Source organism: Elephas maximus, chromosome 11, assembly GCF_024166365.1.
Source record: "Elephas maximus indicus isolate mEleMax1 chromosome 11, mEleMax1 primary haplotype, whole genome shotgun sequence".
NCBI classification, from domain to species: domain Eukaryota; kingdom Metazoa; phylum Chordata; class Mammalia; order Proboscidea; family Elephantidae; genus Elephas; species Elephas maximus.
The window spans coordinates 99,701,006-100,167,408 of NC_064829.1; the positions used below are offsets into that span (position 1 = coordinate 99,701,006).

The 466,403-nt window shown below is 49.0% G+C and overlaps 26 protein-coding genes and 5 non-coding genes across 77 annotated transcripts; 21 read left to right on the top strand and 10 right to left on the bottom strand.

The window, feature by feature from the left end:
- Window positions 1–3,606: 3,606 nt before the first annotated feature.
- On the bottom strand, window positions 3,607–34,463 carry LOC126086239 (orphan sodium- and chloride-dependent neurotransmitter transporter NTT5-like). Its single transcript, XM_049902403.1, has 10 exons — window positions 34,108–34,463; window positions 33,526–33,683; window positions 33,213–33,339; window positions 32,820–32,995; window positions 32,468–32,581; window positions 32,048–32,289; window positions 7,016–7,202; window positions 6,508–6,709; window positions 6,228–6,387; window positions 3,607–4,213 (listed from the first exon to the last, which is right to left on the bottom strand). Exons 1-10 carry the CDS (start codon window positions 34,394–34,396, stop codon window positions 3,664–3,666), a joined length of 2,205 nt encoding a protein of 734 aa, XP_049758360.1. The 5' UTR covers window positions 34,397–34,463; the 3' UTR covers window positions 3,607–3,663.
- Window positions 34,464–56,763: 22,300 nt separating this feature from the next.
- On the bottom strand, window positions 56,764–76,737 carry LOC126085930 (orphan sodium- and chloride-dependent neurotransmitter transporter NTT5-like). The gene is made up of 5 exons (XM_049901800.1): window positions 76,635–76,737; window positions 62,798–62,984; window positions 62,291–62,492; window positions 61,990–62,149; window positions 56,764–59,627 (listed from the first exon to the last, which is right to left on the bottom strand). The coding sequence occupies exons 2-5, from the start codon at window positions 62,846–62,848 to the stop codon at window positions 59,507–59,509; spliced, it is 534 nt and encodes a 177-aa protein (XP_049757757.1). The 5' UTR covers window positions 62,849–62,984; window positions 76,635–76,737; the 3' UTR covers window positions 56,764–59,506.
- A 154-nt stretch (window positions 76,738–76,891) lies between these two features.
- LOC126085920 (orphan sodium- and chloride-dependent neurotransmitter transporter NTT5-like) lies at window positions 76,892–110,379 on the bottom strand. Its single transcript, XM_049901762.1, has 6 exons — window positions 110,291–110,379; window positions 79,934–80,034; window positions 78,805–79,309; window positions 78,223–78,380; window positions 77,910–78,036; window positions 76,892–77,692 (listed from the first exon to the last, which is right to left on the bottom strand). Exons 3-6 carry the CDS (start codon window positions 79,301–79,303, stop codon window positions 77,490–77,492), a joined length of 987 nt encoding a protein of 328 aa, XP_049757719.1. The 5' UTR covers window positions 79,304–79,309; window positions 79,934–80,034; window positions 110,291–110,379; the 3' UTR covers window positions 76,892–77,489.
- Window positions 107,536–114,447, top strand: CD37 (CD37 molecule). The gene is made up of 8 exons (XM_049901792.1): window positions 107,536–107,739; window positions 107,847–107,919; window positions 109,181–109,305; window positions 109,442–109,516; window positions 110,304–110,408; window positions 111,316–111,552; window positions 112,563–112,646; window positions 114,062–114,447. The coding sequence occupies exons 1-8, from the start codon at window positions 107,671–107,673 to the stop codon at window positions 114,137–114,139; spliced, it is 846 nt and encodes a 281-aa protein (XP_049757749.1). The 5' UTR covers window positions 107,536–107,670; the 3' UTR covers window positions 114,140–114,447.
- Window positions 114,448–114,466: 19 nt separating this feature from the next.
- Window positions 114,467–134,603, bottom strand: TEAD2 (TEA domain transcription factor 2). Of its 4 annotated transcripts, none has more exons than XM_049901754.1 (13): window positions 134,549–134,603; window positions 132,331–132,568; window positions 131,099–131,163; window positions 129,826–129,888; window positions 128,352–128,363; window positions 128,007–128,114; window positions 127,848–127,906; window positions 126,607–126,671; window positions 125,217–125,365; window positions 121,007–121,180; window positions 117,266–117,427; window positions 116,218–116,370; window positions 114,467–115,323 (listed from the first exon to the last, which is right to left on the bottom strand). In XM_049901754.1, the coding sequence occupies exons 2-13, from the start codon at window positions 132,560–132,562 to the stop codon at window positions 115,210–115,212; spliced, it is 1,356 nt and encodes a 451-aa protein (XP_049757711.1). In that variant the 5' UTR covers window positions 132,563–132,568; window positions 134,549–134,603; the 3' UTR covers window positions 114,467–115,209. The 4 variants fall into 4 exon arrangements, with proteins under 4 accessions (XP_049757711.1, XP_049757712.1, XP_049757713.1 ...); XM_049901755.1 differs by having other exon boundaries at window positions 132,331–132,654; window positions 134,549–134,566; XM_049901756.1 differs by lacking the exon at window positions 134,549–134,603 and adding an exon at window positions 134,509–134,530.
- A 77-nt stretch (window positions 134,604–134,680) lies between these two features.
- Window positions 134,681–144,428, top strand: DKKL1 (dickkopf like acrosomal protein 1). 10 transcript variants are annotated; one of them, XM_049901786.1, is made up of 6 exons: window positions 134,681–134,745; window positions 136,677–136,851; window positions 137,601–137,741; window positions 137,874–137,966; window positions 138,191–138,286; window positions 144,041–144,428. In XM_049901786.1, exons 2-6 carry the CDS (start codon window positions 136,696–136,698, stop codon window positions 144,350–144,352), a joined length of 798 nt encoding a protein of 265 aa, XP_049757743.1. In that variant the 5' UTR covers window positions 134,681–134,745; window positions 136,677–136,695; the 3' UTR covers window positions 144,353–144,428. The 10 variants fall into 10 exon arrangements, with proteins under 10 accessions (XP_049757743.1, XP_049757734.1, XP_049757741.1 ...); XM_049901777.1 differs by lacking the exon at window positions 134,681–134,745 and adding an exon at window positions 134,908–134,974; XM_049901784.1 differs by lacking the exon at window positions 134,681–134,745 and adding an exon at window positions 135,587–135,682.
- Window positions 144,429–152,659: 8,231 nt separating this feature from the next.
- On the top strand, window positions 152,660–177,153 carry KASH5 (KASH domain containing 5). The gene is made up of 20 exons (XM_049901802.1): window positions 152,660–152,702; window positions 156,443–156,547; window positions 156,983–157,169; window positions 157,672–157,736; window positions 158,973–159,042; window positions 159,273–159,434; window positions 160,015–160,132; window positions 160,453–160,503; window positions 168,063–168,140; window positions 168,385–168,441; window positions 168,753–168,812; window positions 170,900–170,964; window positions 171,162–171,249; window positions 171,634–171,756; window positions 171,837–171,932; window positions 173,365–173,402; window positions 175,237–175,282; window positions 176,395–176,459; window positions 176,549–176,677; window positions 176,780–177,153. The coding sequence occupies exons 1-20, from the start codon at window positions 152,660–152,662 to the stop codon at window positions 176,922–176,924; spliced, it is 1,791 nt and encodes a 596-aa protein (XP_049757759.1). The 3' UTR covers window positions 176,925–177,153.
- A 5,476-nt stretch (window positions 177,154–182,629) lies between these two features.
- Window positions 182,630–183,445, bottom strand: PTH2 (parathyroid hormone 2). Its single transcript, XM_049902404.1, has 2 exons — window positions 183,324–183,445; window positions 182,630–182,804 (listed from the first exon to the last, which is right to left on the bottom strand). Exons 1-2 carry the CDS (start codon window positions 183,443–183,445, stop codon window positions 182,630–182,632), a joined length of 297 nt encoding a protein of 98 aa, XP_049758361.1.
- Window positions 183,446–186,149: 2,704 nt separating this feature from the next.
- Window positions 186,150–188,243, top strand: GFY (golgi associated olfactory signaling regulator). Its single transcript, XM_049901753.1, has 3 exons — window positions 186,150–187,290; window positions 187,404–187,574; window positions 188,044–188,243. Exons 1-3 carry the CDS (start codon window positions 186,150–186,152, stop codon window positions 188,241–188,243), a joined length of 1,512 nt encoding a protein of 503 aa, XP_049757710.1.
- A 470-nt stretch (window positions 188,244–188,713) lies between these two features.
- On the bottom strand, window positions 188,714–200,297 carry SLC17A7 (solute carrier family 17 member 7). Of its 2 annotated transcripts, none has more exons than XM_049901752.1 (12): window positions 200,106–200,297; window positions 195,386–195,638; window positions 194,312–194,430; window positions 193,909–194,023; window positions 193,743–193,830; window positions 193,323–193,409; window positions 193,089–193,225; window positions 192,279–192,428; window positions 191,999–192,131; window positions 191,275–191,385; window positions 190,963–191,090; window positions 188,714–190,133 (listed from the first exon to the last, which is right to left on the bottom strand). In XM_049901752.1, exons 1-12 carry the CDS (start codon window positions 200,165–200,167, stop codon window positions 189,840–189,842), a joined length of 1,677 nt encoding a protein of 558 aa, XP_049757709.1. In that variant the 5' UTR covers window positions 200,168–200,297; the 3' UTR covers window positions 188,714–189,839. The 2 variants fall into 2 exon arrangements, with proteins under 2 accessions (XP_049757709.1, XP_049757707.1); XM_049901750.1 differs by having other exon boundaries at window positions 193,083–193,225.
- Window positions 200,298–203,693: 3,396 nt separating this feature from the next.
- On the bottom strand, window positions 203,694–211,146 carry PIH1D1 (PIH1 domain containing 1). 5 transcript variants are annotated; one of them, XM_049901771.1, is made up of 10 exons: window positions 211,029–211,146; window positions 209,699–209,805; window positions 209,115–209,181; window positions 208,623–208,802; window positions 207,214–207,275; window positions 207,046–207,127; window positions 206,598–206,742; window positions 206,317–206,392; window positions 204,827–204,970; window positions 203,694–204,093 (listed from the first exon to the last, which is right to left on the bottom strand). In XM_049901771.1, exons 2-10 carry the CDS (start codon window positions 209,786–209,788, stop codon window positions 204,025–204,027), a joined length of 915 nt encoding a protein of 304 aa, XP_049757728.1. In that variant the 5' UTR covers window positions 209,789–209,805; window positions 211,029–211,146; the 3' UTR covers window positions 203,694–204,024. The 5 variants fall into 5 exon arrangements, with proteins under 5 accessions (XP_049757728.1, XP_049757726.1, XP_049757730.1 ...); XM_049901769.1 differs by having other exon boundaries at window positions 209,699–209,792; window positions 211,029–211,145; XM_049901773.1 differs by lacking the exon at window positions 211,029–211,146 and adding an exon at window positions 210,655–210,739 and having other exon boundaries at window positions 209,699–209,792.
- ALDH16A1 (aldehyde dehydrogenase 16 family member A1) lies at window positions 210,724–242,591 on the top strand. Of its 2 annotated transcripts, XM_049901748.1 has the most exons (17): window positions 210,724–210,813; window positions 222,874–222,976; window positions 223,401–223,527; window positions 226,390–226,568; window positions 226,654–226,731; window positions 227,240–227,421; window positions 227,502–227,654; window positions 228,804–228,989; window positions 229,216–229,311; window positions 229,456–229,592; window positions 230,069–230,174; window positions 230,247–230,377; window positions 230,869–231,036; window positions 231,343–231,541; window positions 241,010–241,195; window positions 241,420–241,542; window positions 242,096–242,589. In XM_049901748.1, the coding sequence occupies exons 1-17, from the start codon at window positions 210,724–210,726 to the stop codon at window positions 242,255–242,257; spliced, it is 2,406 nt and encodes an 801-aa protein (XP_049757705.1). In that variant the 3' UTR covers window positions 242,258–242,589. The 2 variants fall into 2 exon arrangements, with proteins under 2 accessions (XP_049757705.1, XP_049757706.1); XM_049901749.1 differs by lacking the exon at window positions 229,216–229,311 and having other exon boundaries at window positions 242,096–242,591.
- A 130-nt stretch (window positions 242,592–242,721) lies between these two features.
- Window positions 242,722–251,005, top strand: FLT3LG (fms related receptor tyrosine kinase 3 ligand). 4 transcript variants are annotated; one of them, XM_049901787.1, is made up of 8 exons: window positions 242,722–242,804; window positions 243,128–243,194; window positions 243,856–243,966; window positions 244,597–244,650; window positions 245,200–245,343; window positions 246,090–246,228; window positions 248,474–248,673; window positions 250,756–251,005. In XM_049901787.1, exons 2-8 carry the CDS (start codon window positions 243,162–243,164, stop codon window positions 250,954–250,956), a joined length of 882 nt encoding a protein of 293 aa, XP_049757744.1. In that variant the 5' UTR covers window positions 242,722–242,804; window positions 243,128–243,161; the 3' UTR covers window positions 250,957–251,005. The 4 variants fall into 4 exon arrangements, with proteins under 4 accessions (XP_049757744.1, XP_049757746.1, XP_049757747.1 ...); XM_049901789.1 differs by having other exon boundaries at window positions 246,144–246,228; XM_049901788.1 differs by having other exon boundaries at window positions 242,796–242,875.
- A 1,305-nt stretch (window positions 251,006–252,310) lies between these two features.
- On the top strand, window positions 252,311–256,646 carry RPL13A (ribosomal protein L13a). Its single transcript, XM_049901793.1, has 8 exons — window positions 252,311–252,340; window positions 254,178–254,250; window positions 254,665–254,730; window positions 254,892–254,993; window positions 255,195–255,280; window positions 255,456–255,515; window positions 255,840–255,962; window positions 256,188–256,646. Exons 1-8 carry the CDS (start codon window positions 252,326–252,328, stop codon window positions 256,272–256,274), a joined length of 612 nt encoding a protein of 203 aa, XP_049757750.1. The 5' UTR covers window positions 252,311–252,325; the 3' UTR covers window positions 256,275–256,646.
- On the top strand, window positions 254,295–254,378 carry LOC126086410 (small nucleolar RNA Z195/SNORD33/SNORD32 family). The gene has a single exon (XR_007519497.1). It is a non-coding gene; the product is annotated as a small nucleolar RNA Z195/SNORD33/SNORD32 family (small nucleolar RNA).
- On the top strand, window positions 255,040–255,124 carry LOC126086409 (small nucleolar RNA Z195/SNORD33/SNORD32 family). Its single transcript, XR_007519496.1, has one exon. It is a non-coding gene; the product is annotated as a small nucleolar RNA Z195/SNORD33/SNORD32 family (small nucleolar RNA).
- On the top strand, window positions 255,318–255,388 carry LOC126086411 (small nucleolar RNA SNORD34). Its single transcript, XR_007519498.1, has one exon. It is a non-coding gene; the product is annotated as a small nucleolar RNA SNORD34 (small nucleolar RNA).
- On the top strand, window positions 255,587–255,672 carry LOC126086417 (small nucleolar RNA SNORD35). The gene has a single exon (XR_007519503.1). It is a non-coding gene; the product is annotated as a small nucleolar RNA SNORD35 (small nucleolar RNA).
- On the top strand, window positions 256,013–256,097 carry LOC126086418 (small nucleolar RNA SNORD35). The gene has a single exon (XR_007519504.1). It is a non-coding gene; the product is annotated as a small nucleolar RNA SNORD35 (small nucleolar RNA).
- Window positions 256,647–260,945: 4,299 nt separating the features above from the next.
- Window positions 260,946–263,762, top strand: RPS11 (ribosomal protein S11). The gene is made up of 5 exons (XM_049901801.1): window positions 260,946–261,054; window positions 261,827–261,958; window positions 262,153–262,228; window positions 262,534–262,663; window positions 263,573–263,762. The coding sequence occupies exons 1-5, from the start codon at window positions 261,040–261,042 to the stop codon at window positions 263,694–263,696; spliced, it is 477 nt and encodes a 158-aa protein (XP_049757758.1). The 5' UTR covers window positions 260,946–261,039; the 3' UTR covers window positions 263,697–263,762.
- A 17,104-nt stretch (window positions 263,763–280,866) lies between these two features.
- Window positions 280,867–298,092, top strand: FCGRT (Fc gamma receptor and transporter). Of its 3 annotated transcripts, XM_049901760.1 has the most exons (8): window positions 280,867–280,948; window positions 281,091–281,162; window positions 285,619–285,705; window positions 286,860–287,111; window positions 287,310–287,585; window positions 296,117–296,386; window positions 297,251–297,367; window positions 297,768–298,092. In XM_049901760.1, exons 3-8 carry the CDS (start codon window positions 285,633–285,635, stop codon window positions 297,875–297,877), a joined length of 1,098 nt encoding a protein of 365 aa, XP_049757717.1. In that variant the 5' UTR covers window positions 280,867–280,948; window positions 281,091–281,162; window positions 285,619–285,632; the 3' UTR covers window positions 297,878–298,092. The 3 variants fall into 3 exon arrangements, with proteins under 3 accessions (XP_049757717.1, XP_049757715.1, XP_049757716.1); XM_049901758.1 differs by lacking the exons at window positions 280,867–280,948; window positions 281,091–281,162 and adding an exon at window positions 284,561–284,660; XM_049901759.1 differs by lacking the exons at window positions 280,867–280,948; window positions 281,091–281,162 and adding an exon at window positions 284,883–284,989.
- Window positions 298,093–298,878: 786 nt separating this feature from the next.
- Window positions 298,879–308,318, top strand: RCN3 (reticulocalbin 3). 3 transcript variants are annotated; one of them, XM_049901763.1, is made up of 7 exons: window positions 298,879–298,969; window positions 299,378–299,625; window positions 302,025–302,227; window positions 304,074–304,246; window positions 304,869–304,929; window positions 307,230–307,429; window positions 307,772–308,318. In XM_049901763.1, exons 2-7 carry the CDS (start codon window positions 299,387–299,389, stop codon window positions 307,877–307,879), a joined length of 984 nt encoding a protein of 327 aa, XP_049757720.1. In that variant the 5' UTR covers window positions 298,879–298,969; window positions 299,378–299,386; the 3' UTR covers window positions 307,880–308,318. The 3 variants fall into 3 exon arrangements, with proteins under 3 accessions (XP_049757720.1, XP_049757721.1, XP_049757722.1); XM_049901764.1 differs by having other exon boundaries at window positions 298,956–299,003; XM_049901765.1 differs by lacking the exons at window positions 298,879–298,969; window positions 299,378–299,625 and adding an exon at window positions 301,634–301,926.
- A 13,735-nt stretch (window positions 308,319–322,053) lies between these two features.
- Window positions 322,054–335,993, bottom strand: NOSIP (nitric oxide synthase interacting protein). 3 transcript variants are annotated; one of them, XM_049901768.1, is made up of 10 exons: window positions 335,904–335,993; window positions 331,000–331,150; window positions 330,262–330,340; window positions 329,596–329,701; window positions 328,010–328,091; window positions 323,981–324,140; window positions 323,765–323,889; window positions 323,428–323,615; window positions 323,220–323,328; window positions 322,054–322,833 (listed from the first exon to the last, which is right to left on the bottom strand). In XM_049901768.1, the coding sequence occupies exons 3-10, from the start codon at window positions 330,329–330,331 to the stop codon at window positions 322,762–322,764; spliced, it is 912 nt and encodes a 303-aa protein (XP_049757725.1). In that variant the 5' UTR covers window positions 330,332–330,340; window positions 331,000–331,150; window positions 335,904–335,993; the 3' UTR covers window positions 322,054–322,761. The 3 variants fall into 3 exon arrangements, with proteins under 3 accessions (XP_049757725.1, XP_049757723.1, XP_049757724.1); XM_049901766.1 differs by having other exon boundaries at window positions 323,765–323,892; XM_049901767.1 differs by lacking the exon at window positions 331,000–331,150 and having other exon boundaries at window positions 323,765–323,892; window positions 335,904–335,972.
- Window positions 335,994–336,696: 703 nt separating this feature from the next.
- On the top strand, window positions 336,697–343,623 carry PRRG2 (proline rich and Gla domain 2). 7 transcript variants are annotated; one of them, XM_049901795.1, is made up of 8 exons: window positions 336,697–336,849; window positions 337,021–337,122; window positions 337,627–337,772; window positions 338,076–338,251; window positions 338,424–338,463; window positions 340,775–340,910; window positions 342,556–342,696; window positions 342,993–343,622. In XM_049901795.1, the coding sequence occupies exons 3-8, from the start codon at window positions 337,688–337,690 to the stop codon at window positions 343,012–343,014; spliced, it is 600 nt and encodes a 199-aa protein (XP_049757752.1). In that variant the 5' UTR covers window positions 336,697–336,849; window positions 337,021–337,122; window positions 337,627–337,687; the 3' UTR covers window positions 343,015–343,622. The 7 variants fall into 7 exon arrangements, 6 of the variants coding, with proteins under 6 accessions (XP_049757752.1, XP_049757754.1, XP_049757755.1 ...); XM_049901797.1 differs by having other exon boundaries at window positions 337,675–337,772; XR_007519367.1 differs by lacking the exons at window positions 337,021–337,122; window positions 342,993–343,622 and adding an exon at window positions 341,287–341,472 and having other exon boundaries at window positions 342,556–342,644.
- A 632-nt stretch (window positions 343,624–344,255) lies between these two features.
- Window positions 344,256–379,884, top strand: PRR12 (proline rich 12). The gene is made up of 14 exons (XM_049901745.1): window positions 344,256–344,367; window positions 345,892–346,004; window positions 346,967–347,128; window positions 347,206–350,495; window positions 350,621–351,290; window positions 352,361–352,779; window positions 365,031–365,147; window positions 365,378–365,511; window positions 365,839–366,305; window positions 373,119–373,244; window positions 373,497–373,594; window positions 375,304–375,450; window positions 375,556–375,651; window positions 375,857–379,884. The coding sequence occupies exons 1-14, from the start codon at window positions 344,282–344,284 to the stop codon at window positions 376,001–376,003; spliced, it is 6,072 nt and encodes a 2,023-aa protein (XP_049757702.1). The 5' UTR covers window positions 344,256–344,281; the 3' UTR covers window positions 376,004–379,884.
- Window positions 379,885–382,710: 2,826 nt separating this feature from the next.
- Window positions 382,711–389,208, bottom strand: RRAS (RAS related). Of its 2 annotated transcripts, XM_049900990.1 has the most exons (6): window positions 389,021–389,208; window positions 386,673–386,760; window positions 386,431–386,533; window positions 385,843–385,951; window positions 383,674–383,792; window positions 382,879–383,064 (listed from the first exon to the last, which is right to left on the bottom strand). In XM_049900990.1, exons 1-6 carry the CDS (start codon window positions 389,171–389,173, stop codon window positions 382,980–382,982), a joined length of 657 nt encoding a protein of 218 aa, XP_049756947.1. In that variant the 5' UTR covers window positions 389,174–389,208; the 3' UTR covers window positions 382,879–382,979. The 2 variants fall into 2 exon arrangements, with proteins under 2 accessions (XP_049756946.1, XP_049756947.1); XM_049900989.1 differs by lacking the exon at window positions 385,843–385,951 and having other exon boundaries at window positions 382,711–383,064.
- Window positions 389,209–389,682: 474 nt separating this feature from the next.
- SCAF1 (SR-related CTD associated factor 1) lies at window positions 389,683–408,096 on the top strand. Of its 3 annotated transcripts, none has more exons than XM_049900987.1 (11): window positions 389,683–391,201; window positions 393,944–394,057; window positions 394,291–394,348; window positions 395,049–395,143; window positions 395,649–395,749; window positions 395,837–395,952; window positions 399,721–402,519; window positions 403,082–403,164; window positions 403,380–403,598; window positions 407,265–407,393; window positions 407,681–408,096. In XM_049900987.1, the coding sequence occupies exons 2-11, from the start codon at window positions 393,950–393,952 to the stop codon at window positions 407,870–407,872; spliced, it is 3,900 nt and encodes a 1,299-aa protein (XP_049756944.1). In that variant the 5' UTR covers window positions 389,683–391,201; window positions 393,944–393,949; the 3' UTR covers window positions 407,873–408,096. The 3 variants fall into 3 exon arrangements, with proteins under 3 accessions (XP_049756944.1, XP_049756945.1, XP_049756943.1); XM_049900988.1 differs by lacking the exon at window positions 389,683–391,201 and adding an exon at window positions 391,235–391,400; XM_049900986.1 differs by lacking the exon at window positions 389,683–391,201 and having other exon boundaries at window positions 391,235–394,057.
- Window positions 408,097–409,105: 1,009 nt separating this feature from the next.
- On the bottom strand, window positions 409,106–414,864 carry IRF3 (interferon regulatory factor 3). 2 transcript variants are annotated; one of them, XM_049901519.1, is made up of 8 exons: window positions 414,613–414,864; window positions 413,697–413,869; window positions 412,724–412,895; window positions 412,569–412,639; window positions 411,572–411,764; window positions 411,082–411,462; window positions 409,829–409,944; window positions 409,106–409,358 (listed from the first exon to the last, which is right to left on the bottom strand). In XM_049901519.1, exons 2-8 carry the CDS (start codon window positions 413,859–413,861, stop codon window positions 409,191–409,193), a joined length of 1,266 nt encoding a protein of 421 aa, XP_049757476.1. In that variant the 5' UTR covers window positions 413,862–413,869; window positions 414,613–414,864; the 3' UTR covers window positions 409,106–409,190. The 2 variants fall into 2 exon arrangements, with proteins under 2 accessions (XP_049757476.1, XP_049757477.1); XM_049901520.1 differs by lacking the exon at window positions 409,829–409,944.
- A 74-nt stretch (window positions 414,865–414,938) lies between these two features.
- BCL2L12 (BCL2 like 12) lies at window positions 414,939–422,792 on the top strand. Of its 5 annotated transcripts, none has more exons than XM_049901643.1 (8): window positions 414,939–415,035; window positions 415,608–415,749; window positions 415,959–416,101; window positions 416,957–417,043; window positions 417,425–417,516; window positions 418,246–418,533; window positions 419,561–419,593; window positions 422,623–422,792. In XM_049901643.1, exons 2-8 carry the CDS (start codon window positions 415,643–415,645, stop codon window positions 422,671–422,673), a joined length of 801 nt encoding a protein of 266 aa, XP_049757600.1. In that variant the 5' UTR covers window positions 414,939–415,035; window positions 415,608–415,642; the 3' UTR covers window positions 422,674–422,792. The 5 variants fall into 5 exon arrangements, with proteins under 5 accessions (XP_049757600.1, XP_049757598.1, XP_049757596.1 ...); XM_049901641.1 differs by having other exon boundaries at window positions 415,635–415,749; XM_049901639.1 differs by lacking the exon at window positions 414,939–415,035 and adding an exon at window positions 415,042–415,250 and having other exon boundaries at window positions 415,635–415,749.
- A 7,414-nt stretch (window positions 422,793–430,206) lies between these two features.
- Window positions 430,207–441,360, top strand: PRMT1 (protein arginine methyltransferase 1). 4 transcript variants are annotated; one of them, XM_049901347.1, is made up of 11 exons: window positions 430,209–430,314; window positions 432,520–432,573; window positions 433,151–433,252; window positions 433,897–434,052; window positions 434,188–434,251; window positions 436,412–436,554; window positions 437,608–437,695; window positions 437,777–437,892; window positions 438,723–438,873; window positions 439,529–439,650; window positions 441,151–441,360. In XM_049901347.1, exons 1-11 carry the CDS (start codon window positions 430,279–430,281, stop codon window positions 441,232–441,234), a joined length of 1,116 nt encoding a protein of 371 aa, XP_049757304.1. In that variant the 5' UTR covers window positions 430,209–430,278; the 3' UTR covers window positions 441,235–441,360. The 4 variants fall into 4 exon arrangements, with proteins under 4 accessions (XP_049757305.1, XP_049757304.1, XP_049757307.1 ...); XM_049901348.1 differs by lacking the exon at window positions 432,520–432,573 and having other exon boundaries at window positions 430,207–430,314; window positions 441,151–441,359; XM_049901350.1 differs by lacking the exons at window positions 430,209–430,314; window positions 432,520–432,573 and adding an exon at window positions 432,818–432,914 and having other exon boundaries at window positions 441,151–441,359.
- Window positions 441,361–443,803: 2,443 nt separating this feature from the next.
- CPT1C (carnitine palmitoyltransferase 1C) lies at window positions 443,804–460,727 on the top strand. Of its 3 annotated transcripts, none has more exons than XM_049901627.1 (20): window positions 443,804–444,039; window positions 444,758–444,849; window positions 445,200–445,346; window positions 446,216–446,355; window positions 447,663–447,834; window positions 448,318–448,419; window positions 448,504–448,641; window positions 451,715–451,792; window positions 452,000–452,107; window positions 452,184–452,268; window positions 453,242–453,437; window positions 453,557–453,739; window positions 454,793–454,898; window positions 456,935–457,051; window positions 457,780–457,944; window positions 458,195–458,329; window positions 459,371–459,523; window positions 459,839–459,952; window positions 460,193–460,285; window positions 460,422–460,727. In XM_049901627.1, the coding sequence occupies exons 3-20, from the start codon at window positions 445,206–445,208 to the stop codon at window positions 460,605–460,607; spliced, it is 2,412 nt and encodes an 803-aa protein (XP_049757584.1). In that variant the 5' UTR covers window positions 443,804–444,039; window positions 444,758–444,849; window positions 445,200–445,205; the 3' UTR covers window positions 460,608–460,727. The 3 variants fall into 3 exon arrangements, with proteins under 3 accessions (XP_049757584.1, XP_049757585.1, XP_049757586.1); XM_049901628.1 differs by having other exon boundaries at window positions 452,033–452,107; XM_049901629.1 differs by lacking the exon at window positions 457,780–457,944.
- Window positions 460,728–466,403: the final 5,676 nt, after the last annotated feature.

Here is a 466,403-nt window from a genome sequence, read left to right on the forward strand (position 1 = left end):
TTCTTTTTAAGAACCTCTTTCTTTCTTCATGTATGATGTCCTTGGTGTCATTGCACAACTTGTCTGGTCTTCAGTCATTAGTGTTCAACATTGTCTCTAAATTCAGGTAGGATATACTCAAGGTTGTATTTGGGCTCTCGTAGACTTGTTCTAGTTTTCTTCAGTTTCAACAAACTGACAGTCTGATGAACTCATCTTCTGGCACTATAGGAGACAGTGTTCTGCTATTATTCATGAAGTTTTCACTGGCCAGTTTTTCAGTTTGTCATGCTGTGGGAGCTTGTGTGTTGCTGTGATGCTGGAAGCTATGCCACCAGTGTTCAGAAACCAGCAGGGTCACCCATAGTGGACAGGTTTCAGCTGAGCTTTCAGACTAAGACAGACTAGGAAGGACCTGTATTATGAGGTGGCCTGCACTAAATCAAGTTGAAGTACCAGACCTCCCTTGGTATACTGTAGAAGAAGTTATCCAAAGGCTTAGGGAAATTGGCATGCTAGACTGTGTTAGACCCACAGACCCACACATGGAGTGCCCAGAGGACACACCTTTTACCACAACTGTGAAGAACACATTTGTGAAGGGAGCCCCAGCATCCTTGAAGACTGCTGTGATTGCTATTTTATGTAAATCAGATTTGACAGTGAGAACTGCCCTGAGTTAAGACACCTAACTACAATGAGGCTGATTGGAACCTGTGGTAGTAGGGGCCAAGTGGCTGCACTCAGTTGACAAAGACAAGGTGGGCATGGTTACAGTAATGGACAGCACAGTCAAAGCAATAATCAGAATAGTCTGACTCATATGGACTTTGGCATAGTGAAGATATTTGTGTCTCATGTGAATGCTCACCAAAGGGTGACCTCAGCAGAGGATAATTTTAACAATCAAGGGGTTAGGATGATGCATTCTGTGGAAACCAGTTATCCTCTTTCCCTAGCTGCTCCTGTCATTGCTCAATGGGATCATGAACAAAGTGGCTGTCTTAGTCATCTAGTGCTGCCATAACAGAAATACCACAGGTGGATGGCTTTAACAAAGAGAAATTTATTTCCTCGTGGTAAAGTAGGCTAAACATCCAAATTCAAGGCGTCAGCTCCAGGGGAAGGCTTTCTGTCTCTGACGGCTCTGGAAGAAGGTCCTTGTCCTCAATCTTCCCATGGTCAAGGAGCTTCTCCGGCACAGGGACCCTGGGTCCCAAGGACATGCTCTGCTCCTGGTGCTGCTTTCTTGGTGTATGAGGTCCCCCACTCTCTGCTTGCTTCCATTTCCTTTTATCTCTTCAGAGATAAAAGGTGGCACAGCCCACACCCCAGGGAAATTCCCTTTACATTGGATCAGGGAGGTGACCTGAGAAAGGGTGGTATTACAATCCTACCCTAATCCTCTTAACATAAAATTACAGTCACAAAATGGAGGACAACCACACATGGCCTAACCAAGTTGATACACAGATTTTTGGGGGGACAAAATTCAATCCATGACGGTGGCCATGGTGGCAGTGATGGAGGTTATGTATGGGTCCAGCAACATGGACTTCCACTCACCAAAGCTGACTTGGCTACAGCCGCTGCTGAGTGCCCAATCTGCCAACAGCAGAGACCAACACTGAGTCCCTGATATGGCACCATCCCTCAAGGTGATCAGCCAGCAACCTGGTGGCAAGTTGATTACATTGGACCACTTCCATCACGGAAAGGGCAGCATTTTGTCCTTGTTGGAATAGACAGTCTGAATTTGGATTTGCCTTCCCTGCACGCAATGTTTCTGCCAAAACTAAAATCCATGGACTTACAGAATGCCTTATTCACCATCATGGTATCCCACACAGCATTGCCTCAGATCAAGGGACTCACTTCATAGCAAATGAAGTGTGGCAGTGAGCCCATCCTCATGGAATTCACTGGTCTTACCATGTTCCCCATCATCCTGAAGCAGCTGGCTTGGTAGGTCAAGGGAATGGCCTTCTAAAGACACAATTATGGTTCCAGCTAGGTAGCAATGCCTTGCAGGTTTGGGGTACTGTTCTCCAGAAAGCTGTATATGCTGTAAACCAGCGTCCAATATATGGTGCTGTTTCTCCCATAGCCAGGATTCAGAGGTCCAGGAATCAAAGGGTGGAAATGGGAGTCGCACCACTCACTATTACCCGTAGTGACCCACTCACAAGATTTTTGCTTCTCCCCATGATCTTATGCTCTGCAGGTCTAGAGGTCTTAGTTCCAAAGGGAGGAGTGCTCCCACCTGGAGACACATCACTGATTCCATTGAACTGGAAGCTAAGAATGCCACCTGGCCACTTTGGGCTCCTTATACCTCTGGATCAACAGGCAAAGAAGGGAGTTACCATACTGGGTGGTGTGACTGATCCCGATTACCAAGAGGAAATCAGATTGATACTATATAATAGAGGTAAAGAAAAGTATGTCTTTAATGCAGGAGATCCCTTAGGGCATCTCTTAGTGCTACCATGCCCTGTGATTAAAGTCAATGGAAAATGACAGCAACTCAATTCTGACATGACTGTTAATGACCCAGACCCTTCAGGAATAAAGGTTTCGGTCACCCCATCAAGCAAAGAACCACAACTAGCTGAGGTGCTTGCTGAGGGCAAAGGGAACACAGAATGGGTGATGGAAGAAGGCAGTTCTAAATACCAGTTAAGGCCATGTGACCAGTTGCAGAAACGAGGACTGCAATTGTTATGAGTATTTCTGCTTTGCATGTGTGCATCAAATATTTTTGTTCTCTTCACTTATAAAATATAAGACATAAATGGGGCTAGTGCGTTTTGGGTTATAGGCATGTTAGTTGTATCATGTTAGGTGCAAGTATGACTTCATAATTGTCTTTATTCAGAGATTGTGTATGGTTTAAGGAGATGTATACATGTGACAAGCTGAGAGGGTGTGGTCCAAAGCAAGAGATAGGTAGGAAATCAGGATTGGACATTTGGCTCTTGAAAGAATAGATGCCTAGTGAGAAAAAGACTGAACGCCTCAGAAACTTATTTAAAAAAAAAAAGGTCTGCACACACTCAGAGCTCTAGGTCCCAGTGGACTGATTTATTTACCAACAGTGTGACTCCTCCAGTCCCATTCTAGGACGTGGACGGATCAGAAGAAGCCAGGTGTTATAGTCATCACCAATAGTGTATATATAGAGAGTTCTGCATGTGAATATACTGACAAGGGAAATGGGGAAAACACAATCACAGTGGTAACCAGGGAGGATGGGGCTGCAGAGCCAGGCTCCATGAAGCCCCCACCCTCCAAAAAAATGCCCCTACCCCTGGTAATAAAATGGATTCTAGGTACAGGGATATCAACAGTTGGAAGTTGATGTAAAGAATTGCCTGTTAGGAGTGGAGGGAGAGAGCAGGCTGTCTCATTAGGGGGAGAGTAATTGGGAGTGTGTAGCAAGGTGTATATGGGTTTTTGTGTGAGAGACTGACTTGATTTGTAAACTTTCACTTAAAGCACAATAAAAATTATTAAAAAAAAGAAAAAGAATTGCCTGTTAGATAAGCTTTGAACTCTGTGACGTCAAGTCAAATGAATGCAGTCACTGCCACTTTTTAGGAAATCACACAACAAGTCAATCAGCAATTTCTTTTATTATTCTTGCAGGGTTTCCTGCTTATGAACATCTTTACTGGGCCTCAGCTAGTGCTTTAGGTTTTGGGATTTGGAGACTATAACAGACCCAACCCAGTTCATGGAGCTGAAGAGGATCCTATGGATGAGGCAGTAGACAAAGCATATAAGGATGGGTAGGAAGACAACGACACCTAAGATGATTATCAAGTTGAGTGCCCACGATGGGAATTCTCGAGACACTTCTTTTGACTGTGGAGAGATAAGAAAGGGGTTCAGAACATGGAAGTTCCCAGAAGAAGAAGGACTGTGGAAGAGCAGGGGAACCAGGACAGAAAACTGATGAGCCTTCAGGGAGTCAGAGAATGAGATACCTAGGTCCTTAGGCCAAGAGTGGATTGAAAGGGCAAGTCCCTGCTCCCTAGGGGGTTCTGGGACCTGGGGAAGGAGGCTCACAGTGCTTGAGTCCCAGGCCAGGTAGATGAAGTCCTGCACATATACGTAAATCGGGGTGATCACAGACAGGGCTAGCAGCACAAATGGACACAGACAGCACAACAGGAAACGATAGATGCGAGAGATGGGGCGGCCCATCAGGATCATCACCTCTGCAAGGAACCTGGGAGGAAGAGCCACGAGACTGTGTGAGGCCAGTCAGGCCTTACGTAGCTTTCAGGTAAGGGCCAGTTTGGCCTTAATATCTCTCAAACATTCTATCTTACATCCAAACCCCTGCCCCACCTCAAGCCTTAATTTATCTCATCTTCTCCGTAGTCCTACATCCAACCGAAGAAGGTTTTTTCAAACATTCCCTTACTGTTCAGTAATAGTCCTTGGTTACCCAATGCCCTCAGGTTACAGCCCAAGTTCATATCAGGGACTCTTCTGGGGGCTAAGTATTCAACACTGAGCAACAGTGACAAAAACAAATGGCACTCTGCCTTCAGAGAGCTTATCTTAGTTTTTTCAAGCTGAGATATGCAGCCTTTTAAGTACACTTTCTCAAGCTCAGTAAATATATAAGTACAGTTCTTTGGCTGAGAATGTCCTCCTTCCCCCTTTCTCTCTCTTTCTCTGCCTGAGTATGTTCTAGCATGCCTCCTCTAAGATGCCTTCCCTGACTCTCCATTCTTCCTTAGATAAGCATCTGTACCCCCACACTGCCCCCAGATACCTCTATTATATACTGACCACTCTGCACTGGAACTTTCTGCTTACGCAGGTCTTCCTCTTTGGACTCTGCTCTTGGAGAAGAAGAACTAAATCTAATCCAGTCCTATCCCAGTACCGCAAAGTTTTCCTGACACAGAAAAAGTCTCAAGAAATGTTTGTTGAGTAACTGAAATGAATGAACTGACTCCAAGAACCACTATCACCTGAAAATGCTGCCCCCTGAGCCTTCCCCCCTTGAATTATACCACTTGGATGTTCACATACCAGCCTGCTAAAAAACCAGGCCAGGGAGTCCCTTGTGTTTGATTTGGATTCTCCCATCATTCCATTTCTGTTATCTTCTCTATTCCCCAGTCCCTGATTATCTTGTTCCCTCTTCCCTGTTAGCTCTGCCTTCATAATATATACAGAATTGGAACACTTCTCTCTACCTTGTTAGCTTTCACTTGGAATATTACAATATTCCCAACTATTTCCCCTGCTTCACTCTTGATGCCTTATAGTCTATTCTCCATACAGAAGACATAGGAATCTTTTTTAAAAAATACATCTAATATCTCACCCCTATTCAAAACCCTCCAGTGCTTCTATCTCATTCTGCATAAAAAGCTTACAAAGACCTACATGATCTGACCCCATTATCTCTCTGGCCTCATCTCCTAACATTCTTCTCCCCACTCACTCTATTTCAGCCTCTCTGACTTCCTTGTTCCTCAAAAGCTCCAAGCATGATGCATGGGCTTTAATATTTGTTGCCTCCTCTTCTTGGAGCCCCGTTTCTCAAAAATCTTCTCATGGCTCCCTCCCTCATTTCATTCAAGAGTCCCCTCGGCAGCTCCTGTCTGGAGGCGAGACGAGAAGGCAGAGGAGGACAGGAGCTGGTTGATGGACACAAGAAATGTAGGGTGGAGGGGAGGAGTGTGCTGTCACGTATTAGGGAGACTAACTAGGGTCACATAACAATGTGTATATAAGCTTTTGTATGAGAAACTGACTTGAATTGTATCTTTTACTTAAAGCACAATAAAAAAGAGTCCCCTCAAATGTTAACTTATCAGAGATTTTCCCTATAATCCTATCTAAATTAGCACCCACACATACTCCCACTCTTGATCATCTTACCTTATCCTTCTATTTCCTTCTGTCACCTATGACTGCCAGGCACTGTTTTTATTTTTTTCTTTTGGTTATTGTCTATCTCCACCACTAGAATGTAAGCCCCTGAGAGCACAGATGCTTGTTTTATTTAATGTTGCATCCTCAGTGACTAAAACAGTGCTTGGCATATATTAAGCACTCAACGAATATGTTAAATAAATGAATATACACAAAGGTTTCCCAGAAGACCCTGAAGTCAAGGGTCTATGTCACTCTACTTGTGTTAGAATAGAGACAACGAGAAAGGAGTCAACCTTCCCTGTAGACCCAAGCTGTGTTAAAACCTAGACCCAGGACATCACCTCTTGGCCCCATAGACCCAGGCTATAGTCACATTTTCCAAAGTGATGAGGAGGAGGAGCAGAAAGTTTATCCAATAGTCATTCAGCAGTCTGAAGAAGTAGAAGCCTGAAGGTCGAGCGAAGAAGAGGCTGCACAGGAACATGAGCACAGAGACACTCACTGGAGAAAACATTGGTTTTGGATAAAGGTCAGAGGTCTGCATGGTCACAGGGCTAAGCAGAAGTCATAGAATCTTGGTGGAATCAGGGCTGTTGGGAGCAGGATGATAGGTCAGAATACCTATGAGCAGCTTTGGATGCTTCCTGAAGAAAGAGCAGGTGTCCTGAAGTGGGGTAATGATACCCTGCATGATCCCTACCATGGTGGTTAGCCCCAAGGACAGGAACATCAGGAAGAAGAGGATGGACCAGTAGGCAGACCCAGGAATGAATGACATTGCTTCAGTGAAGGGCAGGAATACAAAGCTTGGGCCCCCCTTAACCTGTAAAGGGAGAAAGTGCAAAAGAATACAGAAAAAGATATATTCTATCTTTCTTGGAAAACTCCCTGAAAGCCCCAAGTCACTGAGAAAATCAGTTCTCCAAGCTGACCCCCTGCCATGGAAAACTCATATATGTAGCATTATCCATGAAAGGGCATTCTGCAAATTGTACCTATTTGCACTACCAGGACTGCAGATTACTGTGGTGCTTCTGGGATGTCTTCTGGTGGTAATAAAAACTGAAGTTTCTGTGTATAGAAAACTCTGAGGAACTCTAGCCCCACCCCCCTGGCTACTGTTACTGACCTTCAAAATCTGATCCTGTATTTTGCATTCAGACACCTTATTGAGGACCATCTTCTTGATAGGATGGGGAAGGTTGTCGAGCCAACTGGTGAACATGGAGGCTGCATTGGCAAGCATGTTTTCAGGGGGCTGGGCCTCAGGAGGCAGTTCCCCCAAGGATACCAGATTCGTAAGTATTTCGAAATTCCTGGGGATAAGAGGTTGAATCACATCAAACCATGTGACCCCTTAAGAGACTGGCACTTTTTCCCTTATCTTCCGGATAAAAAAGGATATCACTTGCCTAGCATTACTGATCTGGGTAAGACAGAATCTGAAATGAAACCTGGAAGGGCCATGAACTTGTTCATGTAAGTCTGAAGCATTTGTGACTATGGAGGACCTCAACAGAATTCTTCTCTAGAGTCTTCCTGGGGACTCTGGGATCCCTGCTCTAGTAATGGGGTCTTTTATTCACCATCAACCTTCTCCTTCCCTCCCTTCTTAGACCAGTGGATAAAAGTCAACCTTCTAAGCTTCACCTTGTAGAACACCAAGGAGCATTATTAAGTTAGACTACAATGCGCATAGTGCTCCCATTGACTTGTGCTATGCGAGAGAAACTGTTTCTTGGACTTTTGATCTGAGCCCTGCTGACCTCTAGAGCCTCATCTTCCCCCATGATCTCTTTGGTTTCCATACTCTGGCCAGGCTTAGTTTCAGGGCCTGTCATACTCTCTTATGCTCAATACGTACTCCACTCCACCACCATTCTTCGCTTGACTAACTAGTACAAATCTTAAAAAATTCAGCGCATTGTGCTATAATAACTACAATGGAAAACTTGCCAAGATTTACTGATAAGATCAAAATTCCAGCTGCAGAAAAATAAGTAGAATTTGATCACATTTTAGTATATAAGATATTATATGCTCAACTGGCAATAGGCAAGTTAGATATCTGCACCAACCTTCTCACTGGAAATATTTAAAAGTCTGGAAAATATTTGTAATATTCTTAAAAGAATAAAACTGCTGACAAGATAATAAAGAATTATCAGAGAAAAATTGAAGTACAGACAACATAGTGGCAAAAGGGAACTTCCAAAGCCACTTTGCCCAAAAGGTGCATGCCGAATACAGCAAACTGTACCTGCAGTTTCCAATTTCATGACTAGATATAAAACACCAGAACCTGACCAAAGTAAGGATCTGAATATAAGGCCTGCCCCTTTACCTCTGACACTTCAAAAAGCTACAACTTCAGTATAAAAATGAACCAGAGACTTGTACCCAATCCAACTGAAAGGAAAAAGACAAATCAACACTTACCAGGTAGAGACTTTAACATTCTTTTCAGTAATTGATAGAAAAAGTAGACAGGAAACAAGTGTGTAGATCTGAACAACAATATCAACCAACTTGACCTAATTGACATTTATAGGACACTCCATCCAACAATAGCAGAAGACACTATTTTAAAGCACACATGGAATATTCTCCAAGACTGATCATATGGTGAGCCATAAGAGAAGTCTTAATAAAATAAAAGGATTGCAATTGTACAAAGTATGTTCTCTGACCACAATGGAATTGAATTTTAAATCATTAGCAATAACAATAAAAAGGCTAGTGAAAACCAAAATACTAGGAAATATAAAAATATCTAAAAACCTAGAGGCCAAAAAAGAAACCACAGGAAAATTATGTATTATTTTGAATTGAAATAAAATGAGATACTATATATGGTGCTGGAAAAACTGATATCCACTTGCAAAAGGATGAATTAGATCTTTACCTTACACCATACACAAAAACTAGCTCAAAATGGATCAAAGACCTAAATTCATAAAACTCTTAGAAGAAAGCTTAGGGAATAATCTTCATGATTTGGATTTGGCAATGGTTTCTTAAATACAACACCAAAGCACAGGTAACAAGAGAAAAAATTGAAAATGTTAAAATTAAAAACTTTTGCACATCAAAGGACATTATCAAGAGAGTTAAGGGAGTATATGGCAAGATGTGTATAAGTTTTTGTATGAAAGACTGACTTGGTTTGTAAACTTTCACTTAAAGCACAATAAAAAAAAATTTTAACCCTTAAAAAAAAAAAGTTAAAAGACAACCCCAAAAATGGGAGAAAACATTTGCAATGAATATGCCTGGGAAGTGTTTAATATCCAGATTAAGTATTGCTACAATTCTACAACAAAAAGACAAACAACTAATAAAAAAAAAGGGGGGAGGCAGAGAACTTGGACATTTCCCCATAGAAGATATACATGGGGCCAACAAACACATGAAAAGATACTCAACATCATTAGTCATTAGGGAAATATAAATCAATAGCACAAAGAGACACCATTTCACATCTACTGCAATGACTATAATAAAAAAAAATTTTTTTAACAGAAAATAAAATGTTGAAGACATAGAGAAATTGAAACCTTTGTACAGTGCTGATGGGAATGTGAAATGGTGCAGCCACCATGGAAAACACTTTGGCTGTTCCTCAAAAAGTTAAGCATAGAATTACCAAGAGACCCAGCAATTTCACGTCTAGGTAACTATCCAAAAGACTTGAAGCAGGGACTCAAACAGATACTTGTACAAGAACATTCATAGCAACATTATTCACAATAGCCAAAAGGTAGAACAACCTAAGTATTCATCAATAGATGAATGGATAAACAAAATGTAGTATATACATGTAATGAAATATTATTCAGCCATAAAAAGGAATGACGTTCTGATGCAAGATATAACATGAATGAACCTAGAAAACATTACGCTAAGTGAAATAAGCTACGTACACAAAGACAAATATTGCATGAGTCCACTTATGTGAAATGTCTAGAACAGGCAAATTCACAAACATAGAAAGGAGATTAGAGGTTGCCAGTGCTGGAGGGAGGGAGAAGGGGGAGTTATTGCTTAATGAGGATGAAACGTCTGCTTGGGGTGATGAAAGCTTTTGGAAATAGTGATGACAATTAGACAACACTGTGAATATAATTCATGCCACTGACTTGTACATTTACAAATGGTTAAAATGGCAAACTCTATGTTAAATATATTTTCCTACGAAAAGAAACTTTACATATGTGAAAAGATTTATAGTAATATACTGTTACTCATTTATCAAAAGAAAAAAACAGAAAATTTTGACACCCCATTTTACTGGCTGGGCTATGAGGGAACAGGCACTCTCAAACATTTCCGGTGGGAATGCAACCTGATACAACTTTATGGAGGGGAACTTGGATAGAGCTAACAAAACTACTTATGCATATGCACTCATCTTTTTCACCCAGCAATTCTGGAATTTTTTCCTGAAAATATACCTCCAACATTACAAAAATACATAAGTGCAAGATTATTCAATGCAACATTGTTGGTAACTGTAAGATATTGGAAACACCCTCATTCCTATACATATGAGACTGGTTGAATAAACTATGGTATTAGTACCATATACACTCCACATAATGAAATAGTATGCAGCTATAAAAGATGAGGAAGTCTCCATAAATTGATAGTGAGTGATATCCATGATATTTTGTTAATGAAAAAAAGTAAAAAACCCAAAAGAGTACATACAGTTTGCTGTCTTATGTGTAAGAAAGAAGGGTAAATAAGAAAAAAAAAATACATCTTTCTGCTTATTTTTCCTAACAGAGGAAGGGTAATCCAAAAAATGATGATTTATTACTTATAGGGAGTGGGTGGGAATTGGGCTGAAGTAATGGTAAAGACCCCCACGTATCTGTCAGTTTGTCACACTGTGCACCTTCCTTGACCCTCTCAAAGCCAAGGAACCAAAGGACTCACAGGGACCACATAATGGTGTGCTGTACGTCATAATACCCCCACGTGTCTGTCAATTTATTGTACTTTGGGGGCTTGCGTGTTGCTGTGATGCTGGAAGCTATGCCAGCGGTATTCAGATACCAGCAGGGTCACCCACGGAGGACAGGTTGCAGCTGAGCTTCTAGACTAAGACTAAGAAGAAGTACCCGGCAGTCTACTTCTGAAAAGCATTAGCCAGTTTATGAATAGCAGCGGAACATTGCCTGATATAGTGCTGGAAAATGAGCCCCGCAGGTTGGAAGGCACTCAGAAGACTGGGGAAGAGCTGCCTCCTCAAAGTAGAGTCGACCTTAATGACGTGGATGGAGTAAAGCTTTCGAGACCTTCATCTGCTGATGTGGCACGATTCAAAATGAGAATAAACAGCTGCAAACATCCATTAATAATCACAAACTGGGATGTATCAAGTATGAGTCTAGGAAAGTTGGAAATCATCAAAAATGAAATGGAACGCACAAACATTGATATCCTAGGCATTAGTGAGCTGAAATGAACTGGTATTGGCCATTTTGAATTAGACCATCATGTAGTCTACTATGCTGGGAATGACAGCTTGAAGAGGAATGGTGTTGCACTCATTGTCAAAAAGAACATTTCAAGATCTATCCTAAAGTACAACACTGTCAGTGATAGGATAATATCCATACGCCTACAAGAAAGACCAGTTAATAAAAGTATTATTCAAATTTATGCACCAACCACTAAGGTCAAAGATGAAGAAATAGAAGATTTTTATCAGCTGCTACAGTCTGAATTGATCGAACATGCAATCAGAACGCATTGATAAATACTGGTGATTGGAATGCGAAAGTTGGAAACAAAGAAGAAGGATCGGTTGTTGGAGAATATGGCCTTGGTCATAAAAACAATACCAGAGATCAAATGACAGAATTTTGCAAGACCATGACTTCTTCATTGCAAATACCTTTTTCAACCACATAAACGGCGACTGTACACATGGACCTCACCAGATGGAATACACAGGAATCAAATCAACTGTATCTTTGGAAAGAGATGATGGAAAAGCTCAATATCATCAGTCAGAACAAGGCCAGGGGCCGACTCTGGAACAGACCATCAATTGCTCATATGCAAGTTCAAGCTGAAACTGAAGAAAATCAGAGCAAGTCCACGAGAGCCAAAATACGACCTTGAGTATATCCCACCTGAATTTAGAGACCATCTCAAGAATGGATTTGACAGGTTGAACACTAATGACCGAAGACCAGATGAGCTGTGGAATGGCATTAAGGACCTCATACATGAAAAAAACAAGAGGTCACTGAAAAGACAGGAAAGAAAGAAAAGAACAAGATGGATGGCAGAAGAGACTCTGAAACTTGCTCTTGAACGTCGAGGAACTAAAGCAAAAGGAAGAAATGATGAAGTAAAAGAACTGAACAGAAGATTTCAAAGGGCTGCTGGAGAAGACATAGTATTATTATCACATATGCAAAGAGCTAGAGATGGAAAACCAAAAGGGAAGAACACGCTTGGCGTTTCTCAAGCTGAAAGAACTGAAGAAAAAATTCAAGCCTCGAGTTGAAGGATTCTATGAGGAAAATATTAAACGACTCAGGAAGCATCAAAAGAAGATGGAAGGAATACACAGAGTCATTATACCAAAAAGAATTAGTCGATGTTCAACCATTTCCAGAGGTAGCATATAATCGGGAACCGATGGTACTGAAGGAAGAAGTCCAAACTGCACTGAGGCACTGGTGAAAAACCAGGCTGTAGGAATTGGTGGAATATCAACTGAGATGTTTCAATAAACGGATGCAGCACTGGAAGTGCTCACTTGTCTATGCCAAGAAATATGGAAGACAGCTTCCTGGCTGACTGACTGGAAGAGATCCATATTTATGCCTATTCTCAAGAAAGGTGATCCAACGGAATGTGGAAATTATCAAACAATATCATTAATATCACACGCAAGCAAAATTCTGCTGAAGATCATTGAAAAGCTCCTGAGCAGTATACTGACAGGGAACTGGCAGAAATTCAGGCCAGATTCAGAAGAGGACATGGAACCAGGGATATCATTGCTGATGTCAGATGGATCCTGGCTGAAAGCAGAGAATACCGGAAGGATGTTTAAAAAAAAAAAAATGTTTACCTGTGTTTTATTGACTATGCAGAGGCATTCGACTGTGTGGATCATAACAAATTATGGATAACATCGTGAAGAATGGGAATTCCAGAACACTTAATTGTGCTCATGAGGAACCTGTACATAGGTCAAGAGTCAGTTGTTCGGACAGAACAAGGGGACACTGAGTGGTTTGAAGTCAGGAAAGGTGTGCATCAGGGTTGTATCATTTCACCATACTTATTCAATCTGTATGCTTAGCAAATAATCTGAGAAGCTGGACTATATGAAGAACGGGGCATCAGGATTGGAGGAGGACTCATTAACAACCTGCATTCTGCAGATGACATACCTTGCTTGCTGAAAGTGAAGAGGACTTACTAATGAAGGACTTACTAATGAAGATCAAAGACCACAGCCTTCAGTCTGGGTTATACCTCAACATAAAGAAAACAAAAATTCTCACAACTGGACCAATAAGCAACATCATGATAAATGGAGAAAAGATTGAAGTTGTCAAGGATTTCATTTTACTTGGATCCACAATCAACAGCCACGGAAACAGCAGTCAAGAAATCAAAAGACGCATTGCATGGGGCAAATCGGCTGCAAAGGACCTCTTTAAAGTGTTGAAAAGCAAAGACGTCACCTTGAAGACTAAGGTGTGCCTGACCCAAGCCATGGTATTTTCAATTGCATCATATGCATGTGAAAGCTGGACAATGAATAAGGAAGACCAAAGAAGAACTGGTGCCTTTGAATTGTGGTGTTGGTGAAGAATATTAAATATACCATGGACTGCCAAAAGAACAAACAAATCTGTCTTGGAAGAACTACAACCAGACTGCTCCTTAGAAGCAAGGATGACAAGACTGCATCTTACATACTTTGGACATGTTGTCAGGAGGGATCAGTCTCTGGAGAAGACATCATGCTTGGAAAAGTACAGGGTCAGCGGAAAAGAGGAAGACCCTCAACAAGATGGCTTGACACGGTGGCTGCAACGATGGGCTCAACCATAACTTCCACTGTAAGGATGGCACAGGACCGGGCAGTGCTTTGTTCTGTTGTGCATAGGGTCACTATGAGTCGGAACAGACTGGACAGCACCTTACAACAACAACAACAACAATGCTAAGGAAAGTGGTATTTCTCTGAGTATCTTTTTGTATAGTTTGTGTTTTCAAACTATGTGCATGTTTTACAAACTCAAAAAAAAATCAAATCATGCTGGGAGAGGACCCTAAAATGTCATACAAACAGAAACAAACTTGATTCTAATTCAAGTGAAAAATATAACCACAGTGAATGAGGAAAGAAGAACTAACCCAAGTCATTTTTTAACTGAGCGTTTTGACTGCAAAACTCAGGATGAGAACGAAAAAAATTGGCAAGAAATATTAGACAGGCCCATAAAACAAAATGAGATTAAACGGGCACACCAGCCCAGGGGTAAGGACTAGAAGCAGGAGGGGACAGGAAATCTAGTAATAGGAAACCCAAGGTTGAGGAGGGGAGAGTGTTGACATGTCGTGGGGTTGGTAACCAATGTCACAAAACAATATGTGTACTAATTGTTTGATGAGAAGCTAGTTTATTCTGTAAATCTTCATCTAAAGTACAATAAAATAAATTATATATATATATTTATACACACATATATATAAAAGAAATATTGAGCCCTGGTTACTAGGTTTCTTTTTGCAGTGGAATATTCTGAAAGCATTTTCACAAAATTTGCATATAGTCTGTGGATTAGATATTAATCAACATTAAATTTCCTGTTTTTGATAATCATGCTGTGGTTATATAGGAGAATGTCCTTTTCCTTAGGAAATGCAAACTGGAGCATTTACAGGCAAAGCGGCAAGATATCTCATATGGCTCTTAAAAAATGTTGGATACATGTAAACACATGACAAATGGGACAATATGTAAACAATTCATAAATCTGTGGAATGATTATACAGAATTCCCTGATAAAATTATTCCAACTTTTCCATGCATTTGAAATTATATCAACATAAAAAGTTGCCCAAAAGAAGACAGCTTTAAGAGATTGAAAAGGCAATCCACAAAGTGAGAGAAAAATTCCAACATTTTAACAAAGGACTAGTATCCAAAACATATAAACAACTCCAAAGAAAAAGAAAGTCCAATAGAAAAAAGGGCAAAAGACTTGACCATGCAATTCACTAAAGAGGAAAGTCAATGACCAATAAGTATATAAAAGCATACTTATTAAAAACCAGAGACATGCCAATTAAAACCATAATGAGATACTATTACACTTCCACCAAATTGGTAAAAATCTGAAAATCCAAGAGTTTGCAAGAAGTGTTAGGTGCCCTGGAATTGGTTCCAACTCACAGCGACCCCACATATAACAGAACAAAATACTGCCCAGTCCTACACCATCTTTACAATCTTTGCGATGCTTGAGCCCATCGTTGCAGGGACTAGTCCCTCCTAATAACATGTCCAAAGCATGTGAGATGAAGTCTTGCCATTCTTGCTTCTAAGGAGCATTTTGGCCAGACAGGTTGTTTCATTCTTCTGGCAGTCCATATTCAGTATTCTTCCTAAACACCATAATTCAAAGGCATTAATTCTTTGGTCTTCCTTATTCATTGTCCAGCTTTCGCATGCATACGAGGTGATTGAAAATACAATGGCTTGGGTCAGGCGCACCTTAGTCCTTGTTATGGATTGAACTGTGTCCCCCCAAAAATGTGTGTCAACTTGGCTAGGCCATGATTCCCAGTATTGTGTGGTTGTCCCCTATTTTGTGATCTGAGGTAATTATCCTATGTGTGATAAATCCTAACTTATGATGTTAATGTCACCTTGAGGACTAAAACCGAAGAAGAAGGACACCACGTTTGAATTGTGATGTTGGCAAAGAACAGTGAATATACTATGGGCTGCCAAGAGAACAAACAAATCTGTCTTGGAAGAAGTACAACCAGAATGCTCCTTGGAAGCAAGGATAGCGAAACTGCATCTCACATACTTTGGACATGTCAGCAGGGATCAGTCCCTGGAGAAGGACATCATGCCGGTAAAAGGGTCAGTGAAAAAGAGGAAGACCCTATAAAAAATGGATTGACTCAATGGGCTTCAGCATAGCAACAATTGTGAGGATGGCGCAGGGCTGGGCAGTGTTTCATTCTGTTGTACATAGGGTAGCTACGATCAGAGGCATGACACAATATACAGGATTAGGTTGTATCTTGAGTCAATCTCTTTTGAGATACGAAAGAGAGAAGCGAGCAGAGAGAAAGGGACCTCATTACTACCAAGCAAAAAGAGCCAGGAGTGGTGCGTGCCCTCTGGATCTGGGGTCCTTGTACTAAGAAGTTCCTAGACCAGGGGAAGACTGCTGACGAGGACCTTCCCCCAGAGCTGAGAGAGAGGGAAAGCCTTCCCCTGGAGCTGGCGCTCTGAATTAGGATTTCTGGCCTCCTAAACTGTGAGAGAATAAATTTGGTTGTTAGGGCCACCCACTTGTGGTATTTATGTTACAGCAGCATTAGATAACTAAGACAGTCCTCAAAGTGACATCTTTGCCTTTTAACACTTTAAAGAGGTCTTTTGCAGTAGATGTGCCCAATGCGCTATGTTGTTTGATTTCTTGACTGCTGCTTCCATGGGCGTTGATTGTGGACACAAGTAAAATGAAATTTTTGACCATTTCAATATTTTCTCCATTTATCATGATGTTGCTTATTGGTACAGTTGTGAAGATTTTTGTATTCTTTATGTTGAGGTATAATCCATACCGAAAGCTATAGTCTTTCAACTTTTCAGTTAAGTGCTTCAAGTCTTCTTCACTCTCAGCAAGGAAGGTTGTGTCATCTGCATATTGTATAGGTTGCTAATGGGTCCTCCTCCAATCCTGATGCCAACTTCTTCATATAGTCCAGCTTCTCAGATTACTTGCTTAGCATACATGATTATTAATTGATGTTTGCGGCTGTTTCTTCTCATTTTGAGTCATGCCACATCAGCAAATGAAGGTCTCAAAAGCTTTACTCCATCCACATTATTAAGGTCCACTTTTTTTTTTTACTCTACTTTGAAGAGGCAGCTCATAGGTATATACCCTAGAAAAATGTGTTCATATATTGGGAGCGACAGATTGGAAAAGTGCCAGTGGTTGACTGTCCTCACAAAGCAGCCAGAATGTACTGAACCTTGTTGGACCAGAGTAGATGGCTAAGAAGGTCCTCATCAGGGACACTTACAAAAATGTTTAGAGCAGCATTGCTTACAAAAGCCAAAAACTGGAAAGAACCCAAATATCCATCAATAACTAATGGATAAATCCACTGTGATGTATTCATATACTGAAACATTAAACAGCATGAAAAAAATCACAAACTAAAGCTCACGCATCTTACAAATATATGTTGAATGAAAGAAGTAAAAGAAAAGAATACAAAGAGAATTTATATATAAATGACCAAACTATAAAAAAGGACATACTAAACTATAAAACCAAAACTAGTTGCCATCAAGCTGATTCCAACTCATGGTTATCATGTGTGTCAGAGGAGAACTGTGCTCCATAGAGTTTGCAATGGCTGATTTTTCAAAAAGTAGATCATTAGGCTTTTCTTCCTACTAAACTATATTGCTTCATATGAATGGACAAACTAAAATATATTGCTTAGATATGCATACACTGATGATAAAAATATTAAGAAAAACAAATAATTATCATAAAAGTCAGGCGGGAGAAAAGAAGTTATGATTAGAAAGGGATACATGGAGACCTTCTACGGTACATTCTAGTTCTTAACCTGAGTGGTATTTATAGTATTTTACACTTATGAGGTGTGGAACCTCTTTGCAGAAAACAGCTTGGCCTTTTGGTCCTGGTTCCTGAGAGCAGGACAACCCCTGAGGCCAGTGAATGGGGTCCAACTCAACAAAGAGGGATAAGCAGGGAGCCCAATGCTACTAAGCCTCATGAGGCCAAGTGGTGAGGACAATAAAAGCCTTGGAAGACAGAGGTTCACTGGAGCTTCCAAGTTGGAGAGAGTGTGAAAGTTCTACTCTTGAGAGAGTACGCACATCCCCTGGGGACATGGAAGCTCTGTAATGAAGATACCTCCCAGATGCCATACTTCCTGTTTGCATCCTTTTTCCTCTCCCCTCCTCCTGTCCAAAACCAAAAATTCAGTGAAGGCAAGGGCTGTGGTCTGATTCATCTGTCTAAGTCTCCATGATACATAGAGAATATTTGCTAAATGTGTGATAAATGCTTTTAAAATTAATGCCTAAATAATACAAATTAGAGATAAGCATATGATAAAAGCTCTAGTACTGAAGGTCCTTTTGGGGTTTAAATATGCTTGACTGATAGGAACATCAAAATTTAGGAGTTGACAGTGGAACGGAATTGAGAATCCAGACATAAATCCATCCACATATGAGCAGCTGATATTTGACAAAGGCCCAAAGTCAGCTAAATAGGGAAAAGACAGTCTCTTTAACAAATGGTGCTGGCATACCTGGATATCCATCTGCAAAAAAATGAAACAAGATCCATACCTCACACCATGCACAAAAACCAACTCAAAATGGATCAAAGACCTAAATATAAAATCCAAAACGATAAAGATCATAGGAGAAAAAATAGGGACAATGGTAGGAGCCCTAATACATGCCATAAACGCTATACGAAACATTACTAGAACTGTACAAACTACAGAAGAGAAATTAGATAACTAGGAGCTCCTAGAAGTCAAACACCTATGCTCATCCGAAGACTTCACCAAAAAAGATTACCTAGATATTGGGAAAAAGTTTTTAGCTATGACATTTCTGATCGGTGGCTGATCTCTAAAATCTACATACTATTGCAAAAACTCAACAACAAAAAGATACAAATAACCCAATTAAAAAATGAGCAAAGGATATGAACAGGCACTTCACTAAAGAAGACATTCAGGTAGCTAACAGATACATGAGGAAATGCTCACGATCATTAGCCATTAGAGAAATGCAAGTCAAAACTACAATGAGGTAGGGCCAAGATGGCAGAACAGACAGACACTTCTGGTGAGCCCTCTTACAACACAGACCCAAAAAAACAAGTGAAACGAGTATATTTTTTTTTAGGAGCCCTGAATTTCAAAGGCAAAGTTAGAAAATGAACTGAGCGGCATGGGGAGGAAGAGATGGTTCAGAAGAGGAGAGGAGTTCCTGGACCTGACTCGCCAGGAGCCCTCAGGCACCATTCCCAGGAGCAGCTGCAGTGGGCTGATGCTAGCGTTCAGCTGCAGTTTCCTCAGGGAGAAGCAGTGAGCCACACAGCCTACTCAAGCCTCTGGAACCAGAGAAGAACAGCGCCCTCGGCAAAAGCTAAGGACTTGCGTATATTTTAAAGTGCCTCCAACCCCCAGGCTGGCTTCAGCAGCTGTTGATTTCCCTGGGCCTGACATAGGCCCTGTTGAGCACCTAGAGCCATCCTCCCGGCTCTGGAGAAGGAATAAATTCGCAACTGGGGGAAAAGATAATTTTCCAGCACCACTAACTGGGAAAGCTCAGGACAGAAGTGGCTCCTGTCCAGGCATAAATGATCCATGGACTTTGAGTACATTTCCCCCCTGCATGGACCTGTTTGGGCCTATTTCAGGAGAACAGGCTCTCGTTGGCAGACAACTGTTTCAGCTGTGCGGTAGAGAGGTGGGTGTTTGATGTTTGACACCACTTTGCCTATTAAACAGGGTCCACACCTACCCACATCAGGGGCCTAAGGACTGGTGGCTCCACTCAGGTCACCCAGCCACCTGAGACTGGGGTCCAAGGGTAACTGGTACCTCCTAGTCCTTACAACCAAAAACATTGGGTGCCCATGGTCCATCTGCAGAACCCACCCACCTGTATGCTCTAGAGAAGAGGAACACGCTTTCCTCAGAGACACTTGGGGGACAAATCTCAGCCTCCTGCCTTGTTCAGAGCATGACCCCCTGCTGCAACCAGATACTGGTACCTACAGCAATCACCCATGCCTCTCTAAGACTGTAGGACAGAGCCTGTACCACACATTGGATGATCAGCTACCTGGACACCTGAGCTGAATTCATACAAGAAAAGTGAATGGACTCCTAGACTGATATACCTGGTAGTAGTTCTAGCCATCTGGGGACAGGTCGTCAGAGCTCCAAAGGTGAAAATAATCAAGCTAGCTCACTCAAGCAACCCATTTGGGCATATCAAAACAAAACAAAGCAAGAAGCTACGATACAGTAAGCAAACAAAATAAACTAATACAATAACTTATAGATGGCTGAGAGACAACAGTCAATATCAAGTCACATAAAGAAACACACCATAATCACCTCAACAAGCTCTCAAAACAGAGAATCAAGGGATCTTCCAGATGAAAGTCCCTTCCTGGAATTACCAGATGCAGAAAACAAAAGATTAATATACAGAGCCCTTCAAGACATCAGGAAGGAAATCAGGCAATATGCAGAACAAGCCAAGGAACATACAGATAAAGCAATTGAAGAAATTAAAAAGGTTATCCAGGAACATAATGAAAAATTTAATAAGCTGGAAAAATCCACAGACAGCAATCAAATTCAGAAGATTAACAATAAAATTACAAAATTAGACAACTCAGTAGAAACTCAGAGGAGCAGAACTGAGCAAGTGGAAGGCATAATTTGTGAACTTGAAGACAAAGCACTTGGCACCAATATATTTGAAGAAAAATCAGATAAAAGAATTTTAAAAAATGAAGAAATCTTAAGAATCATGTGGGACTCTATCAAAACAAATAAACTACGAGTGATTGGACTACCAGAACAGGGAGGGATAACAGAAAATACAGGCAGAATTGTTGAAGGTTTGTTGGCAGAAAACTTCCTTGATATCATGAAAGATGAGACGATACCTATCCAAGATGCTCATTGAACTCCACATAAGGTAGATGTTAAAAGAAAGTCATCAAGACATATTATAATCAAACTTGCCAAAACCAAAGATAAAGAGAGAATTTTAAGAGCAGCTAGGGATAAACAAAAAGTCACCTACAAAGGAGAGTCAATAAGAATAAGCTCGGACTACTCGGCAGAAGCCATGCAGGCAAGAAGGCAATGGGATGACTTATATAAAGCATTGATGGAAAAAAACTGCCAGCCAAGAATCATATATCCAGGAAAACTGCCTCTCAAACATGAAGGTGAAATTAGGACTTTTTCATATAAACAGAAGTTTAGGGTATTTGTAAAAACCAAACCAAAACTACAAGAAAAACTAAAGGGAGTTCTTTGGTTAGAAAACCAATAATATCAGGTACTAACCCAAGACTAGAACACCAGACAGAACAATCAGGTGTCAACCCAGACAGGAAAATCACAAAAATAAATCAAGATAAACTGCTCAAAACAGGGAAACAGCCATGTTATCATGTAAAAGAAGACAACATTAAAACAATAAAGTTGTTGTCGTCAGGTGCTGTTGAGTCGGTTCCGACTCATAGCGACCCTATGCACAACAGAATGAAACACTGCCCGGTCCTGAGCCATCCTTACAATTGTTGTTATGCTTGAGCTCACTGTTGCAGCCGCTGTGTCTTCCTCTTTTCCGCTGACCCTGTACTCTGCCAAGCATGATGTCCTTCTCCAGGGACTGATCCCTCCTGACAACGTGTCCAAAGTATGTAAGACGCAGTCTCGCCATCCTTGCTTCTAAGGAGCATTCTAGTTGAACTTCTTCTAAGACAGATTTGTTCTTTTCGCAGTCCACGGTACATTCAATATTCTTCACCAACACAATTCAAAGGCGTCAATTCTTCTTCAGTCTTCCTTATTCATTGTCCAGCTTTCACATGCATATGATGCAATTGAAAATATCATGGCTTGGGTCAGGCACACCTTAGTCTTCAAGGTGACATCTTTCTTCTTCAACACTTTAAAGAGGTCCTTTGCAGCAGATTTACCCAATGCAATGGGTCTTTTGATTTCTTGACTGCTGCTTCCATGGCTGTTGATTGTGGGTCCAAGTAAAATGAAATCCTTGACAACTTCAGTCTTTTCTCCATTTATCATGATGTTGCTCATTCGTCCAGCTGTGAGGATTTTTGTTTTCTTTATGCTGAGATGCAATCCATACTGAAGGCTGTGGTCTTTGATCTTCATTAGAAGTGCTTCAAGTCCTTTTCATTTTCAGCAAGCAAGGTTGTGTCACCTGCATAACGCAGGTTGTTAATGAGTCTTCCACCAATCCTGATGCCCCATTCTTCTTCATATAGTCCAGCTTCTTGGATTATTTGCTCAGCATACAGATTGAATAGGTATGGTGAAAGAATACAACCCTGACACACATCTTTCCTGATTTTAAACCAATCAGCATCCCCTTGTTCTGTCCGAACAACTGCCTGTTGGTCTATGTAAAGGTTCCTCATGAGCACAATTAAGTGTTCTGGAATTCCCATTCTTCACAATGTTATCCATAATTTTTTATGATTCACACAGTCGAATATCTTTGCATAGTCAATAAAACACAGGTATACATCCTTCTGGTATTCTCTGCTTTCAGCCAGGATCCATCTGACGTCAGCAATGGTATCCCTGGTTCCACGTCCTCTTCTGAAACCGGCCTGAATTTCTGGCAGTTCCGTGTCGATATACTGCTGCAGCCATTTTTGAATGATCTTCAGCAAAATTTTACTTGCTTGTGATATTAATGATATTGTTCTATAATTTTCACATTTGGTTGGATCACCTTTCTTGGGAATAGGCATAAATATGGATCTCTTCCAGTCAGTTGGCCAGGAAGCTCTCTTCCATATTTCTTGGCATAGACGAGTGAGCACCTCTAGTGCTGCATCTGTTTGTTGAAACAACTGATATTCCATCAATTCCTGGAGCCTTGTTTTTCACCGATGCCTTCAGAGCAGCTTGGACTTCTTCCTTCAGTACCATCGGTTCCTGATCATATGCTACCTCTTAAAATGGTTGAGCACTGACTAATTCTTTTTGGTATAATGACTGTGTGTATTCCTTCCGTCTTCTTTTGATGCTTCCTGTGTCATTTAATATTTTCCCCACAGAATCCTTCACTATTGTAACTTGTGTCTTGAATTTTTTCTTCAGTTCTTTCAGCTTGAGAAAAGCTGAGCATGTTCTTCCCTTTTTGTTTTCCATCTCCAGCTCTTTGCACATGTCATTATAATACTTTACTTTCTCTTCTCAAGCAGCCCTTTGAAATCTTCAGTTCTTTTACTTCATCAGTTCTTCCTTTTGCTTTCTTTAGCTGCTCAGCATTCGAAACCAAGTTTCAGAGTCTCCTCTGACATCCATCTTGGTCTTTTCTTTCTTTCCTGTCTTTTCAATGACTTCTTGCTTTCTTCATGTTTGGTGTCCTTGATGTCATTCCACAACTCGTCTGGTCTTGGGTCACCAGCACTTAATGTATCAAATCTATTCTTCAGATGGTCTCTAAATTCGGGTGGAATATATTCAAGGTCATATTTCGGCTCTCGTGGACTTGCTCTGATTTTCTTCAGTTTCAGCTTGAACTTGCATATGAGCAATGGATAGTCTCTTCCACAGTCAGCCCCTGACCTTGTTCTGACTGATGATATTGAGCTTTTCCATCGTCTCTTTCAACAGATGTAGTCAATTTAATTTCTGTGTGTTCCATCTGGCGAGGTCCATGTGTATAGTCGCCATTTATGTTGGTGAAAGAAGGTATTTGCAATGCAGTCACTGGTATTGCAAAATTCTATCGTTCGATCTCTGGCATTGTTTCTATCACCAAGGCCGTATTTTCCAACTACTGACCCTTCTTCTCTGTTTCCAACTTTTACATTCCAATCACCAGTATTATCAATGCATCTTGATTGCATGTTCGATCAATTTCAGACTGCAGCAAAACCCAAAAAAATCAAACCTGTTACCGTTGATTTGATTCCAACTCATAGCGACCCTATAGGACAGAGTAGAACTATCCCATAGAGTTTCCAAGGAGCACCTGGTGGATTCAAACTGCCGACCTTTTGGATAGCAGCCATAGCTCTTAACCATTACACCACCAGGATTTCCCAGACTGCAGCAGCTGGTAAAAATCTTCTATTTCTTCATCTTTAACCCTAGCAGTTGGTACGTAAATTTGAATAATAGTTGTATTAACTCGTCTTCCTTGTAGGCGTATGGATATTATCCTATCACTGACAGTGTTGTACTTCAGGATAGATCTTGAAATGTTCTTTTTGACGATGAATGCAACACCATTCCTCTTCAAGTTGTCATTCCCAGCACAGTAGACTATATGATTGTCCAATTACCCACGTGTCTGTCAGTTTGTCGTACTGTGGAGGCTTGTGTGTTGCTGTGATGCTGGAAGCTTTGCCACTGGTATTCAGATGCCAGCACAGTCACCCATGGAGGATTGGTTTCAGCTGAGCTTCCAGGCTAAGACAGACTAAGAAGGACCCAGCAGTCTACTTTTGAAAAGCATTAGCCAGTGAAAACCTTATGAATAGCAGTGGAACATTGTCTGATATAGTGCTGCAAAATGAGCCCCCCAGGTTGGAAAGCACTAAAAAGATGACTGGGGAAGAGCTGCCTCCTCAAGGTAGCGTTGACCTTAATGACGTGGATGAAGTAAAGCTTTCGAGACCTTCATCTGCTGAAGTGGATGACTCAAAATGAGGAGGAACAGCTGCAAACATCCATTAATAATCAGAACCTGGAATGTACGAAGTATGAACCTAGGAAAATTGGAAATAGTCAAAAATGAAATGGAGCCCATAAACATCAATAACCTAGGCATTAGTGAGCTGAAATGGACTGGTATTGACCATTTTGAATCAGACAATCATATAGTCTACTAAAATAGTAAAGAGAGACTAAGAAATGTAGTCATAGATCTTTCATATGGAGAGGAAGACAAGGTGATATAAAGAAATTATGTTTAAATTTAGAATAGGAGTAAATATTAAGGTAACCACAAAGGAGACAAGCTATCCTACACATCAAAATAAAATAAAAGAAACAAAATAGAGACTCAGCAGAAACAAAATCAACAACAATGAATATGAGGAAAAGACAATATATATAGACAAACTACTCAGCACAAAAAATTAGTGGGAAAAAAAACTATCAACAACACACAAAAAGAGACATGAAAATGATAGCACTAAATTCATACCTATCCATAATTACATTGAATGTAAATGGACTATGCACCAATAAAGAGACAGAGTGTGGCAGAATGGATTAAAAAACGTGATCTGTCTATATGCTGCCTACAAGAGACACACCTTAGACCTAGAGACACAAACAAACTAAAACTCAAAGGATGGAAAAAATATATCACGCAAACAATCAAAAAAGAGCAGGAGTGGCAATATTAGTTTCTGACAAAATAGACTTTAAAGTTAAGTCTGTCATAAAGGATAAAGAAGGACATTATATAATGATAAAAGGGACAATACACCAAGAAGATATAACCGTATTAAATATTTATGCACCCAATGACAGGGCTATATCCCTCATAAAACAAACCTTATCAGCACTGAAAAGTGAGATAGACAGCTCCACAATAATAGTAGGAGACTTCAACACACCACTTTCGGTGAAGGACAGGACATCCAGAAAGAAGCTCAATAAAGACACGGAAGATCTAAATGCCACAATCAACCAACTTGACCTTGTAGACATATACAGAACACTCCACCCAACAGCAGTCAAGTATATTTTCTTTTCTAGTGCACATGGAGCATTCTCTAGAATAGGCCAAATATTAGGTCATAAAGCAAGCCTTAGCAGAATCCAAAACATGGAAATATTACAAAGCATCTTCTCTGACCGTAAGGCCATAAAAGTAGAAATCAATAACGGAAAAGGCAGGGAAAAGAAATCAAACACCTGGAAACTGAACAATACCCTGCTCAAAAAAGACTGGATTAGAGAAGACATTAAGGATGAAATAAAGAAATTAATAGAATCCAATGAGAATGAAAACACTTCCCAGCAGAACCTTTGGGACACAGCAAAAACAGTGCTCAGAGGTCAATTTATATCAATAAATGCACACATACAAAAAGAAGAAAGGGCCAAAATCAAAGAATTATCCCTACAACTTGAACAAATAGAAAGAGAGCAAAAAAAAAAAAAAAAAAAGGGAAACCCTCAGTCACCAGAAGAAAGCAAATAATAAAAATTAGAGCAGAATTAAATGAAATAGAAAACAGAAAAACAATTGAAAGAATTAACAAGACCAAAAGCTGGTTCTTTGAAAAAAATGAACAAAATTGATAAACCATTGGCCAAACTGACAAAAGAAAAACAGGAGAGGAACCAAATAACCTGAATAAGATATGAGATGGGCGATATAACAGCAGACCCAATTGAAATTAAAAGAATCATATCAGATTACTATAAAAAATTATACTCTAACAAATGTGAAAACCTAGAAGAAATGGATGAATTCCTAGAAACATACTACCTACCTAAACTAACACAAACAGAGGTAGAACAATAGATCCATAACAAAACAAGAGATTGAAAAGGTAATTAAAAAAAACTCTCAACAAAAAAAAAAAGCCCTGGCTCTGACGGCTTCACTGCAGAGTTCTACCAAACTTTCAGAGAAGAGTTAACACCACTACTACTAAAGGTATTTCAAGCATAGAAAAGGATGGAATACTCCCAAACTCATTCTATGAAGCCAGCACATCCCTGATACCAAAACCAAGTAAAGATACCACAAAAAAAGAAAATTACAGACCTATATCCCTCATGAACTTAGATGCAAAAATCCTCAACAAAATTCTAGCCAATAGAATTCAACAACATATCAAAAAAATAATTCACCATGACCAAGTGGGATTTATACCAGGTATGCAGGGATGGTTCAACATTAGAAAAATGATTAATGTAATCCATCATATAAATAAAACAAAAGACAAGAACCACATGATTTCATCAATTGATGCAGAAAAGGCATTTGACAATGTTCAACACCCATCCATGATAAAAACTCTCAGCAAAATAGGAATAGAAGGAAATTCCTCAACATAATAAAGGGCATTTATACAAAGCCAACAGCCAACATCACCCTAAATGGAGAGAGCCTGAAAACATTCCCTTTGAGATGGGGAACCAGACAAGGATGCCCTTTATCACCACTCTTATTCAACATTGTGCTGGAGGTCCTAGCCAGAACAATTAGGCTAGATAGAGAAATAAAGTGCACCCAGGTTGGCAAGGAAGAAGTAGAAGTATCTCTATTTGCAGATGACCTGATTTTATACACAGAAAACCCTAAGGAATCCTCAAGAAAACCACTGAAACTAGTAGAAGAGTTCAGCAGAGTATCAGGATACAAGATAAACATATAAAAATCAGTTGGATTCCTCTATACCAATAAAAAGAACATGGAAGAGGAAATCACCAAAGCAATAACATTTACAGTAGCCCCCAGGAAGATAAAATACTTAGGATTAAATCTTACCAGAGATGTAAAAGACTTATACAAAGAAAACTACAAAACACTTCTGCAAGAAACCAAAAGAGACCTACATAAGTGGAAAAACGTATCTTGCTCATGGATAGGAAGACTTAACATTGTAAAAATGTCTATTCTACCAAAAACAATCTATAGATTTAATGCCATTCCAATCCAAATTCCAATGACATTCTTTAATGAGATGGAGAAACAAATCACCAACTTCATATGGAAGGGAAAGAGGCCTCGGGTAAGTAAAGCATTACTGAAAAAGATGAACAAAGTGGGAGGCCTCACACTACCTGAGTTTAGAACCTACTATACTGCCACAGTAGTCAAAACAGCCTGGTACTGGTACAACAACAGATACATAGACCAATGGAATAGAATTGAGAATCCAGAAATAAATCCATCCACATATGAGCAGCTGGTATTTGACAAAGGCCCAAAGTCAGTTAAATGGGGAAAAGACAGTCTCTTTAACAAATGCTGCTGGCATAACTGGATATAAAAAAAATCTGCAAAAAAATGAAACAAGACACATACCTCACACCACACACAAAAGCTAACTCAAAATGGATCAAAGACCTAAATATAAAATCTAAAACAACAAAGATCATGGAAGAAAAAATAGGGACAATGCTAGGAGCCCTAATACATGGCATAAACAGTATACAAAACATTACTAACAATGCAGAAGAAAAACTAGGTAACTGGGAGCTCCTAAAATTCAAACACCTATGCTCATCCAAAGACTTCACCAAAAGAGTAAAAAGATTACATATAGACTGGGAAAAGGTTTTTAGCTATGACATTTCCGATCAGTGTCTAATCTCTAAAATCTACATGATACTGCAAAACCTCAACTCAAAAATGGGCAAAAGGCATGAACAGACACTTCACTGAAGAAGACATTCAGGTAGCTAACAGATACATGAGGAAATGCTCACGATCATTAGCCATTAGAGAAATGCAAATCAAAACTAAAATGAGATTTCATCTCACTCCAACAAGGCTGGCAGTAATCCCCAAAACACAAAATAATAAATTTGGAGAGGCTGTAGAGAGATTGGAACACCTAAACACTGCTGGCAGGAATGTAAAATGGTACAACCACTTTGGAAATCGATTTGGCGCTTCCTTGAAAAGCTAGAAATAGAACTACCACACAATCCAGCAATCCCATTCCTTAGAATATATCCTAGAGAAGTAAGAGCTGTCACACGAACAGATATATGTACACCCATGTTCACTGAAGCACTGTTTACAATAGCAAAAAGTTGGGAGAAACCAAGGTGCCCATCAACAGAGGAATGGATAAATAAATTATGGCATATTCACATAATGGAATACTATGCATCGATAAAGAACAGCGATGAATCTGTGAAACATTTCATAACATGGAGGAATCTGGAAGGCATTATGCTGAGTGAAATTAGTCAGCTGCAAAAGGACAAATATTGTATAAGGCCACTATTATAAGAACTCAAGAAATAGTTTAAACAGAAAAGAAAATATTCTTTGATGGCTGTGAGAAGGGGGAGGGAGGCAGGGAGGGAGGGGGGATTCACTAATTAGATAGTAGACAAGAACTAATTAAGGTGAAGGGAGGGACAACACACAATGCAGGAGAGGTCAGCACAGCTGGACTAAACCAAAAGCAAAAAAGTTTGCTGAATAAACCGAATGCTTCAAAGGCTAACGTAGCAGGGGCAGGTGTCTGGGGACCATGGTTTCAGGGGACATCTAGGTCAACTGGCATAATAAAATCTATTAAGAAAATATTCTGCATCCCACTTTGGAGAGCGGCGTCTGGGGTCTTTAACACTAGCAAGTGGCCATATAAGATGTATCAATTGGTCTAAACCTACTGGGAGCAAAGGAGAATGAAGAACACCAAAGACACAAGGTAAGTATGAGCCCAAGAGTCAGAATGGGCCACATAAATCAGAGACTACATCAGCCTGAGACCAGAAGAACTAGATGATGCCCAGCAACAGGCAATGACTGCCATGATAGGGAACACAACAGAGAACCCCTGACAGAGCAGGAGAGCACTGGGATAAAAAAAATTTTTTTTATCCCAGTGCTCTCCTGCTCTGTCAGGGGTTCTCTGTTGTGTTCCCTATCACGGACCCCAAATTCTCGTAAAAAGACCAGACATAACGGTCTGACTAAGACTAGAAGGACCCGAGAGGTCATGGTCCCCAGACCTTCTGTTAGCCCAAGACAGGAACCATTCCCAAAGCCAACTCTTCAGACAGGGATTGGACTGGACTATAAGACAGAAAATGATACTGGTGAGGAGTGCGCTTCTTGGATCAAGTAGACATATCAGACTGTGTGCAGCTGGTGTCCGGAAGGGAGATGTGAAGGCCAAGGGGGATAGAAGCTGGCTGAATGGACACGGAAATACAGGGTGGAGAGAAGGAGTGTGATGTCTCATTAGGGGGAAAGCTACTAGGAATATATTTAAAAAAAAAAAAACCTGTGCCGTCAAGTCGATTTCGACTCATAGCAACCCTATAGGACAGAGTAGAACTGCCCCACAGAGTTTCCAAAGAGCACCTGGTGGATTCGAACTGCCGACCCTTTGGTTAGTAGCCATAGCACTTAACCACTACACCACCCAGGAATATATGGCAAGGTGTATATAAGGTTTTTTATGAGGGACTGACCTAATTTGTAAACTTTTACTTAAAGCACAATAAAAATTAAAAAACAAAAATTTAGGAGTCGATAGTTAAGAATGGGGTGTTTAGGGAGTGACAGGCCCTGAAAGGTTCTCCATAGGGACAGGGTTTTAGATCCTAATTTTCTGTCCATCTAGGACTAGAGTAACCTTGAATATTTTCTACCTTTGGCACATCTCTGGTGAGTTTGTGAGGTGGATACTCAGAAATTTCAGAGTTTGCAGATTTCCAGGGCTAGGAAAGGGCTCTGAAAAGATATATATGACAGAGGATTCTATTGTTCCAGATTTTGGCTAAGGGAGGAGGAGTAGTGGCTTGCAAATGCACCTGAAGTTGAGATGTGTGAATGTGGCTCCTTCCAGCACCTTTATGACTACGGTTTCTGGATCTGATTGTTGCCTGAAGCAGCGATCCTCAATGAAAGGACTAGCCTTACTTCTCACTGCAGCCCAATGCTACTAAGGCTCAGGAAGCCAAGTGGTGAGGACAATAAAGGCCGTAGAAGACAGATGTACTCTGGAGCTTCTGGTTTGAGGATAGGCATGTGCCCTGAGGAAATGGAAGCTCTGTACTGAAGACCCCTCGAAGACGTCATCCTTCCTGTTTGCATCCTTTTTCTGTGTATATCCCTCTCCGTCTAAAGTTGTTATTACAGGTATGGTGTTTCTGTGAGTTCTGTGTGACTACTGCAATGAGTTAAACCTAGTAGAGAAAGAGTGCCTGGGGTGCGGGGTGGCTCATGACAGAAATAATGGATAAGTTGGGAAGTTAGGATATATTTGACTTCCACCTCATATGAATCAGCTGATTCTTATACTCAGTTATTGATTCAACACTGCACATTCTATTTAATGCATTTTTCTGTATATATGTAATGTTAAAAAAAATACCATTACACAACCACTAGAATGACAAACCATACCAACTGTTATACAGAAAGTGGAACAAATACAATTCTCACTCATTATTGGCAAATTAGAAAGGTAACTGACTGAATCACCTTGAAAATTAAATGGCAAAACTGAAGATTACAGGGTAGATACTCTATCCAGCAATTCCATTCCTGAGTATACACCCTAGATATCTATAGCACATATGCACCAGAAGACATATATATGTCCAGGCTGCATCTGGAAAAAACTGGTGGTTATTGTGGTGATATCAATTCTGGGAACAAATTCAGCTTAGGTTTGCCTTCTCTAGGAAGTCTTCAATGACTAGCCCAGGCAGAATTAATCAGTCTGTCCTCTGTCCTACCCCTTCATTCCTGCTACAGTTATCACAAACTTATGACTGTCTGATACCATGTCTAATTCCTTTCTCCTCCTCCTTTCCTAAGCTGAAAATTCAGTGAAGGCAAGAACGGTGGTCTGTTTCATCTGTCCAAGTCTCTATGGTACATAAACAGTATTTTCTAAATGTGTGATGAATGCTTTTGAAATTAATGCCTGAAGAATACAAATTAGGAATGGACACATGATAAAGGCCCTAGTAATGAAGGTCTTATTGGGGTACAAGTATGCTAGATTGACAGAAACATTGCAATTTAGGAGTCAACAGTTAAGAATGGGGCATTCAGGTAGTCGAGGGCCTTAGAAGGTTCTCTATACTGTCTATGTAGAACTAGGATAACCTTGAACATTTTTTACCTTTTCCACATCTCTATGGGGATTCTCTGAAGTGAATACATAGTAATATATGAATCTCAAGATTTCTAGGGTTAAAAACGGGCTCTGAGAAGGATAATATATAACAGGGGATTCTACTTGCCCGATTTTAGCTATATGGGGGAATACAGGCTTGCAAGTGCACCTGAAGTTCAGATGTATGAGTGTGGGTCTTTCCAGCACCTTTATGGCTAGGGTTTCTGGGTCTTATAGCTGCCTGAAGCTGGAATCCTCAGCGAAGGGGCTGGCCTTACTTCTCACTGCAGCGATGTGAGACAACTGTGGCCCAGAAGCCCATGACAGCGAAGATGACCAGTGTGGCAAGCAGCAAGGTGCCCAGGTTGACCAGAGCCACGACAAAGGCATCGATGAGACAATTGTTGGACGGGGGCATGTATGTCGCGAAGGAGGCAACGATGCCAAGGCCTAGGCCCAGGGAAAACAAAAGGTGTGTCCCTACTTGGAACAAAATACTTATGGAGTTCTCAATCGATACCTAAAATGGAGAAGACAAATATAAGGGAATATATAAATGAAGAAGGAGAATAAACTAGGACAGAATGTACAAGGCAGGGGGACACAGAGGGAGATAATGGATAATGGGAAAAGGAAGCCCTAAGATTAGGCAGCTATGGTGTCTTCCAAGGGCTGATGGAGGAGTGGGAAAGGTATACCTTCTTGAAAACCAACATATAGTGAAGGCCAAATGATGCACCTTCCAGCAGTGGACTCCAAATCAGGAAACACAAGAGGATGAGATAGGGAAGCAGCACCAAGACATATAACGCCTAAATTGAGAGTGGGACATATTAGCAACCTTATATTAGTAGGCATCAACTGTCAGCAAGAATCGGAAGCTCTGAGTCAGAAATTGGCAGAAGTTGGAAGACAGCTTTCAGCAGGGGTTAGGGGCTAGTGGGAGTAAAAGGCTAGAGGTAGTGAGAAATTAGGAGATCAATGACTAACAGAGTCAGGTGAGGGCCAGAGCATCTGAGAATGTCAAGGAAAACAAAAGTAGAGGCTCACCTTCCCAGTGGACTTGAGCCCATTGATCATGATAAGACCAGTAAGAAACCAGATCAGTAAGAGGGACAGGGTCACACTGGGGATTAATACCCCACCATCCTCGATTGTGTCTGAGGCCTTCAAGGTCTTCCGGTACCAGAAGTACATGGAGGGTGTCGTCCGGGCACACTCAGGATCTAGAGATACCTGGCTTTGAACACGTCTGCTAAACAGGGTTACCCCTCCCCTCTTCTTTATTCCCTTCACTACCTCTTCTCTCTTCTTTCCACCTCCCATTTCTTCTTCCTTCTACTACCCTCCTCTTCCTTATCCCTTCACACCCCCTCCTCCTCCTCCTAATTCCCTTCCACCTTTCAGTTTTCCCCTTCTCCTCCTCTTTCTCTTCCATCTCACCAAATTCACTGGAGTTCTTCACTAAGGGACATGTCTCCCATGGAACAGGAAACTGGAAGGACTGGCTCAAATAGAGGAGGCTCCAGCAATTGACCAAATTGAAGACTAAGCCCTCGATGAAGCACACCTGGGGGCCAAGGAGGAGGCAGCTGGGGAGGAATAAAGTGGGCAGGAAAAAGGAAGGTATTTGACAGAGGATGGGGAACTGAAGGGACTTGACCCATGGAAGAAAAGTTATAGGACCCTTTCCAGGAAAAGGGTTGGGATGGGGTTAGGTGTAAAGGGTAGGGCTGGGCAGCTCAGAGCTCCTTACCAAGAAGGTGGTATAACCCAAACCAGTCATCCAGGGGCTGGTGAGCTTCCATACACCAAAGCTACCCTGACGCAGCCTCTGACCAGATGCCATCTCCATGAAGAGGAGAGGAATTCCAATCAGGAACAGCATGAAGATGTAGAAGACGAGAAAAACGCCTGTGCAGGGGATTCGGGGAGGGGTTCTGAGAACCATCTTGCCTTTCAGAGTCTGGACTTCTCAGGGGTCCAGGAAAACATGTTTCCCACCAGTTACCTCCCTCAGGGCCACAGACATCAGAGTTCAACTGCTTCCTCATCCCTCACAGTCCTAGGTGTCCAGTCCCCTGGCCCCCAATTCCTAGAAGACACATATTCCTACTTTCCACCCCTGCCCCTGACTTAGGCCTCCAGCCCCACCACCTCATAAATATAAGTGTTCGGATACCCTGTTCCTAAGTGTTCAAGCACCTGGCTCCTTTCCTGCTCCAAGTACCAAGTCCAGCCTTGACATTTCTCAGAGGTCTTAGAGTTTGAACATGGACACGCTTCTAGCCTGCTATCTCCTTGCGGACCCATGAGTACTGGCCCCCAGCATTAATACCTCCATTTTGAAGCCACAGGTTGGGAAAGCTCCAGAGGTTGATCGACCCCACAGAATAGCCCACCTGGGCCAGGATGTACTCAACCTTGCTGGACCAGAGTGGACGTGTACTGTCTTCATTCTCTTTCTTCTTTGTCACCTGCACGTTCAGAGCTGAGGTACTGTGTTTCGGGATTGAGACAGCCTCAATCTCTGACAGAGTAGCTTTCTTGTGTTGTCCATCCCTGGACTGAACTTCCCAAGCCGGGGTCTCCCAGGCCTGAGTCTTTACATTCTGGTCCAAAGACATTGCAGACCAGCTCTGTCTTGGACTTTTCAATCCTCAAGTCTGAATTTCTGAGACACTCTTAGAAGGTTTTGTCTCAATAAATGAGGTTTTTTCCAGCGAGGATTTCAAAGCCTGAGCCTCTGTATTTTTCCCAGGCCAACTCTTTCAAGTAGCTCCAGTTTTTTCAAGGGAGAGGTCATCTTTCTGGATAGACCTTAAAGACATTAAAAAAAAAAAAAAAAACTATAGATTTTAGTGGTTAGAGCCAATGAATGACTGAGTTCCAGAACAATCCCCAGCACCTCCTTAAAGCAAACCTTCTGTCCCTACCACCACTGAAATTCAAACACAGAAAAATCTCTTACTTCTTAAAAATGCTTTGATACAAGGGATGGGGTAAAGGTAGACAAAGCCTGTTAACATGTCAGGAATCCCACTTGCTGAGAGCGTTGAGGTATACTCCCTAGGGAGAGAGGTACCATTAATAGTGGGCTTTTGAATCAAAGGAACTCCTTTAATCCTGAATCTGCCTTGTAACCTTGGGGAAGGTGTTTTACCTCTCTGAGCTTCAGTTTCTCTTCTATAAAACATTCAGCTCTCTACTCAAGTACTGTCTCATCAGAAATGCCTTCCTTCCCACTTATTCAACATAGCAGCTACCAACCAACCACTCTTTCCATCCTACCCACATTTTTCTTCATAGAAATTTCTCACTATTATTTCTCACCATTTGACATTATTATCTATTGTGTTTTCATTTATTCATTGCCTCTCTCCCCCCACTGCTCTATCCCCAGCAGGAGGACAGTACTCTACCTCATATCTGGGCCGCTGTTTACTCTCTGTGTGCCCAACACTCCAATCTTTTGTTGGATCCTCAAATGCTCTACAAAAAAAGTGCAAGGAGTGTGCTCAAAAAGAAGAGAGGAGAAGAAATATCTGAGTGTGGAAGACAGGAAGAGACAGAGAACTGGAGTTTTCTTTCAGAGGGGGGCAGGCTATTTAAAAGTAACAGCAGCAGGTTGGCCTCAATGCAGCATTGCCACACCTGGGTCACATGTGGCCACACAGTGTGAAACACACTGTTTCCAAAGAGTTCTTAAAGCTCAGGAAAATGATCATAATTCAATGATACGTTCAAAAAAAACTAAGATGAAACACGCTATCTATAGTTCTATCCCCACTACATTTAAAAATGTAATGAAAGAAAAGGCTGAAAGGGAATAAATCAATCTACAGAAAATAATATGATTATATGTATTTTTATATCCTCTCTGCTTTTTAAATTAGTTTTGAAAATTGTCTACAAAAATAAATGTATTACGTTAATAAAAAAAGTATAAGAAAAAAATAATAAAAATAAAAGGATGATACTGGACACAGAGTCAGATTTAAAGGATCCCATTAGCCAAATATGGGATAATTAGAGCATCAAAATAAATAATAATAGTAACATATGAGAACACATAGAATAAAATAAGAATCCATGAATTCATGCTGATATAAATAAGAAGGAAAAGATCTTCTCTATAAAAAAAAAAAAAGTTTTAGAATGCAAACTAGTAAATGTACAAAGATTGACAGAAACAGAAAATCATCATTTAGAAACCATCGGTAATAACTGATTCAGGCAAAAATCATCAATGGTTGCTAACATAGTATTAATGTGTCTCCCCACTAGACACTTACTAATCACAAATGGAAAAATAGTATCTTTATCATATTAGACACTATATTACCCAAATAATACAAGTCAATCCGTATCAAGTGCTTCCGGATATGAACAGAGAAGAACATAACATCACTCTGTGGTCCTCCTGCCATAAATGTATAACCAGAATCTAATTATGAGGAAATATCAAACAAAAATTGAGGAACATTCTATAAAATAACTGGCCTCCACTCATTAAAAATGACATAGTCATGAACATAAAGATGGAAAAATTGTGAGTCTGAAACAATAATCGTAATTCTGAATCATACAAAAATAAACAGTTAAAAAATATTGGAACACTTCCTGGCACGCCTACCATTCACCATCAAAACATCAAAAAAGTGTCAACTAGGAAACATGGCCACATGAAAATTGATGTCCAAACTTACCGACAATTTCCCTTCCCCCACAAAGAAAAAAATGATTTTAAAATATTAAAAAGATGAAATGTATGTTTTTGTAAATGTCCACTAAGCTCCATGTTAGGTTCAAAACTGGGTGACATGGGCTTACATTTATAGAAATGTAAAACTTAATCTCAAAAATATAATGAAAATGTTCAGAAAAAAAAAAGATGAAGATATTGGCATGATTTCTGAAAAATAGGTTTCATTCTCAGGTCAAAACCAGAAAATTCTACTACATACACAGTAATGCCCCCACACATCTGTCAGTTGTTCATACTGTGGGGGCTTGCGTGTTGCTGTGATGCTGGAAGCTATGCCACCAGTACTCAACTGCCAGAAGGGTCACCCATGGCGGACAGTTTTCAGCTGAGCTTCCAGACTAAGACAGACTAGGAAAAAGGACCTGGCAGTGTACTCTGAAAAGCATTAGCCAGTGAAAACCTTATGAAAAGCAGCAGAACATCGTTTGATATAGTGCCAGAAGATGAGTCCATCAGGTTGAAAGAAGAGCTGCCTCCGCAAAGTAAAGTCAACCTTAATGACGTAGATGAAGTCAAGCTTTTGGGACCTTCATTTGCTGATATGCCTTGACTCAAAACGAGAAGAAACAGCTGCAAACATCCATTAATAATCAAAAGGTGGAATCTATGAAGCATGAATCTGGGAAAATTGGAAATCATTAAAATGAAATGGAACTCATTAACATCAGTATCCTAGTCATCAGCGAGCTGAAATGGATTGGTATTGGCCATTATGAATAGGACAATAATATGGTCTACTATGCCAGGAATGACAACTTGAGGAGGAATGGTGTTACATCATCGTCAAAAAGAACATTTCAAGATCTATCCTGAATTACAACACTCTCAGTAATAGGATCCATATGTCTACAAGGAAGACCAGTTAATACAACTATTATTCAAATTTATGCACCAAACATTAAGGCCAAAGGTGAAGAAACTAAAGATTTTTTTAATCAAATTCTGAGTCTGAAATTGATCAAACACGCAATCAGGATGCACTGAAAATTACTGGTGATTGGAATATGGAAACCCTGATAGTGTAGTGGTTAAGAGCAATAGCTGCTAACCAAAAAGTCGGTGGTTCAAATCCACCAGGTGCTCCTTGGAAACTCTATGGGGCAGTTCTACTCTGTCCTATAGGGTCACTATGAGTCAGAATCAACTTGACAGCAATGGCTTTTTTGGGGGGGTGATTGGAATGCAAAAGTTGGAAACAAAGAAGAAAGATCTATAGTTGGAAAATATGGCCTTGGTGATAGAAAAGATGCCGGAGATAGCACAATAGAATTTTGCAAGACCAACAACTTCTTCATTGCAAATACCTTTTTTCAACAATATAAATGGCAACATGGACCCCCCCCCCCATTGGATGGAATGCGCAGGAATCAAATCAACTTCATCTGTGGAAGGAGACAATGGAAAAGCTCAATATCATCAGTCAGAACAAGGGCAGGGGCCAACTGTGGAACAGAATATCAACTACTCCTATGCAAGTTCAAGTGGAATTATACAATTCTGTATACTAAGGTCCCATTATCATGTCAAAAATCAAGGAAGTTCTGATAGAACCAAACTGAAGTCTTAACTCAAGTCACTGAGGGAACAATTCACAATTCCCATTGCTGATAGTATAGTTCGGTGTTTCAAAAAATAAATTTTAAAATTTTAGGCAGAACTGTATTAAAATTCGCTGGATAGTCTTAATGGCATAATGGAGATGACAGAGCAAAGAGGTAGTGAACTTGAAGATGGATGGATAAATATTATGCAGTTTCTGAAAGAAAAAAAGATGAGAAAAGTGAACAGAGACTTAAGGACCTGGGAAACAATAGGTTTAACAATGGAATAACTGGAATATCAGAAGGAAAGGAAAGAAAATAAGGCAGAAAAATATATTTGAAGAAACAATGACGGAAACCCTCCAAATTTGGTGAAAGGCATAGATTTACAAGTTAAAGACACTCAGAGAATACCAAACAGGTTAAATACAAACAGAAATATGTCTACACATAGTACAGTCAATCTGCGAAAAATCAAAGAGGAAAATCTTGAAAGCAGAGCAATAAAAACAATATATACAGAAGGGAATAAGGAATAATACCACATATTGCATACTTCTCATCAGAAACTATGGAGGCTAGAAGACAGTGGTACAACATAGTTAAAGTGCTGAAAAAAAATTTTTCATCAAAAATTCTATAATTGATAATATCTTTCAATAAAGATGGTGAAATAAAGACATTTTCATAAAAGATAAACTAAGAAAATTTATCAACAGCAGACTCACACTACAAGAAATTATGAAGGAAGTTCTTGATACTGAAGAGTAATAACATTAGAAGGAAATTGAGATTTTCAGAAAAAAATGAGGAGTATCAGAAATAGTAAACATGTAGGTAGATGTAAAAAACTATATCTTCCTTTTAATTTCTTCAAAATACATATGAATGTTTAAAGCAAAAGTTGTAATATTTAATTGCAGATTTTATAATGTATTTAGATGTAATACATAAGAAATGTATATTATAAAGGACAGTGGGAGGGCACAAACATTGGAACCATAAGGTTGCAAAATTTCTAAATTTTATATGAAATAATAATGATCCCTCGTGATTCAACGATTAAGTGCTTAGCTGCTAGCCAAAAGGTTGGTGGTCTGATCCCATCCAGAGGCTTCACAGGAAAAAGATCTGGTGAGCTGTATCCATAAAGATTATAACCAAGAAAACCCTATGGAACAGTTCTACACTGTCACATGGGTTGCTATGAGTTGAAAATTATCAGTGACACCTAACAAGAACAACAGCAATGACATCTGAAAGGATAAAATATTAACTGTAAGCAGACTGTAAAAAGTAAAAAAAAAAAAAAACCACAACAAGAAACCACTTCACCCCCACTAGGATGTCTTAGTTTTGTTTTTTTAATGGAAATAACAGATGTTGGCAAGAATATGGGGAAACTGGAACCCTTATCCATTGTGAAAAACAGTTTGGTGACTCCTCAAAAAAATTAAACACAGAACTACCATATGACCCAGCAATCCCACTCCTAGGTATACACCCAAGGGATCTGAAAGCAGTAATACAAACAGACACATGTACACCAATATTCATTGCAGGACTATTCACAATAGTGGAAACAAACCAAATGCCTGTTAAGGATTAAACTGTGTCCCCCCAAAATGTGTGTCAACTTGGTTAGGCCATGACTTCCAGCATTATGTGATTGTCTACCATTTTGTCATCTGATGTGATTTTCCTATATGCTGTTAAGTCTTACCTCTATAATGTTAATGAGGCAGGATTAGAGCACCTATGTTAATGAGGCAGGGCTCAAATTTATAAGATTACGTTTTGTCTTAAGTCAATTTCTTTTTTTTTTGTTTTAACTTTTATTAAGCTTCAAGTGAACGTTTACAAATCCAATCAGTCTGTCACATATAAGTTTACATACATCTTAATCCGTACTCCCACTTGCTCTCCCCCTAATGAGTCAGCCCTTTCAGTCTCTCCTTTCGTGAGAATTTTGCCGGCTTCCCTCTCTCTCTATCCTCCCATCCCCTCTCCAGACAAGAGTTGCCAACACAATCTCAAGTGTCCACCTGATATAATTAGCTCACTCTTCATCAGCATCTCTCTCCCACCCGCTGACCAGTCCCTTTCATGTCTGATGAGTTGTCTTCGGGGATGGTTCCTGTCCTGTGCCAACAGAAGGTCTGGGGACCATGGCCGCCGGGATTCCTCTAGTCTCAGTCAGACCATTAAGTTTGGTCTTTTTATGAGAATTTGGGGTCTGCATCCCACTGATCTCCTGTTCCCTCAGGGGTCCTCTGCTGTGCTCCCTGTCAGGGCAGTCATCGATTGTGGCCAGGCACCAACTAGTTCTTCTGCTCTCAGGGTGATGTAGGTCTCTGGTTCATGTGGCCCTTTCTGTCTCATGGGCTCTTAGTTGTCGTGTGGCCTTGGTGTTCTTCATTTTCCTTTGCTCCACGTGGGTTGAGACCAATTGATGCATCTTAGATGGCCGCTTGTTAGCATTTAAGACCCCAGACGCCACATTTCAAAGTGAGATGCAGAATGATTTCATAATAGAATTATTTTGCCAATTGACTTAGAAGTCCCCTCAAACCATGTTGCCCAGACCCCCGCCCCTGCTCCGCTGACCTTTGCAGCATTCATTTCATCCCGGAAACTTCTTTGTTTTTGGTCCAGTCCAATTGAGCTGACCTTCCATGTATTGAGTGTTGTCTTTCCCTTCACCTAAAGCAGTTCTTATCTACTGATTAATCAATAAAAAACCCTCTCCCACCCTCCCTCCCTCCCCCCCTCATAACCACAAAAGTATGTGTTCTTCTCAGGTTTACTATTTCTCAAGATCTTATAATAGTGGTCTTATACAATATTTGTCCTTTTGCCTCTGACTAATTTCGCTCAGCATAGTGCCTTCCAGGTTCCTCCATGTTATGAAATGTTTCACAGATTTGTCACTGTTCTTTATCGATGCATAGTATTCCATTGTGTGAGTATACCACAATTTATTTACCCATTCATCCGTTGACGGACACCTTGGTTGCTTCCAGCTTTTTGCTATTGTAAACAGAGCTGCAATAAACATGGGTGTGCATATATCTGTTTGTGTGAAGGCTCTTGTATCTCTAGGGTATATTCCGAGGAGTGGGATTTCTGGGTTGTATGGTAGTTCTATTTCTAACTGTTTAAGATAACGCCAGATAGATTTCCAAAGTGGTTGTACCAAGTCAATTTCTTTTAAGATATAAAATAGAGAAGCAAGCAGAGAGACATGGGGACCTCATACCACCAAGAAAGCAGCACCCAGAGCAGAGCGCATCCTTTGGACCCATGATCCCTGCACTTGAGAAGCTTCTAGATCAGGGGAAGATTGATGATAAGGACTATCCCCCAGAGCCAACAGACAGAGAAAACCTTCCCCTGGTGCTGGTGCCCTGAATCTGGACTTCTAGCCTACTACACTGTGAGAGAATACATTTCTCTTTGTTAAAGCCATTCACTTGTGGTATTTCTGTTATAGCAGTACCAGATAACTAAGATAATGCCCATCAATGGATGAATGGATACACAAAATACAGCAATACATACAGTCAGATACTACTCAGCCATAAAGATAAATGAAATCTTGATACTTGATACAACATAGATCAACCTTGAAAACACTGTGCTGAGTAAATAAATCAATCCCGAAAGGATAAATATTGTATGATCTCACTTATATGAAATTATAAGAATAAACAAGTGTTTAGAGACCAAAGTATATTCTTGGTTACCAGGGACTGGAGGGAAGGGGAGAGGAGGAACCATTGCTGGGAAGCACTGAGTTTCTGTTCGTGGTGACAGAAAATCTGGCGTTGATAAAGGGTAGCTGTTGCACAACATGATTAATGTAACTGACATCATTAACTTGTACATCTAAAAACGTTGAACTGGCAAATGTTGTGTTATTAATATATTTACAACAATTTTAAAAAACTTTTAAAAAGGTTGAGGAAATGAATTGTAATCCCTAGAAAAACTGCTAAATAAATGATTCAAGGAATTATAGTGACAAAGGCAATAGATAAATCAAAATGTAATATTAAACTTATTCAAGCAATCCAAAAGAGGGCAGGGGTAGAGAAATAAAAGAAGAAGAAGAAAAAAAAAGCCAAATGGACAAACAGAAAACAAACAATAAAATAGGGCACCAAAACCCAACCATATCAACCATTACATTAAATGTTATTGGATTAGTCATTTCAGTTAAAAGGCAAATACTGCCAAAGTAAGTAATAAAGCAAGATCCAAGCACACGCTTTTCTAAGAGACACACTTTAAATTCAAAGACACAGGTAGATGAGAGTAAATTAATGGAAAAAGATATACCATGCAAACACTAAGCATAAGAAAGTTGGAGTGGCTATATCAATAGCACATACAATAAACACCCCTCTCTCAGTAACTGATTAAAAAAAAAGACCAAAAAGCAATAAAGATATAGAAGATGCAAAGAACAGTATCAGATACTTTGACCTAACCAATATTTATAGAATGAAAATCTCCAGAAAACACATTCTTTACAAATGTCATGTGCTAGGCCATCAAACAAGTCTCAATAAATCTACAAGGATTTAAATCATACAGTATCTTCTCTGACTACAATCAATTAAATTTAATATCAATAATAGCATATTTAAGGGAAACTCAGATATTTGGGAATTATACTACTAAATCCATAGGTCAAAGTGAAAGGAAGGTATTATAAATATATTAAACTTAAGGATAATGAAACTACGATACATCACAATTTGTAGAATAAAGCTAAAGTAATGTTTACAGAAAATGCTGTGGCTTTACATGCTTATATTGGGGCGGGGGGAAGAAAGGTTTAAAATCAATGACCTTTAAGAAGCCAGAAAAAGAAGAGCAAAGCAAATCCAAAGTAAAAGGAAGGAAATAATAAATATCAAACCAGAAGTTAATGAAATGGAAAACAGACAGACAATAGAGAAAACTAACGAAACCAAAGCCAGTTCTTTGAAATGATCAACAAAACTGGTAAACCTCTAAAAAGATTGATCAAGACAAACATAAAGATAGACAAGTCATCAATATCAAGAATGCCAAACACAACTATAAATGCAGGAACAGCAGAAGACAAATTAGGTAACTGGGAACTCATAAAAATTAAATACCTGTGCTCATCAAAAGACTAAAAAGTAAAATACAACCTCCAACTGGGAAAAAATATTTGGGAACAACATATACAATAAGGGCCTGATCTCTAAAATATACAGTAAATTTCAACAACTCAACAACAAAAAGAAAAACAATCCAATTAAAAAATGGAGAAACAACATGAACAAACACTTCACCAGAGAGGACATCTGAGTGGCCAACAAACACATGAAAAGAATCTCGTGATCATTAGCGAGTGGTTAAAGAAAAACCAAACCTGTTGCTGTCCATTCTGACTCATAGTGACCCTACAGGACAGAGTAGAACCACCCCAAAGGGTTTCCAAGCCTGTAATCTTTATGGAAGCAGACAGCCACATCTTTCTCCCATGGAGCAGCAGGTGGGTTCAAACCGCCAAATATTCTGTTACCACCCTAGTGCTTAACCACTGCTCCACCAGGGCTCCTTTTAAATAACAGACTGGCTCATAAAGTAAAAAATATCACCTGTGAATATGGTGCTCCTTTAAAAAATCATCTTTATGAAACCAAATGGTCAACATTTATTCCAAAGGAAAGATGAGAAGGCAATGAGGCAGGGAAACTACATTACTGAAAACAGAACCACCGGAATGAAAATAATGAGAATGTTGACACACTGTGAAAAATGTAACCAATGTCACAGAAAAATCTGTGTAGGAAATTTTTAATGGGAACCTAATTTGCTGTGTAAACTTCACCGAAACACAATAAAATATTACATTAAAAAAATCAGGGACGAAAGAGGAATTATACATACAGACCTTTTAAAAAGTCAAAAAGAAATTGCTCATACTTTGGACATGTTATCAGTAGGGACCAGTTCCTGGAAGACATCACGCTTGGCAGAGGGTCAGTAAGAAAGAGGAAGAGCCTCAGTGAGATGGATTGACACGTTGGCTTCAACAATGTGCTCAGACATAGCAATGATTGTGAGGATGGTGCAGGACTGGCCAATGTTTAGGTCTTTTGTGCACAGCGTCGCTATAATTCGGAACCAACTGGCCAGCATCTAAAAACAGCAGCATCAGTGAAGATTTGTGCTTCTTACGTAGGCTGACAACTATTAGATACATGCCTCCACCTTCCTCAATATGGTTAACTCTCGAACGAATTGAACTAAGATTCCTGCTCATGATACCTTCCCCCTCTCCCACCAAAAAAAGGAAATCAAATCTCAAAGTTACTACGGAGACTTTGCAGAGTTTATCTAATTGATTTTGTATTGATAAACTGAGGCTCTTGATTACAGTTTCTATCTTTAACTTTTGTGATACTATTTTCTTCCTGCTTTTCTCTAATTCCCTGGCCATTTCTTACATCTGTCTGTCTGTGGTCGATTCCAACTCATAATGACCCTATGGGACAGAGTAGAATTGCTCCATAGGGTTTTTTAGGCTATAATCTTTACAAAGTCTCACATCCTCCCTTCTAAGGAGCATTCTGGCTGTACTTCTTCCAAAACAGATTTGTTCCTTCTTCTGGCAGTCCCTAGTATATTAAATATTCTTTGCCAACACCATAATTTAAAGGCATCAATTCTTCTTTGGTCTTCCTTATTCACTGTCCAGCTTTCACATACATATCAGGTAATTGAAAATACCATAGTTGGGGTCAGGCGCACCTTAGTCCTCAAAGTGGACTTTGCATTTTAACACTTTAAAGGTGTCTTTTGCAGATTTGCCCAACAGACATTAGTTGTGAATCCAAGTAAAATGAAATCCTTGACAACCTCAATATTTTCTCCATTTATCATAATGTTGCTTATTGGTCCAGTTCTGAGGATTTTTGTTTTCTTTATGTTGAGGTGCAATCCCTACTGATGGCTGAAGTCTTTGACCTTCACAGAAGAGCTTTCAGTGCTCTTCACTTTCAGCAAGCAAGGCTGTGTCACCTGCATATTGAAAGTTGTTAATGAGTCTTCCTCCAATCCTGATGCCACATTCTTCTTTCATATAGTCCAGCTTCTTAGATTATTTGTTCAGTACACAGATTGAATAAGTGAGGTGAAAGGATACAACACTGATGCGCACCTTTCCTGATTTCAACCCACGCAGTATCTCCTCAATCTGTTTGAACAAACGCTTCTTGGTCTATGTGCAAATCTCAAAACAGCACAATTAAGTGTTCTAAAATTCTCATTCTGCACAAAATTATCCATAATTTGTTATGATCCACACATTCGAATGCCTTTGCATAGTCAATAAAACACAGGTAAACATCTTTCTGATATTCCCTTCTTTCAGCTAGGATCCACCTGACGTCAATGATGTCCCTTGTTCCACGTCCTCTCCTGAAACCAGCTTGGCTTTCTGGCAGTTCCCTGTTGATGTACTGGGGCAAACATTTTTTAATTATTTTCAGCAAAATTTTACTTTCCTGTGATATTAATGATATTGTTCAATAATTTCTGCATTCAGTTGGATCACCTTTCTCTACAATGGCACAAATGTGGATCTCTTCCAGCCAGTTGGCCAGGAAGCTGTCTTCCAAATTTTTTGGCACAGACGAGTGAGCGTCTCCAGCATTGCATCCGTTTCTTGAAACATCTCAACTGGTATTCTGACAATTCCTGAAGCTTTGTTCTTCATCAATGCCTTCAGTCAAGCTTGGACTTCTTCTTTCGGTACTATTGGTTCTTGATCATATGCTACCTCCTGAAATGGTTAAACATCAACCAATTCTTTTTGGCACAGTGACTCTGTTTATCCCCTCCATCTCCTTTTGATGCTTCCTGTGTTGCTCAATGTTTTGCCCATAGAATCCTTCAATATCGCAATTTGAAGCTTGATTTTTTTCTTCAGTTGTTTCAGCTTGAGAAATGCTGAGAGTATTCTTCCGTTTTGGTTTTCTAACTCTAGGTCTTTGCATATTTCATTATAATATTTTATTTTGTCTTCTCGAGCCACCCTTTGAAATCTGTTCACCACTTTGACTTCATCATTTCTTGCTTTTGCTTTAGCTACCTGATGTTCAAAAGCAAGTTTCAGAGTCTCTTCTGACATCCATTTTGGTCTTTTCTTTCTTTCCTGTCTTTTTAATGACATCTTGCTTTCTTCATGTATGATGTCCTTGATGTCATCCCACAACTTGTCTGGTCTTTGGTCATTAATATTCAATGAGTCACATTTGTTCTTGAGATTGTCTCCAAATTCAGGTGCGATATACTCAAGGTCGTACTTTGGCTTTCATGGATTTGCTTCAGTTCTCTTCAGCTTCAACGTGAACGTGCACATGAGCACTTGATGGTCTGTTCCACCGTTGGACCCTGGCCCTGTTCCAACTGATGATATTGAGCTTCTCCATCATCTCTTTCCACAGATATAGTCGCTTTGATTCCTAAGTGTTCCAACCAGTGAGGTCCACAGGTATAGTTACCGTTTATATTGCTGAAAAAGGTATTTACAATGAAAAAGTCATTGGTCTTGCAAACTTCGACCATGCGGCCTCTGGCATTGTTTCTATCACCAAGGCTATATTCTCCAAATACTGATCCTTCTTTGTTCCCAACTTTCCTGTTCCAATCACCAGTAATTATCAAAGCATTTTGATTGTATATTTGAGCAAGTTCGGGCTGCAGAAGTTAAAAAGGCAAAAATCTTCAGTTTCTTCATCTTTGGCATTAGTGGTTGGTGCATAAATTTGAATAACAGTCATACTAACTAGTCTTCCTTTTAAGCATATGGGTATCATCCTATAACTGACAGTGTTGTACTTCAGGATAGATCTTGAAATGTTCTTTTTGACGACGCATGCGATGCCATTCCTCTTCAATTTGTTATTCCTGGCATAGTAGACCTTATGATTGTCTGATTCAAATTGGCCCAGTACCAGTCCACTTCAGCTCACTAATGCCTACAATGTCGATCTTTATGCATTCCAATTATTTTTGACGACTTCCAATTTTCCTAGATTCATACTTCGTACATTGCATGTTCTGATTATTAATGGATGTCTGCAGATGTTTCTTCTCATTTTGAGTCATGCCACATCAGCACATGAAGGTTCTGAAAGCTTTACTGTACCCACGTCATTAAGATTGGCTATTTTGAGTATTTTGATTGCCTTCCAACCTGAGGGGTTCATCTTCTAGCACTATATCAGGCACTGTTCCACAGCTATTGATAAGGTTTTCACTGGCCATTTTTTTTTAGAAGTAGATCGCCAGGTCCTTCTTCCTAGTCTGTCTTAGTCTGGAAGCTCTGCCCAAACCTGTCCACCATGAGTGACACTGCTGGTATTTGAAATACAGGTGACATAGCATCCAGCATCACAGCAACATGCAAGCTACGACAGTACAACAAACGGACAGACAAGTGTTGCATTAACCACATTGAGGAAGCTGGAGATATATATCTCATAACTATGAGCTTACCTAAGAAGCAAACATCTTCACTACTAGTGGATATCTTGTCAGCAACTGAAATGTAACACACTTCAAAATAAAAAGTAATACTTCTGATTCTTATGTTCCCCATACTAAGCATTAACCTTAACTCTGTGTTTCACTAAAAAAAGAACGGTATTCACAACGAAAGTAGTTGCCTTTCATGAACACAGTCAGGAATACTTCTTAACACATGCTTTCCGGTAAAAAGATAAACCTGATCTTTTGTTAGATCCCAGTTTTGGCAAGGAGATTCTGCGAAGTGGCCACCTCTGACTCCTACAAAGGCCCTTGGACGCCTCAGTGCCTTCGTCCCAGGCCAGGAGTGCTGGTGGGGGCCCACCTTGGGAACCCAACACCTTCCTTCCCCAGCAACACCTCTCCTGGGCTCACACCTCCTGGGGCTCCCAGAAAGGTCCGTTCTTCTCTGTTTACCTTCTCCCCTGGAACTGGGGTCCAGATCCCCCAGGACCGGGCACAGCTGTTCCTAAAAGGCTGGAGAGGAGTCCCCACCGTCAGGGAGCTAACGCCTGCTTTCCCCAACGGCAGGGGCTGAAGGCTGGGTCCCTGTGAAAGCCAGGCTGACTCAAACTCAGATTCGGTGGATGAAGGGACTGGATGGAGCGAGTTTCCAGGGTCCTAAAGCAAAAAAACGGAGGGACCCCGAAGGCCTATTTGATCCCTCAGCTCCACGGCGCTGGCGGCCTGAAGCCCCAGACCTCCCGGAATGGCGCCCAGCCTCATACACCCCAGATCTGTTAACACTGTGGGCTCCTCAGAGTCACCAGAACCCTGGACTCGAGGCCCTTACAGGGCTCTTCAGTTTGGTCAGTCAGGCGAAACGGAGGGTGAAGAAGCCTCAGGTGCGAAGCCTATGAACCTCCTCGGGCCGCTTTGGGCCTCGTGGGGCACCAGAGACGCTCCTCACCCTGCCTCGCGCTCCACCTTTCTCCGCGCATGCACCGCTGCTCCCGCACCGCTGCTCCCCCACCCCCACCCCGGGCGTCCTCTAGCGACCAAGCAGGCGGTTTGCCCACGCCGCCCTCCCCGCCCTCTTCACTCTCCCGCACAAACACACACACGTGCTCCAACAAATCCTGCTGCGTGTGTGCCATTGCATCCTTCTGTATCCTTTTGACCATGTCCATTACAGAAAATATAATCAATGTGACAGTCATTGTGGTGACCAAGTTGAGAAGAGTCACAGTACAGGCATCACTAACACAGCTGCTGGGTGGATGGATGTATGAGCTGCTTGAGGTGAAGCTGCCAAAGCCTAGGCCCAAGGTATAAAAGAGCTGGTTCCCTACCTCTCACCATGCTTCCACAGAGAACGAAGATGGCATCTGAGGGGGAGAAGTACCGTACAAATGGGAGACGAGGTAAACTATGACAAAGATGGAAGAAGAGAAGAGGGGAAGGAAACAGGGAGAGATGGGGGCTTCTATCAGACTGACAACGGTACTATCCCTAACACCCCCATTTGGATTTGAGGATTAAAGGAAGGAAAGACCCCACCTTGGTATCCTACAGATGCTCCAGATGAAAACAGGTATGTTCCAGAAGGAGACTCTGGGTAAGGAGCTATACAAGGATGAAGCAGGTAAGAGTTCTGAGACATACACCATCTGAGTAGGAAGTATGATTTAGAAGTAGAGTTCAGCAAAAACAGAGGTGCAGGGTAATATATCAAAAGCTGTTCGGAATGAGAGGTCATATTAGAAGGAGTGAGAAGTTGGAGACCAATAAGCATTAGAGTTAGGAGAATATTATAGGGTCTTGGATAGAAGGGATTCCATGATATTTGTAAATTAAAAGTGACTCACCTTTGCAGTGAATTTGAGCCCTTGGATCATGGAGATGCATATAATTAACCAGGTCACAAAGAGAGACATACTGAGATGCAAGACTGGTAGTCCACCTTTCGTGTATTGAATTGTGTCCCCCCAAAATATCTGTCAACTTGGCTAGGTCATGATTCCCAGTATTGTATGATTGTCTACATTTTGTCATCTGATGTGATTTCCTTATGTGTTGTAAATCCTATCGCTATGATGTAATGAGATGGATTAGCAGCAGTTATATCAATGAGATCTACAAGATCAGATGCAAGGATGATGAGACTACGTCTCACATACTTTGGACATGTTATTAGGAGGGATCAGTCCCTGGAGAGGGACATCATGCTTGGTAAAGTAGAGAGAAGGTCAGTGAAAAAGAGGAAAACCCTCAGTAAGATGGATTGACACGGTGACTGCAATAATGGGCTCATGCATAGCAACAATTGTGAGGATGGCGCAAGACCAGGCAGTGTTTTGTTCTGTTGTGCATAGGGTCACTATCAGTTGGAATCAACTTGATGGCACCTAACAACTATAACAAGATTAGATAGTATCTTAAGCCAATCTCTTTTGAGATATAAAAGAGAGAAGCGAGCAGAGACGGGGGACCTCATAGCACCAAGAAAGCAGCACCGGGAGCAAAATACATGCTTTGGACCTGGGGTCCCTGCACCTAAGGAGCTCCTTGACCAGGGGAAGATTGATGACAAGGACCTTCCTCCAGAGGTGACAAAGAAAGCCTTCCTCTGGAGCTGAAATCCTGAATTTGGACTTGTAGCCTACTAGACTGTGAAATAATAAATTTCTCTCTCTTGAAGCCATCCAATTGTGTTATTTCTGTTAGAGCAGTACTAGATAACTAAGATGCCACCCTTCTTGATTTCTTCTGTGGTCTTCAATATTTTACAGTACCAACAGTATGTGGTGGAGATTGTCCATTTACATTCAGGATCTGGGGTGAACTGGCCATGGAGGAAACTGCAAGACCAGATGCCTTCCCCTTCTTCACATCCATCCCATCCTTCCAATCTCATTTCATTATCTTCCTCCTCATCCCTCTCTCTCAATAATCCTTCTTCCTTTCACTCTCCTGTACTTTTTCCAGCCCTCCCACTTGCCCTTTTCTTCCTTCCTTCTCACTTGAAGCATTGGAGTTCTTCAGTGAGGGCCACACTGTCCAAGCCAGTGGGGACTGGAGAGACTGAACAAAATAGAAGAAACTCCAGGACATTATCACACCTGTAGTACCAGCACACCATGAAAGGAGGCAGAAGAAAGGTGAGCCAGCAGAAGGGAGAGAATTCGACTTGAGTATTGGGGAACTGAAGGGACCTAACTCATGGAAGTGAAGTCATAGGACCCATTCCAGGAGAAGGGTTGGATGTAAAGTATAAACTGGAGCAGTCCAGGACTCCTTCCATTGGCAAGGGTATGAAAAAACTGGATTCCTTGTCCATTCCTGGTGGGAATGCAAGATAGTACAGCTGCTGTGAAAAAGTTTGGTAGTTCCTCAAAAAGTTAAACAAAGAATTACCATATGACCTAGCAATTCTACTCCTAGGTATATACCCAAGATAATTGAAAGCAGCGACGCAGACACAGGTATGTACCCCAGTGTTCACTGCAGCACTCTTCACGATAGGCAAACGGTGGAAACAAACTGAATGTCCAGCAACAGAAGAATGGATAAAAAAATATATATATATATGGTATATACATGCAATGGACTATCACTCAGCTATAAAGACAAATGAAGTGCTGATACATGCGACAGCATGGATCAACAACGAAAACATGCTGAGTGAAATAAGTTAATCACAAAAGGATACGTGTTGTATGATGTCACTTATGTGAAATATCTAGAATAGGCAAAAGTACGGAGACCAAAGTTTAGTAGTAGTTACCAAGTGGAGGAGGGAGGGGGAAAGAGGGAAGCATTGTTTAGGAAGCATTGAGTTTCTGTTTACGGTGATGGAAAATTTCCCAGTGGATATTGTTGATGATTGCACAACATGATGAATGTAATTAGTGTCATTAAATTGTTCGTGTGAAAAACGTTGAATTGGAAAATGTTGTGTTATATATATCTTTACGATAATAAAAAAGGAACCAGTAGAAGCAAATATTGAAATGGCAGATCTAAACCCAACCATATCAATAATTATATTAAATGTAAATTATCTAAATATATCAATTAAAAATCAGTGGTTGTCATATTTGGGATGGGGAGATCCAACTATATGCTGTCTACAAAGACCCACTTTAAATATAATGCTATATAAAAGTAAAATGATAGGTTTCTTTTTGAGGTGATGACATCACTCAAATTATTTTCTGGTGATGAATGGAGAACTCTGAAAATACTAATAATCACTGAACTATACAGTTCAAAGGGAGAATCTTATGGCATATGAATTGTATCTTAATAAAACAGTTTTTAAAAGTAAAGGATGAAAAAAGAGATATCACACAAAATTCAAAAGAAAGTTGGACAGGCTATGTTAATTATCATACAAAGCAGATTTCAGGATAAGAAAAGTTCTCAGACATAAAGAAGGACACTACATAATGTTAAAATGTCAATTCACCAAGAAGACATAACAATTCTAAATGTACATGGACCTAACAACAGAGATCCAAATACATGCAGCAAAAACTGATATACTTTGAAACTTCCACACTCCACTCTGAGTAACTGGTAGAACAAGTAGATAGAAAATCAGCAATAACACAGAAGACCTGAATAATACTATGAACAAAACTAATATAATCTCCATCTATAGAACACTCAACCCAACAACAGCAGAATGCATATTTTTCTGAAGTACACATATAACATACACCAAGGGAGACCATATCCTGGCCCACAGAACAAACTATAGCAATTTTAAAAAGAATGGAAATCATATAAAGTATGTTCTCTGACCATAAATGAATTAAGTGAGAAATCAAAAACAGACAGATACTGGAAAAATCCTCAAATATTTGGAAACTAAACAACACACCTCTAAATGACCCATAGGTCAAAGAGGAATTATCAAGGGAAATTAGAAAATATTTGCACTAACAAAAATGAAAATACAACATATCAAAATTTGTGTGATCCAACTAAAAAGCAGCTTTAAATGGAAATTTATAGCACTACATGCTTATATTAGAAATGAAGAAATGTCTCAAACCAAAAATCTAAGCTGCTACCATAAAAACAAGAAAAAAAAGTAGAGCAAATTAAGCTCTGAATAAATAGAGGCAACACAGTAATAGAGAACTGAAATCAATGAATTGAAAACGGGAAAACCAATAAAACCAAAAGCTGGTTCTTTGAAAAGATCAATAAAATTGATAAATCTATATTCAGACTAATGGCAGGGGGCAGGGAGGGAGAGGCAAAGAAAGAAAGAAAACACAAATTCATTAGGGAAATGCAAATTAAAACCACTACATGCCTATTAGAATGGCTAAAATTAACAATATATATATACAAATAATATCAAGTATTGACAAAGATGCACAACAACCGTAACTCTTTTTACATTACCAAATGGAATGTAAAATGGCACAACCATTTTGGAAGAGTCTCATAATTTCTTAAAAAGTTAAAACATACACTTTCTACCTGTATGTGTACATTTACACCAACTTTATTCATAACTGCCCAAACTTGAAAAATCCAAACGTCCTTCAAATGGTGAATAGATAAACTGTGGTACACCTATGGAAGCCAATACTGTTCAGCAATAAAAAAGAACAAATGATTGATACATTCCACATCATCTATAAATCTTAAATGTATTATGCAAAGTGAAAGAAGGCAGACTCAAAAGGCTACATACTGTACAATTCCCTGTACATGATATTCTGGAAAAGGCAGAACTATAGTAATGGAGAACAGATCAGCGGTTGCCAGAGGTTAAGAGTGGAGGGAGGGAATGACTACAAAAGGGCAACACAAGGGAGATTTTAGGGTGCTGGGACTGTTCTGTATCTTGTTTGTGGTGGTAGTTGTATGATGTTATGTATATGTATGTGTCAAAACGCATACAGCTTTATATCAAAAGAGGGAATTTTATCGTAAGTAAATTTCTTCCTATTCCATCTGCATACGTTTTATGTCCTTTTCTTACTGTTTTGTATGCATATTAAAAATATAAAAAAGAATACTGAAAATACTTTTGAAGAAGAATAAGATTTCATGACTTACTATAAAGCTATAGTAACTAAGACAGTGAAGGATGACAAAATGACCAGTGAAGCAGAATAAAGAGCCCAGAAACAGACCCAGATATATATGAAATTTTAATAAATGACAGAGTTGGCACAGTAGATGAGTCAGAAAATTTAATTTAACAAACAGTTCTGGTGCGATTGGATATCCATATTTTTAAAAATAAACTCGGATTCATACCCACACCTTATTAAAAAAATTAGCATAAGATGGATTAAGGGCTTCAGTGTTAAAAAGTAAAAATTAAAAACCTTCAGACAAATATACAGTATATTTTGAGAAAACATGTAGTGTGTGTGTCTGCGCGCCTGTGTATGTGAGGGAATGTAGGGAGATCTCAAAACAAGTAAAGGTAAACCATATAGGGATACATATATAAATTGTAAAACTGTAACGATACAAGGAAGTGATTACCTTAAAAATCAGGACAGTGACTACTTCTAGAGGGGAGGGAAGTAGTAGTGAGGGACAGTGACCACATGGGACCTTGTGGGATGCTGATGATGTTCTATTTCTTTACCAGGGCGCTTGTGACAAGAATGCCTGAATTTCCTGTGGGTCATTAGGCACCATGAAAAGTAGCGTGGCTTACATCCCTTAGTAGGTACATTACCTAAGAAGGCTGGCTGCTGGACCTGGGAACCTGGCAGGAAAAGGTTGTCAGATATATCACCATGAGTAAAATAGGAGGGGGCTCAGAAGAGATTAAGTTGGAGTCAAGTCTCCCATATCGGGGAACTCTGCTCTCAGGAGAACTTGCACAAAAGCCTCCGCAAGAAAACCACCATTCAGACACTGCCTACACATTGGGGCATACAAGGCCAGTCTGCGTTAGCCAGAGAAGCAGCAACCACCCATGGAGAGATAGTTGCTGCCATGTTCCCAGAAAAGTTGGAGAAGATTGTCCCCTATTCCCTTATTCCCCTGCATGGAGCCTTAGGCTTGAAAAAAGGAAGGAGATTTTAAGCTTGAAAAGGGTAGAAGACTTGGGGTTGGAACCATGGGCTGGAAAAGGGGAGGGGATGAGTCAAAGGCGAAGAAAGAATAAAAGCACAGGCCACCCCTGCTCCACTCCAGGTCCCTTGAGCCACAAGCTTATCCAGAAATAGGAATGGGGAAACTTTGAATCAGATTAGAGCTTTAAAATGGATGTTAGATGGATTTTTTTAATGAATGACAATGACCATGAAAATGACCAGAAGTTAAGGGATCTGGAATCCAGGACAAAAAAGAGAGTCAACACTACATAGATGGGCATAGTGCTTGGGTAAATCAAAACCTTTTTTGTATTTGTAACTTATCACTTCAGATTATTAGTAGTGGTTTTTTTGTTTTGTTTTAATCAAGGAGAGAAATAATATGTGAAGTGGAAAAGTCTCACATGTAGACTGAAAACTATTTAAAATATCAACTTCCGAGTCTTATCTAAAGGTGCCTTGTACACGAATTGTTTTGCTTTCGATTACTAACCTGAAAAATTGGCAGCTCAAACCCACCCAGCAGCACAGCAAATGAAAGACCTAGCAAACTGCTTCCATAAAAATCACAGCCAAAAGAAACTAAAAGGGACCTACATAAGTGGAAAAACATACCTTGCTCACGGATAGGAAGACGTAACATTGTAAAAATGTCTATTCTACCAAAAGCCATCTAAATATACAATGCACTTCCAATCCAAATTCCAACGACATTTTTTAATGTGATGGAGAAACAAATCACCAACTTCATATGGAAGGGAAAGAAGCCCCAGAGAAGTAAAGCATTACCAAAAAAGAAGAAAAAAGTGGGAGGCCTCACTCTACCTGACTTTAGAACGTATTATACAGCCACAGTAATCAAAACAGCCTGGTACTGGTACGACAACAGGCACATAGACCAATGGAACAGAATTGAGAACCCAGATATAAATCCATCCACATATGAGTAGCTGATATTTGACAAAGGCCCAGTGTCGGTTAATTGGGGAAAAGATAGTCTTTTTAACAAATGGTACTGGCATAACTGGATATCCATCTGCAAAAAAGTGAAACAGGACCCATACCCCAGACCATGCACAAAAACTAACTCCAAATGGATCAAACACCTAAACATAAAGACTAAAACGATAAAGATCATGGAAGAAAAAATAGGGACAATGTTAGGAGTCCTAGCACAAGGCATAAACAATACAAAACATTATTAAAAATGACAAAGAGAAACCAGATAACCGGGAGCTCCTAAAAATCAAACACCTATGCTCATCTAAAGACTTCACCAAAAGAGTAAAAAGACCACCTACAGATTGGGAAAAAACTTTCAGCTATGACATCTCCAACCAGCCCCTGATCTCTAAAATCTATATGATTCTGTTAAAACTCAACCACAAAAAGACAAACAACCCAATTAAAAATTGGGCAAAGGATATGAACACACATTTCACTAAAGAAGATATTCGGGCAGCTAACAGATACATGAGAAAATGCTCTCGATCGTTAGCCATTAGAGAAATGCAAATTAAAACTACGATGAGATACCATCTCACTCCAACAAGGCTGGCATTAATCCAAAAAACACAAAATAATAAATGTTGGAGAGGCTGCGGAGAGATTGGAACTCTTATACACTGCTGGTGGGAATGTAAAATGGTACAACCACTTTGGAAATCTATCTGGCATTTTCTTAAAAAGTTAGAAATAGAACTACCATACAACCCAGAAATCCCACTCCCCAGAATATACCCTAGAGAAATAAGAGCCTTTACACGAACAGATATATGCACACCCATGTTTATTGCAGCACTGTTTACAGTAGCAAAAGATGGAAGCAACCAAGGTGTCCATCAATGGATGAATGGTTAAATAAATTATGGTATATTCACCCAATGGAATACTACGCATCGATAAAGAACAGTGACAAATCTGTGAAACATTTCATAACATGGAGGAACCTGGAATGCATTATGCTGAGTGAAATTAGTCAGAGGCAAAAGGACAAATATTGTATAAGACCACTATTATAAGATCTTGAGAAAAAGTATAAACTGAGAAGAACACATACTTTTGTGGTTACAAGGCAGGGAGGGAGGGAGAGTGGGAGAGGGTTATTTACTGATTAGTTAGTAGATAAGAACTACTTTAGGTGAAGGGAAGGACAACACTCAATACAGGGAAGGTCAGCTCAACTGGACTGGACCAAAAGCAAAGAAGTTTCCTGAATAAACTGAATGCTTCGAAGGTCAGCGGAGCAAGGGTGGGAGTTTGGGGACTATGGCTTCAGGGGACATCTAAGTCAACTGGGAAAATAAATTCTATTAAGAAAACATTCTGCATTCCACTTTGAAGTGTGCGTCTGGGGTCTTAAGTGCTCAAAAGTGGCCATCTAAGATGTATCAATTGGTCTCAACCCACCTGGATCAAAGGAGAATGAAGAACACCAAGGTCACAAGGTAATTATGAGCCCAAGAGACAGAAAGGGCCACATGAACTAGAGACTTACATCATCCTGAGACCAGAAGAACTAGATGGTGCCCAGCCACAGCCAATGACTGCCCTGACAGGGAGCACAACAGAGAACCCCTGAGGGAGCAGGAGAACAGTGGAATGCAGACCCCAAATTCTCATAAAAAGACCAGACTTAATGGTCTGACTGAGACTAGAAGAATCCCGGCGGTCATGGTCCCCAGACCTTCTGTTGGGCCAGGACAGGAACCATTCCCGAAGACAACTCATCAGACATGGATTGGACTGGACAGTGGGTTGGAGAGAGATGCTGATGAGGAGTGAGCTACTTGTATCAGGTGGACACTTGAGACTATGTTGGCATCTCCTGTCTAGAGGGGAGATGGGAGGGTAGAGGGGGTTAGAAACTGGCAAAAGGGTCACCAAAGGAAAGACTGGAAGGAGGGAGCGGTCTGACTTATTAGTGGGAGAGTGAGTGGGAGTATGCAGTAAGGTGTATATAAGTTTATATGTGAGAGACTGACTTGATTTGTAAACTTTCACTTAAAGCACAATAAAAATTATTCAAAAAAAAATTACAGCCAGGAAAACCCTATGGAGCAGTTCTACTCTGTAACGTATGGGGCTGCCTTTAATTGGAATCAACTCAATGGCAACAGGTTTTGCTTTGGAGCTAATCTGTTCATTTAACAAACATTTTATTACCTACTTGGGCTTGCAAACACAAGTATGAGACACTGTCTAGGCGTTTTGGATATAGCAGTGAACCATCAAAATTCCTGCTTAAATGCTAGTAAAGCTTATATTCTAGTACCTAAAATACATCGTGGGTAAAAGGCGGCCACCTCCTCGCTCCAGTCCCCAACTCACCCGACTCAATAACACAAGTTTTCAAGCAGACAGATCATTGATTTAGGTGTTGTTGTCATTCGGTGCTCCAACTCATAGTGACGCTACACAAACCTGAACTAATGTTGCCCTATCCTGCCCAGTTCTCATAGTAGTATGTTTGAGCCCCTTGTTGCAAGCACTGTGTTAATCCATCTCATTGAGGGTCTTCTTTTTTGCTTACCCTCTACTTTACCAAGCACAATGTCCTTCTGCAGGGATTGGACCCTCCTGATAACATGTCCAAAGTCAGCCACAGGGTACAAGACCCAATGAACATGGAGGTTCACACCCATTCCAGTCTCCCCTGTTTTTGAGCTTGAGGAGCTTGAGACTTCAGAGGTGTGAAGGCTTTAGGACCTACCCTCTTTCCATTTTCTAGACCCACCTCTCATGTCCCACACACAGATGGTTGGGTGTCCTCTTTTCCTTCTTTTGTCACAGAAACTTACCCAGGGGCAGCCTCCCGGTGTGCCCCAAGCTATCCAAAATCCTGGCATCTCTGAGCATTAAATGAAAACCCAACCCCTGGATCTTCAGGAATCCCAACAACCTCAGTACCAGTGGATAACTGGCTGGCCTCATCCCCTGTTGGGCTTCAGCTCCATTATGGAGCCATCCAGCACACGAGTTCCAAGAGACCCATTCAGTTACCACCTATGAGGCAAATTCATTTGATTTAGCACTGTGGTAAAAGTTAGAGATGGCTCTTACCAAGCAGATATAGACCTTTGATCAGCTCAGCAATATAACTTGATAGTTCCCCAAACTAGTTAGTCCACAAACCAGTCTTGGAACCGCTGATGCAGCCTCTTTATAAAATCATGTTTAGACTTAATGACAGGATTGCCATAGCCCAATAGCAAGCACATTTATATTCTTTCCATCTTTCATGAAGCTACCATTTCCTTGGCAAGTCTTCTCCAACCTGGCTAAAGGCCAGGCCCTGGAAAAGGCAAATCTCGTCAACTAGCATGGAAATTTGCCAGAGAAAAGAATAGGTAGGAAATCAGGACTAGACATTTGGCTCCTCTATTCTTGAATAATAGAGGCCTCATGAAAGAAACACTGAACACCTAAGACACGTACTAAAAAAAAAAAGGTATGCACACACTCTGAGCTTGGAGTTCCAGTAGACTGATTTATCAACCAACAGTGTGGCTCCTCTAGTCCCGTTCCAGGAAATGGACAGACTAGGAGAAGCAGATTTGGTAGTCATCACCAACAGTTTTGCAAGGTGGATGAGCAAAACACAATCACAATGATAAGCAGGGAGGATGGAGTCTAGGAGGGGGCTGCAGAGCCAGGCTCCAAGAACCCCCCCTAAAATAATGCTCCTAGCCCTGGGAATAAAATGGATTCTGGGTGTAGGGACATCAACAGTTGCAAGCTAATGTAAAGAACTGCCTGTTAGATAAGCTTTGAACAATGTGTGTCATCAAGTGAAATGAATGAAGTCATTGCCATCACACAAGTAGATCAGAGATTTCTTTTATTACCTTGCAGGATTTCCTGATTACGGGCATCTTTACCGGACCTTAGGATTAGGGATTTGGAGACCATACCAGATCCAAACCAGTTGACGGAGTTGAAGGGGATCCTATGGATGAGGCAGTATACAAAGTATATAAGGATGGGTAGGAAGACAATGACAGTGAAAATGATTAACGAGTTGAACGCCCATGATGGGAATTCTCGAGGCACTTCTTCTGACTGTGGAGAGATAAGAAAGAGGTTCAGAACATCGAAGTTCCCGAGAGGAGAGGAAGGAGAAGGGTAGGGGAATCAGGGCTGAGGATTAATGAGCCTTCAGGGAGTCAGAGAATGAGATGACCTGGTCATTAGGCCAAGAGTGATTGAAATATCTGGTCCCCACTCTCTAGGGGTTTTGGGGCCTGGGAAGGGAGGCTCACAGTGCTTGAGTCCCAGGCCAGGTAGATGAAGTCCTGCACGTATACGTAAATCGGAGTAACCGCAGACAAGACTAGCAGCACAAATGGACACAGACAGCACAACAGGAAACGATAGATGGGAGAGATGGGGTGGCCCATCAGGATCATCATCTCTGCAAGGAACCTGGGAGGAAGAGTCACAAGACTGTGGGAGGCCAGTCGGACCTTACCCAGCCTTCAGGAAATGGGCGGTCTGGCCTTAGAATTTTCAAACATTCTATTTCACATCCAAACCCCTGTCGCACCTCAAGCTTCATTTTCTCTCATCTTCTCTCTAGTCAGTCTGTCCTCCAACCCAACCCAAGAAGATTTTTTAAACATCCTTCTACTGCTCAGGAATAGTTCTTGTATACCCAGCACCCTCAGCATGAAGACCAAGTTCATTTTACTCATTCCATGAATGTGAGAATGTCTATGATGTGTCAGGGACTCTTCTGGGTGCTGGGTATATAACAGTGACAAAAACAAATGACATTCTGCCTTCAGAGAGCTCATCTCAGTTTTTTCAAGCCAAGGTATCCAGCCTCCTCCTTTAAGTACACTTTCTCAACCTCAATAAATATACAAGTACGATCCTTTGGCTGAGAATGCCCTCCTCCCATTCTCTCTCTTTTCTTGAATCTACTCGAGCATCCTCTCCTCTAAGATGCCTTCCCTGACGCTCCATTCTTCCTTATATATGCATCTGTGCCCTACACTGCCCCAGATACCTCTATTGATAGACTTACCACTCTGCACTGGAATTTTCTGCTTACATAGGTCTTCCTCTTTGGACTTTGTGCTCTTGGAGAGGAAGAACTAAATCTAATTCAGTCCTATCCCAGTACTGCAAGGTTTTCCTGACACAGAAAAAGTCTCACGAAATGTCTGTTTGAGTGAGTTAATAAATGAGTGAGTTGACTCCAAGAACCACTATCACCTGAAAATGCTGCCCCCTGAACCTTCCCCCCTTGATTATATCACTTGGATGTCTACACACCAGCCTGTTAAAAGACTGGGCCAGGGAGTTCCTTGTGTTTGATTTGGATTCTCCTATTCTTCCATTGTACAGTTTTCTCCTCTTAGCCCCAGTCTGTGATTATCCTGTTCCCTCTTCCCTGTCAGCTTTGCCTTCAAAATATATACAGAATCGTACCGCGTCCCTCTACCTACACCTCGGTCCCCCAAACCCAAGCCATGGTTTCCTCTCACTTGGAATATTACGATAGCTCTCAACTGTTCTCCCTGCATCACTCTAGATGCCTTGTAGTCTATTCTCCACATGGTAAACATAGGAGTCTTTTTTAAAAAAATAAATCTGGTAATCTCTCATCCCTACTCAAAACCCTCCAGTGCTTCCATTCTCATTCTGCATAAAAAGCTTACAAAGACCTACATGATCTGACCCCATTACCTCTCTGGCCTCATCTCCTAACATTCTTCTCCTCACTCACTCTATTTCAGCCTCTCTGACTTCCTTGTTCCTCAAAAACTCTAAGCATGATGCATGGGCCTTAATTTTTGTTGTCTGTGCTTGGAGCACTGTTTCTCAAAATCTTCTTATGGCTTCCTCCCTCATTTCATTCAAGAGTCCCCTCAAATGTCACCTTATCAGAGAGGTTTTCCCTACAATCCTATCTAAATTAGTACCTATACCTACTCCCACTCTTGATCATCTTACCTTACCCTTTGATTTCCTCCTGTTGCTTACGACCAACTGGCATTGTTTTTTTTTTTTTTTTTTCATTTAGCTATTGTCTTTCTCTACCACTAGAATGATAGCTCCATGAGGACAAGGATGCCTGTTTTATTTAATGTTGCAACCGCAGTAACTAAAACAGTCCCTGGCACATATTACACACTCAATGAATATGTTAAATGGATGAATGAACACAAAGGTTTCCCAAAAGACCCTGAAGTCAAGGGTCTATGACTATGTCACTCTAGTTGTATGAGAGTATAAACAACAAGAAAGGAGTCAACCTTCCCAGTAGATCCAAGCTTTGTTAAAACCTAGACCCAGGACATTACCTCTTGGCCCCATAGGACCAGGCTATAGCCACATTTTCCAAAGTGATGAGGAAGAGGATAGGAAAGTTTATCCAGTAGTCATTCAGCAGTCTGAAGAAGTAGAAGCCTGAAGGCTGAGCGAAGAAGAGGCTGCACAGGAACATGAGCACAGAGACATTCACTGGAGAAAACATTGGTTTTGCATCAAGGTCAGAGATCTGGCTGGGTCACAAGTACAAAGCAGAAATCAAGGACAAGGGCTGGGTAAGAATCTTATTGGAATCAGGGCTTTTGGGGAGAGTAGGATAAAAGGTCAAAATACCTATAAGCAATTTTGGATGTTTCCTGGAGAAAGAGAAGGTGTCCTGAAGTGGGGTAATGATACCCTGCATGATCCCTACCATGGCGGTCAGCCCCATGGACAGGTACATCAGCAAGAAGAGGATGGACCAGTAGGCAGACCCAGGAATGAATGACATGGCTTCAATGAAGGCCAGGTATGCAAAGCTTGTACCCTTCTTAACCTGCAAAGGGAGAAAGTGCAGAAGAATACAGAAAAAGATACATTCTATCTTTCCTAGAAAACTCCCTGAAATCCCCAGGTCACTGAGTAAATCAGAACTCCAAGAAACCCACTGACACCGACAACCATTATACCTAAGCATTATCCATGAAAGGGCATTCTGTAAACTATAGTTCTTTGCACTGCCAAGACTGCAGGTTACTGTGGCGCTTCTAGAATGTTTCCTGGTGCTAAGAAAAGCTGAAATTTCTGTGTGTAGAACACTCCAAGAAACTCTAGCCCCACCCCTCAACTACCATTACTGACCTTCGAAATCTGATCCTGTATTTTGCATTCAGACACTTTGCTGAGGACCATCTTCTTAATAGAATGAGGAAGGTTTTCAAGCCAAGTAGTGAACACGGAGGCTGGGTTATCAGAAATATTTGCAGGAGGCTGAGCCTCAGGAGGCAGTTCCCCCAAGGATATCAGGTTCCTGAGTATTTCAACATTCCTGGGGATAAGAGGTTGAATCACATCAAATCATTTGGCCCCTTAAGAGACTGACTCCTTTTCCCTTGGGTTTCCAGTCGAGAAAGGATATCACTAGCCTAGCGTTACTGATCTGGGTAAGATAGAAGCTGCAATGAAACCTAGAAGGTACCCACCTTCAGGGCCATGAATTTGTTTGTGTGAATCTGAAGCATTTATGACCATGGAGGACCTCCAGAGAAGTATTTTCTATAGTCTTCTTGGGGACTCTGGGATCCCTGCTTTAGTAATGTGGTCTTTTATTCACCATCTACCTTCTCCCTCCCTCCCTTCTTAGACTAGTGGATAAAGGTCAGCCTTGTAAGCTTCACATTATAGTGCACCAGGTAACATCATATACTTTGACTACAATGCACTTAGTGCTCCCATGGAGTTGCGCTATGCTACAGAAACTGCTTCCTGTACTTTTTTATCTGAGGCCTGCTGACCTCTCCAGCCTCATCTCCCCATGATCTCTTCACATTCCATGCTCTGGTCAGACTTAACTGCTTATAGTTTCAGGGCCTGCCATATTCTCTCACCACCACCCCCACCACCATTCTTCACCTGGCTACAAATACACATTCTTAAAAATTCAGAACATCGTGCTATAATAATTGCAATAGGAAGCTTGCCAAGATTTATGGATGAGAACAAAATGCAAATTCCAGAAAAATAAGAAGAATCTGATCACATCTTAGAATGTAAGATATTATATCCTCATTTGGCAATAGACAAGTTAAATATTTTGAACAAGCTTCACACTGGAAATAATTAAAAGTCTGGAAAATATATTTTAGTCTTCCCAAAGGAATAAAACTGCTGACAAGATAATAACAAACTATCAGGAAAAAATCAAAGTACACCCAAGAAAGTGGGTAAAGGAAACTTTCGAAGCCATTTTGCCTGAAAGATACATGGTTGAATACAGCAAACTGTACCTGCAGTTTCCAATTTCATAACCTTTCAGATGTAAAAGGAGAGCATGGGGACCAGATATAAAACACCAGAGCCTGGCCGATGTAAGGATCCAAATAGAAGGCCCCTAACCCTTTAACTCTAGAACGTTAAAGGACTAAACCTTCAGTATAAAAATAAACCAGAAATTTGCACACAATCCATTTACGTAGAATTGAAAGGAAAAAGAGATACAACGACACTTATAGTTGGAGACTTCAACACTCTTTTCTGTAATGGATAGGAAAAGTAGATAGGAAACAACTAAGTATATAGGCTTGAACAACCAAATCTAACTGACATTTATAGGACGCTGCATCCAACAATAGCAGAAGACATGTTATTTTAAAGTGCACAAGAAATATTCTCCAAGATAAACCATAGTGCACCATAAAAACAAGTGTCAAGAAAGTAAATGGATTGCAATCATACAGAGTATGTACTATGACCACAATAGAATTGAATTTTAAATCATTAACAATAACAATACAAAAAGGATGGCAGAAACCAAAAAAATTGAAAATACGAAAACATCTTTAAAAACCAAGGATCAAAGAAGAAATCACAAGGTGTATGTGGGTTTTTGTGTGAGAGACTGACTTGATTTGTAAACTTTCACTTAAAGCACAATAAAAATTATAAAAAAAATAAAAAGAAGAAATCACAAGGAAAATTACATATTATTTTGAATTGAAAGAAAACGAAATACTATATATAGTGCTGAGAAAATTGATATCCACATGCAAAAGGATGAGTTGGATTCTTGTCTTACACCATTTACATAAGTTAACTCAAAATGGATCAAAGACTTACATTTATAAAACTCTTAGAAGAAAGCTTAGTGAAAAATCTTCATGGCTTTGAATTTGACAATGGTTTCTTAAATATGACACAAAAGCACAGGCAACAAAAGAAAAAAAACAGATAAATTGGACTTCATTAAAATTAAAAACTTTTGTGCATCAAAGGACATTTGTCAAGAAAGTGAAAAGATAAACCACAGCATGGAAAAAATATTTGCAAATCATATATCTGATAAGGGTTTAATGTCTAGAATATATAAAGTACTCCAACAACTCAATGACAAAAAGATAAACAACTAATTTAAAAATGGGCAAAAGACAAGCTACCAACTAGAAGAATATCTTGGAAAACCATATATCTGCCAAGAATCTAATAACAAAAATATATAAAGAACTTTGACAACTAACAACAAAAAGACACATAACCCAATCATAAAATAGTCAAAGGACTTGAATAGACCTTTCACCAAAGAGGACATTAAAATGGATACCAAACACATGAAAATACGTGCAACATCATTAGCCATCAGAGATGCAAATCAAAACCACAATGAGATACCATTTCACTTCCACTAAAATGTCTAAGTGGGGGGAAAAAAAAAAAACCTAGAAAATAACAAATATTGGTGAGGAAATAGAGAGATTAGAACCCTTTATCCATTGCTTGTGCAGATGCAAAATGGTATAGCTGTTGTGGAAAACAATGTGGCAGTTTCTCAAAAAATTAAAAATAGAACTACCACATGACCCAGCAACTCCACTCCTAGGTATATACCCAAAAGACTTGAAAGTGGAGTTTCAAAAAGAGATGTGTACACCAACATTCACTGAAGCACTATTCACAACAGCCAAAAAGTGGAGACAATCTAAATGCCCATCAACAGATTGTTGGATGGATGGATGTGCATACATACAATGGAATAGTACTTAGCCAGTAAGAAAAATGAAGTCTTGATACATGCTACAGTATGGATGGACCTTGAAAACATTATGCCAAGCAAAATAAGCCAATCACAAAAGGACAAATATTATATGACATCGCTTACTTAAAAAGGTAAGAAAAGGCAAACATACAGACCAAAGTTTATTAGCAGTTACCAGGGGCAGGCCCATTGCCCACTGCTGTTGAGTCAATTCTGACTCATAGCAACCCTATAGGACAGAGCAGAACCGCCCCATAGGGTTTCCAAGGAGCAGCTGGTGGATTCGAGCTGCCAACATTTCAGTTAGCAGTGAACGTTTAATCACTGTACCGGCAGGGGTGGGAGAGAGGGGAAAATGGGGGTTAACAGTGATGGAAAAATTGAATTAAAGGTAGGGCTGCCAGCCGATTATTGTAACTGCTATAAATAGGTTGTACACCTGTAAAAAGATAAACTGGCAAAAAATGACCAAAAAAAAAGAGTATCTGCTGAGACTGCTTATGTACAACCAAAAACCTCACGGGATTTGTTTTCTTGGTTTGGAGGTTTAGGGTCATGGTTACATGGGACATCCCAGTTAACTGGACCAATTACATGTTTAGTGTTTCTGTTCTACATCCCATTTCTTTGCGTAGTGCCTGGGGTCTTAAAAGCTTGCAAGTGGCCATCCAAGTCACAACAATTGGTCTCTATTCGCCTGGAGCAACAGAGTAAGAAGCAGCATCGGGAACAGAACAAGAATATTGGATGTGTGGCTAATTGCCTCCATGAACAACTGCCACCAATGCCATGAGACTAGAACTCGATGGTGCCCAGTTACCCTTCCTGAACATTTTGATCAGAGATGCCACAGAAGAGTCCTGATCCAAAGGGGGGAAATGAAGAATAGAATTTCAAATTCTCATGGACTCCAGACTTCCTAGGGCCATAAAGTTTGGATGAACCCCTGAAACTGCTGCCCTGAGATAATCTTGAAATCTTAAACCAAAATACCCACTGAAGTCTTCTTAAAACCAAACAATAGTTTAGCTAAGCTAGTAAAAAAGTCTGCTTTGAGCATTAAGCTTTTTAAGAACTATTTATATGGGATCAAATTGACAATAGCAACTCTAAAGATTAGATAGAAAACTTAGGGGGCAATGAGTTTATGTTAATGGGGGAGGAACAACTCAGAAATGGAGGGTGAGAATGGCTGCACAACTTGAAGAATGTAATCAATGTCACTAAATGGTACATGTAGAAACTGTTCAATTGGTGTATGTCTTGCTGTGGATAGTCTCAACAACAACAACAACAAAATAAATAAAATTTAAAAAGAAAAAAATGGGCAAAGAACTCGGATAGGTATTTTTCCAGAGAAGATACACAAGTGGCCAACAAATACATGGGAAGATACTCAACATCATTATTCATTAGGAAAATATAAATCAATATCACAATGAGACACCATTTCACATCTACTAGAATGGCAATAATAACAGAAAATAACAAGTGTTGGTCAAGATGTAAAGATATTGCAACCCTTAAAAAAGATACCCTTATGTACCGTTAATCAGAGTGTAAAATGGTGCAGCCACTATGGAAGACAGTTTGGCATTTCCCAAAAAATTAAGTATATACTGTGCTCACCTATACGAGATCAAATGGTCAACAACTTCTTTAAAACAAAATGAGACTTTAGGGGGGCAGGGAAACTAGACTGATGGAAATGGAACAACCAGAACGAAAGTAATGAGAATGTTCACACATTGTGAAGAATGTAACCAATGTCAATGAGCAACTTGTGTAGAACTGGAATGTAAACTGCTGTGTAAACCTTCACCCAAAACACAATAAAATGTTATTTAAAAAGAGTTAAGCACAGAATCACCAAATGACCCAGGAATTCCACTCATAAGTGCATACTCAAAAGACTTGAAAGCGGAGAATCAGATACTTGTACAGGAATGTTCATACATCAGCCAAAAGGTGATAACAAACTAAGTGTCCATCAAGAGATGAATGGATAAACCAAATGTAGTGTGTGTGTGTATATATATCATGGAATATTATTCAGCCATAAAAGGAATGAAGTTCTGATACATACTACAATATGGATGAACCTAGAAAACATTATGCTAAGTGAAATAAGCCAGGCACAAAAGGAGAAATATCATATGATTCCACTTACGTGAAATGTCTAGAACAGGCAAATTCACAAACACAGAAAGAAGATTAGGGGTCGCAAGTGGTGGAAGGAGGCGGGGAGGAGGAGTCACTGCTTAATAGGGACAAAATTTGCTTGGGGTGATGAAACATTTTGAATAGAGCGATGATGATTACACAACAATGCGAATAAAATTAATGTCCCTGAATTGTACACTTGTTGTTGCTGTTGTTAGGTGCCATCAAGTCGGTTCAGGCTCGTAGCAACCCTATGTACAACAGAACAAACACTGCCTGGTCTTATGCCATCCCCATAATCGTTGTTATGCTTGAGGCCATTGTTGCAGCCACTGTGTCAATCCATCTCGTTGAGGATCTTCCTCTTTTTACTAAGCATGATGTCCTTCTCCAGGAACTGATCCCTTCTGATAACATGTCCAAAGTATGTGAGACGTAGTCTCACTATTTTTGCTTCTAAGGAGCATTCTGCTTGTACTTCTTCCAAGACAGATCTGTTCATTCTTTTGGCAGTTCATGGTATATTCAATATTCTGTGCCAGCACAATTCAAAGGCATCAATTCTTCTTGGGTCTTTCTTATTCGTTGTCCAGCTTTCACGTGCATATGAGGCGACTGAAAACACCATGGTTTGGGTCAGGCACACATTAAGTCTTCAAGGTGACTTCAAGGAAGGTCTTTGCTTTTCAACACTTTAAAGAGGTCTTTTGCAGCAGATTTGCCCAATACAATACGTTGTTTGATTTCTTGACTGCTGCTTCCATGGCAGTCATTGTGAATCCAAGTAAAATGAAATCCCTGACAACTTCAATCTTTTGTCTATTTATCATGATGTTGCTTACTGTACACTTAAAATGGTTAAAATAGCAAATTCTATGTTATACATATTTTACTACAATAAAAAAGGCCTTACACATATGAAAAGATTTTCAACTTCACTCATAAGAAGAGAAATAAAAATTAGAACTACATTAAGATACTCTGACCCATTTACCAAAAGACAAAAATTGAAAAGCTTGACAGTCCATTTGCTGGCCAGCCTATGAAGCAGCAGGCACTCTAGGACATTTCTCGTGGGAATGCAACTTGATACAACCTTACGGAGGGGCTTGGATAGAGCTAACAAAACTACTTATGCATACGCACTTATCTTCTAACCCAGCAATCCTGGGTGCAGTACAGCGGGCTTCTCTTTATATATGGCCTTTCTGAACTTGGTCTTGCTAGCCCATGAGCCAGAGAAAGCTGACCTCCTTCAGGCAGGTGGCTTGCTGGTGGAGTGGGGTGCCTCCACCACTTGTCAGCATTGCTAAAGAGCTGTAACCCTTTCCCAGATAGGTCAGAGGCCCAGAGAAAAGCCTGTCAGCTGGCACGACCAAGAGAGGGGCCACCTGCCTGTGGGCATGGCTGAGAAGCTGAAAGATGTCTTGGTTGGAAGCTGTCCTGATTGACAAATTGTATTCTGTCTCTTGAGCTGTATACTGTTAATTCCAAGTTGATCCTGATCCCAAGTTGTAGCTTGTTACTTCCCTAATAAACCACATGTGAGTTCTATGTGGTGATTACAATGAATTATCGAACCCATCAGACACGTAGAGAGTGCCATTGGAAGGATGGCTAGTATCTTAGGCTGAGCTGGATTCTCTAGTGGAGCAAAACCAGTGAAGCATATATATACAAATATATAGAGACTTATCTAAAGGAAATGGCTCACACAGTTTTGGAGGCTGGCACGTCCCAAACCCATGGATCAGGCGTCAGGCTGGAGGCTTCTCTAACTCATGTGGTTGCACGGGCTGATGAACCCAAAATCAGGAGGTCAGGCAGCAGACTGCTGGCTCACATTCCAAGAACTGGAGGTCAGAGGATGATGAGTTAAATGCAGAATCCAGAGAGAGCTTTGCCAGAACATTCATATATTTTGGATGCAGGCCATATTCCCAAGAAAACTGACTGGATTCCAACTGACTGGCCTTTCAGCTGATTGGCTGCTCACATCAGATCACAAAATGGAAGAGGACTACATAGTATCCGCCAAAACGCTGAGTTTCATGGCCAAGCCAAATTGACACATAACCTTAACCATCACAACTGGTCTCAGAAATGGTGAAAAGGTTGAAGAGTGGAGGTGCGTCTGACCTCCATTTCGTCAGAATCTGTTTTGTGCTGATCTTGACTCTCATCCCTTCTTGTGGACTTAGGTGACTTCTGATGCTAGATCATGCTGGGTTTTTATCCTAAAAATACACCTCCAACAATACAAAAAATACATAACTGCAAGATTATTCAATGTAATATTGTTTATAATTGTAAGATGCTAGAAATACCCTAATTTCTATACATATGAGACTGGTTAAATAAACTAATGTATTAGTACCATATATACTCCACATAGTGGAATATTATACAGCTATAAAAATGTAGAAATCTCTAAGAACTAATAGTTATTGACTTCCAGGGTATCTTGTAAATTAAAAAAAGTTAAAAACCCCAAAGAGTATACATATATGTACTGGGCTACCTTATGTGTGAGAAAGAAGGGTAAATGAGAAAATATACATTGTTCTGCTTATTTCTGCAAACACAGGGAGGATAAATCAAAAAACAATGAGATTTGTTACAGGGAATGGGTGGGAATTGGGTTGAAGTGATGGTACAAGAAGTGACTTTTCTCTGAGTTTCCTTTTATAAAGTTTGTGTTTTGAAACCATCTGAATGTTTTACAAACTCAAAATAGAATAATATAACGTCAGGAGAGGAACTTAAAATGTCATACAAGAAAAACATACCTTGCTCATGGATAGGAAGACTTAACATTGTAAAAATGTCTATTCTACCAAAAGTCATCTATAGATACAATGGAATTCCAATCCAAATTCCAATGAAATTTTTTAATGAGATGGAGAAACAAATCACCAAATTCATATGGAAGGGAAAGAGGGTCCGGATAAGTGAAGCATTACTGAAAAAGAAGAACAAAGTGGGAAGCCTCAATCTACCTGTTTTAGAACCTATTATTAACACCACAGTAGTCAAAACAGTTTGACACTGGTACAACAACAGACACATAGACCAATGGAACAGAATTGAGAATCCAGACATAAATCTATCCACATATGAGCAGCTGATATTTGACAAAGGCCCAAAGTCAGTTAAATGGGGAAAAGACAGTCTCTTTAACAAATGGTGCTGGCATAACTGGATATCCATCTGCAAAAAAATGAAACAAAACCCATACCTTACACCATGCACAAAAACTAACTCAAAATGGATCAAAGACCTAAATATAAAATCTAAAACAATAAAGATTATGGAAGAAAAAATAGGGACAACGCTACTGTTTATGCCCTAATACATGGCATAAACAGTATATGAAACATTACTAACAATGCAGAAGAAAAACTAGATAACTGGGAAACCCAAAAAACTGGGAGCTCCTAAAATTCAAACACCTATGCTCATCCAAAGACTTCACCAAAAGAGTAGAAAGATTACATATAGACTGGGAAAAGCTTTTTAGCTATGACATTGCCGATCAGCGTCTGATCTCTAAAATCTACATGCACTGCAAAACCTCAACTCAAAAATGGGCAAAAGGCATGAACAGACACTTCACTGAAGAAGACATTCAGGTAGCTAACAGATACATGAGGAAATGCTCACAATCATTAGCCATTAGAGAAATGCAAATCAAAACTACAATGAGATTCCATCTCACTCCAACAAGGCTGGCATTAATCCAAAAAACACAAAATAATAAATGTTGGAGAGGTTGTGGAGAGACTGGAACACTTAAACACTGCTGGTGGGAATATAAAATGGTACAACCACTTTGGAAATCAATTTGGCCCTTCCTTGAAAAGCTAGAAATAGAACTACCACACAATCCAGCAATCCCACTCCTTAGAATATATCCTAGAGAAATTAGGAGCCTTTATACGAACAGATACATGCACACCCATGTTCATTGCAGCACTGTTTACAATAGCAAAAAGATGGAAGCAACCAAGGTGCCCATCAAAAGATGAATGGATAAATTATGGTATATTCACATAATGGAATACTGCACATCGATACAGAACAATGATGAATCCGTGAAACATTTCATAACATGGAGGAATCTGGAGGGCATTATGCTGAGCGCAATTAGTCAGTTGCAAAAGGTCAAATATTATATAAGACCACTATTATAAGAACTCAAGAAATAGTTTAAACAGAGAAGAAAATATTCTTTGATGGTTATGAGAGCGGGGAGGGAGGGAGGGAAAGAGGGAGAGGGGTTTTCACTAATTAGATAATAGACAAGAACTATTTTAGGTGAAGGGCAAGACAACACACGATACAGGAGAGGTCAGCACAACTGGACGAAACCAAAAGCAAAGAGGTTACCTGAATAAACTGAATGCTTCGAAGGCCAGCGTAGGAGGGGCGGGGGTGTGGGGATCATGGTTTCAGGGAACATCCAAGTCAATTGGCATAATAAAATCTATTAAGAAAACATTCTGCATCCCACTTTGGAGAGTGGTGTCTGGGGTCTTAAAGCAAGCGGCCATCTAAGATGCATCAATTGGTCTCAATCCACTGGGAGCAAAGGCGAATGAAGAACACCAAAGACACAAGGTAAGTATGAGCCTAAGAGATAGAAAGGACAACATAAACCAGAGATTACATTAGCCCGAGACCAGAAGAACTAGATGGTGCCTGGGTACAACCAATGACTAACCTGACAGGGAACACAACAGAGAGCCCCTGAGGGAGCAGGAGAGCACTGGGATGCAGACCCCAAATTCTCATAAAAAGACCAGACTTAATGGTCTGACTGAGACTAGAAGGACCCCAAAGGTCATGGTCCTCAGACCTTCTGTTAGCCCAAGACAGGAGCCATTCCCAAAGACAACTCTTCAAACAGGGATTGGACTGGACTATGGGATAGAAAATGATACTGGTGAAGAGTGAGCTTCTTGGATCAAGTAGACACTTGAGACTATGTAGGCATCTCCTATCTGGAGGGGAGATGAGAGGGCAGAGGGGGTCAGAAGCTGGCCAAATGGACACAAAAAGAGAGAGTGAGGGGAAGGAGCGTGCTGTCTCATTAGGGGGAGAGCAATTAGGAGTATACAGCAAGGTGTAGATAAATTTTTATATGAGAGGCTGACTTGATTTGTAAACTTTCACTTAAAGCACAATAAAAATTTTAAAAAGTAAATAAATAAAATATCAAACATCTTAGAAGAATTAAAAAAAAGAAATCAAATGACATATTGCATTGGGCAAACCTGCTACAAAAGACCTCTTTAAAGTGTTAAAAAGCAAAAATGCCACTTTGAGGACTAAAGTATGCCTGAGCCAAGCCATGGTATTTTCAACTGCCTCAGATGCATGTGAAAGCTGGACAACGAATAAGAAAGACAGAAGACGAATTAATGCCTTTGAATTGCGGTGTTGGTGAAGAATACTGAACGTACCATGGACTGCCAGAAGAAGGAACAGTCTGTCTTGGAAGAAGTATAGCCAGAGCACTCCTTGGAAGCGAGGATGATGAGACTTCATCTCACATACTTCAGACATGTTATCGGGAGGGATCAGTCCCTGGAGAAGGACATCATGCCTGTTAAAATAGAGGGTCAGCAAAAAAGAGGAAGACCCTCAACAAGACGGACTGACAAGGCGGCTACAACAATGGGTTCAAGCCTAACAACAATTGCAGATGGCGCAGGACTGGGCAGTTTTTCATTCCATTGTACATAGGGCTGCTATGAGTTGGAACTGATTCGATGGCACCTAACAACAACTGGCAAATGACTCATATCCAGAACATGTAAAGAACTCTAGGGAAAAAGAAAGTCCAGTAGAACAATGGGCAAAAACTTGACCACACAATTCACTAAAGAAGAAACCAAACTGCCAATAAATATATAAAAACATATGTAATCTTATTGAAACTTATTAAAAAACCAGAGACATGCAGATTAAAACCATAATGAGATATTGCTATATTCCCACCAAACTGGTAAAACTAAAAATCTGACAATCCAAGCGTTTGCAAGAAGTAGGGCAACGGAAACTTTCACACATACATTTCATGCATACATACATTACAAATACTGTGGAAAGAAATTGGGCATTATCTAGGGAAGGTGAAGATATGTGTGATAGATTTAAAAACATGGCCACAATATTTTGCAGTTTTTCCTACCAAAAGGCAAAGTCTATTTTCTCACCCCTTGAATCTGGGGACTTTCCTGGTGGCACAGTTTGTACTCATTTATTAACCTAAATGTTGGTGATTTGAACCCACCTGCCGCTCCATGGAAGAAAGGCCTGGTGATCTGTTTTGTGAAGATTACAGCCAAAAAACCCTATGGAGCAGTTCTACTCTATAACACACTGGGTCACCATGAGTCAGAATTGACTCGAGAGCAACAACTTTGGTTTGATTTCGGTTTTAATCTAGGGTGGCTTTCTGACTTCCTTGGACCAAAGAAATGGATCAACAGTGACAATTGGCACAACAGCCCTAATCTAGGTATGTACCCTAGAAAAGTGTGCATATATGTTGTGAGCGACAGACCGGGAAAGCACCAGCAGTTTACTGGCCTCACAGAGTAGTCCACCTCGGCTAGGATGTACTCAACCTTCTTGGACAAGAGGGGACGGGTGAGAAGGTCCTCATCAGGAACATGTATAAAAATTTTTAGAGCGGCATTGCTTACACTAACCAAAAACTGGAAAGGCTCTTAATGTCCATCAGTAGTGAATGGATAAATCTGTTGTGGCTAATTCATATACTGGAACATAAACAGCACTAAAAAAGCACAAACTAAAGGGACACAATAATGTGGATGAATCTTACAAACATATGTTGAATGAAAGAAGTAAAACACAAAAGGATACAAAGAAAATTTACATAAATAACCAAATTAAGTTATATAAATGCCATACTAAACTATAAAACCAAAACTAGTTGCTATCAAGTTGACTCCAACTCATAGAAAGCACATGTGTATCAGAGTAGAACTGTGCACCACAGAGTTTTCAAAGGTTCATTTTTCAAAATTAGATCACCAGGCCTTTCTTCCTTCTAAACTATATTGCTTCATATGAATGGACAAATTATATTGCTTAGACATGCATACACAGATGATGAACATATAAAGAAAAATAAAAGTCAGGGTAGTGTTTCCGTCGAGGAGAGAGAGAAAAAGTCATGATTAGAAAGGGATACATGGAACCTCCTAGGGTATATTCTAGTTCTTAACCTAAGTGTGTTTATTTTATAGTACTTTACACTTGTGAGGTGTGGAACCTCTTTGCAGTAAACAATTTGGCCTGTGAGTCCTGGTTCCTGAGAGCAGAACAACACATGAGGCCAATGTGTACGGTCGACCCCACTAAGAGGAATAAATAATCAGTGGGCCCAACACTACTGAGCCTCAGGAAGCCACATGGCGAGGACAGTAAAGGCCTTGGAAGACAGAGGTACACTGGAGCTTCCGGTTTGAGGGTAAGCATGTACCCTGACGACATGGAACCTCTGTACTGAAGACCCCTTGCAGATGTCGTCCTTCCTGTTTGCATTCTTTTCCTGTTTATATGAAAGCTGTTACTACAGGTGGGTCTTTCTGTGAGTTCTCTGTGACTGTTGCAATGAATTAAACCCAGTAGAGAAAGTACCTGTGGTGGGGGGTGACCGGTGTCAGAAATAATGGAGAAGTTGGGAAGTTGGGATATATTTGATCTCCACCTCATATGAATCAGATGATTCTTATATTCAGTTATTTATTCAACACTGCACATTCTGTTCAGTGCATTTCTCCATATATATATAATGCTAGGAAAATACCATTACACACATGACAAACGTTTTAAAATTTTATCATATCAAATATTGTACAGAAAGTGGAAAAAAACGCAATTCTCACTCATTATTGGCAAATTAGAAAGGTAATGGACTAAAACCACTTTGAAGATCAAACATTAAAGGGTAAAACTGAAGATTAAATTAAAGGGTAGATACTCTATCCAGCAATTCCATTCCTGAGTATACACCCTAGATATCTATAGCACATATATATCAGAAGACATGTATATGTCCAGGCTGCATCTGGAAAAAACTGGTGGTTATTGTGGTGATATCAATTCTGGGAACAAATTCAGCTTAGGTTTGCCTTCTCTAGGAAGTCTTCAATGACTAGCCCAGGCAGAATTAATCACTCTGTCCTCTGTCCTACCCCTTCATTCCTGCTACAGTTATCAAAAACTTATGACTGTCTGATATCGTGTCTAATTCCTTTCTCCTCCTCCTTTCCTAAGCTGAAAATTCAGTGAAGGCAAGAACTGTGGTCTGTTTCATCTGTCCAAGTCTCTGTGGTACATAGACGGTATTTTTTAAATGTGTGATGAATGCTTTTGAAATTAATGCCTGAAGAATACAAATTAGGAATGGACACATGATAAATGCCCTAGTAATGAAGGTCTTATTGGGGTACAAGTATGCTAGATTGACAGAAGCATTGAAATTTAGGGGTCAACATTTAAGAATGGGGCATTCAGGTAGTCAAGGGCCTCGGAAGGTTCTCTATACTATCTATCTAGAACTAGGATAACCTTGAATATTGTCTACCTTTTCCACATCTCTGTGGTGATTCTCTGAAGTGGATACATAGTAATATATGAATTTCAAGATTACTATGGTTAAAAAAAGGGCCCTGAGAAGGATAAAACATAACAGGGGATTCTACTTGCCCAATTTTAGCTACATGGGGGAATACAGGCTTGCAAGTGCACCTGAAGTTCAGATGTGTGAATGTGGGTCTTTCCAGCACCCTTATGGCTAGGGTTTCTGGGTCTTATAGTTGCCTGAAGCTGGGATCCTCAACGAAGGGGCTGGCCTTACTTCTCGCTGCAGCGATGTGCGATGACGGTGGCCCAGAAGCCCATGACAGCGAAGATGACTGGTGTAGCAATCAGCGAGGTACCCAGGTTGACAAGAGCCATGAGAAAGGCATCAGTGAGACAATTGTTGGACGGGGGCATGTATGTTGCGAAGGAGGCAATGATGCCAAGGCCTAAGCCCAGGGAAAGCAAAACGTACATCCCTACTTGGAAAAAAATACTTATGGAATCCTCAATCGATACCTAAAACAGAGAAGACAAGTATAAGGGAATATATAAATGAAGAAGGAGAAGAAAATTAGAACAGAAATGTACAGGACAGGGGACACAGAGGGAGATAATGGATAATGAGGAAAGGAGGCCCTAAGAATAGGCTGCTATGGTGTCTCCTAAAGGTTGATGGAGGAATGGGCAAGGTATACCTTCTTGAAAACCAACATATGCTGAAGGCCAAATGATGCACCTTCCAGCAGTGGACTCCGAATCAGGAAACACAAGAGGATGAGATAGGGAAGCAGCACCAAGACATATAATGCCTAAATTGAGAGTGGGACATATTAGCAACCTTATATTAGTAGGCATCAACTGTCAGCAAGAATCGGAAGCTCTGAGTCAGAAATTGGCAGAAGTTGGAAGACAGCTTTCAGCAGGGGTTAGGGGCTAGTGGGAGTAAAAGGCTAGAGGTAGTGAGAAATTAGGAGATCAATGACTAACAGAGTCAGGTGAGGGCCAGAGCATCTGAGAATGTCAAGGAAAACAAAAGTAGAGGCTCACCTTCCCAGTGGACTTGAGCCCATTGATCATGATAAGACCAGTAAGAAACCAGATCAGTAAGAGGGACAGGGTCACACTGGGGATTAATACCCCACCATCCTCGATTGTGTCTGAGGCCTTCAAGGTCTTCCGGTACCAGAAGTACATGGAGGGTGTCGTCCGGGCACACTCAGGATCTAGAGATACCTGGCTTTGAACACGTCTGCTAAACAGGGCTACCCCTCCCCTCTTCTTTATTCCCTTCACTACCTCTTCTCTCTTCTTTCCACCTCCCATTTCTTCTTCCTTCTACTACCCTCCTCTTCCTTATCCCTTCACACCCCCTCCTCCTCCTCCTAATTCCCTTCCACCTTTCAGTTTTCCCCTTCTCCTCCTCTTTCTCTTCCATCTCACCAAATTCACTGGAGTTCTTCACTAAGGGACATGTCTCCCATGGAACAGGAAACTGGAAGGACTGGCTCAAATAGAGGAGGCTCCAGCAATTGACCAAATTGAAGACTAAGCCCTCGATGAAGCACACCTGGGGGCCAAGGAGGAGGCAGCTGGGGAGGAATAAAGTGGGCAGGAAAAAGGAAGGTATTTGACAGAGGATGGGGAACTGAAGGGACTTGACCCATGGAAGAAAAGTTATAGGACCCATTCCAGGAAAAGGGTTGGGATGGGGTTAGGTGTAAAGGGTAGGGCTGGGCAGCTCAGAGCTCCTTACCAAGAAGGTGGTATAACCCAAACCAGTCATCCAGGGGCTGGTGAGCTTCCATACACCAAGGCTACCCTGACGCAGCCTCTGACCAGATGCCATCTCCATGAAGAGGAGAGGAACTCCAATCAGGAACAGCATGAGGATATAGAAGACGAGAAAAACGCCTGTGCAGGGGATTCGGGGAGGGGTTCTGAGAACCATCTTGCCTTTCAGAGTCTGGACTTCTCAGGGGTCCAGGAAAACATGTTTCCCACCAGTTACCTCCCTCAGGGCCACAGACATCAGAGTTCACCTGCTTCCTCATCCCTCACAGTCCTAGGTGTCCAGTCCCCTGGCCCCCAATTCCTAGAAGACACATATTCCTACTTTCCACCCCTGCCCCTGACTTAGGCCTCCAGCCCCACCACCTCATAAATATAAGTGTTCGGATACCCTGTTCCTAAGTGTTCAAGCACCTGGCTCCTTTCCTGCTCCGAGTACCAAGTCCAGCCTTGACATTTCTCAGAGGTCTTAGAGTTTGAACATGGACAGGCCACTATCCTGCCATCTCCTGGTGGACCCATGAGTACTGGCCCCCAGCATTAATACCTCCGTTTTGAATCCACAGGTTGGGAAAACTCCAGATGTTCATCGACCCCACAGAGTAGCCCACCTGGGCCAGGATGTACTCAACCTTGTTGGACCAGAGTGGACGTGTACTGTCTTCATTCTTTTTCTTCTTTGTCACCTGCACCTTCAGAGATGAAGCTCTGTGTCTCCGGGCTGAGACAGACTCCATCTTGGACAGAAAGTCTTGCTTAAGTTGGCTGCTCCTGGACTGAGCCTCCCAAGCCTGGGTCTCCCAGGCCCGGACCTTTGCAACCTGGGTCTCCGAAACGAAGGTCACTGTAGACCAGGTCTCTGGACAACTCAATTCACAAGTTTGGATTTCTGAGATACACTGAGAAGGATTTGTCTCTGTAAATGAAGATTTTGCCAGTGAGGTTTCTGAAGCCTTGGCCTCTGTACTCATTCCAGGGAGATTGTCTTGAGAAGCTCCAGTTTCTTCAAGTGAAAGGTCAGACTTCTGAATAGACCTTAAGGACATCAAAAACTGTAGATTTTAGATGTTAGAGCCAAGTAATGACTGAGTTCCAAAGCAATCCCCAACACCTTCTTAAAGAAAACCTTTCATTTCTGTCCCTACCACTGAAATTCAAACACAGAAAAATCTCTTGCAAAGATTTATTTCTTAGAAATGCTTTGACACAGGGAATAGAGGTAGAGATAGACAATGCCTGTTTAACATTCAGGAAGCCCACTTGCTGAGAGTATTGACCTGTACTCGCCAGAGGGAAAAAAAAAAAAATTTTTTTTTTTTTTTTTTTGAGAGGGAGGTACAATTTACAGTGGGCTTTTTTTTTTTTTTGAGTCAAAGGAACTAACTTAATCCTGAATCTGCGTTATAACCATAAGGAACCTGTTGTACCTCTCTGTACTTCAGTTTCTCATCTTCAAAACATTCAGGTCTCTGCTCAAGTATTATCTCATCAGAAATGCCTTCCTTGCTCATTTATCTAACATAGCAGCTATCTACCCGCCACTCTTTCCATCCTACCCACTTTTCTTTTTCTTCATAGCATTTCTCACCAACTGACATTACTATGTATTAGTTTTTCATGTATCATTGTCTATCTACCCCCACTGCTCTATTCAAAGCAAGAGGACAGTGCTCTACCTCATATCTGGGTCACTTTTTTCTCTGCTGTCTGTGCTTCCAGCAAACCAATCCTTTGTTGGATCCTCAAAAACTGTACAAGCGAATGGGCAAGGAGTGTGCTGAAAACAAAAGAGAAAAAAAATCTGGTTGTAGAAGATGGGGAAGATAGAGAAATGAAGTTTTCTTTCAGAGGGGGTGGGGCTATGCTATCCAAAAGCAGAGGCAGCAGGTGGGCCTCAAGGCAGCAGGTGGGCCTCAAGGCAGCATGGTCACATCTAGGTCACATGTGGCCACACACAGTGTGAAACACACTGTTTCCAAAGAGTTCTTAATAGTGCAGAAAAATGCTTGTAATTCAATGATAGGTGCAAAAAAAAAAAACTAAGATGAAATGCTCTCCTACAGTTCTATCTCTACTACATTTAAAAATGTAATGAAAGGAAAGGCTGAAAGGGAATACATCAATATACAGAAGATAATATGATTACATGATTTTTATATCCTCTCTGCTTTTTGGAAACCCTGGTGGTGTAGTGGTTGCGATCTATGGCTGGTAAACAAAAGGGTGGCAGTTCAAATCCACCAGATGCTCCTTGGAAACCCTATGGGGCAGTTCTAGTCTGTCCTATGAGGTAGCTATGAGTCAGAATCAACTCAACGGCAATAGGCTTGGGTTTTTTTTTGTTTGTTTGTTTTCTCTGCTTTTTGAAAATTTCTATAAAAATAAATGTATTACATTAATAAGAAAAATATGTATAAGTAAAAATAAAAAATAAAAGGACGATACTGAACACGGTCAGATTTAGGGGATCCCATCAGCCAAATATGGGATAATCAGAGCATCAAAATACATAATAGTAGTAACAGATGGGAATACATAGAATAAAATAAGAACTCATTAATTCATACTGACATAAATATGAAGAAAAAGATCTTCATTACAGTAGCATGCAAACTGGTAAATGCACAGAGTGGTGAAAAAACCACTCTGTGGAAACAGAAAATCATCATTTAGAAACTATCAGTAATAACTGATTCAGGCAAAAATCATCAATGGTTGCTAACAGGAGAAGGTGGAAGTTTGATGGGGAATATATGTAATTACACAGTATTAATGTAGCTCCCCACTACTTTATTAATCACAAATGGAAAAGCAGTATCTTTACAGCATTAGATACTATCTTAACTAAATCATAAAAGTGAGGTGATAGCATGTGCCTCCTGATATGATGAACAGAGAAGAACGTAACATCACCCTGTGGGCCTCCTGCCATAAATGTATAATCAGAATCTAATCATGAAGAAACATCAGACAAACCCAAACTGAGGAACATTCTATAAAATCACTGGCCTGTACTCGTTAAAAATGTCATAGTCATGAACATAAAAAAGATGGGAGAATTGTAAGTCTGAAATGACAACTGTAATTCTGAAGTTATATACACAGTTTAAAAATATTAGAACATTCCCTGCCACTTCTACTATTCACCGTCAAAACAAAGGAAGCATCTTCTAGTAAACATGGCCATGTGAACATCGACTTCCAAACTGACCCATAATCTCCCTCCCCCCACCAAGAAAAAAACAATTAAATGAATTTAAAATATTAAAAATATGGGGATTTCAGCATGATTTCTGAAAAAAAGGCTTCATCCTCAGATCAAAACAGAAAATTCGGCTACATACAACAAAAACAAAAACACCAAACCTGTTGCTGTCAAGTTGATTTCAACTCATAGTGGCCCCATAGAACAGAGTAGAACTGTCCCGTAGGGTTCCCAAGGACCTGCTGGTGGATTCAAGCTGCTGGCCTTTTGGTTAACAGTTGAGCTCTTGACCACTGTGCCGCCAGGGCTCCAGCTACATACACAGTAACCAGAAAACCAAACCAGCTGCCACTGTGCCAATTCCAGGTTATGGCAGCCCCACGTGTGTCAGAGGAGAACTGCACTCCACAGAGTTTGTAACGGCTATGACCTTTTGTCAGTAGATCACCAGGCCTTTCTTCTGAAGTGCCTCTGGGTAGATTTGAACCACCAACCTTTTAGTTAATAGCTGAGCACATAACTGTTTGCACCACCCATGGATTCCACATACACGGTAGACAGAAAAAGCTGTATTTACTGAGGGGTCAATTCACATCGCTACTCCTAATAAAGCTGTTCAATGTTTCAGGAAGTAAGTTAAAATTTTCCAGGCAGCTGGTGGGAGAGACAGAAACAACGCTGCCAAAGCCCTTCTCCTCCAGTGAACCAACAGCATCCAGAAACTGTGCCAGAGGGTTCAGAGACATGTGGGCTACTCTAAAGAGAAAATCAGCAGGTGGACGGATCTGTCCCTGAGACAAACTGTGCCACTACAGCATTAAGAGGAAGGTATTCAAACCACAAATGTGCAGGAGAAACAAGGCTGAAAAAAAATTAAGCACAGAAATACAGCTTTGGCACAGTCTCTTTAGTTAAAAAGAAAAAAAGGGAGAACTCTACAGAGATAATGAGTTAAGTCTACTCATGGAACCAGCTCCTTCTCCTCTCCATCATGGAGTCTAAATCACTGAACAGGTCATATAAACCTAGTTACTGAGCCTTCAAGCTTAAGATACGTAAAGCGCATTCTACGCCAATAATCAGAGACCTATAAGGTACAAAAGGGAATTTAATGCCAAACAATTTTGGGAAAGTAGCAAGCTAGGACTAATCTTTCCTTATTCAAGGATAAATAAAAAGAGAAACAAAATAATAATAATAATCTGTATCCTAGTACATATGTACTCTCCTCTGGAAAAAAAAAGTCAAGGTCAACTAACACAGAAAACAAAGTAATAATTGGAATATAAATGGCCTGGTAATAAGCATAGGGGAATAATAGCAATCATTTATGAAGTGTCTACTATGCTTTCAACAATAAATAGAACATTTTTAAAAAACCTGTTCAAAGTAGTTACAAAAAAATTTATGTAATTAACTTTCTAAAAATATACAAGGCTCATATTAAAAAATACAAAAATGTATGGGGGAAACAAAATAAAACTTGAATAAATAAGGAGATACACAATATTCCTAACTTCGCCTCCAGTCTTCACTTCTCCCAGCTACTGGGTGGTAAAAAGTGTCCATCCAGTATTAGCCACCATCTCCCCAACCCCAAACAAATTAAATAATTTAGAAAATAAAAATATGCAGAAAATCTGCATCTTTTCTGTATACTAAGGTCCTACCATCACGTCAAAAACCAAATACGTTCTGATAGAACCAAACTGAACTCACTGAGGAACAATTCACAACTCACATTCCTAATAAAGTGGCTCAGTGTTTCAGAAAATAAATTTTCAAGCAGAACTGTATTAAAATTCTCTGGATGGTCTTAACAGCGTATTGGAGATGACAGAGCTAAGAGTTAGTAAACTTGAAGATGGACTGATAAATATCATCCAGTTTCTGAAGGGAAAAAACATGAGAAAAATGAACAGAGCCTTAGGGACCTGGGAAACAAAAGGTCTAACAATGCATAACTGGAGTATCAGAAGGAGAGGAAAGAAAATAGGGCTGAAAATATTTGAAGAAATAATGACAGAAACCCTCCAAAATTTGGTGAAAGGCATAGGCTTACAAGTTAAAGACATTCAGAGAATACCAAGTTGTAGCCTGTTACTTCCCTCAGTTAAATACGAACAGAAACATGTCTACACGTAGCAGTCAATCTGATAAAAAAACAAAAAGAAAGAGAAAATCTTGAAAGCAGAGAGAGAAAACCAGCATATATAAAAAAAAAAAAAAAAAAAACTGATAAAAAACAAAAAGAAAGAGAAAATCTTGAAAGCAGAGAGAGAAAACCAGCATATATAGAGGGGAACAATACCATATATTGCATACTACTCATCAGAAACTATAAAGGCCAGAAGACAGTGGAGCAACATATTTAAAGTGCTGAAAGAAAAAATCGAAAACAAAAAACTGTTAACCAGAATTCTATAATGAAAAAAAAAATCTTTCAATAAACACAGTGAAATAAAGACATTTTCATATAAAAAAACAACAAAGAAAACTATCACCAGCAGACCCACACTACAAAAAATGATAAAGGAAGTTCTTGAGTCTGAAGGGTAATAGTATCAGAAGGAAACTGAGACCTTCAGAAACAAATAAGGAGTATTAGAAATACCAAACATGTAGATAAATATAAAAAACTATATTTTTGCAGTGCAATGGATTTCTCTTTATATGTGGCTTTCTGGCCCTGGGTTTGTAGCTCTGCCAAGATGATTTACTAGGCCACAATCTTGCATGGGTTGGACAGTTCGCTATGCAAATAAGGTGTGTAAAACCCCTGATGGCAGAAAATGTCAGTTATTACACATAGAACCACTTGCAGTCCAGTGAACTGATTGGTCATTTTAGTCCAGTGAGAGGATTGGTCAGTTATTATGCAAATCACTATTTGTGGCTTGAAAATCCACTCAACAGAATTGAGCCACTTGCTTATCTAAGGAGCCAACACCACAGAGATGGTCAGAGGCAAGAAAAAGAGGCAAGGACAGAGGAGAAGAGAGAAGAAACAAAGAGTAAAAGAAAGCTGAGCGCCTTTGGGCAGAAGGCTTGCCAGTGGAGCTAAAAGTGCTACAAAACGACTCAAGCGTTGTAACACTGAAGATACCTATAAGGCCAAGAGAGAGAGTCCAGGGCTTGCACGTCGAGAGGGCATGCACTGCCAAGAGGAGGCCTGCACAGCAGAGAAGGGGGTGTGCATAGACAAGAGGAGATATGCAGGCCAAGGGGAGGACTGCTCTGAGGAGGCCGAAAAGAGGCCTGTCCCGAGGCGGTGTGCATGGCTAAGAGCAGGTACGCATGGCTAAGAGAGAACTGAGAAAGCTGTCCTTTACTGAAGGGAAGGATGTACTCTTCACTTTGGGGGAGCCTTCCAGACCTTGCCTGTGTACTTCCTAATGCAGATCCTGAGTTGTAGCCAGTTACTTCCAAGTTGATCCTGATCCTAATTTGTAGCCTGTTACTTCCCTAATAAACCATATAACTGGGAGTATGGTTTCTGAGTTCTGTGTGACTATTGCAACTAATTATCAAACCCAGCAGAGAAGTAGAAAGTGCCATGGGAGATGAGCAGTGTCAGAAATGCTGAAAAAGTTGGAGATTGGGGGTATGTCTGACCTCTACCTGACAGGAATCAGCTTTGTGATGGCTGATTCTCTCTCTTCTCTCTGAAGTTAGTTTACGATTTTCCTCTTTCTTTAAAATGCGCATGAAAGTTTAAAGCAAAAATTGTAACGTTAAATCAAAGATTTTATAATGCATGTAGATGTAACATAAAAAATGTATAGTATAAAGGAGAGTGAGAGGGCACAAATATTGGACCTATGAAGTTGCAAAATTTCTACATTTTACATGAAATGATAAGGATCCCTAGTGATGTAATGCTTAAGTGTTTGGCTGCTAACGAAAAGACTGGCAGTTCTAACCCATCCAATGGCTCCATGGGAGAAAGACCTGGTGATCTGCTTCCATAAGGAGTATAATCAAGAAAACCCTATGGAGTAGTTCTACTCTGTCACATGGGGTTGCTATGAGGTGAAAATGAACTGGTGGCCCCTAACAACAATAACATATGAAATGTTAAAATTTTAACTCTAAACAGATTATAAAAAGTTAAGGAACCACAGTGAGATACCACTTCACTCCCACTAGGATGGCTAAGTTTAAAAAAATGGAAAATAAAAAAATGTTGGCAAGGATGTGGGAAAACTGCAACCCCTATCCATTGTTGGTGAGAATGTAAAATGGTACAGCCATTATAGAAAACAGTGCGGTGGTTCCTCAAAAAATTACACATAGAACTACCACATGACCCAGTAACTCCACTCCTAGATATATGCCCAAGGGACTTGAAAGCCGTGACAAACAGACACATGTACACCCATGTTCGTTACAGCACTATTCACAATAGCCAATGGATAGAAACAATCTAAATGTCCATCAGTGGATGAATGGATAAACAAAATGCTGTACATACACACAATGGAATACTATTCATCCATAAAGAGAAATGAAATTCTGATACTGGTAATCCTGACTTACTAAAGTATTCAAGTGACCAAGAACCACACTTACAACCGTCCATTTTTTTTTTCTTTTGTACATCTTATGTTAGTGATATGTTGCAGTGCATAATCTGTATATCTGTAAGTTTACATAAAATGTTTCCAACCCCAAAAAACAAATAAAGATCAGGTTTATACAGACGTTAATAATAAAAGACAACAATAATGAATTTTTTTTTTTAATTAGATATTCAATTTACATCAGGACCAACTCAAGATGGAGTCGTTGGAATGGAACCACAACATAAGCTGGGTACTACCTGTACTTGCTACAACACAGACCAACCTTGAAAACATTATGCTGAGTGACATAAATCAATCACAAAGGGACAAATGTTGTATGATCTCACTAATATGAAAGGATAAGAATAGACAAATGTATAGAGACTGAAGTTTATTAGTGACTATCAGGGGTGGAAGGGAGGAGGAAAGAGGGAGCCATTGTTGGGAAGCACCGAGCGTCTGTTTATCGCGATGGGAAACCTGGCATTGATTAAGGGTAATGGTTGCACAACATGATTAATGTAACTGATATCACTAGATACGGTAACATCTAACACATGTTGAATTGGCAACTGTTGTATTATATATATTTTTACAATTAAGAGAAACTAAAAAAAGGAAATGAATTGTAATCCCTAGAAAAACTGCTAATTTAATGTTGCAAGGAGCTATAGCCACAAAGACAATAGATAAATCAAAATGTAATACTAAAACTTATTCAAGCAATCAAAAGAAGACAGGAACAGAGAAATAAAGGAAGGGGGGGAAGAAAGCAAAATCGACAAACAGATAATAAAGTGGGGCACCAAAATCCAACCATATCAATCATTATATTACATGTTATTGCATTAGTCCTTCCAGATAAAAGGCAAACATTGTCAAAACAAGTAAAAAAAAAAAAAAGAAAAGCAAGGTCCCACCACATGTTTCTCTAAGAGATACACTTTAAGTTCAAAGACACAGATAGATGAAAGTAAATTAATAGAAAAAGATGCACCATGCAAACAGTAAGCATAAGAAGGTTGGAGTGGCTGTATCAGTATCACATAAAATAAACACACCTCTCTCAGTAACTGATTACAAAAAAAAATGAAAAGACCAAAAAGCAGTAAAGATATAGAGGATCTGAAAAACACTATCAGCCACTTTGACCTACTTGATATCTACAGAACCAAAACCTACAGAAGACACATTCCTTACAAATGCCATACGCTAAGCCATTAAACAAGTCTCAATAAATCCACAAGGGCTCAAATCACACAGTGTCTTCTCTGACTACCATTAATTAAATTGAATATCAGTAACAGGATATTTAATGGAAATTCAGATATTTGGAAATTAAAGAGTATACTACTAAATAATCCAAAGATCAAAGTGGAACAAAGGTATTATAAAATATATTAAACTGAAGGATAATGAAGCTATAATATATCACAATTTGTGGAATGAAACTAAAGCAATGTTTACCAAAAAATGTATGGCTTTATATGCTTATATTTAAAAAAAAAAAAAAAGAAGGTTTAAAACCAATGACCTGTAAGAAGCTAGAAAAAGAGGAGCAAATTAAATCCAAAGCAAAATAAAGGAAAGAATAAGTGTAGAACAAAAATTAATAGACTGGAAAACAGACAATAGAGAAAACTAACAAAATCAAAGCTGGTTCTTTGAAATATCAACAAAAGTGGTAAACCTCTAGATAGACTGATCAAGAGAGAAAAGATAGACAAATCACCAATAACAGGAATGAAAGAAGGGTCATGACTACATATCATACAGGCATTTTAACAAATCAAAACAAAAAGAAATTACATGGCTTTCCTAAGATTATGCTGCTAATGAGTGATAGAGTTAGAATTTAACTAAGCTGAGTTTCAGAAACAAAGCACTTACCAACTACATAATTCTGCCTATCACAGAATGTTCTCAGCAGCACTATTCATAATTGCCAAAATGGAGAAAAAACACAAATATCCATCAACAGTGATATTAATAAATTGTACAATAATCAAAGAAAGGAATGCTATAAAGATGTGAAGAAAATAAAGGAACTACAGCTACACTCAACAATATAAATTCACAGGAAACAACAAATGTTGGTGAGGTTGTGGGGAGACTGGAACTCTCATACACTACTTGTGGGAACGTAAAATGGTACAACCACTATGGAAAACAGTATGACACTTCCTCAAAAAGCTAGAAATAGAAATATCTTGTGATTCAACAATCCCACTCCTAAGTATATACCCGTCTTAGGCTGGGTTCTCTAGAGAAGCAAAACCAGTAAAGAGTACAGATATATAGAGAGAGCTTTATAACAAGGAAATGGCTCACGCGGTTGTAGTAGCTTCAAAGTCCCAAGTCCATGGGTCAGACAGGAGGCTTCTCCTGGCTCACAGGCTTTGAAGACTGACAAATTCTAAGACTGGCAGACAAGATGACGGGTAAGTTGCTAGCTCGAGTCCCAAGAACCGAGGTCAGTCAAACAGGAGCCAGCTACAGGATCCAGAGTGAGCAAAAGTCCACAAGACTTGCCAGAAAGTTCACCTATATTGGACGCAAGCCACACCTCCCAAGGAAACTCCCTTTCAACTGACTGGCTACTCACAGCAGATCCCATCATGAAGGTGATCATATATCAAATCTCATCATAGAGGTGATCACATCATTATGTAACTGCCAAACTAGATCATAACTGCCAAACCACTTAGAATTATGGCCCAGCCAAGTTGACGCACAATCTTAACGATCACAATACCCTAAAGAACAGAAAGCCATGACACAGATAGACATATGCACACCCATGTTCACTGCAGCATTATTTACAACAGCGAAAAGGTGAAAGCAACCTAAATGCCTGTCATGGATTGAACTGTGTCTCCCAAAAATATGTCAACTTGGCTAGGCCATGATTTCCAGTATTGTGTGGCTGTCCACTATTTCGTCATCTGATGTGATTTTCCCATATGCTGTAAATCCTATCTCTATGATGTTAATGAGGTTGGAGCAGAACGCATCCTTTGGACTTGACGTTCCTATGCAAGGAAGCTCCGAGACCAGGAGAAGAATGATGACAAGGACCTTCCTACAGAGCTGACACAGAAAGCCTTCCCCTGGAGCTGACACCCTGAATTCAGACTTCTAGCCTATTAGACTGTGAGAGAATGAACTTCTGTTTGTTGAAGCCATCCACTTGTGGTATTTTTGTTATAACAGCTCTAGATGACTAGGACAATGACATCAACAGATGAATGGATTAACAAACTGTGGTATGTACACACAGTGGAATACTATGCAATGATAAAGAATAATGACAAATCTGCAAAACATCTCACAGCATGGGTGAATCTAGAGGGCACTATGCTGAGTGAAAAAAGTCAAGAGTAAAAGCACAAATATTGTATGAGACCAGTATCATAAAGTAACGACAAACGGAGGGAAGGAAAATTACCAAAGAGATAGTAGACAAGTGTTAACGTTGGTAAAGGGAACAGCAATACATAGTATGAGAGAAGTAAACACAACATGACCAAGGCAAGAGAAGACACTGAGAAGAACACAGGAATAAAGGTCAACTTTGTAACTACTTTTTTTTTTTTTTATGGTAACTACTTTAGCGTCAACAATCCTGCAACAATAGTATTAACAAACAATAATCCACAAATGGATACACAGATATGCCAAGGGGCGGGTGGGTGAGGGAGCACACCCACCAGCAGATACAGGTTTGGTGGTGAAAATTTCTAATACATGACTGTAGGTGCTCCTCAAATATTAATACAGATAATACAGCACAAAAGTAGCAAAAGCAGGGAAGCCTCTTAGAGATAACTAAACACCTCACAGGATGAAGTTCCCAGGCTTGAAGGCAAAGGATCATAGGCTCTGGGAACATCTACGTCAATTGGCACAACATAGTTCCACTTCGGTGAATAGCATCTGGGGTCTTAAAAGCTTGCTAGGGGCCATCTAGGATACAGCTATTGATCTCTTTTAGTCTGGAGCAAAGGAGAGTGAAAAAATTAAAGACTCAAGGGAGCAATTAATCCAGAAGACTAATGGACTACATGAACCATAGCCTACACAACCCTGAGACCAGAAGAACTAGATGGTGCCCGGATACCACTACCGACTACTCTGACTGGGATTACAACAGAGGATCCCGGACAGAGCAGGAGAAAAACATAGAACAAAAGATCAAATTCACAAAAAAGACCAGACTTACTGGTCTGACAGAGACTGGAGGAAACCCTGAGATTATGGCCCCAGGACATCCTTCTAACTCAGAATTGAAGTCACTCCCAAAGTTCACCTTTCAGCCAAAGATTAGGCCTCCCTATAAAACAAACAATAACACACGTGAGGAATGTGCTTTTCTTAGATCAATCAAGTATACGAGACCAAACGGGCAACGCTTGCCCAAAAACAAAGACAAGAAGATGAGAAGGGACAGGAAAACTGGACAAACAGAACCAGAGAAACCGGGGTGGAAAGTGAAAGGGGGAGAGTGCTGTCACAATGCAGGGATTGCAACCAATGTCACAAACAATTTGTGTATAAATTTTTGAATGAGAAACTAATTTGCTCTATAAACTTTCACCTAAAGCACAATAAAAAAAGGAAAAAAACCAATATAAATTAATCTTACAAGCAATGTTGAACAAATGAATCATAACAAAATATCCCATACAGAATAAGCCCATATATCAAAGTTCAAAAAGAAGTAAAACTTATTCGCATAGTTTAGGGATGCGTAAATACTTGGTAAAACTCTAAAGAAAAGCAAGGAAATTATTATTGCACAAGTTAGAATATAGGTTATTTCTAGAAGAGTGAAGGGGGTACTGAAGTGGTAAGAGAAAGTCTTCTAGTGATGGCAACGTTCTATTTCTTGATCTGGGTGGCAGCTACACAGATACAAGCATTATAATTATTTGTTAAACACTCTATATGTTTTATTCACTTTTTTGGATGCACATTATATTTCACACTTTAATCTGTTGAAAATAAAATACAAATGCTGAGCAAAAGAAGCTGGACACACATACACAAACTTGATATATAAATAACCCTATGAATAGCAGCAGTCCATGTGTATGTATATATACACACATACACACACACACATATACAACCTCCATGTATGTCTGTCACTTTGTTGTACTGTGGTGGCTTGCATGTTGCTGGGATGTTGGAAGCTATGCCATGGGTATTTCAAATACCAGCAGGATCACCCATAGTGGACAAGTTTCAACGAAGCTTCCAGACAAAGAAAGACTAGGAAGAAGAACTTGGCAGTCTACTTTAGAAAAAATTGGCCAGTGAAAGCCTTACAAATAGCAGCGCAACATTATCTGATATAGTGCCGGAAGATGAGCCCCTCAGGTTGGAAGGCACTTAAAATACCATTGAGTAAGAACTGCCTTCTCGAAGTAGAGTCAACCTTAATGACATAGATGAAGTAAAGCTTCCAAGACCTTCATTTGCTGACACGGCACGACTCAAAATGAGAAGAAACAGCTCCAAACATCCATTAATAACAGCAACATGGAATGTACGAAGTATGAATCTAGGAAAATTAGAAGTCATCAAAAATGAAATGGAATACATAAAGATTGATATCCTAGGCATTAGTGAGCTGAACGACATGTGCAAAGACCAGGAGTTACACAACCAAAAGGAAAGAACATGCTTGGCATTTCTCAAACTGAAAGAACTGAAGAGAAAATTCAAGCTACGAGTCACAATATTGAAAGGTCGCTATGAGTCGGAACCGACTCAATGGCAATGGGTTTGGTTTTGTTTTAGTATTTATGGACAAAATACTGAACAGCACAGGAAGCATCAAAAGAAGATGGAAGGAATATACAGAGTCACTGTTCCAAAAAGGATTGGTCGATGTTCTACCATTTCAGGAGGTAGCATATGATCAAGAACCAGTGGTACTTAAGGAAGAAGTCTAAGCTGCACTGAAGGTATTGGCAAAAAACAAGGCTTCAGGAATTGACGGAATACCAACTGAGATGTTTCAACAAACAGATGCAGCGCTGGAAGAGCTCACTTTGTGTATGCCAAGAAATTTGGAAGACAGCTACCAGGCCAACTGATTGGAAGAGATCCATATTTATGCCTATTCCAAAGAAAGATGATCCAGCCGAGTGCAGAAATTATTGAACAATATCATTAATATCAAATGCGAGTAAAATTTTGCTGAAGATCATTCCAAAGAGGCTGCAGCAGTACACTGACAGGAAACTGCCAGAAATTCAAGCCGGATTCAGAAGAGGGTGTGGCACCAGGGATATCATTGCTGATGTCAGATGGATCCTGGCTGAAAGAATACCAGAAGGATGTTTACCTGTGTTTCATTGATTATGCAAAGGCATTTGACTGTGTGGATCATAACAAATTATAGATAACATTGTGAAGAATGGGAATTCCAGAACACTTAATTGTGCTCGTGAGGAACCTGTACATACGCAATGAAGAGGCAGTCATTCGAACAGAACAGGGGGATACTGCATGATTTAGTCAGGAAAGGTGTAGGTCAGGGCTGTATCTTTTAACCATACTTATTCAATCTGTATGCTGAGCAAATAATCTGAGAAGCTGGACTACATGAAGAAGAACGCGGCATCAAGACTGGAGAAAGACTCATTAACCATCTTTGTTATGTAGATGACACAACTTTGCTTTCTGAAAGTGAAGAGGACTTGAAGCACTTACTGATGAAGATCAAAGACTACAGCCTTCAGTATAGATTACACCTCAACATAAAAAAAAAAAAAATCCTCACAGCTGGACTAATAAGCAACATCATGATTATCGGAGAAAAGATTGACGTTGTCAAGGATTTCATTTTACTTGGATTCACAATCAAAACTCATGGAAGCAGTAGTCAAGAAATCAAATGATGCATTGCATTGGGCAAATCTGCTACAAAAGACCTCTTTAAAGTATTAAAAAGCAAAGATGTCACTTTAAGGACTAGGTGTGTCTGATCCAAGCCACAGTGTTTTCAATCACTTCACATGCATGCAAAAGCTGGACAATGAATAAGTAAGACAGAAGAAAAGCTGACACCTTTGAGTTGTGGTGTTGGTGAAGAATACGGAATATACCATGGACTGCCAAAAGAACAAACAAATCTGCCTTGGAAAAAGTACAGCCAAAATGCTCCTCAGAAGTGAGGATGACGAGACTTCTTCTCACACACTTTGGGCATGTTATCAGGATGGACCAGTCCCTGGAGAAGAACATCTTGCTTGGTAAAGTAGAAGGTCAGCAAAAAAAACAAAGACCCTCAATGAGACAAACTGACACGGTGGATGTAACAATGGGCTCAAGGGTAACAATGATCACGAGGATGGAACAGGATTGGGCAGCGTTTCGTTCTGTTGTACACAGGGTCACTATGAGTCGGAACCAACTCAACGGTACCTAGCAACATTAGCAACAGTGAGCTGAAATGGACTAGTATTAGGCATTTTAAATCAGACAATCATATGGTCAGCTATGCCAGGAATAACAAATTGAAGAGGAATGGCATCTCATTCATAGTCAAAAATATTTCAAGATTTATCCTGAAGTACAACGATGTCAGTGATAGGATAATATCCTTACACCTACAAGAAAAACCAATTAATGCAACTACTATTTAAATTTACAAAACAACCACTAAAGCCAAAGATAAGGAAATTGACTATTTTTGCCAACTTCTGCAGTCTGAAATTGATCAAACATGCAATCAAGATGCATTGAAAAATACTAGTGATAGGAATGCAAAAGCTGGAAACAAAGAAGGCTCTGTACTTGGAAAATATGGCCTCGGTAATAGAAATGACGCAGGAGATCACATAACAGAATTCTTCAAGACCAACGACTTATTCATTGCAAATACCTTTTTGCAACAACATAAACAGCAACTATACACGTGGACCTCACAAGATGAAAAACACAGGAATCAAATCTGTGAAGGAAAAGCTCAATATCATCAGTCAGAGTAAGGCCAGGGGCCAACTGTGAAACACCATCAGTTGTTCATATGAAAGTTCAAGCTAAAGCTGAAGAAAATTAAAGCAAATCTTAAAGAACCAAAATATGACTTTGAGGATATCCCACCTGAATATGGAGACCATCTCAAGACTAGATTTGATGCACTGAACACTAATGACTTAAGACCAGACAAGTTGTGCAAGGACATCATACATGAAGAAAGCAAAAGGTCATTAAAAAGACAGGAAAGAAAGACCAAAATGGATGTCAGAAGAGACTCTGAAAGTTGCTTTGGAACACAGAGTAGGTAAAGCAAATGGAAGAATAATGAAGTAAAAGAGCAGAACAGAAGATTTCAAAGGGCGGCTTGAGAAGACAAAGTAAAGTATTATAATGAAATGTGCAAAGATCTAGAGTTAGAAAACCAAAAGGGAAGAACACACTTGACATTTCTCAAGCTGAAAGAACTGAAAAAAAATTCAAGCCTCGAGTTGCAATTCTGAAGGATTCTATGGGCAAAATATTGAATGGTGCACAAAGCATCAAAAGAAAATGGAAGGAATATACAAAGTCGCTGTACCCAAAAGAATTGGTTGACATCCAACCATTTCAGGAGATAACATATGATCAAGAACCGATAGTACTTAAGGAAGAAGTCCAAGCTGCACTGAAGGCATTAGAGAAAAACACGACTCCAGGAATTGATGGAATACTGATTGAGATGTTTCAACAAACAGATACTGAGCTGGAGGTGCTCACTCGTCAATGCCAAGAAATCTGGAAGACAGCTACCTGGCCAACCAACTGGAAGAGATCCATATTTGTGCCCATTCCAAAGAAAAGTGATCCAACAGAATATGGAAATAATCAAACAACATCATTAATATCACGCTTAAGTAAAATTTTGCTGAAGATCATTCAAAAACAATTGCAGCAGTACATCTACAGAGAACTGTCAGAGGTTTAGGCCAGATTCAGAAGAGGATGTGGAACTAGGGACATCATTGCAGATATAGGATGGATCCTGGCTGAAAGGAGAGAATACCAGAAAGATGCTGTCTTAGTCATATAGTGCTGCTATAACAGAAATACCAAAAGTAAATGGCTTTGACAAAGAGAAGTTTATTCTCTTACAGTCCAGTAGGCTAGAAGTCTGAATTCAGGGTGCTGGGTCCAGGGGAAGGCTTTCTCTCTCCGTTGGCTCTGAAGGAAAGTCCTTGTCATCAATCTTGACTTGGTCTGGAAGCATCTCAGCGCAGGAACCTCAGGTCCAAAAAATGCGCTGTGCTCCCAGCACTGCTTTCTTGGTGGTATGAGGTCCCCTGTCCCTCTGTTTGCTTCTCTCTTTTATATCTCAAAAGATATTGGCTTAAGACACTACCAAATCTTGTAGACTTCATCGATATAACTGTCACTAATCCATCTTACTACATCATAGTGATAGGACTTACAACATATAGGAAAAGTACATTAAATGGTGGACAATCACATAACATGGTGGACAATCACGCAATACTGAGAATCATGGCCCAGCTAAATAGACAGATATTTTGGGAGGACACAATTCAATCCATGACAGATGTTTACCTGTGTTTTATTGATTATGCAAAGGCACTCAACTGGGTGGATCATGCACTCATGCAGAACTTATACACAGACCAAAAGGCTGTCGTTCGAACAGAACAAGGGGACACTGCGTGGTTTAAAATCAGAAAAGAGGTGTGTCAGTGTTGTATCCTTTCACCATACTTTTCAATCTGTATGCTAAGCAAGTAATCCGAGAAGCTATACTATATGAAGAAGAATATAGCATCAGGATGGGTGGATATGCAGATGACTCAACCTTGCTTGCTGAAAGTGAAGAGGATTTCAAACACTTACTGATAAAGATAAAAGACCACAGCCTTCAGTATGGATTACATCTCAATGCAAAAACACAAATCCTCACAGCTGGACAAATAGGCAACATCCTGAATGGAGAAAATATTGAAGTTGTAAAGGATTTCATTTTACTTGGATCCACAATCAATGCCCATGGAAGCAGCAGTCAAGAAATCAAACAACCTATTGCACTGGGCAAATCTGCTGCAAAACGCCTATTTTAAAGTGTTGAAAAGCAAAGATGTCACTTTGAGGACTAAGATGCACCTGACCCAAGCCATTGTGTTTTCAATCACCTCACATGCATGTGAAAGCTGGACAACGAATAAGGAAAATCAAAGAAGAATGATGTTGGCAAAGAATACTGAATATACTATGGACTGCCAAAGGAACGAACAAATCTGTCTTGGTAGAAGTACAGCCAGAATGCTCCTTAGACGGGAGCACGGTGAGACTTCATCTCACGTGCTCTGGACATGTTATCAGGAGGGACCAGTCTCTGGAGAAGGACATCATGCTTGGTAAAGTAGAGGATCAATCAAAAAGAGGACCCTTAAAGAGATACATTGACACAGTGGCTGCAACACTGGGCTCAAACATGGCAACGTTTGTGAGAATGGCACAAGACGGGGCAGGGTTTCGTTCTGTTGTACATAGATTCACTGTGAGTTGGAACCGACTCAACAGCACCTAACAACAACATACCTATACACGTATATATAGGAGCCCTGGTGGCACAATCGTCTGCTAATCGAAATGTCTGAATTTACCAGGTACTCCACAGAAGAAAAGACCTGGCCATCTGCTCTCATAAAGGCTACAGCCTGGGAAGCCAAATGAGTAGCTCTACTCTGTTACATAAGGTCACTGTGAGTACAAATCAAATAGACTGCAGATGATAGATAAAAAAAACCCAAAACCAAACTCATAGTGACCCTATAGGACAGAGTAGAACTGCCCCGTAGAGTTTCCAAGGAGCGCCTGGTGGATTTGAACTGCTGACCTTTTGGTCACAGCCATAGGACTTAACCACAACGCCTCTAGGGTTTCTATATTCAATTTGTTCAAGAGTTAACCACATTGAGGAAGCTGAGACATATGTCTAATAGTTGTCACCTTATGTAAGAAGCACAAATCTTCATTACTACTGGATATCTTGTCAGCCACTGAGCAGTAGCATACCTCAAAATAAAAAAGAATACTTCGCTGATTCTCATACTGAACACTGACCCTGACTCTGTTCCACTAAAAAAACGGAAATTGTATTCATGAAAAATATAGTCACCTTTCATGAGCACATTCAGGAATACTCCTTCAAACAACTTTTCCGGTGAAGTGATAAATCTGATCCTTTGTTGTTAGATCTGAGTTTTGGCAAATAGATTCTGCAAAGTGGCCACCTCTGATTCCTACAAAGGCCCTGGAAGCCCTTAGAGCCTTCCTCCCAGGCTAGGAGTGCTGGTGGGGCCCACCCTGAGAACCCCACAACCTCACATTACCTGGGGCACGTCTCTATTTACCTCCTTCCCTGGAACTGGGGTCCAGATCCTCCAGGACCGGGCACAGCCGTCCCTAAAAGGCTGGAGAGGAGTCCCCGCCGACAGGGAGCTAACGCCTGCTTTCCCCAACGGCAGGGGCTGAAGGCTGGGTCCCTGTGAGAGCCGGGCTGACAGACTTGTTCAAAGTCAGATTCGGTGGATGAAGGGACTGGAGCCAGTTTCCAGGATCCTAAAGCAAAAAACCGGAAGGACCCCGAAGACCTATTTGATCCCTCAGCTCCACGGCACTGGCGGCCTGAAGCCTCGGGCTTCCCGGTATGCCGCCCAGCCTCACATACCCCAGATTTATTAACACTCTGGGCTCCTCAGAGTCACAGCTACCCTGGACTCGAGGCCCTTACAGGGCTCTTCAATCAGGTCAGTCGAGCGAAAAGGTCGGTGAAGAAGCCTCAGCCGCGAAGCCTACCAACCTTCTCGGGCCCCTTCAGGCCTCGCGGGACGCCAGCGGCGCTCCTCGCCCTGCCCCGCCTCGCGCTCCTCCTTTCCCGCCATTTCTTCGCGCATGCGCTGCTGCTTCTCTCGCGCGCGCTCTACTGACCAGCGAGCGATTCCCCCTCCTGACCCTCCCCCGCAAGAAGCCCTGGTGGTGTAGTAGTAAAGAGTCTGGCTGGAACCCAAAAGGTCAGCAGTTGGACTACACCAGAAGCTCATTGCAAACCCTATGGGGCAGTTCTGCTGTCCTATAGGGTCGCTGAGTCGAAATGGACTGACAACAACGGGTTTGGTTTGGGTTTTTTTGTTTTTGCCCTCCCCCACGTAGACATAGACTGGCTCCACTATACCCTGCTGTGCATGCGCCATTGCTCCCCTCTGCCCCTTTCTGACCATTTTAATGCTCCACTTTCTCCTCAGCCCTCTCTCACTTCGTACAAGTTCTAAGCAAAGGCGATGGTCAGGCGCCTGGGCTTTGCTTGCGCTCTCCCTAGCGAGATGAGGGTGGGGAAGGAGAGGTATAGCCAGGGTAAGGAGCGCCCAGGCGCAGTCTCTAAATTGCGCCCACCCCCTCCAATTTCAAGAAGAATACCCATTGAAAGCGGGGATGCATCAGCAGAAACGCCTTCTCCCCTCTTGTCAGGCTGCCTTAGTCAGGTGTCTTTCGTATTTGTGGCGCCTCAGAATGTCATTCATTCTGCATCTCTCTGGCACCCCCTTGGACTTGAGGGGGAAGGGGGTACCCCTTATTGCCCCCTTCACCACCCCCATCGCTAACCCTCTGTGGGAAAGAGGTGGAAGGCTTGATCTTCTGACACATTCTTTCTTGCCTTCAAACCTTTGACACTTACATGAGGATCCCTTAAACCCGTTGCCGTCCAAGCGATTCTGACACGTAGCGACCCTATACGACAGAGGAAAACTGCCCCATAGGGTTTCCAAGGAGCAGCTGGTGGATTTGAACTGCCCACCTTTTGGTTAGCAGCTGAGCTCTTAACCACTGCACCACCAGGGCCAGTACTAGACCACACAAATATGCATCCAACAAGGTAGACAGGCACCTTGCCTTCACAGAGGTCTCAGAAATCTACTGTAGTTGCAGATAGATAGACAGGTAGATGATTCATAGATAGATAGATAGATATAAAGTTTGTATATCTATAAGATGCATTGATAATCACTGGTGATTAGAATGCAAAAGTTGGAAACAAAGAAGAAGGATCGGTAGTTGGAAAATATGGCCTTGGCCTTGGTGATACAAATGAAGCCAGAGATCGCATGATTGAATTTTGCAAGACCAACGACTTCTTCATTGCAAATACCTTTTTCCACCAACATAAACAGCAACTATACACATGGACCTTGACAAGCAGAATACACAGGAATCAAATCGACTACATCTGTGGAAGAAGATGGAAAAACTCAATATTATCAGTCAGAACAATGCCAAAGGCTGACTTCGAACCAGACCATCAATTGCTCATCTGCAAGTTCAAGTGGAAGCTGAAGAAAATTAGAATAAGTCCACAAGAGCCAAAGTATGACCTTGATTATATCCCACCTGAATTTAGAGACCATCTAAAGAATAGATTTGATGTGTTGAACACTAATGACCTAAGACCAGATGAGTAGCTGGACAATGGATAAGAAAAGACTGAAGAAGAACTGATGCCTTTGAATTATGGTGTTGGTGAAAAATATTGAATATACCATGGACTATAAAAGAACAAACAAATCTGTCTTGGGAAAAATACAACCAAAATGTTCCTTAGAAGCAAGGATGGCGAGACTATGCCTCACATACTTTCGACATGTTATCAGGAGGGACCAGGCCCTGGAGAAGGCCGTCATGCTTGGTAGAGGGTCAGCAAAAAAAGCAGAAGACCTTCAATGAGGTGGGTTGACACAGTGGCTGCAACAGTGGGCTCAACTATAACAATGATTGTGAGGATGGCACAGGACCGGGCAGTATTTCATTCTGTTGTACATAGGATAGCTACGATCAGAACCAACTCGACGGCACCTAACAACAATAACAGTGAGAATGTAAACTGATATAGCCACTTCAAAAAACTGCTGGCTGCATCCACTGACGGTGAACAAATGCCTATCCTGTGTGTGAACCAAATATTCTGCTCCTGGACATAGCCCCCAAAGAAACAAGTGCTTACGTTCAACAAAAGATACATAGGAGAGCATTTGTAGTCATGTTACATGTAATAGCCAAAAACTGGAAACAATCCAATTGTCCATCAACAGTTAAATGGATAAATTGTGGTATATTCAGACAATAGAATACTATACAGTGGTGAGATACAAAAGCTATTGTTATTCTATTGATGAATCTCACAAACACAATGCTGAACAAGAAAATACATACTGAATGATTCCATTTAAATAAAGTTAAAAAAAAATAGGTCATGCCAAACTATAGTGCTGTAAGTCAGGATAGTGGTTACCTTCTAGAGGACGAAAGGGCTAGCGATTTGGGAGGAGGTAAAAGGTAGGTTTCTGGACTAATGGTAAGGTTGATCTTGGTGGTAACTACATGGGTATTTGTCTTCTGATATTCGTTAAACTGTACATTTTTGTTTCATTAACATTACTGTATTCAACAAATACAGTATTCAACAAATCATGGAGAAACCACATGGGTTAGGAGATATGCTTAGTGCTGGAGGAAAGAAAAAAATGATTAATAAGACATGATCTCTGTCTTCAAGGAGTTCACAGGCTAGTGCGGCACATAAACAGATCATTCTAAGTTACATTTCCCGGGTTTCCCTGCAGTGAGGTTGGGGCCTGTGACTGGTCTTGGACCAATGGGGTGCATGCAGAAATTATGTCACTTCCAAATAAAATGTATAAGCCTCACCCTTTCTCTATGAAATGTGAAAAGACACAACAGAGCGCCATGAGAGGAAATAGTAAGTCCTGAGAAGAAGGCGAGGGGCAGAGGGTGGAGAGACCTCAAGAGGTCTTGAGACCGAGAGGGTGCTTGAGCTGAATCTTAGAGATAAGTAGGATGTAGCCCCACAGTGAAGAGAGGATGTCCCTGGTAAAGATAATAGCATGACTAAAGAGTGGGGGAAGGAGCTTAAAAAGTTAAAAATAATAATAATTTTACACATTCAAAACTACTAAAGGAAAATTAAAAAGCACTGATCTGAATTTTGGTGCTGGCTTCTGAAAAATCATCCAAAAGGCAGTCACAAGTATTCTACCTGTAGTAGTCAGGATTAGTAAAGCTACCTGCTGTAACGACCCTAAAATCTCTGCAGCTTAATGGAATAGGTGTTACTTACATAAAGTCTGAAAGGCTCTCCTCTAAGAAGAGATGGGGGACAAAGCCAATAAGGGAAGGGCAAGAGAAAGGGTGAGGCTTACATCATTTCTGCAGTCACTCCATTGGTCCAAGACCAGTCATGTGGCCCCAACTTCAATGAAAGGAAGCCTGGTGTCTTATTTATTTGGTACTGCTATAATAGAAATAACACAAGTCGGTGGCTTTAACAAACAGACATTTATTTTCCCACAGTTTAGAAGGTTACAAGTCCAAATTCAGGGTGCTGGCTCTAGGGGAAGGCTCTCTTTCTCTGTTGGCGCTTGAGGAAAGGCCCTGTCTCTTCAGTTTCTGCTTCCTGGTTCCTTGGAGATCTCCATGTATCTTGACATCTATTTTACCCCATCTCTCTCATTAATCCTGCCTCATTAACATAAAAAAGACAAGCCATTCCCAAATGGGATTAAAACCACTGGCAGAGGTTAGGATTTACAGCACATATTTGGGGGGGATATAATTCAATTCATAACACCTGGGACGTGTAGTCTTGCTGTGTGTCTGGGAAAGAGGAAACCAGATTGATGAGCATCTAACAAATCTTTGCCACCTACTCTTGGACATCCAGTTACTTGCGTACACATCTCTGAGGAAGGGATCAGAGGGTAGAAAAAGAGAGATCAGCCAGGAGGCAGCTGTAATTACTTTTATGGAAAATAATGGCAGCTTGGATTATGATGGAAGCTTTAGAGTTGGAGAAAAGTGGATGGATTTGAAATGTATTTTAGTGGTAGAACATAGAGGAGTTTGTGATGGTTTAGAAGTGGAAGCTGAGCCATTATTCACAATGAGTATGGAAACAACCTAAATGCCCATCAATGGATGAATGGGTAGACAAAACGTGGTATATACATACAATGGAATATTACTCAGCCATAAACAGAAATGAAGTCCTGATACATGCTACAACATGGAAAAACCTTGATAACAGTATGCTGAGTGAAACAAGTCAACCACAAAAGAATAAATATTGTATGATCTCACTTATATGAAATAACAAGAATAGGCCAATGTTTAGGGACCAAAGTTTATTAGTGGTTACCACGGGCAGGAGTAAGAAGGAAGGGAGTGGTCATTGTTTAGGAAACAATGAGTTTCTGTTGATGGTGATGGGAAATATAGCAACAATTATGAAAATGGTTGCACAACATGATTCATGTAATTGATGTCACTAAATTGTACACCTGAAAAATGCTGACCTGGCAAATGTTATTATATATCTTTTTACAACAATTTTTAAACAAAAGTGGAAGCTAAGGAAGTAGGACGGGGCTGGGTGGTGTTAAGAATTTAGTTGTCTATTTCCTTTTCTAAGGTCAAAGACTGGAGTCAGTATCTGTCTTAGTTATCTAGTGCTGCTATAACAGAAATTAACAAAGGGAACTTTATTGCCTCACAGTTTAGGAGGCTTAAAGTCCAAATACAGGGCACCAGCTCCAGGTGAAGTCTCTCTTTTTCTGTTGGTTCTGGGGGAAAGTCCTTGTTATCAGTCTTCCCCTGGTCTAGGAGCATCTCAGCGCAGGGACTCTGGGTCCCAGAGGAAGTGCTCTACTCCAGGCTCTGCTTTATCCATGGTAGGAGGTCCCTTCTCTTTTCTGCTGCATTCTCTCTTTTATATCTCAAAAGAGATTAACTCAAGATACAACTTAATCCTGTAGATTGAGTCCTGCCTCATTAACATCACGGAGGTAGGATTTACAACAAATAGGAAAATCACATCAGATCACAAAATGGTGGACGACAACACAATACTGGGAACCATGGCCTAGCCAAGTTAACATACATTTTGGGGGGGCACGATTCAATCCCTAACAGTATCCAAACTGGGCTTTGGACCTAGGACTATATGACCCAGGTCAGGATTTCAAAAAGATCCTTCTGGGACATGTTAGGGATGGGCTGCAGGGAGAGACTAGAGGGCAGGAGGCTGTGGTGAGGGTTGAGGTATAAGAGGATGAGTCCTGAGCCATGAAGGACAGAGAGGAGGGGACCAAGTAGAGAATCAGGGCACAGGAAAGACAGGGCTTGAGCACTGACGAAAGCAGCCCCGGTGGTGCAATGGTTAAAGTACTCAATTCCAAAGGTCAGCGGTTCAAACACACCAGCAGCTCCGTGGGAGAAAAGACCAGGCAATCTGCTCCCATAAAGATTACAGCCTTGGAAACATTATGGGGCAATTCTACTTTGTCCTATAGGGTTGCCGGAGTAGGAATCAATCCCGCAGTGTGATGGTTGAGGTTGTGTGTCATCTTGGCTGGGTGATAATTCTCAGTGGTTTGGCAGTTACGATGTAGTTTGGCAGTTGTATAATGATGTAATCACCTCCATGATGAGATTTGATATGTGATCACCTCCATGATGGGAACTCCCATGAGTAGCCAATCAGTTGAAAGGGAGTTTTCTTGGGGTTGTGGTCTGCATCCAATATAGGTGGATGCCATGGATTGTATTGTGTCCTGAAAAAATATGTGTCAATTTGGTTAGGCCATGATTCCCAGTATTGTCCTCCATTTTGTGATTTTCCTATGTGTTATAAATCATAATCTCTGCCTGTGGTTAAAGAGGATGAGGGTGGGATGTAACATCCTTGCTCAGGTCACATCCCTGGTCCAATATAAAGGGAGTTTCCCTGGGGTGTGGCCTGCACCACCTTTTATTTTACAAGTCAAAAATAAATTAATTTCTCTTTGTTAAAGCCATCCTCTTGTGGTATTTCTGTTACAGCAGCACTAGATAACCAAGACAGAATTTGGTACTGAGAGAGTGGGATGCTGCTCTAACAGATACCTAAAATATGGAAGCAGCTTTGAAACTGTGAATGGACAGAAGACTCAGAAGGAAGTGAGGAGAGCTGTTAACATCGGAGAAGGGGCAGATGGTGAGAAATAGCATCAGAGGACTGGCAGCAGCAGCAAACTGGTAGCAACAGAACCAGGAGACCAGCGCCAGACACTGCTAGAGCCAACCCACAGAGCTAGAGAGCTGAGTGCCTGTGTGCAAAAAGCTTCCTGGCGGAGTGGGGTGCCTCCGGGCACTTAACGGTGGAGCTAAGCTTGCCAACCCATGGAGCAAGAGAGCTGAGTGCCTCCCAGCCGAAGTTATTGGTGGAGCTACATAGCTTTGGAACACTCGCCCCAGCAAGGCAGATGTAGGTATGAGGCCCGGGGGCCAAGAGGCCAAGGAAACAGGAAGCAGAAGCTGAAGAGACAAGGAACACAGGAAGCCAAGCTGCCTCAGTCTGAAAAGATATGGCTACAACCTCTGGGGTTTCAAAGGGTAGAGTCATGGCCTCTGGTGTTTCTAAGGGTGGAGTCACCACTCAGATGGACTAGCAGAATGATGCGCCTAAAGCTGAGGGAGCAGAGTTACCATCCCAGTGGGACTGGAATGTGGAGCTGAAGCCCAGTGCTGAGGGGCCTCCATTCAGAACCCAGAGAGTGTGGCCAATACGTACCGTCTGGAGGGCAGGGCCATTGTGTAAGCAGTCTCAGAGAAGAAAGGATTATTATCAGAGCCTTGAAGGCTAATGTAATGTGTTCTGCTAACTTGCTTGGTGCCTGTTATGCCTTTTTTCCCTTCAATTTCTCCCATTTGTAATGGAAATGTGCCGGTTTTGCTATTGTACTTTGGAAGCAGATAACTTGTATTCTAGATTTCACAGATGAAGAGAAATTTTTGGATTTTGGACTTGGAGTTGATTTAAGACTTTTGCTGGGGTGAATATGTTTTATGTGGCAAGGACATGAATTTTGGGGGGCCAAAGGGTGGAATGTCATGGATTGAATCGTGTTCCCCCCAAAATACGTGTCAGCTTGGTTAGGCCATGATTCTCAGTACTGTGTGCTTGTCTCCATTTTGTGATTTTCATGTGTTATAAATCATAATCGCAGTCCATGGTTAAAGAGGATTAGGGTGGGATGTAACACCCTTGCTCAGGTCACATCCCTGATCCAATGCAAAGAAAGTTTCCCTGGGGTGTGGCCTGCACCACCTTTTATCTTACAAGAGATAAAAGGGAAGCTATCAGAGAGTTGGGGGGACCTCACACCACCAAGAAAGCAGTGCCAGGAGCACAGTGCATCCTTTGGACCCAGGGTTCCTGCCCAGAGAAGCTCCTAGTCCAGGGAAAGATTGATGACAAGGACCTTCCTCCATGGAGACCTGGCAGGAGCTGCCTCCTGTGTCTTTGCTGCCCACCAATGCCAAGAGACAGAAAACCTTCCCCTGGAGCTGATGCCCTGAATTTGGACTACTAGACTGTGAGAAAATTAATTTCTCTTTGTTAAAGCCATCTACTTGTGGTATTTCTGTTACAGCATTACTAAATAACTAAGACAGTGGACTTTCTAGCAAGGCTTGTAGGCTTTTGCTCGCTCTGGATCCTGCAGCCAGCTCCTGTTCCTCTGACCTCCAGTTCTTGGGACTTGAGCTAGCTGCTTACCTGCTGTCTGGCCTGACAATCTTGGGATTCATCTGTCTCTGCAGCCTGTGAGCCAGAGCCCTGCTGTCCAACCTGCTGATCTTAGGTTCACCTGCCCCTGCAGCTACATGAGTCAGGAGAAGCCTCCAGTCTGACCCATGGACCTGGGGCTTTCCAGCCTCTACAACACGATGAGCCATTTCCTTGATATAAATCTCTCTCTAGTATATACGGCTTTATTGGTTTTGCTTCTCTAGAGAACTCAGCCCAAGACAGACAGCAATGGGGGCTCAGATAGGTGGTGGGGAAAGGGGAGGAGAAAGGGAACCAAGACATCATCTGGGTATCTGGCCCAGTGACTGGTTAGACCGTGGGGCTGCCCCACATGAAAAAAACCAGAAGAGGGAGTGAGTTTGGGGGTCCCAGTGGGGGGTGGGGGGAGCATCCAGGGGACAATTGACTGCACAAGACTAGAGCTCAGAAGACAGATTTAGATAGTGGATGAGATTTCCCAGAAGAGGGTGGGGCGCTGGGTCTCTGAGAGAGGCCAGTTTCCTAGGATTTCCCAAGGTCTGGGCAGACGACTAGATAGTGGGAACGTCCCTGAAGTTGGGAATCTGTGAGGAATTTGAGATTTGGCAAGAATGGTGTACCTGTAGTGGACATCAGGAGAGACTTTAGAAGCTGCTGGGTACACAGGTCTGGCCTAAAAAGAATCAGGTACTGAAGACCCAGATCTAACTGCCAAGGTCTCAGGCTCAATCCTGGCACCTTATAGCCCGAGGCAGAGGGTGGAGAGACCTTCCCGGAGTAGAGGGTACTTGAGCTGAATCTTATAGATAAGTAGGATGTAGCCCCACAGGGCAGAGACAGGAAGTGCTGCTGGGGGCTCAGCTTCCGCTGGGTGTGCAGTTACTGCCCAGATACCCTCCACCCCCAGGGACCTTCCCACTTCCCACCTACAGCACTTTCACTTCCCCAAGATGTCCACCTCAGCCCCAGCACGTGGGAACACCTTGATACAGCACTGAGACTCAGAAAGAGGGGCAAAAATGGGGGAGGGGGAGACAGAGCCCCAGAGAGAGGGAGACAGATTCAGAGGGTCAGAGTCCCAGAAAGAGGGGGACAGAGACACAGAGGGAAAGACATACAGAGAGAGGGGACAGAGACTCAGAGAAAGGGGGACAGAGACACAGAGGGAGAAACATAGAGACCTGGGGGGTCAGGGGCCCAGAGACCCAGAAAGAGGGGGAAAGAGACAGAGATAAAGGGGAACAAAGACTTGGGGGGGACAGAGATCAGAAAAGGGGGGACAGAGACCCAGAGAGAGAAGGGGACACAGACCCGGGAGGGGACAGAGACCCAGAAAGAGAGGGGGACAGATCAGAAAAAGGGGGACAAAGACCCAGAGGGAGAGAGGGACAGAGACCCAGGAGGGTGGGGGATGGAGACCCAGAGAAAGAGGTGGACAGAGATGCAGAGAGAGGGGACAGAGACACAGAGGTGGGGGACAGGGACCCGGGGCCAGGCCAGGTAGGGGAACAGAGCTGGAAGCAGAAATGGCAGAGCTTAGCAGGCCATGAGGTCAGAGTGTCTGTGAGGTCGACTGCTGTCCAGGGCCAGCCCTGGGGTCCCAGTGACCAGAGTAGGCAAGTGCAGGTAGACCTGGAATGCCCCAGGCTGAGCCATGGAGACCTGGCAGGAGCTGCCTCCTGGGTCCTTGCTGCCCACCAATGCCAAGGCCCCGCAGGTACTGGCGTGTGTGTTGCAGTGGCCTAGGTGAGGGGCCAGGGACAAAGATACAGACAGGGAGAGAGAGTCACTGCTTGTGAGGAAGGAGGGGGTGGGGCCCAACCCTGGAACTTCCTCTTTCTTGGTGTTCTTCCTTTCTCTCGCTCCCTCTCAGCCTCCCCTGTCTCTTTTTCAGACTCGGCCTCTGTCTTTCACCCTGTCTGCCCCCCACAGCCAACACCTTTCTGTCGTGTCCCTTGTGTTGGTCTCTCCCTCCTCTAGGAGAAGATGTCGGCTCAGAACAGCTGCCTCAGCCTCGTCAAGTACTTCCTCTTCGTTTTCAACCTCTTCTTCTTTGTGAGTTCCCTCATGGCTACCCAGCCTGGGCCCCAGCCCCTGCTACAGCACCCCTGTACCTCACCTCCACCCTGCCCACCCACCATCTTCTCATCTCCTCTCCCCAGGTCCTAGGCAGCCTTATCTTCTGCTTCGGCATCTGGATTCTCATCGACAAGACCAGCTTTGTGTCCTTTGTGGGTGAGGGGGGCCGGGGCAGTCTGGGAGGGCCTTTCTGGAACAGCCATGGACCTGTCTTCCCCCCCGCCAAGTGACCTCCTGAGGGTCACCCCAGGAAGGGTCCCACGTTGCCTAACTCTCTAGGCAGGCCCCAGGCTGCACTCCTCTGCCCACCACTGCCGCCGCTCTCTGAACCTCAGTGTCTTCCTCTGGCAAATGGGGTTGTGCATATGGATCATAACAACTATAGCAGTAATAACAGCAGTCATTTCTCCAGCACTTCCTATGTGTCTGTTCTGGTGCCGGAACCCATCAGATCCTCCCACAATCCTTCCCCTCTCCTGAGGTTCTCAGAAGGAAAGTCACTTGCCAGTTGTCACAAAGCCAAAGAAGTAGAAGTGCAGAAATAATACTAATTGTAGGAAAATCATAATGCGGTAATAATGAAAATCATAATAGCTCATACTTAATAAGCATTTACCCTGTGTTAAGGAGCCCTGGTGGCACAGTGGTTAAGTACTAGCTGCTAAATGAAAGGTCAGTGGTTTGAACCCACCAGCTACTATGCAGGAGAAAGATGTGGCAGTCTGCTTCTGTGAAGATTACAGCCTTGGAAACCCTATGGGGCAGTTCTAATCTATCCTATACAGTTGTTATGAGTTGGAATCAACTTGACGGCAGTGTTTTTTTGTTTGTTTGTTTTTTACCGTGTGTTGAGGACTGGATTGAACACATTTGTCCCTCAAAACAACCCTAGGAAACAGGTATTATTCCCTAGGCCTCAGAGAGGTTAAGTGACGAATTGAATGCCACAGAAAAAGTGATGGAGCTGGAACTATTAGGGGTGAGGAGGAGCAGAAGGAGGAAAGAAGGACTGACAGCCAGAGAGATGGACAGAAACTCAGGGGAAAAGAAGGACAGAGACCCAGAGACAGGGGGACAGAAACTCAGGGGGAAAGAGGGACAGAGATCCAGAGAGGGGGCAGAGACCTAGAAAGAGGGGAACAGAGACCCAGGGAAGGGGGATAGTGATCCAGAGGAAGGGGGAAAGAGACCCAAGGACAGGGGGACAGAGGCCCAAAGAGAGGAGAAGAGAGATCCAGAGAGGGAAGGATAGAGATCCGGAGAGAGGGGGTACAGAGACCCAGAGACAGGGGGACCAGGAGCCCAGAAAGAAGACCCAGGATGCTGCTCCCTACTTAGGTGGCTGTGTGAGTGGGGGCATGGGCATCTGGGAGTCATGTACCCCTGGACTCACCATCACTGCCCCTCGCCTCCCCAGGTTTGTCCTTCATATCCCTGCAGATCTGGTCCAAGGCCCTGGCCGTCTCAGGAATCCTCACTATGGGCCTCGCCCTCTTAGGCTGTGTAGGCGCCCTCAAGGAGCTCCGCTGTCTCCTGGGTTTGGTGAGTGGCCCACCCCTTGGCCTCCCTGGAACCTCATTCCCATAGGTCTCTCCATTCCCAGGACCATGCCCCTAAGTGGCCCCAAATAGGGACACCAGCAGTCCCCGCAGCCTGACCTCTCCACTCTGCCCGCCAGTATTTTGGGATGTTGCTGCTCCTGTTTGCCACGCAGATCACCCTGGGAATCCTTATCTCCACACAAAGGACCCTGGTAAGTGGGACTGGACAGCTGGTGGTGGTGCAGAAGGAGGTGGAGAGAGACGGAGACAAAAACAGGAGCTGACAGGGACAAAGAAAAATAACAGAGACAGGAAGGCAGAGAGGAACAGAGAGACAAAAAGTGGTACATAGACAGATAAAAAGACTGACAGAGAGAGACAGAGGCAGAAACAGACACAGAGAATCAAAGAAAGACAAACCAACAGGAACACAGCGGGAGAGAGACATAGGAAGAGAGAAGATACTGGAATTCAAAGGGAAGTAAACAGAAAAATGAGAGAAAAACATCTGGAGAAACAGAAAGTCCTCAGGAAGTTAGAGACCTAATAATATGACCCCTAGAGATAATGAAAAAAAAACTAGAAAAGAGATAATGAAAGGAGCCTGGGTGGGGTAAGCAGTTTGTGACAGGCTGCTAACCCAAAAGCTGGTGGTTCCAACCCGTCCAGTGGTTCCACGGAAGAAAAGACCTGGCCACGTGTTCCCAAAACGTCACAGCCTTTGAAACCCTATAGAGCAGTTCTACTCTGCACACATGCAGTCGCCATGAGTCAGAATCCACTGGAAGGCAACTAACAACAACAGAGATAGTGACAGAATCAGAGAGAAACCGGCAGAAAGATTTTTAGGAGCAGTGAGACATTCAGAGGGGAACCGAGGCAGACGCCAAGATGCACGGGGGCTGAGAAGGCCGGGAAGGGCTTGAGCGGGCGGGGCAGGTGTGAACGGAGAGGCGGGGGTGGGGTGGGATAAGGTCGGGCCTCACCCCTGCCTCTCAGCTGGAGCGGAAGGTGCAGGAAATGGTGCTGAAGACGATCCAAAACTACCGCGCCGACCCGGAGGAGATGGCGGCCGAGGAGAGCTGGGATTACGTGCAGTTCCAGGTGCATGAGCCCCAGCACACCCTCGAGGTGGACCACTCCAGTAGCTCCACGCCCTGACCGGCCCCGCCCCCGCCTCCACCAGACTCGGCTCCCTACACCGAGGAGACTCCGCCTCGCTTCCGCCCTCCCCCGGCCTCAGGACTCTAACGTAACCCCCCCCCATCCCTGTATCACCCCACATGGCCTCAAGCCTAGATAACAACCTCGCCCTGATGTGGCCCCCTCCCTCAGGCTCCCATACCAGGACTGGCCCCTTCTCTGCCTCGATCAGGCTCCGTCCCCTACACCGAGGAAACTCCGCCTCGCTTCCACCCCCAGCCCCAGCCCCAGGATCCTAACGTGACTTCCCCACCCCCAGGACCCTAACGTGACCTCCTGAACCCCGCCTCACTCGATGCCGCCCCAATCCTGCGTAAATAACCTGCCGTAGCCCCAATGCGGCCCGGCCCCTTACTCAATCAGACTCCACACCCGCCCCACGTGGGCCCATCCCCCAACTCCAGGACCCAAACGTGATCCCACCCCTAATTCCCAAACCCCGGCAAGGCCCTATCCCCTACCCTGAAGAAGCCTGCAAGAAGCCGCCCTCGACGAGACTCTCCTCAAGTGGCCCTGCCCTACCATCCACCTGTCCCCTACCTGAGGCTAGACTGCATCACCCATTCGACTTCCCGTCCACAGCGTGATTCTGCGGCTCCTCTCCCAGCCCCAGGTCCCCATGTGACTTGTGTCTCTCTCAACCCCAAGTTCGCTTAATGTCCCCTGCACCCATGGTGTCCCCGCCCCAGCTCACCGCTCCCCGCGTAACCCCGCACCCACCACTTACACCGATAAGATCTTACACCCATCGCCCCGTCCCCTTGCATCCCACCAGACCCAGCCCCTCTGACTCGCGTCTCTTTCCCAGCTGCGCTGCTGCGGCTGGAACTCTCCGCAGGATTGGCTCCAGGTCCTCAGCCTGAAAGGCAACGATTCGGAGGAATCCCGCGTCCCCTGCTCCTGCTACAACTCGTCGTCGACCAACGACTCCGCCATCTTCGATAAGGTCTTCTCTCCCCAGCTCAGCCGGCTGGGGCCGCTGGCGCGACCCAGACACAATACCGACATATGCGTGGTACCTGCGAACAGCCACATCTACGGAGAGGTGGGGAGGGGTGTGGAGCGGCTCCGTTGAGGCGGGGTCTGCGGGAGGGACTCTGCTGCCGGAGAGGGGCGGAGTCTCCAGAAGGCGGGGCCATTTGGGAGGTGGGCGTGGTATAAAAGAGGGGTGGGGCTGCATGAGAGGGAGGGGCAGGGTCTGCCTGCTAAAGAAATGACAAGGGCTGAAAGGGCAGGACCTGCATAAGCCAAACCAAACCCACTGCCTTTGAGTTAATTCCAACTCACAGCAACCCTATAGGACTGAGTGGAACTGCCCTATATGATTTCCAAGAAGGAGCTGGTGGATTCAAGCTGCCGACTTTTTGGTTAGCAGCCATAGCTCTTAACCACCATACCAGCAGAGTTTCCAGGACCTGGATGATGACATCTAAAACCCTTTGCAGTCCAGTTGATTCCAGGTCATAGCGACCCTATAGGACACAGTAGAACTGCCCCATGTGGCTTCCAAGAAGCAGCTGGTGGATTTGAAATGCTGACCTTTTGGTTAGCAACCAAGCTCTTAACCACTGTGCCACCAGGGCTCCAAAGGCTGGGGTGGGGAAACATCCTTCTCCCATGGAGCACCTGGAGGGTTTGAACCACTGACCTTTCAGTTAGCAGCCAAGCGCTTAATCACTGCACAAACAGGGCTGACATCTAGGGAGATGCAAAACTTGGGAGAGGTGAGTCCGAGGCACAGAACCAAAGAAACTAGAGCCAGTTGCCCCGGAGTGTGTGGCCAGAGTAGAACTGTGCTCCACAGGGTTTTCAATGGCTGGTTTTTCAGAAGTAGGTTGCCAGGCCTTTCTTCCAAGGTGCCTCTGGGTGGACTTGAATCTTCAACCTTTCAGTTAGCACCCCACCGACTGCACCACCCGGAAACTCAGATTAGGAAGATCTGGTAATTAGGGACGCAGCACGGCAAGGTCCAGGCCTGAAATAAAGGAGTGAGGACTAGACTAGATGGCGAGTCCTATAACGAGCCCTATCTTTAACCGTTCTCTACACCCACAGGGCTGTAAGCGGAGCCTCCAGAACTGGCTGCACAACAACCTCATCTCTATAGTGGGCATTTGTCTGGGCGTCGGCCTGCTAGAGGTAATGCTGCTCCTTCCCCATTTGCTCTTGGCCCCATAATCCCTAGATGGCCCTGCCCCAATTGTGCGTGTTTTCCCACTGACGGGGAACGGCACATGCATAAAGGGAATTTCAGTGTATCCTACCGCCTCCGCCGATCTACCTGGGTTAGGAACCAAACCAAACCAAAAACCTGTTGCTGTCCAGCCAATTCCGATTCATAGCGACCCCATACGACAGAGTAGAGCTGCTCCATAGAGTTTCCAAGGAGCGCCTGGTGGATTTGAACTGCTAACCTTTTGGTGAACAGCCATAACTCTTAACCACTGTGCCCCTAGTGTTTCCGGGATGGGAGGGAAAAATCTAGCCTCTGTGAACTCTTATTGGCCCAAAGCAGAAAGCAGGCGTTCCCGCCCTTTGACGCGTATCCCATTGGCCCCACTCGGTGTACCAGGGTCCTGCTATTGGCCGCTATGTCCCCCACCCTGTTTCGCCGCAGGTTAGTGTGGTGGGGCTAAGCCTGCTGCTACCACGCAGCGCGCTCCATCGGGAACCTCAGGCTCAGGTGCCTGGTACCGACGGTTCGAGCCCCGGGCCCGGCCTGAGCGCTGACGGCGGCGGCGGGCGCAGTGGCATGCTAAGCAGCAGCGGACGCAGCAGCAGTCTGTGGGGTGGCTGGGGCATGGCGGGTGCCTGTCCCAACTGGGGAGACAAAGCCCCGCAGGGCAAGCTACCTATGGCCCTGGGCCCCTGGCCGCTGTGGGACCAAGACGAGGAGCAGCGCGAGACGGGGAGCGTAGGCGCAGAGGGGGAGGCCGAGGGGGAGGCAGACGAGCATCTGGAATAAAGGAGGGCGCTTTGCACAACTGTGGCTCCACACTTGCTCCACCTCACTCCCCAGGCTATATACCGCAGTCCCTCCGCTCCCAGATTACCTCACCCCACCTGTTCCACCTCCAGCTCCCACCCTTTCCAGGCCCGCCCCATGCCTTTGGTACTCTTAACCGCACCACATTCTCTTTGGGCTTAATTTCCCCAAAAGCTGTCCCTTTCAGGCTCCTCTGGGAGGCACAAACGGTTCAGCGCTCAACCACTAACCAAAAGGTTGACAGTTTGAACCCACTCAGAGGCACCTCAGAAGACAGGTCCACAGCCTTGAAAACCCTATGGAGCAGTTCTGCTCTGCACACGTGGAGTCAGAATTGACTAAACAACTGCCCTTTCTGATACCTCCCTCTCCCTTTCACAATTTAGCCCGGTTCTAATCTCCCCCCGCCCCGCCCCCCTCCCCTCTCCCTAATTTCCTGCAAGTTTCGCCCCGCCCAATTCGCCCAGTGCCTTCTTTTCTAACCCTGCCTCTTCCCCAGGCTTCAGCCCCCTGACTAGTCTCCCTGGCGCCCGCTCGAGTTCTCTGACCGCATCTCCTTTCTCTGTAGCTCGCCTTCATGACGCTCTCGATATTCCTGTGCAGGAACTTGGACCACGTCTACGACCGGATCAATCAATACCGCTAGGCCCAGCCCCGTCTCAAAGCCCCGCCCCACCCGCTGACCCTTTCAGGTGTCCTGGGCACTCCCCTGAGAGCTGTAAATACTTGTTTATTCCCAATATACAAGCACTGAGTCCTCCGTCTCCTCATTCCCCTGGGGACCCAGGTGTCTGCCTGCCCTAGGCTGTGGCCTCTCTCACGGGGCTTCTGACCACCAGCTTTCTGTCCCCAAAGATAATCTTCGTTCCTTGCCACATCTGGTGGCCTACCACCTCCCCGCAAGATTATTTTCCGCCCAAACCCCAAATAAATTCCCTGCGTTTTGGTAAAATAGCTTTATATTCTATCAAAACACAACCAACATACTTTTTGGGGGGAGGGAGCAGGCAATACAGCCTAGCCCGCGGCTCACTTATAAGAAGGGGGGATGAGATTAGAAAGCCTAACCCAACCCCTTGCCCAGCTGAGATAAAGTCAAGACCCTAACACCCATTTATAAATATCTCTTGTTATATTAAAAAAAAAAAAAAAAAAACTATTTTCAGGGCCCACCTGGCTGTGCACCTGCACAGAAAGGGTTAACCTTCGATTTGGCCTATCACACATCATGGAGTGGAGGGGAGATGATGGGGGAGGTAGACGATGGTTGGGGGCTAGAAAATGGGCACGGTGTGACAAGCCAATGTGTAACTGTTGTTGTTGTTAGGTACCGTTGAGTCAATTTCGACTCATAGCAACTTCAAAACAGATTGGGGGTCCCTGTCAAGAGGCTGGGTGTTGTCTCACTCCTGTGCCCAATTCCTGATGCTCTGGAGTGATCTGTCCTTTCAGATGCTCCTAGTGAGATAGATCCCAATACTGGAGGCCTATCCATTCCTCCCAATCCCAGCCTATTCCATCAAGACAATGGAGCATAAATTAAGCTCCCAGGTTTTGGGGTCCCCTTTAACTTCAAGTTCAGCCCCAGTCACTTAGGCCTCTGAGGCCAACCCCCTTTCATCACAGCCCCCTCCCCAAATAAGGAGCCTGGGAGAGCTGAAGGGTCCTTCCTGGGAGGGGGATGCTTTGGGGGTGAGCCAGTTTTGGGGTCCCCCTTCATTCCCTGACCAGGCGGTAAATGTGGTGCTGGGCCCCACGCTCACTCGTAGAGACCTCGAAAACGTAGGCAGTGCACAGCAGCAGCTCCTGGGTGTCCCTGTTTGTCACCACCTGCCAGGGAGACCAGAAGAACAGGCTTATGCTTGGAAGGGAGGGCAGGGAGGGGCTGCTGTGCCCTCCCAGTATATCTTAGGAGATCTAGGCGGCCTCTTTAGAACCTGCTAGGAAAGGAGTTGGTCCCCACCATGTCATGGTCCCCACGTAAAGGGGATGCCCACCATTTCACATTCCCTGGGCAATGGGGTTTAGAGTCTGCCATAGGGGACTCAGAGCAGACAGTGGTCCCAACTGTATCATGTTTCAGGGTCCAGGGAGTCCAGAGTCCCCACCACATCCCATTCCCCAGATAAATGGGGTCCCCACCATGTCCCAGGTAAAAGGAGTACTCATCACCTCAGGTTCCCCAGTAAAGTGATCCCCATCTCAGTACATTCTCCAAAGTTCAAGGGGCTCCTACTATGTCATGTTCCCTGGACCAAGGGGATACCCATCAGGTAGGTTCCCTGAAGGGAGTCCCCTGAGGATCTGCTGTAGAGTGTCCAGAAGGGGTCCCCAAGGCTAAGGGTCCACTCTGGGGTCCCCACTCAGTCAATTCCCTGGGTAAAGGATCCCCTAGCCTGAGGATCCACCCTGGGGTCTTCATCCTGTCAGTTCCCCAGGTGAAGAGGTCCCTTAAGCTGAGGTCCACTGTGGGGCCTTCATCATGTTAGTTTTTGGATGAAGGGGTCCCTGAGGCCGAGGGTCTTCAGTGGAGTCCTCATCATTTCAGTTTCTGGGTGAAAGGGTCCCCGAGGCTGAGGGTCTGCTATGGGGTCTCCATCATGTCAGTTCCAGAAAAAGGGGTCCCCAAGGCTAAGAGTCCACTCTGCAGTCCCCACACACCAGTTTCCACATGAAGGGGCCCCTGAGATTGACGTCTGCTCTGGGCACTGCCCAGCCCCTTACCTGGAGGATGGTGAAGTTCTCCAGGACGCTGTTCATCATGTACCGCTCGGGCAGCTGCCGCAGCTTGTGCAAGAAATTCACCAGGTACTCGCACATGGGCGAGCGCAGCAGGCGGTACACGAACCGCCCATCCTCCAGCTGTGCACGCTCCGTCTACACCGGCGGGGGGTTGGGGGGGAAGGACGGTGGCTGAGACACAGGGTCACCCAGGGAACCAACCCTCACTCCATGCCTCTCAGATGCCACACCCATACCCACTGCCATCTCCCTTCCATCACCCCACCCACAGCAACCAGAGATGTGACCCTGTTTCGCTGGGGTATCCAGCTCATGATCACCAAACCTATAAACCTGGAACCCCTCCAGCCCTCAAAGCCGTGCTCAGAACCCTTAATAACCTCTTCATCTGATCTCTGACTTCCAGAGCAATGACCTTCAAGTCCTCAGATATTCTCCAAGCCCTCCAGAGCCCCTATGAACCTCAAAGACCCCTCTGTGACATCTCCAAACTTTATATGGCCTCTGAACTCAAGAACCCCCAAGTCCTCAGCAACCCCCAAGTGTGACCTCTGAACCTCCGTGCCTACGAATTGGTTCATATCCATTTTGAATCTTGTCAGTCACCATCATGTCAACTCGACTCAGGGCGATCTTACATATAACCCAATGATTTGTTGCCCAGTCCTGCACCATCTTCACAATCACTGGTATATTTGAGTCCATCGTTATGGCCATTGTGTTAATCCATCTCACTGAGGTCTTCTCTCGTTTTTGCTGACCCTCTTAGTGACCCTAAATCTCTGTACCTAAATCAATGTCCACGTTACCTTTGAAGACTCAAAATGACCCCTGCATGTGACTCTTGAACCATGTGTTAGTTTCAAACCCATGCACTAAACCCTTAAAGAGGCTAGGACCCCTCCTACCATGCAGATGCCCCAAACTCCAGACCCACCATGGCCCCCGGCCCATATAGTCAACACCCCTCAAAGTGGCAGGTGGCTGGGTACTCACCTACCCAGCAACTTCTCCCTGCCCCCAGCCTCACCTCTACCTTCTCCACCACTTGCTTGCCAAAGGAGCAGACCTTGGAGGAACAAGTGAGGGTCATGTGCTCTAGGCTCTCGTATTGGCTGCTCACTCCATAGAAGCCACCACTGCTGCCGCCGGCCCCTGCCTCCTCACCACTCGGGCCCCAGTTCAGGTCCGCCTGGGGGATGGGAAGACATGGATGAGTCAGAGGAGACATACTTTATAAACAGCTGTGACTCTTCTTAGGTGAGAACTCTGCCCAGGCCTGGTTCCTCCCACTGGCCCTGCAGTCACCCACCTCTCTTCCTGTGTCCAAACTTCCCCCCTCTCTGTGACCTGGTTGCTCGAGAAAAACCCACCCTTGCATCAGTGTTGGATAAGTTGGGGTCTCCAAAATAGTTCCAACCTTCTCCCAGTAACTCCCCATACCCAGTGAGCTCTGGAATTCAACTTCTCTCTCCTGAAGCCCCCAACTCAAGAACCCAGCCCCTTCTAAGGGTCTGGTTACTAAGGAGGCAGTTACTCCCTGGCAACCAGTTGAAGCCAGAGACTCTGTCAGAGCCCGGGCCACAGACCCCTTCACAATGCTAGTTGCTAAGGCAGGTGGCTACTCCCTAGCAACGGGGCCTGGTGTGGCCTGAGGAAGCCTGACTCCCCTCTAGAACACTCCTCAGGACCTTTCAATCAATTCTCAGAGGGTAGACCCCTCCATGAAGTCTTGGAAGTCTAGAGAGGATTACTTGCTCACTCACGTAAGACAAAAAAAAAACAGTTGCCATCAAGTTGATTCTAACTCATGGCGACCCCATGTGTGCAGTGTAGAACTGCTCCATGGGGTTTTCAAGGCTGTGACCTTTCGGAAGTAGATCACCAGGCCTATCTTCTGAGCTGCCTCTAGGTAGGTTCAAACTATCAACCTTTCAGTTAGTAGTCAAGTGGTTAACCATTTGTGCCACCTAGGACTCCACACCAGGCCAGGTGGTACCTAAGGAAGCCGCTTGGTCTCAGTGGTCACCTCCTTGGGAGCACACCTCTTCCTCTTCCTACGTTGTGTTGTTGACACTTTCTCAGGCTGCTCCTCTGGGTGATGTAGGCCTCTCCTCAGAGGCCTGACTCCATCTATCACCCTGGCAATAGGGCCTTGTGAAGCCAGGCAAAACCAAAGACCTTACCAGCCACATCCCTGAACCCCTTCAGATGGTGTTCTCCTAAGGGGGCTAACTCTCCAGACCTGAGACCTGGGGAGGCCTCTCGTGAACCGTAACAAAGCCTAAGACCTCAGAGAGCATACTCTTTGAGCTGCCTTGGCTTCTTCACATGTCAGAGCCCTTATAACTGTGGTAGCTAAGGGCCCAGTAAGGCTGTAAAGTTCAAGCCCTCACCAGGCTCCTTTTTCAGATTCTAGATCCTTCCATGGCCTGGGTTACCACAAGAATTAACACCCCTCTGTTACTCAGCCATAAAGAGAAATGAAGTCCTAATACATGCTACAACATGAATGAACCTTGAAAACATGCTGAGTAAAATAAGTCAGGTACAAAAGGACAATATGATACCACTTATATGAAATATCTAGAATAGACAAGTGTATAAAGACCAAAGTTTATTAGTAGTTATCAGGAACAAGAGGGAGGGAGGGGGAAAAAGGGACTCATTGCTTAGGGAACACTGAGATTCTGTTAAGGGTGATGGAAAAGTTTGGAAATGGATAATGGTGATGGTAGAACAACATGATAAATGTAATTAATGTCACTGAATTGTACGTGTGAAGAATGTTGAAATGACAAATGTTTTGTTACATATATATTTACCACAATTTTTTAAAAAAGAGTTAACATCCCCTAAACATTCACTCAACATTTATTGAGGCCCTATTAGCATCAGTCATTGTACTAGGCACCAAACAAAAGAGGCCTAAGAAAGGCCCAAGAGGGTCCTTTTAGTCACCATTATACACAGCACCTGGCATAACAAAAAATAAGAAGACGGAGACCCATTGTCATCCAGTTGATTCTGACTCATGGCAACCCCATGTGTTACGGAGTATAGCTATGCTCCATAGCCTTTTCTTGGCTGTAATCTTAACAGAAGCAGATCACCAGGTTAGTAGTCAAACGCAAATCATTTGTGGCACCTAATTTTTTTTTTAAGAACCTAGTATAGGGCTTATATATAGTAGGTGCTCTATATAAACCTGTTGCCATCCAGTCAATTCTGACTCACAGCAATCCCATGTGACAGAGCAAAACTGCCCCATAGGGTTTCCAAAGTTGTAATCTTTATGGAAGCAGAACACCAGGTCTTTCTCCCATGGAGCCACTGGTGGATTTGAATCACCAACCTTCCAGTTAGCAGCTGAGCGCTTTACCACTGCACCACCAGGGCTTCCTGGTGCTTTATATAGCGATTGTTAAATAAACACTTGACTTCACAAAGCCACCCTCCAGTTCCTTCCATCTTTCCTCAAGGCCAGATGTTCCCTAGCAATAGGGTTTATGGGCACTTGCAAAGCCTCAGTCTCCTCTTTAGAGACCAGAACTCTCTGTGATTCCATTTGCTAAGAGGAGGGGGCCATTTGTTATGGATTGAATTGTGTCCCCAAAAAGTTATGTTGAAGTCCTAAACCCTGGTACCTCTGACCGTGACCTTGTTTGGAAACAGGGTCTTTTACGATGTTATCAGTTAACATGAGGTCATACTAGAGTAGGGTCAGCCCTTATCACATAGTGGAATATGACCGATGCCCTTATAAAGAGTGAAGAGACACAGATACACAGGGAAGACTCCACATGAAGATGGATACAGAGATTGGAGTGATGCATCTATGAGCCAAGGAAATCAGGATCACCAGGAACCACCAAAAGCTGGAAGACAGCTTCCCCTAGAGCTGTCAGAGAGAGCATGGCCCTGCCAATACCTTGATTTCAGATTCCTCGGCCTCCAGAACTATGGGACAACAGCTTCGTATTGTATTAAGCCACCCAACTTTGTGGTACTTTCTTATGACAGCCAGAGGAAACTAATACGCCATTCCTTAGCAGCAAGGCTTAATGTGCTCAGGTTTTCAAATCTAAAACATCACAAGTCAATCCCCAGAGTTATATCAGTCCCCAGCGACTGGTTTGTCAAGGTCTAGTAGGATCTGATGGAGTCCCCTGGTGACCCAAATGGTTCAGAGCTTGGCTACTAACCAAAATGTTGGCAGTTTAAATCCACCCAGAGGTGCCTTAGAAGAAAGACCTGGCAATTTACTTCCAAAAGATCACAAACGGTGAAAACCCTGTGGAGTTCAGTTTTACTCTGACACACATGGGGCCGCCACGAGTTGGAATCAACTCAACAGCGACTTTTTTTTTTTGATTAGTGGGATCTGGTCCCTGGGTGGTGCGAATGGTTTACACTAGACTACTAACTTAAAGGTTGTCAGTTCGAACCCACCCAGCAGCGCTGCAGAAGAAAGCCATGTTGATAGCCAAGAACACCCTGTGGGACAATTCTACCCTGTAACACATGGGGTCACCATGAGTGGGAATCAACTCGACATCAATGGATTTGATACGTTTTGCTTTGGGGATCTGGGGAGGCCCCAGTCCTATCCCTATGCCTTGCTGGTCCCTTCCACCCCTCCTTGGGTGCAAGACTTGTCAGTGTTCCATAAGTCTGACCTGGTGGGTACTGAGACCGTACCCTTCAAGCCAGAGGCCTCAGCCTGGGATGCCACATGTTTTACAAGCACTTTTACTTTGGTGGAACTTACCCAGAACTTGACCAGGAAAAAGGCATGGGGGGGGCCACGATCATACAGCTCCCGCAGACCGCCTTTTTTCTCGGGGAATTTGTCGTAGATCTGTCGGACGTCCACGCTTTCGAGTGGGGGAGCTCCAGGGCTGGGACAGCGCTGGCTGATGTGTACGAATAGATGCCTCTGGTACTGAGAAGGAGCAGCTTTGAGTGAAGAGTGGAAGGTGGACTGGGCCCCTCCCGTGTCCATCTCCACAGCTCCTCACTAGCCATGCCACACTGTCCACCCAGTCATGTATCCTAGACACTGTTCTCGCTCCCTTCAACCCATTCACCCCCACAGTCCTTCCTGCCCAGCTCTTGTTCTGGCCCCTCTTCCTGTCCCACACCCCCAGACCCAGCTCAGGTCTCATCCTATCACACCTAGACCCTTGACTCAGCCTCCTCCCTGCTCCCCAGCTTCCAATCTCTCCTCTCCAGTTCATCACACACGTAGCTCCAGAGCTGACCCTGGTCCTCCCCTACTCACAGCCCTTTCATGGCTCCCCAGTAGACCCAGAGCAAGGCCCACACTCCTCAGCGTGGCCCAGTATAGAATAGGTGCTCATGAATGTTCATTGTATGGATAATGGATGGATAGATAGATGGATGAATGCTGATGGATGGACTGATGATAGATAAATGGATGGATGGTCCATGCTGGTAGATGGATGGATGATGGATGGATGATGAATGGATAGGCAGAAGGGCAAATGGATGGATGGATGGAAATCCACACAGCCCACATCTAAAGACTCTCCTTCTGTCCCAATCCATATCACTTCTTGTCTGTATCATTGAAACTCTCCCTATCTCCTCTAATGTAAATCCTCCCTCCATCTTTCTAGGCTCACATCCATCCAAATCTGCTTCTTCCTGAAAGCCTACCTTGATCACAGTCAGATACAATCTCTCTACCCCACCCTTTTGATGGATCCCCATGACCCTTAGGAGAAAGAAAGTCTGTGTCTCTCGGCTTGGCATGCCAACTCCTCCAGAACCAGCATCTGCCCACCTCTCTCCAGGCTCACCAACTCCCACCATATCTAATTATTTGCTTCCCTAAAAACTCCATGCTATCTCCACCTCTATACATGGAACATCCAGTCTGTACACAGCAAACTGCTATATAAATCTCATAGCCCAACTCAAATATTTTCATCTCAGGGAAGCCCTCACTGACTCCCCAAGTAGAATTATTACTCTGTGCAACCACAAAAACTTAAGCTTTCCCTATCCCAGCACATATTCATTATTCAACAGCCATCTATCGAAAGACCTACTGTGTGCAGGCACTTTTCTGGGTCCCAGGGCTATAAGACAAAGTCCCTGACCTCCTGGATCTCACAGTTTACTGGCAAAGACAGAAAACAAACAGATCAGTCTATGGCTAATATAAATGTCAGCAATGATATGTGCTATGGAAATAATAACAAAGCATAGCAAAGGGGTCAAGAATGATGGTAACTGGTGCTTTCCATGAGGTGATCTGGCAAACCATATCTGAAAAGATAACATTTGAGCAAAGACTTGAATGAATACAGGAAGTGCAACATTGGGATGTCTGGGGAAAATGCATTCTAGGCAGTAAGATCAGCAGGTGCAAAGGCTCTGAGGCAGGAGCGGGCCTGGTGTGTTTGAGAAACAGTGAGGAGGCCAGTGTGGCTGGAGCAGAGTAAGCGATGAGGAGAGAGGCAGGAGATGTAGTCAGAGTGAGAACAGGGGCCAGATCATTCAGGGCCTTGAATGGGCAACTGAAAAGACTTTAACTTTTACTCCAAGTGAGATAGGAAGGTTTTGACCTGGTCTAAGTTTTCCCAGGATCACCACATACAGCAATTGGTGTTTATGTGGCTGTGGCAGAGATTGGTCTGTGTTCACAAGCCCTGTTTCCTTTTCACACAGATAAACTACATTTCCCAGGCTCCTTCGCAGTTAGGTGAGACCACATGGCTAAGTTCTGGCCAATGGGATGAGAGCAGATTTGAGCATTGACACTTCCAAGCCAGACTCATAAAACCTCTGGTGTAATTCTTGACTCTTTCTTTTCCTCCATCTATTGGCCCAAGGCAGAGAATCCAGCAGCAGATTCTGGGAACTAAGTGGTGCAATGGTTAAGCACTCAGCTGCTAACTGGAAGGTTAGCTGTTCAAATCCACCCAGCAGCACTGCAGGAGAAAGATCAGATGATCTCCTTCCATAAAGATTACAGCCTAGAAGATCCAATGGGGCAGTTCTACTCTGTCACCTGGGATTGCTATGAGTCGAAAATCAACTCTACAGCACCTAACAACAGCAACAGGTGGCACAAACGGTTAAGCACATGACTACTAACCAAAAAGTTGGCAGTTCAAACCCACTCAGAGGCACCTTGGAAAAAAGGCCTGGTGATCTGATTCCAAAAGGTTACAGCCTTAAAAACCCTGTGGAGCGCAGTTCCACTCCATACATGTGGGGTGGCCATAAGTCAGAACTGACACAACAGCAACTGGTTTGAGAAAGACAGAGCCATAAAATGGAAGAGGTCTGGTTCCCTGAATCACTGTGTGAAAGGTTCCTGCTGAACATCCACACTGAAATGTTACGTAAGAAACAAACTTCTATGGTGTTCAGCCATTGAGAGTTGGAGATTGTTTTTCTAACACTCAAGCAACCCAACTAACATAGCATCTGTTTCCACCCTACCCCAGGAGAAGCCCAAACCCAGAAACAAAATCTGCTTTTCCAGGTTCCCAGTATCCGCTACAGCCTGGCACAGAGTAACGCGTTGCCATCGTGTCAATTCTGACTCATAGCGACCCTACAGGACAGAGTTGAACTGCCCCATAGGGTTTCCAAGGCTGTAATGTTTATGGATTATGCTGAGCAAACAATCCAAGAAGCTGGACCATATGAAGAAGAACGTGGCATCAAGACTGGAGAAAGATTGATTAATATACCACGATATGCAAATGACACAACCTTACTTGCTGAAAGTAAACAGGACTTGAAGCACTTACTGACAAAGGTCAAAAGCTGCAGCCTTCAGTATGGGTTACACCTTAACATAAAGAAAACAAAAATCCTTACAACTGGACCAATAAGCAACATCATGAAAAACAGGAAAAAGACTGAAGTTGTCAAGGATTTCATTTTACTAGGATCCACAATCAGTGGCCATGGAAGCAGCAGTCAAGAAATCAAACAACGCATTGCACTGGGCAAATCTGCTGCAAGAGACTGCTTCAGAGTTTTAAAAAGCAAAGATGTCACTTTAAGGACTAAGGTGCACCTGACCCAAGCCATGGTGTTTTTCAATCACCTCTTATGCATGCAAAAGCTGGACAATGAATAAGAAAGACTGAAGAATGGATGCATTTGAGTTGTGGCGCTGGCAAAGAATATTGAATATACCATGGACTTCCAGAAGAATGAACAAATCTGTCTTGGATGATGTACAGCCAGACTGCTCCTTAGAAGCAAGGATGGTAAGACTTCGTCTCACATACTTTGGACACATTATCAGGAGGGATCGGTTCCCGGAGAAGGACATCATGCTTGGTAAAGTGGAGGATCAGCAAAAAAGAGGAAGACCCTCAGTGAGATAGATTGACACAGTGGCTGCAACAATGGGCTCAAGCATAACAATGATTATGAGGATGGCGCAGGACCGGGCAGTGTTTCGTTCTGTTGTACACAGGGTCGCTATGAGTTGGAACTGACTCGAAGGCACCTAACAACAACAATCTTTATGGAAGCAGACTACCACATCTTTCTCCTTCAGCGCGGCTGGTGGGTTTGAAAAGCTGACCTTTCAGTTAGCAGCAGAGCACTTAACCACTGCACCACCAGGGCTCCTTGGCACACAGTAGGCACTCAAAAATGTTTGATGAAAGAATAAACGATGTCCTGGGGAGTTTCTCTGACCTTCCAAATCTGTGACCCCATTACCTTCCAGCTGCTTTATGCCAGTAGTTCTCAAAGTATGACCAGCAACATCAGCATCATCTCAAAGCTTATTAGAAATGCAAATTCTCAGCCCCACACCAGACCTACTGAATCAGAAACTCTTGCAGTAGAGCCCAGCCACCTGTTTTAAAAGCTCTCCACATTATTCTGATACACACTAAAGTTTGCTTTATGCCCTCCCTCTCTACTACCCTCTTACATTCCAAACCCCCCAGTGACCATCACAAGGTTTGACTCACAGAATCAACAGCATCTGGTGGTTCTACAAAGGCTGAGAACTCCACCAGCTGCAACCGGGCAGTGCCCAGGGCTCGAGTCTGCCAAGCTGGGGGTGACGGGGCAGGTGGGGGCAGGGCCGGGGGTGACAGGGCTTGTGGGGGCTCGTACCCTAGAGAGAGAGAAGAAAGAATAATCAAATAACTAATATTTATGGAATATATAACACACTGTTCTCTCTTGCCTACCTCCACTTAGAGGCTGAAAAAGCTAAATACTCACTTTCCCAGCCTCCCTTGCAGCTAGAGGTGGCCATGTGACACAGTTCTGAACAATGAGACGTTAGGGGGAATCTGCTGGGGGGCTTCTGGGAAGGAGTTTCTTCCTGAATAAAAAAGACAGAACTTTGGAAGGAGAAAGATTTTGGCCCTGGCCAAGTCCTACTTGGGATGTAATGCCTGGAGTCACAATAGCCATCTTGTGACAATGAGACAGAGGCCAAGAGAATAACAGAGATGCAAGTTCTAATATCGCTGAGCTGCTGAACCAGCACAGGAGCAGGCCACCTCCAGACTTCTTGTTATGTGGGATAATTAAAGCCTTTACTATTTAACCCATTGCCATCAAATTCTTTCTGACTCTGAGCCCTGATGGCACAGTAGTTAAGAGGTCAGCTGTTAACCAAAGAGTCAGCAGTTCGAATCCACCAGTCACTCCTTGGAAACCCTATTGGGCAGTTCCACTCTGTCCTGTGGGGTCACAGTGAGTCAGAACTGACTCGGAGGTAATGGTTTGGTTTTTTTGGTTTTACTATTTAACGCAGTCTTAATTTGGGAGTTCTGTTACTTGCAGCCAAAAGCATTCTTAATTGATGAATCTGTGGACCCTGAGGGAGAAAGGGAATCCCTCTTTCACTGAAGGAGTGATTGTGAGTTCTCAGGGTCACATAGGCATGGATTGCTGGGAGCCATCTTTGCTGCCAGTTGGGCAGAGCCACCAAAGAAGAAAGAGGGACAAGCAAATCCTGATGCTATGATTTGAGCCCCTGGATCTAGCCATGCCTGAAGCTATCACCCCGGAATATCAGTTACCTATGCCAATAAGTTCTTTTTTTTCCTTTTTAAACTAGCTTGATTTGCATTTGTATCACTTGCAACTGAACAAATTCTGATTAATACACTTGCCCAAGGTCTCATAAGCTGGTGAGGCACAACGTAAACCCACCATGTCTAACTACAGAGGCTACAGTCTTAACCATCAAAACTTCTGCCGTTCAACTTTCCATCCTCCCTCCCAGAGCTGGATCTCAGACTGCGAAGACTGTGTCCCCTGATTAAAGGAAGGTTGAAAAAAAGGCAAGTGGGGTTGAGGAGAGAGAGGAGCAACAAGGGAGGAAGGAAAACAGGCTCTTACCTGGGAGGTCAGTGGATGGAGGAGTCAGAGACAAGGAGAACGACGTCTGCGAGAATGGCTTCACACTGAGGAAGGAAGGGAGTCGGGGGGATCGGTATGGTGGAAACGTGCTGTTTGTGCCAGCTAATGTTTACTGAAAGGAACCCTCGTGGTGCAATGGTTAAGCACTCTGCTGCTAACCAAAATGTTGGCAGTTCGAACCCACCCAGCAGCTCCACAGGAGAAAGACCTGACAATCTGCTCCCATAAAGATTACAGCCTAGAAAACCCTATGAGGCAGTTCTACTGCGTCACGTGGGGTCGCTAAGAGTCAAAACTCAACTCAATGGTATCTAACAACAACGTTTACCGACGGACCACAGCAAACTAGACACTGTGCAAAAATACATTACATGCAAGACCTTATCAAATCCTCATAGCCTATAAGGTGGGAGCAACTACTCTTCTTCTCGTTTTGTAGGTGAGAAAACTAAGGCACATGGAGGTCAAGTGATTGACCCAAAGTCACACAGTTGGGGTGTGGTGGAGCCTCAATTCAAAATCTAGGTCAGTCCCAACCACAAAGTATTGTGCTCTTGACTATGACATTTTGGTAGTTCTCAAAAAATGGCAGAGAGATACAACAATTGGTCTCTATTTGCCTGGAGAAAGAGTCAGGAATAGGAGGAGGATATGGAATGTGTGGCTAATTGCCTCCATGAACAACTATGGCATGAGACCAGAACTGGATGGTGCCCGGCTATCATTACTGAACATTTTGATCAAAGATTCTATGGAAGGATCCTGATCAAAAGGGGGAAAATGTAGAACAGAATTTAATATTCTCATAGACTGTAGACTTTCTGGAGCCATGGAGGTGGGATGAACCCCCCAAAACTAATGCCCTGAGATAATCTTTAAATCTTAAACCAAAACAATCCACTGAAATCTTCTTAAAACCAAACAATAGTTTAGCTTAACTAGTAAAAAATGGCTGCCTTAAGCATTATGTTCTTTTAAGAACTATCTATATGGGATCAAATTGACAACAGCAACTCAAAAGATAAGATAGGATCCTTAAGGGCAGTGAGTTTATGTTTATGGGGGAGGACCAGCTCAGAAAAGGAGGGTGAGAATGTCTGCACAACTCAAAGAATATAATCAATGTCACTGAATTGTACGTGTAGAAACTGTTGAATTGGTGTATGTTTTGCTATGTATATTCACAACAACAACAAAATAAAAAAAAAAAAAGTACTCACTCTGGAACATTCCAGGGAGTCCCAGAGCCCCCTGACCAAAACTGGAAAATCTCAGCAGCCTGGAGAAGAAACAGAGAAGGGGCTGAGTCAGTTTCCCTGTTGGCAACAAGTGCCCCACCCTTCCATCCCCAAGCCCCACGAGCCCCAGTCCAGGGCCACCTGAGGACCAGCGGGACCCAGTTTGGCCTGCAGGGAAGGTGCTGAGATGAGCTGGGCTGAGGACATGGTGGCCATCGTCTGGAAAGCCTTGTCCTTGGAAACCTGGTCCTGTAGGAAAAGTTGGAGGCCCATGCGTAGAAAGAGCAAGGGTGGAACAATGGCAGGGCAAGGCAAGCACAGGAAGATGCAGGGTCAGGGGATCAAGGCAAAGGGTTGGGGGTGAGTCTGAATCCCTCTCACAACAGCCCCCTGCCCCTCCTTGCGTCCTCAGGGAAGGGGCGGTTGTCCTAGGGTAAAGGAGTAACAACAACCAGAGTATGTGGGAGGATGGGCAGGGGGACTTACCACATTTAGGGCCTGCCCGATTGGGCGGGGGAGGGTGCCAAAGGAGGAAAGAAAACATGACTTAGGAAGTGACCCCTGGCCTCCCCCACCTCCCTGCCCTACCAGGTCCACAGCCTCCCACACTGACCTAAGGAATGAGGGCAAGATGGTAGAGGGAGAGGGATGGCTACAGAATAGGAAGTAGAGGAATCCAGGTCAGGAGAAAAAAGGGTTTCTAGGTCCCCTCCAAAAAGAAGACAGGAAGGAGGGTTTCTAGGTCAAGAAAGGACAGGAAGTGAAGTTTTCCAGATGCCCAGGCAACAGGAAATGAGAGTTTCAGACCCAGAGGGAATAAGCAGAAACATTTCCTAGTACAGACAGGACAGAGGGGGAACACTGGAGGTTCAGGGAAGACCGGAAGTGAAGGTTTTAGATACAGAGAAAGGGAGGGAAGGCTCCCAGGTACAAAAAAGTCCAGGAAATGGTTGTCCCCAAGCCCAAAGGAAGAGGCAGAAGAGACTTCGCACCCAGAGGGGGAGAAAATGAGGGTCCCAGGATAAGTCGTAAGTTGATTCCAACTCATAGTGACCTTATAAGACAGAGTAGAACTGCCCCATTGGGTTTCCTAGGCTGTAATCTTTACTGGAGCAGATTGCCAGGTATTTCTCCCATGGAGCCACTATGTGAATTTGAACCACTAACCTTTCGGTTAGCAGCCAAGCGCTTAACCATTGTGTCACCAGGACTCCTTCTCAGGACAAGAGGTAACAGGATATCCAGAGGATCCAGAAGAAAGGGAAAGGAGGCAGAAATCTTGGACAGGAAATGAGGGCTTCTGGGTGCAAAAAGGGCATGGAGGCCACATGGGGACACAAAAAAGGAAAGGTGAGCCAGGGGAAGGCCAACAGGGGAAGCTCAGAGCATGAGAAGAAAAAGAAATGAAGAGTCTGGAAGGGCAAAAGGAAGGAGGGGAGGAAGAGGACAGCAGCCTGCGTAGAGACCTGACACCCCATCCTACTTACCTGTCCTAAGCATACCCAGAATAGGGTCTCTGATGCCTCTTTCTCTGGGCTTCTGCCCCCTCCCCCAAAAGTATCCCTTTCTCCCTGGGCCTCTGTCCCCTCTTTTGGTCTCTGTCCTTTTCTCTCTCTAGGTCTCGGTGTTCCTCTCTCTCGGCCTTTGTCCCCCTCTATCTGGGTCTCTGTCCCCCTCTCTCTGGGACTCTGTAGCCCTCTCCCTCTGGGTCTCTGTGTCCCTGTCTCTGAGTCTGTCCCCCTTTCTCTCTGGGTCTCTGTCCCCCTTTCTCTCGGGGTGTCTCTCCCCCTCTATCTGGGTCTCTGTCCTCTCTCTCTCTGGGTGTCTGTCCCCTACTCTCTGGGTCTCTGTCGCCCTCTCTGTGGGCATCTTTCCCCTCTGGGCCTCTGCCCCCTCTTTCTGGGTCTGCCCACCCCCTAGGTCTGTCCTTCTCTCTCAGGGCCTCAGCCTTGGTCTCTACCTTAAGCTTGGACTGGATTTCCCTCGATTTTCTTCGGGCCAAAACCTGGATGTGACTAGAGACCTGGAGGGGGCGAGGGAGAAATGGATTCAGGCCACAGCCACTTGCCTTTAGGTCCCCACCCTTCCCTCCCTCTAGGAGCCTCACATAGAACACGCTAGCACTCTCAGGAGCATGCTACTGTCCATATTAGCTACTTTTTCCAGGATCTTGCTAACACTCCTGATCTTCCCCCAGCCTGGCAAACCCAGCTTTTCCCTTTTTCTCCTCCCGTTGTCTCGTTTGCTCTCTCTTGTTCTGACTCTCTCTATGGTTCTAACAAAAGTGCTAGACAAACTATATCTGCTATATAACTATGCCAGTACCAACACCAGTTGCTGCGAATCAATTCTAACTCATGGCAGACCTATGCGTGCAGAGTAGAATTGTGCTTCGTAGAGTTTTCAATGGCTGATTCTTTGGAAGTAGATGGCCAGGCCTTTCTTCCAAGGTGCCTCTGGGTGAGTACAAACCATCCACCAATCTTTCAGTTTGTAAGCATAGTCTTAACCATTTGCATCACCCAGGGACTCCTATATATACCTATCCTAAAACCCAAACCAAACACATTGCTGTCAAGTCAATCCTGATTCATAGCAACCCTATAGGACAAGGTAGAACTGCCCCCATAGGGTTCCCAAGGAACCAAGAGGTCAGCAGTTTGAATCCTCCAGGCGCTCCTTGGAAACTCTATGGAGCAGTTCTACTCTGTCCTATAGGGTCACTATGAGTCGGAACTGACTCGATGGCAGCAGGTTTGGTTTTTGTTTTTAATCTTTATGGAAGCAGACTGCCACATCTTTCTCCCTCGGAGTTGGTAGTGAGTTTGAACCACCATCCTTTTGGCTAGCAGTTGAGTGCTAAATCACTGTGCCACCAGGGTTCCTTATATCTATGCTAGATAAAGCATATTAATCGACATGCCAAAAAAGACAGGCAAAAGTGCATGAGCTCAGATCTTCCTCCAACTTGAACCTGTCCATACTATCACCAGTTGCCGACGAGTCAAATCCAACTAATGGGTTGTGTATCAGAATAGAACTGAGCTCCATGGGGCCTTCAATGGCTGATTTCTTCTGAAGAGGCTCTGAGTGAACTGGAACCTCCAGCCTTTCAGTTAGCAGCAAGGCGGGTTAGCCTTTTGTACCACCCAGGGACTCTCCTTGCCCATACTAGGATGCCACTAAGAAGATAAGCCCTTCCCAGACCGAAATTCACAAGTCAGTCCTGAAACCTGTTTGCGAGTTCGGGTCTTCCCCGTTCTCAGCTTGATATAGCGGGCAATCAGTTCATTCCGACCTGACAAGTAAAAGATGGAACAGAGTTAGACCTTCAGTAGAACTTCCCAATAGAGAGGACACTGGGGAAAAAGAGAGCAGCAAAAGTCCCAGAGGTCTGCAACAAGCTGGGCCACGGGGCTCCTCAGCTTTATGGGAGTGTAGTTAGGAGCACAGGATTTGGAGGCAGACCACCTGGGTTCAAATCCCAGTTCTACCACATACTAGCTCTGTGACGTTAGGCAAATCATTTAATCTTTGCATGCCTCAGTTTCCTTATCTGTGAAAACAGTGACGATAGTCCTATTTCAGAGTCACTGTGAGTATACAATATATTTTTACATGAACGGTGCTTAAAAAAAAGAAGTTGCCACCAAGTTGGCTCATGATGACTCCATGTGTGTCAAAGTAGACCGCTCCATAGGGTTTTATTGGCTGTAATCTGCACGGAAACAGTTAATCCACTGCTGTCGAGTCGATTCCAACTCATAGTGACCCCATAGGGCAGAGTAGAACTGCCCCATAGAGTTTCCAAGGAGCACCTGGTGGATTCGAACTGTCGACCTTTTGGTTAGCAGCCGTAGCTCTTAACCACTATGCTACCAGGGTTTCCAGTGAGCCAGAACTTTTCTTCTGTGGAGCTAGTGGGTGGGTTCAAACTTTTGCCAACGTTTAGGTTAGCAGCCAATCGCAAACCAGTTGCGCCACCCAGGCTCCTATGCCAAGTGCTTAGAGTTCCATTGTTGTTGGGTGCTGTCAAGTCGATTCCAACTCATAACGGCCCCATGGTGACAGGGTAGAATTGCCCTATAGGGTTTTCTCGGCTGCAATCTTTGTGGGAGCAGATCACCAGGTCTTCTCTCCTGTAGAGCTGCTGGTGAGTTTGAACCACCGACCTTTCAGGTAGCAGCTGAGAGCTAACTATTGAATCACCAGGGCTCCTATAAAACCAAGGCCACTGCCATCAAGTCTATTACAACTCATAGCGACCATATAGGACAGAGCAGGACTGCCCCAGAGAGTTTCCAAGGAGCACCTGGTGAATTTGAACTGCCGACCTTTTGGTTAGCAGCCGTAGCTCTTAACCACTACGCCACCAGGGTTTCCGGGCTCCTGTACAGTTCCGTAAGTGTTGGTTATTATTATTATTCATGGGTGGGAGCCAGAGCAGAAGATAGCATGGACTCACCATACATCTTGCCTTCATCGGACAGGATGATCTTCCGCCGGCCGCAGGGTGGGTAGATGGCCAGGGCCTCCTGGAAGCTCTGCTCGATATCTGGGCTCCAGACACCCTCCGCATCTGGGCCCCCATCTCCCCCAGCCCCCTCACTGCCACCAGTGCCCTCCTCACTGCCCTCCTCACTGCCCGTCCAGCCGCTGCCATCGTCCAGGGGGGCCCCAGCCCGGGGTTCTCCCATCTGGGCCTGAAGAAAACAGAGCTCACCATGGTTCCTCCTACCCACCCTGAGGGACCTCAGGGCTGTGAGGGCTGAGGGCTGTACTCTTAAGTCTGGGGAAGGAGGGGGCGAGAGGCCTGAACACCTGGGTCTGAGTGGGAGGCTGGGATCCAGATTCCTGGATCTGAGTTAGGAGGGGACTAGGGGCCCAGACTGGTGGGCTTAAGGGAGGAACGGGCCGGAAGGCCTGGAACACTGGATCCCTGAGAACGGTGTTGGATTTCTGGTGAAGTTGAAGGTGGGCATGTTCTCCTCTGAGTTTCCAGTGGAACCTGGATTGTGATGAAGTCTAGAGCACCCCAGGGTAATGCCTAGGACCCATGAGGGCTGAATTTTCGGGTATGAATTACTGGTTGTAAAGAACTCAGGATTCAGAGCCTAGTTGAGGGGGAGGGGAGGCATGGGCACGACCTTCCCAGTTCCACCCCAAGAACAGGTGCTAAGATTTGAGCAGCAGCTCCTAGAAATGGAGGAGGCAGGGCACAGGCTCTAGCAAGGCTGAGGGGGGACCCAAAGATAGAGGAACAGAGACTCAAAGTGAGAGGGAGAGAGACTCAGAGAGGGGACAGAGACCCAGAGAGAGAGGGGGGCAGAGACCCAGAGAGAGAGGGGGACAGAGACTCAGACAAAGAGAGGGACAGAGACCCAGAAAGAGGGGGACAGAAACTCAGAGAGAGGGGGACACAGACTCAGAGAGAGAGTGGAACAGAGACGCAGAAAGAGAGAGGAACAGAGACCCAGACAGAGAGGAGGATAGAGACCCATGGAGAGATGGACAGAGATCCAGAGAGAGAGGGAGACAGCCCCAGAGAGAAAGGGACAGAGATCCAGAAAGAAGGGGGACAGAGACTCAGGGCAGAAACTCAAGCCGAGGCCAGGGAAGACCCACGGAACCACAGGCTAGGGGGTAGAGGCGCCCTGCCATCAGGAGATATAGAACAAAGGGCCCAGGCGTCCCCTCCCCCAGCTTCCCACAACCCCCATCAGAGGAGGGGCTGGCGGGAAAGGGGCCTCCCCCTCTGGTCCCCTCCCCCTGCTCTGTGGGCTCTGCTCCAACTCGAGTTCCCAGTGATTTTCCGAAGGCCGGAGACAGGGAAAACTTTTTCCAATACAGTCAGATCCCGCCTTCTTATCGGCTCCTGGTCTTCCATGGCTTTCCCAGGACCCCAAAGTCCAGGCCCCAAGCCCCTCCTCCTTAAACCCCGGAGTCCGGACCCCCAGCCCCCTCCACCCTCGGATCCAAGAGCCTGGGCCCCAGCGCCATCCTCCCTCTGACCTAGGAGTCCGGGCCCCGCCCCCTCCTCCCTCAGACCCTAGAGTCAGTGCCCCCAGACTCCTCCTCCTCCCTCAGACCCTAGAGGCTGGGCCCAGGCAGACAAAGACCTCAGGCCAAACCTAGTGGCGCTGCAGGGCTCGGGACCCTCGTAGGCCAAAACCCCAGCCCAGCCCTCCCCCATGTGACCAGACAAAGAGATGGAGGCGCTGGGTGAGAAAGGTCCCCCTAATTTCCCGCCCCAGAGCTCAAACCTCCGAAGACACAGGCTTTATTTCCAGAATACATCACAGTCCCCTTGTGCCACCCCGGAACCCTTCCTTGCGCCCACAGATCACACACGCAAACCCATTCGGTCACAAATACACACGAGGTTCTTCTCACTCCCAACTGACGCAGCCCCAGACGCCCACACACTCCCACGCCCCCGCCAGCGTCCCCAGCCCTCCCCAACACACGGCGCCATCTCCCCAACTCAGACCCATCCACAGACACCCTAACTCCGGCCAAAGTTCAACTCCACACTTCCACGCGGGCCCGCATGCACAAAAGAGGGTGGCCAGCAAGGCAGAGTCCGTCCCACAAACACACACCACAATTCCGAATTCCTAACTTCCCACACCAACTCACACACCCCAAAGCAGGACTCCCGGCTCCCGCAGGCGCCTTCTTACCTCCCGGCCTAGGCTGGGGAGCCGCGGGCGGGGCGCTGCCGGGGAGAAAGTTGCCCGGAGCTTTGTTTGGGAAAAGGGGGAGGGACTGGAGGGGGGGCGGGCCCGGCGTCGGACAGCCGGGAAGGGGGTCCGGCCGTGACAGTTTGGGGCAGGATTTTTGCTTTGGGAGAGGAGAGATGAAGTCTAACTGGGGACTGGTAGGAACTGAAGATTCAGAAGCTTGGGCCCCTGGGAGAAGACCTGGCTGGGGGCCCGGTCTCCTGGGTCTGGGGGAGGAGAGGGCTGGGGGTCTGGACCCCTGAGTCTGAGGGAAGAGGGGGCTTGGGGTCCGGACTCTCGGTTCTGATGAAGGAGGGGACCCAGCCCCTGGACTCCCTTTAGTATGTGTCGCATTTGTGTCTTGGGGTGTGGAAGTGGTGCAAACTGGTAAGAATCGTTCCTGCTCACCTTCAAGTATATTTTTGAGGGTCGGGGTGTGCGAAGGGGCCTTGATCGATTTCTATACCTACAACCTCACCAGGGTCAACAGGCGTGGGCAAGGCGTTTGGGAATGTATTCGAGGTCCAATGAGGTGCAGACTCCTGAGTTCACCGGCACTAGCAGACTAGTGGTCGCCACTGTCCCGGGGCTGGGAAAGAGCCTCGGTGCTTGAGGCAAGAGGGACTAGGGCCCGGACACCTGGGTCCCTTAAAAGTGAGAGGCTGGAGCTTCAAGCTCCCAGGACTTGAGGGGGCCTGGGAGGGGAGAGAGCTCGAATTCCTGGGTTCCTTGGAATACGGAGCAGATCAAAAAAAAAAAAATCGTTGCTGTCAAGTCGATTACGATTCACAGCGACTGGAAAGCTGAGATTTAAGGTCCCAGAGAGCTCAGGTTCTGGAGAGGGCGGGGCTTTTTAGTGGACGTGAAGAGGGGCTCGCGGTTCAGCGTCCCTACACTGCCCTCTGTTGAGGGCATTGATTGTTTTAAATTCTGGAGAAGAAAAGGACAGGCAGAGGCGCTCAGAGACAGAAACAAAACTAAAGAGTGAGCGAACCAGAAATGTTTCTCGAACTCTAGCGTTTCCCCAGAAGAGGGTGCCTAGGAATGGAGCTGAGGACGCTGGGGGCCATACTTTGCAGCAGAGGCGAGGCCCAGGTGAGGGGCTGTGCCTGTAACTCAAGGGGCGGTCATCTGCGATTGGGGCGGGACTCCAGTTGAAGGGCTGGGACCAGAAAATAGAGGCAAGACTGAATCTCCAGGGCGAGGTCTGTCGATAGGGGCGTGGCATGCTGCAAGAGGCGTGGCCAGGGGAAAGAGCTGGGTATTGACTTAGGGGCGTGGTCAACGAAGGATGGGGACGTGGGTATGTTCAATCAGGGCGTCGCTCTGTCCTTATAGGCGTGGCCATCGAATAGAAGCCCCAGCTCCTGGGCGAGGTTAGCATACAGTGGTGTAGTCACCTGCGATCGGGGCAGAACTCCAGCTCGAGAGCTGGGATCGGAGACTGGGTCTCTGGGGCAAAGGTCTGTCAACAGGGCCGTGTTCTGCAGATAAAGGCGTGGTCGACCTATAGAGGCGTGGCCAGGGGAAAAGCGTGACGTTAACTTACCGGGCGTGGTTATTGAAGAATGGGGCTTGACTACGTCCTTGGGGCGTGAGGCCCCAGCTCAGGGGCGTGGTCAGATAATAGGGGCGTGGCCAGGGCTCGCGGAGCGTATCCAACGCCCCAGGTTTCCGGCCTGGGCTCGAGGCTAGAACTGTTTGGATTTAACAGTCCGTGGACGGCCGGAGGAGTCCGGGAGGCGGGCGACTTGACTGTGGGCTGGCATAAGGGCGAGGCCTAGAAGACGGGGTGGTGCGTGGGCGAAGGTCTTGGTAGGAGATCTGGGTAGGAGGCAGAGCCCAGAAGGAGGGGACGGAGCCTGGCAAAAGGGAGGTGGGATGGGAGTAGAAGAAACGAGGGTGAAGGGAGGAAATGGGCGTGGCGTGGGACGTGTGGGACGTTGCCGGGACAAGGGACTGTACCCCAACGAGAGGTGGGTCCCGGCATTAAAAGGAGGCCGAGTGAGGCGTCTAGATGGGGGCCTGGCCACCTCGGGGCAGGGCCTTGGTAAGAGGCGGGGCCTCTGACCCCTTACCCTTGCCGCAGCCTCCCCACCCACCCCGAAATGTGGCGCCCGCTGGTCCTACTGCTGCTGCTCCCCTCTGTTCTGGTGCCCCTCTCCACTGCCGCCCCAATCCGCGATGGTGACTCCCAGGAGAGCTCCTCGGGCTTCCTCGGCCTCCAGAGCCTACTCCAAGGCTTCAGCCGGCTTTTCCTGAAAGTGAGCGACGGCAAGGTTGAGGGAAGAAGAGATACAGAGAAGAGGGATGGGGGAATATGGGGATAAAGGGATAGAAGGGGTTCAGGGAGACAGACTGGGAGATGGGTCGGGGCCAGGCAGGGGGACAAACTGGAAGAGAGGGAGATGAACAGACAAAAAGGACAATGACAGGGACAAGAAAGACACAAGAGGTTGAGAGATGGAGAGAGTGGAACAGGGTCGGAGAGACATTAAGCAAATAACCCAAAAACCCATTGCCGTGGAGTCGGACTCATAGCGACCCTATAGGACAGAGTAGAACTGCCCCATACGGTTTCCAAGGCTGTCATCTTTATGAAAGAAGACTGCCACATCTTTCTCCCGAGGAGCAGCTGGTGAGCTCAAACGGCCAACCTTTCGGATAGCAGCCGAGCACTTAACCACTATACCACCAGTGCTCCTTATGATAGATATAAATATGGAGGGAGGGAGAGAGAAGAACGGGGGGACAGACTGCAGGACAAAAGATGAGACACAGGAATAGGAAGGTAATGAGACAGAGAATAGAGACAGGACAGAGGGACCCGGCTAGTCAGGAACCTGGAACACAGGCAGATAGGGGATGGGGGCAGGAGGTGGACTGGTTAGGCCCTAAGGGGCAGAGCACAGAGAGGGAAGGGGATGTGAGGGACATGGAGCAAGACCTGGAGGGCATCCTGGCAGGGATGCAGATGTACTGGGGAGTCATGAAGTCCCTTCTCCTGCCCCAGGATGACCTGCTTCGGGGCATGGACAGCTTCTTCTCTGCCCCTATGGATTTCCGGGGCCTCCCCAGGAACTACCACCAAGAGGAGAACCAGGAGCGCCGGCTGGGGAACAGCAGCCTCTCCAGCCACCACCAGATCGACAAGGTGCCTATTTTGTGAAGTGCCTCCCCGAGCCTCACCACCATCCCTCATGCTACAACATTCATCAGGAGGGGAGGAGGGCAGGGCAGAGGAGGAAATCGAGTTTGCTCTCACTCTCTCCTCCTGTCCTCACAGATGACCGACAACAATACAGGAGAGGTGCTGATCTCTGAGAAGGTGGTGGCATCGATTGGGCCAGCAGAAGGGAGCTTGGAGGGTGACTGGAAGGTTAGGACATGCTCCCCAAAGTGTCTGTTGTAGTTGTTAGGTGCCATCGAGTTGGTTCCAACTCATATTGACCCTATAGGACAGAGCAGAGCTGCCCCATAGGGTTTCCAAAGAGCGGCTGGTGGATTCAAACTGCTGACATTTTGGTTAGCAGGCAAGCTCTTAACCACTGTGCCACCAGCGCTCCCCAAAGTGTCTAGGCCCCAACATTTTCCTTAGTCTAGGAGGAGAGGGAGCTGACCCTTCCGTCCGCTATGTGTGGGATTTCTTCTGCGTCTCAGCTTTCTCATCTGTCAAGAGGAACAAAGCAGCTCTTAGAGGTGAGATTTCCAAACTCAGAATACATCCCAACTGTCTTATTGTTGTTGCGTGCCATCGAATAGATTCTGACTCATAGTGACCCTACAGGACAGAATAGAGCTGCCCCATAGGTTTTCCAAGGCTGTAATCTTTACAGGAGCAAACTGTCACATCTTCCTCTCATGAAATGTCTAGCGGGTTTGAACCGCCGACCTTCCTCTTAGCAACCTAGCTGCTTAACCATTGAACCACCAGGGTTCCTTCCAACTCTCTTAGTAAACCCGAAAAGGTTTTGTGAGCGCCCAAGTATTTTGTAAACCAAGAAGTGCTTTCAATTCAAAAGTGCTTGGTAAGCTTCACCCTTGTAAACCTCAGCGTGTGTTTTTATCTCAAAGTGCTGTGCAAACATCAAGAGTATTTTTTAATCTATCCCAGAGTGCTTGGTAAACGTCACCCTTGTAAACTTCAAACTGTGATTTTTCACCCCAAAGTCTTTGTGTAGCTCCCCTTCGTAAACTTCTAAAAGTCATTCGTCTGATTGTAAAGTGCTTTGCAAATGTCAGAAGTTTTTTTTGTTTTTGTTTTTTACAGTTAAATGGTTTATTAAGGAAGTGATAGGGTACAACTTGGGGTTAGGATCAACGGGCTACAACTCAGGATCAGGATCAGGAAGCATGTAGGCAAAGTCCCCCTTCTTCAGTGCAGAACAGCTCTCTCAGCTTCTCAGTTGTGCAGGCCTCCTCTCAGCCCTCTCAGGACAGGCTCCTCTTGGCCCTGCTGTCTCTCACTGCCAACTCTGCTGCAGGGTTCTTTCTGGGCCTCTCACTGCCTTCAGTATTATAGCCCTTGGCCCGTGTTACAGCTCTTCTAGGAGGTGCCTTGCCTCCTTTCTCTCTCTCTCTGTCTCTGTTTCTTCTCTCTTCCTTCTGCTTCTCTTCCTGTTTCTTTCTGTCTGGCACTGGTTGCATATATATACAGCTCCTTGTCAATTTCAAGGCATGGACCCTCCCAGCAGGGGCCACAAACTGACCAATCCCCTCTTGGTAGGCCACAGACACTTGTCAGAAGTTTTTTTAATCCTAAAAAGTTTAAGAATCCCAAAGTGTTCAGTAATGCCATGTGGTTTCTCTTCCACCCCCCAGGTTTTTATTTTGGAAAATTTCAAATGTACAAAAAATTGGGAGGAAAATAAGACAGTAGCTGTAGTCTCTTTCCCCTAGAGCAGCTTCTCAACCTTGGGACCATTGGTATTTGGGGCCAGATAATTCTTCCTGATGGCACAATGGCTAGACGCTGGGCTGCTAACTGAAAGGTTGGTGATTTGAATCTACCCAGTGGCTCCGTAGGAGAAAGACCTGGCAATCTGCTTCCGTAAAGATTAACCAGATCAAACCATACCCAATGCCATCAAGTCGATTTTGGCTCATAGTCAAAATTGTGACCCTTTTATAAGACAGTAAAACTGCACCATAGGGTTTCCAAGGCCGTAATCTTTACCGAAGCAGGCTGCCACATTTTTCTCCCATGGAGCAGCTGGCGGGTTCGAACTACTGACCTGTAGGTTAGCAGCCAAGTGCTTTAACCACTGCGCCAACAGGGCTCCTTCCATAAAGATTACAGCCTAGAAAACCCTATGGGGCAGTTCTACCCTGTCATGGGGTACTATGAGTCGGAATTGACTTGAGGGCACACAGCAACAGTTCTTCCTTTTTAGGGGATGGGGCTGTCCTGTGTGTTGTGGGATATTTGGCAGTATCCCTGGGCCTCTACCCAGTAGATGGAAGTAGCACCCCCTTCCTCAGTAGTGACGATCAAAAATGGCTCCAGACTCTGTTTAAGAACCATTGGCCTACTTCATTCCTGGAACTGAAACTAACCCCTGAGGTCACCTTGTAGCTGGCTAACAAATTGGTTCCCAAAATAATGAATATCACCCGTGAGTATTGTGCTTCTTTAAAAAAATCACCAAATGAGACCAACCAGTCAACAATTACTTTCAAACAAAGATGAGACTATAAGGGGGCAGGGAAACTAGATAAATAGAAATGGAACAACCAGAACAGGAAATAATGGGAACGTCCACGCATTGTGAAGAATGTAACCAATGTCACTGAACAACACGTGTAGAAATTGTTGGATGGGAGTCTACACTGCTGTGCAAACAAACCTTCACTGAAAACACAATAGAATATTATTTTTAAAAAATAAAGAACCATTGACCCAGATCCACCACTTGCTAACATTTGGCCACATTTCCTTCATCTGTTTTTACCTTTGTATTCCTGAACTATATGAAAGTAAGCTGCTCCCTCACTTCACCCTTAAATGATTCAGCAGGTATCACCTAAGAACAATCCATTCTCCCACATGATCACAGTAGTGTTTTTTAAATAGGGATTTTTTTGTGTGTGTGATAAAATGCATGTAATAGAACACTCGCCACTTTAACCATTTGTAAGTGTACAATTCATTGACATGAATTACGTTCACCACGTTGTGCAACCATCACCATTACCCATTTTCAAATGTGTTTCATCACCTCAAACAGAAACTCACTGCCCCTTAAGCAATAACCAACCCCAAACACAGTTACTCCATTTTTACACCCATGAAATTTAACATTGATGTCAAATTATTGGGGCCCCTGGTGGCGTAGTGGTTAAGTGCTGCGGCTGCTAACCAAAAGGTCAACAGTTCGAACCCACCAGGCACTCCTTGGAAACTAGGGGGCAGTTCTACTCTGTCCTTGCTATGAATCGGAGTCAACTCAACAGCAACGGGTTTGGTTTGGTTTTTGGTGGTGCAGTGGTTAAGCATTTGGCTTCTAACCAAAAGGTCGGTAGTTTGCACCCTCCAGCTGCTCCTTGGAAACCCTAGGGAGCAGTTCTACTCTGTCCTATAGGGTCGCTATGAGTCAAATAATCAGAAGTCACTGGGTGATACAAAGGGTTAAGTGCTCAGCTACTAACCAAAAGTTTGGAGATTGAGTCTACCCAGAGGTGCCTTGGAAGAAAGGCCTGGCAATCTTCTTCCGAAAAGTCCCATCCATTGAAAACCGTGTGGAGCATAGTTCTACTCTGACACACATGGGGTTGCCATGAGTCAGAATGACTCCATGGCAACTGGTTATCAAATTTGTGTCTCCCATAAGTCTTCTCAGACTTGTTAAAAAGTAGATTCTGATTCAGTAGGTCTGGCTGTAACTCTAAGGATCTTCCAAGGAGCCCTGGTGGCACAGTGGTTAAGCGCTTGGCTGCCAACCGAAAGGTCGGTGGGAGAAAGATGTGGCAGTCTGTTTCCATAAAAATTGACAGCCTTGGAAACCCTATGGGGCAGTGCTGCTTTGTCCTATAGGGTCACTATGAGTCAGAATCAACTAGATGGCAACTGGTTAAGAAGCTTCCTAAGTCCCTGTGTGGTACAAACAGTTAAGCACTCACTACTGAATGAAAGGTTGGTGATTTGAACCCACCCAGAGGCCCCTAGGAAGACAAGGCTACCAATCTGTTTCTGAAAGGTCACAGCCTTGAAAACCTTATGGAGCACCGTTCTACTCTGCACCCATGAGGGCATCATGAGTTGGAATCGACTCACTGGTAACTGACAAGAAGGAGCTTTCAGGTGATGATGCTGCCGCTGGCCCCCAAACCACACTTTAAGTAGCAAGGATGCAATACGCGTTCAGTCCACATTCAAATTTCCCCCTTGACCCCAAACTGTCCTTTAGAGCTGATTTTATTTTTGATCCAGGATTCTAATCAAGGATCACACATTGCATTTGCGGTCACAACCCTTCAGTAAACCCAAGAGCTCTTAATCCCAAAGTGCTTTGTACATTTTAAAATGCTTTCTAAACCTCAGAGTACAATTAATCCTAACGTGTTTGGTAATCCCAAGGGGCATTATAAACCCTAAACTGCTTTGTAGACTTCCCTTTTGAAGCTCCCAAAGCGTGTTTTCAATCCCAAAACATTCCATGAACCTCAGAGTATTTTTTTTAATACACAATTTTTTAGAACAGTTTTAAACCAAATGAAACCAAACTTGTTGCTGTGGAGTCGGTTCTGACTCATGGCGACCCCGTGTGTTACAGAGTAGAACTGCTCCGTAAGGTTTTCTTGGCTGTGATGTTTACAGAAGCAGATCGCCAGGCCTTTTTTCCACGGAACCACTTAGTGGGTTCAAACTGCCAACCTTTAGGTTAGTAGTCAAGCACAAACCGTTTGTGCCACCAGGGACCCTTAGGCTTAGAGAAACCTCAGAGTATTTTTCATCCCAATGGGCTTCTAAACCTCAAAGTGGGGCTTTTAACCCTTAAAGGACCCTGTCACTTACAAAGCAAGGACTGAGCACTGTAGGGTTGCCTTTTGCAGTATGACACAGTCTCCTTGTTCCTTGTCTTAGGTACCTGGTGCTATCCCTGGGTAGTGCAGGCAGTTAACACACTTGGCTGCTAACCAAAAGGTTCGCAGTTCGAGTCCACTTAGAGGCACCTCAGAAGAAAGGCTTGCAGTATGCTTCTGAAAAAAATACCCATCAAAAACCTTATGGAGCACAGTTCTACTCTGACACCCATTGTAACCCCATGGAATAACCATGGGTGTCGGAGTAGAATAGAATCAACTCAGCAGCAACTGGTTTTTTGGTTGTAACAGGAAAACACTACAAGTGGGTGGCTTTAAAGAACTAGGATTTATTTCCACAGCTTTGGAGGCTAAAACGGTGGCGGTCAGTAGAACTGCACTCCAAAGGATTTTCAAGGCTGTGACCTTTTGGAAGCAGATCCCCAGGCCTTTTTTCTGAAGCACCTCTGGATGCATTCAAACCACCAACCTTTTGTGCTTAACCAGTTGCACCGCCCAGGGACTCCTACCCATTGCCATCAAGTCAATTTTGACTCATAGCAACTGTACAGGACAGAGTAGAACTGCCCTATAGGCTTTCCAAGGCTGTAGCCTTTATGGAGGAGCCCTGGTGGTGCAGTGGTTAACCAAAAGGTGGGCAGTTTGAATACACCAGCGCTCCTTGGAAAGCTTTGGGACACTTCTACTCTGTCCGATAGGGTTGCTATGAGTCAGAATCGACTCGAGAGCATTAGGTTTGGTTTTGATAATCTTTATAGAAGCAGACTGCCACATTTTTCTCCCATGGAGCGGCTGGTGGGTTCGAACTGCTGACCTTCCGGTTAGCAGCCCAGTGTTTAATCACTGCACCACCAGGGCTTCTCTCAGGAACTCCCAGGAGTTCGAATTTAGGGCTTTGGGAGGACCGGGCTCTTTCTCTTAGTGGGCTCCAGGGGAAGAGCCTTTTCTCTTTCAGCTTCTGTAGCTCCAGGTGTTTCTTGGCACTCCTCAGCTGCTGGTAGGTGTATCTTCACGTGGCTTCTGTCTTCTGCCTGTGTATGTGACTCTCCCTGCCTGTTTCCCCTTTGTATAAGACACCACTCAGAAGGGCTTAGGTTTAGGACCCATGTGACTCCAAACCCGTTGCCATCGAGTCAATTCTGACTCATAATAGCAACCCTATATGACAGAGTAGAACTGCCCCATAGGGTTTCCAAGGAGCCCCTGATGGATTCAAACTGCTGAGCTTTTGGTTAGCAGCCATAGCTCTTAACCACTACACTGCCAGGTTTTCCCATCTGACTCCAGTGTGGCCTCAATAACATAACAAAAGAAAGGCTGTACTTCCCAAACAAGTCATATTCAGGGGTTAGGACTTCCACATATCTTTTGGGGGGACACAATTCAGTCTGTCACTTTCCTCCTCCCCAGGTGCCCAAGATGGAGGAGAAGGAGGCCCTGGTCCCGGTGCAGAAGGCTGTGGGTGACTTCCACATGGAGCCCCATCCCCGGGTGGCCTTCTGGATCATGAAACTGCCCCGGCGGAGGTCCCACCAGGATACGCAGGAGGGCGGCCACTGGCTCAGCGAGAAGCGGCACCGGCTACAGGCCATCCGGGACGGGCTGCTCGAGGGGACCCACGAAGATCTCCTTGATGAGGTCCCCCAGGGCTCCTTGCGCCCTAGGCTACCCGCCCGCAAGGCCCACTTCCTATACATCCTCAAGCCCTCCCAGCAGCTCTAGAATGGGGACTTGGAGCATGTATCCCCACAGACCCCACCCCCAGCACCATATAGAAATAAAGTTTTTCTTACATCCAGCAGCACTGTTTCTTTTCGAGATCGAGCCCCAAGCTTCTGCCAACCAGGCTATGGCAGGTCCCCCCAACCCTCGCCCTAAAGGTGATGCCTGACAGCACTAGTGTTTGCCAAGGTCTCCAGCCTCCTTTTCCTCATTCAGACACTCTCTGTCTTTTGACTGAGCAACTCTTTCACTTCCAGCCCCATCTGTCCACCCAGGCCCCTGACTCTGTCATCTTCAGCCCTGTCTGACCACTCAGTCCCTGACCCTGTCACCTCCGGCCCCATCTGTCCACCAAGTCCCCGACCCTGTCACCTCCAGCCCTGTCTGACCACCCAGTCCCCGACCCTATCACCTCCAGCCCTGTCTGGTCACTCAGTGCCTGACCCCGTCACCTTCAGCCCCATCTGTCCACCAAGTCCCGACCTGTCACCTCCAGCCCTATCTGCCCTCCCAACCCCTGTATTAGCTTCCTAGGGCTGCCATCACAAATTACCAAAAACTTGCTCAGACTGACTCGATGTATAAACATGACAAAACATATTGCCTGGTCCTGTGCCATTTCCATGACTTTTGGTATGTTTGAGCCCATTGTTGCAGCCATTGTGTCAATCCATCTCACTGAGGGTTTTCCTTACCTTCACTGGCCCTCCACGTTCCCAAACATGATGTCTTTCTCCAGCAATTGGTCCCTTCTAATGACGCATCCAAAGTAAGCAGATTGAAGTCTCTGACAATATTCTGTGACCCAAAAGTCAGACTAGAGCTATGTTTAGGGTAAATGAGTGAGTATCTGATTCTTTAGCAAAATGTTGCATTTCCACACTGTTCTGGCCCTTTTTCCATGGCAATGTATAATTACCAGCAATAAGATGGGATATAAGAATCTTTGGAATGGACCACAACTACCACAACCTCCACCAGACTGCGCCCAGAATAACTAGATGTGGGCAGGGATCACAATAGAGGGTCCCGGACAGAGTGAAAGGAAAGTGTACAACAAAATTCAAATTTGCAAAAAAAAAAAAGACCAGGCTTCCTGGTCCACAGAGACTGGAGAAACCCCAAGAGAACAGCCCCCGGATATCCTTTTAACTCAGTACTGAAGTCACTACTGAGGTTCACCCTTCAGCCAAAGATGGAGCTCTAGTGGCACAGTGATTAAGAGCTACGACCGCTAACCAAAAGGTCGGCAGTTCAAAACCACCAGTTGCTCCTTAGAAACCCTATGGGGCAGTTCTGCTCTGTCCTATAGGGTCACTGTGAGTCGGAATCAATTCAACAGCAACAGGTTGGTTGGTTTTACAGGGCCAACAATAACACACATGCTTATTACCCAAAAAAAAACATTGCCATCAAGTCAACCTTATAGGACAGAGTAGAACTGCCCCATGGAGTTTCCAAGGAGCGCCTAGTGGGTTTGAACTGCCAACCTAATCGTAGCACTTAACCACTACGCCATCAGGGTTTCCCAAGTACTTACTAGTCCAATCAGTTCACATGCTTATTAGAGGGATATGCTTTGTAGTTCAATCATGTATATGAGACTAAAAGGCACTCCAGCACAAAAGCAAAGATGAGAAGGCAGGAAAGGACAGGAAAACTGGACGAATGGAAACAGGGAAACCAGGTGGAGAAGGGAAAGTGTTGACACATCACAGGGCTGGCAACCAATGTTACAAAACAATTTGTGTATTAAGTGCTTAACAAGAAAATAATTTGCTCTGTAAATTTTCACTGAAATCACAATTTTTTTTTTTTTTAAAGAGTCTTTGGAAGTTCTTTCCTCTTTGGAACACTTTTGAGTTTCTTTGGCTAATTTTTGGAGGTAGATCACCAGGCCTTTCTTCCGAGGCTGTGTTAGTCTGGAAGCTCCACTGGAAACCTGTCCATCATGGGTGACTGTGCTGGTATTTGAAATTCCAGTGGCATAGCTTCCAGCATCATAAGCCACCACAGTCCCACAAATTGACAGGCCAGTGACAGTGTATCAACTTAGCTAAGCTGAAACTACATTTCCCGGGATTCCTTTCCCTGCGCGGTTCTGGTTTAGGGTTGGCTCCAAGAGAAATACGTGCTGGATTTTGGCAGGCAGAAGTGAAGCAGCAGTGCGCTCATGATTGGAAGTTTGGTCAGGTGCTGTCACAGCTCATACAAGTCATCATGGACCTGCTGGCTCATTTTATTGGCATGGACAGAGGCTGAGCCCACAGCTCCTCTAGCTCCCACCAGACCTCCGCTTTCAGTTTCTTAAAATTCTGAGTCCAATTAGTGTGTGTAGCTCCATGGCAAACTGTGCAGATCACTCACATGGTTGAAGTAGGAGGTTTATAGGCAGTGAGAGGCTGGTGCAGGTTACATCAAGCTTATCACTTATAAACTGTGGACTTTCTAAACAGACATCGTATTCCAGTGAAAATGTCTATAAAGGCAAAGATTAGCAAACAGCATTAAAAAAATTGTTATGGTTTGGATTGTTGTTGTTATTGAGTGCCAGTGAGTCAATTCCAACTCACAGTGACCCCATATGACAAAGCAGAACTGCCCCATAGAGTTTTCTAGACTGTAATCTTTAAAGAAGCAGATTGCCAGGTCTTTCTCCCATGAAGCCAAAGCCCCAATTTGGACTTTTGCCTCACTATGAGAAAATAAATTTCTGTTCTTTAAAGACACCTGCTTGTGGTACTTGTGTTACAGCAGCACTAGGAAGCCAAGACACCAACTATGTGTGTTACAAGAGACACACCTTATGTATATGGACCCAGAAAGATGGAAAGTTAAGGGATGAAAAAGATATGTGAACAACAACCAAAAGAAAGCTAGAAGAAAACAGGGATATTCACTTTGTAATGGTAAGAGAGTCAATTCACCAGAAAGATATAAAGTTCTAAAACTGTATATACCAAATAATATCGCTTCAAAATACATAAAGCAAAAACTCGCAGACATGAAAGGAAAAACAAAAAAATTCACAATCATAGCTTTTCAGTAACTGACAGAAAAAGCAATCAATCAGTAAAGATATTATGGATTTGAACAGTATGATCAACAAACTTAACTAATACACTCAACCTGCAAAAATACATTCTTTTCAAATATACATGAAGCAGTTATTAAAATGGATCAAATTCTGGACCATAAAGCAAATCTCAACAAATTCCAAAGAATTGAAATTGTATAGAGTACATTCTCTCACTGAAGTGAAACTAAGCTAGAAATCAACAGTAAAAAGATAACTAGAAAATCATGAAAGATTTGGAAATTAAGAAATACATCACTTAAATAATTCTCAAGTCAACTTAAAAATTAGAAAATACTGTGAGCTAAATATAATGTAAATGTGACATAACAAACGTGAGAGTTGCAGCTAAAGGAGTTCTCAGAAAGCAACTACAGCTTTAAGTGCAAATATTAGAAAAGAAGTTAAAAATCAAGGATCTAAAAATAATCAGTGATCTAAGCACTCACTTCAAAAAAGCTAGAAAAAGAACCTCTACTTTTCCAAGCATAATGTCCTTCTCCAGGGACTGATCCCTCCTGATAACATGTCCGAAGCATGTGAGACATAGCCTCACCATCCTAGCCTCTCAGGAGCATTCTGGTTGTACTTCGTCCAAGATAGATTCGTTCGTTCTTTTGGCAGTCCATACTATATTCAATATTCTGATTCCATATCTCATGCTTTTAACCACTTCACCATATCACCTGCCAAACAGGTTCCTTCCCAGGCTTTATAATAAGCCACTATCTAACAGCCAAAATAATAACTACCAATTAACAAAGATCTCCTATAAGCCTTGAATTATCGCCTTAAAACCTCAAGGTATCTAAGAGGTAATTATTATCTGCATTTCTGTGGTGAAACCAAGGCTCAGAGAGAAAGTCATTTTCCCAAGATCAGGACTAGGAAGGGATGGAGCCAGAATTCAAACCCAGAGATGTCTGAGGGCAGGACACAGCTTTAGTCATCTGTCCAGTAGTTAAACAGCATAGATTTAATCTAACCTTTTGCTCATCCTTTTTAATGGTAACATGTTCTGGGGCCTGAATGAACCACATTCCCACATTGTTAGAGTCTGGTGAATTTTCCAATTTTTCCTTTTAAAAGAGCTGCAGTTAAATAATTCTCCCCATATAGCTGTACTGGATTAGTGCTTTCATTTCACTCATTCATACACTCAATAAATTTTTTTCGAGTGCCCACATTGGGCCAGGCACATTCTTGTCCGAAAACAAAGTTCAGGTCTCCACAGAGCTCATATTTCAGTGGGGGTGACAGACAGAGGCACACAAATATAGAATATGTCACATGGTGAAACATGCCATGAAGATCACTGAAATATCAAATATGTATATATATATATATTTTTTTTTTATAGAGAGGCAGGGGTCTAGTGTAGGTAATGAGGAATGAAGTTTTTAATTCTTGTGGAATCCAGATTTCTGGGCTGATATTATGAAAGATTTTATGCTAATTATTTGAAATTTTAGATTAAATGGACAAATTCCTTGAAAACCACAGCTTGCCAAAAGTGAACTAGATCATCTGAATAGTTGTATTTTTTTAATATAAATATAGATATTTACATTATATTTATAGTATAAATCCAGATTTCTGGATTCCATCAAGGTTGAAGTGACCCACCCAAGCTATCACCCTAAGATGATCTTTGAGCCTTGAGCCTTGAGAAAACTGCCTTAAATCAAACAATACCCATTCCCATCAAGTAAATTCTGACTCGTTAGTAGTTCTTTTAAACGTATTAATAGTAAAGAACATTTTGCTTTGGGCATTGTGCTCTTTTAAGGAATTATCTATGTACAGTTTCAACAAAATAAACTCCAAAGGTCAAACTGGGGTTATGTCCACGAGTTATGTAAATGCTGTTTAGGCCCTATTTCCATGGCAACATATAATTACTAGTGACAAGATGTGGTATAAGAATCTTTGGACTCTTTTCTTCTTTGGAACATTTTTTACTTTCTAGTCAAAAATGTTGCCTCAATTTGTAAAACCTATGTTAAATACACTTCAATCGATTTCTATTAAAGGCTTAATATGATTTTTGTTTGCCTCTCTGAGTAAGTGACAGGTGAAATGACTGGTTGGATGAACAAGAGGTGGACAAGAGGATTCTTTTTCCGTGCCTTCTTGGGAGTCACATTTGGATGTAGTTCTCTTCCTCTCTCTAGCCAGAAAAGCTGAAAATAATTTTTCCCCCTCTCTCTTGGGAAAGACTCCTTCGGGGACCTATTAGGACAGCGTGACTGGTGCCAGGAAACGGTGCGGGAGCAGACGCAGGTTCAGGTGAGCCGGGGGGTGGAACATCATTGTGACGGTGATGGGGAGCCTGGTACGAAACAGAGGGCCGGCTGGGCACGGCTCGACAACTGATAAGAAGTGGCGGATGGCGGAGAGGCCCCTCAGTCCAATTCTCCCTTGCTCAGACCCATTTCACAGAAGTTTAAGGCACCGGAGAAGACCCCGGCGCCGCGTACCCTCCCCCCTCCCACCACCCACAAGCCACCCATCGTTCACCAGCTCGGTCAATGGGCACGCGCCCGCTCCAACCGGCTGGACGCGCGCCCCGGCAGCCCTACGCATGCGCGACCTCGCCATTACAGGTAACAGACGCGAAGCGCTCTCGCCTTTCCAGAGGAGTGCGCCTGAGCTGCGGGAGGAGGCGGGGGCGGCTGGGCGGGACTTAGACGCTGCGCGCGCGCGCTCGGCCCCGCCCCTCCCCGACCTCTTTGCTTTTTTTCTGGCGGGAAAAGCGCACGCGCACCCCTTCCTCTCCCTCCCTTCCCCTGGCGCGCAACCGCCTTTCGTCGTCAGTGGCCCTCGGCCGGTCCCGAGACGTGGCTTCAGGTGCACTCTGCGTGTGGCGAGGTTCCCCAGAATAGCCCCAGGGGAGAGCCCTTCCCGAAATCTTGGCAAAACCCCTCAAAGAGAGAGACTCTTCAATATGCCGGGGGAAAAAAAAAACCCGTTGCCGTTGACTCAATATCAGGGCCTTCCAAATCCTGTTAAGAGTCCTCTTGAACTCATGGCGGAATCCCCTCAGAAACCTTCGAAGAAACCCATCCAGAAATCTTATAGGTGGCCCCTGAAATCCTGTCAGAATCTTCTAGAAGTTCTGTCAGCCTCTCTCAAAGCCTGTCAGAGACTCCCTGAAATCCTGTTACACCCCTAATCCTAGCAGAGACCCCAAAATCCTGTCAGATCCCCAGAAAGCCTGTCGAACTCACCAAAAGTCCTGTCAGACTCCCAGAATCTAGTCGAAGACCCCCTCCAGAAATCCTGTCAAAGACTGCCCAAAATCCAGACACCTCTCCAGAAATCTTATCAAAGACTTCCCCAGAAATCCTATCAGAAACTTCCCAAAATCCAGAGATCACCCCAGAAATCTTGTCAGAGATTCCCCAAAGTCCTGTCAGAGAACCACAGAAATCCTGTCAGAGACTTCCCAAAATCCAGTCAGAGACCTCCCAGAATTCCTGCCGAGACCCCCTCCCACTGCAGCTTCCCATCGGAAGTCTTGTTGGACCCTTATCTGACCAGAGACCCCTCAAGACCTCTTCAGAAGTTAGTCCCCAAATTCTGTCATAGAGCTTCTGGCTCCTGTCAGTGCCACAACAGGGACCCTTCCTCACTCAAGCCCCACAACCATTGCCACCTTTTGCACCCTCAAGGGTTGTCCAAACCCTGGAAGGGTCTCTCTTCAAAGACCCTCTTTTCTAGGACCTTCTATAAGCCGCGGAGAAGCGTGCGACTTTCAGCTGTGGATCCCGATTGGCGCTGGGGAGAGCAGAGTGTTGGGAGTATTTGGTAAGGACAGAGGTCTGAGGAGGTGGGTTGAGGGGTTCCCCACTGCCCAGTGAGACAGAGAGCCCCCATATGGCCCTAGGGTCACAATCACATTGACCATTCACCCTGGCATGCTCAGTTCAGCCCAGTGGGCACCGTTTGGTATTGTGGAGGATCAGTCAAGTGGTAGACCTGGTTATAATGGAGGCAGCACAGGACATTGTCGGAGCACTGAGGAGTCCCAGGCTGCCCCAGGGACTCAGGGAACGTGTCCCAGGGGAACTGTGAGTGGGGCCGGGCTGGGGGTGGGAATGGCACCCAGAATATGGCCAAGGCCTGGAACGACTGGCCTCTAGCTGGGAATCCAGAAGAGGACCAGGACCAGGTATGGAGGGAAGATGCTGGACTTCCATTGCCATGATGAGGGTGAGGGACCCGGGAATGGGCTGTTGGAGAGAAAAATAGCAAAAAGAGAGAGGATGTTTCAGGGACTCCTGTGTGCAAGACCTTGAACAACAGCCCGAGGGGCTGGGATTCAGTCCTGGTGACACTAGGAAGCCATGAGAGGTTTGGGAGCAGGGATGGGGTCAAACTTGTGAGAAGCCAACAGTTCCAATACAGACTGATCTGGCAGTAAATAATGGCGGGAGCTCAGGGCAGTGTGGGGATCCAGAGACAGTGCCTGGTTCAGCCCAGGAGTGGAAATCAGAATTATCTTCCCAGAGTGGACATCCAGGCCAAAGCAGGAAGGGCTGACGAGTCAGTTCCTGTGATAGTGGCTTGGGGAAGGATGAACAGCATGCAGTTCTGAGTTGCTAGAGCATTAAGTGGGATTTGGGGTGGGGAGGTGGATGAGGCCAGGCCAGGCTCAGGAGCTGGGCTCTGTCCTGGGGGTGCTGGGGAGCCATGGGAGGGTATTGAACAAGGAAGGGCAGGTCAACTCTGGGGTCATGTGTAGAAGGGACTAGAGAGGAGAGACTGGAGGCTGGGAGACCAGAGAGGAGGCTAGGTGGAGGCTAGGTCCAGGGGGAGAGGACGAGGCCTGAGCCAGGGTTGTGGGGACAACTGGAGGCAAGGAGGCCACCCTGTTCTCCCTGACCAGGAGGCAGTGCCCCCTACTCACTAGCCCCCCGCTTTGATCTCTGCTGCCTGCGCCCCAGGCCCCCATTTTCCCAGCCCACACCTCCAGTCCATAAAACAGGTCAGAGCGGGCACTGCTTTGGTCCAGGCGGGGGTGGGCAAACAGGTTCTGAGACCCGAGAGCAGCCTGGGGCATAGGCAGGGTGGCACAGGCCCCCATCTGCGGGTGCCCAGTCGGAGGAAGCCATTCTCTGATTGTCCTTCCAGGAGCTCTCGAGGCAGCCAGTCCCCTCCCTGCCCCCCCTGTTGACGGAGGGAGGCTGTTAGCTTTGCCCGCAGCTTCAGAGCGGGCGGAGTGGCCCATGGACCTACCTGAGGGCTGGGCTGGTGGCCCTGCTGCAGCAAGTAAGTGGCTGGCTGGCGTGGGGGGTCAGTGCTGAGCAGCGAGCAGTGGGTTAACAGGGCGGGCCCCAGTGACGACTTGGGAAAGTTGGCTTGTGTGGCTGAATCTCCACCTTGGGGCAGGGGCGGGAGGGAAGGAGCAAGCAAACATTGATTAAGTACCTACTGTGTGCCCACCTAAGCAGCCCTGGTGGTGAAGTAATTCAGCACTTGACTACTACCCCAAAGCTCCGAGATTCAAACTCATCCAGCGGCTTCTTGGGAGAAAAGATGTGGCAGTCCGCTTCTGTAAAGATTACAGTCTAGAAAACCCTTTGGGGCAATTCTACTCTATCCAGCTGGTTTGGTTCACTTCGGTTCGGTGTGCCCACCCTTCTGTACACCTTGTCCTGTTTCTCTGGGGAGGCCAGACGGTGAGAGCAAAAGCCTTTGCACGCACTATTCCCCGGCCTGGAACTGCCTTCCCCAGTTACCTGCAGGTTCATCCCTCACATTATTCAGATCTCAAACCAAATGTTACCTTACTTCACAGAAGACAGCTGCCCTGTGACACTCTCTCCCTTTTTCTGCTTTGCTTTTCTTCACAGCACTGACATCTATTTGTCAGTTTAGTCTCAGTCTCCGCCACGGGAATGTGAGCAGCGCTTTGGTCTCTTTCATTCACTCTGCGATTCCCAGTCCCTAGAGCAGTGCCATCCAGTAGAAGCTAATATGCACCACATCTGTAATTTTCAATTTTTTAGTAGTCGCGTTTTTTAAAAAAGTAAAAAGGAACTGGCAAAATAAATGGCAATCATGCATTTTATTTAATCCACTATACCCAAAATAGTACCCTTTCAGCCTATAATCAGTACAGCAAATGAGATTATTTCACATTCTTTTATTCATACCAAGTCTTCAAGAGCTGGTGTGTATTTTACACTAACAGCATCTCAGTTTGCACTCTCCGCAGTGGCAAGTAGCTGCCGTATCGGGCAACATAGCTCTAGAACAATGGCTGGCACATAGTAGGAATGCAATAATTATTATTTGAATGACTGGGAGAATGCAGACCAAGTGGGTATAAAAGCTGCTTTGGGAGGAAGGCACTGGGTTACCCCTACTGAGACTCCTCAGGGGGTGTTGTGACGATGTGGTGCAGCCTTAAAGCTGGGACAGGGTGAGCGCTCCACAAATGGTAGTGATTTCAAAACCAAACTGCTCCTCAAAGCAAAACATTCCTGTTCTCGCTTTTCCCAAACGGGAAAATTGAGGCCTTGAAAGTCTTTGGCCAAAGGCCACACGCCTAGAAGTGGTAGAACCATCTAGACTGTGTTATAAGCACCCTCTGATGGCTCTCAATCTGATGTGAGGGCAGCTCTCCCACCCTTTGTTCAGTCTGAAAGGGGAGACAGGGCTCCCACCCTCTGGGAAAACCCAGTCTAAAGGGGGAGGGAGGTCCCCCACCTTTAGAAGAGCCCAGTCTAAAGAAGGAGGTAGGGCTCCCACCCTCTAGGAGAGCCCAGTCTGATGGGAGAGGCAGGGCTCCTACCATCTGGGAGAGCCCAGTCTAAAGGAGGAGGCAGGGCTCCCATCTTTGGGAGAGTCCAGTCTAATGGGGGAGGCAGGGTCCCTTTCTTAGAGGCTCCCAGCTGTCAGCAGCAGAGCCAGCTTCTTTTCCCAAGGCCCCACGCCCCAGGCCTGACTCTGGCCTCAGGAGGCTTTCCAGATAGGAATTCCAAGGCAGAGACCAGGCTGCGGAAACCAGAGGGCTGCCTGGCCAGGCTAAACTTCTCCTGCACCAGCAGAGGGCGTGCAGACACTGAGGAACCCGCAGGCAAGAACTGAAACAGCTTCAGGAGGCTCTGAGGAGAGAGAGGAACACACCCAAAGGGGGAGATGGAGACAGAGAAGGGCAGGAGGGGAAAAAGTCAGAGAGACGGCTGGAGGAAGGAAAGAGAAGGCTTGGGCAGAGGAGAGTCACTGAGAGATGGGAAGAGAAGAGAGAAGAAGGGGAGACAGGGAAGCAAATGAGGGCAAGAGACCTGGAGAGGCAAGACACAGGCGAGACAGACTGGGCGAATGAATGAGAGAAAGCCATCTAGAAGAGGCAGGGACAGAGACACAGAGAGAGACATCAAGGGAGGGTATAGATGAGTTCTGATCCTCAGAGCCCGTGGGATCGGGTACAGGGAGAAGATAAGACTTAAGGGAAAGCCCCTGGCACAGGCCCTGGCATCTCCCCTATCTGTGGGTTCCTGCCCCTCTTCTAGGCCAAACCTAGAAGCATGGGTTCAAGCCAGAGGGATGCCCAGTTTAGCTCACTGAAGAACCTCTGAAGAGTTAGAGGGATGAGAAAGAGGCTCATATGTTCAACAGGTGGCCTTGGGCAAGTCTGTAACTTCTCTGTGCCTCGGTGTCCTCATCTGTAAAGTAGGGCTAATAGTACTGACTACCCACATGGTGGGATGAGTTAATCCATGTGAAACGCCCAGAACAGGACTGACACCTGCTAAGTGCCGGCAGGAGCTTTCTGGATTTTACATCATTCCTTCCCTAGGAGGGAGGTAACACCATTCCCATTCTCCAGAGGAGGAAACGGGCTCAAGGAGGTCAAGTCCCTTGCCTCAGATGCCACCCCTTGTCTGAGGCAGAGCCCAGATGGCCCGGATGGGCCCAGCCCCACAGGTTTCTGAGGCCAGGACAGGCGTGCATCTATTGAGCACCTACTATCTGCAGGCACTGTGGATACAGCAGTGGCCAGAACAGACCCCATGACATAAGAGCTTCACATACACAGACCGAACCCATCTTACCTTCACCTTGTTGGCTGCCATTGAGTTGATTTTCAACTCACAGAGACTACATGTGACAGAGTAGGACTGCCCTCATAGGATTTCCAAAGCTGTAATCTTTATGGGAACAGATCACCAGGTCTTTTCTCCCACAGAGCTGCTGGTGGGTTCAAACCACCAGCCTTTCAGTTAGCAGCCCAGCGCTTAACTGTTGCTCCACCAGGGCACCAGGGCTCTTCACCCCCACTTTACCGGTGGGGAAACTGAGACTCTGAGAGGGGAAGTGGTTTATCCCAGCGGTGGAGCTGGGCTCCAAGCGCAAGTCGGTCTGACACCCCCCACCGCACACCCTGCCTGGATCACCCCATCCCCCTGCTACTAGGGCCCCTGGCCATGGGCCCCAATAATGCCAGCCTCTCCTTGGGTTTGCAGGGAAGAGCACGACCGGCCCCCCCACCCCACTTCGGGCTGGGAGACCGGAGATGCGCCCAGCTAGATCGATCTGAGCTGCCTGGCGTTATCGGATTGTTCCTGGCTGGGGATGGGGGAGGGCTTCACCCAGGGCTCCTCCCAGAATCCTCTCTTCTCCACCCTCCCCTGCCCCAGCCCCCTTGGAGCACTGCCTGGGAGGCTGGGAAGTCGAGGAGGAAAGCGTGATCTCAGAGCCTTAGCTGAGCTCCTTAGTGGTGGATTGGAGGGGTCACAAAGGATAGGGCTTAGATAGCCAGGAGTAAGGGGGAGGGGGTAGAGGGGCACTTACAGAACTGCAGGATGGGGCCCTTAGGTCGCTGCCCCCACCCCAAACTTCCTACTGTTCCCACCAACCCCAACTCCAGTGGCTCCAAATGAGTTCCCTCCCTGCTGCTGGGGGGCAGGGCGCCAAGAAGACCCAGGTCCGGGGCTCACTCCTCCCCTCTTCTCCCCTCTCCCTCTTCCTGACTGGTGGGTTGGGCCCTCTTGTCTCTTCAGTGTACCTCCAGGACCATCCCGAGGAGGGGAGCCTGGGGACGCCACTGAGCTTAGAGGAGCAAATACTCAACTCCACGTTTGAAGCTTGTGACCCCCAAAGGACAGGTGGGAGGGAAGGATACATGAAAGCTCTGGGGGTGGGACAGGGGAGCCACTGAGAGAGGCCTGGGGCTAGGGCCCCTTGAAGGGGATCCTGTTGGAACAAAATGCATGATTGTGGGGAGTTTCAGGAAGGAAGTGGATAAGGGGGTGGGTGCCTTTCAGGACACTGTGGGAAGGAATGAACTGGGGGACACAGATGGAAGAGGGGGGTCCAGGGGCCTAGAAGGGGGAAGGCGGGCAGCGAATATTTGAGGTGCCCAGTGGGGCAGGACAGGAGCCATTTCCAGATGACAAAGCTGACCAAGGGGCAGGGGAGGAACTCATCCAAGGTATCTCAGTCTGGCAGTCTGGCAGCGGGACAGGGGTGCCGCCTCCCAAGCCACCGCCTGTTCCTATTCTCAACTACCCCTGGTTCCCTCACATGTGCCCTGCCCATAGGCATTGTGGCTGTGACCCATGTGGTGGCCTACCTGGAGACTGTGACGGGACGGGGCCCCCGGGATGCGTGCCTCCAAACACTGGCCCGCAGCCTGGACCCCAGCGGGGAGGGCCCTCAGGCCACCGTGGACCTGGACACCTTCCTGGCTGTCATGCGAGACTGGATTGCCGCCTGTCAGCTGGATGGGTGGGTCCCCACACTGGTACCTTCCCCGCCCCCAAGTCCTTCATCAGATCTGACCTTTCACCTGCTCACTACAGCCAGCACACTATGGGCCCAGGGACCTACTGTGTTTGGAATGAGGCTGAGGAAGAAAGAAAAGTGAAGAGATGGGGTTGGGGGGAGGCCTGAGGAGGAAGTGCCTGGGAGGGGAGCTGAGGGGATCTGGAGCCAGGAATAAAAGGGCTAGGGCCCCTTGGAGGGGGTCCTGCTAGAACAAAGTGCAGGAAGAGGTGTGAGGTGGACAGATGCCACTTGCCCTCCCTCCTCCTCCACACCCAGTCCTTGCCCCTCCTGCTTTTCCATCTGGCTCCAGGCACTACCATCTGGTCTCACCTTCCTCCCCACGGTGCCTGCTGTACCTGACTTGGTCCCCTCCCCCACCACCTGCCATCCCCCTGCCATGGCTGCTTGGGACTGGGGGGGTAGTGGCTGTAGGGGGGCTCTAAGCCTCATCCCTTTGATACAGGGGATTAGAGCTGGAAGAGGAGACCGCCTTCGAAGGGGCCCTGACCCCCCAGCAACAGCCATCTGGTGAGATTGCTATATATAGAATGAAGCAGGCAGGCCCAGGGTCAGACAGTGGGCGGACTTCCCACCCTGGGCGGAGTAGAGGATAGGGTGGAACCCTGGAAGTGCACTAGCCTGAAGCTCTGAGTTTGGCTTTCTAGGGCCCTCTATGGCTGCCTTCCTCCTCCCTCTAGCCCTTTCCTAAATGTTTTGGGGTTTTCTCCTCAGAAGGTTGTTTCCAACTCCTCCTCCTCCACCAACCCTACTATCACAGCCCGTGTGGCCCAGCCACCCCTGACATCACCTCCAGCCGGCTCCCCCTTACTCTCAGGTCCCTTGGGCCTGGCTGCAGTTCCAGGGATATACCAGGCACCTTCCACCGCGTCCTCACCTTTCCATCTTCCTCATCCTTCACACCCTGGGCAAAGGGGTGACTCCTCAAGGAAGCCCTCTAGGACCCCTACTCCAAGGTTCATTCACAGATCTGTGTGCCTTTCCTGTAGATCCCGTGACCCCGGAAGTCTGAGTATCTGATTAGTTACTGCCCTGGGGTTTTGTTTGACTCTGCTCACCACGTACCTCCAGGACCTCAAACATAGGAGGCACTCAGTAAAACAGGGTTCATGTTGTATTTCTCCTGCATTACAAAATAGAAGGGGGAAAAAAAACAGCTTTTATGATATTCCTTTGAACCTGCTCCAGTCAACCTTGGCGAGGTGGGTGCTTTGAGGAGGGTGGGCAGGTCAGCTCTGGTGGGAGAGAGACCCCTCTGGGGCCTTATTGGGTGCAGACAAGGCTATAGGGTGAGACTGGAGGCAGGGACTCTGGGTAGGAGGACGGGGTGATGATCCAGGGGAGCCAGGGGCGACTGTAGGGACAGAGAGGAGGGGCGGGCAGATAGACTCAGGGGCAGGGGGACGGGTTGGGGGCTGCCTGGCTGAGGGGTGAGAACTGAAGGGTGAATGGTGGGGCCAAACCTAAGGGTGGAAGCTGGGAGGAGGGGTTGGTGAGACACCGCCCATTGTTGGGTATTGGACAAGATGAGTGTGGGGGACAGGGATTAGCCAAGAGATCCCACCTGGGCTCCATGTACAGACCAGTAAGAGGCCTTTATACTGGTGCAGCCAAGGAGCAGATCAGGTCACAGAAATGGAAATGCGAGTGGAAGCCAGAGGATGATGAACCCCAGAGCCTGGGCACCCCAACATGACATTTAAGGTCACAGGGAACCCAACGTTCCGTCTGTCTCCCTTTTTCCAGGATGCCCAGAAGCTGAAGAGTTGGCCAACCTGGAGAGCTTCGGAGGCGAAGAAGACCCCAGACCAGAGCTGTACCTATCCTCAGGGCCCCCTCTATCCCTCTCCCTCCCCACCATATCCTCAGCCTGCCAGCCTGTGAGGGCTTGGGGCCCTTGGGGAAAGTGGGTGCAGGACAGGGCTTTGCCCTAGCTTTCTCTTTCTCAACAAGAGAGATGTCCACACACACACACACACACACCTACCCAGCCTAGGATGGCAAGCAAGGCCTGCGGTAGTGACCCCAGCCCTTCTCTGTCCCCAGGCCAGCCACAGCTGACCTGCTAAGCAGCCTGGAGGACCTGGAGCTCAGCAACCGGCGGCTGGCAGGAGAGAATGCCAAGCTCCAGCGGAGCGTGGAGACGGCAGAAGAGGGCACTGCGCGCCTCAGCGAGGAGATCACGGCCCTGCGCAAGCAGCTTCGCAGGTGGGGGCCCCATCCACCCTCCCGGCCCTCATCCTCCTTCCAGCACCCGGAGGTGCTCTCTGCGCCTGCTTTGTCAGTGCCTTCTGCTCTGTGTCTTTGTCGCTGCGTGTTCCTTGCTTCACTTTTCTTTTTCTTTTGTGGCTCTTTGGTTCTTGTCTCCCAGCCTCTCTGTTTTAGTCTGTCTGCTCCTCCATCCCATTGGCCTAGTCCTTTCCCTGTGTCTGTCTTCATGTTGGCCATGGTATCTCTATTTTAATCTCTCTCTGGGTCTGACCCTCTCTTTACAGGTCTTTGTACCCAGCTCTCAGGTCTCTGTACCCCTCTCTCTGGGTCTCTTTCCTCCTGTCTCTCTGTGTCTCTGTCCCCCACTCTCTCTGGGTCTTTGTTCTCCCTCTCTATGGGTCTCTTTCCCGCTCTCTCCAGGTCTCTGTCCCCCTACCCAGGTTCCTATCCCCCCTCTCTCTGGGCCTCTGTCCCCTCCCCGGACTTCTCTGTTGCTTCTGTCTCTCTGTGTGCATCTTTCTCTCTGCATCTCTGCCTTCCTCTCTCTCATATGTCCCATCTGCCCCTGCCCTCTCAGTGCCCAGCAGGCTCTGCAGTTTGCCAAGGCTGTGGATGAGGAGCTGGAGGACCTGAAGACTCTGGCCAAGAGCCTGGAGGAGCAGAATCGCAGCCTTCTCGCCCAGGCCCGGCAGACGGTGGGTCTCGGACAAGGACAACACTGGTGCCCTCTTCACCCCTCTGTCCTGGGGTCTGAGCTGCAGAGCTGAACTCTGGCATGTGAGGGGCAGGAGCCACCCTGGCTTCCTCCCTGACCCCGGACCTCACTTGCCCCAGACTTTCCCAGGTCTACCTGCCACTCCTCTTGTGACAAAGGGGACAGCGGGAACCATCAGGGCTCCACCGACCCATCCCCACAGCCACAGCCCTGTTCCCCAACGTCCCAGGGGTGAGAGAAGGCCAACGGGGGCAAAGAGGCTGGAGACTAAGGTCCTGTCTTCTTTCTGGGGTCGGTCAGGAGAAGGAGCAGCAGCACCTGGTGGCCAAGATGGAGACTCTGCAGGAGGAGGTGAGCTGAGGCCCCGCCCCGCCCCTTCCCACACCCCTCAGAACTTCCCAGGGCCCACCCCTGCTGCCCCCAACAGCTCATAGCAGCCTGGGACCAAACAACCTTAGGCTGGTGGGGCAGACAGTGTGTGAGTGTCCCTGAAGGTCACATCACAGAACGTGAGAACCACCATGGCTGTTGAGAGTGGTGGGACGGGGAGGACTGCAGGGTTCACAGTGAGGCCACCTGTGCAAGCACAGGCCAGTCCCCCCTTTCTGTGCCTCAGTGTCCTCACCTACAAAAGTGGGCATAATGATAATCTCACTCATGGGGCTGCATGAAATTATACGCTTCTAGAGTCTTGGGCACAAGGCAGGACCCATAGGAAGCACCCACTAAAAGTTAGCTTTATTGTTGTTGGGTGCCATCAAGTCAATTCTGACTCATAGCGACCCCATGTGACAGAGTAGAACTGTCCCGTAGGGTTTTCTAGGCTGTAATCTTTATGGAAGTAGATCGCCAGGTCTTTCTCCCACAGAGTTGTTGGTATTGCTTTTATATGTACGTATAAATACGTATTACTCGGAATCGACTCAATAGCACTGAGTTTTTTTTATGTATTATTATTATTTTTTTTTTTTATGGTGAAAGAAACCGAGGCTTTGGCATCAGACAGCCCTGACTTCAGTTCCCACCTTTGCCATTTACCTGATGGGCAACCGTTAGGCAAGTGACTTCTCTCTCAGCCTTAGTTTTAATCTGGGGAGAATGTGCCTGTTCAGTGGGCTTGTCATGGGGATTAAACAAAAGCCCAGGGCCTCGCCTTTAACATGAACAGGCCCTGTTCAATCTCGTCTCTAATTCAAGCCCCTTTCCCATCCATTCCACCTGAGACACAAACATCACCTCGGTTCGTTCTGGGCCAATAGCTTCCTAGTTCAGGAGTAGGTGCTAGGCTAGAGTGGTAAAAGGCTAGTCTTTTGAGGTTGAAACTGAAACTCTTCAGTTGAAGATCCCCTCCCCCAACCCCCAAGGTGGCGTCTAAGGTGCAGGGGATCCACAGAGCACCCTAGTGCTCTAGGAGGCAGCCCATCATTGCTTGGTGTCTTCCTCTGTGCTGTTCACAGGATTAATGTTCCTCGTTCCATCTGTTTCTCGGCCTACATCACCACTCCAGGTTGGTGTCTGCTGAGAGCCTTGCATTGCCTTCTGATCTCTGGGCTTACAGGGCTCACGGCATCTGCAAATGGTGCCCCCTTGCCAGGACCTGGGACCCACAAGACCTGGTGCTCTCTCTCGGCCACTTCTACACCCTTCTTAGGGTGTGGGAGAGGTTTGGCTGCTTTCCTAGGACTCTTAAGGGACAGAGGGGCCTCACTGAGCCCCGTTGCCTCAGCCCCTCATACAGTCATCACTACTCTGTTATTCTCCTGCCTTGGCGAGACTGAGCTGGGAAGGGGACACAGCGCCTCTCAGAGTCCCAAACTTCTCAGGGGTTCTGCAGCTCCACTGCATCAAAGCTAAGCTGGCCAGGCTTGGGGATGGCTCTGGGACCATTTTCACACTCTTGCTCTCCTCTCTGACTCTCCTGCACCCCTCCCCAACTCCACAGAGTCAGGGCAGTGATACAGGTCTGCTGGATCATGTATTTCCCCCAAAATCTCTTTGTCCTACACTAGCACTATGGCTTTTAAATTTAAAACCCAAAAAATTTGCCACTTTTTCCCTGGTTTTTCTGTGAAAATTCTCCCCATGGAACAATGGGAATCTCCAAGCAGAACGGTGGTTGTGGTGGCAAGCATCACGCACATACAGGATGTGACTATTTTTTGTAGAACATCTCGTCATCATTGTTGTTAGTTGCCGTTCACTCATGGCAACCCTGTGAACAGTAGAACGAAATGTCGCCCAGTCCTGCGCCATTCCCGTGATCGGTTTCAGATCAGACCGTTGTGATCCATAGGGTTTTCACTGGCTGATTTTCAGAAGTAGATTGCCAGGCCTTTCTTCCTAGTCTGCCCTAGTCTGGAAGCTCCACTGAAACCTGTCCAGCATCATAGCAACATGCAAGCCTCCAGTGACAGATGGGTGGTAGCTATGCATGAAATACATTGGTGGGGAATTAGACACGGGTCTCCTGCATGGAAGGCAAGAGAGAATTCAACCACTGAACCATGACTGCCCCCACTAGACTGTCTCTTAAGAATGAGAAAAAACTTTGCCTCCAGTTTAGAGCTCATTGCCCAGAATGGCGTCAAATGATCACATCCAAACCAATCCCTGTCCAAGATAACATGGCCACGGATCAGTCGGGAATACTTTCAGCTCTGAGGAACAGAACACCGAGGAAATGGTGGCTTCAATCTTAAGGACACTTGTTTACTTAACAAGAGGCTTTGAAGGAGGTAGTCTCTGGGTTGCTTTGGCAACTCGTTGGCTTGTTGGTTGGCCTGTGGCCTCATGATCACAGATGGCTGCTACAGCTCCCAACTTCATGTTCTCTTTCAAACCAGGAAGACATGAGGAAGAGGGGACCCCAGAAAATACTCCCCATGCAGCTTCCCCTTTTTGCCAGAAGATAAGCCTTCCAGAAGCTTCCCCAGGAGACCCCCCTTACATCTCACTGGAACTGACACCTCAGCCTCAAAGGAGGCCAGGAGAGCTTCCTCCTCAGCCTCTTCAGTGGGAGGCGGATGAGTGAGGGGGAAGAAAGTGGCTGTTGGGTTGGCTAACCAGCTGAGTCTCCCATATCTGCCAAGATTTCGATCTCAATTCACCCCCAGAGCTGGGGCTGGGACTCACCAGCCCTAAGAGTTGGAGAGTGGACCCCAGACAATAGCAGGTTTCTCTTGGCAGAATAATAATTAAGCAGAGTGAATGACCCCTGCCTTGACACCGCTGCGCAGCAGCCCCCATGGGGAGTCAAGTGCCTTGAACAGCACCTGGGACATCCTAGGCGCTCTCAATAAACTGAAGCTATTCTTGGTTCCCTCCACTCCTCCTCTCCCCTCCCTGCAGCTGCCTGCAGAGCATCTATAGATTAAGTTCTCAAATAACAATAGAATATGCTGGAGTAACAAGACACTGGAGACATGGGGTTCAAGGCAACCTTCCAATGAAGAACCTACGGAGGAGCAGGTTCAGGTTACTGCAGAAGAAGGCAGGAGCAGCTGAGTAACCAGGCTCCCTGCCGAGTGGCCCCAAATCCCGGCTGCAAATCCCAACCAGGTGGGCAGATGTTGACACAGCATTCCTGGCCCGTCCTTCCTCCGCCCTTCCGCCCTTCACCTGGCAACCCAGCCCCGCTGAGACAGAGACAGAGAGAGAGTGGCTGATGGAAGACTTGGAGCAGAGCCCAGGCTGGTGGAAGGAAGGAGCTGGCTGTGGTGTCCCCTGGGGTACCAGGTAGAAGGAGGGGTATGGTGAAAAAGCATTCTCAGCCTGCCCCCATGCCCCCAAACACAGTCCCCTGATGACCTCCTCACAGTGCACATACTAGGCTTCTGATGCCCAGAAACTCCACTCTGGGATTTGAGCCATTTTGTTCTCAGGGCCCATGATCTCTCCCCGCCCTACTCCTTTGCCTGGATAACCCTCCTTCTTGAAGACTCAGCCCAGGTGCTGGTCCCTGAGCAGCCTTTTCTGATTGCCCTCCTCAATCCTGGGGGCCCAGGCCAGCCCCAGCAGAGCCTGCCTCTCGCGCTGTTGTAACCAGCTGCTCCAGGTCAGTCTCCATCAAAGAGTCTAGGAGCTACTTGGGGCGAGGGATGAAACCGGCTCTCTTTCCATCCCTGTTGCCACCCAGGGCTATGTCTGGTTCAGAAAGAGAATCTGGGGTTAGAAGTGCTAGATTTGGGATCAGATTTGGGTCTGAGTCCACTCACTCAACATGTGACCTTGACCTTGGCCAAATAGCTTCCTTGCTCCTCAATTTCCTCTGTAAAATTGAGCATCAGAATAAAAATGTGAGTCATTACGTTCTTCCTGAATGGCACAATATGGCATATGTAAGACCACCCATGAAGTCTTCTCGCCAAAAAATCAAGCAAGAGCCTGTTGAGGGCTCTAGAGCTACCCGCCAGTTTAACAAGGAGGATAGAGGGACAAATTGACTCCCCACAAATGCAAGCCGTCAAATCCCAATGTGGGCAGTTCCACAGGACTGATAACCTGGTGGCTTCGACAGATGAAGTGCACAGACAAGTGGTGGTAGTATTAGGAGCACTGCTTGGAAAAAAAAACAAAAAACAAGTAAAGAAACTTAAAAAAAATCAAAGGCTAAACTTTTAAAAAATCAGAGACATTCTGAGTGAAAGTAATGGTGGGCCTTTTTTGCATCCCAATTCAAACAAATTAAATGCAGACAGACCCTTTGTGAGACCAACAGAGAAAAATGAGCACAAACTGGGAATGGGGTCATATTAAGGCATTATTAGGGATTTTATTAATGGTGGTACTGATAATGTGGTCTGACTAAAAAAAGTCCTCAAGTAAGAAATGTGGAATCGTTATAGGTGAAATAATATGATGTCTAGGGTTTGCTTTGAAATAATCTAGTAAAACAAAACAACAAAAAACCTGAAGGATAGAGAGGTAAAGGGTAATGGGGGTACATTATACTGTTCTTTTTACTTTTGTGTATATTAAAAAATAGAGGCACCCTAGTGGCTCAGTGATTAAAGCACTCGGCTGTGAACTGAAAGATTGGAGGTTCAAACCCACCAGCCACTTCACAGGAGAAAGATGTGGCCATCTGCTTCTGTAAAGATTACAGCCTTGGAAGACCAGTGGGGCAGTTCTGCTCTGTCCTATAGGATTTCCATGAGTCAGAATCAATTCAACGGCAACAGTTTATATTAAAAAATATATAATAAGTTTTTTAAATATTTTAAAAGTATGTTATGTGTATGTTTTATATATATATACCCACTGCCATCAATGCTGACTCATAATGACCACATAGGACAGCGTATAATTTGCCCCATAGGGTTTCCAAGGCTGTAAGGCTTTATGGAAGCAGACCACCACATCTTTCTCCCACAGAGCTGCTGGTGGCTTCAAACCACCAGTCTTCTGGTTAGCAGCTGAGTGCTTTAACTACTGCACCACCAAGGCCCCTTTTATACATATACGTATATTAACAACAACAAGCAACATGCATATGCAGAAGAACAAACAACGTATATGTGTGTTGTTTGTTGTTATGTATGCTGTTTGTTGTTAGTTGCTGACCAGTCGATTCCAATTCATCGCAACCCCATGTGTTACCGTAGGTTTTTCTTGACTATGATCTTAAGGAACCTTGGTGGCACAATGGTTGAGAGCTTGGCTGCTAACTAAAAGGCCAGCAATTTAAACCCACCCAGCCACTCTGCAGGAGAAAAGACGTGGTAATCTGCTTCCATAAAGATTGCAGCCTGCAAAATCCTATGGAGCAGTTCTGCTCTGTCATATAGGGTTGCTGTGAGTTGAAATCAACTCAACAGCACACAACGACAATCATAACAGAGGCAGATGGCCAGACCTTTTTTCCGCGGTATGGCTAGGTGGGGTTCCAATTCCCAACCTTCAGGTTAACAGTGGATCACAAACATTTGCATAACCAAGGGACCTTGTTTTATGTATATATTCTAACATTTATCAAACACTCCATGTATCTCTAAGCCAGGCACTATTCTAAATGCTTTGTGCTCATTAGCATTAATCAATATACATTTGCGTATATTACCATCTGTGTGGCCTGGGGCAAGTTGCTCCACCTTTGCCAGGGTTTTCTTTATCTTTAAAATGGGAGAAGAAAAATGAATTACTGCATGCAAAGTGCTCACTAACTGCTAAACCGAAACCAAATCTATTGCCGTTGAGTGGATTCTGACTCATAGCAACCCTATCTATATACGACAGAATAGAATTGCCCCATAGGGTTTCCAAGGCTATGATCTTTACAGAAGCTTCTGTGCAGTGAATTAATATGGCCCTTCTAGCCATGTCTTTGTAACTCCTGCCAAATGCCTGGGTGTGACTATGCCAGTGAGGTACTGTGGCCCACCAAGGGGACTGGATAGCTTGCTAATAATGTAAATGAGGTGCATAGCACCTTTGTTGGGGTAGGACCATGCAAATAAGGTATATGGAACCCTAACGAGGGGATTGGTCAGTTTTGCTGTCCCAAACCAAAAAAAAACCCAAACCCAGTGTTTAATCAATTCCAACTCATAGCGGCCCTATAGTACAGAGTAGAACTGCCCCATAGAGTTTCCAAGGAGTGCCTGTCGGATTCAAACTGCCAACCCTTTGGTTAGCAGCCGTAGCACTTAACCACTACACCACCAAGGTTTCCTTTGCCGTCCCACTAGGCTTAAAATGAGCCATCTCAGAGGTGGGAAGGGGAGACCTTAGGCCACCAAGAAGGAGGAGCCAGGAGTGGAACGCATCCTTTGGCCCTGGTTACCTGTGCTAAGAACCACCTGGGTCTAGGAGACAGCTTAACACCAGAGACAGCAAGAAGCAGCAGCAGAGGAACAGCGTCAGCAGAACTAGGAGATGGTGCGGCGGACTTCCTGGTCCATGGAGGGAAAACGTTGAGCGCCTTCAGGCAGGAGGCTTGCTGGTGGAGTAGGGTGCTTCCAGACACTTGTCAGGGTTAGGCTTGCTGACATACGGAGCCAGAGAGCTGAGTGCCTTCAGGCAGGAGTCCTGCTGGCATAGTGGTGTGCCTCTGGGCACTTATCAGCAGAGCTAAAAGAGCTTTGTAAGACTTGCCTGAGCAGGGAAGAGGCCGAGGGGCCAGAGAGAGGCACACCTATGAGCACAGCTGAGAAGAGGCTGTCCTGATGGAAGAACTGTATCCTGAGTGTTCTTGAACCTGAATTGTAACCTATTACTTCCCTAATAAACCCCATAATCGTGAGTGTTGTCTGTGAGTTCTGTGTGGCCCTTGCAAGGAATTGTGGAACCCAGCAGAGAAGTAGAGAGTGCCATGGGAGGGGACGGCTGGTGTCAGAACTGGTAAAAATGTTGGAAGGAGGCGGCATGTCTGACCTCCACCTCATGGGAATCTGCCACACCCTTCTCCCTCGGAGTGACTGGTGGGTTTGAACTGCCAAACTTTCGGTTACACTGCACCACCAGGGCTCTTTCACTAAGTGTTAGCAGTTGTTTTTAGCTCATTTGAACCCCACAGCAGCTCCATGAGGCAGGTCTCATTATTATCTCCACCTGTACAGCTGAGGCACTGATGCACAGAGAGATGAAAGCCCAGGTCCCACTCAGAAGGCCGGGAGGATTGAATGAACTAAAGCATAGCAAATGCTTCTTCTTGTTGTTAGGTGCCCTTGAGTCATTTTCGACTCATAGCGACCCCGTGTGACAGAGTAGAACTGCTACATAAGATTTTCTAGGCTGTAATCTTTATGGAAGTTACCAGGTCTTTTCTCCCGTGGAGCCACTGGGTGGGTTAGAACTGTTAACCTTTTGATAGCAACCAAAGACTTAACAGTTGCACTACCAGGACTCTTTCAGCCTTGAATATTAGCATCATCATTTGTTGACCCAAACCTGACTGCCCTTCCTTCTTCCAGAATGGGAAGTTACTGGCTGAGCGTGATGGAATGAAGAGGCGGAGTGAGGAGCTGACCACAGAGAAGGAAGCTTTGAAGGTGCTGCCACCACCCATCCACCACCCCCCTATGCCCAGCCACTTCCCCCTCCCTGGGCCATTTTTACCACCTCCAGCTCTGCCACCTGGTGAGAGCAGTCTCCCAGAAAGCCACCCAGGCAGCTAAGCTGGACTCCCAGCTGTCCAGGGCCATGGCCGGAGGGGAGTGGGATGGCCCAGAAGGAGGGCAGGGCAGGCCCCGGAGCATCTGGGCTGGACGGATGGATGCACCCCTTCCTTGGCAGTGGCAGCTGTACGAGTGTGAGTGCCTCATCTGCCAGCGAGAAGCCATCCTCTCTGAGGTGAGGAGGTTGGAGAAGGAGACCAGCCTGCCTCCCAGTGCACCTGCCTGCCCCTGCACCAGCCTGCAAAGAGAAAGCCTGCCTGGACCCAGTCCCTGGAGATCAGTAACCTGGGAGGGTGGGGGCTGGGGATCTGCTAGGATCACCAGCATGACCCGGCTCAGGCTTGTCCCCAGGACCTAAAAGCCCTTGTGGCCAGTGCTCTCCCTCAAGCCTTTGCTCTTCCCCAAGCTCGCACCAGCATCCCACACTACCCTTCCCGGTGTCTCTGGGGGCCGGGCCCAGTCTCAGTCAGCTTTGGGCTTTCCCAGCGCACCCACCATGCAGAGAGCCTGGTCAAGACCCTGGAGGAGTACAAAGCGACCACCCAGGTAACAGCCACCTGTCCCCACCCACGGATGCTGCCCTCACTTGGCCTGGCCCTCCCACTACTCTTTTGCCACCTCTGAGGCTTGCTGCCTCTCCCTCCCTGTGCCTCTTTCTGTCTGCGTGGGTCATTTTTTTGAGTCTCCACATCTCGCTTCTTCCCTCTCTACTGTAGGACTGCGTCTCTCCCGCTCTCTGCCTCTCTCTCTGCCTTGCGTGGTTTCGCTGTTACTCTATCTATCTCTGTCACCCATTCAGTTTCCTCCTCTGTGAGTACCTTCTCCCTGCCTCTTACACAGGTCTGTGTCTGTCTGGCTCATTTTTTTCCCCACTTTTTTTATTGTGGTAAAATATACATGAAATTTACCATTTTACCATTTAAGTGTACAATTCATTGGCATTAAGTACATTCACAGTGTTGTGTAACTGTCACCACTATTTATTTCCAAAACATTTTCATCACCCCAAATGGAATCCCCATACCTGTTAAGCAGTAACTCCCCGTTTCCCCATCTCCTCAGCCCACTAATAAACTCTGGTCTCTGTAATTCTAGATATTTCATACTAGTGGGATCATACAATGCTTATCCTTTTGTGTCTGGCTTCTTTCACTCAGCATTATGTTTCCAAAGCTCATCCATGTCATAGCATGTAGCAGAACTTCATTCCTTTTTATGGCTGAGTGATATCTCATTGTAGGGATATACCACATTTTGTTTATCCATTCATCTGTTGATGCTCACTTGAATTGTTTCCACATTTTGGCTATTACGAATAGTTACGCTATGAATAGAGACCCTGGTGGCACAGCGGTTAAGAGCTACGGCTACTAACCAAAAAGTCAGCAGTTCAAATCCACCAGGTGCTCATTGGAAACCGTACGGGGCAGTTCTACTCTAGGTCACTATGTCTAGGTCACTGTGAGTCTAAATCAACTCAACAGCAATGGGGTTGGTTTGGCTTGGGTTTATGGTAGTTCCATGTTTAACTCTTTGAGAAACCACTGAGCTGTTTTCCACTGCAGCTGCCCCATTTTACAATTTGACCAGCAGTAGGTAAGGGTTCCGATTTCTTCACGTCCTTGCCAACACCCAATGGCATCACTAGAGTTAGTGTCACCCAGTATGGTAACGCATAGTATCGCTCCCCCCACATGCCAATTACCACAATATTGTACCTAAAGTACTGGAAAATTTGACAAAAGCAGCAACTACAAAAACACCAGCAGCAACGCAAACAGTACCTGCTTGTAGCGCCTGCAGATGAAACCATGTGATTTGAAGAGTCATTGTAATTGGGTAATACTGACAGCTCTGACTGGCGCGCGTTAGTAAATTAGCATAGATTTTTAGCCTTGTAGATATATTGATTGATACACGTGAGCTGGGCTTGAAACTGTTTTTTTGTTGTTGTTATAACTAACTACAGGGATATTTTTATAAAAATAATAAATTTCTGTGGAAACACTGCACAAAAATTTTATAGACAGTCATTTTGGTGTCACCCCCTCTGACAGTGTCACCCCCTCTGACAGTGTCACCCGTTGCAGTCCACACCCCCACACTTCCTACTGGCACTGCCAATGCCTGTTATTTTCCATTTTTTTTTATGTTTTTGTTTTTTATAATAGCCATCCTGGTGGAGGTGAAGTGGTATTTGTGGTTTTGATTTGCATTTCCTTAATGACTAATGATGTTGAGCATCTTTTCCTGCCTGGCTACCTCATTTTGATTCTTGTCTCTGCCCCTCTTTGGGAGACAGGCAGCTGTCTTCCTGGGTAGCTCTGTCTCTGGTTTGTCTTTGGTCTCTGAGTCTCTTACACACCCTATGTGTCTGTGTCTCTTGTTTTTCTGTGTGTGTTTATCTGTCTTTGTGCTCTAAATTTTCCTGGCTGTGGTTTATTGCCTGGGTTTCTGTTGCTCTCTGCCCCTCTTTAGCTTTCAAAGTTTCTGTCACTGCTTTCTTCCCCTTGTCCCTTGGCTGTATGAGTCTGGGGGAGCCCAAAGAAGTGGGGAAGTAGAGTGGACCTTGGGAGAGGAGACCAGCAGTGGGGGATGGGCAACAATGGAGAGCCAGGTGCCCCCCTTTGCAGGAGCTGAGGCTGGAGATATCACACCTGGAGGAGCAGCTGAGTCAGACCCACAAGGGGCCAGATGAGTGAGTGGAGGAGTGGAGCCCAGGGGGTAAAAGGAGCAGGAGGGGCTGAGAGCAGGGATACGTCCCCAAATTTCCACCCCCAACCACCCCTCTGCCTCCAGCCCCTCTGTGGGCAGGGCAGAGGCCCCAGAACAGGCTGATGGACAAGAGGTGACAGGCTCAGTGGCAGCCTTCCCTCCTCCTGACTGTGTGGCTAGGCTACCTGAAGGGGCCCAGGTGAGAAGAGTGGGCTGGACCAAGCTGCTGCCATCATCACTGGGCGTGGAGATTGAGGCCATTCAACAGGTGGGCCTGGTACCCTGGGAGCACCCTAGAGGCCACCAAGGCAGAAACTCCCAATGTCTCCTCACTCTGACCCTCACACCCGCCCATCGTTAACTCCCATTGCTGCCAAAGAGGCTCCCACCCTAATCTCAGGGCTTCTTGAATTCTCTCTCTACCTCAGATCCTGACCCAAACCCCATTGCCAAGCCCAAGCCCATGAGGTCCAGCTCTGACCCAGCCCCGATTTTAACCCCTTTCTGTTATCACCCCCAGAATGGTCTCTAATGCACCAAACCCTCCCCTGTTACTGTCTCCCCTAACTCCCCACCCATCCCCACCCCAGCCCTGTGCCACCTCGCATTCTATTCCTGTCTCTACACCTAAGCCCATCTCCTCCCCTCCCAGAAAGAAGACGTGGGCGCTGCGGCAGATCTCTCCAGCCCTCTTTGCGGAGTGTGGGAATGGGAGGAAGTTGATGAGACTGACGAAGAAGCCACCTTTCCAACTGAAGCCCCACCTGGGGGACAGGTGAGCATGAGGGAGGTGAGCACAGGAGTCTGGAGCGGTGAGGGGCCACACCTTTGCTCATTCCCCCATTCGCTGAGCAGATACCAACTGCGAGTCTGCTGTGTGCGGGATACAGAGCCACCAGCCAGCCAGGACGTCACCCCTGCCCTCCAGGAACTGACCAACTGGTCCCACAGGTGAAAGGGAACAAAGCAAATCCACAGATTGCTTTGTGCACTTTGGTTTTGGTTTTTAGAAAACACACTGTCAAGAATCACCTCATTTAAAATTGTGCTGCAGGAGGGAGATCATAAAGGAGCCCTGGTGGCACAACAGTTAAGTGCTTGGGAGAAAGGCCTGGTGATCTGCTCCTGTAAAGATTACAGCCTAGGAAACCCTATGGGGCCGTTCTACTCTGTCACATGGGGTTGCTATGATTCAGAATCAACTCGAGGGCATCCAACAATGACAACAACAGAAAGATCCTAAGTGAACAAGGGTTTGTGGTTTGAATACAAGGCACCTTTAAGAAAAGCCTAGCAAGTTCAAGCTCACTCTGCAATCTTGATGTCAACTGAGGCTATGTTAAGCTATTATTAATTTTCACAGCCATTGCTTTACGAGGATTCTCTGGGTGGTACAAATGGTTAAGCACTGGACCACTAGTGAAAGATTAGCAGTTCAAACCCACCCAGAGATTCCTCAGAAGACAGGCCTGGCAATCTGCTTCTGAAAGGTCATAGCCTTGAAAACCCTGTGGGGCAGTTCTACCCTGCACACATGGGGTCACCATCATTGGGAGCTGAATTGGCAACAAACACAACCATTGCTTTCTGACTTCCATCATTATCTGAACAATGGTTCAACGACATGTGAAACAGCTGAGACAAGTCACCTTCAGTGTCCATCAGGGAAAAGTGAGATTATAATCCATTAGCACCAAAAGAATTCTTTTTTTTTTTTAAGAAAATATTGTTAACAGCTCTGTAAACAATTTTATATTGTTTTGAATTTGCCTTGCACAGTGGTGAGTGAGGGACCTGAGGGCCGTCCAGGGGAGCCACTTGGAGGCAGTTGGGTGCACAAGGCTGAAGCTCAGGGAAATGTTTAGAGTTGTTGGTCGAGGACACAGGCAAGGATGAGAAGTCTCCCGGGGAGAAAATGGAGAGAGGCCTGGGCCTGGTGTCTGGCCCAGAGAAACCAGGCAGATGGTGGGGACTGCCCAAGATTGGGAATCCGGGAGAAGTGGGTTTGGAAGGGAAATGCTGAGCTCCTTTTGGGACAAGGTGAGTGTGACAGACTTGTGGGACATACCAGGGGACCTGGGGGACCAGGTCTCCTGAATACCTCAGGAGTCAAATCAAGAGCAACTGTCCATTTTCTGGCTTCTGCTCATGGGGGTACTGGAGCAATCCTCGGGTGGGTGCCTAAGAGGATGGCAGGTTCTAGAAGCTGATGGATTTGTGTGTGGCTGGAGCCCTGGAGACCACCGTGTATGGGGATCTGGGACTTGGGGGAGAAACATGGATATCAGTAGGGTGGGGGGTGTGGCTGAAGCCCCAGAGAGAGGATCTGAGTGAGAAGAGGCAGGGGAATCACCCAAATGTCCCTGCCCTTTTCTGTCCACAGAGAAACTTCCAGGAAGAATGGAGTGAGCACTCGATGTGGTAAGGAGTTCGTGGCCTCCGGGGACACCCCTCCACCCAGGCTGAGATGCCTAATGCACAGGCATCTAGTGGAGGGGACCTGATGAGGCCTGAGGGAGTCACCCAGTCACTCCATTCGTTCCCCAGGGCTGAGGACCAGGGGGTGGATCAGACCTGGCCCTGCCTTCAGGACCCAGACAGTTCTAGGAGGAGGAGTACCACACACCTGACCCTACCAGGGGGGTGCGGGGTGCTGGGGAGGCTTCCGGGGAGGTGACCCCAAAGTGGAGTCTTGCAGGAGCATGGGTGTACAGGAGACCTCTTGCCAGGCAGGTGGGCAGCTCCCGTGCACAGTTACCCTCTCACAGAACACACCTCTCCCGGGAGCCCTGGGATGCAGGCAACCCAGATGGGGCCTTTCGAGAGCTCCAGTCAGAGAATGGTGGAAGGCTCTGGAATCTGACTGCCTGGGTCCGAACCCCAGCTGTGTGACTTGGGCACTTGGTGTTGGGGCTGATGTCATCCTTCAGCTGCTGATGGGTAAATCCCACTCCTGTGCCTTCGACTGCCAGGAAGCTGTATCCAGGCCTCAGAGGACATAGAAAGCTCTAGATAGCTCTGCCCACCCTCCCCTGGGCCCTGGCCTCGGGGGGCCTCCGGTTTCCTGTGGTGCCTCCCTCTTCCTGCTCCCCCTTTGTGGGCTCCCGGCTGTAACAACTAATGAGGCTGCCTGCCTGGGCCTCTAATTGGACTTGTCTGGGCAGAGCGAGATTGGGCAGGCTGGGGGCTCAGATCTGTGACCTCCGCATGCGTCACCAGAGAATGGCCAGGAGAAGGGGCTGACAGCAGGTGGGCCCTGGTGCTAGGCTAGACTTAACGAATTTCCGGGAGGTGGGGGTGCAGTATGTCTCACAGGTTGAGAAGCTAGGAGGGGGGGGAGGTGGGGTTCCTAGGGCCCTGAAGGTATCTGGGCTGAAGACTTGGACCTTGAGGGGACAGGGGAGGGGGGCTAGATTCCTGGGTCCAGAGTAGAAGTTTCAGGGGATTAGACAGCGTGTCTCTGATTGGAGTGGAGGCCGGAGGACTACAGCCAGGACCCCTCATGGCGGGGGGCAGGTGTCAAGGAAATAGCTGTATCCCTGAGGGTGTTGGGTCTGAAGCTGGTGACTGAAGGGCTGGTCCCTGGTCCCCCAGGAAGGTAGTGGCAGGTGGTGTGGAAGTCCGGGTCTCCAAGGGGCAGCCGGGTCGGACACCTTGAGGCCTGAGTCACTGGAGAGGCACAGCGGGGGCTGTGACAGGGCAAAGGCTGGGGGCCTGCACACCTGAGATCAGTGATTGGGATGGGGATGGGAACTGAAGAGTTGGGATCTTGAGGGAGGAGGTCTGAGCTGGGGTCTAGTCCCCAAAGAAAACCCAGTAAAATGAGACTCATTGGAAATGGTACAAGCTTGCTAGACAAAAAGGGGGACCTGGAGCTTCTTTGCTGCCTTGGGGTCTCAGTGGGTCTGAGTCTCTGGTGTTTGGGGGAATGAGGGAGCTGGGAGCCTCAGTTCCCAGCTGGAGAGTCACCTGGGAAAATCGTAGCAAAGAAAGCAATTTGAGGTGAAGAGGCCCCTCTTACCCTTGGCTGGGTTGGGGGCAAGGGTAGTCACAGACTCTTTTGAGAATCTGGTGGAAAATTCACCTGAAAAAGACACATGCTAACCTGCACAGGAAATTCTGCTGCTTGGGCTGAAGGACACCCCGAGCCCATGCGTGGTCCCCAGGCCCTGCTCAGACGGCCCCCTCCCAGCCCGCAGAGGGCAGTAGGACCAACAGACATGGAGAGTGTTTGCACTGATTGTTGTCTCCTCAGGTTGCCCGTAAGAGAGGAAGAGGAGGAAGCAGAGGCTTCTATCCTGGTAGGCAGTCACTGGGACCCCTCCCTGCTCCCTTTAGCTGCCTCCCCCCCTAGAGGCTGACCAGCTGACGCAGCAGCCTCAGCCCTTCCCCAGCCCCCCCACTCCTCCGAGCAGAGAAAAATCATTTGGCCGAGAAATAACAAGGTGCTCGATGCAGCTAATGAGAACGGAGGGGGAGAAGGGGGGAGGCCTGGAGGCCAGTGGGCGGCCAGGATGTTCCCAGGGGACCCCCAGCTACCCACACACACACACACACACAGGGTAGCATCCGCAGCCCACACAGACACAGCCACACCCCCAGATTGCATCAGTGCACACACACCCACGCCCACGTGCCAGGGAAGGGGATGGCCCTCTGCTTCTACCTGGAACTCCTTCGGGGGCGTGGAGCCTGTCACAGCTTTGCTTCACACACACTGGCCCTTCACTCCTCCCAGCAGCAGTGTGGGTGAGATGGCAATCCCAGTTCTCGGGCCCTGCTTTGGGTGCTGGGACCCTCCAATGGTGTGTGAGCTTACTGGGGGGGGGGGGGTGGGGAATCACAGCAAAGTACCACAAACAGGGTGGCTTTGAACAGCAGGAATGTATTCTCTCACAGTTCTGGAGGCCAGAAGTCCGAAATTAGGGTTGGCTCTGGAGCTTTCTGGGTGCTCCGAGGGAGAAACCATCCCACACCTCTCTCCTGGCTTCCGGTGGCTGCTGGGGTTCCTTGGCTTGTAGACACATCACTCCGATCCCTGCCTGTCTTCCCTGTGACCCTCCCTGTCTGTTCTTTTCATTCTCATTGGATTTGAGGCCCCCACTAATCCAGTAGAGGTCCATAGGTGGTGCAGTTTGCAGTCGAGGGCTAACCTAAAGGTTGGCAGTTTGAACCCACCCTGCAGCACCACGGAAGAAAGGCCTGGTGATCTACTTCTGTAAAGATTGTTGTTGTTAGGTGCCATTGAGTTCATTCTCTGTAAATATTACAGGCAAGAAAATCCTATGGAGCAGTTGTACTCTGTAACACATGGGGTCGCTGTGAGTCAGAGTCGACTTGATGGCAACTGGTTTGGGCTGAACTGAAGGCCAATCCGGTACCCAGTGACTAACACTCGTCCTTTGTTCCCCAGGCGGATCTCCCCATCCCTCTGGGAGCCCCTCACCCTGGAGACATCCCAAAAAGCCCTCCTGAGAGGTAACAGGGCCTGCGGGGCCTGGGAGGGGACTTGGGAATAGGGGAAAAGCCTAGCAGCCATCTCCCCTTCCCTCCTTTCTCTCTAGCAGCCCTGCCGCACCCGAACCCAACCTCCAGCGAGCCCTGGTGCCGGTGCCAGCGACCAAAGAACTGGTCCAGGTCAGGAGGCGGCACCCGCACCAGCTCGGCCTGCCCTTCCTGCAGCCCCAACAGTTCAGGTGTGCCCCAAGGCGCCCGGGGGACGAGGGCAGATTCTGGGGGCGCGGCTGGAAGGCGTGGTCTCCCGGTCCTGCCCTCTGCACGCTTCCCTCCGCCCCCAGGGTCACGCGGCCCCCGCTGGTCCCCGCGCCATTCCTGGGCCTGGTGCTGCTGCTGCTGCTGCTTACCATCCTGCTGCTGGGCCGGTCCCCGCCCCCCACCTGGCCCCACCTCCAGCTCAGCTACCTCCAGGCCCCCCCAGTGTGAGCCTGCTCCCCGCTCCCCAGCAGGTCCGAGTTCAATAAACCCCCCCCGGGGGTTCATTCTCCTGTTACCCCCCGAGCCGTGGCTGTGGCACTTACTTGGGGTTACCCTAATATTAAGACCCGGCTTAGGTGAATTCTCCTTGTTTTTGATGTCTGCCACAGCATTTCTCAAGAACCAAGAAACACAACCAAAAATATAAGTGTTATTCTCCTCACAGAACGAGTCTGGGGTGGGCCATTGTGGGTCCACAGTCCCGGGTCTCCACAGCACCAGGTAAGGGTCTCTGTGACCCTCCTATCCTTACCCTCATGTTCAGGAGGTGCCATAGCTTCATACCTCAAATCTGCCGGAAGGAGGGAACAACAATACAACAAACAAACAATAAAACCTCCCGAAGGACACATCGCTCCTTAGTGTGCGTGTAGGTTCTTATGTTTATTCTTCCCCCCCCTCCCTTTTTTTAAAAATTTGATTTCATTTTTTGGTGAAAATAGACACCACAGGATACAGCATTTCAACAACTTCTACATGTACAATTCAATGACACTGGCCTTTTTATAAAGACAAGAAAACCCTTCCCAGGGCCGCCAGCAGACTTGTATCTCTCCTTGACTAGGAAGGAAACTTTTAGCCTGACCACCCACCCCCAGCTGCAAGGCAGACTGGCAGGGCGTCTCCCCTGGAGCTGGCACCCTACTGCCCAGCATCATCTGGCTTGTTAGCAAGGGTGCATTTTGGGTAGGCAGATAAAGTGTCTTGCCACAGCAACTAATTCAGATGAAAAACACTGCACAGACCAAACAAAACGCAGCTACAGACCACCTGTAGATCACCAGCTTTCCCCTTCTGATGCTCCTGCCTTAGCCTACATTGCCAGGCTATTTGGAAGGGGCTCCTGGATACCCCTTCTCCTCGATCACCCCTCCTTTCCTTGTCTACACCTCAACCCTATCCCATCCAGGTCCTGACTCCGTCTTGCCACTACCCTGTGGGTAGAAGCCTGGGTTGACCCAGTCCTAACTGAATCCTAGGTCAGGAATGGGGAACTTTCCAGCTTCCTCAAAACACACAAAACCAAAAAATCTCACTCTTGTTCACTTTGACCATCTTCACAGTTTTAACTGTGATACAGCATTATGGTAAAATCCGTTCCCCACCACGTGGGGGATGCATGGTCCAGAGGAAGTGGAAATGCTCTTCATAAAATAAGGAAAAGGGATGTAGGGCAGGCATAGAGCACTCATGTCCACTACCATGCAAATGGCAAATGGTGGCAGCAGAACCGGGAGACCGGTGCCAGATGGCATGGTGGGCTTCCTGGCTGAAGGAATGAGGTGGCTATGGTGGGCATGCCGACCCATGGAGCAAGAGAGCTGAGCACCTTGAGGCAGGAGGCTTCCGGGCACTTACTGGCAGGGCTAAAGAGCTTTGTAACACTTACCTGAGCAGGGCAGAGGCCAGGTGGAGGGCCAAGGGGCAGAGTGTCCAAAGGCCTGATTGAGTAGTTCTTGATCCCGAATTATAACATGTTACTTCCCTAATAAGCCCCATAATCATGAGTATTGTCTGTGAGTTCTGTGTGGCCATTACAACAAATTATTGATCCCAGCCAAGAAGTAGAGAGTGCCATGGGAGGGATGGTGGGTATCAGAATTGGTAAAAAGGCTGGAGGGTGGAGGTATGTTTGACCTTCACAAGACCCAGCCTTGGGCTGTTGCTGATGGTGGTTACCCTCCTCCTCCTTATGAAGTTAGATGAGGAAGTCTGACGCCCCATGCCCCACGCCATTTTTACAATGTGTGGCGATTCAGATAGCCGCAGGCTCTGTGGCAGCCCAGAAAGGGCACCTAACCTAGCCTGAGAGGTCAGAGAATTCATCTCATATAAATGACATTTGAGTTTAGTCTTGGATGATGGAGAAGGGTTGGTGACAATGAGGAGGGGTCAGGGAAGGGTGTCAAAGGCAGAGGAAAGAGCTTATGCAAACAGCAGGTGATGGGGAAGAGCCTGTGTGTGGAGAGCCTAGGCAATAAATACAGTGTTGTTTGAATTAAAAAAAAAAAAGATTTGGAGCCAGGGAAGAATTTGAGCTACAGAGTGGTGTTGTGGGAAATAGGTGAGCAAAGCCCATGAAGGGCTGTGAGCAGGGAAGGACAGAATCAACTTGGCCTGAAAAAGACCTTCTGGATGTTGGAGCTGTATAGGGGTAAATGGAGGAGGAGAGGAGACCAGAGGCCAGGAGGTGGAGGGGAGTTGGAAGGGAGGCTGAAGCAATGATACAGGTGGGAAGGTTCACGACCTGAGTGGACAGAGAGGAGAATGTGGTCAGAAAAAGGGCAAGAGGGGCAGGCTGAGGACTGACAGGCTGTGAAGGAGGATAAAGGGGAGGGAAGGGGCAAGGAGAGCACCTGGTCTCTGGCCGAGGACTAGTAGAAAGTGGGGCCATTTCTAAAGCGGGGACCCCATGAAAAGAAGTGGGTTTAGGGGACAACTCGGAGCTCATTGGGGATGTGGTTGAGTGAAAGGGGCCAGTGGAATTCCAAGAGGTGGTTAGAGACCTGAGCCCTAAGCTGAGCAGAAAAGGTGGAGCTGGAGATGGTGGTCTGGGTGTTAGCATGGCCTATTGTGTGGGTGTGGCTGCAATTTCCTGGAGAGAAGGAAGTAGAGTGGGAAGGGAAGAGGTTCCCAGCAGCACTTTATGGATCTAGGGAGAAAGTGGAGTCCCTGGATGGCACAGTTAAGTGCTTGGCTGGAGGTTGGAGGTTCAAATCCACCCAGAGGTGCCTGGGGAGAAAGGCCTGGCAATCTGCTTCCGAAATGTCACCATTGAAAACCTTGTGGAGCACAGCTCTACTCTTGACATGCACAGGGTTCTGTGAGTCTGAGTTAACTTGACAGCAACTGCTTTTTGTTTTGTTTTGTTTTTGTTCAGGGAAAAAGAATAAGGGAAGAGGCCAGGCCAGGACCCAACCAAGGGCCCTCCAGCAAATAGAGGACGCTCCTGATAGGCTTGTTGTGAGATTAAAAGAGTCAACACAAGTACAGCATTTTGAAGAGTGACTGGCAAATACATTTTAATCCCATTTCTCCATGAAAGTAGTGGAAATCCTAAAAAAAAAAAAAAAAAAAAAAAAAAAAACCAAACCCATTGCCATTGAGTCGATTCTGACTCATAGCGACCCTATAGGTCAGAGTAGAATGCCGCATAGAGTTTCCAAGGAGCACCTGGTAGATCTGAACTGCCGACCTTTTGGTTAGCAGCGGTAGCACTTAACCACTGCACCACCAGGGTTTCCTAGACCTTTGAAATTGCACAGATTTGGATTCCAATTATCCTTCTGTTCCTTGCTTTCGTTAGGTGTCATCGAGTTGCTTCCAACTCATGGCGAACCTATGTACAACAGAACAAAACACTGCCCAGTCCTGCACCAGCCTCACAATTGTTAAGTGTGAGCTCTTTGTTGCAGCCACTGTATTAATCCATCTTCTCAAGGATCTTCCTCTTTTTCACTGACCCTCTACTTTACCAAGCATGATGTTTTTCTCCGGTAACTGATCCCTCCTGATAACATGCCCAAAGTAGGTGGAACAAACTCTTGCCATGCTCCCTTCTCTGGAGCATTCTGGCTGTACTTCTTCCAAGACAGACTTGTTTGTCCTTCTGGCAGTCCATGGTATAGTCCATGTTCTTTGCCAACACCATAATTCAAAGGTATGAATTATTCTTTGGTCTTACTCATTTTCCAGCTTTCGCATGCATATGAGGTTATTGAACATACCATGGCATGGATCAGGTGCACCTTAGTCCTTAAAGTGACAGATTTGCTTTTTTAACACTTTAAAGAGGTCTTTTGCAGCAGATTTGGCCAATGCAATACATCAATACATCATTTGATTTCTTGACTGCTGCTTCCTTGGGTGTTGATTGTTGGTTCAAGTAAAAGGAGATCCTTGACAACTTCAATATTTTCCGTTTATCACGATGTTGCTTATTGGTCCAGTTGTAAGGATTTTTTTGTTATGTTGAGGTGTAATACATACTGAAGACTGTAGTCTTTGATCTTCATCAGTAAGTGCTTCAAGCCCTCTACACTTTTAGCAAGCAAGGTTGTGTCATCTGCATATGGCAGGTTGTTAATGAGTCTTCCTCCAGTCCTGATGCCCCATTCTTCTGACAGTCCAGCTTCTCGGATTCTGTTCCTTACTAGCTCTTAAACTTGGGGAAATTGCTCCTGACTTTCAGACTCTGTTTATTTATAAAATTTGGCCAACGTCGGGTTCTTTTGAGGAAGACTTTTTTTGTTATTCAATATTTCTAAAAAACGCAAGAAACAGTCCCGCCCCTACATCCTAAGGGCCAGTTAGGCCGCGGTCCGCTTCCCGGACATGGACATTCCGCGAGATCTCGCTTCCCCTCATCGGCACGCCCGGCTCCTCCCCCTTCTCCTCTAGGCCAATCAGAGCTCGGTCCGCAAGAGCGGGACCCAGGATCTTGCTTCAGCGCCTTCGGCAGCCATTGGCAGTGGGTTGCCATGGTCACCATTAAGAGGCGGGGCTGACAGGCTAGCCAGGCCTCCAGGGAGAAAGGTGGATTCTGATTGGCTGCTTCCGCGCTACACCTGCGGCCCAGGTGTCTCCCCCTCCCCGCCCCTTCCCTCGGGGAGACCAACACATGGCCCCCTCTCTCCCCTCCTCTCGCCCTAGCCTGGCGCCCCGAAAGTTTCCTGGGAAGGACACAGAAAACACTGAAGAAATTACTAGAGGCTGCTGCGAGGGAGGCGGAACCCTTTTATTAAGCAAAACCCTTTTATTAGGTATTTTGCTAGGTGCGCGGCGCTGTGTTGTCTTCCCAAGATACGTTGCATTTAATTCTCACGACAGATGAGGAAAATAAGGCTCAGAAGAAGCCCTTCCCAATATCGCACAGCTAGGTTTGGGGGCACCAGGGCTGGGGGTCAGGAGCCTTGGAGGCGCAGTGGTTAAGTGCTCTACTGCTAACTGAAAGGTCAGCGGTTCAAATATACCTGACCGTCTTTGAGAGAAAGATGTGGCAATCTGCTTCCAAAAGATTATAGCCTTGGAAACTCTATGGGGCAGTTCTATTCTGTCCTATAAGGTATCTATGAGTCAGAATCAACACCACGGCAACGGGTTTTGGGGGGATTGGTGCCAGGTAGTCTCAGTTCAGATCCCCCATCTTTCCATTGAACCTGGGAAGAAGTGGAGAAAGGACGAGATGGAGGAAACAGGGAAATCCAGAGGAAATGAGAGCTGGAGGAGTCAGGTTCAGATCGGATGGAGAGAAGGGGACTCAAAGGAAGACAGAAAGGGAAGACGTGAAGGAGTCAGGCAGAGAAAAAGTAAAGAGATAAGGGAGGGAGAAACAGTTTTAGAGCCAGAACGAAGAGACTGGAACGAGGAGGCAGAGATCCCCAGAGGGCAAGGAAGCGAGGGGGGTAGAAAAAGAAGAGAGATCCAAAGGGCACAGAGACCCAGAGAGAGGGCACAGAGCTTGGGAGGGGAGGCTGAAATCCAGAGGGAGGAAGGAAACCAGGTTAGGAGAGGCAGAGAGAAAGAGACGCCGTAGTGGCGGACGCAAGCCTCACCACCCCCACCCCCAGCCGGTACCGCCCTCCAGGGACGCGCAGGAAGGAGCCGCAGTCAGAGCGCACAGCGAGGTCTTTATTGAACCGGGAAGCAAGTGCTCAGGCCGCGTCCAGCACCAGCAGCTTGCGCATGTACGAGTTCAGCCAGTGGCGGCGCTCCAGGGCGGCCAGCAGCCGCGCGCGCTCCCGGAAGGCTGCGTCGTCCGCCAGCGCCAGGCTCCGCCGGGACTGGTGGGTGCCCGGCCCTACCCAGGCCCGGCCGGGGGTCCGGAGGCTGCGGGAAGACAGAGGAACGCGGTGACCAGCGAGTCCCAGCCCCGCCCGCCGCCGCCGGTCCTCTCTGCGGTCTAGCTCGCAGCCCTACTGCTGCACATTTGGTGGCGTGGCTGTCTGTCTCTGTCCCTCTCTATCTATCTGTGCGGGTCTGTGTGTCTTCTTTGAAGCCCCCTTAGTACGAGGACGAGTCTGATCACTTGTCCGCCCCCAGGGCCTCGGCGCAGGGCCTGGCACACACCGAAAACTCAATCAACGCTACTCAGCGAAGGAATCCGCTCCTGCTCCTATACCTTTCAAGTCTCCAAACGCCTTTCTTAGGGTCTCAGAATCTATCTTTTTATACCTCTCTTTTGCTGATTCTCTGTAGGTCCTCCTCCTCCCCCTGCCTCTGGGTCTCCATCCCCCTCTATCTCTGGATCTGTTCCCCCTCTCTGGGTCTCTGTCCCCCTCTCTCTCTGGGTCTCTTCCCACCTCTCCGAGTGCCCCTTCTCCCTGGGAGACCTAGCCTCACACATACCTGAGCACTGTTACGGGAGGCAGGGCAACTCCTGTAGCCCTGCGGACGCCCCAGGGCACTAGCAGCAGGAGCAGCAGCAGCAGCCGCACCCTTGGGCTCCTGGGCACCTGGCGAGTCTCCATCACCTGTGGAGAGAAAGGGAAACACTTAGTGAGACCTGCGCCCCCTCCCAGCCAACGGGACCGCACCCCCACCAGCACACCTGCGGGACCCCTACCGCGCAGTGGTTTCTGGCAGCGATGTGGCAGCCCCTTTATATTGCCTCCACAGCCCCCGCAGCTGGCAGTGACGCAGGCTAGGGGGCCGGGGGCATGGGGTCACCCCCCTCAGGCTCATTAGGAGCCGCCAGCGGTAATGAGGAGCTGGGGGTGGGGGCCCAGACACTGCCGCCTCTGCGGTCACCAACTAATTGGGACCGGGAGCTGGGACCTAAGGAGAAGAGGGAGGGGGAGAAATGGACAGACAGAGAGGTGGACACAGGGGGTGTGTCAGTGGGATAAAAATAGAGGCTGGCAGAGAGGCCATCAGAGCAGAAGACAGAGACACAGAGAGAGGAGAGAGACTCCAAGAGCAGCATCCAGGAAGGGCTGATGGGGAGACAGAGACACAAATGGGTGGCAGAGGGTGAACAAGGACAGACAGTAACTGAGGGCAGGAGAGAGAGTATGAAAGAGGAAGAAAGGCAATAACAAAGAGGGAGAAAGGAAGAGAGAAAAGAAAGACAGAGAACAAAGGAAGGACTCTCAGAAAGACAGAGATGGAAGAACAGACAAACGCTCAGAGACATAGATGCTCAGAGGTCAGTACAGGCAGGGGGAGAACCAGAAAGATGGAGTGATGATAGGGATAGGGGACAGGCAGGAGATGGCAAAGTGGGTGTGAGGTGGAGGTGTGAGGGGCGGTCTCCTGAGAGACAAATCAGAAAACACCTTACAGGGATGGTGGGGAAGAGGCAGATGAGGACCAGGCTATGCTGTGGAGTATCTAAGTCTTGCTCCACCCCCAGCATTTAGGGATCCTGAGGATTTAAGGCCCAGGCCACCCACCCTCCACTGGCACTGGGGCCCTCTGCAAGGTGGGGAAGTGGGCAAGTTTGGGAAATCAGAAACAGGCCTCAACTTGGGTCTCTAATTGGCAAGATGTGGGAACTTGGAGCCCTGGTTTCCCAGAGAGGAGGGGTCTGGGGGCTGGGCCACTGGGTCTGAGAATGGAGGAGACAGGGGCCTGGACTCCTGGGTTTTGGAGGAAGAGTAGGCTGGGGAGCCTGAATCCCTGGATCCTGGGGGAGGATGATAGGGTCGGGGGTCCTGGCCTCCTGGATCCTTGGGAGGAAGGAGCTGGGGTCATGGACCCCTGGATCTGAGTGAGGAGGGGGTTAGGGCTGGACTTCTGCATCTGAGGGAGGAGGGGGCCGGGGACTGGACTTCTGAGGGGGAGCTAGAGACCAGGACTCCTGAGTTTTGAGATAGGAGGGGGCCAGGGGCCCAGACTCTTGGGTTTGCGGGGAGGAGAGAGCTAGGGCTGGACTGCTGTGTCTGTGGGAAGTCAGTTTGTGGGGGCACTTCCTTCCACCAGATCATCCCATCCCTGACTCCCTTCCCCACCCTAGAGACAATGTCCTTTATCTTGGTTCCTTTAAGAGCCCAAGCCTGTCGCTAGGCTCCCAGAATCTCCGGGGAGGGAGGTCAGATGCGTCACCTGCACCCTTGGGACCCACCTCCCCCACACTGCCCAGCACCATTCTGCAGCATTCATCTGTCTCCACTCCCAGCTCTTCTCATCTGCTGTTGTCTTGGACCCCATTAAGCAGGTAAGAGACCCCAGGACCTGTTCCAGGACCCCGAGCAACTCTGTCCCAACCAGGTGGGTGCACCTCCACCTAACCAAAGACTTAGGCATCTCTCCCCACACCAGCTTCTGGGACCCTGGGATCCCAGCTCCACCTGAAATAAACAGAAGGACTGGGGCTGGACCCCACAGTCCTCTCCTGAGGAGTCCTCACCCCTAGACCTCTATCTCTCAAGGACCCAGGACTCAGAGCTCCCAATCCCTTTCTCCCTCAGAACCCAAGAGTTCAGACCCCCATCTCCTTTCTCCTCTTAATCCAGGCCCCCAAGCTTTGCTCCCCCCAAATTCTAGGCATCTGAACCTACAGGTCTCTCCTCTCTGAAGAACAAGGATTTTAGACCTCCAGCCCCTCCTCTCTCAGACTCAGGAGTCCAGGTACCCAGTCTCCTCCTCCCTCAGACCCAGGGGTCCAAAATCCAGGCCCTCTTCTCTCACATCCAGCAGGCCAGGCTCCCAGCCCCCTCCTTCTTCAGACCCAGCAGTCTGGATCTCTGGCCCCCTCCTCCCTCAGACCCAGGAGTTCAGCCTGGCCCCTAGCCGCTCCTTCTGAACTTCCTCTAGTATAAAAAACTGTTGACTCCAGTGTCTCAGGGGTCCTCGAGAGGAAGGCCATCCCGCGCCCCCTTGGCAGGGTTCTGACACCCTCCAAAGTCTAAGCTGAGGAGGAATGGGGGACTGGAGAGGTGTCATTCTTTTCCAGTTAACTCTGGGACCCCTGGGGGAACAGATAAGGCTAACTACGACTCCCAAAAAGCCCAGCGCTTCGGTCTCCCTTCGCTACAGCGGCTCCTGCCTCGCAGCCCTCGGGGAGTTGCAGTTAGGTTCTCCTCCTTTCCCTAGTGCCAAGCTTGGCCCTAGAAGTGAGACACCTGGGGACCAGTGGGCGGGGGCCTCCCGTAGCGGGCGGGGCTTCCGGCAGCTTCCGGACTTAACCCCTTCCTTCCCGCTCCCCTACACTTGCAGGAGTCTCCTAGAGCCATGAAACCATTCTGCCCGATCTTCTTCCTCTTCCTCCTCGCCTGGCTGGGCTCCAAGGCTGCCCCCTCAGCCTCACCGCCTGCGGGGATGAGTGGCCCCTCTGAGACCTCCCCTAGCGCTTCTGAAAATTCCACTCCCGACCAAGCTAACTCAGAGTCCCTTGAGACTTTTGATTCGGAGTCCTCCAAGACACCCCATACAGTTTCCCCTGAGACCTCCCCTGCTGACTTCACTGAGACCCCCAATCCTGCCCTCCTGGAAACCCCACACCCAGAGCCCCATGAAGCCCCCAGGCCTAGCACGTATAAAATCTCCATCTCAGAGTCCCCGGAGACCACAAAACCTAACCTTTCCAGAACAACACACCCAGAACTTTCTGAGACCCCCAAATCTTACCCCACTGAAACACCACATCTAGGATTCCTTGAGACCCCAAAACCTAATCCCTCCAAATCTTCACACCTAGAATTTCCTGAGGCCCCAAACTCTGACCCTGCTGAAACTCCACACCAAGAGCCCTCTGAGATCCCCAGACTGAACTCCACTGAAACCCTACACCCAGACCCTGACCCCACCAAGACCCTTGACTTCAAAACCCCAGAGACTCATGACCCTGCCACCACTCAGACCCCAAACTCTGAATTCCGCCAGACTACCCATCTTGACCCTACTGAAACGCCCCATCCAGAATCCCATGCAACCCACAACCTCAGCCCCACTGAAATTCCCAGAACCGAATTCTCTACAGCTCAATACCAAGATGCAAAAGAGGGCCCCATGACCTCCAACCCTGAACACTCCACTAATCTTCATGCGGACATGTTTGCACCCACCAAGGATAGAGCGATCGCCCTAAAAGAGGTGCTTCTGGATCCCACACCAGAAACCCTTTCAGCCACCCAGCCTGGCTCCCCTAAATTACCCGCCTTAGATTCTCCAGGGACCCTTGAACCGAAGGTTCCTCATAGGCCTGATCCTAAAGGGCCGGATGCCCCTCCTCCCTCAGCCCGGATTGCGGGACCCCCTGCTCCTCCAGGGCCCCCCAATGAGCCAATACCCGCCACTCCGCGGGCCCCCCAGCGGCGCAGCCGAGGGGAGAGAGTCAATACTATCATCGTGGTGGAACGAGTGAAGGAGACTGGTGAGAGGCGGGAGCTCAGACTCCTGGGTCCAAGGGAGGAGGGAGCTGGGACTCTTGGGTCGGCGGAGAGGAGGAGTTTAGATTCCTCGGTCCCCTGGGCATTTCCTCCTAAGGTGTGACTCTGGTGGGGCGCCCACGGGGCGTGGCGGGCGGGGCCCTGTGCCTGTTCCTCGCCGGGACCGGACTCCTGGTCGGCATCTTTCTGCTGCTGTGGTGTCTCTACCGCCGGGCTGCTCGGCACAGGACCTTCGCGCACCACCGCCTCCCGGACGACGACGAGCCCGGTAAGCCCCTTCACCCTTAGTCCCGGGAGCAGGCCCCCCCCCGCGCTCCCTGAACCCCGTCCCTCGAAGGCCCGCGCCTTTCCTACCCCAGGTTTCGCCAGGCACTTGATGGCGCCCGGCAGAAAAGCATAAGCCCCCCATCCAAGGTCAGTGAAAGCCATGACCGCTCCAGTGTCGGACCCTGCCCCTAATTTACTGAACTTCATACACACACTTCTGCGGCCGCCCCCAGGCCCAGCAGGGAATCGCATCAGGCGGGAGCCACAGGCCATAAAGCCCCGCGCCCTCCCAGGTAGTCCCCGCCCCTTCCACACCCTGTTGCACCGATGCCACGCCTCCTCACTTATCCCGGGGCGGGCCCCATTCAGACAATCGAATCCTCTCTCCCGCCGCCTCATTGGCCAGCGCACAACAGAGGGTATTGATTCCACTGTCAGCCCGGGATAACCCCTCCCCTTCGCTACCCTAGTTATGCACCTGGACGCCCCGAAGGACCCCTACGACCTCTACTTCTATGCGCCAGACGCCTGGGTCCCTTCGCACATCGCTACCAAGCAACCGCCGCCCACCCCTCCGCTGCCACCCAAGCTGCCCCCGCCGCCCCGCGGGGGGCCCCCCCAGCGCCTGGAAACCCTCTCCCCTGCCACGCTCCCTAACAACTTCGTGTGAACCCCGCCCGAGTCTGCCAGACCTGCCCATCCCCAGACGGAGAAATGGCCCAGGGTCCTGTCCTCCTGGCAGCTTTGCTACATAGAGGTCCTCTCGGATAGAGGGTCTGAACCGACAGAGGTGCTTTCGCTATGACCTGAGAACACGATCTGAAGTGGAATAAATCACGTGTTCCCATGGCTGATCACCTTTGGCCTGACTCCTGGGAGAGAATGCGACTTGGGTCCTAGGCTACTGGGTCTGAGACTTCTGGGTGAGGGAAGAGAGATTACGGACTGGACTCCTTGGTCTGAGGGAAGCGGGTCTGAAGGGCTATACTTTTGGGTCTGAGGGAGAAGGGGCTAGGGGCTGGACTCCTGGACCTAAGGGAGGAGGAGCTGGGAGGCTGAGCCCCTGGGTCTGAGGGAGAAGGGGCTCAGGGCCAGACTCCTGTGACTCCATGGCCAAGGATAACTTAATCTGTACACCAAAGCATTTTATTGGGAGTGGGGCAGAGCAGGTTTTACAGTCACAGAGACGGAGACACAAAGACACAACCCTGCCCCGGGGAAAACACCCCTCTCCTCCGTCCCCATTCCCTTTCCTGGGATTTTGTGACTTCTCCAACATATGTTCCCCAAATTCTAAACTGAAAGAGGGGTGTATTAGAGGGGAAGGATCCCAGATTTTTTAGTCATTTAGCCCCTGAGGGACACAACAAATGGCCACTGAGAAACTGAGGGTAGCTTGAAACCACCCAGGAGGATAAAGTGCAAGGAATTGGGAGGAAGGGGGAGGCCTTGAAACCACCATGGGGAAATTCAATGGTGGTGGCTTCTGACCATTGAGATGATGGACTTGAACAGCCACTATTTAGACCTGAAAATCATGTCCAAGAAAGTGCATTGCAGTGGGAAGAGGCATATTGTTAAAATCGCCATTTTGGTTGTTTCCCTAGACATTGTGCAAAGCTAGAGAGAAAGTCTTGGAGAATTTGGTGCATCAGCAAAAGAGAGACGAGAATCTGCTGGGGGTTGGGGGAAGGATGTGCAAAGGGGACTTGAAACCACCATTTTCCTTCAGAAAAGCTGGTGAGAATCAATCCCTGGAATGGTGGGGGTGAGTGATGTGTTAAACCAACCTGGAAAATACAGAATAGAATTGGGAGAGATTTGAAACTTCTAGAGGAAGGACCTTGAATTTTTCTTAAAGGAGACAGGGGCTGGGTAACCTCAGGGGGGGTAGCCTGACAGTACCTGGGGTTAAAAAAAACAAGTGCCTTAAAACCACGAGAGTAAGAGGTTTGACTGTCCATTCAAATGAAGCCCTGAAAGGAGAGTTCTGAAACCACTGAGGCAGACGAGTGGGGAAGCAGACCTGGAAACTTATCAGGAGGCCTTTAGGGAAATATGGGTATCCTCGAAACTGCTGGTCTGCAGCTCACTACCCCTGAGAGGTGTTTGGGAAGAGAAGAGGATTCAACAGCACTGGGAGAAAGGGAGAGTGCTTCTTAGGCCTGAGGCAGGACAGAGAGGACTGGGGTCCTTGACACTGTAGCTCAGGCCAGATGTGTGGAGTGGAGGTCCTGGAAACTGCCATTCAGTGGGAGGCACATGGTCAGTAGTCCCGGACAGGGGGCGGGGGCCTCGGGGGCTGAACTGTGCTGTGTGTGGCCCCGTAGGAAGGAGGTGGAGCAGGGGGCGCCCCTGGGGGTTCAGCCTCATCCTCCATTTCACTGTCATCGCTGCCAGCCAGCTGGTCGTGGCCAACGAAGCCACACTTCTCTTCACTCATCTCCTCAGGCTCTGCCCATGGCTGCTTCTCTCCAGAAGCAAAGACCCCGTAGAAGATGACACCTCCATAATGCACCAGGGAGGCGATTAGGAACACATACTGCCACTCCTCCCGAGTCTGTGGGGGACAACGGGAGCAGAGGTCATATTGTTGTTGTCAGGTGTGGTCAAGTCGATTTCAACTCATAGCGACCCCATGCGACAGACTAGAAGTTCCCCATAGACTTTTCTAGGCTGTGATCTTTACGGGAGCAGGTCGCCAAGTCTTTCTGCCAAGGAGCCACTGGGTGGATTCAAACCACCAACTTCCGGTTACCAGCTCAGTGCTTAACCATTGCCACCAGGGCTCACTGAGTGGTCAAATACGGGAACAAAAAACGACACATGAGGAGAGAAGGGGAGCGTGGAGAGGCTGAAAGAGATGGAGACACAGACCCGGAAAAGGCAGGACTTGGAGCCCTGGGGAGGATGAAGGACATGTTCAGGAAGGTTTAAAAAAAAAAAAAAAGTTGCTATTGAGTCTGAGTCATGACAACCCTCACGTGTTACAGAGTAGAACTGCTCCATATGGTTTTCTTGGCTGTAATCCTTACAGGGAGCCCTGGTGGTGCAGTGGTTACAGTATCAACTGCTAACTGGAAGGTTGACAGTTCAAAACCACCAGCTGCTCTGCACAGTCTGTTTCCATAGAGATTTACAGCCTTGGAAATACTATAGGGTCACTATGAGTCGGTATCAACTGGACAGGCAGTGGTTTTTTTTTGTTTTGTTTTGTTTTTTGGTAATCTTTATGAAAGCAGAACGCCAGGCCTTTCTTCCGCAGAGCCACTGGGTGGGTTTGAACCACCAACCTTTAGGTTAGTAGTCGAAGGCTTAACCGTTTGCACCACCAAGGGACTATGATGTGCAAATTTGGGGGACGAGTGGGTCAGGGTGGGCACACGGACCTTGTGCTTTGTCATGGCACCCACGATGATGGGGCACACCATGCCCGACAACGTGCCCACGCCGTTGGAGATGCCCATGAGGATGCTGGCGTAGCGTGGGGCGATGTCCAGGTGGTTCACATTGAACCCTGGAGAGGAGGCGAGCAAGAAGGCGTCACATCCATATCTCACTTGAGTGACTCCCACTCGGCCACCCCCTACCGCCAGCTCTTTCTAGTCCACCTTTTGCGAGCCAGGGAGGCCCCTCCTGAGTCAGGCAGTTTCCTACAGGGCTGACCACAAGCCTCCAAACTGCAGATGTGCGGTTCTCACCCGAGATGGCGAAGCCGCTGAAGCCCACAGCAAGGACCAGGAAGGAGATGGCCACGCCCTTGGAGTGTGAATAGCCGACCACCAGCAACAGCGTAGCTTCCATGCCGAAGCCTACGGAGGGCCGCCCATCTGAGAGCTGGCCAGGATGCAGGCCGCCCCACACCGCCTCTCCAGGCTTGTTGCCTGGCCCTGCCCCAATCCGGCTCGGATCAGCCCCACTCTCGCCACCTCCGAGCAGGGGCCAGGCCTCGTCCCCCATTCTGCTGACTTGAACCCACACTAATCAGGCCCCTATGTCTCCAAGACCCAGCTCCTAGCGATGCCACGACCCGAAAACGCAGAATTCAGGCCCTATCCATGCACCTCTCAGCCGCCCAGACCCTGTCTCTCCAGGTCCTTCACTATTAGCCCCTCTCCATCGCTTACGCCCTACTCCTCCCAGTCCCCTGCAGGCCCCGCCCAGCTTGGTCTGGCCGCTGCCCCACCTGAATATGTAGTTGCACCTGCCCTGCCCTCCCAAGGCGTTGGCTGTGGCCCCTGAACGTGCAGCGTGGGAATCTGCTCCTTCCAGACCCGCCTTCGCTCTGACTCTACTTGAGCACGCGCCTGGACTACTTCTTCCGACTCCCCCCCTACTTTCGGTGGTCCTGCCCCCTGGATCCGCCCCACTAAGGTCGGTCCCGCCTCTCCTAGGCCCTTCCCTTCCCAGGCCCCGCCTACTCACCCCCGCAGTTCATCAACTTGCGCACGTTGGTGGTGGACATGATCCGGCGGCTCCGCAGGAAGTCTGCGATCTGGCCGCCGATGGGCACGATGATGGTCATGACAAGGTGGGGCAGCGCAGACACCAGGCCCACCTGCGCAAGCGTGCGTATAGCGCGGGGCGCTCAGGAGCCGCAGGCCGGGTGTCTACTGCCTGTTCTTTGTTCTAAACCCTCGGGATCCGCAGTTCCCGTCCAGGCCCCACCCCGCCGCGCCCCTTGCCCGGCCTGCCTGGGCCCCACCTTGCTGATCTCGAAGCCGAACACCTCTTCGAAGTAAGCAGGCTGGGAAATTAGGAGCAGGTAGAATGTCCAACTACGGCAGAAATTGGCCACTATGATGGCGTAGACTGGCATGGACGTGAAAAAGCGCCGCCAGGGAGTGTTAAACTTCTGTAGGGGTGAAGGGAGGGGCCGCTAAGACGGAGACCAGCGCTGGGCGCTCCACCGTGTAACTTCAGGGGCCCCACTATAGTCCTACAGAGACCCGGGGATCCGACATCACTGTAAATCTAGGGACCTGGAGGTACAGGCCCCCTCATATCCCAGCGGGGGACCCAGGAGGAATTCCAGCATCATGGTGACACTTCAGGAACAGGGATTCTGGACCTACAGTTGCCTCCCAAATTCGCAGGTGTCCGAGCCCCACGATGACCTTCAGGGATCTATAAATGGGGCCTTGGAGTCTCCTTCCATTCAATAACCCCCTAAATCTAGTCTGACTCACCCCAGGGCCTAAACTAAACCCGGACACTCTAATCCCGTACCTATTGATTTTAACCACGCCCCATCAATGGTTCTAATCCCACCCACATCGCGACCTACCCAGCCTTCAGATTTAACACCACCCCCTAGTTCTAGCCCCGCCTTCTTTGCGGTCTAGCCCTATTTCTCTGAGAGTTTGCAGAAACCCACCACGATCTACACACGCCAAAACCTGGCGACGCGGGTTCACAGCCCGTTTTCTCCTGCCTCGGTGCCTCGATGTCCCTCCCCGCCCCACCGCGCCCCTACCCCACAGACAGCCCCCCGAGCTTGGGCCCGGACCGTAACGGGGTTCATGAGTTTGGCGCTCTCGCCGATGGCGTCCTCGATGTATTTGCGTTCCTCCTCCGAGATGCTGGGGTGCAGCGCCGGGGACTCGTAGGAGACCAGTAGCCAGAAAAGGTACCAGAAGATCCCGAAGCTGCCTGGGGGGAGGGGGGTCAGGAAGGGGATGGGAGAGGGATGACCACCGGCTCCGCCCCGCCCGTGCGCCGCCCGGACCCAGGCGTCCGGGCCCCTCACCGTAGACATAAAACACGGAACTCCATCCCGAGTACTGCACCAGGACACCGGCGAGGGGCATTGCGACCACCGCCCCAGCATATGAACCTAACGGAGAGAACACGGGGTGGAGAACAGGCCCTTCTTCCCTCAGAGCCAGGGGTTCAGGTCCCCACCTTTCTGGGACACAGAAGTATAAGCCACAGCCCCTCCTCTCTTAGATACATCTTACTGGATCCCCAGCCCCTCCTCCCCTGACCCGGGAGTCCAGGCCCCCAACCCATCCTCCCTCAGACCAAGAGTCTAGATCCCCAGCCCCCTCCTTCCTCAGACCCACGTGGCTGGGCCCCCAGCTCCTTCCTCCCCCAGACCCAAGAGTCCTGGCTCCAGGCCCTCCTCCCTTAGATCCCTGACCCTGGATCCCCAGTGCCAATCCCTCACCGCAGAAGGCCGTAGTGGCCAGGCGACTCCGCTCTAAGGGTGGGGCCCATTTGCTCCAGATTCCGTGGCAGGCCGGGTAGGTGACACCCTGGCGAGGAGAAAACGAGGGTCAATGAGAAGAGGCGGGATCAGAAAGGGGGCGGGGTTATAAAGGGCGGGGCTTTACCTCTACCAACCCCTGCAGGATCCTCACGAAGATGACGCAGCCGTAGTGGACGCGTGCAGCCGAGGGGATCAGCATGTTTAGAGTGGAAGTAGCCACGATAGCAAAGCCGAAAACCCTGATGGCAAGAGTCCGTGGTCCCCGAAAAGAGTCTAGCAATCCGCTATGCTTAGGATTCTACCCTTCCTGCCCACAGCAGGCCAGGCTCTGCCTTTACAGGAATCCGGGACCCCAAATTCTCTGCGAGCCCCGCCTTCCACAATCGCAAGCCCTTTCTTTAGGATCCCGCTCCAGGACCTAGGCTCCTCCCATTTCGCCAGATTCCGCCCTCAAATTCAAGGCCACACCCTCTAACTCCACCCACGTAACTATAGTTTCCGCCCACCATGAGATCCCACCCCTGTACCTGTTGGCTGCGAATTTTTGACAGATAAATCCTCCAGGAATCTGGGTGACAATGTAGCCCCAGAAAAAGGAGCCGTGTATGAGGCCGACAGTCTCTGGATCCCAGCTGAACTGGGCTTTCTGCGGACCAAAAAGACACATCAAACCAGCCGCCCTGGCCAGACAGGGCCCCTCTACCAGTCTGCGCCGCAGACTCAGCCTCGCAGCCAATCAGCAATCAATGATCTCGCCTATCCACCAAAACACCTGCCAATCAGAGCCCACTCCAGTACTCCCATCCCTCTGCTCCTCCACGTTGCTAGGTCCAGTGCTATCTTAGCAACGGAGCCTGTTACTGCCTAGACGACCTGGTTCCTGGTTTCTCCTGTTTCCCTGACTCAGTGCCCCTTCCCTGAATGTCTGAGCCCCATGAACGGTGATGGACAGTCTTTCTCCACTTCTACCCAACTTACTAATGTGTCCCATTGTGTGCGGTGTGACCTGGATGGGGTCTAGGCAGGACAAGAACTAGTCAAAGGGGCGGGCCTGATTGAAAGGGAGCAAGGGGCGGAGCTTCATGTAAGCCCCGCCCAAACCGGGAATGCGTCCTTGGTCTATAATGAAATAGAGGTGGAGCCTGCGATGGGGTGGAGCTTCACGAAAACGGCAGAGCAGATGGGGCGGGACATAGGCAGGGGGAGCTTCAGAAAAGCCAGGATCAAAACTCAAGGTGGGGCCTGAGATGGGGCTGAGATTAAGTAGATGGCACTGGGACATGCGTGGGACTCTGACGTGAGCGAAGTTGCTAGTAGGCTTACAGTGGAGGAGAAGCAATGCATAGGTGGGGCGGGGCCTCCATGAAAGCTGATACTGGGGCGGAGTCTACACTGCGGCAGGGATCTGAAATAGGGGCCGGGCTTCATTTAGATCTGGGCGGGGCTTAGGTAAAGAGCGATTTCTGAGTTGAGCTCAGAGCGGAGGGGGCGGCACATGATGGGCGGAGCGACTAAGGCTGTCTTTTGCAGAGGCGTGGCCTCGGTGGGAGGCCGCGAGGCAGCAGCTGGGCGTGGACAGGGCGGGCTCCGCCCAGAGCTACCTGCACCACCACGTGGCCCCGGTGGTGGGTCGTGCTGTTGTTGACCATGGAGACAATAGCCACGCCCAGGTTGCAGCGGATGCCAAAGCTGATGCAGAAGCCCAGCCCACTCATGATGGCGATGATGTAGCGGCGAGGGAGGCCGAAGCAGGTGCAGTCCAGGACTGGTGGGTCCCGAGTCTGTGTGGTCACCGGGCGCCCGTCAGCGCTCAGCTCCAGCGTCTCAGCACCTTCCTGCCGCTTCTCTAGAAGGCTGAGGGGCAGCAAGAGTCAAAGACTGGGAAGTCCAGACCCTCATTCCCCTCCTCTCACAGACCTAAGAGTCTGCACCCCAGAACCTTCTTCCCTCAGATCTAGGAGCTCGGGCCCCCAGCCCCTCCTTCCTCAGACCCAGAAATCCAGGCCCAAGCCCGCTCCTCCCTCAGACCCAGGAGTCAGGGCCCCCAGCTCTCTCCTCCCTCAGACCCAGGAGTCCCAAAACACAGCCTCTACTCCCTCAGATTCAGGAGTCTAGGCCTCCAGGCCCTTCTCACTCAGACCCAGAAGTCCAGGCCCAAGCCCTCTCCTCCCTCAAACCCAGGAATTTAGGCCCCCAAAGCCCTCCTCCCCAGCCCTGTCATCTCTCTGGACTCAGGAGTTAAGAACCCAGAGTACCCTTGGGATCCTGGGGCCTGTGCCCCCACCCCCACCCCACACCCGGAGACTCTCCCTAGACCCTCTGCCAGATAGGAGCCTATTTGAGGAAGCAAAAGGTGCTAAGGAGATGCTTCAGCAAAGGTGTCAAGAGAACAGATGCTTCGCAGCCACGTCTGCTATATATACCGACCCCTCCTCCACCGCGCCCCTTTCCGTGGCCTGCCCTTCTGCGCTTCCAGACCCAGCTGTGGGGCCGACATCCAGCTGACTCTTGTAGCCACTGGGAGCCCATTCGCAGGGATTGGGGAGAGATCGGACCCCAGAGTCCAGCAGCCCAGCCCCATTGTCCCTGGGGAACCTTGAGTTCAGGCCTTCAGCCTAGGGGTTAAGGAGGGAGAGTGTTGGGTGGTGTCCTGGCAGGGGACAGATGGCCCTGGTGGGGGATTGGCTCAGTCCCCAGAGTGGCTCTCGCCCCCGCCAGCTCTGGATCCAAGACTGAGTCTGTGATGACAGACAGGGTACTTGGAGGGCTGCCTCAAACCCAGAGAGAGGCTGCAGGGAGAGAGGCCCCCTGACACTCATGGGGAAAGACCTAAGATGAGAGTGACAGAGATCCAGGGAGACAGGGAACTAGAGAGAGGGGAACAGAGACCCAGAAAGAGGGGAGAGAGGCCCAGAGAGAGAACAGAGACCTAGAGAAAGAGGGACAGAGACCCAGAGAGAGGGGAATGGAGATCCAGAGAGAGAGGAACAGAGACCCAGAGAGAGAGGGGGACAGAGACCCAGAGGGAGAGAGGGGAACAGAAATCCAGACAGGGAAACAGACCTATACAGAGAGGGGGACAGAAACCCAAAGAAAGGGGGACAGAGATCCAGAGAGAGGTGGGGAGAAGAGACTCAAAAAAAGGTGGGGCAGAGACCAGAGAGAGGGAGACAGAGACCCCAGGGGTGGGATATAGATGTAGAGAGAGGGGACAGAGACTCAGCGTGTTGAGACAAAGACACTGAGAAAAGTGGAGAGAGATGAGGAGACTGTGAGGAGGAACAGGCTGGGGACGTGATTTGTGAGGGTTGGCCCCTCTCTGAGATGGGTAGGCAGCCAGGGGATCGGGCTGGATCCCAGGAAGGGGCTAGAACAGATGGAGGCGAGGGAGATTGGGACGGGGGAGGAGAGAACAGCCAGACGGTCTGGGGGGATGGGAGGTGGAAGAGAAGAGAGAACATAGCCGCCCTTCCCCATCCTTGAACTTAAGGAGGTGGGAGGGATGGTTAAGAATGGGGGAGGGGGTGAGACAGAAACCAGAGGGAGCTGGACAACACCCAGGAAGAAAGGAAGGATCGAACCCCCGGAATGAATAGTCCAGGACAGCAGGGGCTCGCCCCCTCCATCAGAAGAACATGTTGGCCAGGGAGGTGGTAGACTTTGACCCTGGTTCATGTCAGATGATATTTGACCCTGACACCCAGGATGTGATTACAGCCCCTGAAACTTGATATTCATGGTTCATATTAGGAGATGCCAGATCTCCGACCCAGGCTTTGAAAGCGGGGGTCTCAGTATCCCACACCCATAAAATGGGGGCAAGGGTAGAAATGTGAGACTATGAAGAGGGAATTTCAGGGTAAGAGGACTAGGAAAGCAGACAGGAAGGTGACCCTGAGGCTTTGCAGAGGACAAGAATTGAGAGGGGGGAGCCTGAATGGAGGTCCTCCTTCTCCTCCCTGGATGCCCTGGAACCCAGGCCTGATGGGTTGGGGATGAGGAAAGTGAGCACTTGAGAGGCAGTTAAAACCAAAAACCTCACTGCTGGATTCTGACTCATAGTGACCCTACAGGACAGAGCAGAAATGCCCCATAGGGTTTCCAAGTATATAAATCTTTATGGAAGCAGACTGCCACATCTTTCTCCAGAGGAGAAGCTGGCGGATTTCAAATACAGATCTTTCAGTTAGCAAACAAGCGTTGTAACCACTGCACCACCAGGGTTCCTGGGTGTCAGCCAAAATGAAGAAGGTGTCTCAACATTCCCCACTCTGTGAGTCTCTGTGTCTCTTTCTGGGTGTCTGTCCCCCTCTTTGGGTGTCTGTTCCTCCCTTTCTGGGTCTCTGTCTTCCTCTCCCTCTGGGTCTCTGTCTTCCTTTCTCTCTGGGTCTCTGTCTTCCTCTCTCTCTGGGTCTCTGTCTCCATTTCGGGTTTTCTGTCCCTTTTCTCCAGGTCTCCATTCCCTTAATTTTCTCTTTGGTTTTCTCCTGTCTTTCATCGTACAACTAAGGAAAGTGAGGCTTGGAAAGCAGAAGTAGCAAACCCAAGGTCACACACGAGAACGTTGATGGGCCTGATCCCTTCCTGGCCCCCAGCAGCATCCTGCCCCAGGCCTGGCTCTCAGAAGGCTCCTTGTCTCTCCTGCATTCCCCCCGCCCCCGCCTCCCCACCACACGCCCTGTCCTTGTCCCAAGCCAGTCTGGGTTCCCATCTGTTTCCTGGTCCAGGGGAGCTTTCCACCCACTCCAGTATCCCTCATCTCCAGGAAAGCCTCAGCCCCCAATCTAGCTCTAGGGTGAGGCTGACCAGGGTCTGCGTAATGGCCCTTGTCTTCATCAGCTTACTCCCCCCCACCCCGCCTTTGCCAAGTTGAGCCTCAGTTTCCCAAGCTTGGTCTAGGGGATTGAATAGGATCAGGGTGTTGTGTCTAATACAGTACAGCCCCCCTCTCTCTCCAGCAATTGAAAGTCAACCGCAGGATTTGGATGTAAATGCTCTCTGCTCAAAGTCCTTGGTGACTCTCCCAGGGGGAGCTCTGAGCTCAGGGGTCTCAGAGGACAGATGGACCAAAAGCAAACCAGACCCAGATGACAAGCTGGGAAGCAGAGACTGCAGGAGGGGGCCTGAGGCTGAATCCAGCCCTCCTGCTGCCCCTCTCCCACCCCCCCTCCGTCAGCACATCTCTCTCTCTACTGACTTCACACTGAAGTATTTTGAGAAACTCGTGAAAGGAGGCGAGAAAAAGGGTGGAGAGGGGCTGGAAAATTTGGAAAAGAAGGGGTGAGATTATCTTAGCTCCCCCCCTCACTGTGACATCCTTCTGTCTCCCTTCCTCCAGTCCCCCTCCCTCCTGTCTGTCTTGTTACTAGAGGGCGGGGGAGCTTGGGAGCTAGGAGGTGATCTGCAGCAAGCAGGACTAGAGTTAGACTTTAGGAAGGACTTGTATAGCTTAGTGAGATGGATGAGGGTCAACTAAACATGGGATCAGGGCTGTGGCCCCGGTACCAGGGTCGGAGGGGGTCCAGACAGGGCTGTGGTGCTGGGGAGGCTGTCTCCTCCCCTACTGAGGCCAGATTATTTTTAGGCTTTTCCGCAGCTGAGTAATTTCTCTGACTTGGAGCCAGGGCTGGGGTTGGGGGCGGGAGACTGGGGTGGGGGGAGGCATCCAGACTGCCCTGAGGGACACCCAAGTCACTGGGATCATCTCCTTGGCTGGGAGGATGTCCCTTGGGGTTATAGCCCCATACCCTCTGGGGAGTCTGACCCACCTCAGGAACCTGATTTTTTGGCCTGCATCTCTCTCCTCCCCCAGGGACCCAGGATACCTGGGTTATCTCCTCACAGCTTAACCCCCCTCAAGGACAAAAGCTGATGGGCTCCAATCCGCTTTAGCTTCAGATTAAACTCTCTGAGAAACACAGAGGGATGGAAAGAGATGTGGTTTGGGGAGGATAGAAACCCAGAGAGAAGGGGACAGAGACACAGAGAGAGAGAGAGAGGGGACAGAGACCCAGGAAGAGGACAGGGACCTAGAGAGAGTGGGGCAGGGACCCAAAGAGAGAGGGATATACAGTTCCAGATAGCCAGCCAGAGCCTGGCCTGGGGTAGGGTGCGGAAAAACCAACGGGGATGATGGATGAGAAAGGGTGAACCCGAGAGAGTGGCACCGTCGGAGACCGAGGGAGAAAACTAGCCAGATGGATTGAGGAATCCCCCATCCAGGGGTACCTCGTGTCCACCTGTCCATCTGCTCCTGGGGCGGACGAGCATCCTCTTCGGACCCCGCGTCCTTTCCCCGCCCAGGACCCCCGAGCCCCTCACCGGTGCAGCTTCCCGAGGGCGCGACCCGCCAGCTTCCGAAACTCCTCCTGGCGGAACTCCATGGTGGCGCCTCTGCAGCCGATCCCCCCGCCCGCGGGCCCGGGCGGCCGCGTCCGGGTTCCCGGGGTCCGCCCCGGCCCGGCCGGCCCCGCAGCTCCGCTCGGGGGGGAAAGAGGCTGCAAGTGCTGGCTGCCTGGGGGCTGTCACTGGAATCAGCGCCCTGGGCGGGCCATAGAGAGACCCCGCCCAGCCAGCCCCATACCACAACCCATGAGTTCTAGCCCCGCCCTTTTCAAGGCCCTCCCCTCCCGGTTCTGGCCCCGCCCAGTCCCTCCCAGGACCACGCCTCTGAGTTCAGAATTCGCGCCCCTGAGTGGCATCGTTCCCCAGTTATGTCCCTTGAGCTGTCCACCACTACCCCATCCTCCTAGATCCCTCTATCCCAGATTTTGTCTCGTCCCCTGAGTTCTCTTCCCAATCTGACGTTTGCTCCACCAATTTAATTCCCCCAAATTTCCACACCCCCACAGCTCCATCTTCCTCTGCGTTTCCGTCTTCTGCGTCCCATCCCATTCCTACCCCTCCTAAATTCTGGACCCGACAGTTCCACCTTCCCCCTGGAATGGCTCCCCCCTGAATTCCCTATCCACCCGTCATCCTCAGTTCCGATCTTCTGAGTTCGTTCCTCCCTGAATTCCAACACCTAGCTTGACCCACCCGTGATCCCTCCTTTGTTCCTTCCCCCGCCCAGTCTCTTCTCTCTGAGATTCATCCCTTTATGAGTTTCATCTTTCCCCTTTTTAATTCCACCCCGCTCCCAGTTCTAGTTCTCCTCTGGGCGCCAACGGAGGTCCCAGTTCCTTCTCTCCCTGAGTTTCGTCCCCCACCTCGGTTTCCCTCCTCCTCTGAGTTCCATTCCCTACAGCTATATCCCGTCCAGGTGCCAACCCCATAGTTTCCTGCTCTCTCTGGAATCTGTGCGGCATGCGCCCTAGAATCTGTTACACTCTCTGAATTCTGTCCCGCCCCTTGGGATCTGTCTCCGCCTCCTGAGAGCTGCCCCGCCCCCTAGGATTTATCCCCACCTAAAAAAATTTTTTTTTTTTTCTTTTTAAAAGCTGCCCCCTCCCCTTCGGATCTGTCCCCACCCTCTGAATTTAGCCCCGCCCCTGAGTTCTGTCCCGGCCCATTCGTTCTGTCCCACCCCTGACTCGCAGCCCCGCCCCTCTGGGGTTGATCTTGGACTCTCCCCTGGTCCTCTGCCCTGCAGACAGGTCCTACCCCGCCCCTTTTTCCAGACCAACACTTCCCCTGACGCTGACCCCCCCCCACACTCTAGAATCAGCCCAAGTCGGGCTGCAAGTGCATCTGGGATTAAATTTTCATGATGTGGCACAAGCCCGCGAAAGGGTGGGAGGAGCAGACAGCGCGGCTGGCGGGCGCCACAGACAGGGTGGCCGGGCAGCGACTGACTGCGGGGGACTCTTGGCTCCAGCCTGGTTTCCTCGGGTCTCAAAACTTGGTTGGAGAAAACCCCGGGATCCCAGGGAGGAGGCAGCTGCGGACCTGGATCCCCTAGGACTAAGGTTAGGAGGGGGCCGGGGACCCGGGCTCCTGGGTCCGAGGGAGGAAGGAGCTGGGGGTCCCGCTGCCTGCGTCTGAGGGAGGAGGGGGCCAAAGACCGGTACTCTTGGGTCTGAGAGAGGAGGAGGCTGCGGGCCTGGACTCCTGGATCTATGGAGAAGCCGCAGAGCCTTCCTCACGCGCCACCTTGTGGCGGCAGCGTCCCGGGCCTCGGTGCGGAGGCGGTGGCCGCGGCTCTGGGACAGGTGTGAGGGTGGAGCAGATGGTGAAGAGGAGGAAGTGGGGAGGGGACCCTGCTCCTGCCAAATCCTGGGCCTCCGCCGGAACCGTCACCATGGAGACAAGTGCGGCTGGAAGGTCCCAGCTCGGTACTTTTTTAAGCTCTGTTTCTTAGCCTCCCACGGAGGGTCCAAGCAAACTACAAGTCCCAGCGTCCGCTGGACCTCACCGCCTGCATCGGGTGGGCTGCCTACTCCGAGGGCCTCTGGGAGTTGTAGTTCACACTCTCTAGGACAACGTCCGGAGCCCACGTTCCGCCCTCTGGCGGCCACAGCCGCTTGCGAACCACAAGACCCTACCTTAAGTCACCGACCCCTTTTCGAATTCTTCCCCATCTACTCCTTCTCTCACTCTGTTCCAGCCACACTGGCCTCTTTGCCGTTCCTCCAAGTATGAGACGCCATTTACTTACCCTCCTAGGACTCATGGGGGTTGGGAATCATTCAGTGACTCAACAAATAACGGAGTCCCTGCGGGGATCAATGGGTTTAGGGCTAACTGAAAGATTGGGAGTTCGAACCCACCCAGAGACTGCTCGGCAGAAAGCCCGGGTAATCTGCTGCCAAAGGTGACAGTATGAAAATCCTATGGGTACAGTTCTACTCTGACGCACATGGGGTCACAATAGGTTGAAATTTGCTTCGCAGCAACTTTTTTTTTTTTTTTACTACAAGCCAGGCATTGTCACACCTTGGGAAATATAATGCGGGGTAATATTGGGCATTGGAGGACCCCCCAGAGGAGAATTCTAACCCAGCCAAGATCAGCAAAAGCTTAAAATTTGCAAAGCTGCCAAGGAAAAAGCTCAATAAAAAAGGGCGGGGAGGGGGGGAGGAGGGGCTTAATAGGTGAAAAGTGTTCCCAGCAGAGGAAACAGCAGGTGCAAAGGTCAAGACATGAGAAAAGCCTGGTGGCCTAAGGCCCTAGAAAGTTTGGTGTGATTGTGGTGTGGAGCAGGATTCCAGGAACAGGAATTTTGTCAGGGTGACAAGGAGGGGAGGCTAGAGATAATGGCCAGGTGACTTCCACACAAGAACTGAAAGCAATTAGAAATTTCCTGGGTGGATGTAATGGGGAAGAGGATACCTGGTTGTTGTTGGTTGCCATCTAGCGGCTCCAACTCTGACTCACCACAGCCCCATGTACAAAAGAACCATCTTCCCAATTGTTCTTTCTCACAATTGTTGGTGTGCTCAAGTCAATTTTTGCAGCCACTGTGCATTTTGAGTGCCTTCTAACCTGGGGGGCTCATCTTCCAGCACTGTATCAGATAATATTCCATTGTGATCTACAGGGTTTTCGTTGGTTAATTTTTGGAAGTAGACTGCCTGGCCTTTCTTCTTGGTCTGTCTATAGGCTCTGCTGAAACCTGTCCACCATGTGTGACCTAGCTGGTATTTGAAATACCAGTGGCATAACTTCCAGCATCATAGCAACATGTAAGCCACCACAGTATGATAAACTGACAGATGGGTGGTGTAGAGGTTTAAGAATGACATGGGGGCCCTGTCTGACCTCTTCTAACTTTGCAAGAGGGAAGGAGAATCAAGATCAACAGCCCAAGGCTGATTCTTATGAGGCCAAGGTCAGACATGCCTTCTCTCCACCATCTTTACCAATTCTGACACAGTCAGTCCTTCCCATAGCACTCTCTACTTCTCTACCGGGTTCAGTAGTTCATTGCAATGGCCACACAGAACTCACAGACAATACTCATGATTATGGGGTTTATTAGGGAAGTAAGAGTTACGACTCAGGTTCAGGAACACTCTGAATACAGTTCTTCCATCAGGACAGCCTCTTCCCAGCTGTGCTCACAAGAATGCCTTTCCCTGGCCCTGTCTCTGCCCAAAGGCACTCCGCTTTCTCTCTCTGTGGGCCAGGAAGCCCACCACGCTGTCTCCTGCTGCTGGGTCTCTGCTACCTTCAGCTTTTTTTTCTGTCTCCTGGTTCTAGGAGCTTCTCAGTGCAGGGATCCTGAGTCCAAAGGACACACTGGCCCTTCTTCCTTGGTGGTGGTGGGATCTTCTCTTTCCCACCTCCGGGGTGGCTCTCCTCAAGCCCAGTGGGATGGCAAAACTGACCAATCTCCTTGGTGGGCTAGAATCACTCTATTTGCACAGTCCTACAATTAAGTGGGAGTTACAAGACCATGGCAAGAATGGCCACACAAAAGTGATCCATCCCACCACAAGAGGACACTAAGAGGGAAAAACAAATAATGTGAAAAGGTACAGAAAAATGGGTGTAGCCAGGACATTCTCCAAAGTTCAGAATGAGGAGGAGAAAAATGAGGATGGAAGGGGCCAGACCCCAGGGCCTTCAGTGCCAGGCTGAGGAGCTTGGACCTTCTCCTGGGGGGCACTGGGGAGCCAAAGAAGGGCCGTGACCAGGAGAGGGGCAGGTTATGAGGGGGACTAACTGGAGGAGAGAGACTGGAGGCTGGGAGGCCAGGGAAGAGGCTAGTGTGAGGGTCTAGGCAGGAGAGGCCCAGTTCTAAGCTGGGACCAGGGACTCTGCAGCATTTTAGGGCCACAGCCCAACGTCCTTCTTGCCTGCCACCCTATTTATTTCTAGCCAGAGACAGAACAAAGGCAAATATCTTTTATTTCAATTTATTTTAAAGAAGCCATCAGCCTCTCCTCCTCCGCTCTTGCAAGCACAAGAAAACATCAAGATTAAGAAGGCACCAATAGGAGAGGCATCGCCACCATCAATTGCTGTAAAAAGAGAGGGCAGGGGTGAAGACTTGGGGCCTAGGAGTCTCAGCCCCCAGCCCCCCACTCCCTCAGACCCAGGAATCTGGGCCCCTGCCCTACCCAGTACCACCCCTCCCCTCCTTAGACCCCCCCAGGTACCTTTCTCTTCCTGTGGAAGGCAGCCTTGCTCTCATCAGCATTGATTCGCAGGGGGATGCAGGCATCCAGGTGGTATAGCTGCTGGGGGCCCTCCATCACCAGGCGGTTCTCCCCGAGCTCCAGAGACAGCCCCATGGCTCCATCCTGGGGATGTGGTGGGATCAGCCCCCTCCCAGCACCAGGACAACGATAACATGGACAGGCAGAGCAGCCTCCAGTATTGGAATACTATATTTCAAAAGGTCTAGTCTCGAAGGACCCCAGAGGTCATGGTCCCCAGACCTTCTGTTAGCCCAAGACAGGAACCATTCCCAAAGCCAACTCTTCAGACAGGGATTAGACTGGACTACAGGATAGAAAATGATACTGGTAAGAAGTGAGGTTCTTGGATCAAGTAGACACATGAGATTATGTGGGCAGCTCCTGTCTGGAGGTGAAATGAGAAGGCAGACGGCTGGACGGACAGGGGGAATACAGGGTGGAGAGAAGGAGTGTGCTGTCTCATTAGGGGGAGAATAACTAGGAGTATACAGCAAGGTGTATATAAATTGTTGTATGAGAAACTGACTTGATTTATAAACTTTCACTTAAAGCACAATAAAAATTTTATAGAAAAAGAAAAAAGTCTAGTCTCCCAGGAAGAAGGTGGGAGATGGTAATTATAGGTCTCCATCAGGGCTTCAGACTGGTTCAAACCAGTTCGATCATGACCGATGAAGCAAAACAGGTACAGACCCAAAATTTTACAATTTGGGAGATTTGGCAGGGCACCCAGAACAGGAAAAATTACAGGACAAAGCCCTGGAATGGAGACTCAGAAGAGGCGCAGTGAGCCTTTTCAGGAGCCTGAGGGGTGAGACTGGATTATTGGCAGGATTGTAAGAATCCACGTTCACCATAACTTTAAAAATTAAGATCTGTTCTGGCGATGCTTCCTCTGCTTCCTTGGCCATGACTGAATTGGGCAGTACCAGTCCCCAAGGCATCAAGGGGTGTGGTCAGCACTAAGAAGTGTGTCCTGTAGTCCCAGGTGCAGAGGAAGCAGGCTCACAGGGCTCACAGAGTATTATGCACTAAATTGCATCCTCCAAAAATATGTATTGCAAATCCTAACCCCTATACCTGTGGTTATAATCCCATGTGTGAATGGGTTTTCTTTGTTATGTTAATTAGTGTAGGATGTGTTTGAAGTCAATCTCTTTTGTGATCTAAAAGAGCAGACTGAGAACTAACCAAGCAAGCAAGCATAGACTGGGGAAGATAGATGCCAGGCCACAGGAAGATGGGCAAGAAAGCGAGGAGCAAAAGATGAAAAGACAAGGACCTTCCCACAGACTCCATGGCACCTAACAACACCACAACGGTTAACTAAGATAAGCCAGTGAGGAAGCTGCACAGCCCAGGTCCAGCGAAAGCCGCCCCCCTACTCCCCTTCAGAGACCCCCAACCCCCAGACCCCATGCTCCTGCACTTCTCATGCATGTACTCACCAGCTTGGGGAGGTCAATTTCAGCCAAGAGGAGGTCAGGTGCTTCCAGCCAGAGGTTTAGGCGAGGCTTCTCTGGGCTGGAGAGGAACAAGACTCAGAATTCAGGAGAGCCGCCAGATCTTTACCCGAGCTATCCCTCGAGCTAATCCCTCTGCCCCCTACGGTTCCCTGCCTTCCCCTGATGCCTCAGAAAGCCTCCCAGAGCCCCTGGCAGTTCCGAGGATGCAGTGTGGGAAGGGAGAATGCGAGAGGGATTCAGGAACACCTTGGGCAGAGACCCACCCATTGCCGGCCCACCCAGGCTCAGTAGCCCGGTATCCCGTCGTGGGCAGATTCCCCAGCTCCTGGATCCGAGGACGTTGCTGGGAGCGGATGTTCTGCTGGGAAATGGAGCCCAGGAAAGGCCGATTCTTCAATATGCGCCATTCTGGGGGAGTCAGGGTCAATGGTCGCCCTGTCAGGGTTCCATTTGCTCCCTCGGGGTCCTTTCCCTGGAGGCCAGAGGTCTGACCACACCCCGTAGCCCGCCCACCTTAGCCCCGCCTATAGAAGGGTTTTCCCCAATCAAATCCACTTCCTAGACCCCACCCATCCTAGGCCGCCCAGACCCCGCCCCTTTCTGACTTCCAAGCCTAACTCCGCCTCCCAGCACTCCTAGGGAAGCCCCGCCTCTCAAGGGTTGCCCCCACCTGCTCCTGGCTCCACCTACTCTCCCAGGCCCGCCCCTCACCGGGATTCAGCTGCAAGCTGTATTTGTCCTCAAGACCCTCCCTGGCAATGGTGACCACAAGCTCCCGCAAGAAGTCGCTGTTCTAGAAGAGAAAGGGAGAGGGGGCAGATTGGGGGGTGCTGGGTATTGGAAAGAAAGGTTCTGTCCCCCCACAGCCCCGCCCCTAACCTGCATCCTCCGGTAGAAGTCACTGTTCACGGCCACGTCGTAGGCAGTGCAGCCTTGGCCTTCTGCAGGGAGAAAAACGGGGTCAGACCCCCCTAGCCCTCCGCGGGAAGCCAGACACAGACAAAAAAAACATTCAGGGTCAGCAACCACAGGAACCACAGAGACGCAGCGCAGATAAGGAGGCGAGCTCTCAAGACAGGTCCTCCCTCTCCAGCCTGGACTCTCAGCCCAGTCTCCTTCCCGGCCCATCTCTCCCGCTCTGGTCTTTCCCCACTCACTATATGCCTGGAGCTGACCCCACCCCTGCCCTACTCACAGATCTCCCATGGCTCTCCAGTGCCCCCAGGTAAGGTCCAAGGCCCTCGGCCTGGCCCCTGCCACCCCTCGGTGAGAAGCCCATTTCTCCTTTGCCGACCCCGTCCCTTTAAATTTTTTCCAATCACTCTAATCACTGGCTGATCCAATCCAATCATTCTTTCTGGCCTCTGGGCCCCTCTGCTTGGAACCCTCTTCTGTCTCTGCTGGATTAACTCCTCCGTATCTTTCAAACCTTATATTCGGCACCTCCTCCTCCAGGAAGCTTCCCCTGCCCCCTTGGTGCAGGTGGACAGTCTCCTCTGGGCTGTACTGGGCACCCCTCCAGTGCAGCACATATCACACCGTATTGAAACTGTACCTGTCCCCTTTGTCCCCACCCAAGACCAGGAGTTTCTCAAGGGCAGGAGCTGGGTCTGATAAGTTTCTGCTCCTCAGGGTGCTGCACAAAGCTGGGTCCCCAGGAGGCTTCAGGCAACACGTGTGAATTGAAAAAAACAAAGAGAAATGCAAGAGGGGACAAAGGCAGGGCTGGAGGCTGAAGAGAACAGGCAGTGGAAAAAACAGAGATGAATGAGTGAGGCTGGGCCTGGACTAGAGCCAGGAGATCCACAGATGAGCACAGAGCCCCCTGCCAGCCCTCTCCACCATGGAGTGGGGCAGGGGCAGGGCCAGCCTGGCCGGGGCAGGGTGCCCAAGAAACTATGGAAATGCCACAGGGACAAAGAGCAGGGTAGGGGAGAGTCTCCTGGATCTGACAGAGTAGAGGGCTGGAGATCCGGATTTCTGGGTCTAAGGGTGCCATTGGCAGGGCCAGGACTACTGAGTTTAAGGGAAGAGGGGGCTGGGGCCCAGACTTCTGGGTCTGAGGGAGGAGGCGGATGGGGACCCTGGACCCCTGGGGAAGGAGGGGACAGGGGCCTGGACTCCTGGGTCTAAGAGAGGAGGATCTGTAGCCCTAGACCCCTGGGTCTAGGGAAGGCAACGGGGGCCTAAACTTCTGGATCCTGGGGAAGGAGGGAAGAGGGGCCTAGTCTCCTGGGGTCCTGGGAAAGGAGAGGGCCTGGACACCTGGGTCCCCTAAGCACACTGACTTGCATCCAGTTCGGCATGAGGCTCCCCCAGACTCATGGGAATGCGGAACCCAGCTTGGTCCTCCTCCAGCATTTGAAGCAGCTCATCCTCAGTCACGTCAGCCGGGGGCGGGATGGAGGGCGAGTGGCAGATATTGATGAAAACCTTCCCTTCTGATGAGCTGGTCTTTATGCAGAAACCTGGTGGGAGTAGCTTTCTCCTGCCCATCTGTCTCAGAACAGGTCTCATTCTCCTTTACAGTCTCAGTCCTTCTCCCTCTTTGGGTCTTTGTTTTCCCTCCTGCCGGGTGTTCCCCCACCCCCACCCAGATCTTTCTCCCCTTAATCTATCCCTTCCCTCCTCTCCTCAGATCTCTGGCCACTGTCACTTCCACCCGCACTTGGTGTGTCTCTTTCCTCCCTCCTCTTTTTGTGTTCCCTGTCCCTTCTGAGTCTCTGTCTTTCCCTCTCTGGGACTCTAGCCCGCTGTCTCTGGGTTTCCGTCTTTCTCACCAGGCTGAGGTTGGATCTGTGTAGATTCTGGTCTGGTTGTCTGGGCTTGCTGGAGCTCCTTGGAGGCCTGTGTGAAGGAAACAACCTCCAGGCTTGGAGTCTGTACCCTCAGAACCCTCATCTGCCCCTCAAATGTTTACTGAGCAACTGTTATGCACAAGAGCTGTGGATAACATGGAGAGTAAGACATACTAGGTGCCCCTCCTCCTTTGAGGACCCAGAAGAACACAAACATTAACCCCACTACCATTTCTGCCACAGCCTGGCAAACTTGGGCCCCCCCCCCCCAAAATCAAACCTGTTGCCATGGAGTCGATTCCAACTCAGAGCAAACCTATAGGACAGAGTAGAACTGCCCCATAGATTTTCAAAGAGCAGCTGGTGAACTCGATTTTGCTGACCTTTGGTTAGCAGCCAAGCTCTTAACCATTGAGCAAACAGGGCTCACCAAGACTTGGGGCCAGACAACTACAATTCCCGTAAGCGCTGTTGCCGCCTCAGTGCATTCTGGGAACTGTAGTGCTATCTCTGTGCACAAACAATTCCCGAACATCCAGGTACCGAGGAGTCTGGTCAGTCCGCACCTGCAGGAGCAGCTCCTCGAAGCGCGCCTCCTCAGGGCCCATCGTCTCTGTCTCGCTTAGCTCGGGCACTAGCAGCTTCGAGTCCGCCATGTTCCTGGGAAAGAGACCTAGGCGCCTGACGTGGAGGAAACTTCCCCGGGCCCCACTGCCAACTCCTTAACTGACTCCCGACAACTACAATTCTGGCCGAAAATCTAAGAATCTGGTCTGAGACTACAGTTTCATTCCAGACTAGCCATCGTCTTTAAATCAGTTAGGAACCAACATCTCTGGAAATACTCCTGGCCTTAAGTTCTAAATGTATAAGCAACGCCACACTTCCGGTTTCTGTGTGACCATGGTACTTGAGGGTGACACACTTCCGACTGCCCACACGCTCATTCTCAATCCAGCAAGAGCCGTCTATTACCGGCCAATCATGTTTAAAGACTGAAGCCACAGATGCCGCTTCGACCAATCAAAAACGAAACCTGAGCCCCGCCGGCCTCGTTTATAAATGATCATATAGGCAAATGCCACACTTCCTGTCTCTAAAGAAAGCCACACTTCCTGCTCTTCCCGGCAACCACTTCCGGCCAGGTTCTGTACAGTTAGGTTAGCTACGGTGAACTATTCTTCCCAGAGCTAGATTCAGTTCCCTACTAGATGTATTTCGGACTAAAAGTTGCACTTCCTGTCAACAATGTAAGCAGGGTGGCAAGAAGACACATAAATAGGACCACTCTTCTAAACCGGCAACCTTCATATTTGCAGGTGACCCACAATTCCGATCTCCTGCACCACCACCCCTTACCCCGTCTGGAGAAGTACGCATGCTCTAAGCTACAGTCCCAGCGAAGGCCAATAGGTGAGGCTCATAGATCCCAAGGCGGGGAAATGGGCGGGATCCACGTTATCAACCGTAGCTCCAACCCCTTCTTGGTCTAGACCCTTTGGGTGGAGAGGGCAGTGCTTACTTTTGGACCTCAGGTTTTCCCTGGGGAGAGTGCCCCGCAGTCCTTTGTGGAAAGCGGTCTGGGCGAGTGATGGCTGCGACGCGCGCGGGGCCCAAAACCCGAGAGATCTTTACCACGATGGAGTACGGACCGGTGCCTGAGAGCCATGCATGCGCACTGGTGAGGGACTGCCCGGGCCAGCGCTGCCCACCCCACTCCCCGACTTCCCCGGACTCGTTTTGCTCGCGGACTCCCCTGAGCCACTGCGGGAGATCAGCCCCTCTCGGCTCCCGTGATTCCCGCCACCCCTTAGACCAACCCCTGGAGGACCGTTCCCGTGATCCTTCGCGGCTGCTCGTTTTAGCCCGTTAGTCTATTCCCGGGAGCCTTAGTACCTTGCTGGCCACGATCCTAAGTGGGGCTGCCCAGGGGCCTCTGGACGCCCCTGTTCCTCAGGGCTTCCTCAGAACCTCCCGTGATCCCCGGAGACTCGGAATTTCTGTGGAGCTTCCGTTGTCCCCTCGGAACCCTCGTACTACCCATGATTCCTTAGGGTATAATTTCCGTGATCCCCCGTGGCACCTTAGAATTCCTGTGGCAGTGCTCACTGGAGACCCTCAAAATTTCCGTGGAGCTCCTGTGATCCCATAGGGCCCCCCGGTACTTGTGGGGCCCCTATAATTTCAGGGAACCCTCAGAGTCCTAGAATATATCAAAACTTTCTGAAATTACCTATGGCTCCCCCAGAATACATGGAACTCACACGATCCCTCAGGGCCACCTCAGAACTTCTCTTGATACTTCACTGCCCTATAAATTCTTCATGACTCTCCCGTGATCCCCCGGGGTTCCTCAGAACGTCCCTGGGACTCCTGTAATCTCCCAGGGTTCCCTCGAACCCATCGGGGTGTCTGTGAATAAGTAGGGTGTCTCGAATTCTCTGTAATTCCCAAAAGTCCCTCAGGATGGTTAGCAGCTGAGCATGTTAATGGTTTGTATCACCCAAGGACTCCTGATGTGATAATAGCCTATATTTATGGGTGCTTTCTATGAGTCGGAAAGCCTGGAGGTGTAGTCGTTAAGTGCTACGGCTGCTAACCAAAGAGCAGTTCGAATCCGCCCGGCGCTCCTTGGAAACTCTATGGGGCGGTTCTACTCTGTCCTATAGGATCGCTATGAGTCGGAATCGACTCGACGGCACTGGGTTTGTTTTTTTTTTTGGTTTTTCTATGAGTCAGGCTGTGTGTTCAAAGTTCCCCATTAAGCTTTGGTGATCCCTCAGAGACCCCCACCACCCACACGTGAGAAACTTGGGCATCTTTTGAGGGGGAGAGGAGCCAGGGGAAAGTTGTGAGCAGAAGAAGGATAGGGCCAGCTCTGGGTGTCGGAAAGAAGCTCCTGGGGCCACATAGGGAATAGACTGGAGAGGTAGAGGCAGGGGAGAGGGCTAGAGCAATGGTCCAAGTGGGAGAGGGAGGAATGGGAGCCTGGTCCCAGTTATGAACATGGAGAGGAGGAGGGGTAAGGCAGAGATACAGGAGACAGGATTTGGGAATTTGAAGGGAAAACGACCGTTCTTGAGGTCTGGCCCTGTGACTGAGTGACTGTTTCCCAGATGGTGAGTATAGGAGGAACAGGTTTGCAGGGAAAGATGCTGAGCTCAGTAGTGAAATGTTGAGAGTATGAGGGGCCTGGGCCTTGTGCAGGAGTCAAATGATAATGTGGGTCTGTGCCTCAGACCAGTGATTGGACTACGCACAGAGATCTGGGAGTCGCCAGTGTAAAAGGGTAATTGACCAGTGCGAGTGATAAGATTGCCTAGAAGTATAATGTAGACTCTGACAACAAGAGGGTCTGGGGACAGAGTACAAAGAATCTTCATACCTGGAGGTTGGTTGTTTTTGTTGTTACATGCCCTCGAGTCGGTTTCGACTCACAGTGACCATATGTACAGCAGAATGAAACACTGCCTGGTCCCGCGCCATCCTCACAATTGTTATGGTTGAGCCCATTGTTGGAGCCACTGTGTCGGTCCATCTCATAGAGGGTCTTCCTCTTTTTCACTGACCCTCTACTAAGCATGATGTCCTTCTCTAGGGACTGATCACTCCTGATAACATGTCCAAAGTACATGAGACAGAGTCTTGCCATCCTTGTTTCCAAGTAGCACCCTGCCTGTACTTCTTCCAAGACAGATTTGTTCGTTTTGCCAGTCCATGGTATATTCAATATTCTTTGCCAGCCATAGTTCAAAGGCATCGATTCTTCTTCAGGTCTTCCTTATCCGTTGTCCAGCTTTTATATTCGTATGAGACAGTTGAAAACACCATGGTTTGGGTCAGGCGCATCTTAGGCCTTAAAGTGTCATCTTTGCTTTATAATACCTTAAAGAGATCTTTTGCAGTGGATTTGCCCAGTGCAATGTGTTATTTGATTTCTTGACTGCTGCTTCCGTGGGCATTGATTGTGGATCCAAGTAAAATAAAATCCTTGACAACTTCCATCTTTTCTCTGCTTATCATGATGTTGTTTATTGGTCCAGTTGTGAGGATTTTTGTTTTCTTTATGTTGAAATGTAATCCATACTGAAGGCCGTGGTCTTTGATCTTCATCAGTAAGTGCTTCAAGTCCTCTTCACTTTCAGCAAGCAAGGTTGTGTCATCCGCATAATACAGGTTGTTAATGAGTCTTCATGCAATCCTGATGCCCCATTCATATTCATATAATCCGGCTTCTTGGATTATTTGCTCAGCACACAAGTTGGAAAGTATGGTGAAAGGATACAACCCTGATGCACACCTTTCTTGACCTTAAACCACACAGTATCCCCTTGTTCTGTTCGAATGACTGCCTCTTGGTCTAAGTATAGGTTCCTCATGAGCACAAGTAAGTGTTCTGGAATTCCCATTCTTCGCAATGTTATTCATAATTTGTTATGATCCACACAGTCGAATGCCTTTGCATGGTCGATAAATCACAGGCAAACATCATTCTGATATTCTCTTCTTTCGGCCAGGATCCACTTGACATCAGCAGTGATATGCCTTGTTCCACGTTCTCTTCTGAATCCAGCTTGAATATCTGGCAGCTCCCTGTCAATGTACTGCTCCATCGGCTTTGAATGATCTTCAGCAAAATGTTACCTGTGTGTGATACTAATAATATTGTTCAATAATTTCCACACTCTGTTGGATCACCTTTCTGTGGAACGGATATAAATAAGGATCTCTGTCTTCCAAATTTCTTGGCATAGACAAGTGAGCACTTCCAGCACTGCATCTGTTTGTTGAAACATCTCAGTTAGTATTCTGTCAATTCCTGGAGCCTTATTTTTTGCCAGTGCCTTCAGTGCAGCTTGGACTTCTTCCTTCAGTACCATCGGTTCCTGATCATATGCTACTTCCTGAAATGGTTGAACATCAACCAATTCTTTTTGGTCCAGTGACTCTGTATTCCTTCCATCTTCTTTTGATGCTTCCTGTGTCATTTAATATTTTTCCCCAGAATCCTTCAGTATTGCATCTCGGGGCTTGAATTTTTTCTTCAGTTCTTTCAACTTGAGAAATGCCAGGTGTACTCTTCCCTTTTGGTTTTCTATCTTCAGGTCTTTGCACTTTTCGTTATAATACTTTGTCTTTTCAAAGCACTCTTTGAAATCTCCTGTTCACCTCTTTTACGTCATAATTTCTTTCATTCGCTTTAGCTAGTCTACATTCAAGAGCAAGTTTCAGGGTCCCTTCTGACATCCATTTTGGTCTTTTCTTTCTTTCCTGTTTTTTTTTTAATGACCTTTTGCCTCCTCGTGTATGATGTCTTTGATGTCCTTCCGCAACTACTCTGGTCTTCAGTCGTTACTGTTCAATGCATCGGATCTATTCTTGAGATGGTCTCTAAATTCAAGTGGGAGGTTGGTTAGAAGTGGAATATCCTATAAGTAGGAACAATATGATTTAAAAAAAAAGTTGCCATCCAGTTGACCCTGACTCATGGCGACCCCATGTGTGTCAGAGTAGAACGGCACTCCGTAGTGTTTTCAGTGGCAGATCTTTCAGAAGTAGATTACCAGGCCTTTCTTTGGAGGTACCACTGGGTGGACTTGAGCTTCCAGACTTTTGGTTAGCAGCTGAGCATGTTTAAAAGCAGCGTGGAGGTAGTGTCTGACCTCTTATAACTTCATAACGGGGAAGGAGAATCAGGATCAACAGCCCAAGGCAGATTCCTATGAGGTGGAGGTCAGACATGCCTTCTCTCTCTGCCATCTTTACCAATTCTGACACCAACCATGCCTCCCACAGCACTCTCTTATTCTCTGCTGGGTTTGATAATCCATTGCAGTGGCCATACAGAACTCAGACAATACTCACGATTAGGGGGCTTATTAGGGAAGTAACCGTTACAATTTAGTCTCAGGAACACTCAGGATATAGTTCTTCCATCAGGACAGCCTCTTCCCAGCCATGCTCGCAGGCATGCTTCTCCCTGGCCCTAGGCCTCTTACCAAAGGCACTCAGCTTTCTCTTTCTGTGGGCTGGGAAGCCCAGCACACCATTTCCTACCACCGAGCCTCTGCTGCCTTCAGTGTTACAGCTCCCCTTCTCTCTCCATCTCCTGGTTCCAGGAGCTTCTCAGCACAGGGGTCCCGGATCCAAAGGACACGCTCTCTGCTCTTGGCTGTTCTTCCTTGGTGGTGGTGGGATCCTCTCTCCCCTGCCTCTGGGGTGGCTCACCTCCAGCCCAGTGGCATGGCGAAAACTGACCAATCCCTTTGGTAGGCCACAATTACCCTATCACACAGTCCCGCCCAATCATTTGGGTGGGAGTTACAAGACCATGGCAAGAAAGGCCACACCAAAGCAATCCATCGTACCACAGGCCACCCCCTGGCTTTTCTAGCCATGGTTCTTTTATTTTTGGAAGATAACTTTCCCCTCTCAATCATTTTACCGGTCCAAAATAATCGTTAACAATTTGTCCTTCAATAGGGCAAAGAGTCCTTGGGGTGAGGTTACTCAGGAACTGGCCATTCAGGTGTGCTGCAGGTTTCCATCGGATCTGGCCAGGTTCTCCAGTAGTTTGTCTCATCTTCACCCTTTCTGGTGTCTGATAAAATTCAGCTGAGAGAAGGTTATGCCCTTGCTCTGAGCTTCATGAGATATCAGCGTAGCAAAATCTTTAAGGGACTTTAGGTTCAGCCACTGTACTGAAGTCCCACAGCACGTTTCCCTTAGTCCACTCTTTCAATACTCACAGTCTCTACAATTACAGTTTTACAACCACAATTCACCCTGTTAACAATCATCACAACTGAATCATATAATCCTATCAACATTTTCCCCCACCCTGTCTTCCCCAGACCCATCAGAAAAAGAGAAATCTATTCAGTGGGCATCCTCACTTTCCCCCCTCATGTTGAGTGTGAGGCACACCCATGAAAGCATGTAAGCCAGCCACTTCACGCCTTTATCTCTCCCCGTTTTAGGTAGCCAATGTGTAAATTGCCCATCCTATCAAACCAGCACTCTGAGGAGACAAGCATGTTCCTTGGTCTTGAAGAATCTTCTGTTCCCTTTGGAACTTTGAACATCTGCATCCATAAGCAAAGTCCAGTCCAGGGCAAGCCATCAAATTGCAGCAATCTACACTAGCTCCCAGTGTCAAACATCTTTCTCTTCATTCGCTCGGGTTTTGGTCAGCTCATCCCTAGCCATCCAAGCTAGGTCACAATGGGTAGCAGCTTTATGGTCGAGAGTTCACTTACACCTTCACAGACAGCCCCTTCACACTCTCATCCCTAGCCCCCTTGAGCTAGGTCATTGGGTTCCACCCATAAACATAGGAGTCCACACAACTCCTTTTCCTTCTGACCATCCAGCCCTTCCTCTCTCTCATCCCTAGACTCCATGGGCTAGGTCAACGGGTGCCAGTGGAGCATGTCCAAACTCAGCCCGTCTCTTCGCTGCTGCATCTCCCCTACTTCCCCTCATGAGTAGACCTTCTTATGGGCACTGAATTTTCCTTCCTGGAGGCATCTAACAGCAAACCACTTGCTCGAAATTCAAAAAGCAAAAGGATCGCTCTTTTCTTTTGTAAGTCCTTCCTTCAAATGCATGTCTTCTGTTCTATCAACAGTTCTGGGTGGTTCTGCATGTCTTTTCAAATGCAGATACGGGTGGGGCTCAGGTTTTCAACCTAAGGTGTTTTCTTTGGGCAAATCCTAGTTCCCTTTCAGCATACCCAATCAAGTATTGGCTGAAGGCAGAGTTACACACACTGTAATCTCTAATATTCAATATTCATTTCTATCATACGTTTAGGTGTGCTTTACAGTACTAGGTAAGAGAAACATTCAATATCCGTAGTACATTCAGATAAACACAAAACCCTTTTTAAAACCTTCCAGTTACATCTTCTCCACACCTTAATGCTTCCCATTCGTGTGCATGTGGCCTTGGGCCTCTGGCTGAGTGGAACCAGTAGACCCTGGCCCTTTATCAATCATCCTGCTTACCTGGCCTGGCTTTGGCCCCAGGCTTTTCTCCCCTGGATGAGGCATAACCTTCCCTTCAGCCATTACAGACAACAACAACCAAAGCAACCATCCAAGTATCAAAAGTTTCACTGCCCAAGCCCCTTGTTCCCTCTCTTACAAAGTTCCACACTTCCATGAATCTGGAGCTATTGGGAAGAATCCTGTTCCTGACACCAGCAGTAAAAACAACGTGGAGGTGGTATCTAACTTCTTTTCACTTCACAAGGGGGAAGGAAAATCAAGATCAACAGCCCAAGGCTGGTTCTTACGAGGTGGAGGTCAGACATGCCTTCTCTCTCTGCCATCTTTACCAATTCTGACAGCAACCACAGTGGTCTCTACTTCTCTTCTGGGTTCAATAATTCATTGCAATGATTACACAGTACTCACAAACAATACTCATGATTATGGGGTTTATTAGGGAAGTAACAGTTACAATTCAGGCCCAGGAACATTGAGGATACAGTTCTTCGATCAGGACAGCCTCTTCCCAGCTGTGCTTACAGGCACGCCTCTCCTTGACCCTAGGCCTCTGTCCAAAGGCTCTCAGTTTTCTCTCCCTGTGAGCCAGGAAGCCCACCATGCCATCTGCTCTGGGTCTCTACTGCCTTCAGTGGTACAGCTCCCTCTCCTCTCCTGGTTCCAAGAGCTTCTCAGTGCAGGGATCCCGGGTCCAAGGGACACGCTGTCTGCTCTGGCTGTTCTTCCTTGGTGGTGGTGGCACCCTCTCTCTTCTGCCTCTGGGGTGGTGTCACGAGGAAGAGTCCTGTAGACTACTCCACATGATTTGTGTCTTTCCACAGTGTCTTTGTTAAAGGGTTTCGGGTCTTACATTAACTTTATTAATTTCTTAAGCACAGATACACATTAGCAGGTTCTTGGCTATCCTGGACGCCACAGATCTCAGATCACCAAAGCGGGGAGAAATGAAAGAGGCAGGTCAAGCTTACGGCAAGTGAGGACAGCAATTAGATGGTGCAGTTCGATGATTCCACTCAATGGTTGGCGATGATCTCCAGTCTCAATGGTTAGCGATGGTCTCTGAATCATGTGTAGCTTCCTGTGGGCTTGTGAGCTTGGTGTTAGGAGGGTCCACAAGTAAGCCTCTTGACTGCTCCATTCAAGGTCTCTTGAACTAGGAGTAAGCCCAGGCAAGCTGCCACAGCCCACTGCTCCCTAGTTCTCAACATATGACCAAGAGCCAGGTAGTAGGATGGTCTACAAGTAAGCCCAGGACTAGCTGCTGTAGCCCACTGCTTCCTGGTTCTCAGTGTATGACCGAGTGGCTCTGGGAAGGCTCTGAGCACTGTTGTCTCCTCCTGTTGCTTCTTTTATACATGTTGGAGCTCTTTGAGCTCATCTGGTTGATGTCGATAAAGTCCGGTGACGTTATGTGGGTTTCTTCTTCATGAAGTCTATCAGTCTCTCTGGTTGTCCTGATATGACTATTTCCTCAGTCAAGCCCACAATGTCTTTTTATCTCTTGGGCTTGCTTCCCTCATTATAGACTGAACTGAAAATGACAGGCACACTTGTCCAGACATGTCCCAACATATCTCTTAAGCCTGCTCTCCGCAGGTGGTTTACCTCAAGCCCAGCAGGATGGCAAAAACTGACCAGTCCCTTTGGTGGGCCACAATTACCCTATGTGCACAGTCTCGCCCAATCACCTGGTGAGAGTTACAAGACCATGGCTAGAAAGGCAACACAAAAGTGATCCATCGTGCCACAGCAGGTAAATGGCTCGTGTCACCCAGGGACTCCTAATGTGATAGTAGCTGTATATATGGGGTGCTCTCTGTGTGTCAGGCTGTGTTCTAAGTTGGTCTCATTTAACCTCCTGAACAACTGTGAGAAGTCCATACTATTATTGTCATTATTTTAGTGATAGTAGAGACTTGGAGTCCCTGGGGGGCACAAATGGTTAAGCACTAGACTACTAACTCAAAGATTGTTTAAACCTACCCAGAGGTGCCTCAGAAATAAGGCCAGGTGATCTGCTTCTGAAAGGTCACAGTCTTGAAAACCCTGTGGAGCCGTTCTACTCTGTGCACACAAGGGTTGCCATGAGTCCGAACTGATTCCACGGCAACTAACAGCAACAAACGGAGGCTTGGAGAGATGAAATCACTTTGCCCACAGTCAACCCAAAGATAAAGCTGAGGTTATAACCGGAGTCCTCAGGTTCTGGAGCCATTGAATTCCGGAGCCCTTGATCCCAGAACCCATGGCCCCCACCCACCCCCTAACTGAAGGCCCCAACCTTATTAGACTCAACCAACAAGCATGTTTTTCTTGGCCTGAACTTCATTTTTTAAGACATGATTTAGTGAACAACTAATTCCAAGTAAACATCCTAGATTCCAGCATCTCTTGAAAATAAAATCCCGAAATTTGGTAACCTTTGGCTCACATTCCATGACAAAAATCATCTGGATCCAATAGTGACTGTCTTTTTGAAGAAGTCCTAGCTCCCAGTGTCTACCGAGCTCACTCCTCAAACTTTAATGACCCGCGGGGACCCTGTGGACATTCTTTAGGGATTGTTTTTTTCTTTTATGGAAATTTCCAAACTTCCACAGAGTGCTTAATTTTATGAACTCCCATCTATCCATTACTCAGCATTAGTAGTAATCAACCCTTGATTCAATGTTATTTCCCTCTTGTTTTTCTTCTTTTTTTCTGGAGTATTTTAAACATCCCAGATGTCATGTTATTTTTCCTGTAAATACTTGAATCTTTTTTGCTAACGTGTAAGGACTTATTTTGTTACATAACAATGCCATCATCACCCTTAACAACATGCACAGCCATGCTTTAATATCACCACCTAATGCCCATTCCTGGGTGGTGCGAATGGTTAGCTCACTCAGCTGCTAACAGGAAGTTCGGAGGTTCACGTCCACCCAGAGGTGCCTTGGGAGAAAGGCCTGGTGATCTACTTCTGAAAAGTCAGCCATTGAAAAGCCTGTGTAGCACGGTTCTACTCTGATGTACACGGAGTTGACGTGAGTCAGAGTTGACTAAACGGCAACTGTTTTACTAGTTTTAATACCCAGTTCAAGTTCAGATATCCCCAGCTGCTTCAGAAATGTGTCTTTCTCTGTGGGCAGTTGAGTTCGAAACTTCTGGGTGACCTTTTTACTTTAAAGAAAAGTGAGAAGGACCAGTTAGCAGGGTAAGAGAAAAATTAGGGGGTGGCCATAGGCGTTAGGGATGCTAAGAGGAGAGGGAGTTTGTAGGAAGAGGAAGTGGGAAATGTGCCTTGGATTTTTCAACAGGGAAGAGAAAGGAACAAGGAGCAAACATGGAGAGTGAGAGGCAATAAAATTAATAGCAAATACTTCAGTAATACTTCAGTAATAGGGGGCAGGGTGGTTCCTAGTAGAAGTCTTGCCTTCCATGTGGGAGACCCTGGTTTGATTCCTGGCCAATATACCTCATGCAGAGTCATCACGTGTCTGTCAGTGGAGGCTTGCATGTTGCTATGATGCTGAATAGGTTTTAGCAGAGCTCTGAGACTAAGATAGACTAGGAAGAAAGGCCTGGTGATCTACTTCCGAAAATCAGCTGGTGAAAACCCTATGGATGACAATGGTCTGAGCCACAACCAGTCACGGGGATGTTAAACGTAGAATTACGCTGTTGTTGTTAGTTGCCATCAAGTCATTTCTGACTCGTGGTGGCCCCATGTGTTCAGAGTAGAACTGTGCTCCGTAGGCTTTTCAAGGCTGCAATCTTTAGGAAGATCACCAGGCCTGTCTTCAGAGGCCCTTTTGGGTAAGCCTGAACTATCAACCTTTCGGCTGGTAGTTGAGTGCTTAACCCATTTGAGCTACCCAGCAATTCCGCTCTGAGATAGGAACCCAAAAGGATTGGAGGCAGGACTCAAGCACATACTTACATGCAACTGTTTGTAACATTATTTATAGTATTGTTATTAAATATACCATTATTGTAAGGAGCCGTAGTGGCAAAAGCAGTTAAGCACTTGGCTGCTAACCGAAAGGTTGGTGGTTCAAACCCAGCCAGCGGCTCTGTGGTAGAAAAACCTGGAGATCTGTTCATGTAAAGATTCCAGCCTAGAAAACACTATGGGTCAGTTCTACCTTATCACATGGTGTTGCTTTGATTCGGAATGGACTCAGTGGCACCTAAGGACAACATAACATTGTAGCCAGAAGGTAGAAACAACCAAAAGTCCATCAATTGATACATGGAGTAACAAAGTGTATATGCATACAATGGAACATTATTCTGCTGTAAAAAGGAACGTTCTGATCCACGCGGCCAGTGGATAAGCCTTGACAATGTGCTGCGGAGTGAAAGGAGCCAGGCACGAAGGTCCACATACTGTATGATTCCACTTACGTGAAATGTCTCACCCAAACCTATTGCTGTTGAGTCTATTCCGACCCATGAAATGTCCAGAATAGGCAAATATGTAGAGACAAAGCATATCAGTGATTGCCAGGAGCTGAGGGAAGAGGGAATGGGGAGTGTCAGGGATTGAACTAAACCAAACCAAACCCATTGAGTTGATGGAGACTGATAGCAACCCCACAGGACAGAGTACAACTGCCCCATAGGGTTTCCAAGGGTGTAAATCTTGATGGAAGCAGACTGCCACATCTTTTTCCTGTAGAGGAGGCAGGTAAGTTCAAACTACCAATCTTTCTTTTAGCAGCTGAGCACTTCACCACTGTGCTACCAAGGCTCCTTACGGATTGAATTATGTCCCGGAGAAATAGGTGTTGTAAATCCTAATCTCTATGCCTGTGGTGGAAACCCTGGTGGTGCAGTGGTTAAGAGCTTCATCTGCTAACCAAAGGTTGGCAGTTTGAATCCACCAGGTGTTCCTTGGAAACCCTATGGGGCAGTTCTGCTCTGTTCTATAGGGTCGCTATGGGTCCAAATGGACACGAGGGCAACGGGTTTGTTTTGGTTTTATGTCTGTGGCTATAATCCCATTTGGGAATGGGTTATCTTTGCTATGTTGATGAGACAGGATTGGTGTAGGGTGTGTCTTGAGTCAGTCTCTTTTGAGATATAAAAAGAGATTAAACAAACAAGCAGAGAGAGAGAAATGTGGCAAGAGAGAAGCCAAGACACATGAAGTGGGAGCGGTAGCTCAGAAGAGACAAGGACCTTCCCTCCCGGAGCTGACAGACAGAGAAAGCCTTCCCCTGGAGCAAGCGCCCTGAATTTGGACTTCTAGCCTCCTAAACTGTGAGAAAATAAATTTCTGTTCGTCAAAGCTACCCTTTGTGGTTTTTCTGTTATAGTGCACTAGATAATAAGACAGGGAGTGACTGCTTACTGAGTACGCAGTCATTTGGGATAATGAAAGTGTACTGGAACTAGAGAGTGGTGAATGTTCTAGATACCACTGAATCGTACTCCTTACTGTGGTTAAAATGGTGAATTATACATCACCTGTATTTAACCACGGAGCCCTGGTGGCACAGTGGTTAAGGGTTTGGCTGCCTACAAAAGGTCGGCAGTTCAAATCCACCAGCCATTCCTCGGAAACTCTGGGGCAGTTCTGCTGTGTTCTTTAGGGTCTATGAGTCGGAATTGACTCAGTGGCAACTGGTTTGGTTTGGTTTTGGTGTTTAACCATACACATGCTGGGTACGGGTTCAGCCACTCCAGCTGCCTCCCAGAGTACAACCTGCTTGAACCTTTCCAAACTGTGCCCATCTCCCTAGGCCTGGCTAGACACCCAGGACCGGCACTTGGGTCACTACGTAAATGGGAAGTGGCTGAAACCAGAACACAGGAGTTCCGTGCCTTGGCAGGATCCTATCACAGGTAGGAAGGCCCTGCAGTCATTAGGGGAGGGGGAGGCGTGTACTCTTCAGCCGTACCCACCAATGACACCCTGTTCTCTTTGCTTGGGCCTCAGAGGGCAAGGAGTAGACAGTGGGTGGGAGGAGGCAGAGATTTTGGGTTCCTTCTGAACACAGTCTCCCTAATCATGGTCCCAAGTTCCTGTAGAGGCTTTTCAGAGTCACTACCTACTAAATCCTGGCCTTTCCTACAGGAGGCAGTCAGCAGTGACTAGTAATGATCATCCCATTTGTCAGACAATAAAACTGAGATCCAAAAGGGGCTGGGGACCAACTTCACTGCCTTGGGCCACTGTCAGGCTCAGGAAATCTCAGACCCCCACTCCAGCTGTGACCTGGGCTCCTCCCTCTCTCCTCCCATCTGGGTCCCCCACTTTTCTCCCTAGGAGAGAGCTTGGCCAGCTGCCTCCAGGCACAGGCTGAGGATGTGGAGGCAGCTGTAAAGGCAGCCAAGACCGCCTTCGAGAACTGGAGCAGCCTCCCGGGGGCCCTTCGGGCCCAGCACCTGACCAGGTGAGACAGTCCAGGTATGCCCCCCCGGAGGTGGGGAAAGAATTCACACCCCAGCATCCACTTGGAGCTGTGGAACAAAGACTCTACTTCCCGCTGAATTAATGGGCCGCCAGTGTGTGTGTCAGACTGTGGCAGCTTTCGTGTTGCTGTGATGCTGGAAGCTATGCCACCAACATTTCACATGCTAGCAGGGTCACCCATAGTGGACGGGTTTCAGTGGAGCTTCCTGTCTAAGACAGACTAGGAAGAAAGGCCTTGTTATCTACTTCTGAAAATTAGCCAGTGAAAACCTTATGGATCACAACAGAATACCGTCCAATGCAGTGCTGGAAGATGAGCCTTCTAGGTTGGAAGGCATTCATAACGTGCAGTGGGGCAACAATGGGTTCAAGCATACCAGCAGTGGTGTAGATGGCACAGGACCAGGCAGCATTTCTGTTGTACATGGGGTCGTCATGAGTCAGAGCTAATTTGGTGAATAACAACAAGGCTCATATTCCCAGCTTGCCTTTGGGACTTTAGCGGCCAAAAAACCATTTCCCACTTTCCACTGGCAAAGTTCTATTTCCCAGTGTGATGGTTAAGGTTGTGTGTCAACTTGCCTGGGCCATGATTCTCAGTGGTTTAGCAGTTATGTAATGATGTAGTTATTCTCCATTTTGTAACGTCATGTAATCACCTGCATGATGTAATCTGATGTGATCAGCCAATCAGTTGTAAGAGGAGTTTCCTTGGGGATGTGGCCTGCATCCAGTATATATGGACATTCTGGCAAAGCTCACTGGCTTTTGCTCATTGTGGATCCTGCATCTGGCTTGTCACCGTCTGACTTCTGGTTCTTGAAACTTGAGCCAGCGGGCTGCTATATTGCCTGTGGATCTTGGGATTCGTCGGCCTCTGCAGCCCATGAGCCAGCAGTCTGCTGTCTGACGTGCCAATCTTGATCGTCAGCCCCCGCAGCTATATGAATCAGGAGAAGCCTCCAGCATGACCCCTGACCCATGAACTTAGGACTTAACAGCCTCTACAACCGCATGAGCCATTTCCTTGATTTTTCCTCAAATAAGTTGGCGTCAAGTGCTTTATCTTCAATTTCACTAAGTCTGCCTTCATTGCCTCAATTCTGCTCTTATGACTTTCTATTGAGTTGTCTAATTCTGAAATTTTATTGTTGATCTTTTGGATTTCTGTTTGCTCTCTCTCTATGAATTCTTGAAGCCTATTAAAAATTTGTCATCAGTCTCTTATATAACCTTCTTAAGTTCTTTTATTGCTCTGTCTGTGTGTTCCTTGGCTTGTTCTGCATTTTGCCTGATTTCCTTCCTCGTCTCTTCAAGAGTTCTGTGTATTAGTCTTTTGAATTCTACCTCCGGTAATTCCAAGAAATTTTTTTCTTCCAGAAGGTCTCTTGATTCTTTGTTTTGGTGGCTTGCTGAAGCCATCATGATCTGCCTCTTTATGTGATTTGATGTTGACTGTTGTCTCCAAGCCATCGATATCATAATTATTTATTTTATGTTTGCTTACTGTGTCCTAGCTTATTTTTGTTCTGTTTTGATATGCCCGAATAGGCTGGTCATGTGAGCTAGTTTGATTATTAGCATCTTTGAAGCTCTCATGCCCTGCCTCCAGGTGGCTAGAGCTATTACCCGGTATGTGAGTCCAAGAATCCATTTACTTTTCTTGTGTGGATTCAACTGAGGTGATCAAGTCTTCGGTCACTGAGTGTGTGGTGCCGGCTCTCACCTGCAGTGCTAGACAGGCAGGGGTGATTGGAGTAGGCACAGGTATCTGGCTGCAGTAAGGGGTCATGTGCTGATCAAGACAGGAGGCTGACTGCTGCCCCTGAGTGTCTGGATGGAAGGCACGTCTCTGTTCCCTAGAGCGTGTAGGTAGGTAGGTTTTGCAGCCAGACTATGAGCACCCAATGTTGTTGGCTGTAAGAACTGGGAATCATCACTTATTCTTGGACTCCTGTCACGGGTGACTTGGTGGAATGGGTGGAGCCACCAGTCCTTAGGCCCCTGATGTGGGTAGGTGAGGACTTGGATTGGAACTGGATTACCGTTAACCCCTTTAATTTGCAGTTATGGGCCATTTTGTGATGTCTTTTCCCTCTTCAGATGGCTTATCTGTGCCATCATGTGGAGTATCACTAGTGTCTCTCACTGAGAGTAATATTTTTGTTCTGAGAGACAGAGTGTATTGACCACTAACGGTATATGTATGTGTGTATATGTATATGTATATATATATATACACACACAGGTTTTCCTTCACTAGAGAACCCAGCCTAAGACACCCAGCATATCCTTGGGGCTCTTTGGGGTTCTACTTCTCAGCACATCATTGGGACTTGTGGAGCCCAAAGCCCATTTCCCAACACATTCTTGGGAATAAGATGCAATTTCCCAGCATTTCAGGAGGTTTATCGGTAACCACAACCTTTATACAGCACCCTGAGGTTTTCAGTGCTTCCTGGACTGTACCATTTGCCCTAGAGTTGACTTCTACTCATGGTGGCCCCGTGCGTGTCAGAGTAGAACTGTGCTCCATAGGGCTTTCAGTAGCCGATCTTTCAGAAATAGATTACCAGGCCTTTCTTGAAGGTGCCACTGTGTGGCCTTGAACCTCCAACCGTTTGGTTAGCAGCCAAGTGCATTAACCGTTTGCACCACCAGGGACTCCGTGTTGGACTAGAAGTCCCATAAATCTCTGGTGACCTCTGCCCCTGGAAAATGGTAATCAGTGCCCCAGGGGCTCATGGAAATTGTAGTTCTGGGACATTGGGTGTGTTACAGACAATGGGGTCTAAGGCTGAAGAGTGTTGGGAAATGGCCATCCCCCTTGCTCTTGCCACAGACTCGCCAAGATGATCCAGAAGCACCAGCGGCTGCTGTGGACCCTGGAGTCCCTGGTTACTGGGCGGGCTGTTCGGGAGGTCCGAGACAGGGATGTCCTGCTGGCCCAGCAGCTGCTCCAGTACCACGCAAGCCAGGCACACACCCAGGAGAAGGTGTTGGCTGGCTGGGAGCCTGTAGGTGAGAACCAGGAGTACCGGCCCCCAGTCCTCTCGTCCCCCATGTCCCAGAAGTGCCAACCCCAGTCCCTCCTTTTCTCTTATAGGGGTAGTTGGCCTCATCCTGCCACCCACATTCTCCTTCCTTGAGATGATGTGGAGGATTTGCCCTGCCCTGGCTATGGGTGAGTCACGGGTGGGGGCCCAGACCCTCATGTTGTGGGGAGGAGAGGGCTAGGGGCCTGGACTCCTGGGTCTGAGGGAGGAGGGGGCTGTGGCCTGGACTCCTGGGTCTGAGGGAGGAAGGTGCTGGGGACCTGGACTCCTGGGTCTAAGGGAAGAGGTGGCTGGGGGCCTGGAGTCCTGGGTCTGAGGGAGGAGGGGGCTGGGGACCTGGACCCCTGGGTCTGAGGGAAGAAGGGCTGGGAGCCTGACTCCTGGGTGTGAGGGAGAAGGAGGCTGGGAGCAGGGACTCCTGGGTCTGAGGAAGGAGGGAGCTGGGGGCAGGGACTCCTGAGTCTGAGGAAGGAAGGGGCTGGGGGCCTGGGCTCCTGGGTCTGAGGGAGGAGGAGGCTGGGGGCCTGGACTCCTGGGTCTGAGGGAGGAGGGGCCTGGGGACCTGGACTCTTGGGTCTGAGGGAGGAGGGGACTGGGGGCCTGGACTCCAGAGTCTTGACCTACACCCTCCCCCAGGCTGCACTGTGGTGGCCCTCGTGCCCCCAGCCTCCCCGACGCCCCTCCTCCTTGCTCAGCTGGCAGGAGAGTTAGGCTCCTTCCCAGGAATCCTCAATGTGCTCAGCGGCCCTGCCTCCCTGGGGCCTGTCTTGGCCTCCCAGCCTGGAGTCCAGAAGGTGGCTTTCTGTGGAGCCATTGAGGTATCTTCAGGGCTGAGATTGGGGCAGGTGTGGCCAGGGCCAAGGCTGCTACCCCAGCTGAACCCCCAGGGGTCCCGCAGGAAGGACGTGCCCTCCGTCGGACCCTGGCGGGCGGGGGTGCTGAGGTGGCCCTGGCGCTGGGGTCAGAGTCGCTGCTGCTGCTGACAGACACAGCAGACATGGATTCAGCCGTGGAGGGCGTCGTGGACGCAGCCTGGTCGGACCGCAGCCCGGTGAGACCTGCAGTGCCCCCCATGTCTGGGAGCAGGGATTCGAACCATTCATTCTGGCTCAAACCCCCATTGAGAATTTGCATTTCCACCCCAGATATACTGAATCAGAATCTGCAATTTAGCAGGATCCCCAGGTGATTCTTATGTATAATTTGCTGAGGACTGGAAGCCCTGTCTGGGGGTCTGTCTCCAGGCATTGGGGCCTATGTCTCCATGCATTTTAATTTTCCCTTCTTCCTATCTCCAAACTGCCTTTACACCATAGAATCTCCAAGGTTTCTCATCACCTTAACTTTCTTTTTATTTTTTTTTTTTATTAATTGTAATGAAATACATATAACAAAACATTTGCCATTTCATCCATTTTTATGGGTATAACCCAGTGACATGAATATTATGTTCACCATGTTACTTACCATCACTGGTGTCCTTTTTCAAATTTTTTCGTCATCATTAACAGAGACTCAAGAAGCCCTGGTGGCTCAATGGTTAAGCACTCGGCTGCTAACCAAAAGGTGGGTGGTTCGAGCCCACCAGCCACTCTGTGGGAGAAAGACCTGGCCATCTGCTCCCATAAAGATTACAGACCAGGAAATCCTATGGAGCGATTCTGCTCTGTCACATGGAGTCCCTACGAGGGCACAACAACAGAGACTCATCACCTCAACTTCCTGTGTCTCCATGTCCCTGGCTCCCCTAGTCTCGGACAGCCTGGGTCTCCTTGTCCCTTGTTCTGTCCAACCAACCCATTGCTGTCAAGTTGACTCTGGCTTACAGGACCCTGTAGTAGAACTGCCCCATAGGGTTTCCAAGGAGCGGCTGGTGGATTCAAACTGCCAGCCTTTCGGTTAACAGCCAAACGTTTAAGCACTACACCACCAGGGCTTCTCCCTTGTTTTATAAGACTGCTTACTTCTGAGCGTCCAGGTCCCTAGTTTTCCAAACGCCGTCTTTACCTGCATATCGCCACGTTTCTGGGACTCCACCCCTGGCCCCGAGTTTGGAGTTCAGCCTCTCCTCCATGACCCCCCTCAAATGCACTCTTTCCACTCTGTATGAGAATGTCCCTGAGCCTCAGCCCTCTGTGGGCAGCTGTATCCCCTATGTGGGCCCCAGGTTTGCCCACCCTGACACTCCTTTTCCTAACAGGGGGGCCTCAGGCTCCTCATCCAGGAGTCTGTTTGGGACGAGACCATGAAGCGGCTCCAAGAGCGGATGAGGCAGCTGCGGGCCGGCCGAGGGCTGGACGGGGCCGTGGACATGGGGGCCCGAGGGGCTGCTGCACATGATCTGGCCCAGTGCTATGTTCACGAGGCCCAGAGCCAGGGTGCACAGGTTAGCCAGGGGGCGCAGACTCCTGGGTCTGAGGGAGGAGGTGCTGGGAGTCTGGACTTGGCTCTAAGGATTGAGGGGCTGGGGCCTGGACTCCTGGTCTGAGGGAGGAAGAAGCTGGAGTTTGGGCTCTTGGGTGTAAGGGAGGAGGGGCCCGGCTCCTGGTTCTGAGCCTGAGGAAGGAGGAAGCTGGAGAGAGACCTCTAGACCTGGTTCACTTTGTCCCCAGGTGTTCCAAGCTGGCCATGTGCCCACAAAGAGCCCATTCTTTCCCCCAACCTTGGTCTTCAACCTGCCCCCAGCCGCCCCGTGTGCCCAGGCAGAGGTGAGCCCTTTAGGGTGGGATATCTTGTTCCACACTCAGCCAGATGTGGGCAGCAGCACAGAATCCTTCAGAAGCCCCTGGGGCAGCAATTCCCCCTGCTCCCAGGGCTGCAAATCCCACCTGAGCCCCTGTTTCCCCTCCCAGGTGCCGTGGCCTCTAGTTGTGGCCTCCCCATTCCGCACAGCCAAGGAAGCCTTGGCCATGGCCAACGGGACGCCCCGCGGAGGCAGCGCCAGTGTGTGGAGCGAGAGGCTAGGGCAGGCACTGGAGCTGGGCTATGGGTCAGTCCTCTCCCGAGGGGGCACAGATGGCTACCTGGATGGCCTGAGCTTTGACTTCTCTCTGTCTTGAGGATTCCTCTCTCTCTAGATCTCTGTACCCCTCTTTGGGTCCCTGTCCCCCTTCTCTCTCTGAGCCTCTGTCCCTGTTCCTCTCTGGGTCCCTGTCTCCCTCTCTCTGAGTTCCTATCCCTCTCTCTGTTTCTCTGCCCCCTGTTCTGTCTGGGTCCCTGTCATCTCTCTCTGGGTTGCTGTCCCCCTGTCTCTGGCTCTCTGTCCCCCCCTCTGTCTGGTCCCTGTCCCCCTCTCTCTGGATCCCTGTCCCTTTCTCTGTTTTTCTGTCCCCCTCTCTGGGTCCCTGTCTTCTCTGTCTGGGTCCCTGTCCCCCTCTCTCTCTCTGAGTCCCTGTCCCCCTCTCTCTGGCTCTCTGTCCCACTCCCACTTTCCTATTCTCCTTCATGGCCCTATCTCTCCCCCAGGCTTCAGGTGGGCACAGTCTGGATCAATGCCCATGGCCTCAGTGACCCTGCAGTGCCCACGGGTGGCTGCAAGGAGAGCGGCTCTTCCTGGCATGGTGGCCCAGATGTGAGTGCACCCCTCCCACCCCCCGCCCCCACCATGTGCCCCCACGTTCTCTTGACACTGTCCCGTTCACAGGGCTTCTATGAGTATCTGCGGCCCTCAGCAACCCCTGCCCGGCTGCCCTACCTTTCCGAAAGTCTGAACTATGACACCTTTGGCCTTGCTGCCCCCTCAGCCCTACCAGCTGGGCCTGAAATGGGGCCCAGGTGAGCTGTTCCAGGGCCTGCAACTCCCAGAATCCCTGGGGCCAGGGGCCAGTTGGTCTGGGGGTATGGAAGAGGTGAAGGGAAGTTGCATCTAACTCTCCAATAGGTTGGAGTGAGGCTCGTTAGAGCCATCTTGTGGGGTCCCCAGATTCTGCTGGGTATTGCCTCTGGGGCTTATGCCCTTACCCCTTCTGAGGCCTGACAAGAGTCTCAGCTCTCCTAAACATGTCTGTGCCCAGACACTCATGGGAGCAGAGATCTGGGGTCCCTCAGAGACTCATGGGAGCAGGGATCTGGGATCCCCTGGAGACTCATGGGAGCAGAGGCTTATGGGATCAGGAGTTTGGGGTACCCCAGAGATTCATGGGAGCAAGTGTTTGGAATCCTACAGAGGCTCACAGGAGCTGGGGTGGTCTATCCAATGGGGTGTAGCATGGGGTTTAAGCAGACCCTGACCCCAGGATCCACTCTCACCCCTTGTCCCTCCCCAGCCCATCGCCCCCTTACGGGCTTTTTGTAGGGGGCCGTTTCCAGGCTCCAGGAGCCCAGAGCTCCAGGCCCATCTGGGATTCCTATGGCAACCTCCATGGCTATGTGGCTGAGGGCGGAGCCAAAGATATCCGAGATGCTGTGGAGGCTGCTCACCAGGCCGCCTCTGGGTAAGTGGAGTCACACAGGAAAGCCTGGGGTCATGGGGTGGCAGAAACCCCCAAGTACTGATGGACTTTGATACTGAGCTTCCAGGGTGGGAGATGATGGCATATGGGGTGTGGACCCCAAGGGCTGATGGTCAGGGGAGTCTGGGTCCCCAGGGAGGTGAGATCTGGCTCCTCACTCCCCCACCCCGGGATAATGGGCCGCCGTGAGGCTTGGACCTTTGGGGTAGGGGCTATGGACGGAGGTGGGCACCTGGGAAGAGCCAGGACCAGGGCGCTGACCCCCCAATGTGCACTGTCTGTGCACAGCTGGGTGGGCCAGCCGCCAGCATCCCGGGCGGCCTTGCTATGGGCCCTGGCGGCTGCACTGGAGCACCGGGAGTCCACCCTGACTTCCAGGCTGGAGAGACAGGGAGTGGAGCTCAAGACCGCTAAGGCAGAAGTGGAGCTGAGCGTGGGGCGGCTTCAGGCTTGGGGGGCCCTCCAGGCCCAGGGCCACACCCTGCAGGTGAGAGAGGTCTGTGGGTGGGCACATAGGGTAAGGAGGGCCTGCACATGGTCATAGCAAGAGCTCTGGAATGAAACAGGCCTGGCATCCAGGCTCAGCTCCACCCCTCACCCTCCACTTGCAAGTTGTTTTTGCCAGTGAACCTCGGTTTTCTCATCTGTAAAATGGGTATATGGCCTACCTTACAGTGTAGTGTTTTCCAAGTTGTGGTTAGCGATCCATTGTTGTTGTGTGCTGTCAAGCCAATTCCAACGCATAGCGACCCCATTTGATAAAGTAGAATTGCCCCCAAAGGGTTTTCTTGGCTGTCATCTTTATAGAAGCGGATCTCCAGATCTTTCTCCTGTAGACCTGCTGGGTAGGTTCCCACTACAGGCCTTTCAGTTAGCAGCCAAGGGCTTAACCACAGCACCACCAGGGCTCTTTACTGGACCATAGTTTGTTTAATCCACTGCGGTCAAGTGGATTCTGACTCATAGTGACCCTATAGGACAGGGTAGAACTGCCCCGTAGGGTTTCCAAGGCTGTAAATATTTACAGAAGCAGATTGCCAAATCTTTCTCCCGTGGAACAGCTGGTAGGTTCAAACTGCTGACCTGTTGGTGAACAGCCCTAGTGCTTAATCACTGCACCACCAGGACTCCTTAAAATTAATTTAGTAGGTTGTAATCATGATTTTTTTTTTTTTAATTTAACAAAAGAAGAAAGGATAGAAAATACAGAGTGCATTACAGAGTATTGCTTGGTGTGACTTTTGGCTATATTCCTAATAAACCAACCCAAAGCCGTTGCCGTCAAGTCAATTCTGACTCACAGGGACCCTATAGGACGGAGGAGAACTGCCCCACTGGGTTTCCAAGGCTGTAAATCATTACGTACACAGACTGCCACGTCTTTTCCTGTGGAGCAGCTGGTGGGTTCAAACCACCAACCTTTCAGTTAGCAGCCTAACAGTCAACCACTGCACCTCCAGGGTTCCTATATTTATAATAAACCAAAACCCGTAGCTGTCAAGTCTGTTTCAACTCATAGCGACCGTATAGGACAGAGTAGAACTGCCCATAGAATTTCCAAGGCGCACCTGGTGGAATCCAACTGCACGTCTCTTTGGTTAGCAGCTATAGCTCTTAACCACTATGCCACCAGGGTTTCCATATTCCTAATAGGCAGCTAACTATACGTACTGGATTGATGGGAAATACATGGTGGGTCCAGTGAAGAAAGCATTAGGATTCAGCAACTGAGGCAATGGCCCGGGAAGTGCTCGGGAATAATGATGATAAAAAGGTAAGAGAAGGCTAGGAAGTCACCAGACTTAGGCCTCCATATCCTCCTCCGTAAGTGGTACACAGTTATGCAATGGTACCAACCTGCTAAAGTCATCGTTAGGTCTTGATGGCTTAAGAATATAAAGCACTTTTGTTGTTGTTAGTTGCCATGGAGTCGACTCCGACTCATGGCGATTTCCCTTGTTACAGGGTAGAACTGCTCCATAGGGTTTTCAAGGCTATGACCTTTCACCAGGCCTGTCTTCCAGGGCGCCTCTGGGTGGACTTGAACCACCAACCTTTCGGCTGGTAGTGAAGCACTTGACCATTTGCACCACACAGGGACTCCAATAAAGCTCTTAGTACTGGACATATAGTTGAGAAATAAAAAGAAATGCTCCCTAGGGAGGGTCAATAAGCACATGAAAAGATGCTCAACATCATTAGTTATTGATGTTGTTCCTTGCCATCAAGTCATCATGGTGGCCTTAGGCATTACAGAATGAAAAGTTGCCTGGTCCTGCACCATCTTCATGATCTATGATATGGTTGAGACCATTTCATTAGTTATTAAGGAAATGGAAATTAAAACCACAGTAAGATATCACTTCACACCCAGTAACCTGTTTCCATCAATTCCAACTGAGTTCCCTTGTGTGTCAGAGTGAAACTGTGCTCCGTGGGATTTTCAATGGCTGACTTTTTGGAAGTAGATCACCAGCCCTTTCTTCTAAGGTGACTCTGGGTGGACTTGAACCTCCAAACTTGCAGTTAGCAGCTGAACATGTTAACTGTTTGCACCAGCCAGAGACTCCTTACACCATTAGGTTGGCTAAAATTTAAAAGACTGGCCGTACCCAGTGTTGGTGAGCATGTGGAGTCACTGGAATGCTCATACACTGTGGTGGGAGTATCAAATGGTACAACCACTTTGGGAAAAAGCTTGGCATTTTCTTAAAAAGTTAAACCTGCTTTTACCATATGACCTGGCCATGATTTGTAGGAATTCAGCCAAGAGTAATGAAAGCATATGTCTATACAAAGATTTGTATGCAGATGTTCACAGCGATATTATTCATCATAGCCAAGAACTAGAAGCAACTCAAATATCCGCCACTAGGTTAACAGATAAACAAAACATGGTGCGTGTATAGATTGGAATCCTACTCAGCAATAAAAAGGAGTGGATATGTTACAATGTGGATGAATCTCAAAAAAATTATGTTGAGTAAAGAAGCAAGAATGAAGGAGTACTTGCTGTAATGACCCTATATACCGTATTTTACACAAATAACATGCACCTTCTATGTTTGTGTGCCAGTGGTACCCTCTCCCTGTGAGGTATTTTCATAAGCACTGCTATATCAATTTTTTTACATGTTGCTGTGAAAAAAAAAAAAAAGTGAGCCTAGTGCACTTAAAAAATACCTCACGGGGGGAGGGTGTGGCTAACAAACAAGCATAGAAGGTGCACGTTATTTGCGTAAAAGTACAGTATATAAAATTCTAGAAAATGCAAACTTATCTATAATGAGAGGAAGCAGGTCAGTGATTGCATAAGGACAGAGGGAGTTCAGAGGGGGCAGGAGGGAAGGGTTATTAAAGGGCACAGCCCTGCCCAGGACCCTCTATTGTGATCCCTGTGAAAGCAGTCAGTAGTGGTAGCCAGGCACCATCTAGTTGTATTGGAGTCAGTCTGGTGGAGGCCGTGGTAGTTGTGGTCCATTAGTCCTTTGGACTAATCTTTCCCTTGTGTCTTTAGTTTTCTTCATTCTCCCTTGCTCCCAAAGGGTTGAGACCAGTAAAGTATCTTAGACGGCCACTCACAGGCTTTTAAGACCCCGTACACTACTCACCAAAGTAGAAGGTAGAACACTTTCTTTATAAGCTATGTTATACCAATTGAGCTAGCTGTTCCCCGAGACCATGGTCCCCACAGCCCTCAGCCCAGTAATTGGGGTTAACTGATAGAATCTTAAAAGAAAGGCTGTATTTCCCAAACAAGGTCACATTCACAGATACTGGAATTAGAACTTTGACATATCTTTTCTGGGGGGACACAGTTCAATCCATAACAATTATCTTGATTTTGGTGATGTTTTCATGAGTGTATACATATGTCAGAACTTTCAGATTGTACCCTGCACTAATAAATCCCCCCTTTTAAAAAAAAAAAAGTAGTTTTTTTTTTTTTTTTATTGCTAGCACAAAAGGAGACCTAGTGGTGCTCAGCTGCTAACCGAAAGGTCAGAGGTTCAAACCCACCAGCTATTCCACAGGAGAAAGATGTAGCAGTCTGCTTCCGTAAAGATCACAGCCTTGGAAACCCTACGGGACAGTTCCACCCCGTCCTACAGTGTCACTATGGATCAGAATTGACTTGATAGCAGTGGGTTTTTATTGCTAACTGCATGGTAAGAATCAGCATGGATCCAGTTTCCACCTGGAAGTGGGTCTGGTCCTCACCCTCCCATATCTCCATTATCCTCATTGCTAGCCACCCCAGTGGCGCACTTTCTCCAACCTCCAGCCACTCAAAGCTGGCTTGGAGCTCATAGATATCAAAACCTAAATGCACAGAGAAACACCAAAAACTAGTGTAACCAAATATACTTATTCTGAGTAGATACAATTTGAACCAACCAAAAACCAAACCCAGTGCCGTCAAGTTGATTCCGACTCATAGCGACCCTATAGGACAGAGTAGAACTGCCCCATAAAGTTTCTGAGGAGCGCCTGGTGGATTCAAACTGCCGACCTTTTGATTAGCAGCCGTAGCACTTAACCACTGCGCCACCAGGGTTTCCCAATTTGAACCAGGCGGCATTAAAACAGTATTCAAGAAGGCACTCAGTAGAAGAGGGGCAGTGAAATCCGGTTATGTAGTCAGTGTGTTATGTTAGTTAACATCAAAGCATGGGGCAGGGTTTCAGGTTCTGGAGGTTACAGAAACAGAATCACCAAGGACATGCCTTACATTCTAAAACACAGCCTCTAATCAGACCCTGGAGTTCTTTTTTCCTTCTGCAGGTCCTGCATTCAAATGCAAATCTCCAGTTCTCTCAACATTTCTGGGTAGTTTTGCATGGCTTTTCAAATGCAAAATATGAGTGGTTTTCAACCTAAGGCCCCCACTCTATACCAGGGCTACTGCATTCAAACCCAATAGCCTGTGTTTCCCTCAGGCAAATTTTAGTTCCCCTTTTAGCATATTCAATCAAGTGTTGGCTGAAGGTGGCGTTACATACTCTCTGTAATCTATAATACTCAATATTCATTTCTCTCATACATTTAAGTCTGCTTTACAACACAAGGAAACCCTAGTGGCATACTGGTTAAGTGCTACGGATGCTAACCAAGAGGTCGGCAGTTCGAATCCGCCAGGTGCTCCTTGGAAACTCTGTGGGGCAGTTCTACTCTGTTCTATAGGGTCACTATGAGTCAGAATTGACTCGATGGCAGTGGGTATATTGGGTATTACAACACAAGGAAGGAGAAACATTCAATATCCATAGTATATTCAGTTAAATACATGATCCTAAACACAACCCTTTTTAAAACATTTCAGTCTAGTCTTCTCTGCACCTTAACTATCTTCCCATTCATATGCATATGGCCTTGGGCCTCTGGCTGAGTAGAACCAGAAGACCCTGCCCTCTTATTAATCATCCTGCTTATCTGGCCTGGCCTTGACCCCAGGCCACTTCAGCTGCAGCTTTTCAGCCATTACAGGTTACAACAACCAAAGTTGTCATCTAAGAATCAAAAGTTTCACTTCCCAAGCCCCTTCATTCTTTTTCTTACAAAGTCCCATGGTTTCATGAGTCTGGAGCCATTGCAAAAAATCCCACTTCTGACACCAACTGTAAAAAATGGTGTGGGGGCAGTGTCTGTCCTCCTCTAACTTCACAAGAGGGAAGGAGAATCAAGATCAACAGCTCAAGGCTGATTCTTACGAGGCAGGAGCAGACATGCCCCCTCTCTCTACCATCTTTACCAATTCTGACACCAACCATCCCTCCCATGACACTTTCCTTCTCTGCTGGGTTTGATAATTCATTACACCGGCAACACGGAACTCAAAGGCCATACTCATGATTATGGGGTTTATTAGGGAAGTAACAGCTCACAATTCAGGTTCGGGAACACTCAGGATACAGTTCTATCAGGATAGCCTGTTTCCACCCGTGCTTGCAGGCACGTCTCTCCCTGGCTCTTGACCTCTGCCCAGAGGTGCTCGGCTTTCTCTCTCCGTGGACCAGGAAGCCATCTCTTGCTGCTGAGTCTCTTTTGCTGGGTCTCTTCCTGCCACTGCCCGCCGTCTTCAGGGTTACAGCTCGCTTTCTCTTTTTCTTGGTCTCCTGCTTCCAGGAGCTTCTCAGTGCAGGGATCCCAGGTCCAAAGGATGTGGTGACTCCTTGCTGTTTTTCCTTGGTGGTGGTGGGTTCCTCTCTTTCCTGCCTCTGGGGTAGCTCATTTCAAGCCCAACAGGATGGCAAAACTGACCAATCCCTTTGGTGGGCCACAATTTCCCTATCATACAGTTCCGCCCAATCACTTTTAGCTAAAAAGGCCACGCAAAAATGATTCATTACACGGCAAGGTTACAGAAACAGAATCAAAAGGACATGCCATATATTCTAAAACACAGCCTCTAATCAGACCCTCTAGTTCCTGCTTCTCTAAGCTGGGTAAACATAGATAATTTTCCAAAAGAACCCTATGTCTAAGGCAAAATGATCTCAGCTAATCTGCTTACTGAGCTATTGTTTGACCCAAAAGTGACTTCAGGAAACCAGTTCCTTCAAGGTTTAAAAAGGACACCTGAGGGCGATGGCCTGGGTGGGTCACCCCATTTCCATGAACCCAGACATATGGATTCCGGGAAAATCAAAACAATTTTGTCACAAGTTAGAAGGGCTTTATCCTTCATATTGACCGCCCACACAGCTTTTCTCTAACCTAGCCACCCTGAGCTGAGTTAGAGAACACAAATTAGAACCATTCCGTCCTTCAGATTGCCAAATAGGCAGATGCCAGCCCCTGCTGCTCTCACTGCCCCCCTGCGGGTTCATTAATTCCTTGAACAGCTCACAGAATTCACAGAGAATATGATATCTATACTTAGAAAAAAAAGTTACCCATTTATTATTATCAGAAAAGATACAAAGGAGGAGATGCACGAGGTACGGTCTGGGAGTGGTCTTGGTGGGATGTTTTCATTGTCCCCAGGGACATGCCACCTTCCCAAGAGCTCATGTTCTCCACAAGCCAGGAAGCGCCCTCCCCCCGCAACTTCCATATTCAAAGCTTTTTTATCAGTTTCATTGCATAGTCATGACTGAATCACTGACTGTACCTGATTGAATTACACCTCCCTCAAAAAAAAAATTTTTTTTTTTTCCCTTCCTAAGCGTAGCTGCCAGGCCTGGTCTGTGTAGCCCCCATTCATTTGCACTCATTCTCAGGTTTTACATAATAAAGGCCGGGGAATTCCAAGAGCTATCAATGAGTTTAGATGAGTTATCTTTCAGAACCAAGGAACCCTGGTGGCACAGTGGTTAAATGCTCCACTGCTGACCGTAAGGTCAATGCTTCAAACCCACCAGAACCTACCAGCCGCTCTGCAGGAGAAAGACGTGGCATCCACTTGCGTAAAGATTTACAATCTTGGAAACCCTATGAGGCAGTTCTCCTCTGTCCTACAGGGTTGCTATGAGTTGGAATCGACTCAACGGCAGTGGGTTTGAGTTTCTTTGGTTTGTCTTTCAGGAAACAAAGACAAAGGCCAAATACAGTTTTTTGTCTCATACTCTAAATGTGTGTAGTTTATTGAATGTCAGTTATACTTCCGTAAAGCTTTTTAAACACACACATTGTCTTAGTTACCTAGTGCTTCCATAACACAAATACCACACGTGGATGACTTCCATGAACAGAAGTTTCTCACAGTTCAAGAGGCCAGAAGGCCCAATTCAGGGTGTGGCTCTCCAGGAGGTTCTTCCTTGTCTATTCCAGCTTTTAGTCAAACCAAAACAACAAGCCTGTTGCCCTCAAGTCGGTTCTGACTCCAGGCTATCCTATAGCACAGAGTAAAACTGACCCCATATGGTTGCCAAGGCTGTAATCTTTATGGAAGCAGACTACCACATCTTTCTCCTGCAGAGTGACTGGTGTGTTCATATTGCTGACCTTGTAGTTTACAGCTGAGTGCTTAACCACTGTGCCACTAGGGCTCCTTCCAGCTTCTGGTAGCTGCCAGCAATCCTCGTAGATGCATCTGTGTTGCCCGATTAGGGTCCGTGCCCTGGAGCAGTCGAGCCACTGAAACGTACCCCAAGTCAGAAAGAGTGAGAAAGTTTATTCAGGAGATGTATACATCACCAGGAATCCGACAGCAACACAGACTGTCTCTATGGAGTCCCAGAGAGCAATTTTACATTAGAGCTTATATAGAATTTTTACAAGGGTTAGAAGTGTCTTTGTAGCCTGCAGATGGAGTGGCTGGAGGAGTTATTCATTACAAGATAGTGACAAAAGACACTTAATCAGACTAAAGAGATACATGTGGGACATCTCCTTATCAGGCTAAAGATATACATGTCAGACATCTGGGCTCTGATTTCCCTGTGGGAGGTTGTAAGTCACAGGTGGTCTGACAGAACAAAACAAAGTTATTTGCATCAGATCAAACAAAGAACAAAGTCATTAGCATTAGGTCAAAACAGTCATTAACATATGTATGTGAAGGAGGAGGCAGACAGAGGAAGGGCAAAATCGTACAGATTCATCTTGGCCTTAGTTATGTCAAGTTCTGGGTCTCCCATTTTAAAAAGGAGAAAACATGCTAGGGGGTACGAGGGTCACGTATGTCTATCATCTGTCTTCCTCTTCCCCCTCTGTGCGCCTGTGTCTAATATGCACTTTTTATAACTCAGAAGTGATTAGATTTAGAACCCACCCTACTCATGTATGGTCTAATTGATATAGCAAAGAAAACCCTATTTTCAAATAGGATTATACCCACAGGTATGGCATTAGGATTCCAAAGTATATTTTGGGGAGGCACAATTTAGTCCATAACACTCATATACACAGCCCATGGGCCAGGTGCTGAGCCCTCTAAATACATAAACTCTCCATTCTTACAGCAAATCAAGGAGGTAGACACTATCGTTATCATCATTTTAAAGATAGGAAGCTGAGGGAAGAAAGGCCTGGCAATCTACTTCTGAAAAATCGGCCACTGAAAACCCTACGGAGCACAGTTCTACTCTGACACACATGGGGTTGCCAGGAGTCGGAATCAACTCAGCAACTGGTTTGGTTTTTAACTGATTTGGCTGGAAAATGTAAAACATGTATACGTACATGTGAAGTAAAACCTGTGAGAGCTAGAACTCAGTGGACTGCCTTGTTTTTTTGCTTCTCACAAGTTTTCTGCCTTTGACAGGGTGCAGTCTTAGCACTTTTCTGTCACTTATTATTTTAATGAGAAATACTTGAGTTTTCCTTCTCCAACAGGTTTCCACCTCACACAGGTTGCAGGTTTTGCAGGTTTTACAGTATGCGCATTTATGTATATACATGTGTATGTACACATACGCATATGAATGGCATATGCTAAGAAGCCTGGTGGCACAGTGGGTAAGCACTCGGTTGCTAACCAAAAGGTCAACAGTTTGAACCCACCAGCTGCTCCGCAGGAGAAAGATTTACACAGCTTTGGAAACCCTATGGGGCAGTTCTGATCTGTCTCATAGGGTCCATATGAGTCGGAATTGACTTGACGGCAACATATACTGCCTCACTGTCCTCAGTGGTGATGTTAACATGCAATAATAGCAACTGATAAAAACGAGACGGCAATTCTATTTGATTTGTGATCTGAGCGAGAAAGCCATGCTATTGATCACACCTAAGAAATAATTCTCCTAATCTAATTAGCAAACATTGAAATTCTTTTTGATCCCTCAGAAAAAAAAGGAAGCTGGGGCCCAGAGAGGTTAAGTAACGTGCCCAAGGTCACATAGCAAATGCATGATGGAGCTGCGATTTGAACCCAGGCAGTCTGAACCCTCCCATGGCCCTTTTATTACTGGTGGCGTTAGGGAGAAGCAGAGATGAGGATGACAGGGATGAAAGAGGCAAGGGATGAAGGCCCTGTTGAACCTGCCCTTGACCTCCGCCTGATCCTCAGGCTGCAGGGCTGCGAGGCCCGGTGCTGCGGCTGCGGGAGCCTCTGGGCGTGCTGGCCATTGTGTGCCCGGATGAGTGGCCCCTGCTCGCCTTCGTGTCTCTGCTGGCCGCCGCCCTTGCCTATGGCAACACCCTCATCATGGTGCCCAGCGGGTCCTGTCCCCTGCCTGCCCTGGAGGTCTGCCAGGTACCATCACCTTCCTGCCTGCTAGGAGCTTGGCTTGTTCTCCACTCCCCTGCTAACCTTGGGTAACCCCAGCCCCTCCCTCCTGATAGACCCAATAACCATTCCCTCCAGACCTTGAGCCTTCCCAAGTCGAAGACCCCAACCCCACTCCTTGGGGGAGCCCCATGATGGCACCTCAGGTGCTCACCCCTGCCGCACCACCTCTGCCCCCCCTCACCCTCTAGGATATGGCTACCCTGTTCCCAGCCGGCCTGGTGAACGTGGTGACGGGAGACCGGGACCATCTGACGCGCTGCCTGGCCTTGCACCAGGATGTCCAGGCCCTGTGGTATTTCGGATCCGCCCAGGTACCCTTTGCCTTGTCATCTTAAGACCACATCTTCAGATGTGGTGTTAAACTTGACCTTCAGTCTCTTCCTTTACTGGGCACATGGCTCCACCCCCTGAGAACTCCTGTTGCTTAAGGGTAGCAATGCCTTAGCAACAAGTTTCCCAGGACCTACCCCTTTAGGACCCCGGTTGCTAAGGTAGAGGATCTCCCTAGCAACAGGGGCCTGAGAGCCTACCCAGCCCAAAGACCTACTCTCATTGGACAGTCAGTTGCTAAGGGCCACGTCCTAGCAACAGAGTCAGTCGCCTCCTCAAACCTGTTGGTTGGCAATTCCTTGTCAACAAGAGGGTTGGCCCCGACTCCCTTGAACGTGGGCGGTTAAGGAGGAGGAAACTCCCTAACCACAAGGGTCAATCTCTTCCCTCAGCATGAGAGGTTCGCTTGCTAGGAGCTGAGCCTTGTAGCCACAGTCCAAAGGCTCCTCCTCAGGAATAGTCCTAGTTACTAAGGAAGCAGCTGCTTAGCAACAGAACAGTGGAAGTGCTGACACCTCCCTTTCCCCGTCCCAGGGCTCCCAGTTTGTGGAGTGGGCCTCCGCGGGAAACCTTAAGTCGGTGTGGGTGAACCGGGGCTGCTCGCGGGCCTGGGATCAGGAGGCCGAGGGGGCCGGCCCAGAGTTCAGGCTTCGAGCAGCACGGACCAAGGCCCTGTGGCTGCCCATGGGGGACTGATCTGAGTGTCCACCCACTCCAACGTACACAGAGAAGACATAACCCCAGCAGACAGCACACACCTGGAACATTCCTCTGATTATGGTCCCCGTGCCCTCCAATAAACCGTCTGATAATCCTGGCTGTGCTTCTTGAGGGGAGGGAGGGGGCACCAACTTACGGTCTGTTTGAGGCCATTTTTAGCTTTTAGATTCAGAACTAAACTCCAGTAGGTCTGACTCAGGTACAACATAGTGTTTGTGAAATACATAAAGGGTACTCTGCTCCTGGTCTCGTATGCGTTGGCTCCAGCGCAGACAGATCCGGGTTCAAGCCCCAGCTCGCCGCCTTCAGACATCCCCCCAGCCAATCCACCCAGCCCTGGTCTCAAGAACCAGAGTCCCACGAAGGCACCATCTGCAGTGCCAACTGCTGCCACCAAGTGGCGCCCTCCCCCTCGGCACAGATTCCACCCCAGTTCACTTTCTCCCCCAAAAAGTTTCCTTTCACTTTCGATCTCTGGCTGTCACCCGGCCTGGACCCTTCCACACCCAGCTGGGGAAGCCTGGTGCGTGGGGAGAACTGGGCTCTGAGTCCCCGAGGGGCGGGACTGGGCTCCTCCTCTAGCTGAAGCACGAGGTGGGGGGTCGGGTTCCTGGGTCCCTGGGCCCCTGACCCGAAGGGGGGTTCCGGGGGCCGGACGTCAGGGTTCTTGGAAGGGGAGATGAGGAGTTTTCACCGTAACTGGGGCTCACGCAGGAAGCCAGCGGGAGCAGGAGGCGGAAACTTAGCCACATCAAGGGGGCAAGGGAGGGGCAGGGAGGTGGAGGGGCGGGTGAGGCAGGGGATGCAGGGTGCGGGTCCGCCACTGGCTCTTCTGTCCCTTTCAAGAGCTGGCCACAGGCATGAGGGGCCCCGGGCCGAGATGACAGTGCTGGCGCCAGCCTGGAGCCCCACGGTGCGTACACCTGGGGACAAGGTGGGGCAGAGGGGAGGGGAGACGGGCAGAGCCAGAGGAGGTGGAGAGAGGTGGGAAAGACGGACAGAGGTGGGGGAAATGTGAACAGATGTGGGGAGATGGACAGAGGTGGGTGAGGGACAAACAGGTGAAGGAGGAACAGAAAGGCATGGGGAGAGAGACAGACTTGGGGCAAGACAGACACACATGGGGTGATGTGGACAGGCATGGGGGAGACTGCACAAACAAGGGGGAAGAGCAGATAAAGGTGGGGAGAGACCAGACGGACAGACGTGAGGAAAGACCGACGGACATGGGGTGAGATAGGAGCGGGAGATGGGGCGGTACGGACAGGTGTGAGTACGAATGGGGAAGACAGGACCAAGGACGAGAGTTGCTGGGCGGGCAAAGGGACGCTGGATGGAAGCAGGTGGGCAGGGAGCAGCAGTGAGGGCGAGAGACTGACAGCTGGACGGCGCTGGGCGGAGGGAGAGACATGGGGAACTGGGCAAAGACAGGGACGGACGGGACGGAGAGCTAGAAGAGACTAAAGACCCAGGAAGGAAGAAAGAGGGAGAGAAAAAGGGGCTGCGGGGGGTGGGGTGGGGTGCATGGGTGGGGCTGCGGGTGTGAGTCACTAGAGGGCGCCCGGTCCTCGCAGACCTCCCTGCTGCTGCTGCTACTGCTGAGCCCCGGCCTCGGCGGGACCCCCGACTGCACCTTCCCCCAAAGCCCCATCTCTTCCAACTTCGCTGCCGCCTTCGGCAAGCTGGTGAGCGCCCTGCTTCGACCACTCTTGCGGCCCTTTGAAGGCCCTGGTTCTGAGGTTGGGTCTGAGTTTCCCTTCTCACTGGGTCTCTGTCCCCATTCCTCTGGGTCCCTGTCCCTCACCTTCTCTCTCTGGGTCTCTCTTCACCCCCCGCCCCGTCTCTGCCTCCTTCTGTTTCTGGGTCCTTGTCCCTCACCCTCTCTCTCTGGGTCTTCCCCCCCACCCGGGTCTCTGTCTCCCTCTTCTGGGTTCCTGTCTCCCTTTCTCTCTAGGACTCTGTCCCCCTCTCTTTCTGGGTTCCTGTCCCCCTCTCTTTCTGGGTTCCTGTCCCCCTCTCATTCTGAGTCTCTGGCTCCCTCTCTCTCTGAGTCTCTGTCCCCCTCTCTCTGGGTTCCGGTCCCCCTCTTTCTCTGGGTTCCTGTCCCATCCCCCGTCTCTGTCTCCCTCTCTCTCTGAGTCCCTGTCTGTCCCTCTCTAGGTCTCTGTCCCCTTCTCTCTCTCTCTCTCTCTCTCTGGGTCTCTGTCCCACTCTCTGAATTTCTCTCGCCTCTCTCTGGCACTGTCTGCCTCATCTCTCCAAGTCTCCATAGTTTTGTCCCCTCCTATGTTCAGCCAGATTGTTCTCTCCTGCAGTCTGACTACCTGCTTCAAGACTATCCAGTCACTGTTGCCTCCAACCTGCAGGACGTGAGTCACAGATGGGAGGGGCCTGGGATGGAGGTGGGAGCCAGAGACTTCAGATCGCCACCCTTCAGGGGACCAGGCTAGTTTGCCGACCCAGCCCCGTCCTACCTCAGACCCAGGAGTTGGAGCCCCCAACCCCCTTGTCCCTCAGACGCAGGGGTTCCAGCCCTGAGCCCCTCCTTGCTCAGACCCAGGAATCCCAAAACCCAGCCCCCTCCTTCCTCAGACCCAGTAGTCCTGTCCCCTCAAACCCAGGGGTCCTGGGCCCTCAACTCCCTCCTCCCTTAGAGCTGGCTGGTAGATTTGAACTACCAACCTTTTGGTTAGCAGCCTGAGCTCTTAACCACTGCGCCACCAGAGCTCCCCCTCAGACCCAGGAGTCCCAAAACCCAGCCCCCTCCTGCCTCAGACCCAAGAGTCAGGGCCTTCGGGCTCCTCCTCCCTCAGATCCAGGAGTCCTGGCCCTCAGCCCCCTCTCCCCTCAGACCTAGGAGTCCCGGCCCCCAGCCCCTTCCACACACAGGGCCCAGAGTGTGGGCTGTGTCTCCCCAGGACGAGCTCTGCGGAGCACTCTGGCGGCTGGTCCTGGCCCAGCGCTGGATGATACGCCTCAAGACAGTGGCCGGGTCCCAGATGCAAGAGTTGCTGGAGGCTGTGGACACTGAAATACACTTTGTGACCTCATGTGCCTTCCAGGTCAGCCCTGAACTTGGGGCCAAGTGAGGGGAGCTGGATGCCTTCCTAGGGATTGGGGGTAATGCTCCCAGCCTTCCTGAAGATTTCATTTGACCAGAGCATCCCAAGGAAGGTAGAGGCTGGAACCTCAGGCTCACTAAGCCTGTGGCTGGGTGTTGTGGGTATGAATGACACTTCTCTAGACACCTAGACACCTAGGACATGAAAGCTGTAGGCCATTTCTATGGGACAGATATCCCAGGCCCTGTTGCTGGGTCACTATGTGTTGGAATTGACTCAACAGCAATGGGTTTGGTTTGGTTTGGTTTGGTTGCTGGGCGTTACTAAGCGGTTCTTCCCCCTAGCAACCAGAAAGAAACAGGAGATCTAAACTCTCTCAGACCCGGGCCTAACTGAGCCCTGTTGCTGGGTGTTGCTAAGGGGTGTTTCCCCTAGCAACCAGGAAGAGATAGGGGATCTAAACTCTCTCAGACCCAAACCTGACTGGGTGTTGCTAAGGGGTTCTCTCCCCTAGCAACGAGGGAGAGACAGGAGATCTAAACCCTCTCGGATCCAGGCCTAACTGAACCCTGTTGTTGGGCATTGCTAAGGGGTATTTCCCCTAGCAACCAGGGAGTGATAGATGGGGGATCTAATCGTAGAGACCCAGGCCTTCAGGGCGCTGTTGCCTGGCAGGGTCGTTGGGCCCTTGGCCTGAGGAGATGCTGGGGTGATGCGGTGGTGACGTCTCCCTCCCCTGCCCCCAGCCCCTCCCCAGCTGTCTTCGCTTCGTCCAGACCAACATCTCCCACCTCCTGCAGGACACCTCCGCGCAGCTGGCCACTCTGAAGCCCCAGATCAAGACCCGAAATTTCTCCCAGTGCCTGGAGCTGCAATGTCAGCCGGGTAAAGGCTCCCACCCCCCTAACTCGCACCCATCCCTCCCCTCCTAGCCTCCCAGCCCCTCCATCCCACACTGGGTGTGATTCTCACCCTACACTTCTCCCTACTGGCTGTGTGATGTGGGGCACGTCCCTTCCGATTTCTGGATCTCAGTATACCCATCTCTGAATACCCATTGCCATGGAGTCCGTTCTGACTCATAGTGACCCTACAGGACCGAGCAGAACTGCCCCATAGGGTTTCCTAGGCTGCAACCTTTAAGGAAGCAGATTGCCACATCTTTCTCCTATGGAGCGGCTGGTGGGTTCAAACTGCCGACCTTTGGTTGGTAGCCAAGCACTTAGCCACTGTGCCACCAGGGCTCCATCCATCTCTGAATAGGGAACAGTAATCCCTGCCTTGTCTCTATAAGGCAGTGCTGTCCAATGGAAATACAGTTCGTTTCATTTTACCGTTTCTAGTAGCCTTGTTAGAAAAAAGTAAAAAGAAATAAGTAAATTCTTTTTTTTTTTAGGATTTTTAATATTTGTTGTTTTTTAGCCAGTTAATTTTTTTTTTCATTTTATTGTGGTAAAATATATGTAAAAGAAAATTTGCCGTTTTAACCATTGTATAATTCAGTGGCATTAATGTTACTGAAATTGTCGTGAAGCCATCTCCACTACTTATTTCCAAAACTTTTTATCACCCCAACGAGAAACTCAGTACTCCCTAAAGCAATAACTCCCCATTTTCTCTCCCGCCAGCCCCTGGTAGCCTCTAATCTACTTTCTGTCTCTATTCTGGATATTTCATACAAGTGGGAATCATACAATGTTTGTTGTTTGGTGTCTGGCTTCTTTCACTCAGCATCATGTTTTCAAGGTTCATCCATGTCGTAACAAGTGTCACAACTTCATTCTTTTTTATGGTCGAAAGATATTCCATTGTATGAATAGACCACATTTTGTTGTCCATTTATCTTTCGATGGGATAGTTATTTTTTTTATTTTTAATTTTGAAATAACTATTGATTGATAGGAAGTGGCAAAGGAATGTGCAGGAGGGCCCCTGTATCCTTCACCCAGCCTCCCCCAATGTGAACATCTGCTTGTTCACATTAACTATGGTACAATATCAAAATCAGGAAATTGACCTTGGTGCAATCCATAGAATTTACTCAGATTCCACCAGTTATATACACACTCAAACGAGTCCTTGGGTGGCACCGTAGAACTGTACTGCTTAGAGTTTTCAATGGCTGATTTTTTGGAAGTAGATATTTTGGAAGCAGACCGCCACACGTTTCTCCTGAGGAGCGGCTGGTGGGTTCAAACCACCAACCCTTCAGTTAGCAGCCAAGCACTTAACAACTGCACCACCAGGGTTCCTTGGTGGGGACAAAAGGGGCCAGATCATGTGGGGCCTTCTGGATCATTAGTTCTTCATACATTGTATCATCTAGTTTTATTATCCATTCATTCATTCATTAATTTATCCAATAAATATTTAATGAGCACTGACTGACTAATCGATAAATAAATAGGGCTGCTGCTGCCCTACACACAGGCCTCACAGGCTACTGGAAGGAGGAAGACAAAAAAACACATAGATACAAGCACTAGAAACATGTTGAGTGCCTGGGTGGTGCAAATGGTTAAGTGCTCAACTACTAGCTGAAAGGCGCCTAAGAAGACAGACCTGGCGATCTGCTTCCAAAAGGTCACAGCATTGAAAACCCTATGGATGGGTCAGTTTGGCTCTGACACACATGGGGTCGGCGAGTCAGAACTGATTGGACAGCAACTCACAACAACAGAAACATGTTAATTTCGGGGTGGTACCAATGGTTAACGCACTCAGTTGCTAACCAAAAGGTTGGAGGTTTGAATCCATCCAGAGGTGCCTCAAAAGAAAGGCCTGGAGATCTACTTCCCAAAAATCAGCCTTCGAAAACCCTATAGAACACACTTCTACTTTGACACACAAGGGGTCACCCTGAGTCAGAATCGACTCCCCAGAAACTTGTTTTTGAAAACATGTTAGTTCAATTATAAAGTAAAATGCACACTTGCCATTTGCCAGACACTGTCTTAAGCACTTTCTACACATTTACTCATTTAATTCTCGTGACAATCTCATGAGGTAGGCACAATCATTATCTCTAAGTTGAGGCCCAAAGAAATTAGGAGCCATCCACGAGACCAGCCTTTCATTGTTTCCCTGGCCCTGGCCCTTCTTGTTTACCCAGGCTGCTCTCTCCCTCCAGAGCCCTCCACACTGCTGCCCCCACAGAGTCCTGGGGCTCTGGGAGCCACAGCCTTGGGAGCCACAGCCCTGCCAGCCGGTCAGCACCCTTTGCTGTTCCTCTTGCTACTGCTGCCCCTTGTCCTGCTCCTGCTGCTGGCTCCTGCCTGGCACCTACACTGGCGAAGAAGATGGCAGAGAGCGCCCTGCCCCAGGGAGCAGGTGAGGTAGAGGGTAAGCAGAGGGGGTAAAGAGGGCCTGGGGGTGCCAGGGTGCCCCAGACACCCTGGCAGCTGACTCTGGGTGCCCCAGGTGCCTCCTGCCTCCAGGCCCCAAAACAGGCTGCCCCTGCAGCTTGCGGAGCACTGACATGCCCCGTGGGGCCTTGAATGCCAGACTAAGGATGATGGACTGGGGCGGGGGGACTGGGGAGCCACAAGAGGGCTGTGAGCAGGGGCAGCACTGGTATCGGAAAGACCACATGGAGGACAGACAGGCAGGGAGGAGGCTGGGGTAACAACCAGAGAGAGGAAGAGGACTGAGCTGGGGCTATCAGAACAGAGAGGAGGGGACAGGGCAGGGAGAATAGGGAATGGGAGGGACAGGTCTGGTGACTGACAGGCTGGGAGACCACTGGCACAGAGGACCCCAGGTCTGCTTCCCACCCCCATGACTGGGTGGACAGTGGGGCTGTCCCAGATGGAGAAACTGGGGGAGGATCAGGATTAGGGAAAGAACTGAGCTTAGTGGGGAAAGGTGGGCACTAGCGGAGACATGGGGATGCAGGAGTTCATAAGCCAGAAGAGAGTTGGCCTCCTGGAGCAGGAAGGGAATGGCATTCCAGGCAGAGGGAACCATACTTGCAAAGACCTGCAGATGTGAAAAAGCACAGGAGTCTGGGGATGTGGGCCAGCCCTGGGCAGTGCAGGAGAATGATTGAACAGGAGTGAGCAAGACAGCAGGAAAATCAAGGCCTGGAATCAAAGGCCAGGTCAGGGAGCCAGAACTTCCTGCCCAGGCAGTGGGGAGCCATGGGAGGCATGCAATGGAGGGAGGACCCAAGGATGGGGTATGGGAGCAGAAGGCAGGTGGACTATGTGGGACCAAGAAGAGGCAGCCCTAGCTCACAGTCCTTGATGACACATACAGTGGCTCAGGCCTTGTGCTGGGGTGTTCTGAGGTTAACTCATTAATTGCCACAACAACCTAGTGATGCTGGTGCCATTATTATCCCCATTTTACAGAGTCTGAAACCAAGGCACAGAGAGGTAAATAATTTGCCAAAAGTCACATAGCTCATGAATTGATAGAGCCAGGGTTTGACTTTGTGCTGTCTGGTTCCAGCATCTGTGTCCCTTGTCCTTCACTCTCCTGCCTCAGTTTCCTTATCTGTTCAAAGGCTCTAATAATAATCCTTCCACCATAGGGTTGCTGTGAGGTTAAGTGAAGTGACACACAAAACGCTTTTAGAGCACTGCTGTCCAACAGAAACTAAACGCAAGGCTTACCCATGATTTTAAATTTTCTAGTAGCCATGTTAAAACAAAAAAGTAAAAAGAAATGTGACATCACTTTAAATAACACTCTACTTCACCTAGGTGGTCCAGAGGATTGTCATTTCAACATGTAATTGATAGTAATAAGGTTTTTTTTTTTCATGCTGTCTTCAAAAGGAGTCCCTGGGTGGCATAAACAAGCCCTCAACTACTAGCTCAGAGGTTGGCGGGTTGAACCCACCCAGAAGCGACTTGGAAGACTGGCCTGGCAATCTGCTTCCAAAAGGTCACAGCCTTGAAAACCCAGTGGAGCAGTTCTACTCTGCATACACGTTTCTGCACGAGTCGGAAACGACTTGGCAACTAACAGATCTTCCAAATCCAGCGCGTATTTTACAACCATAGCACGTACAGATTCAGGTGCTAAGTTTTCATCAGGAACACTTGATCTGCATTTATAGTTCACGAAGTTTGCTATTGTAAAAGCAGATTCACAGGCCCAAGTCTTCCAAACTTATTGAAAAGTTTTCCAAACTGAATTGTCACTTTCTAAATTTTTTTTTTTTATTTCAGCCCTTGTTTCTGAACATTAGTTCCTTAGATTAAAATTCAATTAGATTTGAAAAAAAAAATTTAGCTGCTCCTCAGTTCCACTGGCCACATATCAAGTGCTCAGTAGCCTCAAGTGGCTGGTGGCCACCACACTGAATAGTATAGACTTAGAACTTTTCCTTTGTCACAGAGAGTTCTTTGGATATCGTTGCCTTAGCACATAGTGAGTGCTTGCATCTATCATCTCACTTTACAGAGCAGGACAGTGAGGCCCAGAGAGGGGAGTCGTCTGCCAGAGGACACACAGCCAGGACATGGCGAAAGTCAGCGAGAAGTTGGTCCCTTCCTCAGCGCCCCGCCCCTCTCGATTTCTCCCCAGGATGGAGGCAACACCAGAATCCAGTCTCAGCCCCAAGCCCACCAGGAAGCCCTCTGTACAAAGCCCTCATCGTTATGAAATTGTATATAAATCATCCTTTTCTACCAGCTTTGGCGAGGCCTGTCAGTGGATGGGACAGGGTGGGGATGGGGTTAGTTTGGGCTTCAGAGCCTTAGTTTTACAGTCAATGCCATGCTTCATTCAACACATGTCTTCTGAGGCCTCTGGGGGCCTAAGGCCAGTGCTGGGTCCCAGACAAGAGTCAAAACCAGCTTGGCCCATGGAGAAGACACAGATCCGGAGAGCTACAGCGCAACACGACATATGTTTTAATGGAGGTAGCACAGGCATTGTGAGAGCCCCAAGGAGACACCCGAACCGGTCTAGGAGAGGTAGGGGGACTTTCTGGAGGAGAGGACTCTTGACCTGGAGGAGTGGGAGTTTTTGAGGGAAGGGGTTGCCGGCAAAGAGAACAGCACGTGCAAAGCCTGGAGGAAAAAAGGAGGGTATAGGACAATGTGGCTGGAACGGAGTGACCAGGGGGTGGTGAAGGGGGGAGGAGTGGACAGTGGCAGAAGAGGCAGGTCAGCAGGGGCCAAATAACAAGCGCTGCAGACTTGGAATTTGTCCGGGGGTACTAGGGAAGCTGGGAGAGCTGACTGCAGAACCAGGACCCTGGGGGGCACCGCCAGGAGGGGGAGCAATACTTAGGTACTGGGGCAGCCAAAGGGAGCTGGGATTATGGCAAGTCAGATTTTGGAAGGTGGGGTGGAGGCGAGGCCATCTCAGGAAACAGACTCAGCCCAAGTCCAGTCCAGAAAGTGAGAAGCTCTTTAGAGAACACTCAGACGCTTGCTGCACTGCAGCCCAGGCACCTGAAATTCATTGCGTCCTACACTCTAGGAATTCAAAGGGGAGATCACCTCCACCTGTCCTACAGATGGAAACACTAAGGGGCAAGACGGGTTTGTCCAGGTCTCAATGAGGCCGATCAGGCACCGGAATCCTGACCTGGAAACTAGACTGAGCGAAGAAGGGCGATCCTGATCGCCACCTGCAGGCCACCATGTACCCCGCAGCCCTCAGTCGCCAGAATGGGTAATGGTGCTTCCCCTCCCAAACAAGGCAAGCAGCTCATGTGGAGGGGTGGGGAGGTTAGCAGCCCCTCGAGAACATGGCCGCCCCAGCAGAGCTGCCTCCACACCCCACGTAACCTCTCGCCTCGCACGCCCATGGCCGCTGAGGTCCGATCGGAACACTAACCGGATCGGACAAGCAGGAGACTTCCGGCCCTCAGTGGGCGTCGCAGGCCACTCCGCGCACGCATGTATCACTTTGGCCAATTAAAAGGCCGCGTAGCCCGTGTGGCGTCACTTCCGCCTCCCGCTTTTCGGGGGATAAGAAACCCTGTGGTGAGACTTCCTTCTTTCCCAGGCGGCTGCCGAAGATGGCGGAGGGGCAGGTGGGGGCTGCGCGCGAGTCGGGGCAGTGTGGGTTCTGGTGGGTTCCAGGCCGGGACGGGGCCGAAGTCTCTTTCCCTTAGCAGGTGGCTGTGGAATCTAAGATTGATAACTGAACAAAAGGGGAGAATTTGGGGGTAAAGGGAGTTAATCGGGGAAAAAGGAGAGATCCCTTTAGGGGAAATCGGAGCTGCGCTTAGGCCTGGAACAGACTGACTAAAATGCGGTCTTTGGTTCCTCCTCGAGGAGCGATGGTGGGAGTTTCCCAGGAGAGGGAGTTTATAACTAGGTCTCCCTTCTCTCCATCTCGGGAGGTTGGGATCCTGGCGTCTTGGCCTTGAGTGTCTTAAGTGTCCCCAGCGATGAGGAAGCACCGGGCTGCCTCGAGGGATGAGAACCGAGGGATGGCTCAGATGCAGGCCATCTGCACTGGGCGCGGTGGGATCCCGCTCTGCGCCTTCCAGAGCCAAAACGGAGGGTGCCTCCACCCTTAGCGTTGCGCAGGTTGCTTCACGTGGAATGCTTATCATGGGCCCCTGCGATTCCGGGTATTTGGGATATGAAGTCTGTCTAGGAAAGGTACCTGCTAGGCCTTCAGGATTGCATTGCTTTTTTTTCTTTGTTTGTGAGGTTCGTGGTTGAGGGCCCCCCAGCTGCAGAGCATCCTTGGGTTTTAGCTCTTTTAATCCAAAGCATTCTGGGAATCACAGCTGAAGCTTAGCTCTTGGTTTTCTGGTTCCTAGTGTAGTCTTTTGATATATGAAGGAGAGGGTGGTTCTGGAAAACGGTTCCTTGCTAGTTTTTTTCTAACTAATTTATTTTGTTGGGATCGTATAACCAAGGTTTGGAGTCTAGGCAGACCTGGGCTCATCACCCTAGCTTTGGGTCCTAGGCACATGGTTAAGATATCTCAGCGTGTGTCCTGGCACTTTATTCTCGGTGCCTGGCGCAGTTTGCAGTCGTATTCTGTGTAATTCAGTTGCTCATCGCAGTGAGTCCTGAGGGGAGATCTGTCATTCTCATCTTCCCGGTGAGAAAATTTGAAGCATGGAGTGTTGGGGATTGTTGGCTGAAGTCCTATCAGGAAGATAGGGTTGAGATTGTATGCTCTGCTGTACTGCTTTTTTGACGTCACAAAGTATATCGGAAAAAAAAATCGTCATTGTCTACTCTGACTCATAGCAGCCGTTCAGGACAGGGTAGGTACTGCTCATAGGGTTTCCGAGACTGTAATCTTTATGGAAGCAGATTGTCCGTCTTTTCTCGCACAGAGCCACTGGTGGGTTCAAACTGCCGGCCTTTCATTTAGCAACCAAGTGCTTAAACCACTGCGCCACCAGGGCTCGATAAGTACGTGATCTCGGTATATTACATAATGAGAGGTGATGTCTAACTCAGTAGGGATACTAGGTTCAGTGCTTCAGTTTAAGCAGAGATGCAGGCATCAGCCCTTTCTGAACCTTAGTTGTTTTTTTTTTTTTTTTTTTTTTTTGCTATAAAGTACACTGAGAAATCTCGTCTTTGAAATCAGGAAGGGTTAAGTTCTGTCAGGATCCGTGAAGTTGTACTACAGGTTCTACTATTAGTGAATATTTTTGATACAAACCCCAGTTCTTACGTTTAGTGGCTGATCCACTTGCTGACGGAAATCCTGAGTCCACCTTTTACCGTTTTTCTTATTTGTAAAGTGGGGCTTGGATGGATGCTACTTGTCACCTGGTAGTTGGATACAGGGGATGAGGTGAAAAAGCAAGAGAAAGGAAGGGTTGCTTGTGGTGTAGAGACAAAAGAAGACAGTGGGTGCCTCTCTGAACCCTCTAATCTTATTTGTCTTCCCAGGTCCTGGTACTCGATGGCCGAGGCCATCTTCTGGGCCGCCTGGCGGCCATCGTGGCCAAGCAGGTGCTGTTGGGTAAGTGCCCCCTGCTGGCACGTCCCTGCCATTCACTTAGACTGCAGGTCAGTGATGAGCAACAAACACCATCTTTCGTTTGAGTCTCACGACCATGAGATCAACCCCATGCACCGCTCTGAGACCTGCCGGCCCTCCCTCCCCAGGGCACGGGGCTCCTGGCTCTGGGATAATGCCCTTCTGGGCTAGCTTTAACTGCAGCATACATCCAGCTTCACTGGTGACTGCTGTGTGACTTGGGGCAAGAGGCTGCCCTCCTGAGAGCCTTGGCTTCCTTCAGGGTTGTGGTCAGTGCGACACAGCGAGCCCCCGGCAGTGCCTGGACAGGTGGGGTGGTAGGTGGAGGGTAGTGCCCACGGGTGGTGGGTCAGATCCTCTTCTAACCTTTTCTTTTCCCGGATTGCTTCCCACTAGGCCGGAAGGTAGTGGTCGTGCGCTGCGAGGGCATCAATATTTCTGGCAATTTCTACAGAAACAAGTGTAAGTTAAGGCATCGGAGGAAGCCTGCCAAGTCAGCCTGTGAGATGCTTAGTGGTGGAAGGTGCTGATGCCTGGACGGCACAAGTCTGGGTGCTTGTGGGGCGGGGGGTGGGGCACTAGGTCTGGTTAGCCTGCCCTAACATGGTCACTCCTCTTCACAGTGAAGTACCTGGCCTTCCTCCGCAAGCGCATGAACACCAACCCATCCCGCGGCCCCTACCACTTCCGGGCCCCTAGTCGCATCTTTTGGCGGACTGTGCGAGGTGAGAGGACCACGGGCAGCCTGTGCAGGGGGCAGGGTTTGGGCGTGTGGCCAATGATGAAGACTTCTCCCGCTTGTGTTCGAGTTTCCCGACCATGAGAAGACTTTACATGCACTACCATCTGAGGCCACCCATCTGGCCACCTGGGGATGGGTGAAGGGGAGCGGGACATCCTCCTGAACACTGTCTCCCTGCCCATAGGTATGCTGCCCCATAAGACCAAGCGTGGCCAGGCTGCCCTGGATCGCCTTAAGGTGTTTGATGGAATCCCGCCCCCCTATGACAAGGTGAGCTAGAGCAGGCCCTACGCAGCACCCACATACCCAGCGTCTGTGATGTTCCTTGACTACCTACATTGTTTGATCCTCATGAGAACAGCACTGGCTGAGACGCCGAACCCCTGGCCCTTTCACCATGTCTGTCAGTCACCCCAGCCCTCTAAGCCCTCCCTTTCCTTCACAGAAAAAACGGATGGTGGTTCCTGCTGCCCTCAAGGTTGTGCGTCTCAAGCCCACGCGGAAGGTGAGTTCCAGCTCCAGGGGTTCAGATGGGGAGTGGGTCCTCTGTGGTGAACTCCATGTCTCCAAGGGCTTGGCAGATGATGGCTTCTCTCACGATGGTCTGCGAATGCCTGTGTGGGCACTGCCGATAACGCCAGTGGCTCAGCTGATGCCAGCAGGGGGTAGTTACCGTGTTGGGGGTGGGTGATGGCTTTTCTAACTTGGGGTTGGGTGGAGGAGATAATTTTGATAAATTCCCAGGATGCTCTAGGGCAGGTTTTCGTGCTCTGGAGCCCTGGAATTGAGCACTTACACCTCCTCGTGCTTCTGCCTCTTTATCCCCCAGTTTGCCTATCTGGGACGTCTAGCTCACGAGGTAGGCTGGAAGTACCAGGCAGTGACGGCTACCCTGGAGGAAAAGAGGAAGGAGAAAGCCAAGCTCCATTATAGGAAGAAGAAACAGCTCATGGTGAGGGGGCTAGGGTTAGGGTAAGGGGGCACTGCACTCCTCACAGGACTGGCAGATGATGTCTCTTCTCACGATGGTCTTCGTATGCCCCTGGGGGGCTCTGCCGACTGCCTAAAGCCGTGCTGATGCCAGCTAGGGTTTGGTGTAGGAGTGGTCCATGGGATGGGAGCGGTCACAGGAACAGGAGCTGCCCTGACCACCGGGTGTTAACTTCTTCCCCTACAGAGGCTGCGGAAACAGGCCGAGAAGAACGTGGAGAAGAAGATCAACAGATACACAGAGGTCCTCAAGACACACGGACTCCTGATCTGAGCCCAATAAAGACTGTTATTCCTCACTGGCTTGGCCTGCCCTTCCTACATCGTCGGCCTGGGACATGGGGGCCTCTAAGCCACAGTCAATATCCAGGTGCCACAGGCAGCCTGGGGATGTGCAGAAAGGACATAGGTCACTGTCACTGCTCCTGTTCGAGGAAGGCCTTTCTTTCTCGAAAGAGTTCACAGCTACTGACGTGTTACAACTTCACGTAAATGGGTAGGGGGAGCAGCCAGTCACTTCGATTGCAATCATTTTGCAAAACTGAAAACTGATTGCAAGGAACTCAAAATAGTAAATGGAGCATTTGTGAAAAATATTCTGCATGGTTTTATACCATACTCTGCAGCTGTTAGAGTGTTCCAGAAAGCTTGTATGTACTTTGTGATCTTGGGGTTGTAAAAAGGGTATTTATAAATAACAGACTGGGAAGAGCGGCCACCAGGGGGCCACAGGCACTGCCCTTACTGCTTCCCTCCATCTTGTAATTAAAAACTAATAAATTGTTTGTAAACAAAATTGGTGTCTTTGCACTATGCTCCAGAGACAGACCCAGTGGAGATTGCCCTTGGCAAAAAGGGGATTAAAGAGTAAAGCTCGGCTACCTGTGGTCAGGTCTTTACCAGCAATCACAGTTGCTTTGCAGGCTACACCTGCTACAAGAACAGATCGTTGATGTGCCAAGAATTTTTCTGCAAAGCTAAATGCATGGGCAAGCCTATTAAAAAATTTAATTAAAAAATTGTGCCCTGTGGGGCCTGGTGGTAGAGGGGAACAACACCTTTCCCAATAAGAGCTTTTTGTCTTTCTAATTTAGCTGCAAAGTATGGAATTAACCAGCTTTAACCATGTCACCGTTGGGGCACGGTGGGATTTCTGATCTTGCTGAAGCCACACCGAGGGGTATGGCTGTGTGCAGTCATTCTTTGTGTACATAACGTGGGACAGAGTAGAACTGCTCCATAGGGTTTCCAAGGAGATGCCGGTGGACATGAACTGCCAACCATTTTTGGTTCACAGCTGCGGTATGCCCTGGCTCTTAAACCACTGTGCCACCAGGGCCCCTGGGCACTATACTACTGCCCCTACCCATTGCTGTTGAGTCGATTCCGACTCAGTGGCCCCATATGACGGAGTTTTATGAAATAATCGAATGCTACACAACATTTAGCAACCCATTGCCATCCAGGTGATATAGACTCAAAGTGACTTTAAAGGACAGTAGAACTGCTCCCTGGAGTTTCCAAGGAGTGCCTGCTGAATTCAAAACTGCCGACCTTTTGGTTAGCAGCCATGGGACTTAACCATTATGCCACCAGGGTTTCCTATACAATATTAGAGTGTTAAAATTGAAAATACCTTATCTGTAGTGCGTCTTGGGTCTACCAAGGTGAATGCCTGAAGGAAAGATCCTTGACAAGATTGTTGCTGATGGCAACGATGGACCAGGCAGTTCTGTTGTACATACGGTCTCAAGGGCACCAACACAGTGATGGAGTGTTTTGTGAGTACTTAGCCTCTCCCCGCCACCCTCAGAGCTCATGAGGCTTGAGTGTGAATGACTAAGGTGGAATCACTTTATAAGTGCTGCAGTCTGGCTCAAACAGTAGAGGGAAGTAGATACACTGTGTTATCAAGGGAGTTAGATTGACTCTTGGGCTTGGGCAATTGTTTGAAAATGCTAATTTAGGACTGGCGCTTCCTGTCTTCAGCTCCACCCACAAGGGCAAGAACTACTTTTAACATAGTCAATATGAGGTCGCAAAGATGGTCTTGATTTAATGGAGTTTATTTTATTGAGAATATACACAGCAAAGCATACACCAACCATACAATTCACTCCAAACTGTCACCCTCCTTTTCTGAGTTGTTCGCCATTAACATAAACTGCTGCACCCTATGCTTCCTACCTAACTTCAGTTTGATCCCATGTGGAGAGTTAATGAGTATTCTGAGCTTGGTGGTGAGGGTGGGTGGCCACCTTTGGGTCTACTGGTGGTGGCATTTGTGCCGTGAAATGCTGGAAAATATGGCATTTGACAAAGGCGGGGAAATAAAGTGGAATTTGCTCAAGTTTATTACACACCTAGGCTTTTCAAAGCACTGGTCAAAAAATCAGTGTGGTGGGTTGTAACCGATATTAAGATAAAGGAAATGGGATAGAACTAAAAAAATGTTAAAGGAAAGTAGAATTATGAGAACTTGTTTCAGATAACTAGAGAGAATTGGAGGAGGGATGGAGAAAGTCGGGAAGAGAGGAAAAGGGAGGGTTGGTCACAATATAGAATGTATTTCCTACTACAGTCAAAAAAGCTTGAAAGCTACTGACTTTAACAATTCCATATTGCTTCTATCCTTTCAGACTATTTATTTTTGCTTTTTCCCTTACCAAAATTGCACAAGCTACTCTGAGCACATTTGCAAAATACTGAGCATTTAAAAACTAGAAAGGAAGTCACACCCAACCTGGAGGGGAACCACTGGGACTGCACGGGCATTTCCTTCCAGGCTTTTTTCTAATATCCTCTGTTTCTGGTTCTGTCCACACTGTAGGTACAACTGTGGGTTTTGCTTTTTTTTTTTAAATAAGAACCGTAAGTCCTTTTCCAAATTACCCACACACCCCAGAAATTACTTTTTGTTGAAAATAAAGGTACTACTAGGGGCACACACAGAAGTATCTAAAACATAAAATGAAAAATTCCTGCCTCTTAATATTAGCTTCCCTCAACAGGACTGAAATAAACAATTAAAATCTTAAATTTTATTATTCAAAATTCACAAAGCTATTCAGTGTAAAGGAATTGAAATAAACTTTCAATTGAATTTTATAGCACTTATTTCTCTGATGTTATAACTTAAAAAAGCACTGACTTTTGAGACTGTATATATATATATATATATATATATATATATATATATATATATATATATATACCCCAAACCCATTGCTGTGAAGTCAACTCAGAGTACAGAGATACAGAGCAGAACTGCTCCATATGGTTTTCTTGGCTGTAATTTTTATGGAGGTAGATCACCAGCTCTTTGTTCCAAGGCACCACTGGGTGAGTTTGAATGGCCAACCTTTATGAGTATTTCTGAGCCTCTGGCCTCTTTCCCACCTCTTCTACAATTTAGGAGGCAATTTCGGTGAGAAGAAAGACTTGGGCTCAGATCCTCCTGGTTTTATTTCCTAACTGCCTTTGGCTGAAAATGTCACCCCTCCTCAGCCTCTTGTCCTCCTCCTTTTCCATAAATGAGATAACAAGAGTAACTATAGTACTATCAAGGTGGGAGGAGTGGTTGAACATGAATTTCAGAGAAGGGGTTGACACTGAAAAAAGAAACTCCAATTAAATTATGCCAAGACTTCACTAAGGGAAGAGGCAGGAGGTACCTGAGTGTTCCAAGGTCTGGGCTTTGATATCCTGCAACAAAGTCCAAGTCACCGTGGGGTGTGCAGGATGCCAGGATTGGCTACAGACACCAGGTGGTCATCACCACTGCCCAGCACAAGGCCTGGTACACAGTAGCTGCTCATCAAGTGTGATGACATACTGTTTTCTTCTTTATAATAGATGAGTAAGAACACTGGAGCCAGACTGCCTGAGTTCAATGCCAGCTCTGCTTCTCAATTTCTGTCACACCTGAAGCAGCTGTACTTCAGCTCCCCCAGCAGTAAAAAGGGAATATTAACAAAACCATCCTTAGAGAGTTGTGAGGGCTAAATGAATACAGTACTTATTAGCACAATGCGTGAAAAAAAACAAAACAAAAAAACCTGTTCCCGTCGAGTCGATTCCACCTCATAGCAACCCTACAGGACAGAACAGAAATGCCCCATAGGGTTTCCAAGGAGCGGCTGGTGGATTCCAACCGCCGACCTTTTGGTTAGAAGCTGTACAACTTAATTAACCACTATGCGACCCGGGTTTCAAAATTGTTCTTTTAAGAGTGTCATTTTAAAGCTATTAATCAGTTACAGACTTGTCCAACATGGTAGCCATTAGCCACACGTGGCTATTTAAATTTAGATCTAATTAAAATCGAATTAAAAATTCAAGTCAGTCGCACATGCTACATTTCAAGGATCAAAAGCCTCTCGTGGCTAGTGGCTACCTTGCTGGACAGCGCAAATCTAGAGCATTTACATCACTGGAGAAGATCCTACTAGACAGCGCTGCTATAGACGGAAAAAACAGTAGCAGGGCTTCTCCCCGCCCCCCCGCCCCCCCCCCCCAATTCACTGGGAATGAAATGGTCAGAAGAAAGGAACTTATAAAACTACAGAAAGTTCACGAGCAGCTCTTGCCCCTCGCAAAAATGGCGCTGCGCTGCACATGCTCCTAGGACCTTCCGGTCGCGGGCCCCGCAGAAAGATGGCAGCCGCCGCATCTGGTTTGAACCCTGCACGAACAAGACCATGCGGTCCTCAAACCCCACAAAAGCCTATGCCCCGCAGAAACATGACAGCCTCCCTACAACTCTCGCGATAACGTAAGCCCATACAAAGTTGGCCTCTCCTCCCAATCTGAACTAATACGCCCTGCACAATGGTGGTCTCGTGAGACCGGAATAGTCGCGTCCGTACAGTCCTCCAATCGCGAGGTTGGTTACAGCCCCTGTCAATCAGAGTCTCGTCTAAGGCACCGCCCAAATCCGGTAGAACCCGCGCCTTGACGTCACGCCCTGTTGAGCCCCTACGCAGCCGATAAGGAAACCCGGTCGTGGCTAGAGCTCTCTTTTTCAAGCGGCCGGGAAGATGGCGGACATTCAGGTGTGAGCTCGGTTCTGAAGCCGAGGATACGGACTCTGCCTGGGCCCTCGGAGGCGCGTCCTGGGGAGCCGGGCCCATGCGCTCTCGTTTGGGGACTAATTCCGGGCGTTCCCGATTTCCTAGGGATTAACTCTGGCAGAGAACGCGTGCTTTTGTATTAATCTGGATTGGCGGTTACTATATTCTGGGGGCTCCGCGCTTCGTCCTTAATGGAGGTTGAAGCGTCTCAGGGCATAACCTCTTAAGATTCTAAGTTTAATGGACGGTTTTCCTGGAGATCTCGGACCTTGGTGGTTAATCCTGTGAGAACTGAGTCCTCAGGGCTGATCCAGGGAGCCATTGTAGTACTTAATAGGGAAGCCCCGTGTTAAGTTGGGAACGACACCTGGATGGGGCGGGGGGTACCTTGTGTCTTGGAGAATAATCCTTGCTGAAAGGTGTCCGAGGTGTTGGAGGGGTAATTCTTGCTCTGCGGGTTTAAGGGGCGATTTCTGCGGGCGGCGGGAGGTGTTTTAGAGTGGAAATGCTGAGATAACCCCTAGTTTAGAGCTGAGTCGTTGATTTATAGGTAAATTCCGGGTGGAGGTGTTTTAAGAGGGTAATTCTGGCTTATTGACCCGTGAGGTGGATTCTTGGGTCTTCTGGAAGGTGGATAGTATCCTTTAGGGGTCAGCTTTGGAAAAGCTCAGGAATGGGGGTATGTGCTTTGGAGGATGGGATCTGGAAGGTTCTGTCTGCCCCACACTTACCAGTGTCTTTCTCATCCCTGAAGACTGAGCGTGCCTACCAAAAGCAGCCGACCATCTTCCAAAACAAAAAGAGGGTCCTGCTAGGAGAAACTGGCAAGGAGAAGCTCCCGCGTTATTACAAGAACATCGGTTTAGGCTTCAAGACACCCAAGGAGGTACAGGGATCCTGAAAAGAAAGAGACCCTTATGTTCCTCCATGTGTGCCCAAACCGGGTTGCCCTACCCACCTCTGAACGGCTGCCCAGGGGCTGCTGGGAATTAAGAGCTTGCATCCTTGAGGCCACGCCCCCTGCTCTGTTCAAGAATTGCTTGTCTGGTGCTCATTTCCTTACGTTCTCTATTCCTTCAGGCCATTGAGGGTACCTACATTGACAAGAAATGCCCTTTCACTGGTAACGTCTCCATTCGAGGGCGCATTCTCTCTGGTGAGTGCGGAGGGCCAGGAGCCTGGATTCCTGGATCTGAGGGAGGAGGGGGCTGGAGGCCAGGACCAATGAGTTCTGAGAGGGGAAGGGGCTGAGATCCTGAGGCCTGAACAGCTGGTTCCTGATGTAGAGAGGGGGTTGGGGTCCAGCACTCCTGGGCCAGGGAGCACTTGCAGATGATGTCTAGTTTACAGTGGTCTTCGGATGGCGACCAGGCTTCTTGGGAGCCCTGTGCAGCAGCTCTCAATTCCCAGCATCCCCTGGGTGACCCTGGCCCAGAGTCAGTCTGTCTCCCTTTCCCCTAGGCGTGGTGACTAAGATGAAGATGCAGAGGACCATTGTCATCCGCCGAGACTACCTCCACTACATCCGCAAATACAATCGTTTCGAGAAGCGCCACAAGAACATGTCCGTGCACCTGTCCCCCTGCTTCAGGTGAGCACAGGTCATCTGACTAGGGCGGCATTTCTGGCAGAGCCTGAATCAGAATGTTCTAGGTGGTGGACGTCTTAGGATCAGGGTACTAGACAGATTTATTCCAGAAAGGAACCTTAGGAAGATGAGAATTGACGTGCTTGACGATCTTAACCGTCATTTTATATGGAGTGTCCATGTGCCTGGCCTGGTGTTTGATGCTGAGGGTTCCCTGGTGAGCACAGTATGGGGTCCTGCTCTCATGGGGAGCAAAATCTAGCAGGCTGGGCACCAGGCAGTGAACAGGTGAAATGATGACAGGAGCTGGGGCGGCCCTCCTTGGGGAGGGCTTGGTGGAGGAGGTGACTGTGGACAGAGGTGGCAAGTACTCAGGCTGGGAGTCATTTGCACTCTGGAGTGATCGGGGACCCCACTGTTCCAGGATCCCTCTGCTGTGGGGGAAGATGCAAACTACTGGAGAGCACAGGTGGAGGCAGGGAGGCTGCCTTGAGCCGGTGACCACCCCTGGAGCCTCCAATTTTGTTCTGTAAGAAAGAGATCATAACAGTACCTGGCTGAGGTGCCTGCAGGAGGCAGTTGCCACTACCACCTGTTCCCATCAAGGAAACTAACTCATGGCTGACCCATGTGTGTCAGAGTAAAATTGTGCTTCATAGAGTTTTCAGTGGCTGATTTTTCGGAAGTAGATGGCCGGGCTTTTCTACAAAGGCACTCTAGGTAGACTCGAACTTCCCACCTTTCGATTAGTAGCCAGGCACTTTACCATTTGCACCACCCAAGATGTGGGGTTAGTGCCCTGGGCAAGATAGAAACTGGGGCTCCGTTGGGCTTTGGAGGAGCCAGAGCAGAGTGGGCTGCTCAGAGTCACTGGGCTCCTCCTGATGACACTGTGGCCACCTCCTTCCTCAGGGACGTCCAGATTGGAGACATCGTCACAGTGGGCGAGTGCCGGCCCCTGAGCAAGACCGTGCGTTTCAACGTGCTCAAGGTCACCAAGGCTGCCGGCACCAAGAAGCAGTTCCAGAAGTTTTGAACGTGGATGTCCGCCTGCCCCGCACCCCCCCGCCCCAAGTGAAATAAAGTTATTTTTTCTCAGTCACAGGCTGGACTTGTGGGATCTTTCAAGGGGCCTGGAGGAGATTGTCCCCAGAATGTAGCAGGGTTGACACTAAAGTTCAGGTTCATTTTCATCCTCTGAAGAGTGAGGGTGGGAATGGGGGCCCAATTCCTGCCTCCTGCCCAACGTTCACTTCTGGGTAAAGGACAAAAACCAACCTGCGTGAGATGCTGCTCCCTTCTGTGGGTCTTCACCACCTCCTCTTGGTCCTTGTCCCCCGAGCTTGGTGGCTGATTAGATAAGGCCAACTACCTGTGTTGAGGTCCCCCGCCTCTGCCAATCCCTGGGGAGGAAGTGTGGGCGGAGGCTCTGGGGTCCTCCCCACCTCTGGTCTAGGGCCTTGGCTAGGAGGTTTAAGTGTGCTCGAAGCTTTCCCAGGCACCTGGCTGTGAAGATAGGGTCTTGACTTCAGCCTGGGCCCTCCCGTATCCCCTGACAGCAAAGGTGGGAGCAAGAAGCACAGCCCAGGCCCTGCCTTGTTGGCCATATAGATAGACTTCTGGGACCTACTCTCAAGGGGCCATCCTTACCACTCCAAGGAGGAAACAGGCTGAGGGACCAAGGCTTCTGTCTGGAGTCCCAGGGAGTAGTTGGGACTTGAGCCGGGACCCAAGTGTCAGGTTCTGGAAACTTCCTTTGTACCTGCTGTCTCTTGAAACCAAGGAAGGAAATGCACCTGAGGGTAGGTGGTGCAGTGAAGGCCAGGCTTGAGCCAGACTGGACTCCCGCTGGGGAGTGTCCCACCAAGGGACAGGTGGATGGAGGGACAAGTGCCTGAGGAGAGAAATTCAAGAAGGGGATGTGGGAGCAGGGCCAGGATGCAATTGAGGCTCGGGCAAATTTAGGGAAAGGAACTGTCAGGGTCACAGATGGACACCTTGAGTGCTTAGAGGTTAAGTGCAGGAAGCCGTGACCAGGCAGAGGGGCCTGGCGTGTCAGGTACAGAGTGTTGGGGTGGAGACACCTGCCGCTGGACACTGAACAAGGAGAGAGGCTACAGGGAGGGCACAGACAGGACTGATTCTTTTAGAAACGGACGGAGAGATGAGCATCACACAGAAAGGAGGAAGAAGGTCAAGGCAGGAGGGAGACATGGAGGCTTGGGGTGGAGGGCAGAGACAGAAATGGGCTGCTCCAGCTGGTCCTGTCCCTCAGGCCCTGACGGTGCGGGGTCCCCGGTCCCTGCCCCCCACACCTGTACCAGGGTCCGAGGCACAGCACTGGTACAAGGGTTGGGAGACAGGGCCGCGAGGAAGAGGAGCCTCGGTGCTGCCTGCAGGATGCCGCCTCCTGCCGGCCCAGGCGCTGGCTGCCTTTTACCCTGGCCGGTGAGGGCGGGGGTTCCTGCCAGAGGAAGTGGGGCCGCATCAAAGAGGGCAGGAAGGGGCAGGGACGGGGCAGGGGGTGGTGCACACCGCTCAGGTTTCAGCCTGCATACCTGCCCCGCCCTGTGCTAGAGGGGGACAGAGACCCAGAGAGGGGGACAGACTGCGGTGGGGGGACAGATCCAAAGAGAGGGACAGAAATCTAGAGTGAGGGAGACAGCCCCAGGGGTGGGGGGTGGGGGGCAAGGACCTAGAAGGGAACAAGGACCCAGAAAAGAGGAACAGGGTCCCAGAAGGGGACAGAGACCCAGAGAGGGAGAGGGACAGGGACCTAGAGAGAGAGAAACATGGACCCAGAGAGAGGGAGACAGGCCCGGGAGACCGGGGGTGCAAGGACCCAGAAAAGAGGGACAGGGTCCTAGAGAGAGAGGGACAGGGACCCAGAGAAAGAGGGGCAGGGACCTCAGAGAGAGAGCAAGATAGGAACCCAGAGAGAGGGCAGGGGACAGGGGCCCAGAGAGGGAGTGACAGAGACCCCGGGAGAAGGAGGAACAGGGACCCAAAGAGAGGGGGACAGAGACTCGGAGAGAGGGACAGGGACCCAGACAGAGACAGGGACAGGGACCTGAAGAGAGAGGGACAGAGACCCTGAGAGGGGGAACAGGGACCCAGAGAGAGGGGCAGAAACCCAGAGAGGGGGACAGAGACCCAAGAGAGGGGACAGAGACCCAGAGAGAGACAGAGGCAGGCCCAGAGAGGGGGACAGGGACCCAGAGAGGGAGGGGGACGAAGACCCAGAGAGAGAGGGGGACAGAGACTCAGAGAGAGGGACAGGAACCCAGAGAGAGAGAGTGACAGGGATGCAAAGAGAGGGGGACAGGAACCCAGAGAGAGAGAGTGACAGGGATGCAAAGAGAGGGGGACAGAGACCCAGAGAGAGAGGCAGAGACCCAGAGAAGGGGACAGAGACCCAGAGAGAGGAAGGACAGGGATCCAGAGAGATACATGGGCAGGGACCCAGAGAGAGGGACAGGGACATGAAAAGAGTGGGACAGAGACCCAGAGAGGGGGACAGGGACCCAGAGAGAGAGGGGGACAGAGACTCAGAGAGGAGACAGGGACCCAAAGAGAGAGGCAGAGACCCAAAGGGAGGGGGACAGAGACCCAGAGAGAGGAAGGACAGGGATCCAGAGAGAGACAGGGGCAGGCCCAGAGAAGGGGGGACAGGGACCCAGAGAGAGAGGCAGACAAAGACCCAGAAAGGGGGACAGAGACTCAGAGAGAGGAACAGGGACCCAGAGGAAGAGAGGGACAGGGAGCGAAAGAGGGGGACAGAGACCCTGAGAGGGGGAACAGGGACCCAGAGAGAGGCACAGGGTCCCAGAGAGGGGGACAGAGACCCAGAGAGAGGAAGGAGAGGGATCCAGAGAGAGGAAGGACAGGGATCCAGAGAGAGACAGACCCGGAGAGGGGGGCAGGGACTCAGAGAGAGAGGGACAGAGACCCAGAGATAGGGATCAGGGACCCAAAGAGAGGGGGAAAGAGACCCAGAGAGAGGAAGGACAGGGACCCAGGGAGAGACAGACACAGGCCCAGAGAGGGGGACAGGGACCCAGAGAGAGAGAGGGGGACAGAGACAGAGAGAGGGACAGGGACCCAGAGAGAAAGAGGGACAGGGACCCAGAGAGAAAGAGGGACAGGGATGCAGATAGAGGAGGACAGAGACCCAGAGAGAGGGATAGGGACCCAGAAGGGGGGGCAGGGACCCAGAGAGAGGGATCCCAGGCCGCTTAGACTGGGCGGCCCCCCTTGGCCACAGGTGTTTCCTTTCGGGGTGGGGTTGCTGTGTTTACAACAACAACAGCCCAGCTCCCCTCACTTCCTCCCCCGTGGTTGGTCGTTGGGGCGTCTCCTTGGAACCCCATGGTGTGTTCGGCTGCTAAGTGCAGGGTGCGGCCTGTGCTGGTGTGCCCTGGGGGAGGAATGCTGACCGGCAGGCAGGGTGCGAGGGTGCTGCAAGGACCCAGGAGAAAGACCCCAGACCCTCGCTGGTTCTCTCCTGGGAATAACTGCATGTGTACCCTTTAAAGCTGTGCAGACTGAAGGAGCTACAGTTCCAAGGTCACACCTTTGTGCTGCCCTCTTTGCCCTCCCTCCCGCTCTGGCTGTACCAGGATCACTCCCCTGCAGCCACTCAGGCCTTCTTCTCCCTCCCACCAGACCTGCTCCTGCCAGCCTGGGCCTTTGCACTGGCTCTTTCCTCTTCTGGATTGCTTTTCTCAGCTTACCACTTGGCTCGACTCCATCCCTGCCTTAGTCTTTACTCTTTACCAACCTACTTCCACTTGTAAAACCTCCAACCCTCCAGTTGCCCTTCCCTGCTTTATTTTATTCTGTTGCAAGGTAAATCTATTTATTGCACATTTGTGCGTTTATTGTATGAAAAATTTTTTGTTTACACTGGATAATTTTTGGAAGTAGATTGCCAGGCCTTTCTTCCTAGTCTGTATTTTATTTGTATGTTTATTTGTTTGCATGTTGATGCTTTGTCTCCCCCACTGGCCTGGGAGCTCTGAAAGAGCAGTGTTCTCTGTATCCCCAGTGCCCAGAGCAAATTATAAGTGCTCCATAAGTATTTGTCGAGTGAAGGAATTAATTTAAACTCCTACATACTCACAGAGGGGGCTGGAACCTAGGCCTCAGGATACCGAGAAACTGGAAGTGTTAAGACCACAGGCTCTGTTAAACCTGGTCAGAATTCTGGCCCCTCCACCTCCTAGCCATGTGGCCTCAGACAACTGCCCCCTCCCAGAACCCCCGATTCCCAGCCTTTTATATTTGTTGTTAGCTGCAGTAGAGCTGACTCCCGACTCGTGACAACCACATATCCACACAAAAGCTGGACAGCGAATAAAGAAGACCGAAGAAAAACTGGTGCCTTTGGATTATGGTGTTGATGAAGAATATTGAATATACCAGCCAGAACAAGTCTGTCTTGGAAGAAGTACAACCAGAGTGCTCCTGGAAGTGAGGATGGCGAGGCTTTGTCGCACATACTATGAGTGTGTTACCAGGAGGGACCAGGCCCTGGAGAAGGACATCATGTTTGGTAAAGTAGAGGGTCAGCAGAAAAGAGGAAGACCCTTGATGAGATGGATTGACACAGTGACTGTAACAGTAGACTCAAACAGAGCAAGGATTGTGAGGATGGTACAGGACCTGGCAGGGTTTCATTCTATTGTGCATAGGGTCGCTATGAGTCAGAACCAACTTGACGGCACCTAAGAACAACAACAACATGGCGACCTTATGTATGACAGAGCCAAACATGGCCCGGTCCTGCGTCATCCTCACGACCATCGGCATGTTCAAGTCCATCCTATTGCACCAATCTATCTCACTGAGGGTCTCCCTTGCCCTGACTGGCTCTCTACTTCACCAAACATGATGTCCTCTTCCAGCCAGGGATCCCTCCTGATGATGTGTCCAAAGCAAGAGTCTGACAATGCCCTGTTGTGATCCATAAGGTTTTCATTGACTCATTTTCAGAGGTAGATTGCCAGGCCTTTCTTCCTAGTCTGTCTTAGTTTGGAAGCTCCCCTGAAACCTGTCCACTACCACAGTATGACAAGCTGATGGACGAGTGGTTCCCAGTCTATAAAATGGAATAATCCCTGGTTCTTGCCTCCCTGCCCAATTGGTAGGAGGCAGTATGCCTATGTGTGTTAATGGCGTAGGGCCAGGTTTGGTAAGTGATACTTCTTACGGAAGTAATTACAGCAGGCTCTCAGCCTATTGTTAGAGAAAGGTCCCATGGTATGCTGTTACAGCAGGCCCTAGGTTCCTTTGGGTAGGCCCAAAGGTACACAGGTCCTTGGCAGGTGGCCCCTGGGTCTATTATGGTAGGCCCTGGTGGTTGGACACAGGATCCTGAGTTTCTCTGAGCACACTTCTGGAGTATTCTGTTGCACACCTATCATGGGAGGCACCGGTGGCATTGCCATTTGGAAGGGGAGTTAGCCCCTAGGATGGTTTTGTAGCAGGGTCCTGGGTTTACAATGGCTGTAGCCCTCAACCTAGTACCCCAAAACAGGGCTTGTCTTCATTGTATCATAACATATCATGGCCCTCACCTTCATAGCAGGCCATGGGGATACTATATTTTAGCCAGACTGGCTCGTGACCACTGGCCCCTGTGGCATTCTATTACAGCAGGACCCTGGGACCTTTACAGCAGGACCCACGGCTGGGTGGGTTTGAACCACCAGCCTCTTGGTTACCAGCCAAGTACAAACTGTTTGCGCCACCCAGGACTAATGATGATGGACGATAGCAGGACCACCTTAGGGTCAGGGTCTTGTAACAGGTCCTGGGACTATTAGATGGTTGCAATGTCCTGCCTCCAGAAACCCTGGTGGTGCCGTGGTTAAGAGCTACAGCTGCTAACCAAAATGCTGGCAGTTCAAATCCACCAGACACTCCTTGGAAACCCTAGGGGGAGTTTTACTCTGTCCTGTAGGGTTGCTATAGGTCGGAATTGACTCGATGGCAATGGGTTTGTTTTTATTTTGGGGGGGGAGGGGTTTGTTTTTCATTTTCCTGCATTTTATTGTGAAAGGCACAACCCCATAATATTGATTGGAATCTCTATGACCATATATTTGAAAAAGAAGTCAAAATACCAGTCATTAGAAATTACATTTGTAATTTCAGACTTGGTGATAAGTGATTTACCTGAAAAATCCTGTTTGCATTTCTAATCAGTGATGTGCTCCGTTCTAAACAAAGTGAGGTAATACGGCAACAGTAGTTCAGTTTAGCCCAACAACAAGTATTTATGGCACGACCACTACATGCAATGCCAGGTACTTTTTGGACACAAAGAAATTCCAGACACAGTTATTGCCCCTGGGAAACTTTCTGTCATACTGGCAAGTTGAGACATATAGACCTGAAAAGGTCACAAACGCCCTGAGGAACTGTATCACACTGGTCCAGGGGAAAGTGCAGGCCTGAGTCAGTGCTTCCATGTTCAAAGAGCAGCCTGGCCTCACAGGAGGGGAGGGAGGTGGGTAGGGCTTTGAGGGATGGGTGTTTTCTATCTTTTTTTTTTTTTTTAATTAAATTTGATTATTCTTTCCAAGAGAAACATTTACATGTTAACAGAGGCCTTCCAAGATTGAACTGGAAGGACTAATGGTGGAATTCCAGGCATCCTAGGCAGGCTGATTGGGGAGATGTTTGGAGCCAGGCAATCACTACTACATCCCATTCCCTCAAGGCTGTTACCTCCACATGGATTTGGGGCAGGATCCCACTTCCAGGAGGAGCCCTGGTGGCGCAGAGGTTAAAGCACTTGGCTGCTAATCCAAAGGTTGGTGGTTGAACCCAGCAGCGGCTCCACGGAAGAAAGACGTGGCATTGTGCTTCTATAAAGATTACAGCCTTGGAAACCCTGTGAGGCTGTTCTACTCTGCCCTATAGAGTCGCTATGATTCTGAATCAACTTGTGGCAACAAGCTTGGTCTCACTGCAAGTTACAGATGAACACTGGGTCCCTCTTTTTCTTCCAAGGGTATCTTGTCTCACATGTCCCTCCTTCTTCAGATCTCACATGTCCCTCCTTCTTCAGATCTCTGGCTCCAGACCCCAGCAATGCAGGAGCACATCCATGGTCCTAATGATAAAATTATTTATTTTTGTGCATTAAGTGAAAGTTTACAAACCAAGACAGTCTTTCATACAAAAACTTATACACACCTTGCTATATACTCCTAGTTGCTCTCCGTCTAATGAGACAGCACATTTCTTTCCTCCACTCTGTTTTCCTGTCCATTTGGCCAGCTTCTGACCCCCTCTGCCCTCTCATCTCCCATCCAGTCAGGAGCTGCCCACATAGTCTCATGTGCCTACTTGATCCAAGATGCTCACTCCTCACCAGTATCATTTTCTGTCCCATAGTCCAGTCCAATCCCTGTCTGAACAATTGGCTTTGGGAATGGTTCCTGTCTTGGGCTAACAGAAGGTCTGGGGACCATGACATCCAGGGTCCTTCTAGTTTCAGTCAGACCATTAAGTCTGGTCTTTTTACGAGAATTTGGGGTCTGCATCCCACTGTTCTCCTACGCCCGCAGGGGCTCTCTCTTGTTCTCTCTTGTGTTCCCTGTCAGGGCAGTTATTAGTTGTAGCTGGGCACCATCTAGTTCTTCTGGTCTCAGGCTGCTGTAGTCTTTGGTTTATGCGGTCCTTTCTGTCTCATGGGCTCACAATTACCTTTTATCTTTGGTGTTCTTCATTCTGCTTTGGTCCAGGTCGGTTGAGACAAATAGATGCATCTTAGATGGCCACCAGCTAGCGTTTAAGACCCCAGACACCACTCTCCAAAGTGGGGTGCAGAATATTTTCTTAATATATTTTATTATGCCAATTGACATAGATGTCCCCTGAAGCCATGGTCCCCACACTCCCACCCCTGCTATGCTGGCCTTCGGAGTGTTCAGTTTATTCAGGAAACTGCTTTGCTTTTGGTTTAGTCCAATTGTGCTAACCTCCCCTGTATTGTGTGTTGTCCCTCCCTTCACCTAAATTAGTTCTTGTCTACTATCTAATTAGTGAATATCCCTCTCCTTCCCTGCCTCCCTCCCCATCTCACAACCATCAAAGAATATCTTCTTCTCTGTTGAAACTATTTCTCCAGTTATTATAATAGAGGTCCTATACAATATTTCTCCTTTTGCAACTGACTGATTTCACTCAGCATAATGCCTTCCAGATTCCTCCACATTATGAAATGTTTCACGGATTCATCATTGTTCTTTATTGATGCGTAGTATTCCGTTGTGTGCATATACCATAATTTCTTTATCCATTCCTCTGTTGATGGATACCTTGGTTGCTTCCATCTTTTTGCTATTGTAAACAGTGCTGCAATGAATATGGGTGTGCATATATCTGCTTGTGTAAAGGCTCTCATTTCTCTAGGATATATTCCAAGGAGTGGGATTGCTGGATCATATGGTAATTCTACTTCTAGTTTTTTAAGGAAGTGCCAAATTGATTTCCAAAGTGGTTGTACCATTTTACATTCCCACCAGCAGTGTGTAAGTGTTCCAGTCTCTCCACAACCTCTCCAACATTTATTATTTTGTGTTTTTTGGATTAATGCCAGTCTTGTTGGAGTGAGATGGAATGTCATTGTAGTTTTCATTTCTCTAATGGCTAATGATTGTGAGCACTTCCTCATGTATCTGCTAGTTACCTGAATGTCTTCTTTGGTGAAGTGTCTGTTCATATCCTTTGCCCATTTTTAAATTGGGTTATTTGTCTTTTCGTAGTTCAGTTTTTGCACTATGATGTAGGTAATCTTTTTACTCTTTTGATGAAGTCTTTGGATGAGCACAGTGTTTGATTTTTAGGAGCTCCCAGTTACCTAGTTTCTCTTCCAGTGTTTGTGCATTGTTAGTAATGTTTTGTATACTGTTTATGCCATGTATTAGGGCTCCTAGCATTGTCCCTATTTTTTCTTCCATAATCTTTATCGTTTTAGGTTTTATATTTAGGTCTTTGATCTATTTTGAGCTCATTTTTGTGCATGGTGTGAGGTATGGGTCTTGTTCCTTTTTTTTTTTTTGCAGATCGATATCCAGTTATGCCAGCCCCATTTGTTAAAGAGACTGTCTTTTCCCCATTTAACTGACTTTGGGCCTTTGTCAAATATTAGCTGCTCATACGTGGATGGATTTATGTCCGGATTCTCAATTCTGTTCCTTTGGTCTCTGTATCTGCTGTTGTACCAGTACCAGGCTGTTTTGACTACTGTGGCGGTATAGTAGGTTCTAAAATCAGGTAGAGTGAGGCCTCCCACTTTGTTCTTCTTTTTCAGTAATGCTTTACTTATCTGGGGCCTCTTTCCCTTCCACATGAAGTAGGTGATTTGTTTCTCCATCTCATTAAAAAATGTTGTCGGAATTTGGATCAGACTTACATTGTGTCTGTAGATGGCTTTTGGTAGAATAGGCATTTTTGCAATGTTAAGTCTTCCTATCCATGAGCAGGGTATGTTTTTCCACTTATGTAGGTCTCTTTTGGTTTCTTGCAGCAGCGTCTTGTAGTTTTCTTTGTATGGGTCTTTTATATCTCTGGTAAGATTTATTCCTCAATATTTTATATTCTTGGGGGCTACTGTGAATGGTACTGATTTGGTGATTTTCTCTTTGATGTTCTTTTTGTTGGTGTAGCGGAATCCAACTGATTTTTGTGTATTTATCTTGTGTCCTGATCCTCTGCTGAACTCTTCTGTTAGTTTCAGTAGTTTTGTTGAGGATACTTTAGGGTTTTCTGTATATAAGATCATGTCATCTGCAAATAGAGACTTTGACTTCTTCCTTACCAATCTGGATGCCGTGATCCGTAGAGTTTTCATTGGCCAATTTTTGAAAGTAGATTGCCAGGCCTTTCTTCCTAGTCTATCTTAACCTGGAAGCTCTGGTGAAACCAGTTCAGCATTATAGCAACATGCAAGCCTCCACTGACAGATGAGCGGTGGCTGTACTTGATGTGCATTGTCTGGGAAACAAGCCTGGGTCTTCCTCACAGAAGGGGAGAATACTACCACAGAACCACCACTGCCCTGGGGGAAGGGAGGGGGATGGCTGCTCTAAAGTTCCCCATAACGTCTCTCCAGTCTGCTATCAAAGGAAAATGCCTCTAGCCCCCTTATAATGCCCACTCGGAATCCCTTCTCCATGCCTGGGTCCTGCTATGTATTCAGGGCCAGTTACAGCACCCCCTGGTGGGCTCCTCCTATGGTATCCTCAGGATCCTGCTCTAATGATCCCTGCCTGCACCTGCTAATCCCTGGGGTCCTGCTCTCATGTCCCAGGGCTCTATTACAGCACCCCAAACTTCCCCTTCGGCCCCCCCAGAATTCTGCTGTAACATCTTCAGGGACCTGCTTCAATGCAACAGAAGTTCACCCATGGCAGAACTGGTGACACAGTTGGCAGGGCCCATTGCAGAATGAAAACACTGGGCCCTTGTTCCAATGTCAAGACAGCAACAGCAGAACAGGAAACCAAGTGCTGGCAGGTCGCGTGCCCAGGAAGCCGGCCCTGGCCTCTGGGGTCTGTGTGCCCTAAATTACTCCCTAAAGCTCTGAATCAGCTCCTGAACCTGAACTTGAATCTTAAGCAACCTTAACAATCTTCCCTCAGCACCTACACTGTAATGCCCCCTACTGACCTCAGGATGCCATCACACCTGAGGTCAAACCTTCAAATCCTGATTCCCAGGTCCCCCTCTCTGAGCCTCAGTTTCTTTGTCTGTTGAATGAGCTACTTAATTGTTCTGCCTCACCAGAGAGGAAGCAGCAAGGGAACCCATGTGAAGCTCGGCGAGGGGCATGTAGTAGGGCATCTGTGGTAACAACTCTTTCCCTTAATGCTCCCCCAGGCTGATGCTAAGGTCCCCGAGGGTCCCATTATGTCCTAGGCCCTCGGGACGAAGTCTGTCCTGCTCACTCTCTTGGACCCCAAGGGACCAGCACAGTGAATATTTGTAGAAAGAATGAAGACAATAATAAATGACCCTGGGCTGGTTATATGCCTGTTTGTTTTTAATAGTCCTAAGGTCCCTAAGGTCCCACAAATGGTTTGTGCTTAGCTGGTAACAAGAGGTAGGAGGCTCTAACCCGCCCTGTGGAAGAAAAGGTCCGCTGATCTGCTTCCTCTAAGATTAAGAACAACAGCAACAAAAAAGAAACAATCAAATAAACCCGTTGCCGTGGAGTCAATTCTGACTCATAACAACCCTACAGGACAGCGGAGAAGTGCCCTATAGGATTTCCAGCCACATCTTTCTCCTGCGAAGCAGCTGGTGGTTTCAAACCATTGACCTTTCAGTTAGCAGCCAAGCTGTTAGCCACTGTGCCACCAGGGCTCCTTCCTCTAAGATTACAGCTAAGAAAACCCAATGGGGACGTTCTATTCTTTAGCACATGGGGTCACCATGAGTTGGAATTGATTTGACGGCACAAGACAACACCAACAAAAACTCCTCTAGAATATTCTTGGTGTCCTGCTAGAATGATGTTCTAGCAGGATCTATACCCACCCTTGAAATAATCCGTAAGCCTCTCTTACCATATGTAATTGAGCCAGAACCTACTATAATGTTAGACTCTAGGGTTTTCCTCTGACAAGCCCAAAGCAATGCTAATACATTATTAGGACTGCTCAAGCATGCAGTGATCCCAGTCCAATTCAATTTCCCCGACTCCACTCATAGGTTGGGACCCAGCTAAAACAACACAGGTGTCTGCTACACAAATAAGACCTAGGGGTAGGATGTCACTTAAGCAGGACCTTAAAAAAACAAAGCTCTTTATCACCATTCTTATTCAATATTGTGCTGGAGGTCCTAGCCAGAGCAATTAGGCTAGATAAAGAAATAAAGGGCATCGAGATTGGTAAGGAAGAAGTCCAAGTATCTCTATTTGCAGATGGCTTGATCTTATATACAGAAAACCCTAAAGAATCCTCAAGAAAACTACTAAAACTAATAGAAGAGTTCAGCAGAGTATCAAGACACAAGATAAATATACAAAAGTCAGTTGGATTCCACTACATCAACAAAAAGAACATCGAAGAGAAAATCACCAAATTGATACCATTTACAGTAGCCCCCAAGAATATAAAATACTGAGGAATAAATCTTACCAGAGATATAAAAGACCTATACAAAGAAAACTACAAGACGCTGCTGCAAGAAACCAAAAGAGACCTACATAAGTGGAAAAATATACCTTGCTCATGATAGGAAGACTTAACATTGCAAAAATGCCTATTCTACCAAAAGCCATCTACAGACACAATGTAAGTCTGATCCAAATTCCGACAACATTTTTTAATGAGATGGAGAAACAAATCACCTACTTCATGTGGAAGGGAAAGAGGCCCCAGATAAGTAAAGCATTACTGAAAAAGAAGAACAAAGTGAGAGGCCTCACTCTACCTGATTTTAGAACCTACTATACCGCCACAGTAGTCAAAACAGCCTGGTACTGGTACAACAACAGATACATAGACCAATGGAACAGAATTGAGAATCCGGACATAAATCCATCCACATATGAGCAGCTAATATTTGACAAAGGCCCAAAGTCAGTTAAATGGGGAAAAGACAGTCTCTTTAACAAATGGGGCTGGCATAACTGGATATCCATCTGCAAAAAAAAAAAAAAAAAAAAAGGAACAAGACCCATATCTCACACCATGCACAAAAACTAACTCAATATGGGTCAAAGACCTAAATATAAAATCTAAAACGACAAAGATCATGGAAGAAAAAATAGGGACAATGCTAGGAGCCCTAATACATGGCATAAACACTATACACAACATTACTAATAAAGTAGAAGAGAAACTAGATAACTGGGAGCTCCTAAAAATCAAACACTATGCTCATCCAAAGATTTCGTCAAAAGAGTAAAAAGACTACCTACCGGTTGGGAAAATGTTTTTAGCTATGACTTTTCTGATCAGCGTCTGATCTGTAAAATCTATATGATACTGCAAAAACTCAACTACAAAAAGACGAATAACCCAATTAAAAAATGGGCAAAGGATATGAACAGACACGTCACTAAAGAAGACATTCAGGTAGCTAACAGATACATGAGGAAATGCTCACGATTATTAGCCATTAGAGAAATGAAAATCAAAACTAAAATGAGATTCCATCTCACTCCAACAAGATTGGCATTAATCCAAAAAACACAAAATAATAAATGTTGGAGAGATTGTGGAGAGACTGGAACACTTCTACACTGCTGGTGGGAATGTAAAATGGTACAACCACTTTGGAAATCGATTTGGTGCTTCCTTAAAAAGCTAGAAATAGAACTTGCGTATGATCCAGCAATCCCACTCCTTGCAATATATCCTAGAGAAATAAGAGCCTTTACACGAACAGATATATGCACAGCCATATTCATTGCAGCACTGTTTACAATAGCAAAAAGATGGAAGCAACCAAGGTGTCCATCAATGGATGAATGGATAAATAAATTACGGTATATTCACACAATGGAATACTACGCATCAATAAAGAACAATGATGAATCCGTGAAACATTTCATAATGTGGAGGAATCTGGAAGGCATTATGCTGAGTGAAATCACTCAGTTGCAAAAGGACAAATATTTTATGAGACCACTATTATAAGAACTCGAAAAATAGTTTATGGACTGGACAATGGGATAGAAAATGATGCTGGTGAAGAATGAGCTTCTTGGATCAAGTAGACACATGGGACTATGTTGGCATCTCCTGTCTGGAGGTGGGGTGAGAGGGCAGAGAGGGTCAGAAGCTGGCGGAGTGGACACGAAAAGAGAAAGTGGAGGGAAGGAGTGTGCTGTCTCATTAGGGGGAGAGCAATTAGAAGTATATATCAAGGTGTATATAAATTTTTGTATGAGAGGCTGACCTGATTTGTAAACTTTCACTTAAAGCACAATAAAAATTTTAAAAAAAGAAAAATAGTTTAAACAGAGAAGAAAATATTCTTTGATGGTTACGAGAGTGTGGAGGGAGGGAGAGAGAGGGATTGTCACTAATTAGATAGTAGACAAGAACTATTTTAGGTGAAGGGAAAGACAACACACAATACAGGAGAGGTCAGCACAACTGGACTAAACCAAAAACAAAGAAGTTTCCTGAATAAACTGAATGCTTCGAAGGCCAGCATAGCAGGGGTGGGAGTGTGGGGAACATGGCTTCAGGGGACATCTATGTCAACTGGCATAATAAAATCTATTAAGAAAATATTCTGCATCCCACTTTGGAGAGTGGTGTCTGGAGTCTTAAACGCTAGCTAGCAGCCATCTAAGATGCATCTATTTGTCTCAACCCACCTGGACCAAAGGAGAATGAAGAACACCAAAGATAAAAGGTAATTGTGAGCCCATGAGACAGAAAGGACCACATAAACCAAAGACTACAGTAGCCTGAGACCAAAGAACTAGATGGTGCCCAGCTACAACTAATGACTGGCCTGAGGGGGAACACCAGAGAGAAACCTTGAGGGAGTAGGAGAACAGTGAGATGCAGACCCCAAATTCTCGTAAGAAGACCAGACTTAATGGTGTGACTGAGACTAGAAGGACCCTGGATATCATGGTCCCCAAACTTTCTGTTAGCCCAGGACAGGAACCATGTCCAAAGCCAACTCTTCAGACAGGGGTTGGATTGGACTATGGGATAGAAAATGATAATGGTGAGGAGTGAGCTGCTTGGATCAAGTAGACACATGAGACTATGTTGGCATCTCCTGTCTGGATGGGAGATGAGAGGACAGAGGGGTCAGAAGCTGGCAGAATGGACACGAAAATAGAGTGGAGGAAAGGAGTGTGCTGTCTCATTAGGGGGAGAGCAATTAGGAGTGTATAGCAAGGTGTATATATAAGTTTTTGTATGAGAAACTGACTTGATTTGTAAACTTTCACTTAAAGCACAGTAAAAATTAAAAAAAAAAAAACTCTATGGACCACAATGTTCCCACTCACAGCTGATCATGGGGATGGCACAGGGCTGGGCAGCGTTTTGTTCTGTTGTGCACGGGGTCACCATGATTCAGGGGCTGGCTCAACGACAGCTGACAACAACAGGGCAGACCCCTAAGAGGCCTCGTGACCCAACTGACCATTCCCCATCTAAGCAGCGAACCCTGAGGCCATTAGAACAGAAAGGAGAGGCGATCAGAAAGGGCATCTGGGTATGGGCAGATGTCTATTGTTGTTGTTGTTAGGTGCCCTCGAGGCAGTTCCAACTCATAGACACCCTATGTACAAAAGAGCTAAACACTGCCCAGTCCTGCGCCATCGTCACAATTGTTGCTCTTTCTGAGCTCATTGTTGTAGCCACTGTGTCAATCCATCTTGTTGAGGGTCTTCTTGTCTTTAACCGGCCCTCTATCAAGCATGATGTCCTTCTCCAGGGACTGGTCCCTCCTGATAACATGTCCAAAGTATGTGAGACAAAGTTTCACCATCCTTGCTCCTAAGGAGCATCCTGGCTGTACTTCTCGCAAGACAGATTTGTTCTTTCTTCTGGAAGTCCATAGTATATTCAGCATTCTTCACCAACACCATAATTCAAAGGTATCAGTTCTTCTTTGGTCTTCTTTATTCATTGTCCAGCTTTCATATACACAGGAGGCAACTGAAAATACCATGGTTTGGGTCAGGCTCACCTTAGTCCTCAAGCTGACATCTTTGTTTTTTCACCCTTTAAAGAGGTCTTTTGCAGCAGATTTGCCCAATGCAATACAATGCAGATGTCTATAACATGCAGAAAAACAGCCCTCAAATATGTCCACGACCTAATCCCCCGGAACTTATAAATGAATATATTACCTCACTTGGTGTTATGTATTGAACTCTGGCCCCCGGAAAATATGTGTTGTCAATCCTAATCCCTACCCCTGTGGTTATTGGAGTGTCGGTGGCACCGTGGCTAAACACTCAGCTGCTAAGGGCAAGGTTGGTGGTTTGAACCCACCAGCCGCTCAGCAGGAGAAAGATCTGGCAGTCTGCTCCCATAAAGCTTTACAGCCTCGGAAACCCTATGGGGCACTTCTACACTGTCCTATAGGGTCGCTGTGAGTCGGAGTCTACTTGACAGCAATGGGTTTGGTTTTTTGGTATACCTGTGGTTATAATCCCATTTGTTATGTTAATGAACAGTATTACTGTCAGGTATGTCTTACGCACTGCAGTGAATTATTTAATAGGGCCCTTCCAGCCATAGTCTTAGTAACTCCCACTAAACTGGGTGGGACTATGCAAATGAGGTATATGAACCCTAACGAGGGGATTGGTCAAATTTGCCATCCCACTAGGCTTAAAGGGAGACATTGAGAGAGAGTAGGAGATGTAACATGGAAGACAGACAGGGACAGCTGTGACAACTGAGATGCCAAGAAGCAGCTGCAGAGAAACAATGGCAGCGGAGGCAGGAGGCTGGCAGGAGAGAGCGCAGTAGGCTTCCTGGCCCAGGGAGCAAGAAAGCTGAGCACCTTTGAGCTCAGTCCTTGGCCTGGACTCTGCTCTGCTCAGAGAAATGTGACAAAGCTATTTTTGCTCTGCTGATAAGTGCCTTGAGGCACCCCACTCCACCTGAAAGCCTGGGGGCTTGGTGGCAGGAGCTCAAGGGCTCCTTCACTCAAGTGACCTCATTTGCAGGTCCAGGGCAATAGAGAAGAATCCTAGAAAATGTTTTGACAGGGTGTAAAAATGGTCTGGTGGAGGTGTCTGGCCTCCTCCAGCTTCACAGGGAGGAAGGAGAATCCAGATCAACAGCTGAAGGGTGATTGCTATGAGGCAGAGGTCAGACATACCTCCTCTCTTGGCTATCTTTACTAATTCTGACACCATCTGTCCCTCACATGACACTCTACTTCTCTGCTGGGTTTGATAATTCGTTAAAATGTCCACAAAGAACTCAGACCACACTCACAGTTATGTGGTTTATTAGAGAAGCAACAGGTTACAATTCAGGCTCAGGAACACTCAGGGTACAATTTTTCCATCAGGACAGCCTCTTCCCAGCCATGCCTGCAGGCACACCTCTCTCTGGCCCCTTGGCCTCTCAGCCCCTTTGCTGGCCTCTGCCCTGCTTGGCAAGTGTTACAAAACTTCTAGCTCTGCTGATAAGTGCCCCAAGGCACCCCACTCCACCAGTAAGCCTTGGCCCGAAGGTGCTCACCTCTAGCTCCACGGGTTGGCAAACCTAGCTCCACCAAGTGCCCAGAGGGACCCTACTCTGCCAGCAAGCCTTCTGCCTGAAGGTATTCAGTTTTCTTGCTCCGGGCTGGGAAGGCCACCGCTGTCTCCTGTCAGTCTCCTGCCTCTGCTGCTGTTGTTTTCTGCCGCAGCTTCTGCCTTCAGTGTTACATTCTCTCTCTCTCTCTCTCTGTTTCCTGGTTCCAGGAGTTTCTCAGCACAGGGATTCCGGATTCTTTGGGACACGGCTCCACTCCTGGCTCTTCCTTCTTGGTGGTGGTAAGATCCTCCCTTCCCGCCACTGGGATGGCTCATTTTAAGCCTAGCAGGATGACGAAAGTGAACAATCTCCTTATTAGGGTTCCATATACCTTATTTGCATGGTCTCAGTCAGTCATTGTGTGTGAGTGACAAAGACCGTGGCTAGAAGGACCATATTAAGTAATGCATTGCACTGTACAGGGCCCTGGGACCATTGGCGCTAGACCCAGAGTATCTAAAGATGACATCCAGAGCCCCAGAGCAGGACCAAGAGGCCTTCTGCAGCAAGGTCTCAGGTCCTTCAGGGTGGGGTAGGGGGTCATGACAATAAGTTCCTAGGAGAAGGTAGAGGTTTTGTACCAGAGGGCCTGTCTAATTGTTGCTTTCTATATATCTGTCTAGCTCCATTTTTTTGTCTTTCTGTCTGACTGCTTGTCTATGTATCTGTTTTACCTACGTATCTATCTTTGTCTTTCTACTTGTCTATCTGAGTATCTACTTTGTCTATATTTCTGTTTTTCTATCATCTGTCTACCTACCTACCTACCTATCTCTCTGTCTGTCTTTCCTGGGGAGGCTCTGAATAGGGCAGGGCCTGATGAGAGGCAGTGATAGAGGGAACCCAGGAGTGGGCTTGGGAAGCCTTACAATAGAAACGGGGGCAATTAGAACAGCTTGGTAGCAGGGCAAAGGTCGGATTGAGGGCAGTTTATGGCAATCCTGAAGCAGGTCACAGTAATGGCTCTACTGGGATTCAGGACTCAATTAGCAGCATCCAGGACGTGGGGTGGCCGACTCCGCAGGATGTTAGCATAGACTCTTTTTTTTTTTTGGCTTTAACAAACAGAAATTAATTCTCTCACAGTTTAGGAGGCTAGAAGTTCGAATTCAGGGCTCCAGTTCTAGGGGAAGGCTTTATCTCTCTATTGGCTGTGGGGAAAGTGTCTTGTCATCAGTCTTCCCCTGATCTAGGAATCCTGGGTCCAAAGGACATGCTCCACTTCTGGTGTTTCTTTCTTGGTGGCATAGCATAGACTCGAAGGCCATTATGGCTGGGTCTCAAGATACTATCACAGAACCCAAGGGGGCATGGGGATGGGCACCAGAGATTATCAAATGAGCCCCAGGGGCACGGGGTGAGGAGGAACCCTCCTAACCACGGTCCCACAGGGCCCCAAGCCCCAGGGACATGGGTTGTACAGCTGTTACTCCAGCAGAGCCAGGAGGTCCTCAGGGGACCTCCAGGGGGCAGTGTAGAGGCATGGATGGCACAGTGGAGTCTTGAGGCCATTTTAATGGGCCAGGAGGCATCATAACTGGACGATATGTACCTTATACCAGGGCTTAAGGGGGCCTTCAGAGAAGTTCTGGGGACTCTTAAAGTGGGACATAATAGCTCTGGGGACATTTTAGCAGGATCTCAGAATATGTATGAAGGGGTATTTCAGGCCTTTGAGTATCATAGTGGGGTCCACAGTCATTACAGGGAGATGCCATAAATGTTCTAGCAGACCTCTGGGAACATAAGCTCTAAGACTGGGTCATTATAGCCGGCCCCCAGGGTGATATTATTCAAATTTCAAGGAAAGATATCGCAGGGTCCTGGGGCTGTTGTAACAGGACATTTGGGCTTTATTCCAAGGAGTATTATAGTAGCGTCCTTGGGAACTTTCCACCAGTTTGTCAGAGTGTAATGGCTTATGTGTTGCTGTGATGCAGGAAGCTATGCCACCAGTATTTCAAACACCAGCAGGGTCACCCATGGTGGGCAGGTTTCGGCAGAGCTTCCAGACTAAGACAGACTAGGAAGAAAGGCCTGGTGACCTACTTCTGAAATTCAGCCAATGAAAATCTTATGGATCACAGAACATTGTCCAACTCACTTGCTTTGGACACATAATCAGGAATGCTCTCTCAGTGAAGGAGGATATCATGTTTGGTGAAGTAGAGGGCCAAGGGGTGGGGGGAGACCCTTGGCGAGATGGATTGGAACAATAGCCACGACATGCCAGTGATGGACTCAAACATGCCAGTGACTGTGAGGATGGTGCAGGACCGGGCAAAGTTTCATTCTGTTATACATAAGGTCACAGTGAATAGGAGTTGACCTGACATCAGCTATCTATCTATAATCCATCTGTCTGTCTGTCTACCATTTATCTATCTATCCGCCTAAGGGACTTTAAAGTGGGACCTCACGGGCTGCTGTAAATAGTTCTCTGGAGGTATTATACCAGGGTTCCAAGGAACGTAGAAGGGACAGCTAGGGTCATGGCAGATCCCTCAGGGTATCTTAGGGAAGAGCTGACGATGCTGTAATAGGACTCCTGGGGCACTAAGGCAGGATCCTGCAGACTCATTGGTGGTGGATCCTAGGGGTGAATCTCAGTGGGTGTTCTAGAAGGACCCAGGAAGAGTAATAAAAATGACTGGCGGTTTCTGAAAAAGTTAAGCATAGAATTACAATATGATCCAGTAATTCCATTCCTAGGTCTGTACCCCAAAAAATTGAAAACAAGTGTTCAAACAAAACACTTGTACACAAATGTTCATAGCAACAGACGAATGAGATAAACAAAATGTGGTCTAGCCAACAAAACGAAATAATAATATTCAGCCACAAAGAGAAATAAAGTTCTGATACATGCTATGGCAGGAATGAACCTTGAAAACCTGACGCTAAGTGAAAGAAGCCAGACACAAAAGTGATTCCAATTATATGAAATGTCCAGAAGAGGCAAATCTTTAGAGACAGGAAGTAGATTAGTGGTTGCAAGGGGCTGGGAGGAGGAGGAATAAGGAGAGACGGTTTAATGGATATAGGTAGTGCACAACATACAGGTATTTAAGTTACGATGAATAGCACTTACAACTGTCCTTTTTTTTTTTTTGTACATCTTATTGTTGGTAACAGGTTGCAGGTGTAACTTGCTGATGTTATCATTCTCAGACGTTCGTTCGCAGATCTTTAATTTTATGATTTTACTGTTCAAAACATTGCCGGATTTATAAAGACACTGATAAGAAAAGGCAATAATAATGAAAACTTAAAAAAAAAAAAAAGAGATATTCAACTTATGTCAGAACCCACTTATCAGAGTCACAGAAAGAGAACCCCGCCGTAAGTCGGGGGCTACCTGTATAGGGTTTCCTTTTGGCGTGATGGAACAGAAACGTTCTGAAACTACTAGTGGTAGTGGGTGCACAGCATTGTGAATGAGCTAAATGTCACTAATGGTAAATCTTATGTGTATTTTACCACCATTAAAAAAATGAGTGGAAGCATTATAGCAAGAGCAGGGGATGTGGTGGGTGACCGGGAGGGGGTTCTACCGCGGGATAAGAGGGTGTTGGGGTTGTGTGGTTATGCGGCAATGTCAAAAGGGCACTGACTGACACAGCAAGAGCAATTCAGGGGAACGCTTCCGGGAATAGCTCTAAGGGGGAAATAGGCATTTCGAGAATTTTCTTTATGGCAGAAGCTTGCGAAGGCCATGATGGGGGGTGCACAAGGAGGTAAGAAGGGGCCCACAGAGGCCTACACATCTTGGACTCTAACCGTGTTCAGTTCGGATCCCACTGGATTCGCTGGGTGGCTGACACCCTCAGAACAAAAAACAGGGAGCAACAGAGAAAGAAACCACAACAAAAAAAGACAAAAGTTTCAAGAGAGGCAGAGAAAAACACCAGCGGAGAGGCTGGGCGGGCGGACTGGGGTGTGCCCTGCAGCTGGGGGGCGGGGTTGGATATTCTTGGGGTTAGGGAACAGTCTCCGGACAGGATGTAAGGGAGGAACTGGGGTCTCCAGTCACGGGAATCTGCTGGGATGCAGGCTGGGAGCGAACGTAAGCAGGGCTGGGGGCCCAGACTCCCGGGTCTGAGGGGGGAGGGGCCTGGGGGCCAAGACTCTCGGGCCAGGGGGAGGAGGGGCTGGAGACCCGGACTCCGGGGTCTGAGAGAGGAGGGGCTGGAGACCCGGACTCTGGGGTCTGAGGGAGGAGGGTGCCGGGGGGTCCAGACTCTGGGGTCTGAGGGAGGAGGGGGCTGGGGGTCTGGACTGCCGGGTCTGAGAGAGGAGGAGGCTGGGGGTCTGGACTGCCGGGTCTGAGAGAGGAGGGGGCTGGGGGTCTGGACTGCAGGGTCTGAGGGAAGAGGGTGCATGGACTCCTGGGTCTGAGAGAGGAAGGAGCCCGTGGCCTGTACTGCTGGGTCTGAGGGAAGAGGGCCGGGCCCAGCTCTGCAAGAGGAATCTCAGCTTATCCAGGCTCTGTAATTAATTAACTAAAACGGATCAAATTAAGGGGTGAAAGTTCAGGGAGGAGGAGGAAATTTTTTTTTTTTTTTTTAATAAGAATCTGTCGCCCTCCTGACCGAGCCCCCCGACCCGGCCCCAGCCGCCCGGGTCCTGGGCCGCCCCGCGGGTCCAGGGGAGGAAGAGGAAGGGCTGGCTAGGTCACCCGCCTCCCTCCGCTAGGTCTCAGGCTCAGGATGAGGGTCGCCCGACCACGGCCCTGGGGACTCCGTGTGCTGCTGCTTCTCCTGCCTGGGACGCTGGGCGCAGGTGAGGGGCCTTGGGGAGGGCGGCTGCGGATAGACGTGAAGCCCAGCCAGAGAAATCTGGGTTTTCACCAGAAACCAGTATGCTCTTCTCCCCTGCTTTAAACGTTGTTTATCACTTTCTTCTCCCGCGGCCTCTGTGACTGGGAGCCACCTCTCACTTTTCTCAGGGTTTCTGTCCCCATTTCCCTGGGTCTCAGCACCCCTCTTTCTCTGGGTCTCTGTGCCCCTCTCTCTGGGTCTCTATCCCCACCTCTCCCTGGGTCTCTGTCCCTCTTGCTCTCTGGGCCTCTGTCCCTCTCTTTCTGGGTCCTTGTCCTCTTCCATCTGGGTCTCTTCCTCCCTCGCTTTCTGAGTCTCCTCCCCCCTCTCTGAGTCTCTTTCCCTCTCTGGGTCACTGTCCCCCCTCTCCCTGGGTCTGTCTTCCTCTCTCTCTGGGTCCCTGTCCTCTTCTTTTGGGTCTCTGTTCCCCTCTCTCTGGGGTCTCTGTCCCTCTTTCTGGGTCTCTGTCCCTCTCTCTCTGGGTCCTTGTCTGCCTGTTTCTGGGTCTCTGTCCCCCTGTCTCTGGGTCCCTGTCCTCTTCTTTCTGGGTTTCTGTACCCCCTCTCTCCCTGGGTCTCTGTCCCTCTCTCTCTCTGGGTCTCTGTCCCCCACCTCTGGGTCTCTCTCCCTCTCTCTCTAGGTCACTATCGCCCCTCTCTCTGAGTTCTGTCCCACTCTCTCTCTGGGCCCTTGTCCTCTTCTCTCTGGGTCTCTTCTCTCCTCAATCTCTGAGTCTCTGACCCCCCCCCCCGGGTCTTGTCCATCTCTCTCTCTCTGGGTCTCTATCCTCCTCTCACGGGTCTGTTTCCCACTCTCTCTGGGTCTCTGTTCCCTCTCTGTCTCTGGGTCACTGTCCCCCGCCTCTGAGTCTATCTCTTTCTTTCTGGATCTCTGTGCCTCTCTCTCGATCTCTGTTCCACCTTCTCCCTGGGTCCCTGTCCTCTTCTCTGAGTTTCTGTTTCCCTCTCTCTGGGTCTCTGACCCTCTCTCTCTGGGTCTCAGTTCCCCCCTCTCTGTGAGTCTCTGTTCCCCTGTCTCTGAGTCTCTGTCCCACTCTCAGTTTAGGCCCCTACCCCACCTCTGCGTGCTCTCTTCATCTCTGTCTCTCTCCGGCAGACAGCCATCTCTCCCTCCTGTACCACCTCACTGCTGTATCCTCCCCTACCCCGGGGACTCCTGCATTCTGGGTATCGGGCTGGCTGGGCCCACAGCAATACCTGAGCTACAGTAACCTGCGGGCCGAGGCCGAGCCATGCGGGGCGTGGGTCTGGGAAAACCAGGTGCCCTGGTACTGGGAGAAAGAGACAACTGACCTGAGGAACAAGGAGAAGCTCTTTCTTGAAGCTCTCAAAGTCGTGGGAGGAAAAGGTAAGGCCTGGATTCCTGGGTCTCAGTGAGGAAGGGGCTGGGGGCCTGGACTCCGGGTCCGAGGGAGGAAGGGGCTGGGGGCCTGGACACTTAGGTCTGAGGGAGGAGGGGGCTGGGGGACCTGGATTCCTGGGTCTGGGTTAGAGAGGTTGGGGGCTTGGACGCGTGGGCCCCACTCACCTGCATGTGGCCCCCCAGATCCCCTGACCCTGCAGGGTCTCCTGGGCTGTGAGTTGGGACCAGGCAACATCTCAGTGCCCACGGCCAAGTTTGCCCTGAACGGTGAGGAGTTCATGACCTTCAATCCCAAGGCGGGCAACTGGAGTGGGGACTGGCCTGAGGCCGAAGCCATCGGCAACCTCTGGAAGAAAGAGGCTGAGGTCGTCAACCAAGAGAGGGCCTTCCTGCTCAGCTCCTGTCCTCAGCGGCTGCTGGGCCACCTGGAGTTGGGGCGAGGGAACCTTGAGTGGAAGGGTAAGGAGCTCCTGAATCACTCTTGCTTCTTCCATCCTCTCTCCTGACCATGGCCCTGGGCTCCTGCCGGGCCTCCTAGCCTCCCTGCTCACAGCCCTCTCAAGGCTCCCACCCGGCCCCCAGCACAGAATTCCAGCTCCTACCTTTAATGACCTCATCAGACCCTTTCGGCTTCACTTGTCTTCCTTCACCTGCCCATCAGAGTCTACACTCCAGCTCCACCCCCAGTTGGCTGTGCCCCATCTAAGCAAAGCCCTTCCTCTGAGTGTCTGCTCATGCGATTCCCCTGGCCTGGAACACCCTTCCTGCCTCTCTCCACGTGTTCCAACCCTGCTTAGTTTTCAAGGCACAGGCTGAATATCACCCACTTTGAGAAGCCCTCCCCCAATGTAGCTGTTTCCTTCCCAGAGGCCCCCAGGCCTCCATTCATCCAACAAACGTTGGCTGAGTGAGAAGAACTGACTACCTGATGACATGAAGGAATTGTAATTAAGTATTTGTAGGTGTAAGGTTCTTGGGTGGTACAAAAAACAGCAACACCTAACCAAAAGGTTGGTAGTCGGAACCAACCCAGTGGTGCTACAGAAGGAGAGCCTGGTGATCTGCTTCCTTAAAGAATAAACCAAACCAAACCCATTGCCGCTGAGTCTATTCCAACTCATAGTGACCCCATAGGGCAGGGTACAACTGCTCCACAGGATTTTCTAGGCTATAATCTTTACAGAAGCAGAATACCATATCTTTCTCCTGTGGAGCGGCTGGAGTGGCTGCTGGTTTGAACCACCAACCTTTCAGTTAGCAGCCAGGTGCTTAACCGCTGTGCCATCAGGGCTCTTGCAAAGATTACAGCCAAGAAAACCCTATGGACAGACACCCTTTTAACTCAGACCTGAAGTCTCTCCCAAAGTTCACCATTCAGCCAAAGATTAGACAGGTCTATAAAACAAATAGTTTAACACACGTGAGGAATGTGCTTCTTAGTTCAATCAAGTATATGAGACCAAATGGGTAACACTTGCCCAAAAGCAAAGATGAGAAAGCAGGGAAGAGACATGAAAACAGGACAAATGGAAATGGGGAACCCGGGGTGGAGAGGGAGAGAGTGTTGACCCATTGTGGGGATTGCAACCAATGTTACAAAACAGTTTGCTTATAAATCGTTGAATGAGAAACTAATTTAGTCTGTAAACTTTCACATAAAGCACACTCACACAAAAAGAAAACCCAGTGGAGCAGTTCTACTCTGTAACACGTGGGGTCACCATGAGTCAGAATCAACAGCAATGGGTCATTAGTAGGTATGATAATAGTTTTGTGGTATTAATTTTAAGTGCCCTTACCAACTAGAGAAGTCCCTGACTGATCCTAACCAAAAGGTTAGGTGCCTCAGAAGAAAGGCCTGGCAGTCTACATCCAAAAAATCAGCCATTGAAAACCCTATGGAGCACAGTTCTACTCTGACACACATGGGGTCTCTATGAGGCAGAATCGATTCAACAGCAACTGGTTTACCTGACAGAGTTACATTCTGAAGTATTTATAGATGAAATACTCTGTGTCTGGGATTTACTGAGGAAACCCTGTTGGCGTACTGGTTAAGAGCTACAGCTGCTAACCCAAAGGTTTGCAGTTCAAATCCACCAGGCGCTCCTTGGAAACCCTATGGTGCAGTTCTACTCTGTCCAATAGGGTCGCTATGAGTCGGAATCGACTTGATGGCAGTGGGTTTGGTTTTTTTGGTTGGGATTTACTGAAGAAGCTTAGTCTGGGGTGGGGTGAGGCATTGCCAGGTGAGGATTTGAGTGTAATACAAATAACCATGTGTTGATTATGGTTGAAGGTCAGTTATGGGGGTACATGGGGGTAGGGAAGGGTCATTCCAGGCCCTGGGCAAAGAGAGGGAAGGGACGCCATGTTTACCCTCCTGCGGCACCGAGGCTGCCAGGAAAGACATGTCTAATGGAGAGTGGCCCAAATATTCACTGCAAGTACCACAAAGGAGGAGTTGGGACCTAAGGGTAGTTTGCTTTAATTTTCCCCTTTCGTTTTAATTATGCAAAATTTCAAACTACACATGAGCAGAGAGAATAGGATAATGATCCTCCCCCATGAATCCCCATCACTGACCTTCAACCATGGTGAACCCATGTTTATTCGTATTTCACACAAATTCTCACCCACTTCCTCATTCCACCTCAGACTCAGCTTTGGTAAATTCCAGACACCAGAGTATTTCATTTGTAAATACTACAGTATGTAATTCCTGGGTAAGGGCATTTAAAAAAATTAATAACCGCCACACCTCTCTCTGGTGCCCTGGTGGCACAACCTTTAAGCGCTTGGCTGCTAACAGAAAGGTTGGCATTTTGAACCCACCCAGGGGCTCTGCGGGAGAAAGACCTGGCAATCTGCTCAGTTACAATTAAACCAAAACTAGACTGCTATCGAGCTGATTCCGTAAGTAAGAGAAGTCTCGGCATCCTCGCTTTCAAGGAGCATTCTGGCTGTATTTCTTCCAAGACAGATTTGTTCGTTCTTCTGGCAGTTCAGTACCTTAATTCAAAGGCATCAATTCTTCTTCAGTTTTTCTTATTCATTGTCCAGCTTTCACATGCATATGAAGCAATTGAAAATACCACGGTTTGGCTCAGGTGCCAGCGGCTTATTCCTCAAAGTGGCATCTTGGCTTTTTAACACTTTCAAGAGGTCTTTTGCAGCAGATTTGCCCAATGTAATACATCATTTGATTTCTTGACTGCTGCATCCATGGGCATTGATCGTGGATCCAAGTAAAATGAAATTCTTGACAACTTCAGTCTTTTCTCTGTTTATCATGATGTTTCTTATTGGTCCAGTTGTGAGGATTTTTATTTTCTTATTCAAGCTCATAGCGACCCTATAGGACAGAGTAGAACTGCCTCATAGGGCTTCTAAAGCTATAATCTTTATTGAAGCAGACTGCCACATCTTTCTCATGCAGAGCGGCTGGTGGGTTCGAACCACTGACCTTTTGGTTAGCAACCAAGCGTTTTAGCTACTACACCACCACCACTCCCTCCCTTAGCTTACAACCTAGAAACCCCTATGGCACAGTTCTACTCTGTCATATGGGGGTCGCTATGAGTCAAAAATTGACTTGAGGGCACCCAACTTCACCACCACATTTGTCATACCTACAAGTAATCATCTGCAGTTCCTTCCCACCCTCAAGTACTCAGCTCCTGTTCGAATTCCCCTGATTGTTTTACAAACGTGTGTTGTTTTTTAAGTTTGTTTCAATCAGGACCCACCTGAGGTCCTCACATTTCAATTAGTTGCTCCCTCTCTTCAGTGTTTTTTGATCTATAGGTTTCCAGGTATCTTTTCTTTTTTAATTAATAGCTTGTCTTCCTTTGGATCCGTTTTAGGTTTTCAGAAAAATCATGCAGAAAGTACAGAGAGTTCGCATATAACCCATTCTCCCTCCTGCATGCAGTTTCTCTTACTATTAATATCTTGCATTAACAAAACCAAACCTGTTGCCATTGAGTTGATTCTGACTCATACTGACCCTACAGGACAGAGTAGAACTGCCCCATAGGGTTTCTAAGGCTGTAATCTCATGACCCAAGAACTGGAGGTCAGAGAATGATGAAAGAAAAAGAGGAAGACCTTCAACAAGATGATTGACACAGTGGCTGCAACAACGGGCTCAAAAACAATAACGATTGTGAAGATGGCACAGGACTGGGCAGTGTTTTGTTCTGTTGAACATAGGGTCACTGAGTTGGAACTGACTCAATGGCACCTACAACAACAAAGATCTTTACAGGAGCACACTGCCACATCTTTCTCCCTGGGATCTGTTGGTGGGTTTGAACTGCCAACCTCTTGCTTAGCAGCCGAGCACTTAACCATGCTGTACCACCAGGGCTCCTTAACATCTTGCATTCCCACCCACCCACTGCTATCGAGTCGATTCCGACTCATAGTGACCCCATAGGACAGAGTAGAACGGCCCAATAGAGTTTCCAAGGAGCGCCTGGTGGATTCGAACTGCCAACCTCTTGGTTAGCAGCCATAGCACTTAACTACTGAGCCACCAGGGTTTCCCATCTTGCATTAGGGTGGTGCATTTGTTACAACTGATGGACCAATATCGATACACTATTATTAACTAGGCTCCACAGTTTACATTAGGAGTCCCTGGGTGGCGCAAACTATCAAGCACTCAACTTGCTGAAAGTTTGGCGGTTTGAACCCACTCAGAGATGCCTCAGAAGACAGGCCTGGCAATTTGCTATAGAAATGTCACAGCCTTGAAAACCCTATGGAGTAGTTCTCCTCTGCACACACGGGGTCACCATGAATCAGAAATGACTGAGTGGGAACTAACAACAAACTAGTTCAGAATAGGGTTCACTCTTTGTGTTGTACAGTCCTTTTTATTTTATTCTTAAATAATTTGTTTTATTTTGTTGTTGCTATTGAGAATATACACAGCAAAAACATACACCAATTCAAGTTTCTACATGTCCAATTCAATGAAGTTGATTACATTCTTCTAGTTGTGCAACCATTCTCACCCTCCTTTTCTGAGTTGTTCCTCTCCCTTTAACATAGAATTACTGCCCCTTGAGCTTCATCTAACCTTTCGAGTTGCTGTTGTCCGTTTGCTACCTACCATAGAGATCGCTCTTAAAAGAGCATAATGCTCAAGGCAGACATTCTTTACTCGCTAAGCTGAACTATTGTTTAGTGTTAAGAAGACTTAAGGAGATATTTTTGGTATAAGGCTTAAAGATTAGCTTAAGGCAGTAGTTTTGGGGGTTTATCCAGCCTCCATGGCTCCAGAAACAGGCCTATGGGTTTTGACAAATGCTAAATGTTGTATGTCCTACATTAACAATATCATACAGAATAGTTTCACTGCCTTAAAAATGCCCTGAGCTCCACCTGTTCACCTCTCCTCTCTACTTCCCCAACTCCTGGCAACCACTGATCTTTTTACTGTCTCTACAGTTTTGCCTTTTCCAAAATGTCATATAGTTGGAATCATACACTGTTGTTTTGCTGTTAGTTGCTGCCAAGTTGGCTCCGACTCATGGTGACCTTGTGTATAATAGAGTGAAACGTTGCCCAGTCCTGTATTATCTTCATGATCTTCACTATGTTTGAGTCTATTGCTGCGGCCGTTGTGTCAACCCGTGTTTCACTTAGCAACATGCATTTCAGGTTCCTCCATGTCGTTTCGTGGCATAATGGAGCCTTTCTTTTTATCACTGAATGATATTTCATGGTATGGACGTGCCACAGTTTGTTTATCCATTCACTTATTTGTCTGTCTCTTCAGTATCTTTCTTTTTTTTTGCTGGTTGTGAAAAGTTGTGCACCTTGGATGCAGATGTGGACATTAGTTTTTTGGTTGTTTTTAATTTAAATTGTGGTAGAATATATATAGCGAAACATATGTCATTTCAAACATTTTTATGTATGCAGTTCAGTGATTTCAATGTGCATCATTTTCATTGTCTTTTAATCTATACGTTTCTTTAAATAGTTTTTTTTTTTTTTTTCCTTGCAATTTTTGCTTTGAAGAAAGTAAGTCATTTTCCCTATTGAGCTTCCACCAGGCTGGATTTTACTGGTTACATTCCTGTGGTGTTGCTGAACATGGTCCTCTGTCTCCTGCTTATCCTATAAACTAGTAGCCATATCTAGAGACTTGATCAGATTCTGGTTTGATTTCTGTGGCAGGAAAACTTTCTGGGTGGCGTGTGCACTTCCATTTAGCTGTATGATCCATCTCAAGTTAATGTTTGTATATGGTATGAGGTAGGGGGTTAGGTTAATTTTTCTCCCCTATGGATATCCAGTTGACCCAGTATCGTTTGTTCAAAGACCAGCCTTCTCCCAGCCACCAGTCTCTCCCCTCTAACCCATCCCTCAACAGAGCTCAGCTCCAGAGCTGACTCCGCCCCTCCCCTGCACATACCCCTCCTGCAGCTCCTTAGATCCCTCAAGACACCACGGCTCTAGCCACTCCACCTGGCACTCGAGGCCCTGCATGGTGAAGCCGCAGTCCATCTCCTCAGCCTCACACTTCTCCGTTCTCTCCAGTCAGCCAGTCGGATACTCAGTTGTTGTTGCTGGTTGCCATCGAGTAGATTCCCATTCATGGTAACCCCATGTGTTACGGACTAGAACTGTTCCATACGTTTTCTTGGCTGTAATCTTAATGGAAGCAGATCACCAGGACTTTTCTTCTGTAGTACCACTGGGTGGGTTCGAACCACCAATGTTTAGGTTAGCAGTTGAGTGCAAACCGTTTTCGCCACCTAAGGACCTGTTGACCCAGCATTATTTGTTGCAAAGACCTTCATCTCCCCTCCACGCACATATACGCTGGATGGCAATGGACTCTTTGTCGTAAAGTAGATGTGGATCTGCTTCTAGACTATTTCATTGACCTGTTGGTCTGTTCTTATGCCAATACCTCACTCTCTTTTTTTTTTTTTTTAATTAATTTTTATTGTGCTTTAAGTGAAAGTTTACAAATCAGGTCAGTCTCTCATACAAAAATTTACGTACACCTTGCTATACACTCCTAATTGCTCTCCCCCTAATGAGATAGTGCAGTCCTTCCCTCCCCTTTCTCTCCTCATAGCCATTTAGCCAGCTTCTGACCCCCTCTGCCCTCTCTTCTCCCCTCCAGACAGGAGATGCCAACATAGTCTCATGTGTCTACTTGATCCACGAAGCTCGTTCTTCACCAGTATCATTTTCCATCCCATATTCCAGTCCAATCCCTGTCTGAAGAGTTGGCTTTGGGAATGGTTCCTGTCTTGGGCTAACAGAAGGTCTGGGGACCACGGCCTCTGGGGTCCTTCTAGTCCCAGTCTGACCATTAAGTCTGGTCTTTTTATGAGAATTTGGGGTCTGCATCCCACTGCTCTCCTGCTCCCTCAGGGGTTCTCTGTTGTGCTCCCTGTCAGGGCAGTCATCTGTTGCAGCTGGGCACCATCTAGTTTTCAGGCTGATGTAGTCTCTGGTTTTTGTGGTCCCTTCTGTCTCTTAGGCTCATAATTACCTTGTGTCTTTGGTGTTCTTCATTCTTCCTTGCTCCAGGTGGGTTGAAACCAATTGATGCATCTTAGATGGCCGCTTGCTAGCATTTAAGACCCCAGACGCCACTCTCCTAAGTGAATACCTCACTCTCTTGATTAATGTAGTTTTAGAGTAAGTTTGGGTATTTAGTGGTATAAGTTCTCCAGCTTTATTTTCCTTCTTAAATATTGCCTTGGTTATCTTAGGACATTTGCATTTCTGTATAAAAAACCAAAGCTGTTGCCATTGAGCCTATTCTGACTCACAGTGACCCTACAGGACAAAGTAGAACTACCCCGTAGAGGTTCCAAGGAACAGTTGGTGGATTCCAACTGCTGATACTTTGGTTAGCAGCCAACCTCTTAACCACTGTGCTGCCAGGGCCCCAGTATTTCTATATATGTTTTAGAATTATGCTTATCAATTACCACCAAAAATAATCTTGTTGGGATTTTGATTGTGACTGAATTTTATTGATAGATCAATATGGAGAGAATTGACATCTTAACAATAATAAATTTTCTAATCTACCAGCATGTTATGTCCCTTCATATATTTAGTTCTTCTTTAATTTTTCTCACTAATATTTTGTAGTTTTGAGTGTAGAGATCTTATATATCTTTGGTTATATTTACTCCTAAGTATCTTTTGATGCTTGGTATTTTTTGAAGCTACTGTAAATGGTATTGAAAAATTTTATTTTCCAATTGTTTGCAGCTGATTTGAGGACTCTGGGTAGTGCACAAGGTTTGCGCTCGGCTACTAACTAAAGGATTGGTGGTTCAAACCCACCAGGGCACCACGGAAAAAAGAGTTTACAACCAAGAAAACCCTATGGAGCAGTTCTACTCTGTAACCCATGGGGTGACCGTGAGTCAGAATTGATTCAATGGCAATGGGTTGGTTGTTGGTTGGTAGCTAATTTATAGAAATGCTATTGATTTATACATATTTACCTTGTATCCAAAGAGCCCTGGTGGCATAGTAGTTAAGCGCTTGGCTGCTAACTGAAAGGTCAGTGGTTTGAACCCACTAGCCACTCCGTGGGAGAAAGATGTGACATTCTGCTTCCGTAAAGATTACAACCTAAGAAACCCTATGGGGGCAATTCTACTCTGTTCTGTAGGGTTGTTATAAGTCAGAATCAACTCAATGGCAACAGGTCTGGTTTTTGTTTTGTTTAAAAATGTTTATGGAAGGATGAAATGGGGTCCTGAGGGAGCAACCCATAGGTTGGTTGGGTGTCCGTCCCCCTGGGAAAGCTTTCCCATTTCCCCACCATGTCCTCCAGGCTCAGCCCAGTGCAGGGCACGTGGCGGAGCCCAATAGGTGTGGTGGAAGGAATGAGGGCCTCTCTGTCCCTATCCAGCCCTGCCCTGGGCCTGGGCCTGGCCCTGGCGGTCTATGGGCTTGGTGCTCAGGCTTGTCTGCCTGTCTTTCTGCAGAGCCGCCCTCCATGCGCCTGAAGGCCCGACCAGGCAGCCCCGGCTTCTCCGTCCTCACCTGCAGTGCCTTCTCCTTCTACCCCCCGGAGCTGCAGCTGCAATTCCTCCGGAATGGGCTGGCGGCTGGCACCGGAGAGAGCGACCAGGGCCCCAATGGCGATGGCTCCTTCCATGCTTGGTCATCACTACAAGTCAAAAGTGGCGATGAACACCACTACTGCTGCGTTGTGCAGCACGCAGGGCTGGCGAAGCCCCTCACGGTGGAGTTGGGTGAGGTCCCACCGGATAGCCCATTGCTGCAGCAGGTTTTCCTGAGTCTAAGTGCCTTGTGCTCCAAACCTGTTGCTGTTGAGTTGATTCCGACTCATAGCAAACCTATGGGACAAAGTAGAGCAGCCCCATAGGGCTTCCAAGATTGTAATCTCTACAGAAGCAGATCGCCAGGTCTTTCCTCTGCAGAGCGGTAGATGGGTTCGAACCACTGACCTTTTGGTTCCTGGCTGAGCACTTAACCACTGCACCACCATGGCTCCTTAGCTTGTGCTCAGCTATTGCCAATTCTCGGAAAGCCTGACAGCCTTCTATCCTGTGTTGCTTGTCCTTCCCAAGCCTGACTGCCTTCTATCCAGCTGCTGCTAGGCCCCATTGAGTCTGACCAGATATTGACTACTATGGTCAGTACTCTCTGAGTCTGGCCACCTTCAGCCCCACTGCTGCTGGTCCTCCCTGAGGCTAACCACCTTCCATCCTGCTACTTCTGGTCTTTATGGAGTCTGGTCAATCACTGTCTGCTTCTGCCAATCCTTGCCAAGACTGACCATCTACTGCCTTGCTACTGCCAGTCCTCTGTGAGTCTGACCTCCTATTGTGCTGTGCCTGCCCGTCCTCAGAGTCAGAACACCACAGGTCCCTTGGCAAGACCGACCACCATTCTTCTTGCTATGGCTGGTTCTTCATCTAACCTGGGGACACTCTGCCCAAGCCTAGGACACCCCGACACCTTTCCTCTGCTCACTCCCATCCCCAGACACTTGGTCAGGACTCTCTGGCTCGGGGGTGTGGGAGCCCCCATTTCCCTGTCCTGACTCCTGGGATGAGACTTCATTCACCATCTCATACCTTCTCTGGCTGCAGAATCATCAGCCAGGTCCGCAGTACCCGTGGTTGGGATCGTCATCGGACTCTTGCTGCTCCTGGCAGCAGCAACGGGAGGAGCGCTGCTGTGGAGGAGGATTAGGGCAGGACAGCCAGGTGTGGCGCAGGAGGAGAAGCAGCCTCAGAGAAGGGAGCAGAAGCCAGGGGGTGGGGAGGACAGAGACCCGGAAGGAGGACAGAGACCCAGAGAGAGAGGGGGACAGAGACCGGGGAGGGGGGACACAGAGACCCGGGGCGGGGCACAGAGACGCAGAGAGAGGGACAGAGACCAAGAGAGCGGGGGGCACAGAGACCCAGAGAGAGAGGGACAGAGACCCAGAGAGAGGGGAACAGAGACCCAGATAGAAGGGGGCAAAGATCCAGAGAGAAAGGGAGGCAAAGACTCAGAGAGAAAGGGAGACAGGAACCTAGAGACAGAGAGAAAGAACATGGAGGAGGGGTGGACAGGGGCGGGGGTCTCACAGTCTGATGAACACACCTATTCCTCTCTCCTCAGTCCCTTGGATCGCTCTCGGTGCTGATGATGTCGGGGCCCTCCTACCCACTCCTGGCCTCCCCCAGGAGGCTGACTCTCAGGATAAAAACACGTTGGCAGACACTGCCTGACTAGCCTCCATTCTGGTTGCCACCAGCTAATGCTGTGGGGGCCCTTTCATGCTGTGCGACCTCAGGATGGAATCCTGGCATCTCTGAGCCTCCAGAAGGAGTCTGGGCCTGATGTCCTCCCTCTGGATCCTTCTTCCTGCTGCCTGCCTCAGTTTCCTTTCCTGATACATACGGCTCTTTTCCACATCCACATATAATATGATTTTGGGCCTGAATTGATTGTGTTCTCGTGATTTCAAGTTTTCGGGCATTTCAGAATGGGCAATAGGGGGGATGTAGGAGGAAATGAAGGTGGTGGAAGACCTGGGTTTCAAATCTCACCTGCAACTTACTAACATGTTGTCATGTGGAATCTGACAACTTTATATAACAGGTCATACAATTTTCATTCACAACTTCCACAAATTGAGTGACCACTCAATGGCAATGGGTTTGGAGCCCTGGTGGTGGAAGTGGTTAAATGTTTGGGTGCTAGTCAAAAGGTTGGCAGTTCAAATCCATCAGCTGCTCCTTGGAAATCCTATGGGACAGTTCTACTTTGTCCTATAGGGTCTCTGTGGGTCGGGATTGACTCCACCGCAGTGGGTTTGGTTTTTTTTCACATTTTGTCAGCCCTTTTGAAGAGTTCTTGGCTGAATCTCACCTGAATCCCTCTTGATACAGCAGAAGAAGAGAGTTGTTTTCTCCTTTGAGGGAAGGGGCTGCCTCCCTTGGCTCCCGGCCTTTTTTGGACCACCCTGACAAAAGGAAATAGATAAAAATACATTTCCCATGAGGCCTCGGGGCCAAGAAAACTGGAGGTAGTCGAACAGGGCGCCCCGAGTCCTGCTGGGGTTGTAGTTCGCTCAGTTCCAGTCGTTCCGACGTCTCCTACCCCGCCTGCCCTGGAAAGGGGCAGGGCCGAGCCTCGAGGGCAGTGCTTTCCTTTGTGGACGTGGCGTGGGGCTCCTGTGCCCCGCCCGGCGCTCCTTGGCCCCGCCTCTCAGGGCCCTAACACGCGCTCATTGGCCGGGGGCGGGGCCTCCGCTCGGCCAGAGGCGGGGCCAGGCTGGAGTGAAGCCAAGCTGGGCATCTTTTGGGGAACACTGAGCGGTGCGTAGAGAGCGAAGCCTGGCTACGTAACGGGGTAAAGGGGTCCGAGGGGTGCCCAGGGAGGGCGGCTTGGGGTGGCTCGGGTCGAAGATCAGCGTCCCGATTGGAAGCGATCCTAGGGAAGTCAGCCTGATCTCTCCCCGTCCACGGCCCCGCCCTCTTTTTGCGTGGGATGTGCGCCACGTCTTACCCTGGAGCCCCTTTACTTGTGGGTCTGGGAACCCTATGGACGCCCTCAGAAGATGAGGTTCCCATGCTGGTTTTACCTCCGCGAACCCTGCCTCCTTTCACCCATACCCAGACCTTCCCGAGGCCAAAACTTTGCCGCCTGCCCTGTCATACCCTCTCACCCCTCAAATCCTGTCCTCTTCCCTCTGACCCCGATCGCTGGCCTCCGCCCCTCTGCAGGGACTGACAATGTGGCGACGGTCATTTCTGCTGCTACTGTTGCTGCTGGGGCCTGGGGCCCAAGGGAAGCCGTCTCCCGACTCAGGCCCTCATGGCCAGGGGAGAGTGCACCAGGCGGCCCCCCTAAGCGAGGCCCCTCATGACGACGCCCACGGCAACTTTCAGTACGACCATGAGGCTTTCTTGGGACGAGAAGTAGCCAAGGAATTCGACCAGCTCAGCCCTGAGGAAAGCCAGGCTCGCCTGGGGTAGGAGTGATATGGCGATGGGAGTGGGGTGCAGTGGTGGGGGTGGGGTGACAGAGAGATTGGAGCATTGGTGCAAAGACAGAGGCAGGGGACCGGTAAGGAAAGATGGAGGAGACCTTGGTTCTTGTTGAGAATCCACTAACGAAATCCTACCTCCCCTCCTCAGGCAAAACAAAACTAAGTAAAAATTGAGGCCTCAAGATACAACCTTTGAAAGCAGGAAGGTCTGAATTCAGCTCCTGTCCCCTCAGTCACTTTTTGTTCCTTTTCCTCAGACACCTCCCCTCTCTGAGCCTCAGCTTCCTGCTCCGTAAATGGGTCACCAGGATTCCTTGGCATGGGGCTGATGTGAAAAATAACAAGATTCGTCATGTAAAGAGGACAGCCAGAGCAGGAAAAGGGCTGAGCCATGAGTCCCAGGGTAAACTGGGCTAAAAGGGGTCTCCCCACGAACCTGAGAGATCCTGTGCACCCCGGTATGGGGAGACAGAGCCAGAGAGGGCCTGGGGGCAGTAGGCAATGCAAAGCCCCCTCTCTATGGTGTCCCACTACCGCTCATGCATCCCATGAAGGTCTATTGAGCGCCTGCTGTGTGCCAGGCCTTGCACAGGTGCGGAAGTTCCAGCAGTGAACTAGTCTGGCAAAAATTCCAGCCCTCATGCGGTTTGCATTGTAGAGGCCGAGACAGAACAATACGTATAAATACATCAGTGCATTAGAGAAAAAGGGCAAAGAAGTGAAGTGGAGAGGGGGGAAATTGCAGTTTTAAACAGGGTGTTCAGAGGAGGCCTCAATGACAAGGTAATAATTGAGCCATGTGGGTGCCTGGGGGAATAGCATTCCAGGCAGAGAGAATGGTATGTGCAAAGGCTTTGAGGCAGGAGTGGGCCTGGCACGGTTGAGGAATAGGAAGGCTAGTGTGACTGGAACAGAGTGATCAAAGGGGAGAGGAGGGAGGTAAGGAGCATAACAGAGAGAACTAGATCATGCAGGGTCACCTGAGTGCACAGGGCACCATAGGAAGGTTCTGAGCAGAGGAGGGAGGTGGTCTGATTTAGGCAGGCTGGGGAGCAAGGAGAGGCAGAGAGATCAGTGAGAAAACAGCTGCAATAGTCCAGGTGGGAGAGAAGAGATGATGGTGTATAGACCAGACTGGGGACAGTCGGGGGCGGTGACCAGATCTCTGCACCCCACTGGTTGGAAGACTGTGCCTGAATGCGGTCAGGGGAGGAAGGGTAGTGAGAGTTATCCTATCACATTGATCACATTTAGCCAGGGATTACTGCAGTGCCAGCCACCGTTCTAAGTGCTTTACATAGGTTAACTCATTTAATCCCCACATGGGGTGGATACCATTATCTATTCCCATTTCGCAGAGGGGGGAACCAAGGCACAGAGAGATTAAGTGACTTGCCCAAGGTCACACAACTAGCAAGTAGAGGCGGTGGGATCTGAACCTAGAATGCCTGGCTGTGGAGCCCACGCTCTTAACCATAGCTCCAACCTCAGAGAAGGGAGTGAGTCCTGGGGACAGGGCCAGCCCCCGAGTGACCCAGGCAGAGACAGACTGGTGTGGGAGGAGAGCGGCGACCGGGCGGGAGCAGGGAGAGCGGGGCTGTCTTGGATGAGACCTGGGGACTGGACAACAGGGGCTCCGTGTGGGGTGTGTTAGCGTCTGCGCGACGGCTGGACCGTGGCAAGGTGCGGCCAGGGAAGAGAAGCGGGGCTCCGAAGCTGACAGGTGCGGGTTGAGAAAGAGGGGGCGTGAGGGGGGGCCTGGAGGGGTTTGATCGGCCCGGGGAGCTGCACAGGAGTATGCCGGATCCTAGAGAGGGCTTGGGAGAGGAGGGGCTCGCTGGTCCAAGGGCAGGCGGGCTAGAGCGGGAAGCCGAGAGGGGAAAGGGGCTGGGCGGGGCGTGGGGCGGGGCTGGGGGAGGAGAGCGCTGAGACTGGCAGAGCCGGGGAGGGGGCGGGGCCGTGGCAGTCGGGGCCGAGCCAGTCGTGGGACTTGTGTCCCGCTCCCTGTCCCACCCCAACTCAATCAAGCTTAAGGTGGATGGAGCACGTGCTGGGTCGAAGGATGGGGCCGGAGTGGAGGGTGCGGCCCCGGATTGACGTCTGTCCTCCCCCACGACCCCTGCGTTTGGTATCGTCCATAGGCAGGAAAGGCGTAGTTTGCCGTGGGGGCGGAGCCTAGATGGAGGGCACTCGGTCCGGAGGTGGGCGCGGTCCCGAGATTAACACGTGTCCCTCTCCAGTCTGCCGACGGAGCGTGGACCGTCTTTTCAGCCCTATACAGGGGTGTGTGGGAGTGGGGGCGTGGCTCGACGGGAGGAGCGGGGCCTAAATGGGATTGGGTGGGGCCTGGGTCTGACCTGTGCCCCACCCCTGGCTCGCAGACGGATCGTGGACCGCATGGACCGTGCGGGGGACGGGGACGGCTGGGTGTCTCTGGCTGAGCTCCGCGCGTGGATCGCGCACACGCAGCAGCGGCACATACGGGACTCGGTGAGCGCGGCCTGGGACACATATGACACGGATCGCGACGGACGTGTGGGCTGGGAGGAGCTCCGCAACGCCACCTATGGTCACTATGCGCCCGGTGGGTGGCAAGACCTCGACTCCTGCTCCCTCCACACACACCACTGACCCTGACCTTTTTCATTCCCTCATCCTGCGTACTAGAATCCATGACCTTTTGACCTCTGACCCCAAACCAGGGTATCCCCCTGAAACCTTCAACCCATGATGTCTGGTCTCTCACTCTGGCATCCACGACCTGTGACGCTGTGACTGGGGGACTTCATATCTTTGACCAGAAACACCTAACTTTCATACCCTGTCATCCTGGTCTCTGACGTCTGTGACCCCTCCTCCTGAGAAACCCAAAGCCATTTTCCCTGTCCCCGACTCTTTTCGGTCCCTCTTCTCTGTCCCCGGAGCCCTGGTGGTGTAGTGGTTAAGAGATCAGCTGCTGACCAAAAGGTCGGCAGTTTGAATCCACCAGACGCTCTTTGGAAACTCTATGGAGCAGTTCCACTCTGTACTATAGGGTTGCTCATTATGAGTAGGAAGCTACTCTACCGCAAAGGGTTTGGTTTTTGGTTATGGTTTCTCTGTCCCCACAGCCTCAGTCCTGGCGCCACACAGGCTTTGTCCCCTCCATCCTAGACCGTTGTCCCAGGCTCTACCTGGCTTCTTGGCCTCTAGTCTCCCCCTCCAGCCCATCCCCACACTGCCCCAGATGGTTCTTTCTACACCTGAGCTGATCCTGGCCCTCCCCAGTACACAGCCCTCCCATGGCTCCCCAGCACCCCCAGGAGAGAGTTCCTTCTCTGCACTTCCTATCCCAGCCAAGTCGATCTCCAAGGATTTCCCTCAACTCACCAAGCTCTTCAAATACCCACACTCCACACATGCCCTTCCTCAACTTTCTGTCAGGCAAACAGAGTCAGTATAAGCTATTGTGCTAAACTGACTTTGAAGCCCAACTTAATTAAAGTCCACTGTTACTGACCTTGGACAAGTTTATTTTCTCTTTCTGGGGGTCAGTTTTCTTTCATAAAGTGAGGATAAACGAAAGAACCCACTTTACCTGCTTTTAATGAGAATTCAATGAGATATTGTAGGCAAAGTGCTTGGCATATAATAAGTTCTCAATATAAGTTAGGTAACTTATGTATAGGAGTCCCTGGGTGATACAAATGGTTAACATGCTCAGGTGCTAATGGAAAGGTTAGAGATTCAAGTCCACCCAGAGGCACCTCAGAAGAATGGCCTGGTAATCTCCTTCCAGAAAATCAGCCATTGAGACCCCTGTGGAGCACAGTTCTACTCTGACACATATGGGGTAACCAGGAGCCGGGACAACTTGACAGCAACTGGTATAATACACATAAAACCCATTATGGCTGAGTCGATTTCAACTCATAGCGACCCTATGGGACAGAGTAGAACTGCCCCATAGGGTTTCCAAGGCTGTAATCTTTACAGGAGCAGATCACGAGAACTTTCTCCCACAGGGCAGCTGCTGGGTTTGTACTGCCAACCTTTCACTTAGCAGCCAAGTGCTTGACCACTGTGCCACTGGGGTTTCTCATAATACACATAAAAAAAAAAAAAAACCAAACCTAACCCCCTGCCATCTAGTCGATTCCGACTCATAGTGATCCTGTAGGACAGAGTAGAGCTGCCTGATAGAGCTTCCAAGGAGCGCCTGGAGGATTTGAACTGCTGACCCCTTGCTTAGCAGCCGAAGCACTCAACCACTACCCGTCAGGGTTTCCATAATACACATATATGTACATTATTTATATGTATATTAATTATTATGAATTCTGTGGAAGTCTCCTGCCCTGACCCCCTTATTTGCACCCCTTTGTCCTTTCTCAGCCTGCCCACTATTACCTTCATTAAGGCTCATCTCACTGAGGCCCCTCCTTCCTCAGGTGAAGAATTTCACGATGTGGAAGATGCAGAGACATACAAGAAGATGTTGGCCCGGGACGAACGGCGTTTCCAGGCAGCTGACCAGGATAAGGATTCGGTGGCCACTCGGGAGGAGCTGACAGCCTTCCTGCACCCCGAGGAGTTCCCTCACATGCGGGACATCGTCATCACTGTGAGTGAGGGCCCAAGAAGCCCGACTCCCTACCTCCAGCCTCCTCTCAGGTCTCTGATCCAGGTCCAACCTTCCAGTGCTTACCTTGGGGGATCCAATCAGCTGCCTTCCAGAACCTTCCCTGGGGAACCCAGGCCCCAAACACACACCAAATGGAGGGCAGTATCTCTCATGTCCACTTCCTGACCCCCAGTGTCTAATCGCTCCTCGTCCATTCTCCTGTCTCCCTCCCTGCACTCACATTTGGGACCCAGGCCCCCAACCCACCCTTAGAAAACTCTACCCTGAAGAAGTGCCTCAAAAAAAAAAAAAAAACCATTGCCGTCAAGTTGATTCCAACTCACTGCCATCCTGTAGGACAAGGTAGAACTGCCCCATAGAGTTTCCGAGACCGTAATCTTTACCAAAGCAGACTGCTACATCTTCCTTCTTCAGGTTCCAACCACTGACCTTTTGATTAGCAGCTGAGCTCTTAACCATTGCACCACCAGGGCTCCTTCAGAAGTGCCTCCAACGCCTGCCCCCCATGGCCACCTCAGAACTAGGTTCCCTGAGAGAACCCCACAGCTGCCCTATGAGCCAGGGGCATGGACCCCCAGTCCCAATGCCTCTTTCTCCCCAGGAAACAATGGAGGACCTGGACAAGAACAAAGATGGCTACGTCCAAGTGGAGGAGTACATTGGTGAGTGGGACCCAGTTCCCTCCCCCAGGATGCCCATCTTCCTCGAGCTGGGTGGCAGCCCCATGTATAACACCCTATCTTATTTCCTAGTGCTGCTGCATCATAAATACCACAGGTGGGCGGCTTTCAAGAACAGAAATGTCTTGTGTCACAGTTCTGAAGGCTAGAAGTCCAAATCAGGATTTCACCTGTTTCCTTCTGTGGTTCTCTGGGCCTCTCTCTTGGTGGTGGTGTCTGCCGGTGATCCTTGCCGTTTCTTGGATTGTAGACCATCTTCACATGGTGTCTCTTTCCGTGTGTGTGTGTGTGTGTGTCTATTCTGATCTTTTTATAATTCAGAAATAATTAGGTTTAGGATCCACCCTACACTGGTATGACCTCAACTGACTGATTAAATTACACTAGATTGTACTTTAAAACCCTGACTCATAGCGACCCTATAGGACAGCGTAGAAATGCCCCACAGGGTTTCCAAGGAGCTCCTGGTGGATTCCAACTGCCAGCTTTCTGGTTAGCAGCTGAACTGTTAACCACTGTGCCACCAGAATTTCCAGATTGTACTATAGGAGGTGATTAAATTACATTATGTTACATTAGATGTGAGGTCATTACATTACATTCTGGAAGCTGATGGTATTACATCACATTAGATGTGATACAAATCATTACATTGTAGAAGGTGATTACATTACATCGTGGAAAGTATCTGCTTGCCCATGGCCAACTGATCAAATCACAGGTAACTTTCCATGACAGCAGCTCCACTAGTGTTTGGCCAACAGTGGGAGCCACACCCTAGCCAAATTGACACATAAATTAGCCATTAGACAGCAGTGGCCCTCTAAAGTGGGGGAAGGGGCACTGCTTGGGCTCATACATCTCCCAAACAGTTAATGAGCACCTTCTGTGTGCCAGGTACTGTTCTAGGCCATGAGGAGACAGATGTGAACCAGACAAAGTTCCCTGCCCTCATGGAGGAGATAGACCAGGGGCAAGATCAATCCACCACATATATAGTATGCCAGATGGGGTAAGGTGCTATAGAGGAAAATACAGCAGGACATCAGAAGGGATGCAGGAGGTCTCCCTCACAAAATGACATGGAGGTAGAGACCGAGATGAAGTGAGGGGGCAACAACCTGGGGGAACCTGGGGAGAGGCAGTCCAGGTAGAGGGAACAGCCAGTGCCGAGGCCCTGAGGCAGGACTCTGCCTGGCGAGTCTGAGCAACAGCGAGGAGGCCAGTGTGGCTGGAGCCCTGGGAGCGAGGGGGAGTGTGGCAAAGAGGGAACAAGGTCATTGAGGGCCATGGTAAGGACTTGGCTTCTACTTTAGCCCACTGGCTCTCAACTCCACCCCACTGGAACAGTTGACAATATTTATCCTTTTGTGTCTGACTTTTTTCACTTAGCATGTTTTCAAGGTTCATCCATGTCATGATATATATCAGGACTTTATTTCCCTTTATGGCTAAGTAGTATTCCACTGTATGAATAGACCACATTTTGTTGATCCATTCATCTCTTGGTGGACATGTGGGTTGTTTCCACCTTTTGGCTATTGTGAATAGTGCTGCAATGAACATTGGGGTGCAAGTATCTGTTTGAGTCCCTGCTTTCAAATCTTTTGGGTGTATACCTATGAGTGGAATTTCTGGGTCATGTGGTAGTTCTAAGGAGCTCTGGTGGCACCGTGATTAAGCACTCAGTTGCTAACCTAAAGGTTGGTGGTTCAAACTCACCCTATGGCTCCATGGGAGAAAGACCTGGCAATCTGCTCCTGTAAAGATTACCGCCAAGAAAACCCTATGGGGCAGTTCTACTCTGTCACATGGGGTCGCTATGATTGGAATCAACTCCATAGCCCCCAACAACAATATGGTAGTTCTATGTTTAATTTTTTGAAAAACTGCCAAACTCTTCCTCAGTGGCTGCTCCATTTTACAGTCTCACCAGCACCAGCAGTGGATCAAATAATCTTAAAGGGGGTTGTGGGGGTGAGAAGGTGCTGTTCTAATTACAGCTTTATCCTGTTATCTGGCCAGAAAAAAATCTTCACTCATACGTCTTCATATTAAGAGTTTACTGTGTGATGCCATATACCCACTCATTCAAGGTCATTGAAAAGACAGCCTGTAAGTGGTTTTGTTATTAATCCCAATTCAACAGAAGAGGAAACTGACGCTATATAAGGGGAGTGAGTTGCCCCAGGGCACTGGGCCTGGAAGCACCAGAATCAGGCCTGAACCCTGGGTCTGGGTGGTCAGTACCCGCCCTGACCTTGCCCCTCTCCCACCCCCAGCGGACCTGTACTCAGAGGAGCCCGGGAAGGAAGAGCCTGCCTGGGTGCAGACGGAGCGGGAGCAGTTCCGTGATTTCCGAGATCTGAACAAGGACGGTCGCCTGGACAGCAGCGAGGTGGGCCACTGGGTGCTGCCGCCTGCCCAGGATCAGCCACTCGTGGAGGCCAACCACCTGCTGCATGAAAGCGACACAGACAAGGTGTGCGGACAGGGCCAGTGTCCTTGGGATGGGGGAAACCCAGTGTGCAGAAATAAGCAAGATCTGGGCCTGTTTGTTCGGACAAAGAGAGAGGGACTGAGATGCAGAGAGGAGGTCTGAGACCCAGAGAGAGGGGGACAGACATCCAGAGAGAGGGAAGCAGAGACCCAGAGAGAGAGGGAGACAGAGGCCCAGGGAGAGGGGGAGACAGAGACCCAGGGAGAGAAGGAGACAGAGACCCAGGGAGAGGGGGCTTGGAGATCTGGTGGACCAACTAAGATTGAGGGAGGGGCCTCATTCTAAAGACCCCATGTAGCCAGCTGATTTCTGACCCTCCCGCAGGACGGCCGTCTGAGCAAGGCCGAGATCCTGGGTAACTGGAACATGTTCGTGGGCAGCCAGGCCACCAACTACGGTGAGGACCTCACGCGTCACCATGACGAGCTCTGAGCGCCAGGTGCCCACTGCAGCCTCGAGGCCCCTCAGCCATGGCCATGCCCCTCAGGCATGACCACACCCCATTCACTCTAACCACGCCCCTCTGTGGCCACGCCCCTCCGAGTTGTCTAGTCCCTTCCGCAGGTCCTGGAGGACATGGACGCAGCCCAGGCGCTCCCCCGCCGAGTCATCTCTCTGAGACACCCTTCACCCCCGCCACCAGGGGCTCCCAAAGACTCGAGGGCAGTCTCCACCCATTTCTCACTGGCAGAATCGCCCAGCCGAGACCCAGGAACCCTCACCCCAAAAGCTCAGCCTCCAAGAACCTCCACTCCCCCCATGACCCACCAGCTCCAAATCCACCTGGACTGAGAAACACCCCCCGACCTCCCTCGGCCCAGCACCGTCCCAGGACGCCTGTCCTCTGCCAGGGAGGCAATAAAATCCAGTGCTGGGCTGCGTCTGTGTCTGTGTCTCTGAGCAGGGAGGGGGGTCTTGGGAGGAATTGGGGGCCGGAATAGGAGAGTGCTCAGAGTTGTGGGGATGTGAGCCAAAGGAAGGGTCAGGGCATTTGAAGAAGGGGGCTGCGTGTTGGCAGGGGTCGAGGGTGTTCTGGGGAAGAAAAATTAAAAGTACAACCTAGGCCCAGACTAGACCTTGAACAAGCCAAACAAAAAGCCCTGCCCTTGTGGAGCTTGGGGAAACAAAGACACATTTACAAAAAATATCATGCCACAGAGTGAAAGACAGAGGCAGTGCCACGGGGTAAGTGACGGTGAGGTTCTGAAAGCTGAGTGGTCATGAACGGACACTCTGGTAAACGGAGCCAGGGAGTGAGCCAGGGGAGGTATGGGGAAGAGTAGTCCAGGCAGAGGGAACAGCAAGTGCAAAGGCCCTGGAGCAGGACTGAGTCCAGTGTGTCTCTGAAACAGCGAGGAGGCCGGTGTGGCTGGGATCCAGTGAGTAACAGAAGGAACAGGAGGTGAGGGCAGAGGGAACAGGGGTAGATCTTACTGGGCCTTGTGGGCAGGCCATATTGGTCCCTGTTTGGTGGGACAAGACAGGCAAAGAGAGAGGGACAAAAACCCAGACAAAAGGAGACAGAGACCCAGAGATAGAGGGTATCTTAGTCATCTAGTACTGCTGTAACAGAAATACCACAAGTGGATGGCTTTCACAAAGAGCAGTTTATTCTCTCACAGTCTAGTAGGCTGGAAGTCTGTATTCAGGGCACCAGCTCCAGGGATCAGGAACCCCAGGTCCAAAGGATGCGCCTTGCTCCTGGCACTGCTTTCTTGATGGTATGGAGTCCCCTGTCTCTCTGCTAGCTTCTCTCTTTTGTATCTCAAAAGAGATTGGCTTAACACACTATCTAATCTTGTAGATCTCATCAATATGATAGCTGATAATCCATCTCATTAGTACCATAGTGATACGATTTACAACACATAGGAAAATCACATCAGATGACAAAATGGTAGACAATCAGACATACAATACTGGGACTCATGACCTAGCCAAGTTGACAGGTATTTTCTGGGGACACAAATCAAACCATGAGAGACGGGGGCAGAGATCCCGATAAAGAGGGGAACAAAGGCCCAGATTTGGCTTCTCTTGGCTTTGACTGTTTCTCAGACTTGCCTTGTTTCTGATGACCTTGACGGCTTTGAGGAGTACGGGTCAGATATTTTGTAGGATATCCCTCAATTGAGATTTGTCTGGTGTTTCCTCATGATTAGATTGGGGTTATGGGATTTGGGCAGGAAGACCACGACGGCAAAGTGCTATTCCCATCACACCCTTTCAAGGGTACATTCTATTAACATGACTTATCACTGTTGATGTTGACCTTGGTCACCTGAAGGAGGTAGCGTTTGTCAGGTTTCTCCACTGTAAAGCGACTCTTTTCCTCCCCGTCCATACGGGACTTTTTGGGAGGAAGTCTGCCATGCACAGCTCATGTTCAGGAGTGAGGAGTATTCTTGAGGATAGAGCATCTCCATGAATTATTTGGAATTCTTCTGCATAGGAGATTTGTCTATTCTCAGCCATTTATTTTTTCAATCATTCATTTATCATCAGTATGTGGACATTTATTTTCTACTCTGGGTTATAAACCACCACTATTTAATTTTGTTGCTCATATTATTGCAGCTTTGAGGGCCCTCTTAGTTGGCTCCAGACATAGCCCTCTCATTGTATTTTCTAAGCACTACCTTACTTTCTGGAAACCCTGGTAGCATAGTGGTTAAGTGCTACGGCTGCTAACCAAGAGGTCAGCAGTTCGAATCTACCAGGCGCTCCTTGGAAACTCTATCAGGCAATTCTACTCTGTCGTATAGGGTCGCTATGAGTCAGAATCAATTCGACGGCAGTGGGTTTGGTCTTGGGGTACCTTACTTTCTAAGGAAACCCTGATGGCGCAGTGGTTAAGAGTTTGGCTGTTAATCAAAAGATCGGCAGTTCAAATCCACCAGGCACTCCTTGGAAACCCTATGGGGCAGTTCTACTCCGTCCTTTAGGGCTGCTATGAGTCGGAATCTACTCAATGGAAACAGGTTTGCTTTTTTTTCTTTACTTTCTAAGGAGCCCTGGTGGCACAGCGGTTAAGCATTCAGCTGCTAACTGAAAGGCTGGCAGTTCAAACCCACCCAGTGGCTCTGTGAGAGAAAGACCTGGCGATCTGCTTCCATAAAGATTAGCCCAGGAAACCCTATGGGGCAGTTCTATGCTGTCACATGGGTCTCTATGAGTCAGAATCGACTCGATGGCATACAACAACACTACCTTACTTTCTAAGGAACCCTGGAGGCGCAACGGTTAAGAACTTGGCTGCTAACTGAAAGGCTGGCAGTTTGAACCCACCCAGCAGCTCCATGGTTGAAAGACCTAGCAATCAGCTCCCATAAAGATTACAGTTGAGAAAGCCATATAGGGCAGTTCTGCTCTGTCACGTGGGGTCTCTATATGCCAGAATCAACTCAATGGCACCTAAAGACAACCTTACTTTCTACTCTGCACTGAAGAACAAATTTCAGAGTCTGTTCTGACATCCAGTTTGGTCCTTTCCTCCCTCCCGTCTTTTGAATGACTGTTCACTTTCTTCATGTGTTATGTGCTGCTAACATTCCTGTTTGTTCCCTCTGGTTGTCGTTCCTGTTCTTCTTTTCCCGCTTTTTTTCGGGGGGGGGGGTGGATACGTCTGTTAATTGTATATTTTTTTAATTCCATGTTAACTTCTATTTTGGCCTTGTAAACTATACCTTTTTGTATCACTTATTTAGTGCTTGCCTTAAGAATCGTAAGGAGCCCTGGTGGCGCAGTGGTTAAGCGTTCATCTGCTAACCAAAAGGTGAGTGGGTCAAACCCACAAGCCACTCCAAGGGAGAAAGATGTGGCAGTCTGCTTCCATAAAGATGACAGCCTTGGGAAACCCTATGGGGCGGTTCTACTCTGTCCTATAGGGTCTCTGTGAGTCACAATTGACTTGATGGCAATGGGTTTGGTTTTCAGTTTGCTCTACGAATTATAAGATACCTCCTAAACATTTCACATTCTGTTGAGAGTTAGTAATTTCCCACTTCAAGTAAGATGTAGAAATCTTGCAACTTTTTGAGTTCACTGAACAATACCCCTCCCCCAAGTTCTTCATGCTATAGCTGTCATGTTATTGTGGGGTTTATAATGTATAGAGATGTTAAAATGTTGGCTTTAAACAGTCAAATGTGGGTTTTTTTTTTTTTTTAGTTAAGAGGAAGAGAAAAAAATCTCTTACACATGTATTTACTATTTCCTGTAGGCCTCGTTTTTTTCCTGGAGACCTGAAATTTCAGCCAGTTTCATTTCCTTTCAGCCTGAAAAACTAATATCTTAGCATTTCTTGCTGTCAACTAATTCACTTAGCTTTCTTTTTTTTTCTTTTGAAAATGTCTTACTTTTTCCTTCATCCCCAAAGGATATTTTTATTGGCTATAGAATTCTGGTTTTTGTTTTGTTTTTAAATAGTATTTTATTGTGTTTAAGGTGAAAGTTTGCAGAGCAAATCAGTTTCCCAGTTAACAATTTCTACAAGCACTTTTTTTTTATTGTGCTTTAAGTGAAAGTTTACAATAGTCAGTTTCTGATACAAAAACTTATAAACATATCGTTATGTAAACCTAGCTGCTCTCCCTATAATGTGACAGCACACTCCTCTCCACCCTATATTTTCTATCTACACAAGCACTGCTTGGTGACATCATTTATTATGGTCATGATGTGTTTATGTCCCCCACATTCAATGCCACCTTTCCTACACCAAAAATAACAAGTGTCTACTATCATGAGAGTGCTTCCTCTCTCCCCTCCTACCCATCTTTGGTAATCACCAATGACCCTTGTTCTCTGTATGTGTATATATATATATATATATATATGTATGTATATATATGTATATGTATGTATATGTATATATATTCTTGTCTTCTAAAAGTGTGGTCATACAATATTTGTCTTTTTGTGATAGACTTACTTCACTCAGCATAATGTCCTCCAAATTCATCCACGTTATAAGATGTTTTGAGAACTCACCATTATTCTTTATGGCTGCGTAGTATTCCATTGTATGTATGTACCACATTTTGTTTATCCATTCATCTGTTCGTGGGCACTTAAATTGTTTCCATCTTTTTGCTATTGTAAATAATGTTTTAATGAACATAGATGTGTGGGTTGATTTTTTTTTTTCCAGCACTGTAAAGATGTTACTACACTCTCTTCTTGCTTCCATAGTTTCTGATGAGAATTCAGTAATCATTCAGATCTCTTGTAGAAAATGAGATATTTTCCTCTGGTTGCCTTTAAGACTTTTCCTTTATCATTAGTGTTCAACAGTTCGATTACAAAGTACTAGATGTACTAATCCTACTTGGTATACACTGAGCTTCTATGATTTGCAGGTTGATGACTTTCACTAAATTTCTGAAATTTCCATCATTATTTCTTCTAATATTTTTTCTTCCTCATGCTTTCTTTTTGCTTTACAGGACTCCAATTATTCCAATATAATATTGTCCCTCAAGTCCCTAAAGACTTTAAAAAGCAAAATCTTTTTCTGTACTAGAAAAGTAAGAGCCATCAAACAATATCTTTTTCTGTACTAGAAAAATAAGAGCCGTCACACGAATAGACACGCATATCCAGGTTCACTGCAGTATTATGTACAATAGCAAATAGATGGAAACAACCCAAGTGCCCATCAGCAGATGAATGGATAAACAAATTATGGTACATACACATAATGGAATGCTATGCAACAATAAAGAGCAATGATGAATCTAGAAAACATCTCACAACATGGATGAATCTGGAGGGCATTATGCTGAGTGAAATAGTCACAAAAGGACAAATACTGTATGAGACCACTATTATAAAACTCAAGAAAAAGTTTACACACAGAAAAAAAACAATCTTTGATGTTTATGAGGGAGGGGAGGGGTGGGAAGGGAAAATCACTAACTAGATAGTAGATAAGTGGTAACTTTGTAAAGGGAAAGACAGTGCACAGTATAGAGTATAGGGGAAGTCAGCACAATTTGACCAAGGCAAAGTCACAGAAGCTTCATAGACATATCCAAACACCCTGAGGGACTGAATTACTGGGCTTAGGGCTGGGGACCACGGTCTTGGGGGGACATCTAGGTCAATTGACATAACATAGTTAATAAAGAAAATGTTCTACATCAGACGTCTGGGGTCTTAAAAGCTTGAGAGCAACAATCTAAGACACATCTACTGGTCCCGTCCCAGAGCAAAGGAGAATGATGAAAACCAAAGACACAAGGAAAATATTAATCCAAAGGATTAATGGGCCACAAGTACCACAGTCTCTACCATCCTGAGCCCAAAACAACTAGATGGTGCCCAGCTACCATCCTCAACCTCTCTGACAGGGATCACAATAGAGGATCCTGGACAGGGTGGGAGAAAAATGTAGAACAAAATTCAAATTCACACACACATACAAAAGACCAGACTTACTGGTCTGACAGACACTACAGGAACCCCAAGACCATGGAACCCGGACACCCTTCTAACTCAGCACTGAAGGCATTCCTGAAGTTCACCTTTTAGCCAAAGATTAGACGGGTCTATAAAACAAACAATAACACATGTGAAGAATGTCCTTCTTAGCTGAGTCATGTTCACGAGATCAAATGGGCAACACCTGCCCAAAAGCAAAGACAAGAAGACAGGAAGGGAGAGGAAAACTAGACGAACAGAAATGGGGAAGTTGTGGTGAAGGGGAAAGTGATGACACATCTTTCTTCTGGTTAGTAGCCAAGTACTTAACCACTGCACCACCAGGGCTCCTTTGATAGGTATAGCTAGTTGTGTTTTTTTTTTTTTAATTTTTATTGTGCTTTGAGTGAAAGTTTACAAATCAAGTCAGTCTCTCACACAAAAACCCATATACACCTTGCTACATACTCCCAGTTCCTTTCCCCCTAACGAGACAGCCCGCTCTCTCCCTCCACTCTCTCTTTTCATGTCCATTTCGCCAGCTTCTAACCCCCTCTACCCTCTCATCTCCCCTCCAGACAGGAGATGCCAACATAGTCTCAAGTGTCCAGCTGATCCAAGAAGCTCACTCCTCACCAGCATCCCTCTCCAACCCACTGTCCAGTCCAATCCATGCCTGAAGAGTTGGCTTTGGGAATGGTTCCTATCCTGGGCCAACAGAAGGTCTGGGGGCCATGACCACGAGGGTCCTTCTAGTCTCTCTCAGACCATTAAGTCTGGTCTCTTTATGAGAATTTGAGGTCTGCATCCCACTGCTCTCCTGCTCCCTCAGGGGCTCTCTGTTGTGTTCCCTATCAGGGGAGTCATCGGTTGTAGCCAGGCACCATCTAGTTCTTCTGGTCTCAGGATGATGTAGTCACTGGTTTATGTGGCCCTTTCTCTTGGGCTCATAATTACCTTGTGTCCTTGATGTTCTTCATTCTCCTTTGCTCCAGGTGGTTGAGACCAATTGATGCATCTTAGATGGCTGCTTGAGGTATAGTTTTAAAACCTTATTTTCTACCATACACAAAAACTAATTACAAATGGATCAAAGACCTAAATACAAAACCAAAAGGTATAAAGATCACAGAAGAAAAAATAGGGTCAATGCTAGAGGTCCTAATACAACACATTAACAGGATACAAACCATCATTAACAATACACAAACACCAGAGGATAAGCTAGATAACTGGGATTTTCTAAAAATTAAACACTTATGCTCATCAAGACTTCACCAAAAGAGTAAAAAAAGAACCTACAGACTGGGAAAATTTTGGCTATGACAAACCCGACAAAGGTCTAATCTCTAAAATCTACAGGAAAATCCAACACCTCTACAAAAAAAAGAGAGATAACCCAATTAAAAAATGGGCAAAGGAAATGAACAGACACTTCGCCAAAGAAGACACTCAAGCAGCTAACAGACACATGAGGAGGTGCTCGCAATCACTAGCCATTATAGAAATGCAAATCTTAACCACAATGAGATACCATCTCTCCCCCCTACATGACTGGCATTAATCAAAAAACAAAAAGAAAGAAAATAACAAATGTTGGAGAGGCTGCAGGGAGATTGGAACTCTTACGCACTGCCGGTTGGAATGTAAAATGGTGCAACCATTTTGGAAAATGATATGGCACTTCTTTAAAAATCTAGAAACAGAAATACCATATGATCCAGCAATCCCACTCCTAGGAATATATCCTAGAGAAATAAGAGCCATCACACAAATGGACATATGCATACTCATGTTCACTGCAGCATTGATCACAATAGCAAAACGATGGAAACAACCTAGATGCCCATCAACAGATAAATGGATAAACAAACTATAGTACATATACTCAGTGGAGTACTACACAACAATTAAAAACAATGATGAATCTTCAAAGCATCTCACGACATGGATAAATTGGGAGGGCATTATGCTGAATGAAATAAGTCAACCACAAAAGGACAAACAGTGTATGAGACCACTATTACAAAAACTCATGAAATGATTTACACACAAAAACAAACAATCCTTGATGGTTACGAGGGAGGGGAGGGATGGGAGAGAAAAACACTAAATAGACAATAGATAAGTGCTAATTTGGTGAAGGGTAAGACAGTACACAATACTAGGGAAGCCAGCACAACTTGTCCAAGGCAAGGTCATGGAAGTTATATAGATACATCCAAACTCCCTGAGGGACCGAATTGCGGGGCTGAGGGCTGTGGGGACCGTGGTCTCGGGGAACTTCTAGCTCAACTGGCGTCATATAGCTTATAAAGAAAATGTTCTACATCTGAGGTCTTAAAAGCGTGTGAGCGGCCATCTAAGATACTCCACTGTTCTCACCCCATCTGGAGCAAGGGAGAATGGTGAACAGCAAAGACAAAAGGGAACAATTAGTCCAAAGGACTAATGGACCACAACTACCACAGCCTCCACCAGACTCAGTCGAGCACAACTAGATGGTGCCTGGTTATCACCACTGACTGCTCTGACAGGGATCACAATAGGGGGTCCTGGACAGAGCTGGAGAAAAATGTAGAACAAAATTCTAACTCACATGAAAAAAAAAAAAGACCAGACGTATTGGTCTGACAGAGACTGGAGAAACCCCTAGAATATGGTCCCAGACATCCTTATAGCTCAATAATAAAGTCACTCCTGAGGCTCACCCTTAGTCAAAGATTAAACAGGCCCATAAAACAAAACGAGACTAAAGGGCACACCAGCCCAGGGGCAAGGACGAGAAGGCATGAGGGGACAGGAAAGCTGGTAATGGGGAACTGGAACCAAGGTCAAGAAGGGGAGAATGCTGACATGTCGTGGGGTTGGCAACCAATGTCACAAAACAATACGTGTGTTAATTGTTTATGAGAAACTAGTTTGCTCTATAAACCTTTGTCTAAAGTACAATAAAAATAAATAGATAACCTCATTTTCTAATTCCAACATATGGGCATGTCAGCGTTGGTCTGAGTTGACTCTCTTTTCTCTTGAGAGTGGGTCTTATTTTCCTTGTTGTTTCTATATTGAGGTAGGAGAGAGATGTGGTAGCCTGCTTCTGTAAAGAAATACAGCTTTGGAAACCTTATAGGGCACTTCTATTGTGTCCTATAGGGTCGCTATGAGTCGGAACCCACTCAGTGGCAGTGGGTTTTGTTTGTTTTCTATAGTGAGTAATTTTAGATTGTATCTTAGATACCTTATAGAAACTCTGGAGTCTGTTATGTTCCTCTGAAGAGTACTATTTTTTTTTTCTAAGCCGTCATTAACTCGGCTGAATGCAAACCGTAATCTCTGTAAACTCTGTCTCTCCTGCGGAATTTGTAACTCAAATTTCAGTTTAATTATTTTATACTTGGCTGGGCTTCTTGGAGTCTACCCCATGCAAGCATGGTTTAAGGTCAGCTTTCTTGGCCATTGTATGTGAAATGAAGAAATCTTGCAGCTGTATAGGTACATTTAACTTATAAATTTAATACAAGATATTTAGGGAGCTCTGGTGAAACAGTGGTTAAAGTGCTCGACTGCTAACTGAACCCACCAGCCACTTCACAGGAGAAAGATGTGACCGCCTGCTTCCATAAAGATTTACAGTCTTGGAAACCTTGAAAACCCTACAGGGCCGTTCTACTCTGTCCTATAGGGTTGCTGACAGCAATGGGTTTTTTGGTTTACAAAATATTTAGGGTACCTGCTCTCTGGCTCCCTCTCTTCCAGAATTTACTTCCTCACTCTCCTGCTGCTGTGTTTGCCAAGAATCCTGTGTTCTGCTTCTTCAAGCTAGGAAGACTGTGGCTTTTCCCCTGGTGTCTTAGCTGCTCTTCATGGCGTAGATGAGAATCTGGCCACGGGCGAAAAGCTGTTAAAAAAGAAAAACTCACCAAGTGCCTCACCTTTTTGCCAAGGGCCAATTTCTTCCAGTTTCAGCCTGCTTTTGTCCTTTTCAGTAGCTTCAAGTAATTGTTTTATATCTTACCCAGAGTTTATAGTTAAGTGTGGTCGGGAATTTGAAGCCAAGTGTCTCCAAGTTTGATTTATGGCAATATACTGCCTCCTAGTGGGTTTTTTTTTTTTTTTTTTTTTAGTGGGTAGCTATCAGAATCGACTCCAAGGCAACGGCTTTGGTGGTTTTTTTTTTTTTTAGTGCCTGGAGGGAGGCCTGGTTGTGCAGTGGTTAACCGCTAGGCAGGTAACTGAAAGGTCTAAGGTTCAAACCCACCAGCTGCTTCACGAAAGAAAGATGTGCTAGTCTGTTTTTGTAAAGATTACAGCCTTGCCAACCTTATGGAGCAGTTCTACTCTGTCCTATAGGGTCACTATGAGTTGGAATCAAATCTACCGCAACAGGTTTTCAGTAAAACTGTAAATCTCTGGGAGCTGGATGTTCAAAAATGTTTTTTGGTGTTTTTATAAGGCAATACACAAACATAACAATTTGACTTGTACAGAACCACTTAAGACAGAAAGCTGCCCAGCAGCCTGCCCCCCTCAGTGCCTCTTCCCAGAATTTTACTTCTTTTAATCTTTGCCCATTTTATTTATTTTGAAATATTGCATCCCCGTGATTAGTGCTAGCTGATTTTCAGAAGTAGATTACCAGGCCTTTCTTCCTTGTCTGTCAGTCTGGAAGCTCCAATGAAAGCTGTTCAGCATCACAGCAACAGGCGAGCCTCCACTGACAGGTAGTATCTGTACTTGAGGTGCACTGGTGGGAATCCAGCCCAGGTCTCCCACGTGGAAGGGACGAATTCTACACTGAACCACCACTGTCCCTTTAGCTTCACTGTCGTTGTTAGGTGCCGTAGAGTTGATTCTGACTCATAGGCGCCATGTGACAGAGTAGAACTGCCCTATGGGTTTTCTAGGTTGTAATCTTTATGGGAGCAGATCACCAGGTCTCTTCTCCTGCGGAGCAGCTTGTGGGTTTGAACCACTGACCTTTCAGTTAGCAGCTGAGTGCTTAACCATTGGGTCACCACGGCTCCTTTAGCTTTAGTAGATACTGCCAAATTGTTTCCTCGGTTTACACTTGTCCCCTCCACGGCAGCAGGGCAGAGGAGCTCCAGTTTCTCCACATCCTCACCAACACAACAGAAGAAGCTTTTGAACTGCTTCGGCTTCTAGTTCTTCTGCTGGTGACTGCCCCAGCTCCTGATCGGCAGACGAAATTCCTGTGCTTGGGAGAACCAGCCCAGTGACACTTGGAGGGAAGCAGCCCGACGGAGCCTCTCACGATGTCAGCTCTTATTTTTTTCTTGATATAAAATTCACATAGAATTTGCCCTTTTCAAGTGTACAATTCAGTGGTTTTTAGTATATTCAAAAGGTTGTGCAACCATCACCATGATCAATTTTAGAATATTTTTATCACCCCGAAAAGAAACACCCACACTCCTTAGCTGTCAATCCCCATTTCTTCTCATTGTCGCCTCCCCCCACCCCAAGTCCTAAAAAACACGAATCTACTTTGAATCTATGGATTTGCCTGTTATGGACATTTCACATAAATGGGACCATACAATATATGGCCTTTCGTATCTGGCTTCTTTAACCCAGCATCACATTTCCAAAGCTGATCCAGGTTGTAGCATGTATCGGGGCTTCATTCCTTTTTACGGGTGAATAATATTCTATTGGATGGATACACCACATTTTATTTACTCACTCGTCGATGGATATTTGGGTTATTCCCACTTTGAGGCTGTTATGAATAATGTCGCTGAACATTCATGTACAAGTGTTTGTGTGGACATGTTTTCATTTTTCTTGGGTACATACCTAGCAGCGGAATTGCTGAGCTGTTTTTTTTAAAGAGAAATAACAATCTGCTTTTTCACATGAAATCTCCCCTGCTCCTTGCTTTTTTTTTCAAATAATATTTTATTGTGTTTTCCGTGAAACAGCAGTTTAGCTCCCCTTCAACAAATTCTACACAACTTGTTCAGTGACATTGGTTACATTCTTTACAATGCATGAACATTCTCATTGTATCTGTTCTGGTTCTTCCATTTCTATTAATCTAGTTTCCCTGACCCCTCACATTCTCATCTTTGTTTCAAAGTAACTTTTGGTTAGTTTCATATAAACCAAAACCAAACCAAACCTGTTGCTGTGGAGTTGATTCCAACTCACAGAGACCCTATAGGACAGAGTAGAACTGCCCCATATGGTTTCCAAGGGGCGCCTGGTTAGTAGCTGAACTTTTAACCACTGTGCCACCAGGCTTCCTTGGCTTCATATAGGTGATTTTTATAAAGAGACCAGTACTTACGGGTGATATTTTTTGAGCCAATTTGTTATTTAGCTAGAGGTGATCTCAGGGGTTAGTTTCAGGTCAAGATTTGAAGAGTATCTCAGGGCAATAGTCTTAGGGACTCCTCAAATGTCAACCAGTCCAGTAGGTCTGCTTTTTTTTTTTTTTTTTTTAGGAATTTGAGGTTCTGTTCTACATTTTTCTCCCATTCTGTTGGGGTCCATCTATTGTGGGCCTGATCAGAGCGGTCAGTAATGGTAGCTAGGCACCGTGTAGTTCTTCTGGTCTCAGGGTAGATTAGGTTGTGGTTTGTGTACACCATCTGTGCTGTAGGCTAGTTCCTTGAGTCTTTGTGCTCCTTGCTTTTTGCATTGTACAAATTTATTTTTAATTCCCAGACAGTGAAGTTCCCTCTTTTTGGTGTACAGTTCTGTGAATTTTGACAACTGCAATCTTTCAACCCACTAAAATCAAAAGACACAGGCCAGGAACTATCAGCCTTCCTCCAAATTCTCTATCACCACTGCCCCTTTGTAGTCAATCCCTCCCTCGAGCCTGGCAACCACAGATTTGATCTCCATCCCTACAGTTTTGTTTTTCCAAAATAAATCTCCCCATTTTAAAACCGTAACAAGAGATCCCCATTTTCCCAAGCGCTGCTTATGGGCCTCTTGCAGGCAGGGTCACCAGCGGGCACACTCACCCCAGATAAGCCCACTACACCCGTTTCTGGGCTGTAAACTTCAGACCAGCGTTTGGGAGCCTCCGCTCAGACAGACAAGAGTTGGCTCACTTCCTGTTTCTTTCTTCTCCTGACTGCAGCTGAAGCCACACTGTGAGTTTTGCTTCCTCTCCTGGTTACCTCTGCAACCTTAAATGGCATACACAGCAAACCTCGATTTCTCTATCTAATGACTGTCAGCAAGGACCTCGGGCCCTCACCCTACCACAGAAATGGGGTTTTCAAAGGGTCAGTGAATGGAGGAGTGGAATTTAGGTTCTTCGTGGAAATAAAGGTGCCAAATTGGGAATTCTTACTTGGGGTGAGGGTGGTCTGTGCACCGATGAGCAAGACTGGGGCTCTTGGGGGGCTGATAGGGAAAACTGGAGCGACGCAGGTGGTTGCTGAGGGGTCTTCAGAAAGAGGAGATGGATTAGGGTGTTTGGGGGAGAAGGCCATGATTTGAGGGGCTCTGGGTTTAAAGGGATGGATGGGGCTTGCTCAGGTGCAGAGGTCTGTGGGCTGACAGTGAGGAGGGTGTCTCAGGAAGGAGGGTATACAGGGTGAGGAGGGCAGGGCTGGTTCTGGGGGTCTCTGGAGGCAGCAGGCCTCTGGATGAACTTGTCTTCTGTCACTCCCTTGAGCAGTGTGACTTTGGGCATGTTGTGCCTTCTCAGCCTCATTGGCTTGCTCTGTGAAACGGGTCCCAGCACCCCCTCCCTAGGCTGTGGTGGGGACTCAACAGGACCTTACACTGACAAGCCCAGGACTGTGCCAGCTTCCAGGTGCCGGGGCCTTGGAGGTGTGAGGGCTCTAGGGAACCAGGGAAGGTTCTAGGGTACAAACACCAGGTCTTGGGGGGCTCTCTGGGGTGCAAGGACACCACCACCTACTCTCTTGTCTAAAATCTTTCACTGCAGCCAGGTGCTGTGCCCCATCCTGCACTGGACATAGGATTGATCAAACCTGTGATCAAGTTCACTCCACTCTCTGGTGCGCCTGGGCATTCAATGAGATGGCCATTGACTGAAATGGAAGGGTGGAGTCTGTTCATTGCACAGAACAGTAGTGCGCTGGGGTCCCACTTGGGTTGAAAAAATAACTCTTGTGTGGGCACGCAGGGAAAGACCGGAAGTACAGACCTGAAATCAGCGGGTGGCCTCCTGGTTGCAGGAATGTCAGGTCTTTATTTTTCAAATTTCTGCTTGACTGTGTTGTGTGTTCTAGTTTTCCACACTGCCCACACATTGTTTGTATAATAAAACAGTTATTAAAACAGATTTTCAGGGACTGTCCACTATAAAGTCTGAGCTCCAAGGGGTCTTCCTTCTTACCTCCCCTCTCATCTCTCTTCCTCACTACCTCTGCTGTTTAACCAGCAAAGCACTTTAGGCCCCTGGGCCTTTGCACTTGCGGTTTCCTCCTCCTGTTCACCGTCTAGAAATCACATGTGTGGGAGGGCTGCTGCCCACCTATTTCCCCTATGTCATCACATTCTACTCCTGCAGACTCGTGCTGGACACGCACGTGCTTCAAGGCTGGCCTAACTTGGTGGCTACCCCGACACAGGAAGGGAGGGAATTTCTGTTTAAGCTACTACAGTGGTGCCTCCGTGAGGTCCTGACTGTGTCTTCGAGTCTGGCTCCCTTGACCAATTTTAACGAGGTGCTTTTGCGTTCAATTCAGGTTTTGCTCTTCATGTGAGACCACATTAATGGTTTTTGGTCACTCTTTCGAACAAGTGACTCCATCTTGAATGCAGCCGGGGGGCAAGGCTCGCTCGCCCGCGGAGACCCTGGGAGCCCGCAGCCAAAGAAGGCGCCACTGGCGGGCCGAGTCCAAGCGCCTTTATTGGCTCTCCCGCCGCCCAGCGCCTCAGGCCTGCATCACTGGCCGCGACTTCTCGGCCTGCAGCTTCACTCCGGAGCCCGCGAAGCCCGTGCCGCCCTGTGAAGGGGAGAAGACGGGTGGAGGCGGGCCGGGGCTTCAAGTGGTGGTGGGGGGTCTTATGCCAGGCAAGGTGAAGGCTGATGGGCTGCAAGCAGAAGGGAGCCCAGGGGCAAGGGGGCGAGGCTCAGGGAGGGGCGGGCCCCGGGAGGGGGCGGGCCCTCGGGGAGGATGGGATGGAGCGGGGCCGCCCCATAAAGGGGACAGGCAAGGCCTCAGGAGGGCCATAAGCCCAAGGCCCAGAAAGGCAGGGCGGAGAGGGAGGCGGGGCAGGAATGGCACGGAGGAGGGCGGGGTCCCGGCGAGGGAGAGGGCAGCAGGGTGGGATGAGGAGGAAGAAGGGTGGTGGGGACCGGGTGGAGGTGAAGGTTGAGGGTCCCGCTCACCCGCTGCAGCACGATGATGTCACGGTCCGTGAGCTTCTCCCCGTTCACCGGGTCCACCATGTCCTTCCGAATCAGCTTCTCCACGCACTCGAGAGTGACCACGGCCCCACTGGGGCGAGAAGTAGGGCCGCTGGTCAGAGGCCAGGCTCGGAGAGCTACCCCCTCACCCCGCAGTGCTCCTCGTCGTTTCCCTCCCCACAGAACTCACGAGGGTCGCAGCACGGCGCAGGGCGTGGCGTTGCTCAAGCTGTCGCGGGTCACTGCGCACACATAGCGCTCGCTGCGCGTGATGAGCCCCACACGGTCCACCGAGCTGTCGAGCAGTGTGAAGTGCACAGGCGTCAGGTCCGACATGCGCAACGGCTTCCCAGACATGGGGCAGGTCACAGTGCGGGACTGCGGGGAGGGCAGGCAGCAAGAGGGGCATGATCAGTGCAGGGCCGGTGCCACGGGAGGGGGCCCTGGGGACACTGGGGACGGCGCCCACTGCGAGCGTCGATGTCCTCCCCTGCAAGGTGGGCGTGGGGCCGCTGGCGGACGCTCACCGGCTTCTCCAGCTTGGTGGCCTTGGCCTCGGGTGTCAGCGACGGAATCCAGAAGCTGGGCAGCGCCTTGTCCTTGTCCTTGTCCTTGCTGGCTGGGCCTGCGCTGGGCCCAGGCAGGACATCATCTGCTGGGGTGGGGGAAACAGGTTCCGAGCCCACACTCAGGAGGCACCCGACCCCATTTGGCCCCCCACCTTACCTCCGCTCTCCGCTCACCTGCACCGTTCCCAGAGGTGGCCTTGGGTGTGAACGGGTTGAGGGGCCGGCTAACGATGGCCGCCTCCTTCTCCAGGAAGCCGCGCACCTGGTCCTGTGCCGCTGCCCGCTGCAGCTCTTTCTGCTCCTCTCGCCGGGCGCCCCTCTGCTTCTCGTAGGCCTGTGGGGCAGGGCGGGAGGGGTGAGCCTGGGCCACCCTGGGGGGGGGGAGTTCTCCCATTTCACAGGGGGGTAAACTGAGGCCCACACAGAGGATACTCCTGGCAGAGCCCTGTTTGATAGAGCTTGGTGACAGCCTGGGTGTGAATCTTTAATCAGCAATACAGTGTTCCAGGAGTCCTTGGGTAGTGTAAACATGTAACTGAATTAACCTGAAAGGCTGGAGGTTCAAGTCCATGCAGAGGCAAATAAGAAAGACCTGGCTATCTGCTTCTGAAATATCAGCCACTGAAAACCCTATGGAGCACAGTTCTACTCTAACATATACAGGGTCACCATGAGTCTGAATCGACCTGATGGCAATATTTTTTTTTAAAATAGTGTTTTGTGGTGGGGATCAACCACTGTTACTTTTTCCTTCTCATACTGTAGGACACTTAGGTTGTTTCCAGTTTAGCTGGCTTGGGGCTTGGTGGCTTCTTCACTCCTTGGCAGCAGAGGAGTCACCAGCTTGGCTGGAGTCAGGATGCCAGGGCTCAAATCCCACCTCTGTCACTGGTTTGTTCTATAGCCTCCAATAAGCACTGTGACCTCCCCAGGCCTCAGTTTCTTCATCTGTAAAACGAGCTAACAATGGCACCTACCTCAAAGGTTCATGGAAAAGGTTACAAAAGATGATTTTTTAAAAGCACTCAGAAACTTGCCTGGCACATACGTGCTCAGTAAACGTGACTTACTGGCCATATTGATTATATTTACTAGACAGTGTCACGTACCAGACCCTGTTCTGGCACAGGGGAGGGAGACCCTGTCCTTGCCCCGGTGGGGCTCAAGTTTCAGTGGAATAATGCAATGTTAATGTTGACAGGTCCCTGGGTGGTACAAATGTTTAGCGCACTCAGCTGCCAAATGAAAGGCTGGAAGTTCAAATCCACCCAGAGGTGCTTCAGAAGAAAGGCCCAGGGATCTACTTCTAAAGATCTACTTCTAAAAAACTATGCCTTGTGGAGCATAGTTTTACCGTGATGCATGTGTGGTCACCATGAGCCGGAGTCAGCTAAATGGCAACTGGTTTAATGATTGAGGGAGGATGCAGTGACAGGTCAGGTGTGAAGGTGAGATTTGGTAATGCATACACAGCCCATGGTCACCCCTGTCTGGCATACAGCAGGTGCCCAGGCAGTAGCTGCAGCTCTTGGGACACCCCCAGGCCACCCAGCTGAGAGGGGAGGTACTGCTGATGGTTACATGCTTGGGGGAGGGCCCCAATGTGATCCCAATGACAAGGGACCCTTAGAAGCACCCAGCATGCACCGGGCTCATGAAGCACCCATGTTTACACTCCCCCAGAGGCTCAGAGATTGGCAGCCACTTACTCAAGGCCACATAAAGGAGAAGATGTTCACTGAGCTCGAGCGGGCCGGGAACACCAAGGGACAGTCCAGAGGTGGCCCAGGGTGACCTGGACACAGTATGACTAGAGGTCAATCAGGTGCCTGCTGCGTGCCAGCTGCTTTAGAAAAAGCACTGTTCTAAGCCTCTGAGAAGCCCATTCCCATTCTTCAGGGGGAGAGCCTAAGGCCACAAGGTTGGTGAGAAGTTCTTACTGAGCATTTATAGAGGCACCTCCTTACCCTCCCACCTGCTCCATGGAAGAGAAAGTGAGGTGGCCAGCAAATGGCCTGAGGGGGAAGCCATATTAAGAGCACTTGCTCTGCAATGTGTGGCTAACTGCCTCCATGAACAACTGCCTCTTTTGCCACAAGAACAGAAGAACTGGATGGTGCCTGGCTACCATTACTGAACATTTTGATCAAAAATTCTATAGAAGAATCTTAATCAAAAGTAGGGGGGTGGGGGGCGGTGGAATACAGAATTTCAAATTCTAATGGAATCCAGGCTTTCTAGAGCCATGGAGGCTGGATGAACCCCCAAAACTACTGCCCTGAGATCATTTTTAAACCTTAAACCAAAAATATCCCCTGAAGTATTTTTTAAACCAAACAATAGTTTAGCCTAACTAGTAAAGATTGTCTGCCTTGAACAATGTGCACTTTTAAGAACTATCTATTTGGAGCCCCGGTGGCACAGTAGTTAAGAGTTTGGCTGCTAATCAAAAAGGTTGGCAGTTCAAATCCACCAGCTGCTCCTTGGAAGTCCTTTGGGGCAGTTCTACTCTGTCCTATAAGGTCACTATGAGTCAGAATCTACTGGAGGGCAACAGGTTTGTTATGGGGTCAAATAGACAACAGCAACTCAAAAGATTAGATAGGAGCCTTGGGGGTAGGAAGTTTATGTTAATGGATGAGGAACAATTAGGAAAAAGAGGGTGAGAATGATTGTACAACTTGAAGACTAATCAATGTCACTGAACTGTATATGTAGGAACTGTTGAGTTGGTGAACGCTCTGTGGTGTATATTCTCAACAACAAAAAAGTCAGACAGGAGTTTCCAGCACTTTCCAGGATTAACTCATTCTATCCTCAAAATGCCTTTTGAATTGTGTCCCCAGAAATGTGTTGTAAATCCTAATCTCTATGGCTGTGGTTATAATCCCATTTGGGAATGGGCCATCTTTGTTACGTGAAAGAGACAGGAGTAGTATAGGGTGTATCTTGAGTCAATCTCTTTTGACATATAAAAGAGATTAAACAAGCAAGCTAGGAAGCAAAGACAGGGAGCGAGATGTCAAGCCACATGAAGATCGCCCAGGAGCAGAAGCTCAAAGAGACAAGGACCTTCCCTGACAGCTGACACAGAGAGAAAACCTTCCCCTAGAGCCAGCACCCTGAATTTGGACTTCTAGCCTCCTAAACTGTGAGAAAATAAATTTGTTTGTTAAATACACCCACTTTTGGTATTTCTATTATAGCAGCACTATATAACTAAGACAGAATTTGGTGACCTGAGAGGTGACACCACATGGGATAAGGATGGGCTGGCCCCAGACCCCATGCTGTCATTCACAAAGCCACAAACTCAAGGCAAAAGGCTCAAGAAGGATACACCCCTCAGTGTTTGCTGAGCTCCAGAACCAGGGAAGAGAGGGAGGAGACAGATTGAGACTCGAATGTGATGTGTAGGAAATGAGATCCCCACAGAAGACAGCGCCTGGCTCAGAGCAACGCTGTGTGGTTTCCTATCTGCTAGCATTCCCCATGCATCCTATAACTTGCTCCTGTCAGGCATATTTTAAGACGCCCTGGTGGTGCAATGGTTAAGTGCTTGGCTGCTAACCAAAAAGTCAGCAGTTCAAACATAACTAGTGGTTCCCTGGGAGACAGATGTGGCAGTCTGCTTCTGTAGATTTGCACCCTACAAAACCCTATGAGGCAGTTCTACTCTGTCACATGGGGTTGCTGTGAGTCAAAAATCCACTTGACGGCAACTAACAACAACAGGCCCATTTTACAGATGAGAAAACCGAGGCCCAGAGAGATGAGGTGCTGTCCATCCATTTAACAAGCATTTACCAAAGGCCTAGGGCCATTAGGGTAGGTGAGAGAGAGAATTGCTCCCTGCCTGTGCCGGCAGTGTAGAGGGGGATGGGCACATGTCACATGGTCACATGTAGAGTCACAACTGTGACCCATGCTAACAGAAGAGATGCCGGTTGACAAGGGCTGACCCCGGGGACCCCAGACTGGCAGGCGGCCAAAGGAAGCCATGCCTGGGCTGAATTCTGGAGGGTGAGAAGGATTTACCCAGGAGAAGTAGGAAGAACAGTATACCAGGCAGAGGGAACAGCACAGGTGAGGGCCCAGAGGGAAAAGGAGTATGGACTGGAGGGCCCAGAGTTGCTGGGCTTGTGAGTTCGGAATCAAAATTGCCTGCCCACACCCATGCCCCCTTCACCTCTACCCCATCACCTTCATCTGCCTGGCGATCTCCTTCTTTTGGTGAAGGATGTACTCCAAGATGGCCTCACGTTCATACAGGTAGCCGTCTGGGCTGCAGACAGAGGGTAGGGGGTGAGGAAACACAGGCCTAGCCCAGGTCACACAGCTAGGGGTTAATAGTCTCAGACCAAACATCGGCCCCCTGCCCTGGGAACCTGCTATGCATCTTGCAGGTAACACCTCACTGAATGCACAAGTCAGCTTTTGCAGGTGAATTCTTGTGCTGAGGACACACTGTTTTAACAATTATAGCTTTGTAGTATAATCTGAGGTTTTATAGGAAAAGTCAGTAAAGGGTTAACTCAGCAGGTTGTCCAAACCCTGTGCAATCCAAGAAAGGTTTGGCCCTTGGTCTGCTCCTGGGAGGTAACCTCCAGACCCCCTTTACCTGGGACTTTGAGCCATGCCAGGTAGTCTATGCTAACAATAGGATTTATCGTGGGGGCCCTGGGCTGGAGGCTAAGGTTAGCCACTTGGGCAGTCAGCCACATCTACATGACCAACTCCCAATAAAAACCCCAGACACGAGGCTAGAGTAAGCTTCCCTGGTTGGCAATACTCATGCATGCTGTCACACACTGTTGCTGGGAGACGTAAGCTCTGTCCGCACGACTCCATGGGGGGAGGACAACTGGAAGCTTGCACCTGGTCTCTCCTAGACTGTACGCTATGTGTCTTTTACCTTTGGTGGTTTTAATCTGTATCCTTCATGATAATAAAAGCCCTGGTGGTGCAGTGGTTAAAGTACTTGGCTGTTACTCAAAAGGTTGGCAGTTCCAACCCACCAGCAGCTCCACAGGAGAAAGATGTGGCAGTCAGCTCCTGTAAAGATTATGGTCTTAGAAGCCCTATGGGGCAGTTCTACCCTATCCTACAGGGTCACTATGAGTTGGAATTGACTTCATGGCAATGCATTTGGTTTGTTTGGTTTTCATGATAATGAACCATTGACATGAGTGTAACAGCTTTGTTGAGTTCTAAGTCCTTCAAGTGAATCACTGAACCTCAGGGTGGTCTTAAGGGCCCCCAAATGACAACCTACCCTCACTGCTATCTTTATAAAACCAAAAAACCCAAACTGTTCAAGTTGAGTTGATTTCAACTCCTAGCGACCCTATAGACCAGAGCAGAATTGCCCCATAGGGTTTCCAAAGAGCAGCTCTGGTGGATTTGAACTGCTGGCCTTTTGATTAGTAGCCGAACTCTTAACCTGTGCTACCGGGGCTCCAGAATCTCTATTAAATACACTTCTAATTGAGCACATACTTAGTCACTGCGTTAAGTGGAAGCCTTTGACCAAGGGTAAAGGGCAGGCAATGGTAAGTGGACCAGTCCATGCTCCAAAAGCCCCACCTCTATAAAAAAAAAATAAAAACCTCTATAAGGACTGCATATTCTCTTCCATACCCTTTGAAACCAGCCCTAGGATTGCACCCATGTCTCAGATGGGAATACCAAACCTCTGACAGGTTAGGTGGCTTACCCAGGGGGCCAGACCCATACAGGCCACCCTCTGTGTAATCCCCTTACCCTCCCCACTCCTGTCCCCAGCTCACGTGACAACAGGGTCATGGCAGGGCTGTAAAGAGAGGCAGCAGCAGTCAAAGTCCTTCACGGCATCCCGGCTCAGTCGAATGTTCTGGGTCCCGTAACCTGAGGCCGCTGGGACAGAGAGAGGCAGCAGGATGGAGGGACAGAAGTGCCCCTGTCTACACCCAGAGACAGAGAGAGAGGCACAGAGAACCTGGGGTCGGGGGAGGGCTTGGAAAGAAACAGGCAGTCTGTAGTTTGGTCTGTCTGTGTCTGTCTCTGCGTGGTCATATCAAAGGACAGGACCCCATCAGGAAGGTGCTAATCCCCAGACGGCAAGTGACAGACAGACAGACCGTGTTACTGAGCCACAGCTTGGAAAAGGGGGTCACATCTGAAACTGGTTCAGCCATTCTAGCTCGGTGCCCCTGTTCAAGACTCCTGTGGCCCTCAGTTTCCCCCTCTGTAACACTGCAATAACAGTAAAGACGACTCCCTCGACAGGGTGTTGTGAGTACTTAACTGGGTTGGTGACGTAAAAGCATGAGCTGTTACTCAGAGATGACTACAACTGCCAATCATTGGGAAAGATGGACAGAGGGCAAACCAAAAGGTGCAGAAAGCAAGGGTGGCTTTGAGACACATTCGCCCTTCCTGTCCCCAGTGGCTCCCTGGAGGCCCCTGCTCAGTACCTGTGTCCTTCTTCTTCTCGTGGTAGGTGTAGACAGCACCTGCCGTGCAGTTCTTGCCATGTCGTGTCATTCTGGGATTCTGGGGAAAAAGGGACAGATGTCACACTGGGGCAGCGGAGAGGGCTGTGAACAGGCAGTACTGGACTTCTATGGCCTGCAGAACTGATCTGCCCCAGGGCCAGGGGCAAGGGGGTGGGGGTGGGGTGAACCAGTAACTCGGGTTACTACCTCCTCCAGGAAGTCCTCCTACAAGACTGGCCCAAACTCATTTATGTACTGAATTGCGACCTTTAAGAACAATACAAAAAAAAAAAAACCCAAACCCGTTGCTGTCGAATCAATTCTGGCATAGCGGCCCTATAGGACAGAGTAAAACTGCCCCATAGGGTTTCCAAGGCTGTAATCTTTACGGAAACAGACTGCCACATCTTTCTCCTGTGGAGCCGCTGGTGGGTTTGAACTGCTGACCTTTGGGTTAGCAGCTGGGTGCTTACCACTGCACCACCAGGGTGCCATTATATGGACCCATGTTGGGAGAATTAAGCAGTATTACCCTATACCTGGAATCCGTGGGTAGCGAAAATGGTTAAGCACTTAACTAACTGATGGGTTGGAGGTTCAAGTCCACCCAATGGTACCTTGGAGGAAAGTCCTGGCAATCTACTTCTGAAAACTCGGCCACTGAGCACAGGTCTACTCTGACACACATGGGGTCACCATGAGTCAGAGTTTACTCGCAGGCAACTAGAACCCCCTCCGAGGCTTGAATCCCAAACTGGCTCTTCACTCGCTGTGTGACTCTTGGTTGGCAGTTTCCTGTCTCTGAGTTCCAGTCTCCTTTGGTGACAAATGAGGATAACAACAGGCTCTAGCTCACAGGATTGTATTGCTGTGAAGATTAAATGTGATCATGCACCGTCCAGCACAACTAGGTGGTGCCTGGCTACCACCACTGACTGCTCTGAAAAGGATCACAACAGAGGGACCCAAACAGAGCAGGAGAAAAACACAGAACAAAATTCTAACTCACAAAAAAAGACCAGACTTATTGGCCTGACAGAGACTGGAGAAACCCCTAGAGTATGGTCCCTGGACACCCTTTTAGTCCAGTAATGAAGTCACTCCTGAGGTTCACCCTCCAGCCAAAGATTAAAAAAAAAACAAAACTAGACTAAAGGGGCACACCAGCCCTGGGGCAAGGACTAGAAGGCAGGAGGGGACAGGAGAGCTGGTGATAGGGAATCCAAGGTCAAGAAGGGGAAATTGTTGACACGTCGTGGGGTTGGTAACCAGTGTTACAAAACCATATGAGTACTAATTATTTAATGAGAAGCTAGTTTGTTCTATAAACCTTCATCTAAAGTACAATAAAAAATAAATAAACGTGACCACGCACAAAGCCTAGCACACAGGGCTTGTTGTTGGGTGCCACTGAGCTGATTTCAGTGGACATAGTAGAACTGACCCCTAGGGTATCCTAGGTGGTAATCTTTATGCAAACAGATTCACCAGGTCTTTCTCCCATGCAGCGGCTGGGTGGGTTCAAAAGCCAGCCTTACAGTTAGCAGCTGAGCACAGAGGGTAACTATTCTCTCCAGCTGGGTGGAGCGAGGACCAGGTACAGGGCGGGAGGGACACAACTAAGGGCCACACATATGTAAGAAGCAACTTCATCTTTTTATCCCTGCTTGTACTAAAAAACTTGCCGTTCATATTCACAACTTGAAACACACAGCTCTGTTTGAGAAACAGATCTCTCTCTCCCCCTACTGGTGCCTTCTGCTCAAAAGCCAATTTTTGTTTTCCAGCATATTTACATATACTAACAGCACAGACTTTAAGAGTACAGTTTGATGAGTTTTAACAAATATATTGTTCCTAGGTGCCGTCAAGTTGATTCCAACTCATAGCGACCCCATGTGACAGAGCAGAACTTCCCCATAGGGTTTTCTAGGCTGTAACCTTTACAAAAGCAGGTCACCAGGTCTTTCTCCCATGGAGCGGCTGGATGGGTTTGAACCTCTGACCTCGCAGTTAGCAGCCAAGTGCTTAACCCTTGCACCACCAGGTCTCCTTTGTTTTGTTGAGTCTGTTCCAACTCATTGTGACCCCATGTGACAGAGTAGAACTGCCCCATAGGGTTTTCCTGGCTGTAATCTTTACAGGAGCACATCGCCAGGTCTTTCTTTCACAGAGCCACTGGATGGGTTTCCAACTGCCAACTGAAAGGTTGCCAGCCGAGCTCTTAACCGTTGTGCCACCAGGGGTCCTTCAACAAATGTATACAGCCTTGTAACCACCACTCCAATCAAGATACACATTTTCATCCTTCCAGAAAGTTCCCTCGGACTCCTTCCCAGTCAAGGCACCCCCAGAAGCAACCAGCATGGTGTTTGCAAAAACTGATCTTAATGAAGTGCCCTAACTTGACCCTCTAGTCCTCTGCCTACCTCTCAGTACAGGGTCTGCACCTGCTGCTTCCACTCGCTCACAGCCACCCCCGACCCCCTCCCTGCCCCGGGGCTTCCGCCCAGCCCTCCCAAATGCTACTCATGAAGGTCACATCCTCACTGCCAAATTCCCCACTCTATTCTTAGTTGTCAACTGCCTTGACCCTCGGCAGTATTTGGCACTGGGCGCCCCTGTTTTTCCAGAGCTCAGTGCTTGTCTTGTGGCCAGGAACAGGAGTTTCTAGGCTCTTTGGTTTCATGGACAGGGACAATTTCCCCTCCCAGAGTGGGAGCAGCAGCTATAAGGAAGAATTTCTGACCTGGCCAGGACATGATAATAGGAATAATCACAAAGAACATTGCTAGATCTCAATAGTCAAAAGGGGGGACACAACCCAAGTGTCCATCAACGGATGAACGGATTAAGGTCCCTGGGTGGCAAAAAAGGTTTGCACTTGGCTGGGAACCAAAAGACCAGCGGTTTAAACCCACCTAGCAGCACTGTGGAAGAAACACGCCTACCTGTCTGCCCTCTGTAAAGATTACAGCTGAGAAAACCCTAGTAGTTCTACTCTGTCACACATGGGGTCTTCGAAGTCACAAACCAACAACAAAAGCAAAATCAACAACAAAAACGGATGAATGGATAAACAAAATGTGGTATGTACCTACTACGATGGCTTATCATTCAGCCACAAAGACAAAGGAAGTCCTGATACGTGCTACAACCTGGATGAACCCTGAACACATTAGGCTAAAGAAGCCAGACACAAAATGCTACATAGTGTATGATTCCTTTTACATGAAATGCCCAGCTTGCCAAATTCACAGAGACAGAAAGTAGATCAGTGGTTGCTCTGGGGTAAGGAGCAATGGGGAGAGGCTGCTGATAGGTATGGAGTTTCCTTTTGGAGTGGGGCAAGTGTTCTGGCTCCTGATTCAAACATACCGCCAGTAAAAAAAAGGTATTTTTGAGACAATCAGAGGATTTCTATATGGACTAAGCAATAGATAACATTCCAGAATTACTGGGCCCTCATTAAGGAACCCTGGTGGTGCAGCAGTTAAAGCACTCAGCCACAAACCCAAAGGTCGGCAGTTCGAACCCACCAGCAGCTCTGCAGGAGAAAGAAGTGGCAGTCGGCTTCCGTAAAGATTTACAGCCTTGGAAACCCTACGGGGCAGTTCTACTTTGTCCTATAGGGTCGCTAAGAGTCGGAATCTACTTGACAGCAACTGGTTTGTTTTTGTTTTGGTGGGGGGAGTGTAGTCCTCTCTTCCTGCAGACCCAGGAGTTCGGTGCTTTTGTAAAGTATGAATATTGTATTGTGGTCATGTCAGTAAAAAACCGAACCAGCTGTCATCAAGTGTTACTCCTGGCGACTTCACGTGTATCAGAGTAGAACTGCACTCTGTAAGGTTTTTAATTACTGTGATTTTTCAGAAGATCATCAAGCCTTTCTCTCCAGGTGCCTTGGAGTGGATGCAAACCGCCAACCTCTCAGTGAGTAACCTAGTGCTTAAACATCTGCGCCACCCAGGGACTCCCATGTAAGAAAATGTCCCTGTTCCCTTCAACTATTGCCCTAAGATAATCTTTAAAACTGAAACCAGAAATATCCACTGGAGCCTTCTTAAAAGCAAACAATAGTTTAGCTTAACTAGCAAAAAAAATGTCTGTCTCGAGCTTTATGCTTTTTTAAGAACTATCTATACGAGATCAAGAAACCCTGGCGGCATAGCAGTTAAGAGCTATGGCTGCTGACAGAAAGGTCGGCAGTTCGAATCCACCAGGCGTTCCTTGGAAATTCTGCGGGGCAGTTCTGCTCTGTCCTATAGGGTCGCTATGAGTGGGAAACGACGTAACGGGTTTGGTTTTGGTTTGGTACATGAGATCATACTGACAACAGCAACTCCAAAGATTAGATAGGAACTTTAGGGGGCTGTGAGTTTATGATCATGAGGGAGGAATAACTCTGAAAAGGAGGGCAAGACTGGTTGCACAACTCAGACTGCAACCAGTGTCAGCAAATTGTTCGTATGGAATCTGTTGAATTGGTGTATGTTTTGCTGTGTATGTTACCATCTACAGCAGCAAGCTAAATTTAGAAAAAAAAAAAAGGAAAACATCCCTGTTTTTGACACATCCATCCTTAAGTATTTACGGATGAAATGTCACAAAGGCTGAATCTGCTTTAATATAAAACCCACTTCCGTCAAGCCAATTCCGACTCATAGTGACCCTATAGGACAAAGTAGAACTGCCCATAGAATTTCCAAGGCTGTAATCTTTACAGAAGCAGACTGCCACATCTTTCTGCCGGGAGTGGCTGGTGGGTTTGAACCGCCAACCTTTTGGTTAGCAGCCCAGTGCTTAACCACTGTGCAACCAGGGCTCTTCTATTTTCATATACTTAAGTATGTAGATTCAGCAAATACGACAAAGTATCAATAATTTGTAAATCTAGGTGATGGGGAAGGAGCCCTGGTGGTATAAATGATTAAGTGCTCAGCTGCTAACCAAGAGGTTGGCGGTTTGAACCCGCCAGCCAGCTCCGAGGGAGAAAGACCTGGCAATTTACTTCCGTAACGATTACAGCCTAGAAAACCCTATGGGGGCAGTTTTATTCTGTCACATGGGATGTTTGAACATTTTCATAATAAAACATTAAAATAAATAAAACGGCTTAGAGAATCCGTCAAAACCCAAGTTCACAACGAATCACAGCACGATGAGGATGTGAACTCGGGACTGCCTGACCCCAAAGCTCCACAAAGAAAACGTTAAACTGTTTAACAACCCCGAGAGGGACGGGACTGTCAAATAAAGGTGCAGAGAAGGCGGCTTCGGGCCACCACCCAAGCCGGCTCTCCTCCTGAACCGCCCGACCAATCCTTGGAGCTCCCAAACTCCGGCTGCCCTCTTCCGATGGCACCCCCGGCAACGCTATTTTCTGCAGGACTACAACTCCCATGATACGTCGCGACTAAAAACTGCCTGATGCGGCTTGGCTACCTCCAGGGGATGCTGGGAGGTGTAGTTCTATTTCAAAAACTCGGGCCGCCGGGGGAGCTCTATTAATGATCCTTTGCGGTAATCTGAGATCTGCCTCTGTCTCTCTCAGGACCCTAGGGTTCTAGCTGGGGGAAGGCCATCCCAACAACACTATTCCACCAGCATCTAGAACTCACCTCACAACCCACTATTCGTTCCTTCGTCGCTTCAACGACTGTGCCGGTACGCCGGAAGGGAGCGCGATTTCCCCCCTCCGCTCCGCCTACTTCCGTTCACAGGAGATAACGGAAGTGACCCTGCCCCTAGTTGCAGAGGCGCTTCGTCCGGCTCGGTCAGTCCTCTCTTCTCTCCCTCCCTCCGGAAACGTGAGTGGCAACTTAAAGGTTCCGGTACATGAAGCTCGCGTGTATTTGGGACACGTTTAGTACTACGCATTTTGCTGGGCGGCGATTTCGTGTTTTATCCCAAGCCCGAATTTAAGGATTTTTCAGTCTCCCCTGAGATGGGAAGTCCACTTTCCCGAGTATATCATCCACTTTTTTTTTTTTTTTTTGCTGCGTCTTAAGGGGTAATTGAGAAAGGATGCCCATGTTCCCATTTTATAGACTGAGCAATTGAGAAACGCGGAAGTCAAAGCCGTTCAAATCACACTTAGAAGACAGGAATTTAGTAAGGCATTGGCCGGCTATCCCCGGAGACCAAGGCATCCAGTTCCCGCCAGTTTCTAGATACCTAAAATAATAATAATAAAGACCTGGATATTTATTTCCTCAGCTCGGCCAGGTTATTGGACAGTGGGAGGGCGGGAGGGGGCGCGAATTTAATCTTTCAGGTGCCCCAAGATATCGGAGATACTGGTTTCCTTATGGGGCTCTGGACATTAGGCCTTTTGTCCCAAGGTCCCTTTAAATAGTTTGTCCCTTACCTGTGTACCGCCCAGGACAGGTAATCGCAAGCCCCGCCCCTCGGCCAGAACCCTGACCGTGTCTAGTTACTAGAAGTGGGGGGTCACCCCTCCTCCCTCCCCCCTTCCCACTCTCTGGCTCCCCTTCACAGCTGGCCGCAGCTGGCCGAGGAGGCCCCGATTAAAGAAGAGGGGACAGTGCTCACAGGTCTAGGCAGGTAAGTAATCATCCCTGAAAGCAGAGCCTGGCTTGGGGACCCTGGTGTCCCGGCTCTCCGCCCCTCTCGGACCTAGAAGTTCCGGCCTTCAGGCCCACGAGTCCAGCGTACCTGCCCCGTTCATTCCCCTCAACCCAAGAATATAGTTTCCTGTTTTTGTCTCTCCTGTAGCCTGTGACCTCTGTGGGTGGATGTGACAGTGATCACGGAGAGGGGTGGACCGTAAGTGGAAATTGCCAGGCGGAAGGGACTCCAGATCACCAGTTGACATGTGTAGGTGCCCCCTTGATGAGTGCTGGGGCCACGGTGATGAAAAAAAAAACATCCCTGGAGGGACACCACCCTCCCTCAAATCCTGGCTTTGGCATTTGCAAACTGTGTGAACTTGGGCAAGTTATTTTACCTCCCTGTGCCTCAGTTTTCTTGTTTATGAAATGGGCATAATAATAGGACTCTTGTGCAAATTAAAATAAGTTGATCTAGGTAAACTGCTTAGAACAGTGCCTGGCACAGAAGACTGCTCTGGAAGCATCTGCTATTGCTGTTAAAATTCATGGACCACAGAGTTTAGTCTAGTTGTGGGGATCTTGCATCAGTCCTCAGAGCTCTGGTGGTGCAGTGGTTAAGAGCTTGGCTGCTAACTGAAAGGTTGGCTGTTCAAATTCACCAGCCATTCCTTGGAAACCCTATGGAGCAGTTCTACTCTGTCCTATAGGGTTGGTATAAGTTGGAATTGACTCCATTGCAATGGATTTGAGGATTTTTTTTTTCCCTCAGTCCTTAAGGGCTGAGGCACTTTGTCACCTGTACCACAACTGGCTCCAGGTGTCCACAAAATATGAGGGGCCACCTCTCTCTGCTGCTGCTATACCTGGGATTGACCACCTGCCTGGACACCTTACCCAGTGGGGAGCAAGACCAAGGTGAGTGTTCAGGGGATGAGCCAGGTGTCCAGGAGCTGACTACTGCCTCCCCCTGAACCCAGAACTCTTGCCCCTAGCCTCCTTTTACCCCAGCCAGGAGTCTGGGCCCCCGGCCCCCTCCTCCCTCAGACCTGGGAGTCCTGGCCTTCCGGCACCCTTCTCCCTCAGACCCAGGAGTCCTGGCCCCCAGCTTCCTCCTCCCTTAGGATCCCATAGCTTCCCATCCCCTCCTGGACAGGTTCCTCCATGTCCCCAGTCTTAAGGATCCTTCATCTCTTTGCCCCTCTTGTCTTTTGGGCCCAGAAGTCTTCCTGGACTCCCCAAAGGCCCAGAACTTCCTGGGCAGCCGCAGCCGGATTCCACGTGCCAACCACTGGGACCTGGAGCTGCTGACGCCTGGAAACCTGGAGCGGGAGTGCCGGGAGGAGAGGTGTTCCTGGGAGGAGGCACGGGAGTTCTTCGAGGACAACACGCAGACTGTGAGGGCCTAGAGACCCCAGAGATCCTGGGGTCCAGGACGCTCTGTCTTCCCCAGAAGACAGAGTCCTGTCCCTCAACTCTCGCCTCCCTGGGGTCTCAGAAATTGGGGTGGGCTGGTGTGGGCTGTGAGCGTCTCCAGTTGACATGCTTTTCCTCTTCTCCTCCTTCCAGGAGCGCTTTTGGGAGACCTACATCTACAATGGCAAAGGAGGTGAGTGGGGGCTGAGGCCCCCTTGTTCTGTGCAGCTAAGGCAGCCCCTTCCCACGGAGGCCGAACTAACATCTCCAACCCAAGTGAGGCTCCAGAATCATCTGTTCCCCGAAACCCATGCTCCCTGAATTCCTGAAAGTGGTTGTTAAAGGTTTCCCCTCCCTGCCTGAGGTCCCACCATACCTTATTTGGAGGTGTCCCCAGCATGGGGGAAGTGCAAGCAGGTGGAGGTAGGGGTGGCAGCCATGGGGGCTATATGGCCTCAGGCTCAGACATGCTGGCCTTCCTGGGCCATTCTTTGGAGTCCAGAGCCCCATCCCTTTAGGCAGCTTGGTTGCTAAGGGGGGCTGCTCCCTAGCAACAGGGACTGGCCAGGCTGGCTGAGGAAACCTGGTCATCCTTACCTGAGCGGTCCACCCACCACCCCCATCTCTCCTCTGAGTTCTGAGGCCCCATCATGGCTGCTGCCTTGTTGCTAAGGGGGGCTGCTCCCTAGCAACAGGGTTCTGGCCAGGCCAGTCTGAGGAAGCCCACACCAGTACCTGGCTGACTTCCCCTCCCCCACAGCCCCATCTCAGCCTCAGCTTGGTTGCTAAGGAGGCCTTCTCCCTAGCAACCATGCCTAGCCAGGCCCGAAAACCCAAGGCCTCCTGCCCACTGGGAGACCCCCCTCCGGGCACCAGACACCCCACCCGCTTGTGGCCTGGTTGCTAGGGGTGGATGCACCTTAGCAACAGGCCTACTTCTGGGCTGCAGTCCTCACATTGGAGCCTGGTTGCTAGGGGCGGTACCATCTCAGCTACAGGCCTCGCAAGGCCTGGTGGCTCCTTGCATCCACCTGACACATGTCTGAACTGGGAGGACCTGTCATCTCGGAGACACTTTTGCTAAGTGGAGGCTTAGTAAAGCCTGGGGTCTACTACTTGACGAAAGAAAAAACATCTACCCAGGGCTAAAGGAAGTCTCCCCAGACCTAGCAAGGCCTTGCAAAGCCTGAGTCCTCCCGTGTCTCCTTCTCCTTAGAAATGAGGCCTTGGATTGCTAAGGGGTCTGCACCTTAGAAACATGGCCACGTGAGCTTTCTCTAGAGCAATCTGTTCTTTTTTGGGGGGGGGTTCCCTAAGTTCTTCCAAAGAGCTCTGGGGATGCAACAGTTAAGTGCTCGGCTGCTAACTGAAAGGTTGAAGATTCAAATCCACCCAGCAGCTCTGCAGGAGAAAAGATGTGGCGATCTGCTCCTGTAAAGATTAAAGCAGAAAAACATACCCACTGCCGTAGAGTCAATTGTGACTTATAATGACCCTGTAGGACAGGGCAGAAGTGCCGCATAGGGTTTCTAAGGCTGTAATCTTTGTGGAAGCAGACTGCCACATCTTTCTCCCACTGAGTGGCTGGTGGGTTCAAACCGCTGATCTTTCAATTAGCAGTGGAGCACTTAATCCCTGCACTACCAGGGCTCCTCATCTATAAAGATTACAGGCTAGAAAATCCTATAGGGCAGTTGTACTCTGTCACATGGGGTTGCTACCAGTCGAAAATTGACTCAATGGCACCTAACAACAACAGCCATATTCCTCCATGGATAAATGAACTTTTCCCAGCCATCTGGTAAATTCAGAAGCCTTCCCGTGGATTCTACTTTTTCTTGAGAGTTGAAGCCTTGCTCCTCAGCAGCCTGGTTGGTAAAGGGGGTTGCATTCCAGCGTTGGCAGGGTGGCCAGATAAAATACAGGGTTGAGTTTGAATTTCATATAAACAATAAATAATATTTTAGTATAAGTATATCCTAAATATTGCATGGGATGTACTTATACTAAAAATTATTTATTGTTCATCTGAAATTCACATTTAACTGAATCTGGCAACCCCAAGAGTGGAGGCCTCTTAAAGCCTAAGCTACCTGAGTTCCCCACCCTATTTTCAGTGTAGAAACTCTGCCAGCTTAACGGTGAATTGTTTATGAGACTGTGGCCACTGACTCCTGGGATCTTCAACCACCTCCTGTCCAGGGTCTCTGTTGTCCTGGAGATACAGTTACTATATTTTCTAGCCCCCAGATGAAGCTGTCATAGGCCCTTTATACATTGATATCACTAAATTGTCACAATCTGTGAGGTAGGTACTATCATTCCCATTGTACAGAACAGGAACCTGAGGCTCAGAGAAGGAATGAGGTGAGTTGCCTGAGGTCACATGGCTAGCAAGTGGCCCCAGCTCTCACTGGCTTCACAGCCCTTATTGGGGACAGGGGCAGGAATATTGGCTGTCAGGGTGGGTGGGAGCCCCTGAGGCAGTGCCTTTCCTCCCACAGGGCGTGGACGAGTGGACATAGCAGGCTTGGCAGTGGGGCTGACGTCTGGTGTCCTGCTTGTCGTCCTGGCTGGCCTGGGAGCCTTTTGGTATCTACGCTACCGACGTGGCCGAGGCCAGCATTCCTGTCCCCAAGAGTAAGGGAGCTTCAAGGAGGATAGGTGGGATAGAAAGCAGAGTGAGCTGTAGAGGGAGGAAGGGCCTCTGTGAAGGACAGGCTAAGAATTAGAGGGGGCTGTGGGCACTGAGGAAAGATTTGAGGGAACAGACAAGTGAATGGTGAGTCTGAGCTTCCTTGTGTCCTCTTATGGTATCTGCGGAGTGTCTTTTTGTCACTGTACTTGTGTGGGGTAGGCGGTGTCTTTCTGTCTTTATCATATACGTAACAAATATGTTTTTAGCGTAAGTATAGCCCGGATATCATATGGGATATACTTATACTACATCCTCAGTATTACCTATGCAGTAGGAGCTTAATAAACATTTGCTGTTTGCCTGTCTTTGTGGCACCAGGTTTATGCTGATGATCGCTCACGAGAAGCCCTGGTGGCACAATCGTTAAGCGCTTAGCTGCTAACTGAAAGATCAGCAGTTCAAACCCACCAGTGGCTCCGAAGGAGACAAGAACTGGCAATCTGCTTCTGTAAAGATCACAGCCTTGGAAACCCTATGGGGCAGTTCTACCATCCTATAGCATTGGTATGAGTCGGAACCGACTTGGTGGCACACAACATACAGTACATTGCTCAAAGTCCCGAGGTGGTGTGTAAATGATTTGTGCTCGACTAGTAACCTAAAGGTTGGCAGTTTGAACCCATCCAGCCGATCCATGGAAGAAAGGCCTGGCGATCTGCTTCCATAAAGATCAAAGCCAAGGAAACTCTATGGAGCAGTTCCACTCTGTTACACATGGAGATTCCATGAGTTGGAATTGGCTTGATGGCAGTTTTTTTGTTTATTGGTTTGCTTTTTTTTTGGTATCTATCACTGTGTGAATGTATATCTGGTGATACTGTGACTGGGTAGCCTGTAGTATGTGTTGTATTCATGTCTGTGGCATGTAAGGGGTCCCTAGGTGGTGAAAATGGTGAAGCGCTCAACTACGAACTGAAAGGTTGGCAATTCAAACCCACCCAGAGATGCCTTGAAGAAAGTCCTGGCAATCTACTGCCAATTTCACAGCCATGAAAACCCTATGAATCAATTCTACTGTGCACTCACGGGGTCACCGTGAGTTGGAATCGACTCGATGGCACTGTTTGGTTTTTGTTATTTTGTGGCATGTAGGTTTACATGGTGACAGTGTATGTGTGTGTATATAGTGTCTTGGTGTGTCTCAGTGGGAGGGTCTGAGAGTGTTTTTGAATGTCAGTCTCAGAAGTACAGTGGGTCTGGAAGTTTTAAGGAAGAGTTTATATAGTAAGAGTGGAGATCTGGGAAACTTATGACAAGAGAGTATCTCTGGGTTGTGTTCCCGTCTCTATCAGCCGATTTCTGTTTGTCTGTCTTTTTCTGCATCACTCTGCTGGGACTTGGTGGGTGTTTGTGTGTGACGGTCTGCCTCCCTGGTTGTCTCCTGTTGTCTGCCTGTCTGTGCGTATCTATTTGCCTGTCCTTTTGAGGAGCTTTCCTGTGTGTAAGGCTGGGTTGAAGGTGACCCTTCTTTTCTTCCGCCTCTGGCCCCCTGCCACCTTCAAAGTCTGTCTTACATCCTCTTTCCTTCTCCCAAGTCTCTCTATCCTGGGACTTCTCCTGCTAACAGTGCACCTTCTCTGTCCCCAGGGCCGGCCTCTTCAGCCCCCTGAGCCCCCCGAGCTCTCTGGGCCCGCCGACGCCCCTGCCCCCACCCCCAGGCCTCCCCACCTATGAGCAGGCTCTGGAGGCCTCTGGGGTGCACGACGCTCCTCCACCGCCTTACTCCAGGTACGGGGCGGGGCTTCTGCCCGGGGGGCGGGGCGCAGAGTGGAGGGCTGTGTCGGAGGCCCGGTGTGGTCTCGGGGGCGGGGCTTGGAGCTTTGGGTTTGTTGTCTGGGGCGGGGTCGATGCAATCATCTAGGGGCGTGGACTATCTTACGTGTGGCGTATTATGGGAGGGTGGGGCTTGTACCGAGGGTCCCAGGATTGGTTGAGACGCCCAGGGCGGGGTCGGAGTAGTCTTGGTGGGAGGGGAGGGGAAACAGCCGGGTCTTTGACTCTTCACTGTGCCCCTCCCTTCGCAGCCTCAGGCGTCCACCTCTCTGAAGAGGAGTTTCGGAGCCCGGGTTCTCCGAACTGCCCCTGATTAACTCCGGACTCCGGAAGCCCCCAGGCCTCTTACGCTCCAGAGCTGAGCTGGTGGGCGTGGGAGTAAAGGCTGTCCAGCCCGAGGCCTACCCTGGCACACGAGTTTCCGCCACGAACGGACAGACGCCTGTCCCGAACCAACGTGTTCACGCGTATCGGCCCCTTACGGGCCCCCACGCTCTCCTGACCCTGGGCACACACCAGCCCCGCTCCGAGGGCAGGCGGTCGCGCGTGGGAACTCAGACCCAGGCGCATGGACCGGTTCTGCGGACTCCTGTGTAGGCAGATGTGACCTGGCCGTCGCCCTCTAGTATCGCGGGCTATGCACATGGAGAGCCCCGTGTATGCACACGCATGTTTTCGTGCGTTCCCCGCGCAAGCACAGGGGCGCTTCAAAACCCAGGGAAGGAAAGGGTGGGGGGCATATTTGCAAGTATGCTCGTTGGGGGCAGGCTCACATTGCATCTGGGGGGACTGGATTTGAGCTGCTTCCCTAAATAAAAACCATTTGGAAAGGAGACCCCCAAAAAGCTGAAACAAGGCAAAAAAAATAAAAATCAGATGAACTGAACCCCGTTCCCGGGCGCGTTTGCGCGCGGCGGAGCTAGGTTTCTGTGCAAAAGCTGCGCCCTACACCCCCCGGCCCTGCTTGAGCTCTGTCTCTCTCTCTTTTTTTTTTTTTTTGCATTTGCACGGGATTGTGGGAGGAAGCGGAGCGCAGCCAGACACCCCGCCGCCCGCCCCCCCTTCCCCTCCCCCCTCCCCCAGCCGCCTTGTGCAAAGATGGCTGCACCGTGAGCGCAGAGGAGGAGGAGGCGGCGGCGGCGGCGGCGAGAGAGCGAGCACCCAGCGCCCGCACCCACCCCGGGGCCGCCCGGGACGCCCCCTCCCGAGCGTGCTTCCCCCCTTCTCTCTTGCAAGCGCCCGGGCAAAGGCGGAGACAGCGGGGTCCCTCCTCCCCCCCTTTTCCCTCCTCCAGGGGGAACCCCCCTTCCCCCCTCCTTGGCTCAGCGGCTGCACCCCCTCCTTCGCCCGCCCCTCCGCCCCTGTCTCCTCCCTCCCCCGCCCGGGGCCTTCCCGGGCCTTTGGCTGCTGCAAAGAAAAAAAAGGAGAGAGAGAGAAGGAAAAAAAAGCAGCAGCGGAGGGAGCGGCGGCGGAGGAGAGCGCGCGCGCGCCCCCTCCCTCCCTCCCTCCCCCTCCCCCCAATTTCCACCGCGGCCAATTCATGGACAGGAACTACCCCAGCGCCGGCTTCGGGGACCCGCTCGGCGCCGGGGCGGGATGGAGTTACGAGAGGTCAGCGAAAGCTAGGTAAGGAGTCGGGGTTGGCCTAGAGGAAGGGGCCAAGGGGTGGGGGCCCAGCCGGCCAGGCCCGCCCGGCGACGCGTGCATCGCAAACTCCCCTCCGGCTTGCAAGGGAGCGGCCTTCCCCGTTTGCAACAACGCCGCCGCTCCAGTTTGCAAATTGCAAACTCCGCCGGCGCCACCTGGGGCTTGCAAAGGGGGAAATGCAGCGGGAAAAGGGGGGTGCAAAACAATTTGGGTTCGGGAAGGCCTTAGGAAGGTGGGAGGGACTGGCAAAGCCAGGCCTGGACTTCCTCCCATCTTTGGATTCCGGACTTGCCATCCCCTCCCCCTCTGCACCCCAGTGCCTGCTACTGCAAAGGTAGGAAGGAGAGGAGAATTAGAACGCAGACCTTGGGGGGCACGGGCCCCCCTCCAGGATCCTATTGTTCCGTGACTGCTCGAGGCCGCGCCACTCGCCGCCCCCTAAGAAATTCCGCGCGCAGAGTGGGCTTGGGGCCCCGCCCCCTTTCTGAGCTGGGGTTCTGTGTATGCGTTAGGGGGTGTCCGGCATTGGGGACACGCCCCCTTGGTCCCCCACCCCAAGGGCAAAGACTGGGGTGTTTGACCTCATGAGTCTCGCCCACAGTTGGGGCCATTGCTGGGAAAGAGTCGGGTGTTTCCCGGGCGTGTGTGTGTTTGTGTGAATGTATGAGCGTGGATTTCCTGCATGCGTGGCTAGTGGCCTGTACTCTTTCGAATGTACACGTTTCCCGCTGTTTGTGTCGCGCGCTCACGCTTCACCTGTCCCCCACTTCCTCCCCCCCGCACCTGGGGCTCCCAGCATGGCTGTGCATGACCCCACGTGTGTCATGGTTTTCCATGGGGGACTCCTCTTTTGATGCCTTTTCTTCACTACAGGTGAGTTGGATACACATTTGCACCCATGCGTGGCTTTGCTTGGGTCCATACATTTGAACCTGAACCCAGGGGGCGTTGGACGGTGTTCCGTTTGCACACGTACCTGCTACTTTCCGCTGGTCCTTCCCTCTTCCCATCTCCCACTCCTGTCGGTTTTGGGGGACAGTCTGTCGCTGCCTCCGACTCAGTTTGTACCACCCCATGAGCTTCAGGGCCTAGGTGTTCCCACGTGTCGTTAGAAGGGGGGCGTCCATGTACACCTCAGCGCCTGGGGGACGGGAGGCAGGTGGCACAGAGACCAGTAGGAGGTCCACGGTTTTCTTATTTCAAAATCAAGGTACATTCTGAATCTTATTTCCTCTTGCGTGTGTTTATTGTGTCCCTGCGCATGTCTGTTGTTTGTAAACGTTAAACTATGGGGCTGTAGCTACTGGGGCTCAGGAGTGGGGGCCATTTTTGTGGCTCTTCAGTTGACTCTAATTCCCTTGTCTTTTCCTTTAAAGGCCCAAGGTTCCCTGGGATAACACCCAGTCAACTGGAAGGTTCCTCCCCTGCCCCCCGGGGGATTTCCTGAGCTCCCTTTTCCGAGGGCTTGCAAGGACACCCTGACATCTCCCTTCTTCCCCCTAGCTTGGTCTATGGCAGCTCCAGGACCTCGCACCCCGAGACGGACATCTTACACCGCCAGGCCTACGCGGCCCCCCACCCACTGCAAAGCTATGCCACCAACCACCACCCTGCAGGTATGGCCCGTGGTCCGCCCCGCTCGGTCTGGGCCGCCCTCCGAGGCAGCTGGTTGGCTGCTGAAAGTTCCTCCCCTCCTGATTGGCTGTACTTTGTGTCCTGGCCCGCCTCTTTCAGTTTCTCCTCTGATTGGTTGCTTTTGAGGCTGGTTAATTTCAGGCTGGATTCGTCCGCCCCTGCCTCTGGCCCCACCCCTCTTATTCCAATTGGTGGTGTCCCATCACCCCCCAAATCCCACCTTTCTTTCCAGGCCCTTCTGTCTTAATTTAGCCCATCCCAATCTCTTTTCTTTGGGTTCCCCAGTTTCCTTTGGTTCTCGGAATTCTTTTTTCTTAGTTCCATTTCTTTCTGATTGGCTGCAATTATTGCCAATCTTTGATGGGTATATTTTTGTAATAGTGTACCGTTTTGGTTTTGTCGTTAATGCTTATGATTGGTCGTTTTAACTTGATATTGTTTTTGTTCTTACGTGTGTCATCTGTTGGTCTCTGCTGTTGAGTTTGATCGTTGGTTATCCCTTTTTTTTCTGTACCTTTGTATACAGATCCTCCCAGTTTCAGTCCTAGCGTTTACAAGTTCTTAAGATTGCTTTCAATTGTTAGGTCCTTCGTTTTGTTTGCTGAAATTGCGCAAACCCTTTGGCTTCTCTCCTGACCTTATCGATGACAGTGTCCTTTAGCTCCTGTTCTCTTCGCTTCTGAATTTTTCGGTTTTGACTATCTTTTCTCATCTCTGTGTGTTTCTGATTGGTTTTGAGTCCATCTTGTTTTATTTTTTGAGCTTTCGCTTTTTCTGGTTTCCAAAGCTTTACTCTGCTCAGTGTCTGTTTTTTGAATGTTGTCCCTTTTTCCTTCCCTTTGAACCCCTTTCCCCCTTGACACAACCTGCATTTGGCCTTTTTCCTTTTTCCTGGACTCCACCTGACCACCCACCTGACTGACTGGCTGGTGTCCTTGGGCAGGCCTCTCTGGACTCTTCGACACTGGCCTTCACCACGCAGGCTCAGCTGGGCCCGACGCCTCCGTCATGAATCTCATCTCGGCCCTGGAGTCCCGGGGCCCCCAGCCTGGCCCCTCCGCGTCCTCTCTCCTCTCCCAGTTCCGCAGTCCTTCCTGGCAAACAGGTAAGCCCAGGGCCAGCACAGGGGGACCAGGGTGGGATTAGCTCTTGGTCCACTCTGACCTATGGTCTTCTCTCCAGCCATGCACACTCCAGGCCCCACGGAGCTCTTCATCTCAGGTGCCCTGCCGGGTTCCAGCACCTTTCCATCCTCCTCTGCCCTGTCGGCCTATCAGCACCCAGCTTCCTTTGGCAGCCGCCCCTTTCCAGTGCCCTCGTCCCTCAGTCTCCAGGACCCCCCATTCAGTCCCCCTGCTAATGGGCTTCTGTCCCCTCATGATGTGCTGCACCTGAAGCCCTCACAGGCACCCACAGTGCCCTCCTCACTGGGCTTTGAGCGCCTGGCCGGGGGTGGCGTCCTGGGGCCCGCTGGTCTTGGCCCGGCCCAGACCCCTCCTTACCGCCCTGGTCCCCCAGACCCACCCCCGCCTCCTCGCCACCTCCCAACTCAGTTCAACCTGCTGGCTTCCTCTTCTGCCGCTGCTGCCGAGCAGTCCTCCCCACAGCTGTATAACTTCTCGGGTGCTGCCCCAGGCCCACCGCCGCCCGAGCGGGCCCTACCCCGCCAGGACACTGTCATCAAGCACTACCAGCGGCCTGCCAGTGCCCAACCCCCACCACCCCCGCCACCAGCTCACGCCCTCCAGCATTACTTAAGCTGCGGAGGCAGCTACCCTTCCATGGGCCACCGGGCCAACCTAGCCTGCAGTCCCCTGGGTGGTGGGGAACCCTCCCCAGGTGCTGGCGAGCCGAGCAAGGCTGGACCCAGCGGAGCTACGGGTGGAGCATCAGGCCGGACCACGGGCCCTGAGGCGACTGGGGGAGGCGGAGCAGGGGGTGGTGGTGGAGGTTACCGCCCTATCATCCAATCGCCGGGTTACAAGACAGGCAAAAGTGGTTATGGAGCAACCACGGGGGGAGCCACTAGGCCCCCACCGCCCCGCTCAACTGCCACGCCTAAATGCCAGAGCCTGGGGGGGCCAGCAGCAGCCTATGCCGCTGGGAAGGCTTCTGGGGCTGGCGGGGCAGGGGGCCAGGCATATTCTCCTGGTCAGCCCCAAGGGCTTCTGGGACCCCAGGCCTATGGGCAAGGCTTTGGAGGGGGGCAGGCACAGGACTTGAGCAAAGGCCCCAGCTACTCGGGGGGGCCCCCGCAGCCGCCCAGTGGGCCTCCTCCTCCTGGCCTAGCAACATGTCAGAGTTACTCTCCGGACCAGCTGCAGGGGCAGCTTTATGGGGTACAGGGTGAGCCATACCCAGGGCCAGCCGCCCACTCTCAGGGGCTGCCTACCGCCAGCCCCTCGCTCAGCTATAGTACTGGCCATTCACCGGCACTGTCTGGTCATGGTGGTGGCTGGGGTCCCAGCTCCCTGGGCACTGGCGGGGAGGCCAGCCCATCCCACATCATCCGCCCGCTACAGTCACCACCTGCCACTGGCCGCCCGCCTGGCGTCGCCTCTCCAGGAGCCCCCGGCAAGTACCTGAGCTCGGTCCTGGCCTCGGCCCCATTCCTGGCACCCCCAGGAGCTGGCAGCTATGCAGCTGGAGCAGGTGGCTACAAGGGCAAGGGGGATGGCTCAGAACTGCTGGCCGGCCCTGGTGGGCCGCCAGCTGAGCGCACTGAGGACGAAGAGTTCCTCATCCAGCACCTCCTGCAGGCGCCCAGCCCTCCGCGGACCTCAGGGGCAGACGGCTTAGTGGGCGAGGATGGGGCATCGGATGCCTCCAAGGGACTTGGGGGCGGTGGTGGGGCTGGGGGACCACCGGGCACGCCGTACGAGCTGGCCAAGGAGGACCCCCAGCGGTACCACCTACAGAGTGTCATCCGCACCAGCGCCAGCCTTGATGAGGGGACCACAGCAGCCCTGGAGCTGGGCCTGGGAAGGCTGAAGGAAAAGAAGAAGGGGCCTGAACGGGGCAGCGAGACCCCCGAGGGTTTGGCCACCTCCGTGGTCCACTATGGTGCTGGTGCCAAGGAGCTGGGGGCATTTTTGCAGAAGAGCCCACCACCCCCACCACCCTCTGCTCAGCCGTCCCAGCCCACGCCCCATGGCCTCCTCCTGGAAGCTGGAGGTCCCGATCTCCCACTGGTGCTGCCTCCACCTCCTCCCCAGCTGCTGCCCTCCGTCCTCAGCCACGCTCCCAGCCCCTCTCCCAGCGCCTCTAAAGTCGGCGTTCACCTCCTGGAGCCAGCTACCCGGGATGGAGCCCCCCAGCCCCCGCCGCCCCCACCGCCTCCCCCCATACCCCTCCAGCTTGAGGCCCACCTCCGCAGTCATGGCCTGGAACCTGCCGCCCCCAGTCCTCGCCTGCGTCCCGAGGAGAGCCTGGAGCCCCCAGGGACTATGCAGGAACTGCTTGGGGCCCTGGAGCCACTGCCCCCGGGGCCTGGCGACACTGGCGTGGGCCCCCCAAACACAGAAGGGAAGGACCCAGCAGGCACCTACCGTAGCCCCAGCCCGCAAGGCCCCAAGGCCCCCCGCTTCATGCCGCTCACCTCCATCTGCTTCCCTGACTCGCTGCTCCAGGACGAGGAGCGCAGCTTCTTCCCCACCATGGAGGAGATGTTTGGTGGAGGGGCAGCAGATGACTACGGCAAGGCTGGGCCACCCGAGGACGAAGGTGACCCCAAAGCAGGTGCCGGGCCTCCACCAGGTCCCCCGGCCTATGATCCCTACGGGCCCTACTGTCCAAGTAGGGGGTCCGGAGGCGGGCCTGAGACGCCGGGTCTGGGCCTAGACAAGCCGCCGGAGCTGCCTTCCACCGTCAACGCTGAGCCCCTAGGCCTGATTCAGAGTGGGCCACACCAGGCTGCCCCACCACCTCCGCCCCCGCCCCCACCCCCCACCTCTGAGCCCAAGGGAGGCCTGACCTCACCCATATTCTGCTCAACCAAGCCAAAGAAGCTGCTGAAGACATCCTCTTTTCATCTCCTGCGGCGCCGTGACCCACCTTTCCAGACGCCCAAGAAGCTCTATGCCCAGGAGTACGAGTTTGAGGCAGATGAGGACAAGGCTGACGTGCCCGCTGACATTCGCCTCAACCCCCGCCGCCTACCTGACCTGGTGTCCAGCTGCCGCTCCCGCCCGGCCCTCTCGCCTTTGGGTGACATTGACTTCTGCCCGCCCAACCCTAGCCCTGATGGCCCCCGACGCCGAGGCCGCAAGCCCACCAAGGCCAAGCGTGATGGCCCACCGAGGCCCCGGGGGAGGCCCCGAATCCGCCCGCTGGAGGTCCCCACTTCCGTGGGTCCAGCCTCTGCTTCTGCGACCACCGATGGGGCCAAGAAACCCCGGGGACGGGGACGAGGAAGGGGCAGGAAGGCTGAAGAGGCTGGGAGCAACCGGCTGGAGCCCCTGAAGCCACTTAAGGTGAGGGGGACGAGGTCTTTAAGGGGCTGGGGGTTCAGACTCCTGGGTCTGAGGGAGGAGGGACTGGGGCTTGGACTTCTGGGTTTGGAGGAGGGACTCTGACTCCCTACCACCCCCATGTCTAGATCAAGCTGTCTGTACCCAAGGCGGGTGAGGGCCTGGGCGCATCGTCGGGTGATGCCGTGTCAGGTACTGACCATAATAGCCTGGATTCGAGTTTGACACGGGAGAAGATTGAGGCCAAGATCAAGGAGGTGGAGGAGAAACAGCCTGAGATGAAGTCTGGGTTCATGGCCTCCTTCCTGGACTTCCTCAAGTCTGGCAAGCGCCACCCACCACTCTACCAGGCTGGCCTGACGCCCCCTCTCAGCCCCCCAAAGAGTGTGCCACCCCCGGTGGCGACCCGTGGCCTGCAGCCCCAGCCTCCTGCCACGCCTGCCCTGCCCCATGCACCTCCTACCGGTGCCTTCGGGCTAGGGGGTGCATTGGAGGTAGCTGAGAATGAGGGACTGGGCCTGGGCTGCCCCTCGCCCTGCAAGCGCCTGGACGAAGAGCTCAAGCGGAACCTCGAGACACTGCCCTCCTTCTCCTCGGATGAGGAAGACTCTGTTGCCAAGAACCGGGACCTGCAGGAGAGTATCTCCTCAGCCATTTCAGCCCTCGACGACCCGCCCCTCGCCGGGCCCAAGGACACCTCTGCTCCAGATGGGCCCTCTTTAGCTGCTGCAGCAGCTGCAGTTCCAGGGCCACCCCCTCTCCCAGGACTCCCTAGCGTTGGCAGCAACGGCACACCCGGTGAGCTCCGGGGAGGGCACTCAAGGGGCCAGGTGGAAGATTTGGGTTTAGTGGGTTAGTTTTCAGAGACGGGGTTATACAATACAGTTGTGTGGGTTGTGCACTGTTTAAGAGATAACCGTTCACGTTGTAGCTGATAACATTTTGTCTAATTGGGAAGGTAAATTTTTCCAGGAGGGTAGTTAGGTTGTCTTCAGAAAGGGATTTATTTTTCTAATTTGCCTGGAGACGTTATGTGGACTAGCAGTGGCCCCAGGGTGGGCACTGGAGAATGCCTGGGGACAGGGCTGATTGTAAGTGCTGGGGACAGATGATGGGGTAGTGAGAGACAATATGGGGTCTGAGAAGGGTTCTAAGGAGTAGATGGTATGTTAAGAGGTGGAGAGGCTTGGCGAGGGTGGTTTCAAGAGGACAAGAAGCACTGAGTGATTAGGTAGGCCTTGGGTGAGGGGCAGGGAGGGACCGGCTGAGGATCCGTTAGGTTCTGGAGCAGGTGTTCTGTCCTGAGAATCTTAGAAAAAACTTTAGGGTCTTTAATGGGGGGAACAGAGGTACTGGATGATGAAAAGGTGAAGACGTGGAGGAGGGCATTGAAGACAGTTTTTGAGAAGGGGCATGCAGGCTCATAGCGGTGATAGGGGGGCAGTTCTGCACTGTCCTACAGGGTCGCTGAGTCAGAATCAACTTGACAGCAGTGGGTTTGGTTTTTTCGTCTGTAACTATCCCATAGGGTTTCCAAGGTTGTGATCTTTATCAAAGCAGACTATCACATCTTTCTCCTGTGGAGCAGCTAGTTGGTGGTTTCAAACCGCTGACCCTTTGGCTAGCAGCCAGATAACCACTGCGCCACCCGGACTTCTTTCCATAAAGATTACAGCCTAGGACACCCTGTGGGGCAGTTGTACTCTGTCACGTGGGGTCGTTACGAGTCGGAGTTGACTTGATGGCACCCAGCAACGCTAGGAACAGGCAGCGGATGGGGACTTGAAAGAAATGAGGGCTGTTGATGTCAAGGCACAGGGGGTTCTGCAACTGTGGCCCTCCTGCCCTGACGCCCCTCTCTCCCCCAGAGCCCCCGCTGCTGGAAGAGAAGCCCCCGCCCTCTCCGCCTCCTGCCCCCACCCCTCAGCCACCACCGCCACCACCGCCAGCCCTGCCGTCCCCACCCCCACTGGTGGCCCCTGTGCCCAGCTCACCACCTCCACCGCCACCACCACCACCACCCCCGCCAGCCCTCCCCTCCCCTCCACCTCTGCCACCACCGCCGCCGCCTCCACCAGCTGCAGCCCCTCCTGAGGAGCCTGCTGCTGCCTCGTCCCCTGAGGACCCTGAGCCACCTGACGCCCGTCCCCTACACCTGGCCAAGAAGCAGGAAACAGCAGCCGTTTGTGGCGAGACGGACGAGGAGGCGGGCGAGAGTGGCGGGGAGGGCATCTTCCGAGAGCGCGACGAGTTTGTCATCAGGGCCGAGGACATCCCTTCCCTCAAGGTGAGTCTCCCAAGGCTCGCCCGCAAAATGAGGCCTGGTGGATTGATGGAGTACCTGTTGTCTGGCAGACTCACTCTACCCTCTGAGAGTCCACAGTCCATGGGGCTGAAAGAGACAGCCAGTGGCAATAATGTGCTCTTGCGGAAGACACGACGAACTTCAAGATGTTATTTTTATGAGTATATGTTTATGTATTAGAGACCTGGGGTGGTACAGACGTTTAAGTGCTAGGTAACTAAAAGGTTGGCAGGTCTAATCTACCCAGAGGCACCTCAGAAGAAAGGTTTGGCAATTCTCATCTGAAAAATCAGCCTTTGGAAACCCTAAGGAGCACGGTCTTACTCTGACACACGTAGGGTCACTATGAGTCAGAATCGGCTGCACAGCAGCTAGTTGGTTGGTTGGTTGTGTGTATGTATTATCTATAAATGAGGTAAGTTGGTAACATTTATCGGGGATACTTTGTGTGCTGGAAACTTCTCTAGGTACTGTTGTTGTGAGGTGGAGTCAAGTTGATTGCAACTCATAGCAATTCCGTATGGCAGAGTAGAACTGCCCCATAGAGTTTCCAGGCTGTAATCCTTACAGGTGGCACAATGGTTAAGGGCTTGTCGGAGCCACTGGGTGATTTCAAACCACCAGCCTTTCAGTTAGCAGCTGGATGCTTAACTGTGCCACCAGGGCTTTTTCTCAGGGTGTTGGGGTACAAAAATGAACGACACAGCAGGCACTTTTCTCTGGGAACCTCTAATGGAACCATCTAGGGGAGGCTGTTGTGCAGTTTGTGCCGTCATGGTGGAAATGTGAGGCGTTGACAAAGCATAGCTGTATTAGTTTCTAGGACTGTCGTAAGAAAGTACCCCAAGGTGGGTGACTTAAACCCTTTTGTTACTATATGTCTTAATTTTTTTTTTTTTTTGGAGGACGTGTGTTCTTAGTATTGAAACGCATGCTTACTAGTTGAATATGTTTAAATTTTTGGTTGGTGATGGGGATGTTGAGAAATTTGATCTGGTAATAAAAGCCACCAATGAGGTGAGTGGCACTGTGGCACCACCGATCCGTGGCATGACAGTATACCAATGGGAACTAGAGGTATAATTTATTTTGGGCACATTTCCATTAGGTTATATGGGGAACCTCTGGTTTTCCAAATACAACACAGAAAAATCAAAACAAACCCATCAGGGCTCCCTAACTATTACATAGGAAAGCCGTAATTATGCTTGCAAGCCATATCTCATAGAAAGAAAGGAAAAAAGGGCAAAAGTTTACAAAACTAGCAACCAGGAAGCATCACCTAATAGAATGCTCAGCCTACACAACAGAGGGTCTCTAACTCCTTCAAGCTGAGCTTCACGCATTTCAAAAGGGACCCACCTTGAGGCTAAATGCATTAGAACAGAAATAACTAAAAATTTTGGAGCCCAGGTGGTAAAGCGCAGTGGTTAAGCACTTGGCTGCTGACCAAAAAGTCAGCAGCCAGAATCCACCAGCCACTCCTTGCAAACCCTATGAGGCAGTTCTACCCTGTCCTGTATGGTCGCTATGAGTCAGAATCAACAAGATGGCATCACGTACAAGGTCCAGAAGCATAAGAAATGGCTGGTATACCCATTAATCCAATAGTAGCTAAAGAGTTAAAAGAACAGAAATGTACACATTGTCTTAGTTCTGCGGGCTAGAAATCTGAATTCAAGGTGTCCGCCAGGCCATGTTCTCTTTAGTTTCTAGTGGAGGAGCCTTCCTTGCCTTTCAGCTTCTCGTAGCCCCAGGCATTCCTTGGGCTACAGTTTGCATAACTTCCTTCTGTCTCTGTGTCTCTTCTCTTTTAGGACACTACTCTTACTGGATTAGGACCCACCCTACTCCAGTGTGACCTCATGTGAACTTAACTGATAGCACCTTCAAAGACTCTATTTGCAAACAAGGTCACCTTCACAGGCACAGGGATTAGGACTTCAGCATATCTTTCTAGGGGATAGACTTCAATCCATGACAATAATGGTGAATACGTACATATGCATATAGACATAGATATAATAGTTGATATTTTGGGAATGCTTACCATGTGTCAAGGTGCCATGGTGGTACAGTGATTGAGTGCTTGGCTGCTAACCAAAAGGTCGTTGGTTCAAACCCACCACTGGCTTCATGGGAGAAAGCTGTGGCCGTCTGCCTCCATAGAGAGTACCCTATGGGGCAGTTCTACTCTGATCAGTAGAGTTGCTATGAGTTGGAATTGATTCCATGGCACTGGGTTTTTGGGTTTTACTGTGTGTCAGGCTGCATCATAAACTCGTTACCTAGACCAGCCCATCCACTACTACTTTTTCCTCTACTCCAAGGCTTGTCAGCCTACAGCCCACAGGACAAATCCAGGCCGCTGCCTGTTTTTATAAACGAAGTTTTATGGGAATGTTCCACTCCCACTCATTTCGTGTATCATGCATGGCTGTTGTACTGATATAAGGCTTCAGTGGAGCCCTCAAAGCCTCGAACATTTACTCTCTGCCCCATTACAGAAAAATTGTTCCACCTCTGCTGTACACAGTTCATTGGCAAATAGGATTGGATAAAAGGATTAATATACTGGGTGAATGAGGAGCTGTAGGTGACATCAGCTGCCTGTGTGCGGCTTTGCAGAGGGCACAAGGTAAAGCCATCCTCCGTAGGTCGGCAAGCTGTTGTCCCCCTGATTGTGGCACCTGCAACCAAGGCCATTCTACATGTTAATAGTTGTCATTGATTGGGTCCTGACCAAGGGGCAGACTCAGTGCTCAAGTGGTCTGTCTTTGATGTACTTCGTTGTTGTTTCCGTCCAGTCAATTCTGACTCATAGTGACCCCACGTGTTACAGTAGAACTACTCCATAAGGCTTTCTTGGATTGTTTCTATGGGAGCAGATTGCCAGGCTTTTGTCATGTGGAGCCTCTGGGTGGATTTGAACCACCAACCTTTTGGTTAGCCGCTGATTGCGAACAACTTGCACCACTCAGGCCGAATACCAGCCCTTGATGTACGTTACCATGTTCAGTTTCATCTTGGGAGTTGCTTTTTTCTAAAATATAGATGAAGAAATGGATTATTTATAAAAGTAATTATAATTAAATAGTTCCTTATCAAGTGTTTTTTGTGAAATGAACTTTTTTTCCTATGTTGTTTTTTTTCAATGGTGTAAAATACGTGTAACAAGACATTAGCCATTTCAGCCATTTTTACGTGTACAGTTCGGTGACGTTAATTACATTCACTGTGTTGTACAACCATCTATCTGCACTAAAAATTTGGGAAAAATTTCCAAATTTTTTGATCACCTTTAACAGAAACTCAGTACTCCTTAAGTAATATTTATGTTTTTTTATTATTGTTTTAAGAACATATATAATATAATATTTGCCAATTTGACATTTTGCAGGTGTCAAATTTAGTGATATCAATTATAGTGAAACCAGCAAGAGCTGGAAATCAAGACGACTGCCTTGTTTTTCCGGATCTTGCAAGTTTTCCGCCTTTGACAGGGTGTACTCTCCCCGCTTTTCTATTGCTCGTTTTAGTAGAAAATATTTGCGTTTTCCTTCTGTGACAGGTTCCTACCTTACACAGGTTCTGGGTTTCACAGGTTTTGCTCTACATTGATCATGTCGTACAACCATAACCCACGATCAGTGCCAAATTTTTAATCGTTATACATAAGGAATCCATAATATTTTTAGTCCAACTTTATTATTGTGGAAAAAAGTAGAACAAATAGAATAACGGAGCCTCAGCTTCCGCCATCGTCACCTACTCGCCAGTCTTGTTTCCTATTCATTCTGGCCCACTCTACCAGCCCCATCGTGTCCTTTCGCGGACAGTTTATTATCTTTTTAGTGTGATAGTTGATGCATACAAAAGGACATCCGTAAGTGATCATGTGAGTTATAAAGCAAAATGGTAGAATGAACACGTGGGGCCCCACCCCCCAGCCCAGCAGTCGGAACATCCTGACTGGGTGTCCCTCGTGGGCCTGTCTTACTCACCCCTGTAGCATTCTGTGTACTTCATTTCATCTTTCGTTGGAGACTCCTGAGGCAGATTTTGCCATCAGCATCAGAGAGGTGAGGAAGCTGTCTTAGGAATAGGAAAAGAGGTGAAAGTAACAGCTGCCACCGCCTGAGGGGACAGGGCACAGTCAGAAGCTACTTTTATCTTTACAGTAGCCCTTGCTAATGGGGGTTTTTATCCCCATTTCAGAGTTGCTGTTGTTGTTACATGTGGTCAATTCTCACTCATAGTGACCCTATAGGACAGAGTAAAAACCGCCCCATAGGGTTTCTAAAGCTGTATCTTTACCGAAGTAGACTGCCACATTTTTCTCCTGCAGAGCAGCTGGTGGGTTCGAACTGCCAACCTTTCACTTAGCAGCCGAGTGCTTTAACCACTGTGCCACAAGGGCTAATTGGAACACCAAATTTCCAACAGTCAAAATGAAATGTAGTTTCTGGGTGGTGTAAATGGTTAACATGCTTGGTTCCAGGTTTGAGTCCACCCAGAGGCTCTTCAGAAGAAAGGCCTGGCAATCTACTGAAAAATTAGCCATTAAAAACTCTATGGAGCCCAGTTCTACTCTGACACACGTGGGGTTGCCATGACTTGGAATAGAGCCCATGGCAACTGGTGGAGGTGATGGATCCTCATTTAAAGAGAAGGAAACTGAGGCTCAGAGACGTGAAGTCCCTCCTTACAGAGTTGTTATCCCCATTTTGAGGAGCCCTGGTGGCGCAGTGCGTAAGTACTTGGTTGCTAACTAAAGGTCTGGCAGTTCAAACTCACCCAGCGGCTCTGCGGGAGAAAGATGTGGCAGTCTGCTTCTGTAAAGATTACAGTGTGGGAGACCCTGTGGGCCAGGTTACTCTGTCATGTGGGGTTTCCATGAGCTGGAATCAACTTGACAGCACCTAACAACAGCAACATTCCCATGTAGGAGTACCTGGGTAGTGCACTCATCCGCTAACTGAAAGTTTGGCGATTCAAGTCTGCTCAGAGGCATTTCAGAAGAAAGGCTTGGCTATCTATTTCTGAAAAATCAACTATTGAAAACTCTGGGGAGCACAGTTCTACTCTGACACCCATGGGGTCCCCATGAATCAGAATCGACTTGACAGCGACTGGTACTGGTTGTGTCCCCATTTTACAGAGAAGAAAACTGAGACTCAAAGAGGTAAATAGGCTTCCTGGGTCTCACAGCTCAGTTCAGAATCCACACCCAGCCTTGCCAGCCCTGGGAACCCATGCTGTCCACACTAGAATTGCTGCTTACTCTATGTTCTAATCCAGCAGTGACAGCCACAGTGGCCAGCGCTGCTTAAGTAGACGCCCAGCACTGGGTCAGTCAAGCAGTGCTCTTGGACAGGGCCCGCAACCATCCACATTTTAAAGATGAGGACGTTCACACGCAGAAAGAGGGGGGCCCCTTGGCTCATGAGTACTGAGCCGAGATTGCAGCCAGGGCCATCTGACACCATCTCCCAGCTGGCACGGGACAGGGGACAGGACGGGCAAGGACTCAGATGCCTAAAATACAACACGAGCGTGTGTTCTGATGGTGGACACGCGACCCTAGGGCCAGGCCACTCCTGCACACTCTGGGGGCAAGGACAGCTTGGTAGATGTCTGGATTCATTCTTGGACCTGTAGTCAGGGGCAGCCACCTGGCGGTATGGTTAATAGCCCGGCTTTGGCATTAGCTTGACTGGCATGAATCTCTGCCACTTCTGAGCTGGGTTTGTGTCAAACCTTCCTGAGCCTCAGTTTTCCCAACTGTAAAACGGGGGTGATGTTATCAGTACCTATCTCATATAACACGAGGGTTAACATGTTACTCCTTGTGCTCCGTGGGTGATAACCCTGAAGGTCAGTGTTCGCTTCTGTTACTCATTTTGGTGATCCTGGGCAAGTCTGTAGTTCAAACTTTTTCTATAAAGAGCCAGAGAATAAATATTTTAGGCCTTGTGGGCCATACATGGTCTTTGCCACGTATTCTTCGTCCCCCCTTTTTTTTTTCAATAACTTTTTACAATCCTTTAAAAATGTACGGATCCCTGAATAGTGCAAACAGTTAGTGCACTTGGCTGCTAAAGGAAAAGCTGGAGGTTCAGGTCCACCCAGAGGCACTTCAGAAGAAAGCCCTGGAAATCTACTTCTGAAAACTCAGCCATCGAAAACCCTATGGAGCACACAGTTGTACTGTGACACTCATGGGGTCGCCATGAGTTGGGATTGACTCAACAGCAAATTTTTTCTTTTTTTTTAGGGAAAAACCATTCATAGTTTGAAGACCCTACAAAAACAGGCAGTGGGCCATAGTTTGTTCTAGAGCAGCACCAAACTGCAAAACCCCTTGCCAACGAGTTGATTCCGAGTCATAACAACTCTATAAGACAGAGTAGAACTTCCCCGTAGGGCTCCCAAGGCTGTAATCTTTATGGAAGCAGTGCCACCAGGGCCATCCTGGAGCAGCACAGTCCAATAGAAATACCACATGAGCCGTATATGTATTTTTAGACTTTTTCAGATCCATGTGTAAAAAAAAAGATACATGACATTAACTGTAGGAATATATTTTACTTAACCCGACATACGTAAAGTTTTGTTGTTTCAACATATCAGTAGTGAAAATTATTGAGATATTTTATGTTCTTTTTTTGTACGAATTCTTCAAGATCCAGCATGTGTTTTGTGCTCGTTGTTGTTAGCTGCAGTTGAGTCAGACCCCAACTCATGGGGATTCATGCTCAGCAAATCGAAATGCTGCCTGGTGTTGCATCATCCCAATGACCAGTTGTGGATCAGACCTTTGTATCTGCAGGGTTTTCATTAGCTGTTTTTCAGAACAAGACCACCAGGCCTTTCTTTATAGTCTCTCTTAGTCTGAAAGCTCTGTTCAGCATCATAGCAACACTTAAGCCTCCCCTGATAGCATCTCTCCACTCCGACCTCAATACAAAAAGCAATTTGCATAAAACTAAAAATAGATAGCCAGAACCTGGCATGCAGGCCCCTGTGTTCCATCTGGTGCCCATGGTAGACATCATTAATCAATCTCAGCACTTGTTCCTACTGAGCGTGGTACTCAGGGCTGAACTGTACCCCACAGAGCTATACCCCACTCTACCTAACTTCTCAATCTGTAAAATGTGGGTAATATTAACTCCCCGTTCTTGGGGTGGTTGTGAGGATCATCAGGATATAAATTCAAGCATGTAATAGTTGGATGGAGAAGAGAATGGGGAGGAGGGTGGTCCAGGCAGAGGGAACAGCCTGTACAAAGGCCTGGAGGTGAGGAAAAGCCTGGTGTTTTTGTGATCTGCCAGGATGCCAGGGTTTGAGTGGCTCGGGAAGTGGACAGGGCCAGATCACGTTGTACTTTGAATTCCGGGATGGGATTGATGGGAGCTATGGAAGACATTAAGGAGTCTTGGTGGCACAATAGTTAAACGCTCAGCTGCTAACCAAAAGGTTGACGGTTCGATGACTGCCCTGACAGGGAACACGACAGAGAACCCTTGAGGGAGCAGTAAAGCAGTAGAATACAGACCTCAAATTCTTCTAAAAAGACTGGACTTAATGGTCTGAGATTAGAAGGACCCCAGAGGTCATGGTCCCCAGACCTTCTGTTAGCCCAAGACAGGAATCATTCCCAAAGCCAACTTTTCAGACAGGGATCAGACTGGACTATGGGATAGAAAATGATACTGGTGAGGAGTGAGCTTCTTGGATCAAGTAGACACCTGAGGCTATGTCGGCAGCTCCTGTCTGGAGAGATGAGAGGGCGTCAGAAGCTGGCCGAATGGACACGAAAGTAGTGGAGAGAAGGAGTGTGCTGTCTCATTAGAGGGAGAGGAACTAGGAGTATACAGTAACGTGTATATAAGTTTTTGTGTAAGAGACTGACTTGGTTTGTAAACTTTCACTTAAACCACAATAAAAATTTTAAAAAAAGGTTGGCAGTTCGAACCCACCCAGTGACTCTGTGGGAGGATGACCTGGTGATCTGCTCCCATAAATATCACAGCGTAGGAAACCTTATAGGGCAGTTCTGTTGTGTCACATGGGGTTTATGAGACAGAATCGACTTGACGGCATCTAATGACAACGTGGAAGACATTACGCTCTTGTGCCTGCTTGAAAGTTTGCTTTGAGTTCTCCAGCTTCTACTAGGGCCTCTGGCAAGCCTGGAGGCGGCTGGGGAGTTGTCCAGGCCCAGATAACAGTCTGTCCGCTGAGTCCTGTGACTGGCTTTTCCTCTCCCCTGTTAATGGGACCCAGGTGCCTCTGTCCCATGTGCTTTCTGCCTAAGACCTTGCGGCTTGAGGCCTTCCTCTCTGAGCTAGTCACAGTTCAAACTCCTGGAGAGAATCTGATTGGTCGAACTAAGCATTTGGGAACAAGATGAAGTCATTGCTTTGCCTGTTGATTGGCTGCTCCCAGGGCAGATCTTCAGTGAGATGGGGTTGTGGGAGGGGCATTTCCCTATTAGGAAGTGGGTGTGGCCAGTGATATGATTGACGTGTCTGGGACTCTGGGGGCAGAGAGGAGAGGCAGGAGGGACCAGGCCACCACAGTTCAGGTGTCATGACTGGGGGGCTGACAGAGAACCTGGGAGGAAGAGTGGTTTGGGGGAAGTCGCTGAGCTCAGTTGGGATGTGGTAAGTGGAAGGGACCTGTCAGCTAGCTCCGCTGAAGAGGCAAATAAGAAGCAGGAGGACATGGTGGAGGTGTCTCCCCAGGCAGGGAAGATACTCTGATGGTTTCCTCAAAGGCTCCTGAGAACTAGAATAGGGAGCATTGGATTCATATGGAGAGGGCAAGCTTATCTGGTCGGGGGCCCATGTGTGCAAATGTCTGGGGATCAGAAAGTCGGGGGCTTGTCCCTGGGTAGGGAGCAGGAGAGGAGAGGAACCTGAGCCAAGTCTCTGTTTCAGGCTGAGGAGTTTGGTCTGTGGCATCGGAGGCCCTGGAAGGTTCTAGAGCCGGGCAGACGCAATCTGTATTGAGCTTTTTGATTTTTGAGTGGTTTTTGGGCCTCTAACCTGGCACCCGAGGTTCCCAGAAGGAAGGGTGGGAACTATGTGGCAGCCTGGTGGAAAGGACCGGGCCTCAGGACGCCTGCTCACTGTCTCATCTTGCCTCACTCTTGCTACATGACTTCAGCTGAGCGAGACCTCTCCTCTCTGGACCTCATTTTTATTAGGTTATAAACAGGGGTCATAACCCCTTCTTTGCACTCACCTGGCTGGTCCTAGGGTCAGAGAAGTTGTGAGGATAAAAGCAGTTTACCCAAACCAGAGGTAGATAATTAATACGTAGCATGCAGAAAGGTGTCTGTGGTAGACATTACTAATCGAGCCCAGCACCCAATCCTCCTGAGCCCGGAGCTCAGGGCAGTCATGACCCATCAATTGGTCCTATCGTCTGAATCCTGTTTGAATGCAGCCACTGCCCCTAATTCATCTCTGTGTTAATCCCAGTGCCCAGTGCTGCCTCCATCAGATTTTCCATAATGCCCTTGAGCTTTATTTATCCATGTCTGTCAGTTTCTGTATTCTAGACCTACAGCTGTCGCCTTCTTTCCCTGGCAAACCCCAGTCATCGCCCAACTCCCTTGCGGAAGAAGTGGTTCTTCCAAGACTTGTAGGTGTCACCTCTTCCAGGAAGCCTTCCTGGATTCAGATTGAACTCGTGGTTCCTCCTTTACCCTCCCACAGTGCCACTGGCACATTTGTTGTTTGTTCTGTTGTATTTTCGTGCTTGGGTCTGCCTCCCCTAATACTGCCTTCATTCACTCACTCACTCACTCACACACACACACACACACACACCCACCATCACCACCACCACATTCTCCCATAGATGCTGGGGTCTGGGGCCCTGGCCAAGGCATACATGAGCCTTGGGGACAAGGTGAGGATATCTTGAGTGTGTAACGGGACTGAGCAGAGATGGGTGAACCTTTCCATCCCTCTTTCCTCTCAGACTGCGATAATCTGGAGATATGGCCTCGGGTAACCTGTAGAGGGTGAGCGAAAATGAGGGAGACCCTCCATGAGATGGATTGACACAGTGGCTGCAACAGTAGGCTCCCGCATACCCACAATCTCATGGGTGATGCAGGTCTGGTCAGTGTTTTATTCTGTCACATATAAGGTTCATGTCTTAGATGGCTAGTGCTGCTGTAACAGAAATACCAGGAGTGGGTGGATTTAGTGAACACAAATTTCTTTCTCAGTTCAGGAGACTAGAAGTCCAAATTCAGGAAGCCAGCCCTAGGGGAAGGCTTTCTTTCTCTGTTCGCTCTAGGGGAAAATACTTGTACTTTCCACCTTCTGTTCCTCAGTTTCTTGGTGATCTTTTCCCTATATCTGGGTCTCATATCTGAAAAATGGTTGGCTTAAGACACACCCGACACTGATATGGCCTCATTAACATAGGTCTGCGGGTATGTTGTCATCAGTTGTTTTCTAGTCAATTCTGACTCATAGTGACCCCATTTGACAGAGTAGAATGGCCCAAAGGCCATAGTCTTTACAGAAGCAGATTGCCAGATGTTTTTCCCCTGGAGCCATTGGGTGGGCTTGAGCCCCCAAACTTGGTTAGCAGCTGAGTGCTTAACCATTATGCTGCTAGGGCTCAACAGGTATAGGGGTTAGGATTACAACACATGTTTTTGGGGGACATGGTTCAATTCATAATATTGCCATGAGGTCAGTGCTGATTCGGTGGCAGATAAACACAACCTGTCATCTCTCTGAATTCTTGGTACAAGCTGCACACTTGTCCTAGTTTATTGATCTCTTGTCTGTCTAACGAAGGCCGCAGAGAAGGCTTTGTTGGTCTCGCACCTGTAGCCTGAGGCCCAGTGCAGTGTCTCGCTCAGGGTGGTGGAGTACTCAGGGAATGTCATTATTTGAGTAATGTGGGAAGTTTGTTTTATCGTTTTGCAAAATTATAAAGCAGGTGGTCCCCAACTTACGACGGGGTTCCAGTCCAACAACTCCGTCGTAAGTCGGTTCTGACGTAAGCTGAATACCTTGGTTTTTTTTCTAAGTTTCTGTTATTATTACATTTAATTATCAGCATTTTTATAAATCTGAGCTTTATTTGTTTTTGGGAGTTGGAAATGTTACATGTAAACCTACAGATAAATTTTTTTAATACATACATTAAAAAATACACAAATCATAAAAATTTACTGATGATGAAGAGTTGGATGACATTGGCATTTTGTCAGTTGTGGTAATAACTCCACTTGTGGAAGATTCTGGATCATCTGGATTATCCCTGGGAATGGGGTGGCGTTTCTAGTCAGGAGATTAGTGAGAGTTGTCCGTATAGGCCTTTTCTTTTTTTCCTTCATGTATTTCACGGTAATGTCTCACTGCTTCCCGAATGTGCCTATGACTTTAGCACAGCGATCAGCATTTGGGTCCATGCTTTCAGGCAACTGAAGCCCTTGATTTAGTTCAGAAAATTAAATCTATGTGGTAGTGTTTTGAATAGTACATCATAGAATTGAACATCTGTGAGTGAACATTTGAGAACGATAGCATCGGCAAATTACATGCTGTAATGTACGTGGTACACGTTACTAGTAGTAAGACGTACAAAAAAAATGGCGGTCCTGAGTGCGGTTTGTCGTGATTTGAGTATGTTGTAAGTCGGGGACTACCTGTAATTAAAACTGAGTGGCGTGAGAGCAAACAGCATGATCGAGGATATCGGGTGGGTCCTTGGGTGGCGCACATAGTTTGTACTCTGCTAATAACTTAAAAGTTGACATTTGAGACAGTCTAGTAGTGCCACAGAAGAAAGGTCTGGCAGTCTGCTTCCATAATGTTATCACAGCTAAGAAAACCCTGGGTAACAGTTCTGCTCTGTAACACGAGGTCACCAGAGTTGGAATCAACAGCAGCAGGTTTATAACTTCTAATCACAGATAGAATTTGACTGGTGTAGAATGTAATCTTACTTCATCGCCTGGGGGAGACTCACTCTAAGGTCAAAGAATGTTGGGTAGGCACAAGGAGGACTGACCCTGATTGAACCTACATCCCCAGCTTGTAGAACGTCGTGGGGGCCAAAGTATTTGTCAGGCAGATGTTCATCGATGCTTGCTGATGACTGCTTGATTTTTCTTAAGAGGTGTGAATGGGGGTGGGAGGTGCAGGAGTGGGGGCTGACCTTGCAGCCTTTGCTGCGCCCCTCCTCAGCTGGCGTTGCAGACGGGGCGTGAGCCCCCGCCCATCTGGCGAGTACAGAAGGCTCTGCTGCAGAAATTTACTCCAGAGATAAAGGATGGACAGAGGCAGTTTTGTGCCACCAGTAATGTAAGTCTACGAGGGGAATGAGAACTCGGGGCTCCTGGTTGGGTGAGGGGAGGCTGGGGTCTCCCTTATGCATGACTATTACTTGCCCTGGGTCTCAGGTCAGTCCTGAAGGGGGTCCCCACGGCCCAGCAGGCTCCTGGCAGCAACCAGGTTGGCCCAGGGTTGGTGGTGTCACGGGCGTCTGACCAGCATGGGTGAAGGAGTTCCTCGTGTGCCTTTTCTTTCCATAGTATTTGGGGTATTTTGGGGATGCAAAAAATCGGTACCAGCGCCTGTATGTGAAGTTCCTGGAGAATGTCAACAAGAAGGATTATGTGAGGGTCTGTGCTCGGAAGCCCTGGCACCGGCCCCCTGTGCCTGTCAGGTACCCCTGGGTCCAGGGAGGCCAGGAATGGACAGGCTGAGAGGAACGGGAATGGAGCGTGCAGCGGGGGTGGGGTGGGACAGAGACTCAGAGGCAGGGTAACAGAGACCCGGAGAGAGAGGGGACAGAGGCCCGGGTGCAGGGGGAGTGGGGACAGAGACTCAGAGAGGGGGACGGAGACCGAGGGGGTGGACAGAACAAGAGGGGAGAGACTCAGTGAGAGGGAAGCTTGTTGTGTGAGTCGTGCTCTGGGCTGGCAGGGGGCCCCAAGGAGAAGAACTGGGCTTCTTGGCTGCTGACCACAGTTCCTTCTACACTCCATTCCAGACGATCCGGTCAGGCCAAAGGCCCCACATCTGCCGGGGGCAGCTTTGCCCCTCCCCCCAAAGCCCCAGCACCCCCTCCTAAGCCAGAGACGCCTGAGAAGACAACATCTGAGAAGCCCCCAGAGCAGATGCCCGAGACGGTTATGCCCGAGCCCCCTGCACCTGAGAAGCCATCCCCACCACGGCCCGCTGAGAAGGAGAAGGAGCGGGCATCACGTGGAGAGCGGCCCTTGCGGGGTGAGAGGGCCACAGGTGGACGGCAGACCCGGCCTGAACGGAGCCTTGCTTCAGGACAATCCACTGCCTCCCGGCTGCCCAAGGCCCGGCCCACCAAGGTGAAGGCTGAACCGCCCCCCAAGAAGAGAAAGAAGTGGCTGAAGGAGGCGACGGGCAGTATGTCAGCAGGCGGGGGCCCACCTGGCAGCTCCTCAGACTCAGAATCATCCCCTGGCGCGCCCAGCGAGGACGGTGAGACACTCTGTCCTCGGCAGCCACAGGGCTGGTGAGGAAGGCGTGGGGAGGTGACTGGGGACTTCAGAAGGAGACATGGGTGAGGGCTGTCAGGAGGCTTCCAGGAACATCATTGAGACAGTAATAATAATTGATTCAGTAATAATAATAACCAGCTGCTGTGGAGTCAGCTCTGACTCATGGCGACCCCTTGCGTGTCGGAGTAGAACTGAACTCCCCTAGGATTTTCAATGGCTGAGTTTTGGGAAGTAGATAGCCAGGGCTTTCTTCCGAGGCACCTCTGGGTGGACTTGAACAGCCAGTCTTTCGGCCAGCAGCTGACGGTATTTAACCGTTCTCATCACCCAGGAACTCCAGTAATAATAAAAAGTAAATAAAAAATAGGAGCGATAGGTAACTATCACATGGTACCTAAGTGTGTCAGGCTGTCTCCCAAGTTCTTTACTCATACTAATTTAATTTTTATACAGTCCTAGGAAGTAGCTAAGGAGCCCTAGTGGTGCAGTGGTTAAGTGCTCGGCTGCTAACTTGAAAGGTCAGCAGTTTGAACCCACCAGCCACTCTGGGGGGGAAAGATGTGGCAGTCTGCTTCTGTAAAGATTGACAGCCTTGGAAACCTTATGGGCCAGTTCTGCTCTGTCCTGTAGGGGTGCTATGAGTCAGAATTGACTTGACCGCAACAAGTTCAGGAATTAGCTACTGTTATTATCCCCATTTTATATGTGAGGAAACCAAGACACTGAGAGGGTCCCATGAAGCTGGAATGTGGGACCCCACCAGAGTTGGAGTGCAGCCAGTGCAGCCTCAGGTTCTATTTCTGTTGTTCAGCACTGTGCTGTTTTGTCTCAGGACAGGCTGATTTTGAGTACTGAAGGGGAGGTGTGGGACCAGTCCCTGGTCCTGGAGGCCCAGAGATGCTGCTAGTCCCCATGACTCACTGGGTGACTCTGGTAGAGGGGCATAACCTCTCTGTGCTTTAGTGACCTCATCTGTAAAATGGCTTCATAATAGGTAAAGTGTGTGGGAGGGTGCTTGCCTATTGGAGCCGCTAGATGTGAGTTCCATGTCTGTATCCTCAGTGCTTAGGATGATATCTGATGCATGATGCCAACAATACCACCCAAAAAATATATATGCCTATGTATAATAAATCAAACAGTTGACTTAAATCGAGCACTTACAGTGTGCCTGGCATCATTCTAAGCCTTGTACATACTTTATCTCATTTTGTCTTCACACAACCCCTATGAGGTAGGTGCTGTAGAATTACCCCCATTTTAATGACGAAGAAGTCGAGGCACTAAGAAGTGACACGACTTGCCGAAGGGTGCTCACTTTTAGGTAGGGTGCAGGGGCAGCTGATTTTTTTTTTTTTTCCTATCGTTAAATCTTTATTTATTTGTTATTGTACTTTAAGTGAAAGTTTACAATTCAAGTCAGTTTCTCATAGAAAATCTTATACACACATTGTTATGTGACCCTAACACAGACAGCACACTCCTCCCTACCCTGTATTTCCCCTGTCCATTCAACCAGCTCCTGTCCACCTCTGCCTTCTCATCTCACCTCCACACAGGAGCTGAGGGGCAGCTGATTTGACACCCAAAAAAATAGAGTGAGTTAGGTGAGAGAAGTTGAATTCTCTTTGCATACAAGCCCAAATGTAGGTGGAAGTTCATACATAGCAAATAAGAGGCTATTTCATATGGTTGTTCTGGGCCCCGGTTTTCTTGTCTCTTGCTCTGCCGGCCCCTAGCATGTGGGCCTCAACCTCATTGTCACAGCCAACTCAACAGTTCCACATCTACTTTCTTGCCAGTGGGAAAGGATACAAGAGCAAGGGAATGGCCTGACATTCCTTAAATACCAAATCTGGGAGTAGCAAACATCCTTTCTTCTCAAATCCCATTGGTCAGAATTTGACGTGACCACTCTTAGCTGCAAGGGAGGCTGGGAAATGTAGTTTCTAACTAGGTAGCTTGTGCTTTGTTACAAGAGCAGGACAGGTTGAGACCTCAGAGAGGAGAAGCAGTTAAACTGAAACAGCTGGAGGTATGGGGAGGTGCAAACCAAAAAACCAAACCAGTTGCCCTTGAGTCGACTCCAGTTCATGTCAACTGCATGTGTGTCAGGGTAGAACTGTGTTCCATATGGCTTTCAGTGACTATGCTTGCAGAAGTAGATGACAGGCTTTTCTTCCAAGGTCCCTCTGGCTGGACTAAAGCCGTCAGCCTTTTGGTTAGCAGCTGAGCGCTTAACCGTTCGTGCCACCCAAGGGCTCCGTGGAAGGTGAAGGAAAGCAGTCGCCAAAGGTCCAGATTTATAGGTCTTTTCCTTTCTGGCCCTCGCTTTTTTTTCTTCTTTTTAAACAGCTTTATTGATACAATTCACACATCATACAATTCACCCATCTAAGGTATACAGTTCACCAGCTCTTCCACAGAGTTGTGCCACCATCATCACGATTGATTTCAGAACGTTTTCATCATCATCAAAGAGGAACGCTACAACCTTTTAGCCATCATTCCCTATTTTCCCCCAACCCTTGTTGTTGTTGGGTGCCTTTGAGTCATCTCTGACTCGTAGTGACCTCAAGTGACAGAAGAGAACTGCCCCAGGGTTTTTTTTTTTTTTTTTAAGTAATATTTTATTAGTATATTTTTGGTGAAAGGTTACACAGCAAATTAGGTTCCCAATACCCCATATAGTTTTCTTTTTTGTAAGCTTTCCAGACTCTGTTTTTCCACTGCAGAGCCGTTGGGTGAGTTTGAACCACCAACCTGTCAGTTAGCAGCTAAACACTTAACAGTTGCACCACGAGAGCTTCTTCCCCCGACCCTAGGCAGCCACTAATCTACTTTCTGTCTTTTTAGATTTGGCTATTCTGGATGTTTCATGGAAACTCTGGTGGCGTAGTGGTTAAGTGATACAGCTGCTAACCAAGAGGTCGGCGGTTCGAATCCACCAGGCGCTCCTTGTAAAACTCTATGGGGCAGTTCTACTCTGTCCTACAGGGTCGCAATGAGTCGGAATTGACACCACGGCAGTAGGTTTGGTTTTTTTGGTTAGGATGTTTCTTGTAAATGGAGGGAGATAAGATAGGGTTTTTGCGTCTGGCTTCTTTTACTCAGCATAATGCTTTCCTGGTCCATCCACGTTGTAGCATTTATCAGAACTTTGTTCCTTTTTTTAAAAAATGGCTGTTGACATCGAGTTGCTTCCATTTTTTTTTTGCTTTTGTGGATAATGCTGCGTTGAACATTTGTAGATGGCCCTGAGTTTCTAGAGCCGAACTCTCAACTCTTAGGGAGCAGCTCCCCTGGCATGTTTCCATGGCTTTCTCTGGGTAAGCATCTGTCTCCCCCTTCCACGTTAGACCAGGAGCCCTTCCAGAACCAACCCTCTTGCTTTTTGTTTTTCGGTTCAGAGTCTTCCTAGAGACTTGTTGTCCTACATGTCCCAAAAGCTTCTAAGTCTAGATTATGACTGATACGCTCTCCTTTCTTATGTTCTCAGTGAAAGTTCTAGAAAGAGGCTGCAGCAGCCTACCCTCTCCCTTTAATCTACGTCTGCTTATCTTCCTCAGTTCTTTCAGTAGGTGTTTATTGAGGACCTACTGTGTGCCATGAACTAGGACCCTCTGCAGTGAGCAAAACAAGACAAAAACGTATGACCACATTGCTACTTATAGTCAATCAGATGAATATAAACTATAATAGAGTACAAAACAGCATGAAAAGTCATTCTGAGTTGGAATAGAGGCAGTTAAGAAAAATACATCGGATTAAGAGGTGGGGTAGTGGGTGAAATGGGGTTGGGGGAGAGAACATTCCAGGCTGGGTTTGGATGAAGAGTATCAGTGAGGAGGCCAGTGTGGCTGGAGCTGCGTGAATGAGAGGGAGAGGGTGGGAGGTGAGATGTAAGATGGTAGAAGTAGTAGCATCAGTACCTGTCTTCTGAGTGGGGGGATAATGCAAATTAAGATCAGCCCAAGGTTGATCCCTGTGAGGTTGAAGTCAGACATACCTCCACCCTGCAACCTTTTCACCAGTCCTGATACCAGCTGTCCCTTCTACGGCACTCTCTACTTCTCTGCTCGGCTCGATAAGCTGTTGTAATGGTCACACAGAACTCACAGACCATATACTTAAAGTTAAGTGGTTTATTAAGGAAGTAACAGGCTACAACTTGGGATCAGAATCAGGAAACATGTAGGTGTCTTCCTTCTTCGTTGCAGGACAGCTCTCTCAGCCACGCGGACCTCCTCTTAGCCCCATCAGGACAGGCTCCTCTTGGTCCAGCTATTTGTCCCCATTGACTTTGCTACAGGTCCTCTTCCGGGCCTATCCCTGTCTTCAGTATTCTAATCCTTGACTCATGTTACAGCTTTTTCAGGAAGTTCCTTGCCTTCTGTCTCTGCCTCTTCTCTCTTCTTTCTTCTGCTGCTTTCTGTCTGAAAAACCTCTGTGGGGTTGGTTGCTTATCACACAACTGCTTGTCAATTTCAAGGCATGGTCGCCCTACCAGGGCTACAAGCTAACCAGTCTTCTGTTGGTAGGCCACAGATACTTCATTTCAGTAGACTATTGACCAATCCCTGCAAGGTGCATACCAATCACAGGGCAGACAGCAGCCCAGGACCAGACAAAAAATATCAAACCACCCTGTTACTTACAGCTTGCCCAGGAAATGTCAGTCAAGCTGGACAAAAGTAACAAATCCTCTGGGGTAGAAAACTAGGGCAAAGGTAACTAACTCCTCAGGGCTTAGGGGAAAAATGTCAAGCTGTTTTTCCAAAGAACCAAAGCAGAAAGCCATGTAAAGGAACTCATTTCACCACATGAGGGCAGAGAAGAAAGAGGGCCAGGTCGTGTAGGATGTCAGTTCTCCAACTTTATTATGCATACAAATCCCCTGGGGATTTGTTAAATGCAGATTTGGACTCAGTAAGTCTGTGAGGAAGTGGGGATCATGGATTTATATTTCTAGCCAGCTTCTGGGTGATGCTGCTGGTCCAAGGACTACATTTTGAGTAGCAAGGGGCCTAGGGTTTTGTGGCCCACTGGAGGGTCTCTAACTTTACCCCAAAGGAGATGAGAGCCACACAAGGGTCTGCCATGCATTGTCATGCAGTCTCTCTGGCCCTTTAAAACAGCTCCCAGATCTGGGAGTGGCCAGCATCTTGTCTTCTTATGTCCCATTGGCCTGACCTGGGTCACATGACCACACCTAGCTGCAAGGGAATCTGGGTAAATCAAACAGACATTTTTTGTGCGTCTTACTCAGGGATATTCTGGAGCCTCTTCTTGGCCTTCCTGCTTCCCTTTTCCCTGGGTGCTCCGTTTTGAGTTTCACTGAGGGTGTCCTTCAATGTCCTGCCCTTGGCTCTGTTGCTTCTCATTCTACACGTCTTGCTTGTTGGGCCCTCATGACTTTCTGGTGAGCCTCAGATGTGGTTCTTCCACCTGGCCACCTACCAGGCCTGCATACCCCCACTGAACTCCTTGTTCTGGAGTTCTGCTCTCAGGAGCAGCCCTGCAGTTGACACAGTCACCAGGTTAGACCCCCAGGTACTGTCATTGTCCTTTCCCTTTAACCCTTCCTCTCACAGACCGCTAGTCCTTAGTCCCCCACCCCTCCTGTGCTAACTCTGCCTCACCTTCTTCCTCTGGCCCAGACATTGGCCCTCCGATCCCCTCAATCTTTCTGTCACCTCTCCCAGCTCTAATCAGGCCTCAGCCTTCCCTGCGTGGTCCATTGCCCTGGTCTCTATTCTCTCCCCTCCATTCTGTCCACCCTATGGCCTCAAAGGGTTATTTTTCCTTTTTCATTCAATTTCTTTTTGAGGTGAAATTCATGTAACATAAAATGAATCATTTTAAAGTGTACAGTTCGGTGGCATTTAGTGTGTTCATGATGTTGTGCAACCATTACCTCTAATTGCAAAACATTTATATCACCCCAAAAGGAAACCCCATATCCATTAAGTAGTTGTTCCCCATTCTCTCCAGGCCCCAGCACTTGGCAACTTCCAATCTACTTTCTGTTTTTATAGATTTGCTTGTTCTGGACATTTCATATAAATGGAATCAGACAAGATGTGGCCTTTTGTGTCTGATTTTTACTTAGCACAATGCTTTCAAGGTTCACCTATGTTGTAACATGTATTAAGACTTCATTCCTTTTTATAGCTGAATAATATCTTATTATATGAATATATCACATTTTGTTTTACTTCCTCAATGTTGATGGACACTTGGGTTGTTTCTGCCTTTTGGTACTGTGACTAGTGCTGCTATGAACATTTGTATACAAGGATTTGTTTGAACACCTGCTTTCAGTTCTTCTGGGCATATACCTAGGCGCGGAATTGCTGGGAAATATGGCACCTCCTTCAATCTTGCCGTTTATGTATTCTGATCTTTTTGACTCGACTGCTGTTTTGTTGCTTCTTAGATTTTGTTGGAGCCATGCTGAATGAGTCATACCCTTTAAAACACAAAATTATTTGGTCTAGAATGTTCTTTCCTATTATTCAAGACTCAGCGCTTGTTCCACCTTGCACAGGCCTTCCCTGCCTGCCCGGGACGTGTCTGAGGCCTCTGAATGCCTGGCAATGCTTGTGATTCCACCATTACAGCATATTTCGCTGTCACTTGCCTGTCAGTTTGGCACCCCCCCTCCCCCAAGCTGGACCTCCCTGAGAAGAGGGACGTGTCTCCTGTTCCCTGGTGTTCACAACAATGTGGGTCACACAGGTGATCTCAGAGACAGTTTGAGTAATGGAGCCCATGCCTGTGTTTCCCCCAGAGCGGGCAGTTCCTGGGCGCCTGCTAAAGACCCGGGCGATGCGGGAGATGTACCGGAGCTATGTGGAAATGTTGGTGAGCACAGCACTCGACCCAGACATGATTCAGGCCCTGGAGGACACGCATGGTAAGATGGAGCTTGGTGGGGGGGGGCCGGGGGCCCAGACCCCCAGGTCTGAGGAGGAAGGGGCCATGGCCTGGACTCCTGGGTCTGAAGAAGGAATGGGCTGGGGGCCTGGACACCTGGGTCTGAGGGAGGAGGGGCTGGGACCCTGAACTCCCAGGTCTGAGGGCAGAAGGTACTGGTGGTCCGGACCCCTGACCCCTCCCTGTGCATTGTGGGGCTGTGGCTCTCCTGACACCCCTCCTCGTTTTTCAGATGAGCTGTACCTCCCGCCCATGCGGAAGATCGACGGCCTCCTGAATGAGCACAAGAAGAAAGTCCTGAAGCGGCTGTCGCTGAGCCCAGCCTTGCAGGTGCTTGGGGGCCTGGGCTGGAGCTGGCTTGGATCCTGGGTTCAGGCACAGAGGGGACCACCTGCACATGCCAGAGCATCGGGCTCTGCTGGGGGATCTTTGGACAGGGTGGGCTTGGCCAGGAGAAAAGTGGAGGGCAGGGCTTCCAGGAGGGAAGTCTCTGGGTTCCCAACAGCCCTGAGGGCCCAGATGGAGGGGCTGAAGTTCTTGGAATGGCATGGAGGGGTCATTGTGAAGGTCTGGAATGGATAGAGTAGAGCTAAATGCAAGAGTATGAGTTTGGGGACAAAAGGTAGTAGACTGGGGACCATGCCCAAGGCTCTGAGGCAGAATGTTAGCCCATTCTAGTTTCTTTTCCACTGATATCATGCAGACTCTGAGAAGCCCAGAATTCAGTGTTAAGTTCTTTCTGCAACTTTCCCTCTGAAATGTTCAGGGTCTGGCCCTAGGGCTATGAGGTGAAATATTAGGGTGCCTCTGAGAATCCCAGAATAGAACACCAGTATGGGCCTGAGCATTCTGGCTGGGAGGTGAGTCTTAACTTGGAGAATTCTGGGTGGACTGTAGGTCTGACTCTGAGAATTCTGGCATGAATATTAGGCTAGCTTTGAAAATTCTGGGTAGGACGTTAGGCTGGCACTGAGAATTATTGCTAGGATGTTAGGGCGACTGAGAATTCTTGGATGGATTGTTAGGCTGGCACTGAGAATTCTGAGATAGAAAGTTTGCCTGGTACTGAAAATTCTGGGAGAATGTTAATCTAGCCTGAGAATTGTCACGCTAGCACTGAGAATTCTGAGATAGAATGTTGGCTACTACTGAGGATTCTGGGTGGGATGTTAGGCTAGCTCTGAGAATTATGGTTGGAATGTATGGTTGGCTTTGAGAATCCTGGAGCAGATTGTTGCTGGACTTGCCCTGAGAATTCTGAGATATAGGATGTTAGGTGGTGCTGAAAATTCTGGAAGGATGCTCATCTAGTTCTGAGAATTCTGGAGTAGAATGTTAGCTGGTGCTGACAATTCTGGGTAGAATGTTAGGTGGCTCTGAAAATTCTGGAAGATGTTATGCTAGTCCAGTCAGAATTCGGGTGTTGATTGTTGAGCTGGCCCTGAGGATTTGAGTAAAAGTTGAACTGATGCTGAGACTTGCAAGATAGAATGTTACGGTGGCTGAGAATTTGGGGATTAATCTTAGGCTGACTCTGAGAACTCTCGGTGGGATGTTAGGCTGGTGCCAGGAATTATGGAATGGAGTGTTCAGATTTACGTTTTCTGGGTGGAAGATCAAGGTGGCTCTCAGAATTCTAGACTACAATAGTAGGCTGCGTCTGAGAATTCTGGATAGGATATTAGTCTGGCTCTGGGAATTCTCTGTGGGTTGTTAGTTTGAAAAATCTGGATAGGATATTAGACTGTGTCTGAGAATTCTGGGTAGACCATTGGTATCTGAAAATGCTGGGATGGATGGTTAGACTGGTGTTGAGAATTCTGGGTACGACATTACATGTCTGAGAATTCTGGGATGGGTTAAGTAAGGTCAAAGAATCCTGGTATAAGAGGTCACCAGACTGGCCTAAGGAGGACCAAGAATTCTGAGTGTCTGGTTCTACAGCGTGGGGGAAACTGAGGCCCCTGATGGCTGGGGGACTGAGGAGCTGGGAGGCAGGACCAGGTAGGTGTTCCACTGATCCTGTCGGCTTCCCACAGGACGCCCTGCACACGTTCCCACAGCTGCAAGTGGAGCAGAGTGGGGAAGGCTCCCCGGAGGATGGGGCCGTGCGGCTGCGGCCAGCTGGGGAACCGTATAACCGCAAGACGCTCAGCAAGCTCAAGAGGAGCGTGGTCCGAGCCCAGGTGGGCATTGGGGCCAGAAGGGGGCTGTGCCACGTGGGGGTGCAGGGAGAGAGGCCGCTCAGCGCTGGGCAGAGAGACTGAGCCATCTCTACCCTATCTGCCCAGGAGTTCAAGGTCGAGCTAGAGAAGTCGGGATACTACACACTCTACCACTCACTCCACCACTATAAGTACCACACCTTCCTTCGCTGCCGGGACCAGGTGAGTCCCCCTAAGAGGTCCCAGGACTTGCTCTTGACGAGCTCTTTCCTGGACGCAGAATTCTGGGCCCCCACCCCCTCTGTCTGCCCTTACACCCAGGAATCCAGGCCCCAGCCCTCTCTTCCCAAAGACCCAGAAGTCTGGGCCTCTAGCCCCTCCTTCCTGGATATCCAGCATCCCACAGCTCCATGTGTGTCCTCTGCAGACACTGGCCATCGAGGGCGGCGCCGAGGACCTGGGCCAGGAGGAGGTGGTGCAGCAGTGCATGCGGAATCAGCCGTGGCTGGAGCAGCTGTTCGACTCCTTCAGCGACCTGCTGGCCCAAGCACAGGCCCACAGCCGCTGTGGGTGACCCCAGCCCACTTGGGAGGGGGGCCACCTCCGCCACGAACCGAGAACTGGGACAGAACTATGTCCTCAGGAGCTAACCCCATGCCCCGTCGCCAGGGAAAGAGGGGGTCACTGGTCAGGGTGTGTCCATGCCCCCCAGGGCAGGGTTCAGAGGTTGACTCTCGCCCTCTCCCAAGCCCTCTCCACTCCCTCCCTGCCCCGCCTACTGTTCGGTGTACAGAGAAATTATTTATATATATGTATAAATGTCTATTTAGTAACGGTTTCCCTCCCCCCCCCCCTTGTCCCGCTACCCCTACCACGGCCATAGCCCCGCCCCGCCCCTCCACCTTGTACATAATGTATAGGAAAAGTCTATGTATGGTTGAGGGGGGAGGGGCGGCTTCAGAGTGCTGGGGGACCCCCTCCCCCCAAGCCCTTCCTGCAGGCCAAGATCTTTGCTAAAGGCCATTCCCTCCCCAGGGCATTCGGTGTCGGGTGGAAGTGGGAAGGGGGAAAAATGCATCTTGTTAATTATTTTTAATCTTATTTATTGTACATACCTTGGGGTGGGGGGGGCTAGGGAGGTGGAGGGGGGAGAAGGATCCCCTCCCTCTGCCCTACCCCACTCCTTTTCTACAGCGATTTGTCTGTGTCTGTTTCCCCCGCCCTGCCCCCCTCCCACCCCTGTGCCACCCTCTGTCCCCATCCCATTGTTGTCTGGATGTGGTTCTATTTTTTATCAGTGTCCTTTTCTCTCCTCCCTCTCTGACCTCCCACCCTGACCTCCCCACCACCCTTTGTCTCTTCTTGCTCTTTCTTGGGCTTCTGTACAACTCAACTTGTATACACTGTGTACACACAACCAGCCAAACGAAAATCCAACGGCAAACACTTTACTAGCAGGCTGTCGTGCCTTTGTCCTGCGGCATCTGGGGTGGCGGTGGCAGAGGGGCTGAAGTTAGGCTTTTCTCAAGCCCTGGTTGGGGTTTGAGTTACCTGTTGCTGTATAACGTATTACCCCCTCCAAAATATAGTGACTTCACACAACAAACATCTCACCACTCCTGAGGTTCAGGAATTTGAGAGTGGTTTAACTGAGTGGTTCTGGCTCAGGGTCTGTCTCCAGGGTGCAACCAAGATGTCACTTAGGGCTGCAACCATATGAGGCTTTGACGGGCTAGAGGAAGTAAAGCTTTTATATATGGAACATCACCCACCATCACTTCTGCCACACTGTTCATTAGAAGCCAGTCACTAAGTCCAGCACGCACTCAACATAGAAACAACAACCCATTGCCATCGAGTCGATTCAGACTCATAGCAGCCCTATAGGACAGAATAGAACTGCCCCATGGAGTTTCCAAGGAGCACCTGGTGGATTTGAACTGCCCACCTTTTGGTTAGCCGTCATAGCCTTAACCATTCGCTACGCCACCAGAGTTTCCTCACACACACTCAAGGGGAGGACAGTTAAGCTCCATTTCTTGAAGGGAAGAGTATCGGATTTTGAATGTATTTTTAAATCACTACAGATAGTCACAAGTGTCGGGAGTTGGCTAGTTTTTTCTTGGCTCCCTGAACTGTATGAAAGCACTGGTGGCGTAGTGGTTAAGAGCTATGGCCACTAACCAAAAGGTCAGCAGTTCGAATCCATCAAGGGTCTCCTTGGAAACTCTGTGGGGCAGTTCTACTCTGTCCTATACGGTTGCTATGAGTTGAAGTCAACTCAATGGCAATGGGTTTTTTGTTTTTTTGGCCTATATTGTACAGTTAAGACTAGGCCTGTGTGTCCTTGAACCTTGGGCCTACACGGCCACAGGTGGACTGGCAGTATTCTAGAGTCTGGGCTACAGAATTGAGGATGGATTCTTTTATTCTCCAGCTTTGGTCCTACTAAAAAGTATGGGCTGTGGACCAGCACCCTTGGCATACCCTAAGAGCTTGTAGAAACGTAAGCTCTCGGCCCGCTTCTCAGATCTACTGAATCCACTTTTTAATGACATGTTGAGATGATTCTTATGAACGTTCAAGTTTGAGGAGCAACGTTGTAGAACAAGGGTGTTAAAAGTTTGGAGACTGGCCGTACTCTAGAGCCATTTGTGAATGGGATGTTGTCATTCTAGAGCCCAGGCCTTCATTTTCAAAGATGGGCCACTGGTATTCTAGAGCCCTGGTGCTAGACTCGAGGATGGATGGTAAGTGGGTAGAGACCCAGTGCAAGATTTGACTGTGGATCGTCACTGTTCTCGACTCTTTCTCCATGAAGTTGAGGAAGAACTCTCATTGTTCTAAATTAGTTGCTGACTAGTCGACTCTCACTCATGATGATAACCGTGTATATTGGAGCAGAACTGTGCTCCATAGGGTTTCCTTTTTCTAATTATTTTTGTGGTTGGGAATGTGTACAGTAAAACATAACACCAATCCAAGAATTTCTACGTGTACAATTGAGTGACATTACTTACATTCTTTGAGATCTGCAGCCATCCTTACCCTCTTCTGAGTTGTTCCTCCCCCATTCACATAAACTCACTGCCCCCTAGGATTCCTAGCTAATCTTTTGAGTTGCTGTTGTCAGTTCGCTTCCCTATAGATAGTTCTTCAAAAGAGCACAATGCTCAAGGCAAGCGTTCTTTCCTAGCTAAGCTAAACTATTTGGTTTTGAGAAGACTTCAGGGGATATTTTTGGTCCGTGGGGTTTCAATCACTGATTTTTCAGAAGTAGATTGCCACCCTTTCTTGGGAGGCACCTCTGGGTGGACTCAGACTTCCAACTTTTCAATTTGCAGCTGAGCACTTTAACCGTTTATACCACCCAGGGACTCCTGACATTGCTCCAGAACCCTAGATATCATCTGGACCACCCTCTCCCCCCCACCAAAAAAAAACCCAAAAACCAAACCTGTTGCTGTCAAGTCAATTCCGACTCATAGCGACCCTACAGGACAGAGTACAAACTGCCCCGTAGGGTTCAGTTGGTGGATTTGAACTGCTGACCTTTGGTTAGCAGCTGAACTCTTAATCACTGCACCACCAGGGGTCCAGACCACCACCCATCTTCTGGATTGTAGAACCCTGGTTTTGCAGACTAGAGGCTGGAGAGTAGTATTCAAAAACCATAATGGTTGAGTCAAAGATGGACTATTCCCTTTCTAGAATTGTATAATTAACAGTGTTGAGGATGGGCAATAATGCCCTTGAGCCATGGCCTATAGCACAGGGGGGTGCTGTCTTTGATAGGGAGTAGCACATTTGAGGTTCTGGGCTCAGTTGTCAGATCAGGGTCCAGGGTTCCAGGATTGGGGGTGTCCCAGGTTAAAGGTCTGGAGTAGAACATAAGTGGTGTGTTTAGAGGGTAGGTGATGGGGCAGAATCATCCCTGTGGGGACAGAATAACCTGTTGTTGGACTTTGGAATCAAACTGTCCAAGACCAGCTCCAGCACTTACCAGGCAAGTTGACTAATGGCCTTGTTCCTCAGCTTTGTCATCTGTAAAATGGGTTTTTGTCAAGGCGAAGGAAGATACTGTGTTTGAAGCATTCAGCACTCCCTGGCACACAGTTTCCTGTTACCATAGCAGGAGACCCTGGGAGACTTGGCAGAGGCCCAAGACACAGCATGAAGAGAAAAGAGAGATGCCAAAATCCAGAGACAGAGTCATGGGGCCTGCCAGGTCCAGGGGTGGGCAGGAACCAGACAGACAGAGGCACGAACAAGGCTCCTAGGGAGACGCCAACTTAACTGGCCCAGCCTCTTAGCCATTGTCTAAGGAGCTCTGGAATGGTGGCCAGAAACCTTCCAAAAATGGACCGCCAGTTGTCCCATGTGTTTGTATGGATGCCTTTCTCTGGGGGAAGCGTACCTTTCATCACCTCAAAAGTACATCTTGGACTTACAAGGAGTGGGTGGTCCTGGCCAAGAACTTGGCCTTACGAGGGAGAGACAAGGCTGCTCTGCTGGAGGAGTGTTGATGGTGGGTCTGGGCGGGAGAGAAGTTGGCACAGGCCAAGTTCTGGAACCTTCTAAAATGGCACTGTCCGATATAACTTTCTGTGATGATGGAAATGTTCTATACTTGCCTTATCCACAAGGATAGCCACTAGCCACAATTAACGGTTTTAATTTTAAATAATTTAAATTGAAGTAGCCACATGGCTACGATATTTCACAGTGCGATTCTTGAATTTAAAAAAAAAAATTTTTTTTTTTCTTCAGATGTTTATCCCAACTGAATCTCCCACACCAAAATAGAATAAGGTGGAATTGACCTTTTGAAAGGGAAGTGGGGGTCCAGTTGCCCACTGTCCCTGTCCCTTTCCCTGGACTAGGTGCCCGGTTTGGCTCATTCCTCTTGGGAGTTTCTTACCCCTGCCTGGGGATTTTTGTGGGGGGGGATTAGGTGAAGGTGTCTGGTCTTGTTTGGGAAACTGATAGAAACACTTCCCCCTACCCCACCCAAACACACTGCCCTGTAGGGGCGGGCCCCTGGGGTGCTGGGCTGCTTGGGAAGAATGGACATGTGGCACAATACATCTGAGCTGAGCTTATTCCCAGGGTGGAAGATTGAACCCAGGCCAAGATTTGGAGAAAACGAAACCCGGAAAGGGATATTGAGCTAATCAGTGTTCTACTGGAAAACAGAGGGACATTCATGGTTCTGGGGTAGGAGAACAGTGGAACCACGGTTGTTGATAACTGTGCACTTTGTACGTGCCAGGTGCTGGATTCGTTCCCTGCATACCGTTGTCTCCTTTAGCTTTGCATCCACCTGGTGAAGTAGGCTCTGTTACTGTTCCATTTTACAGATGAGGAGACAGGGCAGAGCTGGATTTGAACCCTGGTGACATAGTGGTTAAGAGCTATGACTGCTAACCAAAAGGTCTGCAGTTGGAATCCACCAGGTGCTCCTTGGAAACCCTGTCGGGGACTTCTGCTCTGTCCTATCGGGCCACTATGAGTTGAAATCGACTGACAATAACAGGCTTGGTTTGGTCTTTTTTTTAACCTGGCTCCATGAGGTATGGTGTTTCAGTGGCAAAATTCTCCCTTTCATGCAGGAGACCCAGGTTCAATTTCCAGCTAAGGCCCCTCAGGCACAGCCACCACCGGTGTTTCAGTGGAGGTTTTCATGCTACTGTGATGCTGAGCAGGTTTCAGCAGAGCTTCCAGACTAAGACAGACTAGAAAGAAAGACCTGGTGATCTACTGAAATCAGCCAATGAAAACCCTGTGGCTCACAACGGTCCCATCTGCAACCAATCACGGGCATGGCACAGGACTGAGCAGCATTTGGAACTTCTGTATGGGGTCACCTTGAGTTGTGGGCCTGCTTGACCCCAGTTAACAGCAACAACCTGGCTCCAACATCCATGCGGGTTTATGCTCCACAGAACCAGCTTCTGGGGTGGGTGTGAGGGGACCATTTAGAGATGAAGGCCCCGGAGGTTCTGGTGCAATTCACAAACACCGGGGCAGGCAGAGCACATGCTTGACTGGTGACAGGTGGCAGGTGGAGACCAAATTCCAGTGCATGTGGACGTCTGGGTGAAGGTTTCTGGCCTGGTGTGTTGAGTAGTTAAGTGTCAATGTTCAGATAGGGCCTGTCAAACAGGCTTGGGAGGTGTGTGGGTGCCATTCTGGCTCCACGTGTCCAGGGTACCAAATAGAGTGCAGAAGTGGGGGTCCTGGGTTGGACTTGGAGGCGTCTAAATGTTCCCAGTACATAAACGAGCTTTAGGTTTCCAGGCTGAGATGTGTCATCAGTCTACTTGCCGTATCCTTTAAGGCATCCCACACTTCTGCTCCTCCCAGGAGAGAGGCTCCAAAGAGTGTGTCCACATAGGCTCCAAGTTAGATTCAGGTTTTAAACTCCAACATCAGCCCCATTTGGAACTTTCTGGAACTGAGAACTTGAAAGCCGGCTACTTGGACACCATTCTGCCCACCTGTCCCGTCTCCCTCCAGCCAAAAAGACTTTCTCAATATACAGTGGGAGGGGGCAGGCAGGGTTTGTAGCAGTTGTTGCCTGTATCCACAATCCTGGAAACTTCTAGAACAGCACTGTCCAATACAACTTTCTGTGATGATGGAAATGTTCTGTGTTTATTTTGTCCATTAGGATAGCCACTAGCCACAATTAAAATATTTAATTTTATATAATTTGAATTGAAATAGCCACATTAGCTTCTGGCCACCATGAGGAGCCTTGGTGACACAACGATTAAGCGCTTGGCTGCTAAACGAAAAGTTGGCAGTTCGAACCTACCTAGCAGCTCTGCAGGGAAAAAGACCTGGTGATCTGCTTCTGTAAAGATTATAGCCAAGAAAACCCTATGGGGCAGATCTGCTGTTGCATGGGATCACTGTGAGTCAGAATCGATTTGACTGCATGCAACAGGTTCTGGCTACCATATCGGACAATGGAAAGTTCTAGAACTTTCCAGAAGAAAAAATTAAGCTTCATTCCAACAGAATCTCTCACCAAAACAGAAAAGGTTGGAGTTGCCCGTTTTGAAGGGGAAGTGGGCGTCCAGCTGCCCCCTACCCAACCCTCCCCCCATGGACCTGATGCCTGGTTTGGTTTATTCTCTATATCCCCTGTCCTTCCCCAAGCACAGGATTCTAGATCTGATGGGTCTAGGTACAGCAAAGCTTTTAGCACATGCGCCATCCATATTCACCCACCCTCCCCTGAGCCCTTTTCTCGTTTTAAAAAGCAACCTCTGATGTTGGCAGTGACATTTATTTCTCTGGGGAAAGGAAGTTATATACAGCAGTGATCAGGATACCCAGGAGCCCCTTACCCCCACCAGGAGCTCGGGCCAGGAGAGGAGGCGTTGGCAGAAGGCACACAGTGGCGACAGCCGGAGGAGGCCGGGAAGTAGGGATGGGGGTGTAGTGTATCCTGGGAGACCAAGATGGAGAAACTGAGGCTCAGCAAGGTGTGAGGGTAGCTGGTCCCAAGAGCTTGTGCTGGTGCTTCTCCCACGCCCAGGCTACAGGAGGATGCAGGGGCACCCCCCATCTTTCTTGCCTGGGGCACTGGGCAGATAGGATGGAAGCTCTTGTTCCTGGTATTTCCTGTGGGGAGGAAGAGGCTGGTGAGCTTGGGGTGAAGCAGGGGCGTCACTACGGGGTGTGGTGGCTGTGGACTGCACTGGGTGAAACTGTCAGAGGGGGTGACACCAAAATGTCTATAAAATTTTTGTGCAGCGTTTCAGCAGAAATTTGTTTTTTTTTTATAAAACTAGCCCCATAGTTTGGGAAAAAATTTTTTAACTATGACATTTCCAATCAGCATTGGATCTCTAAAATCTACAGGCTACTACAAAAAGACAAATAACCCAATTAAAAAACTGGCAAAGGATATGAACAGGCACTTCACTAAAGAAGACATTCAGGTAGTTAACAGATACATGAGAAAATGCTCACGATTAGCCATTAGAAAAATGCAAATCAAAACTACAATGAGATTCCATCTCACTCTTCTCACTGTTGTTTTTGTTGCTGCTGGTGTTTTTTTATACTCGCTGATTTTGTCAAATTTTCTGGTGTTTTAGGTACAATATTGTGGTAATTAGCGTTGGAGGGTGATACCATGAGTAACTGCACTGGGTAACACCAACCCTAGTGACACCTCTGGGCTGGAGGGGCTGGGGATGACTGTGACAGGAAGGGGCCTTGGCTCACCGGACTGCCCGAACCAGCTGCTCAAAGGCCTCGTCCACGTTGAGGCGCAGTTTGGCAGAGGCCTCGAAGTAGGCCACGTGGTGGGAGGCACTGAAGGCAGAGGCTTCAGATCGGGGGACCTAGGGAGACACAGGGAGGACTCAGGACCCTGTGCTTGGCGCACCCCCAGCCACCGAAGAGTGAGGATGATGTGTGTGCTCAGGGGGGTTACATGCCGCCCCCAATGTATACTGAGAAAGGACAGGTGGGCAGAATGGTGTCCAAGTAGCCAGCTGGCAAGTTCTCAGTTCCAGAAAGCTCCCAATGGGGCTGATGTCTGAGTCTACCATATTTTTATGTAAATTAACACATGCATTCTACATTTGTGTTCCAACTGATCCCCTTCTCCCCCATGTATTTTCATAATTTTTATATGTTGCTGTAAAAAGATTTAAACTCTGAATCTAACTTAGGGCGTGAGCGGACACACTCCCTCTGAGCCTCTCTTCTGGCGCATTAAGGCTACAGCAAGTAGGTTGATAAGCACATGAGGCATTGTGGGTGCTCCAAGAAAGGAGAGTTCCAGAGACAGTAGAGGCAGAGACCCCGAGGGGGTTTGATGCCTTCTAAGGAGTTGGGGACAGCTTTGTAGATGTTTGCCCTATGGAGTGTTAGATAACTAGGAGTTCGTCAGACACAGAAGAAGAAAGGGTGTTCTAGGCAGAAGAGACAGTCTTAGCAAAGCTTCAAAGGCTAGAAATCCCCGAAGGCTTCATCTGAAGGTTGAGTTCTGTGTGGCAATAACAGAGCGTAGGGAAGTCATTGGAAAATCAGCTGCCAACGAATTGATTCCATTGCAACCCCATGTGTGTCAGAGTAGAATGGCGCTCCATGGGGTGTTTAATAGCTAATTTTCCAGAAGATCACCAGGCCTTTCTTCCGAAGCGCCTCTGGGTAGATACGAACTCCAACTTTTCGATTTGCCATGGATTGAATTGTGTCCCCCCAAAATATGTGTTGTAAAACCTAACCCCTACACCTCTGAAAAAGGAGCCCTGGTGGCACAGTGGTTAAGTGCTCAGCTGCCAATTGAAAAGTTGGTGGTTTGAACCCAGCAGCTGATCTGCGGGAGAAAGATGTTGGCAGTCTGCTTCCGTAAAGATTGTTGTTGTTGTTAGATGCCATCAAGTCAGCTCCAATTCATAGCGCCTTATGTGTAACAGAACCAAACGTGCCCGGTCCTGCACCATTCTCACATATAGGGTCACTAGGAGTCGGAACTGACTGGACCTAACAACTGTAGAGATTACAGCCTTAGAAACCCTATGGGGCAGTTCGACTCTGTTCTATCGGGTTGTTAGGAGTCAGAATCAACTCAATAGCACCCAACAACAACAAAACACGAAGAGGAGCAAGCATGAACAGAAGAAAGAGAGATGCTACGTGGAGATCTCTGAAGAACGCTAGAGAATCTCAGGCAGGGATTTTCCCCCAGAGAGAACAGAAAGAGCCACCCCCTAGAGCCGGCGCCCTGAATTCAGACGTCTAGCCTCCTAAACTGTGAGAAAAACCATCCATTTGTGGTATTACTGTTAGAGCAGCACTAAGAGATGAAGACAGGTTAGTAGCCAAGCACTTAGCTGCTTGCACTACCCAGGGAAGAGAAAGGGATGAAACCACTCAGAGTATTTTACTTTGGGTTGAAGAGCTGGAACTCTGTCCTGGGAGCACTAGGGAGCCATGGGAGGTCTGTGAGCAGGAGAAGGGCAGGGTGAGCTCTGGGGCCGGGTGGGAGAGGCCAACTGAAGGGAAGAGAATGGAGGCTAGAAGGCTGAGGTGAGGGTCAAGGTGGGAGAGGAGGAAGACTGAGTATCACCAGGGCTACATGAACAGAGACAAGGGGACAGGGCATAGAGAGTCAGGCGACAGGTAGTTGATGGGAGTAGATGCTTTTTTTGTATCCAGCCTCCTCTCCAGGAACTCCTGTGTACCAGTTCCTCTTCTGGGCAGCGCTGCAGACCCAAAGGTCTGCCTTGGGGTTAACATGTCTGTAGTGTGCACATCAGGTGTGTGATAAGGGGGGGAGGGGAGCAGACTCCACTCGTGCCATGGGAGAAGGCTGGAGTCGGAGTGGCAGGAGGCACATTGGAAGAGCCTCCCAGGCCGAGAGGGAGTGCCGGGGCCCCCCACCTGGCGTTGGGTCTCCAGGTCTGCCTTGTTCCCAACCAGCACTATGGGGAAGTCATCTCGGTCCTTGACGCGGAGGATTTGCGTGAACAGCTTGCTCACCTCATTGAAACTGGGAGGAGACGCATGACGTTAGGAGCCAAGTCTTTATCCGTTTGTACCACCCATGGACAAAACCAAAAAACAAACCCATGACTTTTAAGTCGATTCCAGCTCATAGTGAACCTATAGGACAGAGTAGAACTGCCCCATAGGGTTTCCGAGGCTGTAATCTTTACGGGAGCAGACTGCCACACCTTTCTTCCAAGGAGTAGCTGATGGGAGGGTTCGAATTGCTGCTCTTTCAGTTAGCAGCCGAGCACTTAAACACTGCACATCAGGGCTCCCTTTCCAGAGACAAGAAAGGGGTAAACTCATGCAGGGAATCCAACACTGTGTTGAAGACCTGGGACTTTGTCCTGGGGGCACTAGGGAGCCATGGGAGGTCTAGGAGCAAGAGAAGGGCAGGGTGAACTCCGGAGCCAGGTGGGAGGTTGACTGAAGGAGGGGCCCGGTCCCCCCGTCTTTGCTCTGTCCCCCGCCAGCCCTCACCTCTGCCGGTCATTGATGGCAAACACCAGCAGGAAGCCGTGGCCAGCACGCATGTATTGCTCCCGCATGGCGCCAAACTCCTCCTGGCCTGCGGTGTCCAGGACTGTGGGGACAGGCAGGGAGAGGGCCACCCCACCATGGGATGAGGCTCCCCCTGCCCAGGCCACCCCTATGGATTCCCAGCCCCTGCCATACACCCCCTCCCCCCTGCCCCCCCCCCCACCAATCCCTGCTGTCCTCACTGTCCAGTCGGGCAGGGACGCCATCCACTGTGCAGATCTTAGTGTAGGAGTCCTCAATGGTGGGGTCATAGTCAGACACGAAGTAGGACTGGTGATGATGGGGTGAGAGGGCACTGTTACTGTCGTGCCCCACAGAGGGGATGCGCCCTGCCCTGGGATGGCCTTCCCAGGTGCTCCCTTCTGGGTCTCTGTCCACCCCTCCCCCATATCTCTGCCCTGGTCTATGTCTCTGTCTTCCTCTCCCTCTCTGTGTCTCTGTCCCCCCTCTCTCTCTCTGGGTCTCTATCCCCCACCCCACCCCCGTCTCTGTTCCCCTCTCTCTGGGTCTCTTTCCCTCTCTTTCTGGGTCTCGGTGTCCCTCTCTTTGGATCTCTGTCCCTCTGTCTCTAGGTCTCTGTTCCTCTCTCTGGGTCTCTGCCCCATCCTAGGTCTCTGTTCACCTCTCTTTGAGTCTCTGTCCCTCTCTCTCTGGGTCTCTATCCGCCTCTCTCTGAGCCTCTGTCCCCCTTCCTCTGGGTCTCTGCTCTCCCTCTTTGAGCCTCCCTTCCTCCCCTCTCTGTAGGTCTCCCTCTCCCCTGTTCTCTATCCCCTTACCATCTCTGTGGGTCTCCCTCCCCCACTCTATCTTTCTAGGTCTCTGCTTCACCCTCCCATCCTGAGTCTCTTCCCTTTTCTCTCTTTGAGTCTTTCCCAGTCCTCTCTTTCTGGCACAAAGCATATCTCTGTCATTGAGATTACTTCCTGGCTGTGTGACGTTGGAGGAGTCACTTCCCCTCTCTGAGCCTCAGTTTCCTCATTTAGAAAGCAAGGATAAGAATAGCATGCCATTTAATCCAGTGCCTGTGATCTGGGAAAACCTCCTTTAAGCTCTTAACACATCACCCAGCACATAGTAAGCACGCTCAGTTGTTCCAGAGCTGCTGTCCTGAATATGTGCCTGTGTTTCTTTCCCTCCTCCCCCTCCTTCTCAGGCGGCCTCCAGCGTCTCCTCCCAGGGGAAGGTCCCGGTTCCAATCCACAGAGAGGCCGCCCTGCCCTTGGCCTGGGCCCCTCCCTTCCTGCCTGGGTCCCGCCCGTGTCGGCCCAGCCTTCGGCCAGCTCTGGGTTGACCCCTGGATGCCAGGGGCCGGGAGCTGGGGCTTTCTGTGCCCAGGAAGGGGCTCCCGCTCAGGGGCTTGCTGGGATCTCTTGAGGGGTCTGGGGTCCCAGGTCCTCTGTGGTGGTTCTCAGGGGCAGACACCTATCTGGGGTTTCTCTGAGATAGGGAGAGATTCCCTTCACAGTGTGGTAAAAGTTTCAAGAGAAGGGGTGGTCTAGTGGCTGGGGGTCTGAAGACTGTAAAGCTACTGCTGTCTGTTAGAGGAGTCTTCAGTGAAGGCTCGTCCCGGAGGACCAGGCTGTGGGTGGGTCGCAGCTCTGGGGAGAGTTAGTGGTGTGTCTCCAGAGCACAGCTTGAGAAAATCAGGGGTGAGAACTGGGGGTGAACCCCAAGGTGACTGCTGGCATTGGGAGATCTGTCGCAGATTGTAGGAGTGTGTCTAGAGAATCTTAGACCTTGAGATGCAGTTATAGGGTCAGACAAGGTCTTTTTGGGGGTGTCAGCTATCTGAGGACTTCTTCCATGGAGGTAACTTAGGGGACATCAGGGGAGAGCAAGTCGAAAGGAGGAAAACTCAAGATGGAGGAGGGCTTGAATTTTGGCAGGGAGGGGATCTGGGACTGGCGGGATAGGGGTCGCTAGGACTTAGGGTCTTGGACTTTTTGAAATCTCTTGGGTCTGAGGGAAAAGTGCTCTCAGAGCAGGGGGTGAAGAATGCCTCTCTCAGGATTGGCCGGCCCCAGAAAGAAAAGGTCTGGGCGTTATTTCTAGATGTTGGGGGAGGTCCCTGATGTTGAGACTGAGGGAATCTCGAGGGTGGTGGGCAGAGGGATGCCCCTATAGAGGTCCTGAGCAGGTCACCAGGGAAGCTGGGGGGAAGGTTTTGGGGGACATGGGACTCAGGGAAGAGGGAGTTGGCACCATGGGGTACTCTGGGAGAGAATGGGGCGCCTCTGCTGGATTTGGGGTGCTCCCAGGAAGCGTCAGGGCCAGACAAGCAGGGAAGCGGGGTCTTGGGTACTGGAGGGATAGTGGGTCTCAGGATGCGAGTTTAGGAGGAAGGTCCCGCGTGTAGGGAGTGGAGGCCCTCAGCAGGGCTCAGGGTCACAATCTGAGGGGCTCTTTTGAGGTTAGAGGGCTTCATAGGAGGGTTTCTGTGATGGGTCTAGGGGAAATCAGGGTCTCGGACGTCCCCCAAAGGGCTCCGTGCTGGGTCCCGGGGGCACCCCCCAGGGTGAGGGCCCACTACCTGGATGAACTGGATGGTCAGCGCGCTCTTGCCCACGCCGCCGCCGCCCACGACCACCAGCTTGTGTGTCTCGTTGGGTGGGGGGTCCCCGGGTCCCGGCCCCCCGCCCCGGGGCCGCCCCCGCCCCGTCCCGGACACCGCCCCGCTGCTCATGTCGCCACCGCTGCCGCTGCCGCCGCTACCGCCTGGGGGGGAGCCGGGCGGGGCTTGGGGGCGGGCTACGCTAATAAGGCTGCTGCATATTCATCAACTCCGGCAAGGAGGGAAACGTGAGTCGGGACACTTAAGGTGGAGGCAAGTCCAGGGAGGAGGAGCTATGCTAATGCAGGGTAGGGGAACGGCGTTAGCGGCGGCGGGGAATTCCGAGGGGGCGGGCATATGCTAATGAGAGAATTTCGCTTACCCGGCGCGGCGCCACGCGCTCTCCCCAGGCTGGCAGCTGTGGGCGGAGCTATGCTAATAAGAGCGCTCATTCTTTTTGCAGACGGGGCGGGAAGCTCGTTCAGGGAGGGCCTATGCAAATGAGAATCCCTGTGAGGTAGCTTCTCCCGGCACCTGAGAGGCCGTATTCTGGGAGGCGGGGCTCGCCAACTTGCGTGCGGCCGTATATAGGCGCGCTCCGAGGCAGGAGCAGCTCCTGAGGGGACGCTCCACCTCCAACATGGGATACTAGCCAAGCTCCAATCAGGGTGTCTAAGCTGGATGCTGGAGTCGGCCTGCTAAGGGACCCGAGCTTCCGGTTCCCGCTGTCCTAGCCAAACGGAAGATAGACTGGGAGGGTTGCTGGGGCCCTGGAGGGGGACAGCCGGGTAACGGGGCAGGGAGGAGCCGTGAGATCACTGCATTCCTAACCCATGAACCAACTCGCCCAGGCCCAGACGCCTGGACCAGAAAGGGCTTGGGGCCAGGATCTCTGGGTCCTGGAAGAAAAGAAAAGGCCCACACTCCTGGGTCCCTGAGAGAGGATGGGGTTGGAGGCTTGGACTCTGGGGTCCTGGGGACGATGTGGACTGCGGGTCCTTACTATTAGGTTTGGTAAAGGAGGGAATTGGGGACCCGGACTCTGGAGTCCAGGAGTTGGAGAGGCTGGGGGCCCGGAATTCTGGGTCTGAGGGAATTGGCAAAGGTGGGGGGGGACCTGAACTTGTGCTCGTGTAAGATGCAAGCTAGAGATCGGGCATGCCCTGTCTGAGAGAGGAGGGGCCTGGGGGCCGCAGTGCTGGGTCCCGAGTCTAACGAAGGAGGTAAATGTGAGTCCGGACTCCTCCGCTATAAATGAAAGGAATAGGAGAAGTCCGGATTTCTTTGTCCTAATTAGGAGGAGGAGCCTGGTGGAGTAGTGGTTAAGAGCTGGTCTGCTAACCCTGTCGGGCAGTTCTATTCTGTCCTTACAGGGTCGCTATGAGTCGGAGTTGACTCGACATCAGTGGGTTTGGTTCTTTTTTTTTGGTTTAACGAGGAGGAGGCTGTGGGGCCGGGCTCCTCGGTTCTAAATTTGGAGGGGACTGGGCAGTCAGGATTTTAGTATCCCCAGCACGTGGGCAGAAACCCTGGTGGCGTAGTGGTTAAATGCTACGGCTACTAACCATAAAGGTCCGCAGTTCAAATCCACCAGGCGTTTCTTGGAAACTCTCTGGAGGCAGTTCTACTCTGCCCTATAGGGTCGTCATGAGTCGGAATCGACTCCACGGCAACGGGTTTGTTTTGGTTTAGAATGTCGGCGGGAGTGAGCCTCCAACCTCCCCGGCTTTTTTTCCATGCCCACTCTGCGGAACTACAAGTCCCTTTCATCTTTTTCCTGCTGAGCACCCTCTTTACGCTACTTCCTGTTCCGCCACCCTTTCCGCGCGGACGCAGGGCACGGTGGGACCTCATCGCGGGCTCCAACAGCCCCGCCCACTTCACCTCTTACCCTCTTGCTGTCGCCGCGCGACGGAGGCAACGCGCGGACTACGCCTCCCGGTGTGCATCGCGCGAACCCTGCCCGACGGCTCCACTGCCTCCTGGGAAGCCGAGTCCACCCGCTTCCCACCAACGTCCACGGCACCGTGCTCGGCACTTGAAATCCCGGCAAGCTCCGCGGCGCCTTAGTCCCGCCCCCTCTCACCTCTTTGGCTCGCGAGCCCCGCCCCAGCCCGCCCCGCCCCGCGCCGGGGCCGGAGCCGCAGCCCGAGCGGCGGGGTAAGATGGCGGCGGCGCCCGGGACCGTGGGGCTCGGGCCTATCGGGGTGGGCGGGGCAGAGTCGGATAGCTAGTTCTGTCGGGGTCCTCCACACACGCCGCGGGGCCTGGAGGGCTTAACGGGGCGGCCTCGGGCCCGGAAGCGGCGGCGGAGTCTGGTGCCGAGCGGGGGGCCTTCCCAGGGCCCCGGGACGCGTCTGTGGGTGCCGGGGGGCGTCTACGGGGTGTTCTCGAGGCGATTGGGGGCATCCACAGGGCCTGGACCGAGACTGGGGCCTGCCTTCCGTCATCTAGCTGGCCTAGGTCGTGTCTGTAGGCACTGTTGGGGCTGACCGGAGGCTGGGGTCTGTTCACAGGGTTCTGGGGCCATCTTGAGATAGGTACCTAGGGGTGAGGGAAGTCTGCAGAGCCATCTAGAGCTCCTGGGGGATTCTGTTAGGGCTGGGAAGTGTCTACACGGACTTGTCGGAGGATGCGGCCCGTCTGCATGGGCCTGGGGCCATTTAACGGGCCTGGAAGTAGTATTCAAGGGTTGAGAAGTCTTTTAGGGCTATCCACAGGGGGTTGGATGTGCCCACCAACGGAGGGAGGCAAATACTGAGATGTAATGAAGAGGCTTGAGTGACTCTCCAAGGTCTGGGGAGTGTCTAATGTGGATGACAGGAGGCTGGGGGCACTTAGAAGGGCCTGGAACCATCTCGGTGGCTTTGGGTGTGACTACCAGGGTAGGGTGTGGTAACAGAAGTACCTGGGGGTACATCTGCCAGAATACAGTCTCAAAGCCTGGAGAAAACATGAATGCCCTTTGGAGTCCAGAAAATAAGACAAAAAAGAGTATCGGAAATTGTTTTCAGCTTAAATGTACTTGCCCTTCAGAAAGTAATTCAAAAGGAAAATATTTTAAAATCCTGCGTTGTCGTGGGGCTATAGGGAGAGTTAGAATCGGTCCCCCTTAGTTTAGGAAGGTATAGATAGGATCATCTAAGGCAGTGTTTTTCACACTCTTGACCTTGATCTGTAGTACGAAACACAGTTTCATTGAGACCCAGTACATACTTACAGAGGTATTTAATTAATGTCAGAGTTCCAGGAAGCAGTATTTCCACTTACTTCTTGTGACATACTGTGAAGAGTTTTCTACTGGTTTATATTAACTTTTTATAATAGGCTGTTTTGTGAAGCACTCAACTACTCTCAGTCCCTGTCATTTGGGAAACACTGATCTAGAGAGACCTAGCAGTGTCCGCAGGGCCTTTGGATGTCTAAGGGGCTGTGGGTGGGTCTGCAGAGCCTGGGTCTTGTCTACACAAGCAAGGGAGCATCTTTGAACACTGCAGAGGGCTGGTGGGCCCTGGAAGTCTGGAGTCAGCCGAGCTTCGTTGTGACAATCACTGTTCCAGGCAGCATGGACTTCCCTGAAAAGTGCTGGAGAGCAGCTCTGGGCTGGGAGCTGTCCACAGGGGCTGAAGGGATTGATGCATATTGAGGAAGGAGGCTTGTGTCTTTGTAAAAGGCCAGGGTAGAGGAGCGGTGGAGAACATCTCTATAGCAGGTAGCCTTGCTTATAGGGGCCAGGGAAGAGCCTGCAGTCTTAGAGCACTGGGAGAATCAATGTGGGGGCTTGGGATCGCTTGGAAATCTATTGGGAGTGAGACTAGGGCAGGAAGTCTTTTCATTGCAGGTGTGCAGCTGGGGGGAGTGGGGAGACAGGCTGTAAGGGGAAGCCTGACCTTGACTAACAGTGATCAGTACTGTAACTCCATATTGAACACCTCAGATGTGCCAAGTATGTGGCAGGGGTCGGTTTTGTTTAGATATTTACAGCCATTTCTACTTATTTTACAGATAAGCAAGCTGAGCTGGGAGTTAGGGATCTTGAAGTGTGCTCTGAATTTTGCAACTGGGTGTTGTTTGCCGAGTGGCTGATTTGACAGTTGGGAGCGCCTACCGCTGAAGTCATTGTATTTCCTGAACCCCTTAATCAAGGCATTCCCCCAAGTCTGAAGGATGATTTTTCAACGGCTGACTGGCTAGTAAAATCTTAGGATTTCTGTGACCTCACCAAGGCGCCTATAGTGCTTCCATAGGGTGGGCCTGGGGGACAGCACACCTTCCCAAAGCATAGCATTTTAGTTTTAAAAGTGGCAAACTGGTCTTGCAGACCACTCTCTGATAGTTCCACCTTATATTAAGTCTATAAATACATTTTTCCTGGTCCCTTACTGTTGAGAAAAATTGATGTTTTAGGAAGCCATGTGGGGTTTGAGGCATGGTGCCGAATGCCTCTCAGCACACGATTGCATACCTCAGTTTGGGAAAGATAGATTTGTGGGACCGGAGAACACAGTATTTGACATCACAACAGAAAAACATTTGGGTGTTGAGTTGGCTCCTATGAGGGTGGGGGACAAGGTCTTGGAGTTTGGCTAGGTTGTAGGGGAAGCTGTGGGGACTGGGAGGATTGTTGAGGTAGGAGTCTAGGTGGGCCCCCTTTTGACAGAAGAGGCAGCTATAGTCCAGGGGGATGGGAAGGAAATTGCTCTTGTTTCTCTGGAGGCAGCCCTGGGCCTGGGTCTCGCTTGGGTACAGGGGGCACTGGCAGCGGGAGAAGAGGGCACCCCGCAAATAGGATGCTGGTTGGGGCAGCATTGGAGGCCCACGAGCCATTGTGTCCAGCCCCTGCTTCCACTCCGCATGCTGCCCCTTGGCCTTCCCTCCAAATTCTCACCACTCGACCGCCAGGTGACCATGGAGGAGGATGATGAGTCTCGAGGGAAGACAGAGGAGTCGGGCGAGGATCGGGGCGACAGTCCACCAGATAGAGACCCCACGCTTTCTCCTTCTGCCTTTATCCTGGTGAGGCCCCTGGGCTCCTGGATGTACACGACGAAGGGGCTGGGAATCCATGTTCCAAGGAGCCCCAGAGGGAAGGATGGGCTGGGAGCTGGACGCTGGGGTTCTAGGGCGTCCTTTAGCCTGGTTATCGGGTGTCTGGAATGTTTGTCTCCCAAGGAGCAGGTGTTGGGAGCCCTTTGCATGCATTCTTTGACCCCCCCCCTTTCTCTCCACCCCTGATTTCTTCTCTGCAGCGGGCCATTCAGCAGGCAGTGGGGAGTTCCCTGCAGGGGGAGCTGTCAAATGAGAAAGGTAGGGTGAGTTCTGACTGCTCCTTAGCCCCCTGTCCTGTCATGTCTGCATTCTTCATCCCAACTTTATTGGCTCTTCTGAGGCCTCCCAGGGCCAGAGATGAGTCAGACCCAGTGGCTGCCTGCGTGGGGCTCACAGTCTATTGAAGACAGGGCAAGACAGGACGATAGGTGCTGCAGTGGAAGAAGCCACCGTGGGAGGCTGGTGGCTCACCCGAGCTAGCATGGCAGGAAGCGGGGTCAGAGAAGGGGTCTGGGAAGGCTTCTGAGGGAACAACAGGCGCACTGGGTTTCTAAGAACGTGCTAGAGCCGCCAGATGAAGAACACCTCAGCATGGAATTGCCCTGTCCAAGGCCCAGGGGCCCATTCTGGAACTGCGCTGTGGTTCGTGGGGGCTGGCAGGCAGGATCTGTGGGGACTAGGGCACAGTGTGTCTCGAATGCCAAGCTGAGGCATTTGGACTTCCTGAGGACAGGTGGGAAAACAGCTTGGTGAATACCTGTGGTCCAACGGGAAGCATCAGAAGGGATGTGGGGGACATTCTTTGGGAGACTGAGTGGGGAGGCAGTGATTTGAGGCCAGGAGACCTGAGGGGCTTGGCTTCGTTGTCAAGAGAAGGGTCCTGCACCTCTTTCCCCTCTCTCACGAGAAATACACCTTGTTCCCTGTCTCCAAACTGTATGTGAATCTCTCTCTCCAGATGGCTCCCGGTGTCATGGCCTTGGGTGGAAGCACTGCCAGAGCCTGCAGTCAGAGCCCCGTGTTCAAGAATCAGGGGGTACTGACACAGCTACTGTGAGTAAGGAGAGGGGACTCAGGGCTTGGACCCCTGGGTCCAAGGGAAGAGGGGTTTGGGGGCCCAGACTCCTGGGTCTGAGGGAGGAGGAGGCTAGAGACTTGGACTTCCAGGTCTGAGGGAAGAGGAGGCGGGGGCCTGGACTCCTAGGTCTGGGGGAGGGAGGAGGACAGAGGCTCAGATTCCTGGGTCTGAAGGAGGAGGGGGCCGAGGCCCTGGACTCATAGGTCTCGGGGAGGAGGGGGACAGGGCTTGGATTCCTGGGTCTGAGGGAGGAGGGGACTGGGCCTGAACTTCTGGGTCTGAGGTGCTGATCAGGGGCAGTGTTGGAGGGGCTAGGGGCTGGGCCTGAATCTTGAAGGCAGCCAGGATGAGGGAATGGGTTGGATCCCTGTGTTTTCTTGCGGTCTCATGTGGGATTTCTGAGTAGATGAGGCTGGAGAAATGGAATTTCTGGGTCTTACGTGGGCAGAAACAACATGGAACCCTTCTGGCCTATTCCAGGTGTTGGACATGGCCGCGGACGGCTTCCTTGCGGGCCTGGTGAACGTTCTGGATCCCCCGGACACCTGGGTGCCCAGCCGCCTGGACCTCCAGCCTGGCGAGTGAGTAATGGGCAGCCGGAGGGGGAGAGGCTGCTCAGTGCAGGAGCTGGAAGCGCCCTGAAGCTCACCGCCCCTTCCACCTTGCAGAAGTGAGGACATGCTGGAGCTGGTGGCCGAGGTCCATATTGGGGACAGGGATCCTGTCCCTCTGTCTATGCCCAGCCTGCTGCCCCGTCTCCAGGCCTGGAGGATGGGCAAAACAGGTATGTGGGGCCAGGGTGGACAGCGGCCACAGGGTTGTGTGGGAGTTGACTTGTTGTTCTTAGTGATGTTGTAGTGGTGACTTTGTCATTTAGACAGTTAGATCCTTATTTTAACATTTTCTTCACGTTAGATGGCATCGAAGCCTGTACGTACGTACAGATGTAAGTAGGATAAAAAGTGACGTGAGAGTTGCCACGTCCCAGCAGCTTCCACATGTGAGGCACCTGGGTACCTGTGAGGTGCCCTGTGTACCTGCATAACTGCATTGCAAATATGCCTTCCCAGAAGGTGGGCTCTTAGCATTTCCTTCATCCAGATGAGGCACTTGCTTCAGGTCACACAGCGGGTTGTTCGTGGCAGTACTGGGTCCCAAGCTGGTCTGTGTGAATCTAAAGCCCCAGTGTTCCACTCTTGCGTGTACCTGTCCAAGGAAAAACCTGCTCCCACCCCACTTCCAGCAGTTTCTCTGAGCAGTTTAGACTGTGGTTCTCAGATGGGAGCACCATCAGTGTCCCCTGGGGGACTCGTTATAACCCAGACTGCTGAGCCTACCCCAGAACATCCCCTTCAGCAGGTCTGGGTGGGTCCTGGGAACCGACATTTCTAGCAAGTTCCCAGGTGATGCTGATGCTGCTGCCCCCGACTCTGGGCTCAGACTTTGCTCTGTGTGACATAGACACTGGGGACAGGGAGAGAGGAGAGGAAGGTGCAGGTGGCATTGGTGTAGCACTAGGCCAGCTATGGGCCACAGTGCCACCGCAGACCATGTCTCGCATATCCTGCTGTGCCAGGTCACATGTACCTGGCCTTGTTTTACAGCTGCAGAGTTAACTTTTAGCCACAGGACATGTAGGACCTGGAGCCCATGACACTTTCAGGGGCCGATGAAAGTGTTTTCAATTTTTCTAAACTCAGAAGAAGGAGCCTTGGTGGTGCAACAATTAAGTACTCAGCTACTAACTGAAAGGTGGGCAGTTTGAACCCACCAGCCACTCCGAGGGTAAAAGACCTGGCGACCTGCCTCTAAAGATTACAGCCTAGGAAACTGTATGGGGCACTCCTGCTCTGTCATGTGGGGTCGTAGTAAGTCTGAATTGATTTGACGGCACACGGCAACAACAAAATCAGAAAAAGCGAAGGAATGTGTTAACAATGATGAATAGATAATAAAGGACCCAGCCTGGGTGGTTTTCATCTTTTCACCAAGGTAGTCATGAAGTAGCATTTTTATTATTTCTTTTATGGAAGCAGGAACCCACGGAAGTCATTATTTGGCCCTGCCCAGGTGTATCAGTTCCTGCCCTGTGACTGCAGCACAGCTCAGCTCTGCAGAGAGAGCTGCCTCTTTCTCGGTGCTAGGCTCCATGCTGGGTGTTTTTCACCTCTGTGAGATGGGGGTGCTAATTCGCCTCCATCCCAGGGCACCCATGAGGCCACGGGAGGTCACCTCACAGGAGCCACGTTGAGTTAAGGCTTATCAGTACTTGGCACAGGAGGAAAGGCAGCAATAGCTGCTACTTAGGAAAGAAAATCTTGATCTTAAAAATGTTTTTATCAGTGTACTAACAGTTGTATGAAAATGATCTACGCCAGGGGTTGGCAAATTTTTTCCATAAGGGACCAGATAGTAAATATTTTCAGCTCTGTGAGCTATAGGGACTTTATTCTAACGACTCAACTCTGTCCTTATAACACAGAAGCAGTTTTCATCACTGTTATAAGTAAACGTGCATGACTGTGTTCCAATAAAACTTTATTTACAAAAACAAGTCTTGGGCCAGATTTGGCCCTGGCCTGTGGTTAGTAGATTCCCGATCTAAACAATACAGATATATCTGGATCCTAACAGGTGTTGTTTTCAGGGGGGCTCTGGGGGCAATTTTTTATCTTCTACCGGGTGTTTTTTGTCTTTTTCAGTTGGAACACGTCGTTGTTAGTTGCTCTTGGTTCTGTTTTGACTTCTGGTGACCCCATGTGTGCAGAGCAGGATGGCTCCATAGGGTTTTCAAGGCTGTGACATTTCAGAAGCAGATCATCAGGCCTGTTTCTGAGGTGCCTCTGGGTGGGTTCGAACCTTCAGCCTTTCTGAAGTTGAGTGCTTAACTGTTTGTGCCACACAGGGACTCCTAGGACCGTGTTAAGAACTTAGAAAAGGGAAAGTAAAACTCACACGATCTTTTCCTGTATAAAAATGATGTAAAGATTTGGTAGTCTTGAGTGTGCCGATGGTTCCAGTCAGTAGCCCATCATAGGCTGAGAGCACTGATGGCGACAGTGAGGGTGGGGAGCGCTCGCGCGCATGCAGCCCCAGTTCTTTCTGGGCGGTCACCCGTTAATCCATCTCTCCCTGTGAGGGGACACTGTCATCTCCTTCCCTGCGCAGTGTTCCCCCTTGGCCCTCAGCAGCTGCCAGATTGTGCATTTGGCTCATGGATACAAGCCTGTCTCCCCAACTGAGCATGAAGGCAGAAGTTGTTGTGTTTTGTTCACTGGTCCAGCCAGAGTCCCCCACAAAGCGCCTGTCTCAAAACAGGTGATCAGTAAAAAGGTGTTGACAGAATGGTTTTTTATCGTAAGGAGATATTTTATCGTGTTTTCAGGGAAGGCTTACACAGCAGTTTAGGTTCCCATTCAACAATTTCTACACAGATTGTTTGGATTCATTGGTTACCTTTGTCACAACACGTGAACGTTGTCATGATCTCCATTCTGGTTGTTCCATTTGAACTTCTTTTTGTTGGGGAAGGAACTGAGGCAGAGAGGGGTGGTGTTGCTTGTCTGAGACCACGTTGCTTGTCCGAGACCATGGTGTTTATTCAAGAGCATGTTAGTGAGGGCTGGAGCCTGGGGTGGGGACCCAGAAGGTGACTCTCAGTGATGTATGTTGCTGTTTGTTCCTGATGCTACCCCTGCACGACTCTGAGCTAGCTTCCGCATGGGACCTTGTGGTACTACGTCAAGAGAGTGTGGCCTTGGGGTGGGACTGTGCTGACCTGGCCAATAGTGGCGCAATCACGAGGTCTCCGTGTGAGTTGAGGCGCTAGTGCTTAGTGCAGTGGGATCTTCCCAGGGCCCCCACAGTCCTGCACGAAGGCATGGTGCTGGGCCCAAGCACCCATTGCTTTCATCATGTTCAGTCAGTGACATCTCTGGATGGGGCCCGGTGCAGAGTGCAGGGGGACGCAGGCTGCCCGGCTCCCCAGCTTGGCCACCTGCCTCTGGCCTGGGGACAGCATGTTACCGTGTTGCCCTCGTGTGGTCCCCTGTATAAAATAGGTTGCCTGCTTCAGAGGCAGCAGGTGCAGCAGTCTGGGATGCGCGTGGTACTTGGAGGCCAGCTTAGGCGTGAACTGCGGCTCCCCTGACCTGGCCTCTGTCTCCTCTTCTGTCCTCTCTCGGGGTGGTTTCAAGGCTTCAGGGAGAGTGGGTGTTGCCTGGGGTGAGACCACTGCTACCTGTTTGGGTTCGTGAGCAGGCTGACTGGATTTGACCCTGACTTTGCGCCTGCTCTGTGTGACCTTGGGCAAGGTGCTTCTGCTCTCTGTGCCTCAGCTTCCTCCTGTGTCAGGTGGCTGCACCTGTTGTGTCGAGTTGATGGGAGCAGCGTGTGGATTGTGCAGAGAGGACTGCTGCGTGCCTTATGTGAAAAAGTGCTGTGTGCTGGCTCATGCCATTGCTGTTGTCCTGAGCTGGCAGGAGGGTCGGGGCCAGGCCAGGAGATTGGGCAGCGCTCCCTGACCCCCCATGCTGTCCCCGTTCTGTTGCAGTTTCTCCGCAGTCCCATGTGTCTCGACCCACCTGTGCCCGTCATCTCCTCACCTTGGGCACTGGAGACGGGGGCCCCGCCCCACCCCCTGCCCCTTCCTCAGCCTCTTCCTCGCCTTCCCCTTCCCCGTCATCATCCTCCCCTTCCCCTCCACCACCCCCACCTCCCCCCGCACCCCCAGCTCCGCCTGCTCCAAGATTCGACATCTACGACCCCTTCCACCCCACTGACGAAGCCTACTCCCCGCCACCTGCTCCGGAGCAGAAGTACGACCCCTTCGACCCCACCGGCTCTAACCCCAGCTCCTCAGCGGGGACACCCTCGCCAGAGGAGGAAGAGGAAGAGGAGGAAGAGGAAGAAGAGGAAGAGGAGGAGGAAGAAGGCCTGTCGCAGAGCATCAGCCGCATCTCAGAGACCCTGGCGGGCATCTATGATGACAACAGTCTAAGCCAGGACTTCCCAGGTGACGAGAGCCCCCACCCGGACCCCCCACCCCAGCAGCCGGCTCCTGCACCGGGCACCCCGCCCCAGGCAGACTCCACGCGAGCTGATGGGGCCACCCGCCGGCGTGTCTTTGTGGTGGGGACTGAGGCGGAGGCTTGTCGTGAAGGCAAGGTCTCGGTGGAGGTGGTGACGGCCGGCAGCGCTGCCTTCCCACCACCCCTGCTGCCCCCGGCAGACTCTGAGATTGAGGAGGGCGAGATTGTGCAGCCTGAGGAGGAGCCCAGGCTGGCATTATCCTCCCTCTTCCGGCCCAGTAGCCGTGCCCGGCCCCCAGCCTCGGTGCCCCCTGTGGCCCAGCCCCCGCCACAGCTGCCTGCACCCCGGGCTCCTGAGGGCGATGACTTTCTGTCACTGCACGCCGAGTCAGACGGCGAGGGGGCCCTGCAAGTGGACCTTGGGGAGCCGGCCCCTGCCCCGCCAGCCACTGACATCCGCTGGGGGGGCTTGGACCTCCGTCGAAAGATCCTGACGCAGCGGCGTGAGCGCTACCGCCAGCGCTCGGCATCCCCGGCCGTGCCGGCCGCCACTGCCCCCACTGGCCCACCTGCCCGCAAGAAGTCTAAGCGGGACCGCAAGCGCCACGGCGGTAGCGGTGAGGCCAAGGAGGCCACCTCATCCTCAGCCGGCAACCAGCCTGCCACGCCCGCCCCCGCCACTGTCTGGGACTCAAAGAAGCACCGCTCCCGGGACCGCAAGCCAGGTTCCCACGCCTCGTCCTCGTCCCGCCGCCGCTCCCGCTCCCGCTCTACCCGCCGCCGCTCCCGCTCCCGCAGTGCCGACCGCCGCCGTGGAGGCAGCCGCCGCTCCCGCTCTAGGGAGAAGCGGCGCCGGCGGCGGCGGTCAGCCTCCCCGCCACCAGCCACCTCCTCATCCTCATCCTCACGGCGGGAGCGGCACCGTGGCAAGCACCGGGACGGCGGCAGCAGCAAGAAGAAGAAGAAGAGGTCACGGTCACGGGGTGAGAAGCGGTCTGGGGATGGTGCCACAGAGAAGGCCTCCATCCTTGCTCCGCCGCCCTCGAGCTCCGCTATGTCCGGCAGTGAGCGGGACAGCCGCCGCCGGGGAGCTGTGCCACCCTCCATCCAGGACCTCACGGACCATGACCTTTTCGCCATCAAGCGGACCATCACGGTAGGCCGGCCCGACAAGTCTGACCCCCGGGGCTCCTCTCCGGCCCCCACCTCATCACCCAAGCGGGAGGTCCTGTATGACTCGGAAGGACTGAGTGGCGAGGAACGGGGCGGCAAGAGCAGCGAGAGGGATCGGCGCCGGTCCAGGGCGGCTTCCTCTTCCCGTGAGAAGGGGTCACGGCGGAAGGCGTTGGACGGGGGTGACCGGGACAGGGACAGGGACAGGTCATCCAAGAAGGCCCGACCCTCCAAGGAGTTGGTGCCCGCCTCAGGGCCCCCGCCGAAGCCACCGGTCAGCAGTGGCTCTGGCTCGTCCTCTTCCTCCTCCTCCTGCTCCTCCCGGAAAGTGAAGCTGCAGTCCAAAGTGGCTGTACTGATCCGGGAGGGTGTCAGCAGCACCACCCCAGCCAAGGAGGCCACATCAGCTGGCCTGGGCTCCATCGGCGTCAAGTTCAGCCGTGACCGTGAGAGCCGCTCGCCCTTCCTCAAGCCTGACGAGCGGGCCCCTGCTGAGGTGGCCAAAGCTGCACCAGGCAGTACCAAGCCCAAGAAGACCAAGGTCAAGGCCAAGGCTGGTGCCAAGAAAGCCAAGGGGACCAAGGGAAAGACTAAGCCATCGAAGACCCGGAAAAAGGTGCGGAGTGGGGGGAGCAGTGGGGGTGGCGGCCCTGTGACGCTAAAGAAGTCCAAGGCGGATAGCTGCAGCCAGGCTACTGGGGCCAAGGGTGCTGAAGAGACGTCGTGGTCTGGAGAGGAGCGGGCGACCAAGGCACCCAGCACCCCACCACCCAAGGCAGCCCCTCCACCCCCTGTGCTTACCCCCGACTCCCAGACCGTGGACAGCAGCTGCAAGACACCTGAGGTCTCTTTCTTGCCTGAAGAGGCCAGCGAGGAGGCCGGGGTTCGGGGTGGGGCTGAGGAGGAGGAGGAGGAGGAAGAAGAGGAGGAGGAAGAAGAGGAGGAAGAGCAGCAGCCTGCCACTACCACAGCCACCAGCACAGCTGCAGCTGCCCCCAGCGCTGCCCCGAGTGCGGGCTCCACCGCTGGTGACTCGGGGGCTGAGGACGGGCCAGCCACCCGTGTCTCCCAGCTGCCCACACTGCCCCCACCCATGCCCTGGAACCTGCCGGCTGGTGTGGACTGCACCACCAGTGGCGTCTTAGCCCGTGAGTGTCCCTGGGGGCTGGGGCCGACTGGGAGGGCCTAGGTGGGCTTGAGACGTTCAGGTCCTGTCCGGGGGGGATCCTAGGTATCTGGGCACTGGAGCAGAGGGGGACAGGCTGAGGCTGGCCTAGACTGGTGGGTGGGCATGTCCTGGGCTATGCATGGAGCTGGACTGGGGTGGAGTTGTTGGAGGCAACAAGGAGAATATGGTGAGCAGGAGAGGCCAGGCCTCTTAGGAGCCAACAGCCCCTGCCAAACCCCGGAAGTGGGGAGAGAGCCCAGGCCTGGGTGCAAGAGATAATGGTCTTACTCCTGCTACCACCTTGTCATCAAGTGACCAGGCCACACCTCCCCCTAGCCACAGAGCTTGAGTACCAAGAACACACCAGGTGGGTGGGGTATTCTTTCAGCAGCCAAGGCCCCTCTTCCAGCTCTGAGTGTGAGGCTGCATGGCCTGTCCAGGGACTTAGGGTAGGTGGTGGGTGGCGGGTGCCAGGGGAAGGTCACCGCTTTCTCTCATGTCAACTCCTACCCCACCCCCTCTTGTCCCCTCGCCTGTTGCAGTCACTGCACTTCTCTTCAAAATGGAAGAAGCCAACCTGGCCAGCCGAGCAAAGGCCCAGGAGCTGATCCAGGCCACCAACCAGGTGGGCTCTCCTTGGGAGGAATCCCTGCAGCCCCTCCTCTTATCCCCAGCCTCAGGCCAGGAGAGGAACCACTACCCCCAGCAGGCCTTGGGGGCAAGGCCGTAAGAGGAGCCTGTGGCCCCAGGGCTGTTGGGAAAATCAGGGTGGGTGGGGCAAACATTCCCATCTCTCCTCCACCTCCATTTTCTCATTTTCCCTCCACCCTCTTCCCACAGATCCTCAGCCACAGGAAGCCCCCCTCAGGTCTGGGGGTGACCCCAGCTCCTGTGCCCACCTCTTTAGGCCTGCCACCTGGCCCCTCCAACTACCTGCTTCCTGGCAGCCTCCCCCTTGGGGGCTGCGGCTCGACCCCGCCCACCCCCACAGGGCTGGCTGCAGCATCTGACAAGAGAGAAGGCAGCAGCAGCTCTGAGGGACGTGGGGACACAGACAAGGTGAGCTAGGGCTGGGTCAGGGGATCAATGATAATGTTTCACAGAGGACAGGGACAGAGACAAATGCTGAGATGCAGGGGCCCAGAGGGAACGGCCATGCTGACAAGGGCTTCGAAACAGTTCCTGAAACTGTGAAGAACTAGAATCCCACTCACGTGGGCGAATGGAAACAGGGTGAGGGGCACATTCAAAAAACAGAATACAGTCGATCCTCATTATTCATTCCACATCTGCAAATTTGCCTACGTACTGAAATCTATTTGTAGCCCCCAAATCAGTATCTCTGGCACTTTCCCAGCATTTTGTGGACACGTGCAGGTGGCGAAGAATGTGTGTACCTCAACGCACATGTCCCTAGCTAAGGTGGAACAAGGCGATGCTCTGCCTTCTTATTTCAACCACAGGTTGTAAGTGAGTGCCCATTTCATAATCCATTTAGTGTCACGTTTTTCACATTGTTTTACTTCTTTCTGGTGATTTCACTGTTTAAAACAGTCCCCAAGCACAGTGCTAAAGCGGTGTCTGGTGTTTCTAAGTGCAAGAAGGTTGTGATGTGGCTTACCAAGAAAGTAACATGGGATGGATGAGCTTCTCTCAGGTGCGAGTTACAGTGCTACTGGCCATGAGTTCAATGCCAGTGAATTAACGATGTATGTCTGATAAGATGCCTTTGAACAGAAACATACATAAACCAAGGTGCCCTGTTGACCAGTTGATATAAATGTTGTGACCAGAGGCTTGCAGGAACCTAACCCAGTATTTCCCTTAGGGCAGCGGTTCAGTATTTGCTAATTTAGCATTTGTGGTGATTTTATAGAAAATAATTACAAATAATGAGAAACAACTGTATATATTCATATGTCTATACTATTGTGTATGTATGTTATCATATGTGTGTATGTGTATGTATGCGTGTGCCTGTATGTGTATAGACACACACACAAATTTACACTCACTGCAGTCTATCCTCGTGATTAAATGCTTGGCTGCTAATGGAAAAGTTGGCAGTTCCAGCCCGCCCAGTGGCTCTGCAAGAGAAAGGCCTGGTCATCTGCTCCCGTAAAGATTACAGCCAAGAAAACCCTATGGGACAGTTCTGCTCTGTCCCATGAGATCACCGTGAGTTTTATTAGCTCTAATGGCACCCAACAACAACAACAACATGGCCTACCCATTCTTGATTATCCAACTCTCTCTCGTCCTCCCCATCTTTTTGTGTTAGTGGGAGAGGGTGGCTTATAAAAGAAAAATCCAGATGCTGTTCCCAGGCAGAGGCAGGAAGGATGGTGCCGGGCAAATACAAACATGGGTTTTTGTTCACATACATCTGACCCCTGCTCCAGGCTCTGGGGGCCGTTTTTCTTTAGGTCAGACCTAAATGATTATGGTCCAACTGCCTCTAGCCAGGTGGCAGTGCCACCCACCCTGATCCCTGGTGTGCAGTGCCAGAGGGGAGGCAGAGTAAAGCCCCAAGTGCCCACTTGAGAATGCAGCAGGTGGGGTACAGCCTAGCATAGATAGCCACTTGTCCCTGGCACATGCCACATGTGGCAGGATGGGGACAAGAAGGGCCCCATAACCAGCACCAAGCTCCTGGGTCCTCCTTTACCACATCTGAGGTGGATGTTGGGAACGACACTTTGTGTGGGCTGTATCTCTTGAGAAACCCACTTCCTGACAGCTCGGGAAGTCCAAGGTTCCCACCCAGTGCCTGCAAATATCCTGCCAGGAAAGCCCATCAGGTGGGAGGCTGGTCTAGCCTGAGATAGGTTGGCCCCTGAAGGCTGTTAGCCTTGGCCCTGAGGCAGTAGATGCCCAGCTCAGATTGGTAACATCCCCAGGGTGGTGGCTGTCCCTTCACCCTCTGCTTGGGACTGTCTACCTGCTTTTGCTGAGCTCTGCCCTGAGGCATCGAGGGATTCAGCAGCTCCACCCACAGGGCTTCAGCCTCCGTCTGCTGCCAGCCACAGGCGGAGGGCCCATCCTGGGAGGCTCTGCTTTCTTCATGCTCCCTGTCCATTGCGCTTTTGGTCCCCACAGCCGTCCACCTGAGAGCAGCACACACCCCAGGGCTTGAGTCCTTGCTCTGGGCCCAGCCTGTTCTGCATCCTCTGTGTGCCGTCTTACTCAGTGCCCTTAGGAGCAGTCGCTCACCCCAGGTCTCAGGGATTCCCCCACACCAGTGTGCCCGATAGCCACCCTGCACTCACAGCCTTCCAGCAGTCTTTAGCTCGGCCACACCAGCCTCTGCTATGCTTCCCGCCAGAATCCTGCACCCCTTCCCCCGTGTCCCCAGCCCTGCCATCTACTTAGCAGCCAGAACTAGATTTCATCATTCCCCACAGAAAGGCCTGGTGATGGGTTCCAGCTGTCATCAGAATAAGCCCTGCTGGGTCTGATGACTGTAAAAATGGTGGTCATCATTGGACCCGCTCATCTAACTTTATAAGAGGGGAGGATAGTTATAGGCATCAACAGCCCAAGGCTGATTCCTATGAGGCGGAGGTCTCTCCAACCTTTTTACCAATTTTGGCACCAGCCATTCCTCCCCAGCACTGTAATTCTCTGTTGAGTTCAATAATTCGTTGCGATGGCCACACAGAACTCACAGACCATACTCAAAGTTATGAGGCTTATTAGGGAAGTAACAGGTTATAATTCAGGATTAGGAACAACTCAGGATATAGTTTTTGGTCAACACAGCTTCTCAGCTGTGCCTGCAGCCAGGTCTCTCTGGCCTTCAGTCCCTCAGCCCAGCCCCTGCCCTGCTCAGACAGGTGTTAAAAGCTCTTTAGCTTCACAAATAAGTGCCCTGAGGCACCCTACATGGCCAGTGAGCCTTGGCCCAAAGGTACTCAGCTCTTGCCCTGGGTGTCAGCTCCCCCACTGCAGGCCAGGAAGTACCCTGCACCATCTCATACCAGTCTACTGGTTCTGCTGCTGCCATTTCTCTGCCACCACTTCTGTCTCATGCCATCTCGGTGTTACAGCTCTCTCTCTGTCTTCTGAGTCTAGGAGGTTCTCAGTACAGAGACCCCAGGTCCAAATGATGGACTTTGCTCTCTCTCTTTTTGGTGGTAGTGGGGACCCCGTTGCTTCTGGGATGGCTCATTTTAAGCCTAGCAGGATGGCTAAACTGATCAGTCCCCTTGTCAGCGTTCCATACACCCTATTTGCATAGTCCCTCTCCGACAAGGGTGCCATGTACCTTATTTGCATTATTAGCAAACTATTCAATCCCCTTTGTGGGCCACAAGCTCCTCATTTGCATAGCCCCATTCTCATTTGGTGGGAGTTAAAAGACCATGGTGAGAAAGGCCACATAAAAGCGATCCATTGCCCCACAATGACAAATGGTAGTAATAGTTTTACTAACATTTGTCCCCTCACCGGATCACAACCTTTGTGAGGGCAGGGAAAATATGTAGTGGTCACTGTCAGGCCTGGGACAGCCTGGGGCCCAGCTCAGAGGAGGCTCAATGACATATCCAGGCCTGGCCTGTGGTCGGGATGACTGCAGCAAGAGGAGCGCAGGACAGACCCTAAAGCAGGACTTCACTTAGAGGTGTAGATTGCTTGCCAAGGAGGCAGGCAGGAAGAGGTGTGTGGAGCCCGGAGTTCTGCAGGACTCCAGCAACCATCTCTGTCCCCTCTCCCACACCACAGTATCTGAAGAAGCTGCACACGCAGGAGCGGGCAGTGGAGGAGGTGAAGCTGGCCATCAAGCCGTACTACCAGAAGAAGGACATCACCAAGGAGGAGTACAAGGACATCCTGAGGAAGGCTGTCCACAAGGTGGGGCACAGACGGGGATGGAGGAAGAGATGGGGAGATGCACATGTGCAGAGAGATGAGGGTGGGTGTCAGAGGGACAGAGTGCAGTCAAATGGAGGTGGCAGAGTGGCCTCGCGCCACCCCCCGGGCCTGTGCCGCTGGTGTTGTGAGCTGTCAGGGGAATAAGTGGGGGCGTTGGCCTGGACGTTGGGGACTGGCTCCCATTCCAGTCCCAAGCTGAGCTCCACAGTCCTGGGTGGAGGGCCCCATGGGGTGGCGGTGACTCCAGCTGTCCCCTTGCCTGCCAGATCTGCCACAGCAAAAGCGGGGAGATCAACCCGGTCAAGGTGAGCAACCTGGTGCGGGCCTACGTCCAGCGCTACCGCTACTTCCGCAAGCACGGCCGCAAGCCTGGGGACCCCCCAGGCCCCCCTCGGCCACCTAAAGAGCCGGGGCCCCCGGACAAGGGCGGCCCGGGCTTACCCCTGCCCCCTCTCTGAGGCCCCCAACGGTCCCACCCCTCACTTGCCTCTGAAAATCTGGACATATTTATGGCTCTGCCTCCCTGCTTCCTCTCCCCCGTCAGTGGGATGATCGGGGGAGGGTTGGTGTGGGGAAGAGGACAGCCCCTTGCCCTGCCCAGCCCCCTGCCCATCTGCCTGCCCCCAAGCCTATCCCCCCATTGCCCCCACCCTCTGTTCATGCCCCTTGCCCTGAATTTCATTAAAGATTTCATGAAATGTTACCCCGGAGCCATCCTTTTAGCCCTTTCTTCTCAGAGACAAATTGGCCTGAGTCTGAAGGTCGGCAGCTGGAAGAATAGGCTCTATTGGTCTCAGTCTTCTCATCTGTAAGATGGGCACAGTAATAGTACCTCCCTCCTAGGCCATTGTGAGGGTTAAGTAAGACATAGGCAGAGAAAACACTTAGAATAACGCTGGTGTGTAGTAATCTCCTGGTAAAACTTAGTTGTTAGTAGTGTTAATAGACAGTTGTGGTGGTAGGGGGTTCAGGGGTCCCAGGCCCCACCTGACCAGTGTCTTCTGGGTTTGGGGTAGCTAGGTACTATTTGCTACCTCAGAATTGCCCCTAGAATTGGGCTGTTTGTCCCCCATTAAGTTAGATTCTCTTCAGCGGCCCTGTGAGTGTAGGGCGACCTAATCTACCTTCCTGAGATGGTAAGGGAAACCAAGGCACAGAGTGGCCAGGTTCACATGCCGAGTCAGGGATGGCGCCAAGGCCCGGGGAGAAGAAGGGACTTAAAGTCTCGCAGCAGGATTTGAGTTGAGTTGTGGAGGGGCCCAAGGCTCCCCCAGATGGGCACGCCTGGGTAGGGAGATCTCTGCTCACTGAATGTCTGTCAGGATCATTCCGGACCAGGCAGGTTGGGCAAACACCAGGGGGCATCTCAGCCTCAAGCCCCTCACCCTAGAGCAGCAACCCCAGCTGTGGAAGTAGACTTCGATTCTGGCCATCTCCTATTTCCTATTTGTGATCACTACCCCCTCCAAGCCTCAGTGTCTTAGTCTGTAAGATGGGGGTGACTGTCACTTCCTCACCAGGTCACTGGGAGAGTTTAAGGCAGTGAGGAGCATCAGCTGTCCCCTTGCAGGTGCAGTGACTTGGGTCATGGGTGGCTTGCACAGCTGGGTAAACTGAGGCATTAGGAATAATGCCCAATGTGGACCAGAACTGGCCTGGGGACACCCAACACCAGACACACATGCAGTGAGTGTAATAGGAATGAGTTTATTGGTGGAGGTAGGGGGCGGGGAGCCCACACCATGGAGGTACGAAGGCTCAGGCCTCCCCAGCAACTTAGAAATCCATGTCCTCGGCCAGGTCCTGCAGATAGGCCTTGTACTGGTCTGAGGTGAGGGAGAGCGGGTGGCTGTTAGAAATGTGCAGGTCCATGGTAGTCTCCAGTGAGGAGGCACCCTCCACCCGGGCCATGTCTAGCAGGACCCGGAGGCATGTGGGAACTACCTGCAGGAGGTGGAGAGAAACCCGAAGTTAGGGAAAACACCATTTGCGCCCCTGCCTCCCCAAGGCAGCTGAGAGGACCACAACCCCCCAGCAGCCCCCAATGTAGATCATGATGCACCATTAGACCAGGGAGTTGTAGTTTTCCCCATATTGACCAAGAGAGGAGACCAGAGAGGGTTTCTAGGGCAGAGGTTCCCAGAAGCCCCCAGGGCTGAGGAGCTTGTGGTCAGAAGGGCTCCTAGGATCTGTAGTTGCACGCGTGGTTTCAAGAGCACAAAGCAAGCTCTCTGGGTGAGGCGATTGGAGGAACAGCCCCAGGAGAACTTGGGGATGAGGAACTGGTGGATGACGAGACTCTCGGAAGTTGTAGTTTCTCAGAGGGGCTTCTGGGGGTCATAGTTCCTGGAAGCAGCCTTTCCCCCACATCAGCCCCATCCCTCTCAGGCCGAGGAGCCCCCGCCTGCTGGCACCTTGACCATCACCAGCTTCTTGGTCCACGGCTGGTCCTGGGGCCATAACTCCCCAATGCAGAACCAGAGGGTGTAGCGGGGTGAGCGTTTGCTTCCTTCGATGAAGGCAATCAGATCTGGAAGTCCGGAAGCCCAGTCAGGGATGGGAAGGAGCCCCTTTCCCCACCTCCCTCCAAACCTGAGTAGCATCCCCACCTCCTCCCCTGACCCAAGGCCCATCATGGCTCTGCCACCATGATCCGGGGGCTGCTGGTTTGAGGAAAGTCTCCATGGTTCCGGCACAAACAGGCACCCCTGCTCCCTCCCTGCCATCAGGCCAGCCCCCCCTCCCTGATCTGCCATGGGAGCCAGAGTATTCAGTAACAGGTCCAGAAGAGGAGAGTCCACTCCCTGTAGGATGCTCAATGATTCCTTTATAGCAGGTGCTGGGTATTGACAGCGTCCAAACCCCAAGGACCACTCTATCTAGTAAACCCATTGCCATCTAGTTGACTGACTCATAGCGACCCTATGGGACAGAGTAGAGTTGCCCTATGGGGTTTCCAAGGCTGTAAATCTTTACAGAAGCAGACTGCCATGTTGTTCTCCTGCAGAGCCACTGGTGGGTTCAAATCGCTGACCTTTTGGTTAATAGCTGAGCACTTAGCTGCTGCACCACCAGGGTCCTTGTGTAGCCATTATTATTGAACTCTACACTTCACTTGTAACCAGTTAAAATGAAATAAAATTTAAGAAATTCCACCGGTAGTTGCATTAGCTCTCAGCAGCCACATGTGAGGCACTACTGGTGGCGCAGTGGTCTAGAGCTCCACCAGCTGCTCCTTGGAAACCTTATGGGGCAGTTCTAACCTGTCCTATAGGGTCACTATGAGTAGGAATCAACTCAACAGCAACGGGTTTGGTTTTTAATGGAGCCACATGTGGCCAGCAGATACCGTATGGGACAGCCCAGAGAGAGCATCTCCGTCATTGTGGAAAGTTCCATGGGAGACCAATGCCCTCAGGGATTTATCTTTCCTGCCAGTTTGTCTATCAACCACAATAACTAATACTTATGATGGTGACAATAGTGCCTTCTGTACACTGCACTCAGCTGGGAGCAGGGAGGCAGAAAGAGAACACGGGTCCACAGCAGTCAACTCCTCTACTCCAGGACATGTAGCAAGCAGAGCAGCAGGGGCTAAATTCATTCAGTCTCAAACTGCCGGACACCGGAGGTCTCAGGCCCTGAAGCTAGCCCCTGGTTCACTCACCTGCCACAAAAGGTCCCAGGTTGAACACGACTCCTTCTCTGTCTTTGGGGACCTCTCCGTCTGGCCCGTGAGTGCCATCAGGGAGCAGCTCCTCACCCGCAGCCCAGTATGTACGGCAGTGCCCCAGCCTTCGGGCCCAGAGCTGTTGCCCTGCCCTCCACAGAGCAAGCCCCCCGCCTAGGGAGCTCAGCACACGCCTCACGAAGCTTGTCGCCCCCTTGTCTGTCAGGGCCACCCCAGGGTCAGGCAGCATCATCAGCTGCCCAGGCAGTGTATTGTCTGCTGCTTCTGATCCGACCAGCCGCAGGCCACCTGGGCAGAAGACAGCCTGCTGGAAGACTTGGCGGCCCCGGTAGAAGGCGGTCACCTCAAACTCCCACTCTGAGCAGAGGCAGCAGGCAGCATGAAGGGGGAGAGAGAGATTAACAGAGAGTGTAAGGGGGTCTGTGGCCTCCGCTCCAGCCCCTCCCATTCCATGGCTGCCACCCACCTTCCTCGGGGACCAGCAGCTGCCTCAGTGGGTTTTCCGAGGATGCCAGGTTTGGGCAGGGAGGAAGAACGTCAATGTTGGGGCTCAGCAAGAGCTGAGGGGGCTGCTCAGAGGCCACAGCCAGTCCTGAGGGCCCCCCATCTGGGACTGAGGCCAAGACCATGTCACCCAGTAACTCCTCCAGAATGTCTTCCTGGAGAAGAAAAGGAGTCGGGCATTTCAACAGCTGTTCCCAGAGCAGGCCCTGTGCTCAGCAACATAGGGACTGAGCCTGGCCCTCAAAGCGCTCCCAGTCTGATCGTGGAGACAGCCATGGGCACAGACAGCAAGACATATATATGCCAGGCACTACAATGGCCTTGGCCGTGGTGGCACAAATGGGTAAGTGCTTGGCTGCGAACAGAAAGGTTGGTTAAGCCACCTAGCAGCTCTGTGGGAGAAAGACCTGTTGATCTGCTCTGGTACAGATTACAGCCCAGGAAACCCTAGGGGGGCAGTTCTGCTCTGTCATCCAGAGTTGCTGTGAGTTGGAGTCAACTCGATGGCACGCAACAATGATGGCCTTGGGGGAGGAGGAGCTAATTCCAACCCATGGATCTAGCAAGACCTGGGCATGGGAGAATGAATAGAATCTCAGAAGGGACCTTCCCTGGCACAGGCATCAGCAAGATCCTGGGTGAGGGGGGGGGGTTTGGGTTCCCAAGAGCTGGTGGGCACCCTGCCAAGCGAGAAAGCTTTGAAACCCTGGTAAGGTGTGTTAGGGCCTTGAGGCCTAGGGAAAACTCTGACTTTTCTCCTGAGACACTGAAGAGCCATGGGAGGGGTGTGAGCAGGGAAGGGGAAGGTTGGCCATGGGTCATGTGGGGGACAAGAGTGGAGGGGAGATAATGCGGCCGGAGGGAGGAGAGGCTGTACCACGCAGGAAAAGGGAGGCCAAAACAGGCTGATGGGGACAGAGAGGAGGGGGTGGGGCAAAAGGGTGGGGGCACATTTTTACCTGAGTATCAGAGGTACTGCCTCTGTTATTGGTGTCCGGAGAGGTGTCCAACTCAGGAAAGTCCCTAACTCCTATCAAAAAAGGTAGTGAGCTGAGAAAGGGTGATGGGACCCCACCAGATCCCAGCCTTCCATACGAAGGCACTCCTTGCACACCTGGAGTTACAAACTCATAGATCTTGTGCGGGTCGAGGGGGTCCTTGCTCCGGTCCTCGGCTACACGCAACACCTCCTTCCGGTTCAGGGCGGACCGAAAATTCCTCTTCCAGGTAGGGGGGTCTGGTTTATCTTTCTCTGGATTGTAGGCTCCGCTGACCTCGGCCCAGGCCTGGGGGGTCGGATAGGGGAGCCAGGGGAGGGGAGAAGATTTCGATCCTGCCCCAGAGGACATAACACTTAACTGTCTCCCCAGCATGTGCTACCTCAACAAGGCTCTACTACCAAACTCTCGGATTCTTCGTGCCCCAAAATCTGCTCCTAGCATTCAAAAACTTTTGCTTTCTAACCCATCCTTCTAGGTTCTACTGGGTGTTTAAATCCACCCACCACCTGCCCCAGGGCACCCTCTGTAATAACCCCCCTCCCCGCACTCTAACTCTACCTATACACCACCAGTGTACCCTAACTTGATGGTAATTAAACCAGCTTTGGGACTCTGAGCCTCGTCTCCAAAGTTCCAAGACCTGCCCCCAGAATTCTGCAACCAAGAGCCTGCCCCCAGCCTCCAGGAGGCTTTTCCTCAGCGTTCTAATCCCGCCTTTCTGGTTCTATTCGCAGAACCTGGGAGTTCCAACCCTCCCCATTACCTGCCATCAGTTCGGACCGCCCGGGCCCTCCATCGATATAACTCCGCCCTCCTCGACCCCCAGGTTTCTAACTTTTTGCAGGCCTCGCCCTCGCATGCTAAACCCGCTTTCATCTTTGTATTTCTTAAATGAGAACACTGATTCTTACTTAGCCCACTACTTGCTGTCAGGCCACCTGTCCTGCTAAGCCTGCCCCCTCCCGCTCTAACTCCGCCCACCTCCACCCACAAGCACGCACTCGGGCCAGCTCCACGCGTGCTAACCCCGCCCCGGGCCCGCCCCCTCGGACTCCTTTCCGCGAGGCAAGCCGCTCAGAAAGGCACCTGGAAGATGCGGAAGTCTTCCTGCTGCGTATCCTGCCGCAGGCGGTGCTTCCAAGGGATGCGGAAGCGCGTGCGGTTCGCGTCCACCCAGGCCACGCCCTCCAGCTGCCCCCTGTCCAGCAGCGAAATGAGCCAGGGCAGAATCCGCGGCTTTTGGGTCGCCATGCTCCGGCCTGTGGACAGAGGGGCAGGCAGTTCCTGGGCGCGGGAGGTCTCTCCGGCTCATCCGCGCCTCCCCCTCCAAGGCCACGGCGCAAGCCCCTCACCCGCAGGTTCCGGGGGTGCAAAACTACCTTCTCTGTACCACAGACCTCCTCCTCCCATCCCCCCAGAGCAGCTCCCCACTTGAGTAAGGACCCCCTCCCTTTCCAGCTTCTTCAGTGCAGACCATCTACCCCCTAAATTCCGCCAGTGCAGGCCCTTCTCTCTTCCACTGCAAACTCCTCCCTCCCCCACTTCCAGGGTAGAGCCCTCCCTTCCTCGTTATTTTAGTGCAGATGCTACTCCTGTGTAGACCCCTACCTCCCGCAGTTACCCCAGTGGAGGTCCCTCTCTACAGTTCAGCCAGAGAAGAACCCACGTCCCCATTTCAGTGTAGGCCTCCATCCACAGTTCTCCCCAACCGAAAGGCTCCCTCCTTCAAAGCACACCCCCACTTTCTAAAGAGTACTCCCTCCCAGATGCAGAGTACACACTTCTCCCCCCTCCCCGCCCAGGTCTCCCAGTGTAGACTCCTCCCTTCCTCCTGGCGGTATAGACTTCTGCCGACCTCCAACGCCGGCCAGTGTAGCCCTCTCCTCGCCTCATTCTCTCTAGAATATACAGCCACCCTCGTCACTATCAGTGCAGGCCAAACTTTTCTCCCTTTCCTCACTTCTAGACGGCACCAACTCTCTCTCCAGCTCTTCCGCTTTACCTATTTCGAGGGTTGGAGCGCGCAGGATGCTGGGGCCACCACTGTCTTCGAGGATTCGGGTACCTCTCGAACTCGAAACTGTGCACCCCCCTTTCCCGCCAGCTGAATTCTAGGGCGGTGGCGTTTTCCTTTCTATCGATGTCTCGAAATAAAACAACTTTATCATTGTTTGGGTGCCAACTCCAGGGCAAAAGGAGCGGTTCCGTCAGCCTAGAGCCCTGCCCCCCATGCCTTTTTAAGGCTTTCTGGGCACAAGCATGCTGGGAGCTCCATATGCAAATATGTGGGCGGACAATGCCCCGCCCCTTTACGTCTCGGCACGCAGCAACCCAGCCCAGTGCGCAGGCGCGGGGAAGTTAACTTTTGCAGAAAAGTTTGTACAAGTTCAGTAGAGGAGGTGACGGAGGCGGGGCCCAGGGCCAGGTGAGTGAGGTGTTAGCGTGGGCTGGGCAAGCAGAGAAGAGGAGAGACCGGGAGCCAGAGCGGGCACCCCAGCCTCTTTTCTCCGAAACCCAAGCGTCCCACGGATCCCCAAGAGTCCAGACTGAGCCACATAGTGGAACTACAGCTCCCGGCAGGCTGAGCGGCGAACAAGAGCAAACCGAGGGGGATGTGTGCCACAAAAACTCATGGGATTGGTAGTCCTTGATCCTCTAAGGATTTAGTAGCTTGGCATATGCCTTCTTCAGATTGTGGGCCCCCAGGCCCGTCTTCCCTCAGACCCAGGAGCTAGGGCTTCTAGCCCCCTCCTCCCTCAGACCCAGGAGTCCTGGCCTCCAGCCACCTCCTCTCTCAGACCCGGGAGTCTGGTCCCCAGTGCCCTCCTCGCCCTGGATCCCCTCTCCCTCAGGGAACTCAGGAGCCTGGGCCCCCAGAACCCAGGCCCTTAGTCCCTTCCTCCCTTGGGGACTCATAAGTCCAAGCCCCTGGCCCCCTCCTCATTCAGAGACAAAGAGTTTGGGCTCCAAGCTTTCTCTTTCCTCTGGACCCTGGAGTCCAGCCCCCAGCCTCCTCTCTTGCAGGTGTCTCCATGGCAGGCTCGGAGGAGTTGGGGCTTCGGGAGGACACACTGAGGGTCCTAGCGGCATTCCTTAGGCGGGGTGAGGCTGCCGGGTCCCCTGTTACAACCCCACCCAGGTAAGAGGGGTTGCCCTTCTCCCCCAGGGACCAGCATTTGGGGTTAGGTCCTTTCTGACTTGCTCTTGGTCTCAGTCTGTCTCCTTTCCTCCCTTCTACTGGCTTTGTTCCCTGTCCCTGGGGTTGCAGGGAGGGAGTCCTCAATGGGAGGAAGAAGAGAGTGCTTGCAGGGGGCCTCTGGAGTCACTCTCTGTGGTCCTTCTCCCCAGGAGTCCCACCCAGGAGCAGTCAACAGACTTCCTAAGCCGCCTTCGTCGATGCCTTCCCTGCTCCCCGGGTCAAGGAGCAGTTCCCCCCGAGTCCCCTCGGCCTTGTTCCCTGCCCCTCCGCCCTTGCTATGGTTCAGAACCTGGTAAGAGATTTCCCAGATCACCCATAAAACCAGCAGGGCCAGGTGCCTTGATTGCTGAAGCACAGACAGGATAAGAAACTAGTTGAACACCACTCAGCTAGAGGGTAGCTGTGTGAGGTCTCCAGCACCAATTCTCTCTATTCTGTTCCCCTCCCACCCTCCATAAAATTAGATTTCTGTCAATCTCCTGGGCTGACTGTGGGAGGGCGGGTGGTCCCTTTCTATCTAGTTATATATCAAGTTGATATTTAGTTGTTATCTCTCTCCTTCCATACATGCTTCTCTGCCCCCAGGACTTTTGTGGCCATAAGTACTCCCAGTAGAGAGGCAGGAGGGCTGTTTTTCAATTGCTGTTCCCTGGCTATTTGGGTGCATGGCTCTGGGAAAATCCTTTCCCTTTCTTGTATCTCTGTTTCTCCAATAGCAAAGTAGGAATGGGAGGTGTCACTGGACTTGATCAAGAATGACAAACAGGTTTCCTCTCATAGGTGAAGCTAGATAAACTAGTAATGGCCGCTAGGCATGCTAGCTTGACAAGGATTTTACAGCTGGGGAAAAGAGTGCTGTGGTCAGTTGGTGATGCCTGAAACGGACAAGGGCTAGGGTGATAGCTGGAATGCCATGTGTTTGCTTTCCTTAGATGGAATCATCTTCAAGATCCAGTTCAGCCCTAACATTCTAAGTCCAGAGTTTGGGGGTACAAGAGTTTGGGGGTCTTTTACTACCCAGTTTGTTCATTGGGCCTCAGTTTCCTAAAAATGGAAATGTTGCTACCTGGCAAGATGATTTGGAGAAGGAGAGAATCCCTAAGTCCCTGATACCCTGGAGACCTCTCACTCCAGACTTTCACCCTAGGCCCAGCTACTCTGGACTTCTACACCCTGGTGGCTCAGCGGCTTGAAGAGCTGGTCCAAGAGCAACTGAGATCACCACCTAGCCCAGGTGAGGTGCCGAGAGACCCTGGAGAAGGATGGGGCTAGGAGTGCAGTGGTGGGCCAGTGGTAGGATTTTCCTCTTCCATGTGGGAGACCTGAGTTCGATTCCTGGCCCATGCACCTCATATGCAGCCACCACTTACCTGTCAGTGGGGGCTTGTATGTTGTGGTGATGCTGATCAAGTTTCATAGAGCTCCCAGACTAAGATGGACTAGGAATAAAGGCCTGGCAATCTACTTCAAAAAATCAGCTAGTGAAAACCCTATGGATCATATCAGTCTGTGTCGTGCATGGCGTCACCGTAAGTCTCAGAGCTGACTCCATGGCAGCTAACAACAGGAGGGTAGCCAGGGTTCTGCTCCCAGCAGAATTCTCTTCTGCCCCCAGAGTTACAGGGCCCTCCACCCACTGAGAAAGAAGCCCTGCTGCGGAGGCTGGTGGTCTTGCTGGAGGAGGAGGCAGAAGTTATCAACCAGAAGGTGATGAGTGGGCTGTTCCATTCCTCAAGGAAGATAGGAATAGGGGGTATCTGGGCACTGGGATCAGAAACTGGATCTTCATTCGCATTGGCTGTATGGTGGGCCGAGGGTGGGGACAATTTAAGTTAGTGGCTCTCATTGGTAGAGGGGCATGGCCTAACTCCAGGGGTGAGACCATAAGAGACAGGATCTAGGAGAGAAATTGGAGGGAAGCTCTAAAATCTAAGGCCACAGTACGGCTTAGAAAGTGAGGGAAATGGAGCATTGGTGGGGTCGTAGCTTGTTTTCGTGTCCTGGAATCTGATTGGTTCGGAGGTCTGGGCAAAGCGCCTGGCACTGTACTATTGTGTCTTAAAGAGGGCGAGGTTGTACTAGAACCTAGCCTGGCCTCCAGGGCTCGGATTGGCCAGGAAATCCCCAGGGGGCGAGGCTAGAAAATTAGGGTCTGGAGAGCCCCTAAAGAAGGGCTTGGCCCTGATTGGCTGTTGAATGCCTCAGTAGGGGCGTGGCTTACCATCTCAGGGTCTGGACCACTTCCTTGTGAGTAGTTGGAGTGAGCTATAGGGGCTGCTTTGTGATTGGCTGATGGAAGGGGTGGGCGTGGCTTAAAATGTTAGCATCAAGGCTGCCCTAGGACCAGAAGGCCACTCCTCCAGCCTCCTATTGGCTGGGCACGGGCAAAGGGACGTGACTGGGGCAGCTCTACCTCTTACCTTCCCTGCCCCACAGCTGGCCTCAGACCCAGCCCTGCGCCGCAAGCTGGCCCGTCTCTCCACGGGCTCTTTCTCACGCCTTGCTGAGCTGTTCTCTAGCCGCGAGACCAGTCCTCGACCCAGCCGCACACACCCCTCGTTACCGTGCCCTGGGCCCCCACCGCCTTCCCCGGAGCCCCTGGCCCGCCTGGCCCTGGCCATGGAGCTGACCCGGCGCGTGGCCCGGCTAGGGGGCACCCTGGCCGGACTCAGCGTAGAGCACGTGCACAGCTTCTCACCCTGGATCCAGGCCCACGGAGGATGGGTGAGCCGCTGAAGTCTCCTGGGCCTCCCTTTACCCATTTGTAATGTGGGGAGGGAGTTGGCTTCTTAGGCATCCTTTCAGATCTGACAGAGTTTTCCCAGCTATACCATTCATTCATTCATTCTGTATTTATTGAGCACCAACTGTGTACCTGATGGGGCAGTGATCAGACACTACCCAGGGCTTAAACCACACCGCTATACACTAACCGGTTGTGAGCCCCGAAAACAAGTGATTGCATCTCCCTGGGTCTCAGTTTCCACATCCATCAAGTGGGAAAGTGGTAGTACCTATCTCAAAGGGTTGTCCTAAGGATTAAAATAGGATCATTCTCCTAAGTACTGGGCGCCTGGCCTGCCGTGGGCGTTTGTGTATGGGACTAATCCGATTACAGTCTGTCTCCCCAGTGGTGCCTGAATCCCCTTCCCCGTGAGCCTTAGGGCTCTCTAGAGAAACAGAACAGTGAGATGTACAGGTAGTCCCTGACTTACGAAGGGTTCCATTCTGTGACTTCATCGTAAATCGGTTCTGAGGAAAACTGAATATCTCATTTTTTGTTTTTCATTTTTTATTTTAGTTTTCACTGCTATCACTTTTCTACTCTGTCCTATGCGGGGGGTTGCTATGAGTCGGAATTGACTGGACAGCAACGGGTCGTTGTTTATTATCAGTATCTTTATAAATCTCATCTTTGTCTTTGGGTTTGGAAACATTACGTATAAAATTACAGAAATAATACAGACATACGTTAAAAAAATACACAAATCGTAAAAAAAAAATCATAAGTGTGTGTGGTTCATCATAACTCTAATAAGTCGTAAGTCAGGGAATATATATATATTGGCTCAGTGGTTAAGCACTCGGCTGCTAACCGAAAGGTCGATGGTTCGACTCCACCAGCTGCTTTGTAGAAGAAAGATGTGGCAGTTTGCTTCTGTAAAGATTACAGCCTTGGAAACCCTGTGGGGCACTCCTTCTCTGTCCTGTACGGTCACTATGAGTCAGAATCGATTTCCTTCTCCGACAGGTTTCTGCCATATACAGATTCCAGCTTTTGCAGGTGCGTGTATGTATATAATATATGTGTGTATTTATATATATGTAAAAACCAAACCCATTGCTGTCAATTCGATTCCGACTCACAGCAACCCTATAGGACAGGGTAGAACTGCCTCATATGGTTTATAAGGAGTGCCTGGTGGATTTGAACTGCTGACCTTTTGGTTAGCAGCCATAGCTCTTAACCACTGTGCTACCAGGGTTTCCATATACATATATATATATACATATATATGGTGGAAACTTGTCAGAGAAGGAAAATTAAAATATTTTCCACTAACAGAGAGTGATAGAAAAGTTGTATGATTGTACCCTGTCAAAGGTGGAAAACTTATGAGACCTGGAAAAACAAGGCAGTCCTGTTGAGTTCCAGCTCTCACAGGTTTCACCATATGTATATTTAGACATATAGAGAGGGAGATTTACTTCAAGGGATTGGTGCATGCAGTTGTGGGGGGGGCTAGCAAGTCCAAAATCTGTAGGTCAGGTGGCAGGTTGGAGGGCTGGAGACTTCTGCAGGCTTGTGTCCCATGATCCATAGGTCAGGTGACAGGAACAGTGCAGTGTCGAGAGACAGACAGACAGAGGGACAGAGAGATATCTGCCAAAGTATTTATAGTCTAAAGGCAGGCCACACCCTAAGGAAACTTCCCTTTCAACTGATTGATTACATCATATTAGATTACATTCTAGAAAGTGATTATATTACATCAAATAGATTACATTCAAACTCATAGCCCCTCCCCTAATTTCTGTATCACAATAGGGTTTTCCATCTTCAGTGCAGTCCCTGGGTGGTATAAATGCTTAAGTGCTTGACTGCTAGCCAAAAGGTTGGTGGTTTTAACCCATCCAGAGGTGCTTCAGAAGACAAGGCTAGCAATCTGCTTCCAAATGTCAAAGCCTTGAAAACCCTATGGAGTACTTCTACTCTGCACACATGGAGTTGCCATGAGTTGGAATGGACTTGATGGCAACTAACAACAACAACATGGGACAGCAACTAGTCTAGTGTTTGGCCAAGCCACTAGCAACCATACCCTGGCCAAGTTGACACATAAAATTAACCATCACCCATTTATGTGCCCGCCATACTTCCTCTGCTCCTCTGGTTTGCTCAGATGTCTCCCCACAGTGAGACCTTCCCTGGTCCCCATTTATGATCTCAGCAACTTTGCCACTGCCCACCGACTCCCGTCCCCCTTCACTGTTTTACTTCCTTCTAACACCTGGCACCTTCTAACAGACAGTAGAGTTTACTTGCATTCCTCCTAGGAAACCCTGTGGGGCAGTTCTACTTTGTCACATGGGGTCACTATGAGTCGAAAATTGACTCAGTGGCACCTAACAACAACTTATGTCCTTATTAATTTTTGTTTGTTGGCTTCTCCTGCCTCTAACATCTGAGCTTCTGCAGAGCAGGATTCTTCCCCATTTTGCTAGCTGCTTTCTCCCCAGTGCCAGACTCCAAGCTGGGTTGGGCTACAGTGTACTGGCTGTGGGGCCTTGGGTAACTGTCCGCTTCTCCCTGAGCCCCAACTTGCCCCGACATTCATTGAAAGAATGTCGCATGTGGGGCTAATTAGAATGTGGCCATGGCTTTATAAACTGGCAAGAGGGGCCTGGTGGGTTTGAGAAGCAGGAAGGGTCTCTGTGTCTCTGTCCTCCTCTCTCTGGGTCTCTGTCGCCCCCTCTCTAGTTCTCTGTCCCTATGTCTCTGGGTCTGTGTCCCCCCTCCCTCCCCCGGGTCTCTGTCCTCCTCTCTCTTTAGGTCTCTGCCCTCTCCTCTTTGGGTCTCCATCCCGCTCTCTCTAGCTGTATGTTTCCATCTCTTTCTGGTCTCTGTCCTGCCGTCTTTCGGTCTCTGTTCCCCTTTCTCTCTGGGAAAAGCACAGAGGATGAGTGCAGGGGGGGAATGGTGGGAGAGGTCAGATGATGCAGGGTCTTGGGGTCACGGACAGTAAGAACTTGGACTTTGAGTGTGAGGGAGGCAGGAGCCACAGAAGGACTCAGAGGAGGGACATGAGCTGACGCGGTGTTAACCGGCGCCCCCTGGCGGCCAAGGGAGGGGGAACAGCCTGTAGGGGGCGATAATTAGGGAAGAGGTGAGGATGGATCAGACCAGGGTGGGGCAATGGACCGGATGGGAAGGGGTCCTATTCTGGATTTCCTTCGAAGGTCATGCTGTTAGATTTTGCCGGTTGACTGGATATGGGGACTGAGTCAAAGACTGGCGTCAGGGTGATGCCAAGACTGCTGGCTGAAGGGCTAGCAGCCGAGTCCGGGGTGATGCAGGGCTTGGGGGGCAGGTCTGTGTAAAGAAGAGACGGAAGATTGGAGGTGGGTCAGGTGAACGTGAGATCCCTTCAGACCTCCGAAGCAAAATGTGGAGGGAGCTGTGGATAGAAGTGTCTGGAGCTTAGCAAAGCAGCTCATTTATTTGTACTTTTCTCTTTCTTTTCTCGGTAATGGTGACAGTAAGCTTGGGTGAGCATTTTCGGTGGGCCAGGTGCTGGGCTTAGAACTTCACTTGAATGATCCCTTTTAAATACTACAACACTCTTACGGGGCTCAGTTGTTGTCCTCATCTTAAAGATGCCAAGAGGGAAGATCACTCTCCCCATTGACACAAAGCCAGGTCTCTTAGTCATCAAAACCCCAGGACTCTGTCCCCCTCTTTCTGGGTCTCTGTTCCCCTCTCTCTCTGGGTCTCTGTTCCCCCTCTCTCTGGGTCTCTGTCCCCTTCCCTCTCTGGGTCCCTGTCCTCCTCTTTCTGGGTCTCTGTCCCGCTCTCTTTAGGTCTCTGTCCCCCTCTCTCTGGGTCTTCGTCCTCCTCTCTCTGGGTCTCTGTCCCCCTCTCTCTGAGTCTCTGTCCCTTTCCCTCTCTGGGTCTCTGTCCCCTTCCCTCTGGGTCCCTGTCCCCTCCCTCGGGTCCTTGCCACTCCTGTCTCTGGCCTCTCTGGGCTGGGTGGATGTTCTGTAATGGAGGACTCGAACCTGTTCATAGGCTCTGCCACTCTCCCCCTCCAGGAGGGCATCCTGGCCCTTTCTCCTGTGGACTTGAACTTACCCCTGGACTGAGATCTTCTTCAGAAGCTGCTGCAAACCTGGATGTTATGCCCCTGCTCCCTTCATGTGCTTCTGCAGCCTTCCTGTTCCCACTCAGGGCTGCGCGGTGCTGGCCGCCCCATTTTACCAAAAAAAAGAAATTGTTTTAAAACTTTTCATATTAAAAGATTTTTAAGGTATTTAATTGTCTGTTCTTTTACTTGAGAAATAAATTTTTTCCCCCACCCCAAAAAGAGGAGGTTGACATGCTGGCTGCTTCCAAAAGGTGGGCAGTTTGAACCTACCAAGAGGCGCCTTAGAAGAACGTCCTGGTGATCTACTCCAAAAAAATCAGCCACTGAAAATCCTTTGGTGTACTGCCCAGTTTTACTCTGACACACAGGGGTCACGGGATGGGTTGGAATTGACTGGATGGCGGCTGCTTTTTTTTTTTTTTTCCAAGATGGGGAGATTTGGCTCAGAGATCTCTGAGTCTTATAAGTGAAGAAACGAACCAATGCATTCATTCTAGAAGTATTGATTTTAAGCACATACAAGAGTTGGTCACCTGGACACAGGGCGTTTTTGAAGGTCTTAAATAGGGTTCCAGTTACTTACATTTTTTTCCCCTATTGCATGGTTTGTTTATTCTTCCTAACCCTGTACTGGTGGTCTTTGAGTATTTCCTCTTATTAGGATCTTCCCTCAGGGGGCTTTCAGGCCACCACCTCCTCCTAGTTTTCCTCCTCTCTTCCCACTGCTCCTCCTGAGCATCTACCTGCAAATCAGGGGTCTGCACGTGTTTAGGGCAATGGACACCTTCACAGAACAACCAAACCTGCACCTGTGGGGTCGACTCCAACTAATGGCGACTCCATGTGTGTCAGAATAGAACTTCATACGGTTTTCAACAACTGTGCCTGTCTTCTGAAGCACTTCTGGGCAGACTCAAACCGTAGCTGAGCACTTAGTTGTTTGTGCAACCCAGGGAGCCTCTTTCAGAGAATAATGTTTGTCAAAATTAAGATGAAATGCACAGGATTACAAAAGATACCAATTATATTGAAATGAAGTTATTATTATTAATATGAAACTGTGATATAAAAATAGATGGATTTCTTCATTAACACCTTGATTAAAAAGACCTAGTGGTGGGTCTAATGGGAGCCCTGGGGGGATAGTAGTTAAGTGTTCAGCTGCTAACTGAAAGGTCAGCTGTTCGACCCACCAGCCACTCCACGGAAGAAAGACCTGACGATCTGCTCCCTTGAAGATGACAGCCTTGGTGTGGAGCAGTTCTATTCTGTCCTGTAGGTTGGCCATGAGTCGTAATCAACTGGACAGCAATGGATTTCTCTTTGTTTTTGTGGTGGGTCTGACAACTAGCACGATTTCAAAGTAGTCATGAGCCTGACTTTTTTTTTAATTGTGCTTTAGGTGAAAGTTTACAGAGCAAATTAATTTCTCATTCAACAATTTATACACAAATTGTTTTGTGACGTTGGCTGCAGCCCCCACAATGTGTCAGCACTTTCCCCTTCTCGACCCTGGGTTCTTCGGTTCTATTCGTCCAGTTTTCCTATCTCTTCCTGCCTTCTCATCTTTGCTTTTGGGCAGGTATTGTCCATTTGGTCTCATTTACACGATTGAGGTAAGAAGCATTTCCTCCCTGTGTTAATGTTTTATAGACCTGTCTAATCTTTGGCTAAAGGGTGAACTTCAGGAGTGACTTCAGTTCTGAGTTAAAAGAGTGTCTGGGAGCCATAGTCTCAGTCTCTGTCAGACCAGTAAGTCTGTTTTTGTGTGTGTGTGAACTTGAATTTTGTTCTACATTTTTCTCCCACGTTGTCCAGGACCCTCTCTTGTGAGCCCTGTCAGAGAGGTTGGTGGTGGTAGCCAGGCACCATCTAGTTGTTCTGGGCTCAGCCAGCTGGAGGCTGTGGTTCATGTGGTCCATGAGTCCTTTGGACTAAAATTTCCCATGTGTCTTTGGTTTTCTTCATTCTCCTTTGCTCAGGACAGGATGGGATCAGTAGATATATCTCAGATAGCTACTCACAAGTTTTTTTTTTTTTCTTTTTTTAAATTTTTATTGTGCTTTAAGTGAAAGTTTACAAATCAAGTCAGTCTCTCATACAAAAACTTATACACACCTTGCTATGTTCACCTAGCTGCTCTCCCCCTAATAAGACAGCACACTTCTCCTCTCCACCTTGTATTCCCCATGTCCATTCAACCGCCTCCTGTCCTCCTCTGGCTTTTCATCTCACCTCCAGACAGGAGCTGCCCACATAGTCTCATGTGTCTACTTGATCCGAGAAGCTTATTCCTTGTCAGTATCATTTCTATCCTATAGTCCGGGCCAATACCTGTCTGAAGAGTTGGCTTTGGGAATGGTTCCTGTCTTGAGCTAACAGAAGGTCTGGGGACCATGACCTCCGGGGTACTTCTGGTCTCAGTCAGACCATTAAGTCTGGTCTTTTTACGAAAATTTGAGGTCTGCATCCCACTGCTCTCCTGCTCCTTCAGGGGTTCTCTGTTGTGTGCCCTGTCAGGGCAGCCATCAGTTGTAGCCGGGCACTGTCTAGTTCTTCTTGCCTCAGGCTGATGTAGTCTCTGATTTATGTGGCCCTTTCTGTCTCTTGGGCTCATAATTACCTTGTGTCTTTGATATTCTTCATTCTCCTTTGCTCCAGGTGGGTTGAGACCAATCAATGCATCTTAGATGCCCACTTGTAAGCTTTTAAGACCCCAGACGCTACTCACCAAAGTTGGATGTAGAACATTTTCTTTATGAACTATGTTATGTCAATTGACCCAGATGTCGCCCAAGACCCTGAGTGACATTTTGAGGTATATTCATTCCTGTTACTGTGTGACAGATGAACTAACCTTCAGCAGGTTATAATAATCCACATTTACAGTTTCACCATTTCTGTGGATCAGGAATCTGGAGCAGTTTAGCTCAGTGTCTTGCTCAGGGTCTCACAAAGCTTAAATCAAGGTGCTGGCCAGTGCTGTGATGGCAGATGTTGAATTTCTCCTAATTTGTTTTGTATTTCTGTACCTTATGTGGAGTCCAGGTGGTGCAGTGGTTAAGTGCTCAGCTGCTAACTGAAAGGTCAGCGGTTCAAACCCACCCACCAGTTGCTCTCAGGGAGGAAGATGTGGTAATCTGCTTCCGTAAAGATTTACAGCCTTGGAAACCCTGGAAGACAGTTCTATTCTGTCCTATAGGGTTACTGTGAGTTGAAATCAACTCGATGACAATGAGTCTGGTTTTGGCTTTATATAATGAACAAATTGTGTTTCACATTTTACTTTCCTAAAGATTCGTTTATTTTACTGAATTTAGAATTACATCTCAGTGGTACCATCGGAGGGCAATGATGTATTATTGCATAATATTAGATTCAGCTCCATAAAGATCTTTGTATTAATTGGGTAAAGTAACTGAGAACCCAGGTGTCATACTGGTTGGTAATGTACTTGTCTCACCACCTGTCAGTTTGTCATACTGTGGTGGCTTGTGTGTTGCTAGGATACTGGAAGCTATGCCACCACTATTTCTGATACCAGCAGGGTCACCTGTGGTAGACAGGTTTCAGTGGAGCTTCCAGGCTAAGACAGACTAAGAAGGCCTGGCGATCTATTCCAAAAATTGATGATGTTGTTGTTCCTGTTAGTTGCCATCGAGTTGGTTTCAACTCATAGTGACCTTATGTCCAAACGAATGAAACACTGCCTGGTCCTGCACCATCCTCATGATCATTGTTATGCTTCAGCCCATTGTTGCAGCTACTGTGTCAGTCCACCTGGTTGACAGTCTTCCTCTCTTTCACTGACCTTCTGCTTTACCAAGCATGGTATCCTTCTCTAGGGACTGGTCCCTCCTGATAAGACATCCAAAGTATGTGAGACAAAGTCTCACTCCCAAAATTAACCAGTGAAAACCCTGTGGATCATAACCGAACATTGTCCAACTCACTTTGGACCCCTTCACAGAATATTATCAAGAGGGAATAATTGCTGGAGGAGGACATCGTGTTTGGTGGAGGAGCGGGCCAGCAAGGGATAGAGAGACTTATCCTGAGATAAATTAGCACAATAGCCATGACAATGGACTCAAACACGCTGGCAATCATGAGAACCAGGGAAAGTTTCCTTCTGTTGTGCATAAGGTTGCCGTGAGTCAGAGTCACCTTGACAGAGGCTGTCTCTCTCTCTATGTATGTGATATATCAAACTTATCAAATTACATGTGATTAGGTGCTTATTATTTTATATGAATTACACCTTCAATAAAGTTGATTTTAAAAAACAGCAACAACTAAAAAATGAATTTCTGTTTTCAGACATCCTGTGATCAGAACACGGTCAGCCACTTGCTAGGAGTTTGACCTTGACCAAGTCACTTTACCTCACTCAGTTTCCTCTCTTGTAAAATGGAGGTGATGATAGTACCTACCTCAATGTACTGCTGGGAGGATTAAATGAATGAATTTATATAAAAGTTTTAGAAGAGTGGCATAACCCGTTGCTGTTCTGACTCATGGTGACCCCACGTGTTACAGAGTAGAACTGCTCCCTAGGGTTTTCTTGGCTGTAATCTTTACGGCCAGCCTTAGTAGCGCAGTGATTAAGAGCTTGGCTGCTAACTAAAAAAGGTAGACAGTTCGAATTCATCAGCTGCTCCTTGGAAACCCTAGGGAGCAGTTCTACTCTGTCCTATAGGGTCACTATGAGTCAGAATTGAATAGATGGCAATCTTTTTTTTTTTTTTTATTGTGCTTTAAGTGAAAGTTTACAAATCAAGTCAGTCGCTCATACAAAAAGGTATACACACCTTGCTATGTACTCCTAGCTGCTCTTCTCCTAATGAGACAGCACACTCCTCCTCTCCACCCTGTATTCCCCGTGTTCGTTCAGCCAGCGCCTGCCCGTCTCTTCCTTCACATCTCCCCTCCAGAAAGAAGTCATAGATGGCAATCTTTATGGTAATTTTTATGGAAGAGCCCTGGTGGTGCTATGGGTAAAACACTCAGCTGCTAACTGGAAAGGTCAGCGGTTCAAACCCACCAGCTGCTGTGCGGGAGAAAGACCTGGCAATTTGCTTCCATAAAGTCGGAATCCACCTGATAGCAACGGGTGGCCACCCTCCACCCAGGCTGTTGTGTTGTTAGGTGCCAATTCATAGCAACCCCATGTGACAGAGCAGACCTGCCCCATGGGGTTTCTAAGGCTGTAAATCTTTATGGAAGCAGATTGCCAGGTCTTTCTCCCGTGGAGTGGCTGGAGGGTTTGAACCACAGACCTTTCAGTTAGCAGTTGAGTGCCTTAACCATTGGGCCAACAGAGCTCCTTGAAGGGTGGCTAGTGCCTACTAATTAATGCCTGTTGGTAAGCTTGATCCATATTTGGCCAAACCTACAAAGTGGCAAATCTGTCTTGGAAAAAGTACAGCCAGAATGCTTCCTGGAAGCGAGGATGGCGAGACTTCGTCTCACGTACTTCGGAGGTGTTACCAGTAGGGACCAGTCCCTGGAGAAGGACATCATGCTTGGTAAAGTAGAGGGTCAGCAAAAAAGAGGAAGACCCTCAACAAGATGGACTAACACAGTGGCTTCAACAATAGGCTCAAGCATAACAATGATTGTGAGGATGGCCCAGGATTGGGGCAGTGTTTTGTTCTATTCTACATAGGCTATGAGTCGGAATCGAGTCGACAGCACTGGCTTTGGGGTACACAGGGTTACTATGAGTCAGAGCCAACTTGATGGCACCTAACAACAAATAACAACAAAGTGGTAAGGAGTTTGTCTTGAAGGATAAAGAAGTGTTAGCTTCTCCCCTGGAGAACAAAGTAAGGGGGTGTTCAATGGCACAAAAGTGGGAAAGGTGTGAGCTCAGGGAAGTAAAAATAAAAAAAAACCAAACCCAGTGATCGAGTCGATTCCGACTCATAGCGACCCTATAGGACAGAGTAGAACTGCCCCATAGAGTTTCCGAGGAGCGCCTGGCGGATTCCAACTGCCGACCTTTTGGTTAGCAGCCATAGCACTTAACCACTACACCACCAGGGTTTCCCTCAGGGACGTAGGAGGGGCTTATTAGGGCAGAAGTGATGGGGAGGGTGGTTGAGGCCAGGCAGATGATCGCGGCAGCTAACCACGCTGAGGGGGCTGGGACCTTGTCCTGGGGGTGCTTGGGAGCCAAGGGAAGTCTTTGAGTTGAGGAGGGGCGGGGTCAGCTCTGGGGACAAGAGGATGTGGGTTACTTGAATGGAAACTGTTGGCTGAGAGGTAGGGGAGGAGTCTGGGACGATGGTCCAGGAGGACGAGGACAGTACTGGCCGAGAGTCAGGGCAGGAGGGGCAGGGCTGGGGAATGACATACTTAGGGAACGAGGGGCTGACTGCCCTGGCTGGTGACTCGGTGGGAGGTGGAGCTGTCCTGATTTGGGCATCCGGGAAGAAGAGAGGCTGTGAGAGGACGTCCTCAGTGCGGGGGCGTCATGGTGGGTGTTAGGAGTGTCTGTAAGTGTGAAGTGATGTTGGAAACCTTACACACCTAAGAGTTCACCAGGGAGGAAGGAATGTCGGGGACCACAGCCTAGGTATAGACCCAGAGATACTAGAGCGAGCTCATCCCGGGACTGGAGAGAAGTTTGGATTGAGGAGAGTTAGTGGGATAGGTGACAGGAGAGGCGAATTCATCTTCATTCAACGACTAGTTTTTCTGCAGACCAAGGAAGGCTTCCACAGGAGGTAGTGTCTAAGCTGGGCTCTGATGGATGTATAGGAGTCGGTAAGACAAAGGCTGTTCCCGGCAGGGAGACGGGCTCGGATAAAAGCCAAGAGGCTTCAGATGGGTTGTTGTGTTTAAAATACTTAGAACCGTTAAGTAGACGGCTAGGAGTTAAATGCTTTGACGTCTGACTTGATTCGAGACCCCAGACAAACCTGCTCTCTTTCTAGGCCTCTTTCTGCTTCAGTTTTTTCCCCCAGGTAAATGGAAACAGTTTCCCTTTTTTCTCCTAGAGTCCCCTCCGGCAGGAAGAATACCCCCGAAAGGAAGATGAGTGACAGTTCCTTTGAGCCAATTGCTGGGACCCAAAGTCCGGCTTTCCTCCCCTCTCTGGGGCCAATTGCCGTGTTCTTCTTGAGGTTGGCGAGGGCTAGCTAAAGACCTCATGACGTCACCCTCTGGATAAACCAATGGCAGCGATAAGAGGCGGGCCGTTCTGGTGATGGATGGCTCTGTTTCAAGATGTCCGCTTAGCGCGGGGCCCGCCGGGAAGCTTAGAGGCGGTGCTGGGGGAAGGGGCGGGAACTTCTAGTTGACGTCGCCCAATCACCACTCCGTTTTCTTGCGATGGACGGGCCGTCTTCCCCATCCCGTTCGACCTGAGGGGGCGGGGTCCTGCACGCTAGACTGGGCGGGCCTCTAAGCTTTGCTCGATATCGCCTTTACCCAATTGTTAACCGGTATTTCCAGACGGGCCGCCCCCATTGCCAATGAAATCTCTTGGTGGAGTTGCGGTGGGCGGGCCGTGGACCCTCCGGTATAAGACGGTCCCGGGGGAAAGCGGAGAAAGGGGGGGTCTCGGCCGCCAGAGGAGGAGTAGCTGCGGGTGAAGATGGCGGCAGCCGAGGCCGCGAACTGCATCATGGAGGTGAGAGCTCGGAGCGCCGCCGGGGTCGGGAAGCGGTTTGGGGTCTGCGTTTTAAGGTCCTTCGTGGGGGAAGGGGCTCCGAGTCGGCGAATTGGGGCTGAAGGTACCCAGCCGCACTGAGACGGCGCCGCATGCCCCGGATCTGGGGATATCGTTTGAGGTGGGAGGTTCCCTAGCTTTCGGGGCCTTGCGGTAGCTGGCCGAACCAGGGGTCTCAACCCCCCACCCACGTGGAGGCGGGCTGGGGGCGCTTCCGGCCGAGCCCCCACGTGGCCACGACCGGGTGGTGGGGAGGGGGTGTGCCGTGCCCGGATGCCCGGCGGGCTCCACGTGCGGGACAAAGGCCCCGCCTCCAGCCGGGGGAGGGGCGCCGGGGGGCGGGGAGGAGGCTCCGACCCTGCGTCGAAGGCCCCGAACCCCTGTCCGCGGGAATCGGGACATACACCGGGGGGGTGGGACTCACCTGGGCCCACTGCGATGTAGTGGATCTCCTGTGAGGTTCAGTGCCTTCCGACCCTGTACAACCCCCTCCCCAGGTTCCGGGGCATCTTTTGGGGCACAGGTCCAGGTTTTGAGCCCTCTTGGGTTGGGATTGGAGGAAGGAGAAGAATCGGCCTCCTTCCAGCCCCAATTTCCTGCCCCTGAACTCTTCCCCTTGCCCAGGGCTTTAGGAGCTGGGGGATGGGGCATGCCCCTTTGACCTCTCTCTGGGTGGGGGGATGGAGGCCATCCTTCCAGATAAGGTGCCGTGCACCCCCTTGTGGCCATTTCTGGGTGTGTGGGAGGGACAGCTTTTTCACGGGGCGTGTCCCGAAGCCCACCTTTTCCTTGGATCCCTATCGGGCAAAAGGGGGCACATGAACGCTGGGAAGGCGATCTGACAGGGTATGAGCGCAAAGCTTTACCGCTTACTGGAACCCTTTCTCTTCCTGTGGCATTTCCCACGGACGACCCCCCTTTCTGAATCCCTGTGTGGGTGTCCTGAGTCTGGGTGCAGGGAAATGGTTTCCAGTGAGGCTTGGTTTTCGTGTACCCGTGTGGGGAGAGTAGTCCTGTGTTCCGCGGCCTCTTAGGCCAGGGTTGTCTGGTGGTGGTGGTGTCAGATGTATTGGGAAATGGGGCCTGGGTCGGAAATCTTCTCACCAGCTGCCCTTATGGGCATCCTTACCGGCCAGTGGCTCATGGCCTGTGACTTGGCCCTTCCTGGAACCTGGAGGGAGGGTGGTCACATCTGGAAGACGTGTTATCTGGTGGAACGTCTGTACCCCAGCCCCCTATCTTATAGCCTTTTCTGGAGTGTGGAGGGTCAGTTCCCAAGATGCATACCACTGGAGGACAGCTCCCAGAGGCCACTCCAATGCCCCCACCTCCCTTGGCTCGCTCCTGGACCCAGAGCTCTATAGGTGGAGCAAATAACCTTCCCCGGGGCTTGCCTCAGCTCGTGGCCCCACACCTGGGGGGCTTCGGGGCCTGGGATGGGTGTCTGAATGGGAAAGATGGGGGTCTGACTCTTGGAGCCACATCTTGGTCCATCTTCTTCCTAAGAGGCTCCAGAATCTGTCCGGGCTCCCCAAGACACTGCCTTCCTGGTCATAGAGAGGGGCTTGGTTCTAATTGGTTTTATTTTGTGCTCCTGCACCTGGGACAGGAGCCTAGGGGCTGGGTTACCAGCTCTGGTGGGGGTGTCTGCGTGCCACACCTCCTTTCTGGAACCCTCTCAGTTGAGAGACTGGTGTGCAGAGGTGGTGGTTGCCCAGTGGGCATACTCTGCCAGGCCCCCCAGCTATTCCTGGCACCCCAGGATGGGGATGTGTGTCAGGAAGTGTCACCTAATCTGGGGGGATTAAGAGGGAGGAGGACGACAGCTGGCAGTGCCCGTGTGCCCGGCGGGGGGCCAGGTTCTCTGGTGTGGGTGGGGGAGGTATGCGGTCAAGTGCCTGGCTGGAGGGGACAGTGTAGGGGCGGGCCACCATCTCTCCAGCCACAGCTGGGACAGGAGAACCCCCTTACCCGCCTCCCCCACTTCTCTGACCCCTTTTTGAAACAGCCCTGCCTCTTCACACTGTCACCACTCCCCACCAAGAAAAAGGAAAATTGCAGGGAACCCCCTCCCCAAGAGCCCTGGTTCTGAACCCCCGACCCTGGCCTGTCCCTCCCACAGCCACTCCCAGTAGCTAATCCTTTCTCCCTGTTACTCTCTCCTAGAATTTTGTAGCCACCTTGGCTAATGGGATGAGCCTCCAGCCGCCTCTTGAAGAAGTAAATATCCTTTTGTGAGACCCCTCCCCACTCTCACCTCACCTCCAACTCAATCTAGCTTGCCACCGACAGGCCCTTTCTGGCGGTCCAGCCTTTCCAGCAATCTAACCATGATCCCTCTTGCTGCAAACTAGTTTATCCCGTGCCCCCAAAAACACTTAGTACGGTCCCCTCCAGGTTTGTAGCCCCCCTCTGGCCTCCCCAACACCGTGGCTACTTCCTTAACTCCATTTCCAGTCCCCACTTGCCCCCCGGCCCTGTGTCTGCCCCAGCCCTGCCTTCCCCTCCCCTCCCCAGCTGTGGGCTGAGCTAGAGACGGGGGCAGAGAGACTGGAGAGATGGTAGGCGTGGCTGAGGTATCGGGGTGCCCTCCTGGATGGTGCTCTCGGGGGGCCTGGAAGAGGAAAATGGGGTTTGGGGTTCCTGGGGGAGGCGAAATGGCAGAGGGGGCTGTAGGGTTGCCGTGGTAAGCCTTTGGTGGAGTCTACATGCTCCAGGCAGAAGTAGGAACCTGGAGGTTTGAGAGGCTGCAGGGAGCCCCCAGATTTGACCCATGCTCCCATCCGCCCTCTCCCAGGTCTCCTGTGGCCAGGCAGAGAGCAGCGAGAAGCCCAACGCCGAGGACATGACGTCCAAAGATTACTACTTTGACTCCTATGCCCACTTCGGCATCCACGAGGTGAGTGGAGAGCAAGCGTGGACTCTTAGAACAGCAGAGGCCTCTGGAAGGGGTTGCTGCCTGGGAAGGGTGGGACTTTCTTTCCCCGCACATGCGTGTTGCACGCGCCTCCACTCCGGGATCGCCTTGCCCAGCCGTTGTCTTGGAGACCGACCGAGGTTGGCCTTGCACTCTGCGACCGGTCTCTGGAGGCTAGTGCCTGAGACGTCAGCCTCTGGTCCAAGCCTGCTGGTCTCTGCCGCCCTCTAGTGGTCGATGGTGGGACTGCTCGTGCCCAGCAAGCGAAGCCAGCTTACCAACTCTGGCCAGTTGAGGAAACTGAGGGCCCAGAATGCAGCTAGGCTGGGGTTCTGAGAACATACTATTTTTCTAAAACTAAGGAATTTTTTAAGCTGAGGATAACTGGGTCTTAGGTAACAATGATAGAATCTGGCTAAGATAGGAGCACAGTCCATTCAGTCTGATTTTGCAGATAGGGAAACTGAAGTGCACAGAAGAGGCAAGGGGACTAAGCAAAGGCGAGGGCTGAACTCTGACTCCCCACGCCTTGTGTGCTGAAGACCAAGACACCCCATGTTTCAGCTGGGGACATGGGTCCCCTGATGGCATCTCTGTGTGTCCCCCCCCCCCCGGCCCCCCGCCAGGAGATGCTGAAGGATGAGGTGCGTACCCTCACATACCGCAACTCCATGTTCCACAACCGGCACCTCTTCAAGGATAAGGTGGTGCTGGATGTGGGCTCAGGCACAGGCATCCTCTGCATGTTCGCCGCCAAGGCCGGGGCCCGCAGAGTTATCGGGGTGAGTCTCTGGGGTGGCCAGGCGGGCCTGGGGATGGAGAGGGGGCCTCTCGGGGCTCAGGGATTGCATGGAGGGGGCTGGGGGCTGAGGCCAGGGCTGGGGGGGCCTCACCCTCCCTTCTTCCTGGACCCCCAGATCGAGTGTTCCAGTATCTCTGATTATGCGGTGAAGATCGTCAAAGCCAACAAGTTAGACCATGGTGAGCCCCGGAGAAGGGGTGTGTGGGGCTGGAATGGGTGATTTCCTAGCTTTCCCAGGGCCCTCAGCAAGAGGGTGGAGGGTATCCACTGACAGGCCACAGCTTCAGCTCTTCCTCCCCTGTGGCCTTCTCAGAACCCATCATGATGATTAGCGATGGAAGTATTAGAACCTGAGTGTTGAAGTTGAAAGCTTAGCGTCTCAGCCTTAAAACATTAGGGCAAAACACATTCTCTAATTTCTCAAATAAGGAATAAAGTCACGTGGTTAACTACTGAGTGTCCACAGTCTTCCATCTGTCTCTCAGCTACTCTTCTCTTTAACTGATACTACCTCACAGAGAAGTCCACATCTGCAAGCCAATACATATGTTGATGTTTTTACATTCACGTATGTAATTTTGACACATGGAACACTTTTTGTAGGGGGCTTTTTCACATGTTTATCATGTAGTTTGATCCATTTTAAGGTGTTGAGAGGCACCTCACTCTTTTATGACACCATTGCTTGCATGTGGAGTCCCTGGGTGGTGACTTAGCTACTAATCGAATAGTTGAAGGTTCGAGTCCACTCAGATGCGCCTTGGAAGAAAGGCCTGGTGATCTACATTGTAAAAACCAACCATCGAAAACCCTATGGAGCGCAGTTCTACTCCAGCACACGTGGGATCTCCATGAGTCAGAGCCAACTTGAGGGCAACTGGTTTTTCTGGTTACCTCAGCTTTTTAATCAGTCCCCCAATGGTGGACGTTTAAGTTGCTTCTGAGATTTTTGTTTTCTTACAGAAAATGTTATTTCATACATGTACTAGTATATCTGTAAGGTGACTTTTGTAAGAGTAGGATTGTTTGGGTCGAAAACACAAATCAGTATGTTGGGTAGCTATGACCACATCACTCTCTGAAGCAGTTCTACCAGTTTGTGCTCCCACAAGCAGAGTGGAGGGGACAGGGAGTTCCAGAAGACAGGAGTGTTGCAAATGTCAGGGCTTGTAGCATCCTGAGAACTAATGAGCTGATTCTTTGAAGAAGAAATAGGCTAGTATAATGAACCCCCAAGTACCCATCACTCAATTCGAGTACATCTCCATGTGTCTTCACATCTCCATGTCTCTAGGTACATCCAGCAACTCCCATCTTGTCATCTGTAAACCTTTTTGTGTGGTCTCTAATACATAAAGTCATTTTAGAAACCTAATAGAATTAACAATTTTTCTTTTTAAGTTTATTGTGGTAAAATGTATATAACATAAAATTGGCCACATTAACCGTTTTTAAGTGTACAGTCCAGCATCATTAGTTTTACTCAGTGGACAGACAAAATGTTAACCTCATCTTTACAATTAGGCTCTAAAGCAAAGATGGGTAGATAAAGGGGTCAGGGAAACGAGAGCACAAGAAACAGAGCAACCAGAATGCAATTAAAGGATGTTGACATTGTGAAAAATATAACTGATGCCATTGATCAGTTTGTATAGAAATTGCTAAATGGGAACCTAATTTTGCTGCGTAAATTTAAACAGAAAGTACAAAATATTATTTAAAAAAAAAAAAAAAAACTTCACCCAGTGCCCAAAAAATCAAACCCTTTGCTGTCAAGTCAGTTCTGACACACAGTGATCCTATAGTAGAGAGTAGAGCGGCCCCATAGTGTTTTTAAGGCTGTAATCTTTACAGAACCAGGCTGCCATATCTTCACGGAGTAGCTGGTGGGTTCAAACCTCCAGCCTTTCAAGTAGCAGCTGAGCACTTAACCACTGTGCCTCTAGGGCTCCTTACCTAATGCCCAGTCCCCATAAATTTTCTACCACTGGCTTAGTAATGGAAGACCCAGGGGCCAGGGTGATACATGAATTTTAAAACAGGTAACAGGGTGTGGCTTTAGCTCAGAGTTTTATGGGAAGATGCCCAGATCCAGCCCCTGGCCTTTAATTTCCAAAGATAAGTGGGGTCACCAGGCTTGAGAGGCAGCAGCGGGGAGGGCAGCGGGCAGGTCTCCTCGGGGCTGAGCAGCCAGTGTTCCCCACCCCCTTGGCAGTGGTGACCATCATCAAGGGGAAGGTGGAGGAAGTGGGGTCACCAGGCTTGAGAGGCAACAGGGGGAGGGAAGTGGGCAGGTCTCCTCGGGGCTGAGCAGCCAGTGTTCCCCACCCCCTTGGCAGTGGTGACCATCATCAAGGGGAAGGTGGAGGAAGTGGAGCTGCCAGTGGAGAAGGTGGACATCATCATCAGCGAGTGGATGGGCTACTGCCTCTTCTATGAGTCGATGCTGAACACCGTGCTCTATGCCCGTGACAAGTGGCTGGTAAGGACCCGCAGCAGAGCAGGCGCAGCTGACACAAGCTGGGGTCTGGCAGCTGTCTGTTGAGCATGCGTTGTTCAGGGTCCAGGCAGAGAAAGGGCCACACTAGGTGTTGCACACAAAACCAACGCCCATTGGTATCAAGTCGATTCTGACTCATAGGAATCCTGTATGACAGTGGAACTGCCCCAGGGTTTCCAAGGATGTAATCTTTACGGAAGGAGACCGTTGCGTCTTCTGCCCCAGCAGCTTGTGGGTTGGAACTGCAGGCCTGTTAGCAGCCTAGTGCTTAACCGCTGTGCCACCAGGGCTCCTTGGTGTTTCAGACGGGCTCCCATACAGGGGATTGACAGCACAGATGTGGAAGGCCAACTGCTGAGGGGAGTAACAGGCACAGGAAGAGCAATGGTGACATGAGGAGGGTCACGTCAGGAGGAGTTTGTTTTGGGAAGAAAAACTACACAGGGCAAAGGGATAGGGAAGGGCGGGGGCTGTAGTCCCAGGTGCCAAGAGCAGGCCAGGTGGTGACAGATTTGAAGGGTGGGAGGAGCCATGCGGGATCCGGGGTGGGAATTACTCCAGTCAGTTTCCGGGGCAGGCGGGAGCAGCTGCGTGTTGCGCAGCAGTGAGGAAGCCAGGGTGGAACGGGGGTCCGAGGGAGTGGTAGGAGCTGAAATTGGAGGTGAGGGTGGTGACTTGAGCAGTGGAAAGACAGGCTCTGCCTGTGTGTTTCCAGGCGCCCCTGGCAGCCATGTGGGGAATAGTCCAGGGGTGAGGAGGCTGCCCCTGCCTGGAGTCCAGGGTTGGGAGCCCAAACCAAACCCACTGCTGTCGAGTCGATTCCGACTCATAGCAACCCTATAGGACAGTAGAACTGCCCCGTGGAATTTCCAAGGAGCTCCCAGTGGATTTGAACTGCCGACCTCTGGGTTAGCAGCTGTAACACTTCACCACTATGCCGCCAGGGGGATAGGGGGTGGATAAAGGGCCTAAATCTGTGCATAGTTCATGAGGGGAGTTTGCCAAGGCCCATGTCCTTGCCTTCCCCCTCCGCAGGCACCTGACGGCCTCATCTTCCCGGACCGAGCCACACTATACGTGACAGCCATCGAGGACAGGCAGTATAAGGACTACAAGATCCACTGTGAGCACCGGCAGACACGGGGCAGGGGGCATGGGGTCCAGAAGCCACCAGGCTCACCCCTCTCCCCACTTGCCTCCACAGGGTGGGAAAACGTGTACGGCTTTGACATGTCTTGCATCAAGGACGTGGCCATCAAGGAGCCCCTGGTGGATGTGGTGGACCCCAAGCAGCTGGTCACCAACGCCTGCCTCATAAAGGTGAGGGGTGGGTGTGGCCAGATGTCCCCAGACTCAGAACCAAGGTGGCCACTGTCTGGCCCTCGGGTGGGATATCAGCACTCGAGAGGGTTCTCCTCAGGTCTCAGGTCCCAACCTGTTGGCCTGAGGTAGCATTCAAGGCCCTCAGGAGCCAGTTGATGTGTGATAAAGCCCTGTGTAGCTCCTCCTGTGAGCCAAGCACTGCATTGAGTATTGAGACAGGCAGGCACGGGTTTATATGCACGCACTGAGGTCACTGGGAGAGAATACAGTGACGGCTGAGCCCCTGAGGTCTGGCGTACGCATAAGTGAATCAAGGTCAGGCTGGGGTGTACGAGGGCAGCGAAGCTGGGTGGCAGGAGAGGCTGGTGGGGAGGGCGGCTTCCTGGGTTTGTTCAGGGAGCTGCAGGGGGCCTCGAAGCAGGGGTTTACACTGTTCTACAAGAACCACATGGGCCGATACCTTCAGAAAGGAAGGGGACAAAAGCAGGGAGCTTGCTGGAGAGATGGAGGCCTTGGAGCAGTTGGAGGCAGTGAGTGGAGAGACCAGGGATTCCAGACAGATGGAGGAGGCAGAAGTACCTGGTTTGGGGGTTGGGGGTTGGGTGTGGGTGATGCAAGAGCAAGAAACCCTTTGTGGCCCCCTCAGAATTTGAGTTTGAGCCAGGGGCAGGGGTAGGGATAAGGCAGGGATTAAAAGGAATGAGGAGCTGAGGCCTAAGGCCAACAGGGTGGGGACAGCATGGTCCCAGGCCAGGGTGGGAGATGAGGTCACAGGACGTGGGGCTGGGATGGTGGCTGTGTGCAGGGCTCACCGGCCTGCCCTGTAGGAGGTGGACATCTACACCGTAAAGGTGGAAGACCTGACCTTCACCTCCCCGTTCTGCCTGCAAGTGAAGCGGAACGACTACGTCCATGCCCTGGTGGCCTACTTCAACATCGAGTTCACCCGCTGCCACAAGAGGACCGGCTTCTCCACCAGTGAGGAGGGCGGACTGGGGGACACGGCGGTGGTCTGGGGCCAGGGCCTGGGAATAGCTCCTGCAGATGAGAGTTGAATGGGTTCCAGGATGGTAGGTTGTGTAGAATGAAAACAGGCCTGAGTGAATGGAGGCACCATGAGGACACTGCAGGCCTGTATCCTGACCCTGGTTCTGCTATTGGACAGCTGTGTGACTTGGAGCATGTGACCTGAGCAGAGTGTGCATTGGTTTCGTCACCCACAAAACGTAGATAACAGTTCCTGTCTTTAAGGCTTGGTTAGCACTAGATGGCCCAGCTCTCAGTCTCTGGGTGGTACAAATAATTAACATACCTGGGTGCTAACCAAAAAAATTGGCCACTTGAGTTCAACTAGAGGTACCTCAGAAGAAAGGCCTGGCAGTCTAGCTCCAAAAAATCAGCTTTAGAAAACCCTGTGGAGCATACTTCTCTGACACACACAGGGTTGCTATGAGTTGGAATCAATTCCACGGCAACGGGTTTGGTTTTTTAACTTGGTTGTCACTTGGGGGCCAGGCATTCTGGGCAGAGGGCACGGAGAGGGCCTGGGCCCCGAGGCTGGTGTGGCCTGTGGTGCAGGGAGATGCAGCGGCCTTTCAAGGGTGGCCTGGCTCACTAGCCCCCTGACCTGCAGGCCCCGAGTCCCCGTACACGCACTGGAAGCAGACAGTGTTCTACATGGAGGATTACCTGACAGTGAAGACAGGCGAGGAAATCTTCGGCACCATTGGCATGAGGCCCAATGCCAAGAACAACGTGAGGCTGCGCTGCTGGGGGGGGGGGGGGTGTGGGGCTGGCGGTCCCGCTGGGAGGTGGGCTCTGGGGTGGAGCACCCTTGTCCCCCAGGCCTGCCCTCCAGCCGGCTGGGTCCCCCTGGGCCTGTCTGTGCAGTACCCTCAAGCACCTGTTGCGAAGCCAGGCCCTGGATTAGGCTCTGGGACCTAGCGGGGACCAGCAGAAAACCCCACCCTCCAGACATCGCCTCTTAGTTGAGGGCGGGGCAGGTAGGTGTTTGGAGGGGGCGAGGTGAGACGCAGGCAGGAGGTAGAGCTGGCAGAATTTCCTTCGACCAGCTCTGTGCCCTGGGAGAAAGGAAAGACAGTTGTTTTTTCTCCTTCAAAAAGTAGAAGCTGTCGTGGGTGGGGGTGGGGAGAGCTGGGTGCAGGCAGCCGTTCTGAGCGGGGTAGACAGTGAGTGGGTTGGGACAGTGAGTAGGTGGGAGGCTGGGCGCCCGGCCCAGGTCCAGGGAAACATTGAGTTGCGAGGGCTGGTGAACAGATGAGGCTGTAGACATCTGAGGCTGACTGACAGCTCAGGGGTGGAGAGAACAGGGACACTGGCCCAAGGACACACTAGTGTCCAAGTCAAGGAGATGACAGCCAGTAGAGCAGTGGTTCTCAGCACAGGCGACTTTGCCCCTTGGAGGACATTTGTCAGTGTCAGACATCTTTGATCCTCACAACAAGAGGGGCTGCTTTCATCTGGTGAGCAAAGGCCAGGGGTCCTGAGGTTCAGGACGCTGCTCCAAGTGCCAGTGGTACTGAGGTTCAGGAACCCCGAGTTAAAGGGACAGAAGGAAGAAGACTGAGTGGGAGGAGGAAGCTGGGAGAGCGGTTTATTGGCCACCTTTGAGGGTGCCGGGGGCGAGGTTGGAGGGCATTGGTGACTTTGCCCAGGGCCTTTGGGTGGAGGACGAGGGTGGGACCAGCTTCCAGGAAGCTTGGGAGGAAAGGAAATGGGGACATTAGCGGGGCCCATGGGATTTTACTATAAAGGGAAGGAGAGACAGGGAACAGTGCCTAGAGCAGGAAGTGGGGTCAAGAGAGGATTTCTTTTTATAAAAGAAGGGAAGAGCAACTGTGATTGACTGATAGGAATGAGCTTGGAGGGAACCTCATGATGCAAGGGAGGGCAGAGCAGCAGAGCTCGGCCCCCAAGGGGCATGTGGCTGTGAGGTGCTTGTTGGGTATCCACGAGGAGCTGTCACTTGGAGTCAGGGTTCAGGGAAGATGCTGGAGTGGGACCAGTGATGTGGGTGGCAGGGTCTCAGGGAGGATGTAGACGGCCCAGCTTGAGGGCTGAGCCCAGGGACAGTGTCCCAGCTGTGTCTGGAGAGGGTGTGTGTAGGTACAGGGGCTGAGCCTGGGGTCAGGGTCCCGGCTGCTTCTCAGGAGGGGGTAGATGTCCTAGGGCTGAGCCCAGGGACACAACCTCTTGACCTGCCCGGTCCTGCCCTCACACTGCCTCTCCCCACAGCGCGACCTGGACTTCACCATTGACCTGGACTTCAAGGGCCAGCTGTGCGAGCTGTCCTGCTCCACTGACTACCGGATGCGCTGAGGGCCGGCCTTGCTGCTCCGCTCTGCGGGGCCCAGGGCTGCGGTGTTCTTAGGCGGTTTTGGGGCCCCCCTTCCTCTCCTTCCCTCCCGCTGAAGGGGGTTTTAGGGGCCTGGGCTGGGGTGGGGGGGGAACATCGTGATTGTGTTTTTCATAACTTATGTTTTTATATGGTTGCATTTACGCCAATAAATCCTCAGCTGGGACTTGGCTCAGCTTCCTGTGGGGCTGAAGGGGTGGGGACTCCTGCGCAGACGCTGAGGGGGCCGGCCCAGACAGCTATCCCCAGGAGCTGGGACTGCGGTTCTCAGGTTCTCAGGTCCGCTCTCTCTGGTCTCTCTGTGTCTCTGCCCCATCTGCCCTGGTCTCCTCTCAGGGTCTCTGCCCTTTACACCCCTCTCTTAAGGCCTTCATCCCCGTCCTCAGGATCTCCCCCTTTCCGTTACTGGGGCCCAGTGCCCTCTTGCCAGCACTGGCTTGGCCTCCATCCACACTGCAGAGCTGGGGGCAAGGGGGTTCCCAGCATTCCTGGCACAGCTGGGCCCTGAGTTTCCCAGAAAGAGTGTCTCCTCCTCCCTCCCTACACATTCCTCCTGGTTTTTTTTTTTCCTGTCCAGGACTCTTCAGTGTCCTTTGCTGCAGCTGGAGAAACTGAGTCATGGGGTGTTTGTGTGTTGGGGGCATTGAATCTTTGTGAGGTCTGTCCTACTTTTTCCCCGATCCTGGCTGGGACCTGCAGGGGGTGTGTTGCCTCTAATTTTCCTCTCTGGAGGTCATGGAGAGTCCCGGCTTTGGGGCACAGGGCCTCAAGCCCTCCCCATTTTACTGAGATGGAAACTAAGGCCCCACCAGCCTTCCTCTCAGCTCTCCCAGGGGGGCTCTGCTGCAGGCCCAGTGTCTACACCTGCCCATCCTCTTGGAGCACTGTCCACACCTGCTTCTCCTCTCGGCCCTCTCCACCTGCCTTACCTTAGCCACCGTGTCTTGGCCCCCCAGGACAACCCATACCTTTCCTATACCCAGTACAGGAGCCCCAGGCCTACCTACCCCTCATACCTGTCCAAAACTTTTCCTCCAGGATGCTGTTAACACTGGATCCAGTCAAGCAGGGCCCAGCCACCCCTTGTCCCCACTTGTCAGGTGGTCCTGTCTGCACATGTGTCCCACCTTGCCCAGCCCCTCTTTTGCAAACCTCTCCTGGCCCCTAAGACTCCAGGTCTGTGCTGGAACCTTCTGAGCTGGGCCTGCCCACAGTGGGGATGGAGTTCAGTCAGCTACACCAGAGCCCAGAGCTTCCCCTATCCGACTTGCTTTCCTGGAGACCCTCTGCTGTGTAGCCATTTGTGGGGGTTGGTGAGCCCACCCCTCTTCCCTCTGCCTTAAAAGATTGGCATCTCCCAAGGCCACACTTGGGCACAGACAGTGCTGCAGAGTGAGTGACATGCAGTGTCACAGTGCAGGAGGCAGGGATCTGGGTTCAAATCCTGCTGTTCTGGTGTGGTGTGGCCTATTCTCAAAGGAGGTGTTCCAGGTGCCCCCACCAATGATATGCTGGTTTCTTGAGGATTCTGTGCCAACCAGGCCTTCTACACTTAACCCCAAGCTGCTCCAGCACCAGGTCCCCCAACACAGTGGCAGTCAGTGCTCCATGGGGACATGCTGGATGCACTGCCTGTCTGAGATACTGGCTCTGCTCTGCCTCCACCAAGGAGACCTCGGGAAAGGCTGGTTGCAAGCCTCAAGACCTCCACAGCCGTGGGCGCTACTGGCGGCCCAAGACCAGAGCTCTGCTCAGCTTCCAGGACCCCAGCCCACGGCCTGTGGGCTAGTGCAGAGCCCAGCTCACTGGATGACACTGGGGATGTCTCTGTTCCTGTTCTGGCCTCGGTCTGCCCATCCGTGTATCGTGGCCACAACCCCAAGTTTCTTCCCTAACTCTATCCCCAGGCTCACCCTGAGACTGTCTTCCCCACTCCCTTCCTAGGCACAGTGGATGCAGCCAGGACAAACAAGACTAACGTCCAGAGTCGAATAGAACCAGAGTACCACGTTTCAGTCTGTCTCTGCTTATTTAGGGCTCACAAAAGGCCCAGTCCCTACCATACTCTTCTTCCTCATCCAAGCTTTAACCGCAAGGAAGTCTTGAATCTAACCTGCTGTGGCCCTTCCGCGCCAACTTCCCACTGCGCCTTCCGTTCGTGTTTGCCGTGCGCTAGGCCAACTCAAAAACATCCCTCACTCTCTGGGTGGAAGGACTAAGATTCCCTCAGGCTCCACACCCAACGCGTGTGAGGTGACACTGCACCCAGGGGAGGGCTAGCGTTTGCGAGCTGAGCCCGGTTCCTCGAAGAGATAAATAACGGAGGGCGGCGCCCAAGAATCCGGGGTCCAGACGAGAGGAGCTGCTTAGAATGGGAGAGACCTTCGGTGGAGAATTAGGTCTTGTAAAAAACAGGGCTGGGAATCGAACGGAGGGAGCGGATTGGTCACTGGAATTTGGAGGGGGCGGGGATAGGGCGCAGAGACTGGAAGGAGGCGGGGATAGAATGCGGGGATTGGAAAGTGCTAAAACCAGGGGCTTGAACACCCGGCAAAACGCACACGAGACAGAAATCGAGGTTCCCGGTTGTGGGGAGAACTGGGGGTGGGGCAGGAGTTCCAAGGACCCGTGGACAAAGTCGTGCGCTCCGCACTGGAACTGGACATGCAAACGGGAGGTTTGGGGCCGGCACTCTAAATCGGGGTAAGGGGGACCGCCAGGCGGGCTTGGGCCCCGACATCCGGTCGGCGGACCCCTGACTCAGAGTGGTAAGTAGCCTCCTGTGGGGGTTGCAGGCCTGGATCCTGCCTGAGCTGGGCGTCCGAGCCTTTTCATCACCTGTCCTCGACGCTCGCCTCGGCTCCCAGCCTCAGCATCCCCGCTGCGACGCATGCGCAGTAGGGTTCTTCCGTCTCCATCCCCTCCGGTCCCGGCCGGGGGAAGGGACGCTGGGCCACCCCAGGCGGATGAATTTATAGACAGCCCCCCTCCACCCTCGCCTGGGACTGGGAAGCGGAAATGAGATGGACAATGCCAGCATCCGGCAGGTGTTCCTTTGACATGGGGCTAGGCAAAGGTTTTTTTCTCGACACCCCGAAACCCACCCTGGAACGGTTTCCTGCCCCCATCTCCGAATTTTGAGAGTCCTTTATATGGGGGGGGTCCTATATGTTTTTTTTTATATGGGGGGGAGGGGAACCCTGGTTGTGTAGTGGTGAGGAGCTATGGCTGCTAACCAAAATGTTGGCAGTTCAAATCTACCAAGCGCTTCTTGGAAACCGTGTGGGGCAGCTCTACTCTGTCCTGTAGGGTCGCTATGAGCCGGAATGGACTCGACCGCAGTGGTTTTTTTTTTTTGTTTGTTTTGTCTCGTGTTGTTTACATGGGCGGTGGAGCGGGGGGGGCACTGCTCCCGCGCCTTGCTCCCAGGAGAGCAGCACAAGCTGTTAACGCGAGTTAATCCTCCACTTCTCTCTCCGTTCACAGGTCCCCCCAGCTGACGTCCCCGCCTAACCCCCCACAAACCAGAGTCTCCAGCCAGGAGCCTCAAGACCTCTCAGCACCTGAGGGGGTGCTGGGTGAGCTGGGGTCCTAGATTCCTGGGTCTACGGGAGGAGGAGGAGCCAGGGGCCTGAACTTCTGGGTCAGAGGGTGGAGGGGGCTGGGATCCCCGACTCCTGGGACTGAGGGAGGAGGGGGCCAGGCCCAGACTTCTGGGTCAGAGGGAGGAGGGGCCTGGGAGCACGGACTCCTGGGTTTGAAGGAGGGGAGCCTGGGGTCCTGGACTCCCGGGTCTGAGGAAGGAGGGCGCTGGAGCCCAGGATCTTGGGTTTGAGGGAGGAGGGAACTTGCGTCCCACACTCCTGGGCCTGAACGAGGAAGGAACCCGGGCCTGGTGAATGACCCTGTCCTCCTCCCTGAGCTCCAGCGTGACATGGCTGAAGCACATCAGGCCGTGGGCTTCCGACTATCGCTGACCTCGGACGGGGCGGAAATGGATCTCAGTGCGCCGATGTTGCAGGAGATCTACCTCTCCGGACTACGCTCGTGGAAAAGGCGCCTCTCCCGTTTCTGGGTGAGCCTTCCAGGAACCCATTTACCTGCCCCTGGGATCCCCGACCTCATCTCCAGGGAACCCCTATTCACCTCTTGCACCCACTTCCAGTACCCCCACCCACCTCCCCCATCCCACCCACCTCCCCCACCCCACCCCCACAATTTCCAAAACTCAACCCCCCTCCATGGCAGAGCTCTCGCCCTTTCATTTCCAGGATCTAGAACTAGATGCTCCCCGTTCCAGAACTTCTTTGCTCCCCTTGATCTGGTCAAGGTCTTTGGTAACCCACACCCCAATCCCATAGACCCTTCTTTTCCCCTCGTCCTTGCCCCATGGGCCTGAGAACCTCTTCTCCCTCTCCAGTGTGCCCTGTGCCCTCCCTCTAGTTCCCAGATGTCTGGGCCCTGCACTCTGCCATCACCAAAAACCCTGCTGCCCCAGCTCTGGAAATGCCAGCTTCAGCCCCTTGCCCCTCCTTCTGAATGGCCATGCCCAGTGTCAACCCAGAACCCCTGTCTCGCTCTCCCAGGGCCTCCAATTCTAGAACTCTGGTACAATCTTCTAGATTTAGAGTCTCCCTGCTCCCCACGTCCTCCGTATGTGAACAAACTGAGATCCTGAGCCACTGTGAGCTGAGTTTGAATACTGGCTCCACCACTGCCTAGCCATGTGACCTTGGGCAAGTGCCCCACTCTGATCTTCAATTTCCCCACATGGGTGATGATTAAAAAAAAAAAGTTGCTATAGACTCTATCTCATGGCAACAGTGCACACTGGGTTATCGAGGCTCGGTGTATACTGGGTGCTCAAGAAATATTTGAGAATGGCATGGAGTAGGTGCTTGGAGGGGGAGGAAATGATTGAACGGGTGCCCTTCCTCCCTGCAGAACAACTTTCTTACTGGTGTGTACCCTGCCAACCCCCTCAGCTGGCTTTTTCTCTTCGGTGCAATCCAGCTCGCCTGGTTCCTCCAGCTGGATCCTTCCCTTGGACTCATGGAGAAGATAAAAGAGTTGCTGCCAGACTGGTGAGGTCTCCACCTCACCCCATTAACCTCCCCAACCCCCTCCCTCCTCCCAATAAGTTTCTCTGTCAGTATGGTGGGCCTGGTAAAGAAAAGTAACCTCTGAGGATTTGGGTCAGATCAATAAAGGTAGAGCGTCAAAAAAAAGGAGGTTACTTCCTCTCTTCTCTCTGCACTTTTTTCCTTCCCGACTGCCTCTTGCTAAGATATGGTTATCTGCACTGAAAAAGAAGTATGAGCTCTACCTGTCCAGTTATGTGGTCTTAGGCAAGAGACTTCACCACTCTCAGTGTCAGTCTTTTCATCTGTCAAATGGGGCTAAATAATAATTGCTTCTTAGGGTGGTTGGAAGGTTTTTTAGGGTGGTTGGAAGAATTAAACAAAATCATGCATGTGGAATATTTCAGAACAGTACCAGGAGCCCTGGTGACACAGTGGTTAAGCACCTGGCTGCTAACCAAAAGGTGGTTCAAACCCACCAGCTGCTCTGTGGGAGAAAGGTGTGGCAGTCTGCTTCCGTAAAGATTTACAGCCTTGGGAACCGTACGGGGTAGTTCTACTCTGTCCTATAGGGTTGCTATGAATCAGAATTGACTCGATGGCAAAGGGGGGTTTGGTTTGGTTTTGCAAAGAATTTACTAAACACTTTGTCTGGCCCTACTCCAAAAAGTTCTGGCTCAGTAGGTCTGGGGTGGGGCCTGGGAATTTGCATTCCCACAAGTTCCCAGGTGTTGCTGATGCTGCTGGTCCAGGGGCCACACTTTAAGACCCATGGTCTTACAGTTTTCCTGGGAGGACAAAGTGACCCCTCCTTATCAATTGAAATAATACCCATTGTTGTCAAGTCCATTCCAACTCATGGCAACCACATGTGTTATAGAACTGCTCCATAGGGTTTTCTTGGCTGTGATCTTAATGGAAACGGGTTGCCAGGCTTTTCTTCCACAGTACTGCTGGCTTGGTTTGAACCACCAATCTTTGGGTTAGTAGTCCAGCACAAACCATTTGTACCACCCAGAGACCTTCAATGGAAACAATGGCTTCCACTTATTAAGCCCCTACCAAGTTCCATGGGAAGTGGTATTAGGAGATGGGGTCCCCACAATCCTGGGAGAGCAGGGGGATCACACCTACTTTACAAATGAGGAAACTTCTCTGGCGGATAGCAGTTCCATAGTAAGATCTGTCTCCATCAACCAAATGACCAGGGCCATGGAGCATTAGGAAATGCTGGGGCCGGAAGGGCTGGCGGGAGGGAGGTTCTGAGGCCAGGAGACCCAGGCCCAGCCTCTCTCTCTCTCTCCCTCCAGGGGTGGGCAGCACCATGGGCTTCGAGGGGCCCTGGCAGCTGCACTGTTCGCCTCCTGTCTGTGGGGAGCCCTGATCTTCACACTTCATGTGGCCCTGAGGCTGCTTCTGTCCTACCACGGCTGGCTCCTTGAGCCCCATGGTGCCATGTCCTCACCCACCAAGACCTGGCTGGTATGTGGGGGCAGAGCCCACTCAGGCCCTCCAGGGATCCACCTCTGTCCTCTCTCTGGATCTCTGTCCCCCCTTCTCTCTGGGTCTCTGTCCCCCCTTCTCTCTGGGTCTCTGTCCCCCCTTCTCTCTGGGTCTCTGGCCCCCCTTCTCTCTGGGTCTCTGGCCCCCCTTCTCTCTGGGTCTCTGGCCCCCTCTCTCTGGGTCTCTGGCCCCCTCTCTCTCTGGGTCTCTGGCCCCTCTCTTTGGATGTCTGTTAACATCTCACCCACGTCCCTGGGTGTGTCTCCTCTCTTTGTGTTTCTCTCACCTCCCCCCAATCTTTCCTTCTCTGTTTGGGTCTCTGTCCCCCACACCTAACCTGGTCTCTGGACCGTTCCCTTTGAGTCTCTGTTCCATTCTCTCTGCGGGTTTCCCCCCCAGTCTTAGGGCCCCGTGCGGGGATCAATGACTCTAGATTTGAGGACCCCAGACCTTTCCCTCCAGGCCCTGGTTCGCATCTTCTCCGGCCGCCACCCAATGCTCTTCAGTTACCAGTGCTCCCTGCCTCGCCAGCCCGTGCCCTCCGTGCAGGAGACCGTGCGCAAGGTGGGCCTGGCACCCGGGGTGGGGGCGGGAGGCAGCAGGGGTGGGCCGGGGCGTGACCTGCTCTTCTCTGCCCTCCCCCTTCAGTACTTGGAGTCCGTCCGGCCGGTCCTCTCTGACGAGGACTTCAACTGGATGGCGGGCCTAGCGCAGGAATTCCTGAGACTGCAAGCGTCGCTACTGCAGTGGTACCTGCAGCTCAAGTCTTGGTGGGCGTCCAATTACGTGAGTCCACGCCTAGGCCTGCTGCCCCGCCCCCCACCAATAAGGCTAAGGTTCTGATCCGGCCTCCTAACGAAGTCTAGTCTATGCCAGCCCAGGACACGCCCACAACCAGGTCCCCCACGCTCCAATATTGCCAGTTCTGTCCCCCCATGACACGCCCACAATTCTGCCCCTGCTCAGGTGCTCCAATATTGTCCCCGCCTTGCTAACCCACAACCCAGGCCCCGCCACCACAACTTGCCCGCCACACGGGCCCCACCCTATGTGACACACACACAACACAGGCCCTGCTGCCACGACATACCCACAGTTTAGCCCCTCCCCGATGACATGCCCACAACCCAGGCCCCCCAATTACATGCCCGTAACCCAGGCTCTGACCCCACAACACGCCCACAATTCAGCCACGCCCACATGCTCCAGTATTCTGAGTCCTGCCCTTATGACAGGGAGGTCTGGTGGCTCAGTGGTTAAAGCACTCAGCTGCCAACTGAAAGGTCAGAGGTTCGAACCCACCAGCCTCTCCCAGGAGAAAGATTTGGCAATCTGTTTTCATGAAGATTTACAGCCTTGGAAACCCTATGGGGCATTTTTACTCTGTCCTATAGGGCCGCTACGAGTCGGAATGGACTCCATCGCTGTGGGTTTGGTTTGGGTTGGCCCTTATGACTTGCGCACAAACCCACGCTCCTATATTCTGAGCCCCGCCCATGTCCCAGCATTCCAAACCCCACCCCCCATCGTCCAATGTTCTGAGTTCCGCCCCCTGACTCTCCAGTGCCCCCATGTTTCTACAGTCTGAGTCCCTCTCTTGGATGCTCCAATATTCTGAGCCCCCTCCGTATTTCAATATCTAAGCCCTCCCGTCATCTGATCCACCCTCCAGGACTCGCCCACATCCATGGCCCTGCCCACCACGTTCTGCAATGTTTTAAACCGGAATCCCAGGACCCGTCAACATTTCGGCCCCTCGTCTGGCTTGTCAAAAAGCCAAGGCCCGCCCCAAATCGTTCTTGCTTGCTTCCGTCTCTGCTGAAGCTGAAGGACACCGTCACCCTTGGGCTTCTATTCTGAGTTCAGTAGCTAGGTCCTTGATGGTGCCTAGGGAAAACAGGCACTGAGAGAGGCAGGGCTTCTCCTAAATCAGGGCTTTTGGGTCTGTCCATATACCCCCTCTTCCACCTGCACACTGTTTCTCCTGTTATTAACATGCATTCATGTTGCGCTTTTGTTGTAATTGATGAACCAGTATTGATACATTAACCAGGGTCCATAGTTGACAATGGGGTTCACTCTTTGTGTTATACAGTCCTGTGTGTTTTGATATGTGCTTAATGTCATGTGTCAGAATGTTGGAGCATGGGGGCAGGGCATGAGTTGTGGGTATATCGTGGGGGTGGGGCTTGGGTTATGGGCAGGACTCAGCGTATTGGAGCATGTGGGGATGTCATACAGTCAGGACCCGGGTTCTGCATTACAGTACGGGCAGTCCCTGGGTTAGGAACGTCCGATTTATGGACAACTGGTACTTAAGAATGGACTGCCATAAAGCCCATTTTTTAAAACTTTGAGGTAAATACATGCAATGGCTCATAATAACAAATGCATGCATGTGCTACTTTGTGATGCTCATGAAAACATTGTGGAGTTTGGTGGTGTTTAAGTGTTTTATATGCATAGAAAGGTAAAATATATACTATATACTAAGACAAACATTTGACTAACTGACATTAGATAAAAACCGTATGTACCTGTTCTGACTTACCTACAAATTGGACTTACAGACAGACTCATTGGTAACCCAGCAGCTGCCTGTATCATGCAGAATAGTTTCACTGCCCTAAAAATGCCCTGTGCTCCACATATTCATTCTTCCCCATCCCCCTGAACCCCTGGCAACCACTGATCTTACTGTCTCTATTGTTGTTGTTAGCTGCCATCGAGTCACCCCTGACTCATGGTAACTCCATGCACAACGGAACAAAACTCTACCTGGTCCTGCATCGCCCCCATGATTCTTTGCCGATCAGACCCTTGTGATCCATAGGGTTTTCGCTGGCTGATTTTCAGTAGATTGCCAGAAATTCCTTCCTAGTCCACTGTAATCCAGAGGCCTTGCCTATAACTTTGTCTTTTCCAGAATGTCATATAGTTGGAACCATACGGTAGGTAGCCTTTCAGACTGGTATATTATTTTTTTAATCTCAAATGGGATCAACTTGCACATTGTGTTCTGTGCCTAGCTTTCTTCATTGTGATAAATAGGTAACAAAACATTTGCCATTTCGACAGTCTTCACACGTACAGTTCAGTGACATTGTGTTCATCATCATGTTGTTCAACAGTACCCTTATCTGATCCAAGATTATACCATCACCCTTAACAGAAGCTCAGTGTCCCCTAGGCATTGAGTCCCTCCCCGCCCCCCACCCCAGCTTTCCTCCTTCAACAGTAATATTGTGTTCCTCATTCTGTACGTCTAGGTGGGTTAAAGAAACCCTGGTGGCATAGTGGTCAAAAGCTATGGCTGCTAACAACAACAACAAAAAAAGGCCAGCAGTTCGAATCCACCAGGCGTTCCTTGGAAACCCTAATGGGGCAGTTCTACTCTGTCCTATAGCATCGCTATGAGTTGGAATCAACTCGACGGCAACGGGTTAGGTGGGTTAAGGGATGATCGGCTGGAAGCAGAAAGGTCGGCGGTTCTAACCCACCCAGTGGCTCCATGGGAAAAAGAGCTGGCCATCTGTTCCAGTAAAGATTACAGCCTGGGAAAATCTATGGGGCAGTTCTACTCTGTTGAAATCGACTCGACAGCAACTCACAATAACAGCAACAACATCTAGATGTTCCTCGTTCTTTTTAGCAGCTGCCGTGTATTCCATAGCATAGGTGTAGCTGGATTTAACTAACCCATCACCTATCCATTCATGAACTTCTGGAATAATAACCAGTTACTGATCATGGCGTCTTTTTTGGGGCTCGCCCCTTGTGCTTCCCGCCTTCCGCCACCAGGAGGAGCCTCCCCACCCTAGCCCTGTCCCAGCCCTGTGTCTCCCCACCCCACCCTCAGGTCAGTGACTGGTGGGAAGAATTCGTGTACCTGCGCTCCCGAAACTCGCTGATGACCAACAGCAACTATTACCTGATGGTGAGAAGCGGGGTAGGGGCTGGGGAAGGGGTGGGGCTCCTCATTAGTGCCCCAGGCCTGGGGTCCGGGGGTCTGGGCAGAACATGGGGTTTATGGTTAGTGATCTGAATCTGGGACTACAGCTTGGGATTCACCGTCCTGCCTTCTGTTGGGGTCAGGGACCAGCCTCACCCCAGACGTTTCCTTGTCTCCTCTGCTGACCCCCAGGACTTCCTATATGTCACGCCCACTCCGCTGCAGGCCGCTCGTGCTGGGAATGCTGTCCACGCTCTGCTTCTGTACCGCCATCGCCTGACCCGCCAGGAGATCCCACCTGTAAGTGGGGGCGCCGTGGTCTGGGGTGGGGCCACGTGGGTCCTGGGAGCGGCTCACTAGCCCACGTCTTCCGCAGACTTTGCTGATGGAGATGCGCCCCCTGTGCTCTGCTCAGTACGAGAAAATATTCAACACCACCCGCGTTCCGGGGGTCCAAAAAGGTGAGAGCCCCTCCCCCCAGCCCTGCTTCCCCATTGATAAAGGCTGAACAATGACTCTGCTACCTGGGTTCAAATCCCAGCTCCATCATTTCCTAGCTGTGTGACCTTGGACAAATTATTATCCTCTCTGAGCCTCAGTTTTCCTTCTTTCTAAAATGGGATAGTTGTTCCTGGATGACACAATTGATGAAGCACTCAGCTACTACCTGAAAGGCAGTTTGAACCCACCCAGAGGTACCTCAGAAGAAAGGTCTGGTGATCTTTTTCTGAAAAATGACCCCTTGAGAACTCTATGGAACACAGTTACACATGGGGTCGCCATGAGTTGGGATCAACTCAACGGCAAATTTTGTTTTTAATTGTTGTAAAAATGTAGTTCACACAACTTTTGCCAATTCAACATTTGTCACTTGTATGATTCAGTGAAACCAATTACATTAATCGTGTTGTGCACCATCACCAACATCCATTGCTATATTTTCCATCCCCATAAACAAAGACTCATAAACATCCTCATAAACAAAGATTTCCTGTTTCCCCTTCCTTCCCGCCCTTGGTAACCACTGTTCGACTCTGACCTCTCTACATTTGCTTATTCTAAGTGTTTCTGCAACTAGTTTTTAAAATGGGATAATAACATACATAGAGTTGTGAGGATTAAATGAATGTTTAGAACATAAACCTGGCACATAAGCCTGTTGCTATGGAGTGGGTTCTGACTCACAGGGACCCTACAGGACAGGGTAGAACTGCCCCATAGGGTTTCCAAGGCTGTAAATCTTTAGGGAAGCAGACTGCCATAGATCTTTCTCCCACAGAGCTGCTGGTGGATTCTAACTGCCGACATTAGCAGCTGAGCACTTAACCACAGCGCCACCAGGGCTTCTTCACATAGGAAGTGCCTAATATATGCTTGTTATTCTTATAATGTATCTGGCCTTCCCGCCTCCACGCTTCTGCTGGTGCCCCCCAGACCACATCCACCACCTCTGTGACAGCCGACACGTGGCTGTCTTCCACCGGGGCCGATTCTTCCGCGTGGGAACCCACTCCGGAAATGGCCTGCTTTCCCCTCGGGCCCTGGAGCAGCAGTTCCAGCGGATCCTGGACGACCCCTCCCCCTCCTGCCCCCATGAGGAACACCTGCCGGCCCTGACCGCAGCGCCCAGGTGAGGGTCAGAGAGCAGGGGCTTCCAGAGACGCCAGCAGGCGTGAGGGGCTGCGGAGGGCAGGTTTGGGGTGAGGCCGGGTCGAGAGCCAGGCTGGGCTCAGGCAGGTCCCCCGGCAGGGACACGTGGGCCCAGCTACGGAGGTCTTTGAAGATGCAGGCTGCGGAGGCCCTGGAGGCAGTGGAAGGGGCTGCTTTCTTTGTGTCGCTGGACTCTGAGCCTGCAGGGCTCACCAAGGAAGACCCAGCAGCTTCACTGGACGCCTATGCTCACGCCCTGCTGGCTGGCCCAGGTCATGACCGGTGAGTCCCCTAGAGACTTGGACCCCACCCAGACCTGGGGCCCCCAGACCTGGTATCAGACCTAGGACCCCAGACCCAAAGACTTGACACCTGGGGACTCCGGGGTCAGGAAAACCACACCTCAGACCTAGGGACCTCTGCCCTGAACAACCCTTTATCTGAGACCCCAGGCCCATAACCCCAGACTCAGGGACCCCAAACAGAAGACAGCCAAACTCTTGACCCCAGACCTGGGACCTCCAGACCCAGAGACACCTAGATCTGGGACCCCAAACTCAGGACCCCAGATGCATGGACCCTAGGTGCAAGAACTCCAGATCTAGGACCCCCAGGCTCAAGGAACTCCTAGACCTGGAACTCTGTAGACTTATAACCCAGGCCGAGGGACCCGAGATATAAGGGCTACCAAACCCCAGACCTGAGACCCCCACCTCCTGAGAACTCCTAGACCTGGACCTCAGATCCATAACCCAGACCCAGGACAAGGAGCTAGTCCAAGTGCGAGGACCACCAAATTCCAGATCTAGGACTGCCCCCCACCCCAGGCCCCAGAGAGCCCTTAGACCTTGGACTCCCAGACCCTGGACCCCTAGACCCAGGACCCCAGACTCAGAACTGCAGACACTGAGTCCCTGGACCTCAGGGCAGGTATTCCCAGGCCCAAGCACCCCAAACCCAGGACCCCAGACCTAGAACCCCCATACATAGAGATCCTCAGATAACTTCCTAAATGCCCACCAGACATCCTCTGTTTTTCTATGCTCCCCAGGGAGTTCCCCTAACTTCCCGGCATCCTCCACAAACCCAAGGCCATCCTTGACCCTTCCTCAGCAAGTTCCCAAATATCCCCAAATCCTAGACACAACTCAGAGACATTCCAGAACCACCTTCTAGAGATCCCCTAGTCCCCCTAGTGAGGCTCATACCAGGACCTGAGCCCCGATTTTCAGACCTTGCCACCCTGAACCTCCCCTCAGGCCCCACAGAGAACACCCCAGGTTCCACCCTCCAGGCCCCCGCTTCTTGGTGACCCCTCTTAACTCTCCCCCACAGCTGGTTTGACAAATCCTTCACCTTAATTGTCTTCTCCAACGGGAAGCTGGGCCTCAGCGTGGAGCACTCATGGGCCGACTGCCCCATCTCAGGACACATGTGGGAGGTAGGGGACCCCACCCCCAGTCCCAAAGACCTTCCTCTCCAGGGCCTTAGGCTCAGAGGAGAAACTGAGGCTCAGAGAGAGAGAGACCAGCCCAGGGTCCTCCAGCAAAGAAGGGGGTCTGGGATGATGACCTTCCTTTGATGATTGGGAAAATGGGGGCTCAGCAAAGGGTAGTGATTTGCCCAGAGTCACCCTTACAACTTCCTTTTTTTTTTTTTTTAACAATATTTTATTGTGTTTTTGTTAAAAGTTTACAGAGTAGATTAGGTTCCCATTTTTATAATGTCTATAAAAATTGTTCCGTGACATTAGTTACATTTTTCACATTTTGTCAACATTCTCTTTAACTGTGTTTTGGTTGTTCCCTTATCCTGATAACTTTCTATGGGAAGAAATGCAAAGCTGCCAGATTTTTTAAAATTGTGAAAATATATGTAACAAAACATTTGCTATTTTAACCGTTTTTATTTGTACAATTCAGTGACCTTAATTACATTCATTTTGTTGTGTAGCCATTACCACTATCTGTTTCCAAATTTTTTCATTAGCCTTAACAGAGACTTGGAGTCACTGGGTGGCGCAGAAGGTTAAGCACTCAACTACTAGCCAAAAGGTTGATGGTTCAAACCCCCTCCCCCCCGCCCAGATGCCTTGGAAGACAAGCCTGGCTATCTGCTTGCTAGAGGTCCCAGCCTTGACAACCCTATGGAGCAGTTCTACTCTGCACACACAGGGTCACCAGGAGTTGGAACTGACTCGACAGCAGCAAATAACAATGAGATTCAGTCCCGCTAAGCAGTAACCCCTACCTGCCCCTGGTAACCACTAATGAAGTTTGATCTCTAGGCATTTGCCTTTTTTAGATATTTCATGTAAGTGGGAAGTGACAATATTTGTCCCTTTGTGACTTATTTCACTTGATGTTTTCATGGTTCCTCCGTGTCGTAGCGTGTATCAGAACTTCATTTCTCTTTAGAGCTGGATACTATTCCATTGTATGTATGGACCACATTTTGTTTGTCCATTCATCTGTTGATGGTCATTTAGGTTTTTTCCACCTTTTGGCTAGTTTGGCAATGAACACTAGTGTACAAGTATCTGTTTGTGTTCCTGCTTACAGATCTTTTGGGTGTATTCCTAGGATTATAGAATAATTCTGCCAGGTCATAGGGTAATTCTGTTTAACTTTTTGAGGAACTACCAAACTGTTTCCACAGCAGCTGCACTGTTTTACATTGCTACCAGCCAGGGGTGGACTAACCACTAAGCAAGTTACGCACGGGCTTAGTTGTGTTTACTCACTAATCTGTAGTGCACAATTTCACATGGGTTTCACTACAGATTAGTAAGTAAGCACAAGTAAACTCGTGCATACCTTGCTTATTGGGTAATCTGTCCCTTCTACCAGCAATGGAGAGGGTTTCAGTTCCTCCACGTCCTCACCGACACTTGTTGGTTTCCGTTTTTCTGATCATATCCATTCTAGTGGGAGTGAAATGGTATCTCATTGTGGTTTTGATTTGGAATTTTCTGCCAATATATTTTTAAATGGGGATATTAATCCCTTTTCCTAGGGTTTGAGAATTAAGTGGAAATATGAATAGAGTGTGCTGGCCAGGAGCAGGTGGTTGATCAGAGTGAATTTAAAAAATTGAACAACCAGTAAGGCATGGGTACCACTGAATCAGAATGGATGCTGGTGCCCTGGAGGTCGATGCTATGCTGGCTGTACCCCTTCAGTCCCAGGATCATGGGGTGGTCTCTGGGAGGGCTGGTGCAGCCAGGTAATGGGTCTTTATCTACCAGTCAGAAGTACAGGGTCATGGTGATGTTGCTGGCTAAGTAGGTAACAGTTGAGTATTAGTCCTGCTGTCAATGACCGTGAACCTGAGAACCCGTCTGTGAACACCAGAGTTTTCTTGTTTCTCAGGGACCGGCCCCCTTCCCCTAAAGGGAGTTATGAAAAGAGGACCCTGGTTAGATGTCCCCTGGTCCAGAGGGAGGAAGGAACTCTGACCACCTCCATTTGTACACAGTTCACTCTGGCCACAGAATGCTTTCAGCTGGGCTACTCAGCAGATGGCCACTGCAAGGGACATCCTGACCCCACACTGCCCCAGCCCCAGCGGCTGTACTGGGATCTTCCAGACAAGGTGAGGCCAGGTCTCTGGGTCTCTCCTCCATGTCTCATAAATCCTAGCCTCGACTTCAAATTCATCCCCATCCCCAATCTTAACCTCAAAATTAGCCCCATTCCTAACACCAACCTCATTCCCAAACCCACACCCACTCCCAACCCAACCCAAACCCAGCCTCAATCCAGCCTCATCCTTAAGCCCAATTCCATCCTTAACCCTAGCCCTAACCCTGTTCTCACCTTCATCCTCATCCTCAACCTCTTTCCCAAATCCGTCTCCATGCCCAATCTCAAACTGAACCCCAGTCCTATCCCAACCCCAACCACAACCCCATTCCCATCCAAATTCATCTCTATCCCAAATCCCATCCCCAACACTATACCTAAATTCAGTCTTATCTGCCACCCAACCTCATCCAACCCCCAGCTGCAACTCAATCTCCATGCCTAACCCTATTCCCAGTCCCACCCCAGCTCCATTTCCAAGATCATATCAATCCCATCTCCAACCCCATTCCCAAACCCACTTCAACTGTAGCCCATTCCTAGTCCCATTCTGATATTCATTGCCATCCCTATCACCATTCACATCTTTAACCCAGTCCTTCTGTTCCATCCCCTTCTTTGTCCCTGCTTCTGAATTCCACCCCAACTCTAACTCCATCCCAGTCTCCACTTCCAGCCCTATTCCCAGCTGTAACCCTACCCTCACCCACAATTCTGTCCTCCCTCCTTCTCCGGTAGATCCATCCATCCATCTCTCTAGCCCTGAGGGGAGCCAAGACTTTGTCTGGGAACATCGACTGCCACATCTTCCCCTTCTCCCACTTTGGCAAAAGCTTCATCAAACGCTGCTATCTCTCTCCAGACAGCTTCATTCAGATGGCCTTGCAGCTGGCCCACTTCCGGGTCAGTGTGGTTCCCCAGTCCCCTCTTCGGACCTCAATTCCCCTGGACCCCCAAGACCTGCCTCTGCAGCTCCCTAACCAACATCCAATGACTTCTCTTGGTGGTTGCCACTTTGGGCTGCCATCTTGCTTCTCTCTCCCAACCACACACTCCTGGGCGGGAGGAGGCTGGAGCTCTAGATGGAGGTGGCTTACATCTATGAAGACTTCCTGAGCCCCGCTGATATATTTCTGTCCTCCTCATCCCCCAGGACAGGGGTCAATTCTGCCAGACTTACGAGTCGGCCATGACTCGCTTGTTCTTGGAAGGTCGGACAGAGACAGTGCGGTCTTGTACGAGGGAGGCTTGCAACTTTGTGAAAGCCATGGAGGATGATGAGAAGACGGTGGGTGCGGGCCTCTCTGGAGGCTTCAGTCATTTCCATTTATTCACTTATACATTTGCAAGGTTTATGGAGCACTTATTGACTGCCAGGCCCATGATGGGCACTAGCAACACCAGGATGAACCTCAAGGAGCTTGCTGCCTTTGAGGGGAGACAGATAGTTCAGTATAGTGTGATATGGACTTTAGTGGAGGAAGCGTAGGGCATGAGAGTCCCTGGATGGGGCAAATGGTTAGTGCATTCAGCTGCTAACAGAAAGATTGGAGGTTTGAGTCCACCTAAAGATGCCTCGGAAGAAAGACCTGGTGATCTACTAGAAATCAGCCATTGAAAATCCCATGGAGCACAGTTCTACTCTGACACACATAGGGTTGCCGTGAGTTGGAATCAACTCGACGGCAACTGGTTTTTATACAGCATGTGGTGGGGGGCACTGAAGAAGGAGTCGTTTCCACAGTGCAGCACTCTTTGATTACTAAGCCTCTACGTGAGCTCCTGGAGCCCTGGTGGCACGGTGGTTAAGTGTTTGGCAGCTAACCAAAAGGTCGGCAGTTCGAATCCACCAGCCACTCCTTGGAAACCCTATGGGGCAGTTCTACTCTGTCCTATGTGGTCCCTGTGAGTCAGAATCGACTCAAACGGCAACAGGTTTAGTTTGGGTTTGGATGTGACCTCTTTTTGCACCATTCCTCATGTCCTCTATAATCTCTCTGCTCAGAACCACCCCCCCTCAGGACCTTAATCCCTCCCCTTCAGGCACCTCTGCTCTTTCTCCCCCTCCCTATGAGGTATTGTGGCTCAGTGGAAGAAGTTTAGGCCTTGGGGTCTGACAGGCCTGGGGACCCACCCCCAATTCTATCTCACTGTGTGGCCCTGAGAAAATTAGCTTCCTTTCTCTGGGCCTCACTTTCCCCTCTGTCCAGTGGGGTCCACATCCCTTGCAGGGATGTTGCATGAGGCTGGGTTAAGGACAGGTGTGAGACAGGCCCCGGCAGCCAACTTCCTGTCTCTCCATGACCTGTGACCTCCTTGCCAACCCCAGGACCCGGAGTGCCTCGCCCTGTTCCGCGTGGCGGTGGACAAGCACCAGGCCCTGCTGAAGGCAGCCATGAGTGGGCAGGGGGTCGACCGGCACCTCTTCGCACTGTACATCGTGTCCCGGTTCCTCCACCTGCAGTCGCCTTTCCTGGCCCAGGTTGGAGTGTGGGAAAGAGTCAGAGAGGGAAGCTAGGAGGCTGGGGAGAAGGGAGGGGCTTCCAGGGAGGCGTTGGCAGAGGAAAGGTTTAAGGAAAAGGGAGCAAGAGAAGGGAAAGGGAAAGGGGCGTGGTCAGGGAAGAAGGGCGCGGTCAGGGAGGAGGGGCGAAAGAGAGCAGATTTAGGAGAAATTACCAGAGGCAGAGGAGGTGGTCAGAAAGGAGGAGCAGTTCCTGGTATGGGGCTGAGCCAAATGAGGGCAGGCATGTGGGTTCATCTCTCTTTCATTCACAAGTGCCCTTCTCTTGTCCCTCAGGTTCACTCAGAGCAGTGGCAGCTGGCTACCAGCCAGATCCCTGTTCAGCAAATGCATCTGTTTGACATCCACAATTATCCCGACTATGTTTCCTCTGGGGGTGGATTCGGGCCTGTGAGTGGAGCTGGGGCCCTGGAACCTGAGTCTGAGGAAGGAAGGGGCTGGGGCCCAGACGCCCAGGTTCCAGGGAGGAGGGGTTGGGTGCCCAGACTCCTGGATCTAAGGGAGGAGGTGGCTAGGGGTCTGGACTCCTGGGTCTTGGGATAGAAGAGGGCTGGGGGCCTGGACTCCGGCATTGTGGGGGGGAGGTGGCACAGAAGGCTATATTGTTTCTGTTACTCTTTCCCACTCCAGGCTGATGACCATGGTTATGGTGTTTCTTATATCTTCATGGGGGATAACATGATCACCTTCCACATCTCCAGCAAAAAATCAAGCACAAAAACGGTGAGATAAACTTGGACATAAACTTCCACCCTTCTCTGTCAGACCCAGGAGTCAGGGACACCCTACCCTCTTGTTCATCAGCCCTCAAGAGTCCCTCTCCCAGCTTCTCCTGGACCTGATATGTTTCTTCTTCCAGGACTCCCATCAGCTGGGGCAGCACATTGAGGATGCGTTGTTGGATGTGGCCTCCCTGTTCCAGGCTGGGCAGGGTCTTAGGTGCAGGCGCAGAGGGTTAGAGGGGAAGGACTCAGGGCACAAGTGTGACTCCCTCTCCATCCAGACTCAGAGCTCCAGGGCACCTACAACATCCACCAACTTCTGACCCCTTCTACCAGGGAGCTGGTCTCTCTCAGGAACCAGGGTGAGGATCTACAGCTGGGCTGGTTCAGGACAGGGGCAGCCTGTTTGGAAATCCCACATCTGGGCCAATAAAGATGTGTGAGCTGCATGTGTGATGTTTGCTATTATCTTGGGCTGTGTGGGGGTGGGAAAGGTGAGGATCGAGGTAGGGGAGAAAAGTTGTCATCCACCTCCAGGCCCAAATTCATTACTAGTTATAATCACAAATTCAATCAAAACTCCCCAGTACCTGCCCAGTTCATTCCATTCCCAACTCCAATCACACCAAACCCAACCATCCAAGGCCATTCCCAACCAAACAAATCCATAAGCTCTCATTAGACCAATTCCTGCTGCCCCATCCCCAACCAATCTCTAAATCTAAAGATCCAACACCAAGCCACCCACCCCAACTGACCCTCACCCTAAATGAATCCACTTGGATTCTTATTACTCAACCCCAGCCATTTCAACCTCCACCTCAATGATGGATTCAGCTCTCATGACTACCCTAACCACTTCTATGATTCCACTCAACTCCGTGATACCGCACCCCACTACACCAAACAACATAACCTCAATTAGAACTCTACACAAAAATCCAACCCCAAACCCCATTTTTGACAAATAGTGACCCCATGTGACAGAGTGGAACTGCCCCATATGGCTTTCTAGTCTGTAATCTTCACTGAAGCAAATTGCCAGGTCTTTCTCCCATGGAATCTCTGGGTGGGTTTGAACTACCAAACTTTCAGTTAGCACCCAAGCATTTAACTGTTGTGCCACCAGGGCTTCTTATCTCCATCATAACCCAAACTCTTACCTAACCCATAGTTAAGAATTGTAAGCACCACACTCCCAACCACACCCCTACTCTACCCTTAATCTACCCCCACTACCATGACAACACCCACCAGCCCAACAGCAGTAATACATACCAACACCAACATGATTTAACCACACCAAAATCCCAATTATCAAACTCACCAATGCTATGATTCCAAAGCTCCATGACTGCAGCTCTCATTACTTCCACTAAATCAAGTGTAGTCACACCAACCCAACAATGAAAATAAAAATCCTAAACACCTCAACCTCCATCATTCCAGCCTTCAGCACCCAGCCCACCAACTGTGTGTTGGTTTTAAAAAATGTCCACAAATACTTTGATACTCCTTCCTCCAAAAGGTGAAGCTTACTTCCCTCCTTTTGTATGTAGGCTGAATTTAGTGACTTTTTTGACTAACAATATGAAAGGAGTGACTAGGTCATAGAAGACATTGTGGCTTCCTTGTTGCTTTCTCTCTGAATCACTTGCTCTGGGGGAAGTCAGCCACCATGTCATGAGGATACTCAAGCAGCCTATGTAGAAGCCCATGTGGCGAAGAACTGAGGCCTCCAGCCAACAGCCATGTGAGGGAGCCATCTTGGAAGCAGATCCCCCAGCCCCAGTCAAGCCGTCAGATGACTGTAACCTGGGTGACATCTTAACTGTAACTTCATGCGGGATCATGATCCAGAACCAACCAACTAAGCCACTCCTAGATTACTGACTCTAGACACTGTGTGATAACGTTTATTGTTTTATGCTGCTAATTTCTGGGGTAGTTTTTTTCACAGCAATAGATAATATAAACTCTAAACAACTCAGATTCAACTCCATATCCCTAACCCCATTCCATTTCCAAATTCCAGTTCCAACTCCATCTTGGTGGCAGAAAGACCCTAAGGAGACACCCAATGATATCCCACCTCCTGGTGTCCACACCTTTGTGGAATCCCCTCTCCTTGAGTGTGGGTGGGACCCATAAGTTGCAATATAATATGGCAAAGTTGATGGGATGTATATTAGTTTCCTAGGGCTGCCATAATAAAGTATCACAAACTGGGTGGCTCATAAGAACATAAATTTATTGTTTCACAGTTCTGTAGACTAGAAGTCCAAAATCAGAGTGTCCGCCATGTTGATTCCTCCTGTGGGCTCTGAGGGAAAATCTGTTTTGTGCGTTTCTCCTAGCTTCTGGTGATGGTCAGTGATCCTCGGTGTTCCTGATCTCTGCTTCCATCTTCACATGACCATCTTCCCTCTGTGTCTCTTCTCTTTTTTTATAAGGACACCACTCATATTGGATTAGGACACACTCTACTTCTGTATAAAGAGTGCTGGTGGCAAACTGTTAGGTTCTCAGCTGCTAACTCAATGATTAGTGGTTCAAACCCATCCAGTGGCTCTGCAGGAGAAAAACTTGATGATCTGCTCTTGTAAAGATTACAGCCGAGAAAACCCTATGGGACAGTTCTACTGTCATATGGGGTTGCTATGAGTCGGAGTTGACTGGATGGCACGCAACAACGACTACTACTTCACTATGACCTCATATGAACTGATAACATCTTTGAAGACCCTATTGCCAAACGAGGTTACACTCATAAGTACAGGGGTTAGACTTCAATATATATTTTTGGGAGACACAATTTAATTCATAACAGGATGTTACTCCCTTGATTAAAAAAAAAAAAATTTTTTTTTTTTAACCCTTGGTTAGGTTACATTATATAAGACTCCGATTTAGCAGATTGGGCAAGATAGTCTCCTTATTGTCTTGCAGCCATGTTGAGAAAGCCTCCTTGGCAAGTAACTGTGAGTGGCCTCCTGCCAAGAGTCAGCAAAAAGATGGGACCCTCAGTCATACAGCCACAAGGAAATAAACTTTGCCAACAACGCGAGGAAGGCTGAAAGTGAATCTTTCCCCAGTCGAGCCTCTGATGAGACCACAGCCCCAGCCAACCTCTGAACTGCAGCCTGGGCAGACCTTGAACCAGAGAACCCAGCTAAGCTGTGCTCAGGCTTCTGGGTGACATAAATTGTGAGATAATAAATGTGTGTTGCTTTAAGATGCTAGTATACCCACTGCTGGGGGCCATTGAATCCCTTCATGCATTATCTTCAATGTTGGTTCTTTCATTTCTATGTTATTTACTGTGTGCCATCATTTTCCAAGCTTCCAAGTGCTATCCCAGCAATATATTCACACTGTCACCTAGGGTCCTTGCTAAGGTGACCAATCCTGGATGATAGAGGAATGCTCTTGTTAATAGACTGAATTGTGCCCTTCCAAAATATTTGTTGGAATATGTGGTGAAATGAGTTCCTTTATTTGGCCTTTTGTCTTGGTTCTTTGGAAAAACAGTTTGAGAGACTCTCCCTCTAATCCCTGAGGAGTTACCTTTGCCCTAGTTCTCTGGAGAAGCAACTTGTGGCGGGGGGGCTCCCAGGTTGTTTTCTTCCCCAGAGAGTTTGTTACTGTTGATTGACGTTTCCTGGTAAGTGGTAAATAATTTGATGGTTTGATTTTTTTTTGTCTAGTCTTTTTTTTTTTAGTCCTGGGCTGCAGTCTGCCCTGTGATTGGTTCATTTTACACACCTTGCAGGGATTGATCAGTTTACTAAGCCAATTGAGTAACTTGCAGTCCACCAAGAGGATTGGTCAGTTCACAGTCCTGGTGGGAGGGCCATGCCTCAAAATTGACAAGGAGCCTGTTTATATAAGTAGCCAACACCACAGAGCTTTTTTTAGAGGGAAAAAGAGAGAAGAAACAGAAAGGAGGCAAGAAACCCCCTAACGCTGAAGATGGTGAAGAGCCCAAAAAGGTCCCTGTGGCAGAGCCGGTGGTGACAACAGAAAATTGCTACTAGGAGAGCAGCAGCTGGGCGAACTGCCACACTGGCTATGAGCTGATCCAGTTAGCAGTGGAGAGGTTGATGGCAGGAAGGCTGAAAGCAGAGGAGGCTGCACAGCTGAGAGGGGGTGTGCATGACTGAGAAGAGGCCTGTTCTGAGGGGACTGAGAGGCTGTGCACAGCAGAAAGAAGGGTTTGCCTTCTTGCATGGCTGAGAGAAGGGCCTGCCTGCTTGCATGGCCAAGAGGAGCTGAGAGAGCTATCCTGCACTGAAGAAGGATGGGATGTGGTCTCCACTTTGGGGGAGACTTCCAGACTTTGTAGCCTGTTACTTCCCTAATAAACCACATAACTGTGAGTTCTGTGTGGCCATTGAAATGAATTATTGAACCCAGCACAGAAATAGAGAGTGCCAGTTGGGGGGAGGGGGGAGGGAACAGCTGGTGTCAGAATTGGTGGAAAAGTTGGAGAGTGGATGAGGTGTAATGGACCACTTTTATATGGCCTTTCTCGCCATGGTCTTGTAACTTCCACCAAATGACTGGGTGGGAGTATGCAAATGAAGTGCTGTGACCTACCAAGGGTATTAAACAGCTTGGTGATAATACAAATAAGGTCATGGCACCCTTGTTGGTGTGGGACCATGCAAATAAGATGTATGGAACTCTAAGGAGGGGATTGGTCAGTTTTGCCATCCCGCTAGGCAGAAAGGGGGGAATCTCACTACCACCAAGAAAGAATAGCTAGGAGTGGAGCGTGTTCTTTGGATCCAGGATCCGTGTGCTGAAATGCTTCTAGTCCCAGGAGACAGTGAAAGAGAGCTGTAACCAGAAACAGCAAGAGACGACGAGAAGCAGCAACAGAGAGAAACAGAGCAGCAGAGGCAGCAGAACTAAGAGACTGGCAGAAAATAGTGTGGTGGGCTTCCTGGCACATGGAGCAAGAAAGCTGGGTGCCTTTGGGCAGGAGGCTTGCTGGTGGAGTGGGGTGCCTCTGGTCATTTATTGGTGAAGCTGAAAAAGAGCTTTGTAATATTTGCTGGAGCAGGCCAAGGGGCCGAGGGCCAGAGAGAGAGAGGCCTGCCTGTGGGCATAACTGAGAAGCTGTCCTGACTGAAGAACTGTATCCTGAGTCATTTCTGATCCTGAATTATAAACTGTCACTTCTCTAATAAACCCCATAATCCTGAGTATGGTCTGTGAGTTCCGTGTGGCCACGGCAATGAATTATCTAGCCCAGCAGAGGAGTAGAGAGTGCTGTAGGAGGGATGGCTGGTGTTAGAATTAGTAAAAATGTTGAAGAGAGGACACATGTCTGACCTTTGCCTCCTATGAATCAGCTTTGGGCTGTTGATGCTGATAATGCTTCTCCCAGTTGTGAGCTTACATAAGGAGGTTGGATGATGCTGCTGCCACTGCCATGCCATTTTTACAATGGAATGTGTCTGACTTCCACCTCATAGGAACCAGCTTTGTGCTGATCCCAATTCTTGCTGTTGTTGTTGTTAGGTGCCATTAAGTTGGTTCCAACTCATAGCGACCCCATGTACAAGAGAACAAAACACCGCCCAGTTCTGCGCCATCCTCACAATCGTTGCTATACTTCAGCAGGTTGTTGCAGCCACTGTGTCAATTCAACTCATTGAGGGTCTTCCTCTTTTTTGCTGATCCTCTACATTACCAAGCATGATGTCCTTCTCCAGGGACTAGTCCCTCACGATAACATGTCTGATATCCTTAAAGTTGTGTGTCAACTTGGCCGGGCCAGTGGTTTGGCAGTTATGATGTAGTTTGGCAGTTGTATAGTCACTTCCATGATAAGATTTGACATAAAGTGATCACCTCCATGATGGGATCTGCTGTGAGTAGCCAGTCAGATAAAAGGGGGTTTCTTTGGGGGTGTGGCTTGCATTAAATATAAGTGGACTCTCTGGCAAGGCTCATGGGCTTTTGCTCACTCTGGATCCTGCAGCTGGTTCCTGTTCATTTGACCTCTAGTTCTTGGGACTTGAGCTACCAGCTTACCTGCAGTCTTGCCTGCTGATCTTGGGATTCGTCAGTCTTCGAAGCCTGAGAACAAGAGCTCTACTGTCTAATCT

Excerpts from the sequence above, each read along its gene's own strand:
- LOC126086239 (XM_049902403.1), bottom strand. The coding sequence starts at position 34,396 with ATGTCTTTGGACCAGAATGTAAAGACTCAGGCCTGGGAGACCCCGGCT. Across the intron at positions 33,340-33,525 it reads TGGGTTATACCACCTTCTTG|GTGTGCTTCATCGAGGGCTT; the intron begins GTAAGGAGCTCT and ends CTTGGCCCCCAG. Across the intron at positions 32,996-33,212 it reads GAAGAACTCCAGTGAATTTG|ATCCTGAGTGTGCCCGGACG; the intron begins GTGAGATGGAAG and ends AGGTATCTCTAG.
- LOC126085930 (XM_049901800.1), bottom strand. The coding sequence starts at position 62,848 with ATGGTCCTCAGCAAAGTGTCTGAATGCAAAATACAGGATCAGATTTCG. Across the intron at positions 62,493-62,797 it reads TACAGGATCAGATTTCGAAG|GTTAAGAAGGGTACAAGCTT; the intron begins GTCAGTAATGGT and ends CTCCCTTTGCAG. Across the intron at positions 62,150-62,290 it reads ACATCCAAAATTGCTTATAG|TGAATGTCTCTGTGCTCATG; the intron begins GTATTTTGACCT and ends TGTTTTCTCCAG.
- LOC126085920 (XM_049901762.1), bottom strand. The coding sequence starts at position 79,303 with ATGTCCTTAAGGTCTATTCAGAAGTCTGACCTTTCACTTGAAGAAACT. Across the intron at positions 78,381-78,804 it reads CCTGTGGATTCAAAACGGAG|GCGTTTTTCTCGTCTTCTAT; the intron begins GTATTAATGCTG and ends TCCCCTGCACAG. Across the intron at positions 78,037-78,222 it reads TGGGTTATACCACCTTCTTG|GTGTGCTTCATCGAGGGCTT; the intron begins GTAAGGAGCTCT and ends CTTGGCCCCCAG.
- CD37 (XM_049901792.1), top strand. The coding sequence starts at position 107,671 with ATGTCGGCTCAGAACAGCTGCCTCAGCCTCGTCAAGTACTTCCTCTTC. Across the intron at positions 107,920-109,180 it reads CAGCTTTGTGTCCTTTGTGG|GTTTGTCCTTCATATCCCTG; the intron begins GTGAGGGGGGCC and ends TCGCCTCCCCAG. Across the intron at positions 109,517-110,303 it reads TCTCCACACAAAGGACCCTG|CTGGAGCGGAAGGTGCAGGA; the intron begins GTAAGTGGGACT and ends CCTGCCTCTCAG.
- TEAD2 (XM_049901754.1), bottom strand. The coding sequence starts at position 132,562 with ATGGGAGAACCCCGGGCTGGGGCCCCCCTGGACGATGGCAGCGGCTGG. Across the intron at positions 125,366-126,606 it reads TCCATCCACTGACCTCCCAG|GGTACGAGCCCCCACAAGCC; the intron begins GTAAGAGCCTGT and ends CTCTCTCTCTAG. Across the intron at positions 116,371-117,265 it reads AAGTGGTGGAGAAGGTAGAG|ACGGAGCGTGCACAGCTGGA; the intron begins GTGAGGCTGGGG and ends CCGCCGGTGTAG.
- DKKL1 (XM_049901777.1), top strand. The coding sequence starts at position 134,931 with ATGTGTCGCATTTGTGTCTTGGGGTGTGGAAGTGGTGCAAACTG. Across the intron at positions 134,975-136,676 it reads TGTGGAAGTGGTGCAAACTG|CCTCCCCACCCACCCCGAAA; the intron begins GTAAGAATCGTT and ends CCCTTGCCGCAG. Across the intron at positions 138,287-144,040 it reads GAACAAAGCAGCTCTTAGAG|GTGCCCAAGATGGAGGAGAA; the intron begins GTGAGATTTCCA and ends CCTCCTCCCCAG.
- KASH5 (XM_049901802.1), top strand. The coding sequence starts at position 152,660 with ATGGACCTACCTGAGGGCTGGGCTGGTGGCCCTGCTGCAGCAA. Across the intron at positions 159,043-159,272 it reads GAAGACCCCAGACCAGAGCT|GCCAGCCACAGCTGACCTGC; the intron begins GTACCTATCCTC and ends CTCTGTCCCCAG. Across the intron at positions 159,435-160,014 it reads CTGCGCAAGCAGCTTCGCAG|TGCCCAGCAGGCTCTGCAGT; the intron begins GTGGGGGCCCCA and ends CTGCCCTCTCAG.
- PTH2 (XM_049902404.1), bottom strand. The coding sequence starts at position 183,445 with ATGGAGACTCGCCAGGTGCCCAGGAGCCCAAGGGTGCGGCTGCTGCTG. Across the intron at positions 182,805-183,323 it reads CCTCCCGTAACAGTGCTCAG|CCTCCGGACCCCCGGCCGGG; the intron begins GTATGTGTGAGG and ends GTCTTCCCGCAG.
- GFY (XM_049901753.1), top strand. The coding sequence starts at position 186,150 with ATGAAACCATTCTGCCCGATCTTCTTCCTCTTCCTCCTCGCCTGGCTG. Across the intron at positions 187,291-187,403 it reads GGAACGAGTGAAGGAGACTG|GTGTGACTCTGGTGGGGCGC; the intron begins GTGAGAGGCGGG and ends TTTCCTCCTAAG. Across the intron at positions 187,575-188,043 it reads CCCGGACGACGACGAGCCCG|TTATGCACCTGGACGCCCCG; the intron begins GTAAGCCCCTTC and ends TCGCTACCCTAG.
- SLC17A7 (XM_049901750.1), bottom strand. The coding sequence starts at position 200,167 with ATGGAGTTCCGCCAGGAGGAGTTTCGGAAGCTGGCGGGTCGCGCCCTC. Across the intron at positions 194,431-195,385 it reads GGGGCCACGTGGTGGTGCAG|AAAGCCCAGTTCAGCTGGGA; the intron begins GTAGCTCTGGGC and ends TTTGGTCCGCAG. Across the intron at positions 193,226-193,322 it reads TTCCGTGTTTTATGTCTACG|GCAGCTTCGGGATCTTCTGG; the intron begins GTGAGGGGCCCG and ends CCCTCCCCCCAG.
- PIH1D1 (XM_049901771.1), bottom strand. The coding sequence starts at position 209,788 with ATGGCGGACTCGAAGCTGCTAGTGCCCGAGCTAAGCGAGACAGAGACG. Across the intron at positions 206,743-207,045 it reads CAGCTTGCAGCTGAATCCCG|AATGGCGCATATTGAAGAAT; the intron begins GTGAGGGGCGGG and ends TGACTCCCCCAG. Across the intron at positions 206,393-206,597 it reads CCTGGGTGGGCCGGCAATGG|CCCAGAGAAGCCTCGCCTAA; the intron begins GTGGGTCTCTGC and ends GTTCCTCTCCAG.
- ALDH16A1 (XM_049901748.1), top strand. The coding sequence starts at position 210,724 with ATGGCTGCGACGCGCGCGGGGCCCAAAACCCGAGAGATCTTTACCACG. Across the intron at positions 226,732-227,239 it reads TTGCCCTGCCCTGGCTATGG|GCTGCACTGTGGTGGCCCTC; the intron begins GTGAGTCACGGG and ends ACCCTCCCCCAG. Across the intron at positions 231,037-231,342 it reads GCTCACCAGGCCGCCTCTGG|CTGGGTGGGCCAGCCGCCAG; the intron begins GTAAGTGGAGTC and ends GTCTGTGCACAG.
- FLT3LG (XM_049901787.1), top strand. The coding sequence starts at position 243,162 with ATGACAGTGCTGGCGCCAGCCTGGAGCCCCACG. Across the intron at positions 243,967-244,596 it reads CTGCCGCCTTCGGCAAGCTG|TCTGACTACCTGCTTCAAGA; the intron begins GTGAGCGCCCTG and ends TCTCTCCTGCAG. Across the intron at positions 248,674-250,755 it reads CGCCCTGCCCCAGGGAGCAG|AGCAGGACAGTGAGGCCCAG; the intron begins GTGAGGTAGAGG and ends CTCACTTTACAG.
- RPL13A (XM_049901793.1), top strand. Across the intron at positions 254,251-254,664 it reads GGCCAAGCAGGTGCTGTTGG|GCCGGAAGGTAGTGGTCGTG; the intron begins GTAAGTGCCCCC and ends GCTTCCCACTAG. Across the intron at positions 255,516-255,839 it reads GTCTCAAGCCCACGCGGAAG|TTTGCCTATCTGGGACGTCT; the intron begins GTGAGTTCCAGC and ends TTTATCCCCCAG.
- RPS11 (XM_049901801.1), top strand. Across the intron at positions 261,959-262,152 it reads GCTTCAAGACACCCAAGGAG|GCCATTGAGGGTACCTACAT; the intron begins GTACAGGGATCC and ends CTATTCCTTCAG. Across the intron at positions 262,664-263,572 it reads CACCTGTCCCCCTGCTTCAG|GGACGTCCAGATTGGAGACA; the intron begins GTGAGCACAGGT and ends CTCCTTCCTCAG.
- FCGRT (XM_049901758.1), top strand. The coding sequence starts at position 284,639 with ATGATGGGGGGTGCACAAGGAG. Across the intron at positions 287,112-287,309 it reads CAAAGTCGTGGGAGGAAAAG|ATCCCCTGACCCTGCAGGGT; the intron begins GTAAGGCCTGGA and ends GTGGCCCCCCAG. Across the intron at positions 297,368-297,767 it reads GATTAGGGCAGGACAGCCAG|TCCCTTGGATCGCTCTCGGT; the intron begins GTGTGGCGCAGG and ends CTCTCTCCTCAG.
- RCN3 (XM_049901763.1), top strand. The coding sequence starts at position 299,387 with ATGTGGCGACGGTCATTTCTGCTGCTACTGTTGCTGCTGGGGCCTGGG. Across the intron at positions 302,228-304,073 it reads CTATGGTCACTATGCGCCCG|GTGAAGAATTTCACGATGTG; the intron begins GTGGGTGGCAAG and ends CTCCTTCCTCAG. Across the intron at positions 304,247-304,868 it reads TGCGGGACATCGTCATCACT|GAAACAATGGAGGACCTGGA; the intron begins GTGAGTGAGGGC and ends CTTTCTCCCCAG.
- NOSIP (XM_049901766.1), bottom strand. The coding sequence starts at position 330,331 with ATGACACGACATGGCAAGAACTGCACGGCAGGTGCTGTCTACACCTAC. Across the intron at positions 329,702-330,261 it reads CGAGAAGAAGAAGGACACAG|CGGCCTCAGGTTACGGGACC; the intron begins GTACTGAGCAGG and ends TCTCTGTCCCAG. Across the intron at positions 328,092-329,595 it reads TGCCATGACCCTGTTGTCAC|CCCAGACGGCTACCTGTATG; the intron begins GTGAGCTGGGGA and ends CTCTGTCTGCAG.
- PRRG2 (XM_049901795.1), top strand. The coding sequence starts at position 337,688 with ATGAGGGGCCACCTCTCTCTGCTGCTGCTATACCTGGGATTGACCACC. Across the intron at positions 337,773-338,075 it reads CAGTGGGGAGCAAGACCAAG|AAGTCTTCCTGGACTCCCCA; the intron begins GTGAGTGTTCAG and ends TTTTGGGCCCAG. Across the intron at positions 338,252-338,423 it reads TCGAGGACAACACGCAGACT|GAGCGCTTTTGGGAGACCTA; the intron begins GTGAGGGCCTAG and ends TCCTCCTTCCAG.
- PRR12 (XM_049901745.1), top strand. The coding sequence starts at position 344,282 with ATGGACAGGAACTACCCCAGCGCCGGCTTCGGGGACCCGCTCGGCGCC. Across the intron at positions 347,129-347,205 it reads CAGTCCTTCCTGGCAAACAG|CCATGCACACTCCAGGCCCC; the intron begins GTAAGCCCAGGG and ends TCTTCTCTCCAG. Across the intron at positions 373,595-375,303 it reads CGCTGAGCCCAGCCTTGCAG|GACGCCCTGCACACGTTCCC; the intron begins GTGCTTGGGGGC and ends GGCTTCCCACAG.
- RRAS (XM_049900989.1), bottom strand. The coding sequence starts at position 389,173 with ATGAGCAGCGGGGCGGTGTCCGGGACGGGGCGGGGGCGGCCCCGGGGC. Across the intron at positions 386,761-389,020 it reads TGACCATCCAGTTCATCCAG|TCCTACTTCGTGTCTGACTA; the intron begins GTAGTGGGCCCT and ends CATCATCACCAG. Across the intron at positions 383,065-383,673 it reads CAGCTGGTTCGGGCAGTCCG|GAAATACCAGGAACAAGAGC; the intron begins GTGAGCCAAGGC and ends TCCTCCCCACAG.
- SCAF1 (XM_049900986.1), top strand. The coding sequence starts at position 393,896 with ATGCTGCCCCTTGGCCTTCCCTCCAAATTCTCACCACTCGACCGCCAG. Across the intron at positions 395,144-395,648 it reads GGGGTACTGACACAGCTACT|GTGTTGGACATGGCCGCGGA; the intron begins GTGAGTAAGGAG and ends GGCCTATTCCAG. Across the intron at positions 395,953-399,720 it reads CTGGAGGATGGGCAAAACAG|TTTCTCCGCAGTCCCATGTG; the intron begins GTATGTGGGGCC and ends GTTCTGTTGCAG.
- IRF3 (XM_049901519.1), bottom strand. The coding sequence starts at position 413,861 with ATGGCGACCCAAAAGCCGCGGATTCTGCCCTGGCTCATTTCGCTGCTG. Across the intron at positions 412,896-413,696 it reads AAGACTTCCGCATCTTCCAG|GCCTGGGCCGAGGTCAGCGG; the intron begins GTGCCTTTCTGA and ends CCGACCCCCCAG. Across the intron at positions 409,945-411,081 it reads CCTGGGACCTTTTGTGGCAG|ATCTGATTGCCTTCATCGAA; the intron begins GTGAGTGAACCA and ends CCGGACTTCCAG.
- BCL2L12 (XM_049901639.1), top strand. The coding sequence starts at position 415,223 with ATGTGTGCCACAAAAACTCATGGGATTG. Across the intron at positions 415,750-415,958 it reads CCTGTTACAACCCCACCCAG|GAGTCCCACCCAGGAGCAGT; the intron begins GTAAGAGGGGTT and ends CCTTCTCCCCAG. Across the intron at positions 417,517-418,245 it reads CAGAAGTTATCAACCAGAAG|CTGGCCTCAGACCCAGCCCT; the intron begins GTGATGAGTGGG and ends CCTGCCCCACAG.
- PRMT1 (XM_049901347.1), top strand. The coding sequence starts at position 430,279 with ATGGCGGCAGCCGAGGCCGCGAACTGCATCATGGAG. Across the intron at positions 436,555-437,607 it reads ATGCCCGTGACAAGTGGCTG|GCACCTGACGGCCTCATCTT; the intron begins GTAAGGACCCGC and ends CCCCCTCCGCAG. Across the intron at positions 438,874-439,528 it reads GAGGACCGGCTTCTCCACCA|GCCCCGAGTCCCCGTACACG; the intron begins GTGAGGAGGGCG and ends CCTGACCTGCAG.
- CPT1C (XM_049901627.1), top strand. The coding sequence starts at position 445,206 with ATGGCTGAAGCACATCAGGCCGTGGGCTTCCGACTATCGCTGACCTCG. Across the intron at positions 457,052-457,779 it reads ACTGGGATCTTCCAGACAAG|ATCCATCCATCCATCTCTCT; the intron begins GTGAGGCCAGGT and ends CTTCTCCGGTAG. Across the intron at positions 457,945-458,194 it reads TGCAGCTGGCCCACTTCCGG|GACAGGGGTCAATTCTGCCA; the intron begins GTCAGTGTGGTT and ends CTCATCCCCCAG.